This window comes from Manis pentadactyla, chromosome 4, assembly GCF_030020395.1.
Source record: "Manis pentadactyla isolate mManPen7 chromosome 4, mManPen7.hap1, whole genome shotgun sequence".
Lineage (NCBI taxonomy): Eukaryota > Metazoa > Chordata > Mammalia > Pholidota > Manidae > Manis > Manis pentadactyla.
This window is the reverse complement of record NC_080022.1, coordinates 33,990,423-34,567,138: the sequence shown is the minus strand read 5'-3', so window position 1 is coordinate 34,567,138 and position 576,716 is coordinate 33,990,423. Positions and strand designations below refer to the sequence as shown.

Here is a 576,716-nt window from a genome sequence, read left to right as displayed (position 1 = left end):
ATTGCTTTTTAATTTTGGGTCTTTTATTGTTTGATCTGACTGTCAGGATTATGTTTTCTATTTTTGTGAAAAATACCATTGAAATTTTGATCTCTAGGTCACTGGGTAGTGTGGATGGACATTATAATATTAATTCATTCAATCCAAGAACAAGGGATATCTTTCCATCTATTTTTGTCTTTAATTTCTTTCACCAATATCTTACAGTTTTCATTGTACAGGTCTTTCATCTCCTTGCTTAAATTTACTCCAAAGTGTTTTACTGTGTTTGATGCTGCTGTAACTGGGATCGTTTCCTTAATTTCTCTTCCAGATAGTTCATTGTTAGAAAAATACAACTAACTTTTGTATGTTGATTTCATATCCTGCAACTTTGCTGAGTTAATTTATTTCAAGAGTGTTTTTGTGGAATCTTTAGGGTTTTCTATACATAAGATCCTGCCATCTGCAAACAGAGACAATTTTACTTCATTTCTGATTTGGATGCTGCTTCTTTCTTTTTCTTGCCTATCTGCTCTGACTGACTTCTAGTACTATGTTGATATAAGTGGTGACAATGGTACTCTTGACTTGCTCTTGATGTGAGAGGGAAAGCTTTCAGTTTTCATCATTGAGTATGTTAGCTGTCAGTTATATATGGCCTTTATTATGTTGAGGTACATTCCTTCTACCCTTAATTTGTTGAGAGTTTTTATCATGAAAAGGTGTTGAATTTTGTCAAATGCTTTGCCTACAACTATTGAAATGGTCATGATTTTTATCCTTCATTTCTTGGTTAATTTGTCACATTTATTGATTTGTGTATGTTGAACCATCCCTTCAACTCAGGGATAAATTCCACTTGATGATATGTTCTTTCTAATGTGCTGTTTAGTTCAGTTTGCTTGTTTTTTGTTGAGGATTTTTACATCTATGCTATCATCAGGAATATTGGGCCTTAGCTTTCTTTTCTTAGTGTCCTTACATGGCTGTGTATATACGCCTGCTGTGTGGCTGTGACTGATACCTCCACTCCTCTTTGTTCCTAACCATCTCCAGATGTCTCAGCCAAAACTATATTCCAGTGATCCTTTGTGGGGTTATTCGCTGTTTTTTTTCCCCTCCATTGTGCTGCTGTAATTCTTAATTGTATCCTTGAGCCCTCCCCAGACTATTTTCATTTGTGGATTGCTATCTAATTGTTATATTGTGTGTGCAAAGGGATGAATGGTGTCTTTTATTCCACCATCTTGCTGACATAATTTCTGAAAATTCAGGACTAATTTAAGAGTTCCTAAAGCCAGAAGGGATCGATCTCTTTTCTCAAGAACCTATGTGTTAGGGCCTGGATGCAGATTAAAGCTGCAGGAGTAGTAAGCAAAGTCCTTCACTGGGTTCCTGTTTTCTGAGGTCCTCCTAGCAGGATCTGTCAAACCTGCACAGGATGAAATAGAGTTCTCTGGACTTGAGGACCTTCTAGTCCAGTGGCCAGGGGAGCAGAGTAGATAGGAATTAAACTATTACAAGGGTGGGAAAGGAAATACAAGAGCAAGATGTTATGAGAGGCTGACATTTAATGAGGCCATCATCTCAGAGAATCCCTAGGTTTTGATGGCTCCTCTCAATAGTGTCTCCACAGTGGCACTGGCCTCATGGAGGTGCCTTGAGCCCATACCTTGAAGTGACAGTGGCCCCTGCTTACACAGTGGCTTTGAAAATTCCATTTATTTTTGCAGGAGTCCAGCTCCTGCAGTGGGGAGGGTGTTGCCGGAAAGGATGAGACGGAGTCAGTGCATGGAAAGACAGGACGCAGAGTCAGTTGAAGGAGGTCTCTCGACAAAGTGCCGATGACATCTTTATTTATACCATTTTGCACAAGGATATGATTATTTTTTATTTGTTCTTTTGATTAACAAGCATAGGCAAGCTTTTTTCTTTCTGTTTCCTTCTAATCTATACGTGGTTAGCCAACTGTCAGACAGGTGACCTTTTTCTGTTCCTTGACTGAAACTTTTCCTAGCAACATGTACCTGATTGTGTCTCTCATTTCTATGCAATGCAGTTTCTAAATAAGGCATGTGACTGCAGAAGCATGCAGCATGAAGCAGTGACTATGGAGTCTATCAGCTCAGGGTGAAATACAGGTCACTCACTGCTACAGTTAGCTAGGCAGGTATCATCATCTATATTTCTAATGCAATGGGTACATTTGAATTAGATATATGTGCCCTCATAGGACACAGTAGGCAGCAAAATAAATTTCCCTACCTTATCCATATTTCTCTTTCTTCTGGGCGGATACCAAAATTTCCCTGATGTCTACTATGCAGGTCCCCATGGCCTCATCACTGTAGGGACTAAACAATCTCTTACGTGGTGAATAATGCAGGGGCACTCATATCACAAAAACTATTTCTATTTTACTCATGTATTAGGAACTATAAACAATCAAGTCAGATATGATTATTCATTTGATTTCTCTACTTTATATGTGAATCCTACATAGAGATAGATGCAAGATAAAGACGGAAAGCATGATTTAGTGCTGTAAGAAAGCAAGTGTAGATGATCAGGTCTGTGCCTATAGACTAGGTATTAATCCAAGTTAGACAAGGGCAACGAAATGTCCACGGGTGTAGCAGATTTCTCTCAAAACTGGGGGGGTGAGGTTCTAAGCCTCACCTCTGTTGGCCCCCATTTTCTCACCTGATGGCCCCCCTGCGACTGTGCCTGTCTTAGGTTGTTCCTCCCTTGAGGAATCTTACCCGTCTCTGGCTAACCAGCCATCTTCCGGGGCCATACAGGGAGCTGTAAAGCTGGTGAGAGAGAAGCCATATTCTTTGAAAAGGTTAGCTTTTCACTTTGCAGATTTATGCTCCGTGACTTCTATGCCCAGCACTTGTCTTGAGGTATCTTTACCACTTGGAATAATTATGGTACTTGGTAATTTCATGTATGAGGCACGAATTCTAGTAAAGGGCTGTAATTAGGAAGGAAGAAGAAAGCTATAGAAGTAGCAGATGGAAGAAAACATGAGAAGATTGATTAAGTGTCAGACAGGGTTATTCTATTCAGTAATCTCTCTTAACTCTATTTCCTTAATTTTCCTTTAGAACTCTTCATCACTAATCTCACTAGCATTGCAAACAAGGGGGGCATTCCCACTCAGGTGGAGATGGGGTAGTCAATGTTTGACTAGCTACCTGCAGGTTTTGGTATTCTATGCCAGGATCGCCATCTGGCCTCTGCATGTTCTATTCTTCAGGAGCACTGTCCTGAAAAGCTTCTGGGAAGTTTATGTTCTCCTTTCCATGCTGCTTATCAAAGGTTGGCTTAGTCTTTGGCAAAAATGCAAGCAAAAGCAAAGCCAACAGTATAATGGAGAATAACAAAGTCAAGGTGGGTAATAGGGGGAGCCAGCTGCAAAAGCCCTTGCTTTGCGGGGGTCTTCCTCCAGCCTGAGCTTTGCTACACAGCTTGAGTAGCATGGCTCCTGCCTTATTTTCAAGCAGTTATATGTACATCAATTAAATATAAAGCCATCTGTCACTTCTATGGATTTGGTGTAGGAGAGTACTTCAGAGTGCTCTCAGTTCACCACATGCAATGGCAGTCCAGTCATACACTTTGAATACTGCCTGGGGGAATTAATGTGGCTGGCTCTCTGCTCTGAGAGTCAAGATTTGATACCAGATGTATAGGAAACCTGGAAGTATATGGATGGCCACTTTGAACAGAAGTATAAACCTTGGTCATGTGCACATTAGGCCTCTGCCTCTAAAACTACTTCTTTGAATGGTTGCAGGAAACTGATGCTTTCCAGGATGGTTATCAGGAAGCTAGAAGCCCTGGGAGCACCCAGGAAAGTCTCTGGGAAAAATTTCCACAGTGGATACAGGTCTGTGACCACCCAGAGCCAGATGGGGTGCAATTCCAAGTTGGAAGACCTCTGTTTTCTTTTTTTAAAAATGGGATTAATAGTGGCTGCCATCTTCTGGGGTCATGGTGGGAAATGAGATAATATGTTTGAAATTTCATTTGTTTAACCAAATATCCAGTCAATGCCTGAGGAGGCAGGATATCTTTGAAAAAGTTTGAGGCAAGATCTCTGTAGATAATGGGGCATTCATAAATTCATCTAGATTTCCACCTCCACTGGTAGGTAGGAGTAGATAAGAACTGCATTTTTAAAATGTTACTCTGATTGTGTATTGGTGTGAGGGGCACTGGATGGAGCCAATTCCAGACCCTGGGGGGCCAATTAAGAGGCAATTGCATGAGATTTCAGGCAAGAGATGATGGTGGGCTAGACTAGGAGAGGGTCATCAGGGATGGAAAGGAAGGGTGTGTGGAATTGGGATTTGAGCTGAGTAGTTGAACTTCTTTTTTGTAGGATCCCACAACTGAAGATTTAATTCAGTTATCAGGCAACATAAAGACATTTAATTCTACATGGATTCTTTCCTTCAGACAGTAGAGGAAATTGAAGAGCTTCTTCAGGACCTCTCTGAGACATTTAAGACAAGAACCCCAGCTGTCCCAGAGCCACAGCTCTATATGCCTCTGACTGTCCATGATGAGGATGGACAACATGAGTCACCCCAGAACGAGGTGGTGACTCCCGAGGCCCACAGTGATGGCTTCAGCATGTCCTAGCATCCCTGAGACAGTCCTTGTCCAGAACCAAACAGTACCCTCTGTTAAAGCCTTGACATTCCCCCTGGACTCTTTAGATTTTTTTCTGTGGACCAAAAGATGACCTCCTTTGAACAGAGAAAATCAGCAGAAACATCCCTGATGACAGATGGCAATGACAACCCAAAGGCACTGTTCACTGATTGCCAAAAGATAACCACCACTGCAGACAAGATGACAATCCCCAATGAAAGCAGCCAGATGAAGACCCTCAGCGATGACCAGACCCTCTATGGAGGCCAGATAATAACTCTTAAAGGGGTCCACATGAAGACATTCAGTGGTGACCAGACCCTCACCAAGGGCCATACAGTGACTTTCAGTGGTAACCAAACCCTAGATGGGAGCCAGATGACAACCCCGTGTAAAGAGCAGTGGAGATCCTCAGTGATAACCAGACCCACAGTGGAGGTCAGATGACCTTCGGTGGGGACTAGACCCACTACTGGGGCTAGTGGAGGAAGGGATGCACGTGGAAACTCCCCGTTGAAGATCCTATGTGATGACAAGATCCTCTATGGAAGCCAGATGACCTTCAGTGGTGATCAGACTCTCTATGGGGGCCAGATGAAGGCCCCCAGTGCTAACCAGAATCCCCATGGAAGCCAGATGGTCTTCAGTGGGGACCAGACCCCCTACTGAGGCCAGATGAAGACTCCCAGTGATGACGAGAACCCCCATGGAGGCCAAATAACCTTCAGTGGGGGCCAGATGAAGACCCCTAATTATGACCAGGCCCTCTATGGAGGCCAGGTGAAGGCCTCCAGTGATGACCAGACCCTCTTTGGGGGCCAGGTGAGGGCCCCCAGTGATGATAAGACCCTTTATGGAGGCTGGATGGATCCCACCTGTGGTGACCAGATGTCCCATGGAGGCCAGATGACCTTCAGTGGGGACCAGACCCCCTACTGAGGCCAGATGAAGACTCCCAGTGATGACCAGAATCCCCATGGAGGCCAAATAACCTTCAGTGGGGGCCAGATGAAGACCCCTAATTATGACCAGGCCCTCTATGGAGGCCAGGTGAAGGCCTCCAGTATGACCAGACCATCTTTGGGGGCCAGGTGAGGGCCCCCAGTGATGGTAAGACCCTTTATAGAGGCTGGATGGAGCCCACCTGTGGTGACCAGATGTCCCATGGAGGCCAGATGACCTTCAGTGGGGACCAGACCCTCTGTGGGGGTCAGATGACCTTTAAGGGGGATTGTATGATGACCTTCTCTGATGGCCACACTCTCTATGGAGGCCATATATTGCCAGATCAATCACCATTGTTGCCGTGCTCAGGAGTCCCGTACTTTCCAAGTTGCCCTTTGATCCAATGGCAATCCATGGAAAAGCAGAAGAGTGATCTCAAAACCCAGAGATGTCAGTTCCAAAAGAAACCTGGCACTTCGAAGGCCTACACTTGTGCATACCAGGACTGTGGGAAATCATATGCAAAGCCTTCCCAACTCCGAATCCACGAACGCAGACACACTGGTGAGTGAGGGCAGAGGGATAGAGATGACAGGCAAGTGACTAAAGATCTGTGCCTTTACAAACCTTTAGGGTCATATGAGATTGTTGACACCTCCAAGCCTGGAACCCCAAAAGACCCCAGAAAAGTGGCCAATTTGAAAGGGGGGGATACAACAGTCCTAGGGACAGACAGACCCCAGTTCAGAGACAGAACCAACCCAGCTGCAGTGTTGACTGTGCTGGAATGGTGGGATTAAGTGGGCTTTTTTTTTTTTTACCTCTTAGGAATGGTCTTGACTTGGTCCAAGACTGCCCCTCTCTCAACCTCCTATTCCCCCACTGACTTTCCTGCTGACCCCTGCATCTCCTGTTTTCTCCTTTTTCTTTCCCTCCTTCATAGTTTTCCTCTCATCCTTCCAGCTCATGCTGCCCTCGTTGTCTTCCTCATTTACTCACTTCCTCCAGTCCCCTTTTTCTTGCTCTCCTGCAGTACCAACATGCCCCAAACCTTTTTCTTCTCCATTCACTTTCAACTTCCGTGTCCCCTGCTACCTTGAAGCATGACAAGTCTCTTTCTCCCTCTGGTCTAGGGGAGAAGCCCTACGAATGCAATGTGAAGGGATGCACGTGGAAACTCCCCCGTTCAGATGAGCTCGGCAGACACAGGAGAAAGCAGAGTAGAGAGCGACCCTACCTGTGTACTAAATGCAACCGGAATTTTGCACAATCTGATCACTTAAAGCAGCACCAAAGAATCCACAAATAATTTTAGTCCATGACTACAAACCCATCAGCCTATGAAGAAATGAGTACAGCTGAAGGATTTTCCCTGCTAAGCCTTTGTTTGCCCAGCCCCTAGCACTGTGCTGGCATATAGTAGGTGCTTAATATTATTCATAAACAGTTAAGATTTTCATTTATTTTTCCTAAGACATACAAGGAATACATGTGTGCATGTCAATAGAATTAAAAGCACTCTTCATTCACTGCCCTCTCCAGGGGCTGCTGCTTCTGTCGTGTGCTATAATCTTTCTAGATCTTGCTCTGTACATTCACCTCTGTGTGTACATGTAAAAATGTATATATGTCAACAATTGACATATATACATAGTTCAGATATGTAAAGAATGTAGCATTCTATATCTGAGCTCACGTCTCTTTGGAGCTCCATTTTTATGGGGTTGAGGAGAGGAATACTTGACCACTTCTAGTGTAAAATGGTCTCGGATTAAATAAAACTCACTTGGATGAGTACTTAATCTGTTCAAAAGTTGAACCTGCTGTCATGGCCGTTTCTTTCCTCAGACAAAGTGTCTCTGTCCCCTCTGCCTTCTCACTATGCTGTCAAGGACATAGTGGGTGATGGCACTGGCACAGAGGTGGTCACATGCTGGCTGCCAGGGTAAGGATCATTTGCCCTTCTATTGATCACTTATGCTGACAGATCTGCAGGTGCAGTGGCCTGTGATCTGTTTTTCTTTTCATTGGCATGGCTTCATAACTGTTCCCGAGGAGCAGAGGTCTTTCCCTCCTGACTAGCTCCTTCGCCCAGCTCCTGCAGGCCCTGCCCGCAAGCCTGGGTTTGATTCCCCTCCAACACCCAGCTTGTGAAACATCCCGCTGGCAAAAAGGTTTGGGTAAAGACACAGATGTGATTTATCCCACTCCTCCTTTCCAAGGGGAGCACCTTGAAAAGCCCTTTCTACCCAAAGCCCTAAAAGGGAAGCAGACCACAAATCCCCAGGGCTTCAGTGGGCCCAGCAGCATTTGAGGTTCTTCTTGACCCACCCACTCTCACCTCACAGAGGGCCCAGAAGTTAGATCCCCTGAGTCTTTGAGGGACTCGGACAGCATTTTGAAAATTATACCTTAATGTTATATTTGATACTATATGAAATAATATATATAAGTTGTAAGTATAAAAAAAGGGAACATCTGTGAGAGTCCATCACGCAATGCCATCAGGTGTCAAGACATTTGATTAGAGTAATGAGCCAAACTGAGAGTAACTCTAGTAATCTAGCTTTTATTTCCTTACTGCTGGGGAGTAAGCAACAGGCAAAAAGAAGAGGCACCCACCTGCCTGTGTCCCATCATTCCCCTGGAGGATGAGATTGGCCAGACAAGCATTAAGTGGCATGCTGTGCAGATGGGGGGAATCCTCTCACTGCCCCAAACTAAAGACTCCTACTTTTTATGGCTGGGGAATAGAGGGAGGGAGAGGGGAAAGGGCTAGGAGCAGAAAAGTACCGAGTCAGATGGGGAAAATGTGCCTTGGCCAGGGCTTCCAATAAGGAGGCCTTTGCAAGGGGGCACCCAAGCTAGGAACGCAGGTATGAGTATGAGCGTGGCCAGCCCGTGTGGTGAGCCTTGGACAGCAACTCCCTTCAGAAAATTGCCATACACCTGTGCAACAAGTCTGGTGTGGAGAGGGCAGCTTCCCCCCATGAGGACTCACAGGCAAAGTCTTATAATGACCTATGGTTGGAACTGAAGATGACAAATAAGATTTTTTGACCTGGAACTGGACTTCTCAACTCCAGGGCCTGAGCGAGAAGCATAGGCTACCCCATCCTGGACTCAAATGAGCCAGACATTGAGATGTCGGGACCATGCTGGTGAATCATTGTGAGGGCCACGATCAAAGTCACTCCCAGTAGGATAATCAGGCTTGCCTGGAGAAGTGAAGATAGATATGGGCCCCATGGGCTAAAAAGCTGGAAAAAGATGTCCATAGCGCCTTAGGATCTACTCTAGAGAGCCAGAGGCCTTCTGTCTAAGCCTCTTAATAGACCGTTCTCTTTTGCCAAGTTCATTCCTCCAGGTTTTGGCAAATTCACAGACCTCCATCCTTGGCTGGCCAGCTGGGAGCCAGGACTATGCAGTAGGCCAACATTATGCAAGCCAAGTTGTTGGAGCTGGTGTTCCTTGACTCCAAGGCTGACACAGTATCATTAATAACCTCAGTGAGGGTTAAGGACAACCTTTTCTAATTGGATGACCCCAACAGTAGGAGCGAGTGTAGGTAAACAAGAAGGCCACTGCCAGGACAGCCAAAATGGCTCTGATGGCAGATCCTGCACCCCTCTTCCAGATGTTGTGGTGTCCTCCAGAAATAGGACTGTTAACATTTAGGGAAGTGTTTTGCCCCTGCAGAATACAGTTGTGGCAGTGTATCATGTCCACATTAATAAGTTGGTGCATTTCAGTCACCAGAAAGCCCCTAATAGGCCAGTAATTGCTTCTCAAAAAGTGTGTACCTTTCAGCCAATTCCAGGAGTTTATGGATCAAAAAGCCAAACAGGGCCACTGGCCCATGGCACTGTTCTTCTGCCATAGGCTCCAGTAGGCAAATTGAGAAGCTGCTGAGTCCTCTTAACCCAGAGGCAAATGTGGATTCATGGGGCCAAGGAAGGGTGGCTGGGGTGGCCCATTGGAGGGCCTCCACTCTAAGGTAGCAGCCTTTCTCGTAACCCAGTAGACAAATGCCATTAAGATCCCAACATGGATTATGTGAGAACACCAGTAGCCAAAGAGACCCACCAAAACCACCTCCTTTATGTTCGTCATTGGCATGAGAGGTCATGCTCCTTCCCAGATAATACCCAGGACTTTCACTGGATACTATGTCCTTGTGCCTTACCTGTGTTAATGGTACAGCTGTATTGTTACCTGTGGGTCGGTAGGCTGTTCAGTCCTGGTTGGGCAGTGCCCTTGTCTGGGCCCACCAGGAGGATGCCATCAGTATGACAAATGCTGGTGCTCCCTCCAGGTGCAGGATTTTTTCCAGGCCGTGTTGATGGTGGAGCCAGAGAATCTAGGTTGCCTTGTAGTAGGACATTAAAGGTGAATCACAGCATATTGCACATAAAGGCAAAGTGATCTTAATCATCTGAGTAGAGAGGACCTGCTAAAAAAGGCATTTTCAATATCAACTGGTGCATACTGAGTTTCCTCACCTTGGGCAATAGCCTCTGTCAGTCATGAGATCAGGTACCATCAGGGCTGTGGCACCGAGCCTCCTGTAATCAATGGTGAGTCTCCAGATATCCTAGGCCTTGAGCACAAGCCAAACAGGTCTATTGAATGGAGGAATCGTCTCATGGAGAACTTCAGCTGCCTTGACTGGCAAAGTGGATGGTTATTTCTTTTTTTGTCTCCAAGCAGCCAATACCTTTTAGGTGCTGGTAGGTAACTGAGTAGGTTCACAGATCATCCACACGCCCCACTGAAATGCAGCGATTCTTGGCAGGAATTTGGGGCAAAGGCAGTAGGAATACAAATAGACAATACATCTGTACCTCCAGTACATTCACTAGTGGGAGCCATAGCAAAGGGTGTCTGGAGGGACCCAAAAGGACCCACTCATAGCTGGGCTTGGGCAAGGGTCCCAGTGGTGATCTCAAACCCAGAAAGAGAGAGCTTTATCTGTTTGTCCCTCACCCAGAAGCCAGGGTTTCAGGGATCAGTTGCCTGGGCACAAGCAGCCAAAGGCGCAAGAAATGCAATTCTTTCCCTCATCCCCACTGAAACTTGACCTTGGCAAATAGTCTCCAGTCTCTTATGGGGACAGAGGGACTTTGGCCTGCCCCCCAGTTTTGTTCATTTTCGAATGCCAAGAGGTCCAGGTAAGATTGGCGGTGCTCACTTCACCTCTAGGCTCACCTGGGAGTCGCTGCTCATCAGGTGCCCCACAGTTGGTACTTTGTCCTGAGTTCCTCTGGCCCATCAATCTCCTTTGAGACTGTCATGAGTAACCACCTTTTGGGGAAGGCCTTTACCCAGGGTGCCCAGGAGAGGGCGCCAGATTGTTACTCTTACGCCCCTCTTTCCCCTGATCAATCTGTTTTCTTGCCAGTGGCCACTTTTTCCATGTCCAGGAATTTGTCAGTCAAGACTTGGACTGTGTAATGGAGCGAATGACCAGACCTCATGAGGAAGTTTAACTGGGTCTGGTGACCAGTGTGGACAAGGCTGGAAATTTGAGCCTGGCTAGCAGTCTTACCTCCTCCTGTTCTCAATCCCTCACTGGAAAACCAAGAAATCATGAAGACAGATTGCAGGGGTGCTACAGCCTCTGCAAACGTGGTCCAAACAAGGACCTTGTCGGGGCCAAACATCTCAGAGCCAAATACTTCCCACTGAGGAAGGTGTTAGATGCTGCTGCTCTTCCTCCCTTCCTTCCTCCTTAGGCAAGAGTAGCTGTGGTCAGGACACTTCAAAAGAGGTGGTCTGTGGCAATGCACCCCACCAGGCACCCCTATTCCTCACTACGTTTAGGAAGATAATCTTTTTCACTGTGGAAGCAAACTATCCAAGTCTCTAGAGTTCTTTGGACCACTGGACAAAGCAATCCCTAAGGACTCGACACTCATTCACTTAAAGGCATGAGTCTCAGTAACACATGGCATCCCAGGATGTCCACTGGAATCAGGGGCCTGCTTAAAGCCAATAGTTATGGAATGCACTTAGCAGGGTCTCTGACAGTTTTTGGTTCCAACTTCCCCTGCAGTCTTAAAGTTCCTTTTGTTGGATTTCCAATTTGACCCCCTGGGTGAGCCCAGACAGAGAGTTGAGAGGGAAAGACAACCAATGGTTCCCCTTAGAACTGATCCGTTCCTGTAAACGACCCCTAGCACCACCCAAGACCCATTGGCACAGCAGTGGAAGTGCCCCATGGGACCCTGAGGTTTTTTTATTCCCTTCCGAACAGCTTTGTGTTCAATAAGCCACCCTGCTCGCTCCATCAGTTTGTTGAGTTGCCAGGTTCCAAAATGGTTAATTAAGACGAGACAAACTGAAGGTAAAAATCAAGCCTTTCTTCACCTACTGTGACAGTGCAAGCAAAGGGTGAGGAGGAGAGCGGCTGGCTCCACCGCTCCACTTCTCCCCATGGAGCAGTGTGGGACCAGGGGCAGGTGAATGAAGGCAGCAAGGATGTCACCCTGCCAACATGCCCCGCAGGAAAAGCTCCTGCCTTTTTATAGACCTGGGTTATCTGAGGAAGGAAGGGGAGGAAGGACCAGCAGTGGAAAAGAACTGATTAAGAGTGAAGGGCCTCACTAAGGTCCCCAGTAAGGCAGCCTCTGAAGGAGGCAACTGGGCGGGAAAAGCAAATATGCACCTGAGCATATGTGACTCCTTGCAACTCTTTTCAGAAAACATCAGTGCCCTGGCTACACGTCTACAATAATCAAGTCCCGTGTTGGGAAAGCAGCTTCCCCATGAGGATGGCCAGGCAACTCATGGTCAGTCTGCTGATTTGTGGTCACTGGGGAAGCAGAGCTGGTCCACAGTCACTGAACAGGCAGGAGGCAACCCCCCAGGGTGCAGGTGGCTGCAGACCGTCCAGGTGCATAGGAAGGAATAGAGGTGCTGGTGGGCAGTGTGTCCATGATGGGCTGAGTGCAGGGGTTGGGGGGGCGGTCAGGGAACAACCTGGGGAGTTCACAGAGGGCCTGAGGGCACTGGTGGGTGGCAGGCCTGGTACGTGGAGAGTCAGCATCGAGCAGGCTGCAGGAAGGTGATCACCAAACTGGGCTGGGGATGCAAGGTCAGTGAACAATGTGGAACTTGTGAGTGCACAAATAGACCAGAGGAATAAACCAGAAAGTCCATAAATGCACACAAGTACACATGGAAAATAAGAATATGATAAAAGTGACAAATCACTGGAGCAAAGATGAACTTTAAGAAACTGTGTGGGAACAACTGCTGAACCTACTAGCAAAAGCTAAAATTAGATCTCTATCTCAGTCCATACATAAGGATAAACTCCTAATGGATCAGGTATCTAAAAGTAAAATATGAAACCCTACAACAACTAAAAAAAAACTGGTGAATTCCCCTATAAACAAATTTAGAGAAAGGATTCTGACTCAAATTCAGATGCAATAAAAGAAGAGGGTTGGTAAAATTGACTGCATGAAAATAAAAATCTCTCACATGGTTAAAAACATAGAGACAGGTAAAATCAAAAGATTAACTAGCAAACTCTCAAAAATTGGTAAAATACACCAAAACCCAGAGGGAAAATGGACAGAATTGTGAACAATTCAAAAAGAAAAAAGCCCATACATACACGAAAAGAAATCTAATTATCATTCATACTTTGGAAGTGCAATTAAAACAATGAAAGAGTAAAGTCAGTGAAAATGGTGGAGGAAGGACCTCCAAAACTTCTCTCTTCCAGAAAAGCCGGAACACTGGCAAACATCATTAGAATCAACACTGCCAGCACGCAGGAAATTAATCAAAGGCCTACAGCAATCTGGGGAGCATGTATTGAAGAAAAATGGTTGCATATCGGTAAGAACAGTGAGCTTTGTGGCATTCCAGTTTGTCCTCTTCTCATCCACCCTAGCACCATGATAACCTGGAACGCCAGCAGCCTGCAGTCAGGGTGAAAACTAGCAGCCCAACAGCACTGCAGAGAAAAGGACAGGGTTGGAGTTCCTTTAAAGCACCATTTCCAGGGAACTGTCATTATTTGACCTGATTCCCTGCAGGACCCCAGCTTGCAAGGCTGTCTATATTTGACCTGACTCAGAGCTTGCAGGGTGCAAACAGCCTTTCCTCTGGGGGCATTTACTGAAAATGATCACAGTCGACTGTTGACCATCACACCTGCCTGAGGCAGTGGGCAATAATTGGGAGCAAACAAATAGGCTAACTGAAAAGATGAAAAGTTGAAGAGGGGTAATAAGACGTCCATAGGAGACTTTGTAAAACTCCCACATATTCCTGGGAATCTGGAAGCTCCCCTCCACACACAGGGCTGTGCTCATGCCCAGGGCTCTGCATGTGCTTGGGAAAGACGTGAGAAGGCCCTCAGCTCTCACCTCTGGTTGACCTTGAGGCTTTGCGCAAGCAGGAGTGAAGGCTAGGATGGTGTCATCAATTGCCATCTTATTGGATGTTGAAGATGTGCTACCATGATATGCACAGGGAACCAACTGACAGCTGTGAGACTCACTGTTCCCAGGCATCTAAGGAATCTCTGTCCAATCATTAGCTGACCACACAGGGACAGAGCAGACGTCAGTGGTCAGTCGCACATGAAAAGGAATACAGCCTTTGTAGAATTAGTTCAGAAAAGTTGCTAAGCAGATACAATAATAAATAACCACCACCAACCCTGGGGAAGGGCAGAATCACATTTCTAGAGTTGCTACATTATGTTATATAAGAATGTCCAGTTTTCAACAACAGTAAAAATTATGAGACATGCAAAGGAACAAAAAGGTATGGCCCACACACAGGGAAAAAAGTATTCAATAAAAAATGTCCCGGAGGAAGCCCACACATTGTACTGACGAAACAGAATTTAAATTGGCTATTTTAAATATTTCCCAATAACTAAAGAAAAGTATGAAAATGATGTCTTACCAAATAGAGAATATCAGTAGAGAAACAGGGACAGCTAGATATCTACATGCAAAAGAATGAAGTCACAGCACACACAAAAATAACTCAAAATCATCAAAAACCTAAAAAATATGAGCTAAAACTAGAAAACTCTTAGAAGAAAGCATAGGGGTAAATCTTTATGATCTTGAATTAGGTAATGATTTCTTAGATATGACACCAAAAGCACAACCAACCAAATAAAAAATAGATAAACTGAACGTCAGCAAAATATAAAACTTGAGTCTTCAGAGGACCCCATCAAGAATATGAAAATACCACCCACAGAATGGGAGAAAGTACTCACAAATCATATTCCCGATAAGGGTTGAGTATCCAGAATACATAAAAACCCTTACAACCCACTAATAAAAACACAACTCACCCAATTTTTAAAATGAGCAAGGGATCTGAATAGCCATTTCTGCAAAGAAAGAACACAAGTGGGCAATAAGCACATGAAAACATGCTCAGTTTGCTCAGATAGCATTAGTCATTAGGGAAATGCAGATCAAAACCACAGTGAAATGCCCCTTACACTCACCAGGGTGTCTATAATCAGAAAGATGGACAATAACAAGTATTAGTGAAATGGAGGAATTGGAACTCACACTTAGCTAGTGGGAATGTAAAATGGAGTCATCACTTTAGAGACAGTTCGGCACCTCTTCAGAATGTTAAGCAGAATTACCATATGACTCAGCAATTCCATACCAAAGAGGATTGGAAACAGGTCCACACAAAAACCTGCACATGTGTGTTCACTGTAGCACTACTCACAATAACCAAAAAGTAAAAATAAGTCAGGGGTTCAGCAACTGATGAATGGATAGTGTGGTATATCCATACAATAAAATATTCTTCAGTCATAAAAAGTAACAAAGTCCGAATTCATGCTACAACATAGGCAAATCTTGGAAACGTTATGCTAAATGGAAAAAGCCAGTCACAAAAGGCAATGTACAGTATAATTTCATTAATAGGAAACGCCCGAACAGGCAAGGCAGCGGAGACAAAAGTAGGTCAGTGGTTTACGAAGGGCTCGAGAAAGGCGGGGAAACGTGAAGACTACTAAGAGGTATAGGGTTACTTTTCCAGGTAATGAAAATGTCTTGGAATTAAATAGTAATGATTGTACAACTTCATGAATATACTAAAAAATGCTTAATGTACACTTTAAAAGGATGAATTTTATGCTATGTGAATTAAATTATTTGGATATAAATAATTAAAGGAATAAATAGGGAACAGAAAAATCTCCCATGCAAAAGAATTCTAAATAATTTATGTAGATACTCTGCCTTCAGAGAAGTAGAATGTAACCCCTTACTCCTTAACTGTGGGCTGCATATGTGACTTCCTCCCAGAGCCCCCAAAAAGGGAAGAGGGAAGCAACGTAACAGTAGAAAAACTTACCACTCACTCAGAAAGGTGATCAAGGTGAACATCAATAGTGATAAGCCACGTAAATAGTAAATAGTATGTACCCATGAATTTGCTGAAAATGGCATTTTACCTCTTTGCTCTTGCTCTGAAAACACGTAACTTCCAGCCAAATCATGCAAAAAACCCAGACAAATACCAACTGAGGGACATTTTACAAACTCTGACCACTGCTTCTCAAAACTGTCAAGGTCATCAACAACAAGGCAAGTTTGAGAAACTGTCACAGCAGAGAGGAACCTGACATGACTACTAAATATAATGCGGTACCCTAGACAGAATCCTGGAACAGAAAAAGGGCATTAGATAAAAACTAAGGAAATCTAAAGTGTGGATTTTAGTTAGTAGAAATGTATCAATTTTGGTTTATTAATTGTAACAAATATAGCATACTAATGTAATAAGTCAGTAATAGGGGAAACTGGGTATGAGGTATACAAGAACTCTATGTACTATCATCCTAATTTTTCTAAAACTGCTCTAAAATAATTTAACTGCCTTCCAAAAGGCAAAATAAATCAGCAAGACTAAATTTAATCGCAATGGAAATAAATTTCATCTACTGAAAGAAAACCAGTTTTATATGGATTATAGCATTATTTCATAGCAAGTGGACAGAACGTCCTTCAATAGAAGACTGGTGAAATAAATGTTACATCCATAACAATGGAATTATACACTTCAATTTGAAGATTCCAGTAGTTCTGCATTTGCTTACACAAAACAGTATCCAAGATGTACTGATAAGTGAAAGCACCAAAAGACCCAGTGGTATGAATAATATGCTATTTATGTATGGGTCTGGAAAACAGTGTATGTAACAAGAGGTAGGTAAAGAAGGGGAGGATTAAAGATGGCGGCGTGAGAGACAGAGGCTTCCTCCTAAAACCGTATACAATTAGAAAATATAGTTGGTGCAACTAATCCTGAAAGAGCAAGAGGCAAGAGAATGGCGCCAGACTGCACACGGCTGGAGAAAAGACGAGACCTCACGGAACAGGGTAATGTACCAGTGCCGTGGCCGGGTGGAACCCAAGCCCTTCCCCCACCCCAGCTCACCCGCGGGAGGAAGAGAAACGGAGCAGGGAGGGAGTGGAAGGCTTGGGACTGCTGAATACCTAGCTCCAGAGCTGCGCTGGGAGCACAAACTTACATTTCATGGTACTTTCATCACACTCTCGTGATTACGGGGTCGGAAAGCTGGGACAGGCAGAGTTCCTGGGGAGACTGGAATTCCGGCCGCTTGTGGAAAGAAGGGATCCACATCCGGCTGCTCTGGGATAAAGCTTATATCTGTGTGCTCCGCCCACTGGCTCCAGCAGTGGAGTCCGGCACATCAGCCCGGAAGCAGGAAACAGCTCTTTCCTCCCCCCAGGCACCAACCAATACCGCTCCCCTGCAACTCCCGACATTGCTTCAGGGGCAGAGCAGCTCCAGAGTAGAGCTTCTGGACACTAGAGGGCGCCATATACAAATATGAAACGCCAAAGGAACCTGGTCCAGAGTAAAATATAACTCTGGAGAAAGAATTAAATGCAATGGACCTTACGACTCTTCCTGAAAGGGAGTTCAAAATAAAAATCATCAACATGCTAATGGAGGTACAGAAAGACATCCAAGAACTCAGGAATGAATTCAGGTCGGAGATACAATCGCTGAAGAGCACTATGGAGGGTATTAAAAGCAGGTTGGATACAGTGGAGGAGACGATAAATGAAATAGAAACTAGAGAAGAGGAATACAAAGAAGCTGAGGCACAGAGAGAAAAAAGGATCTCTAAGAATTAAAGAATATTGAGAGAACTGTGTGACCAATCCAAACAGAACAATAATTGCATTATAGGGATACCAGAAGAAGAGAGAAAGGGATAGAAAGTGTCTTTGAGAAGGTAATTGCTAAAAACATCCCCAGTCTGGGGAAGGAGATAGTTGCTCAGGCCATGGAGATCCACAGATCTCCCAACACAAGGGACCCAAGGAAGACAATACCAAGACATATAGTAATAAAATTGGCAAAGATCAAGGATAAGGACAGACTATTAAAAGCAGCCAGAGAAAGAAATAAGATCGCATACAAAGGAAAACCCATCAGGCTAACATCAGACTTCTCAGCAGAAACCTTAGAGGCCAGAAGGGAGTGGCATGATGTACTAAATGCAATGAAGCAGAAGGGCCTGGAACCAAGATTACTTTATCCGGCAAGATTATCATTTAAATTTGAAGGAGGGATTAAACAATTTCCAGATAAGTAAAAGCTGAGAGAATTTACCTCCCACAAACCATCTCTACAGTCTATTTTGGAGGGACTGCTATAGATGGAAGTGTTCCTAAGGTTTAATAGCTGTCACCAGAGGAACTAAAACCACAGTAAAGAAAGTAGAACAGCTAATTACTAAGCAAATGCAAAATTAAATTAACTATTCCCAAAGTCAATCAAGGGATAGACAAAGAATACAGAATATGATACCTAATAATATATAAAGAATGGAGGAGGAAGAAAAAGGAGGAGAAAAAGAAAAGAACCTTTAGATTGTGTTTGTAACAGCATATTAAGTGAGTTAAGTTAGTCTCTCAGATAGTAAGGAAATTAACCTTAACCTTTGGTAACCACGAATCTAAAGCCTGCAATGGCAATAAGTACATACCTGTCGATAATCACCCTAAATGTAAATGGACTGAATGCACCAATCAAAAGACATAGAGTCACTGAATGGATAAAAAAGCAAGACCCATCTATATGCTGTCTACAAGAGACTCATTTTAAACCCAAAGACATACACAGACTAAAAGTCATGGGATGTAAAAAGATATTTCATGCAACTAACAGAGAAAAAAGCAGGAGTTGCAATACTTGTATCAGACAAAATAGACTTCAAAACACAGAAAGTAACAAGAGACAAAGAAGGACATTACATAATGGTAAAGGAGTCAATCCAGCAAGAAGATATAACCATTATAAATACCTATGCTCCCAACACAGGAGCACCCACATACGTGAAACAAGTACTAACAGAATTAAAAGGGGAAATAGAATGCAATGCATTCATTCTAGGAGACTTCAACACTCCACTCACTCTGAAGGACATATCAACCAGACAGAAGATAAGTAAGGACACAGAAATATGAGTACATGTAGTAACCACATTGTTTTTTCATGTGAAACCTTCATAAGAGTGTATGTCAATCATGCCTTCAAAAAAAGAGGTAGGTAGCATCACTTACAAGGGGAGAGGGTCAGGAGTGGCAGGAGGACTTTTCACTGAATAATATGCTCTACTTTTGAATTTTGTACTATATGTATATATTACCCATTTTAAATGCTTAAATGCTTTTTTTAATGAAGCAGGCAAAGGAAATGGAAGAAAACTGAAAGTTAAAGGCTTATCTTTTATCTCAGCACTTAGCACTAGTGAAAGTATATGATTCATAGCCTGAGGTGTGAATCACCAAGTGAGAACTGAGTGAATGAATGAACTCCTGAAAGCGGAGAGACAGACTTACTGAAAGGGGACATTATGTTCTTGTTATAGTAAATGAAGGAGTGGAATAGATGTGCCAGTGTTTTTTCTAAAAGCCTTTTCACATACTATCCTTCCTATCCCACTCTCCACACAATTTCTGCACCCATTCATGGCTTCATTCAAAAGGTGGTTTCCATCCCCAGGACCTAGGATTCTTTTAAGAACTGTCTCCAGTCTGTGGAGGGTGGCTGAATTCTATGCTGGCTCAGACAGAGGAGGGGGTGTTCTCCTCTGGACCCACGCCAAGCCCAAGGAACTTGACTCTGGAGGGCATTAGGTGTAGCCCCAGGCAGCCTCCATCTTTGACAGTCATCACCCTATGTACCCAGCGCAGGAGTTGCCAGCACAGCCGGCCACCAGGGACAGTGCCTGGGGTGTGTAAGGGACCTATACAATGAAGTCAGATTCTTTTCTGCTTAAATACCTCACCCCAAACACCACTCCTCAATCTGCTGATTTTGCAGACCACCATCTTGCCTCCTTCCCCATATGCAGTTGCCCACTCTTTGGCCCAGAAGCCTCCATCCATGAGGTACCCACAATGGGCTTGCCAAATACAATTGGGATTACACTCCTGGGTTATTCTTCCCTGCACTTAGCTCAGAGCTCCAGGAGGTAAGACCCAGTTGACCACTTGGCCACTGTATCCCCAACGCTGAGAGCTCCTGAGCATTGAGCAAACGCTCAGTAAGATTTTGAATGAATGAATGATAATGAGATCCGACAGCTGTGCAAGGTTGGTGTCCCAAAGACCTGGGAACCTTCCCTTCTCACATTCGTATTTCCCATCCTTTCCCTGAACTCTCTCCCCAACTACCCCACTATACCCTCTGAATTCCTTCCCTACCATCTGGGAGCTCCCTTATGAGAACTTAGCACCTGCTTCATAGACTCTAACGACATCTAAATGAAACAGAGAAAGACCAGACTGAGACTCCCTGGCCTCTGTCCTGCTGTGGCACTCACCTGGCAAAGACCGAGCCCCTGCAGACTCTAAACAACTATACAAGCAGCCGATGCCACAGGAGGAAGTTCCGCAACAGGACAGATGGCTACATCCATAAATTAATTGTCACCAAGCTCAGCCAGGCTCTCCACTTTGCCTGGCAAGCCTATGACCCTAGTCAGCTCACAACCCACTGAGTCAGCAACCACCCTTAGGAAAACGCCTCAAAGAGAAACAGCACAAGTGTTAGGTTGAGGAAGGAATATTCAGAGCAGTATGGTTCTTAATAAGAATTTTAAAAAAAAAGAAACAGTGGAAAAGCATAAGGACATTAAAACAGCTCTTTAAACTATGCTTCATATGTTCAAGAAGGTAGAGGAAAACATTAAGCATAAGAAGAGAAACAGAAAATGTAAAAAAAACATCCAGCTGGAATTTCTAGAGACAAAAAATACAGCACCTAAAAACCACACAGGTTGGAACTGACAGGTTAGACTCTGCAGAACAGACCAGTTAGCTTGAAGACATTTAAAATCAGAGAAAGACTGAAAAAAGTCTACACAGCATCAGTGACCTGCTACCAAGTGGTCTATTCCAGGGGCAGACAGTGAGCGTGCCAGAGGGAGAATGGCGGGGGTGGGAGACAAAAAATTGACAAAAGAGTGGCCAAAATTTTTCCATATTTTATTAAGACCATAAACCTTTGGATTGAAGAAGCTCAGTGAACCCCAAACAGAAAAAACCAAGTTCAGACCACATAAAACCAATCATATTGTTTAAGAAGATACATATATGGTAAAAACAACAAAGAAAAGCGAAAGGCAAGATGAATCAAAATTCAGGACAGCTGTTACCTTGGCAGAAGACAGGGGGTGTGATTTGGAGGGCAAGGGGAACTCAAGGGCTTCAGATGTCTTGTCCTTTCCCTCAAGTGGCATAAAGGACAAATGTTTGTTTTTATTATTCTTTAAATTGCATATATACAAGATGTTTTTTGCACATACAAGTGTAGCATGATAAAAAAGTATAAAAATAAATTAATAAACTTCAATTTTCCTTCTGAGTTACAACACAAGCTCTGAACCTGGGAGTAGTTCTGGACCACTCCCTTACCAACCAAATCCAACTATCACCAGTTAATTTTCTCTCCCTCCTCTTTCTGCTACTCCCTACCTCCACCAGCCCACCCTGGTCCAAGCCCCCTTTCACTCATCTGGAGTGCTCAAGCCCCTCCCTTTCCCTTAGGCCAGTCAAGAACCTTTTTTTTTTAATTTATTTTTTTTATTAAGCTATTATTGATATACACTCTTATGAAGTCTTCACATGAAAAACAATGTGTTTACTACATTCACCCATATTATCAAGTCCCCCCCATACCCCATTGCAGTCACTGTCCATCAGTGCAATAAGATGCCAGTCACTACTTGTCTCCTCTGTGCTGCACTGTCTTCCCCGTGACCCCACCACCACCGTCAAAACCATGTGTACGAATCACAATACCCCTCAATCCCCTTCTTCCCTCTCCACCCGCCCTCCCCCACCCCTCCCCTTTGGTAACCACTAGTCCCTTCTTGGAGTTCAAGAACCATTTTTAAGTGCATTTAATTTTCTCTTCACTTGACTTTTATCAGTTTTCTCCACTGCCATCTGAAGCAGAGAGCGGAGTACACTGCCCGGGACCACACAGCCAGGAAGTGGCAGAGGCAGGATTCAAAATCTACTGGTCACACAAATGTCTTACCCACCCCCTATCCTGGCCTGTGCTGAACTAGGCGATACTGGGAAAGGCTTAGCGAAGGCCCGCCTCAGGGCAATCACCGGGTAAAGGACGGACTGGTTTCTTCCAATCACCAGCTCACCTCCTTTATCTGCCTAACTCCTAGTTAGTCCTTACCTGAGCTCAAACCACACTTCCCAAGAAAGGCCTTCCTAGCCCCCTTGGACCACTTCACCAAATCTCTGATATTCATCCTTAGAGCACATTTATCTCATCCCTCCTCCACTAGACTGTGACCTACCCAAGGGCAAGAGCCTGTTTTACCCACTGAAGTATACACAGTGCAACCCTGCCCACTGAATCCTCCCCTCCAGTTCCTCAGAGACAGTGATGGGTCACCAACAGACTGTTCTCTTGCCTCCCAGAAAGGAACCTTGCCCACTAACCCTGCTGGCAGGGCTGCCTGTGAGCCAGTGGGAGTTGGGGACAGAGCGCCCTGGGCCACTGAGTCTGACATGTCCTGCCCCTCATGTCCTGCCCCACAGAAGGACCTAGAGCCCAGGTGGGAATGAAAGAGACTTCAAGTACTTGAGTCCTCAGTCCCTGGGGCCAGTAACTGGGTTGAAAATGAGCGCCCCCTGCCCTTATTTTTATCACACCCACTCCCTTCCCAGAGTCTGGGCACCCAGATGCCCAGAAGTCTACCTGGAAGGCACGAGGGGAAGAGACGCAGGTGGCCACGCTGCACAGGGCTGAAGCACAGCCAAGCCCCCAAGCTAAACTTGCCCAGACACCCAGCACGAGCTTGGGCCTCCTCGGCAGCATGGAATGTTTCCTCAAGTTTCACTTGTGATCTTTCTGCTCCACAGCAAGCAAGGAGCCCTCATGCTCTGAGTCCTCAGTGTCCAGCACAAGGCGTGACAAAGTGTAGATGTCCAGCGAATGGGAGCTCCAGCTAATGCCCAGGAACCCTTCAGGGCTCACTTAGGCACCTCCTGGAGAAGTCTTCTTCCCTGACACAGCCCTCCGTTGTCTCTGTGCCCCCCAACAGGGGGCCCTCACAGCCACAGTGCTCTCTGCATTGTGGGCTCAAAGAACATTCGTTGCATGAATAGAGGCTTGCAGGCTGACTCTCCTCTGAGCAGATGCCGAGGCCAGTGCTCTCTCTCTCTGCCTGAAATTCTCTTTCCTCTTCATTCACCTGCTCAGTTTATTTCAACATTTGAGGGACTACTAGGTAACACATACATCTGCTAACTGGGCTCAAGGGTCACCTCCCCCAAATTCTTTCTAACCTTCCTGTTTAGGTACACCTTCTCCCATGGCCACTGCACCTAGGTGGGCCTGTCAGCCACTAGACTAAGATGGTCCCTTGACCACGGGAACTGGGCCTGATTCTTGCCTCATACTGTGTGTGGCACTGTAGATAGCATCATCTTTGGAGGAGACAGATCATGGCTGGGATCTCAGCTCTGGCAACTGAGCGCTTGGGCAAGTTCCATTCTATGAGTTTGCTGGTCAGTATAAGGGTTAAAATCCAGAAGTGAGGTGCTGAACTACCTGGCTGGGTTGCCAGGATATAATCATTACGCCCTCAACCCTAGGGAAGGAGCAGGGCAGGACAGGCCCTTTAATACCTAGTATTTGGTAGTCCAGGTACCCGCCCTCAGTGTTATAGTGAGGTTCATCCTTCTCTGCCCCAGTCTAATGTCCTCTACCCCCAAGACACCTAGAGAACAGAACCTAAAACAAGAACTAAATACTGATGTTTGATTTGGGAGGTACAAACCTAGGGCACTGAGCCTGGGAAAAGGGAAGTAGGGAAGAACTGGGCATCATGCCACGTGGGAGCAGTCTGGGTCCTGCTTGCTGACCAGCCCCGAGCAGCCTGGCAGGAGTGGCTGCCAGCTCCATAGGAGGCCTCCTCACCAGCTCTGCTGTCTGGAGAAGAGCCTTGTAGCACTTCAGGGAAGGGAAACAAGAAGGAATTTTTCTGCCTGGCTCTCTCCCATCTACCATTAATCAAATGTCATCCCAAGAGCATTACCTCCCCCCAACTTCTGGGCTGCCAGTGGCTACTCAAATGCCAGATCCCATGGTTGTGGTGGGACATTCCCCCCAAGTCTGGAAGTGGTGCGAGGAGACGTGGCTGGTGAGTACCAGAGAGAACCAGACTGGGTATGTAAGATGTGTCCCAGACAGTCCAATACTTTTTTTCTCATTTACCAGAAGAGGAAATATGGCATAGAGATCAAAAACCTTCCCCAAGGTCTCGGCTAATAAGTGGTCAATTCAGGATTTAAACATTGTCTGGCTCTGGAAACTGTGAGAGACCAAAATGAGGAACTTGGATATTATGTAGCAGGCAAAGGAGTCACTGAAGGGCTTCAAGCTGGGGAGTGACCTAAGATAAAGAGCTTTTTAATAAAGCTTCCAATCTGTACTTTGCTCCATCTTCCCACGTGGCTAAACTCTGCAGAAGTAAGTGGCCCCAGAGAGGTGAGAGGGCGTCCAAGACAGCTTTTGAGGATTCCCTGACTGTGTCCGGAGCTCATGTAGGCCTCAACACTGCCTCATGATCTTTCTGTCTTCACCTAAGCCTATATCTGCCAGAGACTAGCTGCTCAGAGGTAGGCAGGATCTGGGTGGAGAAGCCACATTCAGGGAAGAGGAGATTGACCTACAGACCAGCAACAGGAGGACCAGCCATCTGTCCATCATTGGCTGGTCGGTGTGGAGATCCTGGCACCCGCAGATGAGTCCTTTGATGCTGCCTGCGATGGTCAGATCTCATGAACTCTCGGCCACACTGATCACATCTATATGGTCGATACCTGGTGTGGATACGCATATGTCGTCCAAGCTCATCTGAGCGGAAGAAAGACCACGTACAGCCTTCCCACATGCATTTGTAGGGTCTCTCGCCTGCAGAGTTGGGTGACAAGAGAGAATTAAGTAGAGGCACAGGTCAGCATGTGGAAAGGAACGGGTCTGACTCTACGAGGCAGAGCAATCAAGGTTAAGGAATCAAAAGGAAAAATAGGAAAGCGGTGAGGAGGCAACACAATCAGCAATCCCAGTCACCTTGGCACAAACTGGCCTGTGTTAAGGCAAGCTGGGGGCCCGCACAACTCAATCTCAAGGTTGAAAGGTGACGGGCTAATCCAAGAGCATTACGAAGCAGTGGCCCAACACAAATCTGAAGACCAGAGACGGCTCCACCCCTGTCCCACCCCACCCAACTGATACCTCATTCACCTGTGTGTTTGCGTTCATGACTCACGAGGTGGGAGCGTTTAGTATAAGCTTTTCCACAGCTCTCATGCTGGCAGCGGTAAGGCCTTGAGATCGGGGATCTCCTCCTGGGAGCCCTTTCCTGGGCCATGGAGTTCTGCTCTGCTTTACGTGGAACAGGTATAGGCTGCTCAGGTAGGAAGGGGTCTTCCTGGGAAGCTGGCTGGCTCACAGAGTCCTGGGATTCTAAAGCCAGCAGCGATGGGGAACCAGTTGGCGGCATCCCAAAGTCGTGGGGATTTGTAGAGGGTAACATATGAGTCACAGGAGGGAGCACTGCCTGGGCCTCAGCAGAAGGCACGGTTGGGCCCAATAACATTTCAGGTGTTAAAGAGTCTCTGTTAGAAGGTCCTGCTTGGGGGCCAGAATAAGGCATTGTTAGCACCTTGATGTGAGACATCATTGGGATGCCACTGGGAGCTGAGACTGGCAACCCGCTGGGGGCCACCCTTAAACTCTCACTGAAGGTCATGGCCATCCCTGGAATACTGGGGTCTCCTGAAGGCATTGTCTGGGGCCCCTTGAAAATCATCATTTCTGGCTGGGAGGAAGATATTCCCTGAGAGTAAATGATCGGAGAAGCAGTAATAGTCACTTGAGGGCAGTAGTTCAGACCAAGCTCAGGCAGCAACATGCTGAACCGTGGCCCCATTTCACTTGCATTCTGCCTGGGTGTCTCTGCAGAGACCACGGGGACCCTCTCCAGCTGTGTGCGCCGAGGAAAGTGAATGGATGGGCCATGGTTCCAGGAGGTGTGCACTCCACTGCCTCCAGGAGATGGAAACATGTCCAAGGACACTGACTTCTCGGTATCCTTGGAGAGAGAGGAGAGAAAGTGAAATTCACCCTAGCTCAAATTCTTGTTTCCTAAGTCCCTCCTCCTTTATTTCCACACCTCACCCTAGGCCTCCATCACCTCTTGACTGAATTATCCTGCCTCCAGGTCATTGTCCAGGTTGGGCTTTCTAAGAGGCAGGGCTGACTGACAGGAGCATGGGGGAAGGCTAGATGTGACTCATACTATTTTTCCTCCTTGGCAGTTTTTTGTTTTTATTTCATAAAATGCTATAAAGAGAACAAATAATATATTCCACAACCCACAGACCTTTAATAAAATTCTAAGAAAACCCTCACACTCCAGATTATATTAAGTGTGAAGGTGAAGGAACACCACAAACCAGCAGAATGGGTGCAGAAAGCCACAAAGGTAGAAGAATGGACGCTTCAGATGGGTTCTGGCTTTAGCAAAACTGAGAAACTCTCTGAAAACATCTACCTATTGAAGAAGGTCTCAACCTAAGTGGAAAATGCTGTGGACAGGTCTGAGATCAAACCGGAAGAGATAAGGAAAAGACGCAGACTTTTAAAAAGTGGTTGGGGGGGGCGCATTGTCTTAGAAGTCAGGGGCAGTACCTTTGATGGGTCACTGCTGTGAAGGGAAGAAAAGAAGAAATCGGTAGTAGAATCTCTTGAAACAGGATAGGATCCAAGAATCGTATATTTTAAAGCTGTCCATTCCTGTAGTAGTAGAGAATGACCTCTTGAGCTGAGAAACTGGGAAAGCTATCCCACCCACTCCTGTGCTGGGAAGGTCCAGAAAAGACAAATCCATTCCAATAGGAAAACATAAGTAGTATGTATCCATAAAAGATACAAAAACATAAAAATAGAAATTGAAGATTATGTCTACTCCACCCCAGCTTTCCTGTTCCCTCCTCCACATCCTCTTTTTCCCATCCGATAGCTCAGACGCAGAGTCCCAAGAACCAGCCAATCAACTGATCCTCTAGACCTAGTGTCACTTCACTGCAAGTCCTCTGTGATCAAAATGCCAGAAAAGATTTAAAGATATTACCAGCTTTTCCAATCAAAACTCTTCAGGAGCATCCATCCCTTGCTTACTATGATGACAGAGTAATTGAAGATTATTTGAATATCAAAGATCTGGCTTGGACCCAAACTGTGGTTCACTATATGAAAATGGTAGAAGCTCTACTGACTTATGATGTCCGTTATTATGCAGTAAAGGATCAACAAGGACTTCCTCGGGGGCTTGGAATCAGCTATAAAGGAATCAGCCAGTATGATTTCCAAGATAAAGTAGCTGTGAATCATTTCAGACACTTCCAAGAACCCTGAGCAGTTGTGAAGCTAGCAATATAACTTTAAAGGACTGAATAGTCTTAGGCAAGGAACTTTGGTTAGTGAAGCCATAGGTTTGGAGAAGACTGAAGTGTAAACTACTTTTTATAACTCATTTATGTACCATTTATACAGCAATTCCACATCTAATCATTTATACTAAGGAAATAAAGTTATGCACAAAGAAAGAAAAAAGAAATTGAAGATTGTAATTTCTCAAGAGAAAAAGCAAATTCACCAGAAAAATGCTGCCACAGATCAAGGAAAAACTAACATTTCAAACACAAACTTAAGAAAAAGGAAGAAAGCAGAACTTAAGAAAGCAACTGCAACCTTTATTCCAATTACCGGAATATCACAGAACAAAAATAGAGGAATCCAAAAAGTTATGTCCAGACAATAGGCTACAAGTTGTATTGGAGGAGGGGGATGGGGGGGTGGGCAGGGGGGGTCACGTGATAAGGGGAACTACTGTGGTGGTGGCAATGTTTCACAAAGTCTTTACTTTGTAATAATTCATCAAGCTATGCATTTATATTCACTTTTTCTGAGTACTATTTTTCACAGTAAAATGGTTTTAAAATAATGTGAGAAACTGGGATTTCCAGCATAAGTGAACATTCTCTTTTTGGAAGAATTTACTTCAGAGAAGTAAAAACACCAAAATTTAAATACAAAATATTCTATGCAAACTCACAGTATCTTCATGCTCAGATTTTGGTCTCCAATTCCATTTCTCACTAAAAGGAAGAGAATTTCCTGACTACAAGTCTGTAACAAGGTGGCAATAAATGAGCCTGGTACATCTTGCCAGAAAATAATGGAACTTTCAAAGGTGATTAGGATTGTGTCTAAAGGACACAAGAAGTGAGGAGGGAAGATGGCAGAGTAGGAAGCATCAGAAATCTGTCCTACCAAGATAACAATTACACCTTCAGAATTTGTCTGATGTAAAATGGAGTCTCTTTAAGGTTGGCAATTTCCAGGAAATTAAATTGGAAGATAAACTATGGTTAATTTTGATTTCAGCTCTTAGGTAGGTAGAGGCTACCCTAAAACACCCCTGGTCCCATAGCAGGCAGCCTTACACACATTCATGGGGCAGCTTACATTGAGTTTGTAGAAGCCAGAGTGGGCAATAAAAATCCTGTGCTCCAAATTCTGGGAATCTGTGTTCTGATCTCCAGTTGCTGTCTCTGATCATGAGGTGAAGACACAGAGGTGGGAAGCCACTGTTGAAAGGCCCACTGCCATTGTTACAAATCCTTCTTCCTCCAACTAACCAGATTTCCAGGGTATTTAAAGGGCTGGTGCCAATTTCTTTCCCCCTCTGTCTTTGACTTTTTTCTCTTTTGGGAAGCAGACATTTAAGGACTGAAATATTCAGAAGCAACCACATATACCAGAAGAAAAGATGCAGGTTCAGAAAAATATCTGAGGAAACTTACATTTACACCTCAGGATGATCTTGGCACAGAGATAAACCACATATAACAATCAAAAAGAAAAACCATATAGTGACTGCAATGCAATGGGGTATGGGGGGGAACTCAGTAATATGAGTGAATGTAGTAACCACATTGTTTTTTCATGTGCAACCTTCATCAGTGTATATCAATAATACCTTACAAAAAAAAGAAAAACCATATAAACAAACAAACAGACAAACAACAAACCCTAAGGAAGAGGGAGAATCTGACTTTCAGATTTCTACATTGTAAGATTCAAATCTCCACTTTAAAAACAACCTCCAAAAACAGAAAATGTCCCTGAGAAAGACCAGATGGTGTACTTATTACACACACAAAAATTTAAATAACTGCCTTAAAGACACTCAAACAGCTCAAACAGATATTCAAAAAAAAAGAATGTGGACAAAGTCATGAAAATGATGCATGAAAAAAATGGAAACAGAGAGATACGGAAACAAAAAGAAACAGAAAAGAAATTCTGGACCTGAAAAGTATAACTAAAATGAAAACTGACTAGAGGAACTTAAAAGCAGATTTGAGTAAGCAGAACAATCAGCTAATTTGAGTGTAGGACAAGTGAAATGACCAATTTAAGGAACAGAAAGAAAAAGATTGAAGAAAATTGAACAGAGCCTAAAGGAACTGTGGGACATTTAGCAGACCAACATATACATTGTGAGAGTCCTAGAAGACAGAAAGCAATGGGCAGAGATATTTCTTGAAGACATAATGGCTGAAAACTTCCCAAATTTGATAAAAGAAAGACATGAATATAGGCCAAGAAGCATAATGAACATCAACTAGGATAAATGCAAAAAAAAATCCACACTGACACATCATAATCAAGCTGTCCAAAGACAAAGAGAACCTTGAAAACAAGAAGCAACTCATCACTTATTTCCAAATAAGATTTCCAGCAGATTTCTCATCAGAAGCCTTGGAAGCCAAAAGGCAGTAGGTTGATATATTCAAAGTGATGAGAGAAAAAACTGTCAACCAAGAGTCTTATATCTGTCAAAACTATCCTTCAAAAATGAAGGAGAAATCAAGCCATTCCCAAATAAACAAAATTTAAGGGTGTTCATTACCACTGGACTTGCCCTGCAAGAAATGCTGATGGGGTCCAGCAAGTTGAAATAAAAGGACACTAAACAGTAACTCAAAGCTGTATGAAGAAATAAAGATTCCTGGTAAAAGTAAATAACATGGACAATTATAAAAGCTAATCTTAATGTAATTTGATTTCTAACGCCACTTTTTGTTTTCTACATGATTTAACAGACTAATTGTAAAATAGTAAGAAATCTATATATTGATCTTTGCCCCTGGTTCCTGATAGGAGCATCTTTTGTTCTAATGAGGTGACTCCCAGAGGGGGTTGGGAAGCAAATCCCAGAAAAACCAAGCCATTATTAGAAGCTTGGAAATTCTGACCACCCTTCATTCTGCAGAAAAAGGAAAGGAGCTAGAAAATGAATTAACAATTGATCATGCTTATATGACAAAGCCTCCATAAAAATACCTAAAATATGGAGTTCAGAGAGTTTCTGGATTGTTTAACACACGAAGGTGCAGGGAGGGTGTTGTGCCTGGAGAAAGTTCCGGACCCCTTCCCCACACCTCCTGTTTTCCTATACCTCACCCCCACATGTATCTCTTTATCTAGCAGTTCACCTGTAGCCTTTAAAATACACTTTGTAATAAATAAGCAATAGTATGTACACTGCTTTCCTGGGTTCTGTAGGCTACCCTATTAAATTATCAAACCTGAGGAGGGGGTCATGGGAATCCCAATTTATGGTCTGTCGTTCAGAAGCCCAGGTGACAACCTAGACCTGCAATTGGTGTCTGAAGCAGGGGATGGGGAGCAGTCTTATGGAAGGAAGCCCTTAATCTGTGGGTTTGAGTGCTAACTCCAGGCATAGTGTCAGAGTTGCTTAGAAAAGTGTTGTAAATTTGAGAGTAAAGGAAAACAGTTTTTTTTCCCCGCAGGCACTAAAGCATACAAAAACTATTTTTAGTCTATATTTTGAGATATACAATGCATGAAGATGTAATCTTGTGACATCATTAGCAGGGATAGAACTTGATGAGGCAGTTTTTTGTGCTACTGAAGTTAAGCTGGTATAAATTCAAATTCAGAGTATTATAACCTTTGGATGGTTAGATGTTCCCCATAGTAAACAGGAAGGAAAAAGCTATAGAATATACATAAAAGGAAATGAGAAGGGAATTAAAGTTTCATTACAAAAAAAATCGGCTAAACACAAAAGACATAATACAGTAAAAGAGGGACCACAAAAGCTAAAAGGCATATAGAAAACAAATAGCAAAATGACAAAATTCCCTCTTTATCAGTGATTATTCTAAATGTAAATGGCTTAAACTCTCCAATAAAAGAGATTAGAAGAATGGATTAAAAGAAACATGATGCAACTAGATGGCGTCTACAGGAGACTCACTTTAGATCCAAAGAAACAAATGGGTAGAAAGTGAAACAATGAGAAAAGATATTCCGTGGAAATAGTAAACAAAAGAGTAGGAATGGCTATACTAATATCAGACACAATAGACCTTAAGTCATAAAAGGTTACAAGAGACAAAGGACATTATCTATTAATAAAAGGTCCAACCAATATAGCAAGAAGACAAAACAATGATAAAAATTTACACACCTAATAACAGACCATCCAAATATATGAAGCAAATCCCAACCAAATTGAAAGAAGAAATAAACAGTTCTAAAACAATAGTGGGAAACATCAATACCCCATTCAGAATAATGGATAGAACAAGGAGAGGATAAGGAGATAAGGACCTTGAACAACACAATAAACCAAGTAGATGTAATAAACATAAAGAACATCTACCTAATGCATTCTTCTCAAGTGCACATGGTACATTCTCCAAGATAGATCATATGTTAGATTACAAACTAAGTCTCAATCGGTTAAGAGAGAAATCAGTAATGGCAGCAACACTATAAAATCCCCAAGTTTGTGGAATTAAACAACATACTCTTCAGCAACTAATAGGTCAAAAAAGAAATCACAAGGAAATCAGGAAATTCTTAGGATACAAATGAAAATGAAAATACATTAAAAAAAGAGTGGGGTACAACCAAGCAGTGCTAAGACATAATTTATAACTGTAAATCCTCACAGTTAAACAAAGACCTCATGTGCTCTACAATAAAAACCAAATCTATTAGATTTGGGCAGGAAGAGAAGATCTCAAATATCAATCTGGCTTTATACCTTAAGACACTAGAGAAAGAACAAACTAACCCCGAAGCCAGCAGAAAGAAGGAAGTATTAAAGCAGTACCAATGAAACCAAAAGTTGGTTATTTGGAAAATTAATAGGATTGCAAAACATTTAGCTCGACCAACCAAAAAAAGAGAGAAAATTCAAATTACTATTACCAGAAATGAAAGTGAGGACATTACTACTGATTCTACAGATATAAAAAGGACTATAAGATAGTACTATGAACAACTGCATGCCAACCAATTTGATAGCCTAAAAGAAATCGATAAATTCATAGAAAGACAAACCTACCAACACTGAATCATAAAGAAATGGAAATCTAAGTAGACCCATAACTAGTAAGGAAACTGAATCAGCAATCAAGAGCCCCAGGGCAAAGCAAGTTTCTGAACTTGATAGCTTCACTGTAAATTCTACTAAACATTTAAGAACACCAGTGTTTCTTGAATTCTTTAAAATTCTTTAAAAATTTAAGAGGGAGGAATACTTCCCAACTCATTCTGTGAGCCTAGCATTACCCTGATATCAAAAACAGACAAGACATCATCACAAGAAAACTAGAGACCAACTTTTTTTTACTAATATAGATGCAAAAATCCTCAACAAAAAACTAACAAATCAAATCCACCCACAGATTAAGCAGATTATACAGGATCAAGTGGGATTTATCCCTGGAATGCAAAGCTGATTAAATATACAAAAATCAATCAATGTAAATATATTAAATAAGGGAAAACACAAACCTATCAACTGATGCAGAAAAAGCATTTTTGAAACATCCAACATCCTTTCAGGATTAAAAAAAAAAAAAGCACTAAAAAACTAGAACACTTCCAATATGATAAAGGGTATTTATGAAAAAGCCACTTCTGACATCATCATCAATGGTGAAAGACTTTTCCTCTAAGATCAGGAACAAGACAAGGATGCCTGATTTTACCACTTTTATTCAATATCATATTGACTCTAGCCAGTCCAATTAGGCAAGAAAAAGAAATAAAAAGCACCCAAATTAAAAAAGCATTAAAAGTAACTCTGTTCCCAGATGATGCAATCTTAAACGTAGAGCTTTCCAAAAACCGACAAGATGGCAGAAGTGGACATTCTGCAAGTTCACCTACCATGGCACTGACCCAGACCAGATGCTGGACATACTACCTGATTCAAAATTTACTACAAAGCCACAGTAATTGAAACAGTGTTGTGCTGGCATTAAGGATAGACCTGTTTACAACATAAAGGAATAGAGCCCCCAAATAAATCCCCATATATATGCTTTTCAACAAAGGTTCCAAGACCATCCACTGGGGATAAAACAGTCTTTTCAATAAAAAGTGCTAGTATAACTAGATATCCACTTGCAAGAGAATGACATTGGACCCTCAAAACCACATACAAAAATTAACTCAAAATGGATCAAAAAACCTAAACATAAAAGCTAAAATCATAAAAAGCTTAGGAAAAAATCTAAGGGGAAGCTTCATGCCATTGGATTTGGACAATTATTTCTTGGACATGACACCAAAGGCATAGGCAGGAGAAGAAAAAATTGACAAAATTGGACTTAATCAAAATTTAAAACTTTTGTGCATCCAAAGACACTACCAACAGAGTATTAAAGGCAACCGATGGAATGGGAGAAAACATCTGCAAATTCTGACATATCTGACAAGGGACTAATATCCAGAATCCACAGAGAACATAAAAACTAGATTCAAAAATGGGCAGAAGATTTGAAATAGACTTTTCTCCAAAGAAATACAAGTGGCCAAGAAGTACATGAAGAGATGCTCAACATCTCTAAGTATTAGGGAAATGGAAATCAAAACCACAATGAGATGCCAGTTTGTACCCATTACAATAACTGCTACCCAAAAAACCCCCAAAAGTGTTGGCAAGATGTAGAGAAACTGGAATCCTTGTGCAACCGCTGGTGGGAATGTAAAATGGTGCAGCCACTATGGAAAGCAGTATGGCAGTTCTTCAACAAATTAAAAATAGAATTACCATATGTTCCAGAAATTCCATGACTGGTTATACACCTATTAAAAATTGAAAGCAGGGACTGGAATAGGTATTTGTTCACCCACATTCAAAGCAGCATTACTCACAGTAGCCAAAATGTGGAAGCAACCCAAGGGTCCATCAACAGGTGAATGGATAAACAAAATGTGATATACATACAATGGAATATTATTCAGCCCTAAAATGGAAGGAGATTCAGACAAATTCTTCAACATGAGTTCAACATGAGGAAGACATTAAGCCAGTAACAACAGGATAAATGTGTGATTCCATTTACATGAGGTTCTTAAGAGAAGTCAAATCTGAAGAGACACAAAGTAGAATGGTGGTTGCCAGGGACTGGGTAGGAGGAATGGAAAAGTTACTTTTAAAAGGTTAAGGAGTTTCAGTTTTAGATGATGAAAAAGCTCTGTAGATGGATGGTGGTGATGGACGCACAATAATGTGAATATGCTTACTATACACTTAAACATGGTTATAATGATGTTTTTATGTTATGCATATCTTACCACAAATTGTTTAAATATTTTTTAAAAGACACAGAAGGGGTTCCCAGTGGCCAAATTCGTGACGATTTTGAGAATCAAAAAGAATAATTGATTTTAATAGATTGAATCTATGAAAATTCATGAGCCAAAGTAACAAGGGTCAGCTATTATCCCACCTTTAAACATTGTGAACTGAAGTGACAGAATGAAGCACTTATTCTTTCTGGTAGGAAACTATTTCACAATGACTAAATAATTCCAGTTGTTTAAGAAAACTCCTACTTTACGGAAGAACACAAACTAATAAATGTAGAAGGAATGATGAAAGTCGAAAATCATTATTTTACAACCGCCTAATTAAACTTTTAAGGAAAAATTAATATTTGGCTGAAACCAGGAAGTGAATGGTGGGGAACGGGGCATTTGGATACATGCAAGGTAACATTACACAGATCTACACAGATCACTTTCTGATGGCAAGGTTAAAAGATAAATCTGCATAGGAGATCAAACAGGCTTTTCCATACCTTAATTCAAGGGCCAAGCCTAGTGTAACTAAACGCAGGGAACCAGATATGTCTCCTGGTATCATGCGGATGAAGCCCGTCAGGACCCATGAGTCACTCTTACCAAAAATCACAAATCCAATTAAGCTTTAAGATCTAACTCCAAGTTAGAGGTAATATTAGAGATAAGGAGATCAAGCCAAATCGTACCATGAGAAATCAATCTGATCCAGAAGAAGGAATATTCTACAAGACAAAAATTAGGATCATGAAAAACAGTCAGTCAGGAAAAAAGAAAATCATTCTAATTTCCAAGAGACTCAAGAAACATAAAAATCAGATGAAGCTTATTGTCTTAAATTGGGTAGTGGTTTGGACATGCCTGTTGTAAAGGACATAGTAAGGACAACTAGGGGAATTTGAGTAAGAATTATATATAAGATGATACTAAGAAATTATCATTTATTTTGATAGGTTTGATGATGTTTTGAGTAGGGAGGAAAACAATTTTTTTAGCCACAGAAGTGTTGAGGACAGCCTGTTTCATTCACCACTATATACTCAAGAAGCAGCATAAGTAGGACCGTAATAGGCCCCAGATAATTAGCTGTCTTTTGGAGGGGTGTTTCTGGAGCCCTCAGCCCCTTTTCCCTCCCTCTCAATAATACCCCTCTTTTATGTTCCTGATCCTTCACGGGCAAACTTTTCTGAACATGTCTAAACACTACCTCACCTTATTATTCCCCCAAATCCGATCTGGTCCACGTATCTCCACAGAAAGCTTTCATAAAGGTAACCCATGACCTCCACGCCACTAAGTCCGAACACTTGTCAGACTCGTCCTCGCGTGACCTCCCCGGGGCTTCTGAGACCACGGGCTGCTCTTCTTGAAAAGCTCCTTTCCCGTGCCTCGGGAACGCACTGTCACACTGGCCCGGTTTTCCTCCTTCCTTTTTCTAGCTCTCCTTTTCAGTCTTGCTTACAGGTTTTCCCTGCGCTCTCTGGGCAATCTTTCTCATGCTAATGAATCCACTTCTGTTTATACTCCAATTATTTTTAAATCAGTAGCTCCGGGGCAGATCTCTCCGGAACATTCCAGCTGCCTAAAGCTCCGTCCATGCAGATGGCTTCAAGGCACTTCAATGGACTAGTCAGAAACTCTCCAACATCCTGATCCACCCACCCACCTCCAAACCCGTCTCCAGGGGTTAAAAAAGCGTATTACTCCTGTCCTTTTCATTCTTGCTCTCTGAAAATGTAACCAGCATTTTCAAGCAACTGCGCAAGCCAGAAATCTGGTGGTGAACTGACCTGGGTGCCTGCTTCACCCCCTAGACCCAAGTAATAACCAATTCCTGCATCCACCTCTAAAACATCCCCAGGATCCATTCCATTTTCTCCATCTCCACCTCTCTCGTTCGGCCACCATTTTAATTCTCGCTTAGATTATCACAACAGCTTTCTAACTATTGCCTTGAATTCTGCCCAGGTCCAATAGAGCATGCTCTTAAAACAAAAACCTAATTATGAGTAATCATGATTAAACTCATCAATGGCTTCCTACTGCTCTTGGAATAACCACCTCAAGCCCTGCAGGCCCTCGATGGTGAAAGGGTCCCTGCCTCACCTGCCCTCGGCCCCCTCTCCCATCACGCTCTTGGCCTTGGTTTCACAGCCCGTCTCTCAGTTCAGCCAAGATGGGGGCGTACAGTCTCTGGCCTCGTACCCGGAAGCCCTTCCGCTAACCGGTACTGCAGTCCCAGACCAAATCCTCAGCTGTCTTCTCCACCTAAATCAGATCAAACACCTCCCATGGCCCCTGTACATCTCCTTCACGGTAATCTGTACATTTCTAATCTTTCAGGTATGCATTAATGAAATAATACCTTACGATAAACACGCAATTGTAATCCCAGAGTCTACCAAAGGCCTGCCATTTAGTAATTTTTTCCTCCTTGCCGGTACCCAGTTTACTCCCTAACTTTGTCTTCGTTCCTGGGCACTCAAGAGCCTCTAGACCGTCAGAGTTACCTGGAACCCTTTTCCCCCATGCCCAACCCAGAGGCTAATTGCTCTGTGCATATTAATTGAACAAACGACACTCCGATTTAGGTCCTCATCTCCCATCCCTCCCCTTCCCGCTCCTCCCCTGAGGCGTCCCTCAAACGGCTGATACCTCAGAGGATTTCAGCTTTCCTCCACTTCCCCAGCCCCAACGCCGGCACTGGGGCTGACGCCCGGACTCACCTCCACGAGCTGGTGCTGAGCCGCCTGCCACTGGCTCAGCCCATCGGCCTCCTGCTCCATCTCAGCCTGGGATCTGCTGCACAACCACGCTGTGCGCGGGACCAGGCCACCAGGCCCACGTCAGAATGCAGCTGAGACCCGCCGCCTGGGCGTCGCAGGTCGGCTGCCCAGCACCGCCACGCCACAATCACCTCGCTCAGCTTCTACTCCCCGCCCCCAAGGGGCGGAGCCAGAGCTGCACTCGTGCCCCACCCACCAGCGGGGCCCGGGCCCCGCCCCGCCCCGCCGTCGGGGGTCCCCTCTGCTGCCCCAACGCAGCAGGGTCACTAACATGGGCCACTTATGTCTACCATCGGGCCCACCCAGTCTGAGCTGTTTGGCCCAAGTGAGGGTGGGGACACCGAGGTTTCTGACTCCAGCCAGGCCTTGCGGACCTCCCAGTGAAGAAACCGCGGAGACTGGAGAGAGCGGTAGGCAGGTAGGGGTGTAGGGTCTCTGCCTACCCCAGAGCCTCTCCCACCACCCCGCTAGTCCGGGTCTGGCCAGAAGCTGCCGGAGGCCTCGGCCTTTTCTACTACAGGCCAAGTAGCTCTGTCCCTTGTGTATTCAAACTGAAAACTGAGAGCTCCGTGGCACAGTGCCTTTATTCGACAGAACTTAAATACTTAGTACCTAATGTGTGCCAGGCACTGTGCTTTGGACCTAGAGATGCAATGGCAAACAAGACAGGACAAAGCCCCTGCTCTCAAGGAATTTTCATCCTAAATGGGCAAATTAATATAATAAAGTCAGTAGTTATTATACTTTTAGATGCTGTTACATGCTATGGAGAAAACAAAAATAGGAAATGGTGAGCTGAGACCTAAGTACCTGAAGGGAACTAGCCACAGAAAGGTTGGAAGGATCTGAGGTAAGAAAGAACTTGGCGTGCTAGAGGAAAAATAGGGTGACCAGGGACCCTAGTGAAGTAAGCAGAGGAGAGTAGAATGACATGAGGACCGAGATGCACAGGGTCTTGGAGACCGTGGACAATAGTTTGGATTTTATTCTAAGTGTGATGGGTAGCCACTGAAATATTTTAAGCAGGAAATGGATAGGATCTAAGTTTTTTAAAACAATCATGGGCTCCATTGGGGCTTGTGGGTTACAGGGGACAAGAAGGAAGCAGGATCACCAGTTAGAAAGCTAAAGGAGCTCTCCAGGATGTTAGTGTTTGGTGGGGGTGGTGATGGTGATTAGAGAATACTTAGAATTAACATGGACAGGACCTAGTAATGGATTGGAATGATACAGGGCTGGGAGGATCAAAGATGAGCCCTGGAATACTGGCTTGAGCAACTGAGTGATGACTGCGCTGCATAGTAATACAGAAAGACGAAAAGAGGAGCAGACGTGGAGGCAGCTGAAACAAGAATTCCTTTTTAGGCTTGTTGATTTTGAGATGTCTATTAAATCTCAGTGAGAGGTCAGGGCTGTAAACAGAGATGGTGGAGACAAAGCCATTAGAGTGGATAATATTAAGCAGGAAGATAGAGAAAAGGACTGAGGACAAAACCTGAGTTACCTCTACATTTAAGGTCCAGCAGAACAGAGAGGTTATCCAAAGAGACTGAGAAGTAACAGCAGAAAAGTAGGGGGAAGGACAGGAGATGATATTTCAAGAAGGCAAGAGAAACATATGTTTAAAAGAGGGACTGTTGAGTTGCATCAAATGTTGCTGAAATAAGAACCAGGTAAGTGCCTATTAGATTTCACAAGATGGAGGTCACTGGTGACTTTGACAAAAGCAGTTACAGAGGAGCTAGAATCCTGATCAGAGTGGGTGAGAAGAGAATAGGACTTGAGGTGGAGACATTGAGACTGTCTGCGAACAACCCTTCCAAAGAGGTTTGCAGTGAATGGAGCAGAGAAATGAGGTACTAGTTGGGAAGAGGATTAAGGGAGGCTGATGGGGATCCATCAATAAAGAGAACCTGATGCTGAAGCAGAGAGAGGGAGAGAGGGCTTAATTAAAGGAGCAACATTGATAGGACAGGACCCAGAATACAAATAGACAAGTGGGGCTTTGGTGAGAGCAGGGACTTCTCTCTCTTAACAGGTTGGATAACGAGAGTCTTCAGTATCTTTGTGTCTCCAGCTCCCATGCTGACAACAGGCCTGGGAGAAACAGTGGCTGTGCTTCTATGACTAACACCTACTCAGATGTCTCCTCCTACCAGGGCCTCTCTGACTCCCACTGATGCCCTCTTCCAGTTACCGTACATCCAGTGTTCCTCCCAACATATCACCTAGAAAATATTTGTGGAATGAATCATATTTGACATTCAGAGCACATCATTTTTTCACACCTCACTCTTCTATAGGATAAAAATTACTTTCATAATACAAATACCATCTTTTCAAGTGAAATGAAATCAATAATAATAATAATGGCCAGAAATCAATAATAATAATAATAAAAAGAATATAGAAGTGAAGATTTTCTTTAATGTGTGTATATTCATGCTAGTAAAGTAAATACATACATACAATATTACTGTACAAAAAAATGAAAAAGTACAACTATTTTTTTTCAATCATTTTCACAGCTGTTTGAACTGTGATCCTTTCCTTATAGTCTAATATAGTACCTTTTATAAATGATCCCCAGATACCTAACAAGTGAACTTAAATAAAAACAAAATGCTAAGTTGTACAAATGATGTAATATTTCCTGATATATCGTTCATTTTAAAACAACAATTTTACAAAACTAAATTTCCATTTTAAAAGTATGATTCAAGTTCAGTGAAATATTTAATGTATGAACTAAAATTCACTTAGCCAAGCAAAAATATTTTGCCTCTCATTTTGCACTCTTTCACTGTTTTAAATTTTAACACAAAATTCCAACTGGTTCTATTGAATGGCAGAATTGAAGTAAATTGTTTCTTTGCCTTTATAATCAGTGACTATAAATCATGATTGTTTATATGAAGTTCCTGTGTAAAAGACAGGTGTATCTAAATATTGCAGGGTTGGAGACAACCAGTGCCTGAAAGTGAGCTCCAAACGTGTAGCTGAGTCAGTGTGTGTCTGGGTGACCGTAAAACTGAACATTCTCTGAATAACCTTCCACATAGAACACAATGTTTATTGAAGGATCTGTAATAAAATAGGCTAACAAAAGCTTACATAATTTCATATTTTATTTTTTTGAGATATAATTGCCATATAACAAAATAATCGTTTCAGATGTACAACATAATGATTCAATATTTGTATACATTTCAAAATGCTCACCACAAAAAGTCTGTTAACATTTATCACCACACAAGTTACAAATTTTTTCTTCCTTATAATAAGAGCTTTAAGGTCTACTCTCAACAACTTTCAAATATGAAATACAGTATTGTTAACTATAGTCACCATGCTGTGTATTACATCCCCAGGACTTATTTATCCCACAGTTGGAAGTTGTAGGATAAATAACTTCATCCATTTTGTTCATTCCCTATCCCCAGCCTCTGACAATCGCCAATCTGTACTATGAATCTGTGGGTTCAGTGTTTATTGTTTTGTTTAGATTCCACATATAAGGGAAATCATATGGTATTTGTCTTTCGCTGTCTGACTTATTTCACTTAGCATAATCACCTCAAGGTCCATTGTGTTGTCATAAAAGACAGGAATTCCTTCTTTTCATGGCTGAATAATATTCTATAATATATATTTTTTCTAAGCAATATATATTTATCATATATAAATACAAATTCTTATAGATAATATATAAATCATTTATGTAAAAAATATGAATTATTGTATATAAAATGATATATAAATTATTCTATGTAAATATAAATTATTACAAATATATAAAATATTCCATTATATATATGTGTGTGTATACAATTATATATATATATACACACCGCATTTTCTTTATCCACTCATCCATCAATGACACTTAGGTTGCCTCCACATCTTGAATAATGCTGCAGTGTACATGGAGGTAAGATATCTTTTTGAGTTAGTGTTGTCTTGTTCTCTTTTCCTTCAGATAAATACCCGTATGTGAAATTGCTGGATCACGTGGTAGCTCTTTTAATTTTTCGAGGAAACTCCACACTGTTTTCCATTAACATTAACATTTCCCACAAACAGAGCCCAGGAGTTCCCTTGTCTCCACATTTTCACCAGTTCTTGTGATCTCCTGCCTTCTTGTTAACAGACATTGTAATAGGTGTGAGGTGATATCTCATGTGGTTTTGATTTTCATTTCCCTGAATATTATTACCTTTTCATGTACCTGTTGGGCCATCTGTGTCTTCTTTGGAAAAACGCCTATTCAGCTCCTCTGCCCATTTTCTAATCAGATTGTTTTTTTGCTATTGAATTGCATGAGTTCATAAGAATTTTTTATAAGAATCCCTTATCAGATACATGATTTGCAAATATTTTTCTCCTGTTCGGGAGGTTGCCTTTTCATTTGGGGGATGGTTTCCTAAGTTTTGTGTATTAATAAAATTTTTAAAAACTCAATAATATCCACAGCAGTTGTTTAGATTTTACACCAACAAAATATTTTTTTACTGAAGAGCATTTTATCACAGACATTATTTTAAACTGATGGCCCAGTTTGCCAGATATGCACTCCTTATAGCCTGCACCTGGGGCTGACTGCTGCCACCCCCACCCCCCACCTTAGTATGGGGCTAGAGTGAATGAAGCTGCAAATGATCTGTAACTCTGCCCTTGACCTTTGCCCAAGTGACCCTGCATTATCTCTGCCTGGAGTGCTCTTCCCCTATTTCTCTATTTACTAGCTCCATTTTTTTAACTGACAATGGATGCCTACTATAGGTTACTCCCTCCTTACTCAGCTTGGAGTCACCTCCTCTAGGAAGCCTTTGCTGTCCCTGCACCACTTCCATGCCCTTCTCCCAGGAGGGATCCTTGAGCAAACTGCAGGGATCAGTTGAAATTCATCTCCACGTGACCACCATGTTCAGCAAACTTTTTTAAACGCAGCATCTCTTTAAGAGGTGAAGTCTGGAGTCAGGGCGTAGGTTTGAATCCCAGCACTGGCTATGGTTCTGAGATTTTGGAATCTGAGACTTAATCTTCCCGATTCTTGCTTTATTAACAATCAGCATTTGAGAGGATTAGCTTTGTGATTTGTCAATAATCCATTAACGTCTTAATTCCATCAACCCCACACCCTTCAGGGCAAGGCAGGACAGGACAGAGTCAGCCCCACCCTTTAGCTTTTTGATTTAGAGCTTTTTTTTTTTTTTTGGTGGACACCTGGAAGGCCAGGGGCTTATGGGAAGAGCTTACTCTGGGTCCTGCCACCTGTCCCAACTGAAAACGCCCCCTAGAGGTCTGACTGTCTCAGAGAAAAATGCCTAAGGCCTGGGAATAACTCAGAGGCTGGCATGTCCCTGTTTCCCCTATTGCCCCCCAGAACCTAGCTCATTCTGGATTCTGAGTTGATGAGCTGTCCCCCCACCCACTGCACCCCACCCTCTGAGGCAGCCCGATTCCTGTGAATATCCTTACACACAAAACAGCAATGGTACCAGGCACCAGGCACTGTTGTAGGCACTTGCGTGCCTTCTCTTCTTACATCATTCAAAGAAAAGATTATCAAACCAATTTTATACATGTGGAAACTGGTGCCAAGGCTCAGAGAAAAGCAGCCCGTCAAATCAGAGGTAAGGTAATTCTTTAAGCGATATACTACTTAATGCATCCAGAGCTGGTTTCTCTGTCACTACAGCTGCCCCAACCTGGCCAACTCCCACCTGTCATGCGCCTCCTATAAGGTAGCCTTCTCTAATATTTAGGCTGGGTTAGGTGTCTCCTCTGTGCTTCCACTGTCCTGGGTTACCCACATCTCAGACAGATAACTGATTGCTTTGTTGTTGATGATCTAGCTATTATTTATTTGCCTAAGCATCTTCCTTCCTGGCCCCCCACCTTCTACTGTGAGACCCACATACATATACACCCTGTTCTGTGTTTGCCTGTCACTCCTCTGTGCTACTCAAAGTGCGGTCCAGGGATGACACCAGTTTGCAAACTTAGCCAGTCTGCAATGAGATTGAGAAAAACATTTAGAAACCTTCATAGCAATTTGGCGGTAATTTTTGTTTATTTTTCTAATGGTGAAAAACCAGGGGTTGTATTTTGAATGTCCTTTCCTCATTTTATTTTTCTAACAACTGATTTTGGTTGTATTTTGCAAAATAATACATCCTTGATGGATTGGAAAAAGAAAAAAAGGTTCTTTACTGAGATAGTTTGAGAAGCATTGGTTTACTTTTATTTCCCCAGAACCCAGGACAAGTTCTGGCATAAAAAGGCATGAATGCATGCAAAAATGAGTAATAAATTAATGCAGCTAACAATTATATCTATCCTAAGATAACAGAATTTGGTGCTGCTTTGGATTGATGCTGGGAAAGAGAGGGGGTCAGGGAAACTCCCAGGTTTACTTTAAGTTCTGGAAGGTTGCTGATTCCATTCTCTAAGATATAAGTGATAGGGGAGGAGAGCAGATTCAGGGCGTGTTTACAGATGACTAATTAATTTTTAAACAGGTTGACTTTGAGGTAACCTATGAAATAGCCAAAAGGGGAAGTCCAGGAAGCAGTTAGGCATATGGTTTAGAAGTTCAGGAAGCAAAGTCTAGGCTGGAGGCATATATTTCAGAGTTGAAGCCATTGGAATGAGTGAGATCTCCCAGGATCTAGAATGGGAAGAAAAGTGGCTATGGGAAAACCTCTGGGAACTAGCAGTGTCCCTCAGATGGGAGACGAGTAGCGACTCTTTGTCCAGTGAAGAGGTAGATAGATATGAATCTATTTCATTCCAAGCTCAAGCTTTCCTTACTGTATTGTAAATTTTTTAAACTTCATGTTTTTCTGTTGCCTCAACAGCCCCACAAACAGGCCGTGAGCCCCCTGCCCAGGAGATGAGGCACATCCATGTGAAAAAGACTGGTCCCTGCGGTAGGCTCCCCTTCCTGACCAGCCTGGCCTGTGCTCTGTGACATTCAAGCACAGCAATGAGTTCCTCTCACACCTTTCATTTGTGTGCTCCGCCAAGACCCTCATATAAGCACTTGCCCACGGTCCTCACTCTCTCGGCTCCCCACCCGCTTGACTGAGTCTGCTCCCCCAGCGCTGCTCCCACAGGGTCCCCTGGTGGCATGCCTGCCTCGTTTTCAACAGCCTGTCTGATAAATCGCTTTCTCTTCCATACACCTCTCTGCTGTTCTCCAGGTCCACCCGGGTCATCAATAAGCCCATTTTAAGTATACAGTGATTCCTTGCAACATAGTTACTAACCCCACTCTGCACAGCAGTCTCACTGGAACTGGCAGTAGGGTGAGGAAGATGGGCAGAAAAGGAAAGTCTGGGAAACAGGAAAGCAGAATTAAAAAACACGGGAGAGCTGCCGAAATCAGTAGTGAACTTTGAGGGTTGACTGGGGTGATAAGGCTAGAAAAGGAGGAGCCAGATTTTGAAGGTATAGGCTGGACTTCATCCTAAATTATAGGTAGATGTGCTCTGTCTGTTTCCTGACAGTGTAAAGATAAGGACATAGGGACAAAGATCATCCCGTTTATAATAATAAAAGAAATTTTGAAGCAACCTGAATGTCTACCAGTAGTAGAATAAATATACAGTGCTATAGTCAAACAATGTGATTCTAACTTCAAGAATGGATGGACAAGAATGCCATACATCATCGTAAATCTAAAAAATGCAGTCTGCTAAATGTAATGTGATATCCTGGCTTGGATCCTAGAAAAGGAAAAAGACATTAGTGGAGAAACTGGTGAAATTTTAATGAGGTCTGTAGCTTAGTGGTATTGTACCAGTTGTTGATTCTTAGTTTTGACAAATGTGTCCCAGTTGTGTATGCATGATGTTAACATTACTGGACGCTGAGGAAAGGGTATATAGTAACTCTGTACTACCTTGGCAACTTCTGTGAATCTAAAATTATTCCTAAATAAAACAGTTTATTTATAAAAATGTAAACTTCAAGACAAAAGGGAACTCCTACAATATGATAACATTTATAAATAGTTTTAAAACATGCAAAATGATAGTATTGTTTATGGATAGATACATATGTGATAAAGACATAAAACATCCATGGGAGTGATAAATATCCGATTTAAGACAGTGGTTTCTAGCAGGAGGGAGGAGAGTAAGGAAGTAGACCCAAAAGAAGCAGTTAAAGAGTTTCAATAATATTTGTACTTTTTCTTTCCCTTTAAAGAATACTGGGGCAAATATTATAAATGTTAAGATCTGCCAAACCTTGGAGATATGAGTACATTGGTGTTCATTACTATGTTAGTCTTTATATATTTAAGTGGTATTTTTTTTGAGAAAGGAAGAATTGTAAGGGCTTGCTGAATTGTAACTATATTATAAAATATAGGGCACAGCTTAAATTCTCAGGAATGTCATCTCACTTCTCAACTCCAGACTCATGCTAATTCTGTCAAAGTAGATTCTTTTTTTTGTTAAGGTATCATTGATATACATACACTCTTATGAAGGTTTCACATGAAAAACAATGTGGTTACTACATTCACCCATATTATCGAGTCCTTCCCCATACCCCATTGCAGTCACTGTCCATCAGTATAGTAAGATGCCACAGAGTCACTACTTGTCTTCTCTATACTTCAAAGTAGATTTTTAAAAATTAACCTATTAATCAGAAAGTTGAGAAAACTGATTTAGAGAGTATTAAAGGAATAGAAATTTATGTAATTACATAGGAAGGGGGTGCTTAAGTAAGCTTGCTAAATTAGAGACTGTTATGGACTGAATGTTTGTGTCCCCCCACTACATGCCCCCAACATACTCAAAATTCGTATGTTGGAATGTGAAGGTATTAGGAAGTGGAGCCTTTGAGAGGTAGTTAGGTCTAAGGCTGGAGCCTTCATAAATGGGATTGGTGTCTTTATAAAAGACCCCAGAGAGCTCCCTGTCTTTCTGCCATGTAAGGATACAGGAAGTTGACAGTGTGCAACATAGAAGAGGACTCGCACCAGAACCCAGCTAATACTGGCACTCTGATCTTGGGCTTTTAGCCATAACATTGTGAGAAATGAATTTCTTGTGTTTATAAGCCACCCAGTCTATGATACTTTGTTATAGCAGCCTGAACTAGCTAAGACATATGAAAATAGTTAACGTACTCCCAGCATTAAAACTGTAAGCTTTTGGAGTTATCCTCTCTACTGGACAGAAGTCATTTACATCTGTACCAAGCAAAAATCTACAAGTCAACATATAGACCCTAACTAGTAATAACCACAAGTCAAACAAAGGTTTACCCCCCTAGAGAATTAAATAATAAAGCCTGTTGGACCATCTGCCACTGTAATATTAAAGGGAAATGTAGTCCAGAGAGTGATGTCATGGCAGAGTAAGAGCTTTCTACCATCTTTCCTCCAGGAAGCACCAATGTAGACAATTGGAGATTGAACAAATTAAAGAAGGGAAGTGGAACAGTTTCACTCTGTACCACCTCTCCCCCAAGGAGGCACAGCTCCATGCGAAGAAAGACCTTCTTGGCCCATGATTTCCCCCATAGGAAAAGCTAGTGTGTGAATGAGCACCAGCATCCCAAACTCATGGAGGCTACCACCAATGACGCCCACTTCTGTCTTGCCCCCTCCATAATACTGAGGTGTGCTGTATGACAGGAAGGTGGGGAGTGACTGAGAGGCTACACATAGAGCCCTCGGAGAGCATCAAAGGGATACAGATCCTACTAACTGCATCAGACTCTCAGGAAGCTTGCTTGTGAGCCACTGTTATTCATCCACGAAAAGAGGAAGTCCTGCCATTGTGACAATGTGGATGAACCGTGAGCAGATTATGCTAAGTGAAATAAGTCAGGCAGAAAAAGACAAATACTGTATGATCTCACTTCCATGTAGAGTCTAAAAAAGCTGAACTCAGGGATACAGAGTCAAATGATGGTTGCCAGGGGCTATGGGGTGTGGGGAAATGGGGAGAAGTCGGTCAGAGGGTACAAAGTTTCAGTCATAAGACGAATAAGTTCTGGGGATCTTATGTACAGCATGGTGACTATAGTTAACAATAATGTATTATATAATTGAAAGTTGCTCCATTTGCAGCAACATGGATGGAGCTAGAGAGTATTATGCTCAGTGAAAAAGCCAGGCAGAGAAAGACAAGTACCAAATGATTTCCCTCATTTGTGGAGTATAACAAAACAAAACTGAAATAACAAAACAGCAGCAGACTCACAGACTCCAAGAAGGGACTAGCGGTTATCAAAGGCAAGGCGGTGGGAAGGGTGGGCAGGGAGGGAGGGAGAAGGGGATTAAGGGGCATTATGACTAGCACACATAATGTAGGGGAGTCACAGGGAAGGCAGTATAGCACAGAGAAGACAAGTAGTGACTCTACTCCTCTACAACATCTTACTAAGCTGATGAACAGTGACTGCAGTGGGGTGGGTGGGGCCTTGATAATATGGGTGAATGTGGAAACTACAATGTTTCTCATGTGAAACCTTCAAAGGGTGTGTATCAATGGTACCTTAATTTAAAAAAAAAGTTGCTCAGAGAATACATCTTATTGTTTTCACTACAGACACACATACAGAGGTAATTATATAAGATAATGGAAGTATTACCTAACTTGTTGTGGTAGTCATTCTGTAACATGTGTGTCAAATCATCAGACTGTGCATCCTAAACTTACACAATGTCATATGTCAGTTATATCTCAATAAAGCTGGATAAAACAAAAAAGTAGAAGAAAGGAAATAATAATGATCTAGGCAGGAATAATGAAACAGAAAATAAGCATAAAAAAAAGAAAAGCAACAAATGGATGTTTTGAAATGATCAAATTGATAAAGCCTTAGAAAGAGCAATCAAGAAAAAGATAACTGGAAATGTTACTTTATTCATTTAGTTAAAACTTGAAGAAATGTAACAGAATTGTAAAAACCACCTTAACATGATTAATACAATTTTCTGGATTTATAAATAGAATAATAAGAAATACTAGAATCACATGTATTTATATGAAAATTTATATGTAATTATATGAATATAAAATAATAGAAATTATATTTTAACAAATAATATGATCAATATATAAAATAAAACCTTGAGGAAAAACTTTTTTTTTTGCCATTATAGCTTTAATGAATAAAATATTAACCTTGAAAACCTAAAAAAAGAAAGTACACGCTTACCTAAGATGTTAGCCTTGTGCGATGCTGGGTAACAGGTCTATGGAACACATTGTACTGTCATTGAAACTCTTCTGAAAATTGAAAATTATTTCAAAATAAGTTTTTTAAAAACTTCCTGAAATTCCTTTTGCCTTATTACTAGTTTCATAAAATTTTTCTTAATAAACATCCCATTATGATAATAAATATTCTCCAAAGATTACCCTTGACTATGATGATAATTGCGAGGAGTCTGCCCTCATCATATTTGGCCTGATTTGTTTACAACAAGCAGCAGAAAGTCTTGTAGTTGGGTCAACAGATCTAGAGCAAGGCAGTACTGAGGTACTGAGCAACTACAAGGCCGGAGAAGTAACATTTGTCCAGAGATTACCCAAGGAATCTAGGATTGGCCTTTTGCCATATAATGAGTTATAAGAAATACATATTTGGTCATTCATATGAGCAAATACATATTTCCCAGGTATATTTGGTCTTACCCACAGTTCCTGAAAACACTTTAGAGCCTTAAAGGTGAGGGTGTCTTGTCATGTTAATGAGACTTTTAGACTCAGAAGTTGGATCAACCAATGACCAATGATTTAGTCTATCATGACCATGCAATGAAGCCCCAACACAAACCCGGGAGATGAGCACGTCGCTCTCTTGCATCCTATTTCTCTGTTGGAGTTTGTGTGTTTGGGGAACCGGAACACATCCACATTCCACTGAGCCAGGTCCCAAGCTCCACAAGGATATAAGCCCCTTTTTTGGGGGCCTTGCTCTATGTATCTCTTCATCTGGCAGTTAACTTGTATCCTTCACAGTATCCTTTATTAAACTGGTAAACATAAGTGTTTTCCTGAGTTCTGTGAGCTGCTTCAGCAAATTAACCAAACCTAAGGGAGAGGTCAGTTGAATCTCCAATCTGTAGATGGTTGTTCAGAAGCACAGGTGACTGACTTGGGCTTGTGTCTGGCAAGTCGGGGGTAGAGGGCAATTGTAGGATTGAGCCCTTAACCTGGGCAATCTGGTACTCTCTCACGGCAGGCAGAGTCAGAATTGAGTTGACAGACACCCTGCTGGGGACACACACACACACACACACACACACACACACACACATTGGAATCGGGTCCAAGAACCGAAAGAAGTTATATTATTACTGCTGTGTAGGAAAAGAACTCCACACCTTTAAAGACTTTTATTATTTGCTTTTCAATCCCATGGCTAGGAAACTCAAAAAATTAATTTCTGCTATGTTTCACCTACAGTAGCTAAAATGTTGGGAATCCATTCTCCTCAAGGTTCCCCAAATGTTCTGAGTTTTGGCATGACAGGAAGTGATCTTCCTCACTACCTCAAAGTCTTCAATGCTATAAACCGTGGGATAGGCACGATGCCATGTCAGATTCCTGGGAGGGCTTTGTTGGATTTGATTCCACATAGGAAATGAAACCCTTGATCTTCAACTAGATTTGCCCAACAGAATGAGATTTATTCTCAAGTATGATACTCCAGGGATGGGCATGACTACACAGTAAATTTGTCCAATTATGTGCGGATAAAATGGTGGACAGGTACTTACTGAACCCATGCAAACATCACTTCCACATAATAATTAAAATTAAGTAAAATGGACTCAGACAGATACTTGTACACCAATGTTCACAGCAGTGTTATTTACAAAAGCCAAAACCCAAGTGTTCACCAACAGATGAATGGATAAACAATGTGACATGTCATACAATGGAAAATAATTCAGCCATAAAAAGGAATGAGGTTCTGACACATACTACAATACAAATGAACATTCAAAAAGTCAACCTAAAACTATCAGGGGGCAATATGTAATTAAGCAAAAGCATTTACTTGGGATCAAAGAATTGCAATTCAGGGTACACGGACCTGGAAAGCAACAAAAACGGTGTCCCACTAGGGAGCAAAGTCAGGGCTTTTCAAAGACAAATAGGGAATGCTTGTATATTGTGTTTACAAAGATTTTGGTTGGTGTCGGCAGCAGAAAATTAATCTTGACTAACCCTGTTTGGTTGCTAAGGCTGTCACTAAACAAAAGTCTGTTACCGTAGCAAGTTGCAGGTGTTCACTGTAGAGCCCTCAGAATATCTGTTGGTCTGACCCAGGCCAGAAGTACATGGTTCTCCCAGGTGTACGGCCCACCTCCTTAATGGCCTCGCAGCTCCATTTCAAAACCCCTCAGACATAAGTGACTCCATTTTATTTCATCTTTTACAAAAACATTATGATAAGTAAAAGAAACCAGGCACAAAAGGACAAATATTGTGATTCCACTTAGATAAAACATTTAGAATAGACAAATTCACATAGACACAAAGCAGACAAGAGGTTACCTGGGGGTGATGAAAGATTTCATAAATAGTGCTGATGATTGAACAACATTGTGAATGCAATTCATGCCACTGAATTGTGCCAATTTTTGTGTTACATATATTTTACCACAATTTTAAAAAAATTAGTAATATACCAAAATTCTTGAATCATATACCTTAAACCTTAAATGAGTGAGTTGTATGGTATCAATAAAGCTGTTTCAAAACAGGATTAGAGAAAAACATAAAACTATGTTCAACTAAATTGAAGTATATTCTGACAAACTTCTTAACATCAACAGTAGTTAGGTTCTTACAGACTATAAATATAGTTCCCAACATCTTTAGTTTACTTTAAAACCTAAGACAAATATTGAGTAATAATTTTTGGATATCTGGATAATTCCTAAAGATAGAATACTCAAACATTGGTCACCAAGTACAGTCTGTATTTAGCCTTGCTTCTTATTTTTATGTTACAGTTAGGCCTCCAGGTCATGTTAAATGCTGTTTTAAGAAGGTGTAAAAAGATGTGTATGGCACTGGGATTATCTCATGTGCTCCTGAAAACTGTTGGTTTGTGGGATACTGCAATTTATGATGAGAAATATGTATTTGGTCTTCCTCCAGCTCTGACAGAAATCTCCTAAAACCCTTGGAATTTCTTAAGGATGAGGGTGATAAAGGTGTCTTTTGTTATGTTAATAAGGTGGCTTTGGGGAAAGTCCCTAGATCACCTAAGAATGGGGTCTAGTCACCACATGATTAGAGGGTTGGAGCTTTCTGTCCCATCCCCCCAGACGCTGGAGAGGGCAGAGCCTGGAGGTGGGACCAATGCCTGTGGCCCACGATTTAATCATCACGCCTATGTAATGAAGCCTCCATAAAAACCCCAGAGGACAGGATTTGAAGAGCTTCTGGGTTGGTAAACACGTGGAGGTGCTGGGAGAGTGGTGCCTGGAGTGGGCATGAAGTCCTGCCCCTTCCTCATACCTTGCCCACCGCATTTCTTTCGTCTGGCTCTTCCTGAGTTTTATCCTTTTATAATAAAATGGTAATCTACTAAGTAAAATGTTTCTCTGAGTTCCAGTCTATAGCCAGTGGGTCAGAAGCTCAGGAAACAATCTGGACTTGTGGCCTAGTGTCAGGAGTCGGCGATGGGGGGGTGTCTTGTAGGACTGAGCCCTTAGCCTGTGGCATCTGATGCTGTCTACAGGCAGACAGTGTCAGAGTTGAGCTGAATTGAAGGACACCCTACCGGTGTCCGAGAGGTGCTTGGTGGTGTGGGGAAGCCCCCCAACTCCCACACACTTTGAAATTGGAACCAGAACCTAAAATACTTGGATACAGTGTTTATGCATGATAGACGGTTGTCAGTCCTCTATCCCTGTTCTCTCTCTGAGGCAGAACCTAGAAGCTTTGGTAAAAGTTATAATAAAGGTGACTAAGGCCATACCAGAAGCAACTGTGGCAGGTATATACTGTTTATTAGAATGTTCACGTCAACTATTAATGACAAAACAAGACAAATCTTAAAAATCAAATTAAAATATAAATTTGTATTATACTCAACGGTGGTAAAATCAGGGCAAAATTTTAAGGCAAAATTTCACATCAGTCTGATTTGTCCAAGGATTAAACCTTGCTTGATTACATGAACTGCTTGATTACATAAGCATGGGTTTTATATAAAATTGCTTCTGAGCTAACAGTTTCTATGAGAGAAAAGGTTTTGTTTTGTTTGACCATTTAAAGTATGAGAAGTTTGGCTTCCTTGTTTTCTGGGAGTTTAGGCAATATTGGATCTATATAAGCTCTTGTTAGTCTCTATAACCCAATCAATAAGTCTCTTTTAATTTGAGCATCTTTATAATCTAATGGGTTAATACCTTTAGGAGGTAGGAAAATATTTCACACTTGCACAATGAGATTGAAGGCTTTTCTTATTTATAGACCTACAGATGCCCAGAGTCTTAATTGGTCATACGGAGATACAGAACCACAAAAGTCAGCGGTCCCAAGGGCTCTTCTCCTTTCCCTTAGGCACAACATATTTAAGACACTTGATCTCACAATCAAACAAAAGAACTAACCAACCAGGTTCTCTGTCATCTCTCACCCAGCAGAGAGATTGCATCATCCCTGTGGCAGAATCATCCAAAGTCAAGCCATAAAACCAGATTCCTGACTATTGCTACTACCCATGGGGAAAACTCATCACCCCTGCACAAATCAGACTCTTGTGTACACAGACTGTCCCCCCAGCAGTGCAGTGCCGCCTGGCCGGTGGTCTGATACTGTCCAGTCATGGACCAGCTTTGGGAGGTGACAGCCCAAATGGCAAGTTAGACAAGTCACAGACAAGCCAACCTGGCCAATAACCAGAAACAAAACAGAAAAATAGGAGAAACAGAGTCAGCAAAAGTGAGGTTCCACTGCCTCTTGGCATTCATGCCTCCGGTAGAGAAAAGACATGGCTGGACTTAAATAACCCACGAGGTTCCACTGATAATTTTAACAGAAGGTAACTGGACACAGCTTCCACTGCTCAATTTCCAGCACTAGTATAAGGGAAGAAACCTTGCAGAATCTCTGAGCAAGGCTTTCCTTGTAGGGGTTTATCTGTCTGTTGAAACCTCCAACCTCACTAATGGGTAAGGTCAGGAGACTGCATAATGAGGTCTTGGGAAAAGGAGGAGGCTCTACAGAGCGGTTAATTAACTGGTTTGTTGAATGGTTTGGAACTCAGTTGGGGTACAAACAGGAAGCTTTGGTTATTCTCTAATCAGTGCTCTCAACTCAGCTTTGTCACATTTCCCTCTCCAGTTCCTGAGCAATATATCTTAGGCAGGCTCATTAGGCTTCCAATCATTGGGTATAATTTAAAACTTGAGGCTCATATTCATAAACCACCATCATCATTTCCATTCCCATCTCTATTCTCATTCCCATCCTACCTCCTCCTTGTTCCTCTGCATCCTAAAGAGTATCATCTCTGTGCAGCCAGGTTAATCAGATACCTGTACATTTCTAGCTCCTTTCTTCTGCTCCATTTGAATAAAAAAGCAATGATGAACAGATAGAGGATTGAATGAAAGGGCAAACCACACACCCTTTCCCCTTCTCTAAATTCCTTGTATCAAACCCTGACTGGTGGAGGAGAAGGGGTGGGATTGGGGAAGAGATTCGAATTAAACTGGACTTGAGGTCTGTTACTCCATACGTTTCTTCCTCTTTTGCCTCTTCTGATCTCTGCCTTCTTAGCTTCTCTCTTTGTGTCTTTGCCTTCATGTCTCCCAGGGCTGCCTTACTTCCCTTCTACTCCCTCCTACTCCCCATTCCAATCCATGCCTTCCCTTACATTCACCACAGTGAGGAAGTTCTGTCTGAAATCTGACTTGAATGACTTCTTTTAAAGTTTTTCTCTTGGAATCGGGGGAGGAAATTTAGTATGTAGGGACTGTCAACCTCGATAGTCCCCAGCATTCCCCCAAACTTTGAGACCTTTTGTGAAACTTTTTCAATTTTCGCCTTGGAGAAAGTGAGAATGGGAAGGAAAAGTACAAGAATAGGGGAGGGGTGCACAAGATAGAGCAAAGAGGACTGAGATTCACCAGGGGTGGGAATGGGAATGGGATGGGAGTGAACACTGGAAGAAGGAGCTGGTGGTAGAGATGGACGGGAATGGAGTTAGAAATGAAGAGGGGGGTGTGGATGGAACGGAGACCAGATGATGGGGATAAGGACGGGGATGGGGTAGAGTCTGAGGATAGAGGGATAGAGGAGGTAGATGGGAGTGGGAATGGAGATGGGAAGATGGATCTGTAGGGATAGGGGAATGGAGATGGGGCAGTATGGAGATGGGGATAGGAGTGCAGATAGAATGGGAGTGAAAAGGGGAGTAGGATCGAATCATGAACTGTGTGGCACCAGGTTGGAGATGATAATTCAGATGAAATCAGGATGGGAATAGTATGCTCCACAGCTCCCAGTTGATGGGATTTCTGCACCCAGCATTTTTGAGCATGAAACTAACTGGCAGGGTAGCTTAAACTCAGCTATCTTCCATGGTGGCCATTGGCCTACAGGTAACTGCAAATCACAAGAGTGCAGGCTGCTCCATGGTAACAGCCTCTTGCTATCTAGCATCTCTCTCCAATTTATTTTCCTCCTTCTCAACCAGACAGAAGGAGGAGCAAGTCCACTGCATGTCCAGCATGGGCATGAGGGCCAGTCTCCCTGCAATTACCTCCAATATCTCTACAGGTGATTCACTTGGACCACGCCCTCTCGGGGAGGGGTGTAAAATGTCTTCCTGCTCCCCTACATGGAAGGGAAAGAAAAGCCATAGCTCTTCTCCCTAGGCCAAACACTCACGTCTGTGATACTCCCCTTTCCCTCTCTCCTCTTGTTCTGCTTATATGGAGGGGGGTGGTTGGAGAGATGGTTATGGGTAGCAGAGCTAGCTGAGTTACCTTTCAGGTCCCCAGAGGGGTGGCTAGCCCATAATGGTTGGAACACATGATGCTGCTTTGTCTCCAGCTTTGGTTCCAATGATCTTCTGCAATAGCAGGAAAAGTTTTTCAATATCCTGTTATAACCATTATTACTGAAATGATTGTGCTTAGATGGTCATACCAGACTTAGCTGAGAAGTTGTTCTCTTCAGTGGGTTTAAACTGAGAATTAATCAGAACAAGGTATGCTCTCATGAGGTACAGTCATGGATGGTGGAGGATCTATTATTATTATTATTATTTTTGTATCATTAATATACAATCACATGAGCAATATTGTGGTTACTAGATTCCCCCCATTATCAAGTCACCATCACATACCCCATTACAGTCACTGTCCATCAGCACAGTAAGATGCTATAGAGTCACTACTTGTCTTCTCTGTGCTATACTGCCTTCCCCCTGCTCCCCTGCCCACATTATATGTGCTAATTGTAATGCCCCTTATTCCCCTTCTCCCTACCTTCCCACCCATCCTCCCCAGTCTCTAACTGTTAGTCTACTCTTCGGTTCTGTGATTCTGCTGCTGTTTTGTTCCTTCAGTTGCTTTGTTCTCATACTCCACAGATTAGTGAAACCATTTGGTACTTGTCTTTCTCCGCCTGGCTTATTTCACTGAGCATGATACCCTCTAGTTCAATCCATGTTGTTGCAAATTATAGGATTTGTTTTATTCTTACAGCTGAATAGTATTCCATTGTGTATATGTACCACATCTTCTTTATCCATTCATCTACTGATGAACACTTAGGTTGCTTCTATTTCTTGGCTATTGTAAATAGTGCTGTGATAAACATAGGGGTGCATAAGTCTTTTTGAACTGGGATCCTGCATTCTTAGTGTAAACTCCTAGGAGTGGAATTCCTGGGTCAAATTGTATTTCTATTTTTAGTTTTTTGAGGAACCTCCATACTGCTTTCCACAATAGCTGAACTAATTTACATTCCCACCAGTAGTGTAGGAGGGTTCCCCTTTCAGTGGAGGGTCTATTATGACTCAATTTGAGTGTGCTCCTTGAATAAATTGAGTTACAAAATCTCCTAGGAGAAAGACTCCAAATGTCTACAGGCTGAGGCAGTCTCCCAGCTCCCAGCTCTCACTAAGGGCACCTCATCCAGTCCTTGCTATATTTCTTGAAGAATCTGGCTCTAGTCTTTAGAGAATAACCCTAACAAGGAAGGTAGTGGTCTGTGTTAGGAGGTGCCCTGGGCTGTCCAGTCTTGGACAGTGGGTATGTACACGTGTCCTTTGTCCAAACTCATACTTTCCCATTGGCCAGTCCTGCACAAATACCACTCTGACTTAACTACAGTAGATTTGCAATAAATATTGCTCCCTAGTAGTGTAGGACCTACTGCCTTGTTTTCCTCAGGAGGTAACTGGTAATTCTTAGTTCTTTACAGTTCCACAAATATTTTATGATATTTTTGTCATGTTGGGATTTTCTTTGGGATTGCATTGAATCTATATATCCACTTGGAGAAACTTGATACATTAAAAATATCGACTCTTCCAATCCATACCAATCATTTAGATCTTCTACAATGTCTTTGACTGGCATTTTATAATTTTCCCTGAAGAGGCCTTATACATGTTTTTGTAGACTTATTCCTAGGACTTCATTTTTTTTTTAATGTTTTGTGAATTAAAAAAAAATTTAATTTGGTTTCTTACAAGAATGTAATTTTATGTTAAATTGTAATTATCTTTAGATTATTTAAAGTTTTCAAATATAATCATAGCATATGTGAACAATGCTGGTTTTGTTTCTTCCTTTCTAATCCTTTACCTTTTGTTTAATTTTTTCCTTTTTATACATTGCAGTCTATGACCTCAAGGACAGTGTTGAAGAGAAGTGATGATTTCAAGCATTCATGTCTTCTTTCAGTCTCAAAAGGAAAGCTTTGTTGCTTGCAACAGGGTTTTTGTAAATAGCTTTTATAAGATTAAGGAAATGTCATTCTATTCTTTGATTGCTTAGAGTTTTGATGAATAGGTATTAAGTTTTATCAAATGCTTTTTCTATGTCTATTGCTATAGCATACTAATGTTCTGTTTTATCTATGTTTTGAGTGAGATTGGCCTATTGTTTTCCTTCCTCAAAGTGTCCTTATCAGGTTTTGGAATCAAGGTTATACTGGCCTCATAACATGACGAGAAGAGCGTTCTCTCTCATTAGTTATCTGGAAACATTTGTATAAGATTAAAGTTGTGTCTTCCTTGGCTGCTGGTGGAATTCACTAGTGGCAGCCAGTCTGGCATCTTGCTTCTGTTCGGTAGGGTTAGCAGTTGTGCTGATCCAGGCTTCCTGTACAGTAGCTCCTTCCCATCCTGCGATGGTTTTCCTAAAAACAAACAATAACATTCTCTAACTCAGCGAATCAGATATGAAATATCACTTCTTCTTGTCATATAATCCTTAAAAATTGCCCTTATTAAATACAGCCTATTTTCAGTTCCAACAAAGAGAGGACCTCATGATAGCTCTGCAGCTATTACCAACCTAATAAGATGTTATGTTAACTCCTCCCTAAATACCAATCTTGACAGGTCAGTGAGATTATCAAGGGAAGTTCCACAAGAAAGTTCTCAAGGAAAGTTTTGGTTTCAGCAGTTGTAAAAAGGTTCCCTCTGACTTTCATGTACTGCACACAAGAGGTTGACTTGTTACCTTTGTTCCAGCATATTCCTTTGCTGCTCGTGAATACCTTATGATTTATAGTTATTTCTTACTGTACTTGAAGTCATGCATAATTATAGACTATTGTGGAAATATAGGAATTGTTCACCTCTGGAGGAGTAACAATCTAATGGTCTTTATACTCTGTTACATGCCTTACATTTTGCTACAACTGTCCAAAAAAAAAAAGTGTATCCGTTTTTTAAAATCTTACACTGACTTTCTATGTGGAAATGCTCTTGCTCTTTGCTACTTGAAGTATGACTCATGAACCAACAGCATAGGCAGTACCTGGGAGCTTAGTAGAAATGCAGAATCCCAGGTCCTTCTCGGGAACGGAATGTGCATTTTAGCAATATCCGCAGGGGATTTTGGGGCACATTAAAGTTTAAGAAGCACTGCTTAGCTAATGCCATGTAATTTTTCCCCAGGCAGCTCTATTTTTTTGTGCTCCACCATCAGTGAATTTCCTCTGGTGATGCTGTCTGCCAAATGTAGGAAAGGACACTAGAAGACTGATGTCATGAAAAACTGAGATTGTGCTTTCTGTTAAAAAAAAAAGCCCTTATAAGTACTATTTATTTTAAAACTCTTATAAAATAAACACACACATAAAAGTGCATAAAATATAAAGTACAATGGCTAATTCTAATGTGAATACCTACTTAACTACCATCTAGATCAAAAACTAGAACTTACCCAACACCCCAAAGGAGCCCCTTACCCCTACAATACTTCTTTTCAGATCACATGCCCATTTCTATCCCTCGAGGTAACTATGATTATGAATTTTATTTTAATTACTTGCTTATTTTTCTTTTTAGTTTTACCACATGCTATATGTCTCTAAACAATATAGTTTAGTTTGGCTTGTTTTTTTGAACTTTATATTGATGAAATCATTTGTATCTTGCTTCATGTACTCAATCTGTAAGATTCATTTGTGATATTGTATTTCATTCATTCCCATTGTTAAAAACTTCTCCATTTATGAATATGTTACAATATATTTATCTTTTCTGCTGTTGATGGACAGTAGCATTGTTGAGTTAATTGTCAAAAGGCTGCTATGATAGTTTTATACAAATATTCTGGTGAACATGTACACAGATCCTCTATGGAAGTAATCTCAAACGATTTTGTTCATTTACCTCTAAAAGACTTGGAAAAAATGTGTTCTCTCACACATTTTGTTTTACAAATTTAAGACTTTAAAAAAATTGTTTGAGATTTTATTTTAGGTTCATAGCAAAATTGAGCAAAAAGTACTGAGTTCCTGTATACTTTCTGCCCCCACACGTGTTCATCCTGACACATTCTCTGATCATTTATTTATTTAGCAAATGAAAATAGATTACATATATATAGTAGATTTACACAGGTACAGAGATAGAAATAGATTTAGATACAGTGGACTGTAGTAGATCTGTTCTTGCCTAAAATAGATCTAAATCATTCCTTGACAAGATTTATTCAAAAACTAATTCAAAATATTCTGAAAAATATGTTAACAAAGCTTCTAAACTTAGGCATTTCAATGAAAGGAAAACATATGAAAATATTAATTTTGCCTGTTTTTAAAAACACATATATGGAATAATTTAACATGGAAGTCTTACAAATATTTTCTTACTTTTAATCCTAAGTAATTAAAATTTTGGTGCTACACTAAATGGTCTGTTTTTAAAAAATTCATTTCCATATGTCCACTGATGGTACTAGAAATACAATGTGTTTTTGTATGTTGATTTTTAATGGTGATATTGCAAAATCCACTTGTTGATTCTAGTAATTTCTTTTATAAATTTGTCAAAATATTTTTAGTACACATTTTCTATGAAGGAATACACTTTTATTTTTTCCTTTCCAATTATTACATCTTGTAGTTACTTTTATTTTCTTATCCTACTTCCTGGGAAGTCAGTAAATTTGAAAAGAATGGTGAAAACAGAAATCCTTGCTTTCTCTAGATTCTAAAGAAAGGCATTCCAATTTTCATTACTGTGTATGATGTAGCTCGAGTTTTTTCATTGACACCCTTTATGAAATTGCAGAGATTTTTTTCTCTTCCCTTTTTTGAAGGTGGTATCATAATGCAATGTTGAATTTTGCCCAATGCCTTTTCTGTAACTATTGAGATGATTATGTCATTTTTTCCCAGTAATTTTATTAACAGGGTGCAATGTAATGTTGATTTTTTAAATTAAGGTATCATTGATACACGATCTTATGAAGGTTTCACATGAGCAACGTTGTACTTACTACATTCACCCATATTATCAAGTCCCTCCCCCACACCCCATTATAATCACTGTCCATCAGCGTAGTAAGATGCTATAGAGTCACTACTTGTCTTCTCTGTGCTATACTGCCTTCCCTGTGACTCCCCTACATTATGTGTGTTAATCATAACACCCCTTAATCCCCTTCTCCCTCTCTCCCTAGCCACCCTCCCCACCCCTTCCCTTTGGTAACTGCTAGTCCCTTCTTGGAGAGTCTGTGAGTCTGCTGCTGTTTTGTTCCTTCGGTTTTACTTTGTTGTTATACTCCACAAGTGAGTGAAATCATTTGATACTTGTCATTCTCCACCTGGCTTATTTCACTGAGCATAATGCCCTCCACCTCCATCCATGTTGCTGCAAATGGTAGGATTTGTTTTCTTCTTATGACTGAAAAATATTCCATTGTGTATATGTACCACATGTTCTTTATCCATTCATCTACTGATGGACACTTAGGTTGCTCTTATATCTTGGCTATTATAAATAATGCTGTGATAAACATAGGGGTGCATATATCTTTTTGAATCTGGGATCTTGGTTTCTTAGGGTAAATTTCTAGGAGTGGAATTCCTGGGTCAATGATATTTCTATTTTTAGTTTTTCGAGGAACCTCCATATTGCTTTCCAGGACAGTTGAACCAATTTACATTCCCACCAACAGTGTAGGAGGGTTCCCCTTTCTTCACATCCTCGCAAAATTCACACATTGTAAAGTTGACATCTAAGATTTTCATTTTAAGTTGAATAGTTAAAAAGGATGTAATTTATGGAATACTATAAATATTGACATTTTAAAATAAAAGTATTACAACACTCTCTTCTACTAACATTAAATGTCAGGAATCTAAATACCACTGCAATTTTTAAACTATTTTCAATAAATTCAGATTTACAGAGTAGCTAGAGTAGTATAAAGAATTACTATATTCTCTTCACTCAGATTCCTCAAATATTAACATTTTACCACATTTGCTTTATCTATCTATCCCTAAATACTTTGTGTATAATTCCTAAAACAAGGACATTCTCTTTTATAACCACAATATAAGTATCATCATGAAATTAATACTAATGTGACTCTAAATGGGCTGGTTCAAAATTTGCCAGTTGTCCAGGTAATATTCATTATAAGTATTGAAAATCTAGGAGCATGAATTACATTCATTTGTCATGTCTCTAGTCTTTATTCCAGAACAATTCCTTGTCCTTTATGGTCATGACATTTTTGAAAAGTACAATCAAGTTTCTTTGTGGAGTAACTTGTCCTTTAACTTGAGTTTGATGTTTCCTCATAATTAATCAAGGTTATGCATTTTTTGGCAGGAATACCCAGTAAATGATTTGTGTCCTTCTCTGTGTTTCATACCAGGAGACACATGATATCTATATGTCCTTTTACTGGTGCTGTTGACATTGACCACAAATTTATCCATTATAAAGATGAAAAATAAAAAAATAATTTTATTGATATACAAAATTTTTATTGATATGCTAAGAAAAGAGAAAGTTAAATCATATAAAATGCTTAATAAAACCACAAAGGGCAAAAAAAGAGTGGAAGATAAAAATAGGACCAAAGAGCAAGGGTGATGAATAGAACACAGTCACATAGTAGATGTTAATCCATATCAATAATCACTTTAAATGTGAATGGTTTAAATACACCAATTAAAAGACAGAGATCGTCCACAGACTCTAAGAAGGACCTAACAGTTACCAAAGGGAAGAGGTTGGGGAGGGTGGGTGGGGAGGGAGGGAAGGGGATTAAGGGGCATTATAATTAGCATTCACAATGTAGGTAGGCCACAGGAAAGGCAGTACAGCACGAGAAGACAAATAATGACTCTATAGCATCTTACTACACTGATGGACAGTGATTGCAGTGGGGTGGAGGGGGAACTTGATAATATGGGTGAATGTTGAAACTACAATGTTGCTCATGTGAAACCTTCATAAGATTGTATATCAATAATACCTTAATTAAAAAAAAAGAAACTAAAAAAAAAATTGTCAAAGGGATAAAAAAGAAAAAACAAGACCAGCTATATTTATCTTCAAGAGACCTACTTTATGTTTTCATAGTATATAATGCTTTCATTTTAGCAAGAGAGGACTATACAAATTTTCAAAGGAGATCAGAAGTTATGTTGCATACTCATGATTTGACCCAACTGGAGGAGATTGAGAAACCCACTTTAAGTACAAAGATACATAAAGATTAAAAGTAAGGGGATAGAGAAAGATATAACAAACTAGCACTAATCAAAAGAAAGCTGGAGTAGCTATATTGATTTCAAACATAGAAGACTTCAGAGTAAGGAAAATTATCAGGGATAATTTCTTTGTATTCCATTGTGGGTTCCCCCATTCTTGTTTATTTGTTTGGTTTTGGTTTTAGTATATAAAACATTAGCAGGATTCTAAAACTCAGAATTGTACAAAAAGGTCTACTCAGCAAATTCTCTGTACCTCACTTCCATCCCCAAATTCTTTCCATCCCATCCCACCCACAGATTGTGCATCACCAGTCTCATTTATTTCTGATCTCTCCATTCTGTGCTTCTTTTGCACAAATGAAGAAACATGCATAGCCTTTTTTTTTCTTACACAAAATATAGTATACTGTAGATACTGTTTTGCACTTTGCTTTTTTTCACTTAAGATATACTGGAAGTCATTTTGTATCTGTTCATATAGATTCTTTCTTACAGTTGCTTAGTAGTCTTTTGTGTGGATAGACCACCGTTTATTCAATCACTTTCCTACATATGGCATTTAGGTTGCTTCCAATATTGTGCAGTTACAAACAGTGATACAGTGAATAACCTTGTCCGAATGTATTTTTCTATTGTTTGGAGGCATATCTTCTAGAAGTATGATAGATGGATCAAGAGATAAGTGCATATGCAGTTTTGATAGATATTGCTAAATTCCCCTCCATGAGGGTTGTTCCAATTTGCACTCCCACCAGCCATACATAAGTGTTTCCCTAAGCCTCACCAACAGAATATGTCATGATTTTCAACTTTTACCAATCTGATGGGTGAGAAATAGCATATCAGAGTAGATTTACTTTGCATTTTCTCTTATCATGAGTGAGGTCAAACATCTTTTCATATGTTTAAAGCCATTTTTGTATCTGTTCAGTGAATTGCCTGTTTGTGTCTTTTGCTTGTGTTTCTAGCAAGTTTTGGTCTTACCCGTGGTTAGAGGATTAGAATTTTCAGTCCCACCCTGGTGATTTCTGGGGGCAGGAGAAGGGCTGGAGGTTAAATCAATGGCCAATGATCTAATCAATCATGCCTCTGTAATGAGGCCTCCATAAAAACCCAAAGGACAGGGTTCAGAGAGATCCCAGGTTGGTTAACATGTGGAGTTGCCAGGAGGGGGCATGGAAGATCTGCACTCCTTCTCCATACCTTGCCCTATGCATCTCTTCTATCCAGCTGTTCCTGAGTTACATCCTTTTACAGTAAAATGGTGACCTAGTAAGTAAAATGTTTCTTTGAGTTCTATGAGCTGCTCTAGCAAATTAATCAAACCCAAGGAAGGGGTCATAAAAACTCTGATTTATAGCCATTTGGTCAGAAGTACAGGTAACAACCTGGATTTTCAACAGGCATCTCAAGTCCAAGAAAGGTGTTGCAGGAACCTTCAATCTTATTAGCTTGAAGATGAATAGCCGATGGGTCAGGAGCACAGGTGATAATCTGGGTTTGCAATTGGCATCGTAAGTGAGGGGTTGGAGGACAGTCTTATAGGACTGAACCCTCAACCTGGGAGATCTGACACTGTCTCCAAATAAATAGTGTCAGAATTAAGTTAAACTGTAGGATTCCCAGCTGGTGTCTGGAGAATTGCTTGTTGAGGATTGAGGCAGAGGATGTGTGTGTGAGGGGGGATAGTTCCCTCCCCCTCATACTGTGGAACTGGGTCCAGAACTGTTATCAACTTAAGTCTCTTAAACATATGATCATCAAAAAACCATTTTGAAATGGCTGGAAAGGAGCGATCACCGACAAACTCAGTGCTGTGATAAAACAGCTTCAGAGAAAACTAGGATTAGTCATTCCTTCAAATAATAGCATATCCAATATATCTATTAGAGAGAGTGAAATGTTAAAAAAGAAAAAGAAAAAGAAAAAACTACACACATATACACACTCACCCCTGTACTAGCAATTTTCTATTCTTCATTTTAACTTCAAAAGAAAAGTTGAAGACTTAACCAATCCCCTTTGTCAATGTTTTCAAGAAACATTTTATTTAATCAATCCCCTTTGCCAAAGTCAATTCCCTTTGCCAATGTCAATTCCCTCTGCAAATTTCCCACCTTGCTAAGTTGTCCCAATATTGTATAAATGCCCTCTGCCAAGTCTGCTGTCAATCACCAGCAGGGTATTGACACCACTGTATAAGGCATTAGGATTTCCAGAACTTTGTCAAGGAATAATTCAAACAAGGTAAGACAAGTACTTGCACATGGCTACTAAGGCAACCCAATTTTGATAACAGTTTTGATTTTTCTTTTAAAAAACTTAATGCTTGACACATACAGGTTAAAACAGTGACTACCTCTTTCCGGTCATGGCTGAGCAAGTGGCACCATCATGAGAGTCAACACTGGCCTGGTGTGGAGAAGAAACACACACATTGGCATTGTTGGTGTGCAGAATGGCGCTTTTATTAATAGTTGTGCGTCAATAAGCCATGATGAGTTTGGTAGACATCCAGCTTCCATTTTTCATCCAGCACCATATGAAATGCATGTGTGGGAAACAAGTTCCTACTTTAACATATGATAAAATATGAAAGAGGAACACAGATGACTCATACTTTTTTCCTAATTCTTTTTTTTTTTTTTTTGGAGAGGGCATCTCTCATATTTATTGATCAAATGGTTGTTGATAACAATAAAATTCTGTATAGGGGAGTCAATGCACAATCATTAATCAATCCCAAGCCTAATTCTCAACAGTCTCCAATCTTCTGAGGCATAATGAACAAGTTCTTACATGGTGAACAAGTTCTTACATAGTGAATAAGTTCTTACATGGTGAACAGTGCAAGGGCAGTCATATCACAGAAACTTTTGGTTTTGATCACACATCATGAACTATAAACAATCAAGTCAGATATGATTATTCATTTGATTTTTATACTTGATTTATATGTGAATCCTACATTTCTCCCTTATTTATTTATTTATTTATTTAATGAAATGCTGAAGTGGTAGGTAGATGCAAGATAAAGATAGAAAACATAATTTAGTGCTGTAAGAGGGCAAATGTAGATGATCAGGTGTGTGCCTATAGACAAGTATTAATCCAAGCTAGACAAGGGCACAACAAAACATCCACGGATGCAGAAGATTTCTCTCAAAACAGGGGGTGTGAGGTTCTAAGCCTCACCTCTGTTGATCCCCAATTTCTCACTTGATGGCCCCCCTGAGACTGTGCCTGTCTTAGGTTGTTCCTCCCTTGAGGAATCCCCGTCTCTGGCTAACCAGCCGTGTTCCAGGGCCATACAGGGAAATGTAAAGTTGGTAAGTGAGAGAAAAGCAATATTCTTTGAAAAGGTTAGCTTTTTACTTCTTTGCAGATTTATGCCCTGTGGCTTCTATGCCCAGCATTTGTCTTGAGGTGTCTTTACCACTTGGAAGAATTATGATACTCGGTAATTTTCGATATGAGGCACAAATTCTACTAAAGGGCTGTAATTAGGAAGGAAGAAGAAAAGCTATAGAAGTAGCAGACAGAAGAAAACATGGGAACATTGATTATTTCTTTGACATAACTTCTTGTAGAGTAACTTCAGCATGTATAGGTTTTAACAAACTACTAATTAAATTGTGTACACACATTAACAGAATAGGAACACAGATACATAACAAAAGCAGACCTACAATTACCAGCCATATCCAGTGAAACCAAGAAAACCAGTTACATACCCTAGGCATTTGTGAAAACTCATCAATAATATGATGGATATTGTCTAACTGAATTTGAATAGTTTGAGAAAAATCAGACAAATTAAAACGACACTCCTAATTCTTTATAGTCATGTATATGTGCACATATATAAATGTACCCTCAATTTATCTTTCAGGGACAAAAATGCAGAATCCTTGATTAAACTAAGAACCCTTTGAAACAAGCACCTGCTGATGTTGATGTTCTCTCCTCTTGTCACCAGACACTTGGTTTAGCAGCCGACTTTGCTGTAGACTGTGTCCAGCATGACCTTAATTGCAAGCGGGACATTGGTTTCCCAATGAGTGGTGTTAGTGAGAGTCAGGAAATTAGAGGATAGTTTTACATTAAGTATGTTTGAGAAGTAGAAGTTGAACAGTCATGCCATAGTTCGTATAGGGAATAGTTACATGTTCTTGCTTGCTGGTTTTGTCATTTATTTTACGTTGCAAATCTATAAATATTTATATTATTGTTAGTAACTTATTTTTAAAATATTCCATAAATTCTTTCAACAGCAATGACTTTTTCTTATTAAGTATCATTAATATACAATCTTATGAAGGTTTCATGTAAATAACACAGTGGTTTCAACATTCACCCATGTCATCAAGTCCTCATCCCCTCCATTGGGGTCACTGTCTATCAATGTAGTAAGATGTTATATAGTCATTAATTGTTTTCTCCTTGCTGCACTGCCTTCCCTGTGACCTACCTATATTGTGATTGCTAATTATAGTGCCCCTTAATCCCCTTCTCCCTCCCCACCCATTCCCCCCAACCCCTCCCCTTCGGCAACCACTTGTCCCTTCTTAGTGTCTGTGAGTCTACTGCTATTTTGTTCCTTCTGTTTTGCTTTGTTTTTATATGCCACAAATGAGTGAAATCATTTGGTATTTGTCTTTCTCTGCCTGGCTTATTTCACTGAGCATAATACCCTCTAGCTCCATCCATGTTGTTACAAATGGGAGGATTTCTTTTCTTTTTATGGCTAAATAATATTCCATTGTGTATATGAACCAAATCTTCTTTATCCATTCATCTAGTGATGGACACTCAGGTTGCTTCCATATCTTGACTATTGTAAATAGTGCTGTGATAAACATAGGGGTGCATATTTCTTTTCAAATCTGGGATCTTGTTTTCTTTGGGTAGATTCCTAGGAGTGGAATTCCTGGGTCAAATGGCATTTCTATTTTGAGTTTTTTGAGGAACCTCCTTACTGCTTTCCAGAACAGTTGAACCAATTTACATTCCCACCAACAGTGTAGGAGGGTTCCCCTTTCTCCACATCCTTGCCAGCATTTGTCATTTCCTGTCTTTTGGATATTGGCCATCCTAACTTGTGTGAGGTTTTAATTTGCATTTTCCTGATAATTAGTGATGTGGAGCATCTTTTCATGTGCCTGTTGGCCATCTGAATTTCTTCTTTGGAGAACTGTCTGTTCATATCCTCCACCCATTTTTTAATCGGGTTATTTGCCTTTTGGGTGTTGAGATGTGTGAGTTCTTTATATAAAATATGAAAATTTTTTTCATGGATGTTAACCCCTTATCAGATAATTTGTTTACAAATATATTCTTCCATACTGTAGGATAGCAATGACTTAGGAATGCATATTTAATAAAAACATATGTACTGTATTTCATTTCTCAAAAAAGTTTATGTAAATGTGAAAACTGCACAGAATGTCTGCTGACATTTACAGTCATCCACCATGGAAGATGTAGTGAAACCACATCAGCAGCAATGTTGAAAAATGGTCAGATTTAATTTGTCTCACTGCCAAAGGTACATTTAGAAATCGTTCTGTTCAACATATAATTTGACTGAACAAAATTCAACCTTCTTTAAAGGAATATAACAAAATCCAGTTACTCAACAATGTAAATTCATACTAATCAAATTTAAACATATGAAGAAGCAGAAAAATGTGGCCCATAACCAGGAGAAAAACCAACTGATAGAAATAAATCTGGACATGGCAGAGATGATCTGATGGAATTAATAGGCAAAGACTTTATAAAGTGGTATTATAAAAATTATAAAGGTGCCCAGGGATTTAAAGGAAAATATGAACACAATGAGGAAGAAAATCTTTGCTTCATAATTTATTTCCTTGTGTTTAAAAACTCTGCTTTATTGTTGCCTTGTTTTGTATGTTGCTTTTGAGAAGTCTCATGCTAATTCTTTATCTGACTAAAGCAGAGCTTTGAAATAGAAAGCCCCCTTCCAAGCAGGTCTCTAGTCAGGGAGGCACTGAGCTTGCATATCAGGACATTTCTAAAAAAGTTGTGTAAACAAAGCTCATCAGAACCTTCTATCCTTCAAAGTTCTAACCGCCACCCCACACCCACATTAGCCTGGTATATAAACCTTTATCCCTAACTGGGCAGCAGCCTTGAGCCTCAGCAATCAGTCATTCTCACAATCACAAGGGTAAACAACCAATACACTTGCAAGCATTCTGTACCCATACAACTACTCTATTTTTGCACTTTCAATACAGTATTCAATAAAATTTTATGTGACATATTCAACACTTTATTATAAAATAGGTTTTGCTTTAATGATTTTGCCTAACTGTAGGCTAATATAAGTATTCAGAGCACGTTTAAGGCAGGCTAGGCTAAGCAATGATGTTCTGTTTGTTAGACATATTAAATGCATTTTTGACTTAAAATATTTTTAATTATGATAGGTTTATCAGGACTTAACCCCATTCTAAGTCAAGACTATTTTCATAATAATATTCAGAAAAATAATGTGTCCAGGGGAATAGATACATACATAAAAATACAGATTTTACAATACATACAAAAAAAATACTCAAGATGTTATTTGCCTTTTGCACTCTCAGTCTTTGACAAACATATGGAGTTTCTAGAGGCTGCATGATGATACTGCAACAAATTGAATGCAGATACACAGATATGAGAACCCAGAAGCCTTCTCTTAAGCCAAACATTTAAGAGATTTGCAAAAAATGTAAAATAATGCCACCCTTCTCATGAAATTTTTGTTTTGAAAAATACAGGGGTTTTTTTCATTAAAAAACTAGTTAGATGCAATAGCTTTATTATTGTTGCTTTTAATATTTATTTCCAAAATATTTTTAAAATTCTGTTTTAATATCAAATATAATAAATGTTGATACAAGTGACCCACAAATACAAAAACTCTTTTGGGTACTCAAATCTCTAAGAGTGTAACAAATCCCTGAGACCAGAATCTTTGAGAACTACTACCTTAACAGATGGTGGTGTGTGTGTGTGTGTGTGATGGCCGTTGTATATCCTGAAATTTTTTGTTCTGTTTTATGTTGTATGGCCCTAAGTTTTTCTTTTTTGATTATTTTCCTCTTCACCTTCTAATCTCCAAGGGATGCCTCTCCTTTCCTTTTTTGCATTCTATTCCCCTGGGCACATTTTTTTCTGACTTTGCCTCCCCAGCCCTTTTTATGTCCCTTCCCATGGTCAGTGCTCTGATCTACCAGAATTCTTTTTCAGTATTTTTTTCACTAGCAGGGATTTTAGATCAATCTTTGACCTAATGTTAGTTGCTCACTCTTCCAGTTTTTCCAGAGCTGTCCGTGCTTTCCATGTAGATTTGCGATAGGTTCATGAAATATCTCACTGGGATTTGGTGTTCATTTTTCTCTTTACAGGTAATTGAAGTTTGGGTATTCTCTGTTACCTAGCTGTGCTGAGGACAGACGAATTCTTTGTTTTGGTTCTGTTTTGTTTCTGTGGTCTGTAGCAGGACTCAGCCACCTTTTCTTAAAGGGCCCGATGGTAAATATGTTAGGCTTGCAAATCGTACTGTCTCTGTCACTGCTCTTCAACCCTGCCATTGTAGCATGAAAGCAGCCGTAAAGACAATGCTTACATGAATGAGTGTAGCTGTGTTCCAATAAGATCTTTATTTACAAAAACAGTTGCCTTGCCTCTAGGACTTAATTTGCTGACCCTTCTTCTATATTGTTATTTGGAATGCAAAGAGGTTCAGATTTAGGCAGCTACTATTATCCTCCGCAACCAGAAGGTCGTATTGATTTGTGGGGGTTCTTTATATATGCCAAAATAAAATACAAGTCTCTTTGTGGTAGACACAGAGGTACCACCCAGATGCCCCTTCAGGGAAAACTTGTTTTCCAGCTGCAGGCAGTGTGTTAGGCAGACAGCCTCCAGCTGTCAGCTGTTTCAGGATCTGCTACATCTGCAGAGAGCTGCTCTCCCAAGGTCATATATTTCCCAGCACAACCCATATCTGGAGACTGAGGGGGCCTGCGGGATCTAAAGGCCTGGCTATTTTGGCCTAACCTGCAACACTTTGATGTGCAATACTTGCTCCAGAGCAGCTGCTGTTGGTTGAGGCTTTGTAGGACCTGCATCATAGTTAAAGTTCCTCCTCTGCCAGTCTGCTTCCTCTGCCTTCCTTTCACAAGTATCAATCCCTAGTGAACTTCTTGCACCTCAGATTCTATCTCAATATCTGCTTCTGGAAAATGCATCCATGGTATGGATTGCAAGTATCTTCCTGTGACTTATAATTGGTTATGCTACAACTTTTTCCCAATATGGTCCTGCCTTATTTCCATCATCTATTTACCTTAGGTTATTCTCGCTCCTTCCTTGGAAGGTTTAACACCTGGAACATGTCACTCTCTGCCACACTACTCTCCTATAATCTCTGTCAATTTCAGTATGCACAGAGATGTTCCTTCTAATGCCTCGGCCTCTCAGCTACTTGGCATCCTCTCCTCCAGTGGTCTTTTCATCCATCCTGCCTCAGCCATTCATCCCCATGGTCATAACCTCGATTTTAGCCCTACAAATTATTGCTACCCCTCTGTAATCCCAATCCCATATACCTCTCTCTCCAATCATCTCCTGTATTTCTAGCTCACATATCCTAATACTCCAACTCCAGTGATCCTTCGGTCTTACCATTACCCACAATCCATTAGTCTTACCACCTTCTCACAGTCTCAGACACCCTCATGTACTTCCTTCCTGTTATTGACTAAATTGTGTCCCCCCGACCAATGTGACTACATTTGGAGATAGAGCCTTTAAAGCAATAATTAAGATTAAATGCACTCAAGAGTGTGGGGCCCTAATCTAATAGGACTAGTGTTCCTTGTATGAGGAAGACATACTAAGTGAAAGAAGTCAGACAGAGAAAGATAAATACTGTATGATCTCACTTATATGTGCCATCTCAAAAAAATCAAGCTCATAGATACAGAAAACAGATGGTGGTTGTCAGAGATGGGGGAGGGGGGCCACATGGTACAAACTTCCAGTTGTAATATAAATAAGTCATGGGGATATAATGTATAACATGGTGACTATAGCTAAAATACTGAGTTGCATATTTGAAAATTGCTGAGAGTAGATCTTAAAAGTTCTCATAAGAAAATTAATTCAATCAACCATTGCAAATGCCCTCAGCTCCCTTGGCCAGATCTCAATATGTATCACTTGCTTGGCAAAATCCAAACCTTGGTGAAATTCAGTTCTCTTAGCTACTCCAGGTCTGCATCGATGATACCAAACATGGCTGGACAAAAGCAACTATGTTGTCTGGACTACTTTAAATTCATGACCACTTACCTCTAGCAGGCAAACTTCCTAGCAATTATTCTACATTTTTCTAGTCCATTAACTCTCCTACTTAGTTAATTATTTTACATCTTTTCCTCCCTCTTCATACAAGTTCCATCCTAACCCCCTGCTGATGACTTTGCTTATTTCACTGACAGAGGCAGCGGGAAGGAGGATTTCCACAGCTCCTGCTATCAGATCCACCAGCCTACAGCACCTATCTGCAAACACTCTGCCTCTCTCCTCACTGCCCCTGCCTTCGCTTTCCCCTGCACTTTCCCTAATGCTCCTATCTCACTGACACTCATCATCCAGTGGGTAATTGCCACCAGCATGTCATTCAAAGATGCTGTGTTATCTACCAGCCGCAAAATAACGAAACCAAGAAGGTAAAACCTTCCTTTTACCCTTCTTCTCCTTCAGCCGTGTACTGTTTCCCTGCTATTCCTTTAAAGCACAATCCCTCAGAATAATGGTCTGTGCTCACCACCTCCACTTCCTCTCCATCTGCTCTTCCCTGAAGTCCCTTCAATCAGGTTTTCACCCCTGTTGCTCCTCCAGAGCTGGCCCACTCTCTGCCCTCATTTCACTCAACTAACAATCCTTACCCTAACAAAGGAAGCTGGGAGTGGGCCAGTCTGTGAGCAACATAAGAGGTTACAACTTTAACAAACCTCTCTTCTGTAAGGAAAAATAAAAATAAAAAATCAAGCAGATTAGCAATTTTTTTCACTGACTAAAAGAAAAGCCTTGCTCAATTCTTGACTGGAAAATTTAAGGACACGGTGAGTGTGCTGGTTCCCACCCCTCTGGCAAAGAGACCCAGATGAGGTAAGCTCCCCCGGGCAGTCACCAAAGCCGTGACCCCACTGTCCCTTCTGAATGCTCCATTTTGGCTTTTGGTCTTGCTTCTGAGGTACAGAAAACAGCCAGTCCAAAGTGAAAAGGATCTGCCATTCCAGAGGGAAAATGACCATCCGAAAAATTGGAAAAAAATTTCCAAAATCCTTGATAGGCTCTTGTCTGATAGCTGTATGGCTTTATACATCACAAATCCAGGAATAAAAATACAGCACTTCCCTTGAACTATTCCTTCTGTTCATAAAGAAACTTCTTATCTCCAAGAGTTGGGTTAGTTCTGATGGGACCCCCGTGATGCCAGAGTCCCTCCTCCGGGAAGACTTTTGAAGCCTGAGGATATAAAAAAATTTTGATTGCGCTGGGATAGGACCAATAAAACCCTCCAAATGTACCCTGTCCCCAGTGTAATTTCCAATACTTCCACACTCTTTCCACAAATAGCAATCACCATTAAAGAGTTTTAATGTTTCATTCAAAATGAATTAGTTCCATAGCCAAAGTAATTATAATGAATGTTGTATTAATCCTTATGATAGTTCCTGACTTCAGAACAGCACAGTATCTAATCTTCCTCTATTCAGTTGCTCAATCGCCCAATTAGACTGTTGGTGATCATTTATTAAGACTTATTTCATTTGTGGTACATGAGTTGACTTTTGGAGCCCAAGGAATTGGTCTGGCCTATGTGATTATGGGAATATTATCCTGGTTATGCACCACTTCTAGTCTCTCCTCCAAGCAAAATTATAGAAGTTCAGAGAAATAAGTGAAACGGAAAGGCTTTGGACATTAACTTTCCCAGTATATGGTATTGCCAGGTCTATCAAGATATTACAACAAAAAGACTTTTGCCACCAGCAGTATGTTTTACTAGAAAAAGACTTCCTGCTTAAAAGCATATTGATACTGGATAAATTTCAACAAATATATGTTCATTCGCTTTGCTGGGATCTCAAGACACTATGGAAAATCTCCAGAGGCCTAAAACATACAAATTGCGGGATTAGTGGTATACCAGCAAGGAAGCTAGCCTATCGTGGGAGAAATGCCAGTACCAGAAACCTAGAGCTTTGGGGGTAACTAGACATGGGGAATGGGAGGGAAGTCTTGGGCCAATATAAGGAAGGGCAATAACAAGAAAAACTTGTCTGTCTCTGTCATGATTTTGACTGGAAAAAAAAAGTCTCCCCAGAGAAGTTTTAGCCATAAACCTGCCATCTCATGAGTCTGGGGTTCAAATTTACATAATCTTAGTTTCATAGATTGTTTGGCCAAAAATGAGGAAACTTTAAAAAAGAAAATCTACCGAATGAGGAAATAAACCACCATGAGATAGAGTCATAACAAACAGCAACAAAGAAACAGATTCAGAGTTTAACATTTAAAAAGCCATCAGTATGATCCACCATACATCAAAGAGGAAACTATAAGATCATTTCATAAAAAGTAGAAAGAAAATATTTGAGAAAAGTGACACAGAATTTTGAAGAAAAATGAAAACTGGAAGGATACACTTCACTAGATACCAAAACTTATTATAAAATATGGTAAAGACATGAAAGCATTGGTGCAGACACACATAGAAAAATGGAATAAAATACACATTCTAAAACAGACTCAAGCACATACATACTGTTGGTATATGACAAAGCTCCCACTGAAAAGCAACAGGGGAAAGGAGGTCTTTTCACTAAATGGTGCCAAGACAATTGGCTATCTGTATGGAAAACATGAAGTCAGACTTCTGTTTCATACCATATACAGAATCATTTCCAGGTAGCTTAAATAATATGTTAATTGGGGCTCAGTCAGGCAAAAGAAATTTGAACTAGGGAAATGTAATATAAAGAATTACTAACTAGTTACAAGGGGACTAACTCCTTGGAGGAGTAGAGAACCACAAACAATACGGCAGGCAGGGATGCAGGGAGCAGCCACCGCGCTAGCTATGGCAGAGTGCCCAAGAAAGGAACAAAGTTCGAAGCAGGCTCTCCTCCCAAGGCTGAGATGCAGGCCTCTTTAGAGAGGGTGTAACTGTGTTCTCCTGGGTGGGAGAGAAGGTGCCACAGACCAGGCCTGGCAGGCAGGAAAGTGCCCATTGGAGTGCTGGTGAAACTTGCTTGGAAACCACCTGGTGGGTGCCAGCAAAACGCTCTGGAGGCCACTTCCTGGCAGCCACACCACTGGAACAAGGAAGAAAAGGATCAAAACCAAGAAAAGAACTCTGCTCTTGAAGTGTCCCTCTAGCACCCTGTTCTGGTAAGACCTAGAACTGTGTCAGTTGACAAGGGAAAACGGTTTATCAGGTCCTGCACCAGTATTCCAAAGCAGGACAAAGAAGGGTGGATTTGGAGCTGAGCAGTAGCAAATTGATAACTGCATAAATACATGAGTGTGAAAGGCAAAACCATGAAGCTTTTAGAAGATACTATAAAAGAATTAACTTTATGGCCCAGTATTCCAAAGACATGTTAGTTACCAACCATAAAAAAAACAAACTTCTATTCAGCAAAAGATACCACTGAGACAGTGAGAAATCCTCAAGGGGGCAGAAGATATCTGCAGCATACATAATTAATAAAGGACTAGTATCCAGGAAATATAAATGACTTCTGTATGTGGCAGATGTATTTTCCAAAGGTTACATCAATATTGCCCATCTCCTGCTCCTATACAATCTGACTTTGTACTCCTCCAATAGTAAAGTAGAACATCTTTCATATCAACAAGAAAGAAAACACAATCCAATAGTAAGATAAAAAATTTAAACAAGCACTTTACAGATGAGGAAACCCAATGGCTAATAAACATATGAAAAGTTAATCAACTTCATTAGTAGTCAGGAAAATGCAAATTAAAACCATATTGAGATACACCCAACAGAATAGTAAAATTTTTTAAGTTTGATGATCTCAAAACAAAGTTAAAAACAAAGAAGAGTAATGAGAATTTTCTTAGCCTGGACCCTCTAAAAAGCAGAGCCTGAGACAATGATTAAGATGTTAATGCTTTATTTGGGATGTGCCAGCTAAGGGCAGTAAAGTGAGAGAGAAGCAGAAGTGAAGCAAAGAAAGATAGAAAGCAATGTGATGCTTATTGAGTACCACAAGTAATGCTGCTATAAACATCTTTGTCCCTGTGATCTGGTTCACATGTGCACATATTTCCGGTTATTGCTTTGCAACAAGCTTCAAAGAGACACAGCTGGTTGTTTATTAAACATGGTTGTTCATGTGGGCAGAGTTGCAAGGAGGAATTACACTTCAGGAGAGAGAAAGGAGGATCCTGGCTTATTCTCTTTTCCTGTTTCTATCAGTCAAAGTTTACATGGAGCTACTCCGCTGCACTTCCAGATGGCTTCCTGTGGCCCTCTGGCAGATCTCTGGTGTGGATTTCATCCAAATCTGGATGTGGCCAGGTAACCTGGTGCAGTTTGGGTCTCTCAGAAAGAGAGAGTGGTCACTGGGGGTATCTGAAGGCATCTAAGGTTTGTGTCATAATAAAAGACCTTCACATACATTGCTGATGGAATACTGAATTGGTACAACTGCCTCAGGAGAACATTTGGCATTATCTGATAAAATTGAAGATGTATATATCCTACAACCTATCAGTTCTACTCCTAGGTTCATACCTTTTAGAAGTCTGTGCACATGTAAACCAGATCACAGGAACAAAAATGTTTATTGCAACATTATTTGTAGTAGTCAAAAGCTGCAAGTAACGCAAATGCCCACTGTCAGGAGAACAAACAGATTGTTATTTGTTCTTAGTGTCTTATACTATGCATGCTGAAAATGAGCAAACCACAATTACACATATCCATATGGATAAACTCAAGAACAAAATTGAAAAAAGCAGATTGAAAGTTAATTGAAAAAGCAAATCACTGAAGTATAAGATACATTATGGCATGCTTTATATAATATTCAAAGATGAGCAATACTTAATATATTTTTAAGGTCATGTACATGATCTCTATTAAAATGATAACTAAAAGCAAGGGGATTATGCCCACAAAATTTAGAAGAGTTATTATCCTTGCAGAGAATGTAGAGGAATGCAATTGGGAAGGATTTTCCAAAAGGCTTCAAAACTATTGAGACTCTGCTTCCCAAGGTGGATGATGGCTGCACTGGTGTTCATTGATGTTTTTATACATTATCATTCCTTAGAGTATTATTTGTTATATTACTCCTTGGGATGGAAAAAATAATTTGTTTCATAATTTATAAGAAAATAGGGATTCTACAACATTTTGCTATGCTGATGGACAGTGACTGTAAAGGGGTTTATAGGGGGGACCTGGTATAGGGGAGAGCCTAGTAAACATAATATTCGTCATGTAAGTGTAGATTAGTGATACCAAAAACAAAACAAAACAAAACAAAAAAAGGGCAGTTCCTGTGTGGTAACCTCCAATGAGTTCTACACAAGGGTATAAAGGGCATATAAAAGTGTAGGCAAAGGGTCTGTTTGTGTTTATACAGAGGATCAAAGCCTAATTGGGCTACCCCGAACATGAACTAAGATACGATATGAAAAAGAACTTCCAACATCAGCACTCTCTGGAAGACTCATGCCAGAAGATGATCATCAAAAAACCCCAACAAAGATCCACGCACTGCTACAGGTGTAGATGCACTCATCCCACCAGTTCCTGGACTTGTCATGGGAATGAGGAAGGAGATATCTAAGCTGGCCTGTGCATACAGTAAAACAACAAATTTGACTGGATCTATACTGTTGGAACTCAACCAAGAATTAGGAGATGTGCAAATTGTAGCACTCCAAAATCTTACAACTACAGACTATTTACTGTTAAAAGAACATAAGGGATGTGAACATTCCCCAGGAATGGGTTGTTTTAATTTGTCTGATTTCTCTCAGACTGTTCAAGTTCAGTTGGACAATATCCATCATATCATAGATAAGTTTTCACAAATGCCTAAGGTGCCTAACTGGTTTTCTTGGTTTCACTGGAGATGGCTGGTAATTACAGGTATGCTTTGGTTACGTAACTGTACTCCTATTATGTTAATGTGTGTGCGCAATTTAAGTAGTAGCTTAAAACCTATACATGCTGAAGTTACTCTACAAGAAGATATGTCAAAGAAATAATCAATCTTCCCATGTTTTCTTCCGCCTGCTACTTCTATAGCTTTTCTTCTTCCTTCCTAATTACAACCCTTAAATAGAATTCGTGCCTCATATCAAATTTACCGAGTATCATAATTCTTCCAAGTGGTAAAGATACCTCAAGACAAATGCTGGGCATAGAAGCTACAGGGCATAAACATGCAAAGAAATAAAAAGCTAACCATTTCAAACAATAAGGCTTCTCTCTCACTTACCAACTTTACATTTCCCTGTATGGCCCTGGAAGATGACTGGTTAGCCAGAGACGGGTAAGATTCCTCAAGGGAGGAACAACCTAAGACAGGCACAGTTGCAGGGGGGTCATCAGGTGAGAAATTGGGGATCAACAGAGGTGAGGCTTAGAACCTCACCCCCCCGTTCTGAGAGAAATCTTCTGCATACGTGGATGTTTTATTGCCCGTGTCTAGCTTGGATTAACACATAGTCTACAGGCACACACCTGATCATCTACATTTGCTCCCTTACAACACTAAACTATATTTTCTACCTTTATCTTGTATCTACCTACCACTTCAGCATTTTATTAAAAATAATAATAATAAAGAGAGAAATGTGGTATCCACATATAAATCAAGTATAAAAATCAAATGAGTATTCATATTTGAACTGACTGTTTATAGTTCATAATGCATGAGCAAAACCGAAAGTTTCTGTGATGACTGCCCTTGTACTGTTCACCATGTAACTTATTCACTATGTAAGAATTTGTTCTCCATGTAAGGACTTGTTTGTTATGCCTCAGAAGATTGGAGACTGACAAAAATTAGGCTTGGGGTGGATTAATGATTGTGCATTGAGCATTGACTCCCCTATACAGAATTTTAGTGTTGTTAACAACCATTTGATCAATGAATATGAGAGATGCCCTCACACACACACAAAAAAAGTACACACTTCCAATTGTAAAATAAATAAGTAACCGGGATGTAATGTATAGCATAAGGAATATAGTCAAAATATGGTAACAACTTGGTATGGTGATAGCTGGTACCTAGAATTATCATGTATATAAATGTTGAATCACTGTGTTGTACACCTGAAACTAATGTAATGTAATACTGTGTGTCAACTACCCTTCAATAAAAAATAATTATAAAAAAAAAAAAAAGAAAATAGGGAAAAAACATCAATCTAAAGGATCTTGGTTAATATGGACCTTGAATAAGATAGGTGTGTTTAGGTTTAGTAAATACTGTGAAAGTTTTCCAAAGTGGTTGTACCAGTTTACATTCTCACCAACAATATGAGATTGTCCTGGTTTTTCATCATCCTTGATATTAAGGTATATGACTTTTTTAAAGGACTGAAGAATAATGTCATCATTTTAAAATGTGAGGGGTGTCTGTGTATATAAAATAAGAGAGGTCTGACTGCTGTGTGTTTGATATTAATAAAATAAAAATAATTTCTCTAAAGTCTATCTTATATTAGAGTTAAAAGTACATTCTATTATAATTTCAATAAAAAATGTTTATTATTATTCCTTTCAGAGGGAAAAAAAGACTGACAATACCAAGTCTTGGAAAGCATGTGATGTTTCGTGACAATGACCACTGGTAGTGGTATGCAGGTAATTATTTTGACAACTGGCTCAGAAAGAAATCCTGACTTGTATAAGTTGCCAGGTTCTGTGTGGTGAATATTTTCATCATGGCTGAACTCTCTCCCACACATTGCTGGTGGGAGTGTAAATTGGTACAACTACCTACTAAAGTTTAGCAGATGCATGTGCTGGGAGACAGCAAATCCACTCCTAGGTGTGTGCACCAAAAGATTTATATTATTTATTATAGTCCCAAAATGGAAAACAAGAATGGCTAAATTGTTGTGTATTCATGCAATGAAGTGCTGTACAGCAACAGAAATGAACAAGCCACTACGATGTATAACAGGATGGATGAATCTCACAAATACAAAAGAGTGCATATTGTATAAAACTAACTACATAAAGTGCAAAAACAGGCGAAACTACCCGAGGAGGTTAGAAGTCAGGATGGTGGTAACCTTGGGAGGACAGAGAGAATAGTGATTGGGGGTCGTCTTTACTGGGTGGTTATTGTATAGACTGAATATTTGTGTCCCCCGAAGTTCATATGTCAAAGCCCTAAATCCCAATGTGTTGATATTAGGAGGTAGGGCCTTTGGAAGGCAATTCGTTTTACATGAGGTCATATGGGTAGGAACCCTGTAATGGAATTAGTGCCCTTACAAGAAGAAACTAGACAGCTTTCTCTCCTTCTCTCACCTCACGCCCTTTCTCTTCCTTTTTCTCTACTAGTCCCAAACTGGAAAACAAGAATGGCTAAATTGTACAGAGAGAAGGTCACCTTCTGCAAGCCAGGGAGAGGGTTGTCACCAAGAAATGAATCTGCTGGCTCCTTGATCTTGGGCTTTCCAGCCTCCAGAACTATGAGAAATAAACGTCTGAAGTTTGAGCCGCCCAGCCTATGGTATTTTGTTAGAGCAGTCTGAGCTGACTCAGTTACATTTACACAGACGTGTTCAATTTGTAATGATGTGTTAAGCTATGTATTTAGATTTATGAGCTTTTTATGAGTGATTTCAATTAAAAGTTTATTAAATTAATGTATCCATGTAGTATTTGCACACACAAAACCAAAAAAGTTAGCATCGCTATCAGAATAAATCAACATTTTAATGTGTCTAATTCATAGGTAAATCTTAGGGTGTTCATAAATTAAACAAATTACACCTTGGCCCGTCAAACACATACAGATAATTTCACCAAGAGAAATTTAGGCTCACAATAAAGCAGTTCATTTACATACTTAAGAGAAATTCTTCAAGCAAAGAAAAATGTTTTCTAAATTCCCAAATACTAATGTTTCACCCACTAGCTCTAAATCCCATCGTTCCAAATAAAGTTTCTGGTTTGAAACACAGAGTGAAGTACCTTCTCACATTTAAAGACAAAAACATTCACTATTAAGAAGAAACCCCTAAAAAAAAAAAAAAAGAAGAAGAAACCCCTAACTCATCTGTTCTTACTTGCCTTTCCCCCCAAACCCTCTACTTCTTCATTCTGACAAAAATGTCCTTTATTTTATGTGGCATCTCTTGGTCCTTCTGTTCCGGGTGAATCAAGGGAATGAGCAGGATCAGATTATATTCTCTCATCAGAATGAGCCCAGGAACGTGCCCAGTTCTGCTTGGAGAGTTAATTGCTGTGCCTTCATGTCTTACTTAGTCTGCTTCAAGAAAGGGGGGAAGTTCCTATCTCCACAGCCTTTGGTTTTCTCACATTTTTAAATAAAATATTTGGGCCACTGCCATCAGCTGCTCCCACATTTTGTCTCTTATAACTATTACCTGACTTCTGCGTGATGAAGCTAGGAAAAGCCCCACAGCTCCCAACACATGCAGACACACACACTGAGTTCTCTTTTGGTCTTCTTTCCAAACAATCTGGAGGCCAACCCCCTGGTAAGTAATCTTGCCTTTGCACGATTTAGCTTTACCTTAATCTACCACATCCAAATCTGATATTGTATAAATTCCTGAGATTTCCACTAGAGGGCACTGTAACCCCATCTCTGACACCAGTTTGCTGCAGAACGGGCTTCTGTGAGTTCCCAGGAGAAACTTTCTGACTAACCCACCCATGTTTCTATCTGATTATTCCTTCTACTAAGCACCTAGGAAGAAAAGAGGTGATGAATAAGGAAGGAGGTAGCACCTCTATTCCATCCCTCTATTCTCAAGCCCCTGGTGCCAGGACAGGATACTCTTAAAATCCAGGCATTCTTTTCTTCCAAGGTGTATGCGATTGGTGGCAGCTGTGTTATCAGTTGATTTGGCTGTGCTGATTCATCAAAGCTCCAGGAAAAGCCAAAGGGTTGAGCTGGGTCTTGGGTGATCATGCAAACCTAAAGCTCCACCTCATGACCGCGCTGGGTCCTGTCCAGGCCTCGTTCTCCTGAGCACCACCACCTCTTCCCTTCCTCCCTCCCACCCCCATCCTTCACTCCAGGACCGGCTGCTATCGTTTTCTCTCCCCACGGTGGCTCCGTCAAAAGTCTCATTAGCCCATTCAAACAAATGGGTGGCTTAGTGCTTTATCTTAGAAAAACAAAAATGAGCAAAGTTTTGTGATGAAAACATTTCTATAATTGAGACTTGCAAAGACAACATTACTTCTTATTGCACATTTTAAAAGAAAACCCAGTGTATCTAAACACACATGTATTCAAGGTGGTACATGTTTTCAAATCAGACTTCCTTGAATCAAATCCCGGTTTGCTATTGACTAGCCATGTGGACTCGGGCAAGTAACTTAACCTCTGTGCAGCAGTTTCCTTAGCTGTGAAAAGAGGGAAGTAAAGAGTACCTACTCCACGGGGTTGTTATGAAGAGCCAATATGCAGCTGACCCTTGAGCAACACTGGGGTTAGGGGCACCGGGCACCCCCACAGTACAAAAACCACATAACTTTTTGACTCCCCAAGAACTAAGAAGCCTCATTAATAATATAAACTGTCAATTGACACGTATTTTGTATGTTTTCTATAGTATATACTGTATCCTTCGATTATGTGAATTAGAGAAAATGGGTTTTTCAATTCATTGCAAATCAAAACATTTTCCAACATACTTATTGAAAATAATCCAAGTATTAAGTGGATCTGGGTAGTTCAAACCCATATTGTTCAAGGATTTATATGTATTTATATGGCAACCAGAAAACCATGAGTGCCCATATGACCCAAGCTAAGCCAATCAGAGCTGTTCTTTGGGATTTATAAATACTGAAGCAGGGAAAAGTTTCACTCTTTTCCTCTGATATCACTAAGCCAGCATGATGTAAGACTAGAACTGCTTTTGGCTTTGCAGTTTCCAGCAGTGGAAGAAGGCTGTCTGAGGCAGAAGCTGTAATGAGAAGGGGAGAGAATGTTTGAATCTAGGTCTCTATCTGTTCTCTCCAAGCATGAGCCAATAAACAGCTCTCACTCTGTGCCAGACACTATTCTAAACACATTACAAGAATATTGGCTCACTAATCCTAGCATACTGCTTGGGTGCTCCATGGTAAGTAGGGGAAAATTTGCCCCAGCCTTCACACAGTGCAAGAGCCGGGATTCCACCTGCAGTGGCTCCCCGGCTGGCGCTCCACATCTGGGCCCCCCAAGGCTTTGTTGTAGAGAGTGCCCTGTGCCTTGTGGGAAGTCGAGCAGCACCCCTGGCCTCCTCCCACTAGACACTAGCAGCACACCTTCTCCCCAGTTGTGACAACCAAAAATGTCGGGACATTGCCAAATGTCCCTGGGGCTAAGGAGCAAAATTACCCCTGGTTGGGAACAATGCTGCCTCTCTACTGCCTCCAAAATTCTTTTTTAATTGCTATCATTGAGTCACCCAGATCCTGTGTTAGCCACAATTCAGGGTCACCCAATCTGTGTGTCAAATACAACACACAAACTCTGAGTTACCCACAATGCATTGCCACCTAGACCCTGTGTTGTTAAAACCCCATGTTACCTTCCAGTCTGTGTCCCCAAGACTTCCTGCCACCCACAGTCCTATGTAGCCATTACCTAGTGGTGTCATGTCCTCTGTCACCAACTATAGTATCATGGAGTCAGGGCCACAGAGCTCTTCACAGAGACAAAACACAAAATACACATGGAGACAGAGAGACAGGAACACAGAAGCACAGCACAAGGCAGGGAGGGGCAGAGAGGCCCACAGACAGAGACAGAGGGTGGTCTCCCACAGGGCCACAGCTGGTCGTACTCAGTGGGTCACTGGGGACCCATCCAGCCCCCTCCCCCACCTTTGGATTAGACTAGGGGGGGAGGCTAGATTCTGAGGGTAAGGAGCTTAGACCCAGCGTGACAGCTAATCGCCAACACAAGGCCTCTGTCTAGGTCACCAAACCCTGAGCTGCCCCACCAGGTCCCTCCTCTATTCCTCCCATATACAAGATTGACAAGCTCTCTTCCCTAATATATCATAGCCCAGGGGACAGAGGCAAGAGGTCAGACCTGCCCAGCTCCCCTCTAGCTCAGCTATCAGATGCCAGGAGGAGATGAGAGATGCCCACCAGCACCTAGAGTATTAGTGGGGCTGCCGGGTCCCTGGTCAGAGAGCTTGAGCTTCCCACTAGACTGTCTCAGGGGGGCTCTGGCTGAGACCAACGAAACATCTTTCTGAGTTGAGAGGCATGGTGGGAAGCAGATGGTTCCTCTTCTCCTGGACTGCTCCGGTCTACAGGGGCCCCTGAGGATTACCAGGATGAGAGAATCAGGTCTATGTTTGGGGGCAATAAAGGACTTTAAAGAAGCCCCACCCCAGCCCCACACTGGCCTGGCCTGGTTGCCATGGCGATGCCCCATTTGCTCCAGAGGCGGCTGCTGGTCCTTGAAGTGGGAGCTGTGTACCCTTGGGCTGAGGCGGGTTGGGGTGAGAGGTCAGTGCTGTCTGGGAACATTTCTGACTGTGGCCCGGGGCTGAGAACCTGTGGTTCATCTCCACTCCTGCTTCTCAACCCACCCACGCCCCTCACCCTCCAGTTTACACTTCCTCTGCTGTGGCCTGAGAGGGGCTGTCTCAGAGTCTGAACCCATCTGCATTAGGGCTCAAGTGCAGGGTTCTGGTGTGGGGGCTGATCAGTGGGCTCAGGTGAGGAGCTCAAGCAAGTTGCCCCAGGTAAGGACTCCGGGAGGCTCCAGTGGGGAGGATGGGGTGTGAAGGTTCACCATGAAGGCTCAGGAAAAAATTGAGGCAAGACCTGTGGAAGGGTTCAGGTTTGGGACAGACTCACCCTAACTATGACATGGGGCTTCTGTGGGGGCTCAGAGGCAAGGACCCAAATGTGAGGACTCAGCTGGGGTTCAGGTGGCACTCACCTGTGCTGGTGCCTCCCTTTAGCACTAATTAGTACTCAAAACAATTGTTAAAGCACTAAACTTCAGACACATAACTTTATGAATGTACAAATTAAAAGGTATGTAAGGGCAGTTACATTCCTAGAGGTTTCTTCCTAACCTTTCTGAGGTTGAGTTTTCTTATCTATAAAACAGGAATAATCATATCTCACTTGTAGAGTCACTGTGAGGGTTAAATGAGAAAATGAATGTAAAGTTCTTAACACAGAACACAGTCAATAAATAATAGCTTTTTTTAAAAAAAGGTGTGTTTAGAAATGGAAGAGATGGAATGAAGCAAGGGAACGAGAGCCCAGAGCCCAGCCAGCAGCCCATGTTATCAGTCCTGGGGGCAGGAGCTGCTGACGGATCAATTTTTCTTCTCTTTAAGGAAGATTAGGTCGTATGAAGAGGTGACAACATCTTCCACAACGGGGAGAGAAGGCTGATAGCCTCTTTGGAAACATGCTGAAAATCTGTAGCTTATACACATTGCAATGTAAGCAGTAAAATAAGCTTATTCTCTAATAGTCATTAATAATAAAGGTCTAGGACAAAAAAATAAAGGTTTTTCATTGAGACATAACTGACAACATTGTGTAAGTTTAAGATGAACAACATACTAATTTGCTACACTTATATTGCAAGGTGACTGTTATCGTAGCATTATACTGCTTCCCATAATTATTTCTTCAGTGGTGGGAACAATTAAGATCTAATTACTTAGCAAGTTTAATATTTATAATACACTTCTGTTATCTTTCTTTTTTTAAAATGAAACTCACTAGTTCTTGAACTTTATCTCAGGACCCCTTGACACTTTTACAAATAATTGAGGACCCAGAGAGCTTCATTTAAGTGGGTTTTATCTATTGATATTCATTATATTTGAAGTTAAAACTGAGAGGAATTAAAAATATGTATCAATGTAAAATAACAATATCAACCTATCATATGTTAACAAAAAAATATGTCTGTGAAAAATAGCTATGTATTTACCAAAACGAAAACTTTAGTGAGGATTTTAGTGGCATTGTGCTACATTTTTGCAAATCTCTTTAATGTCTGGCTTCAGAGAAGACTTTTGGATTCTCATTATTGGTATATCTGCATTCAATCTGTTGCCATATGTGGTTTTAGTTGAAATATGTGAAGGAAACTCAGCCTTGCAATGTAAGTAGTTGGAAAAGGGAGAAGTATTTTAATATCCTCTTCAGTTTACTGTGGATATTCTTTGATACTACACCAAAACTTGGCAGGTATAGTTTCTTAAAGGCTATTGCAGTGTGTAATCTGAAACTCTATCAAGGAACTTTTCATATTCTGTTACATTAAAATCCATTGGTCTGTCATGCACTTTTTAAAATTACACGATACAAAAGACAAAACAAAGCAAAACACAGACACACACATTTATTAATGTCATTACTTGTCTCATCCTAATTGGGAAGCTTTCAAACTCGGGGTAGAAGTTTTCCACTTTCTAATTTTCACTTCAGAGCTCTAATTTTATCACTGGCAACAAAAATAATAACGGTCTTCCTTGAGGTGACAGGCTTCATTCACTTTCGAGAAATATATGCCAAAGACCCAAGTCTAAATCACTATTTTTTGTCATTTGTTCTTCTAAGTAAAACAAGAGTTCAGTGAGAAAAATGACTCTTGGCTTACAGCTCAATCCCGTTAAGTGCTTTTCCTTGGGAAAACGATCAAGCTTAGTATGCAGCAGCATGCTTTATATATACTTCCCATTTGTCAAACAAAATATTAAAAAGATGTACTCAAGGGTGGAAAGTTAACAAAGATTAATAATTTTATTGCTTCAGCAAGGATATTTTTAAGTGAAATTCGCCCCTACCCTGTTTTATTTTGTTTTTTTTACCATGTATGCATGGTGGCAGAGAAAAATACCAAGACTACTAGTACAGTTGAGCCACACCTTAATTCCCCCTTGGGTGCCAGCAGTTTTACCCACTACTGCGCTGCATCTCAAGTGCAAATAGCAGCCAAGTGAAAATGGCAAATAATTTGGTATTATTATGAACATTTTTTTGCCTTGTGGATTCCCTGTAAAGGTATTAGAGACCCCCAGGAATCTTTGAACAACACCTTGAGAATAGCTGAGAACTGATGCTTAAATTCAAATTAAAGAATTAGAATAGCCATATTAACTTTTCTTTTTAAATGTCCTTTTTTTTAAAATATCATTCAAGGTTTGTAAAATGCTCTCACAAATATCCCATGGAACAAAAGTAAAACCAACTCCATTTATGGCACTATCTGATTTACTTCCTCCAAAACAAGGGCGGGGGGAGGGGGGAGGCGGGTGCGGAGGGAGAAACACAAAGGGGGTGGGCCCATGGGAGTGTATCAGGCATGTGAAGTCATCCATCATGGTGTCATGACGAGCAGACACAGTCCTGGGACCACAGAGGCAAGTGGTGCTGGGAACTCAGGGCCCTTGTCACCTTCCCCCTGACAGTCTCACTAGCCACACAGCCCTCTCCACAGCACATGCACACACACACACACAGAGGCAGATGAGCCATGCACTTTGCCATGGCTAAGTTTATACAACATAAATGACAAGCCCAACCATAGTTATGTTCACACAATGTAATTATCCAGCCACACCAAAATTCCCAATAGTCAAACACCCAACCTTATTGCGCTCAAAACCAATTCACAATATTTTATATCTACAGTTGGAAAATTTCAGTGGCCATATCCCTAATCACAGTTATGTTCAAACTCTCGGTATGGCACATACAATGTGTATATATTGTTCACAAGGCAAGAGCACAAGTTTTGGAGACAGGCCAACCTGGGTTTGAGACAAGTTCAAGATCTAATACTTACTAGTTCTGTAACCTTGGGCCTGAGTCTTAGTCCTAGAAAATGGAGATAATCCCTACCTTGTAAACTTGAATGAGGATGATACAAAAAAATAGACACGAGACAGCACCTTGTCGGCCAGATGTGCCCTGGGGATCCAGCTGTAGCTGCCATGTATGGCTTTTGTCACCAGAGGGCACCAGGGCTCCAAGGTGTCCGTGGGGGTTGCTGGAAAAAACCATGCCAGAAAGTCCAGGCTTCTTGGGAAGGTTTCTTGAGGCCAGAGCTGACTGGTAAGGTGTGGGATTTGTATGAGGCTGCGCAGCCTCTGGGAAGCCCAGCTCAGGCCAGGAATGTGCTGCTGGGTAAGGTGGATACCTCCTGCAGGCTCCGGATCTCACCTGGGAAGAATGGGTGCTTACCACATCCCAGGCCCTCTTCTATGCCTACTTAACACACATTTAATCCTCACAACAGTACTATGATTGATAGACACCACTAATAGTATTCCTGGTGAGGAGTACTAAAGACACTGACGTCCCAGCTTACCCAGCTATGAAGACCCTGAGTACAAATGCAGGGAGCCTGGCTTCAGCACCTGTGTCCCTAACCACTGCCCTGCACTGCTTTCCCAGGGCTCCCTCCCCTCTCCCGTCCTGGAGCTTTTCCAGGACTCTCTGACCCCAGCTGTCTGCCCTGGAGCCAGAGCCAGCTGAACCTTTCCCCTCTTCCAGCCCGCTCCCTGCCTGTCCCTGGGCCAGCCTATGGTGAGAGGCTTATCAACCATGTGGGGGGGACAGATAAGGCAGGGCCCCCAGCTCGGCCTTATCCAGCCCTGCCATCCCAGCTGCTGAGAGCTGTGGGGGGCTGCCAGTAGATGGAGCCCCACCCACCCAGGCAGCTATATGCACTACCCATGCCCGGAGCCTATCACTCCCTGTGAGGTCATAGCTCCCTATGATGTCATCATTTGTAGTGACATCATTGCTCTACTCCTCTTTCTTGTCTGAAGGTGTTACTCAGATGAGAGTTGGGGTAGAGTGGAGTCAGGCAGGAGTCCTGTCCAGGTCAGCAGGCCGGGTTGGGCAGGACTGGAAAGGGGGTGGTTTCACAGGACCCTCCCCAGAGGGAATGGCTATTTTTGGTGTTGGCTGCTCCACTTATAGCTGCCCCTCTTCCTGTCTCTTCAACCCACAGAGGCTCTGGGTCCAGCAGGGGCAGGGAAGTGGGAGGAATCTAGGCCCACTCTAGACAGGGTGGCTCTGAGAGACAGCCTCTAGCTCTGAAGCAGCCCCCTGGTCCCCCAGGGAGGCCTGATCCTGGGGAAGTGGGCCCTTACATCCTGACTCTTGGAAAAGCAGTGAGGCAAGGAGGGATTATAAAGATGGCCAGACAGATGGACATAATCAGACCCACTCTGACAGTCACACACGTCAGCCTGCTGCAGTCTATGCTCATAGCCTCACACCAACACCACCACGTGCCATCAGCCATTCATTTTTCACAGCCATGCCCTCAGCCACACGTGGGCCATAGACTGTGACATCTGACCCACACTGACACACTGACACAACACATTGTCACATGTCCCATTTAGGAGAACAGGAACCCCCTTTCTCTCATGGCTGAATTCCTAGAGATTAGTACAATTCCCAGAATGTACCAGACGAACAGTTGTATGGTGGGTAAATGGGTGGTGTTGCAGCTGGAGGAAAAGCCTTATCTCCTGCAGCCCCTCTGGACCTCTCCAGACCCAAGACAGGAGCATCAAAGCACTTCTGCTGCTTCCTGCACCACCCCCAACCCCAAGTTTGGTGACGGCCCCTCCCCAGATAATACCAGTCACTAAAGGGACTTGGGTTGTGCAGGAGCACTGCTCCCTCCCCTCCAGGCCCTTCCCCGATGAACCTGGACATCGGCACTCCGAGAGTTGGATGTCAGGAACATTAAGTGGTCTAGATGTCGGGTTCCCTGGGCATTAGGCTCCCTGGGTGTTGGACACTGGGGGCTCTGGATACAGGGAACTTTGTGCTTGGGGTTCTCTATAGTGTTGGGGTTCTTGAATTCTGGACTCTGGGAGCACTAAAGTATTTAGGATTCTAGGTGTTGAATACTCTAGATATTGGGGCTGTCCCCCAGACAGGGCCAAAGTCAGTATTTCCAACCTGTATGCCTAATTTTACCTGAGGTCCAGCCTGGCACTGTGCTCTGAGCCCTGTGATTGGCTCATGCTCCCCCGATGGAAGGGGGCCAGAGAAACACAGCATGATGGCCTGAGGGACACGAGGAGCCCAAGACAGCTCTTGGATATGGAATCAATCTAACTTACTCCCTTGCATTGGGACAGGGCAGAGAAGGTGGCAGGTACTGATCACCAGGCTCTAAGTTCAAGGAAGGAAGAACCTGAGAGCAGAGCCCAAGTAGGCCACTCTCAGGCTCCTCCTGAGGCTGGGGCACCAAGGAGGTGGGGCCCAGGGGTCAGGCCAGGCTGCAGCCCAAAGCAGTAGCCACCTTCCCCCAGCTGCTCTGTAGGGCTCCTCAGCGCACCTCCGCCAATGTGCCCAACGTGGACACTTCCTATAGTGCCCTCCAGAAGTGGCCCAAGTCTGGCCTTAACCCTATTCCCACCAGACACACGCCTAAGCCGACTCTGTGCGTCCTAACAGAGGCCTGGATCCTACAAGCTGATGACGACAAATGAGGAAACCAGCCAGCACTGGGGCATCTGAGGCTGGGAGCAGCCTTCCCAGGAAATAGCATTGTAACTGGAGGCTCCCGAGACACACCTTAGCCCACAGTGGGTGGGGCCCAGCCTGCTGGCTGCCAGCGAGTGCTGCCCTGACCCGGGAAGAAGCAGGCCAGCAAGATGTCTGACCCCATCAGTCCTCTTGTCTGTCCTCAGCCTTATCCCCCTACTCTCCCCACAGTGGTCCAGGATGGCCACGCCCTTCCCATGCTGTGAACCAGCTGCCCAGGGCCAGGTGCTCACAGTCAGGGATGAAGACCAGCCCAGCTCTGACCTGGGCTTGGCCCAGACCTGCCTCCCTTGGGGCCTCTTTCTGGTTGGAAGAAAATCAACTGCTCTAGTCCCTGCCTTGTGGAGATGGCTTTTCAAACCAGAATCTTTCTCACAAGCTTTCCCTTGGAACTCAGCTCACTGGGAAGCCCTTTCTGGATCAAGGTGGGTAAAATACACACATCCATGAATGTCTCTGTAGGGATACAAATATACTTTGGATTATGTCATATTTGTCTAGCAAAATCCTCTTGGACAACACTTCCAACTTCCCCAAACACTCCAGGGAAAATCTTTCCCCCACTCCATGGCCTACAGTGCCAGTCTGCCCCCGGACTAGTCCCAAACTCTGTCTTCCTAATAAGGCCTCAGAGGGCGGACCCTGAGCATCTACCCCTACCCCCATCCCCACCCTAGGACCTGAGAGCTTCCTAGGGTCTGGCTCTGAGCATCCTGAACACGCTTCCCTTCCTGTGGACCCCTTAGGGTGAGGAGGGCCACGACAGTTCTCAAGACCTTCACTGACTCTCAATGCCCTCTTCTCAGGCCCCCACCCCACCAGCAGTCTGTCGGCCTAAGGGGGAAGGAAGCCATTGTCCCACCCTCCCACACCCTTCCTTGTCCCCACTCCACTACCTCTTCCAATAGCCTCCATCCTGCCTTCCCAGTGTGATGGCCCTTTTTGACAAGCCTCAGGAACTGGGAGGAAGGGTGGCACCAGAAACAAAATCTATGTCCTTGGAGGAGAGGCAAGGAGGGCTTGGACCAGATGTGCCCAGTCCCCAGAGTTGGGCACACACACCACTAAACAGTCTGTTGCAGTGCACACACAAACTGACTGTTCCACAAACACAGAGCCACCTACACAGATCCATGGGGTCAGGGCACAGACGCAAGAGACTATTCAGGTAGTGCGCGCGCGCGCACACACACACACACACACACACACACACACACACACACACCTGCAATTCATTCAGGAGAATATAAATCCCAAACATGCTATACCTGATAGATTTGGGGGTACAAAGTAAAAATGAAAATAATCTCACTGATGAGATAATGTATCTTCCCAGATCTGACCGAATCGCCAATGTTAATTGGTTATAAGTTCTGAGACATAGGGCCCTGGGGATGGTTCCTGGAATGGAGGGTGTGTGGCCAGAGAGCATTCCTGTTGGCAGAAGGTGTCTGTGCCTGATATCTGTTATCTTGTTCAGTGCCGCTGATTGTAAATAAAGTGGAATCGTGCAACTTTTGGCATATGTGCGTCTGCTTCTTGGAGGCTGATTGTCCCCAGTGAACAAATAAAACCAGTTTCCTGGGCAGACAACAGTGAGGAATGGACTCAGGGGGCACAGAGGATGCTGTCACTCCAGGCTGGGTCCCTTCTCCTGCAGATGTCCCACCCAGGCTGGGGCAACGCTGGTTCCTCTAACAGCCTATACTGACTGGCCCTTCCCCCTGAAAGCTGGTGGCTCTCACAAGGTGAGCAAATGTGGGATCATCTTTCTTCCAACAGCCAGCCGTTGAGGCCCAGAGGCAGCCTGGAGCAATGTGTTTCCGGGATATGCCTTTCCTTAGCTCATTCTCTCCATTTCACAGGGGAGGAAACTGAGGCTCAGCACAGCTTCTTTTGGCAGACTCCTTTAGCTACTATTGGAACTCAGGTTTGTCTTCCCAGGGAGGGAAGAGGGGGCCCAGGTTGGTGTCCGTGGTCCGGAAACACAGAGGTCAGAGTAGGGCTGACCAAGCCAGTGGTCCAGAGGAGGATCTTTGGAGAGAGGACTACTCCCAGGCCTCTAGTTCTAAGAAGTAGGACCCAGGCCTTACCCAGCTGTGCCCACAGTCCCCAGTGGCGCTGCTCCAAAGGGAATGGAATTTGCTCTGACTACTCTCTGGGGGGAACGCAGGCGCAGAATGCCGCGGGGGCCTGGCAGGCTAACTCCAGCCCCAGCCCCCCAAAGTGCCCCAGGCCTTCTGGCTTCATTCCAGCCTGGCCGAAGGGGACGACATCTGCTTCCTCCAAGGGCACCAGCTGGAGGACAGCGAGGCAGGGGCGGAGAAGGGGGCTTCTTTGTGGAACCCACTCCCCGGGGTTCGTGGGGATCAATCATCTGAGAGCCAGAACGACATGTAATTTTATTCACAGGGAGGAGGAGCCTGAGAAGTCGGGCAGCAGGGTGGGGATGAGACGGGGCGGGAGAGGAGGGTGAGCGCAGCCAGGGGAGCTGTTGTTCGGGGAGGGGAGGGACTTGGCTAGGTCTCCCAAGCCTTCTCCACTCTTCAAACTTTCACCAAACTCTTGGCCCCCGCCTCCCCGAAACCAAAACACAACAAGCCCTGAAGGAGCCGCGAGTGGAGCGGTGGGGCGGGCGGACTCGCGGAGGCGCTGAGGCTAGGGAGGCTGATGCAACTTTCCCTTTAAGAAAGCCACCTGGGCGCTCCGCGGTGCGGACCCAGCACGCCTGGGCCGGGGGGCTGCAGCATGGTAAGGGGCCGGGGAAAGGGGACGCTGCGGCCCGCGCCTCGGTCCATCCTACCGTCGGTCTGGATATTTGGTGGCTCCACTGGTCTGAGCCTCAGGACCAGCGTGCGTGCGTGTGTGTTTGAGATCGCGCATGCATGCGGGCATCTGTGGGTAATCTGTGAATGTGGGTGCACGCACGGGGATGTCTGTCTTGCCGCAAAGGTCGGGGGTAGGTGCGCGCGTCTGGTGTCACCGCTGTCACCAAGGAGCCGAAGCGGACGGGAACGGAGCAAGTGGGGGCGCTCCCGGAGGTGGCGGGGGGCGCTGCGTGCCGACGCCGGCTCGGGGGCGGAGGGCGCGGGGCTGTGCGGGTGGCGCCGGAGCCCAAGCCTGTCACTGTCCTTTTGGGGCGCCAGTGGGTCTGCGCCGGGGGGCCTGCGGGGCCGGAAACCGGAGCGCTATCCTCGCCCTGTGCGTGCGGGCTCCAGCTGCATCTCTTTTCCCCGCCGGCCGGCCTGGCTGCCTATCTGGCCCCTCCAGCCGGCCTGCCTCCCTATCTGCCCGCCCAGCCACTGGCCCGCGGCGTGTTCCCGCGCGCCCGCGTGTCCCGGAAAGCCGCACCTAGGGGTCCTGGTGCCCTCGTGCTCTCTTTGTCCGCAGCTCCCGGCCACAGCCTTGGGAAGGGACTACGGCCACGGATTTGGGAAGGGACTACGGCCGTGGAGTTCTCTGGGGGCTGCTACCCAGGGAAGGAGCCCCACCCCAACCTTCATTCCCGGTGCGCTTAGGGCGGGCCGGGGTGGCCGCAGGTGAGGGCAAGGGCCTAGCAGCCCGGGGCGCCCAGCCCCAGCCAGCGCCCCGCACCCCGCCACCACTGCGGGGCGGGAGAAGGCATTGGGACCGGGAGGAGACCGGAGGGGGGCTTGCCCGGAGGGCCGGGAGGGGCCGTAGCCGGCCGGGGGCGGGGCAAGGGGCGGGGACCTTGGCGGCCCGGTACTTTTCCACCGCAGGGGACGGGGGCGGGGCCGCCACCTCCCCACCAGCTGAGAGGCCCACACGTGGCGGCTGATGTAACGCCGGTCTCCCCACACCTCGCATCCCCATTAAAGCCGACGCGCCCACTTCGAGGAATCGGGGCGCTTCGGACGGCGCAGGAGCTCCGAAATCGACCCCGTCCCTGCCTGCCCGCCTCGGGGAGCCTTCGCGCTGTCGGCCAGCCGCCTCTTAAAGGAGTCGCGCCCCCTTTCGGGCCTGCTCCCCGCAGACCACGCCCCCTGGGGGGTGTCACTCTTAAAGGAGCCGCGTCCCCGGCTCTCTGACAACTCTTTCACAAAGCCTGGTCTATTTCTTTGCTGAAACAAGCTTAATGCAGCGGCCGCTAGAAAATAAAGCATGGGGATGGGGGGACCGAAGAGTGAAGGACAGAACGACCTGTGAGGTTAAATACCCCCAAAGAGAGGGAGCGTCAGAAGGTTGGAGAGTAGTGGGTGAGAGACTGGTTCTAGGAAGGGACTAATGGGCGGCACTGAGCATGCCCAAATGTTTCCAAGGACCTCAGAGAAAACGCCCCCTTACTCGGCCTACACTGCGCCTGCAGCGGTACCCGCTCAGTGCTCAGCCCTGGAGATACAGAAGAATCACGCCTCTGACCTGAAAGATCTCTCCAGCTGCTAGGGGAGCCAGATTTGGACACAAATAATCATGCCAAAATGCTACCTGTGCGCGTGATAATCAGACGTACACAGGTGCTTTGGGGAGGTACAGTGGGAAGGCTGACTGCAACTGGAAGGAGGAAGACTTCTTGAGGATAACAGTATTGGGACAGGTTTTGAAGATGGGTAGGATAGGGGGGAACTGCCAGAGCAAAGGCATGGAGGCAAGAGCCCTCTGGGAATGCCGAATAGCCCCACATGTCCACAAGTGGCTGCAGGTAGCCCACCTGGGCTCCAAGCAGAACTAAGGGCCCTCCCCTGCTCCCACAGCCTCTCCATTCTGTCACAGTGGAGATTAGACTACCTCCTTTCTCCTAAACTGTGAGTTCCTTGAAGACAGGGGAAGAGCCTGTCACCTTTCCATCCCTAGCAAGGACTCCAGGACTTGGCTCAGATGGACCCTTAAAATTGATTGACCTGACAGTCCTGTCTGAGGAAGAGGAAAGACTGAGCGGTGAGACTGTAAAGGTGAACCAGGTCCTGTGATTATTCCCTCACCATCTGCCCTCAGGTGGCTCACAGGCAACTCAAATCGAGCTCACCAACCCAGCTCATCCTCTCTCTGCTCCAAACCTGCAGCATCCCCAGCGTCCCTGTCTCTAGGACTGGCACTGGATTCTTCCTATGGCACCAGCAGAAGCCACAGACCCCTCATTTCCCTCACAGCTGACCCATGGCCAATTTATCACCAAGTCCTACCAATGTTACCTTCTGTATTTCTCAAATCTGTGCATCTCTGCCCACCTGACCCCACCCTCCTAATCCAAGCCTCATCTCTGGCCTGGCTATTCCTGAATGACTTCCCCACTCCCACTGTTCCTTCCCTTCAGTCCTTCCTCCACACCGTATCTAGGGTGGTATTTTCAAAATGCACACTCCACCATTCGCTCCTCCTCGCAGTTACAGATCTACTTTAAAGCCTTCAGTCGCTGCCATTGCCCTCCCGTAAAGACCAAAATCCAGACCCCAAAGGCCCTGACCCAGCTTATCTGTCCACTTGCATCTCCATCCACATTCATTACTTTCTCCCTGGCTGAGACCCCAGCCCCACAGTCTTTCATTTGCTTGAATCTCTCTTCCTCTTCCCTTCCTCATCATTGCCGGTTTTCCTAATTAAGTCCTTCTGACCCTTAAACATCACTTCCTCAGGGAAAGCCCTCTGTGACTCTCAAACAAGGCCAGCACCCCCTTTCTGCTGTAGGCTCTCATAAAAGGATTTTTCCCCCTCACACCCTTTATCTCAGTCTTTAATTATATACATTTGAGTCACCAGTTTCACTCGTTCCCCCTTGCCTGTAAGCTGTAGGAGGGCGCAGAGTTCTTGGTGCCTAGAACAGGTCTGGCACAAAGCAGGACTGAAATCAGTATTTGTGGAATAAATAATTAAATTGTGGCCAACCTGAAATGCTTGCTAAACAATCAAGGCCATATGCTGTTGGTTGTGAAGAACTGTTGGAGGGAATCAGAGCTTTTGGGCTTTGGGAAGATTAATGGATTGGAGGGGATGAAAATGCAGAGGACTTGTAGTAGAGTGAAAAATTAAGCAGAAACTTCAGAACTTACAAAAGAAGTGATATTAGCCCCATTCTCCAGACTGAGAAAACTGAGGCTCAGAGAGATGAAGTAACTTGCTGGAAGTCACATACCTAGTGAATGGCTAGGCCAGAATTCCAGCCCAGGCGTACCAGATTCAAGAACCCAAGCTCTTCACCCACTGCTTGTCAATGGTGGTCCATATATATAGGTTAGGGGCAGGTCTGCTGCCTGGGTAATGTGGATCCCTAACACCTAGAAGAGGGCCTGGCATCTCATGGGCATTCAACTGGTACTGTTAAATGGTTGAATGGGTACATTTAACAGAACCAGTAGAGGCAGGGGAAACAGCGAAGCTTTACACCCAACTCATTCTCCTGGAAGTAGCCGCTAAGCAGTTTTTTCTGCACTGATCTATAAACACCCTAAGTACAAGCACTGGATGTGCAGCCAGTGCTCAGGCATAATAGTGGGTGAGACTGGATTGTAGTGAAAACAATCTGTAGCCTAAGTTCCAGGGCCGAGTGTCCTCAGTTTACTCATCCAACCAGAGGGCATAATGATTGCTAACCCATGAGGTGGTTCTTAATAATGCCACCTGCTGTTATTACTATCATCATCATTATTATTCATTGCCTGAAGAGAAACAGCTTTGGGAGAGTCAAATCTAGGGTTTAGGGAGGGGTGTGGTGAGTGAGGAGGACAAGCGCATGATCTTTTAAGGGAGCACACCCCCTCTTCTCCTGACTGCCCCCAGAAGACCAAAGTCATGGTCAGGGACCTCTTTAGGAGGACACTCTGAGAGGCAGAGAGGCCAGCCTGTGTGCCTGACAAAAGGGAAATGGTTACAAGTCACAAGCCATATCCCTCCATGCCCTGGCCCTGAGGAGAACCCTGGGCAGGAGAGCTGGGGCCAGGGCAAAGGCCTGAGGAAGCCAAGCACTGATTTGCACAGGCTGAGAACTTTCCCCTCGTCTCTTCTAGGTATCCAGAGGAGGCTGAACGTCCTTGTCCCTCTGACCCAGGGTTTTCCACCCATAAGAGAATTCTCTGAGGCTCCCTGCGGGCTTGATTCCTCTGTAGCCTGTCAAAGACTGCGCTTCCGTGTGCATCTGACACTGAACCTTGTACACTGGCCTGGCATGTGGCCTATCCTTCCAATTGTTGGCTGCCCCTTTCAGCTCACCAGCCCCACACTGTCTTCTCAGGTGTATTCTACAAGGTCTTGGGCCGACCTGGACCCTCATTCCAGTACCTCACCCTCACCCATTTGCCTTCAATTCAGTTCTATCAACACTTCCTGCAAGCTGAGCACTGTGCTAGGTGCTGGGCTAAGAGCGTAAATGAAACACAGACTCAAAGCCCTCCAGGAAATCACCAAGTTGTGGTTGACAGACTTATAAGCAAATAAGTCTAATATGAGTTGATAAGGACTTAAGTTAAGAAGACTTAAGAAGTCTGCCCAGAAAAGAAAGGAGGAAGTAGTTTGTTCTTTCTGGTCGTGGTCAGGGAGAGCCCCAGGAAACGCTACAGAGAATAGGTGACATATTTAAGCATGGTCCTCAAGGGTTTGGAGAATTCCACCTGGACAAAGGAGGGAAGACATGGCAGGCAGGGGACAGCCTAAGCAAGGGCAGGGAGGCATGCCCACCCGTGGTGTGTCCGGTGTGCACTGAGCTTGTGGTCCAATCAGTGGCCTAACAACAAGGCCAGCTTCCCTGGAGCCAAACCTGAGTGGCACCAGGATGAGGAAAGAGCATCCTGGCCGCCTGGCTGCGGTGAATCCAAGCTGACTCCCCTTCAGGGGAAAGGTTGAAGCCATTCACACAGACGATGATGGAATTGGACCCTGTCCCAGTTCTGCATCATTTTTTATCTTTTATAGAACTGGGCATCTGGAGAGTCAAAAATAGACCTTTGCCCAGTGGGACAGGAAGCCTGGAGACCAAGGGATCTAGGGGAAGGGCTGGAAGGGCTAGCAAGGAGCTGCATGGAGGGTCATCCAGAGAGGAGCAAGATGGGAGATGGCTGGCGGAGGGCTGGGCCAGGGCAGGAGGGGAGCGAAGGGCTGCCGGGTGGTGGTCTGGGCCCCACACCAGCTGTTCTAGAGGGCCCCGAGGGCCACAGAAGGCCTGCCCCTGCCTTCCTGGCCAGTTCCTCACCCCACTCTCCTCTCTCTACAGCTCCTTAGGTCTGTGGTCTGAAAGGTGCTGGACAGAGAGCCTATAAGTTTGGTCCAGACTCCAGAGCCCCCAGCCTGCTGCCACCATGGTAGGAAAAGGTGCCAAAGGGATGCTGGTGAGTAAAAGAACCAGACTACAGGGAGGAAGGGGGACCTTTAACACTGTCCCTCTGGGGCCTTCCGCCAACTACTTGTCATGGCAGGAGGGCCTAGGAGGTGCCATGGGGTCACGATTCTGGTGTTGCTAGGGCTCCTGTTCCAGACCCTAGGCAGGCAGCCCCTTACCCAGCAGGTCAGGTGGTGCTACAGCTCCAAGCCTGCAGCAGGCCAGATTCTGCCACAGAACCTGCAAAGGTATGCCAGGAGGCAGGAGGCACACTCCCCATCCTCATCCCCATCCCCATCCCTGAGATGTTCTGGAGAGAAGGCTACAGCTGGTCCTGCGGGAGGACAGAAGGACACTTGGGGCTGTCCCATGGCTGGCACCTTGGCACTCTTCTGCCACCCCATGCTCTGCCTGCTCTGGGGAGTGTTCAGTATGTGCTCATCAAAGGGTCCTCAGACCCTGTCTAGTTTTCCTCTACTTCTCTGGTTCCTTCTTGCTCTGAAAAGTAACAACCTTTTGTTTTGAATCCTCTTCTGAGTTCTCTCAGAAAACCTCCCTTTTGCAAGCCATGGCCTTTCCTGTGCCCACTGCCTCAGAACTCAAGAGAGGAGGTGGTGAGGAGTTGAGAGAAACTGAGGCCAGGAGCCGGGCAGGGTGAGGGCTTGGAGGAGGAAGACTCGCTGACGGAAGGGGTGGGTTAGCACCAGAAGCAGGAAGCAGGAAAAGATGCCAGATCCTATCCCAAGGGCACTGGTTGTATTTGTCTCTCGGGATCTTGCCTCAGGGACAAGCTAGATTGGCAGCTGTCAGGGAGGAAGCCAGCCACCCAGCATGGCCCCTCGCTTGGTTCCCCCCTTCCCTACATCAGTTCTTTGTCGCTATTCTCATTCGGCTAAGGATTGATCGGCCTGGAGCCGACCCGAAGCAAGCCCTCTCACCCAAAGATTTCTGGGACTCAAAGAACCTGTTTTAAAGGAATGGTTTGGGGAATGGTGCTAGATGGTTCTGCTGCAGCGTCAGGAGCCCCACCCTGCCCGCTTCTGAACTTCAGCATCCAGTCCCTCAGGCCTAGTCCCACCTGACTTCTCCTGCTTGGAATAAGTCTGAATGAACTAAGCTCCTGAAAGTATTTCTGAGCCAACCTGATCTCTGGATGCTCAGCAATGAGCACAGAGGGAGGACTCTTGGCCTGAGCACTTGCGAAGGGTGGCTGCTGTGTGCTTTTGGGGAGCATACATAACCTCCCCTTTCCTGGAGAAGGTGTGGAATTGCCATGGGCCTGTCGTAGGGAGTTAGGGGTGGCTCTGCCCCTTCCTACATGAAGATTCTGAGTCCCACAAAACCCAAGAAACCCTCTGAGTGCTCCCTGGCTGCTCTTCTTTCTCTAGAGTGACCCTGAAAGGACTGTGCAGGCAGGCGAGCTGTGGGACCCCCGAAGGGAGCATGAATCACAGTGTCCCAGAATCCCTGACCGAGCTGAGCTTCCCAGACTCTGGGGGCGGCAGCATGGCCGGCAGTCTGTGGAAAGGAGTGCTGCCCTAGGACGCTGTTCCCAGCACCAGGATGTGCCTAAACATAGCTGGGGCTTGGTTTCCACCGTGCCCTCTGCCCTTTGGCTTCTGCCTGTCGCTGCATCTGAAGCCCACAGCGTCTGTCCCCTGGGCACTCCCTGTGGTTGCTGGAGATTCTATTCCTGCCATTTTTTCAGTCCCGCTGATGACCTTCTATTCTTGGGCCCCAGTTTGGATTTGAAGCCACCTCCTCTCAGTGCTGGTCTCGAGGACCAGCCTCTGAGGATTACCATCCAGGCCGGCTCCCCGGGCAGCCGAGCCAGCACTTGATTAGGTGCTTATGTCCCCTAAGGGCAAATGGCTAAGGATGCTCCTTGCAGAATGCCCCTCATCCAGATTCCCTGGGAGGGGCAGAAGTCAGGGTGTTGAGGGCCATGCATGTAAGCCACCTGGACAGTCCCAGGCCTGTGGCCTCTGTTGCCATTTACACCCTGGTTTGCGGGGAGTGGGCAGCTGGCCCCTGCCACGGGGTCCTCACCTGCATCCTCTTGCCCCAGGTTTGGGTGTGAGGACTTGGATCCCTCGTCCCTTCAGTGCCAGCAGGGTTGCCATCCTTGGAGCCTTTGCCTGGCTCCTCATGCGTCAGATGCCCTGTGGAGGAGCCAGCCACTTCCAGCACGTGCCCAGGCCCACATGCCTCCTTCCCGTGTCCCTCTCCCCCACTCCCAGCCCAGATGGTCTCTGCCAGGCTAGCTCAGCTGCCTCCCTCATGCCTGAGCAGCTCCTAGGACAGGGACATGTGAGAACCCAGCTGGCCAGGGTGCCTCCAAGCTTGGGAGCAGCTGGGATGCTTGGGGGAACAGGGGGTGGGCGGGGCGGGTGGTCCTTTCATGCATACCTAGCGCCTCTGTAAAAGTGTGGGGTGGGGCTGCCTAGGGCTCAGAGGACAGGGAGCTAGAAAAGGGGAGTCCAGGACAGGAGAGCCCCACTGGATCAACTTTACCCCAGGGACTCACACCAAGTTCACAAACTGGTCAACCCAGTCCCCTCCCCTGTGCCCACTCCCCACTTGCAGAGTCATGGGCCACAGAGGCCTTGATGAGCCTGCTTGGCCTCTCCCGTGTCTTTGAGCGCACTGACTGCTTCTGCCACTGGGAGGCCTTGTGATGAATAAAAGCAGAGTCACCTGGCCTAGGGCCCTGGGTGCCAGAAAATCTAAATCATCCCAGAAGGCTTTGCAAGCTGCACAGGCCACCTGGGGCTGCCCCACCCTGACAGGTTCTGTTATGCTTTGGCATGAGGGTTTGGGCACATCTTATCTGCGCTATCCATCACAAGTCCTGGCACACAGTGGGTGCTCACCCAGACCAGTCCTGGCATGTGGCAAGTACTCAACTAGTATAGGCTTGGCACATATTGGGAGCTCACCAAGCAGGGTCTGGCAAATGTTGGGCACTTCCTTGGTAGAGAGCCTGTCACCTCCTAGGCACTCACCTACTAGTGTGAGACCCCCAGCATGTGGCAAGTGCTCAACTAGTACAGACTTGGCACACAGTAGGCACTCCCTTAGTATAGAGCCTTTTGTGCAGTGGGTACTCAGCTATCACAGTGCCAGGCACACAGTGGGTGCTCATCCTGCTCAGGGCTGGGCATACAGTGGGTCTTCACAGGTCCTGGCCTGTGAGGTATACATGGGGCACTCCTCTAGTATAGGGCCTAGCACACCACAGGGGCTTGCTGGCATGGGGCTGGCACACAGTGGGTACTCTCTTAGCACAGACTTGACATGCTGTGTAGTCTTCTAGTGTTGGACTTGGTGTACAGTCAGCACTGCAAACATGGGTCCTGGCACACCGTGGGTGCTTTCCAAGCACAGGGCTCTACCCAGTAGGTATTATCCTAGCTTGGGGGCAGGCACACTGTGGGAACTCTTCTTGTATAAGGCCTAGCACACAGTGGGCGCTCTCCTCACCAGGACAGCCTCAGCAGTGACCTAGATGACCAGGTAGATGATTCTAGATATGCATTTACCCCTCCCCAGTGAAATGGACAGTATCAAGATCCAGAGGAAAAGGCTTGACCTTCCTCAGGCCTCCTCTCTGGACCTAGGACTCTGCCATCCCTCTCCCTTGGGCTTGTTTCCCTATGTACCTACATATAGCTGGGGCTTGGTTTCCGCTGTGCCCTCTACCCTTCAGCTTCTGCCCGTCGCTGCTGCATCTGACCCAGGGGCCGTGGAGCCCCCCTACTCAGTCCTGTGCCCTCCCCTCCCTTCACACAGCTTCCCTCCCTCTAACCCCAGTTCTAGCTCAGCAGGACCTTCCCCTGGAGTCATAGGGCTCAGCAAAGCAGCTAGACTCCTTGCCCCTCTGGAAGCAGGCCTACTCTTATTAAGAAAAGTCAGAGGCAGGGGTTGGGGGAGTCAGTCTCCCTAAGTGGGGCCGGAGCAGCTGGATCCCACTAATGAGGCCTCATTACAGCCAGGGCCCAGCTGGGCTGCTGCCGTCTCCTGTCCCCATGGCCAGAGCCAGTGAAAGCTGTCCAGCCAGGGCTGCCTGTTCTGGGCACCCTGCCCAGGCCAGGGCATCCAGAGCCCAGAGCCCACCCTGGGTGGAAGTGAGCATCGGGCACCACGGGTGACTGGGCCTTTCTGGAGCCAGGGGCCCAACCAGGGCCTTGGCCTCAGTCTGCGCCTACAGGAAGTCAGCGGAGCATATCTGGGGACCTGGCTGCATGGGGCTGGCCCAGTGAGTGGCTGAGTCAGGGGGTCTCAGGCCATTCCTAGGAGACCTGCTTGAGCCAGTGCTGGTCTCCATCTTCCCTCCCCAAAATGGGGATGATTATGTATCTACATCAAGGGATTACTGGCAAGGTTAAATGAGTTAATATATGTAAAGTGTTTAGGACAGTGTCTGGCTCATAGTAAGCACTTAATATGTATTATCTACTACTATTATTACTAAATGCTCACTAGGTTCAATGATGGATGGATATTACCCCCATTTTAAAGATGAAGAAACTGAGACCAGACATGTTAAGTAACTTCCCTAAGGTAGATATGATAAAAAACTGGCAGAGCTGGGGTTTGAACCCAGACCTATCTGACTCTAAAGCCTGTGCCCTTTTCTTTTTAATGCCATTCTGCCATGTTCCCTGTGGGGTCACCACACTTACCAAACTCCCAGAAAGCTATTCTTTACATCAGAATCCATGCATGCTTCCATTTGATGGATATTTACTAAGATCCAACCATGTATCAGGCCCTCTGCCCACGTGTTGATTTCCAAAGAGAGCTGTGCCTTCCCAGGACCAGAGTACTCATGTCCACCTTCCTGGCCACTGGTTGGTGTCTCAGCATCATCTGGAGACTGACCAGTGAGCGTGGCCTCAGAGAAGAGGAATAGGTTGGGTCTTGGTGACACCTGCTGGGCAGTGCCCAGCCCTTGCCACCTGCACTCCCAGAGCAACACTTTAGGCTCTGGGCAATGCTGCAGGACTCCCCAGGGGGCCTGTTCCTCGGCCCCACTTTGTCAGCACTTTGTGGTGACCACCCTCTTGGCCAATGCCATCTTTCTTTGGACAGGTAAGAGTGCAGTTCACTAGGTCAGAGCTTCCTTGCATAGTCAGTCACATGCTCCTACAGGGACACCCCATCATCTTGGCTACCTGGGGGACCCCCAACTCCGGGCAGACAGCCCGCAGCCCACACCACCCTAAGAAGACTGAGGTGCTTTGGTAGTGCCCTGTGGACTGTGCCCTCACTTCCTCCTACCTCTTCACCAGCACTAGTCCCCATGGCACTGAGCCACCCTAGCAGGACGCTTATGGGCTCAGAAGCATCTGGGTCCCGAGGCTGGCTCTGGGAGGAGAGGTTGCTGCTCTCTCACTCTCTCCTGCACTCACACTGCCTCACTCTGGTTGTGAGTGTGTGTGTGTGTGTTTTGTTCCAATAACTTGCTGGGAACAAGGGAAAAACACAACAAACCCCACGCCTCACTCTAGCTCTGGAGCACCCGCGCTGGGCTGCATGGGGACTGGCCGGAGGGGGAGGGCCAGGGGAGGGGTAGGCAGAGCTTCGGAAGGAGATGAGGTGAAAGTAATCGACGCTGCCCAGCAGCAGTGGGAGAGGCAGGGGATGCGGCAGTGTCGCTGGGAGCTGGCAGAGGTGTGAATGAGCTGCGGAGACTCACCAGAGCTCCGCTCTGGGCGCTCAGACTGGGATGGCCATGGCTCACGGACCTGTGGCCCCCTCCTCCCCAGAACAGGTCAGTCATCTTCCAGAAGGTCTAGCCCCCTCCCTGGCACCAGGCAGGCTGGGAGGCTGGGCTGGGGGTGGGGAGAGGGGCTGAGCGGTCTGTGCCAGGGAGGTACAGGCACAGCCAGCGAGGGAGATGGACACCAGCAAAAGTGACCCAGAAAGTTGCAGCTGTGCAAAGGAGTGTGGGAAGAGGTAGCGGGGTGGTGGGGGCCTCAGGGGGGCTAGTGGGGGTGTGAGGGCTCCCCCAGCCCAAGGACCTGCTGAGAATCTGCTCTGTGTATCAAAGCTGCATTGTCCTAGCTCCCGGGGAGACGGGCCGGAGGTGCCCAGGAATTGTACTAATCAATACAGCCACATTGTCTGTGCCACAGCAGTTACTCCTATGGGGAGAGTGAGGGGGCAGGGGCATGTGGTGCATGGACTCAGTGGTGAGGATGGGGGAGGGGATGGGTTGAGAGTGTCAGCTAGGAGGAGAGAGACCCCACGGAACATTCACCAGTGTCCAGGGCAGGTGCCTGGATGGGGTGGTAGCCTGTGTGCCCTCTTCCCTGGAAGCTGGGGCGAGGCGAATGTCAGGCACCATGGGGCTGATGGCAGCGAGGATGAGGGGACCAGGAGAACCACTTTCCTCCCCTGTAGGGCATCCTGACTTGAGCTGCAGAAGGCAAGAGAAGGAGTGTCTTCTGAGGAGACGTCATGGGTTGGGTTTGGGAGAAGCATTATGTAGGACTGCCCTCAAACCTCATGACTGCCAGGGCTAAAAACCAAAGCCATTTCCCCGAGTGCCAACCTGCTGCCAGCCAACTTGGGTAGAGGCTGCCTAGGGCTGCCACAGCAAGGGCAGGGCTGCTGGCCTTCTCCAGGGCAGAGGAAGGCCCACCCAGTGCTCCCCACCACTGCTCCCTAGGGCCTGGAATGGAGCCTGGCCTGCCTGGGGTACATCTTCTGTCCACTGGCTGTCCACAATATTGGCAGGTCTCTCTCTGCTAATCAGAGACAAAACTGCACAGAACATGTCCTACCCTCTCTCACCTGCTGTATGAAGGCCTGGACTCCTGACAGGTGCCCAGAGATTGCTCTGAGGTTTTCCTTCTGAGGTTTCCCCCTGTGTATACTGCTCAGGCCCGGGGTAGATTTTCCCGTGGTCCTGCTCCTCCAGCCCTGGCCCTGGACAGGATAAGCAGAGCCAGATGAAGGACACAAGGCCCTGTCATTGCAAGGCAGGTGCTCCCTAGGAGCCAGTCTGGACCCAGGACTGATGGGAGAGGACTTGGAGAAATAAGAATCTAGCAGTACAAGGAAATTGTAGGGTCTTCTGAGGCAGCCACAATTTACTGTAATGGCTGTTCCGCCTAAATTCCACTGGGGCTCAGACAAAGTTGCCAGTGATCTGGATTTGGCTCAAGGTCAGTTTGGACTGTGGGGTCTTGCCTGTTCTCCTCCATAAAGTTTGTCTTGGATGGGACTTCATCCCATGAGCAAACCCTGGGGCTGCAGAGTCCTGAACAAGAAGCCTGCTGGATCCTGAGAGAGGCCCGCCCAGCCAGGGCAGCTCCAGGATTCCTCAGTGTCCACTGAGAGCAGGAGGAGGGAGCTCATGATTCACAAAAATACCCAGTGGACACAGATCTAGGAGGGCGGGCATCAGGAGCCAGAGTGGAGTCACAACCCAGGGAAGAAATCTGGGCCCTCTCTGAGTCCCAGCACGAGAGGAGGGCTGAATCATGTGGCCGTGGGTGCCTCTGGGAGCGGGCTTTGTGGCTCTGTTTCCTCTTTACACCTTGCTGTACTTCCCAGTTCCTTTTTTCTGATAAGCTTATAATGCATTTATAATCAGAAAAAAAGCAATAACATTTTTTTAAGTCATTTAGAAAGCTAGTGGGAACTAAAGGACAATAAGGCAAGGTCAGAAATAGTAAAATTCTAGGCAAGGCAGAATTACAGAATATTAGTAGGTCGGTTCAGGTTGCCTAATCTACTCCCTGATTTCATAGACAAGGATACAGAGATGCTGAGAGTACAAATGACTTGCCCAGGGTCACAGGATCCTAGAACATTAGGGTTTAAACCCCAGCACAGGGTCCTGCCCCACCGAGCTCAGAGCGTAGTGGGAGATCTGGATTCTGCACTCAAAGCTGAGCATTCAGCCTTAATTCCAGAGGAGAGAATAAGCTAGGCAGAGGGCTATGTAAAAGACTTATGTAAGTGACCGCTCCGTGTGGCGCACTCAACGGGGCAGGGATAGGGGTGGGAGGTTGTTAGCCCAAGACAGTGCACAGGTCCTTGTGCAGAGCTAGGCACTGCTGCCTCTGAGGGGACCACTTCTGAGAGAAGGGACACCTGAGGGTCTCGTGTGTGTGTGTGTCTGTGTGTGTGCACGCACGTCTATGCACAGCGGGCATAATGGAGGACAATCAGCCAGCTCCCCCCACTCGGCCTTGGCAACAAAGCCCCAAAGCCTGCGCTCTGCCTACACTGGGGGAACTCAGACACAGGGCAAGTCGGCCCTGTCCTGAAGACCACTTACCTGGCCCATGGTCGGGGGTGGGAGGGGTGGGCAGAGGTGAGGATCGAGGCTATCGGGGAATCTGGGGAGGAGGTGCCAACCCAAAGGGGTACCATGTCACCACAGTTTAGTTCACCACTGAGGTGTGAGGGAGGGAGAGAGAGCAGCAAGAAGCAGACAGTGGGAAGTGGGTGACGGCGGGCAGCAGAAGCCTGGAGCCTGGCCAGATGGTGAGGCTGAGCTGGGCCAGGCAGACAGGCGGCTGGTCTAGGTCAAACCGTGACCACAAACGGGTCCTTTGGTGGGCACCTCGGTGCCTACGGCCCCTGCAGAGACGGTTAATATCAATGGGGCAGCCATCTACACAGCAGATCAAGAAAATGAAAGACTCAGAATAGGGAAGATTATGCAAGGAGAGAAAAAAACTATGCAGCATTGAAAAAGGCTTGCCCACTGTAGGCTTTGCTCACCTAAAAGGAAGCTAAGGGGTGTCCCCAGAGAAGGGCCAGGGAAGGAGGGAACTTGGGCCCCCAGAACCCCCGCAGAGCATTTTGGAGATCCTGTCCTCCCCTGTGCTTGGCAAAAGGTAGGCTTGCTCCCTCCTCTGAGAGCTGAGCACTTACCAGCCAAGCCGCGTCAACATAACTGGAATTGAAGCCTGAGGCCTCGCTGGGGGCGAGGCTCCCAGGGCAGTGCCCATCCACGGCTCCTGCAGTCGGGGCCCCACAGTGCTGACACTCAGGGACAGGGAGCAGCTGCTCCTGCTGGGCTCTTCCCACACTGCTTGCAGGGTGTTACTTCACTGACCTCCAGCTCCTTCCGCACAGCAGATCCCTAGTGTTGTCAGGGACTGCCCGCCAGAGCCCAGTCCCCACCTCCCGGTTCCAGGCCCCTGTCCCAGGGGCTCTGGCCAGCATAGCTGAACTGGTCAGCTCAAGGCTCAGCGGCGTGCTGCTCATTAACAGAGTAGCGGCTGGCTCTTGAGGGCTCAGTCAAGCGGCTGCCTATGGCACGTGGCTGGGGACATCACTGTCCTCCCTGTCCCCATCCACACCAGGGAAGGAGTAGATCTCAGAGATCCAAGTCCGGTCCTGCAGCTGGATTTGGTCAGAGGGCTGGGCCAGGACAGGGGCCTCAAACTTCAAGCCTAGGGGACACAGGTCTCTGCAAGGGGCTTTGCCCTTGTCCTGCCCTTGAGGCCAGTCATGGATCTTCAGTTGTCTCTTTTACCACTGTGACTGCCGCTTCCTGGCCCCACACACATACTCTGCAGCTGCCACAATACCCCATTGTGCCCCTAAGTAAACAAGTCTTGGACAGAATAAAACTGTTATTGTAGGATGAACATATAGGTGCCCTATTTGGCCAGGATTTATTTGGAAATGGATTAACTACCCCAAGAAGACATCACACCCTCCCAAAAAATGCCCTCCAACCCTGCTAGGCCTGCCCCAAAGAAGCCCCTGGGAAGTGGTGACAGTCTCAGGCCCCAGAGCCAAGAATCCTATCTGTAGGGGCCTGTCACATACAGCACCGCGGGCCATGAGCCACCCTTTCCCAGAATCACACTGGCCTTCAAGCCTTTTCGCTTAGGGAGGCCTTCCCTGACCTCACCCTGCCCCCACCCCACTCCTTGTCCTTCTTCCTTACTCTTGGGACTTGAGAAATTCCCTCTTGTGGTCACACTGAAGTTGCATGTAAAAGTTATGTATTTGTTTAGCTCATTAATGTCTTGTTCCCCAACCAGACTTCTAGCTCCGAATGAGTAGGGGAGTCTGTTTTGTTCACTGCTGAATTCCCAATGTCTAGTTCAGGACCTGACACACAGTAGGTGTTAGGAAATCTCTGTGGTTGCATGAATGAATGTACACAGCCTGCCAACTTGCTCTGGGTGTCCCTTGAAGGGGACCCCACAGTTCCTGGTGCTATGCCTCCAAACCTCCCAGGAAGTAAGGGGTCAGCGTCTCCTCTGGAGGTAATACTGGGTTGGGTGTGCAGGGTGGTCACTCCACAAAGGTGTCTCTGCTGTGGAGCCACAGTGTGCAAGCCCGAAGCGGCAAAGTGTGCGCACCATGGGAGCAAAGGGTGCGTGGCCGGGGCCTCCGTCAGGCGCTGGTGCCTCCTATGTCTGCATTCCAAACTGGGCCTTTCTGGAAGGTGCATAGGTCCCAGTGAGGCCATTCCTCCCTTCTCGTTTGTCGGTCAGGGTCAGGGTCTGACAGCATTTCAAAGCACCAAGCCTCTTTGTTTATTGGGCAGCATGATGTTCCTTGAATATGTCTCTTTCAAGCTGAGGATCGGCGTCGCTGCATCCTTAGGGGCTGTGCTCCTCTGTTTCTGATCCTGGGTCTCTTCCAGGGACTCCTGTCCATTTCTCTCAGGAGACTAGCCCATCTCTGGGAGGCTGCTCTGTCACTCAAGGACTCTGTGCTTCTCTATTGGGGGCTCTTGGGGTCCCTATGTCTCTTAGGCCCTCTGACTCCTTGGGCTCTGGCTCAGGGTGGCCTGACGTCCTGCTCACTAGGGGAGGGAGTGGAAGGGACATGGTACAGGGAGGGGGCACGTTCACACTTATAAAGGCCCTTACTGAGCCAGTTCCAGCTCTGGGTTTGGGATTCCAAAAGGGGCTGTCCTCAGAAGCCCCCCAGCCCAGCCCTGCTGTTCCCCAAGGTAGGCCCAGCATCCTTCCTTGGGGCAAATCCCCTCATCAGCCCCTCCTGCCCAGCTCTCTCCACTGCAGCCCACCCCATCTAAGCTCAGAGACCCTATTCCAGAGTCACTCCATCTGTCTCCCTTAGCAGAGTCTGTCCTCCAAGTCTGGTGTGGTGCCTACAACTCTGGTCTCCTCCCCCAACTCATGGCCAACACCACCTAGCCCAGGTCAGCTTCCCCAGGGCCCCCTCCCCAGCCAAGGGCACTAGCAATGGTTCCCCTGGGCCCTCCCACCCTGAGCCTGAGTATGCCCTCACTAGGTCTGACCCAGCTCACTGGCTGCCCTCATGTCCCTACCCCACAGCCGTGCCCACCCTGTGCCCTCAGGAAAATGCCTTCAGCTGGGGCAGGGGTCCAGCCTCCCCTCCCCCACAGCCGCCTGCCGCAGGGCAGCGTGCTCAGCCTGGCGATGTGGCGGCGGCGGGTGGGGGGGGCTGTCTGGACACAGGCCCCTTTGTGCCCAACCCGACTTGGCTGCTTGGTATGAGGCTCAGCTGCTCCCAGATGCTCACCCAGAGGGAGAGGGGAGAATTTGGAGGGGTGGGATCTGGGGCTCTCAACTGCAGTTCCCCCTCAGTGTCCCACCTCTCCGATATTGGCAGTAGCTCCTCAGGTGGGCTGGTGCCCCTGGCACGGGGTGCTGGGGGGCTGGTGAGGAAGGCCCTGCTTGGCACCCTCTGGCAGCTGCTCCTCCCTTCTCCCCTTTCTGCCAGGCCTGCTCTGCAGCTCCTGCCAGCAGAGGGGAAGCCCGAGGTGGGGGTGGGGCTTGGAGGGTCCCTGGTGTCCCCACTGGGGGCAGCCCTGAGGGTCAGGCATGGGAGCTCAAATGCCTTGCTGATAGTAGCTTCTCTCCTGTCCCTACAGAATGGTGCTGTGCCCAGCGAGGCCACCAAGAGGGACCAGAACCTCAAACGGGGCAACTGGGGCAACCAGATCGAGTTTGTACTGACGAGCGTGGGCTATGCCGTAGGCCTGGGCAATGTGTGGCGCTTCCCATACCTCTGCTATCGCAACGGGGGAGGTACCCAGTGGGCACAGGGCAGGGACCAACGCTTGGATAGAGCCTACCACGAGGGCCCAGGCCACCTCTCTGAGGCAGACCCATTTTGGACAGGAGGCAGACCCATTTTGGACAGGCTGGCCTCCGGCCCTGTTCTCCTTTGCCCCCATCCCCAGCTTAGGTACCCTTTACCTAAGGCACAGACCACCCCCTGATGCTGCCAGCCTGCTCCCTGGAGGTGAGGAAGGTGGAGAAAAGCTCCCCAGCCTGCCTCCACCCCTGTCTTACACCTGCCATGTTTCAATAGCCCTCCAAATGTTTCAGGGACATTTGAGGATCCCAGGGACTTACATCTGTGCAATTGCTTGATTAAGCCATCAAAGCCAAACATTGTGGCTCTGGGGTCTGAGTTCTGCTCAGAGCAGACTTTCCAGGGAGCCTCTGTCAAGTTGAGATATAGGCTGTGGGTAGTGGACCTCAGGCCCGGGCTCCTACTCAGTGCACGTCGCACCCTCCTTGGGTCCTAGCCAGTTGCAGAGGTTATGCTGTTGGGTTCTGAGCAGGAAGAGGGTGGGATCCCCCAAGCCTGCCCCTGAGCCAGCCCTCTCCCTGCCTGCCAGGCGCCTTCATGTTCCCTTACTTCATCATGCTGATATTCTGCGGGATCCCTCTCTTCTTCATGGAACTCTCTTTTGGCCAGTTTGCAAGTCAGGGCTGCCTAGGGGTCTGGAGGATCAGCCCCATGTTCAAAGGTGAGGCCTGGGTGGGGTACACACACACACACACACACACACACACACACAAACACACACACACACGCCTCTGCGGGCCATGCTGATTCTCCCATCTGTATAAACACACCAACCCCCGTGGAGCCCTGGTGCTGACCCCAAGCCTCACATCAATGGCCAAGGCTATGGACACATGCCAGGATCCCTGTTTACTTGGCCTCCACTCTCCCCTCCTTTCACGTGTACACACAAAACCCCTTTGGCCCCTGGTGTGCCCCTGCCCCTTGACCCATCCCTACTGCGGCCCTCCACGAAAGCCCACCCTTTGGGCCCTTCAAAATTAACCTTACCTCCTTCAACAAGATGTGTGGGGCTTCATTCCCGCGTCCTCCCCAGGTGTGGGCTACGGCATGATGGTGGTGTCTACGTACATCGGCATTTACTACAACGTGGTCATCTGCATCGCCTTCTACTACTTCTTCTCATCCATGACGCACGTGCTGCCCTGGGCCTACTGCAGTAACCCCTGGAACACGCCTGACTGTGCCGGCGTGCTGGACACCTCCAACCTCACCAACGGCTCCCAGCCTGCCACCCTGCCCGGCAACCTCTCCCACCTGCTCAACCACACCCTCCAAAGGACCAGCCCCAGTGAGGAGTACTGGAGGTGAGGCTCCTGATGGACCTGGGCTGGGGGACACCGGTGCCAGCCCTCAGCCCTCCCTCTCACCATCAGGTAACCCTCTGCAGACTAGGTAGGGTGCTGGGAAGGAGCAGGGTAGAGGTATGTGAAGAGGTTTTGGAATTCACAGAGTGATTCAGGAGAAAAGGCTGACTCGCCAGAGAACAACAGAAGATGGGTTGTTGAGTGGGGATGTCCTTACAAAGTAGCAGTGAGCAAGGGCTCCAGCAGTCAGGCAGTTCTGCAGAGGAGAGTCAGGGAATAGGGAGTGACTTCCTAATGGGAAGAACAGCATGGGCAAAGGCCCTGGGTCCCAGATGAGCAGAGGCTGAGTCAGCAGTCCTGAGACCGAGGAGAGCCTGTTCCAATGAGAGTAACAGGTGTGTGCGGAGCTCATGGGCCATGAAGCAGCCTAGGAGGGGGTACTGGACTTCTTGGAGAACTTAGAGGAATTAAGTTTAGACTTAAGGGGCATGGGAGTTTCCTGTGCCCAGGACTGTCGTCATCAAGCTGTTCTTAGGAAAGACAGCCTGACACCACTCTGTCCCTAGTGACAGAGATGGGTGTCTCAGGGCTGGCTGAAGAGAAGCTGCAACTGGAGGTGTTCTGGAACACCTTGCCACAGCTGGGTGGTATGAGGGCTCAGCAGAACATCCTAGAGGAAATTACCCATGTCCTGTTGAGGAACCCATGGGAAGAGGGCTTTAGGGACTGGTGGGTAGGCCTCTTCATTCATTCCATAAACATTTATGGTGTCTGCTCTGCCAGTCTCATGTGCCCACAGGGTAGGGATGGCCCAGAGCCCCTGGCCTAGAAGTTCACAGTCTAGTGGGCTAGCTAATCAGACAAAACAAAAAAATACAAGGAATCCAGATTGGTAAAGAAGAAGTTAAACTGTCACTATTTGCAGATGACATGATACTGTACATAAAAAGGTCAGGTGCCTCAGGGAAGGTATATGCAGAAGTGTGGTGGGGGCACAGAGGGGGTGGCGGTTATTTCTAAGGGGATGCAGGTAAGAGTAGGTGGTCAAGAAGGCTTCCCAGAGAGAGGGAAGTGCAGAACGGATTGGGAGAGACAAGGGCAGGTGAGCTGAGGCCAGGAAGTAGCAGACTGGAGCTGAAGTCAGGGACAGGTGAGCACTGAGTATTAACACAGAAGAGACCAGAGGCAGCCTAAAGCACAGGGCTCCCCATGCCAGGCTAAGGGCTTGAGGCTTTCTCCACTGTGTGGAAAAGAGCCATAGGTGAGATGGCCAAGCCCTAGTGATACTTGAAGCCCTAGCAGGTTGATATCCTCTAAGCCCAGCACCAGTTCTCAGACCCTACAGGGTCACGCTTCCCTGTGCCAGCCTCTGTGCTGGGCTGTAGGCATTCAAAAATGGCTGTGGTCGCCCCCCTCAGGAGCTCATGGTGTAGGCAGCAGAGCCACTGCCTGCGTGTGCGAGGCAACAAAACCCTCTGGGCAGACTCAGGTGCTCGGTCACCGGACAGATCTTTTCTTAAGCACCAAGGAGGTGCCAGGCACTGTACTCCAAGGGGAGACAGAGCTGGCACTGACACAGACCCTGCCCTCACAGAGCTCACATCTAATGGGAAAACTAAGCAAACAGCCGCCAATTTGAGGTGTGGTACGGACTGGACAACTCGGTCAGGACAGGGGATGAGCCTTCTTGGAAGCCCGCAGAAGCACCAAGCCCCATCCATACCCCCAGAGATGCTCCAGAAGCTCTCACCCCAGGGGCCATCTGCCTGGGATTCCTGGCCAGGTAGAGCCACCCAGGACAAAGCTCTGGATGGTTCACCTAGTGTGACCAGAGGGGAAGAGCCCTCAAAGGAAACTGGTTGTGGGTTGGGGGCTCATCGGGTGGCCAGTTGAACTCTACTCCGGCAGGGGCTGGAGCCGGGCTGCCTAACCAGCTGCAGTTCGAGGCAGGACTCCTGCCCTGCAGCATGGCTCCCTGCTGCCCCCTCCTGGGGAGCCTGGGAAATGACCCTTGAGAGGACGGCCCAGGCTGGCTTCAGCAAGGATGTGAGCAGAGCAAGCATCCCTATTCTTGGGCACTTCCTATGAGCCACGCATATTATCTCATATAGTATTATCCCTATTTTCAGATTCAGAGACTGACATTCAGAGGTTAAGGAACAAGGCAGCAATTCTGCATCAGGAAGTGTATTCTCCTCTGTGCCCAGTGCCTGGTGGGAATCAGGCAGCGTGAAGTAACTCTCTACAGGTGTTCTGGGTCCCCACTCTCCACAGCCCCTTGGAGAGCTGCATGATCTCATTTGAGCCCCACAGCAACCCCCTTAGGTAGATGGTTCAGGTGTTATAAAATATTCCCATTTTACCAATGAGGAAAGCAAGCCAAAGGAACGGTTAAGTGACTCCTCTAAAGCCAGGGAAGCTCAGAGGGCAGGTTTATGAGCCTCATGCTCACCCTTCTGACCCACAGTGCTCCCTCCCTCACAGCCCCTTCACAGTTATGTTTCATAGGCCTCTGGGTGCTGGTCTGACTCCTGCTATTAGACCCTAAGCGTATGACCACATCCTGCTTACCTCCAGCAGAGCACCTAATACCCAGGGGGACATGGAGCCCAGCAATTCCTCTCCCAGTGTCTACATGGCAGCTCTGAAGTCAGAGTCCTGCCTCTGTCACTTACCAGCTGTATGGCCTTGAGAGGTCACCAAATTTCTCTAAGTCTCAATTGTTCATCCATTAAATGGAGGTGGTTACCACACCTACCTTGTTTTAAAGATGAAATGAGATAACACAGCATAAATCACTACAGACGGTGACAGGTGCTCAGTTAAGCATGATGGCCACTGCTGGAGATGTAAAGAAATAGATTAGGGCATCCTGTTTTCAAGCCATTTACCATCTGGTTGGGAAAATTAAAAAATAATGCAGAATAATTCCAGAGATGTTATGCATCAAGAACCAATTTACAACTATGTCAGGTTCCAAAAATTCTTACATTAATTGTTTGATCTCAAAAGCACATGGTCCAAAAACAAAATAAAACAAAAAACTAAATTTGGTGCCATAAAAAGAAAGGTACAATTCATTATTTGGTTCCCAGGCTAGCCTTCTAAACTCTTTAATCTCTAATATGGTAATGCTATACTCTTGCAATAAAAAATATATGAAACACAATCTGTTTGACATACATAATTAGACTAAGTTTTCCTTTTGAACAAGAAATAGTTTATTTACTTTGAATGCTGGTAAAATAAAGTAACTCTGAGTAGTGGTAGGAGGAGGACCGTGTGGCTATTCTGGAGGGCAGAGCTTTCCAACACAGATGTGCCCTGAATGGGTGTGCCCACTGGGTGGGGCCTGGGCAGCCTGGAGCCCCCAGACCAGTTGCCTTCAACTTTGAGTGACTTTGTCTATTTACCCCAATGGACCCAAAATATATTTTTCTGTATGCCACAAAGGAAAAAAGATTGGAAAGCACTGCTGAAGACCAGGAGCCTCTCCTTGGTGGTCCCACAGCTCCTGAACTTCCTCCATGCCTTTGTTGTTGGTTCCATCCACTAAGAGCCTGGAGAGGGTCTAGCCCAGGGCCTGGCTCTGATGCTTATTGAATGAACCATCTCTGGGTGAGAGTTGGGCATGAGAGGGATGTGCTGGACAGCACTCCCTGCAGGACACTGTGTGAAAGGCGACCTAGGGGAAGATTAGAGGCAGAGAGGAGGCTGGCCGAGTGACTGGTCAAGCAAACACTAAATCCCAGGCCTGGCTACACTGTACCATGAGGGGTAACACCTCATCACAAGGTATTAAATGCCGCAAGATCTGAGAACTGATTTGGAAAAAAAAAGTGAATATAGCTAAAAGTGATAGAGGACAGCCTATAAGCTATGCTGAGTGGTCCTAACTGTAAGAAGGGAGCCTGTATTCACATATATTTATCTACAGGTTTTTCTAGGTTGGTGTTAGTATGCCTGTTTCACAGATGAGGAAACTGAGGCTCAAGTGCTTGTCTCTTGCTCATCACTTCTAGCTGGACAACTGCGACAACCTAACTGGTCTCCTTTCAAGCTCTCCCCTTTTTACCTCCCAGTCCATTTACTACAATATCCATTCAAAAAATATGTATCAAGCACTGTACTGTACCAGGCATCTTGGTAGGTACTGGGGATATAGCAGGGAACAAAACAGACAAAAGCCATTGCCTCCATAGAGAACAGATGACCCACAAAATAAATGGGTAAAATTTACAGTTCCAAAGAAGGAGACATGTGCTGTGGAGAACATAGCAAAGTGGGTCAGAAATGCTGGGCTGGGGCCAGGGCTGCAGTTTTAAGCAGGGTAGCCAGAGAAAGCCCCTTTGTGAAGAGGATCCCTGAGCAGAGCCCTGAAGGAAGTAGGGAGGGGGGCCATGTTGAGAAGCCCAGCTGTATAATTTGTGGGGCCCAAGGCAAAACAAAAGTATGCGGCCCCGTGTTCAAATGTATTAAGAATTTCAAGATGGTAATGGCAGAGCATTAAACCAAGCACAGGTCCTTTTAAGCACAGGGCCCTGTGTGACTGCTGAGGTCCCACGCCCATGTATAGGTATGGATATTTGGGAAAAAAGCACTCTAGACAGAGGGAATAGGACATGCAAAGGCCCTGAGGTTGGGGCATGTCTGTCATGTCCAGGGAACAATGAGAAGCCCAGTGCAGCTGGAGCAGTGAGCCAAGGGGAGAGTAGCACTGGCAGGTAGGAAGCACTGGATCACACAAGCCCGTGTAGCTACTTTAAGGACTTTGGCTTTTCCATGGCAAGAGATGGGAATTGCTGCACGGTTTTGAGCAAGGAGAGACCCCAAGAGTGCTCTTATAAAAAACCTTCAGAAGCTTCCCAGTGCCCTCAGAATATAATGCAAACTTCTCAGCTTTGACTTTGCAGTTTCTCATATCACTCATCCTCCTCTACTGCCTCCACCTTCTCTTCCAGCCTTCCTAACTCCTGACATGCCCAGGCTGGGTTGTACTGTTTCTTGACCCCATCCAGCTGCATACTGTTCCCTCAGCCTGGTACTCATGTTCACACCTTTTCACCCACCTCTTCCCCATTCCTCAAAACTTAGCTCAAGCCTCCCCTCTCCTGGGAAACCTTCCAGTGTACCTCTCCCCATGGGGCTGAGATGCCCCTCCAGTCAGTGTCCACGATGTCTGATCCATGTCTCTATGCCCAGCACCAAACATAGGGCCTGGCATGGCATAGGGTGCCAGATAGAGGCATGCACCCATAGGGGAGGAATTTATGTTCTAGCTTAGGCCTGTGAGCTCTAGAGCCTCGTGTCTTTATTCAGCACTCCACAGCCTCCCGTGGTTCATCAGAGATAGAGGAGGTTGGTTTGGATGGAGAGCTCACAGAAGACTTCCTGAAGGAGGTGATGTCTGATAGGATGTGTCTAGTCTGGAGGAGAGGGCATTCTTAAAGGGAGAAATGCACAAGCTAGGGCCTGGGGTGGGCCTGAGGGACAGGGAGACCTCCACGCCCCAGGGGCTGAGGAGGCTGGCCCAGGCCCAGGTGTGGCCTCCAGGTGCTCTTGAAGGTCCTGGGAGCTCCAGGCTTCAAGCAGTGAACTCCCTGAAATAGCAGGTGGAGGGGGCTGGGCCCACACTGTCTCCCTTATCATTCAAGCTGGCAGCTGGGACCTCAGGAGAAAGGACGGAGCTGACAGACGGGGCTCTGGGCCTTAGGTATTTGTTGCTGGATGGCAGGGGCCAACCCTGCATGACAGAGTATCCCCCTCCCCAGGCTCTATGTGCTGAAGCTGTCAGATGACATCGGGGACTTTGGAGAGGTGCGATTGCCCCTCCTTGGCTGCCTCGGTGTCTCCTGGGTGGTCGTCTTCCTCTGCCTTATCCGCGGGGTTAAGTCTTCAGGGAAAGTAAGTACCCCTCCCCAGCAGGGTCTGCACCCACCCAGAAAGATCCTGCCTTCCCACCTCCCTACCAGGGCTTTGTGGGGGGGGGGGGTGCTGAAGGATGGGGAGAGGGACCAGAGGGCCGGTGGTGGTTGGGGGCCAGGAGGTGGGCCCAGGGCAGGAAATGCCCAGAGAAGTCGAGCGGCCTGTCTTGCGCCCAGGTGGTGTACTTCACGGCCACATTTCCCTACGTGGTGCTGACCATCCTGTTCGTCCGCGGTGTGACCCTAGAGGGAGCCTTCACAGGCATCACGTACTACCTGACCCCACAGTGGGACAAGATCCTGGAGGCCAAGGTGGGATGTGGAGCGTGACCCGGAGGGACAGGGAGGCGCAGAGAGCACCTGCCTCTGACCACAGCACTTTGTCGGTCCTGCAGGTATGGGGTGATGCGGCCTCCCAGATCTTCTACTCGCTGGGCTGTGCGTGGGGAGGCCTCATCACCATGGCTTCTTACAACAAGTTCCACAACAACTGTTACCGGTGAGACCCTCCCTGCAGCCCCGGGGACGCCCCTTGTTGCCTGCACTCTGCGCATCCTGACCCCAGCGCCAGTGCAGCCCCCTGGCCCACCAGGGCCCTCCCTTCTGCTCAGGGCCTTGAGGCCCCAGAAACGCTGGGTGTGGATCCGGTCCCTGGAGAAGGAAGAGAGAAGAGGGGTAGAGAAAGCAGTGCCTCGGGGGTCTGACGCAAGAGCCTCAAACACTCTTAAAAAGGCCCAGAGCAGACCAGAAAACAGATCGGAGGCAACTTCGTTTCTAGAAATCTCCCTGTCTCCAAGTCTTCTCTTTGGCCCAAATCAGGCAGTGGGAAGCATGCTGCGAGTCCTGAACTCTACCTGTTCTCCTCCCTGCCAGGGACAGCATCATCATCAGCACCACTAACTGTGCCACCAGCGTCTACGCTGGCTTCGTCATCTTCTCCATCCTGGGCTTCATGGCTGGCCACCTGGGTGTGGATGTGTCCCGCGTGGCAGACCACGGCCCTGGCCTGGCCTTTGTGGCTTACCCTGAGGCCCTCACGCTGCTGCCCATCTCCCCACTCTGGTCCCTGCTCTTCTTCTTCATGCTTATCTTGCTGGGGCTGGGCACGCAGGTACGAGGCACGGGATGGGCCAGTGGTGTGGGGAGGGCGGAGGCAGGGGCAGAGGTCAGGCTTCTGCTCTGATGGTCGTATCCTGCAGTTCTGTCTCCTAGAGACGCTGGTCACGGCCATTGTGGATGAGGTGGGGAATGAGTGGATCTTGCAGAAAAAGACCTATGTGACTTTGGGTGTGGCTGTGGCTGGCTTCCTGCTGGGCATCCCGCTCACCAGCCAGGTAAGAGCTTAGAGAAAGGCTGGGCAGGAGTTGCCAGGGTATGGAGGGGGTGGATAATGGGTAGGGGAGCCTCGCCCCGGCATCCACGACTCAGCTGCCGCCTGGCCCATAGGCAGGCATCTACTGGTTGCTTCTGATGGACAACTATGCAGCCAGCTTCTCCTTGGTTGTCATCTCCTGCATCATGTGCATGTCCATCATGTACATCTATGGTAAGTGCCCAAGCTTCTGTGGCCTCCCGAGTCCCAGCCCCAGCCTGCCTGCGCTGTCCTGCCAGGCCCACCGACCCCGCTCTCTCCAGGGCACCGGAACTACTTCCAGGACATCCAGATGATGCTGGGCTTCCCACCACCCCTCTTCTTCCAGATCTGCTGGCGCTTTGTCTCTCCAGCTATCATCTTTGTAAGTTCCTCAGCTGGCCCCTCCCTCGCCTGCTGCCCCGTGGCAAGTGTTCTTGCTTTAAGAACCAGCAGAGGGAGAGCAGGAGCCCATCGATCTGGCCAGAGCTCCCTGGGGTCTCCACACCCACACCTCCAGCCCCCGGGAGTCTGAAGGAAGTTGCACAGTCTGACAAGTATGTGGGGCCTCAGAACCAGCCAGGCCCTGGCCTTGTTAGGGAGCCAAGAGCCCTGTGTTTGGCTGAAGACAGTACCCAGCCTCAGAAGGGGAAAGCAGGCTGGCAGCAGCTGAGAGTCAGCTCCCATCCCTGGTGTTCCTGCCTACAGTCCCCAGGGAGCTTCAGGAGCCATTACTGATACTGGTGTCAGCCTTGCTGAGCAATTGTCTCCAATCCCTCATAATAGAGGTGCTCAGGGTACATGGTGTGATTGTATGAATGTTCTAGAAGCAAGTTGTACATGTCAGATGTCAGCTCAGGATCAAGGGCAATTTCCTAAGCCTTCCAGGCATGGGAGTAGGCTGGCTTGGAAGGAAGAGTTCTTGGTTTCCACCAACATTCAACACCTGGGAAGCTTCCATCAGGGAGCTGAACTTCTTGAAGAGAACAGCATAGCCAGGAACTAGGCACTTTCTGCATGATGTTAATATGTTAACTCATGTGATACACTCTCCATCATTATCCCCACTTTACAGATCAGGAAACTGAGGCACAGAGATGTTAAGTAATTGACCCAAGTCTACACAGCTACTAAGAGGCAGGGCCACCATTCAAAGCAGGTAGTCCAGTCTGTGGAGCCTGTGTGGAGCCAGTGCTACGCTAGAAACACCCACAGAAAGGAAGAATGGTCCCTGGACTAAAAACCATCTGATTTTGCTCCTTTATGCTCAAGGTGGGAAAGGGGTGCACAAAACATTTGATAATGTAACGGTCACTCCACAGAGAAGAGACAGGGCCATCTCTGAGTGACAGAGGGGTCAGCCGGTGGCAAGGACAGGGTCCAGAACCATGCCCAGCTCCTCTGTGATACAGAGCTCAGCACCGGATTTCCACTTGGCTCATGTTTCTGAAAACAAAAAACAAAAAAAAAGGCCCCTGAAGGCTGAGGCCTCCACCACATGGGGTGTGAGATCTTCCCAAGCCTGGCACAGGCACCAGCTCTGGATACTGGCCCAGCTTTGCAAGAGGAGGAGCGGAAGTCTCCTGTAAGTGGTGGAGGCCAGGGATGGCAGGCAGTGCCAAGTGCTGTGCCCTCTGGGGGTTGTGGCTGAGGCCCAGACCCAGGGCCTGCCTGTGGGGAGCTTATCCCGCACAGCTCTGAGGTGGCTGCCCCCCGGGGGTCTGGGGCACCCGCCAAGAAAGGGCAGGAGACAGGAAAGAGACAGGTTCAAGCGGCCTCCCCAGGGGCAGCCTCGGCCTGAGTCCTGTCTCCGTGAGACTGAGGCAAGGTGGCCATGCCCTCTCTGTGCTCAAGAAGTCAGCCTGGAGTTGCCTTGAGGTGAGGACTCCAGGCTCTATGGACATGCGTGTCTGGGGCTGTCATGTTTTCTCGGGGGCTTTACTTCCTTATATTTTGTTTCTGACAAACTCCTTCCATCTGTCAGCTCAAATAAGGGATTTGCCCACACCTAGATCAGAATCTAGTTCCATTCAGGAAACTTATTATACGCTCCTACTCTGTGCAGTGTCCCAGGAGGGCCCCCCAGTGGATGTGAAGCTTGTCCTCCAGAATTCGGTCACTGGGAAGGCTGGGGGAGCCTGAAGCTCCAGGATGCAGCTGCGGGCTCAGGAGGCAGATGCTGAGCCCTGCTGGGGAGAGGCACACACACACCCGGGCCCTCTGCGTGGCCACCTGTCCATCTTTCTGCTCCCTTTCTTTTTGTGGTCCCTGTGACCCCAGTCTTGATTTACCATCTCACTCAGCTCTTTCCAAAGCAGCTCCTGGCTCCCAGCCTGACACCATTTCTAGCCTTTGGCACTTCCCCTGGCTGTCACAGTCTCCACAGACATTGACAGGCAGGGCTTTGCCCTCTCCTCCCCACCATCACTTCGGCCTCTCTGCACGTCAGTTCAAATCAGCAAATGAGATTGTGCCGGCACTATGCTGGGCCCTGGAGACCCAGAGCTCATGCAATCCCAGGATCTCCCAGATCTACGGACAACATTAAACAAGTGCTTAGCAGATGGGAAATGCCACTGAGAGCCCTTTCAGGGTGGGAAATCTGGAGAGCCTTCTTGAAGGAGGTGGCATTTGCATAGGGTTTGACAGCAGAAGATGCAGAAAAGGATTCTCTAGAATAAAGAGGGTGGAAAACGATGGCTGCAGCTGCAACATTGAGCAGAACTGACTGATTCCAAAGGCAGTTAATTGTTCCCCAGTTGGTTCAGGATTATGGCAAAGACAGACCTCTGCCCTTCCATGGTGCCTGCCTGACAACCGCACCTTGGCCCCCTGGTTCCATGTGCTCCCTCCACTACACCGCTACTTCCACGGTGACATTGCCCCTGCCCTCCCCAAATCCTCTTTCTAGCTGAGGAGCCTAGAGAGGAAGGGTAGGGGTAATGATAGGTGGCTTGAGGCCCGGGGGTGCCTCCCATCCACTCCCCTCCCTCCTTCGCAGTTCATTCTCATCTTCACGGTGATCCAGTACCGGCCAATCACCTACAACCACTACCAGTACCCAGGCTGGGCCGTGGCCGTCGGCTTCCTCATGGCTCTCTCCTCCGTCATCTGCATCCCTCTCTATGCCTTGTTCCAGCTCTGCCGCACAGATGGGGACACCCTCATCCAGGTGAGGGGTGGGGGCCGGGGGCAGCAGGTGAAACAGGAGGGGGTGGATGAATGGGGCTTAAGGCTCCCTTCTGACACGTCTTGCCCCTGACACCCACCCCTCCTGCAGCGTTTGAAAAATGCCACGAAGCCAAGCAGAGACTGGGGCCCTGCCCTCCTGGAGCACCGGATTGGGCGCTATGCCCCCACCATACCAGCCTCTCCTGAAGATGGGCTTGAGGTCCAGCCACTGCACCCTGACAAGGCCCAGATCCCAATGGTGGGCAGTAACGGCTCCAGCCGTCTGCAGGACTCCCGGATATAAGCACAGCTGCCGGGGGAGTGCCCCACTCCGGCCCCAGACTCCCACTACAGAGACTGGGGAGTCAGTGGACTGGTGTCACTGACTGCCCCTGCCACACCCTGACCAGGGCAGCTGCTGTCACCTTGGCCACCACTGCTAGTGTGGTCATTCATGCTTGTGTCCCCAGTGTTTACAGGTCCTTTGGATGCCAAGATGGCAGCTGGTGGGGGGCTATGGAAGGGTTGCCAGGGGGCCCAAAGCACTTTGGAGGGGTCTCAGGCCAGGTCCCCAGAGGCCTGCCAGGCTTCACGTGGTCTTTGATGCCCCCCCACTCTGCCCTGAGCTAAGGTTCTGGGTGGGCCCTCTACCAATCCCCCTCCTTAGGCCTCCAGCCTTCTGACCAGTGTTCCTGCCCTCCAGGCAGACCCTAGCCTCTGTCCAGGCAGATGTGCATCTTCCGACCTGGGGGCAGAGTGGGGGGCTGGGGGCTGTGCAGTGTTATTTGTCAGGCTGTGCCGCCCAGCCCTGTTTATCTGTGTAATTATTTTGTAACAATTGTGTTATCTGTGGTTGCACTCCTGTGCCCCTACCCTCGGGCCCAATCTGTCTTCCAGGCCTGCCTCACCTCACTAGGCTGCTCTGGGGTCTGTGTGACTCATTCCAGCCCTGGCTGTCAGGCCCAGCCAGCAGAGGCCAGGGACCCAGCAGCTTGCCCAAAGCACTAGTTCCTGAGGACAGGGGTGGAGTGCTGCTCAGCAGGAGGTTTGGGCCCAGAGCCCCAGGGAAGGGGCCCCTACACAACAGCCCCTTACCCTCCCTCCACCAGGCTAAAGGCCCAGTCCTCCCAAACTGGGCTGCCCTTGTTCATGTGCCAAATGGCCCCAGCTGTATGCCCCATCCCCTCTCTGAAACCAGAGCCCCTTCCCTCAAGTCCTGCAGTGTCTGTTTGTCTGTCCTCTGTGCCCCTCTGTGCAGTGACAGCCCCGGAAGAGCCACCTCTAATCCTCTGTAGCAATAACGGTGCGCTACCCGCGCCTGCCCATCCGTGCACCACTAGGATTTTAAAGTCCATAGATTTTAATGAAATTTCTATTCCTGTCTATTCTCTTTGTTAAATTTTTATTCCTGCTGTGCTTTGTCTGGGTCCCCCAGGGGAACAAGAGCCTGGCTGGGATGAGACCTCTGCCTGCCAGGCCTTTGTGAAGGCCTGGGAGGAGAAAGGCCAAAGCTGGGTTGGTTGGGACAAGATACCAGGGGCCTAGCAGCGGGTGGGGTGAAGGCCAGACAGATAGCCTTGCAGTCCTGGCGAGGGCCCATCCAAGACTAAGTCTGAAGCAGGCTGGGTCACAGTAGCAGCAGCAGACGGGGTGAATTCCAGCAGAAGCTGAAGACTACTTGGTGGCCAGCCCTTCAGATTCGGGCCTGGGATGCTTCACTGGACAGTGGAGTGGAAATTGGTCCTTTTCTGGGGCTGCACTGAAGCTTCCGTCCCCAGCGGCAGGTGGTGGCCAGGCCTCGAGGTCGGGGGCAGTGCTCCAGAGGAGGAGCAGGTAGGCAGCACTGGAGAGGCCCACCCCAAACTCCAGCAGCCCCACGGAGGCAAGGCAAGGGTCTAAGGCCCTGGATGGAGGCCCCTAAGGGCCTCTGCCTGAACAGGAAAGAGTAGCTGTGAGGGGTCTGTGGCCTGACCCTCAGCACCCTGTCCAGCTGTCCATCCGCTGTCCACAGGTTTACCTGGGGCTTGGGGAGACATAGAGAGGTTTCGGAGGGACTTGGAGCTCCTGTTGCATGGCTGCCTTCTGTTCCTTCAGCTCTGGAAGAGAGGTGTAGCTGAGGCACAGTGCCCGGCTCTTCGAGGGTGTGTACAGCGTTGGGCAGGGAGCAGGAGGAGACTGGCTAGGTGCCCTGGGGTCTACTCAGGGTCCTCACCTGCCAGGGTGGGCTCTAGGGTTGCCTCAGAGGGTGGAGGTGCCCGTGTGTACTCCTCTTCCAGGCAGCGCTGCAGGGAGAGCTGGCTCAGGGTCCTGGCATCAGCAAGGATGGGATGGGGCAGGGGTGCAGAGGCCAAGAGCCCCACAGCAGGACCCACAAATAAGCCCATGCAACCATCTCATTCTAACCACCTGGGAGCAGCGCCCATGGGGAATACCAGCCCCCTTGAAAAGCCAAGCTTGGGGAGGTGATCTTGGCTGGCCTGGGCCCAGATGTAGGGAAGGGAAGGAGGCAAAAGACAGGGACAAATCCAGCAGGTTAACCTAAAAGTGCTGACTTTGGACTTATGGGCTCAAGCAGAATTGTGTGCTTCTAAATTCACACACACGAGAAATGTGCACATGGGAGAAATGGGCACAGATTCACATAAGCTTTACACGCACATATGCACACACACAGGTACATGGGTCTCATATACCATGTGAGAGGCAGGACCACATATCTACACCCTCAGAGGGCTCTGGGCAGGGAGGCCTCACCTGCAGGATGGGAATCTCCCCCTCCAAGGTGCGACTCTCCTCTTCCAGGAGGCCCCTGTGACACGTGGGAGTGGGGCCACCAGAAGCAGTGCCACAAAACCCAGTCTCAGCTCAGTCCACCACACAGCCCCAGTCTGTAGTCTCCCAGGTGCCCCCCTCCAGGCCTTTCTCAGCCCGCCTTTCCCTCTGCTGCCCTGGCGCTGGTCCAGCACAGCCTTCCAGACCCTCTTCCTAGGCAGGATGTGTCTTCGGTTCTCCCCCCCACCCCTCACAGCACCCACCCCGGCAGGCACCACTCTCTCGGCACTACTGCACTGGGCTAGCGAATCCTCCTGCCTCCAGCCGCCCCTGCCTCACAGCCCTTCCTCTGCTTAAATCTCTTCTGTGGTTCCCCTACCTCAGGATAAAAGTCCTTGGGCCATGGCCCCTGGACGTATCCATACTTGGCTACTTCCTGGCAGCAACCAGCCCTTAACACCTCTCAGCCTTCTTCTCCTGGGTCTCCCCGGCTAGGGGTGTGCTGCCTCCTCCTTCCCCTCTTTACAGTCCAGTATAAGCCCCATCCCAGTCCTGTCCTCCCCGTCTCCACCCCCAATCACACCCTCAGGGGCCTCACCGCAGGTGTCTGGCCACCTGGTCGATGCTGAACACATTCAGCTGGTCCTTGATGACATGCAGGTCTCTGGGACTGCTGCTGGCAGGTGAAGTCAACGTCACTGTCCACATGGGGCCTACTCCAGGCCTTCAGGACACAAACACCACTTCCAGACAATTTTGTGTCTTCTCTCACAAAGGCAACATAATGTACTGCAAAGAGGAGTTCTGGCGCCTGGGGTTGCAGATGGGCTCTGACACCCGTCACTTGTGTGACCTTGGGCAGATTGATGATCCTGTCTGAGCTTTAGTTTCCTCATCTACAAAATGGGGGCAATCACCTGCCTCACAGGGTTGTGTGACAATTACAAGTTGCTGCCGTTCATTCTTATGAACACACTCCTACTCCTTTATCTCATTCAGTTGCCAGCAGCCCTTTCTAGTCCAGCCCTCACTCCTGTTCTCCAAACATGAAGAACAATTGACCACTGGCTCCTTTCTCTCAGCCATGTTTGCATAAAGCACTCCCTGTTTCTGCAAAGCTCTTCTCTCACTCATCTGCCTGGAAATCTCTTCCACATACTCCAAGACCCAGATCAAAACAGTCACTTTCTCCAGGAAGCCCTGCCTGCTCCCAGGCTTTGCCGGTGTCTCCTGGGCTTCTGCAGCCCTCATGTGCTGATCCCTACCACAAGTGGCTGTAGCTGTGTCCTGACCCAAGAGCTCCTCCACGGAGCAAGGCAGGACCCGGCCGTCAGCTGGGGCCCTCTGCCAGGCAGGTACAAGATCCCTTCTCTCCTACAACCACTTTACCTGAGCTCATCGGCTCTCATCTGGAATACCTCTTGTTCTGGCACATCACACCTGGGCTCCTCCAAGGCAAAGCGCAGGACCTTGGGGCTATACTGCACCCAAGCCTGGGTGTGGTCCCTGCAGAAGGTGCGCATGAAGAAAACTCAGGGGGGCTCCTTCCAGGGAACCATAGTTAAGACGATCCTGGCCCCTTATCATGTGCAGGGCTAGCTCATCTGATTTCTGGGGATGAGGCCTGCGCCGCAGGTCGGAGGCCCCCACCTGCCCTCGTAGATGGCCTTCTGACGGAGACTTTGGAGCAGCTGCCGCAGTTCCTGGCGCACGAGGTCTCTCAGGAGGGGCGATGGCGCCAGAAGGGAGGAGGGGTCAGAGGTGGGGCGGGAGTCCGGGGTTTGCGAGGATCTAGCCTCTCGGAGCAGTGACTGTAGCATCACCACCTACAAGGAGAGCTGGGACACCCTGAGACCGGGGAGGGAAGTGATAGGAGTGAGGAGGTCTCGGGGAGCAAGGGGCGGAGAGGAGTCAAACGGGAGAGGGCTAGGCGGACAGGGAGACCCCACCAGATTTCGAGTCACCGCGCAGGGCCAGGGGCCCGGAGGAGGCGGAGAAATCTCCCGAGTCCTGGGACGGGCCCGGGGTGTGGCCCACCTCCCCACTCCCCACCTCTGCCCTCAGCTCCCGGCTCAGGTCCACCGTCGTCTCCCCCAGAATCCTCTTCACTTCGGGCAGCTCCGGGAGCGGAACAAGTTCCTCCACCAGCTCCCACAGCGACGGGGAGTCCCGAGGCATGGCCTGCCCGGGCCGCCGCCCCCCGACGCGCCGCCCCGGCTGGGACCTGCGGGACAGCGGGTCAGGGCGCCGGACTTCAGGGAGCTCGCGGGTCCCCCAGAGCTGGGCCCCGCCCGCCCCTGCCCCGCCGCTCCCAGGCAGCTCGGGCCCCGCCTCCAGCCGGCCTCCCCCAAGCCCCACCCTTGTCCTGCCGCCAGTCCCCAAGAGAATTAATGCGCCCCGGAACCACCGGTCTCTGGCGCCGTCTCTTCTGCCCCGCTTCTGGCCGCCTGTCGGTGGCCGCGGCTCCTGGTCACTGCCCCCCGGGAGCCGGCCAGTGGGGACCCGGGCCCTAGCCCCGTCTCTTCCGCGCGGCTGTCACCCGGGAAACTGCGCCGCTACCCAGGCCCCGCCCCGCAGCGGCCCCGCCCCCGCCCGTTCCAGGTCTGGAGGGCGGCGCGGGCTCGAAGGGAGTGGGACACACAGCCGAGGTAGGTGGCTTTGGAGTCCGAAGCAGCCGGGGCCCTGACCCCAAGCACCTTGGACCCATTCCCGGGCACCTTTCGTCTTCGGGGCACGGAGAAAAACTGAAGAATCCAAGCCTACGGGGTTTATTACTTCGCTGCCTACACTGGCCACGAGGCAGTGGCCGGGTAGACCTTTCCCCTTAGGGCCTGCGGAAGTCTTAGCAGGCGGCTGCTCTTGAAGGGGTCTGGGGAATCAGGGCCTCCCGGGCCTGAATCCAGGCACCTTCCCACAACACACTCAGGGCCTGGGTTCAGAGTCCCAGATCCCCATCCCAAGCAGACAAAGGGGGCCTGCTCCATTCACGTTTTTTACTAAAGCACCCACACAAGTTTCTGTGCAATGTACAAACACAAGCCGGCCCTGGGGCTGCCTTCTCTCTGAGGCGGGGAGGCAGGAACCAGCTGACTGATCCAAGCCCCACCCACCCTCCATGCAAAGCCTAACCCCATGATTCTAGGCAGCGACACAGCACCCCCCTGGTCCCCTCCTGGAGCTGCTCCTCAGCAGGGGGCACACCAGAGTTTGCCCCTACAATGTTGAATGAAAAAGGTTTCCCCTCCCCTGGTAACATGGGGTATCCCCAGGTCTGAGAATTCCCCCTGGAAGCAACAGTGAATGCCCCCTAGTCATATCTCCCACTCTTTCAGGCCTTAGGGGACTCAAGGGGAGGAAACTGAGGCACACAGAGGTGGAGTGACCTAGCCCAGGCCACTCAGCGAGGCAGTGCAGGGGCTGGCCTGACCCTGACAGTGAGGGGGGCTGGGCTGGGGCAGGAGGGGCAGGAAGGAGGGCTGACTCCAGGGAGGGCCACACTTGAGGGGCCTGCCCAGCATGGAAGCTCCCCAAAGTAGGTTCTGAACCATCCAGGTGCATCTGGGAAGACCCTCCAAAAACAGAGCCCACAGTCTCAGTCCTGGGGATCCCCAAAAGAGCAGCCGCCAGCCAGGCTGTAGGTCAGTCCTCTGGCAGGCAATCCTTGGCACTGGGAGCCTTTGTCCATTAGTGTCAGCCCCGAGGGGGCCATGATGGGGGCCGCCCAATGTCCACTGTGATATTGGTGAAGAGTGGCTGCCGAGACACCTCTAAGACCTGGTATCGCACTGACCCAATGCCGTCCCGCTTCATTGTCAGCTTCGTGTTTTGAATCTTGGTAAACCTAGATAAGATGGAAGCGGGTCCAGATCAGGGCTAACCACCAAACCAATATGGTACCTCTGGGGCTAAGGCTCAAACCATCCTAGCTTCTTCCAGGGAGGACTCTGTTCTTCCTGCCACCCTCTATCCTCCACCTGCCTGAAGCCCTTTTGCTCTTGCATCTGCCCTCAAAACAGAGATCTCACCCCCTTGAGTTCAGAATTGTGACACCCTCACAAGTCTTCCTTATCTCATACCTTCCTTCTGAGACTCATACCCAGCAGGAGGCATCCCACAGGCACCCCGAATGCAATGCGTCCTGTGTATCAGATCATCTTTATTCCCCAGGCCCATCATCTCTGCCATCCTCTCTGTCACTCATGCTTTAGACACTCCACACTCTCTGTTTATTGAGCAGTCCCAGGCTCTGCTCTAAGCACCAGGGACACAGCCAGGCAGGACAGCAAGGTCCTTGCTCTCAAGGTAAGTCTACTCCACTAGGGGAGACAGGTAATAGACAGGAACCCATCAGACTGCTACGGGAAGGCAGGAGAGAGAGACCAAGATGACTGCCTTGGGAGGGGTGAGTATGCGACATGAAGCTAACAGCGGAGGAAGAGCATTCCAGGCAGAGGTAACAACAGCACATGCTGATCCTAAACGGGGAAGAATTTTCACAGGAAGTAGCTAGAGCCTAATGGGCCAAAGGAAAAAACAGTAAGATTAGTTTGAAGGCCAGAGCATGTATGGGCAGAGCTCTGTAAGTCAGAGGAAGCAGTTTTTTATTTCGTGAGTAAGAAGACACTGAGGGATATTTAACCCAGTTTGGGGGTGGGGGGAGGAAAGGGGACATGAGCTATACAGAAGGGAAAAGGGGAAGTGGGACCCCAGCGGGAGGCCACTGCAGTAGCCCAGACAAGATGACAGAGGCTGCCCTGGGCAGAGGTGGTAAAAGGAAAAGTTGTTGGGCTCAAGTATGTTTTGGGGGTGGCACTGACCTGACTTGCTGATGGTTTGGACACTTAAGGTGAAAGAAAAAGGAATCCGGGAGAACTAGATTTGAGGCAAAAGCAACTAAGTAGATGGAACTACCATCCAGAGTTCATTAAGCCAGAAATGTCTTGCCACCTTGCCACTTCCCCACCCAAGGCAGACATCACTAACTGATGGTGGCACCTAGACGCGCTATTCCTGAAACAGGACCAAGGGCTTGTGTGTGCTTCCGGGGCTTCACTCCCACCCCATCCCAGTGCTCTGATCCTCCTAGTCCTTCAGAGCTCAGCTCAGGTCCCCCTCCAGAGCCGTCCCAATACTGAGCACTCCCCCTCAGAGGGGCCTTGAAGCCCCTTCCTTCCCTGCTCACCATGGTTTTATCTGAACAGCTTTTTTGTCATCTCCCTGGATGCCAGATGCTTCATGCTTCTGCCAAACATCAACCCTACATCAGTGCTGCAACCTCCCTGACGCTTACACCCTGGGTGCAGACCAGAACCACCCTGTTCCAGCTGGGGGCACAGCAGCCTCACACCCAGTACATCCCCTGGGCCCCATCCATTCCTTCAGGCCTGGGTGGCCTCCCTGCTGCTCCACCAGCTCTGCCAGCCCTTCGCCTTCTTCAAACTCAGGGGGTGGTCTTTCTGAACCCAAATCTGATCCTGCCCTTTCCCTGCTTAAATCCCTTCCACGACTCCCTAGCAACCCTGGGACAAAAGTGAAAGTCCCACCCTGGGATTTGACAACCAGCACTGACCCACCACTACTGTTACTCTCAGCTTGCAGAGATTGTAACACCAAAGAGCTTCAGGCTCTCAGCAAATAACATGCATGTTCACACTCCAGACTCCCACAAATGCTATTCCTTTTATCCAAATTGGCCTCCTCCATTAGCCTGGTGAATATAGTACTGTGCCCAATGTAGGTATGTGACAAATATTTGTTGAATGAATAACTCTTTTCAAACTTTCATTTACCATCACCTCCTCCAGGAAGCCCCTACCATCATGTCCTCTTCTGCTAGGACAGTACCTTGCCCTGATCACCCTGTGCTGGAATTTCCCACCTCCCTCCCTAGAATCAACTTCATGTGGGATATCCATCAGGGATTGGGTAGACTGCTCTGGGCTCCCCCTCCCCACAAAGTTTGGCACCAGACAGTCCCAGAGCAGTGTCCCGAAGCCCTTAACTACCTTCCACGTGCCCTCAGCAGACACCAAGTGTTCCTACATCCTCAGAGATGGAGCTGCCTACTCTAGACTCAGAGGGGTCTGCTCTTTCTTCTCCCTGCCGCATGCTGCTCAGGCCTCCTTTGTTGGGTCCCCATGCCCAAGAGCTGTGCCCAGGGTCTCCTACCTCTTGTCCTATCTGCTCTGGTACAAGAGAGGTCTGCAAGGGCACTGATGGGAATGCAGTGTGATCAGGGATGACTGCAGCCCTGCCTTGGCCTTTCAGTCATCAGGAGTCAGGCCAGCCGGGCAGGTGTCTGGGGTGAGGCTGGGTGCGGGGAAGGGAACAGGGAGTCATCCGGTAGAGGTCAAGGGTCAGGGGCCTTGGGATTCCCTCTTGGGATCAGCAGCACTGTGGGATCACCTCCAGAGAGTAAAGGGTCAGGGGCACCTGCAGTCAGGGGTGCTGGGGATCACCTCTGCGGGTTCGGTTCGTTATGCTTGTCCCGATCGTGCTTGATCATGCGGTAGCGGCCTATGCGGATATCTGGGCGGGAGATCTTCATCCCAGTCAGGGAGATCCTGGGGATTGGGACAGACGGACTGGAGCAGACACCAGGCAGGGCAAGAAGCCCCATCCTGTCTGTACTGCTCCCTCCCTCACCCGGTCTACTCCCAGCCAGGCCCTGCTCACCGGTTGAATATGTCATCATCCTCACCGCCCCAGCCCCAGTACTCGTTGGGGAAGCCATTGATCCTCAGAAACTGGGCTTTACTCAGGCCTGACACGCCTCCAAAGTAGCCTGCGTAGGGCAACCTGTGGCATGGGAAGGCAGGGGCAGTGAGGGGCCTGGGGGGATTCCAGGTGGAGGACCCGAGATGGGATGTGGGGAGAGGGCTACAGCAGCCTGAGCAGGGGCACTGGAGCTGGGAGCGAGGGCTGGTGGGGAAGAGGAGGTGGGGCAGTCCGGGTGGGAGGTCTGCGTCCAGGGAGAAGGGAGCCCTCACCGGAAGCCGAACTTGTCCATGGCCACGGCGAAGTGGCGGGGCTGGTCGCCACAGCGGTACAGGTTGCGGTCATCCATGGGGACCAGGTCTACGTCACTGAAGATGAAGCAGTCATAGGTGGCGTCCTCCTTCAGTGCCTCTAGGAAGCCCACATTGAGCAGCTTGGCCCGGTTGAAGGTGTCCTCACCATGCTGGGGTTGGTGGAGGGCATGTATCAGCTCTGGGCCTGTGGTTGGAACCTGCCACTTTACCACTGTCCAGAGCAGTCACGATAGACCTTCCAACCCCTTCCTGAGGTGGCTCCCTGCAGAAACTCAGGATCAAGTCCAGCTCTTTATCCTGGACCTGGCCTTCCAAGGGCTTTTACGATTTGGCTCCAGTCTCCTCAGACCCCAAGACCCAGGTATGCTACCTTCTTCAGCAGTCCCAGAACATGCCAGATGTTTTGGCCTTGAGGCCTTGGTGTTAGCAGTTCCCCCTGCCTGGAATTCTTTCCCTCTCTGCTTCTCAAGTTCCTGTCTGGAAAGGCCTCCCTGCCCAAACCCTCCCACCCACTCCTTCCTATGTGCTTCATTTATGCCAGTGTCCATTTAAACTGTGACTTAGAGCTTTCATTTCACTCATTCTAACATGCCCTGTGGCCCTGCCCTTTGTGCCAGGCATCTTCTTTGGGCCAGTGGAGATCCTAGAGATGAGCAGCACCGAGTGTACAGTGTTCCTACTGAGCACACAGTCTCAAGTGAGATGAACAGTGAATGCCCCAAATGAACGGTGTCTAAGGTGCAGAAACCAGGAGGACTGAGCCACCAAGCTGCAGTCACCTGTCTGCTGGCTCATGTGGATCCACATCCAACTCTCTGGGCAGCCTCTGACACCAGGACAGGACTGGGCTGGATTCACTTGTCTTCCCACAAAATGACAAACATGGGTCTACAGGCAACCGTGGTCCAGTGATCTTGGGGTTCCCTGAGAAATGGGGCCACAGGGCCAGCTCTCCTTCAGGCTGGGATCCTAGTCATTCAGGCCCAAGTTCCAAATTCTGGTCAGAGCAAAGAGGTTCCGTGGCAGGAGCTGGTTCCCAAGTCCCCTGCTCCAAACCACAATCTCCAGGCTGGAGAGGCTCCTACAGAGGCATTTGCAAGTGAGTCCTTTTGGAAGGAGGGAAGGAACAGCAGTCCCTCCTCTCCACCAGGCAGCCTGGTTGGGTGGAGCTGCTCCCCTCAAATCCTGGACCACTCAGCCCCCCTTGCACTCTCCTCCCCGTGTACCTTCTCTCCCACCTGCCCCAGAGCAACTGTCTGCCTTCTCTGGGTTCAGTGGCACTTGTTTCTGATCTCTCTCACCAGCCAGGAACCCTAGGTTTCTCCCACATAGCTCATAAACATGTTCAGTTCTCCCCCACCTGAAAAATAAACCTCCCTCTAGCCACTGCCCCTACCTTTTGCCTTCCCTTCCTCCAGGGGTTTTTTAAAAAAAGAATTATCTCCAATTGGCTATTTCCATTTTGTCAAATCTGATTCCTTTTTCAACCCACTGCAATCTGCTTCCGCCCCCACCATGCCCCTGAAATGGCTCTCTCTGGGCCCACCTTGTTGCTAAATCCACTGGACGCCGCTTGCTCCACATCCTTCCTTACTCCCCCGGCAGTGCTAACACAGCTGCCATGCTTCCTTCTTGATACTTATTTCTGGGCTTCTGGGACACTACGATGTCCTGTCTTTCTGGCCAACCTTTGCAGCCTCTGTGTGGTCCCTCCTTCTCTACCTGTCCCTTATGTGCCCAGATCCCATGGTCCCTGGGCAGGCTGGGCACTGTTGGCTTTAGGGACCATCTATATAGTGATTGCTCCCAGATCCCTCTTTCTACTTCACACCTCACTCCTGGGTCAACTCACTTCTCCAACTGCCTGCTGAACATTCCTCTCATACTTTCCCCAGACACTCAAACTCATCACTGCAAAAAAGAATTCGGAGTCACATTCTCCTCCAGACCTGCCTGGTCCTGGGTTTCCCCTTTCGCTCCTGGCCGCAGCCATCCACACAGCAAACAGCTGAGACAGCAGCCCTCAAGGTATCCTGGTGTCTCCCTTCCCTTACTCTCCCCTATTTGTGTCACATCTCTCCCTTTCTCCCAACTACTGCCCAATAATGTGCATGTTCACCATCTCTTTCCTGAACATCTGGAGCCTCTTCCCAACTGGTCATCTGCCTCCAGTCTCCCCATTCTATCCTGTTCTCCACAAGCAATAAGAGAGAGCTTTCTAATAAGCAGACATACACATTACTCTCCCCTTAATGCCTTACAATATTGCCCCATCACCTTCAGGCTGGAATTTACCCACTTAGTATGCCTCCTAAGACCCTTCTGGATTTGTTCTCTGCCAGCTGCTCCAGCCTCATCTTTGCTACCCAACTACATGTTAGACCTCCCATCTCAGCCAACAGTTTCTGAACAAACAAGACCACGCAATTCTCTAGCTGGGGCCTAGGTCCTCCAGATCCCTGTGCCTAGAATGCCTGCCCCCTCCAGTCCCTCCACCTGCTAATGCCTGTTCATCCCTCAAGACCCATCCCAATCATCACTGCCCAACCCCAGGGCTGGACAAGCCCCTCTCGGCCCCCACGGACCCTGCTGCTACTCATCACACACCAGCATCCTGGAGTCTACAGGGACCCAAGTCCAAGTCTGGGCATTCTCTGTGGGGAGGAGACCCACATCAGACCCTCCCTGGGCCACAGTAACCAGCTCCAGCCCAGTCCATGGTAGGGCTCAGACACTGAGCTGAGCCTCTGGGCCTCAGCTGTGGCTGGCATTTGGCCCTAATGTAGACTGCATCCCTCTTTCAAGTCTCTCCTTGGGGCCCCTCAACATTTTCTCCTAGCCAGCATACCCTAAGCCTCCACAACCATGGGCTGGGGCCTACCAAGGGTAGACAACAGGGCTCACCACCACTGAGGCTACACACACATGGATCACACTACATTCACATATCCACGACAGACAAGGACCCATGCATGCCCCCACCCCCACATATGCACCCACGGGTGCCTGTGGGTTCTCTGGAGGCCAATGCCCGGCCTAGGGGCCACAGGCAGTGCACCTGGTTGATGACATAGATGCCATAGCGCAGCCGCTGTCGCCTCAGGATGGGGTGCAGGTAGTGGAGCCAGTAGTGTAGGTGGTGCTCCCGGTGTCGAAAGGGGATGATGACTGCCACTGTCTGGGCTGGAGTGCAGTCAGGTGGTGTGTAGCGGCCGCCCAGGAGCACCCCTGGGTTCTCCCTTTGCACACGTTCCAGCGGCATGGGTGAGGTGAACTCAATCAACAGTCGGCCCACTGTAGGCAGGGTGGTGGCAGGGTCAGGCCTTCATCAGAATCCAGAGACACCAGCCCTCCCTCTCAGCTTGAGGCTCCTGGAACAGTCCTCTTACAACAGCCCCAGACCCACGGGCCAAGGTCCACTCCCCCAGTCAACCAGGTCAGGTCCTCGGCCCACCCCTACAGGCAGGCCCCAACCCTGCACTCACCGAGACCAGGTGGCGAGTCAGGACAGGGCGGCAGGACAGGAGCCGTGGGGCCGGGCTGGGCACTTGGAGCCTCGGGGAGTCCTGAGCTGGGGGCAGTGGCGTTGGGTCGAGAGCAGTTAGTGCTGCTGCTGGCAGCTGGGTGGAGGGCACGGGCAGGGCCGCGGGCACTGAAGCGGCTGAAGAAGGCCAGGTGCTGGGCGTAGATGTCAAAGTAGAGGATGACAGCCACAAGAAAGTGCAGCAGGCAAAGAAGGAGCACAGCCTTGCAGACGCGCTCCAGCGTCCCCCCCAGCAGTCTGCTCATCCCGCAGGCGGCCGTCAGCCCGCCTAGTGGGCCCGGGCATCCGGCTGCCGGCCTGAGCAGGGGTAGGAGAGAAACAGACCCAGCAGGTCAGGGTGGGGCTGGCAAAGCTATCCACCCACCTCCTGCCTACTGTTCAACTCATGGACCCACATCCTCACACTTACCTGCTTACACCCTTTGACACTCATGGACTCACATTCTACCTGCAAATAGACACACAGACACAGTCCCTGGCAACTCACTTCTCACACACCTTTACACACCAGAGTACTAAGCCATATTGTTTACATTCCTCGTCCTTAATACCACACACACATGCACAACTGCACATGACCTCACACTCAGGTACATGCCCTTATTGCACTTTACACACACACACACATATGTATTCCCAGGAACATAGACACATGATCTATGACCACACTAAACATAGAAACATGTTTACCTAAAGACCCACATGTGTGTATCTGTGCCCCAGAGACAGACACCTGACAGGGCATCCTCAACACAGGACTCAAAGTCTGGGGGAAGGGAGACCATTTACTGAGTACCTCCCAGGAGCACTTTATATTCATGACTTTTAGTCCTCCCAGGAGCATGGTGGGTAGTGGTTTGGTCGGACAGGTCCCAGTGGCAAGCAGGCCAGGCCAGCTGGGACCAGGCTGGGAAGTGGTCCTCAGCATCCAGGTGGCCCAAATATGGATAAGATGTTTATGGGAGCAAGTGGTCAAAATACGGGGTGGGGCACAAAACACCCCTCCCTTAACACCTCAAGGGTTGGGATGAACTCTGGGACCTGCCCAGCCTTCTGGTTCTGATTCCCAGAAGAGGAACCCTTAGGCCCTGAAGACAGGGCACAGCACTCAGCACAGCAGGAAGGAGTCCTGCCTGAGCCCTGGCTCCAGCTGTGTTTCCAAAAGAGCAGCAACAATTCTGGGGCATGTCCAGCAGTGCTGCTGGGAGCACGGTGAGTCTCACAGATACAAAGTATCACACAACCACAGACACCCTGGGTCCCTGCTATATAGTTACTTGCACTCACGCACAGAGAACTACATACAGAGTCACAGACACACCCGGGTGACAGTAACTCACAGAGTCACACACTCACACACAAAGCCTCTGCTTCTGGACTTACACAGCCATACATACAGGCTCCCGGGCAGCTCACAACACCCGGCCCCAGGTGCAAACATGCCCACCCCTCCCTCCGGAGCAGGGGTTCTGGTTCAGGCTGACGGCTGAGAGGTGCGTTTGGGCGGGGCTGGCAGGCTGAGTGGCCTGAACACGTGGCACCCCCAACCGGGGGAGGCAGCAAAGACCCCGTGGGTGTGGAGCATGGGGGTTGAGGGGTGTGGACTGGGTCTGTGGATGTGGGGCTGGGGCCGAGGCAAAGGGGAAACGTTGAGTGGAGCGCCTCCCCGCACCACGAGGCCGGGGCGCGGGCGAGGACAATAAGGGAGGCTTCCTGGGGGCGCGCAGAGGGGCCCCGGGGGAACCGAAGGATGGGGGTGGGGTGCGGTAACGTCAGGCCAGGGTCTGGCCGCCTGCTCCTCTCACCGGTCCTGGGCGGGGATCTCGGGGCGTCCCTCGTGGGGCCAGGTCTGGAACCTCGGGGCCCTGGGCTGGGGCGGCGCGCGCCCCCCTCTCACCCGGCGCTCGGGGCTCAGCAGGGGGCGCCGCTCCGACTCGGGCTGGGTTCCCGGCTCCGGCGGCTGCGGACGGCTCTGTCCCCCATAGCCCGGCCCCGCCGCCTCCCGCCGCCCGGTCAGCGGCCCCTACGGCCCCCGCGCCGCCTCCCGCCGCCGCCACGGGCCATGGAGCCTAGCAGCCCCGGGGGGCAGGGCGGGGCCGGGCGGCCGGGCAGACCCACGGACCCGCGGACCGATGGACCACAGCGCCGCCGCCTCCCTCCCGCGCTACGGCGCCTCGGAGGGGCAGGCCCGGCTGGCGCGCCCGCGCGCGCGCACCCCGCCTCCAGCGCGCCCGCACCCGCCGCGCGCCCCCGACGCCCGCCCCTGCCGGCCCCCAAGCGCGGCGGAGCAAGGGGACAGAAGCGGCACAGGACCAGGGAGGGACGGAAGACATCGGTCGGGCTCTCCAAGGATGGTGTGAGTGTCAAATCCATTACGGAGAAGTGCTGGGTTGGAGCGCGAGCCCAGCCACAGAGGGGATTCTGGACATTAGGCCGACTGGGGCGGGCAGGTTAGGAATTTGTCAACTCATTGACAGCAGCATGATTACAGGTCCGCCTTCGGCCAGCGAAGGAGACTGAATTAAGTAGGGCCCTTAAAGGTGTGGACGAAACTATGTGTTAGGGGCCTGGAGGTGGGTGGGACTTCTAGGGTTACAGGAGTAAGAGATTGGCCAGGAGTGGGAGGAGCTGGACAGGGTCCTGGGAACAAGGGATCAAATTAGTTACGCGCAGGGGATGACGCTGGGATAGGCAGACTCAATGAATGGGCTCCAAGCCCCACAGGGTTAGCTGGTGATGGATGCCTGAGGGTAGAGCCAGGTAAGTAGATGTGGCCCGTTTGGGCTTAGCAGACACAGACCTGAGGAAGGGGACTAGGAGGACACGCCTCCCCCAACGCCTGGGCCCATATCCCCGTACTCATTGTTCCCTTCACTAAAGATGTTCAGGGTTACAGAGTCCTCAGTCCAGCGCAAAGCTGGCTTCTGTCCAGAGCATAGATAGTATATATGAATAAGAAAGGCAAGAGGCTGGTGAAGTTGAGGCCTATATGCCTGTTTAACCTTTGTGAAAGGTGGTGAAGAGCAAAGGAACAGAATCAGCACTGACCCAGACAAATACCATGTTTATTTCACAAACACTGGGGAGATGGGGGGGGAGATGGGACATGGGTGCACAGCTGTACACACAAGTCATCAGCAGCCCACTCCTCACACTGAGGATCCAGCCAGGCAGTGCCTCTAAGTCGACAGGCAGCGAGAAGTGAGTGCAGGGGGTGCCTGAACACCAAGCCCCCTGAAAGGCTAAGGGGCACAGCTCCAGCTGTCCCAGGAAAGCCACAAATAAATAAAAGTGGGGCACGGCCCCACTCACACAGATCATCTAGTCACCCATCTTCACTCTGGAGGTCTGCAAGAGAAGAATAGGAGAAGTCAGGAAGGGACAGGGGAATTGACAAGACACTGACAAAAGACAAGCCCTAGCACACCCATGGCAGGACTGACAGACCACAGCAGATGGAGGACTGGCCCAGGAGGGACATGCTGTGACACACACAGAGTTAGGTTTGGGACAGACTGAATGGAGAGAAGTGGCATTTGGACAGTACCAGTCACCAAAAGTCAACCCACTTAAGTACCCACAGTCACACTCAAGATCCTCAGGCTGATTCTTAGCCACACTCAAATGTCGTCACACAGATGAGATATATGTAATTCAGAACTGCTGTCCTACTGACAGCACAGATACATACAGGCTCTGAGAAACACAAACACACCAAGACAGATTGCTGCAGACACAGACAAGATCCCACTTGGTCTAGACTACAAATAAAGAGACAAAATAACAGTACAGAAAGAGAGAAACTAAATCAAAGATACATAGACACAAAGCAACAAAGAAAAAAACAGGAGAGTCATCAGTGATACCAGACTGGAGACAAGACTAAATTGAAATCTTCACATGGAGAAAACCAGAAGATGGGTAGGAGGTGCTGTTTAGGGGGTCTCTGGTTATAGGCAGAGAAGGGAGCACTGTGGCTCCTCCAGGAGGAGGGTAAGGCTGGGTTAGAGACAAGGACAGGGAGATGTAGCACCTGAAGGATGGCAACAATGACTCCGAAGAGGCCAATGGCACTACCAAAGATCTCCACGATGAGAATCTTCACAAAGAGGCTGGGGTTCTGCGCGTCGGCCAGAGCGGCTCCGCTGCCCACGATGCCCACGCAGACTCCACAGAAGAGGTTAGACAAGCCCACTGTGAGGCCAGCCCCAAACATGGAGTAGCCTGGGGGGCAGGGGGGAGGGAGAGAGCACTGAGGCCAAGCCAGGCACAAAGAGAGAGAAGGACAAGGGCTCAACATGTTCTAATTGGGCCAATCACCACCCCAAATCTGCAAATCAGGCCAAAGTCAGTGAGAAAATATCAAATGAGGAGTCCTAGCTGGGGCACGGGAAGCAGGTATGAAGCCCCGGTTTTTTACCTTCATATACCAACTTACCTGCATGGTAGTTTCGGTGGCCAATGGCCTGGGGATCAGTGGCACTAAAAGGCTGAAGAAGGCAAAGATATAACCAGAAACCATCCCCACACCACTCCTCCTCCCTCTTCCCTTGCTAAACAATGCCTAGAACACACTGAAATGGATGCCCACCCCACCCTGGTCCTCCTTACCTCAGCCATGTTGCTAATCACAATTGCCATGATGATACCATAGATGGCCACAGCCTCACAGAAGATGATGCTGGTAGTGGCATAAGGGGTGAAGAGGAGAAAGAGATGAGAAAGAAACCAACCTGCCTCCCCAGACAGTCCACAGCCACCTTTTTCCACCAGACATCCCATTAGCAGCACGTCAGGTCAAACACATAGGCAGCTCCCCATGTAGTTGGTTCTGACAACCTTCCAAGGGCCCCACACTTACCTGACCAGGTTCTTGGTCTTAATCCTAGGGGCCTTCACCCCTCCCCCAATGATGGAAGAACCAGTAATATAGATGCCCCTGGTGGAAGGGTAAGAAACCAATGAGCAGAGCTTCAGTTTGCCACTGTCCCCAGGATGACTAAGGACCCAGTGACACCACCTGCTATGACTCAGCCCCCCCATCCCACCACCCCAACACTCACCACGCTGCCCCAACCACAGACAGGGAGATAGCCAGGCCAATGCCCAGGTTCGACCACATGAAGGGGGAAGTCTCAGTCAGGAACCTGGTGTTAAGTCAGGGAGGAGAGCAATTCAATCCTGGAAGAATGGGCCCCAAATTCATCCCCCCAACTCCCTCCAACCCCACCAGTCTTGCGTGCTAAGACAAGACACCTCTTATTTCCCAAAGGTCTATAACCCAGGCAGCTGGGGGTGGGGTGGGATAGGGGTTCAGACCAAAGAAGGCAAGCAGGCTACAATTAGAAAGAACCCCTAGGGGAATCCTCTCCCAGCCATCCCTTACCATGCTACATCAAAGCGGAAGCCCAAGTCAAAAATGGTATAGCAGACTCCTGCAACAGTAAGAAAAAAGGTGTTAGGAGCTGCTCTCTAAAGTTCCCTAACCTGGACAAGAAATTGCTGCCCAGCTAATGGGCCACCTACTGATAGGTTTGCCTACCCCCAAATCAAGGGAGAGTCCTCAGGCTGGCCCCCACCTGACAGCACAGCTGTCCATACAGATGTCTCTGCTCAGACCTCCATTTTCCTGCCACTCCCTCAGTAATATCTCCCTCAGTGACACCATCTCACAGCCCAAGACTCTCCAAGGGTAGCCACCGACAGGCCTGAATACCCTGGAGGGAGAAGGGGAGCAAGAGCTTCGACCAGGCCCCACCAGATCCCGCCAGTCCAATCCGAGCCCTGTTTACTCAACAAGCTGTGGGGGGGGGGGGGGGGGGAGGACGGCAAAACGACCAGGAAAAGAGGAAGTGGACCAGCCGACTCGTGGTCCAAGCAGGCCAGTCAGGAGCAAGAGGGACCACAGCAGTGGGACGGGGGTGGGGTGGGGGGAGTGCCAGAAAGGGATCGGACTGCTCTCACAGCCCGCCAACTACCCCCCACCTGTACCCCTCCTCAAGCAGCTGGAGATTCGGGTCACCTCTGTCGATGTCAGAGGCCGCTCCGAAAGGAGTGAGGCAAGTCCCACAGCCCGGAGCACAGAGCCAGCACTGGGGCCCAGTATCTCCGGGCCCCACTTCCCCGCTGGGCTGCAGCCCTGCCAGCTCGGCGCGGATGCTGGCCCCGCCCGCCAGGGCCCGGCCTCACCTACGACGAGCATGCAGGCCCAAAAGGCCACGAAGACCCCGGAGTACAGCAGCGCTAGCCCCGTCATGGCGGCAGTGACGGCGGGGCTCGGGTCGGTCGGGCCAGAGCTAAAAGCACGTCCCTGCGTCCACCGTCCGCCCCGCAGCCTGTTCACACGCCCCGCAGCGTCACCTGACACACCCACGTGACACCCGGCACCACGTGACCCCACTCCCGGCTCTGCGCCGCGTCGCTGCGGATGCAGAATGTGACCATGGCCGAACTGCTGGCGCTGAGGGTGGTGGTGGTTGTAGTCTTACGCTTCGTTCCAGGCCCCGCGCCCTTCTTACTGTGTACCACGATCTCTGGCTGGTCCCTTTCGCGTATCTGCAAGCCCGCTCCTCCTCAGCCCGGATGCTTCTGCCTCACTTTGACCCACTTTACACCCGAGCCTGCTGTCAGACCTCCCTACCTTAGGCTCCAGGCCAGTGCTGATCCCACTGGCCTCCTCCCTTGCCGTCTGCAAGGGTGTCTGCTCTCTTCCTCACTTTGCTCATTCTGTTTCCGCTGCCTGGAGCACGCTTCTTCCTGCCCACCCCACTGTCCGACTAACACCAAGTAGTCCTCAGAAATCATTCTTCCAGGAAGCTTTCTGTAATCCAGAGGCAGGGTGGTGTGCTCTGTGGGCTCCCCTGCTGCCTTGATCCTTATCAACTTCAACAAGATGTTACTCTCCTGTTTAAAATGCCCTGGCGGCTCTCATTTCACTTGGAATTAAAGCCATAGTCTTGTTGTTCATGTGAAACCTGAGCAAAAGATTGTATATCAACGATACCTTAATAAAAATTTTAAAAAACCACGGTAGTGTTTATAATGGCCTACCAGGCCTCTACACGCCCTCAGTGCATGTGCTAACACGCCCCCATTTTCAGCTGGCTACAATGACCTTCCCTACTTCTTGAGCCATACCTGTACTGCAATGCCTTTGCACTTGCCCCCTCTGCTTCTAATACACTCCTTCCCAACTTTCTATTTCCCTATAGCACTTACTTACCACCACTCAGCATACTAAGTGCTTTGCTTGTCCCCCACCCCCACCCCATGAAAATGCAAGCACCACGAAAGATTTGTTGAGTTCACTGCTCTATTACCAGCACTTGGCACACAGTGGGTCCTAAATACAAATTTGTAAAATACATGACTGGTGCCCTCCTTGTCCTAGTACCATGGTCAGTTTACAGATCTGCTTCTGCCAGTAGACTAGGCACTCCCTGAGGGCAGGGACCACATACCTTATTCACCTGCTTTTTCAACACCCTGAACTCAGTATGTCAAGACCCTCAGCAAATGAGGGATGAAGAAATATCCCTGGCAGCTTCCTTCCTCACAAAGCATAGTTTCACTGAGTGGAAGTCGCTTATTTAATTGCCTCTCTTCCCAACTACACTGTTTGGAGACAGGAATACAGTCAAATACAATTCAGATATCCAACCACAAGATTTGAAGTGTTTGATGAATAACAAGAGAGAGAAAGAGAACAAGTATCTGGTTTATTCGAGTTTCTGTGATCTCCTTAAAAACAAATCGGAGTCATCATAGACCAGCACTGCCCAACAGAATTTTCTGCAATAATAGAAATTCCCATAGCCGTACTGTCCTCTCTTTTGACTATTTGAGCACTGAAATATTACTGGTATGACAGAAACTGAGTTTTTAATCTTAGTTTAAATAGCCCAAGAGTCTAGTGGCTACTATACTAGACAGCACAGATCTAGACTGGTAGTTCTCAACTCGGGGCAGTTTTGCCCCACTAGGTGACATTTATCAATCCGGAGACATTTTTGGTTATCACAGCTGGGGAAGAGTGTGCTACTAGCATCTAGTGGGCAGAAGCCAGAGATGATCCTAACTATCCCACAGTACACAGAACAGCTCCTCACAATGAAGGATTGTCTGGTCCAAATGTCAACAGTACCAAGGTTGAGAGACCCTGGTCTTAGAACCTGTGTTTGCCCTTGTGAGACTCTCACCTGCACACCAGGAACTGGGATTGTCAGAGGTTCTGGGCTGCTCCCAGGAGGCTTCAAAAGAGCCACAAATCAGTCCCCGTAAGTCAAACAACAGGCATTTACTAAACCAATATCTGCTCGGCCATGTGCCAGTGCCAGGACAGGACAGAGCTGGATGCTATCCTCAGCTACTTCAAGAATCCTGGCAGATGGGTGAGGTTGAGGCAGGGAGCACTAAAGCCCTCAGTAGTGATTCTTAAGTCCGTCTGTGTCTCTGGCCCCACATAGTATCAGCTGCTTCCTTCATCCTCATAGGCGATGGCAATCCCTCGTCTTCCACTCACAGCTCCTGTCACTGGTGTCTGACCAAGGTGGGGCTGCAGCCCCTGCCAGCTCCGGGAACTAAGAAATGAAGCTGCAGAGGGAAGAGACTGAGGCTGAGTAGCCTGGACCTGGGAGAAGAGTTCAGATGGGAGTAGAGACTTGGCACACTTACCTGCAGGGCTGCTCTCAGCCAGTTCCAGTCGGGGCCGAGGGGTCAGGGCTGAGCATCCAGGATCAATTGATGGCTTCCAAGCAGGTGGAGGTCGGAGCTCCCCAGTAATGAGTGAAATATCTGGGGTGTCCCACAGTTCTGAGTCAGGTGGTGGGAGGGGCACATGGAAAGGAGAGCCTGGGAGAGAGAAAGAGGATTCATACTGGCTCCCTGATTCCATACTGCAAGCGTTTCCAGCTCAGGCAGTGCCCCACCACTCACCAGGTAACAGATCCTCGTAATGTGTGAGGTGGGGAGCCAGGCCTGAAGGTGGCCACGCAGGGTTACAGGCAGCCTCCAGCTCACATGGTGCCAATACAGGCTGGAAGAAGGTACCAGAAAGCTGGGGAGCTAGGGTACCAAGAGGACAGGCCAACAAGACAAAGACATCCACCTCAGGGAAGTTGGCAAGCTTGGGAGGTGTGGGCCGCCCCAGGGCCAACACATAGCTACGCTTGCCGGCAGCCTGAGTCAGGTTCCGCAAGTGTGCCAGTGCCTCACGGTGTCGCGCGACACTCAATGTGCCTGCCAACAGCCCCACCACACGGGCATCTCTGGCCCTCTCTACCAGATAGCGTCTACGTGCCCTTAGCCGCCTAGCCTGGGCAACTTTGTCCTGAGTCCGCCCAGTGTCTGGGCAGCAGGAGGAGAAGGGCTGCCCTGGTGCCCAGCCCAAGAGCAGCCGGCTCAGATCAGGGTCGAGGTCAAGGTCAGGGCTAGTCTCAGAGCCCCCCACATAGAAGGCACCATACTCTTCCAGACACCTCCCTGGAGCCAGGGGGAAGTGGCGCCCAAAACGTTCCAGAGGTTCAGGCTCTGGATTGAGAGATCCCGTTAGCTGGGGAAGAGCTGGGCTGGAGACAAGCAGGTCCAGGTACCGCGGGCGCAGGAGAGTGGCCAAGGCCTCTGGAAGAAGGAGGTGGTGTCAGGTTTGGAGCCTGGCTAAGCAGAAGCCCCCTCATCCCCAGGAGACTGACTGTGACCCAAAAGCAAAGGCTGGGGTCAAGCCCATATCAAGAGTTCTATGGGAATGTACAGAAATGGGGAGATCAAGGCACAAAGTAGTTGGTCCACCCTTCCTGCATGCACAGGCAAAACCCCTTACCTAGGGCATGGGCACAGGCTGGCTCACTCAGTAGCACCACAGGCACTGTGGGGTCTGGGTTCTGGGCCTCAAAGGCCTTGGCACATAGCTCCAAAGACACAAAACGTTGACCAAAGACAAAGGCAACGGGCAGTGGGCAGGCTGGAGGGCTTAAGCAGGCAGGGCCAAAATGTACAAGGGCCTGAGCTCCAGCTTGCTGAGCACCCAGTACATCCACACAGCAGCTGCAGGGGAGATACCGTTAGTGAGAAGAGTTCTCATCAGGATGCAATGCTGTCATCAATGGGAAATGTGGTCAGTAAAGAAAATGTTACTAAAAGAAGACACTGTCGTTGAGGGGAGCTAGTATCAGGAGAGAGACTATCATCAAGAAGAAACATAGCCTGGAGGCAGATACTATCATAGAGGGGAAATACCATGAGCACTGGATCCCTAGACCCTCAGTCCTTAAGCTCAAGTTCACACCTGCCATATGCTGTGTCCCCCAGAATGAACATCTTCGACCCAGTGATCTCTTCCAGTCGTGCAGCCACGGCCCCCGCATCTCCCAGTAGCTGGTCAGGAAACTGTAAGGCCACCTGTAAGCATAAACCATTGAGCCTGAACAGCCTCTCCTCCACCGAGAGTCTCTTCAAGGAAGAACTTCTGGGAGTCCCTACCTAACCTTTAAAGCCCCTCCTCCCAGAGGAGCACCTCCCCACCCCGCCAAGCCCGGTCCTAACAAAATTACCCCAAGACCCCGCTCCTCTGGGCGACCCATTCCTGGAGAGGTGAGCCAACCCTCCCTAACCGCTCTCACCCGCAGGCACCCCAGGTCGCGGACAAACCCAGAGATTCGCTCCAGCTCATACACTTGGTCCAGGTCCGCAAGAGGAGTGCGTAGCCCCGGGGTGCCGGCCTCTCGCTGCAGGGCCGCCTCTGCGGGGCTGCTGAACGTGGACTCCATGAGGCACAGCTTGGGTGGAGGAAAGCAGCTGGTACTTCCTCGATCAGCTTCACGCCCAGTTCTCAAAAACAGCGTTCAATTGGTCAGAGCCGCTCGGCTGGGGTAGGAGCTGGGGAGTCAGCCACCCCGCAGACCTCGGGCGAGCCCTGCAATCTACCCAGACTCGCCTGTCTTCACTCCACCTGGGCCTACCCGGAGATTACTTCCGGGTTTGGGGCGGGGCCAGTAGTATCTTACCAATCTTAAATTAGCACGGGGCCCCGCCCCCTAACCTTCGCTAGACCCGCCCACAGAGAACCAAAGGTCTCAGCAGGGCCCGGACCAATCGGGAGTGCCTGAGAGGAAGGCGCGGAGCCTTGTGGGTGTTGAAGTTCCCCTGACCCTCCTCTCCAGCCAGTTTTCAGGCTCAGCCCGGCACCCGCCCTTAGAATTGAAATATATATTTTCAATTATATTGAAAATAATTGCTCCAGTTTGAGCAGCTCCAATCCGCGGTACACTTGTTAGGCGCTTCACATGTGCACTCTATAGTTTGGGAGGTAGAACTGCATAATTTAAAAATTCAGGTGCCAAACTGCCTGGGTTTGAATATTGTGCTCTGACACTACTTACTAAAAATCTTAGGAAAGTTACTCAGTGACTCTACAGTGGTTTCTTCATCTGCAGAAAGGGGGCTGTAGCCCTAGTACTCCTAATAGGAGTGTTAGGTCAAGTCAATTTGGATACAAAACTTCAGAAAGTAGTTCTTTGCATATCATGTCCTGAAAGCATTTGCTATATTACCCTCACCACAGTCTGTCAATCAGGCAAACATTGAGCACTTACTGTTCATAAGGCACTACAGTCTTAGAATTTAGTCTTTGAGTAAGAATTGTCCCATTTTTACAGATGAGGAAATTGAGGTTCAAAGCAAGTCAGTGGCACAATCATTATCAAACCCAGGTCTTATTTCAGAAGCTGGGCTTTAGACTCCTCATTCTCCTAGCTTATTTCTGCTACATTTGATCATGGGGGAAAGAAGGAGGGAGACACATGGATACCATGTAGCAGGAGAAAAGGACTAAAAGTAAGTGAAACATGTCCAAATTCCCCAGAAGTTAGAAATCAAGAGTAAGATGAAAATGGTACTGAAGAGGGGCAGGGGAAGGGGACAGAGTGGCCTTAGGGTGTTGCACATGAAAGGGGGACTGATGCTAGCTGGCATGAGAGACTGAAGGAGAGTGAAGAATGGAGGACAAAGAATTTGTGCAAAGGTTGGGAAAAGAACAGGGGCAGGAGTGAGACAAATGTGGGAGTAACCAGTTCTTATCACCTCCAAGGAGACTCAAGACTCAGGGATGGCAATGCGGAGAACCCAGTACTGATCTCCAGATCTTACTGAGAAGGTTGGGGTGTCTGAGAGGCAGCCTAGGTGTAACTAGGGTTGAGAGACAGAAAGGGAGGGAACCTTGATTAAGTGAGGAGAGCAACAGCAGGCCAGGAGCTGTCCCTGGTCCTGACCAAGCCCTGGGCATTGCGTGCCCTTCACCTACCATAGAGGTGGGAGCTGTGGGTACACAGACAACACTAGGTCCTTTCTTCCTTTTCTGGGGGATGCCATGCATCCTCGCACACAAGCTGAGCCCTACTTTCTGTACTTCTCCTCAGCCATATCTAAGTTTGGGTATCTTCCATAACTGCACATGAGAAACCCACCCTTGAACTCAAAGCCTCTATTTCTTCCCTCCCAACTGGACCAAGCCCCACCTCACTTTCAGCCCAAGGCCCCAAGTCCTCTACCTAGGAAACCTCCTATCCCCATCAGAAATGAAACTTCCTCCAGGCAGCTTTTCCTCACTGTTCCCATTCTGCCAGCTTAGCACTATGCCCATATGCCAGCTATGGACTAGATCAGCCTTTGTTTTAACAGAAAAAGGCAAGGCAGAACAAGGGACCTAGTTCTCAGCACTGCTCATTTAATAAATGTATGCACGCATGAACTGGGACTAATTTAATGAGGTGTAGGGGAGGCTGCTGATACTACTTCAGTCTCCACCTCACCCCAAGAGCAATGGCATTATTCTGAATGGCTCCAGTCTAGGTGGTGTGGCTACAGTAGTGCCCCTTTCACCCTAACAGAGGTTGGCCCCACCACTCCCTACCCGGGCCTGGGTCCAAGCATCCTCCCATCCTTCCCTCTGGCCTTCTGAGGTCATCTAGTTAGGTGGTGATAGCAGCAGAGAGGAAGCAAAGACAGCAGTGTGGTGAGGGTCCGAATTTACTCTTTGGGGATAGGGAGGGGTGAGGAGGAGGTGTGGTGGGACGAGGGTGTCCCTCAGTAGTCAGCTGTGTAATCTGTGCCATGTAGCCCCCGGCACAGCAGTGTGAACTCCTTCACCATCTCCTTCACCCGCCTCTTGTTCACTCGCTCACTGAAGAAGGGAAGAGAGAGCAGGTTAGAACCACACACCACCACCACCTCTTCCTCTCCACTCAAGCTCGGGTACCACTAGCTCTGCTCACCGAAGGATCTGCTGGCTGAAGGTATCCTTCTGTTCAGGGCTGAGGCGGGCAGAGGGAAAACCAGGTGGCTGCAGTGCCTCCTTGATCCACATGCTCAGGAGGCTGAAGCAGTGTTTGTTCAGAGCAAATAGGATGTCGGCAAAGCAGTCCATGAGGCTGCGGGAGGCCTGGCCCCCAATGGCCTGAGGGAGACGGGTTCTCAGAACACCAGGGCCTTGAGCCTTCTGCAGCCAAGGGTGCCTAGCCATGTCCCGCCCACTCTCAGACAGTTCCTCAGCCGAACTGCACATGACATAAATGAGTGCTGCCTTTGGGAGCCATCTGATTCCCACAGCAACCCTAACTTTCAGTCACTGAATTGATGAAGAAACAGAATCAGAAAGCTTAGAGAACAAAGGCACAAGGTTCCGAGGAGGGCAGCTGCCTCAGCAGTGAGGGTCAACCATCCCCATCCACCCCACTTGCTCCATCTCACCTCTAGCACTGCTATGAGCAGCACACGGCCGTCCTCCTGTACCACCTTTCCCACAGGTTCTACTTCCCCACATCGAGGCAGCAGCTCTGTCTACAGAGGATGGAGAGGCCCATCAGCCTCAGTGCTCTCCCTGCTCTCCGCGGAGACAAGACTTACACACCACACCCCTACCCCCTGGAGTCCTGGGCTGGGTGTAGGGTGGTGGGAAGTCAGGGATCAGCATGGGACTCACAAAGAAGCCACAGGAGGCCTTGACAGTAGGTGCCTCGGGGAACTTGAGGGCCAGCACAGCTGTGGGAGAGGCAGAGGCAGATCAGATGGGGCCTAAGGATCCTCCCAAGGGGGCCCCAGGCCCACATGGCCCCACTTACCACACTGGAACACAGCTTTGACATCCAATCGTTCACACAGGAACAAATCTGGCTTCCGCTTCAGAGCCTGCAGGAGGTGGAGCTGGTAAGTCCAGCCCCAGCTAGCTCCAAGGACCATCCCCCTACTTGCCTGCCACCCCAGGCCCCAACTTCACATTGCACAGGCAGAGATTGCCAATACCAGTCACCCAGACATCTCTGGGGGATCCAGACCACTCCAGAGTTCAATAAGTCAGGAGGGGAACAGTGAAGGGATGCTATGTGTACACGAATACACAGGTGTGTGTAACAGAGGTTGGGTGATCATAATGCAAAAAGCCTGGGTTCCAGTAACTCCCTGCATAACCACCTTCCCCTCTCTCCTTCATCAGGGCCAGACCTCCTGCAGGCTCCTGGTAGCCTGAAGTGACTTTGCTTTGATTCACAGAGGCAGTTGAGGCCCCCTGAATTTACTAACAGGGCAGCAGAAAGAAGAGATGGCAGCTGGACATGAAGCTCAGTCCAAAAGCCCCCCTCCCATGTCCCACTTGTACCCTCCGATACCCTCCAGCTCACAAAGAGGGCAAGTAGGGTAGAAGCCTTGGAGCCATGGCCCCATCTTTCACCCACGATACCCTGCATCCAAGCCCATCTCAGCCATACCCAGACCAGGAGCCAGCCTTAGCCAGTGCAGGGGAATAGATGGAGTGCAGGGGGCAGAGAGGCCACCCCAAGTGGTACCAGGACATGACTGGCACATCCTCAGGTCACAGGAGATGCTCTGCACAGCTCCAGCAGTCATCAAACACTACTGTTCCCCAGCAGCCCCCAATGCATACCACAGAGATCCCTGACCCTCCAGCCCTCACACACCTTCCACTTCCCATGTTCACTCATGTGCAAACATCCCACGTGCACCCTCACTTGAAACACCCTACTTACCCTCAAACGCACCCCATCACATCCCTTATACATATGCTCTCCCACATTTGCAACACTACGTATTCACATTCCCAAAACCCCACACACCCCCAAACCATGTTCACATGCCCACACCCTCAACCTACCCAGTTCTCCAGCCAATGTACTCTCCCAACCACCCATTCACAGATACGCACTCAAACGCCCTCACCCCAAAGATACACCCTCACAGAGAGTGACATGCATCTGTCCAAGCCCAGAACACACTCCTTTCCGATTCCCCACCCCTCCTGCACCCCTGACCATCACTAGACTCTAGTTCTAGGAGAGTAAGAACTGAGCCTGCTTTCCTCACCACTGTATCCTCAGCACCTAGCAGAGTGCCAAGCACGTATTACACACTTGATAAATATGCGGAATGATTAAGTAAAAAATCCATCATTTACCCCAACCCACAGGACCACCTAATATACAGAACCCCCACCACACTAATCCCACATTATCACAGCCCAACACATATATCTTCCCAAACATACACACCCTAGTACAGACATATGGCTACCACAACATACACTCCCTCTTCCATACTCCACACTCCCGCAGCTGTACACACATGTGCGCGCACGTGCGCACGCACACACACACACACACACACACACACACCTCCAGCATGTATCAACATTCAAAACTCCATCAACATATAATGGTCATCAATGAACATGCTCACGCTTCAACTACACATTTATCCAACACCCAACACAATACACGTGCTACACACAGCAGTTATTTCTGTTCCCTTCCCAAGCCAAACTCAAAACATACAAATTAGGTCTAACACAAACACACACCAAAGCAAACATCCTAACACGGTCTCACGGTGGGGTCAGCACCCCACCCGCAGCAGTAGCACGATCTGTCCAGCAGCCCAGCTCTGGGCCCCACAGCAGCACATTCACCTTCAGCCCATCCCTTTGGGGCTCCCCCCAGCCCCTTCTCAAGAGCAGGCAGGGGGCACTGAGGCAGGCAGTTCCCGGCAGGAGCACGGGGACAATGAACTCCAGGCCCTTCAACTCTGGTCCTACCCCTGAACTTCTTGGGCACCCCAGCCACACAGGAGCTGCTGGGCACAGTGACTCCCTCCCACCCCCCAGGCCAGCCCAGCTCCCTCCCTTCAGGATCAGCCTCTCCCTGGTCTTTGCGGAAGACTGAGCTAGTTGAGGCAAAGGGGCGCTAAAGGAGGATGTTGGGTTGTCAACTTCCACGAAACAGATGAAGAAACTCTATTCAACTGAACAGAAAAAAAAAATTTGTCAACAGAAAGCTAAAAATAGGCTTAAATTGAATTTCAACATAAGAGAAAGAGAAAGAGAGAGAACAGAACGTGAATGAATAAAACTAAAACACACCTGTGCCAGGAGTTGCATAAATGAATCAACAATATCAGGATGATCCCTGGGCCCTAAAATATAATAAAGATGGAACTTAAGAAAAAATTATACAAACAGCAACTCAACCTCATATAGTTATGTGGGACTGAGAGCCTGCAGGGAGACAGCGTGGGGGCACATGAGCAGCAGGAAGCAAGATATAAAGAAACAAAACATACAAAAACCATGAACTGGGAGAAGCCCAACAGAAAGAGACGGCAAAGTGAAGGACGGGCCTGCCCCAGCTCCCTCCCAAGGGGCCTTCCACCTACTCCCCAGTCCTCCTCTGGCCAGTACCCCCAAGTGATTATTTGGTGCTTGAGCAATGCTGGACTCCACATAGCTGAAGAAACAGCCCCCACACGCTTGCTGCAGCCTCCAGATGGCTGGGGTGACCCTATGCTGCTTCCTAGCATACACCTCCCCATCACCAGCCATCAAAGAGGAGGGCAGGGCCAGTGGGAAGTTGGTCCTTAGAACCTCCTTTGAAGGCCTGGCTGAAGGCCCTGGAAAGGCCATGATATCAGAGCCTGAGCAGCTGCCCCCTCACTTTGATGGCCTCAGAGCTCTTTGTCTGGCCAAGGAAAGGAATCTCTTGGATCCATTTAAATCACAGGACTCCTTAGGTAGGGCAGTGACCAAATTGCTGTAGGGATGGCTGGGCAAGCCACTGGCAGGGCCTATGGGAGGAAACTGTATCATAAGGCCAAAACTGACAGCCCCACCCAGCAAGACCCCTCCATATGGACATCAAATCAGCAGAGAGCCAGGCTCAGGGCTGAGAACCAGCTCCACCATCTGGACTCACAAAGAAAGCAGGAAACCAGTCAATATGTTACCCCATGTTGCAGTGGAAGGGCAGAGCCTGAGGAAGGGATGGCAAGACAGGGACAGCATAATATAAGGAGGTCATTCTGGCCTGCAAGACAACCAACAAGCCCAACAAATATGAGGCTGGACACTATTCTGCCTCCAGTTCTGATGACGCCTGTGGCAAGACAAGGCATGCACCTGGAGCTCCTGCCTGGGCTGCTCCGCTCAGCAGGAGGCACTGCAGGACCATCTGCCTGAGACACCACGAAGGAGCTGTGTGATCTTGCGCAAGCCACAACACTTAGTTTCCCCAACTGTAAAGTACATAATAATCTCCCTGCTTCCTTCTCCAGGCTATGAGGAGCCACTGATTAAAGCCTATCCCTTTCACATCTGAGCCCCGAGTCAGTCAAGTCCTGGAAAGTGAGGCCCAGTGTGCCCCATGCGTGGGTCCCCCTGCAGACAGCAGGCTTGACATTAAGCAGCTGCCCTGCTAGTGGTGGGCCAGACAGTGAGGAAGAATGTTTCCAAAGGCAAGGAGCCCTCCCCTTCCTTGTTCAACAACATCTGATGCCTGCAGTCATTTTGAGCACTGGTTATGTAGAGAGAAGAGACCTAACCCTGCCCTTAAGGGGTTTATTCTAGGTGAGAGACAGACATGAAACTATTGAGTGTGGTTGGTGCTCTATCAACAGTGTGTACATGATGCAGTTTCAGCACAAAGCTAGAAACACCCAGTGCTGCTGCAGAGAAGCTTCTGAGGACTGATGCCTGGGTAATGCATGGAGTGAGAGCTCACCTGGGGAAGGGCATAGGGCATGCCAGTCAGGGAAGCAAGGCACAGCAATCTTATAGTAAGGGAAAAGTCAATGTGGCTGGATAGCTGGAGTCACGGGGCGCTGGCAGGAGAGGACAGTGAAAGGTATTCAAGAGCTGTGTGATGTGGGTGGGAGTGGGGTGGTATCTTAGACAAGGGGCAGCAATAAAAGGGTTTAAGCCAGAGTGAAAAGGTTTTAAGCTCATATTTGTGTTCTGTAAAGAACATGACAGCTGTAGGGTGCCAAATGGATTGAAGAGAAGGGAGAATGTCATGGAAACCAGTTAAAAGATCGCTGAGGTGATCCAGATACCCACACTGAGGTGGTGGCCATGGAGGTGGAGAGAAATGGGCAGACTGTGGGATAATCGGGAACCAGGACCGCCAAGAATTTTCCCCTACTAGATACAAGGAGTGGGAGAGGTAGAACTGAGGATGCCCACACCTGGGTACCTCCCCACTTGGGGCCTACACAGGGCCCACGGGAGCAGGGGCCAGCATCATGGGACTAGACACTGAGAATGTAAGCAAAGTGCACTTGGCTCCAGCTTGATGCCCGGTGAGCATCAAGCCTGAAACCATAAATGAAGGCAAGACTCAAAAGGCTGGCAGAGCAGCACTGTTTCTTTTCCAAGTCAGAAGCCTGGGTTAGACAAGTCTGGAGCTCCGTGCTCCCAAATGTCTCAGGCAGAAGGCCATAGTGAATGGGGGACTGGGACCACAGCCAAAGGTTTTTGGTCTAGACAGGAATAAGCCTGCATGCAGGGAAAGGAACGAGCACTCACTGAGTACTTGATGTGCAAAATCTCCAAGCCAGGGGACTGAAGATGCTACTAATACCTATAACAATCCTACTGAGTATAAGAAATTTCCATTTCACAAATTCGGAAATGAAGGCTCTGCAAAAGTGACTTGCCCAAGGTCACACAACCCGTTGGTGGTGATGAGCTTAGACTCTAGGTCTGACTTCAAAAACCATGCCCTTTCCACTTTTCATTATAACCCAAAGAAAAGGAGCCAGCCTGGTGCCCCGAGTATCTCAGAGCTTCTGGCCCCACCTTCCCCCACATCCAGACTGGCCTTGAGCCCAGCAGGTCAGTAGAAGACATCATTCACTCTTATCCACTTCAACCTAAGGCATCAACTATTTGTAGGGTGACAGTTGTGCTGTGCTTGATCCCACAGTTTCCCACCAAGTCTCATGTGCAACTCAGGGGACAGAAGAAAACAGAGTGGGCAGCTTTGGCTCCCCAATCAGGGAAGCAGAGCAGTGGCGGCAGCACAGACCCCGGCCAGGACCTACCTTGGTGGAAGAGAGTGAGTGTGACAGATGTGACGAGCAGGAAGAGGGCCTCGATTGGGGGAAAGTGGGCGGGCTCATGAGCAAAGATGTGGACCAGCTACAACAAAGCAGGGAACACTGGTTAGCCAAGGCTCTGTGTTACCAGACAGACCAACATCCTTGGAATGCAGGTGAGGACCCCTACGCCAGGGTAGCCAACCACCAGACTCCACCCAGCCACCCCATCCCTCAGTCAGACCTTTGACTGTGATTAAATCTTCAACACTACTGCTCCAATCAAAGAGCCCACCTGTCGAGTGAGGTCAAGAGCAGAGGCCTGGGGGATAGTGCTGTACATTCGACCCAGCATCTCACACAGCTGTGGCACCATGGGAGCAAAGTCATCCAGTAGCGTCTTAACAGACTTCTCAAAGATAGCACACACCGCCTTGGGAAGAAAGCAAAGGGCCCACGAAATACGTAACAGTATTGTATTATAATCATCAAACTTGCCAAGAGACTAGATATTAATCATTCTGAACATTAAAAAGAGATAATTATGTGATGTGACAGGGGTGCCAATTCTTGCTACAGTGGCAATCAAAATACAATGTATAAATGTATCAGTTTAACATTTGTATACCTTAAGTTTAAACAATGTTATATGTCATGTAGATTTCAGTTAAAAAAAAAAAAGAAGAAGAAAGCAAGCAAGCAAAGGGGCCCTGGTCAGCAAGACACAACTGGCTGGAACAGAACTGAGGCCCTGCAGAGAGGAGGCCTACAAAGGGATCCTTACCTATAAGTCCTGCCTGGCCCTGTGAACAAAGGAAGGTAAAGGAGTCTGACAGTCTCCCTGAAAGGCAGGAGGCAAAAAGGCCTTTCTCAGAGGGACACAGGATGGAACTTTGTAACTTAACTCTTGCTACTTAAATCTCTACCATTTCCTCTCAGAGAGCAGTGATAGCAAGAAAATCCTGAACTGAAAAGGGACCAAAGGCAGGTAGTGAATCCTTGATGTCACCCCAACATCACAGTCCTTTGGTTGAGCACTTCTTGTGATACTGGGGGGTTCTAAATGTCTTCCTAAAAGATTCCTTATGTCTATGGGGTAGGATTTGCCTCCTTTATTTCCTCCAGACCATTGCAAGCTGAGATGGGGGAGCAGTACCTTCCTCCTGCTTCACCTCTGAGCAAAGAAACCAGCGGGGCAGAGAGCAAGGGTCAGGGCTCACCTCCACTACCTGGGCATCATTCAGCCATTTGCTCAGCACCTTCTGGATAAGCTGGAACACCTGCTGCAGCACCACGACCACCTGAAGACACAAGAAGAAATGAGGTGCCCCCACCACAACTCTCACCCACCCGAGAAGGACCTGGCAATAGAAAGCAGGCAGGAGGTCAAGCCTATTACCTCAAACTGCACATTAAGGACTCAGTGTATAGGAACCTGGGAAAAGGACTGATTTGTTGAAGTCGCCATGAATGAAAGAGGATGTCCTGAATTCTAGAGATTCTAGAGAAAGCCTCAAATGAAAAGCAGGTATATTATGAGTGCTTCAGAAGATCATTAAAACTTGTAACCTTCTGGAACAAATCATTCCCTATCCACTTGCTCAGTAAACACTTTTAGCACCAAAAGCCTATGGGCTAGCCCCTGAACAAGTGGGGAGGCTGTCTCAACCGGACTGGCTTCGGAAAGAGAGCCCAAGGGATGCATAGGTATGAGAAGCTGATGAAGAGGCAGGAGTAGACTGAGGTCCTGGGGGTTCAGGAGAGCAGGATGAGGACTACCACAAAAGGAGAAGGAGCTCTGTGGGATGCGAGTGGTCCAGGCTTGGTCTGGAGCCAAAAGGGTAACTGAAACTGGAGTAGGGAGTTGAGTAGAGGGGCCAGGATACTGTGGCTTTCTTTTCTCCAGGAGAACCTTGGGAATAATGACCAAGGCAGTCCCTCAAATTTGAACAGAATTTTACAATATGCAAAGTACTTCCACTCAAGACCACATCTGCTATGCAGCACAGTTCCATGAGATAAGCAAGCCAGATATTCTGATGTCCAAGGTTTTGAATAGGAAGCTGAGGTTTGCCCCAGATTAAACAGCTTGTAGGTGGCATAACAGCCCCACTTACCACAGTAGTTATCACGCTGCTTTGCAACATTCTGTTTACATGTATTTTCTCTAGACTGAGAGCAACTCAATGGCAAGAACTATTACATGTGGAGCATGAAAAGTATCCTCAGTGTCCACAGGAGAGAGTGAATGCTGAAGAGGAAGGCCCCACCGAGTTGGGGGTTACACAGGGGTCCATAATTACATCACTTGGAGTTGAATGATAATGTCAGTGTCCCCCATGGGGCAGGGAAACCACAATGATATCACCCCAGTTGAACTGGGAACAAAGACATCACCATAGGGTTTAGTGAAACAATGACATCATTCCCCGAAGAGGGGAGGCAGTGATAAGGTCATTCACAGGGTCGGAGGACCAAATCCATCATGCCCCATGGGGCCAGGGGGAAAATAACAATATTACCCATAGAGCTGGAGGTAACAATGACATTCACACTGTTGGGGGGGCGGGGGGGTAGAGGGGTCAATGGCAATGACAACATCACCCACAGGGTTGGGTCCCTGTGGCACTGGCAGCTTCCGGAGCTCAGGGCCTTCATGATCATCCTCATGATGACTGACGTCCAGCGTGGTGAAGAGGTTGGAGAGAAGCCCCAAGATGTGGACAATGGCCAGCTTGTTGGAGGGATTAGGCTATGGGGAGAATCAAACCAAGCTCTGGATCTCCTACCCAGCACGGCCCTGTGTCCCCAGCCCTGCTTCTAGCTCCAATCCACCCCTTAGCAGCCATAGCCCACACAAAGGGAAGCCCCCGAGTCCCACCCCTGCTCTCTGACCATATACACACACACCAGCTCACTCACTATCTCCTCTGCCAGCTTCTCCAGCTGCTGAATATAGGGTGAGATGAGTGAGTGCAGGTTCTTAAGAATCTCCTCGACTTGCAGAGCTGACAGCAGGAAGCCCAGTGCCTGCATCAGCCACATACACTGGCTTGTCTATGGGGCAGAACATGGAGGGTCAGTCCTGGACACATCTGGTTGTGGGTGGGAAGAATGAACCTCTTGGGGAACGTTCCATGAACAGAGAATAAGGGACAGGGGTCAGAAAAGGCAGAATATAGAATTTCCATAGATTCCCACAATACCCACCAAAGAGCCCCTAGAAACTTTTGAGCTCACCTTGTGGATCTGTTTCATCAGCACATCCTGAGGATAAAAAGAAGGAATTCGGTATCAGCACAGTACAGACTGTGCTCTCATACCCAGCCCCACCAGGGCCCCTGCATACCTGGGAGACAGCCACAATGTTGGCAGCATAGGGCGGCAGGTCATACTTGCATTCTCGGCAGATCTTCTTGAGGGTGGACACAGAAGAGACAGAGAGCTCGGGATTGCCTAGGGCATGCAGTACGAGGGGCAGAACGCTGTTGATCATGACGGGGTGGTCAGCCAGCCATTCAGACAGAGCCCCTGGGGGAAGAAGGCAGATGAGAGGATACTGGAAGAAGGCCAAGCTGGCTTTGTAGCATGTCCCTGCAAGGCTGGCAGAGCTCCTGGCAGGGTCGAATTGCAGGCCTGGTATAGAGCACTGCTCATCCAGGAGACTAATGGGAAAATATGCAGGCACATGCTCAAAAGCAAGCCTTACAGCTGAGAAGGAAGAACGAGCTACTCAGTAGAGGCCCAGCACTACTGTTGCACTGATAGTGAACTAGCCTCACTGAGTTGCAGCTCAGAACACTATAGGAAGGACTCCTAGACGTGCCAGAACAGTCAGTGGCTACAGTGCTGACTGTGTGTGTGAACATGTGTGTCTCTCCCATTTTGGATAGGACCTAGCAGGCTGCCTGTGGCTTGGGATGGGTGACTGTGGTTCTGGGAATGTGCTCATGGGTGTGTGCCAGATCTCACCAATGGTGAACATGACAGTATCCGCCAGCTGCACGTTGCTGATGCTGATCCGTGGGATAAGGCCAATGAGCCCGGGCACCACATCTGAATAGTTGACGTCAATGGTCTCTGCGATGGACTGGAAGCCATAGAGCAGGGCCTCTGTGTGCTGGGAAAAAAGGGTGCTACTGGTTTGGCTGAGGAGGAGGGTGTGACAGGTCTGGGAAGGCTGAGGGAGTCAGGCTTGGGAAGTACCTGCCAGGAGTAGGGCTCCTCTGAGCTGGTGAGCAAACGACCCAGCTTGTCATAGAGGTTGCTGAGCAGCTCAGCCCCCAGCATCTCATAGACATACATAAGCGTGTCTGAGATGTCCACCCTAAGAATAGATGAAGGCATTAGACACTGCTTGGATCCTGCCTCCAAGCCCAGGGGCCCACCCCCATACCCCCACAACCCTCAAGAAGTGCCTAGAGAATAGGGAAAGGAGCCCCCATGATTCAGGGGCCAGAAGCCTAGGCTTGGCCCCACGTTTTATTGCATCATTATGTCAGGACTCCATTTAGAGCTAGATCAGCCTGCTACCGTCACCTGTAAATTCGGAACTGCTCCTTCTCATCTGAGGACCAGAATCCATACTCCTCATCAGAAGGGAACTGGGCCTTGTGTAGAAGCACATCCACCAGCTGGAAGTAGACTGGCCGGTACACCTGCTGGTACACAGCCTGCTTCTCTGCTTCAAAGGACAGAATGTCATCCTGAGAGAGCCAGGGAAGAAAGTTAGCCACCTCACCAGCAGGCGCAGAAGCCGTGACCCACCTTCTGCCATCATGGCCCGGTCTTACAGGTCACGCAGACACACCTGCAGTGTGTACCAGAAGGTAAGGGTCAAGGAGCTGGTGGTCTCATTGACAGGATAGTGGCCAGGGATGCCCGTGCAGAACATGATCATGTTAACAAGGGCCAGGAAGCTCTGCCAGTGCTCCACTTGGTCCAGCAAGGCCCTGGGAAGGAGGAGATATGGTAAGGTCATTCCACTCCCCCAAGAGGGCCCCAAAACCCCACCTCTTAGGGGGCTCTGCTATCCCACCCCCAGGTGCCCTACTCCTCACCGGGAGTGGTTCTCTCCCAGGGCCACAGCAATGCGACAGATGCCATGGGAGGTCTCCATGTCCCCATTCTGCACTGCCTGCCGCAGTTGATCCTGCAATCCCAGCACCAGCGGGATGAGTTTCAGGAGTGTATTCACATACCTGGAGGCATGAGGTGAGGAGACCCATCAGAGCTGTCTGCCCATCTCATCCACAAGCTTTCAAAGAAAGGTGTATTATCCCTGACTTCCATCAAAGCCCCCCTCCCCACATCAGATCCAAAGCAAAAAAAGTCAGGGCTACATGGCAGCTTTGATACTACCCATATTGGGAAGAACCTTAGGTCAGAAACCTCCAAGAAAACTCTTGGAAGAAAGTATGAGAAGGTCAGTGTTAAGGGTTGAATGGTATTCTCCAACTGCACTCAGAGTTGATGCTGGAATGAGTTAAGGTTTTGGGGAGGTTGGGATGAGGGGATTGTATTTTGCACATGAAAAGGACATACATTTGGGGGAGCCAGAGAGCAGACTGTTTTGGGTTGAACTCTCTCCCTCTAAAAAAGGTATGTTGAAGTCCTAACCTCCAATACCTGAGAATGTGACCTTATTCAGAAATAGGGTTATTGCAGATGAGGTCACAGAGTGGGGGTGGGGAGTCCTAATACAATATAACTTGTGTCCTTATAAGAAGACATCCATGTGAAGGAGACCTACAGGGAGAATAACAAGTGATGACAAAGCAGGGACTGGGGTTCTGCAGCTGCAAGATATGTAGGTAGGACACCAAAGACTGACAACAGTTAGGAAAGAGGTGAGGAGGGACTCTCCTACTGGTTTCAGAAGGAGCCGACACCTTGATTTTGGACCTCAAGCCGCTACAATGAACTTCAGTTGTTTAAAGCTACCCAATGTGTGATACTTTCTTATATAAGCTCTAGAAAATTCATACAGACAGTGTTAGGGGAGACTGAACAAGGATGGGAGACTGAGGAGTCAAGAGGTTCCAGAGCTCTGTTAAAGACTTCAGGAGCCAGCAACAGCTCTTGCGAGCATCAGTCTCCACATTCTACTCCACCTGCTACCACCAAATACTAAGTCCTATGTACTCTGGTGGCAGTAGGAAGGAGAGAAGTAGATGATGAACTCAAAGGGCGCTAAAAGGCAAAATGGACAGGACTGGATACAAAAATAGAGAAGAGTCAAGGACAAGTCTCATGTTACTGGCTAAACTAAGGAGACAGTGGAGCTGTTTACTGAGACCTGGAGGCGTGGGTGGAGAGAGACAGTAACAAATTTAATAGGAGGCCAGAGGTGCTAAGTTCAGTGTTAGGCATATTGAATCAGAGCTACCTGGTGAGAGATATGTAGGTAGAAGTGTCCAGATAATTGGATATAAAAACCTGAAGCCTAATGGAGAGGTTAGAGCTAGAGACAGATTTTTGAGTCATCTGGAACAGTTGGTAATTGGTGCTATGGGAGTAGATAAGAACTGCCCAGGAAGAAAAGTGCTGAATGAGAGAAAAGAGGGTCAAGGTCAGAGTCCTGAAGCACAATGATCCCCAAAGGAGGAGAAGAGGAAGCACAGTATGCAAAGAAGACTGAGAGAAGGCTAGTTCTGATCCCCTAGGCCCCACCCCAGCAGCTGGCTCTGCGGAGATCAGACTAACCAGAGAAAGTGATATTCTCAGGTGGAACCAGATGTTTGGGACTCCTCTGCTGTCAATCATAGTGTTGCCATTGCAATCTATGGGGAAGGGGGTGGCTGATGTTCCAGAGGGGTTCTATCTGGACTCACCCCAAGCAGGGTGCTAGGCAGGCAATGTTACAACCATAAGGGAAGATGAGAAGGACCAGAGGCAACCAGCTCAGGATGCTGGCCTTCTTCACATCCTTAGTCTGGTGGGACAAGGTATCTATACCAGTATACCCCCAACCCAGAGACAGCCGTGGATGCTGCCTAGAGACAACTGGGATAGTTTCAGACTCATGACCCTGACACGGGCTGCACCACAAGACAATGGGCACCTTCAAGCCAGACTCTGGCACAAAGAGCAGAGGCAGGGCCAAGGCCATAGCCCACAAGCTTCCCAGCAGCTGATAGGGCAGGAAGTAGTGCCCATCCCCCCATCACATCCTCACTGTATTCCGAGTCTCCCTCACACCTGCCAAAGTTCATGCACACAGTAAGTATTCAATGAAAGTCCTTAATTCATCTTGTCTCAGTCTTATAATAGGATAAATCAAGGACAACACAGCTCAGAAAGGCTCAGAGTTATTACTCAAGGTCATACAGCAACTTAGAGACAGATTCCAGGCTGACAAGAGCCCCTTAAATTGCTTCAGGTCTGCTTCCCTTTTGGGCCCAACCTGAATTCCCTCAAAGGGTCTGTGCAGATCTCTGTCCATATCTCAAATTCTAACTGATGGGAACCCCCAAAAGCCTGTCTAATTCACCGTCTCTCCTTTCCCAGTCCCCAGTGAAAAGCTTTTTTTCAGAAAAAAAAACTTTCTGGAGGAGAGACAGCAAACAGCAACAGCTGTGGAGGAATGGATTAAGGGTGACTTGAGTACAACTTCAGTCAAGGGGAGAGCAGATGAAGAAAGCAGTAGCTGGACAACCCAGGAGTCAAAGCCACTGCAGGTCAATCTCCAAGCCAACGCTAGGCACCTAGACTATCACGAGCAAGGCCCAAACTCTGACTCTAGGCTGGGTGCAGCCCAGCCATAGGGGTCACTCTTGCATAGATTTCCTACCACCTGGGTGCCTGAGCCTGAGACCTGTGCATGAGTAGACAGAACAGGCCTGAGGCCTCCAGAGGTTTCTAGGTTTGGGGGAAGGAGATAGAGAGGATGTCTGTAGGACCATAGTTAAGATGGGCTCAAGAGGTTTGCTCCTGTTGGTCAGCTCAGCTGAGATGCTGGGGCAGGGCTGCTGAGACTCCTTGGCTGCCACTCACATTGAGCTCAGCCCAGACCTGCAATTAGAGCTCCCAGAGCAGAACTGAGAAAAATGGGAGAGTTGCTAAGCAACCAAGGGGGCTTCAGCCAATGGGCGCTCAGGAGGCTGTGGGTTCCCTCACTGGCTCCTTGCTTGCTCATTGGTTCAGAGGAAGAGGCATCAATTACCTGCCAAACCCTAGAGACTGGCTGGGTGGGTAAATCCGGGTGTATCCAAGGACACCCCACATAACCGAGGCACTGATGCTGGCCAATTCCCCTTAGCCACCGACTCTCTGAGCCCTGCGAGCACTTCAGGCTGCCAAGAAACGTTTTAACCTGGGACTTGGTATACCCATGTTAAGTTGGAAAACTAAGAAACTAGGGGAAAGAGATCATAAACTGCCAATGCAATAATGACACCAAATACCAGTGACTGCCCTTTATGGAGTTCACAGGAACCATGCTAAACTGTTCACAGACATTCTCTTGTTTAATCCTCATGCCAAAATATTTTTATAGAATGCCAGGGGTAGGCCCTGTGCACATTATCCTATTTAAACCTTTACAACTCTGTGATGTCAGTACATCACACCCACCATACTGATGAAGAAAGAGGCTTAAAAATGGCTTATCCAAATCTACTGAGTGGACCACCTGGGATTCAAACTCAGATGTGACTAATGCCAAAGCTGGAGCCATTAACCATTCCCCTGTGCCATCTCTTTCAGTGGTTTTTTTCCCTTCCAGTTCTGCCAAGGGTTCCCAAAGCCTCATCTCTGAAATGTTAGTGTCAAGTCTCCAGTCTTGCCCTGGCCAATCAATCCAGCTTACATTTTAAGTCTCATCATGCCATTTCCTTTCTTAAAATGCATTAATATCTTTATATCATCCTCTAGATGAAGAAGAAAATATTATGCCTGGCTGATAAGGTCCTACATGATCTGGGCCCCAATCTCCTACAACTGGTCCTTAAACCCTTCTGTCTAATCACACCGTTCCCTTGCTCAGGCTAGTTCATCTAGTAAGAAGGTCCTCCCCATATCCATAACCTCCAGCCAGCTAAATCTTACACAGCCTTCAAAGCACAGCTCAGTTGTCACCTCGTCTAGGAAGTCTTCCAGAACTCTCAGACTGGGTTGAATGTCTCCTCTGGGCTCTTACAGCTCTCGGCTTTCTCCGTTTTAGAGCATACATCACACTGATTGTACTTGCCTATTCATGTGTCTACTAGACTGTGAGCCCCTGATCAGTAGAAGTCAACCCTTTCATCTTTATGGCCCCAGGGCTCAGCACAGGGCCCAACACAGAAACAAGTGCTCAACATTTGCTGACCACCCACATCACTATACTCACACTCTTTTTGGTCCTTGAATGTACCATGGTGCTTCCCACCCAAGGTCTTTGCTCTTGCTTTAGTTCCTGAAGCCTAGAACACTCCCCACCTCCACCAACCTCTTATACCCCTACCCACCCCTCACCTCTCAGACAACTCCTACTTTTCATCCATTCAAAAAATATTGAATGCTACCAAGTGCCACCAAGCAAAATGTGACAATGTAAAAATGACAAAGTGCCTGTCCTCACAGAACAGAGACCAATAGGGAGACATACATTAATTTATAATGAAACCATGTTATGAGCTAAGAAAGGAAAACACTGGGAGTTCTGAAATAAAAAATAGAGACCAAATTTAGTCTTAGAAATCACTGAGGATTTCTCTAAGGAAGTTTAAGATGAGGCAGATGTGATATGCCAAGTATACGTGACGGTTCAGAGGTTGGAAGGAACACGGGACACTCAAGGAAGTGCAAAGATTGTGAAGAAAGCAAGGAGCATGGCATGAGGTGAGGCTGGAGATGCCATACTGTGCACCACCTCTGTGAGTCATATTAAGGATTCTGAACTTTATTCTAAGAGTAGTGAAAAGCCATTGAAGGGTTCTGAGCAGAAAAGAAAAATTAGATCTTCATTTTCAGATCACTCCAGCTGCAGGTACAAGACAACGAAGGGTACAAGAGTGACAACCAGGGGATTGGTGAGAAAGCTCTACAGTAATCTTGGGAGAGAGATGATGGTGACTAGCTTGGACTAGGGTGGTGGCAGTGGAAATGGAACAAAAAATAGATTTGCAATGTAGTCAGGAGCCAAACAGCCAGAACTTAGTGGCTGATTAGCTGAAGGAAAGAACAGAAAGAATCAAATATTTTAATTGAATAATTCATTAGATGGTTAGGTGTTTAATGTCTGTCTCCCTCTCTGAATGATAAGGACAGGGACCACGTCTTGTTTGATTCTTTGTATCTCCAGCATAGCACCAGGCACACAGTAGGCACTCAATTAGTGTTTATTGAACAGATGGATGGATGGATGTGTGGCTGGCCAAGCAGGCTCTCTCAGGGAAAATGGGTACCAGCTCACCTCTGGGCATCAGGCTGCGAGATGGCATTGACAATGGCCTCCACACTACTGTCAAAGAGCTCTGAGTCCTGCAGAGCAGTGAAGGCAGCCTGAATGAGCGCCTCGCAGTCCTGCAGTGGCACCTCCAGCTGCACCCAACTGGAAAAGCACTTGAGCACCTTCTGACGCACACAGCTGGGTGAACTGGGCTGCTGGAGAAGCTGCTCCAGCAACGGGAAGACAGCCCCACACTCCACCGCCAGGCTGGCCCGCACCAGGCCTTTGCGATATTGGGGCAGGCGGCTGGTCTGGAACTCCTCGGGCAACACTGTTAGCAGCTCTAGCAAGGCCAGGCAGCGGCCCTGGCCATCCACCGGTGAGTCCTCAGCCTGGAAGAGCCGTACCATATCTGCCACAGCACATGGCCAAGCATCAGGCATCATGCTGAGAGCCAGTGAGGCCAATGCCACACATAGCCGGGTCAGCACAATCTTGGAGCCACTGGCAAAGCGAGTGATCTGGGTGAAGAGCTGTGCCTTTAGACTTTCATACTGGTCAGAGGGGATGTCGCTCCAGTAGCGAGAGATCTTGATATGCAGGGCACTGGCCCCAAAGTACTGGATCTCAGGCACCTTGTCCGGCTGCAGTAGCTGCCAGCTGAAGTGCCAGGCCTGTGGGGAAACCTGGGCCTGCATCAGCCACTTCTGAGCCAGGTTCTTGTTCTCAATGTTGGGGTCATAGTAGAGCTGGTGCAGCGCCTGCAGGACAGCACAGGACTGAGCGGGTGCTGGCCATTCTGGATCCTGCCACAGCCCAGACAGAGGACATGACTGGGTCCTGTAAGACTGCAATCTCTTTCTGACCAGGGGATTTTGAGCAGGAAGGGATAGCTTAGGGCTCTGCAGTGTTTTCTAGGTCTGGGGTCCTGCTGATATCTTGAGAACCTGAACTTTGCCCACATTCTACCATATCCTCTTTTATAGCAAAACATTATGGGTTCAGAGAGTGAACCTCCAGAGGGAAAGCAGAAAAAGAGGAGGCTGAGATCCCCAAAGGTGAGGCACTTGAAGTAGGGAGCAAGGCCCAGGTGGAAGGAATGACTCTATAGGGATGAGGCTAAGCCTGAGAAGAGCATGGAACAGCCTAAAGGGCCCTGATCCTCCAGGCACAGCTGCTGCCATCAACCCAACGGCTCCATTCAGCAACCCCAGGATCACCCCTAGGTCACTCCAGATGCTGGCACCAAAGTCAGTGTGAAATCTGAGCAGGACTAAGACTTTGCCAGGCAGCCCGAGGACAGAGCCATACTGGAGGGAGGGTGAGAATACCTCTGAGAGAGCACATGTGAGAGTCCAAAAAGCTGGTCCAGAGAAGTCTTGGCCTGCAGCCTTGGCAAATGCCTAGCCTGGAGCTTTCAACTATCCAAATCCCCAGGGTCCCAATTCCACTGGGACCTCACAGTAGAAAACAGCAGTTTATCTCCCTGGAAGCACCAGGAACAGTGTGCCACCATGCCAACACTGCCCAGCCCCAAGGGATGGATGAAGGAGAACAGGACTCTGACCCCCAAAGCAGGCTCCATCCGAGTAGGCTTAGCTCTACCTGTACCCCTGACAACCAGTTATAGCCACTGTCCCTTGTTTGGCCCCTCAGGGAAGAGAAGCAAAAGGGATGCATCTTCACCATTGGGTATGACAAACAGGGCTCAAGAATAACAAATGAATATCTGCAACCGCAAGAAAGGGTGCCCCATTTCCCCACTCATCCCAGGTAGGGGTAATGTCTGTCTGCAGTCCAGGCCTCTGGGAAGAGAGCCCAGGAAAAAACCAGACACGCAGTTAAAAAAAGGCAGACCAGGCAATGGGGGGAGCCTGGGAGGGCCATGGCAGGAAGCTATGGGGCAGGTGAGTAGGGAAGGACCCTGAGGCTGCCAGCAGGACCAAACCCCTTGGATCCAGCACAGAACAAAAGGGGCCAGCCCTACTCCTGCCTGCCAGGAGTGGTCTGGCCTCCATCCAATAAAAGAAGGACTCCCATTCCAAGGAAGAGAGAAAATATAACCCAGATTGTTTTATTGCAATTTGTTCTCTGAGACTCTGGCTCAACAAAACAGGTCCAGGATGGTTCAGCATCACTATGGCTCCTGGGGACTGAGTAGGTCTCCTGGATTCCTGGTTTCTTACTGCGCTGCTCATGCAGTTCCCTTGGTGCTGGAGAATAGCCAGTCTGGCTGGAGGTCTAAGCCATCAGCACCCTGGAGGGGCCATCCCAAGACTTTTAGAGTATATACAGACGACCAAGGTCTAAGGAAGTCCAGAAATAGCCCATTAGGACAACCTTAACACTGCTGTTCTGCCTTCCCAGAGAGACAGCAAATGCCAGGTGCTCTGGGGGCACCATCCCAGCAGGCACCCAGCCCAGGCCTAGGCTCTGGCATGTGTCAGTTCCCAGAACTTCTGCTCTGTCACTGGAGTACCCACCCCAGGGCCCTCATACCTTCTCCACGTTCTCCACAGTGAAGTCCAAGGCTGGTGCTGCTCCAGCCCCTGCAGCCCCCGGCTGCTCCTCCCGCCGCTCCATCTTTGCTCCCTCCCCAGCAGGGAGGTGGACCCTGACCTGTCTCCTGCCCCAGCTCCTCCACTGCTGGCCCCCTGCTAGACCCCGGCTTGAGTGCCCAGGGAGTGGTGGGGTGACAGGGGGCCCTGGGCAGGCATGGCTGCCGACGCCTCCCCACCTCGGTTGGGGGGTGGGGGGGACTTGACAGAGACCAAAAGGTGTTCTCTTAGGAGACCCACTGAGGGGGACTCCGAGGAGGAAGTCGTCAGCGAGGAATTCGCAGGCCGGGGTCCTAGTGATAGGTCACGGCACAGTCCCCAGAATCAATGAGGGAGTCATAGGGGAGGGAGACTTGCGGGGAAAACCGAGCCCCAAGCCCTTGAGAGGTCACAGGGTCGATGGCCTGTACCCACAACACCCTTGTCTGAATGAGCTCTCGGGTCCTAAGAGGAGGTCACAGGGGTGGGGGAGTCACGGGGGCGAGAGCCCTTCGCGGTTACGGAGGTGTCCAACGAAGCGCGGGGGTGCAGCTTCACGAGTCTGGGGCGAGGAGTCCGTAGAGTTGAGGGGCTGTGGCAGGTCCCCTCCGCACGGCCTGGCCCGCGATCCTCTCACAGCCTAGCTCTGGCCCTGCTACCGCCGCTGCCTCCGCCCCAGTGACTGACAGGCGAACCGGCCCGGTCCCGACCGGGAGGGGACCTCAGCCAGTTGTGGGCTGCCCCGAGCGCCTGTCCCCGGCACCTCTAACTCCCGTCCCCCGCCCCCTGCCCTGGCCTGGTCCGGCACAGCCCGGCACTGCCCAGCGGAACTAAGCGGAAACTCATTCCGGGTCCCTGGCCCTTTCCTCGCGCCAGCCTGCGCGTCCCCGAGCAGGCAACGGAGCGGCGCGCCGCTCGAGGCCCCTGTCAAGCAAAGGCCCCGCCGCTATACACCCTGGGAAATGCAGTCCATATTGGGCCTAGCAGGAGGGCGGCGCCTTGCGGCGGAGTCTGGGAGCACGTGGGCTGGGGACCCGCGGAACCAGGCTAACTCCAGGCTTGCCGCTACCGTCGGGCATCCGGGTCAGACCGGCGGGAGGCGCTGCGGAGCACCTTCCTGGAAGAATGCTACTCAAGGGGCCGGTGGATGCAGCTGGGAACCCAAGCTGGAGGGTAAGGTGTGTGTTGAGGGGTAGGCGGGAAGAGACAGGTCACCCCGGTGCTCTGCTCGGGGAGCATCCTGGGGCCCAGGAAAGGGGTCGTCTAGGAAGGAGTTAGCATTACCCTGAGAAGAAAGGGGGCTTGGCGCCCCTCGGGAATAAAAAAGGACGGCTCTCGGGACCACCCAGTGAGCAACCAGGAAGCCACATACCATGGACAGTGCTCGGGGACTTTCCTAAGGTTTTTGGAAGCAACTCCTCTTTATGAGTGATTAGAACAAGAATAGCTCACGTTTAAGCGCTAGGAATAATACTTTGTATGCCTGAGGTCCAATTCTCTTAACGACTCTGAGGTATTTTTTCTTCAGATGGTCGTTTTGTCCCTGAACACACAGCTAGGGTAACACAGACCAGCCGCAGATCTGGTCGGCCACAAACCCCAGCAGTGCCTACCCATAACCTCTCATTTGTCTTGCCATCTATGCCAGAAGGGAAAGAAAAGAATCAAAAAGGAAAAGGACCTCTGTTTTTGTGTTCAGTGGAGAAAGCTGGCTCTGGCTTTCTCAAGCCACTGAGGCCTGAGAAGGGGGATGCAGGCTTCCGTGAGGAGGAGAAGCTTTATCTGAGCTTGAGGAATAGAGGCTGGAGAGGAGGGGGCTTGATTAGCTGTTAAGCTAATTCCATTGGGAATCTAGTCATCCAACAAATCTTTATCAGAAAGTGTTTCAAGTACGACTAGTAGTTTTTGTTCAGTTTAAGGGCATATATGTGGGGTGAGGAAGGGAGAGGGATGAGTAACGAAGATGAGGTTGGAAAGACAAGTGGGAGCAGTAGACTCTTGAAGGAGTTTAGACTTTATCCTAAGTGTAATGTGAAAACTTGTGGGGTTCCAAGTGGGCAATGAGAATTGGATTTGCATTTTAGAAAAATCCGTCAGTTGTGTAAATTGAAAGACGAAAGAGTAGAGGCAGGGGAGATTAAGAAGGAGGAAACAGGAGGCCCCAGATAAAGTACTGAGTCTAGATCTGTGCCTAGGGATGTGGAATGCCCTGGCTCCGATGCTGACTGGAGATTTCACCATGGAAGGTGGGGAATGTGGGGAGAGTTAAGAGCACAAATTCTGGACGTAGGCCTGTGTTCAAAATCTTTCTCTGCCTCTTTCTAGCCATAAGACCTTGACTTCTGAAACTCTCTTTTTAAAAAATTAGAACAGTAATTCCTCAAATGAAGGACATGCTGAGATGGTTTATGAATGGGGCTCAGCCCAGAGGTCATAACTTAATCAATGTGAATTTTCTTCTTGCTTCCAGTCCTGGGCTTCTTCTTGAGCCTGAGGTTTCCCTGCAAGGAAAGAAGCCAAATCTCAACAATAAGCTGCTGAACATGCTTCACAAACACTGCGAAGGATAGATGGATTGCCGTAGGCCCTGGGGAAAGTTGGGTGCCAAACCAAAGGGGACTTCCAGGAGAGGAGGATGGCAATCCAGGATAGCTTGAAGCCAAGTCAGGTATGAATCTTGCGGAAACTAGTCACAGACAGGTTCTTCTCTCCTCTGAGGGATGAGAGTAAGACATATTGGGGCCAGAACCTGTGACAACTCTAGGACTGGTCTCCAAATTCAGGAGAAAGTGTCACCTGGAACCACTAGCAATCCATGTCCATGACAAATTAACTTCTCAGTATGAAGTTCTCAGCCTTCCAAAATAGTGTGAGTTTGGTGTGCAAAAACAAAAGAAGGCCTGCTTACAGTTAAGAATTACCATGGGAGGTTTTCCCTTTCCATTTAGCACCAAGGTTAAATGCAGGCAATTATTTTTGTAATGCCCTGGTTTGAGGGAGAGGGGTTAGATAGCAGAGGAGCAGGTTTATTTCTAATTCTATGCCCTTAAGTGTGGGCATAGCCCTTTGGGGTCCTGGAGAAGTTTCCAAGTAGGCTTTCCACCATAAGCTTAGGGTGCCCTTACCACCCAGTGCCCCAGTTTGCCTGGTAAGGACAATGCCCTCAAAGTGAAAGCCAGTTACTGAGCTTTGCTTGCCTTGGGGTTTCCTGCTTTCACTTATTTTTTTGGCCTATTTTTTAATGTGTTTGTCAGCTCATGGATGCATTTAATTTTTTTAAATATCTGTTTGTCTAGTATTTTTAGTTGTTTTCACTAAGAACGTTAGCCTGAATCCCTAGGCCCCTGTGTTGCAAGAAAACCCAACAGTTTCAGTCCTCATGTGACTTGATTCTTCTGCTGTATTTGGCCCTGTTGACCGCTCCCTCCCCCTGTTCTGCTTTGTTTTTTTCTGCCACTCTGACCACTCCTGTTTGGTCTCCTCTCCCTATTCCTTAAATGTCCGTTTCTCCAGGCCTCAGCTTCTGCCTCTCCTCTTATTTCTTGATATCTCACCACTCCATTGGCTTTCAGATGTGATTCCCAGATCTCTCTGGCCCAGACTATTCTGAGTTCCAGACCCTCAGATCCAGTGGCCACTGGCCTCCTTGCCCTCTGAAGGTGTCGCAAGCGCCTCAAGTTGAACATGTACAAAACCAAACTCATGACCTCCCCCACACCTTATCCCAATCATGTGCTAAAAATACAACATCCCTTATGTTCCTACCAGTCACCCAAGCCAGACTTCTGGAAACTCCCTTTCACTAAGCCCTCATGACCCACTTATCACCAAGTCTTGTTTACTGTGCCTCACATCTCTGCTGTCCCTCCACACTGTTTCTTCCCTAGATCATGGTGCCAGCATTTGTGGCCTGAACATCTCTGACTATAGCAGCTCTAACTGGCACCCCCTGCCTTACCCCTTTCTGTCCATACTAGACACAGTGATCCATACTAGATAGCCAGCAATTCCACTGAAACATATCCTTAGCCAATCCTACTTAAAACTGTTCAGTGACTCCCCTCAAGACAATGTCTGAGTTTCTCAGTATAGTGTTCAAGGACCTTTATAATCTCTCTAGCCTTTTGTCTGGATAAGGGCCCTCTCCCAATTCTACGTGACATTGCTGCCTGTCCTGGGACACTCCCGGCTGTTCCAGGCTTCTGCCTTTGTTCATGCTGCTGCCACTGCTGAGAAGGCTCTGTGTCAGGCTGGGATGATCAAGAGAAACCTCACAGTAAGCACACAGGATCGGTTAATATAAGAATTCTGAACTGTAACAGGGGATCGAGGTAAGGAGGGATTGGCTAGTAAGAAGTGAAGAGAACTCTAAAGAATATAGGGGTAGCACAGTCCTAGGGCTGAGATAGTACAAGGAAGAGGCCCTCACCCCCAACCCCTGCCCAAGTATGAGACCCACACTCACCTTGTCCAGAAGGGTATGGTAGGTGAAAAGGATGAATTTAGAGCAGATAGGCAATAAAGACAATAAGGATAACCAGTACAAGCCCAGTGCCCTTTGTCCACCTTGTGCAAATACTTCATTTGTCAAGTCTCAGTTCAAGAGCCACCTCCTCCATGGAAACTGGCCTGGCTCCTCTTCCCCTTCCCTCCAGGTAAAATTGATTTCTCTCCCTTTGTGAGTGTAGATTCCTCCCCGACCCTGACATACCTAATTGTGCCCTAGTCTTACTTCTACTGGGGGACTTAACAATGGTTGATTGCATTTTTTGGTTTACTTTTTTACCCTCACCCAGGGTTGCTAGAAAAAATACAGGACAACCAGTTAAATTTGAATATCAGCTAAACAACAGTTATTTTTTGTATAAGTATAATAAGTCCCATTTATTGAGTGAGACATACTTACAAAAGAAAGTATTTATTGTTTATATGAAGTTCAAGTTTTATTGGATGTCCTTTATTTGCTAAACTTGGCAACCCTTCTCCCACCTGCAGCTCTAACTGTGGTCTGCTTGATGGTAGAACATGTTTCTAGCTGACCTCTGAATCCCTGTAACATGGCTATTAATGCTCAGTTAATGTTAAGAAAATAGTGATTTCTCTGGCTGCTTGGTTGAGAAGGACCAGAAGGAGGTGAAACTGGAAACAGAGACCAGTCACGATAAGCAATAAAACATCCCCCAAATTATGAAGACTTCAACAGAACAGAGAAAAGGGGACAGATTGGCCAGATCGAAGGATTTGAGGACCAATGGAGAAGGGAAGTGACAAAACTCAAGGAGTCCAGGATGTTGCCCAAGTTTCTGGTTTGTGTCACTGGTTGGAAGTTTACTCAGGTGCCATTTACTCAGGAGAGGACATGGGAGGAGGTCTGGAAGCTGGAGAGCAGAGAAGTTCATGATACAAGGCTCAGAGCAGATTAGAGAAGGATGGAGAATGGATCTGAAGAAACAATGAGAAGATATCCAGGGCAGATTTGTTAAGTATGAGGTTTCTGAAGATATGTAGATAGAAGTATTGGAAATATAGACTCGTAGCTCAGGAGAAAGGTCTAGGCTGGTGATGCAATGTGAGCTTCATCAGCATGGAGGTGGCACCTGAAACCTTGGGAATAGATAATGTTGCTCAGGGAGAGAGTCAAATGGGAAGAGGAGGCCTACAGCAGAGACCTGAGGAACACTTAAGAGGCAAAGAGAGGAAAAGGAGCCTAAAAATAGTCTGAGAATGAGCAGCTGAGGGGTGGGAGAAAATCCAGGAGAATGTGGGATCGAGAGAGTCAAGGGAAGACAGGTCTTCAAGGAGAGCTGATAAAGTCCAGCACTTCTGAGGGTTCAAAGGACTAAAGACTGAGGAGTGGCCTCTGGCCTTAGTAACAAGGCCTCCGGTGATCTCAGCAAGAGCTCTCTTGGTGGAGGAGGAAAGGTGGAAGCAGATAATATATATACATTTGCACTCAGTGTCAAGTTTGTTTATGCTGTGAAATATTTGAACAAGTTTAAATGCAGAGGGAAAAAAGATAATCTTCTTAGAATAGCAAAAGGTTGAAGAATGGGGAGGCTTGCAAATAACTGAGACAAAGAGCCCTGATATGGGGTCCTGAGTACAGACGAACGACTTAATCTAGCTACAGGAGGACATTTATAATAGTATCTAGAATGGGGCATGAAACCTCAAGGGCATGGACTCCTAAGGAATCTCTGAATGAGATTCAAGGTCTGTGTTTGTCAGATTTCTGTGCCAGAGGTTTTCTCTGCATTTGGTGTTGGTGGGTGGGTGGGAGACACCTTGGTTTTCACCTGGTCCCCTAAGGACTCTACAACCCCAAAACAGGTTAAGAACAACTTCTGTAAGAGAGGTGATCTCACAGGGCAGAGATTCTCCTAGATCTTTTCTTGGATTTCTTGGCCTTCTACCCAACCTCTCCTTTTCAAGGTGAGATCTCAGTTAGACAGCCAGTCCACTGCTTGATGTGGTGCCTCTCTAGCCAGGGGGCATATGAAAGCCCAGGACAAGAGAGGAGGAAAGCCACTGGCAAGGGCAGGGGAGCACGTGGAACCCCCAACCTTAATTCCTGGGTGAAACAAATCTAGAGGAAGCTTTGGGTGCTCCCTGAAGCTGGAAAAACTCATTTCAAAGGCTGTAGTTCTCTGTCTTGCAAGAGGTGGTAACTTGATACCCCTTTATAGGAGATCATACTTTAGTTCTGGGAAGACCACTCAAACGGACAATGAAGTTTTGCAAATATGAAAAAAAAAAAAAAAGAGGCTACAGTCAAAACTGGAGGTAACAGAGCCCCCTGTGGCCCACAGGAGTGAAAATGCCCTTCCTCGTGTGGTCATATGCCAGGTGACCAGGAGGCAGAGCAGTGCAGCTCTGCAGCTTGTTTCCTCTGGGGAACATAGCTTTTTTTTGTCTTCCTTCCTTCCTTCCTTTGTCCTTCCTTCCTCCCTTCCTCCCTTCCTTCCTTCCTTTCGAGGTATTTGGGTTGTTGTGAGCTGCAAATTTAGGCTAGTTCTTGTGGGAGTGCACTCCTCTTGGAGAAGCTGCCATTTCATCCAGGACTTGGTGAGACATTGGGCACAGCCCAGAATGCACCCTTGAGTTGGGGAAACCCTACTCCCTCAAAAACTGGCAGCTGGGGAGTGTTGCGAGCCAGCACCTTTGTCTCGGGTTCTGACCTGGCTCTGTCACTGCCAGCACTGTTGGAGATGGCTTCAATCTGTCTCCTTTAAGTCACTCTGAGAGCAGAGATGTCCACTGAGGGGCAGGGACTGGAGGGCTTGTGGACTAAGCCAGGCTTTCAAGTCTTTCCAGCAGGGCCTCCATGGCGCTGATGACCCTGTAATTGATCGAATGTCCCCCTTCATCCTCAACCAGGCCCAGGAACTGGGCCTTCATGACTGCAGTATCTGACACTGGCGCCATTTTATTTTTTGCTGGGAGGGTACTTGGAGGCTGAGGATCCTGAATTAGTTTGAAGGCAGAGAGAGGAGCCAAGGGGGTGTTTTAGGGCAGCACAAGAGCACCAAAGGTTTGGGAGCACCTAGAACTGGGGCAGGAACACAGAAGAGTGGTGGCACGGAATCATTTCTCCTTGACCCAGAATGCACACCGTCCTCAGAGAGCTCTGGCCAGCTCCTCCTTACTCAAGCCTGGCAAAAGGGGGCACCTGTGCTGAAGCGGGCAGGCACTTAGGCGGTCTGGTAGGATTTTGGTTAACAGTGCCAAATGCCTGAAGGATCCCACCCGTACCCCCTCCTCACCCTCATGGTGCTCTCAGCCACCCTGGTTGTGCTCAGAGCTGCCAGATCAGTCTCCAGCTCAGCCCTCTCTCTTCAGCTCTGGACCAGCAGATCATTCCTCCCAACGGCCCCTCTGGATGTCCCACAGTTCCTCAGACTCAACATCCTTTCCAGTACATGTCCCAATATTACTTCCAAAGAAGAAAATCCTATAGGTCAAATCCACGGGACCCAGGAAACAAGGTTCCACAGGACATGTAGAAAAGCTCAGAGGGATTGCATTGACTTTCTGGAGATGACTCAGGGACAATGTGGAATGCCAGCGTCAGCGCTAACCTGTTCTTCCTTCCAGATGTAGGTGTGTACCTCTTAGCTCCTTGTCCTTTTTCGTATTAGTTGCCAAATTGAATTTAAATAATTATTTCATTATTGTCTGTCTCTCTTGATTTAAGCTTAAAGTCAGGGGTCATGTCCCTTTCACTTCTGTATCCTAGTGTCCACCCAGTATCTAACATATTATAGACACTTAATATTTGTTGAATGAATAAATGAATATCCTTGTTCAACACCCAAGGTGCACATTCCTCTGGGGGTCCTCAGCCCTTTCCTGGCTTCTTATACCCTTGCTGCTCTGTGCTTTATTCCCCCAAGCCAGTATCCACTGCACTCTCTTCCCCACCTCAGATGCTCTCTTGCCCTAGGCTGCTTCTTGGAATGTGGGTAGTGAGCTCCCTATGCTGGACCATCTGCAAGCAGAAGCAGTGTACATACCTGTCAGGGTGCCCTGGAGGGTGGGACACTGATCAGTGTGGGATGGGACAGTGTGTAGGATAGGACAGTTTAATGGGATTGTCTGTGTCTTGACCCATTAAGCAAGGCCCCGAGGATGCCAGAGGTCACAAGGGTGGGGCTTTTTGACCCAGGTGCTGGGGACTGCACAGGGGGTTGTGAGCTGACCCACCGGCCTTGTGACTGCAACTTTGCCACCCACTCTGCCTGTGTCCCAAGCCCTTGGTGGGGACAAGCAGTTGGAGACCCAGGCCAGGTCTGTGAAGGCTGAGTCAGCCTGAAGTGAGTGGGATGGTCAGGGTATGATCTCCATCCAGCTGCTTCTACCCATCCAGCCCCTCTAGCCCAAGGAAAGGATCTGACAAACCACGGAAGTAAATAAATAACTTAGAAATAATAAATAGGCGTCCAGTTCCCATGAGTGAGCGCAAGGTCCACACTAGCACAGGCACTTCAACAGCGCAACTGCAGTATGCCTCCTCCATTCTGTCCTCCCAGGGCCTGGGCTGAGGCTGACACGTGGGACACTGCTGGGTCCTCCAGAGGAGGAGCCCTGGCTCTGTGGCCTGGTCAGTGCTGGAGGCAGTGAGAAAGTGGACTAAGGTCTCCATAGCCGAGGTGTCTGGTGTCTGTAGGACTGGGCGTCTCAGGGTGAGGAGGCTGGGGCCGCCAGACAGTCAGTCATTCCTCCAGAGTCGATGTCTGTCATTCCCTGCTGAGGCCTCCATCTCTGGCTCTCGGGACCCTGCGGGAGGGCCCCATTCGGGAAGATCCACCGGTAGGGGTGCAGCCTGCAAACCCTGGAGAGCACTTTCAGCCCAGGCAGCCGCAGGCAGTGGCTGAGAGGCGGTCCACGGTCCTCCAGGTGCTGTTGACGTCCATGAAGGAGACGGCCTCATAGCGCGTGGGGCGGCAGCAGGGCTGGCTGACCGGCCGGGAGCCGGGCGGCGGCCGCAGGGCCCCGGCACCCAGCAGGCTGGCCAGGCTGAGGTCGTGTGGGGAGCGCGCGCGGCGGCACGAGCCGCTGCAGAAGCGGAAACGCACCAGCTCGTCGGAGCTGTGGCCCAGGCCCAGCGCGCGCACCGGCACCAGCTGCGAGCGCAGGCGGCAGCCCCGCGCCCCCGCGGCCCGCGCGCGGCTTCCCCAGCTCGCACGGCCGCTCCAGCCCCCGGCACGCGCCGCGCGGCTCCCGCGGGAGGGCGAGGGCGGAGGGGGCGCGGGCCGGGGCGGCTGGGGCGGCGGTCGCCGGGCTCTTCCGCCGCACGAACGAGCCACACGGTCCCCTGGAAGGAGACGGAGTCAAGCCCGGTGTCAGCCCTGCCCTGCCCCGCCCCGTCGCCCTCTCACCTACCCGGCAGATGGCTGGCCGGGGGCGCGGGGGCCGGCGCGGGGCCTTCGCGGGTGGCAGGGCTGCGGGGCGCGGGGCCCACAGAGGCCTTGGCGACGCTGCTCAGCAGGGCCAGAGCAGCCAGCGTTGGCCACAGGACAGGCTGCACAGAGAGACGAGGTGGAGCCTCGGGGAGGAAGAGGGCACCACAGTGGGCTCAGGTGGAGGGAGCCCTGGGAGGCGTTGGGGCCACGGTGGTCAGGAGATCCGGGAGACGATGGTCTCCCAGTTGGCTGGGGGGAGCTCAGGCAGGGCTTAGGTTGTAGGATAATAGGTTGGAACCCAGGGGAGAAAGCACCGGAGGGCTTTGGCTTCCCTCCATATTCCTGGCCCCTTCTTGACCATTTCCTTTCCACTTCTGATGGCTACTCAGGTCAAGCCCTCCTCTCCCTCCCTAGTCAAGCCACCTTTCCTCAATACCAGGTGGGAGTTACTGAAAGAACCACTCACCTGCCACCCAGGCTGGGGCCAGTGGGGCAGCACAGAAGGGCCTCCATGTCCAGGCTCCATCTCTGTCAATACCAAGAGCTCCCATCAGCATAGCTGACCTGTTCCCCCACCCTCCTCTTGAGGCAGCTTGAAACACTGAGAGATGAGTTCTCCTTGGAACAGGTCATCCCCCACTTCCGTTTCTCCAGATGAGGAACAAGGGGCTTGTATAGCTGGAGTCAACCCAGGAGAAGTAGCTGCATTGGTACCTGAAATAGTGCTGGTGCTTTGCACCTGTTCCCTGCTTCCGTCCTCCCAACTCCATGAGGTAAATGGTAAATTCCCACTTTCTAGATGAGCAGACAAGGCTCAGAGAAGCTCGGAGATTGTCTAAGGTCACAAGGTTAGACCCACATAGCTGGGGACTGGGGAGGGGGAGTATCTTTCCCCAGGACCTTCCTGCTCTGGTGCTACAGGGCTAGAGCTACCAGGACTGGCCAGAGAAGGGAGTAGCTGGACACTCTTGGTCCCACAGAGAGCTTTCTCTTCATGCCACAAGGAGGACCCTGTGGCCTGGAGAATTAGGGTGCTTGCTGGTTGACCTGAGTTAATCAGATGTTAGTGAGGCCCAGGCCTCAGACGATGCTGCTATATCTCGCTTCTCTATGATGCCTGTTGGCACCCAGAGCCACTTGGGTTCTCTCTTCTGACCACAGCTGTCCCTGGAAAGCCAGCAGGTGGGAGGTGCTGAAGGGCCCTCCCTCTACAAGAGGGGCCCTGGCCATGGCTCCCTATAGCCACCAGGGGGCGGCATCTGCCAACTCTGCAGACTCAGAGAGAGGTGGGCTTTTCCCTGAAGATCTGCTAGACTAGGGCCTGAGCACTGAGCAATTCCTAGGACGGCTGGCCAGGCTTCCACACCACTTTGGTCTCTGAGTGCTGAGCTATCCTGAGAGCTGGTCCATCCCTGCCCCCCTTCCTGCTTCCTGGAGATGTGGCAGACTGGCTGTGCCCCTAGAAGTTTCCCCAATGAGCCATCCTTCCTAAGCCCAGCCAGTCTTTTTGAGCCCCACCAGCCTTTGAGAGCCCATGCTGGCTGACACTCCCAGACACCCCTCTGGAGCCCAGAGCTTTCATGAGCTTTCAGTGACTGGCCTGCTCTTGGGTTCCAGCTGTCACCTCCACCCCCACCCCTAACACACAGAATGTCTGCAAAGCTGTATCTACAGACTTCCCCAGGCCTCCCTGGTGTCCTCTGGAGTCAGGTGTGCTAGGCTAACCGAATCCCGGCCCTGAGGGGTAGGCAAGTGACTTCCCACTGATGGAGGGAAAACTGGGCCAGGCAGCCTAAAGGCCCTAGCGCTAGGGGGAGCCCAGGAGCAGGTCTCTCGACGGCGGCTCAGGCCCTTGTTCCACCCCCAAACCCCCTTCCTGGCAGTCTGGGGCTCCTTGGTCCTTCAGCCCTTGCCTCTCCATCCGCCAGTCCCATACTCACCACGGGGTCCTGCACAGTGTTCTTCTAGGCACCTTTCCCAGGACCAGTGCTGGGCTTTTCTCTGCAGCTCAAAAGGCTCATGCCCAGAGCTGTGCACCTGGTAGCGCCTCTTTGAGCCAAAAGCTTGGTCTTGGCAGCCAGTTTGCGTCCTGTAGCGGCAGCGGGAGCCTCACATTACAGCTGGCCAGCAGGGCTAGCACAGTTCCACAAGCGACAAGAGGGCCTGAGGGGGCTGGGAGGGGCGGAGAGCTGCGCAGAGGGCCCAGGAGAGGGAGGATGTGAGAAAGGAGTGGAGAAAGCCTATCCTGCCCACTCCCCCTAGCACCAGGACTGGGACGAGGGGTGCGCAGACAGGTCGTCCTACCGCGAGTGCAGGGCTCTGGGTCCGGGACTCGGTGAGCGCTGGGGCCCGAGGGACCTGCCGCTGGCGGAGCCCGTGGGCTGTGTCTGGGGGCCGGGCCCAACTCCATCCCTCAGCAGCCTCAAGCCCGCCGCCGTCCGGTGTCAAATTCCAGCCCCGGCGTCACCGGATCCTGGGGTGGGGCCCGGAGCGCCCCCGCCCCGCCCTACCTTGCAGGGCTCACCTGGCTGCTCCACCCGCCGGGATCCGGTCCCCTCCACCCCCACCCCCCACCCCGGCTCCGCTAGGTTCCCGAGGTGGGGGTGGGGAGACGCTGGGAAGGGCCCCCGGGATGCGGAGGGGAGAACCGTGCAGTCGAGAGCGAGGCGCAGAGACTGGGCGTTCAGAGTTTGTAGACACAAGAAGTAGGGAATTGGGAGGCCGGGCGGAGGGCGGGAGACGGAGAGCAAGGGCGGGGAGGGAGGGGACCGGCCGGTCCTGGAGTGGGCCGCTGGCCCTCCGGTTTGCGCCGTCTCCGGGGTCCCGGTCGGCCGCCCTACCGTGACTGTTCCCTGGCGCACCACTAGTTTCTTTCCTCAACAGACCCATGGAACTTCTTGGGTCGGCTAGACACTGAGCTGGGGATGTGGAGGTCGGACCCGGCTTAGGGCCTCACCACTCCCCTCCAGCGCGGCCTGGGGCTTGGAGTAGAGACACACCTGCAAACACAGCAGCTCGCTGGCACCTGGAGGGCAGTGCTAGCAGGAGTGGGTGCCCAGGGCTGAAGAATGGGAGGGTCACGGAGGAGGAACATTTGCGCTGAGGCTTGAGGTAGGAGCTCGAGGGTAGTATTTCAGATGCCTAATTATGGCATTTCTATGGGGTGGAGGCTGGGTGAGTAACATGTATAGAGGTAAGGAAAGGGCAGCTCCTGTGTGTCATAGTAGGAGTCTGGATGGACTTTATCCCAGTGACACTGGGGACCACTGAAGGGTTTCCAGCAGAGGAATGGTGTGATAAGACATGTGTTTCAGTGATTGGCTGCAGTAGGGAAGGTGGTCTGGAGATGAAAGGTGTTTACTGTAAGGAGGCTGCTGGGGGACACTGAAGTCTGCAGCAAACTCGTGGGAGAGCAAAGGGCTGCAAAGGCTCTTTCGGGACCACATCTTTTGGAAAACTCAGCTGGTGCCTGATTGGATGGGGTGAAGAGGTAGGGCAGACACAGGGCTGCTTTTGGCCTGGGTGATCAGGTGGTGGGGATACATTCTGGCAGTGGGGAACTCCCTGGAAGGGGGGCAGGTTGGTGGCTGGAGCTCAGGAGTTCAGTGTTGGACACGTCCAGTTGGAAGGATCTTTGGATTATCCTAGTGGAAATGTTTAGGAAGCAGCTGAGTTGTAGCCTGGAGTGAAGTGGAGAGAGCTGGGCTGGGGATGGCAGTTTGGGAATTGTTGACCAACTGACAGTTGGAAGCCGTGGGTGGGGATGAAAGTGCTCAGGGAACGTGCATGGACCAGCTATACCCTGGCTATGCATCTGTAGACCTTTTAAAATACTACCCACATCCGGGCCCCACCCTAGACCTGAATCAGAACCTTGGGGTGGGCCTGTGCACAGGTGGATCTGGTGTTCGGCCAGGGCTGAGAACCACAGCTTTTGTGAGAGCAGTCTATGCAGTGATGAGGTCTAGAAGCCAGACCGCTGAGAACTGCTGGGGTGGGGGGTCTGTCTGGAGGCTTGATGGGACCCTGTGGGACAGCAGGTTACGTGGTGAGCCTGTGAGCAGCTCTGCTCTCTGCTGCCTGCTGCTTTGGGTTGCCAAGCTGGCGGGGCTTCCCTGGGGCTTTGTCAGCTATGGCTGCTGCTTGGAAGCATGCATCCTATGCCCTGTACAACTCCAGGGGGTGCCATTCACATAGGATATGATGTGTACTGGAGATGTGCATCACAGTGGCTCTGTTTCCAGCAGAATTCAGAGGGAGTCTCTGGGTTTGCCTGTCCCTCCGTCAGGGCCTTGCTTTGCCCTCAGCTGAGAAGATTCTGCCTGAGGACAAACTGCAGCAGTGAAGGGGGCATGTGGGAAGTCAGTGGTCCTGGGGCAGCCAGGACTCAGATTGAGATGGCAGGAGAGAGAAGGCCACCCCCACTTAGTGCTACAGTGAGGGCTCTGACAGGAAGCTCACTCCATCGCCTCAGGCACAGGCAGTTTGCCCTGTTCTCAGGCCTGCTTGGGGTTGCTGGGGAGGGAGAAATCAGATTCTAGGGGCTCTAAGGGGGTGAGGCACGAGGTAGGGGGTGTAGGGGTGGTGATGGGGTGGCAGGAGGATGTCCTTTCTGATTCTCCAGAGGGTACCTACAGCTGGGCTGCCTTCCTGTTCTGGGGGGAAGAGGACTCAGGGGAGAGGGTGGGCTTTTGTGCTAAGGGTGGGGGTGGATCATGTCCTTCCCAGAGCTCAGCCAGTGGTGCCAAGAGTCGGGAAGGTCTGTGGGCCAGTCTTTGCTGTGGGCTCAGCATTGTATCTTTCCTGTGTTTGCAGGAATCTGTCCCTGCAGAGCTGGGGCTGTGGTTACCCAGAGTCATCATCCTAAGGCTGTGGGTGTCAATCTCCTGCCCTCTGGCTCTTTTAGGAGGCACCAAAGTAGACTCTCAGGCATGCCCTAAAACCCCTGGTCTGCCTCTCTTAAGGCAAAGAGGGTGCAGGATAGTGTGGGATGGGAAATACTTCAGAGGCCCCTAGGTAGATACCCAAGTCCTGCAGTTGACATGAGATGTGAGGGGGTTCTGTGGGCTGGAGAGATAGTCCTTGGGTTTAACATGGTTGCTGAGGCCCCAGTTACTGTTTCTTCCAGAAAAATCAGAGAAAGCAAGAGGCCAGGTTCAGGGAAGAGCTTTATTGCTTGCTTCCATGATGGCTGCCCAGGTGGCTGCCACAGCCACTTCTCTCTGCTCCAGGCTAAAGGCAGCACCCAAGGACCTGGCAGTCTCATTTCTAAAACCCAGAACAGCTGCCAAGTCAGTCCAGGCCTGGGGCACTGTCCTGTGGATCAACTACAGCTGGGGAGGGGGCCATTACCTTCAGGCTGGGCCGGGCCTCACCTCCCGAGCTCTGAAGTTCTCTCTGCTCCAGCCCAGGGTCTGTCTTGTTGGCTTAAATAATGGCTCCAGGGTTTCCCTGTGGGACAGTTAGGGGCTAGTGAGTGGGAATATCCCATCTTCTCCCCAAGAAAGGCCAAATAGTGTCATGAGCTGGGTGGGGCTGGCATGCGATCCTGCCCACCTCCCTGCAGTCCTGAGCAGGGTACAGGTTTGTCATGGCACTCCCTACTCTACGGGGAGCCCACTGCTTCCACTGCCTGATGGGCCCCTAGTGACCACTTTTCTGCACGGCAAGTGGACCAAACTCTAACCTTATTTAAAAATAAATTATCCCTTCCCTCCCCCCACCCAAATTCACAAAATGATAATACACCCAACACTGACTGGAGACATGATTCCATCAGCAGCCTTGTGGCCTAGTGCCCACCGCCTGCATGCTGGGCCTGCTGGGCACCGCCAGTGGCCTCCCAGCCCTCTGGCTTCAAGGATGCAGGCTGAGAGGGAGGCTGAGTGCTGGTCTCTTGGGCTGGCCTCTGAGCAGACACAGCTCTGGCTGCCTGGCCAAGGCCTTGCCACTGCTGGGGCCACTTGGCACTGTCCTTCTCTGGGTCTGAAGACTCCTGTGCCTCTCAGGCAGAGTCAGACCGAGGCCAGTGAGGTGGACAGGTGGCGGTGGCTGCTGCTTGCTTTTGGTGGTGCCAGGACCTCTGCTGCCTTGTGCTGGGCCCACCTCAGATGCCACTGGTTAGGTCAGTGATGACACGCGCTTTCACCAGCTTCTGCAGAAACTCTTTCTCTCGCTGAATATTGTGTGTCCAAGACTGGAGGAAAAGAGATGGAGAAGTGTGAGCTGAGCAGGTAGCCACCGGGACACTGCCAGCTGGAGTACAATTCCCAGGGCTTGGTGCCATCTTCTGACTACCATGCCCCAATCCTCTGTGACTCTGCAAAATCTGCTCTAGAGGTGCCACAGCTCATCCACCTCCCTTCCCAGGACTTGGAGAAAAAAACTTTCTAACCCCTTTGCTCATCCCAGGAGAGTTAGGCCTCTTATCTTCCAAGTCTTAGGAGATATAAGCTTTCCAACCTTGGACTTCCACACCTCCTTGACCACTAGCACCCTGAGGTTCTGGGCACCCTGAGGACAGGCAATGTGAGTCACTTAGGTCTGGCCCAGGCCTAGGGGTGGGCCCTGCTGGAAGGAGAACCGCGTGGGGTGCCTTAGTCATTTTCTGGCCTGATGCAATCCACTCTCCAGGCCTGAGGGCAACTGATGAAATCCTACCTCTCAGATCAGTGAAGCTAGGGGGCCTGAGGATAATAGGCTCATCTTACTGTAAATGTGGAAATTATAGGGAAGATGCTGCCTTCCAGGGTTTTCCTAGGGGAAAACTGTACCCAGGCTCAGGTTCTTTCCTATCCCTGTACTCACCAGGAAGCTTTGATGACTAAGGCTCTCAAAGAATGAAGAAGGACTAAATGATGAATGAATGAATGAATGAAAGCCAATAACCTTATCATAGTACAATTTGTACCCAACTAACCACCCTGTTGCCCTGTTGGGTCTGTCAGCACTGAGCCTCAGTAATATTATTTGTCAGCACTGAGCCTCAGGCATAATTTGGTGCTAAGAGCCTGCAGCTCTGTCCCATCCTTATTCTGATCCTGTCAACTCTCTCCAACCTTCCAAATCTTTTCAATCTGAAACTCAGGCAAAATTCCTTCTATTCCTCTTCTCTGAACTTGTGCTAGCCATAAATGCAGCTGCCCCTAAGGCTAGTGTCCCCCAGACACTCTAAAGTGGTGACTCTTTTTTCCCACAGCTCCACACTCCACAGTGCCTGAAGGTGGGCAAGGTCCTCCTCACTCTTTCTAGCTGCTTCTGCAGAGCTGCCCCACCATACTCCCTACAAGCTCCGGCTCCTTTGAGGCTTCTGTCATCATACTTTGCCTCCTTGTTGGTTTGCCGTCATTCTTTGAACATTTGAGTGTCTGGCTCTCTGTCTGGCTTTGAAGGCAGGGATTGTTTGGTACAGAGTAGGTGCTCAATAAGTAAGTGCTGAATGAATTAGCTCTTAAAGGTAAGAAAACAGAGGCTTGGAGGAATGGCAGGGCCAGGATCTAAACAAGGGTAGAAATTCATACATTTGCTTACCTGTCCTTTGCTCACCCTACCCCTTCCTCACTCCCCAGGAGAGGTCACCAATCTAATGGGTCAGTGTCAGAACAGCCCCTGAGAGCCACTGAGGGTTGAAAGGTCAGCAGAAGACTGGATATTTGATGATATTGAGGAATTATTATGGTGAGTTTTTTGGTGTGATAATAGTATTGTGATAATAAAAAATAGTCCTTATCTTTTAGAACCACTTACTGAAGTATTTATGGCTGGAATGATACAATATCTGATGCTTGTTCCAAATAATCAGTGGGTAGGGGAAGCATGAGAGGCAGAACAGACGAAAGCACACTGTGTGGATCATTGAGGGAGGGGATAGGTACATGGGAGTCCATTATATTATTCTCTATATTTATGAATGTTTGACAATGTTCACAATTAAAGAGTAACAAAGGAGTCTACCTTCCCTGGGGCGTAGCTCTCCTGGACCAGACAATGATACCTCTCTGGGGCTGTTTTCCTAACTCCTCACAGCATAGGCGCTTACTGGAGCTCTGCAGGACACTGGTTATCGACATTGTCTGTGGGCTGGGACAGGTTCTGGCAGTCCTGAGTCTACAGCTGCTCCAGGATGTTTGACTCTGGATGCAGATGTCCATCCCACTCTGTCCACACTCACAGAACAGCTTTCCTTCTTGTGGCTCTTTTAGTGTCCTTACCTCTGCTTCTCTTACCTCACCCAGTCATTAAGCATTGCCCTGATTGGATTGTCTGCTTAGGAAATCTCATCCATGCCTTCCCTGTATTTGAACAAGAACTGAGTTCATAACTCACAAATCTTACTTTTGCAGCCCGGATTTCTCAGCTGGGTAGCAGACTCTGGTATGAAGCCACTTCAGCCTCTAGGTACTGCTCAGTCCCCCTCCTCTCTGCTTCTCATGCAAGCCTCCAAAAGAGCACTTACTCTGCACCACTCTTGTGCTCTCAGGACCACCTTTACTCACTGTTCAGCCACTGCAGTCTACCTCTTTCACCACCACTCCTTTTAAACCACTCTCACCACAGACAGAGGACCTCCTAACTGGTGCAGCCAATGGCCATTGCTCATGTCATCTCACTGGACTTCTCCGCTGCACCTGACACTGTGATTCTCCTTGAAACACTGCGCCTTTGGTCTCTACTGCATCTTCCTACCTCTTCTCACTTTCTCTTTGTCTCCTTGAGGAATTTCGTTGACATCCCTTACATATCCTTCAGCATTTACCCTTGCACCACTTGTCTTCGCATCCCACATGCTGCCGCTGGGCTGATCGGGCAAGTGGAGGTGAAGCAGTGGTGAAGTCAGCATGCTGAATGGTTCACTTGCCTATAGGAGACACTCAAGGTGACAGCAGGGATCCTAAATCCAGGCAGCAGCATTTCTAAGTGAATCCTCACCCAGGAGGCTGGGAGGTAACAGTGGTAAGTAGGGGTAAAAACATTAATATTAATAATAATGGCAAGTTGTTATGAGTGCTTACTATGTGCCAGGCCTTTTTAACACATCATTGCATCTAATGTTTCCCAAACCTTGGAGGCAGGTGCTATTGTTGCCCCTTTTGCTGGTGAGGAAAGAAGGTCTAGAGCCAGGCTCTAAACCTGGGCCATCTGATTTCACAGCCGGCACTCTTCAGCACTGGTGCAGGTGGTTCTGCAGGATAAGGAGCGGGGCAGTGGCCTGAAAACGGATACAGCACATGGAAGAAAGGGAACAGTCCCCACCAGAGGGCTTCAGGGAAAGTGGTGGCTTTCTACCTCATTCCTGTGCTGAGGCATCCCCAGTACACCACAGTCGTGGTTCAGGGGTCCCCATCACTTGCCTAGACTGCTGACAGCCTCCCAACTAGTTTCTATTCCTGCCTTGTGCCCTCTATTTCATGCTGCAGCCACTGTGACCCTAACCTGCTCAACTACAGCCAAAAACTCTTCTGTGCCTACCTTGTGCCTTCAGAATAAAGTTCAGACTCCTTACCGTGGCAGAGAAAGCCCTTCATGATTTGGCCACTGCCTCTCACCTGCTGCCTAAAATTTTACTTAAAGTTTACATAAAAGGAATATGTAAGAGACCAAAGACATATAAGGAAAGAGAACCCAGGAGACAGGTATAGTCTGTGGGAGCAGTTTGGAGTGGGTGCTGGCAGGGGCTAAGAAGCAAGAAGACACATGACCAGAGACAGAGATGGGAAGACCAACAGGGCCATGGTGATGAGGCGGGGCTGGGGCCACTGCTGAGGGGATGCGGCGGCTCTGGGGCTGTCCTGCGCCCAGGATGAGCTTCCTCCTCCTGACCCCATCCCAGCTCTCAGGCGCTTTCTGGTTTCCCAAGTCTCTTATATCACTGAAATAACTTCTGCTTTAGGAGGCCTGAATGAACCAAAAAAGCCTAAAACAACATAGATGGGAACTGAAACCATGAAGATAGAAATCTGGAGAACATGTAGAAGAGAAGACGTCCAGGGTGGAGCCCTACCTACTGCTAATTCTGAAGGGGTAGATTGAAAGGACACTGGGAAGCGGAATGAGAGAGACTGGCAAGTGAAATAAGGGCTCGCTGGAGAGTGACTGGCTCTAGAGTCCAAGCAAGTGGAAAGAGTGGTCAACATAAAAAGTGTGTCTCAGGGGTCAGGAAAGGTGAGACTTAGTGTGTCCACTGGGTTCGGCAGCCTGGAGGTGAGTCACTGGTGACTTGGTGGGAGTCGTGTCAGGAGAAGGGGGAAGCCAGGATGCAAGGGCGAAGGGCAAGTGGGAGGGAGGGGCGCCCGGAGGGTCCCCACCGCAGCTTCAGTGTCTTCACTGGAGGAGGGAGGGGAGGCAGGAGCTGTCAGGGAGTGGAAGGCTCTGGAACAGTGCAGTGGGGATTGGAGAAGGGCATGTAAAAAGACTGGTGAGCAGGAATGAGGACTACCTGAGATTAGAACCCCCAAATACACAGAACTATGAATCTCCACAGACAGAGGAGTTCCTTCCTCCAATACCCCCACCACCCAGGTGTAGGAGGGGAGAAGCTGCTCAAAGCATCAGCCTCGGATGTCCAGGTTCCAGGCCGGGTCAGTGGCAGGTTAGTGGTAAAAGCAGAGGGAGTTGTAAGAGGGTTCAAAGTTTCCACCCAGGCTCTTGCTGTGAAGGGAGAGATGCCAGGACCGGCTGACTAGCAGGCTGGGAGAATTGCAGGGCTTTGTGAACCTGAGGGTGCCTGAACACACGCATCAGCTGGGGAGAATGCAGGTGAACAAGAACTTCAGTGCCTGGCCAAGGCGAAGGGTGGAGGCGACACAGGGGGCCATCCTGGGACTGACAGGCAATGTCTGTGGGCTGTCGGAGGGACGAGGATGTCCATGGGGGAGGACAGGACATGTGGTGGAGAGGACAGCTCCAAGCTGGTGCCCAGACAAGTGAGCATATGCGGCTGGGGAATAGCAGGAAGAGGCTGGGGGAAGCTCAGGGAGAAGTCTAGGGAAGGGGCCACTGGGTTCTGGGGTAGGAGGCTGGGGAGAGGGGCAGAGAGGACAGTTGGTATCCGAGGCCTGCAGGCAGGGATAGATCTCTGGTGACCCAGCTTAGCTGAGGGTAGAGCAGGGCCTGTTCTGGGAGCTCTGGGCAGCCACACCAGCCACTGGCTCATCCCTTTACCATTCACATTTGTGCCCATGCAGTTGGATATCCTTTGTGCCGGCCGCGCCCCCTCCCTGCACTCTGCCCACCCCCCACCGCCCAGCCCCACACCTCTTTGATGGCTGCCATGCGCACGGTCTCATAGTAGTGCAGGGGCGCATCGGGTGTGCTCATGTCGTAGCCAAAGCCTGCAACTGCCACCTCATCACAGCCGTGGAGTGCCATGGTCACTGCCACACTGCCAAGGGTCGGGATGTTCTGGAGGAGGAGGAGGAGGTGCAGCGTTCAGCTGGAGGGTTGTGTGAAGCTGAGCCGTCCGGCTAAGCTCCCCAGAACTGAGCTCTGTTCTCAAGGAATGAGCCCTCTGCCCCTCACCCTGCTGCTCACTGTTCCTTCCCATGTTCCCTCTGACCCACGTCCCCTCCTCCCTCTCCAGGGGCCCAGCTATCTCACCCCTCGGCCCATGAGGCCGTTGTTGAAGGGCAGTCCAATGAGGGTGAAGGCGGCCTCCTGGATGAAATATGGGTTGAGGATGCGAATCTCAGCAGGCTCCTTGGGCACTCGAGTGGCCACAGATTTCCAGAAGCCATCGGAGGCGCTCTGTAGACACAGCACAGTGGGCATGAGCTGGCCCATAGCTTGTGATGGGGCTGTGTGAGTAGCAGGAACCCCAAGTGTGGACAGGCCAATGAGAACAGGGGAGGCTGGGGAGTGTGGAATAAATACAGCTGACAGAGGGAGGACGTGTGTGTACACTGCGGACGCAGGATGTGTGACAGAGACAGAAGTATGTAGGGAACAGTGAGCATAAGGAGGGCACAGGGTGTGGCCCATGGGTGTGTTGCTCTGGCCTGAGGGGTTCCTGTATGACAGGAAGACCCGGCCCCTTTGCAGCTATGGGGGAATGTGCGGGAGGTGCCTGCCCTTCTCTCCTATCTGCCCGGCTGCGCTCGCCTCCTTTCCCTTCTGCTGTCTCTCCTCGCTCTCAGTCAACTGTTCTAAAGTGAACCTGAAAAACAAGGACAGAATGTGAGCTGGTACGGCACAGCAGAGCTCTCAGACCCCAGTTCTGCCACGATTAGAGGTGGGTGACTTTGGGCAAGTGACAAGCTCTCTGAGCTTTAGTTTCTTTAATGCAAAATGGGATCATTCTTCCTCAGAGATCTCAGACCCTCCTGGTAGGACATCAGCTCTGAAGCCTAGCATTGCAGTGTCCATTCCAGGGCCACAGCTCCCTCTCCTAACCCTCTCCCTTCCTCCAGTTCCCAGTCCTCCCTCTCTGTTCAGGGCACTGGTCCTTCCTGCTCTAGTTTCTGAAGGACAGCACTTCAGCTACTCTGATGAACTGCCTCAACTCCCTGCCCCTGCCTTTCTATTGTCCTAGCCTAGGGAAGCCCTGAACTTGGGGTCAACCCATACATCCACCTTTCTATTCTCACAAGCGGGCTCCTGAGTACTGCTGGAGAAAGTCACAAACCAACCTTGCAGACTAGAGGAGCTGCCAGGCCATGGACTCCAGCCTGCTATTTTTTGTTTGTTGCCTAGAAAACTAAAAGAATCAATGAAACTTAGAATGGATAAAATAATTTGGTAATAGGATCTGCACTCTGATAGGAAACAGTCAGAATACAAAAGATCCCATTTGCAGTCCTAACGAAAAAGATATAATACTGTGCAATAAACTTAAATATATGGGATCTACAATAAAAAAAAATACAATCCTAGGAATTTACCCTAAGAATACAGTAGCCCAGTTAGAAAAAGACATATGCACCCCTATGTTTATTGCAGCACTATTTACAATAGCCAAGAAATGGAAGCAACCTAAGTGTCCATCAGTAGATGAATGGATAAAGAAGATGTGGTACATATTCACAATGGAATACTATTCAGCCATGAGAAAGAAACAAATCCTACCCTTTGCAACAACATGGATGGAGCTAGAGGGTATTATCTCAGTGAAATAAGCCAGGCAGAGAAAGACAAGTACCAAATGATTTCACTCATATGTGGAGTATAAGAACAAAGAAAAAACTGAAGGAACAAAACAGCAGCAGAATCACAGAACCCAAGAATGGACTAACAGTTACCAAAGGGAAAGGGACTGGGAAGGATGGGTGGGAAGGGAGGGATAAGGGGGGGAAAAGAGGGGGACATTATGGTTAGCATGTATAATGTGTGGGGGGCACTGGGAGGGCTGTGCAACACAGAGAAGACAAATAGTGATTCTACAGCATCTTACTACGCTGATGGACAGTGACTGAAATGGGGGTTGTGGGGGGGACTCGGTGAAGGGGGGTACCTAGTAAACATAATGTTCCTCATGTAATTGTAGATTAATGATACCAAAAGAAAAAAAAAAGAAAAAAAACTACAATCCTTTATGAAAGATATAAAAAGATGACTTGAAAAAATTGGGAGACCAATTATATTCTTGGATGGGAAAACTGAGTATTAGCACAACACCAATTCCTTCCAAATTAATGTAGGCTTAACTTAATTCTGAGAAAAATCCCAGTAGAGTCTTTGAAACTTACCAAAGGATTCTAAAAACACATCCAAAAGATTTACCAGGTAAAAATAGTGCCCCCAAATTTAAAACTAAGATACTAGAGTATATTATGAATTTGCAACTATTAAAATGTTGACAGATGTATAAGAATCAACACAAAGATCAATGAAGCAAGACAACCCAGAAGCAGACACCCCCTCACTAATCACACACACGCACACACACATGTATGTTTACATAAATATACATAACACCTTAGGTTATGATGAAGTTTTCCTGTCAGTGGGAACAAGATGATTTTCTCAGTAAGTGACTTGAAAACTTGCTGTTTAGAAAAAAGATCCATTTACTTCCTCTCCTTATACTATACACAAAGTAACTAAATGCTAAAAAAGTAAAAATAAAATTTAGATGTTTATTTTATCTTTGAACCTCCTAAATGTTAATGCACTGTTAGAAACAAAGAAAAAGATAAACAGATTTTGACTTTGAAAACATTTTTAAGTGCTTTGGTATATCAAAAACATAATAAACAAAATTAAGAGGGAAGCAAAGTGGGAAAATTTTTGTCATGAATAGTCAGAAATACATATTTTAGAAGTTCATGAAAAATCAATGAGACCTCATAAAAATAGGGCAAGAACATAAAATAAGGTTAATAAGCATGAAAATAGTGACAAAGAAATGCAAATTAAAATAACAAGATATTTTTGTTTTAATCCTCTAAAATATGTATGTGTGTGTATGTGTATCTATGTATACATTTTTAGTGCTTGTGGTGTCTGAGGGAGAATTCTCCTACACCACTCTATGAGTCAAATATGGTGCTGCCTTTCTAAAAAGCAGCCTGACAATATGTATCAAAGCCTCAAGACTGTTTATACCTGATGACTGCAACATTTCTCTTCTAAAAGTAATGAAAATGGTGAAGACCTTGTGAAAGTAAAAAACCGGAAAAAATCCAAAGTTTACGATACAGGTTTGGTTAAATGATACCTATCACTGAATGTTACTGACATCACAATTTCATTTTCTAAGAATTTTGTCACAGAGATGAGCCAGAATTTATTTAACCAATCCTCTGTTGTTGGACATCTAAGTTGTTTCCAGTTCCCTGAGATCTGGTACTCCTCCTGTGCTCCCTAATCTATGCTGTCCATTATCCCATCTTCTAAACCAGAAACCTGGGAATCGACTTTAGGTTCATCTCTCCAGCGCTCTCTAACCTACCAGTTATCTAGCTCTTATGATTCAATCTCCTTAGAATCCCACGGATCTATCCCTTCCTCCCAAACCCACTGCTGCCACCTTCAGTCCTGGTCTCATCATCTTTCAGCTGAACCATCCTAATGACCAGCCATTGACAGCATCTGTCTTGAGTGCTCAGCACCCCAGAGTTCAGGAGAGCGACTGGAACAGAAATGGGACATGGTAATTGTAGGATTCCAGTCACTTACTCAACAAAGATGTAATGAGTGCCTAGAATGGGCCACTTCTGTTCCTAAACCACTTTCCACTCTCTGCCAGAGTGCTCTTTCTCTATACAGACCAGATCACATTACCATGGTCCACAGATCTCAGCTTTCTGGCCCGTAACCTGGTCTACCTCTCCAGGCCCCACTTCAGCCCACCTCAAGTCCATGCTTGCTAATTGTGCCTCCATGCTTGTGCTGACGGTGCTCCTTCTGTCTCAAACGGCTTTCCCACCTCTAGCCACCTGATCTGTCCTATGCATTTGTTATGACTCAACATCTCCTCCTTCCTCACGTGTTTCATCCCGGGGTAGAAGGGACCCCTTTCATCCCAAGGTAGAAATGACCTCTAACCTTTGGAAGGTGATGAAATACAGAGTTAAGATCTGCTACGGTTTGAATGTGTTTCCTTTTCCCCAGTTCACATGTTGAACACCTAATGCTCAAGGTGATGGCCTTGGGAGGTGGGGCTCTCATGAGTGGGATTAATGCCCTTATAAAAGAGACCCCAGAGACATCCAGCACATCGTCAGCTGCTCAGCTGTTACCACGAGCATCAGTGGTGTGTTGCAACCCTCCACTCTGCAGGGCAGGGCTCCCATCGGACTCAATCCTTAGCCTAGCACTGCACCTGACAGCGGATGTTACAGGCGGCACAAAATCCACCCAAGGCTCCTCCACTGCCCTCAGCAGCAGCACAGAGCTCCCCACTGCTCAGCACCCCTTCAGGCTCACCTTCCACTGCCTCCGATGGACTCTCTCTGCTCCAGTCACACCTCCTGTGTCTCCCCACCTTTGTAGCAACATCTCTTTCTCTGGAAATTATATCTGTCCTCCAAGGCCCAGCTCAAAGGATAGGCAGGCCCTTGGGGCAATCTCCAGTGAGACTGAGAACGGACCCTAGACTGTCTTCCTCCTGCATCTCCCTGTGTACAGGGTGTGTGTGTGTGTGTGTGTGTGTGTGCGCGCGTGCGCACGCGCGCGTGTGTGTGTGTGTGTGTGGAACAGGTAGCCGAGATCTTACAGAGAACTGGGAGAAGTCCCTCCCGGGGGCCCCGAGCAGAGAGGAACGGCGAGAGCCGGCCTGTGCCAGAAGCATAGCCCCTGTCCCTCCTCTACAGTCTCGCGGGCCTCAACAGTTCCACCCCCCACCCCCATGCCTGCCCCACACACCTAAGAGGAGAAAGAGTAGGGGCTTCAGGGAGGGCTAGGGAGAGGCAGGAATAGGAACTGGGGGCGTGCGGGGCTCCAGGCCAGCTCTCGTACACATCACTATTTACATCTCAACTTTCACCGGCTTCCCAGGTCTGGCCCCAAGATGAAGCAACATGCTCAAGGTCATACTAGTGGCTGTGCCAAGGTACAGACCTGGGTGTTATGACTCCAAGAGGGGTGTTCTTTCTGTCACAGCATTTATTACCATCACAGCTATTCCCACCTCAGGAATTCTGGGGGCCTGGGCTCGAGGATGAATGAGACCTCCCCTCTGCCTTCCAGGAGCTCTAAGGTGAGGTAAAGTTACATCTACCCTGGCTGGCATCCCGTTTCACCAAGGGGACTGAGGCTCAGAGGTGCGGGGACTTGCCCAAGATACAGACACAGCTGGGGGGAATCTGAGCCAGTTCCAGCCTCAGAACCTGGTTCTTCCCATGACATGATGCCTTCTCTGAACCAATGTCTCTGGGCTTTTCCTGGGTGTGTGGTCGCTTAGGTGGCCACTCTGTAACACTGTAGGAGATTAGGTTATTATCTCAAACCCTCTGAGGATCTGACAGAGCTTCAGTGAGCAGCAGAAAGCTTCCGCCTCTTCCTCCCACCTCTCCTCTTTCCTGGAGGAGAGATGACTGACCTGACCTCTTAGACTTGAGGTTACTGAGAGTGTCATGTTTACTGCTGTGAGCTGGAGTCACCCCCCCCCCCACACACAGCCCTTTTTAACTCCCAGCCCCTATGCAGTAGTGCCCTACTGCAGCCTGGCCCTGCCTCTGCAGCCCATGTGTCAAGCTCTGAGGTTGTTACTGTCGTGAAGTTGGCAGCCAGCAATGGTAGGGTCCTGAGGGAAGCTGTCCTGCACCTGGGCCTCAGGTCCCAGACAGCCCTGCAGTAGAGCACTGGAACCAGCACAATGAACAGTTCGGGGCTTCTCTTTTATTTTGTTTCAGTTGGTCATTGTCCTGATGCGGAGCCTCCTGAAGAATTTCAGGGAAAGGAGGAAGGATAAGACAAAGATATGATTTGGGCCCTTGTGTGTTTCCTCACCCATAAAAATATCAAGTACTAGTAAAACCTCAACCTGTCCCCTAAAATAAAAGCTGTGGTCTCTTTTTTCAGGACAACACACACACACAAGCACATACACATCACATTTTGCATATCATTGCAGAAGGTCGCAGAATCCCTAGAAACCAGGGGCTTTTCTGACTTCAGATTAAGAAGCTGGTATCGGATGAGGTGAGAACCTGAACAGAATCCTGTGAACACCATCAGTGAAGCGGCAGGTGAGGAGAGCGGAGCCCGTGGGGGAGACTGGGAAGGAGCGGTCACACAGAGGGGAAGGGCAAGGGGAGCGGGAGCTGCGGAAGATACCGGCCTTGGACTCTGGAGAACCTCGATGTGTATCCTGATCCCACATCTGTGTGACCTGGGGCACATCATGTAATCTCTGTAAACCTCAAGTTCCTCATGCCTAACAGGGATGACAAGACCCACTTCCCAATCTTCAGGATTATATGAGATGCTGTGCGTTTTACAGCATCTGGCACCAGGTTTGGCACATAGCAAGAGCTCAGTAAATCTTATCTATTATGAGTGAGTGTCACAGAAGCCAAGAGAGTGAAGCCAAAGGTGTGGTCGGCCTTGCTGGATGCTACAGGGAGGCCAGGACACAGACATACACACATTCAAATGCAGGAGCCAGCTTTTCCCTATGGTTCCCAGCAGGAGGGCAGTGGGCGCGACTCCTTGCCCCTGGATGACACTGCCAAGTCTGCCAACAGAGCACAGCCCTGTCCCAGAAGGCCTATGCAAATCTGGCTTAGGGGCGTCTCACATCTCATTTCCCTAACCCACAGTAGCCATGCCAGCTACTGACGCTGGCCCTGGAATGGTCAGCCTCTCCCCACGGCCAGCTGTGGGCCGCATTCTTTGTTGAATCCCTCCCCCTCCAGGAATGTCCCTGCCTCAGTCAAGCCTGGACCCAGCTCATCAGTGTGGAGCCACCAGTCTCCTGCCGGTCACAGCAGCCAGGAGCCAGGGGGAAAGCATCTGGAAGAAAGCATCTCCCCGCCTGGCTCCCGCGTTGTGCCCCTGAGCCCTTGCAGGGTGCTTTCGCAGCCGCTTCCTCCCTCTCTGCTAGGAGAGAAGCGGTCTGTGCGCCAGGATGAGAGGTCTGGGAGGAGAGAGGCTGCCCGTGGGCTGGCTTCCTGCAGCCAAGAGTAGGGCAGATGTGTTCGCTCCTTCTGCTTCCTTGTCAGTACTGCCTTGGGACAGGCCGCCAGCCCTCACGGGAGTCATGCTAACAGCCACCAGGTCTCCCTGCCTTCATCTTGCCTTCCTTCAGTTCCCTCGCTTGCCTGTACAGATCTGATCTTGACACTCTCAGGGCTAAAATCTTCAGTGGTTCTCCACCGCCCACTGACATAGCTTGCCAGGATAATTAAGAGTGTAGGTCTGGCTTTTGTTTTTGTTTTCCTTACCCAAAAGGAGTTTAACCCAGTGGAAAAGACAATGGTGTATACAAATATCTCAGTACGTGGTATAATTATTATGATGTGAGAACAAGCAAAAAAAAAAAATTTGAAGTATCTGTTACACTTATTTACACTATATACACAGAAGACATATCCCAAAGATGTTCACATGCATAGTGTGAACTAAGTGGGAAGAGAGCAAGGTGACATTCTAAGAGAACTATGAGCAAAATGAAGGCAAGCTTGACAAGAAGGCTATTTACAGATGTAAATGCTTCAGAGCTAATGAGTAACCTGGATCAATCAATCAACAAATATATGAAGATCTGTTACATAGAAGCCATTTCACTTTTTGTACAAATATGTTCAATAGTATTTCAGATGACCAACAATTTCCAAAACAAGGATTTTCATCGTACAAAAAGAGACCTTTCAGAGTGTCTGGTCCAGTCCCCTCATAACAAGGCCCAAGAGGTTTGTTTTCTTATCTACTCTCTTTCTCCTGAGGGACCCAGCCACCACCATTCTTCCCCAACAACTCAAACTTGAATCCTCAGTCTCCCCTGACCTTTCCCTTTCACACGTCCCCGAGAACCACGCAACTACCAAATCTGCGGCGTCTGCCCAGATCCATCCCACAGGTATATCCATCCCACAGGTGTATCCTCCCCACCTTCCTGCTCTTTGTCAGCCCACCCCTGCTTGCGGATTGGGCTGCCCAATGATTCTGTAGGTCTGTTTTTGAACCCTGACACCCTAACTACAAACTCTGTCCCTGGGAAAGTTCTTTACCCTTTCTATGTCTCTTTATCCTCACCCGTAAAATAAAGGAAACAAGACTAGTTCCTATGTCTTGGTGCTATGACAATTAAAAGTCACACACATAATATGTTTAACACAAAGTCAGCTCATTAGTTTCTGCCATTATTGGTCCACAGGATAAAGTCCAAGCTCCTTGATGTGACTTTGGCTTACAAGACCCTTCACCTCTGTCCCTTCCTCACCCAGCCTCATCTCCGGCCATTGCCACCACATCCATGCAGGCTTCTCTCTAACATTTATGGGGCCAGGGACAAAATTATAAATGGGTGTCTGTGTACCACATGTCTAAATTTTAGATTATAAGTAACTGAAAGTTATAAATCAAAGTATCAAGCTGTTAAATAAAATATATTCTATACTCCCTTCAAAAATGGCATGGAAAGCCAGGCTTGAATTCTGACTCCTGGCAATCTGTGCTGAAGCATGGTAGTGTGGGGAGAGCTAGCCCACCCTGCCTCCCTTCCCTTCCCAGTCCTGGTCCCATTGCGCATTCTGAGAAGTATTGTGTATACACGTGTGGATTACCCATTCCCCAGCCCGCACATCTAAGTTCTGCTCATGGCCTCTGCAAAGAGTACTCCTTGGGCTTAGGGGTCTGCACAGGGAGGTATATTCTACTCTCAGGAGGATGGAAATGGACTTGGCACTGCTAGGGCAAGAAATTCTGAGGTCTCTAGTACCTGGTCACAGTCCAGCAAGGGAGGATGGTCCTGGTGTGGGCATTTCCCTCTTGACCCTGCATATTCTTCACTCCGTGGCAAAGGGTTTGGCTGGAGGAGAGCCAGGTGCCCCTCCCTACAGGCAGTACTGTACCCATGCCACACATTGCTTACATTAAATTATTTTTAATTCACCAAAAATACCATGCTCGTTGCCAGTGCTATTCTCCATGAAATTTCATCTCCATCTTGCCAGCCTCTACAATAGGCTGGGGCAAGCAGCTCAGTTTGGGTCCAGGGCTTATATAAGTGATCTGGAGGTCAAGAAAAGGGGCGGCTAGACCCTCTTGACTAGGGTGCCATCTGTTGCCCTGTGCCCAGGCCCTTTGCTCTCCCAAACACATTGATTCCTGGGCCCTTTGGCCGGGCCCTCTGCCCAGCAGGCAGGCAGTGCTTGTCTTGCTGAATCCCACTTCTCAGGTGAGCAGCATCTGCAGACGAGCACTGTGGCAAGTGCTGCCATGTGCGTTCTCACTCACTCCTCATAGCAGTCTAACAGGAGCCTCGCAGAGATGTGTTTACTGTCCTCATCGTACAAAAGAGGAAAATGAAACTCAGAGATGTGGGCTGAAGCAGAGGAAGGGACTGGTTTCCATTCCCAGTACCGAATCCAGTGCTGTCCCACCGACCTTCCTGCATGAAGGAGGCAAGGGTGAGGGCACCTCTGCGGCTGCTGACTGCTTTATAATCCCTCAAGTAGCCCAACCATAATTTACATAATAAACCCCGTAGGTTATATTTGGGTTTGGTCATTATAAATAACACCATAATAAAACCTTTCTGTGCAGGCTTTTCCTTCCTCTGGTTGATGGCTCTTGGTGCCCAAGTGTCATTTCCTTTCCAAATGCTTGTTCCCATGTACGCCCTGACTAGTAGCCTTTGAGAGCACCTGTCACTGAACTCTTGCCAGAATCATGCATTATAATTTAAACACACTCTTTAAAGATGTGGTAGGTGAAAAGGGCATCTTGTTGCCTTCATATGATTTCCTCCGTCTGCTGAGAAGGTTAAGCGTGTTTCTGCTGTTCACTAGCTGTGCTTCCTTCGGTGTGGTTTGTTCAGTCTCGTGCCCATTGTCTGCTGAGGTCCTAATGGTCTGCTTGTCAACTTGTGATAATAACAATTTGTCACATTTCCTAAATATACTTTCAAAGCTTTGTGTATCCAGTCTTTTGTGTTGTTGTTGTTAATTTAAATTTTCATATATGATCAAATCTGAGTTCTCCAAGCACTTCTGTCCTTTCAAAGTTCTTTTCCTTCCAGGGATTTGATTTCTGTTCTATTTTCTTCAAAATTTCCTTTAGTTGTATTTTTTTCATTTTACTTTTTAGTTCATTTGGAATTTATTTTGATATATGCTATGAAGAGAGGGTCAGAAAACCTCTTTGAAAGCTATATTTGGACAAAGCAATGAACAAAAATAGGAGTCGGCTTGGGGCCGACTTTGTGATGCTGACTGACAGCTGAAAGAGGCCAAGCGCCAGGGACTGTTTACTTTCATTTCTTTATCAAGGAGAATGATCTTGGAACAGGAGAAAGAAGATCAAACACAGCTAAGAGAAAAGAGATGCCCAGGAGAGGCAAAAGGAAAGTGAAAGGGCACAGGGTCTGAATCTGAAAGAATGATCCCCCGGGGCAGGGAGAGGGAGGCAGCCTAGCTAAGAGGAAAGAGCCCTGGCTGAGCAGGCAAGGTCCTGACCCGGCCAGAAGTTATTGCCTTTCTCTGGGCCTTAGTTTGCACATTCATTTACTCATTTATGTATGCCCACTGTTTCAAACACTGCTGGAGGTGATGGACTTACAGATAACAGGACGTTCCTGCCCTCCAGGGGCTTCTAAGAGTTGATGGGTAAGTAAACCCTCACGTGTAATAAGTGATGAGCATTAATGGACAAGACTCAGGAGAAGAGTGGCTCCTACAGCCTTGGGAAGGGGGGCAGGCGAGGCATGGAAGTGTGAAGTAGGACATCTATTTCGGTATAGTCAGAGTGGACAGTACACACTGGCTTCAAGAAGGAGAGGCAAAGGCAAGGAAGGGCTCGGAATGGCCACAGCATGGGTGCTCTGCTACGGGGTTTGGATTTTATCCTGCAGGTCAGTGGTTCTCACAACTGAGCCTGTATCAAAAATCACCTGGACAGCTCATTAAGACAGACCTCTGGGCCCACCCTCTGAGTTTCTCCTTCAGAGGGTCTAAGATAAGGCCCTAAAATGCATTTCTGACAAGTTTCCAGGCTATATGGATGCTACTGGTACGAGAAGACACTTTGAGAATGACGCATGTAGGCAATGTAAGCAGGTGAATGAACCAACCAGACGGACACTTTCAGACAGCTGATGGCTTCCAGCACAGATGGGGAGACTGGATTGAAGGGAGACCTGACTGGAGGTGGGGAGAGAGGAAGCTGCTGAAATAATCCAAGTGAGACATTTTTAAAAAGGACAGTCACAGATTTGGGGACTAAATGAATGCAGAAGGTAAAGGAGATAGAGGCACACCAAGCATGCTTCCCAGGATTTGGCCATGAGCTTGTAAGAATCAGGGCTATCCCTAGAGCTTAGTGCTGTGCCCAGGACACAGTAAATGCCCACTGGAGGTCTGCTGACAAGCTGTTCCTTTAAAGGGAGGCAGAGGTTGAATCTGTGGGATTTAGATTCAGGTCACCACTGGTAGAGGTTTGGAAGCTAGTCTGCAGAGAGTTGAGAAACAAAGGACAACATGAAGATGCATCAAGGACAGGTGATGAATCTGTCTAGAATCTTGAAAAAGAAGGGAAGGAGACAAGGCCTTTATTTTTAAGGTGAGAGAGACCTGGACAAATTTATAGATGTGAGAGGAGGATCCAGTAAAGAGAGGAGAAAAGAGAAACATGAAGGAAGACAGCTCCTGAGGGGGTGGGACGAGCTGGTGTCCAAAGCCTAGGAGAAAACTGACCAGCAGGAGCACAGAATGGATGGTGGAGGGAAACTAGGGTTGGGGCTGCAGGTTAAGTTCACAGGCTGGAGGCTGGGAAGCTGAGAGTCCTCGACTGTTGACGACCTTCATTTTCCCTGCAGAGCTGGCTCTAAGGTTTCTGCTTAGGATAGGGATGGAGGTACAGCAGAACTGAAGATGATGGTGGGGGTAGGTTCTAAGAGGAATTACGACCAGGGACAGGACACAGGAGGGGCAAACAGCATCGAGATGCTGGTAGGGCAACACCACAGATGTTACTATTTCAGCTGTAGCTTCTCTCTCCGTGGGTGACTGCCTGGTACTGGACTGGCTGGATGTAGAGAAAGCCGGGGGAGAGAGAGTTGTCAAGTTAGAGAGGCAGTATTTGAAGCATAGAACTCCATGTGACTTGGGTGGTTGATTTGGATTTGCTGAATAGATGAATCAGTGAATAAATGAGAGGCAATACAATGCGATGGTTAAAATGAGACCCACTTGGTCCAAAATGTGACTCTACCTCCTCTTAGTCCTCATAGCATCAGCCTTATGGGGTTGTTGAGGTGGCTAAGATAGCGCATGTCAATGATAAGGACAGGTGGAAGAGCCCTTACCATTTTTATAGACCATGGAGGTAGGAACTAATGGATGGAGGATTCTAAGCAGAAAGGTGATGTGGTCAGATTTATTTTGTAGGAAGATCCCTGAGACAGAGTCTGAATTCAGCTCTACCACTTAACTAGCTGTGTGATCATAAGCAAGTAACTCATCCTCTCTGTGCCTCAGCTTCCTAATCCCCAAATGGGGATAATAACAATACCTATCTAATATGGTCACCACAAGAATTGAATGAAGGAACTAAGAAAACTAGTAAACAAAGAGCTTAACAAGTGACAGCTATAATGATAATGGAAGGAGGGAGAAGAGGAGGAGAAGGACAAGCAGGAGGATGAAGAAGAAGAGGGGGTAAGAGGAGATGACAATGATAATAATGATTAAGAGGCACAGTCACCAGGAGGTCACAGATGACAGTGATGCAGAGGAGCAGAGGGTGGTGCCAATCCCCAATCCCTGAGCATTTTCTATGTGAGGGAGGAGAGGTGATGTTAGGATGCAGCTGCGGGGAATGAGCACGGCTCCCTCCCGGCCTTCTCGGGATGAGAGGCACGCGTGAAGGAGCCGTGTCCACTGGAGACATCGGCCAAGGAAATGGTACCCCGGACACCTTGTCTCAGAGGTTGGGAAAGGAGACTGTGGGGCGGGGACCAGAGATGCTGGCTCAGCAGAAGCCTCGTCAAGTAGAGGGAGGCCACGGTGTGTGCCAGCCTCACTGCCCTTTTCAGGGGCCCTGCACTGAGTCTTCCCTGCAGTGAGGTGGTGTCTATACTGAGCTCCTTCTGGGCAGAGCCCATGCTAAGGCTTTGTATCTGTCTCAGGCCTGGAACAGATTATAGGTTAGGTGCAGATGGACTGTCAATCCCCATCTTGGGCTGGTCCAATAAGGCCTCTGCGATATAATGAGTCATAAGAAACGTATTTAGTCATTCATATGACCAAATATGTATTTCCCAGGTACATATGGTCTTCATCCACAGTTCCTGAAAACACTGCAGAATCTTAAAGGTGAAATGGGTGTTTTGTCATGTTAATGAGAGACTTTTGGACCCCCGACCCAAGGGCGAGGGCTGGAGGTGAATCAGCCAGTGGCCAACAATTCAATCTTGACTATGCAATGTAGCCCTACAAAAACCCCTGAAAAGAACTTATTGCTGCCTCTTCTCTGCTCATGTGGATCTTGCTTCTTGGTTGGGAAGAATTTCTATGCTTGGGAAACCAGAACACCTCCACGTGCCATTGAGCCAGGCCCCAACTCCACGAGGACAGAAGCTCCTTTATTGGGGACCTTGCCCCATGTCTCTCCTCATCTGGCTGTTAACTTATATCCTTTACGGTACCCTTTATTAAACTGGTAAAAGTGTTTCCCTGAGTTCTGTGAGCCACTCTAGCAAATTAATCGAACCTAGGGGGGAGGTCGTGGGAAACTCCAATCTGTAGCCGGTAGGTCAGAAGCACAGGGAACTTGCCTGGGGCTTGAGCTTAGCGTGGGAAGTTGGGGGTGGAGGGCAGTCTTACAGGACGGAGCCCTTAACTTGGGAATCTGGTGCCACCTCCGGGCAGATAGCATCGGAACTGAGTTGAGTTCTTGGACACCCTGCTGGTGTTCGAGAATTGCTTGGTGTCATGTGCAGGAAGACCCTTTCCCACATACTTACACACATTGGAATTGGGTCCAGGAACCCGAATGGAGTTAATTACTGCTGTGTATAATATTGTTACTGTTATATATATATATGTAGAAAAAGAATACACAAAATCATTTGGTGTCAGAGGAATGGGATTAACAGCCTCATATGTGGAGACCTGGGAGCCCTGTTTGCCCGTAGATCTCCCAGAGTTGGCCTGCCCCAGCTGCCTTTCCCAGGAAGCCCCCCTGGGTGTCCATCTCTCTTCTGGGCCTCACTTCTGACCCCTGCTTTTAGGTCAAGTCCTAGCTCAGACCCTACAGCCTAGACAGACAAGCACCTTACTCTCGTGCATTTGGGCTTTTCTAACAGCAACAACACCAGTAACAATAATAATAAAATAATAAATAGCATTAATAATTGCCACACAAAGCCCTTTTTAAGTGCTAAGCACTATACCAGGTGCTTCTGTGTTTGGTCTGGTTTAATTTTTAAAACAATCCTGAAAGATGGGTAGTACTACTACTATTTTATAGATGAGACTAAATCTAAGGAGTTTAGGTAATTTGCCTAAAGTAATCCAGTTAGTAAGTGAGAGTCTAAATTTAAACCCAAGTCTTTATGACTCCACTCTGCTTTATCCTCTTAAACCATGTTGTCTCTCTAAAATTCCAGGGCACAATTCTCTGAGCACAGATGTGGGGCCCGGGCCAGTCATTCCCCACAGAGTCTACATCTGGAACGACAGGCCTGTGTTGAGGTTGTGCAGGGGCCAACCCTGCCCTTCTCCTCTCCCCTCCCCTTGCTGGGCTGGAGCCACACTCATACCGACCCAGCCCTGGCCTCAGGGCCTTGCTGAATGACAAGTCTGAGGCTGCTCACAGTGAGGCCAGCTTCCCAGAGCATGAGGAATGTTCACTTTCCAGGAGTGAGGATGGGGGGCAGAAGGAGGAGGCAGCCAAGGGGATTGGGCAGGTCCCCAGGGTTCCTGGGGCCCTGGGTTACCAGGTGTCCTGGGGCATGGTGGGGAGGCTGGCGGAGGCCGGAGGAATGGGGCCTGAGTGAGTGCGTGTGGAGCTCTGCCTCTCCCATGTCCTGCCCTCTGCAGGCCCCAGGGCTCCTCCCTCAGGACAGAGGATGGGCGCCTGCGGCCTTCATCGCACACCAGGGAGAATGCTCAGGCCAGAGCACCTACCATACGGCTTCACACCCTGGTTTTGGACTGTCTCTCCCACAAGAGCGTGAGACTCTGGGTCAGGAGCCATGTTTACTCCATCTGCAGTCCCAGGGAGGAGGGCCGTGCCGGCACAGAGAACAGGGCCAAATAGTGAGGACGCGCAGGCATGGAGGCAGACAGGCCTCTGAGAAGGACTTCACAAGAGCTGGAGGCCACCCCTTCCCACCATGGACTTACATACACCTCCATTTGCCTCCCAACCTCCGCCTGCCCATTCGGTAGTCCACTGGCGCTCTTCTGAGCTGCTCCAAGCACACATGGCCTGCTGGGAACAACTCCACCTAGCTTCTGGCTTGCCGAGGGCCCCTGGGGCCTGGGAGATAAAGGGCCTTTTGGTAACTTGTTTGGAGTTATCTGTGCTGCTGTCCAGTGAATCAGGGAACCAAATGGCCATAAATGGTGACAAGGAGAGCTCCCCTATGGATGAAGAAAAAGTACAGCCAGCCCTAGCATAGGCTGTCTGGTAGTGTTCAGTCTTCCTTTCATCCATCTTTCCCCATTCTATCCCATCAGTGTTCTAGGTACCAGGAAGTTACTTGCAATGAGCAACTGCTCATATACTATGTGGCAGACAGCAGCCATGGCTGAGGCCTAATACCTGTTCCAGCCCTGCCCAGCCAGGCCTTGGCTCCGGAACACAGAGCTGACTCCTGCCAGAATTCCACAGGTGAGCCTCCAGACAGGTGCAGAGAGCTCTCCAGCAGCCCAGAGGCCACATGGTTAGAAACATCACTGCAAGATCAGGACAAGCCTGTGAATGAGCACCAGGGAGGAGGAGGGTTGGAGAAGCAGCCTCTCCCACATTTACCTGGGTCTCAGTGCTAGATATTCCCTTTGGGGAGCCGAAGTAAAGCATAGAGTAGGTGCTGCAAAGGCATTAGCCCTAGGCAGGGGCTGGAACCAGTACTAAAGAGGCTCCTTGGGTAGCCAAAAGGGCCTGGGCAGGCGCACTCTGGGTGCTGGGGTTGGTGAGGCCATGGGCATCATGGTCCCTCCTCTGGCAGCTTACTCTCAATGTCCAAATTATCTTTGCGTTTGGAGCCAGGGAAGGCTCATCAACTCCTCCCCATCTCTCTTCCCTTCCCACTCACCCCCACCAACACTGGAAAGGAGTTCTTATCAATACATGGCTGGTCCTAAGTCCCTGGGCATGGCCAGGCCAGACATCAGCGTGTGTGACCATGTGCCTGGGCACAGCCTACACGTCCTCATCCCAACCACTCTCGTTACCTTCGATTAGCCAGCAGCCAAGGCCAGGCCAGGCGGCGAGCTCCTCAGTCTTCTGGGAAAAGTGAGGCCCTGCTGCCTGCTTCCTAAGTGGCCCAAGTGCAGTGAGTCTTCTGACTCTAGTCCTTCCTAGACTAGGGAAGGGCTTCCTTCCTTTTCTTCTTTCTTTCCTTATTCCCTTGGATAAATTGTAAGAGCCTTGAATTAACTGACCTTGGTATTCTTGGAAGAAACAGGTGATAACGCTCACCTGGCCAGCCCTGGCCCACTTTGGCCTGGCTGCCTGATTTGGGCTGCCTGTGCTATCCCAGTCTGCCAGACAGGAAGCAGGACCTGCTGTTTGAGCCAATCCAGATCATTTACGATGACTGGGCATTGAGGGGTGGAAACAGCAAATGGGATCAGGGCTCTGCCCTCTGGAAGCCCCTTTGACAGGTGTCCAAGAACAGAGGCAAGGATGTGCCGGAAGGGGGTGGGCAGGTGGGCCAGTGTGAGAAAGCAGCCCCAGGCTCCCTGGGATTTACCAAGGCAGACTCCATTTCCTCCCACTCTCCCTTAAAAGTGCCTACCTGTGATCCCAATTCTTTTGCCTTCAAAGCAGAGGGAAGGACTATGAGGACACCAGGGTCTAAAAACTGGGGTATGCTCTCTCAGCCCCCATTCCACCTGGTTTGTGTGGGCAGTGGGCCTTCTTGCAGCTGGGGCTGGCTGAGACCCAGCCCGTTCCTCTCCCTTGGGGAGCTGGGCCAGACCCAGTGGCACCTGGCTGCCTCATTCCTCTTTGCTCAGAGGTGGGCTCCCCTTCCCACTGTCCCACCTACCTGAATTTCTGGGCCTGACTTCTGTCTTCTCTCTTGCTTGCTACCTACTTGACACTGCCTGCACTTGGCCTTGCTTGGGAAAGGGCTGTGGAGTTAAACCAGACTGCACTGAGACCTCCATAGGCAGGTTAAGCTGTTCCCACCCCACCCTCTCCCCCAACTTTCCTGTAAACCTCCACAAAGAACAACTAGCTTTTCACTGGAGGCGGAGGCTGTCTGTTATCATCCTCCTCTGGTCAGAGGCCTGGGTATGGGATGATGAATGGTCTGAATTCTGCAGTGCTCTTCCCCTGGGGTGGCCAGTGAAAGCTGGTTGGGGAAGAGAGGGAATGGGTCTGGACAAGTTGACAGGTGTCCCTGTAGGCCTAGAGCTGAGACACAGAGGACTCAGGAGGGGGGTCAGTGGGTGGTCCACTAAGGAACAATCTGACCCTATTTGGCACCATAAGCTCCCTAAAGAAATGGGCCCAGACCCTGTCTGCCTAGAACAACGAGTACAGAATCTGATCATTCCCAGAGTGGAAGCAGACTCAGTGGCAGGTTGGAGACCCAACTGCAGGCCAGCGGTAAAAGTACAAAGTGGAGAGAGGGCAGGATTTATGAATTTGGGACTGGCCCCCTCAAACTCACTGAGAGGTCTGCTGTCCTTGCAGAGTGGCCTAGGGTCCAAACAAAGCCTTCCTCCCCTGAGGACAGGGCTGGATCCTCATGACCACAGTCAGAGAGACTTTACACAGGTCAAGGGGGGCTTGGGGGGGCAACTGCAAAGTTAGAGCAGGAGGGCAGGAAGATCAGGAGCAACACTGGGGCTACAGCCAGACAACAGCTTTCCTTACAGGGGGTTCTAAGTTGGGAAGGGCCTTGGGGTCTGGCTGCAGAAGGCTGAGAAAAACCAGCAGCCTGGGCATCTGGAGGTGGGCAGCAAATACCAGGCATATCAGCTGCAGGGGTCTGGGCCAGTGACCCTTGGCATCTCCTGATCTTGTGACCCTTGGTTGCATCTGGGAGTCTTTCAGCTTTGGGTTGGTAATGCTCCTTTTGAAAGGTTCTTACTTATCTTTGCTGGGTTCAGGGAAGGGCCTGACTTGGAAGCTGGGCAAGGCCAGGGCAGGAGGGGAAGGAGCTGGCGCACAGGGAGCTCACCACTCTCTCCTTGTGGACGATGTACTTCAACCACTTGAAGTCCTGCCACTTGAAGCCAGCGAGAACAAACAGAGAATCACGCTCGTATTGCTCAGGCCGCTGCATGGCGCCCTCAGGGTAGGTGATGCGCAGCGTGGTCTTGCTGCCCACGTCCTTCTCAAAGCCTTTCACTGGTGCTGAGTTCAGTCTATGAAGAGCGGGCCCGGTCAGAGCCTGCCTTGGTCTCATCATGAGTGGTCTGTGGGCCTGTTTGAAGGCACCGTGACCCCAGAACACCCAAGGTGCCGATAATGGGGAGCCCAGGTCACCTGGTGCCACCTAGCTTTCTGTTCCAGAGCCCTCTAACCCAGGGTTCTTCTTGAGGCTTCTGCTGACCTCCAGCCCAACTGACCAGATGGACAGACAGTTCTCACTGGGCTCAGGGACCAGGATTTGGGCCAGGACACACAGGTGCCCAAGCACTGCTTTGGGGAGCTCACCTGACCACAATGTCATAGTCATCAATTCTTGGCCCCAGAGACTTGTTGGCGAGGACACCTCCATTGCCCATGATGATGCAGCGGCGGCAGCTGAGGCTGAGGGGAGAGAGGCACGGTCGTCTGGGGGGCTGTCCACCGGGTCTCCTTCTCCCCCGCCCCTTCAGCCCTTGACCCCATGCTCTTGGCCGGGCACAGGCTGGGACAGGAAGAAGACCAATGGGCTTCTGGCAGCATTTCTGAGAAGAGGCCAGAACCATACTGCAGGGAGCTGGCCACTTGGGGGTCTCAGACACCCCGAGACATTGACACTTCTCTAGGACAATGTGGGTATGGAGAGGGCTCTGGGGCGGTGAGGAAGGAGGCTCTGGTAAGATGGCATTCTGCATTAAAGATTCCCCAAGCTTTAGTAGGGTTTGGGCAGGAGAGAGGAAAAAGTGAGCTGAGCTTGAGGGCTATACCAGAAAAGCCGTAAGTGAGGAATGGGTTGGGAGGTTCCAGCACTTAAGGCTGGGTCCCCATGCTTCCAGGAGCCATCAGGATCCCCACTTATTTTGCTTCTCCTCCCTCTGACCCTGGGGCTTCCCTGCTCAAGGGCCTAGTGGCTACAGAGCTGTCACTGCCTTGTGGACTTAAGCGCTGGCCCCTTCCACTGCCCCACCCTGCAGCCCCTCAGTCTCAGCGTCTTCAGTTCTCACCCTCAGACCTGGTGTCTGAGGACCGAGATGTCTTGCCAGGGCTTAGAGCCCCCGGGATGTAAGCCCAGCTGGATGGCTCTGTTTATCTGCTCACCCACCCCAGTGCGTGTACTGTGTGTGCAGATGTGGATATGCTGGGGCATCTGCTCATGTCCAGGCCAGGCCAGCTAGGCCTCAACACCTCATACATGCTGGGACCATGGGGAGCCGAGGGGCAGGAGGCCAGGCAATGAATGGCTCACCTGTCCAAGGCAGGGGTCAGGCGGTACTCTTTGGTGACTGACAAGATGGCTTTGATCAGATTGTCTGTGGAAAGAGGAGGGAGGTTACCGTTAGAGGGTCAACTGAGTTCCCATGGAATGTTTGTCCATGAGCTGATTTGAAGGTACATGTGAGCTGGGGCTGAGGTGGACATAGGTCAGCTGGGCCACTAGCCTCACTTCCTCCCTGAGAAAGGAGATGTTGGTAGGAGATCAGGTAGGCACTCAGCTCTGCCTGGGCCAGTCCCCAGCGCTGGCATGCAGCTGCTCCCCAAGGGCTTCCCTGCCCTTCCTTGGGAGTCTCATCTGGCTTTCAGAGGCTCTGCAATCATGCCCCAGGACATGCATCCCCAGGTCAGGATTTGCCCAGAATGGGAGTAACTGCTCAGAGACAGAGACCCCACTGTGTTTACCTCCTGGCCCAACAGAGCAGACATTAGAGAACAAATGATGAGACGACCAGTGGTGAAGAGCTAGAGTGGTCCCAGCCAGATCCCCACTCAGACCACTCTGCTTTACTTTCTGATTCCATCTTCCCCTGGCTTCCTCCTCCTAACACTGCCAGTCTCTAATCCTGTTCTTGCCAGGCTGTCTCTACCTCCTACTTCTTTGACTCCTGTGGGCTGACACCTGCCCACCTGTACTCCACTCAGGCTGCCCTCAGCAAGGGCCCCATGACCTCTTAGATCCTGTGACCACTGTTCAGATCTCATTCTTCCTGGCCTCTCTCTGACTTTGGCAATGATGATTTCCCTACTTTCAAACTCTGGTATAATGAGAACATTATAACATAATGTATAATGATGGTATTGGCATTGGAGTCAAATCCTGGCTCTGTTACTTAAGAGTTCTGTGACCTTAGATAAGTCACTTACTTTCTTTGTGCCTTGTTTCCTCATCTTTCAAATGAAGATTGTAATTCCTACTCTGCAGAGTTGTCAGGGAGATAAAAAAAGATAATACATGTAAAGATCTAAAGATTAAGTAAATTGGTACAGCCACAATGGAAGCATCTTAATAATATCAAGTAAAGATGTAGATGTGCATAGACTAAGACCTTACAACTCTACTCCTAGGTGTACAGCATCCAAACACTCACATGTGTTTAAGGGGACTTGGATAAGAATGTTCATTGCAGAACTGTTTTGAATAGCAAAACATTGGAGGCAACTTAAATGTCCACCAAGGGAAAATAGATTAAATGTGAACATGGAATACTACACAGCAGTAAAAAAAGAAAAAAAATCAATGATCTAGAGCTATCTGTGTACCAATACATATAAATCTAAAAAGCATAAGCAAGAAAATCAATTTGAAAACTACACACACACACACACACATGCGATACCATTTGTAAAGTTTAAAAACATGCAAAAACAATGCTGTATTTTCAGGGGCTATATAAGTATGTCATAGAAATATATAAATAGGCATTGGGATAATAATACCAAAACTAGAATGGTCTCCTGAGGAGGAAGGGGAATGGAGTGAGAAGGCCCACATAGGGCTTTAATTTAATCTTGTGTTTTCCTTCTTAAGCTGAGTAGAAAGTGCATGGGTGCTCATTATATTAGTTTTTTTTTTTTTATGCCTGAAATATCTCATGTAAAGAAAGGATACCTCCAAACTTCAAAGTAACATAATTTTTTTTAAAATGGGGTGGACAACACTGTCAGATGCAGCCAAGAGGTCAAGGTAAGGGCTGAGAAGTATCCTCTGGATTTCATGAGGGCACTGAGTGGTTTCACTGGTATGGTGGAGGGAGATGTTCTCAAGAGTAAATGGTGAGAAAGAGACCACAGGCATAGCTACTCTTTGTACAAGTTAAATGAGAATGGGGTAAGGAAACAAGCCTTTAAAGAATGTTCTATACTAAATGTCCTGAGATATACCTTATAGTGGGCTTCAGAGAAGGCCACCTTTTCTCACCTCTGATTTTACCTCTGTGGAAAAACATATTGCTACCAATTGGCCAAGGTCAAGGATATGGGTTTGGCATTTTTTTTATAGAAGGGAAACCTTAGCTAAAAGGACATAAACTAGGGGCTGCTCTGTTCTTGCTGGCCAATGGGCTGTGTATCAGCCTTTCCCAGCCTTTGTGGCTTAGTAGGATCTGAGTCTTGAGAAGATTTAGGAGAAAAAAATAGACTGCTTGGCTATGTGCACCCAGGAAAGAAAGAGTTGTTCATACACTTCGGTTCAACTCATTAGATTTGTCTGTGGAGGTCGGTCAGAGCCCCAGCTCAGGAGTGCCCTTTTACTGGCCACTGTCTTCTTTTCAGGAAGGGCGGGCTGGCTGAGTAGAGGGTTCAGGTATTCTTGAGTTCCCCAGCCAAATGACATCACCCCTTTCCAGGTATCCTATTTAATTCTGACTACGACCTAATATTGGTATTATTCTATCCATTTAACTGATAAAGAAACTAAAGCACAGACAGGTTAAGTAACTTGTCAAGGTCACAGCTAGTAAGGAGATCTGACTGTTCAGTGGCTGAACCTAAAGCCCAAACTCTACCATACCACAAAATAGTGCAAGACGTTGACAAGGAAGCAGAACTATTTAACTATCAAGGGTGGGAAAGTCTTAAGTTAGGAGGGACCTTCAAGGCTGAGCAGTGGCAGGGATAGTTTTGAGGGTATAGGGTGAAAAGGTTAGCCTCAGACAGGATTAAAAAAGGACTGGAGGGGAGACTTAGTTAAGGTACAACACAGCAGGAGGGGATAAGAGAGGAGCCCAGGGCATCCATGCAGGGTGCCTCTTCTAAGGGATCCCCATGCCTAGTCCTATAGCAGCTGGCTCTGGAACCCTCTTCTGCGACCCCACAGCACTGTGCTCTTCCCTCACCAGTGCCTTACTGTCCTGTGTGCTGAGTGTCTGGCTCCAAGAGCAGAGCTTTTGGAGGAGAGGGACCACATGTGTCCACCCCATTCTTGTACACCCAACTCTGGCAAAGTGGTGGTATCCAAGTAAATATTCAATGGTAGAAGTAAGACAAAGGAAGGGAAAGACAGAGAGAAGGCAGGGCATTGTTAAGAGTGGGGAAAAGTGGGTGGAGGCCTAGCATAGGGGCTTCAGAGTGTACAGTCCCGTCCTGAAGTGTAGGAAGGCTGGGGGATGAAATGTTAATGTAGAGTGGGTCAGGGTTCCCAGCGTACCTTGACCTTTGATCCCAAAAGGCGGCACAAATTCCCGGATCCTGGCCCACTTGCGGAAGGAGTCATCCAGGAACATGGGTGCTGGCTTGGAGAACCTGGAATACAACAGGGATGTTGAGGATCCTAAAATGCAACTGGCTGAAATACCGGCTGGCTCTTCCATACATCTGTCTTGGCTATGGATCTGCTGGAAGCCATCCTCCACATTCCAGCACACCCTCCCTACCCCAGCCTGCTCATTGGGTAGCTGCTGTGTGAGGTCAGATCTTGTTCAGTGGAGCCTGAGTTTGAAGGAGCAGGCCTGGCCAATCCTTATGTGGCCAGCTGGAGGAGTAGAGAGACAAGATCCACTCAGCAGGGATCAGTATTTCAGAGCTGGAGGCTCTCTGGCAAGTTATCCAGGCATGCATCCATCAAATAGTCACTGCTGCCTACACTGTTCTGCAGTCTGGGAACATGGAGATGAGCCACTGTCTAGCTGAGCAGAAAAATACCCCAAAGTGCAGCTAGGACAGGGAGACCGAATTCCAGAGGGAAATCTGGGGGGTGGACCCCAGGGCAAGGAGGAAGGAGAACCCAGGATGGGAGGGCAAAGCAGGTGAATAGTCACGGGAGACAAAGGTTTGGCAAAGAAGGGAAATCGTAGAATCCTGTGGCTGGGAGGTGGGGCTGACGGGAGGCGAGCAGAAGCCTGAGCACATCTTCTGGCAGAGAGGAGGACAGAGGGAACCTTCACTCCTCAGGGTCATCTGGGCCTTAAGGAAAGGTGGGAGGGAAAGACGGCAAGAAGGAAGGATGAGGTGATGCTGAGTTGAGAAGGGATGAGACCAGTTTCCCTTTTCTGGGGAAAGCCGAGGAGTGTGCAGGACAGGGTGCGGGCTTGGGCAGAGGGGCGCAGAAGGGAGTGAGCACAGGAGGAACCACGGTCTTCAAAGATGGTTGGACAACAGGACTTCACTGGAACTCTGGTTTTGAGACCTTTTTCAGGGCACCTGGCAGCCCAAAGATGGCCAGCACCTGGTTACCTGTTGTGTGCTGTCTTGCTGTAGTGCCTGCTTAGGGACTTCCTGGCCAAGAATGAATGTGCGGGTGCCTAGGCCTTGGCAGCTCTCTTTACTTCTAACTCTACCTGAATCAGCCACTGAAAAAACTGAAGACTGGAGGAGAGGCCCTCCAACCCCAGGAGCTAGAATTCAACCCCTCCTAATGGACTCTAACTCAAGCATACCTTTCTAATTCCTGTCATCACTAACACCACTATAATGACTATACCCAGGAGGAAAAACATCAGTAATCACTTTGAGGTCTAATATTATTAGAGATGTTGAAGTGAACTTGAAAGAGGTGGAAAGCTTTCAATCTTGTTCCCTCCCCCATTACTTTCTGCTGGAAGAAGCTGTCAACACTGGAGAGCATGGAAGGCTGCGCTTCTATAGCAGCTTTCCATTGGACTTCTCGTTAGCACACTTCCCTCTGTGTACAAGGGTCATGCGTGTTTCTCATGCCTGCTATGTAAAATCTAGGTGAATTAATATATTTGATGGTTCACTGGAGGCACTGAGAATCCTGGCCATAGTCTGTGTGTAACAGCAAAGGAAACAAAAATCCTGGATAAGCCTGCAGCAAGAACCTCTCCTTCTGTGTCAGAACCGCGCTTATAAAATTTTTGCAGTTTCTCAGTCAGGCTCAGACAGGATTTTATCTGCTTCCCAATATGAACTGCATGTCATATGGTAATAAAAAATCTCCTAAGATCTAGCCAAACAGTCTCAACAGTCTTTCCTTTTCTTCTCCCTTCCTCTCTTTTTTCAGATGATTATAAAGTTCATTATGTTAATTTTTACTTCTTGAAAAAAAAAGCAAACATATTTTTGGTGTTGCTTGTAATATGTATTAGTTTTGGAAAAAACAGAGATAGGTGCACACACACATACACACACACACACACATAAATAGAAGATACCCATAATCCTACAATGTAGAGACAACTGTCCTTTTGGTACATATTAATACTGATTTTCCTTTTCCCATACTATGTTTTAGACTGCTCTGTAGACTATTTTTTTACTTTATAATATTATGAAAACGTTGCTATGCAAATGGATGCAATTTTCTCCCATGACACAGAGAATGGGTCAAACAACAAAAACTATAAGCTGCTGGTACCCTGACACAAGTCGACCCCCAAAAAATCAAATGTATGAGCAAAATATACAAATGAAAATATGACCTAAAAAGTAGGAGTTGCAGCATCAGTGTTTTGGACTGAATGTTTGTAACCCCTCCTATTTGTATGTTGAAATTTAATCCCCAATGTGATGGTATCTGGAGGTGGGCCTTCCCATGGGAGGTGATTAGGTCAGAAGTGGGATTAGTGCCCTTGTAAGAAGAGGCTAGAGAGCTAACTAGCTCTCTTCCTGCCATATGAGGATACAAGGAGAAGTTGGCCATCTGCAAGACAGAAGACCATCCTGGCACCATGACCTGAATTCCAGCTTGCAGAACAGTGAGAAATACATTTCAGTTGTTGGTTAGCCACCTAATTTATGGTATTTTGTTAGAGCAGCCAGAGCTAAGACAATAATTAATAGCCAAAAATAATTCATGGAAGAGGTCATGGCAGAAACCCTTAAATGGGCCTGATAAGGATTTCTTAAAAACATAGTGTTAACTGTAGTGTATAACCTATTTCTTGTTTTTATTTTCTGTTTTTAAACATTTTTCCATTTCACCTCATTCTCCTAATGGGTCTTCATGTTTTAGATGCTTATTTTGTAGACCCTCTATACTCCCTGAAAAGACTGTGCCAGCCCTCTTCTAACATTTCTTTCTGTAAAATGGGTGCACCTTGGTGCAAAGGGTACCTTTTTTTCTCCTGTGTATATATATATTTTTTTATTTTTTAAGGGCAAAGCATGAACGCAGTCCCCCACCACCAGAAATGATGCAGTCGAGTTTCCCACATTTGGGGAAATCATAGGGGTCAGCACATCTGGAGTGCAATGGATAAGCCTCGCCCTGGGAAAACCACCTTCGTGATCATGGTATTTCCCCTGCCAGGTAAGTATCTGTGTATATATTTTTAAAGCTTTTTAATAGGGAAAATTTCAAACATGTACCAAAATTGGAAACAAATAGTACAGTGAACACCCCATGGACCCCATTTCTCAGATTCAGCAATTCTCAATCATGGTCAATTTTGTTTCTTTTATACCCTGTCCATTTTCTTTCTGTATTATTTTTTGAAAATCCCAGAAGTGGCCATTTCATCCATAAAACACTTAAAAATTAATTTCTACAAGATAAGGGAATCTTAAAAAACATAATCACACCTGAACAACTCCTCTTAAAGCCAATACCACACCTAAAGAGCTGACTCTAATTTCTTAGTAGCAGTAAAATATCCAGTCAGTTTTCAGATTTCTCCTGCTTGTTAATGTCTGTTGCTGTTGTTTAATAGTTGGCTTGTTTATATCAAAATAAAAACAAGAATTGGCATATTTCTATGTCTCCCTTAATCTATAGGTTTCCTCCTCTCTTATTTCCACTTTGGCCTTTTCATCTTGGCCCCTGGATCCTTTTGACACTCCCCAGGGATCATAGATAATGTCCTTGCTTTCTGGTACGTGAAGATGTTCCAGGCTTGTCTTGTGCATTTCTTGCCTCCGCCTGGAATCAGTCATTTTCCCAGGGAATGCTGGTTCCTCTCCACTGGAAATGGTATCTAGAGACCACCATCTGAGGGCTGGGGGTGCTCATGCCACAATGCGCTAGTCACCGTTTCCAGGCCTTTTCACAGACACAAAGCTAGAAAGTAGGTTTTGCATTTACATTCCCAATTCAAATTCAGGATTGCAAGATTTGCATTTACCTTCTTTTTCTTTCTTCAATAGTTTTATTGAGATATCATCCACAAACCATAAAAGTCATTATTTACTTAAGTTCCTTGATTTTATATTTGAATCTCTTTTCTCTTAAGCAGACATCCTTGTTTATGGTGGTATTAACACAAGTACTTATTTGCTTTCTCTTTATAGATATACAAAATACATATAATAGTTTCACAATAGCATTACTGACGCTATCATTACTAAGAACTTGTTAGTCTCTTTACAGTTCTTTCTGCCTCAGGTTCAGGGTACACCCCACTAGAGAAGTGCAGACAAATCACTCTGCTTTTGCCGCCTGGAATAATAGTGCTGTGCTGGAATTCAATGATACACAGTCAGGTTCACTTGCTTCATTTGCTTTTGCTTTTCAGGACCTTCTTATCCTTCATTTAATTTAACTTTGTTTCTTGATATAAAACTTCATGTAGTTCCAAAATTAAATTCACAAAACAACATATATTCAGAGGAATCTTTCATCTCTGTTTGACTCCTGTTACTTCTGTTCTAATTAAATGGTATTCATTATTAGTAGTTTTTGTTTTATCCTTCATTTGTTTTGATGTAAGCAAATGTATGATACATATGTGTGCATGTGTGTGTATATTCCTATTCCCTTTTTTACTCAATAAAAAAGTAACATACTAAATATGCTGTTTTGCCTACTGATTTTTTTCACTCTACAGTGTGAAATCACTACATAGAATATAGAATTATGTACTTAAATATTCCTTTATGGTTATGTACCATGTATTAGTCAATCAGTCTCCTGGGTTGTTTCCAGTCTTTTATAAAGTTGTAAAGGTTCCACTTAATGGTGGTTACAGTGAATAACCTCATGCATACATCTTTTCTATTTGCATATGTATCTTTGGAATAGGTTCCTGTAAGTGGATTTGTTAGGTCAAAGGGAAAACACATATGTAATTTTCTCCACATTGCCCAATTCCCCTCCATAGGGATTGTACCATTTTGCAAAACCCACCAGAAACATTTGAAAATGCCATTTCCCCCACAGCCTCAGAGAATACAGTCAAACATTGTAATTTTGCCAGTCTGATAGGAGAGAAATAGTGTCTCAGTGTTGTCTTAATTTCCATTTGTTTCATTGTAAGTGGACTTGAATGTTGTTTTATACATGGAAGGGCCATTTGCAGTTATTTTTCTGTGAACTTTGTTTATATCTCTTGCCCATTTTCTACAGAGTTATTGGTCCTTTTCTTCTCTTTCTCTTTTGGAGATACAGTTGACATATAACATCATATAAGTTTAAGGTGTACGATGTATTGATTTGATACCTTTGTGTACTGCAATATGATTATGAGCACAGTGTTAGCTAGTAGTTTTCTCTCTTTTTTTTTCTGAAGCTCTTTATATATTAAATATATAAACCCACTAAGACAGAATTACAAAAATTTCTCCCAATTTATTTATTTATTTACTTGGCTTATGGTATTTTCTTTCTTTCTTCCCCTTTTTGCAATAGATTTTTTAAAAATGTAGTCAGATTTATCAGTCTTTCCCTTTATGACTTATGGATTTTGAGCCTTAGAAAAGTTTTCCTCTTTCCCAGGTTATACCTCTTTCCAGGTTAAAATCCCATCCATTTCTTCAATCTCTCTCTTGTCAGGATGCTGCACCTCCTACCCCCTTGTTCCATTGTCTTTCTGTCACATCCGTTAGGCAAAACCCAATCAGAAATTAATTTAATCCTACTACACTCTTGAACTTCTCTACTTAAAGTGCTGCTAGAACACACAAACACACACACACACAAATATGCGTGCACTTACATGAACTGATGCCACTACAAATTCAATGGGCTTGAACCTTAGTAAGACCTGCACCTTAGCTCAGTAGCTATTCCAAACCTCTTCCACTCTCCAAAAACTCTCTATCCTTCCCAACTTTCTCTAAGCAGCTATCTCTTCTCTCATTTTACAAAAACACCCAAGATGACCAGATAGGAGCTCCTTCAACTTCTTGCTTCTTTACCCAACCCCTACACCTACCAAAGCTCATCTCCCATCATGCTATGGATCCCATTCCTGTTCGTTTCCCCTGAGCATTCAGTCAAGTTCAGGTCTCTCTTACATGAAAACACACACGTTGAACAAACTTTCCACACCGCATACCCCCTTTAGCTCCCAACCTCTCTCTCTGTTCCTTCATGGTAGAAGTTCTAGAAAGAGCAGCAGACCTCCCCATCTCCTACTCACTCCTCAGTCTGACACAATCTGGATTTACTCCTGTGAGACTACTGTTATGTCTTACCGACCATGCACTGATAGTAGCTTCCTGAACATGCTGGTCTTCATAAATTTACACATTCAGTCTCTCTGTCTGAGATGTACTCCCCACTACCCCCACTTTATCCCCCAACTTTCTTTCCCCTCTCTGTGTCTGGAAAACCCCTTCTTATTCTTGAAGCTCAAATGATACTTCCTCTGGACAGCCTTCCCTGGCTCCCCCAGGTAGACCTGCACTCTTCCTCGAGTGCTCCCGCTGCACTTTGTTCAGCCCCCAGGAGATGGCTCAGTGCCTGCAGAGGCCTTGGAAGCTGAACCAGGGGCCATAAACAATAGGAAATGGGGTGGGGTGATGGTAGAGGGTGTGTGTGTATATTTGTGTTGATTCTGCAGGTGGCCTGGACAGAGCCTCATGCTACACCTGGAAGAGAATCCAGGGCTTCTGCCTGGAGACAGTGTGCCAGTTTGGGGACCTAGCCAGGGTGGAGGTAGCCCTCGAGGTGCAGAATGACTGGTCAGACTAGTGAAGGTGTGGGATGCCTGCCTGACCTGCTTGCCCTGGCCTATGGGGTAGCAGGGCAGGGTGGGGCAGGCTCCAGAAGACAGGCCCCAGCCCGCCAGCCCTGCCAAGAGTCCCAGCATGCGAGGCAGCCTCAGGATCGGGTTTCAGGAGGGTGTGTGTGAGTGCGTGAGAAGGAACAGGGGGAGGAGGAGACGGAAGTGCACTAGGACCTGCCCATCTTTCTCAGTTCCTAGAATGTAGTCATTTGGGGACTTGCGGCCCTAGGAGGGTGGATCTGACCCCTGTGCCTCCCGCAGTGATGCTGGGGCCTCAGGACCACAAGGCTGCCCTGCCCACAGACCTATAGGCTCTGACCAGCCAGAAAGGGTAACCCAGGACCTTCCAAAGGGATCCTCCAGCTCACTGACTGTCCAGTGGTCTGGCTGGGGTGCAGTGTCCAAGGTGAACGAATGTACCCAACTCAGGCTCACTGACCTAAACCATTCCTAAGGCCTAGAACATCGGCCTGTGCCCTGCAACCAGCAGGATAGCTGACTGGATCTTAATAGGGGGTGGGTAGCTGCTGGTGTGGGCAGCTACCCACCCAGCTTTATAACCATTTTTCCCAAAATGTGTGAGCGGCCGAAGTGTCCCAGGAGACAAAGGGAAGGCAGAGTCCAGTAGTGGGTCCTGAGTGCAGGTAGCACAGCACACCAGCCTGTTAGAGTCAGTCATAGGCCCTGGCCCAAAATAAGTGAGACTGCCATCGAATGGCTGAAAATCAAACCCCACAGATCCACCTTCCTAGAACCTTTTCTGGGAAGTGGTGGGGTGGACAAAGCAGAGGGACACAGGTTTTCTGGAATCCACTTGGCCTCACTTGTGACCTTACTGTGGCAGCCCCACTGTAAGTGGCCGGGCACAGTAAGACGAGTACTTCCTAATGCCTGGTCAAGTTTACGTCTGACTGCTATTGCCCTTGCTGAGTGCCTGAGTAGCTCCTGCGGGAAAGCAGGAGAGCAGGGGAGAGGGTGAGAAATGTGTAGGGTGGGTGGGAGCAGAAGGGAGAAGTAGCCCAGAGGCAGAGAAGACAAAGAGCAGGTACTAACCAACAAATGCTGTTTCAGGTGTGAGCATGGAGCTCCTGCCTCCACAGCCCCTGTGGGACTAGATGGGGCTGCAAAGGCAGCCCCACCCGGTAACTACTTGCCTACCCAGTGCCAGGTCCTGTGCTGAGTGACAGCTGGGGACCTAAAGGTAAATTAGCCCTGGTCCTTCCCTCAAGCAGACACAGGTAAACAAATGGTCCCAAGGAAACACATCTGTACACCTGTGTTTGGGAATAGGCAGGGGTACAAAGGTCTTAGGCCAACTTAGGGGTATAAGAAATTCTTCTTAAGGGAGATGACGACAAAACTGAGCTAAGCCTTGAAAGGCAAGTAAATGTGAGCCTGGTGGAGACTGTTGGGATGGGGATTCGAGGACAAGGGTAGTGTAGGCAAAGGCACAGAAGAGAACACCTTCCCTTCAAGACAAGAAGAGGGTGCTGAGGCTGGGCAGAGGGCAGCCTGGTACCCGGTCCCAGTGAACCTGCCTTCCAGTCCCACCTGGGCAGGGGGAGCAAAGTGCAAGGAAGGGAGGAGTGGGCAAGTGCGTTCTGACTAGGTGCAAATAAAGCAGCTGAGGTGCAGTCTCCATGCAGAGGGAAAAGGCCAGGGATGGGCATGCATTAGTGCTGCCAGGGCTGGCCTGGTGCCCTGAGGCTGTGTCAGGACCAATTTCAAGCTGGACCATCACTGGTAAATTCAGGCACCCAGTTCATGCTCTTTCTTGTTGGCATCTTGCCGCGGATATCTGCATTCCTTCCCCTTTCTTCTGTCGGCACATCCCGCTTCTCACTTCATGTGGTCCTAGTGGCGCTGAACCCACCACTGCTACAGGGACAGGCACTGGGCCTAGGCTGGCCAATCAAGATGCTTCACTCTTTGGAACCACAGTAACTGGCTCAACAACAGGTCCCTGACCTGAGCAAGATGAACCAAATTCTCCTCTGAGAGTTAATATTTGGACACTGGGGGATGTGAGAGTCTCTCTTTTCCTCTGAGATAGTGAGCTGTAATGATCACATAAGCCTACAACAGGACTTGTGCAAACTAAGGCCCATAGGCCAGCCGCCTGTTTCTATAAAGTTTTATCAAAACACTGCCATGCTCATTCATTCACCTCAAGTCTATAGCTGCTTTCATGCTGTAACAGCAGAGCTGAGTAGTTATGACAGTAGTTGGTGGCCTGCAGAGCCAAAAATATCTACTATCTGGACATTTAAGAGAAAACTGTGTGACCCTGCTGAAGCTGCTGTCTGTGGCCACACAGGGAAAACTGTCTACAGAACAATCAACCCAGACAAAGGCAGAGCCAAGTGACACTGTTTGAGGCCTGCAGTCAGGTGGGCCTGAAGACACTTCCCTCCTGACCTTACAGCCACGTCAACGGGTACATTCCATTTTGCCTGAACTAGTCTGATACGGGCTTCTCCCGAGTACAACTGCCACCTGGAGGATAAAGTTGAAGCTCTTTAGTCCAGTCAACAAAGGCCTGTGATCTGGCTCCTGGCTACCTCTCCTGCCTCAGATACACAGTCTTTTCTCTCTCGGTTCCCCAAGCTCTAGCCATACTCAACTACTTCCAGCGTCTGGAACCTGCCAGGCTCTTTAATGCTTCCATGCCACTACACTTGCTGTTTCCTTTGCCTGGAATTCTCTCCCCATTCTCATTCATGTGCTGAATTTCTGCTCACTCTCCAACTGGACTCCAGGTCCCTACCTCCCTAAAGGTAGGAGTCTTTCCTGAGCCACCCAGCGCTGACCCAGCCCTCCTCCGGGTCTCCACCGCTCTTCCTGCACTCTGTCCTTGTGGCGCTCGCCGCACACCAACATGACCGTCCGTTTCCCCACTGGACTCGGTGGCACCCCTAGCGCATAGCCAAGCACACAGCAGGTGCTCAGCAGATGCTCCTAGGCTGGAAGAGGGAGGAGCGGCTTGGGGTCACAGGCTACACAGTGTGGACCTTCCTGGGATAACCCAGGCCAAATTTATGCTCACCTGTGGAGGTTTGGGGGGTGCCTTTGTGAGGCTCCTCATGTACACTTGATCTCCCTGCTCCAAAGGGCCAGGCTTCCAGCGGTGTCTCCACTGTTTCACACCAAACCCCTCCCGGGTGTGAAATACTGCCAGCTGTGGCCACATCTGTGGCCAGACAGGCTGGAGCCACATGCATGACATGTATGACAGGCAGGGAGCCCTACACTGAAGCAGAGGGAAAGCTGAGCCAGAGGCCCTCAAGGAGGCAGTGGCTGGCTCCTGCTGACGGGGCTCCCACTGACTGCTGACAGCCTCTGCCTAGTATGGGGGAGGGAGGGAGCGAGGGAGGGAGGGGGCCTGGACTTCCAATAGGGGGGGAGCTTGGGGAGGTGGAGGAGAGAACTGTGAGCTGAAAAGCTGCTGCGAGAGGCATGCACCCTTCTCCCAGTGACAGCATGGATGATGGCTGGACTGTCAACAGAGGCCACCTAACCCAGAGCCCAAGGGCACAGTCCTGTCTGTGCTCAGTGCCTCTGAGTGTTCCATCTCTCCAACATATGCCAAGCCCAGCTCATCCCAGGCATGGCAGTAGTCACTGGGAATATGCCAATACATAGCTCAGAATCCCTGCCTTCATGGATAATGCAGGAGGCAACCAAGTACAGAAAGAGGCAATTGTGGAATAGCTGATAAATGCCATGATTACAATCACAGTAATAATAGTGACTTACAGTTATTGAGCCCTTACTCTGTTCTAAGTGCTCTGTGCACATTACCTTATTTCATCCTCACAAAAAGCTCATGGATCGGCGCTACTTATATCCTGTTTTTATTTATTGCACTGCCTTTGGGACTAGATGAAAGCCACCAGCCCCTTTGGGAAGTATACTATCCGGGGTGGAGGGAGGACAGAACCAGACTGCAGGAAGTCAAGGAGTGAGAGAAGTGAGAAGGCGTTCAAGAGAGCTCAGGCAATTTCTAAGAAACTCGGTAGAGAAGAAGAGGACAGAAAGGGAATGGTAGCTGGACGGTGAAGCTGGTGGTGGTGGTCTGAGCCTGTTTGCATTTGGGCAGGAGGGAGACAAGCAGAGAAGAGGGAAGGGGTGTAAGAGACAGGGTGGAGAGTGAGTGAGGCCCACGGAAGGGAAGAGGACGGGATCCAGAGTAGGATGGAGGGACACGGAAGGCAGGCTACCTCTTCCCCAGATGAAGGGGTGAGGATGTGAATGAAAACAGCTACTCCAATAGGTGCATTTACAGGTAGGGGAACCTGAGTGAATGCTCAGCAGATAGGTACTCTTGTCTCTGGGAAATCTCTGGGGTCGGGGATTGTGGGTATGGAGGGGTGGACTGTAGTAACTTATGAATGGCAAAGGTTTGGAATAGTCACCAAGTTGAGTCAACCAGGGACAAGGATTGCTGAGCAGTGCTGAGCACACAGCAGAGGCTGGAGACTGTGAAGCAACAGTGGGGCCAATGCATGTGTCTGTGTTTCCCATCAACTGTTCAGCAGCCCAGAAGCAAAAGCAAAGGCAGAAAAGGTGGCTGGGTATACTCAGCCAAGTTTGGGCATTAGCAGGTTAGCTGGCAGCACAGGAACGTGATGGGACTCAGAGAAAAGGCGAGAATAGCGGTGATGCACCGCTCCATGGTGTGGGGGTGGGATGGTGAGGCAGGTGAGGCTAGGCAAACCTACAAGTCATTCTTTTGTCTTTTTCAGCCCCCTTTGCCCAGGGTCATCACATTCAACAGAGAGGAATACCTATTTTACGAACAAACCTCTATCTTGCCAACCGGATGGTATCCCTCAGAGTCATTCTTGACTCACCTTTTTTTTCTTGGCTGCCTCTCATTCAGTGTATCAGCAAATCCTGTTAATCTCTAAACATGTTTAAATGCATCCACTCCTCTCTGTCTCCACAGCTACCACCCAGGTTCAAAGCATCACCTCTTGACTAATACAATGTTCAGTGACCAGCTTCCTTTCAGTCTTGTCTTTTAATCCATTCTCCAGAAAGGCCAGACTGACACTCCTAAATCATCAACCATCCCATGCCATCCTCTGCCTAGGACCTTCCCACTGCCCTCCGAATAAAACCAAACCACAGGTGACCAGGCCTAATCCTCACCCACCTGTCGCCTCACTTCAGACCCTCTTTCTCACTCATCTCCTGCAGTGTATAGGCTTTCTGTCCAGTCCTTGAACACAACAAACTTTTTTCTGTAAGTGGACCTTTCCAGAATACCACCGGATCTTCCCAAGGCTGGCTCTCCGTTTTCACTCAGATCTCCGTTGGTATGTCACCTCCCCGGAAAGGTCTTCTCGGACTCCTGACTGAAGTGGGTTTCCTCCCCCATCCCTATTACTCATTCTGCTTTACTTTCCTCATAGACAGTTGGCATTATTTAAAATTACTTTGTTCATTTGCTTATTCTCTCTCATTTGTACTTATTCATTATAATATGGAGAATGTAAGCTCTGTGTAAATGCGGATCTGCCTATTTTGTTCCCTGCCATATCCCCCAGCACCTAGAAATGTGCCTGCCATAGTAGGTGCTGAATTAAGTATTTGCTAGGTGAGATCAGAGATCTGCCTCCTACCAAATCTACAAAACCACCTGCATTCTGCTCTATTCATCCTCCTTCCCTCTGGATAAAACTGAGGATGTGTCCATTCTCACATCAAAAATCAATCTCTCCATGTGCGATGTCTTCCTATCTCAAACAGAGTAAAGGGTGAAGTCCCCACAATGGCCTACAAGGCCACCCACGAGCCCTGACAGCTCTCCTCATTCATCTCGACTTCATCTCCTACTACTCTCCCTGCTCACTTTACTGCAGCCATGCTCCTGGATGCATGAGGGCTGTTACTTTAGCACTTCCCTCTGCCTAGAATGTTCTTCCTCCAGATACTCACCTGGTGTACTCCCTCATCTCCTTCAGGTCTTTGTTCAAATTCCACCTTTCCCATGAGATGAACTCAGGTCATCCTACTGAACACTGCAACCTCCTCCTACCACCCTGTCATACTCTTTCTTTTTCTCCCCACAGAATGTATCTTGTTCTAATTTACTAAATCATTTACTTATCAGTGTTTCTTGTCTGTGTTTCCCTGCTTGAAAAAAAGCTTTACAATGGGAAGATGCTGAGATGAGGAGATGATTCTGGTTTATCCAGGTGGGCTCCAGTGCATTCATACATGTCCTCAGGAGAGGCAGAGGGAGATTTACCATATACAGAAGAGAAAGCATGTGACCACAGAGACAGGGACTGAAGTGATGTGGCCACAAGCCAAGGAGTGCCCGCAGCCACCAGAAGCTGAAAGAGGCAAAAAATGGGTGAGCTCCCAGAGCATCAGAATGAGTGTGGCCCTGCTGACACTTTGATTTTGGCCAGGGATGCTGATTTTAGACTTCTGGCCTCCAGAGCTATGAGGGGATAATTTGTTACAGCAACTACAGGAAAGGAATACAGGTACATTATTTTCCGAGCCTCACAGATAAACAGAATCTCCAGAAGAAGGGTTCAGCCATTTTTTCCCTCTGCTCAGGAATGAGACATGACAGTGAATGGGCAGAACCTGTCCTGCCAGATGAGACCCCCTGCCTTCAGAGGAGGAGGCCGAGGAAGGCAGCGCAGGGGAGGGCACAAGAGCAGTCGTCACTAACCCCCGTCTACTCTGCATCCCCCTACTGCTCACAGCCCAGGAAGGACTGGAAAGGAAGGCTGGAGAAGGAGTGATGACTGACTGCTTCAGGAGGTTTCAAGTTCTAAACATCTAGACACCCGTGCCTAAATGGTGGCTGCTAAATCTCCATCTCAGATTTAGACCTATGTCCTGAAATCAAGACTTACGAACTATCTTGTCCCAAATATCCCACAGGAACCTAGGTTCAGCATATCGTTTTAAAAGGAGCCTATTAGCCGATTCTACAACACCTTACTACACTGATGGACAGTGACTGCAATGGGGTGTGGGCGGGGGGGGACTTGATAATATGGGTGAATGTTGAAACCACAATGTTGCTCACATGAAACCTTCGTAAGATTGTGTATCAATGATACCTTAATTTAAAAAAAAAGGAGCCCATTATCTCCTCCTAACCTATTCCTTCTCTTTTTTTTTCCTAGTGAAGACCCCCTAAGTCCCAGACTAAAGGGCAACCTTATCTGGCTGCTGGCTACCTCTGACGCCTGTGTGTGGCCCAGCTGCTTCTCTCTGCAGGGCCAACTGTGCTGGCCAGGGAAGCCTAGAGCCCCTGAACCCCTGTAGCTGGACTACATCACATGCCTCTTCAAAGCCACAGGGCGGACAACGCAGTAATGCAGGCTGCTCTTGGAATTTCCTATGCACGTCCCTCTTGGCCTGGCTGGCAGTCCCTTTAGGGAAGTACTCTGACTGCCTGATTTAGGCCAAGTACACTGACTTGGGAGACCTTGGGTGAGGCTGTGGGGGGAGTATATTCTCTCTCCCCAAATACCAGATCAATTGCCAACTGGAATGGATGAAGTCTGGTGATAGATGGGAACCCCACCTGTCACAGCCCTATTGTGGAGATGCCCAGGGAGAACTGGCCTACAGTAAGAATTCCAGCTCCCATACAAACACCAATGCTGCTACTCCCACTACTGCCATTTTTCACCTCCACACAGATGTCCTGGCTCCTGCAAATCCAAAAAGTCTGACATCTGAACTCACAACAAGCTGAGAGGTGCTCTGAGAAACAGACTGTCTTATCACTATGTCTTATCTTTACCACACATTCCTAATACTTAGAGCAACACATAGCATGTCGCAGGTAGTCAATTAAAAAAAAAATGAATGAATCAGGTGTGTACCATTTGTACTGAGAACACCACAATGAATTATCCAAAGTCCATTGATTTTAATATGTGTTTTGGTTTATAAACAAATTATAGTAATTTCTTGTACATTTTTGGAAATTATATAAGAATTTATGTATCTGCTTCTAGATACAGTGTGTAAATAAAAATTTCATTCACAAAAAAAAAAATGAATGAACAACCTCAACAATGGACTCTGCACATGGGCAGGGATCTGCCACAACCATAAACCACAGAGCTGCAGCATTCAGTTTCCTCTTTCACACCCATGCATCCTGATTCCCCGACTCCCTGCTGCACTCAGCCCTCCACACCCATGCATCCTGATTCCCCGACTCCCTGCTGCACTCAGCACTCCACACCCATCCATCCTGATTCCCCGACTCCCTGCTGCACTCAGCACTCCACACCCATCCATCCTGATTCCCTGACTCCCTGCTGCACACAGCCCTTCACAGCCATCCAGCTAACCACAAGGAAGCAGGACCACAGACTTACTGTAAGTGATTCTAGGCACCTTCCCAAGACATGGCGTTGCCTATGTCTGGTAGAGTAGAGGGTCCTGGAGACAAGCAAGCCCCAACCCATCTTGTTTCTTCCTCGGAAGATCTACAGAAGCATATTATTGTTATCACTGATGAAGTTGCAAATCCTTAAAGCTCTGAGAGCAGTACCTGACACTTAGCAGGCACTCAATAAATATTTGTTGAATGCATGAATGTAAAATGGGGCTAATAATACCTCTGCCTCATGGATTATTGTGAAGATGAAAGGAGATAAGGCATGCAAAGTTCGTGGCACATCATGTTGCTCAATACCGTCAGTTTCCTCCACCTCCCTCCCTCCCCTCCCAGTTTTGGTATCAGCCATGCCCTCCTCCCTCAGGGAGTGCCAGGTCAGAAGTAGGGCTGATGGCAGTAGCTGCCTCACCAATAGCCTCTAAGCCCCATCAGGACTCCTTCAGTACTGGGCCAGGCTTGGCCCTGCTCCCAGACATCAGTTTCTCCAGGTAGATGTTGGCGCAGCTCAGGAAGCCGAAGGCTCCCACATGCCTGAGTGAGGCTTTCCGAAGTCCTGTCCTCACACCTGATCTTCATAGCAAGGGCCTGGGGACTGTTGTGCCCCACACCCCTGCCTCTTGCTCACACCTACCAACACAGCTCCCACAGCCCCACCGATGGGCCAATGTCTTTGCCTCACAGGTTTACGCAGCAACACTGCCTTACTGTCTCCCCGGCCCCCCTGTCCAGAGTTATCTGCCAGGATTCTTCTGGGCCCCTTCACAATATACTGTGCAACCTGCCCAGGTGTTCGGCCACCTCACTCCAGGGAGGCAAGAGTGCCCTATATACCAGACACTACCGTTTTCCTGCACACAGGGAGTGGCTTGGGAACTAACCATCCCTGGCCAGCTGTCTGCCTGGCGCAATCCACAGTGGCCGTGGCTGCTCCCTCTGGAGTCCCTGCCCCAACTTCCAGTACCTTTCTCCTCACTTTAGGAACAAAGGCTGTTCCCTGCAGGTGGACCCCTAGGAAGCCAGTCAATCGGGGCCAAGATTTCTGGTCTAGGGTACTTCTTTTAGAATCCCTGTCCCTATACTCGGGCAACCAAGCCTGCTGGAGGAACTCACACAAGCACACAAACTGTGGCCACTGCAGACTCGCGGTGTCCCACTTGGCCTGCTCCACTGCTTGACCACCTTGGGGTTATCCCAGTAAGCAGTCTCCTCCAGTCTCCACGGTGGCCTTACAAATGCTCTCACTCTCCTTAAACTTCTGTCCTAACACCCTGCCTTTCATGTTCAGCACATAGTCCCACCTCCTGCTTCCTAGAGAAAACAGGAGCCACCAGCAGGGACCCCTTTCACCTGTGTACTGCATCTACAAGCCCATCTCCACTTCCACCACCCTTCCCAGCTGCAGAATGGAAAAAGCCCTCTCTTGAGACCAAGGGCCAATCCCTCCCCTCATTGGACCTCGTTGTGTCGCTTACGGCATCATTCTTCTCTGCATGTCCACCGTCCCTCACTGTGTGCAGGATCCTCCAAGGTGTCTTCTCCACCCTCATGGCCATGCCCTCCCCACAGCTTCAAGAGCCTTTCTCTTCCCTTCACAGGCCTGCTTTCCCAGGGGCAGTCCACATGCACTGACCACAGGTCCTTGCCTCACGATTCAGCTTGATGTCATCTGGCTTCCAGTCCCACCACTCCAGGGACACAGCTCTCACCAAGGACCTCCTCATCTCCAGTTCCAACCTCTGAGGTCCCATTCCTGCCTTGCTTCCCACAGGTTCCAAGCCTCTCATTCTCAACATGCGTGTTCTGACACCAGAACAGATTAGCAAAAGCTGACTATTCTTGGCCTGATCTCAGATCTTCCTGAGAAGCCCTTCTCTGCCTTGCCCCAAGTCCCCGAGTGCTGACTTCCCGACCCCAGGTTCTGGCTCCTTGCTCCCAGCATGGCCGGTGGTTGTTATGGGCTGGTGGCAAATCCAAACCTCTTGCTGGGGCAAAACTCAACAGGACTCATGTGATTCCTGTTTGTATCACTCATAGTGCTTACATACTGCTAGGTTTTCAAGAAATGTTTATGAAATAATTATCATCACCTAAATCTTACCTACTGTTTTTCCTTTCATCCTCACAAAAGTCACTTGAAGTAAGCAGAGTGGGCATTTCTTCTAATATACAGATGAAGAAACTGAGGTTCTGAGAGTTTATGTGATTTGTCCATGGTGAGAAGGTGCTCGGCCAGATCTAAAACCTGGATTTCTGATCTCAAAGTTAGTGGCCCTTCTAGGACTCTCAGTGCTCATGTAAAGGATGAGCCCTATGCATGGAGCCCTCAGGTACCACATGTGGACTGTGACAGGTACACATGGCAAATGTTCCCTCAGGTGGATTTAGCAAGGCATGAAAGATAGACAGCAATGTGGACTGGACGGCAGGGTGGTTCCTGAGTCTGGTAGCTGGTGAACAGTTATGCTCACACCTACCATGTCAATGACAAGATTCTGTTTTAGGCTTACCTTGGTCACTGTTTTTATGTATACTGTTTGGACAAGGATAGAATGACTTAATCATCAAGTCTATGGAAGACAAAGAGAAAAGAAAGAAAGAGTTTATGTTGGAGGCCCAAGGAGGATCCCAAAACCTCCAGAGAGGCAGCTATATGGCCAGGCCTGGTTTGGGCACAGAAATTCCCTCATCATGCTGAGTAGGAAGGGGATGGGACTTGGCAGCATCATGTCAAGAACAGGCTATGGTCCGTGTGACATGACTACTAGTGTCTCTTGGGTGTCAGTCACTACAAAGCGCATCAGACATGGGAGATGCTTATCCTGCTATCCTTTCTGCCTGTCAGGCCACCTCTGAGCAAGCCCGAACTCCACTGTGGGTAACTAAGTGGAGGTGACCCAGGGAAGAGAACCACCATGACAGCGAGGGGCCTTATAACACCTCATGAGGGCAGAGATGTCTGGCCAGAGAAGACTTAGGGGCACATGATTACCAACGTCAGACCTCTGGACCTCTGGCAGAGAACAGGCTCAGCCTTGTCTGTGCGTCTTTGGCAGGCAGAGCTAGGCCCACCAGTGGAAGTTACAGGAAGGCAGATTTTGGCTTTTCTTAGTTAAAACTCTAGTTCCTGAATATCTTGAAATGGATGGTAAGCTTCTGGAGGTTAAGAGCCTCTGGCTCTGGGAATGGGGGTTGGACTAGGTGAGCTCTGTAATTCTGAGACACAGGGGATGCAGACCCCCTGAGCCTGGGAAAATGGAAGGAACCATCCCTACCTGGGCCCCCCTGGGCTGAAGTTAGGCCCAAAGTGGTGGCAGGTCCAGCCTCTAGCCCAAGCTCTGTGGCCAAGGCTGTAAGTCCAGTCACTCAGTGCTAGTGTCTAGGGACTTTCTTGGTAGGGCTGACTACAGTTTGGATAACTTACTTTCTCTCTTTAAAAGGAAAAACTTTAGAAAAGGGGTAGACTATTTCCATCTCAGTGTCTATTCCGAAGCTCTGGTGTTTTGCCAGGATTTAAGCATGGTATACACAACACTGTTAAAAATAACCCCTTGATTGAACAGAAGGCGTGGGAGAGGGGATAGCCAGGCAATTTTGCTAGAGGGTAGGGTGGTGGGTAAGCAGAGAAACTTGTGCCTGGAGACCCTGGGAAGGATTTTATTACAGAAGAGTCATGTAGACCCAAAGGGACTAAGGACCAGGGAAGTACTGTTCCTAAGTGCTTCTTTCCAGAGACCTGCCCAGTAAGTGCCCTGCTTTGGGTGTGCCTAGGATATAAACAAGCTGCCAGTTTGGAAGGGCTCTCCCAGGATGGAGTCTGCCATTTTTCAGTCCCGAATGCCAGCCTGTGGGACAAAGGTCAGGGAATGACGACGAGGAACACAAGCCAAGAAAGGTTAACGATGTCAAAAGCCACAGAGGCCAGAGAAAGGTCTACTAGATTTAGCTCTTAGGAGGTTCTGGTGATTTGCGTGTGAAGGCTTCCAGTCTTTTCCTTCTGTAACTAGACATTTAACATAAATGGAATTGTCTTACATGTACTGTTCTATAACTTGTTAAAAAATTTAACAATAAATTGCGGGGTCATGTCAGTAAATAGTCTGACATCATCATTTTTATGACTACATATTATTTCATCATACAGACATGCTATATTGATTTAATCATTCTCAACTACAAGACATTTATGTTATTTCCAATTTTTTGCTATTACAAACAGGTTGCAACAAGCACCATATTACAATAACTTGCGTGCATAGATATCATTATTTCCTTATGTTAAATATTTAGAAGTGGAAATGTTGGACCAAATAGAATCCACATTTCAAACTTTATTACACATTGCCTATAACTGCCTCCCATAATTTTGGAGAGAACAAAATGCTGTTCTCATGACTTTCTCCAATCTCTCTGGCCATTCTTTCCCATTCTCCTTCATGATCCTTCCTCATATTCATCCCTTATGTGTTGGCATTCCCTAGAGTTATGTCCTTCTGTTTTCTTCTTCTTCCTTCAAAAATTATGAACTCAAATGCCTACAAAAGCCAAGAAGGTACTGTAGATATAGGAATTGGCCAGATGTACGACACCGAGAAGTGGCAGGATTTTATCAAGCTAGAGTGTACATATTGTCTAAAAACGTCTGTGGTATTTGAGAACACGGAGCCAGCCACATGAAGCATGTCTGCAGGTGGATTTAGCATGTAAGCTGCCGGTTTGGGACCTAGTCTGCACACTCACCCACTGCCCAAACTTCATCTATATGCTGACAGCTGCCACTGCATCTTCTCTGGCCCTGACCTCTCCTCCTGGACTCCAGACCCACATGTGCAGATGACTAACTTATATCTCCCAAGTGTTCCAGAGGTATGTCAAACTCATGATGTCAACAACCAAATTCATGATCTCTGCTCCTTCCTCTCCTCCTGATGAAAGTCAGAATTCTAGAACCAGAAACAACTGTCCTTCTTCTTAGGTTCTGTACCTCAGTGCATGGCACCCTGATTTTTCCTATCTTTAAAACCAGACACTTGGGAGTCATTCCAGATTCTTCCCTCTCTATAGCCTTCCATACTCAGTTAATTAAGTCAATTCAGTAGGTATAACATGTATGTACTGAGAACCTACTTAGTGCCAGGTACTGTTAGGAGTGAGGGCTGGCCATGAAGAAGAATGGTATATGTATCCTGGAGGGGAGCGCAGATAACAATGTCGTGACTATATGTGATGGTGGTGATGTCAGGACAAATGCCACACAGGGCGTCCTTGGAGGAGAGGAGGGACCCTTTTTGATTCTATTTCCTAAGTGCCCCTCAGATAGTCTCTATTCTCATTCATATGGGGTTGCCTTTAGCAGTTACTGCAACAGTCTCCTAACTGATCTCCATATTTCCAAGATCCCCTCTCCAATTCGTCTTCCATGTTGGGTTAGAGCAATCTTTCTAAATAGCACATCTGATGATGTCATTCTTTGTCTCTTGTCTAAAACATGTCAGTGTTCCCTATGTCCTTGATGATAGAATCAAAACCCTTTTAGAATGATTTGTAAGGTCTCCCAGGACCTGGCCCTGGATGACCTCTCCAGCCCTGTCCACCTAGAATGTCCACCATTCTAGGACATAACACTGTCTCCAACATGCCAAACCATCCACAATTATCTAAACACCTTTGTACATTGTATGCTTCTAGTTTATGCACTCCCTCTGTCTAGAACACCTGCCCTATCATTTTTCAGCTGGCTAATTCCTATGCAATCTTTAAGACTTGGATAAAATATCACTTCCTCCAAACTCCTTCTCTGATCATTGCACCCAAAAAAGATGGCTTCTCCGGGTGTTCTCCATTACACACCCTCCCCATGCTGCAGGCTTGCAGCGGGGGAAGGAAAGGAACTTCCAAGTTCTGCCCAGATTGCTGAAGGGGGCCGTGCCATGTCCTTACTTGGATGACTTTTTGAGAACAGATAGTGTTGAGAAGGTACAGGGTATGGGGCAGATAGCAAGAAATTCCAGAGGAGGTCAGCAGACCAGGAAAAGGCATGGCTCTTTGGCCCTGGTTGGTGTGGCCCTAAGGGGCTCAGGAACACTTCAGGTCCACAGACCACACATTCTGAGGAGATTTGACATGATTTTTTCCTACCCACTAACATCTGCAGCACCTAGTCCTGCCAAACACACACACAAAAAAAACAAAAACAAAAAATAAAAGAAAGTTTTCATCTGAATGAAGGTGAGACACCACTCACCAGTGAACCAATGAGAGGATCATCTCTGGCTTTTAAATACCAGAAGCAAATTAGAATGAAGGTCTAGAGTTACCACAAATAATAATGACAGGAGTAAGCCCAGTGTGGATAAAGTGAAGGTTCCTGTGGTCAGGATTCTCAGCCTGCCCTGGTTGGCTAGCTCACAACACATGTGTGGGCAATACGTTGCTATCGACTCTACATAAAGAGCTCTTTCCAGTGCTCTGGGCAATACAGTGGCACAGCCGCAAGGCTGCTGCACAGGGCTACAAGGCTGCAGGAGAGCAGAGACTGGAGTGGTGGCAGCGCCAAGGACAGAGACTGAGACGGCTGTAGGGGGCAGCGGGTCCCAGAGGCAGAGGCCGGCTTGCTGCATGCAGACTGGCTCTGACTGGACGGGATTCTAGCGATTGACCTGCCACCACAGGAATAAAGTTGGGTATAAACCCTTTCACCCCAAGAACATTCCATTGTCATTTTTTGGTCTCACTGAATCCATAGTGAACTTGCCTGAGGCTGAAACCCATTGGCAAGACACCTAGAAATCCAGTTTATGGAAAAACAAGCCTCCTCTGACCCCTTCAACTTAATTAGGTGTCTCTTTTCCATGTATTCATGGCCTCCTCTACTTTCATCTGCCATGGAGTCAACGCTCTAAATTATAATTCTGTTTTCACATCTGACTCTCTCTCTGGAGTGAAGTTCTAGGGTATGTATTACTCTGTATCCTTAGAGCCCAGGAAGGTGCCCAGTTTACGGGAATGCTTACAAGATAAAAAATGGGGGAAGGAAGTTTAAGCAGTCAGATTTCAAGTTGAGAAGTCCAGTAATAAGAAGGGATAGATAGCCTAAAGCAATCTACAGATTCAAGGCAATCCCTTCAAAATACCAACAGCATTCTTCAATTAACTAGAACAAATAGTTCTAAAATTCATATGGAACCACAAAAGACCCCAAAGAGCCAAAGCAATACTGAGAAGGAAGAATAAAGTAGGGGAGATCTCGCTTCCCAAGTTCAAGCTCTGCTACAAAGCCACAGTAATCAAGACAATTTGGTACTGTCACAAGAACAGACCCACAGACCAGTGGAACAGAATAGAGAGTCCAGATATTAACCCAAACATATATGGTCAATTAACATATGATAAAGGAGCCATGGATATACAATGGGGAAAAGACAGCCTCTTCAACAGCTGGTGTTGGCAAAACTGGACAGCTACATGTAAGAGAATGAAACTGGAACATTGTCTAACCCCATACACAAAAGTAAACTCGAAATGGATCAAAGACCTGAATGTAAGTCATGAAACCATAAAACTCTTAGAAAAAAACATAGGAAAAATCTCGTGGACATAAACATGAGCGACTTCTTCATGAACGTATCTCCCTGGGCAAGGGAAACTAAAGCAAAAATGAACAAGTGGGACTATATCAAGCTGAAAACCTTCTGTACAGCAAAGGACACCATCAATAGAACAAAAAGGCATCCTACAGTATGGGAGAATATATTCATAAATGACAGATCTGATAAAGGGTTGACATCCAAATTATATAAAGGGCTCATGCACCTCAACAACAAAAAGCAAATAAGTCAATTAAAAAATGGACAGAGGAGCTGAACAGACACTTCTCCAAAGAAGAAATTCAGATGGCCAATAGGCAGATGAAAAGATGCTCCACACTGCTAATCATCAGAGAAATGCAAATTAAAACCACAATGAGATATCACCTCACACTAGTTAGGATGGCCACCATCCAAAAGACAAACAACAACAAATGTTGGTGAGGATGCGGAGAAAGAGGAACCCTCCTACACTGCTGGTGGGAATGTAAATTAGTTAAACCATTGTGGAAAGCAGCATGGAGGTTCCTCAAAAAACTCAAAATACAAATACCATTTGACCCAGGAATTCCACTTCTAGGAATTTACCCTAAGAATGCAGCAGCCCAGTTTGAAAAACACATATGCACACCTATGTTTATTGCAGCACTACTTACAATAGCCAAGAAATGGAAGCAGCGTAAGTGTCCATCAGTGGATGAATGGATAAAGAAGATGTGGTACATATACACAATGGAATATTATTCAGCCATAAGAAGAAAACAAATCCTACCATTTGCAACAACATGGATGGACCTAGAGGGTATTATGCTCAGTGAAATAAGCCAGGTGAAGAAAGACAAGTATCAAATGATTTCACTCATATGTGGAGTAAAAGAACAAAGTAAAAACTGAGGAACAAAACAGCAGCAGACTCACAGAACCCAAGAATGGACTAACAGTTACCAAAGGGAAAGGGACTGGGGAGGATGGGTGGGAAGGGAGGGATAAGAGGGAAAATGGGGCATTACGATTAGCACACATAATGTAGTCGGGGGGGACATGGGAAAGGCAATATACACAGAGAAGACAAGTAATGATTCTGTAGCATCTTGCTATGCTGATGGACAGTGACTGTAATGGGGTATGTGGTGGGGACTTGATAATAGGGGGAGTCTAGTAACCATAATGTTGTTCAAGTAATTGTACATTAACGATATCAAAATTAAAATAAATAAATAAATAAAAACTATTGGAGGAAAAAAATAAATATATATATATATTCATTGTAGAAAACACCTTGTAGAAAAAAATCAATAACCATGTGTGTTCGCACATCACCTTTTTATATGTATATTTTGAATTCTTTTTATAAACATGAAGTCATAGTTCATGTGGACTTGTAAAAGAATTTCCAATTAAGATTTAATTGCAAAGCCTTCTTGAAGCACAATAAAATTCATGTATGTTTTTACTGTAACAATATTTACAAAACATAAAAATGTCTATTTTAACCATGTTTATGTGTATAATTCTGGCATTCAGTAAATTTTCATTGTTGTACAAACATCAAAAAAAAAAATGGGCAGAGGATCTGAACAGATACTTCTCCAAAGAAGAAATTCAGATGCTCCACATCGCTAATCATCAGAGAAATGCAAATTAAAACCACAATGAGATATCACCTCACACCAGTTAGGATGGTAACCATCCAAAAGACAAACAACAGTAAATGTTGGCGAAGATGTGGAGAAAGGGGAACCCTCCTACACTGCTGGTGGGAATGTAAGTTAGTTCAACCATTGTGGAAAGCAGTATGGAGGTTCCTCAAAAAACTAGAAGTAGAAATGCCATTTGACCCAGGAATTCCACTCCCAGGAATTTACCCTAAGGATGCAGCAGCCCAGTTTGAAAAAGACACATGCTCCCCTATGTTTATCACAGCACTATTTACAATAGCCAAGAAATGGAAGTAACCTAAGTGTCCTTCAGTAGATGAATGGATAAAGAAGATGTGGTACCTATACACAATGGAATATTATTCAGCCATAAGGAGAAAACAAATCCTATCATTTGCAACAACATAGATGGAGCTAGAGGGTATTATGCTCAGTGAAATATGCCAGGTGGAAAAAGACAAATATCAAATGATTTCACTCATATGTGGAGTATAACAACAAAGAAAAAATTGAAGGATAAAAATAGCAGCAGACTCACAGATCCCAAGAATGGACTAACAGTTACCAAAGGGAAAGGGACTGGGGAGGGTGGGTGAGGAGGGAGGGATGAGGGGGGAAAAGGGGCATTATGATTAGCAGACGGGGGGGCACGGGGAGGGCTGTACAACACAGGGAAGACAAGTAGTGATTCTACAGCCTCTTACTATGCTGATGGACAGTGACTATAATGGGGTATGTGGTGGGGACTTGGTGATGGGGGGAGTCTAGTAACCATCATGTTGCTCATGTAATTGTAGATTAATGATACCAAAATAAGATAAAAATGGGATAGATACCACAAAGTGCAATACCAAGAAAAATGTTTTCTATGTCAAAGACATGAGGAAATCATCAAAGAACAATAAGCCTAAGGAATATTCTTATAAGAATATTGTTCATAGCAATGTTGTTTATAATGGAAAGAAATTGGAAAAAAAAGAAGACCTAAAAGGATGTTGGTATGATGTATCTTCACGACATACTCCACAGGAACTTCAAGGTCAGCATTTCCACAAACGAACTCAATAGCTGCCCCCAAACCTGCCCTTCTCCCTGTGCTCTCAAGATCAGGGAGTGGCTGCCTGAAGTAGAACCCGGGGCTCTGTTGTTACTCCTCGCTCACCCCTACACCAGCAACCCAATGTTTTTTCTCCTCCCCTAACACCTCACCAATCTGTCCTTGTCCTACCATTGCCTCCTGTGGTCTCTCTCCCTCCTCAGTTCCCCCCCATTTCAGGTAATGACCTTTCTAAGGCACAGTGTGATGCTGTCCCTCCCTCCTTGCCTCAGAACCATCTCTGACCTCAAAATAAAGTGCAAACTCCTCAGCATGGCATTCAAGGCCTCCTCCCCTCCAGGGCCTGTACTTGACAGCCCAAATTACTTGCCAGTGAGTCTCCTGCCCTCAAGGTGACTGCTTTCCTAGATTCTTTGCCTGGCCAGTTTCTAGCTGGCCTTCCAGTCAGCACAGGTGCACCCCCTCTAGGAAGCCTTTCCTGTCCCCCCACCCCCACCCAGTATAGCCAGGTGCCCCTAATCTGGGCATGCCCAGCTGCTTGGCCTGCTCTGTCTGGAAGTCACTGCCCTGTTGTTTGTCTCTCCCACCTGTGCACTGTAAACTTCAGGGAGGCAGCAACTACCTCCTACTTACCACTGGCCCCCAAAGCGCTACACAAGGCTTGGCAGAGGGGGTTCTTAGGCGCCAGGGCAGGGGCAGATTCTACCTTAGGTCCCTGGGGGTTAGGGGTGGGGCAAGCAGTCACCACAGGCAGGGTCCAGAAGGGGATCTCTGAGGCCTGGATCTGGCCCCCACAGAGGTGGGTGATGTGGGAGACTATCTCTCATTCCCCAGGGCACTGTCTGCCACACCGGAGCCTCTGCAGGGGGCTCCGGGGATTAAGGCCACATGGTGTGCAGACATGCCCAATTCTAGGGGCTGAGCTGACTTAATGATGGAGCCAAGCTTCTCCCCAAGCCATTCTTCATTCTTTATGGTCTGTCAATGGCAAAAACAGAAACTGCTCACTCCCAGTCTGAAGCTTTTCGTGACTTGTGCAGAAGAAATGTCATCAAACAGCCTTTTGTTTAGGCTTCACTTGGGGGCACACGCCAAGAATACTCGCTCAGAAGAGTCTTTTCAGATGTCATTTCTGTCTCTCCATAACCCTGCTCCATGAAAGCCATTCACAAGCAGGTTTTTCTGTGTCTCTAAAGGTAGCATCCTCCCGGCTCTGCCACGGCCCACAAAGCTGCCGCGTGACACCAGCAAGGGCATGTGCTGCAGGGATGATGGGGCTTCCGGCACTTGTCAGATGCACTTGTCACCCTGGCTGAATGTCACCAGTACCCTGAGGTGCAACTTCAACTTAGGTGCCCCAGATGGTGATCTGGCACCAGGCCAGCCTTTTTCAAAACTATTTTCCCAATGTCCAACATGGGCACTCAATAAAAATGCATTCAATGAATAAACAAATAGACATGCTATTCCCAATTACTTGAGCTAATTGAGGGAGACCATCAAACTCAATGTTGTGAAAAAAGAATTATCTAGAACTTAATATATTCTTAGACTCATCTTAGACTCTTCCCACTGTTGATTCTGGTGTGTGGCTGTTGGGAAGGAGGCCCAGGGGCCGGGTCCTGTGGCACAGTGGGCCTGGATGTAGCACAGAGGGCCAGCAGGATACCCACCTTCATTTCCTTCTCCAAGCCAAAGCTAGCTGTTAATTGTGCTGACAGGACAATAATGGCAAGGGAAAGGGGAGGTGTTCCCAGTTCATTCTCAGTAAATGGTGACACAGGGTAAGTGAAAGGTGAAAGTCAGACGAGGATTAGTGGAGGACCTACAACCCAATGTGTGAAGCATTACACAGATACACGGAGAGCTGGGGGCCCAGGGAAAAGCTTCACAGAAGAGTTCACATCTGAGCTGGGGTTTGAAAGGTGAAAAACACTCCAGACAACAGCTGCATGTGGCTAGCCACCCAGCTGAGCGCACACCTCGCCCAGGCCCCTTCCACTCTTTGGGCAAACATTAACGCACCTCGGGCTGGGTGACACCAAGCTGCCTGTTGAAGTAGAAGTAGTGGGTCTGAAGGCAGAGAATTTGGGGAACAGCATTCTAGCTTGGGCAGACAGCATGCGCATGGCACAAAGGTGTAAAAAATTACTGTTGAGTAGGGCCAGGCCACCCAGGGGTTAGGCACCAGGAGGCATCAGTTCCCTGGTGTTCTGACAGATCTGTCAGGAGGTCAGAGGCCTTCTTATTAAATTAAAAGTTATTAGTTGCACCCTGTGGGACTGGAGTTGCCAAAAGCCACACTTCCCGATATGTGGAGGCATTCCTATATCAACAAATGCCAATCATCTGGGTATGTATAAACATCTATACAAGTCCTGGCAGCTCCCAGCCGGGACACATTACCGGAAGGTCTCGATGAAAGCTGGGGCGGTCAGGGTGTGAGGACAGAAGAGCAACAGTCACCACCACTGACCGGGCCCTCACTGCAGGCTGGCCCCTCATGGATGGTGGCCCACAGAGTCCTCCTGACTGCCCATGAGGTAGGACTGTTATTCCCACTTAGCAATGAGGACGCAGAAGCTGGGCTTGACCAAGGAGCTGCTCAGGGTCACAGAGCTGGCTAAGTGGGACCAAACCCACAAACACCTGACTCTAAAACCCAAGCTCTGTTCACTTGCCCAGGCTGAGGAGGAGAGCCTCGGCCCCGTCAGTCTTTGCTAAGATAGCATGAGCGAGATACTGTGAGCCCGGCATGGGCATCAGCAAGGCCCCAGCCTCAAAGGGCCACTGACCCGACCAGGGGGACAATAAGCCTCCTCCTCGCATCCTCTGATTAACTTCACCTCAGCAGCAAGCAATGATAGTGTGGTTAGCCCACTTCTGCCACAGACACAAAGCTCCCTACTTCCAGAAATCCAGGCTACCCCTCAGAAAAACATAGACAGTAATTAGGCCCAATCCCAGCCTAGGAAAAAAATGAGCCACCTCCACCTTGCAGGAACATGTGGCTGCAGCCACGATGTAGCCTACGTCCTTGCCCACCCTGCCCACATGAAGCTCCTGAGCCATGCTGGAAAGGGGCTCATGGCTGGACAAGGACTATACCTGCTGCTCACAGAGGTTGGCCCCAGGGACCCAGATGCAGGGCAGAGAATGCTCGGCCTTCCTTTCTTCCTTTAGCAAATCCTCCACTGTGGCGTCTGAGTGACACCAGAACAGAGGGGAATGGAGCCACGCTCACTCCTGAACCTGTACCCCACACGCAACTATGCTTATGTTGACAGCTCTCCTTGTTTAGACTGCAGCCCCCAAACTCTTTGTTTCCTCCTAAAAATCTGAGTGGCAGCAAAGGAACGCATCTCCATGTGCCTCTGCTGGAGCCCCCAGGGCCAGTGCTGGGCCAGGGTGCAAGGCTCCCAGATGAGCCGTCTTCCCAGCCCGAGCCGCGGGCCTGGCTCGCTGGGCTCTGTTCTGCTGCCTGCAGCACTGGTCTTCATCCTTCCTCAAGAAGACCAGCTACCAACAGAACTGGCTACACCCAAAGAAGCTGCCGACCATATTAAAAAAGGCTATTGCTTCTGAGGAAGGAAGGATTCTTTCCCTTAGGGAACCCCACGAGTTCATGGGACCCAATCAAACCAGTGGCCATTCTCACTGTGCCCTCCCTCAGGGGTAGGGGAGGAGTGGAGACAAGCCTGTTGGGGGAAAGGGCCCTAGATATCTGCACACCTGTGCATGCAACAGCCTCTGAGCAGGAAGAGGAAGGCACAGGTGTATGGGCAGCAGCTTAGAGTGGGTACAAAAGGTCCTAAGGGCAAACACACAGCTGAGCAACATCCTGCCCTTAATCCCTCTTGCTGGTCCTGGGGGTGTGCAGGAGGTGAATGGGGGTGATAGCAAATGAAGTGGAGACAGCCCTTTACCTGGTCAGAATCTTGCTGATCACAGCCACCCTTGGACACATGGAAGCAAGGCCACTGGGGACATGGAGCTACCACTAATCAGGCCCCACAGAGCAAGGTCCTAAGCACAGCCAACATACCCATGCCTAGCTCCATTTGAGGGTCTTGCCCATTTGGGGGTGTGTTTCTTGGGGCAAGCTCTGCAGTTAGCCTCTGGCCCAGACGTCCTTGAGGGGCTGAGCAATAGGGCAGGGGGTCCTGTTGTTTTGTCCAACTGTTTTTCAAACTGTGTGCTCTCAAGTTGTCCTGCTGCTAGAAACTTCCCCAAACTAAGCTTTTGGAACACAGAGAGAGAGAATGGGTCTGTCCCAACACAAGGGACAGAGACGTCACAGGGCCAGCTGGCAACAGGCCTGCCTTTGTGGAGCTGTCAGCGTTCAGGCTGTTCCCCCCTCAGGCTCTCCCTAGAGCAGAGACTATGTTGCCCAATACTCTCATCCCCCTGGACAACCTCACCCACTCTCTGAAGTTTGTGTATGGATCACCTGCAAATCCACCCCCATCCCACCTGTCCAGACCTCTCTCCTGAGAGAGTCACTGAACTCCGGCTCCTGGCTGAGGCTTCCCTCTGGCTACTTCATTTGCCTTGGCCTGGGCTCCATGCATGGCGTAGGGACAGAGCAGAATGCTCTCATGAGAAAAGGTGGGCAGGGACTGGTGACCTGCCTCCACCTGGAAGAGGTGAGACTTCAGCCCTGCTTCTGCTCTCTATCCCTGGCTATTTATCTGGGGAGGCCAGTCACCTGGTGACCACCCCACCCAGCTGGGGTGTAGACAGAGTAGGGAGAGCAGGAGTGAGTCCTGGAAACGCCAGCACGCTCTTCTGCGGAGCTTCTGCCCGACGCTGAGATATGTGTGGGTGGAGCTCAGACTTGGGCCCTGACTCTCACTGAGGAGCCCGTGCAGGGCTGTTCCCAGCCTGGAGCCTCTCACAGCCTGGGAGAAGGGCCAGGATCATGTTCCGTGCTTTCACCAGCTCTTGCTCCTCACAAGCAGCAGAGCTCCCCACGTGGGGATCTTGTACCTGAACCAAGAAAAGCAAAGTTGCTAATCTGACAAGATCAATCCTCAGTCCCACAGGAATGCAGCCTGCCTGCCTGCTCTCACCAGGGACTGTGCTTCTAAGTACCTCCAGGGTTCCTGCTCCCGGGTAGAGCCTGCCGCTGGGCCTGCCAGGGAAAAAGCTGCACCAAGCCAGTGTGTCTGACCTTGCTACTGAAGCCCCATCCTTTCAGGCATAGCTCAGGCACCACCTGCCCCAGGAATTCCCCCCAGTCAATCTCTCATCACCCTTCCTGCCAAAAAGCTTCCTCTGTGCCTTCACAACCCTCTGTCCTCACCTTTCAGAGGACATATTTCGGATATGTGTCTGGTCCATGCGCTGCCCCTTAACCCTGAGGTTTGTGGTACAGATGAGGAAAGGGAGGTTCAGAGAGGTCAAGCCACCCAGCCCTGCTCACTTCCAAAGCCTGTGCTCTTATCACTACCATCCAACGCTTCTCAAACCATCTGTGAGAAGGACCAGTTTGTTTTGCTTTTTAAATTTCAAGTCTGTTGCAGTGATACTTTTATAAAATATAATGAAAATAAAACCACTAGAAAAATTCAAACACACATATAAAATATAAGCTCCATTTTTTAATTATTAGATTCAACTGACATAAACTTACTCTAACTGCTATAGACATTTCTGTAGCTTCATTTTCAATTTCTCAAAACCTTGTTGCAGACCAGCTCACATCACTGTTGATTCCATAGCACACGACAGGCTTCCAACTAATTGGTGCCCTGCAGGGCCCTTTACTAAGGCTTCCACCTGGCAATCATATTCAGGAGAAGTTGGAGAGAGAATAAGATATAACTCCTCAGGTCCTGAACTGGGGCAGAGAAAAGACACACTCTGATATCATCTGGGGCAGTTAGAAGACTAAGGCCTCGCACTTTACCTGCAGCAGATGAATTCATAACCAGAGCAAACTCTACAGGTGTTTCTGCAACTCACCTACACAAAGAAGGGTGGATCCTTAGTCATCTAGGGAAGGAGACTTTTCCAAAGAAAACACCACTTCTGGCCATCTACTGCAGACTCACCTATGAGGGCTGGAACACAGAGCACAGAGGTGGGAGATGGGGTATAAGCTATAGGGTACTGGAGGGCTGACTTCCTGAAGGATGGGATAGGTAGAAGGGGTAGGCTGAGACAAGAAGTGAAGTTAATTTAAAAGCAGATCACGGATAGGTATCCAGAGGAGGTCAGAACAACTGGGAGGAAAACATGAAAAAAGAAAAAAAAAGAAACCAAGAGTACACAGATGGCAGTTCCCCCAGTTTCAGGCCGGACTCCAGGTCGAGGACAGGCATTTAATCTGCCCAGCCCATGCAGTGCTGTCTACCCTTGGGTACTCTGCAGAGAGGCTTTAATTATTGAGCATTCTGTTCTTCCTGGAAAGGCCCAGCACCCAAGGATTTCATGGCCAGGGTACCTACTTAGAATATTTAAAACATTCTCAACCAAAGGTATTTGCATTCCCCTGCAGGCTCATGGCTTGGAGCCAAGACTCAGAATGTAAGGTGGGGTTGGTGGGTTTAAATCCTGGTTCTCTGCTTCTGTGACCTGGGGCAAGTTATAGTTTTTCATCTACAAAGTGGGTATAACACCACTTATAGCACAGAGTCATTGTAAAGACCAAATGAAGTAATGAATATACAGTGTTCAGCACTGTGGCTGGCACACAGAAAGTGCTCTATAAAACTGTGACATTTTATACACACAGGCTGTCTATGTCTGCCAATGGAGGACAAATTCTTTGAGGGAAGAGATTTTATGTATCTTATATAATGAAATTCTAGCTCCTAGAAAAGTGTCTGGCACATAGTAGTTGCTCAATAAAGATTTGTAAAATGAATGAAATGGTAGCTATTTTCATTAGGTTTACAGGATAGTGCAGTCAATGTGACAACTTTTTATGGGATGGCAGAGACCTGAGTATGATTAGTGATATGAAGGAGTCAGTAAAGGAATCTGGATCTTCAGGTCCAATATCGGGAGAGGCTGGGGAATCAGAGCACAGGGGAAGAGACTGGCCCCAGAGAAGAGATAAAAATGGCAGAAGTGTCAAGATTCAGTGACTAACTGATTGCAAGAGGAAGGAGAAAGTAACTTTCAGATTGCTGGCTCAGGTGGCCGAGTAGATAGTGGTGTCATTCACTGAAATAAGCACTGTAGACTGATTAGGTTTATTATAAACTCAGCGAGTTGGACACATCGAGTTTGAGATGCTCTGGAGTCATCCAAGTGGAGCTGTCCAGCAGGAAGCTGAGTATTTCGGTCTAGAGATCAGGAGAGATTTGAGCTACATCAGATTTGAGAGTCATCAGCACATATGTGTTAGCTGAAGCAGTGGAGTAAGAAGAGAGAGGGCCGTAATTGAACCCTGACAAACATCAATATTTAAGGGTGGGCACAGGAAAAGTAGATTGCTTGCAGAAGAGACTGAGAAGGGACAATCAGAGAAGCAGGAGAACTGGAAGGGAGTTTGAACAAAGAATTAATGAGAAGAGAGAGTTTCAACATGAGATATCAATACTACCAAATGTTTCAGAGAGGTCAAAAAAAGAGGTCTACCCACTAGATTTGTTAGTTACTCTTTTGAGTGGTCTGGACAAGAGCACTTCAGGGAGGGAAGCAGTGGGAGCAGAAGCTAGACTACAGAGATGAAGAGAGCTATAGGGACGTGAGGACGTGAAGAACACAATTGGAACCAGTCTCCTGCGCATTCCTGACTGGGGTGGGGGCACTCAACTTGCTCCCATTCTGTAGAGGTGAATGGTGCTCTAGTCTCTGTAATTTATGTTATGGGACAAAGCATAACAAGGATGCCTCTCAATCTTATCACCCTTCCCTGGTGTAGGTAATAAAAGTCCCAGGATCTTTATCTGGAAGAGCAGAGTGGGAGGGGCTTTGGAATGTGGGGATACCAAATACCCAACTATTCTGGCCAGGAGCCCACAAGCTTTCAAAATCCCCAGGGTAGTGCAATAGGCCTCTTGCACCTTCTCATGCAAGGGTCCCAAAATAGACAGCTGGGACTCTGTCAATACTCCAGATGTCCTGCCTCAGAGAGCTCAGCAAGGTTTCAAAGGCCATCCTTGCCCTCTCAGGAACTCAGCCAGCTTCGACCATGGCAATGATTCCTTAATGGTATGAGAATCACAGACACACACGGTCACAGTTATTGCACCATGCACCCTAGCCTTCTGAAGCAAAGTACTAAGAGCAGTGAGGTTTTCCTCTGCAGAGCTGGGCAAAAGGACAATTTCTATACCACTGCTTCATTAGCCACCACCAGATATATGGTAGACCTTGTATGACAGCCACTAGCCAGCCTGTCCAGATAGCAGCTGTGAGAGGAGGTAGAATGCAGTAGTTAGCAAGTGGGCCGTGTGTTCCAAGGACTTAGGTTTAATGACATCCTATCTGTGTGACCTCAGGCAAATTGATTGACTTCGTTATGCCTCCATCTCTTCATATTTAAAATTGGATTAACAACAATACCTATCTCATAAGATTGTTGGAAGGATTAAAACAGAACAAACAGGAAAGGTCTTAGCACAGGACCTGATTGATACATTGATACTGATACATCAGTAGGTATTGGCTATCATTGTTGTGCTATTATTATTGCTCAGCAGCACGGCCATGGCCTGGATTTGGATTCAGCATACAGCTGAAACTGTTTACCATAGGCTTAACCTGTGGGTGCCATGCTTGCTCCCAAAGCTGAGTGGCTCCACTGGCCACCATCTAAAGGACATGATACTTAATCCTTCATTGTAGCACAAAAAAACACTCAAATGCATGTAGCAAAGAATTTCCAGAAAATGAGATAGGTCAATCAAGGTTTCACAAATGAGTTACATTTTTCTTTAATCCTGCATTTTAAATGTTTACCATGACCTATTCTGGAATCTTTATTTCTTCCTGAAAAAACTTAATCTGATCATAATGAAAGTCATTGAGAAAACAATATTTACTTACTAAGTGTCTAACATTAAAGTTTTCTGGAATGATCTAACATTTATAGCCCCAAAATACATCATCTTGTTTCATTCTCTTGACTAATGAGTTAGGTAATGCTCAGACTTTTCTAAGATGATACAATCTGTTAAGCGAGAAAGCTGTGAGAACTTCCTGTCTCCAAGAGAGATGTCTTCTCATCTCTTTCCAATCTATCATGTATTAGTGTATGTCAAGATTATTATTTTTCTTCAGCAAAGTAATTGTTTTTCTTCACTCTCTCCAATGAAAGAGTTATCAACATTCCTTACACTGTCAGATTCCTAATCTCCTGAGGGAAGAAATTAATATTCACTTATAAAACAAATATTAAGCATCTACTAACTGCTAAAGTCTCTTCTACACGTGGCAGTCATGAGCAAGACAGCTAAGAAGCTCGGAGCCTGCTACGGTAGAAGAAATATCAATACAAATTTTAAATATAATAACAGAGTTACATGTGTGGCACTGTGGTGGTCCAGGGTGGGGAAAGAGTAACTGGGTCTGCGCAAAGGGGTGGAAGTCAGGGATAGCTTTCTGTTCCATGAGACTAACAGATAAAAGGCCCTAATCAATGTTTAGAGCAGAGCAGGTGCTCAATAAATTTGAGTTCCTTTGGGCCTTATGCCCCCTGTTTCCATCTCTTTCATTAGAGGAAGATGTGTCCAGGCAGGTGGCAAGTCTCGAGGAAGAAAAGGAGGACTTCCCAGCAAACAGCACAAAGGTGTAAGAGGGAACAGGCTGGCTTCTCAGAGAAGCAGGGCTCTGCCAGCAGGCTGACATATCAGCATCCCTTCCATTGCCACTGCGTGCAACCCTCTCTGTGCCCAGGTGTGGGACCCAGTGACTGGCAGGTTCAAGGAATGAGGCTTAGCAACAGAGTGAGAAAGTATGCTTTACAAAGCACTTGGTAATAGAAAAAAAGATAAAGATGTAAGGTTTTATGCTCATTAAACTGTCTCAAAACTAACACATCAAAAGAACTGCATGAAGAACTTTTGTGTCAAAATATTGATGCTATAAAAATAAAAATCCTGAATTTACATAGTAGATGTAGGCAAAATATCAAGAAACACTATCTACCTACAAGGAAAAAAGTAAACAAAACCAGCACCAGGAATCACTCCTAACACCAAAAACAAAACAAAAAAACAAACAATAAAACCTGAAATAGATTACTAATTCAAATACAAATAAAGCTATAAAAGCAGTAGAAGAAAACAGAGGAAGACACCTTCATAAACTACTGTGTGTATATAAATTAAAAAACTGCTACAGAGGGAATTTGTCAATAACTTAAAATTACAAATGCCTATAACTTATGATCCATAAATATCACTTTATTCTAGATAATTTCACATGTGTAGGAAATGATGTACAGAAAAGATTATTCACTGATGTGATATCTGTAATACTAAAGATTGGAAATTGCCTAAATGTCCATCAATAGGAAATTGATTAACTATAGTACATCTTTATAATGGAATGCTATGTAAAGAAGAATATGGGACTTCTGCTTCCAGTCATGATGGAGTAACAGAGATAGGGTTTACTCTCCTCCTGTAAATGACAAGAAAACTAGTCAAAATACATAAAGCAACAGTTTTCACACCAGTTCAGGATGGGGAACCCAAATAGAGCCCACTGGTCTTTCTGAGTTGAGAAAAGAGATACTTCAGGGAGGCCAAGGAAGCTAGAATTTGTGGAGAGACTACTATGCACAAAGCTCCAGAGACCTGCAAATGGGCCCCTCAGACCTCTGGCTAAGTACTGATCTGCGTATACCTGAGAGGAAACTCTGAGGCAAAGGAAAGACCACCAGGAAGCAGTAGACCAAATAACTCTGTGTCTAAACAGGGCTGGGGATTCTTTGTAGTTACACAAACCAGAGTGGAAATAAATCAGCCAGAGTGGAAATACCTCAGGTATTGGTTCAAGTTCTCATAAGGGTACTGCATTACTAATGGGGGTAAATTAGCCCTAGACAAAAGGCTGCCCAAGACTTGCAATAACAATGTTAAAAGCAAGCCTCAAAGGGATATAGCTGATTCTCAATAATTTAACATCATGCCCAAGCAAAATCCAACACTATTTAAAGGAATACAACAAAATCTAGCAGAGAAAACTGTAAAATTTTATTTTCTGGAATCTAATATGAAAATTCCAGGCAACTGTCTGGAATTTAATAAAAAATTACTGGGCAGGGATACAAAGAGTCAAAAATATAGGCCATAGCCAGGAGAAAATCATTCAATAGAAGCCATCTCAGAAATGACAGAGATGATGGAATTAGCAGACAGGATGTTAAAACAGCTATAATTCCATATATTTAAGGAGGTAGAATATATGAGCATAATAAGGAATGAATTAGAAGATATAAAAAGACTTAATGGAACTAGAGATTAAAAACACAATATATCTGAAATGAAAATATACCAAATGGGATAAACAACTGATTAGATACTACACAAATCAGTGGCTGTGAAAAACATAGGAATATCAACTATCATAAAAGAAGCACAGAGAAATAAGATCAAAAAACAAAACAAAACAAAAGCTTCAGTAACTTGTGGGACAAATGGTATAATACATATGTAATTGGAATCCTGGAAAGGGAGGTGGGACAGAAAAATTATTTGAAAAAATAAGTACAAAAGAATTCCAAACTTGATTTAAGAAACAAAACTCTGCCCCCGTCGATATAAGCAGATAAAAAGAAAAACCACAACAAGGCATATCATAATCAAATTGCTGAAAACCAGTGATAAAAAGAAAATCTCAAAAAGCAGTAAGAGGAAAATAGGAAGATTACATCCAAGGTAAAAAAGAGAAGAATGACAGAGACTTTCATTAGAAACTATGTAAACTGAAAGAAAATTAAGTTATCTCTTTAAAGTATTCTGTGTGTATGTAGATAAAACTGTCAACCTAGAATTGTATATTCAGTTTAAAAAAAATTTTTTTAAGACTTAAGATAAAATACTTTATCAGACGAACCAAAGCTGAAAGATTCACTGCCATCAGACCTGCCTCATAAAAAAAAAAACTTCAGGCAGAAGGAAAAAGATATTATAAAGAAATATGTACCTATGCAAAGGAAGAAAGACCAACAGTAAAAATAAGTTTGTGGGTAACAATAAAAGGCTTTCCCCTCATTAAAAATATTTTTAATTTAAATTGTGGTAAGATACATATAACATAAAATTAACTATCTTAAACATTTTAAAGTGTACAATTCAATAGTGTTAAGTACATTCACATTATTTTGCATATATTGCAACCAGTCTCCAGAACTCTTTTCATCTTGCAAAAATAAACTCTATATCCATTAAATAGCAATTTCCATTTCCCCTTCCCCCTATCCCTGGAAACTCCCTTTCTTTTTTCTATGAATTTGACTACTCTAGGTACTTCAGATAGGTGGAATCAGTATTTGTCTTTCTATGACTGGCTTATGTCACTTAGCATAATGTCCTCAAGATTTATCTGTTGTAGCATGTCAGAATTCCTTCCTTTTTAAGGCTGAATAATATACCATTATACGGATATACCATTTTTATTTATCCTCTCTTCCATTGATGGACACTTGGGTTGCTTTGTCTATTGTGAATAATGCTGCTATGAGAACACAGGTGTATCAATATCAGTTTGAGATCCTGCTTTCATTTTCTGGGGGTATATACTCATAAATGGAACTGTGGATTATATGGTAATTTTATTTTCAATTTTTTGAGGAATTGCCATATTGTTCCCATAGTGGCTATACCATTTTACATTCCCACCAACAGTACACAAGGGTTCCAATTTCTCCACATCTTCAGCAACACATTTTCTTTTCTTTTTTTGATAGCAGCCATCCTAATGGGTGTGAGGTGACATCTCATTGAGGCTTTGATTTGTATTTCCTTAATGACTAGTGATGTTGAGCAGTTTTTCATGGGTTTCTTGGAATTTGTATATTTTCTTTGGAGAAATGTCTATTCAAGTCCTTTGCCTGTTTTTAAATCAGTTGTTTTAAATCAGTTGCTTACTGTAGGAGTTCTTTATATATTCTGAATATTAACCCCACATCAGATACATGATTTTCAAGTATCTTCTCCCACTCCACAAGTTGCCTTTTCCTGCTCACTTTGAAACTGCTTCAAATGAGTGTTTAATACTAAAAATAAGAGCAATGCTGTGTACATTTATAATATATAGAGATATAAAATGTATGACAAGAACAGCACAAAGGACAGGAGGGGGAATGGAAGTACACTCTTGCAAAGTTTTTTAACTCTAAGGGAAGATATAATATGACTTGAAAATAGATTACAAATTAAAGATATATATTATAAAATTTGGAAAAACAAAGCAGTACAGCTATTAAGCCAATAATGGAAGTAAAATGAAGCCATGAAAAATACTCAAACTCCAAAAGGAGGCAGGAGAAGAAAGGAAAAAAAAGATGTTAGATTTAAACCAAGCCAAATGACTACATTAAATGTAAATGGTATAAGCACTCAATAAGAAGAAGACACTGTCAGATTTGATTTAAAAAAGCAAGACCTGAAAACCTGAAAACAACCTGGAGACTGAAGAACAGACTACCTACACCTGGGGAAGAAGAAAATCCCTCACAAAAAAGGGTAAAGTGGCAAAGCCAGATCTAGCAGGACCCAAGCCCTCAGGCAGGAGAGGGAGGAATGGAGCGGGGAGGGGGTAGGAGCCCACGATTGCTGAGTACCTAGCCCTGGAGATCTGCTCTGGGAGCACGAGCCCACATTACATGGTGTTCTGGTGATCAGCGAGGCTGGACACCAAGGACAGGTGGAACACTCAGGGAGCCTGAGATCCCAGCCACTTGTGGAGAACAGGCATGCTCCACTGGTCCCCCTGAGACAAAAGCAAAGTGGGCAGTTTGAAAAACTTCCCAGCAGTGGGAGGGGTGCCAGAGGGGTGAGTGTTGGAGGGAGCTCTCTTCTCAGGAGAAAGGGCAGATGGACAATACCTACCCAGCCTGCCCTATTATAGAAACAGAACAATATTTGTATAATGGGGGTACCAGAAGGAGAAGAGAGAGACAAAGGGATAGAAAGTCTCTTTGAGGAAATAATTGTTTTAAACTTACCCAATCTGGAGAAGGAAACAGACACTCAGGTCATGGAAGCACAGAAAGCCCCTAACAAAAGGAATCCCATGAAGACAACTCCAAGACATATAATAATTAAAATGTCAAAGATCAAGGAAAAGGAGAGAGTGTTGAAAGCAGCCAGAGAGAGAAAAAGACTGCTTATAAAGGAAATCCCATCAGGCTATTAGCAGACTTCTCAGTAGAAAATTTACAGGCCAGAAGAGAGTGGCATGATATATCTAATGTAATAAAAAAGGACGTCCAACCAAGAATCCTCTACCCAGCAAGATTATCATTGAAATTTGAAGCAGGGATTAAACAATTTTCAGATAAGCAAAAGTTGAAGGAATTCACTAGCACTAATCCAGCCCTACGGGTTATGTTAAAGGGACTGGACTGCTATAGATGTAAAGGTTCCAAAAGCTAAATAGCTCTCACCAATGAAAATAAATCCACAGTAAAGGTAGTAGACCAATTAATTACCAAGCAAGTATGAAATTAAAACAAAAGAAGCAAAATCAACTACTCACAAAATTAGAAAAAGGATACACAAAAAGTGAAGATTATGACATCTAATCCATAAAGTTTGGAGGAGGAAGAAGAATAAGAAAGAAAAAGTACCTTTAGATTGTGTTCGAAGTAGAGTAATCAGCAATTTAAAATACTGTTATATAGTAAGGAAGCTATCCTTCAACCTTTGGTAACCACAAAATTAAAGTTAACAAAAGATCTAAAAAAAGAAAGAAAGAAAAATTCAATCACAACACTGAAGAAATTCATTAAATAACAAGAATATAAGAGAAGAAAAAAGGAACACAGAGGAGCTATAAAAACAACCAGAAAACAATTAATAAAATGAGAATAAGTACATATCTATGAATAATCACCTTAAGTGTAAATGGACTGAATGCAACAATCGAAAGACACAGAATGGCAGAATGGATAAAAAAACAAGACCCATATATATGCTGCCTACAGGAGACATTTCAGACCCAAAGACATACAGACTAAAAGTGAAGGTATGGAAAAAGACATTTCATGCAAATAATAGGGAGAAAAAAGCAGGAATAAAGTACATTTATCAGACAAAATAGATTTCAAAACAAAGAACAACAAGAGACAAAGAAGAACTCAACCAAGAATTAGGAGAAGTGCAAATTGTAGCACTCCAAAATCTTACAACTACAGACTATTTACTGTTAAAAGAACATATGGGATGTGAACAGTCCCCAGGAATGGGTTGTTTTAATTTATCTGAATTCTCTCAGACTGTTCAAGTTCAGTTGGACATTATCCACCATATCATAGATGTTTTCACAAATGCCTAAGGTGCCTAACTGGTTTTCTTGGTTTCACTGGAGATGGCTGGTAATTACAGGTATGCTTTGGTTATGTAACTGTACTCCTATTATGTTAATGTGTGTGCACAATTTACTTAGTAGTTTAAAACCTATACATGCTGAAGTTACTCTACAAGAAGATATGTCAAAGAAATAATCAATCTCCCCAGGTTTTCTTCTGCCTGCTACTTCTATAGCTTTTCTTCTTCCTTCCTAATTACAACCCTTAAATAGAATTCGTGCCATATATCGAATTTACCGAGTATCATAATTCTTCCAAGGGGTAAAGACACCTCAAGACAAATACTGGGCATAGAATCCACAGGGCATAAATATGCAAAGAAGTAAAAAGCTAACCTTTTCAAACAATAAGGCTTCTCTCTCACTGATCAACTTTACATTTCCCTGTATGGCCCTGGAAGATGACTGGTTAGCCAAAGACGGGTAAGATTCCTCAAGGGAGGAACAACCTAAGACAGGCACAGTCGCAGGGGGGCCATCAGGTGAGAAAATGGGGATCAACAGAGGTGAGGCTTAGAACCTCCCCCACCGTTCTGAGAGAAATCTTCTGCATACGTGGATGTTTTATTGCCCTTGTCTAGCTTGGATTAACACATAGTCTACAGGCACACACCTGATCATCTACATTTGCTCTCTTACAACACTAAACTATGTTTTCTACCTTTATCTTGTATCTACCTACCACTTCAGCATTTTATTAAAAATAATAATAATAAGAGAGAAATGTGGTATCCACATATGAATCAAGTATAAAAACCAAATGAGTATTCATATTTGAACTGACTGTTTATAGTTCATAATGCATGAGCAAAACCAAAAGCTTCTGTGATGACTGCCCCTGTAATGTTCGCCATGTAACTTATTCACTATGTAAGAATTTGTACTCTATGTAAGAACTTGTTCATTAAGCTTCAAAAGATTGGAGACTGACGAAAATTAGGCTTGGGGTGGATTAATGATTGTGTATTGAGCATTGACCCCCCCTATAGAGAATTTTATTGTTGTCAACAACAATTTGATCAATAAATATGAGAGATGCCCTCACACACAAAAAAAAAATATATATATATATATATATATTTATATACATGTACTTCCAATTGCAAAATAAATAAGTAACCGGGATGTAATGTATAGCATAAGGAATATAGTTAAAATATTGTAACAACTTGGTATGGTGATAGCTGGTACCTAGAATTATCATGTATATAAATGTTGAATCACTGTGTTGTACACCTGAAACTAATGTAATACTGTGTGTCAACTACCCTTCAATAAAAAAAAAAAGAGACAAAGAAGGACATTACATAATGATAAAGGGGTCAGTCAAACAAGAAGATATAACCATTATAAATATCTATGCACCCAACATAGGAGCACCTAAATATGTAAAACAAATACTAACAGAATTAAAGGGAGAAATAGACTACAACATATTCATTTTAGATTTTATCACACCACTCACATCAGTAGACAGATCAACAAGGCAGAAAATAAGTAAGGAAACAGAGGCACTGAACAATACATGAGATCAGATGAACTTACCAGATATCTACAGAACATTCCACCCAAAAACAGCAGGATACACATTCTTCTCAAGTGTACATGGAATATTTTCCAGAATAGATCACTTACTAGGCCACAAAGAGAGCTTCAATAAATTCAAAAACATTGAAATCATATCAAGCAGCTTCTCACACAATAGTATGAAACTAGAAATAAATCACACGAAGAAAGCAAAAAAGCCTACAAATACATGGAGGCTAAACAACACGCTAAATAATCAGTGAATCAAGGATCAAATTAAAACAGAATTAAAGCAATACATGGACACAAATGAAAACAATAACACAACAGCCCAAAACCGGTGGGATGCAGTGAAGGCAGTTCTAAGAGAAAAGTAAACAGTGTATTGCTTACCTCAAAAAACAAGAACAATCCCAAATGGTATAAACTCACAATTAAAGAAACTAAAAAAGAACAAGTGAAGCCCAAAGTTAACAGAAGGAGGGACATACTAAAGAGCAGAGCAGAAATGAATAAAATTGAGAAAAAAAAAACCAAGATTCAACTATGTGCTATCTACAAGAAACCCACATTAATTATAAAGACACAGATAGGTTACATATAAAAAAGATAGAGTGCTGCTTACCAGCTCTGATATCCAACTTCTCTGAGGCTCAAGGGTAAACACAAATATACTCTTCCCAACAACATCAAAAAATGTAAGAGGATGGAAAAACGTAAACCATGATGGAGCTAATTTTAAAAAGGCTGGAGAGGTTACATTAATATCAAACAAGGAAGATTTCAGAACAAGGTTTATTACCAGGGAAAAGGGGATATTTTTAAATAATGAAGAAATCTATTTCATAGGAGGGTTTAATAAACCTATTTAGTAAAATCTATTTAGGAAGAGATAATCCTAAATGCATATGCACTAAATGGCTTTAAAATACATGAAGCAAAAACTATTAAATGGAGACTTCAACAACCCTCTGTCAGTAATGACAGAGTATCAGTGAGGACAAAGAAGACTTGTCGAACACTATGAACCAACTTAATCTAATTGCCATTTACAGAATGCCCAATAACAGCAGAAATATTTTCTTTTCAAGTGCACACAGAATATTCACCAAGATAGACAATATTTTATCTCATAACTTGGGTCTCAATCATCTTAAAAGTATTAAAATCATACAAAGTATATTCTCTAGTTACAACAAAAACAAGCCAGATATATATAATGCAAAAATAGCTAGAACATCCTCAAATATTTGGAAATTAAGCAAACACTACAAAAGAACCCATGGGTCAAAGCAGAAATCACAAGTGAAGTTAGAAAATACTTTTAACTCTATGAAAACAAAAATACAACATCAAAATCTGTGGGATGTAGATGATAAAGTTTATAGAGGGGAATTTATAGCATTAAATGTTTATATTAGAAAGGAATCGAATCAATGGTCTAATTTTCTATCTCAAGAAACAAATAAACAAAAAAGAATGAATTAAACCCCAAATAAGTGGAAGGTAGGAAATGATAATGAGCAGAAAACAATGATAGAGTGAAAAAAATACCAAGAGACAAAAATCACTGAACCACAAAGCTAGTTCTCTGAGAAAATCAGAAAAATGATAAACATCTAACCAGAGAGATTAGAAAAAAAAAGAGAAAAATACAAATTACTAATGTCAGGCATGATATAAAGCACCTCTCTAGAGATCCTCGACATTAAAAGAACAAAAAGAGAGTACTATACATAATTTTATGCCAACAACTTTAATAACTTAGATGAAATGCACAAATTCCTTGAAAGACCAAAGAAGGAACAAGAAAACCTGAATGGAAATTGGAAAACCCTAGATCTATTAAAGAAATTTAATTATTTATTTTTTATATTTTATTTTGATATCATTAATGTACAATAACTTGAACAACATTATGGTTACTAGACTCCCCCTTTATCAAGTCCCCACCACATACCCCATTACAGTCACTGTCCATCAGCATAGTAAGATGCTATAGAATCATTATTGTCTTCTCTGTGTATTCTGCCTTTCCTGTGTCCCCCCCGCCCACCTCCACTACATTATGTGTGCTAATCATAATGCCCCATTTTCCCCCTTATCCCTCCTTTCCCACCCACCTTCCCCAGTCCCTTTCTCTTTGGTAACTGTTAGTCCATTCTTGGGTTCTATGAGTCTGCTGCTGTTTTGTTCCTTCAGTTTTTTCTTTGTTCTTATACTCCACAGATGAGTGAAACCATTTGGTACTTGTCTTTCTCTGCCTGGCTTATTTCACTGAGCATAATACCCTCTAGCTCCATCCATGTTGTTGCAAATGGGTGGATTTGTTTCCTTCTTATGGCTGAATAATATTGCGTTGTGTATATGTACCACATCTTCTTTATCCATTCATCTACCAATGGACACGTAGGTGCTTTCATTTCTTGACTATTGTAAATAGTGCTGCGATAAACATAGGGGTGCATCTGTCTTGATCAAACTGGGCTGCTGCATTCTTAGGGTAAATTCCTAGAAGTGGAATTCCTGGGTCAAATGGCATTTCTACTTTTAGTTTTTTGAGGAACCTCCATACTGCTTTCCACAATGGTTGAACTAGCTTACATTCCCACAAGCAGTGTAGGAGGGTTCCCCTTTCTCCACAACCTCGCCAGCGTTTGTTGTTGTTTGTCTTTTGGATGTTGGCCATCCTAACTGGTGTGAGGTGATATCTCATTGTGGTTTTAATTTGCATTTCTCTGATGATTAGCGATGTGGAGCATCTTTTCATGTGCCTGTTGGCCATCTGAATTTCTCCTTTGGAGAAGTGTCTGTTCAGCACCTCTGCCCATCTTCTAATTGGCTTATTAGCTTTTTGTTTGTTGAAGTGCACGAGCTCTTTATATAGTTAGGATGTCAAGCCCTTATCATATATGTCATTTATGAATATATTCTCCCATACTGTAGGATGTCTTTTTTTCCTACTGATGGTGTCTTTTGCTGTACAGAAGCTTTTTAGTTTGATATAGTTCCACTTGTTCATTTTTGCTTTTGTTTCCCTTGCCTGGGGAGATATGTTCATGAAGAAGATGCTCATGTTTATGTCCAGGAGATTTTTGCCTATATTTTTTTCTAAGAGTTTTATGGTTTCATGATTTACATTCAGGTCTTTGATCCATTTGAGTTTACTTTTGTGTTGGGGTTAGACAATAATCCAGTTTCATTCTCTTACATGTAGCTGTCCAGTTTTACCAATACCAGCTGTTGAAGAGGCTGTCATTTCCCCATTGTATATCCATGGCTCCTTTATCGTATATTAATTGACCATATATGCTTGGGTTTATACCTGGACTCTCTATTCTGTACCACTGGTCTGTGGGTCCGTTCTTGTGCTAGTACCAAATTGCCTTGATTACTGTGGCTTTGTAGTAGAGCTTGAAGTCAGGGAACATAATTCCACCTGCTTTATTCTTCCTTCTCAGGATTGCTTTGGCTATTTGGGGTCTTCTGTGGTTCCATATGAATTTTAGAACTATTTGCTCTAGTTCATTGAAGAATGCTGTTTGTAGTTTCATAGGGATTGCATTGAATCTGTAGATTGCTTTAGGCAGGATGGCCATTTTGACAATATTGATTCTTCCTAGCCAAGAGAATGAGATGAATTTCCATTTATTAGTGTCCTCTTTAATTTCTATTAAGAGTGTACCATAGTTTCCAGTGCATAGGTCTCTCACTTCCTTGGTTAAGTTTATTCCTAGGTATTTTATTCTTTTTCATGCAATTGTGAAAGGAATTGTTTTCCTGATTTCTCTTTCAGCTAGTTCATCATTAGTGTATAGGGATGCAACAGATTTCTGTGTATTAATTTTGTATCCTGCAACTTTGCTGAGTTCAGATATTAGATCTAGTAGTTTTGGAGTGGATTCTTCGGGGTTATTTTGTGTACACTATCATGTCATCTGCAAACAGGGACAGTTTGACTTCTTCCTTGCCAATCTGGATGCCTTTTATTTCTTTGTGTTGTCTGATTCCATGGTTAAGACCTCCAGAACTATGTTGAATAAAAGTGGGGAGAATGGACATCCTTGTCTTGTTCCCAATCTTAACAGAATAGCTTTCAGCTTCTTGCTGTTAAGTATAATGTTGGCTGTGAGTTTGTCACATATGGCCTTTATTATGTTGAGGTACTTGCCCTCTATACCCATTTTGTTGAGAGTTTTTATCATGAATGGATGTTGAATTTTGTCAAATGCTTTTTCAGCATCTATGGAGATGATCATGTGGTTTTTGTCCTTCTTTTTGTTGACGTAGTGGATGATGTTAATGGATTTTCAAATGTTGCACCATCCTTGCATCCCTGGGATGAATCCCACTTGATCATGATGGATGATCTTTTTGATGTATTTTTGAATTCGGTTTGCTAATATTTTGTTGAGTATTTTTGTGTCTATGTTCATCAGGGATATTGGTCTGCAATTTCCTTTTTTTGTGGTGTCTTTGCCTGGTTTTGGTATTAGAGTGATGTTGGCCTTGTAGAATGAGTTTGGGAGTATTCCCTCCTCTTCTACTTTTTGGAAAACTTTAAGGAGAATGGGTATTAGGTCTTCACTAAATGTTTGATAAAATTCAGCAGTGAAACAATCTGGTCCAGGAGTTTTGATCTTAGGTCTTTTTTGATTACCAATTCAATTTCTTTGCTGGTAATTGGTCTATTCAGATTTTCTGTTTCTTCCTGGGTCAGCCTTGGAAGGTTGTATTTTTCTAGAAAGTTGTCCATTTCTTCTAGGTTATCTAGTTTGTTACCATATAATTTTTCATAGTACTCTCTCATAATTCTTTGCATTTCTGTGGTGTCCATAGTGATTTTTCTATTCTCATTTCTGATTCTTTTTATGTGTGTACACTCTCTTTTTTCTTGATAAGTCTGGCTAGGGGGTTAACTATTTTGTTTATTTTCTCAAAGAACCAGCTCCTGCTTTCATTGATTCTTTCTACTGTTTTATTCTTCTCAATTTTATTTATTTCTGCTTTAATCTTTATTATGTCCCTCCTTCTACTGACTTTAGGCCTCATTTGTTCTTCCTTTTCTAGTTTCATTAATTGTGAGTTTAGACTGCTTATATGGGATTGTTCTTCTTTCCTGAGGTATGCCTGTATTGCAATATATTTCCCTCTTAGCACAGCCTCTGCTGCGTCCCATAGATTTTGTGTTGTTGAATTATTGTTGTCATTTGTCTCCATATATTGCTTGATCTGTGTTTTTATTTGGTCATTGATCCATTAATTATTTAGGAGCATGTTATTAAGCCTCCATGTGTTTGTGGGCTTTTTCATTTTCTTTGTGTAATTTATTTTTAGTTTCATACCTTTGTGATCTGAGAAGCTGGTTGGTACAATTTCAATCTTTTTGAATTTACTGAGGTTCTTTTTGTGGCCTAGTATATGATCTATTCTTGAAAATGTTCCATGTGCACTGGAGAAGAATGTGTATCCTGTTGATTTTGGATGAAGTGTTCTGTAGATGCCCATTAGGTCCGTCTGTTCTAATAAGTTGTTCAGTGCCTCTGTCTCTTTACTTATTTTCTATTTGGTTGATTTGTCCTTTGGAGTGAGTGGTGTGTTGAAGTCTCCTAAAATGAATGCATTGCATTCTATTTCCCCCTTTAATTCTGTTAGTATTTGTTTCACATATGTAGGTGATCCTGTGTTGGGTGCATAGATATTTATAATAGTTATATCCTCTTGTTGGACTGACCCCTTTATCATTATGTAATGTCCTTCTTTGTCTCTTGTTACTTTCTTTGCTTTGAAGTCTATTTTATCTGATACAAGTACTGCAACTCCTGCTTTTTTCTCCCTGTTAGTTGCATGAAGAAATTTAATTCTTAATTTTTAAAAAAACTCACAAAGAAAACAACAGGCTTAGATGTCTTTGCTGGTAAATTCTAAAAAAAACATTTAAGGAAAAATGCACATAAAACTTTCAGGAAACTACAGATGAAAGGACAGTCTCCCACTAATTCTATGATGTCAGCATTACCCTGATACCAAAACTAAAGATATTAGAAGAAAACCAATCTCTCTCATGAACAAAAACTCTTAACAAAACCTTTGCAAACTGAACCCGTCAATTTATAGAAAAAGAACAATATATTAGAACCAAATGAAGTTTACCCTAGAAATGAAGGTTGGTTTAACATTCAAAAATTAATCAATGAAAAAAATAATGTAACTCACCATATTAATAGACTAAAAAAGAAAAGCCCTGTAGAAAAAGAATTTGACAAAATTTAACATTATTCATTATAAAATTTTTCAACAAACTAGAAACAAAGAGAACTCCCTCTCTCTGAAAAAGGGTATCTATGAAAAACCTAGAGCTAACACCATAATGGTGAACCTTAAATGCTTTCCTCCTAAGATTGGAAACAAGACAAGTATATTCACTCTCACCTCATCTATTCAACATGGTAGTAAAGAGTCTAGCCAGTGCAATGAGGAAGAAAAAGGAATAAAAGGGATCCAAATTGGAAAGAGAGAAATAAAACTATCTTTATTAACAGAAGAAATGATTGTCCATGTATGTGTGATATTGCTCTGATGACAGACATAAAGATCAATAGAACAGAATAGGGAACCCGGAAACAGATCTACATGTATATGTTTAACTGATTTTCAACAAATGTGTCAAAGTAATTCAATGGACAAAGAATGTCTTCAACAAGTGGTCTGGGAATAACTGAACACACATATACAAAAAAATGAATCTCAACCATTAGCTTTCACTATATAGAAAAATCAACTTGAAATGGATCATAGACCTAAGTGTAAGAGCTAAACCTATTAAAAATTCTAGAAGAAAACATAGGAAAAACCTTTTGAGCTTGGATTAGGGAAAGATTTCTTAGATAAAACACAAAGAGCAAAATCCATAAAAGAAAAAAATTGGTAAACTGGACTTCATCAAGATTAAAAACTTCTACTCTGTGAAAGGCATTGTTAAGAGTGAAAAGACAAACTACCAATTGGAAGAAAGTATCGCAAATCATCTATCTGACAAAGGGTTTCTATTCAGAATTTGTAAAATCATCTTATAATTCAATAAGAAGAATCAATTTTAAAATAGCAACAGATTTGGACAGTTCCTCAAATATAAAAGAATGCCAAATAAGCACATGAAAATGATACTCAACATCGTAAGCCCTTGGTAAAATGCAAAAATCCCACAATGAGTTATCACTGTAAATCTACTGGAATAGCTAATATTAAAAGGACTGATGGCAGGATGTACAGCAATTGGAACTCTTATACACTGCTGGCAAGAAAGCAAAACAGTACAATTTGGAAAACTGGCAACTTCTTATAAAGTTAAATATAAATCCTGCACATAAATGTTTATAGTGGCTTTATTTGTAATCCCCCAAAACTGTAATTAACACAAACATCTTTCAACTATTGAGTAAACTGTGATATCCGTACAATAGAATACTATTCAGCAATAAAAGGAACTAACAACTGATACACACAACACATGTATGAATCGCAAATGTATTACACTAAATGGAAGAGGCAGACTCAAAAGGCTATATAACAGTATGATTCCATTTATATGGCCTTCTGGAAATACTGTAGGGATGGAAAACTGATCAAGGATTGACAGGGGCTGGGGTCAGGAGAGGTGTTAACTGCTGAGGAGCACAAGGGAACTTTTGGGGGGTGATAATGGAAATGGCCTATTGATTGTTGTGGTGGTTACTCAAAGGCATACATTTATCAAAACTCATACAACTATACTTAATGTAATTTTTGCTGTATGTAAATTAAACTTCGATAAACCTTACCTGTAATACAATTATAATATATCCATACAATTGTATATTATGCAATCATTCAATGAATAAGATTACCATATATGTTGGTAATAAGAAAATGTCTACCATATATTATTAGTAGTAAAAAGCAAGATACAGAACATTAAATACAGTATGTTCCCATCTATAGTAACACTGGCTGTTTCTGGGGAAAGGGTCTGGATTGGGAATATATACCCTTTGGTGCTGTTTGAGTTATTATTTCTTTTTAACTGCATGCTTGTATTACTTTCAGAAGAAACCTATATGCAGGTCAAGGAAAACTCATAGGTGTCTGGCCCAGGGACTGAATTATGTAGGTCTGAGAAAACAAATGTAAGAATGGGGATCATAGTGCCAGATACTTAAGAGACACTCAATAAACAGATAAGGGGAACAAAATATTTGGAATCAGTTCAGAAGGCAGACCCTGGACAAAGAGATGGCTATCTGAACACCGTATATTCAGCCAGCAGATCTCCTGTTTTACCATGGAGCTAAGCTCGGATTGCTTATATTAGAAAAAGAAAAGGAGCATAAAAGCCGAGTATCCTGTATTTACTTTTGGGCAAGCTATTTCCCAGCATTCCTTTGCAAGCACACTGTGTGCCCTAACCTCAGCCTTCTAAGGGATGGGATGCAAGCCCTTCCCCCAGTGAACAAAGCCCACCACAAGAGGCAACCCATGGGGCTCCTCTGGTGGTCCAACTGCTGTATCCTGACTCTCAGAGGGTCCTGAGCAGTCTTTCCTCCAGCCTCTCCAAGTCAGACGCTCCTATAACTTTCTGAAGGAATAAAATGACCTGGACATCAGCCTCACTACACTCCACGCTGCAGACAAGACAATCTCAGCCCATGAGACCCCTCTTCCCTAAGGTTTCAGGAGACCTGAAAGGAAAAAGCAGGTAAGCAAGCAAGGCTCCTTAGTAGCATTTGGTAAAAGGAACCCCTGGGGTTTGGCACAGCTTCTTTCAGCAAGCCTCATATCAAGGAAATCAGGAATTCCAGAATGCAAAATGGACAGCGAGGTAAGGTGCCAAAACAGCCAGCCTCAGAAACACTCTGTTCCTTGCTTTATTTGGATGTGTCTCCCTGAAGCCAGGTAGTTGGTCCGAGCTTCTGACAAAGTCTAACCCCTGGTACGCGACAGAGAGCTTCTGCACTGGGTGGCCTTGTCTGACTGCTGAGGGGCAGCCGTGTAGGTCCTACCTCCTCTCTCTGCTCTGCAGAAACCAGTTGTGCTGGCAGAGGTGCCATCTCCAGGAGGACAGCAGGGAGTAAAGGGAAGCATGGCATAGAGTGTGGTTGTGGTAGGGGCTAACTAAAAGCAAAGTCCTTCCCAGGCACCCCAGCTCGAGGGTGCAGGAAGTTAAGACAGAATCTCCTTTTCTCAGGAGTACATCGTGTGCCACAAGGGTAGCATTTCTGACTCCTGGGCCATGGACCAGGTTGTCTAGGCAGTGGGAAGAAACCGGAGCACTTACCGGGGAAAGATGGCGGTCATCAAAGCTGAAGCATAGCCAGGCTTGCAAGTTCCCTCTGAAAAGTTGGCGTACTTGGTGGCTAACTCAGCAGGCCTACGGGAAGAGAAGGAAAGTCACAGCTTGCCAGGCACTGAACAGTCAGTGGACTATTAGTGCATGAAGAGCTCTATGTGCTTTAATCTCAAATAAAGTTTCACTCCCTATAATCAGCCCCTCAGCCCCTTTTCCACACCAAGGCTTCAGGGGAAAAAATCTCCAAACCATAAATCCCTAAAAGAACAGGCAGATAAATAAGCAAGGTCCCTCAATGCAATATGGTAAAAGGAACTCAGAAGGTTTCAAATATTCTTTGCAGTAAGCCTGATACCAAAGAAATGAGGAACTCCATCCTGGCTCCCAGTCAGGACAGTGGAGCCTAGAGACTTAAGGAGACAGCAGCTCAGACGTTGATAAAGTCAAAAGCACTGCCCTTTCAACCTTTTTTGTATGTTCTTATATGTCCAGCATCATCTTCTCTATTCTCTCCACACATACTATGATCCAGCCAGTGGGAGCCACTCACAGTGCTCCGAATACAGATCAGGTGTGTGTGGGGCTATTTCTGTAACCACCAGACCTTTAAAAGATGATGCTCTCCTGGCTCACCTGTTCTCTCTGGAGTGTTCCTCCTTGTCCTTGTCCACCTGGCTGTGCCTACTGATCCTTTGCAACTAAGCTCAGATGTCAACTTCCCTGGGAGTAATACCGACCCCCAGATTGGGCTCTGTACCCTCATGGTTGGACCCCTTGCCACATTTATGCTCACCTCCATCAGCACTTGCCATTTGGTTCTGCAGTTGTTACATTATGTCTCCCTCATTATAATGTAAATTCCCCAAATCAGGGTCGGATTTAACCCTGCATCCCCAGTCCCCTGCATAGGGATGGGCACACTGAAGACCCTTATAATTTTCTGAAGGAACAAAATGACCTTCACAGTCTCAGTGCAGTTAGACTAGAAATGAAGATCTCAAGAATCTGCACGTCAGAGACCACTGAACATTTTTCAGAAGACTTGTGCTCTAGCCTTGGCTTTGTGGCTCTGTGGCTGTGGCCAAGTCACCTTACATCTTTGAGCTTCAAGGTCCTTCTGTGTTCAGTGAGGGGCTGGAGTCGTGGCCATGCCACCAAAAACTCTGCCCCGTGCAACTTAGAGAAAACCACAGTGGAAGAACAGGACACATCAGTGACTGCCAGGGCTGGAGGCCCTGAGAGCTGGGGCACCTGAGGGAGCCCTGGCTGGCTGCCAGCTCTGGTCCCAACCTCCCCCGCCTCCACCCTTGGGCCTGCTGCCAACATTCCGATGCCCAGCTGCTCTACTGTGCTGGGGACCAGTGGCAATTCTGCCCTCGGGGCTGCCTTCTGCAGGAACTGGGTGGAGTGGGTATGGGAGGAGGGCAGTGGCGCCTGACACTGGATAGCCAGAAAGGATGATGCCCCTGCCTCTCATGTGTCATATGTGATTCATTCATGTGCCCCTGCTGGCCTGGCCCAGGGCCCCACACAGAGTAACTGCTCATTAAATATAGACAAACTCATCTGTTATCCTTGTGCAATTTCTTCCAGAAATCTACATTTTTAAGTCTTCCTACCAATGAAATTTAAAACCGGAAATGCAAATGCAAATGCTGAGTGACAAGTGTAGTGGAGACTTTATTTGGTAGGCAAAAGAAAGTCAAAGGTTTAACAAGAGAATTTACATAACAATATTTTCTTATGTAAACAACTGTATTTCAAAAACGAAATATAAACTTCAGTGCAATTACTGAACTTACTAGAAGCTTTTCAATGAGGTGCAAAGATTAAAACATTATAGATTATTTCAATTACTTCTTTCAATAGCCATGATTTGAACAGGTGCTATTAATTACAATTCACACATGAGCTCAGAAAGATGAAGAGACTTATTCAAGATCATATGGCTAGTAAATGGTAAATACTGGATTAGAACACCTATGTTTCTAACACCTGTGCAGAAGCCCTTACCATGGCACCACCACCAGTGTGGATCATAGCAAGTGACATCACAGAGGGAAGTACAGAGTCCAAGCAGCACACAAGGGGTCACTGCAGTAGGAGATGTGGTAGAGAAGAGGGTCAAAAAGGCCTCTCACGGCCCTTTGAAAGCATGTGTACAAGCAGTGAGGCATTTTGAGTGCATGATATCCTTGTCTCCCAATCACCATCTGCTTGCCGCCTTGTATTGTGGGTTCCTGTGGTCTTTCTGAGTTCTAGAAAGTTCCACAAAGAGAAGAGATGGATGATGGATGGCAATTGCCTCTGTAATGCAGTGCCCTGTAGAGACACATGCACAACAGGTGGCCACATCTTTCCTCTCTAGTTTACACCATCAACCTCTGGCAGGGTGCTTCAGGGATAAGGGTTATGAGACAGACCAGGATCCATGGGCTCAGGTAATCTATAGTGGAGGAGAGGGAGCACTGGCAAGCTGGAGCACAAGGAAGCCAGCACCCAGTAGGGAAGGCCCTTCCCACGGAGGTGCAAGGTAGTCAGATACCAAGGATGAGCAGCTCTAAACCAACCCTGCATTTAGAAAGCAATGTAACTTCTGAAATACACAGGGCGGGTACAGTGGGCCATGTCAAGTTACTACCTAATTAAAATGCCTAAGGAATGGCCTCCTGACTGTCCCAGTGAGAGAAGAATAGGGAGAGTGTTGGGGATTCTGAGTCATACAGCAGGCTGGGACCTCTGGGGCAGTTAGCGGTCAAAACCACCAAGATTAACAGTCGCCAACTCCCTCAGGCCAGAATGGTTAGTTTCTCTAAGGCACTCAAACTCCAAATGCCAGGAGGCCCCCACATATGTCTGATCAAATCATTCAGCCCTTGTTCTTCTCATACTCTCCAGCTGGCCTTTCATTTTGGGAGATTTAGCATTTCAACCAGTAAGAGCACCCATTGTCCTGCAAACGTGACCACCAAGCCCCTGGGGTGAAGAGTGTGAACCACTGCACTCCCCAAGGAAATCTAGATGGCAGAATGGACCCCAGAGAAGGAACCAGATTTCCACCCCACTCCTTCACTCAGAAGCACCTAGTTTAAGGAATCAGGCCAAGCAATGGGTTGTAAATGGGAAGAGCCCAGGATCTGTAATCAGAAATTTTCACAGAGGACATTAGGAAGCTGTTTGACCTTGGGCAAGTGATGGAAAATCTGATTCTCAGCTTCCTCATCTGCACAGAGAACCACTTGATTCCCAGGGATCTTGGGAAGATGTGGTGAGAAAGCACATGTGGAGGGGCCAGCTGTCCTCTCGAGCACCACATGAATGTAAAAGATGAGATGGCAGAGGTAGGCAGCCAGATAGTGGAGGCTTTGAACACTTGGCTCAAGTTTGGACTCTGCCACAAGGGAGTCACCGAATGGCTTCCAGTGGAGAGTGCCCTGATCACGGCACTTTAAGGTGTGTGTTCTAAGGATTGGCATTTGTGAGGTGAGGGGTAGCACTCCAAGAGGCTGAAAGGAGCAGTCCATGAGACAGAAAAATAATCAGAGAGGGTGATGTCTCAGTTGCCAGAGAAAGAAGCATCTCAAGAAGGAGGTGAGAACTGTGTTAAACACTGAGGTAGGCCTGGTAAGGTGTGGCTGTAGGACTGACATCTGGATTAGGCAATATAAATTACTCCTGACCTAGACAAGAGCTGTTTCACTGGAACTTGGGAATGAAATATTGATTTCATGATGTTAAGAGAAAACAGAAGAACTGGAGTTACGGAATACAGACTGTTTTTAGGAGTTTTACTAAAAAGTGAGACAGATAAATGGGCAATAGCTTGAAGGAAGAAGCAGGGAAAGATGTTTTTTGAGGCTAGGAAATATTTTAGCATGTTTACAAGCTGGTTAGAGTAACAGGAAAATTCATGGAACAGTTGTAGAAGAAATATCTTTGAGTAGGTGACAGGGGAAGGGATCTCATACAAAAGTAGAAGGGTTGCTATAGCTGTGTGTGCACTGCCCTGCCGGGCCAGTGACGATCTGGTCATCAAGCTGCATTCAGCTTAAGCACCACTTCCTCTATGAAGCTGTTCACATTTGCTTCCCCTCCTTGCCAGCAGAACCATCCTATTCTGCCTATGGGCCCCACTGCACTTAGAGCCGACTTTGACTGTAGCTGCTCACTTGCTGTCACACTCCCTTTCTCACCCATCTCCTTCCCTTCCTTCCTCTCACTCATTCACTCACTCAACATTTAAAGGTAATGGAGCCACTCTTCCTGGATTTGTTTCCCTTACTAGTTGTGTAACTTTGGGCTTTTAATGGTGCTGTACCTCAATTCCACATCTTTAAAACTGGGTTTATACTAGTGATTACTTCACAAAATTGTTGTATTATGTTGAGAATCAAGTGCTTAGTACAATGTGTGGCACATAGTTCTCTCTCAGTATATGCTCACTGTAACAGTTTTGATGTTACGTGCCAGACACTGGCCTGGGATCAAAGAAATATGATGACTAGATAGGGCCTTGCACTTGTTACACTGAAAAGTAACTGTCCATTCAAATACCCTTTCTCTCCAAGACCATGACAACTGAGCATAGGGCATAACACAGAGTCCCATGATGGCAGAGTACAGAAGTACCCAACAAAATGAACTCAACTGGTTACCTGGACTTGGAAGGTTAACTGATAGGAAATGCTGGGGAGATGTGGTGATGGCTGCAGAGAATGGAGAAGGCACTTGAGGGTTATTCTGAGACTCTACAGTATAGATCATCTTGTAACCATGTACAATGGCATCTTGTAACCAATGGTCTAATTTCTAGAACCTCTCAAAGAGGAATGAACTCAGATCAGTCCCCTGCTTTGTCCCCTCCCTCATTCCATGTACTAGTTTACTGATGTAGAGTTAAGAAACTGGTTGTGAGAATGAAATGAGTTTCCAAGATGGAAACTTTTCTCCTTAAGGACAATTTCTATGGAAAACAGTGTGCAGGTTCATCAAAAAACTAAAAGTAGAAATACCATATGACCCAGCAATTCCACTTCTGGGAATTTACCTGAAGAAAACAAAATCACCAATTTGAAAAGATATATGCACACCTATGTTCACTGCAGCATTATTTACAATAGCAAAGACATGGAAGCAACCCATGCCCATTGATAGATGAATGAATAAAGATGTGGTATAGATATACAATGGAATATTACTCAGCCATAAAAAAGAAGGAAATCTTGTCATTTGTGACAACACGGATAGATATAGAGGGTATCATGCTAAGTAAAATAAGCCAAGCAGAAAAAGACAAATACCATATGATTTCACTTATAGGTAGAATCTAAAATATATAACAAACAAACAAAAAAGAAGTAGACCCATAAATATTGACAATAGACTGTTGATTTCCATAGGGAGAGGGGTGGGAGGCTGAGTGAAATAGGTGGAGGGGATAAAGAAGAAGAAACTCAAATTATAAAATAAATTAGTCATAGGAATGGAAGTACAACATAGAGAATATAACCAATAATATTGTAACATCTTGGTAAGGTAATGGGGGTAACTACACTTACTGTGTCAAGCACCTAATAGTGTATATAATTACTGAGTCACTATGTTGTACATCTGAAACCAATAAAACATTGTATATAAACTTTATTCCAATAAAAAAGGGACAATTTCTATCTCCTCTGACTGCCTCTCCCCTCCCACCCCATCACTGTATGTCTGCTGGGTCTTGCATTATCATCAGTCCCTTCACTCACCCACATCTGGGATATTGCCAGCCCACCCTGTTCTAGATTGCTGACCCTTTGCTCTTTGGAACTCCAATACAGACACAGACTTCTATAGTGGTCAAATAAACTAGACAGCATTGTTTCACAACCACTCCATCATTTTAAGAGAAGAGGGACTGCTTGATCTGAGTCATCTGGAATTTGTGGTATTTCTCAGCTTTGAGGGAAATACCTCATCTTTCAGCTATCTTTCGGCTATCGCTACTGGGTATTGCAATACCTTTCAACAAACCAGGCTACTCTGCTGTTTAATCAGTAAGTCTGGATCTGGCATTACTCCTATTTATCTTTTCTCCAGGGTCTTATAATTTACTTCACTTTGGCTGGGAGCTTGCTCTCCAGAAAGTTCTTGCAATGCTTTAGCCTGAGCTGTATAGGCAATTCCCACAGAGACGTCCACCTGGGCTCTGTTGTGACTACTCCAATTCAATTTTTTTTGGCATTTCACTTCTTTAAAAAAAAAAAAAATACATCCTTTTTGAGTGGTAGTAAAGAGAAGAAGAACTAACATTTAATGAGCATAAACCACGTGCCAGACAATTGACCTAATTATCTAATTTAGCTTTACAATAATCCTCCAAGGCAGTACAGTCCTTAGACCCAGGCATGTGAGTTAAAAGAGTCCAAGAGAAAATATGGTTGGAAGATGTACTGTTTTGTATTTACATTATAAAATTTCCAGTGATAAATTTTGATAGGAACTGCACTGAATCTGTAGATTGCTTTGGGTAGTATGGAAATTTAAACACATTAATTCTTCCAATCCATAAGCATGGAACATCTTTCCATTTATTTGTGACCTCTTCCATTTCTTTCGTCAGTGTCTCACAGTTTCCAGTGTACAGGTCTTTTATCTCCTTGGTTAAATTTATACCTAGCGCCAGGCGGAGAAAGACAAATACCATATGATTTCACTTATTTGTGGAATATAAAAACAAGGCAAATAGAAGGAACAAAACAGCATTAGACTCAGTCACTGAGAAGGGACTAGTGGTTACCAAGAGGGATGGGAATGAGTGGGGGCAGAGGGGAAGGGGAAGGGGGAGTGTTGAATCACTGTGATGTACATTTGATAAAATAAATAAACTTAAAAAAAATTTATACCTAGGTATTTTATTCATTTTGAAGCAACTGTAAATGAGATTAATCTCTGACAGTTCATTATTAGTATATAGAAATGTAACTGATTTTTGTATACTGATGTATCCTGCAACTTTTCTGAATTTGTTTGATAGTTCTAACAGTGTTTGGAGGTCTTTAGGAGGACTGAAAATACAGTTTTACTTCTCCCTTTCTTATCTAGATGGCTTTTTTTTTCTTTTTCTTGCCTAACTGCTTTTGCTAGACTTCCAGTACTGTGATGAATAAATTTCCGAAGCTAGGCATCCTTGTCTTCTTGATCTCAGAGGAAAAACTTTCAGCTTTTCACTACTGAGTATGGTATTAGCTGTGGGCTTGTCTTATGTAGCCTTTATTATGTTGAGATATGCTCCCTGTATACCCACTTTGTTGAGAATTTTTATTATGAGTAGATGTTGAATTTTGTTAAATGTTTTTTATGCATCTTTTTATGCAGAAATCAAAGGATTATTATCCTTTATTTTGTTAATGAGGTATATCACAGTCATTGATTGGCAGAAGTCGAACCATCCTTGCATCCAAGACTAAATCCCACTTGATCATGGCATATGACCCTTTTAATGTATTGTTGAATTTGATTTGCTAAAAATTTTTTAAGGATTTTTGTATCTAAGTTCATCTGGGGTATTGGCCTGTAATTTTCTTTTCTGTAGTTTTCTTGTCTGGTTTTGTTATCAGGGCAATGCTGGCTTTGTAAAATGAGTTTGGTAGTTCTCTACTCTTCTGTTGTTTGGAAAACTTTGAGAAGGATTGGCATTCTTTAAATGTTTGGTAGAATTCACCAGTAAAGCCATCTGGTTCTGGAGTTTTGTTTGTTGGGAGGTTTTTGACTCGTGTTTCAATCTCCTTACTGGTAATTGGTCTGTTCAGATTTTTTATATCTTCATGATTCAGTCTTAGTAGGTTCAAATGGTAAATTTAACATGATCAGAAAATTAATTACAATTCACAATTTCTCTGCATCTCTAGATAAGACCTGCATTAGTGATCATCATCAACAAAGTGCAGTCACAACCTTTGAGAGTCACTGGAAGCCAGTATTCATAGGCAGCCTGAAGGATAAAGATAATGAATAATGATGTGACCAGCATGAAATAAATGGTACAGGAGAACTGAAGAGACAGGAAGATTTATATTGTTTCTACAAAACAGGTAACAGAGAGCCATGGCACTGTGAGTTAATAACAGTATTGCTATCTTTTTCTTGTTGTGAGAAATGTGAAATTAGCTAGGAATGATGCACTTAACAATAAAAAACATGAAGAGATGGTTCCTGAACTTGTGATAGTCTGGATACTATGAAGACCTTATATGCACTGACTGGATAATAAACACATAAATCTCTCTTCTTTTACCATTATTCTCAATCCTCACCAATAAATCATCATCTCTTACATGGACCCATTAGCTTGTTTATACAGTGGAGGCCTTAAAAAACTTATTCAGCCAGGGCTCTGCACACCAAGGTATTATTCTCATTTTGACAAGAGAAACTGACTCTAAAACCCATCCTCTGTTGCATTCAAAGTCCTTACCTTCTTTGGTAGAAAGCTGCTGTGCCATTTATTTATTTAGAACTTTTATGATACTGGTTCACACTTTTTTTTTTTGGTATCAGTAATGGACAATTACTTGAACAACATTATGGTTACTAGACTCCCCCTATTATCAAGTCCCCCCCCACAAAGCCCATTACAGTCACTGTCCATCAGCATAGTAAGATGCTATAGAATCATTACTTGTCTTCTCTGCGTATACTGCCTTTCCTGTATCCCCACCCCCCCACCGCTACATTATGTGTGCTAATTGTAATGCCCCTTTTCCCCTTTATCACTCCCTTCCTACCCATCCTCCCCAGCCCCTTTCCCTTTGGTAACTGTTAGTCCATTTGTGGGTTCTATGAGTGTGCTGCTGTTTTGCTCCTTCAGTTTTTGCTTTGTTCTTATACTCCAGATGAGTGAAACCATTTGGTACTTGTCTTTCTCTGCCTGGCTTATTTCACTGAGCATAATACCCTCTAGCTCCATCCATGTTGTTGCAAATGGTAGGATCTGTTTTCTTCTTATGGCTGAATAATATTCCATGGTGTATATGTACCACATCTTCTTTATCCATTCATCTACCGATGGACACTTAGGTTGTTTCCATTTCTTGGCTACTGTAAATATGCTGCGATAAACATAGGGGTGTATCTGTCTTTTTCAAACTGGGCTGCTGCATTCTGAGGGTAAATTCCTAGAAGTGGAATTCCTGGGTCAAATGGTATTTCTATTTTGAGTTTTTTGAGGAACCTCCATACTGCTTTCCACAATGGTTGAACTAGCTTACATTCCCACCAGAAGTGTAGGAGGGTTCCCCTTTCTTCACATCCTCGCCAACATTTGTTGTTGTCTGTCTTTTGGATGATGGCCATCCTAACTGGTGTGAGGTGATAACTCATTGTGGTTTTAATTTGCATTTCTCTGATGATTAGTGATGTGGAGCATCTTTTCATGTGTCTGTTGGCCATCTGAATTTCTTCTTTGGAGAAGTGTCTGTTCAGCTCCTCTGTCCACTTTTTAATTGGCTTATTTGCTTTTTTGGTTTGTTGAGGTGCATGAGCTCTTTATGTTTGGATGTCAACCCCTTATTGGATATGTCATTTACGAATATATTCTCCCATACTGTAGGATGTCTTTTTGTTCTACTGAAGGTGTCCTTTGCTGTACAGAAGCTTTTTAGTTTGATATAGTTCCATTCGTTCATTTTTGCTTTTGTTTCCCTTGCCCAGGGAGATATGTTCATGAAGAAGATGCTCATGTTTATGTCCAGGATATTTTTGCCTATAATTTTTTCTAAGAGTTTTATGGTTTCATGACTTACATTCAGGTCTTTGATCCATTTGAGTTTACTTTTGTGTATGGGGATAGATAGTAATCCAGTTTCATTCTCTTACATGTAGTTGTCCAGTTTTGCCAACACCAGCTGTTGAAGAGGCTGTCATTTCCCCATTGTATATCCATGGCTCCTTTATCATATATTAATTGACCATATATGCTTGAGTTTATATCTGGGCTCTCTTTTCTGTTCCACTGGTCTATGGGTCTGTTCTTGTGCAGTACCAAATTATCTTGATTACTGTGGCTTTGTAGTAGAGCTTGAAGTCAGGGAGCGTAATTCCACCTGCTTTATTCTTCTTTCTCAGGATTGCTTTGGCTATTTGGGGTCTTTTGTCATTCCATATGAATTTTAGAACTATTTGCTCTAGTTCATTGAAGAATGCTGTTTGTATTTTGATAGGGATTGCATTGAATCTGTAGATTGCTTTAGGCAGGATGGCTATTTTGACAATATTAATTCTTCCTAACCAACAGCATAGGATGAATTTCCATTTATTAGTGTCCTCTTTAATTTCTCTTAAGAGTGTCTTGTAGTTTTCAGGGTATAGGTCTTTCACTTCCTTGGTTAGGTTTATTCCTAGGTATTTTATTCTTTTTCATGCAATTGTGAATGGAATTGTTTTCCTGATTTCTCTTTCTGCTAGTTAATCGTTAGTGTATAGGAATTGTGCCATTTATTTTTAAGGTAAAAAGACTGGAGTTTAAGTAACTAGCTCTTCCACATACTAGTTGTGTAATCTTAGGTAAGAAATAATCAGTTTATTTCTCTGTTGTCATCTTTTTAATCTCTAATGAAATATTTTTACCTTTGCTTAGAGGAACCAAGAGAAAAGTTTTCTTGTTTTTTTTTTTTTTTCCCCCTCTCTCTCACATTAAAGAGAATCTGTGCTGTCTGAAGTCAACAGTCAATGTGCCACTGGTAGCAGTTCTTGAAGTGAGAGATACTGCATTTCCCATTCCCCTCAAATCTTCTAATACTGATATATAGGGGATTTGGGTTTTCTTATTAAATGTGGCACTGTTCTTTCTTATGCCCTTTTCCTCTGCCCTTAATTGCTTTAACAAATGTTTATTAAATATTTACTATGCACAGCAAACACTATACTGGGCACTGGGAATACATCAGTGAGCCAAACATACATGGTTACTGCCTTTACAAAGCTTAAAATATAGCTGTTGAAATTTAGGATAAAACTGACAATGTAGATTTAGAAGAATAGAAATCTATGTTGAATAGCAGGATGAGTGGAAAGTTTGGAGCCAGGCAGGAAAGGTTTGCATGAATGCTGGCTTGATCACATAGAGTTCTGTGAACACAGATAAATCACTTCTACAGTTACTTTCTCATTTGTTGAAATCCATTTAAATACTACTTCCCTGAGTACTCCACCAATTCATTCATTCATTCAACAAATATTTATTGAGCAATCACTAAGTGCTAGGCACTGTTTTAGAGCTAGGAAGTAGTATCAAAACAAAACAGACAACTCTCCTGTCCTCTCTCTCTAGTGGGAGAAGACAGATAATCAACAAGTAAGTAAAACAGGGGATTACAGTAGTGATAAACACCCTAGAGAAAAATGACACAACAAGGCAAACAGGGAATATCGATGGAGGATGAGGATAGAATGCTGTAGGGAAAAATGAAAGTTCCTTTGGCCAGGATCCTTACCTGACCCTAAACTATGTGATGATGTTATTGGCCTATTGCTAGGCTCTTACACACCTGTTAGCAAGGAGCCATTATTTTCAGTGTTACTATATAAAGAGCTCTGCCCAGTGCTCTCTCCAGAGGTAGAGATGGAGAAGGATTGCAAACACCCCAGAGGCAGATGTGATTCCAGTGATTCTCACCTGCTACCATGAGAATAAAGTTTGGTATAAACCCTTTTACTCCTAACATTCTGTTGTTATTCAGTCTCACCAAATCCTGAGTAAACTTGCCTGGGGGCAGTCCCCCTCAGGTGAGACAGATGCATAGGGAAGACTTAACTAAGAAGGGGTCATTTGAACTAAGACCTGAAAAGGTGAGGGATGAGCAATCTCTGCAGGTATCTCGGGAAGAGTATCCCAAACAAAGCAATGAGCAAATGCCAAGAGCTTGAAGTAGGAATGGGCCTGGACTATCTGAGGCACAGCATGGAGCCCAGTATGGAATAATAAACAAGGAGACTAGTAAGAAAACAGGGGTCTAGACCTTGGAGGGTCTTGGCTGAACATGGTTAAAAACTCTGGCACTTACTCTAAAAGAAATGGGGAGCTACTGGAGAGTTCTGATCACACAAGTAACCAGATCTGTCTTGCATTCACAGGATCACTTTGGCTTCAGTGTGGAAGTAGACTAAGTGTGAAACAGGGAGAGCAATTGAGTGCAATAATGAGGCAGGAGACGAATGTCTGGCCAGTGATAGCAGTGGAGGTAGCAAGTATGGTTGGATCTCAAGATATTTAAGATAAAGCCAACAGGGTTTGCTGGTGATTAGTTTCAAAAATATGATGCTAAGGTTTCTGACCTGAGCAACTGGAAAGATAAAGTTGCCATTTACTGGGGTAGGGGAGATTCGGGGGGGGCAAGGGGTATGAACCAGGAGTTTGGTTCTGGACATGTTAAGGGTGAGGTGCCAAATCCAAGTAAAGGAGGCAACTCTGGAGTGTGGGGAAAGAAGACTGGGCTTGAACTATAAATCTGGGGTCATCAGCATACAGGGGATACTTGAAGCCATGAGACTGATGAGATCATCTAAGTTGTTGTTGTGAGAATAGGTAACACAGAAAGTACCTAGTTTGGCACTGGGTGTACAGTAGGTGCTCAATAAACACTTTCCCCTTGCAGCCATAGGAAACTTGGTAGGCTATTCTGGAAAGACTAAACTATGCCTCAGGGTATATTTTAATCTGACCCATGTTTACAGGCCTTTCACAATTGGCTTGGTTTTCACAAGCCTTTGGGGGTTAAAAGTTGTTGGTGTTGGTTATCATATCTTTGTCTTCACATGGAATTCCTTATGAAATTAGGGTGAGCATTGAAGTACCCATGCTCTTGCCCACGTGGCAACTATAAAACACCACATTGTGGCAGCAGACAGGAGCTTTCCCAGAGCTCAGAGCACCTACCCAAGCCCAGAAGAAACAGATGAAACCTCCATTAATTAAATCAGCTCAGGAAACCCACCTGGACACCAGGGTCTGGCTCCTTCAAGGCTCCAGACAGTGCTTCACTCTGCTGGACTAATGACACATTCCTGACTCCTGGTGTCATGTTCCTCATAACTGGGACTGAACTTTCCTTAGAGTTCTGTCCAGAATACTCTGCTTCCAGATGCTGGCAGGACTAACCCCCCCTCTTCCTTTGAGTCTTAATGTCACCTTTCAGTGAGTTCTACCCTGACTATACGATTTAAATTTAAATTTCTTCTCCAGCTCTGTTTTCTTCTGTGCACTTATCAACTACCAAGATACTGAAAGCTTTACTTACTTATTACTTTTTGTTTATTGACCATCTCTTTTACTGGGTATCTTCAGAGCACAGAACACTGTCTAACACATAGTTGCTCAAGACATTTGTTGAATGAATCAGGAAGTGCTTAATTATCTTGACGTTGGGGCAGCAGCTGATACCCTGAGCCTTTCCCTAGGTCCCTCAACTTTGAACGGCAGACTCCTTTCAGAGAGCCCAAAACCTCCCCAGAGACCAGACTTGAACCCGCTGGAGGTATAATCCAGTAAGGCTGTAACTGAGTGCACCCAGCAGTCAGAGTGCCCGTCCCCAGGGGGGCTGCAAGATTAATTCTGAGGCAACCCTGAGGCCAGAAAAACCCTACCACCAGCTTCACATCCTGGTTACCCTTGCTCTCTCCTTCAGTTACATACTTGTCACTTCACATCCTGGCTATTCTTGTTCTCTCCTTCAGCTGCATCCTCTTCAGTTTTCTCATGCTCAAGTCACTGCTCTGTTTCTTCGTGGCCCAGTCTCCCACTTCTCTTCCCCTGTACCATACTCTAACTTTCCACTGTGTGCTATGAAGCCCTGTTTCTTTACATCCTCAGCTTCTGTGGTGAATGTTCCTCTGTCTTCTGCTTTTAGAAACCCACGTCTCCCCTGAAAACATCATTTCCTTTACAGCCCTGGGTGATGGAGGCTGCTCTTTCTTGTATACCCCCTTTATCCGAGGATCCCTCATCTCCTCTTGGTATTTCATTTATCCTTCCAAGCCACCAGTATGTCTTCCTTATTAAAAAACAAAACAAAACCTATTCATTGCTCATGCTATCCAGAAATACTACTTCCTACACTCCCTTGCTGTTCTCATTTACTCCCTTCTCATTCACTAAGACTTTAGCTCACAAGACATCTTTTCAATTAAGCTTGTAAGCCTGTTCATATGGCTTAGAATTTTCGGTTTTATCCCAATTACAAGGCACACAGTTGGTACTCAAGAAATATTTGCTAAGTGAATGAGTGAAGAATAAAATCTGAGGCATTGAGCAGGAGGCAAGTTGAGGCTCAAGACTCATTTTGGGGCTATATCCTTCCCAGTTTACCAGACACTGACAAGGGTCCAGGACAGGTTAAACCTCATCCTTGGCCAATTACTATTATCCCCACTTCATAGAGGAAACTGAAGCTTAGCAGTTAGGTAACCCATGCAAGATTAAAGCTAGTAAGGCATGGAACTGGGCCTTAAAAATATGACTCCACAGCCCATGTTTTTAACCTCCACAGCTGCTTTCCTGAACAACAAAGCTTACAGTTAAAAGACAAGGTTTTGCATAGCTCTGCAAAAAAATATTCTGAATAATTTTCATAGTGTTGACAAGAGATTTGCCATATAGATACAAGCATTAGGGAATTCTCAAAGGCAATAGAAAACAATTCTGCAAAGAGAATTTAAAGAATATAGTCAAGACAAAAAAAATCCAAAACATCTATTTCCACATTTGGGGGGTATCATTGGATACAGAGATATTTTAAGAGTATTTCTATATGACAGGATTTTATGACTAGGAAGCACCTAAGGTGGGAGATAATTCTCATGCAGATATATCTGTGCTGCATTCTCAATTAAGGGTCAGCCAACTATGATTTGTGAGCCATATCCAACCCACTTTCTGTTTTTTGTATGGCCTATGAGTTAAGAATGTCTTGTACATTTTTAAAGGTTAGGAAAAAAATCCTAAGAATAATATTTCATGACACATAAAAATCATCTGAACATCTCGGTATCCATAAATAAAGTTTCACTGGAATACTGTCACACTCCTTTGTCTACATGCTGTCTAGAGCCGCCTTCACAGTATAGCAGCAGAGTTGGGTAGTTTTATAACAGAGACAATAAGGCCCCCCAAATCCTAAAATATTGACTACCTGCCCTTTACAGAAAAAGTTGGCCAACCCCTATTACAGAGTTTCAGAAAAGGAGTAGAGAGAGGCAGAGGCAATAATTTAAAGAGATAATGGCTGAAAATTTTCCAGAATATATGAATTCTTAATATTTAAGAAGCTAAATGAATCCAGTCAATATAAATAAAAAGAAATTCTTGCATTTGTATATTTATTCATACTTTGTAGCACTCTTTCTTTTACTCTTCATAAGAACCTCAGAAGTAGGTATTATCATCTACATTTTTCATAAGGGAGAATTGGGATTCTGAGAGCTAAAATGAATTATCTGAGATCATGTGATTCTAAGGAGCAGGGGCAGAATTCAAATCCAGTACTCATCCAAGTTCAGGTCCTTTCCTATACATCAGAAATAAAACAAACACAGCAGAGAAAGACTTCTGAATGGGAGAGTGGAACATTGCTAAGGAATTACCTCTAAAATCCTGAATTCTTAAGTTGGAAACTCCTCCCTGGAAGGGGGTAAAAACCTTTCCCACATATCTGTGCTTTCATCATTGGATTGGAAAAGCCTTTGCAGTAAGAGACAGGAAAGTTCTGTTTGTAACCTTAAACTGTGAGTTAAACTAATGAGGCCAAGCAAATTCCCTGGGCTAAAAAACAAAATGACTCAAATGGTCATGGAACCAGTCTGATACACAACTGAAAGCTACATCACAGCCTACTTTGTACCACCCAACTGTCAGGACAGCAGGGCAGGAGTGTTCTCCTAATTCCCCTCCCCACACTGCTAGAGACAGTTTAAATACTATAGTTAACATGTCCTAGATAACATGCCTTTTGTTCATCAATGCGATTCAACTTGGTAAATTACTACATCTCTTCTATGCTGGTGGCATTTCACTTACTTATAGCTTATACTTGACTTGCTTTTTGCTCAGAGCACTAAATTAAGAATTTTCTGAAAGTGAAGCCTGTGGCTTTCTAGCATAATCAAGCCTCATTCTCCAGATGTTAACATGTGGCTGATATCTCTCTACTAGCTTGGCATAAAGAACACACTATTCTTCAATTGCGGCTGCATTCATGCTGTGTAAAAACTAGGAGAATTACAACGCCTGAACTCATAGTATGATGAAGCACCAGAGCCAGGAAGCCAGATGTCAGGAAGAGGGACTAGATGCCAGACAATTCAGTGGGAAAACCAAATGGCCCAGATCTGATATCTTGTATGTAGTGCAGCCATTATGATTAGAAGCAGCTGTGGTCAAGGCTTTACAAAAGAGAGGGAAGAAAGGAGACACAATTCTGATCTTTTACATCTGTCTGATACAGAACAAGGACTTAAGTGTAAAAAAATGACAAATAAGAATGGAGCCACAGGTTTGGAGCCATTTATTGCATTTCAGCCATGTGAGAGGTCCTATGCAAGGCATGAACAGAGTGGGTATATCACCATCTCAAGACATCCCAGACTAATGGGGGAAGTGCCCAGTCACCCAGCCATCATCTGTGCAGCCATGTGTTCTGTATTTACTGAGCACCTAACAAACATATACCGCACAGTTTAGGTGCTAGAAGGCCAGCAAGGCCAGAACCAGGAAGGCTTCTGAAAGCTTTAGATACCCTGTGCTTGAAAGCCCCTATGAATTAATCTTTCAATTAAATCTTTATGACAGCCCTATGAGGTAGGTATATTGTACTCATCTTACAGATAAAAAGGAGGCTCAGAGTGGTTAGGTAGCTTGCCCCAAATCACAAAAAAGAGGAACCGGCAATCTACGATTTGAACCAAGCTTGGCCTGGCTCTGAGCCTGTGCTCTTAATAAATTAACAATTATTACACAGTTAATTATAGTACAATGAGATAATTGATGACAGAAAATTCACAGTAAGTATAGAGAAAGAATAATTCATTTGTGTAGGGAGGAGGTGGTCTTTGAGTTTTCCTACAGGACAAACAGGAAAGGGAATTTCAGGTGCAGACAACAGGTACACGCAAAGGCAGAGGGAAATGGAGGGTCACTTGGGAGGCAGTTACAGGAGCTAAAGTGGGGCAGGAAGCGTGATGAGGGTGGACTCTGTGTATCAGGCTGCAGAGCGGCTCTGAGGCCCCTGCCTCCTTCTGTGACTCCACCATCCTCCACTCTGTCCCTCAGACTCCTGGCAGTGGCTCCTTCTGTAATAAACAGCCTGGGCCAGCCAGTCTAAGTCCTTATATTTGCACCCACAATCCCATCCTCTCCAGGCCCCTGCAGGCTGTAATGTGCTCCAAGATTCTTGCTGACAGAGAACAGGAGCCCCCGGGAATCCCCAACAGCCACAGCAATGATCAGAGCAGACCCTTCAAAGTTGGACCCCAGGTCTCACAGGCCCATCTACCCCGGAGTCAAGGCACTTCCTCAATCTACTCACAGTTTAGAGTCCAGCTTCAGGAGGAAGCCCAACCGATCATACTCTGAAAAAGAAAAGAAAAGCAGAGAATGTCACTTGAAGTCAAATCACTGCTGGCAGTGGCAGATTGCAGTCCCCAGATCTTGACTGGGAGGACAGACAACTGCTTTAAAGAACAGATCCAAATATATAAGCCACAACAAACTTAAGACACAAAAATCTTGCTGAATGCCTTTTTTGTGAATGACCAGGTCCGAGACAGGTATTGCCCAGGCCTCCTAGGCCAGCCAACCAGCCCTATGCTGGTATATAATTACCTTCCTGTTAAAATGTGGTCCTTGAAAACGAAACTTAGTAAACCACAAAACTGGACCTCTGGAGAAGTAAGAGGGTCAAAAGCAAACTCTTCTTCCTCTAAGCTCTAATTTCCTCTATTTTTGCTGAATCAGCCATGTTAATTATGGGGTAAAGAGGCAGCAGCTAAGGTGTCCTCAAATTCATAGCAAAGATCCTCTTTGTGACAATCAGACAATAAGTCTAATTACATGAAGAATAGGAAATTTAAAATGAAATCCAAGAACAAATTGGTAAGACTGCAATAAATGATAAATCATTGTTTAAATTCTTTATATCTTGCCTCATTCTAAAATGAAATTGGAGCAGTTTTACAAAATTGCATGAAGTGCAAGATTTTAAAAAAGAAGAAATCTGGGGCCAAAAGGGAAATAAACATAGGAAAAATAATAACATGTAGCCAGGATAAGAATACCAAAAGTGGGTGTCCCAAGGTCCTGTGTGCTTGCTTGAGAGGGATTAAAGATCTCTTCCCAAGATTTCTCATAGCAAAAACTAAATGCAAAGCACTGATAGATATAATGATTTACAGTGTCCGTAAAATAAACCAGAAGAGTCACAGCTATTTGTGATACTAAGACTTGAGGGAAGTTTCTTCTGTGTTCTCAAGAATATTTATATAAGGAAAATGACAGAACGTATCATAAGATTGTTTCCTATCTCTTTGTTCAGTGATTGCTGTGTGTGTGTGTGTGTGTGTGTGTGTGTGTGTGTGTGTGTGTGCGTGTAGTGGCTACATCAGAATAAGGTGGCCTGTGAATGTGCAACGCTCAGTTGACCTGGCTTAACATGAGGATAAAACAGAACATGAAGACCAGACAGCCAGTTGACACATCGTGGAGCAAGGCTTTCGAGGAACTCGGTCTTTAATTAGCAGCAAATGGCCAAGAGAGGAAAGTTACACACTGACAAGTACCTCGCAGGAGCCGTTCTGCAAGGCCGGGTAAGGCCAGACTTGTGAGTTTTCATAAGCAGCTGAGCTGCAGTGAGAGAATAATTCCTCTACTTAATATTGAAAACACCAACTAGGACACACAACTCAGCAGGCAGCTTACCTCCCAAGAGAGTACACTTGGGCAAGTGAAAGCCTCTCCTCAAAATAATTCTGATTTTGCTCTAACTCAGACAAATCAATGAGAGACTTTGCTGAGTATCAGGAACTTATAAATCAATAAGGTTTCAACTTAAAAAATATACTGAAAACACAATTTGCAAAGAGAGTTAGTTTCAAAGTTTAATACTCTTTCAACGATCCTGTTTTATCATTCCATGAGAAAGAAAATGGCATTAACTTGCCAATACCTGTCACTTTCCCCAACGTGGTCTTAACCTTTGGGCAACTATCCTGCTACTGCTCCTCAGAGCTGAGCTAAAACTCTGGGCGTACAATGAATCCACACTGTAGCTGAGAATGTAGCTGAGCCAGAGAATGTTTTCCTCTTGTTGCAAACTCAAAGGTCAGGGGCCATGCAAGAATACAACAGAAATGAGGGAAATGGAAGAACACAACACCCTCCCTTACAGCTTATTTTAATTGCCTGAAAACAAATCCTGCTGGAATGTCTTTTTTTCACCACATATTTTTGTATTGCAACCCTAACTACATCTATGAGTTACTTTCCAATGGCTTATCAACTCTTGTTTTACACAAACACACTCTAAATGCATATTAAACATGTAAGAACACTTGGCATTTCTAAAGAAATTACGTCCTGTGAAGATAAAACAAAACCAAGTGAGTTCCACCTCCCCCCAAAATCCAGCTATGCCAGAAAACAAGATGGATTCTGTCAGGTTGAGCCCAAAACAAAATGGAGGCAGATGGCCACGTACTGACAGGAGGCCACACACACACATACTCTGTGTCCTCAGAAGAAGCACAAACTGACATCTGCTCCCTGAAGCAGAACTAGTCTCAACAGACAACAGCTGGAAAGTCAACCAATCAGCTGCAACCTGCATCAACCAATCAGGACTCAACAAGCTTGCATCCCTCATTTGCATAAGCAGACCTGAATGGGAATCTGTGTGGAAACTTTGCATAAAAAACCCGTTTTCTCAGCATATTCTTGGTTCACAGACAGAGGCTACACCTCCGCAGTTTGCAAACTGTTTTAGTTTTTTTTTTTTAGCAGTAAAATTCTCATTGATTAAATTAGCTGTTTCACACAGTCATTTGTTACCTGTCCCTTCCATGGCTCTCTTACACTATTTGTTGTTTTCTCTGTTTTGTTAAGAAAAATGAATACCAGAAACATTTCACTTAATTCTTTAAGAAAAGGTAACTGTATGAGCCCAATGAAGATAAATGGCAAATTGATACTGGCTTCAAGGCACAGAGCCAAGAGGGCCTGGAGTCCATGTGGAGACCCCATGCCGTCTGAAGGAGTAGCCCTGTACCAGCTCTAGCTAGCTGTGCCAGGCGACAATGCAGGACCAGCATGGCTACATCTTCTGATTTGTTTAAAGCCAAGAATCTGGATTGATTATGAGGATCAACCATAACTGTAGCTCTTGTTCTAGCCTGGAAGCTCAAGAGGGCTGGAAGCATTTCTCTTTGTGGCTACACAGAGTAGATGCTGAAGAAATATTTGTTGACTGCTATTATCAGGATTACTTGGTCACAATGGTCATAAATCCAAATCAAATTAGTCTAACAGGGTGCTAAAAATGTTTCAGCCAAGCCTCTAGGCTGATAACTTTCAAACACTAAAGTGAGGTTCTACACTAAGATGCAAATATTTAAAGGAAATTTCTGAAAACTTGTCACATAATTCTATAGGCCCTCCCCACATCAAATATAAAAGTAACTGCTTGTGAGAGATGCCCAGAGAGAGAATTTGAAGAGTATCTTTGCGGAGAGTAGTGTTATGAACTCAATCTCCCATAATGGGTGGAATGGGTTTTGCTTGTCTCTCTCAAGCCTGGCGAGGGAAACTTAACATCTGACCCTAAAAGATTAGGGAACACAGTGGACTGCGAGGTGCCTGACTTCCGCGTGACAAATGTAAAGGACACAAGATGGGCTGCCTGTGGAGAGAACTACAGTGGAACTGGCCTGCACCTCCAGAACTTGCAGAAAAGGATGCCTAAATGTGGGGTTATTCTAGGTCCTTTCCTAAAGATCTGCCCAGCAGAGTGACAGGGCCTCAGTGGACAGAAGTGGGGTCAGATGTTGGGAGTCCCAGGAGCAGCAGAAGGAGTGACAAGGCTTTCGTGAGCACATCGCCCCCCTCAGAGGAACTGCAGAGGAGAGGCCCCAGTTGAAGGGGGTCTCCAAAATAGTACAAGAGCACCTGACGAGTTGGCTTTTCATACTTGGAGTTCAGAGAGTGCCAACACTATTTTATGTCTCTTCTGCTCTTTCTCTCCCCTTCCCCTCCAATTCCAGAGAGATTGGAAACAGCAGCCAGCAGCTTGGGGGAGGTGGGATGAGAAAGACAAGCGGCACAGCCCCACCCTTGGGCCAGGCACCTGCTGGTACTAAGCCCTAATTCAGGGTGGGGAAGTCACCATAGCTTTGAATGAATTGAAAGCTATGACTATTACATAAGGCTGGATGCTCTAACTTTGGAATCGAATGACTCAGTGCGACTGTGGGATTTTTATTACCTCAGAGGTATCAAAAACGTCTCTGGACCTCCCACACTGAAAACATTTTAAGGGCACAGAGGGGAACAAAATGAAGGTGGCTGTGGTTACTCGCCCCCCACCCCCGATGTCTCCTGCATGTTCAATACACTGGTTGCAGTAACTTAGGCAAACAGGGTAATTAATGGTTCACACAACCAAAGTGTGGGGAAGGCCAGGGTGCAGAGGGCTTCAGGATGATGGAAAGTGACTGGAATGCCACCAGGCCTCCCTGAGTTAGCTTTCCTCACCCCTATCGAGTGTTCCTCCTAGTTAGGGAACAAGGCCACCAGCAATGCTCAGGCACACATCCTCAGCTCTGCCCTGAAAATGGAATGAGACTCAGGTTTCTCTGCTCCTAATGGCAAAACTCCCAGGGAAGGGCTAGGAGTGGTCTAGCATGATCCTCTCCTCACACCTGTCCTAGACACAATGATTGCAAAGGGGTTTGTAAAAGCTTATTACTCCCACATGCCACACATGGTTAGGAGAAGCTTTTACCAGAAGAAGGAATGTGTTGTCCTGAATAAATAAAGGCCACTTGGGAACAATAGGAAGTCTTTGACAAACGCAGGCTAGCTAAGTCTCCCAGGTGTAATAGGTACAGCCACTGTTAAAATGGGCCAAGGGCTTTACTCTCATTCCCCTGTGGGATTTTTCTTCCCTGACAAATCTCTTCTTAAATCTTTCTCATAATGCTCTCTGGACGCCCTATTTCAACCACCTGTTTACGGTCCTCTACCTCCCCGCAGAAGCCTGGCTTGCTTTCCCATGGCTCCCCAGGGGAGACTGCCTTTCCTCTTGTCTCGCCTGAGAGGGACTGCCTCAGAGCAAGTTCACTACAGATTTGGTAAGACTGAATAAAAACAAAGCCTTAGGAGTAAAAGGGTTTATACCAAGTTTTATTCTCACAGCAGGTCAAATGCTGGAATCACATCTGCCTCTGTGGCGTTTGCCATCTGTCTCCATCTCTGCCTTGGTGAGAGCACTTGGTGGAGTTCTCTATATAGTAACACCAACAATAATGGCTCATTGCCAACAGGTGTGTAAGCACTGGCCTAGCAGTAGGCCAATTACATCATCAAGTAGTTCAGGGTCAGGTTGAGGACCGTGGTCATAGGAGCTTCCATTTTTCCCACACTCCACTCCTCCAGGAGTCTCACCTCACAATCTACAAGTTCGCAATCTTCCGTGATGGTCCCTGTGTGAGGAAGCTGGAGCACTATAACCAGATTCCACAACAGTAACAGAGGATAACAACATACAGACAACAATGAAAATTATGATAATCCTCAAGCCTGAGGAGATGGATTGCCAGGAAGTGGTCATTCCAGCTGTATTCAAACCAGTTCTACTCAGATGAGTTCCTGACTCACACTTCCCACAGGAAAATTATAATAATAATAGTTGTCCTCAAGCCTAAAGAGATCAGTTGCCACCAAGTGGTCATTCCAGCTGTATTCAAACTGGTCCCAGTTCACAATTTGCACTTTCCATGGGAAGCCAATAGCAGTACTGATAAGGAGCTCCATGCATGCCCAGCAAGTAGCAGTTCTTGCTAGGGTGTGTACCCAATCCACAAAGACTTTAGAGATTAACCTTAAGGGTATTAAGACACATGTTTTAATGACAGTAAAATAGGCAAATCTTGTCTATCAAGTAGGATGCATGCAAGAGAGTGGCCCTGTGAGAGGACCATGGCAGGAAAGGGGTCCCGTCTGGGTCTAGTATACCAAACCTTTACCCCTCTCCCCATCGGGATTCCTGAGGGGTCTATATATAGTGCTACTGGAGGTGCATGCACTGGCCATAAAAAAAAAAAAAAAACTCCCTGGTAGGATGCTCTTACCTTCTGCCCATTTAGGATAAATTACTATGATCTTTGGGGGCCACTCTGCCGTTACTCCAGGAATACATAGGAGGCCAGCCTCCAGGCCTTGTGCCCAAGGCCTTGTGTCAGGAGGGCCAGCCATTGCTGATCCATGTGTCAAAATGACCAAGACCACATCCACTGAACAGAGTCTCTGGGGTTTACTGCAGTCAGTGCTGGTAGCAAAATATTATTCTGGTGACTAAACTCCAGCTTCAAAGATTCCTCCTTGGTTTGTACTTGCAGTTGTATAGGTGTCTTGCCAATGGGTTTCAGTCCCAGGCAAGTTCACTATGGATTCAATATGACCAAAGAAAATGATAGTAGAACATTCTTGGGGTGAAAGGTTTACACTCAACTTTATTTTCATGGTGGCAGGTCAATCACTAAAATCCCATCCACTCAGAGCGAGTCTGCATACAACAAGCCAATCTCTGCCTCTGGGCCTCTCTGCCTGCACAGCCATCCTCTGGGCCTCTCTGCCTGCACAACCATCCTGCACAGCCATCATCTGGGCCTCTGTCTTCAGTGCTGCCACCACTCCAGCCTCTGCTCTGTTCTCCTGCAGCCTTGCAGCCATGCCACCATGTCACCCAGACCACTGGGCAGAGTTCTTTATATAGAGTCAATAGCAATGTATTGCCCACACGTGTGTAGTGAGCTAGCCAAACAGGGCCAGATGAGAATCCTTGCCACAGGAACTTTCATTTTATCCACAATAGGGAAGGCAGCAGTGTATGTTAGCATGTGTATGGGGCTCAATGCCCCTTTCTGGGGCTTCTAATTCAAATGCCATAGCACTATCCATAAGCAGACTGACCAGCCCTATAGACTACTGGTGTCTGACTTCAGACCAGATTTTAACCTCTCTATCATGCCTGCCCTGGTAGGATTTTATGGTACATGAAACTTCTACTTTATCCCTAATTGTTGCACCCATTCTTGTAGTGCATGTCCAGTAAAGTGGGTGCCTTGATCACTCTCAATTACCTGCAGTCAGCCACAGTCTGAAAAGATGTTCTAGGCCTCTTTTGGTCATTTGCTAGTCTGCACAATGCACAGGAAAAGCAACCAGAAGTCCAGTAGCTGTGTTCACACAAGCCATGACATACTGATACTCCTCTGACACAGGCAGAGGCCCCATATAGTCTATCTGCCACCTGACAAGGGATATCAGCCCCTTAGCTATCCTCCCAGGTTGCTGCGGGACTCGATGTAAGTCCCTTTTAAAGCACACAGTGTACTCTGCTGACTTCTTCAAAGGTCAAAAGCAGGCCCCACTGGCGGGCTACAGCTCACATTGACCTCTGCCCCACATGCCACAAACACTGATGCAACCATTGGGTCACATCAGAGGCAGGCTTTCCTTCTAGCCAACATACCTGGGCCAATTCATCTGCTTGACTGTTTCCTGGGGATGCCAGTGGCAAATGGCTTGTCACATGATATAGTCACTGTTTTAGTCTGACCACAGGCCCAAAAGTCTTGCCATAACTCTTGCCTCTAAGGGCGTCATTGACCAACAATCCAGTTGGCATGGTACTGTATTGGTAGCCACAGTCAAGCCTCAATAGATGGTCCAGCTATCAGGTCACACAACTATTGGGAAGGGCTCCTGGATGATCACAAGCCACACTGCCCGTTACTCTGCCCACTGACTGCTCTTCCATCCATATTGTTTCATTCTTAGTATGGAAAGCTACAGCCCTCCATTGTGGGAGCTACCTATGGCTGAAGCCATCTGTGTACCATGCAACTCCAGGTGTAGAAGCTCTTCCCTCCTGATAAGGGCTCTGCTACTAATGGCTCTAAAGCAAATTCTTCCTGCCTTTCACTGGTATATGTCACTGGCCCCAATAAGTGTTGGAGGTCTTCATTCAAGGGGCTAGTAGAGAGGGCACTACACTGCTGTAGGTATGTGCCCCACTTGGCCAGTGTAGGTGTCTACGCCACACCACTCTGTGGTGTTTGGACCCAGTCTCATACCCACCCTGCGATGGGATAGGTGGTTATCACCATATCAGGACCTTTCTGATGATGGGCTCTGTAGCCAACAAGGCATGGTACATGGCAGCCAATTGTTTCTCTAAGTGTAGTGTACCTCTGCTCCTTTCCTGAGTTGAGACCAGAACCCAATAGGTTAGCAAGTTCATTCAACCACTGCCAGAGACCCCAGCCATAAGTGTGTTCAGTCACATGAACATCCAGCTCACAGGGCCTTGATGGTTCTATCACAGTCAAGGCCTGCACAGCTTGACTGCCCATTTTGCAGCAGTAAAAGCAGACACACATGTCTCATCCCAGTCCCACCTGAGAACCTTTCATACCAAATGGTATAAGGGCCTCAGAATTTGTGCCAAGTGCAGGATAAACACTCTCCAGTAGCCTAAAAGATCCAAAATCTCTTGATATAATGTTACAGTTGTCTGTAAGAGAATTAGTAGTAAGCATAACATCATACACAGTATTAGACACCCTATTCCCAATGGGATTTGGGCTTATTTCACTCTGATAGCCTTACCCCTGTATCCATCTATAACAGTGGGGGTCCCAGAAAACCACTCAGGGTTGCCATAAATCTGTAAGCATTCAGCTCCAGTGTCCACCAGAGCCAGGACACATTGTACTTTCACTGGAGACCAATGCATTGACATTTCAATTCTGAGGTCCCCATCCAGTCCCCAGTCCCCCAAGTCGGGCGCCCTGACCCACCCCTCAGTCAAACTGTATTGCCCAATATTTTCCCTGTGCAAGTTCAGGCAGTCAGCTCACCTTCCCACAGGAAGTCTTGCAGACACACAGGCTAGGCTTGTAGCTCTATCTCCAGCCTCTGCTTCTTGGTCCTCAGTGGCTGAAACCACCACTCCAGCTTCAATTGTTGCTAGTAAGATTCTTTTTAATTCCCATCCAATTTCTGTCTGCTCCTGCCCCTATTAAATTAACCTATATCTGGGTGCTCGTGACCTTCACAGGGCCCTTTAGACCCACCCTTCTTCTCAATAGTAGCCTGCACTCCCTTCCATGTCCGCATTGCTTCAGCCTCCCCCAAATCTGCCACAGTATGAGTAACCAAATTTATAGGCTGCCCTAAGTGAGGGGCAAGAATGGCCACAAAGGGCCCAAAGAGAGATGAGGAAACCGTTTGCAGCACTGCATCCCTCATCCCTGCCATAAACAGCTCTGCATCTGGGCCATAATTTACTGGGTTATAAATGGCATTTTACATACCCAACTCCCAGAACACCTGTTGGAGCTCAGTATACATCTGCCACCTAGTAGGGGAGGATGGTAAGTCATCCCATCCCTGATTAGGCCATACAGTGGTAAGTGCAGCCATTACCCACTCGAGAAGTGAATGATTCCCTGGGGTCTGATATGCATTCTGCAGTTGCTGCCACAGGCCAGGTTGAGTTGTCAGGGAGGCCAAATTTCCCATCTCTGATCCAAACAGAATAACCCCATCCACTCCTATATCCCAAAGGCACAGAAGCCAGGCTGGTATGGGCTCTGATGGTTTCTGCTGAAACCAGGAGCCCAAATCTACCAGCTTCGCCTGTGTATGGGATGAAGCATAGAGTCCTCCGTGACCTGGGGAGGGAGCTGCACCTCTCCCAAAGGATCCTGAGGTTGCTGCATCTTTATTTTCTTGACTACAATCAGGCTGAGGAGATTTCAATAGAGGAGGGGTTGGTGCCTCCAGCACCGCCTCTACCTCCTTGTTCTCCCCTGGCTCCTCCACCATTTCTGAGGCTGATGGCTACTTTCTTGTTTCCCAGAATGCCTCCTCTGCAACATCCTTTACCTTTGCTACAGTGCCTCACAGCAATGCTATATCAGTATTCAACAGCTCTATTACCTTCGCCTCAATACCTAACAGCTGGCATTCTCATGCTGCCTCTTCTTGTGCTTCTCACAGAAATACATCCTTCTCCTTCATTGCTTTTGCTTCTTCCACAGTGCCTTGCAGCACCAGTCTTATTATGCAAAGAGTGTTTTACCACCTCCACAGTACCTTGCTGCTTGCATTCTTGTACCGCTTCTTCTTGTGCTTCTTAGAGGTATGTCCTTCTCCTTCATGGCCTTTACTTTTTCCACAGTACCTCACAGTGACACCATCTCTTTCTTCAACACATCTTTTCTTCCTCCACAGCACCTCACAGCTTGCGTTCTTGTGCTGTCTCTTCTTGTGCTACCATTACATCCTTTACCATCTCCATAGCAACTTGCAGTGATGCCATCTCAGTCATCAACAAATCTTTTACCTCCTCCAATGCACCTCACAGCCTGCATTCTTGTGTTGCCTCTTCTCATGTTTCTCACAGGAGTTCATTCTTCTCCTTTATGGCCCTTCTTAACACTGTGAGGAATAGCCATCCTACAGTGTTCCAGTTGCCTCATGGGCACTCTGTTTCTTTAAGGAATTCCCTATTTTGCAGAGGGCCTACTCTACTGCCTCAGGAGTCACCTCCACCTCCCTTGTCCTGGGAAGTGGCCCAATCCTCTAGAAGGCAAACCACATCAGACCACATGCTCACTGCAGGATACCCAAGTGTCTTCCCATCCATAGGGACAGCCCACTGAAGTACCCTTCTGATGAAGGCAGCTTATCCCACTTTTTTCGGTCTGCAGGGAATCCTGCCAACTCTGTCAATTGTCTCACCTGAGAGGGATTGCCCCCAGGCAAGTTCACTCTGGGTCTGGTGAGACTGAATAACAACAGTATGTTAGGGGTAAAAGGGCTTATACCAAGCTTTATTCTCATGGTGGGAGGTCAAGTGTTGGAATCACGTCTGCCTCTGGCACAGTCTGCATGCAGCAAGCCCGTCGCCATCTCTGCCTCAGGTGAGAGCACTGGATGGAGCTCTTTATATAGCAACACCAACAATAATGGCTCATTGCCAACAGGTGTGTAAGTATTAGCCTAGTAGTAAGCAAATTACATACAATTAAGGTCCAGTGAGGATCCTGGCCATAGGAACCTCCATTTTCCCTACACTCTCAAATGCCAAGGACCTGTGTGTACTGAGGAGGGAGTGCTTATCATGTGCTGTCATGTAGTTTCCACCATCTTTCTTGTGTTGGGTTCATTGAGTTTCTTGGATCTGTGGGTTTATAGTTTTAATCAAATTCAATAAATTTTTGGCCATTATTGCTTTGAAAATTTTTCTCCCTTCCCCTCTTTGGGGGGCTTTGATTACACATATATCAGGTGGCCTGAAGTCTCATCACTCACAGATTCTCTGCTCATTTTTTTTCCAATAGTTTTTCACTCTGTATTTCTTTTTGAATAGTTTCTATTAATGTTCTTCTAATTCACTACTCTTTTCTTCTGCAGTGTTTAAGTTGCTATTTATCTATCTAGTATAGTTTTCATCTCAAACACTAATTTTCCATCCCTAGGATTCTTTTTTTTACATTTTACATTTCTTTCCTTAATATTTTCATGATTTTGTCCACCTTGAAGATATGAAATATGTTTAGTGTCTTTGCCACTAATTCTGTAATTGGTGTTATCTCTAGGCCTATTTCTATTGATTGTTTTTTCTCCTTATTATGGATTGTATTTTTGAATTATCTGATCATTCTTGATTGGACAGGGGCCATATGAAGTTTACCTAATTGGGTACAGGATATTCGTGCATTCTTTAAATATTTTTGAGGTAGAGTTTAGTTACTTGGAAATAGTTTGATTATTTCAAGGCCTGATTTTAAACTTTGTAGGGCTAGGGTTTGAGGAAAAACAGACTTCAGTGCTAATTTTGCCTCACTACTAAGCAATAGTCTTCTGAATACATTATGCCATGCTCCATGTATTATGATGGTTTTCCACTATTTCCAGCCATGTATGAGCTACAGGGATTATTCTTTCTGCTCCTTTCCAGTGGTCCTTTCCCTGGTTTCCAGTACTTTCTTTACACACATACACTGATAAGTGAGGATTTAAAGGGGACCCTACAGGTCTCCAGAGCTCCCTATATGCAGCTCTCCCTTCTCTGGTCTTCTGCTTATGAATTCTGGCTGTCTTGGCCTCCTCAAATTCTCAGTTCTGTTTCCTTTTAGGAAGACTCTTGGATTCTGTTTGGGTTCTCCTTCTCTGCACTATGGTCTAGAAAGTTGTCCAGGCTGTTACCTTGGGCAATTATAGAGCTAACCTCATCTGTTTGCCTTCTTTCAGAAATCAGTGTTCTGTGCTATCTATTGTTCAATGCCTGAAAAAACTTGTTTTATATGTCTTGTCTGTTTTTCAGTGGTTTCCCCTTCTTCAATTTTTCCTTGTCTAGTCTTCACCATGCACAACTATTCAGTTTAACCTGTTCAACAGCCTTTCCATTGCACCCAAACCAAATTTTTCATTCCCACCTAACCCTCTCTCCTGAGCTCCAGATGGTATATCCAGCTGTCTCCTGGACATTTCCACCTCCTACAAACACCTAAAACTCAGGCTGTCCCCTCAGAGTTCATTTCCACCACTCTCACACAAGCAGAACCTGGATCTCCTCCTGTATTCCCTACCTTAATAATTGGTACCAGTATTGACTCAGCTACCCAAACCTGAAACTTGAGAGAATTCCTTGATTCCTGCTTCTCTTTTATTTGTTCCCATGTTCTTTTCATTTCATCTTCTAAATGAATCTCAAATCCACTTACTTTCCTCAATTTCTACTCTCCTTGACTAAGAAGCCAGCTTCACCTCTCACCTGAATAACTGTAACAGTCTCCTACCAGGTTTCCCTGCCTCCTGTTTTATCCCTCTAATACATTATCCAATGATGTAACCAGAGCTATTCTTCTATAGGACAAATATGATCATGTCATAACTCAGCTTACAACCTGTGAATAGCCTCTATTGTTCTCAGAATGGATCCCAGTCTCTTGGTTTACAAGATACTTCTTGGTCTGACCTATAGCAATGATTCCAACTTTACTTCTTGAGTCCCTACATAACCCCCAACTGCTCCTACCATCTTCTGTGCTCCAGCCATACTGAACTATTTTGTTTTCCTCCAAAGGATCTTTACTATCTCCATGCCTTAGTACATACTTTTCTCTTCTCCTAAAACATTATTCGGAACTCCTTTTCATATTGGTTATTTCTGACACATTGCTCCTAAATGACCCAGTTACCTCAAACTCAAAATGCTGTAAGTCAGACTTATCTTCACCTTGTCCCCGAGCCCTGTTTTGATTTTTTGCCTTGTTTGTTTGGTAATGGCGTTATTCAATCAGAAATTTTTGGTGTGCCCTCCCTCTCATTTTTAAATGCAGATTCTCCTCTATACCATAGTCACTGCTATCACTCTAGTCTTCACCGTTGTTCAGACCATGCAACCTCTTAGTATGTCTCTGTCCTCCCAGCCTCACCTTTTGCCACTCCTCTCTAAGCAGCCTTCACATCTGAGAGATATTGCAGACCATGTTTCCAATATCTAAATGCCCCCAGTCACCTTACTGACTTGGTGAACACCCACTCATACTTCAAAACACACATGTCACTAAAGCTAAATCGAATATATATTTTTGCAGTGTCAGAAGGACCTTCATGATTTGGGCTTTACAAACTTTTCCATCTCTGTTTTGCACTATCGCCTTCTCTCCTGTGCCCACTGCTCAGGCCATTCTGGCCTTCTTTCAGTTCCTTGAAGAAGCCATGAACTTTGTCAATACAGGACTTTTCCTGAAATTTTTCTGCCTGAAATTTGTCCTCACCTCTTTATTTGGTTAATTCCTGCTTATCCTTTAGACCTTAGCTCAAATGTACTCTTTTAAAGAAGCATTCCTTTGCCCTCCTGCCTAGAATGTGCCCCCTCTCACATATTCCTTTAACACAGTGTACTTAATTGTCCTCACAGCATTTATTCCAATTTGTAAATATGTATTTATCAGACTATTTGACTGATGTCTCTCCTCAGCAAGATGAGCAGTTCTATGTAGGCTCTGTCCCCTAGAGCTGTGCTTGACATCCTTAAGGAATGATGAATGAACGCCGTCTATGATCTAAACTGTTTGCCTACATGCTCCCTTATCTGTGCTCTCCACCAAACTCGTAGAACTTAATAAATTTCTGCCAACTGGCTCATGCATCTACAGTGCACATCCATTGTTTCTGTCCTCATTTAGAGATAAGCCCCCTGAATTTCTTTCAGGGAACTACCCTTTACCCATTGTGGGCAACAAGTGAGACTGTCAATGGAATTCACCTGCCCAAATTGTAGGTACTTGACAAAAGCTGGGTTGGGTGGACTCTCTCTCTCAAGCTGAGTGACACCAGAGAGAAAAACAGTGTGCTAAAGTGATGACCATTTGTTGCCATCTAGATTCCTGGCACTACCCTTCAGGTCCTTTCTGAGGGCTGGCTGTTTGGCTTAATTTGATTCTATGCACACCCATGTCCTTCCAATAAATACTTTTTAAGTTAGCCAAGGTCAGCTTCTGTTGCTTACAATTAAACAATCCTAACTTTATGTGTTTGTACTTCTAGCACCTGATATAGGCTCCAGCCCAAAGTCAGTGCTCCATTAGTGTACTGAATAAGTGAAAGAATGAACAGATGGCCAAGGGCGCCTAATGAGTGGCCCCAAGACCTGATTCTTCTGCCTGCACCCCCTGCTGCCAGGGGGCAATGCTAACGGTGCAGCCATGGTGGTGGCAGAGGCAGCAGTGGCTGCCTCTCCCAGTTGCTAACCACCTTGTACACTGGGGCATCCCTTGCTCCGGCTGTTCCTGGCTCTCGGCACATGCAGCTCATGATGTCACAGCTGCAGTGGGGGGCCTCCCCTGGCTCTTCTGCAGCACTTTTCCCTCATTTCAGTTTCTGTCTTACTTTGGGGTTCCCTTTTGATGACTCTAAATTTGCCAAGGTAATTCCCTCCGGTCACTAATAAAAGCCTAAAATGTAACCTTCTCCACAAAGACTTCCTGGGGCTCCTGAGTAACAGCGATTGCCCCATCTCCAGCGCAGCCAGGGATCTTACCTGACAAGTGCTCTACTTGCATATTCCTAGACTGTTACTGAATATGCCACAGATTCTTAAGCTGTCCCTGATGGTGTCATCAGGGACACTGATGAAGTTCCTCACTGAGTACCTGAATAGCAGGAAAGGTTAAGTATGATATTTAAGGAAATGTAAACTAGAATAGAAAATGATCAGGACGGCATAGGCCTAATTCTCTGGGAATACAGGAGCAGAGCTTTCTACTGTTGGGTTTGAGCAAGGCTGCAGGTCCCAGAGCATCTCACTCTATACAAATGTATTCTTGAAGTTGCATGTGAATTCACCTTATACTGAATGGAAATTCTTTATTGAATGTACCAACTTTTCAGGGAAATTCAGCTCTCTGAAGGTGGCAGTTGAGATCGGGTCTCACCAGCAGCCCACTGATCCCAAATCTGTAATAAGAACAGAAGACTCTGGGACTCCAGTCAGCCAGGCACAGTGCACTGACATGCATGCACAGCTTTCCCATCACCTGAGTGTACTCTCTTCCCAGGTGTCAAAGCAACAAGCCTGCAGCTGCACAGTGATGGGGAGATGTTTAGTCTGGTAGTTTAGCCTTCCTGCCTCAGCAGCTGGAAATCCAGGCATTATAAAAACCCTTGAATGAGGAGCACATGTGTGTCCTCTGCCCACTTCCAGGTGGGAAGTTGCGTGGATGATGCAAATCTGCCCATCTCCTACACCCGTACCAAGTTGGACCTGTGAATGCATACAGTGCTTTTACAGATGCCTAGTCTTTGAAATTAACCATTTACTCTTCCATTGCCATTTCAATGGGACAAATTGGTGTTCTGAATTCATATAACCTCCTAGAAGGTTCAGAAGTGACATAAACAGAAAGAGCGTGTATGCACCTAATAATAAAACGTTTTTCTACACAGACATAACTTGGAGATAGTGTGGATTCGGTTCCACATCATTGCAAAACACGAGTGTCCTAATAAAGAGAGTCAAATGAATTTTTTGGTTTTACAATGCATATAAAAGTTATGTTTACACTATACTGTAATCTATTAAGTGTACGATAGCATCATGTCTAGAAAAATGTACATAGCTTAATTAAAAAACACTTTATTGCTTAAAAAATGCTAACCACTATCTGAGCTTTCAGTGAGTTGCAACCTTGATGGAAGGTCCTGCCTCGATGTTGGTGGCTGCTGACTAGTCAGGGGGGGTGGTTGAAGGCTGGAGTGGCTACAGTAATTTCTTAAAATAAAACAACAAAGCTTGCCATATCAATTGACTCTTCCTTTCACTGACGATTTCTCTGTAGCATGCAATGCTGTTTGATGGCATTTTACCCATGGTAGACTGTCTTTCAAAATTGGAGTCAGTCCTCTCAAACTCTGCCACTGCTTTATGAACTAAGCTTAAGTAATATTTTAAACCTTGTTGTCATTTCCACAGTCTTCACAGCATCTTCACCAGGAGTAGATTCCATGTCAAAGAACCACTCTCTTGCTCATCCATAAGAAGCAACTCCTTATCCATTCAAGTTTTATCATGAAGTTGCAGCAACTCAGTCACATCTTCAGGCTCCAATTCTAATTCTAGTTCTTTTGCTATTTCCACCACTTCCTCCACTGAATTCTTGAACCTTCAATTTGTAAAAAATGCAGTATCTGCAAAGTGCAATAAAGCAAAGCACAATAAAACAAGGTATGCCTCTATAAGGTGAGATTAACATAATTACAAGGACAAATATACAACAGGTCTCCTGTTATCATAATGGAAACACATCACCACTGAAAAACCAGGCTCACAAAATCAGTGAGAATTCAGAAGATTTGAAGGGAATGGTTAATAAATTTGAACAGATATACAGAGTACCTTATATCCAATGAGTGGAGAATGCACAATCTTTTCAAGCATATATGGAACATTTATGAAAACTGACCACCCCTGAAGCATAAAGCCTGATATAAAAGTTTATGAACATCAAAACAAGCTCAAGTTTATAACTTAAAACTGAAAATACTTTTTTGTGTTTTATAACAGTTCAATCCTTAATATATTCCATATTGCTTTGTATTTCATTTTGCTCATCATAATTCTGTAATGTAAAGAAAATTATAAATGGTCTCACAATGCCCTATTTAGGTAACCTTTAGCCCCCTCGTGTTTATCTTGGCCTGGTACACAAATGTCACCACTTTCTACCTATGCCCTCATGTGTGCGCAGCCAGGAGACTGCACTACACAGTGAGACCCTATTCTAGGACAAAAGGAGACCTCTGTGAAAGTTCCCGAAGGCAAGTGTCCTACTCTAGCTTCATTTTTAGGCCACTGAGCCCCAAAAATGGAATTTGAGGGAATGTTGGTGCACAGTATGCACCAGTTGTGCTGCTGGCATTTTTGGTTTCCAGTGATCCACTTACTTTTTTCAGTCTAAGGAACCACCACAAATTTCCATCAGCAATCACTGTGCTTTGTACAAAGCAGGTGCTTACGAAGTGACTGCTGCTATGACAGGACTGAATGTTTCCCATGAAGACCAATTTGAGGAATATTATTGAGGTATATTAAGTTTAATTTATGGTATATAAATACGGACTTCACTGTATCAGAAAATTGCCATGCTTCATATTACAATGCACAAAAGTCAGAGAGCCAGGATGGGCCATTAGGCAAGAAAACTCCAACCACATAAAAGAAGAAACTGGGCGGCCAGATCTTCTCTAAAGGGGTCTTTGGCTCCAATCTCTGAGCTATGATGAATTGTGAAATGCAAAGATCACTGGGGTAAATGGAATAAGGATCTATACTGACTAAAACAGGTCCCTCGTTTCTGAAAAAAATGGCAATGCACAATGTCCAATAAAAGTCATGGGCTATAGGAAACTTAAGTACCATACATCACGGCTTGGATGGAGGAGGAAGTTGGCAAGAGTTCCAAATGGACTGTTAGACATGCCCATCAAGAGAAAAAGAGAGGGGAACTACTACTTACTGAGCATCTACTGTGCATTCATGCTGCTCCTAGTCCTTCCACCTACACTCTCAATTTAATCCTCACAACCCTGCAAGGTAGGTGTTTTCTCCATTTTATAGATGAGAAAACAGAGGCCTAGAGAGGGGAAGGAACAGGTCCAAGGTTCCCAGCTGGCAATAGGTGGGCTAGCTGGGATGTTGCTGAACCAACACAGTTGACTGAAGCTTCTTTTCTTTACATCATGCCACACTGACTCTCAGAGGAAACAAGAAAAGCAGACCCTCACATTAGGAGAACAGCTACCATCTGAGCAATTACATACTATCACTTCCCACCCCATATCAGGGTGATGTCAGAAGGTCCCAGCCATGCCCACACATGAATCATAGGAGTCAGCAGGGGGCTGAGAGGGGCTGGTCAAAGTGCAAACAGCTCCCTCATCATCTCAAGTCAGGGAAATATATCATAACATAGAATCAATTAACCAAAGACAAACTAAAATAGGAAAAGCAGCTTTATAAAATAAACACAGAAAAATTCACTGACCTACACTAAATTAACTGACCCAGTAAAATAACTTAAAAGTTCACAAACTGAGCTCCAATCTCAAATGGGTGTATGTTGGTGTTGGGGAGGAGAGAAGCCTAGCAAGAAGCTCCTGATAAGGAGTCCCTGTGACTATGACCCCTCCATCCAAGCACAGCCCAGTGCTTCTCCAGATTGAGACTACTGAAGGCCAATGGAGAGTGAACCCTACACTGGTAGGTAGAAGCCCTATCCCAGTGCAGACAAAGAGGTCGTGTACCTATTTCCCCTCTGTCCTGGGAAAACAGCATATGTCTAGCATGGGGTATGCAGTGAATGCAATTCTAGTCATGATATCAAGTTAAGTCCAGACCATGTTAGGGCATCCTGTGCTAAGCTGCAGGAGGATTATGAGGGACAGCAGACCAAAAGAGCAGCAGAGACAGGAAATAGGAAAAATGGCTTATACTGCAGTTTGTACCTTAAACTTTATGGAGCTTACCACCAAGTAGGGTAGATAAGTACAAATAATCTCCAAGCAATTATTACATAAAATAAGACAGAGTCCCTCTCTCCAAACAAAAGTAAATTTTTTTTTTCCAGTTGTAGGAATAACACATGCTTACTGTAAAAATCCAAATGTAAACAATTTATAAAGAATGAAGGAAGAACCATTTGAAACTCCCATGATCTAAAGTTAATTGCTGCAGACATTTTAGTGAATATCTTCACAGAAAGTTCTTTCCATAAATGTGTGAATGTACAAATGTAATTTTACTTACATTTCAGTGTACATGCTGTTTGTTTTGTTCACTCAAAAATATCCTTGATATCTTCTGTGTCAATAAAAATAAAATTGCATCATCATTTTTAATGGCTGCACTGTATTCCATTATATGGCTGTGCTATTATTTATGTAATATTTAAGTATCCACTAAGAGATGGACATTGTTGTTTCTATTTTTCTACTCTTTATTCAACAAATATTTACTGAGAAACTTTTATATGTCAGGTACTATTCTAAGTACCAGGGACACAGTGATGAATAAGATAGGCAAGATCCTTGGCCAAATGACACTTACATTCTAGTGGGGGAGACTGACAGTATGCAAGCTATAAGCAGATAGTTTGAGGAAGGGCAAGTGCTAAGAAGGAATAAAGACATATCTTCTTATAGATAACCACCAGGTATCAAGAGAAAAGACTACTTCAGATAAAATGGTCTGGAAAGGACTTCCTGCAGAGGTGACATCTGAACATAGATCTGAGACAGTCATGCAGCACAGGAGGTAAAAGCATTCTAGACAGAGGAAACAGTGAGTACAAAGGCCCTGAGACAGGAAGGGGCCCAGCATATTCATGGAATAGCAGGACCGCCAATGTGGCTTGAGGGCAATGAGGGACAAATGTACCGAAGTGAAAGGGTTGAGACAATTAGAGAGAAATTGGAGTAGGAGCCAGCAAGTAGGGCCCTGTAGGTCACAGAATTTGAATTTTAAGTGTAACATGAAGTCACTCAAGAAATTTTAGTGGGAATAGGATATGATCTGATTTATAGTTTTAAAAGATCACTCTGGATACAATGTAGAGAATGGGTTGCTCAACAAATGAGCACAAAGAGACCAGTTAGGAGATGTTTACTTGTCTAGGGGAGAGAAGATAGAACCTTGGACAATGGTGCTAGAAAGAAGTGGCTGGACAAGGACACACTGAAGGCAGGAAAAGAGGGAAGGGGTAACTGCTAAGGTTTGTGGCTTCAATAGCTGGGTAAGTGGAGAAGAAAAAATGGGAGAGGAATGGGTTTCAACACACAAATCCTATATATATACACATATATAATATACATTATATTATATATGTGTATATATATTTCATTAGATTTGTATATAAGTATTTTGGTTTGGGGGATTATTGTCAGGTTTTTTTTAATTTTTGATTTTTAATTTGTTCATTGCTAGTATATGTGTTTTGATCTTGCATCCATCCTGTCATTTTGTGAAACTCATTTATTAGTTATTAGGAGTTTTTTTTTAACAGATGCCCTGGGTTATCTATGTAGGCAATCATATCATCCACGAGGAGGGTTAGTTTTATCTCTTCCTTTCCAATCTGTATGTTTTTTATTTTTTTCTTGCCTTACTGCATTGGCGAGGATTTTCAGGGTTGGTGCCTGATCTTTTAGCATTAACTATGATGTTTGCTGTAGGTTCTTTGTAGATGCCCCATATCAGGTTGAAGAAGTTCCCTTCTACATTTGCTGATAAGTTTTATAAAGAGTATAGGTTGAATTTTGTCAGATGTTCTTCTCCATCAATTGACATAACCAGCAAATTTTCTTCTTTCAACAGTTAATCTGGTGGAATACATTGATTGATTTTTGAATGTTGAACTGGCCTTCCATTCCCAAGATAACCCCTTTAGGCCCCAAATTTGGGAAGTTTTAGCTAGTATTTCTTTGAATATGTCTTCCGTACTGTACTCTTTCTCTTCTTCTGGGACTCCAGGGACACAGATAACAAACCTGGTATTATCCCATGAGTTACTAAGGCTCTGTCCAACTTCTTAAATCTTTTTCTTCATTGTTGAGACTGGATCATTCCTACTGCTTTATTTTCAAGGTCACTGATTCTTTCCTTTGTCATCTCTATTTTGCTATTGAGCCCATTCAGTTGAGTTTTTAAAATGTGTTTAAAAACTTTTTCAGTTATATTGTATTTTTTCTTATATTTCCATTTGGTTCTTCTTTACATCTTTGGTTTTTACTGTTGTTGCATTGTTTGGCTAACACTTTTTAATCTTCCCATTCATTCCAACAGTGTTTGCTCTTCCTATTGGGAACATTTTTATAACAGCTACTTTAAAGTCTTTGTCAGATTATTCCAACATGTATTGATTGGATTTGGCATTTATTGATTAACTTTCCCATGCATGTTGAGATATTCCTGGTTCTTCATATGATTAATTAGAATTTTATGGATATTTTGAATATGGAACTTTAGGTGTTTTTTAAATCTAGTGGAGAATGTTGACATTTTTGTTTACCAGATAATCAACTAGGTTGGATTTAGATGGCAAGTTCTGACCAGCCTTCTGTGGGTTGTAGTTTCAATGTCAGTTCCATTTTCAAAGCCTATTCAGGTATGTCCTCTGTGTGTACCACCCAGTGTCCAGTCTAGGACTCAGGTGATGATCTATACCTTACTTCTGTTCTCAAAGTCTTTGATACATTTGTTAGAATCAGGTGCATGTATGTACAGCTCAGGGGTTAGCCCAGAAGTTCATAAACAATTTTATAGAGCTACTTTCCTGAGCTTCTCCCTCTCTGTTTTCTCCCACTGTTTTCCAGTTCATTGGGCCTCCTCTTCTTGGTTTTTTGGCAGAAAGTGGGGTTTCAGTTAACCACATTCTGTCATGCATTTCCTGAATTGTACCCAAATCTAAGCCAAGAAGCAGGAAGAAAGAGAGAGAAAAAACAACTAAATTTCACCCCACCCTCTTGGGATTATACTCCTCTAATCAGAGAGGAAGGTTTTCCTTCCTCAGTTTTAGGTGCTTGAAGGCCCCACTGCTACCACCGGCACTACAACCACCAATGCCATGGGACATTTGGGGACTAGGGCATGAGAGAACACAAAAAACAACCCTTGGGATTTCCTCCTCTGCCTGATCCTTAGAGACCCTTTTCTACTCCAGAGACATAACTAGAGGTCTTCTGGAATTCTGTCTATTTGTGCCCTTGTGTCCACTGCCAGGTTTTGGGCTGCCTTAAGTCCAGGACATGGGATACCAGATGAAAAATGAGAAATTCACTGCCCGTGTGGTAGCACTTTTAATTCTAGTCTTTCCCCAAAATCTGTCTGCCACTATTTATATTTCAGAGTCCCCAAATAGCTAAAAAATGCATTCTGTCAAGGCCTTTAGCTGCATTCTGTGACAGAGATTCTCATACATGTCTCTGTACATGTATCCTGGTATATAGATAAGCATCCATTTATGTGAGAATATGTCTAGGGGAGGAAATGACAGATCATGGGGTATTTGTTTATTAAAATTTAACTAGACACTACCATAGTCTTTTCCAAAGTGGTTGTAACCAACTTACTCATTGACCAAAAGAGACTCAGAGTTTCCAATGTACTACATCCTTACGAACCCTGGAATATTGAGCTTTTCAAGTTTTTCTATTTTAGTAAATGTATAGTAGTATCTCAATGTAATTCTAATTTGCATTCCCCTAGATACTACTATAATTGAACACCTCTTTATAGGTTTATTACACGTTTGGATTTCCTCTTTCATGAAGTGACCAGTCAAGAGTTTTTTGCTTGAATCTATACTGGATTATTTATTCCTATTGATTTTTGCAGTTCTTTATTGTGGAAACAAGCCCTTCGTTGATTGTGTTATAAATATTTTTTTCACTCTGGATTGCCTTTTCACTCTCTTAAATGGTTTCTTTTGATTACAGAAGTTCTTAACTTCAATGTAATAAAATTGATCAATCTTTTCCTATATGAATAGATACCACTTTTGTGCCCATTTACAAACTCTGTCTACTCTATCTTAAAGCAACTTCTACTGCCTCAGCATTTTGGTGGAGGACACCTCAAGCACAGAAGGTATGAGACAGCAAGATGGCAAGGGAGAGAGTATGGGCTCTAGAGTTGGACAGATATGAGTGGACCTGGACAGGTTATTTACCTCTTTGAGCATTAGTTTATTTATAACTAAAGATATACTATCAAAAAAAACCAAAACAAAAATATACTATCTACCTTGCAAGATGTGTGTAAAGCACTTAGCATAGTATTAGCACATAGTAGGCCCTCAGTAAACAGTGATAGCTGTGATCATATTCTCTGAGCATCTTTCCCCTTATCCACAATGCCACAATTGCCTGGCTGCTTTGTCAAGCATCAGTCTATTACATTCAAGGACAGCAAAATGGATTGACTGCCCTCAACAGGCCAGCAAAGTCTCTGTTATTCAAAGTCAGCAACTACAGGACAAGGACCACCATCTTCCACCGAAAATGAAGGCTTGATACAGAGATGCTCTTCTCATAAAGTCAAGTCATCCCAGGGCTCCCAGAGGGATGCAATGGCAGCAAGTTGATTAATCAGAGTAATCTCTCTTTCTGTTCACTGCCAACAGCACAATGGTGTGGAACAGGTACTGCTTCAAACATGGGTGAGCCAGCTCCACTGAGCCTGGGCAATGTTGTGTCAAAGGAGTGGATATGCCAACCTGTGGGTCCTGCACTGTAGATGCAGGCAAGAGTGGGAGGATGTTGGCCTGCATGTATTTTGGCATGAGTGCTCCGTAAAGTATATAGTGCACCTCCTAGAGGAAGTGTGTATTGAGTGCATGGGGCATATATGTAAACATGGAATTGGATTACTCTAATACTCTCACCAGTCTAACATTCTGCTGGAAAGCCCTGACGGTTTCCTGCTCCAGTGTACCCAGAGCCTGGGATCTCTCAATGCCCTCTGCCCCACTCTTTGAGACAGGATACAAACACAAAAAAGAGAAAAACCTTTTCTTTGAACCTGGACCACACTGAACAAGGAAGGAGCCTCCACTGTAAACTCCTCAGTGCACATGTATAACAACTGGCAAAGTCTTCTGGATGTTGCATCCCACTGCTGCTTCCTAGACCAGGAGTCCCTAAAAAGTCTTCCTAAGACTGTCCCACAATTCTGAGATACTCCATTGCCCTCCCCAGATACCCCCTACCTCCTTAGGCTCCACTTCACATGTGGCCAGTGCTGAGGGCTGAAAGGATGAGAGAGGGGGAGGGATTGGTACCTGAGCCTAGTGTTTGTCCAGCGGAGTCAAAGGAAAGAACCACTGAATCTGCAACACAAGAGGACAAGTTCATTTCTTTCTCCTTACAGTCAAAAAAACAAGCTCCCACTAACTCCGCCCAAACCCTCCCTCTTGGACAAGTCGACTGGAAGGGAACTCAGCTGCAGAGACAGCCTCCACAGGCCCACGCCCACCCATCCACTGGGCCAGGAGGCCCAGCCCCTCCTCTCCTGCCTCTGGGAGGAACCTCTCAGGGCAAAGACACGCCCCAAATTCTTCAGAGGCATGAACTGCCAAATTAGGGGACAAACTTACTTCTTTTTCCTTCTCATAGTGAAAATAAAATTAAAACAAAGCAAAAGAAAAATTCCCTCCTGCATCTCATTAAAGGCACTAACACTTCCCTTTGACTTCACCCTTTCTTTTCCTACTCATATACTCAATTGTTTATTATTTCTTCCCCCAAAAGGCTTAAAGTGGCCTATAGGAATTTATAGTACACACTGGAATTTTTTAAATGGTGAAGTCAAAGAAAGGAAAAATGTTATATAGTCAGGGGAATGTTAGTGCACAAAATGCATGCCATGAGGACCTATACAAACACTACAGTGACAAAGGAGGCCTGGGCTCCCAAACAGTCAAAGAAAAGGAAAAAAATGAATAGTTACAAGATTTAGTGCCCACAGTGCATTCATTCATTTACTCATTTATTCAGTCATTTAGTAAATACTTATTGGGCATCTATCATGTAAAAGATACTATACTGTGAGATACAGCAGCAGACAAAAAAAGGATGCTCTCTACCCTCTTGATCTCCCTGCCAATCAGTCTGAGAGATTAAAGGAAGTTACTCAACAATAAATTTTCCAACTAAAAACAGATAAGATAAAAAAAGAAAAGAGTGCTGTGAAAGTGCCCATTAGGAACTAGACCTAGTTTGGAAAGGGAGCGAATGTTGGTTTAGGGAAGGCTTCCCTAAAAAAGTGGCACTTGAACTAACAGCTGAAGGATACATAAGGGATACTTAGCCAGAATGGACTGGGGCATTTCAGGCAGACAGAGTACTATGTGTGGGGGCCTGAAGCAAGATGGAACAGGGTGTTTCAGAACAGCCAGAAGACCAAAATATAAAAGTAAATACTATACAGTGATCAGAAAGGAATTCCTCTTGTGAGTCTTAATAAAGGGATGCTGTATCTTCTACTATTTTTAATAGTAAGTAGTTATGACTCTTGTATGGCCGTTTCTTACATGTGCCAGTACAAAATGCTGGCATAAAACCAATGTACAGTTCAATAAAGACAATTATAAGGGATAGCAGAATAAATTAAAGCCCAGAATAACCTCAGAGACCCCAGATGCAAAAGGAATCATATCCAAAAGGCTCACACGCTACAAAGAAATGCCAGCTAGATGCATGCGGGACCCATGTCAACAGCCATGCCACCACCCTAGCACTACCCTTCAGATCTCAATTTGTATGCCATTTGCTCTTATTGCACATGGAAATCCAACACAGTAGTTATCCTAACTGTAGGTAACATCTGTCCCCACTGTTATACTGCAAGCTCCATAAAGGCAAATACTGTATCTGCTTTATTTACTGTTATGTTACCAACATAACACCCGGCATTCAATAACTGTTTGCTAAGTAACAGTGCCGAGAGAAATGAAGAGTCCTCAAATCCTTCATGAATATTTTTTTCTCACAACTATGTATCAAGAGCTGAGTGGCAGAGAGCTGGAGGATATGGTTTTTGGTAAGGATCCAAAGGCAGATATTCTGTCCTGCCAGTGAAGGGCAGATCTGTATGCTTTGAAACCTACCAAGCAAAAGGTAGGATTGACATCTTTTTACAAAAATGTAGAGAAGCACAATTAGGACACTTGGCTAATGAGACAGGTAACCAACCATCCTATCTCGTATAAGATACAATCAATGTCTAACTCTTACAAATACTTCTTTATCAACGTTTCTCACATCCTTCTCCTCTCAATGCTACTGCCCTTTCAGAATGGAAACCCCTATTTCTGACTCTCTTTTTAAAAGAACTTTATTGAAGTATACTTGCATTCTATAAAGTTTACTCATTTTAAGTGAAAAACAATAATTTTTAGAAAATTTACAGAGCTGTGCAAGCAGCACCACATACAATTTTATAACATTCCCATCACCCCAAAAAGACCCCTCATACCCATTTATAGTCATGCCCTGTTCCCACCCCCAGCCACAGGCAACCACTAATTTATCTACTTTCAGTCTTTACAGACTCACCTTGCAGGACATCTGCCCATCCTCTTGCTGGGACTGTTCTGATAGCCCCATAATCACATCCTGCGGCCAACTTAGCCCACTTCCATTATCCTTGATGCTGCTGCATGATTTGTCTAAAAAACATTCCTGATTGTGTCTTTGCTCTCTGATTTGATTAAAATCCTTCAGTGGCCTCCCATAGCCTGTAAGATAAAGTCCAAGCTCTGACATTCGAGGTCTTCACCATTTTGCCGCACTTGCCTACTATACCTCATACTCCAGATATGCCAAACTACTTTTATTTCCCCAAAGAGATATGTGCCTTCACATCTTCAGACATCAGACCTACTGTTTTCTCTGCCTGTTTGCATACATAAAAACTCCCACTTTTCCATTAAGACCCAACTCAACCAGCCCTGCTTCCTGAAGCCTTTTCTAATCAATTTTGCTCACTCTTTTTTAGGCCATCACTGCACTGCTATTTTGGCATTTATTATAATAGTTGCTTTTTTTTTTTCCTCTATTAAACTGCAAGTTCCCTGAGGACAAGGAATATCTACTCATTCTGAGGCTATGATGCCCAGCTCAGAGAGTGACACACAGAAAGTGGTCATTATGCTTATTAAACAAAGGAATCAACTAGTAAATGTCCTTGCTTTCTTTCAAAGGTTAAATCAGTGATAAGTCATAAGTTGGGGGAAAAACCCATTCTGCATATAAATTCTCATTCAATTCAACTCAACTTAACTGTCCTACTCTGAAGCTTCAGAGGCTGGAACCTGGCCTCATCCCAGGAAGATAAAAGTATTTACATATATCAGCTAAGGGGGAATAAGGTAAGTGCCCCAGGAGCTTTCTTGGTTAGACGCTCACCTGGAGAAGATGAGAGCTTTTGGAGGGGACTGCCCAGATGAACAATAAAAACAGCATCTCAAATTTTTATTGCAGTTGACAAGTACTTTTCCTATTGCAATTTACCTTTTTTGTGCTCACAAGCAGCCCTGAAATAATCTCTTTTAATAAACTCTTCAATCTAAACATAAAGAAAAAAGGCTAAAAGTTAAATAAAAGACTAAAACTTAACTAAGCACTAAAAGACAAAACACTAAATGTTCATAGTGGTTGTCTCTGGGTAAAAGAAATTGTACATGATGCTTATTCTCCATGTTTTTGCAAAATTTCTTCAAGTGAACATGTATTACTTGTATCATCATGGGAAAAAAAAAGTAAAGAAAAAGAGCTCTCTAATCCAGCTCTAGGATTTTAACCTCTAACTCACTGGTACCAATGCAAAAGGATGGAAGGCTCTTGATTGCCTTTATTATTCACTGTATGTGCTGAAAAGCTACCCAGCTTTTCTCCTTAGTTACTGAGGTCATCCTTTTGTTCCATTTAAATATATATTAGCTACATCAATTCCTAAATAAACTGGGCTTTTTTTTTCTTCTTCCCTCCCTCCCACAAATATTATCAAGTACCTAATTATGTGCCAGGCCCTGAGGCGGAATCTAGAGATACCAATAAAAGGTAGTCATTGCCTTCTAGCCAAGGAAGATTGACAAGTTAAAAGGCAGCTAAAAATCAAGTATGATAAGGGTATGCAAGGGATAAGCAGCTAACAGATGAGAGGCTTACAGAGCCTCTGCAAATATATTTCCTGTGGTAGTGGAGTGCTCCAAAGAACATGTGTCCTTAGCAGGAGATACAGTGAGAGGGTAGCTACTGCACGAGGAAGTTAGGGACATATTTATGTTTTCTGTAAGTTTTGATGGATTTTACTTTGAGCATTAAAGGCATAGACTGGAGATTCGACCATTCATCATTTGTGTTTATTCTAAAGGATGTAAGGTCATTTTAGTTGTAAACCACTACAGCTAAAGGGAAAACTCAGTATTCAACAAATCGAAAAATTTGTTTTGCAAGAAACAGAGCAAGAATATCCAGACTTCTCTCTCTCTCAGGCTAACAAATATGACATTTTTACTTCAAGCAGCCCAAGTTCCAGCTGTTCCTGGCTTCCAGGCCAGAAGCAGCCATGTGGTGTGCTATATAAGTGACCAAACAGAATTCCAGACCAAAGCACAGTAGAGCACTGTTGCATACAACTTTGTTCAAGGAAGAAACATAGAATTTACTAGAAATCTTTTATTATGGTCAGATGTTTCCTGTGTCTGGTTTCTGAATCAGGGAAAAGGAATATAAAAAGAGTAGGAAGACGAAAGTGTTCGGTCTTTTCCAGTTACTAAAGAGGCTTCCAAAGCTCAGATCATTGTGAACAAGTACATTCAATGCAGCCTCTTCTGCCAGCCGATGTGGGTAAGCCCTAGAGATGTAAGAATGAATAAAAAAAAGAAATTCTTCTCTTAAGTAGCTTGTGACCACATAAGATAAAAACACACATAAAGCTAAGCACTGCACAGTTAAGAACACTGTATTGTACACTTGATATTTGCAAAGACAGTTCCCACCACACACACATGCACATGCACACACACCACAAAACTGTGTGGTGATCGATGCGCTCACGAGCCTTATTGTGATCATTTCACAATATACTTGCATATTAAACCATCATGCTATACACCTTAGACTTATACAATGTTATCTGTCAACTGTATCTTAACAAAGCTGGAGGAAAAAAGCCAAGCATAACACGCAGGGATAGAAATAAGAGTGACAAAGGAGATATTTTATTGCTTATTAACTTAACAGATATTTATTAAGTAACTACCACATACCAGACTTAGGGATACAATGGCAAGAACAAGAATGTTTCTATTCTCAAGGAATTTATATTTTAGTCAGGGAGACTGGAAAAAACAAGTAAACAAATAAATGGAGAAAATAATTTCTGACAGTGATAAGTGGTATAAAGAACATCCAACGATGTAATAGTGCCTAAGGGTGGAAGTACAGGCCATACTAGATGGGATAGGGTGTTTTGAGAAGGCTTCTTTGAGGTGACATATGAGCTGAGACCTGAAAACAGGAGGCAGCTAAAAAAAAATCGATGGAAAAAAGAGTTTCAGGCAGAAGGAAAAGCAAGCACAGCAATCTTAGTACATTTGTGGAACAGAGAGAGGGCCAGTGTTGCTGGAAAACACACAGAAGGTGGGAAATGAGGTCACAGAAGACAGGAACCAGATCTGTAGGCCTTAGGTAGGAGGCCATGTCAAGACCCCTGCATTGTTTTTTAACAGCAGTGAGAAGCCCCTGCTTAAAACCAAGGAGTAACATGACCTGATTTATATTTCTAAATATAAACTTTGACTGCTATGTGGGAATTAAATGGACTATTCTGGCAATAGAGTAAAAGGTAGATTAGGGAGAAAGACTGAAGGCCAGGATATGGATAAGGAGGAGAATGCAACATTCTAGATGAGAAGTAATGGCAGCCGAACCAAGGCAGTGCAATAGGAATAGAGAAAAAAGGATGCATGCTAAAAATGTTTAAAAGGGAAAATTTACAGGACTAGTGACAAGTGCGACATGAGTGAGAGAGAAGGAAGGAGGAGGATTATACCTACATTTTGGGCTTGGGCAAACAGATGCTGACTGTTGCTTGACTGGGAATAACCTTCATCTAAACTTCTCCTCCGGCCTCTGATGACTGGACCACAGGTGGGAACCTGACCCAAGGGAAAGCACTGTAGACTGAGCATCCACCTATGAGGCAGAGAGGTTCTACCGTCTGGAGACCTGAGTTGGGAAGCACTGAGTGTTGTGACTGTTGGTAAGAGACACAAGCAGACAAGGAAGAGCAGAGACTGGGAGGCTATGGGCCAGACTTGATGCTGGGCCCAAGTTAGCAACTGAGTGTTACTATGAGGAGACAAAATCCTGGGGCAAAATACCTCTAAAACTGAAATCAGTCCAAGGGAGAAATAAAGTTTAAAACCCATTTATTGCTTACAAACTGCAGTCTGGGCCATTTCTCTCTCCTGCTCCAGCAGAAGCCAACCAGCCCTCCCCTTAACCTCTCAGGTCCAGATAAACAGTAGGTTGCCCAGGTAATTACCCACTGATATGGAGATGAACTTCTCTCCACCCCTGAGGAATGCCTATTGATATGCAGTTGCACTAAAGCCATACTTCTCTCCATCCCTGAGGATGCACTAAAGCCAGGCAAGATATTCTGGAAATATACAATTTTACCCACACCAAGTATCAAAGTGAAGAGCCACACCCTGCTGCTGAGGGCAACAAAATACCTTAAAGAGCTGCTTTACATCCAGAATAGCAGCAAGCTATAACACAGGTAGCCTGTTCCTTAGTTCCTTAGTTCCTCTAAGGTTTGCCCTATAATTGAGATTCTCCTTTTCATGTTTCTTGCTATCTTGGAGCTGTCTTAGTCTGAGTGGGCCCACCTCCTCTACCTTCCAGTCCTCACACTTTAATACCCTGGAGCACTCTGCTTTCATGATGGCTGGGTTTAAGAGGTGGAACTGACACCAGGCTGGACCTGCACCAAGCACAACTTACCCAACAGGGTCGGAATCTCAGGAGAAATGAAGCACCTGGACCTTAGGTCTGAACTGTATTCTCCAATCTGCCTTCTCTGAAAGAGTCCATAACTTCGGGGGCTTACTGGCCCACTAGCAGAACTGATACTTTAATTGTCACATGGCTACCTGTTTCTTGTTCTAGTTTCTCCAATGCTTAGATCCCAGGGGATCTGACCTTAATCTTGGCCCCTAAATTTCTTCTCCCTAGTCCCAGACCCAAACAAAAAACCTGAATAAATGAAATGCCTAAAGATACATAGAGAAAAAAAGTTTGAGGACAGAAATTGAAACCCAATCATTAATTTAGGGGAATGTATATGGAAGAGAATCACTTAAATAATCAAAGAGATGAGAGTAGCAGGACAGAGGAAGCCAGAGGAGGTAAGAACTGGTTACAAGAAGGAATATCCAAGCATAGCAAAGGGGTGGAAGTAGCTGAGGGATAAAAAGATACTGCAGAATGACTCACTGGGAGGGCATTTGGGACTTTTGTGGGAACAGTTTCTGTACTATCAGATTGCAAAGACTCAGCTGTGAATAAGTAAGTGGAGGCTATCGAAATAGTAGTCTTAGTTCAAGAAGTTTCCCCGTACACTTATTTCATTAACTTACCAAACATATACAGAACTCTTATTAAACTCAAGGCTGTTGGCATGTCTCTGACATGAAAGAGTTTATAAACTATCAGAAAGATAGTACAGAGATCAAATCATTATATTAAAAGCCTCTACGGAAACTGCTACAGGAGTTCAGATACATGAAGGAAAATTTTTTGCTGGGAAGATATGGAAGAGATAGTATTTGAGTTGGTATGAGATGACCTTACAGGACAGGCCAAGCTGATAGGTTGAGAACAGTGAAGGAGAGGTACTGAGGCAAAGAAAGTGAGGGGTGTATGGTTTCAGGAAGTTGAAATCATACCTAATTAATATATTAGAGTTTCTTTCAGGAGGCAAAAATGCATGTGACTAAAAGGGAACTAGTCAATACAATCCATTTAGACATTCAAAAAAGACTATCAAAGACTACTTTTGAAAAGTGAGTCACTAGGAAATTGAGGAAGAAACTGCTATATCACTCAGGAGACAAAAGGTACTTGGCTGAGGATCAGGTGCAGGACACCCCCTGGGGCATCAGCACCCTCAGGGAGACCAGGGAATCTGGGAGTAGCTGGAATTCTACCACACATGCCCTCAAGAGGGTGGGGCAAGGGAAGATGGGTGGTACTGCTTATAAACACCCGTGTGTGCAACCAAAGCAGCTGGAATGAACGTGGAGCTAGGCAAGTGGGGAAACTGAGTGAGATGGTAGGATGAGGTCTGAGGGGCATGGGAAACATATACAGAACATATTCAGAAAAATTAGTCCTGGTGCCTTAGAAATAGGAAAGGGCTGAACTTAGTACAGGAACTGTAGTTTTCTGAGCCCTGATTAAGATTACACACAACTCCACTCCCTTCCAATCTTCTCAAAATGACAGAAAAGATTGTCAGTTGTAAAGTGGAAGTACACAAGAGAAAAGAAAACAGGAAAGGAGAGACCAGCAAAAAAAGTTTTGAAGTTTAAAATCAGATAAACAAGTGGAACTGACTCAGCAAACCCAAGAACGCTGAATCCTATACTAGTAGTGAGGAAAGCTGACACATAACCTAAAATATACCAGAACTTCCCAAAGGCTCAACTGCTGGCAACAGCAGGTACCACTGAAAGTGGGAGAGAAGATAGTACTAGAAATGAGATACCACACTCTTAAATATGGGTTAACAGCAGATCACAAGGTATTAAAGTATCTAATATAAAGACAGAGACCAAAACAAATGAAAAATAAACACAATGTGGAAAAACAGAAAATACATAGAGGTGAGAACTTAGGAAAAAAATTAAAATTCTCAGAGCAAAGATATTTTATTTGTGAAACAAGGATAAGATGTCATTTTTTAAAGGTATAATTAGTGAACAACACAAATATAATTCTTGTAAGTTAAAAATATGATAACAGAAATAAAAAGATTGGAAAGTAACTTGAGGGAATCTCTTAGAATGTAGAGCAGAAGATAGAGATGAAAAACAGGAGTGAAAAGATTTTTTTAAAAGAGGACCATATGGGCATTCTAGGAAGAGCAAATAAGAAAAGAAAAAAAAAAACAGAAACAAAACAATATTCAAAGAAATAACTCAATAAAATTTCCCCATAACTAACAGACTTGAGTTTTTAAGCTTAAAAGGGCCCTCTGAATACACAGCACAATATGAAAATAGCTCTCCACCAAGGTACATCATTGCAAAATTTCACAACACTCAAATTACCAGAGAACAACAGGTTTTATGCAAATAATAAAAGATCAGAATAGCTTAAGACCCCTCAATGGGAACACTGAAAGCCTAAAATGCAGTGGAGCAATACCTTCAAAATACTGAAGGAAAATAATTTCCAATCAAGAATTCTATACCCAGAAAGACTATTAATTAAGTATGAGATTTTCATACAGGCAAGGTCTCAAAAGTCTACCTTTCATGCATCCTTTTTTGTGAAATTATTAGAGGACATGTTTCATTGAAAGAAGAAGAAAATAAAAAATCCAAGGGATCCAGGAGATGAGATTATCAATAGGATGATGGTGAAGGGAGACCATAGCTAGAGAGCAGGGATAGAGAGCAAACAGTCCAGAGCAGGGCATGTCAGAAGGCTCCTAGAGAGATTTATTTAAGAAAATGAAACTGATAGACTACCTAATATGTTTGAACATATGGAGAACAGATTTCCAACTGGAAACAGTTTAGGATATAATTAGTGATAAATATATAGAAAACTAAGCAAAACAAAAGGTAAGACTATCATTGACTTCAGGAAGTATTAAATATGCAGTGAAAATCAAGAATCATGGTATCTGTGAATGGCATTTTCATGGTCATAATATATAGACTAAATGTTCTAATTATGTAGGAGGATAGGAGACTGGACTTCATATCTGTGACAAGAATACTAAATCTTCATCTTGCATTGTAGAAAGTGGAGAGAAAATACTCAAAATAGAAATTACAAGAACTGGCAAATAACTATGTTATTTAGAGAATAGGAGTCAAATACCAAACAAATAAGTTAAGAATTGAAAAAGATTGCCCTTTTTTTTTCTGTTCATTTTGGTTGGTAACAAGCCTTATAGAACTATTTTTTTTAATTACAAAAATGCATAACTTTAGTAAGAATAAACACTAACTTGCACAAGATTCTACACCCTACAGTGATAGCACTGGGGCTTCAAATCTAGTCAATCTGGTTCTCTAACTTATATACCATATATCTACCAATAAGACCAATACAGAGTCCATTAGAAACCCACATGCTTCAACTTTGATCATAGCCTACTTAATGCCTTACTAAATACTGCCTTATATTATTCTGCAATTGTTTTATCAAAATAAGATCTATCAAAAATAGTCTAGAAGGTGGGATGAGATGGTGGCATAGAAAGAGCCTAAACCCACCTCCATCAACATACACATTTACACCTCCAGACAGAGAAATTCATCCTGAGGAAGAACTGAGGCCTGAGTGAACATGTTCTGCACAATGAGGGATAAAATAACCACATAAAAATGGCAGGAGAAATGGAGACACAGTAAAAGGGGGAGCCCCACCCCTACCACAGCCCTGCAGTAGGGAGGGACATCACTGAGGGACCTGGGCACAGATTCACATGTTCTGGGACACAGAAAAAAAGCTGTGGTTTAAAGAGCAATTACATTGCAAATGAAAGAAATCAATTTTCAGAATTAAAGCTCCCACCAAACGGTGGGGGAACTGCTTGAACTCTCTCTAGGACAAGAGGTGCTGGTGAGCACCATTGTTTACATCCCTCCACACACTGATAGTTGAACAGGAGCAGAGTCAGGGTGCAAACACCAGCTCCAGACATAAGTGAGGCAGCCTCCCAGCCCCATTCATGGCCCCATTTGACAAGAGATCCAGCAGTCCCACCAAGGCAACACTAGCACAGCATTCACATAGCTTTACCCTGCTCACACCCCTCTGTCCCCAGGAGCCCCATTAGCATGGCTCTGATGGTGACCACCCAGGATCCCTCGAACTGCACCCCTCTGCTCCCAGCTGCCCTGCCAGCACAGCCTTAGCCTGATGCCTATTCGGGAGCCCCAGACTATGTCTGTCTGACATGGCCACTCTGCCAGTATGGCCCTGGCTTGTGCCCAACCAAAAGAACCCTAGAACATGCTCTGCCACCCCCAGCCAGTCCACTAGCATGGCTCCAGCAGGCACCCACCCAGGAGACCCCCAGACCAAGCCCTGGAGCACTGGCACTGGGACACCTAAGACCTTTCCCACCCAGACTCCAGCCAACCAGCCAGAACTGCCAGGCTACCCAGAGGATGTTCCTACACATGGCCAAGCCTTCATGACTGGGAGAGGTAGCCCTTTTGCGTAATCCATAGAAACAAACATACAAAGTCAAACAAAATGAGGAGACAGAGGCATATGCTTGAAACAAAAGAACAAGACAAATCTTCAGAGAAAGAACTAAATGAAACAGAGTTAAGCAATCTACCTGATAAATAGCTCAAAGTAAAAATTACAGAAATGGTCACTGGACTTGGGAGAAGAATGGATGAACTCAGGGAGGACTTCATAAGGAAATAGAAAGTATAAAAAAGAACCAATCAAGATGAAAAATACAATAAATGAAATGAAAAATACACAAGAGGGAATCAACATCAAATTAGAGGATGCAGAACAGATCAGCAATCTGGAGGACAGATCAATGGAAAGCATTCAAGCTGAACAACAGGAAGAAAGAAGAATAAAAAGAAATGAGGATAGGCTAAGGGCACTTCTGGAACATTATCAAATGTTCTAACATTTGCATTGTAGGAGTCCAAGAAAAAGAAGAGAGAAAGGTGGAAAACTTATCTGAAGAAATAATAGCTAAAAACTTCCCTAACCTGAGGAAGGAAACAGACATCCATATCCAGGAATCACAGAGCCCCAAAAAGATAAACCCTAGGAGGTCCACACCAAGACATGTAGTAATTAGAATGCCAAAGATCAGAGACAAAGTGAGAATTTTAAAACCAGTGAGAGTAAAGCACCAAGTTACCTACAAGGGAAACCCCATAAGGCTATCAGATGATTTTTCAACAGAAAGTCAATAGGCCAGGGGGGAATGGCATGGTACCCAAAGTGCTGAAAGAGAAAAACCTGCAACTAAGAATACCCTACCCAGCAAGGTTATCATTCAGAATTGAGAGATAGAGTGTTTCATAAACAGGTTAAAGAAATTCACGACCACTAAACCAGCCTTACAAGAAATGTTAAAGGGATTTCTTTAAAAGGAAAAGACAAGACCATAATGAGAAGCAAGAAAAATATGAAAAGAAAAAATTTCACTGGTGAAAGCAAACACTAGCAATGGTAGTAGATCACTTAAAAGCTAATATGAGGACTAAAAGACAAAAGTAGTAAAATCAACTACTTCTAAGAATTAGTTAAGAGAATCACTAGATGAAAGGTGTTAAATAAGGTATTATATACACAAAATGTGGAGGAGTTAAAAATGTAGTTGTGTCAGAATGTGTTCGATCTTAAGCAACCATCAGCTTAACATAGACTGCCATATATGTAAGATGCCATATATAAACCACATCATAACCACAAACCAAAAGCCTATAAAAGATATACAAAAAATAAAGAGAAAGGAACTCAAATCATAACACTAAAGAAAGTCATCATGCACGGGAGAGGAGAGCAAGAGAAGATGAAAGAAACAGAGAAGAATGACAAAAACAAGCAGAATACACATTGAACAAAATGGCAATAAAAAGCAAGACCCACCTATATGTTGCCTACTAGAGACACACTTTAGACCTAAAGACACACACAGACTGAAACTGAAGGGATGGAAAGAGATATTCCATGCAAACAAATGAAAAAAAAAAAGCTGGAGTAGCAGTACTTAATCAGATAAAATGGACTTTAAAACAAAGACTATAACAAGACACAAGAACATTATACAATGATTAAGGGCACAATCCAACAAGAAGATATAACAATTGTAAATAACTACACACCCAAAAGAGGAGCACCTGGGTACATAGAGCAAACATTAATGGACATGAAGGGAGAAATTCACAATAATACAATAATAGTAGGGGACTTTAATACCCCAAAGCATCAATGGATAGATCATCCATACAGAAAGTCAATACAGAAACAGTGGCTTTGAAAGACACATTACACTAAATGGGCCTAGTAGATATATATAGAAAATTAAATCCAAAAATTGCAGAATACTCATTCTTTTCAAGAGCGCATAGAACATTCTCAAGGATAGATCACATGTTAGGCCACAAAACAAGTCTTAATAAATTTAAGATTGAAATCATACCAAGCATCTTTTCCAACCACAACAGTATAAAAGTGGAAATCAATTACAAGAAAACAGCTGAAAAAACACAAATACGTGGAAGCATGCTACTAAACAGCAATGAGAAATTAAAGAGGAAATAAAAAATACTTGGAGAATAATGAAAATAGAAACAAAAATTCAAAATCTTTGGGATAGATAAAAAGCAGTTCTAAGAGGGAATTTTACAACATTACAGGCCTGCTTCAAGATATAAGAAAATTTTCAAATAAACAATCTAACCCTACACTTAATGGAACTAGAAAAAGAACAAAGCACAAAAGAGTAGACAGATGGAAATAATAAAGATCAGGGCAGAAATAAATGAAGTAGAGATGACAAAAACAATACAAAAGATGAAAGAAACTAAAAGCTGGTTCTTTGAAAAGGTAAACAAAATTGATATACCTTTAGCTAGACTCATCAAGAAAAAAGAGAGAAGAATCAAATAAATAAAATCAGAGATGAAAGTGAAGTTACAACCAATACTACAGAAATACAAACAATTACAAGAGATTATTATGAAAAATTATATGGCAACAAATTGGACAACCTAAAAGAAATGAATAAATTACTAGAAACATACAATCTCCCAAAACTGAACCAGGCAGAAACAGGAAATCTGAACAGATTACTAGTCATGAAATTGAAGTAATAATAAAAAAACTCCCAATAAACAAATTCCAAAACCAAACCGCTTCACAGAATTCTACCACACATTTAAAGAAGAGTTAATACCTATCCTTCTCAAACTATTCCTAAAAACTGAAGAGGAAGGAAAGCTTCCAAATTCATTCTATGAGGCCAGCATAACGTTGATATCAAAACCAGAGAAAGATACTACAAAGAAAGAAAATTATAGACCAATATCCCAAATAGACATAGATGCAAAAATCCTCAACAAAATATTACCAAACCAAATTCAAAAATATATTTATTAAAGGATCATTCACCACAACAAACTGGGATTTACACCAGGGATGCAAGGATGGTTCAATATCCATAATTCAATTAATGTGATACAACACATTAACAAAAGGAAGGATAAAAACCATATGATCATCTCGATAAGTGCTGAAAAAGCATTTGACAAAATCAGCAGCCATTCATGATAAAAACTCTCAACAAAGTAGATACAAGGGGCCCATACCTCAATATAATAAAGGCCATATATGATGAACCTACAGTAACATATTCAATGACAAAAATCTAAAAGCTTTTCCTCTAAGATCAGGAAGAAGGCAAGGATTTCCACTCTCAACCACTTTCATTCAACACAGTCTTATAAGTTCTAATCACAGCAATAAGACAAAAAAAGATAGAAAAGGCATCCAAATTGGTAAGGAAGAAGTAAAATTATCACTATTTGCAAATGACATGATACTATAAAGAAAACCCTAAAGACCCCAATAAAAACCTATAATAATTAATGAATTAATTCAGTAACATTGCAGGATACAAAATCAATATAAAGAAATTTATTGCATTCTATACACAAATTATGAACAGAAAGAAAAATTAAAAATCAATCCCATTTACAAATGCATCAAAAAAGAATAAAACACCTAGGCATAAATTTAACCAAGGAAGTAAAAGACCTGTATTCTAAAAACTGTAAGATGTTGATGAAGAAATTGAAGAACACATAAATAAATGGAAAGCATGTGGTACATAAATACAATGGAATATTATTCAGTCATAAGAAGAAAACAAATCCTACCATTTGCAACACATGGATGGAGAGAAGCTAGAGGGTATTATGCTCAGTGAAATAAGCCAGGTGGAAAAAGAAAAGTATCAAATAATTTCACTCATCTGTGGAGTATAAGAATAAAGAAAAAAACTGAAGGAACCTAACAGCAGCAGACTCACAGAACCCAAGAATGGACTAACAGTTACCAAAGGAATAGGGACTGGGGAGGATGGGTGGGAAGGGAGGGATAAGGGAGGAAAAAAGGGCATTACAATTAGCACACATAATTTAGGCGGGGGGTACGGGGAGGGCTGTACAACACAGAGAAGACAAGCAGTGATTCTATAGCATCTTACTACACTGATGGATAGTGACTGTAATGGGGTATGTGGGGGGGACTTGATGATGGGAGGAGTCTAGTAAACATAATGCTGCTCATGTAATTGTAGATGAATGATACCAAAATTAAAAATTAAAATTAAAAAGTAAATAAATAAATGGAAAGCTATCCATGCTCATGGATAGGAGGAATGGATATAGTTGAAATGGCTATGCTGCCCAAAGCAATCTGCAGATTAAATACGAATGGCATTTTTCATAGAACTAGAGCAAATAATCCTAAAATTTGTATGGAACCACAAAAAGCCCTGAATAGCCAAAGCAATCTTGAGAAAAAACTAAGCAGGAGGTGGCACACAAACACTGATTTCAAAATATACTATAAAAGTACAGTAATCAAAACAGTATGATATCTGGCAAAGAACAGATATATAGACCAATGAAACAGAATAGAGAGCCCAGAAGTAAATTCACACCTATTTGGTCAATTTATATATGACAAAAGAGGAAAGAATATAACACAACGGGAGAAAGACAGTTTCTTCAATAAGTGGTGTTCAAAAGACTAGACAGCCACATAAAAATGAATGAAACTGGATCACTGTCTTATACCACACAGAAATATAAACTCAAAATGGATTAAAGACCTAAATATAAGGCCTGAAACCATAAAACTAAAAGAAAACATGGGCAGTAAAACCTTGAACATCAGCATTAGTAATTTTTTTCTGGATTTATTTCTCCAGGCAAGTGACACAAAAGCAAAAATAAACAAGGACTACATCAAACTGAAAGGCTTCTGCACAGCAGAGGAAACAATCAACAAAATGAAAAGCAACCTACTGTACTGAAGAATATATCTGCAGATATCTGATAAGGAGCTAAAATCTAAAATATATAAAGAACTCACACAACTCAACACCAAAAAAAAAAGAAAAAAAAATCTGATTAAAAAAATGGGCAGAAGACCTAAATAGAAATTTTTCCAAAGAAGACATACAGATGGCCAACAGACACATGAAAAGATGCTCAATATGACCAATCATCAGGGAAACTTAAATTAGAATTACCATGAGATACCACCTCACAACAGTCTGAATGGCTAGTATCAAAAAAACAAGAAATAACAAGTGTTGGTGAGGATGTGTAGAGAAAGGAACTCTTGTACATTGTTGGTGTGAATGTAAATTGGTGCAGCCCCTATGGAAAGCTGTGTGGGATTGCTCGAAAAATTAAAAATAGAAATACCATATGACCTGACAATTTCACTTCCAGGAATTTTACTTAAAGAAAGCAAAATCACCAATCCAAAAATACGTATGTACTCCTGTATTAATCGTAGCATTATTTACAACAGACAAGGTATGGAAGCAACCTAACTGTCCATCAATAGACGAATGGATAAATTAGATCTGGTCTATATACACAATGGATTACTCAGCCATAAAAAAGAATGAAATCTTGCCATTTGTGAAAAAATGGATGGACCTAGAAAATATTATGCCAAGTAAATAAGTCAGAGGAAGACAAATACTGTATGATTTCACTTATATGTGGAATCTAAAAAAAATGAACAAACAAAACTCATAGTCATAGAGAACAGACAGGTGGTTGCCACAGGAGCAGGAGCTGAGGGATAGGTAAAATAGGTGAAGGGGAAAAAATTAGTGAGAATATTTGATATCTTGATCTGGGTGATGGTTATGAGTCTATACACGTCAAAATTCATAGAGCTGTGCACTCAGATTTGTGCATTTTATTGCATGGACCTCAAAAAAAGAAGGAATAAGTTAATAATTATAATATACTCCTGCAATGGAATACTCAGTATCAATCAGAATATGATTGATATTCATATTCTGCTTCACAGAAATATGATTTTCAAAACACATGTGCAGTGAAAGAATAAAAGTATCATTCCATGTATGAGAAGTTCGAGGAAAAGCAAAACTAAGTAATACATTGTCCAGATGTAAATAGATAGGTGGTATGTATAAATAATACAGGGAATGGGAAAAAATTATTCTCAAATAAAAGATAATTAAAAGACAAAACAACCAAATGTGTGGACTTTGTTTGGACCCAGATTAAAAAATAACCAACTGTGAAAGGCATATTTAAGATAATTAGTGACATTTCAATATGGCTTGGGTATTAGAAGATATCAGGAATTAAAGTTAACATGAGACAACAATATGATGGCTATATTCAAAGAAGTTATTTTCTGTTAGAGATGCATACTGAAGTATTTATGGGTAGAATGACATGATGTCTGGGATTTGCTTTAAAATCCAATATAACTTTAAAAATTCTAATAATAACAAAAGATAAGAATCTCCATGAAAGCAGGGTCTGTATTATTCACATGTGTCAGAGGCCCTTAGACAAAATGAGACTCTTAAGTCATTTGCCATATGACAGTCTTTCCTTTATCTGGAAAAAAAGATGTACTTGATCAGCTGTCATTAAAAGAGCATGGAACCATTCCATTCTCAAGAGAGAACTTAATTAAGACAAGGGAGGGAATAAAATGAAAGGTTGCTTAATGAAGTTTTCGTATTTTGTCATGGGAAATTTTGTATACCTATTACTTTATAATACTCCTATTTTAAAAAGAGAGCACATGCACCCTTCAGTATGCCAACTGAGAAATAAAAAGGTGTAATTGGTTGGCATCACTGTCATTCATCTTAATTATTAAAAGTGGAAGGTATGGGGAGAAATGGACTACATCACTAATGGAAATGTAAAAAGGTGAAGCAATTTTGGAAAAGCTCCTCAATAGCTTAGATACAGAGGATACAGTTACCAAATGACTCAGCAATTCTACTGTTAGGTGTGTGTGTATATATATATATATATATATATATATATATATATATATATATATATATATATCAAAGAGAAATGAAAATTTTATGTCCACACAAAAACTTGAACAGCACTATAATTCAAAACAGCCAAAAAGTGGGAGCAACCTAAATATCTACCAACTGATGAATGGATAAATAAAATGTGGTATACCCATACAATGGAATATGATTTCACCATAAAAAGGAATGAAGTACTGACACATGCTTCAACATGGATGAATCTCGAAACATCATGTGAAGTGAAAGAAGCCAGTCATGGGAAGACCATATATTTTATGTCATTTATATGAATCGTCCAAAAGAGGCAAACCTACAGTGATAGATAGCAGATCAGCAGGTGCCTAGAGCTTGGGGTGGTCGAGGGAAAACGGAAAGTGACTGCAAATTGGCACAGGTTTTCTTCCTGGGGTAATGAAAATGTTCTAAAATGAATTGTGGTGATAGTCACTTTGTACATATCATCAAACAGATTATATATACTGTGTGAATATACTAAAAACCACTGAGTCACATACTTCTAGTGGGTGAATTATATGGTATGAAAAGTGTATTTCAAGAAAGCTATTGTCTTAAGAAAAAGAGTGCAAGGCAGGTCACCTCACCTCTAGGAAAACATGGACCCTGGTCCCTGGTTGGTGGTCATGGAGGCTGATCATGGATAAATCTCCTTTGCCCTTCATAAAGCAGAGTGAACTTCACTATGCAGACTTTTTAAAAATAAAGAAAGAAACCTCTCCAGCAGAGGGCTAAGAAATCAGTGAAAATAATATTTATTACTTAATATTATATTGAGGAATCCTATGAAAAGGATTTGGTTTTTAAAAACCTCTTTTGGTTTCTGTCCTTAGTATTCTGAATCTTTTTTTCAATAACTTTTCTTTAAAAATTTTTATATTTAGGGCTGGACAAAACAAAGGGAGGTTTGCCTAATCTTTGACTTAGAATTATCCTACACCTATACCTCCGTGTCCCCTCAAACAAATGCTGCAAACTAGCTGCTCACAGGTGTGTTATGTTTAGCCCACAAAGTTTATTAAAAATTCTGAGTTTGTTAACATTATAAATCAGGAGATTTCACATAAAAATTTAGCTTCTCTTGAAAAATAGGTAGATTCTGGCAATAGAGAAGAGTGTTTCTTTTAGTCAGGAAAGGTAACAAATTATCATTGTAAACTGAAACCTGAAGTACTCAAGGAATAAGTGAGCCAGTTCTCATTCTGGAACTAGGGAAGAGAATGTAAAGGAATCAAGCAGACAGGGACTGGGTATGATCAGAGGCAGAGGATACAGATGTAAGGTAAAAATATCTTTAGAGCTATACTTGGAGGTAACATCTCAGAGTTGGACAATCTATTATTTCCTGTCATGGCACCTCTATTTTTTTCTTTGGACCACTTACCACAGATTAATTGAATATTTACTTGTGTTTAACATTGGTTTTCCCAGCTAGATTGAAAACTCCAGGTGATACATATTGTTGTTTTCACAATACTCTTCTTTAACACAGTACCTGACATACAGCAGACCCTCAATATTTATTAAATGATAAATGAATAAACAGATGAACAAATGATGTGGATAGGGATCTGGAAACAGGTAATCTTTAGGAAACAAAAATTCTAACATACTCTTTTTCACTGTAAAGAAAGACTAAATTCTGTACAGAGTTACTACAGATTTTTAGAAGTCAGTATTTTAGAATATCCACAGGATGCTTGGTTCTACCTCCCTCAAACAGATGAATAATATATTCCTTCATACAGGACTTTCTCATAGCTAGCCTTTACTACTCTACTCCTTTCTCTGGCCCTTAAAAACTCAGTTCATGATTAGCAATGGGAAAGTCAGGGATCTGCCAAGAGAGAGACTCACTCAGTGGCCCACACACCTGTGCATAAAGCAAGGTGCAGCCTTCTGGAAACATTCACTGCAAAATTTTTCACAAGAGGATGGGAAACAAAACAGCTTTGATTTTTATTAAAACTATATTATAAGATATATGGTCCCATATTCTCAGTGAAACAAGAATAAAAATATCAAAAGAAAAAAGCAAGTTAGAACTGGAATCATCACAACTACTGACATGGTTTTATGTAAGAATAAGGATTCAATATCATCATATACAGTACATATTAAAATTTACCCAATTGCTCCCCAAGTATCTTTTATGGGTTTTTTTCCCCTCACACCTGGGTTCAAATCAAAGTTCATCCATTGCATTTGGCTGTTCTGTCTCTTTAGCCTCCTTCAGTTAGGAACAGCCCACCTCCTCCATTTTTGTTTACTCATGTCACTGTTGGTTTTTTTTTTGAAGAGTCCAGGTCAGCTAGTGTCTTGCCAATGGGTTTCAGCCCCGGACAAGTTCACTATGGATTCAATGAGACCAAAGAAATGAAAGTAGAACGTTCTTTGGGTGAAAGTGTTATACCCAACTTTATTCCCACAGTGGCAGGTCAATCACTAGAATCCCGTCCAGTCAGAGCAAGTCTGCATGCAGCAAGCTGCTCTCTGCCTCTGGGCCTCTCTGCCCTCACAGCCATCCCAGTCTCTGTCCTCAGTGCTGCCACCACTCCAGCCTCTGCTCTGCTCTCCAGCAGCCTTGCAGCAGAGTGGCCATGCTACCATGTCATCCAGAGCACAAGGCGAAGCTATTTAAAATGAGTCAATAACAACATTTTGCCCACATGTGTATAGTGAGACAGCCAACCAGGGCCAGGTGAGAATCTTGACCACAGGAACCTTCACTTTATCCACACTCCACCCCCTCCAGTATTCTTGCCTCTCAGTTCTATGTGCCCTCAATCCTCTGCAATGGTCCCTGGGCAAGGCAGCTGGAAAACTGTAAAAGAACCATGGGTGGGCCTTACAGTATCCGCCTTCTCCAGCTTCTCCAGCAGAAAGTCTTGCAGACACACAGGCCAATCTTTTTTAATTTTTTATAAGGTATCACTGATATACAATCTTATGAAGGTTTCACAAGGAAAACAATGTGGTTACTACATTCACCCTTACTATCGAGTCCCCCTCAATACCTCATTGAAGTCATTGTCCATCAGTGTAGTAAGATGCCACAGAGTCCCTACTTGTCTTCTCTGTGCTACACAGTCTTCTCCGTGATCCCCCCACATACCATTTGCACTAATCATGATACCTCTCAATCCCCTTCTCCCTCTCCCCACCCACCCTCCCACACCCCTTCCCTTTGGTAACTGCAAGTCCCTTCTTAGAGTCTGTGAGTCTGCTGCAATTTTGTTCCTTCAGTTTTGCTTCGTTGTTATACTCCACAAATGAGGGAAATCATTTGGTATTTGTCTTTCTCTGCCTGGCTTATTTCACTGAGCATAATACCCTCTAGCTCCATCCATGTTGTTGCAAATGGTAGGATTTGTTTCCTTCTTATGGCTGAATAGTATTCCATTGCATATATGTACCACATCTTCTTTATCCATTCATCTACTGATGGACACTTAGGATGCTTCCATATCTTGGCTATTGTAAATAGTGCTGCAATAAACATAGGGGTGCATATGTCCTTCTGAATCTGAGAACTTATTTTCTTTGGGTAAATTCCTAGGACTGGAATTCCTGGGTCAAATGGTATTTCTATTTTTAGTTTTTTGAAGAACCTCCATATTGCTTTCCACAGTAGTTGAACTAGTTTACATTCCCACCAACAGTGTAGGAGGGTTCCCCTTTCTCCACATCTTCGCCAGCATTTGTTGTTCCTAGTTTTTTTGAGGTTGGCCATCCTAACTGGTGTGAGGTGATATCTCATTGTGGTTTTGATTTGCATTTCCCTGATAATGAGCGATGTTGAACATCTTTTCATGTGCCTGTTGGCCATCTGGATTTCTTCTTTGGAGAATTGTCTGTTCATATCCTCCACCCATTTTTTAATAGCGTTATTTGCCTTTTGGGTGTTGAGACATGTGAGTTCTTCATACATTTTGGATGTTAACCCCTTGTTGGATATGTCATTTACAAATATATTCTCCCATATGGGAGGATGTCTTTTTGTTCTACTGATGGTGTCCTTTGCTGTACAGAAGTTTTTTAGCTTGATGTAGTCCCATTTGTTCATTTTTGTTTTTGTTTCCCTTGCCTGAGGAGATGCATTCAGGAAAAAGTTGCTCATGTTTATATTCAAGAGAATTTTGCCTATGTTTTCTTCTAAGAGTTTTATGGTTTCATGACTTACATTCAGGTCTTTGACCCATTTTGAGTTTACTTTTGTGTATGGAGTTAGACAATAATCCAGGTTCACTCTCTTGCATATAGCTGTCCAGTTTTGCCAACACCAGCTGTTGAAGAGGCTGTCATTTCCCCATTGTATGTCCATGGCTCCTTTATCGTATATTAATTGACCATATATGCTTGGGTTTATATCTGGACTCTCCAGTCTGTTCCATTGGTCTATGGCTCTGTTCTTGCGCCAGTACCAAATTGTCTTGATTAGTGTGGCTTTGTAGTAGAGCTTGAAGTTGGGGAGCATAATCCCCCAGTTTTATTCTTCCTTCTCAGGATTGCTTTGGCTGTTCAGGATCTTTTGTGGTTCCATATGAATTTTACAACTATTTGCACTAGTTCATTGAAGAATGCTGTTCGTATTTTGACAGGGATTGCACTGAATCTGTAGATTGCTTTAGGCAGGATGGCCATTTTGACAATATTAATTTTTCCTATCCATGAGCATGGGATGAGTTTCCATTTGTTAGTGTCCTCTTTAATTTCTCTTAAGAATGTCTTGTAGTTTTCAGGGTATAGGTCTTTCACTGCCTTCATTAGGTTTATTCCTAGGTATTTTATTCTTTTTGATGTAACTATGAATGGGATTGTTTTCCTGATTTCTCCTTCTGCTAGTTCATCATTAGTGTATAGGAATGCAACAGATTTCTGTGTATTACTTTTGTATCCTACAACTTTGCTGAATCCAGATATTAGATCTAGTAGTTTTGGAGTGGATTCTTGAGAGCTTTTTATGTACAATATCATGTCATCTGCAAACAGTGACAGTTTAACTTCTTCTTTACCAATCTGGATGCCTTTTATTTCTCTTTGTTGTCTGATTGCCATGGCTAGGACCTCCAGAATTATGTTGAATAAAAGCGGGGAGAGTGGGCATCCTTGTCTTGTTCCTCATCTTAAAGGCAAAGCTTTCAGCTTCTCACTGTTAAGTATAATGTTGGCTGTGGGTTTGTCATGTATGGCCTTTATGATGTGGAGGTACTTGCCCTCTATACCCATTCTGTTGAGAGTTTTTATCACACACAGGCCAATCTTGTTGCTTTATCTCTGCCTTCTGCTTCATCCTCAGTAGCCAGAACCGCTGCTCTGGTCTCAGTTGTTGCCAAGGCTCCAGTCATCCAATTTCTTTCTGTCTGCTGCTGCCTTTTCAAACCACCCCATATCTGGGTCCTCATGACCTTCATGGGGCCCTTCAAATACTTCCTTGGAGAAGCAGACCAGACCGTATTTCCTTTTGTACTTGAGCCTGAGGATAGAAGCAGAGCATGGAGTGCTCCACAACCTGAAGAGGGGGCTGCACCTTTCCTGGAAGAACCCATGGTTGCCGAGTCCTTCGGGCTTTCCATCAGCTTTCAACCAGGAGGGGTTTCAACCAAGGAGGGGCTGATGCTTCCAGCACCAGCAGGGCCTCCACCCTGACCTGTTTGTCAAACCTCTGCTCCTCCATTTCTGGGGCTGATGGCTCTACTACATCCTTCACCTGCCCCACAGCACCTGGCAACCTGCACTCTCGTGCTGCTTCTTCCTGTGCCACTCCTTCTCAGGCCACTGCTCTTTCTCATGCTGCTTCCTCTTGGGCTACCATGACATCTTTTACTTTTTACACACCACTTTGTAGTGAAGCCATTTCAGTCAGCAACAAATTTTCTTTCTTTTGGGGTAGATCCCAGTCCTTCATCCCTTCCCAGTACCACATGTCCACAGGGGGACACTCGAATGTCTCCCCGTCCACAGGTGCAGCCTGCTGAAACACTCCTTCCGTGAGGGCAGTCTTTTCTTTTCCTTGGTCAACAATGAATTCTGATGACTACCACCAATTGTCTTGCCAATAGGTTTCAGCCCAGATAAGTTCACTATGGATTCAGTGAGACTGAGCAATGACAATGGAATGTTCTTGGAGTGAAAGGGTTTATTACCTGGCTTGTTTTCCAGGCAATAGGTTGAGCACTAGAATTACAACTGCATCCAATAGTCTGCAGGTCTGTAATCCCCCTTCATCTCTGCCTCCGAACCTTTCTACCCCTGCAGCTGTCTCAGTCTGTGTCATCGGCACTGCCACCACTCCAGTCTCGTCTCTGCTCTCCTGCAGCCTTGCAGCCATGCCACCATGTTGCCCAGAGCACTGGGCAGGGATCTCTATCTAGTCAATAACAACGTAGTGCCCACATGTGTGTAGTGAGGTAGCCAACCAGGGCCAGGTGACAATCCTGGCCACAGGAACCTCACTTTATCTACAGTGAGCTTGTAGCATGTCCTACATGTTGGATTTGTCTGATTATTTCCTCGTGATTAGATTCAGGTTAGACATTTTGACACAAACCCTCTGTAGGTGATGTGTGTTTCTTATTGCACCACATCAGAAAGCATATAATGAAGACTATATGGATGATGTTAAACCTGAACATTTGGTTAAGGTGTTGACCCTAAGAACACTTTTCCCTTGTTATTACTAAGTTAATTATTAAGTAATAATAATTACTCTCATACTCTGATTATGAGAATTAATGTCAATTTTCTTAGTGTGATAATGGTACTGTGGCTATGTAGGAAAATATCCTTGCTTTTAGGAGATGCAAGATATTTAAGTTTCAGAAAACTCTGCAACTTACTTTCAAAAAGAGGAGTACTATTAAAAACTCTATGCCCCACCAATTTGATAACCTAGATGAGATGGATCAATTCCTTGAAGATACAATATGCCAAAACTCACACAAGAAATCAATAATCTGAATAGTACTATATCTATTTTTTAAATTGAATCAATAATTAATAACCTTCCAAAACAGAGAGCACCAGGCTCAGATGGTGAATTCTACCAACCATTTAAGTAAGAAATTAGGCCAATTCTCTATCATATCTTTCAGAGCACAGAAGCAGAGGGAATACTTCTTAACTCAATCCAAGAGCCAGCATTACCCTAAAGCAAATAGACAAAGACATAAGATAGAAAACTATAGACCAATATCTCTAATGAACATAAACACAAAAATCCTCAAAAAATTATTAGCAAATTGAATCCAGCAATGTGATAAAAGAATTATAGAGCACAACCAAGTGGGAATTATCCCAGGTATGGAAGGCTGGTTCAACATTTGAAAACCAATCAATACACCACATCAAAAGGCTGGAGAAGATCACATAATCATATCAGTAGATGCAGAAAAAGCATTTGACACAATCCAACACCCAATCATGATAAAACTCTCAGTAAACTAAGAAAAAAGAACAATGTGCTTAACTTGATAAAGCCTATCTACAAAAATCCTACAGTTAACATCATGGTTAGGGTGAGAAACTAGAAGCTTTCCCACTAAGATCTTTCAAGGAACAAGGCAAGGATGTCCCCCTACACCATTCCTTTTCTTTTTTTGTGTGTGTGAGATATCTGCTTTGTTTTTTAATTATTCTTTTTTTTTGGTATCACTAATATACAATTACATGAAGGACATCATGTTTACTAGGCTCCCCCCTTCACCAAGTCCCCCCCATATACCCCTTCACAGTCACTGTCCGTCAGCGTAGTAAGATGCTATAGAATCACTACTTGTCTTCTCTGTGTTGCACAGCCCTCCCCGTGCCCCCCCACACTATACATGCTAATTGTAATGCCCCCTTTCTTTTTCCCCGCCCTTATCCCTCCCTTCCCACCCATCCTCCCCAGTCCCTTTGCCTTTGGTAACTATTAGTCCATTCTTGGGTTCTGTGATTCTGCTGCTGTTTTGTTCCTTCAGTTTTCCTTTGTTCTTATACTCCACATATGAGTGAAATCATTTGGTACTTGTCTTTCTCTGCCTGGCTTATTTCACTGAGCATAATACCCTCTAGCTCCATCCATGTTGTTGCAAATGGTAGGATCTGTTTTTTCTTATGGCTGAGTAATATTCCAATGTGTATATGTACCACCTCTTCTTTATCCATTCATCTACTGATGGACATTTAGGTTGCTTCCATATCTTGGCTATTGTAAATAGTGCTGTGATAAACACCATTCCTTTTCAACATTGTACTGGAAGTCCTAGCTAGTGCAATAGGAAAAGAAAAGGCAATCAGGCATACTGAAAAGGAAGGAAGAAATAAAACTATTTGTTTGCAGATGACATGGTCCATGTAGGAAATCCAAAAGAATTGACAAAAAACTCCTAGAACAAATAAGAGATTATAGCAAGGTTGCAGGATACAAGGTTATTATATAAAAAGCCAACCACTTTCCCTTAAATCAGCATTGAACAAGTGGAATTTGAAAGTTAAAATATAATAACATTTACATTAGTACCACAAAAAATGAAATACTTATTTAAATCTAACAAAATCTGTACAAGATCAATACTAGGAAAATTATAAAACTCTGATGAACAAAATCAGAGGAGGACTAAATAAATGGAGAGTTATTCCATGCTCCATAGGAAGACTTAATGCTGTCAAAAAGTTAGTTCTTCCCAACTTGATACATAGGTTCGAGGGAATCCCAATTAAAATCCTGGCAAAATATTTTGTGGGTATTGACAAACTGATTCTAAAGTTTACATGAAGACAAAAGACCTGAAGTAAGCAAAACAATACTGCAGAAGAACAAAGTTGGAAGACTGGTGTTGCCTGACTTTAAGACTAACTCTAAAGCTACAGTAGGCACAACAGGGTGATATCGGCCAAAAAAAAAAAAGATCAGTGGAACAGAATAGAGAGCCCAGAAATAGAACTACATGAAATCTGTATCTATCTGTTGAGAGAGAACAAATGTGACAAAATATTAAAATGTTAATGGGGAATCTAGTTGAATCCTGATGTTCACTGTACTGTTTGTTCAACTTTTCCATTGTTTTTTTATCTTTCCCAAGCAAGAAGTTGAGGTGAAATAGTAAATAAAAAGGATTAACAGTGGGTCAGAACTGAAGCCCTGAGAGGAGAGCTTGTGTAACCTCTGTAGGACAACCCTGAGATGCCAAAGGTTGGAACCAGAATCTCCCTGATCCTTGAGAAAAAGAAAAAAGAAAAAAAACCATAGATTGGATGTGAACCAGGAGCCAAAAATACAGCCATAAGAGTTAGACTGGATGTCAGTCTACAGACTGAGGTAACTGAGATGGCAGAAACCGAGAGTTAGAAAACACTCAAAACCCTCCTCACCTTCTTCCTTTCTCGCTTCCATTTTCCTACTTACAAGAGAATTCAGAACCTAAGAAACTCATTAATAAAGCTGAATTTTCCAAAAAATGTTTTGAAAACAAAGGCGGCATTAACCAAAAGAGAAAAAGTATCTCCCCATTTTATTCAATTTATTGAACAACAATACTAGGAAAATAAAAATCTTTCTTTAAAAAAACCATATGGGATAGGAAAGGGCACTGAGAATGTGGAAGAAAAGAGCAAGATTTAACAATGAGTTCAAAAAAGAAGGTCAGTTCTATCACAAGAGTTCTAGAGTTCAGGAAATCTGTACATCATTAGAAAGGCACATAGATATACAGAATAAAAAAAACTGGATCATGTCTACTCGATATGTTGACTTTTAAGTCAGCAGACTTCTAATTTTCCCCCTTTTCTTGTTTCTTCTTTTAACTTCCATGGTCCTAGAAGAAAAAAATGAGGTCCCAAATCCAGAAGCACACACCTTTGAAATACACAATCTTTAGTAAAACAAGGGCAGTGTCCATTTGTCCAAGAAACATTTTCCTAAAATTAAGAATATAATTGGGGGATTGGAGCCAAGATGGCGGTGTGAGTAGAGCAGCGGAAATCTCCTCCCAAAACCACATATATCTATGAAGATATAACAAAGACAACTCTTCCTAGAATAAAGACCAGAAGACACAGGACACCATCCAGACCACATCCACACCTGCGAGAACCCAGCGCCTCTTAAAGGGGGTAAGATACAAGCCCCGGCCCCGCGGGAGCCGAGCGCCCCTCCCCCCAGCTCCCAGCAGGTGAAGAATAGGCAGAGCCGGAGGGAGACGGAGCCCAGGACTGCCGAGCACCCAGCCCCAGCCATCCGGGCCAGAGTGCAGACACAGTGCGTGCACGGGGCCCTGGATACTAGGGAAACAGGGCAGCAAGAACAGTGAGAGAGTACCGGAGGCCTGGCGCCAGAGGACATAAGAAAAACAAGCAGCCATTTTTTTTTTTTTTTTTTTGCTGTTTTGTTTTGGCAAGCGCTTTTTGGAAGTCTTAGAGGGACAGGGACCCCAATACTAGGGAAACAGGGCAGCAAGACCGGTGAGCAGATGCCTGAGGCTGGCACCGGAGAATAAAGAAAAACGAGTGGCCATTTTTTATTTTTTATTTTTATTTTTTGAATTTTACAAATTTTTTTTTTGTGTGTGTGGTCGTTTTGTTTTGGCGGGTGCTTCTTGGAAGTCTTAAAGGGGCAGGGCGGGACACTTAATCCAGAGGTAGAGAATCCGGGGATCTCTGGGCACCCTAAATCCCCTGGGCTGCAGGGAGCTCGGAGGCCCCTTACGGAGATAAATAGCCTCCAGGCCGCTCCCCCTCCAACGGGAATCCACCATTTTGGAGCAGAAGCCCGAGTCAGGCCACGCCCACAGCAACAGCGGAGATAAACTCCATAGCAGCTGGGCAGGAAGCAGAAGCTCTGTCTGCGAGCAGCTACCCAGCACAAGCCACTAGAGGTCGCTGTTCTCCCAGGAGAGGAGGGCCACAAACCAACGAGAAGGGAAGTTCTTCCAGCCGTCACTCGTCCCAGCTCTGCAAACTATTCCTATCACCATGAAAAGGCAAAACTACAGGCAGACGAAGACGACAGAGACAACACCAGAGAAGGAGACAGACCTTACCAGTCTTCCTGACAAAGAATTCAAAATAAGAATCATAAACATGCTGACAGAGATGCACAGAAATACACAAGAGATATGGGATGAAGTCCGGAGGGAGAACACCGATGCCAGAAAGGAGATTACAGAAATGAAACAAACTCTGGAAGGGTTTATAAGCAGAATGGATAGGATGCAAGAGGCCATTGATGGAATTGAAACCAGAGAACAGGAACGCATAGAAGCTGACAGAGAGAGAGATAAAAGGATCTACAGGAATGAAACAATGTTAAGAGAACTGTGTGACCAATCCAAAAGGAACAATATCCATATTATAGGGGTACCAGAAGAAGAAGAGAGAGGAAAAGGGATGGAAAGTATCTTGGAAGAAATAATAATTGCTGAAAACGTCCCCAAACTGGGGGAGGAAATAATCGAACAGACCACGGAAATACACAGAACCCCCAACAGAAAGGATCCAAGGAGGACAACACCAAGACACATAATAATTAAAATCCAAAGATCAAGGACAAGGAAAGAGTTTTAAAGGCAGCTAGAGAGAAAAAGGTCACCTATAAAGGAAAATCCATCAGGCTAACATCAGACTTCTCGACAGAAACCTTACAGGCCAGAAGAGAATGGCATGATATATTAAATGCAATGAAACAGAAGGGCCTTGAACCAAGGATACTGTATCCAGCATGACTATCATTGAAATATGACGGTGGGATTAAATAATTCCCAGACAAAAAAGCTGAGGGAATTTGCTTCCCACAAACCACCTCTACAGGACATCTTACAGGGACTGCTCTAGATGGGGAGCACTCCTAGAAAGAGCACAGAACAAACACCCAACATATGAAGAATCAAGGAGGAGGAATAAGAAGGGAGAGAAGAAAAGAATCTCCAGACAGTGTATATAACAGCTCAATAAGCGAGCTAAGTTAGGCAGTAAGATACTAAAGAGGCTAACCTTGAACCTTTGGTAACCACGAATTTAAAGCCTGCAATGGCAATAAGTACATATCTTTCAATAGTCACCCTAAATGTTAATGGACTGAATGCACCAATCAAAAGACACAGAGTAATAGAATGGATAAAAAAGCAAGACCCATCTACATGCTGTTTACAAGAAACTCACCTCAAACCCAAAGACATGTACAGACTACAAGTCAAGGGATGGAAAACCATATTTCAAGCAAACAACAGCGAGAAGAAAGCAGGGGTTGCAGTACTAATATCAGACAAAATAGACTTCAAAACAAAGAAAGTAACAAGAGATAAAGAAGGACACTACATAATGATAAAGGGCTCAGTCCAACAAGAGGATATAACCATTCTAAACATATATGCACACAACACAGGGGCACCAGCATATGTGAAACAAATACTAACAGAACTAAAGGGGGATATAGACTGCAATGCATTCATTCTAGGAGACTTCAACACACTACTCACCCCAAAGGATAGATCCACTGGGGAGAAAATAAGTAAGGACACAGAAGCACTGAACAACACAGTAGAGCAGATGGACCTAATAGACATCTACAGAACTCTACATCCAAAAGCAACAGAATATACATTCTTCTCAAGTGCACATGGAACATTCTCCAGAATAGACCACATACTAGGCCACAAAAAGAGCCTCAGTAAATTCCAAAAGATTGAAATCCTACCAACCAACTTTTCAGACCACAAAGGCATAACACTAGAAAAACACTGTACAAAGAAAGCAAAAATGCTCACAAACACATGGAGGCTTAACAACACGCTCCTAAATAATCAATGGATCAATGACCAAATCAAAATGGAGATCCAGCAATATATGGAAACAAACGACAACAACAACACTAAGCCCCAACTTCTGTGGGACACAGCAAAAGCAGTCTTAAGAGGAAAGTATATAGCAATCTAAGCATATTTAAAAAAGGAAGAACAATCCCAAATGAATGGTCTAATGTCACAATTATCGAAATTGGAAAAAGAAGAACAGATGAGGCCTAAGGTCAGCAGAAGGAGGGACATAATAAAGATCAGAGAAGAAATAAATAAAATTGAGAAGAATAAAACAATAGCAAAAATCAATGAAACCAAGAGCTGGTTCTTCGAGAAAATAAACAAAATAGATAAGCCTCTAGCCAGACTTATTAAGAGGAAAAGAGAGTCAACATAAATCAACAGTATCAGAAACGAGAACGGAAAAATCACGACGGACCCCACAGAAATACAAAGAATTATTAGAGAATACTATGAAAACCTATATGCTAACAAGCTGGGAAACCTAGGAGAAATGGACAACTTCCTAGAAAAATACTACCTTCCAAGAATGACCCAGAAAGAAACAGAAAATCTAAACAGACCAATTACCAGCAACGAAATTGAAGCGGTAATCAAAAAACTACCAAAGAACAAAACCCCCGGGCCAGATGGATTTACCTCGGAATTTTATCAGACGTACAGGGAAGACATAATACCCATTCTCCTTAAAGTTTTCCAAAAAATAGAGGAGGAGGGGATACTCCCAAACTCATTCTATGAAGCTAACAACACCCTAATACCAAAACCAGGCAAAGACCCCACCAAAAAAGAAAACTACAGACCAATATCCCTGATGAACGTAGATGCAAAAATACTCAACAAAATATTAGGAAACCGAATTCAAAAATACATCGAAAGGATCATACACCATGACCAAGTGGGATTCATCCCAGGGATGCAAGGATGGTACAACATTCGAAAGTCCATCAACATCATCCACCACATCAACAAAAAGAAAGACAAAAACCACATGATCATCTCCATAGATGCTGAAAAAGCATTTGACAAAGTTCAACAACCATTCATGATAAAAACTCTCAGCAAAATGGGAATAGAGGGCAAGTACCTCAACATAATAAAGGCCATCTAAGATAAACCCACAGACAACATTATATTGAACAGCGAGAAGCTGAAAGCATTTCCTCTGAGATCGGGAACTAGACAGGGATGCCCACTCTCTCCACTGTTATTTAACATAGTACTGGAGGTCCTAGCCATGGCAATCAGACAAAACAAAAAAATACAAGGAATCCAGATTGGTAAAGAAGAAGTTAAACTGTCACTATTCACAGATGACATGATACTGTACATAAAAAACCCTAAAGACTCCACCCCAAAACTACTAGAACTGATATTGGAATACAGCAAAGTTGCAGGATACAAAATCAACACACACAAATCTGTGACTTTCCTATACACTAGCAATGAACCAACAGAAAGAGAAATCAGGAAAACAACTCCATTCACAATTGCATCAAAAAAAATAAAATACCTAGGAATAAACCTAACCAAAGAAGTGAAAGACTTATACTCTGAAAACTACAAGTCACTCTTAAGAGAAATTAAAGGGGACACTAACAGATGGAAACTCATCCCATGCTCATGGCTAGGAAGAATTAATATCGTCAAAATGGCCATTCTGCCCAAAGCAATATACAGATTTGATGCAATCCCTATGAAACTACCAGCAACATTCTTCAATGAACTAGAACAAATAATTCAAAAATTCATATGGAAACACCAAAAACTCCAAATAGCCAAAGCAATCCTGAGAAAGAAGAATAAAGTAGGGGGGATCTCACTCCCCAACTTCAAGCTCTACTATAAAGCCATAGTAATCAAGACAATTTGGTACTGGCACAAGAACAGAGCCACAGACCAATGGTACAGACTAGAGAATCCAGACATTAACCCAGACATATATGGTCAATTAATATTTGATAAAGGAGCCATGGACATACAATGGCGAAATGACAGTCTCTTCAACAGATGGTGCTGGCAAAACTGGACAGCTACATGTAGGAGAATGAAACTGGACCATTGTCTAACCCCATATACAAAAGTAAACTCAAAATGGATCAAAGACCTGAATGTAAGTCATGAAACCATTAAACTCTTGGAAGAAAACATAGGCAAAAACCTCTTAGACATAAACATGAGTGACCTCTTCTTGAACATATCTCCCGGGCAAGGAAAACAACAGCAAAAATGAACAAGTGGGACTATATTAAGCTGAAAAGCTTCTGTACAGCAAAAGACACCATCAATAGAACAAAAAGGAACCCTACAGTATGGGAGAATATATTTGAAAATGACACATCCGATAAAGGCTTGACGTCCAGAATATATAAAGAGCTCACACGCCTCAACAAACAAAAAACAAATAACCCAATTAAAAAATGGGCAGAGGAACTGAACAGACAGTTCTCCAAAACAGAAATACAGATGGCCAACAGACACATGAAAAGATGTTCCACATCGCTAATTATCAGAGAAATGCAAATTAAAACTACAATGAGGTATCACCTCACACCAGTAAGGATGGCTGCCATCCAAAAGACAAACAACAACAAATGTTGGCGAGGCTGTGGAGAAAGGGGAACCCTCCTACACTGCTGGTGGGAATGTAAATTAGTTCAACCATTGTGGAAAGCAGTATGGAGGTACATCAAAATGCTCAAAACAGACTTACCATTTGACCCAGGAATTGCACTCCTAGGAATTTACCCTAAGAATGCAGCAATCAAGTATGAGAAAGACCAATGCACCCCTAAGTTTATTGCAGCACTATTTACAATAGCCAAGAATTGGAAGCAACCTAAATGTCCATCGATAGATGAATGGATAAAGAAGATGTGGTACATATACACAATGGAATACTACTCAGCCATAAGAAAAGGGCAAATCCAACCATTTGCAGCAACATGGATGGAGCTGGAGGGTATTATGCTCAGCGAAACAAGCCAAGCAGAGAAAGAGAAATACCAAATGATTTCACTCATCTGTGGAATATAAGAACAAAGGAAAAACTGAAGGAACAAAACAGCAGCAGAATCACAGAACTCAAGAATGGACTAACAGGTACCAAAGGGAAAGGGACTGGGGAGGATGGGTGGGTAGGGAGGGATAAGCGGGGGGGAAGAAGGGGGGTATTAAGATTAGCATGCATGGGGGGGTGGGAGAAAGGGGAAGGCTGTACAACACAGAGAAGGCAAGTAGTGATTCTACAACATTTGCTATGCTGATGGACAGTGACTGTAAAGGGGTTTATAGGGGGGACCTGGTATAGGGGAGAGCCTAGTAAACATAATATTCGTCATGTAAGTGTAGATTAGTGATACCAAAAAAAAAAAAAAAAGGCAGTTCCTGGTGGTAACCTCCAATGAGTTCTACACAAGAGTATAAAGGGCATATAAAAGTGTAGGCAAAGGGTCTGTTTGTGTTTATACAGAGGATCAAAGCCTAATTGGGCTACCCCAAAAATGAACTAAGATACGATATGAAAAAGAACTTCCAACATCAGCACTTTTTGGAAGACTCATGCCAGAAGATGATCATCAAAAAACCCCAACAAAGATCCACGCACTGCTACAGCTGTAGATGCACTCATCCCACCAGTTCCTGGACTTGCCATGGGAATGAGGAAGGAGATATCTAAACTGGCCTGTGCATACAGTAAAACAACAAATTTGACTGGATCTATACTGTTGGAACTCAATCAAGAATTAGGAGAAGTGCAAATTGTAGCACTCCAAAATCTTACAACTACAGACTATTTACTGTTAAAAGAACATAAGGGATGTGAACATTCCCCAGAAATGGGTTGTTTTAATTTGTCTGATTTCTCTCAGACTGTTCAAGTTCAGTTGGACAATATCCACCATATCATAGATAAGTTTTCACAAATGCCTAAGGTGCCTAACTGGTTTTCTTGGTTTCACTGGAGATGGCTGGTAATTACAGGTATGCTTTGGTTATGTAACTATACTCCTATTATGTTAATGTGTGTGCGCAATTTAATTAGTAGTTTAAAACCTATACATGCTGAAGTTACTCTACAAGAATCAATCTTCCCATGTTTTCTTCTGCCTGTTATTTCTATAGCTTTTCTTCTTCCTTCCTAATTACAACCCTTAAATAGAATTCATGCCTCATATCAAATTTACTGAGTATCATAATTCTTCCAAGTGGTAAAGATACCTCAAGAGAAATGCTGGGCATAAAAGCCACAGGGCATAAATATGCAAAGAAGTAAAAAGCTAACCTTTTCAAACAATAAGGCTTCTCTCTCACTTACCAACTTTACATTTCCCTGTATGGCCCCGGAAGATGACTGGTTAGCCAGAGACGGGCAAGATTCCTCAAGGGAGGAACAACCTAAGACAGGCACAGTCGCAGGGGGGCCATCAGGTGAGAAATTGGGGATCAACAGAGGTGAGGCTTAGATCCTCACCCCCCCTGTTCTGAGAGAAATCTTCTGCATACGTGGATGTTTTGTTGCCCTTGTCTAGCTTGGATTAACACATAGTCTACAGGCACACACCTGATCATCTACATTTGCTCTCTTACAACACTAAACTATGTTTTCTACCTTTATCCTGTATCTACCTACCACTTCAGCATTTTATTAAAAATAATAATAATAAAGAGAGAAATGTGGTATCCACATATAAATCAAGTATAAAAATCAAATGAGTATTCATATTTGAACTGACTGTTTATAGTTCATAATGCATGAGCAAAACCCAAAGTTTCTGTGATGACTGCCCTTGTACTGCTCACCATGTAACTTAATCAATATGTAAAAATTTGTTCTCCATGTAAGAACTTGTTCGCTATGCTTCAGAAGATTGGACACTGACGAAATTAGGCTTGGGGTGGATTAATGATTGTGCATTGAGCATTGACTCCCCTATACAGAATTTTATTGTTGTTAACCATTTGATCAATAAATATGAGAGATGCCCTCACAACAACAACAACAAAAAGTACACACTTCCAATTGTAAAATAAATATGTAACCGGGATGTAATGTATAGCATAAGGAATATAGTCAAAATATGGTAACAACTTGGTATGGTGATAGCTGGTACCTAGAATTATCATGTATATAAATGTTGAATCACTGTGTTGTACACCTGAAACTAATGTAATGTAATACTGTGTGTCAGCTACCCTTCAATAAAAAATAATTATCTATAAGAAAAAAAAAAAAAGAATATAATCATCACAACTGTGACTGCCATAGCCTGGATTGTACACAAAGTGCCCACATACACACACATATCCATGAAAAATGGCCTAGAAATACACACCAAATGAGATATCACCTCACAACAGTAAGGATCTCCACCATCCAAAAGATAGACAACAACAAATGTTGGCGAGGTTGCGGAGAAAGGGGAACCCTCCTACACTGCTGGTGGGAATATAAATTCGTTCAACCATTGTGGAAAGCAGTATGGAGGTTCCTCAAAAAGCTCAAAATAGAAATACCATTTGACCCAGGAATTCTACTTCTAGGAATTTACCCTAAGAATGCAGGAGCCCAGTCTCAAAAAGACATATGCACCCCTATGTTTATTGCTGCACTATTTACAATAGCCAAGATATGGAAGCAACCTAAGTGTCCATCAGTAGATGAATGGATAAAGAATATGTGGTACATATACACAATGGAATATTATTCAGCCATAAGAAGAAAACAAATCCTATCAATTGCAACAACATGGATGGAGCTAGAGGGTTATTATGCTCAGTGAAGTAAGTCAGGCGGAGAAAGATAAGTACCAAATGATTTCACTCATATGTGGAGTATAAGAACAAAGGAAAACTGAAGGAACAAAACAGCAGCAGAATCACAGAACCCAAGAATGGACTAACAGTTACCAAAGGGAAAGGGACTAGGGAGGATGGGTGGGAAGGGAGGGATAAGGGCAGGGAAAAAGAAAGGGGGCATTACAATTAGCATGTATAATGTAGGGGGGGGCATGGGGAGGGCTGTGCAACACAGTGAAGACAAGTAGTGATTCTACAGCATCTTACTACGCTGATGGACAGTGACTGTAACGGGGTGTGGGGGGGGGACTTGGTGAAGGGGGAAGCCTAATAAACATAATGTTCTTCATGTAATTGTAGATTAATGATAACAAATGAAAAAAAGAGAGAAATACACACCAAACCTTTAAGAATGGAATTACGTGATTGATAGCTTTTATTTGTTAACTCTGTATACGTGTTTATTGAAGTTATTTAAATGAGCATGTACTCATGTTTAACATGTATGACTAAACTACATAAGGCCCTCTGATCTTACCATTTTAGACTATTAATGTTGTAACACATAAGCTGCACAACTAAAAACTTAAAATATATATGATATTTCTATACCAATTTCTTGTAATTATATATTACAAGAGAAAAAGTTTGGGACATAGAAAATGATGAGGCTGCACCTCCCTTCTGTGTCAATAGTTGTAAAATCTGCTATTTGTCTTAGTTAATCTATGCACACACCTGAGGACTAGCGGCCTGTCCCTGGGGCAGAGATTTTCTCTCTCTCTCTCAAAACTTTTAGCATAAAACTGCTCATAATATTCTCTTTTTATCTTTTCAGTATCTGTAGCTCCTCTAGTGTTGCTCTTTATTCCTGGTGTTATTCACAGGGCACTAGTGCCCCTACCCACTCTCTCCCCTGACTCCTCCATGATCAATTTTGCCAGAGGTTTGTCGATTTTATTAGTCTTTTGAAAGAACAAATTTTTGATTTTGTTAATCACTATATCGTGAGTCTGGGTTTTTTTCCTCACCAAACTCTACTCTCTATTATCTTGTTTTCCTTCTTTGGGTTTCATTTGCTGGGCATTTTCTAACTTCTTGAAATAAATGTTTAGATTTTATAAATCAATTATAAATAAATGATTTTCAGCCTTTGTTTATTTGTTCTTTTTCTAATACAGTTGACCCTTGAACAACGTGGGAATCAGAGGCACATACCCTCTGTGCAATAAAAAATCTGGTATAACTTTTGACTCCCCAAAAACTGAACTACTAATAGCCTACTGTTGATCAGAAGCCTTACCAATAACATAGTAAATCAGCACATATTTTGTATATTATATACTGTGTTCTTATAATAAAGTAAGCTAGACAAAAGAAAATGTTTTTTCAAATTGTCACAGATCTCCAAAAAATTTTCCAATGTCGAAAAAAATCCATGTGTAAGTGGGCAGGTACAGTTGAAACCCATGTTGTTCAATATGCAACTGTATATGCATTTAGGTCTATACATTTCTGTCTAAGCTTGGTTTTAGTATCATTACACAAGTTTTGACATGTACTATTTTAAATATCATTCAGTTCAAAATATTTTCCAATTTGCATTATGATTTATTCTCTCAATGATTATTTACAAGTTTATTTCTCAATTTCTAAACATAAAAGGACTTTCTAGTTATCCTTCTGTCATTGATTTCTTGTTTAATTCCACTATTGTCAGAGAATTTATTCTGTATGCTTTCTATCCTTAGAAACTTGTTGAGATGTGCTTCATGTACTGCCTGTGGTGGCTTCTTCATTTACCTGTAAAAATCTAAACTCTTTCATGTGACCTGAATCACTCACTACCTACCCATCCAGTGAGTACCATTCCCCATGAATAACCTATATTAAAGCCACGTGGGACTTCCCATAGTTTTCTAAACACGCCATGATCTTTCACACTTTGTACCTTTGTCCATAATCTCCCCTTTGCCAGAAATACCTCTCCTGCTATTCTCTATTATCCTTATCTTATGCTCCTCCTTATCCTGCTTTATTCAGCTTAGACATTCCCTCGCCCATGCAGCCTTTCCAGGCATTCTCCCCATCCCTGAACTTACCTGCTGGCGTGCTATGGCAGTTGGTATGCCTACCTGCCTTTCTTTCTCCATCTCTCCTCCACACTGCTGCCAGAGTTATCTTCCTAAAATGCTAATCCAATCCCTTTTCTCTGTTGCTTACAATTCTTTCATCAGTGACTTCCCTCTAAGAGTCCAAATTCAGATTCCATACAAGACTCTCTCCCAGCCCTTTTCCAGGTCCCTGCAGCTTTATTCCTGTTCTTCTCTCTGACTAAAATGCACTTCCCACCTTATTCATTCATATTTCAAGCCCAGGCTTGAGAGTCACTTCCTCTGTGAAGCCTTTCCTCCACCCACCCCCTAACACTGCACTTCCAGGTCACAACAGCCACACCGTGTATAACGGTAAAAATCAAGGGAGCGCTGGGGCTGGAATTATTCCCTGTAATTATTTTTTAATGATGGTATTCACTTTGTTTTTAAATATCAATTAAGGGAAACTATGAGAGTTCAGTGTTTTCACAGGAGCATGTGGGCTTTCTAAAAGGTTGGCAAGCTCTGTAAGCACACTGTCTCTCCCTTTATGCTGGCATATGTACCACCTAGTACAGTTGTTGTTTAAAAGTATATCTTACCTACAAGTAGGAACCCAACCAAGCTTATCTAGTTTTGATCTTCACAGACTAGCACAGTAACTAGTTTAATAAGGATACTTAAATGGCTATAGAATGAACTTTGCTGAAGGAATAAAGACAGACAAATTTAAATTCTAAGTATGCAAACAGAAATTACAGAAGAAAGCTGTGGTCTTTAATTCTCCCTCACACAGAAGTCCAGAATACCACGTTCCCACCAGCTATTTCCATTACAGGTAAGAACTTTTAGTGGCCCTGCTCCACCAAATCAACACTTGAGTGTCTGGCGTAAGGGCCTCTATAATTTGACTCTGCCCTCCCTCCCCTCTCACTACTCCTCCCCATCCCCACCATTCTTCACAGGTCACTCTCAGCAATCACTGTTGCTTCAGAAATACTGCTACCATTCTACTTACCTGGACCACTTTCTCCAAGTCCCCAGATGTCCTACCCCACCCGTCAGGGTCCCTGCTTCAGGGCCCACCTCTTTCTCAAAGCCTTCCTCAATTTCATTTCATCCTGCTCATCTCTCAAACATTCATCTGGCCCTGTCTCACCCTCAGTTCCTTCCTGTGACCTCACCTTTCAGTCTGCAGAGTCCTCAGTCTCTCCCTGTGTGCCCCACACTGCCTAGAACAAAGCCAGACACACAGCCAAAGCCATTCAGGAGTTAATTCATGTTGACTGACGAAGCCACTGGTATCTCCACCTTAGCTTCTCTCCCACCCCCTCAGGGCTGCCTGGATGCATGTGCTTGAATCCCCGAAGGAGTGATAAGTGCCATCTGGGTGACTGCTTCCGGGAAGTCACCTCCTGCTACCCACGGGGTCCCATGCGGGAGACATTCCTGCTGTGGCTGAGGGAGAAGGAAGAGTTTGTTTTCATAGCTACTTGACAGGATCAGGGGCTTTTCAATTTTCTCCGGTAGCACTAAAAATACACCCCCACACACCCCTGAAGTTATTTTGCATCTTTCTGCCTTTCCAGAACAAGGAATCTTTAAATTCTCAGCTCTGTATTATTACTCTGCTCTATACCTTCTCTCTGATAAAATTTTGCTTTTCTAAACCTTCTAAATACCCCCAAGATAAAAATAAGACCATGATATTATGATAACAGAAGTTTAAATATGTAACCCTGGGAAATTAAAAACAGAGTTTAGAAGTGTCCTTGATTCACCAACAGTGATGAAATCCAGTCACCACAAGGGTATGAGTAATGTAACACTGTAGCCATGAGATTCTCCGTGTTTTTCCTTCTGGGCTCACAACTATTCTAGGTTCCAGCACCTCACAGCAGGTAGGACTATGTGACTGGGGTTCAGTCAATGGAATGTGGGTTGCAGATGCACATCACCTCCAGTCCCGACCTATGGAGACCTTCTGTATATTCTCCATGTTCGCACCCGGTGTCTCCTCTGTGAGCAGGATCAGAGAATGCAGTGAGGGACTGCAGGGTCCTAGAGGCTAGTGGGATCAATGGATGGAAGGAATCTTGAATAATCTGTATCCCTGAATAAGGTAGAATACAACTTCTCCCCTCAACCCCACAGTCCTGCACTAGATTGTGACAGGAGAGAGATAAACCTTCACTGTGCTAAGCCACTAAAATTTTGGGGTACTTTGTAATGATACAGTCTACTCTGACTAAAATGATACTATGCTGAATTCTTAGAGTCAAACATAACAATTAATTCTAAGTTATTTACGAGCAACTCTGAATCTATCTTTTGCTACACTGCACTAGACATATTACTATTTTCCCTTTCAGCTAACAGGCACTGGTGGAAGCTGCAGTGTGCCCCTTAGGTCCCTGCTCAAGAAATCAAGGACTGGTCTCCATGTGCTGGGGTCACAGTGGGCAGAAAGCCCCCAGCTGTCAGGCCTCTTCAGGCAATGCCTTGGCTGGAGAGAGCTGCCCTGCCCAGGGTCATGACTTTCATGGGGTGGCCTCATCCAGTGCCTAGAGGCAGCCCGTGACTAGTCAAGGAGAAACTATAAAGGCACAGCCCCCTCCCTGAAACTCAGAAGGGCCAGTCCCCATGGGGTCAGCTGAGGCCCTTCTTGGAACTGCATCCCAGCCCAGCTTCTTCCTCTGTACAATCTTGCTTCCTTCTCCTCCCTTTCTTTTCCTTCCAGGGGTGTCGATCCCAGAACTACTCCCTAGTAAGCTTCTCACACCCTAATCTGTCTCAGACTCATTTCCTCATGACCCCAACCTGAGACAGGCACTGTATCCTTGATGCAACATCTCCCACTCTGCCTCAATTATGGCACAAATACATATTTTCCAATCAAAATGAAAATATACAAAATCATAGTGGGATAAAAGTTTCAAAATTGTGATTCTCCACAACTCAGAATGTATTATACTATTAAATGATGAAAATAAGTAAAGAGACCATAAACATTCTGAGAGCCCCTCTGAGAAAAGGAGCTTTGAAAGTGTCCCAAAGAATGTATTACTACCTAGCTTGCAATCAAATAAAGAAATTATTAAATACATAACAAAGACCACATTACAAAAATGAGTGAGGATCTATTATCAATCTATGCAGGTATCTGTTATTATTATAACTGTAGCAGTTATGTCTTTTGAGTACTAACCACAACACAATGCTAAGAGCTTCACATGTACTATCTCCTTGAACACTTAACTCATCCTGCAGGTGATAAAACTCAGGTTCAAGGAGAGTAAATTACCAAAGTCTCAGTGTTAGGAATCAAAGTCAGGTTAGGCTTACTCCAAAGCCTCAACTCTCAAGTATGTCTTGTATATTCTTGCCTGCTGCACATATTGCATATCCAAGCTCTAATGTAAGTAGTTCACAAAATTATTTGTATGGGGAGAGGACAGCAAAAGGCGGGTATATGTAATCCCCAAATCTGTGCTCTCTTTTCTCACCCCTCTATTGACAGACACAGGCCCTGCCTTCTAGGTGCACACAGACTAGTGAATGAGTTAGGGAAAGAACTGTTCTATGTGCGACTTTGCCAAAAGAAGATCACTAGCACAAGTCCACCCTGTGACACTCAAAAGGTTCTTCTGCCCTCTTGTGGCCCAAGGAGACTGCTACATATCAAAGCTCCATTAAAAAGCTAAAATACCATATAAAGGCACTTGGCAGTCAAACACAAAATAACAGGAGGCAACTGTGATTGGTTCAAAATGGAGCAGATTTAAGAACTCAAAAATTTGATTTTGCCACTCTTCCATGCCAACTATTGCTTGTAATAATAAAGACCATAATACAAATATCAATACTAGCGATCAGAGAACAAAAACTTAATCAGTATTTTCCCATTTCATCATCACATTTTTTTAGTAAAATGATATATACTCAAAAGTCAGGATTTAATCAAGTTAATTAAGTAATTAATTTAATGGAATTAAACGTTTCACCAAAAACATTCTTAAGTAAAACTTGACTTTTTCTTTTTACTTTTTAGTATGGATGGCAGTGAGAAAATACAATGCCCGCTAGCTGTTTGGCGCCACTGCTCCAATCCATGCTGACGTGTGAGTAGTTTTACGCAACATCACTTTGCAGCATCAATGCACATGTTAACACAATGCAACAAGCAATCGATATCTTATTATTATGAAAATAATCTTGACCAAACTCTGAAAACCACTGCCACAAAAGACAGCTCTCCTTGCTTAAACTACGAATACATTCAACTTCTTGTTTCAGATATAAAGTGTTGACCTCTACTTTCAAAATTACTTTGTTTGACTTTCCTGCCTTCTTTTTTTCATTAAATTTTCCTTCTGTTAGTTTTTAAGTTATGCACTATATGCACACCTTCTATTTGTGTAGTGGTTAACCTAGAAACCTTACCTGCACATTTAGCTTAAAGCCTAAATTTATCAATATATTTAACCCCCCACTAAACAATACAAGAAAAATATCTGAACTCTTAACAGCTCTCAATTTATATGCTCTTACTAAAAAGAAGTGTAGTTCCAAACCTTGGTTTTTATGAGGCCAAATGTAGGACAATACTGTCTTTTTTTTTTTTTTAGTATATAGCCAATGATTGCTAAGATTTACCCACATGTTTACCATTCTCTTTGTTCACCATTTCTTCCTGCCTCTTCCTTCTGGAATCATTTTCCTTTTTTTGAAGTTTATAATTTGTCAGTGTCTTTACTAAGTATCAATTGGCAGTGAATTTTCTTCAGTGTTTGTCTCATTCTTGAAAGATAGCTTCACTGCATACACAGGGTCTAGGTTGAAAGTTTTCTTTAAACACAATAAAATAGTCCACTGTCTTTTGCCTTTTATTGCTACTCTTGAGAAGTCAACTATCAGCCTAACCATTGTTCTTTTGAAGGTAATCAATCTTTCTTTTTTGGCTATTTTTTTTAAGTGTTACTGAGGTATAATTAATACACAATAAACTGTTCATATATAAAGTGTGCAACTTAGTAAACTTTGACATATATCTGTAAAACCATCATCACAATGAAGGAACATATCTATCAACCTCAGAAGTTTCCCTATGCCCCTTTAAATCCACCCCTTACCCTACTCCATTCCCATGCTAACTGTGATCTGCTTTTGTCATTATAAATAAGTGTGCCTTTTATAAATGGCATTATCTCTATGCACTCATTTATGTTTGGATTATTTCACTCAGCATAATTATTTGAGATTCATCCGTGTTATTTGTGTATCAACAGTTCACTCCTTTCTTGTAACTATGTGAGGTAACAGATGTTAACTAAACTTGTCCTGGTAATCATTTCACAATATATGCATTTATCAAATCATCATGCATACACCTAAGACAAATACAATATTATATGTCAATAATATCTCATAAAACCAGAAAAAAAATAGCTCATTCCTTTTTAATACTGAGTAGCATTCCACTGTACAGATACACTACAATTTGTTTGTCCATTTACCTGTTGGTGGATCCTTGAGAGTTCCTTCTAGTTTTTGGCTATTACAAATAAAGTTGCAATGGATGTTCATGTAAAAATAGTTGTATGGACACACTCTTGAACTTTTAGGGTGGAATGGCTAGAGATACGTTAGGTGAATGTTTAATTTTTTTCGAAACTACCGAACTGTTTTTCAAAGTGGTCGTGCTATTTTACATTCCCACCAGCAGTGTATGTTAGAATTGTTCCACATGCTAGACACCTGATATAGTATAGTCCATCTTTTTAATTTTAGCCATTCTAAGGAGTTTAGAGTATTATTTTACTGCGGTTTTAATTTCCATTTGCTCCTAATGACTATATTGAGTATTTTTTCATGTGCTTACTTGACATCTGCCTGTCTACTTGGGTAAAGTATCTATTCATATCTCTGCCTACTTTTAACTGGCTTTTCATCTTCTTATGACTAAGTTGTAAAGGTTCTTCATGTATTCAGAACACAAGTTGTCTATACTTTGCAAAATTTTCTCCCAGTCTGTGGATTGCCTTTAAATTTTTGTGAGAATGTATTTGGAGAACAAAATGTTTAACCTTTGATGAAGTCCAATTATTAATTTTTTCATGCTCTTTTTGCCCTACTTAAGAAGTCTTTACCAAACTCAAGCTCACTAAGATTCTATCCTATATTTAGTTCTATGAGTTTTTTAGTTTTTGCAATTCCATTTAGGTGTGTGACATACATTTCAAGTTACTTTTTCATATGGTGAGAGGTAAGAGTCAAGATTTTGTTTGCTGCCACTTATTGAGAAGATTATACTTTTTCCATTGAATTCCCTTGGCACCTTTATAAAATATCAATTGGCCATATATATGTGGGTCTGTTTCTGAACTGTTTTCTGTTTCATTGATCTGTATATCCATCTTAATACCAGTACCACTCTATCCTGATTATTATAGCTTTGTAATAAGTTTGGAAAGCAGGTAATACAAATCCTCCAACTTTGCTAATTTTTAAATTGTTTTAACTATTCTGAATTCTTTGTATTTCCATGTAAATTTTAGAATCAATTGTCAATTCCTACACACACACAAAAAAAAAACCATGAGCCTTCTGGGAAGGTTCAATATCTTAATATCATGTCTTCTGATTCATGAACATAGTGCATTTCTATTTCAATATTCTTTCATTTCTCATAGCAGTGTTTTGTGGTTTTCAGTGTACATATTGGCCATTCTGCTCCCTGGAGGGTCTTCCTTGTGCTCAAACAGACCATCATCCTAACTATCAGAGAATGTACAATACAAGCATACAGAGACAACTGTTCAACCATATCAAATGAATTGCAAGGAATCCTATGGAAAATAATATCATAATAAAAATCAAATCATAAATTTTATACCCCTTTTATTTACCACTTCTTTCTTCTTATGAAGGCAACCATTCTACTGTGTTCTTTTTATATATATATTTATGTTCTTTGAATATATGTGTTTTATATGCACTTTTTCTTAACAACTTTATCCAGGAATAATTTAGATATAATGAATTTCCTCAATTTGAAGTATACGATTTGAAGAGTTTTGATAGTTGTATACCTTCATGAAACCATCACCATGTACAGAACATTTCTATCAATCTCAAAAAATTCCTTGTGTCCTTTTGCAATCTATCTCCCCCTTCACTTTTCACTCCAGGCAGCTACTGATCTGCTTTTAGTTACTAATGCTTAGTTTGCATTTTATATAAATGGAGTTAGAACAATGTGTACTCTATTGTGACTGGTTTCTTTTGCTCAGAGTAATGAGTTTGACATTCATCCATGATGTTGTGTGTATCAAGTTTGTTCCTTCTCCTTGATGAACAGTATTTCATTGTGTGGATATACTACCTTTTGCTTATCCATTCGAGATATTTGGGTTGTTTCAACTTTGGGGACCATGAGAATAAAGCTGCTTTGAGCATTCACATACAGGTCTTTATGTGGTCACTTTTATTTTTATCGCATAAATATTTAAGAGTAGGATGACCGTCACTTGGCAGGCATATGTATAACTTTTTAGGAGACTTCCAAACTGGTTTCCAAAGGGATTCTACCATTTTACATTCACAACAGCAACATTTGAGAGTTCCATTTGCTTCATAGTCTTGCCAACACTTAAAACTTGAGTCATTCTAATCAGTATGTAGTGTTATCACATTGTGGTTTTACTTTGTATTTCCATGATGAATAACAATGTGAGAATCATTTGATATATCTTTTTATGTAAAGTATATCTTCAAACCTTTTGCCCATTTTTTAATAAGCTGTTTACTTTATTATTAACTTAAACAAATTGTGTACATATTTTAGATATAAATATACACAAGTGTTGAATATTTTATAATTGAATGTTGCATATACAAGTATTGAATATTCTTTCCCATTTTGTGGCTTGCCTTCTTATTTTAATAGTGTTTTTAAGAGCAACTTTTAAAATTTTGGTAAAGTTTAAATATATCAATTTTTAATGTTATGGCTCATGCCTCTTGTAGCCTAAAAAATCTTTGTACAACTTTTTAAATTTATATAAATGGCATTGTATATTCCATTTTATTTTTTATTCAAATTACACTTTTTAAGTTCTATCTATGTTGTTTTGTGTACATATGATCTGTTACTTCTAACAGCTGAGTATTACTTCATGATATAAATACCCTATCTTTTGCCCCACTCCTCAGATGGAAACAAATTCATCTTCCAACTCCCTGGGCACAAATAATGCACGTCTCTGTAAGTTCCATGGAATGTATATAAAGAAGCAGATCTGCTGAACTAAGGTCTACTTTCCCACCAGCAAAGGAGGCTGGTTACTATATTCTCACATTCCTGCCAACACTTGATATTACTCAGCTTCCTAAATTTTTTTTCAGTCTAAGATGTATGAAGTGATAGCTTGTTTTAATTTTAATATTTCTCATAGTCTATGAGTTTTCATATCTAATCATATGCTTAGCTTATGAGTTTCTTACTCTGCAAAATCCTTTTTCCAATTCTTTGTCCATCTTCTACTGGGACTGTTGCCTTCTTCTTGATTTGCAGGACTTCCTTGTATTCTAGATATCAACCCCTGAAAATTTTAAATACTGAAATTTTGTTCTCCCAGTATGTTATTTGTATATTAACTTTGTCTATAGAAGTCAAAAAAGTTTGTGAGGGAACAACTGAGGAAGAAGATCATCACAAAAAAACACTTATATCAAGCAGGTGGGAGATCAAAGACTTCAGACGGAAAATAGGAAAACTTAGTTTCATCCCTGTCTCCTCTAGTGGCCAACTCCCTTAAACCTTTGTTTTCCCATTTGTAAAATTGGGAAATAATAGTCCAGACTTTCCCCTTCCATCTGTGTGATCTCAAGCAAAGCATTAATTTGCTGAGCCTTAATAGTCTTCCTATAAAATGTGGGAAAACTGTTGATACATATCTCATGGTGGATTAAATAAAATGCTGCATGCAAAGCACTTTAGAACAGTGGGAGCTCCAAGCACATATGTAAGTGTTCAAAACTTACCTATTATAATCTCACAGGGTTGTTAGATTATAAACATCACAAGAGGACAGCACTATATTAATCTTTCTATCCCAAAAGACTGATACAATGCCAGGCATATTCTAACTGCTTGTAAATATTTTATTGCTGATGATTTTGAACTTCCTGCAAATGAAGGCTGAGACAGACCTGCATGTAAGTAGGTATGTCTTTCAGTGTCTCTGCGTATGTATGTATGTGAAAAAGATCATTATTACATACTTTCTATGTCAGGATATAAATATCTATCATAGCCATTTCAATGGCTGTACAGTATTCATTGAATGCACGCACCACAATTTATTAAGTCCATCTTCATTAGCTTTTTGAGATTGTTTCCATTTTCTCTAATAAACAATGCTGCAGTGTTAAGCATAAGATACATATATCTTTGCATGCTTGTTCTGTATTATTTAGGAAGTAAAAACTGGTAGACTTAAAGGTATACATATTTAAACTTTTGAATACATATTATTATGTTGTTTTCCAGGAACCCACTTAACCGTATAAAAATAACTGCTTACTCACACCTATGTAGGGCAATCTCTCCCAATATGGAAGGTAAAAATAATATAATTGTCATTTTACATTTTACATTTATTTAAAAATTAGAATATTTTAAAACGTGATCACTAGTGATTGATAATTTTCCTCAGTGAAATTGTCTATTTATGCATTTTGTCAATTTTTCTACTGAAGTGTTCATTTTTTTCAAGCTTATATGAGCTCTTTATTATATATTAAAAATACAACTCTTTACCTACCATATATACGGGAAGTATTTTTCCTGTTTTTAATTTTGCTCAATATTTCTTTCTTTATACTAAAGTTTTATGTAAAAGATAATAAAAATCTTTTATATTTTACTGTGTGTTTCTGACCTTGGTGTCAGGCTAACAAAATCTTTCCCAAACTGTATTTGATATTCCATATTTTCTTCTCGTATTTTAGTTTTTTGTAATTAAATCTTTAATCTATCTGATATTTATTTTTGTGTAAGGTGTAAAGGGTACCTAACTTAAATTTTTCTGAATAAAATAGGTTAACAATCTCAAAACCAAATAAAACACTCTATGCTTTTTCCCCTTGGATGTGAAAGATCACATTTATCAATATTAAATATATATACATACATATATATATATATATATATATATATATATACATGTTTTTTGCACTTCAGATAACAGATCTATCGATTTTTTCCTATGTTAGTATGAAAACTTTAATTACTTACAGCTTTATAATACATTTTGATATCTGGTCAAATGTTTTTTTCTGCAATGATTAAGATATGGTTTTCCTATGAGCCAACCTTGAAGTGCTTAGTCATGTTGTTATCCTCATTATATACTGCCAGATTTAATTTGCTAACATTTTGTTGAGATTTTTGCATATATGTTCATGAGGGATACTGATTTGTAATCTTGTAATTTGTAACATATTTGTCATACTTTGGTCAAGATTATGAGGGTCCCTCATGTCTTATAATACTTTTTATGTTGGAGACATGACTTGCCAAAATTAATACAGCTATGCCAAATTTCTTCTATGTCTATTTTTTACATAAGATATATTTTCCATCCTTTTACTTTAAACCTACCTGTCTTTAAGTCTAAAATATGTCTCTTACATCAGGACATAGTTAGATCATGCTTTGTTAACCATTCTTACAGTTGCAACCTTTAACTTGAGTTTTAATCCATTCATATTTAAATGTAATTATTATCCTGCCCAAAGGAATTTACAGATTCAATGCAATTCCTATCAGAACACCAAAGGCATTTTTCAATGAACTAGAGCAAATAATCCTAAAATTTATATAGAACCACAAAAGACCTCGAATAGCCAAAGCAATCTTGAGGAAGAACAAAGCTGGGGGTATTACATTCCCTCACTTCAAGTTATACTACAAAGTTACAATAATCAAAACTGTATGGTACTGGCACAAGAACACACTCATAAATCAGTGGAACAGAATAGAGCCCAGATATAAACCCCTGCATATATGATCAATTAATATATGATAAAGGAGCCATGAATATACAATGGGGAAAAGATAGTCTCTTCAATAAATGGTGTTGGGAAAACTGGACAGCTATATGCAAAAGAATGGAACTGGGTTACTGTCTAACTCCATACATAAAAATAAACTCAAAATGGATTAAAGACCTAAATGTAAGACATGAAACCATAAAACTCTTAGAAGGAAACATACGCAAAAATCTCTTGAACATAAGAATGAACAATTTTTTTCTGGACACATCTCCCCAGGCAAGGGAAACAAAATAAAAAATGAACAAGTGGGACTACACCAAACTAAAAAGCTTCTGTACAGCAAAGGACACCATCAGCAGAAAAGGCAACCTACAGTATGACAGAACATATTCATAAACAGTTTATTCAATAAGGGGTTAACATCCAAGATAAATAAAGAACTCATATGCCTCAACACCAAAAAAAAACAAATAACCCGATTAAAAACTGTGAAAAGGACCTGAATAGACATTTTTCCAAAGAAGAAATACAGATGGCCAACAGGCACATGAAAAGATGCTCCACATCACTAATCATCATGGAAATGCAAATTAAAACCACAATGAGATATCACCTCCCACCAGTTAGAATGGCCACTATCCTAAAGACAAGCAACAACAAATCTTGGTGAGAATGTGGAGAAAGGAGAACCCTCCTACACTGCCGGTGGGATTGTAAATTGGTGTAGCCACTGTGGAAAGAAGTATGGAGGGTCCTCAAAAAACTAAAAAAGAAATACCATTTGACCCAGTAATTCCACTTTTAGGAATTTACCCAAAGAAAGTAAAATCTCTGATTCGAAAAGATGTATGCACCCCTATGTTTATTGCCACATTATTTATCATAGCCAAGATAATGGAAGCAACCAATGTGTCCATCAGTAGATGAATGGATAAAGAAGAGGTGGTACATATACACAGTGGAATATTTTTAAGCCATAAAAAGGAAAGAAATCTTGCCATTTGCACCAACATGGATGGACCCTAGAGGGTGTTAGGCTAAGTGAAATAAGCCAGGTGGAGAAAGACAAATACCATATGATTTTACTTACTAGTGGAATCTGAAAACAAAACAAAATGAACAACACAGCAGTGGACTCAAACACACAGAGAAGTGACTGGTGGTTACCATGGAGAGGGGTTGGGGTGGGTTGGTGGAGAGGGTGAGGGGGATAAAAGGGCACAAAAATCTTAATCATAATGTAAGTTGGTCATGAGAATAGAAAGGCAGCATGGAGAATATGGCCAATGATTCTGTAGCATCTTTCTATGTTGACAGACAGTAACCACACGAGTTGATGTGAGGATTTAATAATGTGCTTAACTGTTGAACCCATTAACTGTTGTATACTTGAAACCAATATAATATTATGTATCAACTATACTTCAATTTAAAATATATACTTAAAAAATAAATAAATGTAATTATTGATATAGTCAGGATGAAGATAACTGTCTGACCATTTGTTTTCCATTTCTTCCTTATGTTTTTTGTTCTTATTTTGCTGTTTTCCTGCTTTCTTTGGAGTTAACTAATTTTTTTTTAGTGCTCCATTTTATTTCTTCTATTGGCTTCTTAGGTACATACCTCTTTTTGTTACTTCTTTTTTTGTAGTTGTTCTACTAAGGAATATACATCCTTATCAGAGTCTATTTAGAGTCAATATATCTCTTCACATCTGACATTTCATACTTATTATTTTTGCCCTTTCCTTAGTTTATATACAGCATTCCTGCCTGCCTCCCACTTCCTATTTCCTTTGAACAAATGTAATAATCTTACAATAGTAAAATTCCATTTACCCGCCTCCCATTCTTTGTGCAAGTGTTGCTATATCTTTTACTTCTACATTTGCTCTAAACCTGACATTACAGGGTTATTATTTTTGTTTAAGCAATTAATTGTCTTTTAAGCAAGTTATAAGAAATGAAAAAGAGTCTTTTATATCTGTCAGTTATTTATCATTTCCCGTGATCTTCATTTTTTCCTATAGATGTAAGTTTCCATCTAGTACTACTTCCCATTGGCCTGAGGGATATCCTTTAACACTTCTTGGAATGCAGTTCTCCTAGCAACAAATTCTCTTCTAACTTTTATTGAAAAGATAATTTCATCCTCATTTTGGAAGGATACCTTCATGAATTCTAGAATTCTGGGATGACAAGTTTTTAGTATTTTTTCTTTCAACAGTTTAAAAATCTTTCATTATGTTCTGACCTCTATTGTTTATGGTGAAAGGTCAGTGGTATTCCCCACCCCTGTATATAATGTTTACTTTTCTTTGTCTGTTTTCAAGATTTTCACTATATTTTTAGATTTCAGAAATTTGACTATGATGTAATTAGATTCTCCCTACAATATTTATCCTTCTTAGAGTTTGCTGAGCTTTCTTAGATCAGTAAGTCAGTGTTTTTCATGAAATTTAGTAAGCTTTCAACCATTTTCTTCAATTTGTTTTCTGCCCAATTCTCATGTGTAGTAGACAATTTTATACTGTCCCCACAGGTTCCTGAGGCTCTGTTTACTTTTCTCCAATATTTTTTCTTTCTATGGCTCAGTCTGGATAATTTCTATTGTACTCTCTTTAAGTTCACTGACTTCTGAAAAACCCAACCAATGTTAACAAAAATCTTCATTTCTGTTCCTATATTTTACAGTTGTAGAATTTGCTTTGGTTCTTTTTTATAGTTTTGATTTCTCTGCTGAGACTACTTATTGTTCACTGTATTTTCCTTTAATTCTTAAATTATTCATAATATCTACTTTACTAAGTCCAATATCTGGGCCATCTCATCTACAGAATTGTTTTTGTTTCTTGAATATGGATCACATTTTTCCTGTTTGTTTATGTCTAGTAACTTTTTATTGAACACTGGACATTACGGGTATTACATGTAGAAACTATAAATACTGTTGTCATCCTCAAAGACTGTTTTTATTTTAACAGGCACACCAATTATTGATTGACAACCCAGAACTTGTGTAGATGATTTTATGCTATGTTTAGTGTAGAGCTGAGGAAAGTCTATGGTATTTTTTACTTCTCTAACTTGACAGGATCCAACTTTAAAATCTTCCTTGCTGGGGCACAGTTTCAGGCCTTGTTAGGGTGAGTCTTCAGTAGATCTTACTCTACAGTGAGATCTTTATTCCTAAAGCATGGCCTTTCTGGTATCTCAGCTGGATGCCAGGGTGTTAAAGTACTAGTGAGATTTCTCCATTCTGGCAGGGCTATAATTTCAAAGTCCCTGGTACTTCCTTATCCCCAACACTGCTTGAGCCCTACTCTCACCCTGTAGCAATCGCCATCTATAAGGTTAAGCCTCAGGTACTTTTGCCTTATGCACATATAGCCCAGGCCTCAGCTACAGACTCACAAGAATTCCCCTCACAGACATCTGAGCCCCCTTCTCTGAACACTTGCCTACTCACAGTGACACCCCATCCCACAGATTCCAACGGTTTCATCTGCCCTAAACTCTGATCTTTGTCTCCTCAGCCTAGTGGAACCCCCACAGTCTGTTTAGATTCCAGCTCTCTGAACAGGGTTGGGACACTGTCCCCCAGGACAGAGCTGGGAAATGACAGAGATTACTTCATGAGTTTACCTTCTTTTAGGGGTTGAAATTTTACACTGCATATTGGCCACTGCTTGACAGGAGTTTGCTTCATTTATTTCATCCAGTTTTTCAGCGGTTAATAAAGGGAAGACTAACCTCTTGTCAGTTGTCAGTTACACCATTATCATTAGAAGCAGAGTGCCACCCTAAGCCACAGGCCAGCCTCTATTTCATTTTTAAGATGAAAAACTAAGAGTTGATATAATTTCCTATGTCTCTTTGTGCCCATTTCAACCATTTGCTGAAAAGACTGTCTTGCTCCACTGTATTGCCTTTGCTCCTCTGTCAAAATCAGCTGACTACATTTGCATTTCTGAGCTCTCCTCTGCTCCATTGATCTGTCTCTTCTTTCGCCAGTAGCACCCTGCCTTGACTACTCCAGCTTTATGGAAAGTCTTGAAGTCAGGCAATGCTAGTCTACCAACTGTGTTCTTCTTCTCCAATATTATGTCTATTAAGCTAAGTTCGATCGATCCTCCCCCAATATCAGATCCAAACTCCAATTTACTTGCCAGATGGTATTCTCTATAGCATTCAGGTCAATAATCAGATTTATAATCTCTCCAATTACGAACTTTGGTAAATACATGCAAGAACATAGAAGGAGTTGTCATATATTGATATATGTGGTAGTCTGAATTTTTACATGTACCATAACATAGAAAATTAATCCTAATCCTATTAAGTATTCATTTCAATGTATTCAATAAAATAAATATTAAAATAATAAAATATGTAAAACTTCCATGAAATGGGCCATAGGAATCAGATCTATTGATACAAGACAATTACCCAACTCTTATACAAGGCACTGACTTGAAAAAAGTATCAAAGCCAAAAGAAATAGTACTTTATCTCCATTTTGGAGATGAAGACACTGAAACACATCTAGCCTTTTAAAGAGGTTGATAACTAGACCAATCTCATACTTAAAGCCTTTCAGGTAAAGCATTTGACTCAAGTCCGGCAAGCCACATTTACTCTAAGCAGTGCAAAACAAAGCAGTTTGCATTCTTCTATGATATGCCCTGGGATTAATGAAATCATAAAATTTTCTATCTGGTAGGTATTCCATGTACCAATATGGTATTTCACACAGACCTCTCTTTTAGAACATAACACATTAAAATAGTTGTTTTATTTCTTTCTCACATTATAGGTTGACAGCATAAAGGTCTATGGTTAGCATATATCCAGTTTACACAGAACAGTACATAGACCATAATAGGAATGTACTGCTTATTGAATGAATAATAGTTTAATAATAAAAACTCAACCCCTCTCCTCCCACCATGAAGGAATTCCAATAGGTAATCTTGGTAAGTCATAAAAATATAAAAATTGTATACTTGGTAAGTATACAAAAAATAGTATACTTGGTATAAAAAATTAAGGAAAAATAATGTTAAAGACATTTATTTTTCAAACTTGGAAATGCCCTCTAATCTCCTCAGATGAAAAGTTCCTACTTCCAATACAGACATATACAGACACTCAATAAATTATTATTTTAATTTCATTATTATCACCATCACCATCAGTATTACTAAACCATAGCCTAAATTGTAATACTAGCAGTCATCTGGTTTGGGAAGCTCCTTCACCTTGACTTTGTTTACTGGGTAAAGGACCCATTTTTGACTTGGTAGGCCACTAGTGTTGGTCACATTATTCCACTCTCTGCTATTAACAGCACAGAAGATAATGTGCTATAGTAAGAAGGTCTAAACAACCTATTCAAAGCTAAATATCTACAAGGCTTGAGTCAGAAGAAAAATATATAGATAGTGGTTAGTCAGCTAACAACACAAGGGACAACAGATAACTATTAATAAACTACTGAAGCCCACAGCACCAGCAAACAGCACCATGTTACCTCCAACCTAAAAACCCCTTCATCATCTGGAGGACTTTCTCTCTTTGCCTTTCCTCATTTTCCTTCCCTATTCTTTCTCACCTCCCTTCTGATGCTCTTTACTATTTCTTCTGTGAGTCCCTCTCCTCTTTTTACCAATTAAAATACAGAATTAAATCCTATCCTTAGTATTTATTAGACTTTTCAAACTAATGGACAGAGGTTTTAAAGACAGAAAATCAAGATTCAATTCTAGTTCTCATGATTAGCTGTGTAACTTAGGTATATTAATTAAACTAAATACTTCAGTTTGCTCAACTGGAAAATAGGGATAATAACTGTATCTCCACATGGTTACAATAAGAAGTAAATTAAATTTATAAATTGTATAGCCTAAAATTGGACACATAAAAGGTCTTCCATAAAGTTAATGTCCTTCTCAACTTCTCTAGGAAAATATTATTTAATCCTTAGTTATGTTTTCTACAGGTCAGTAGCTCTTAACAGAAAAGAAGATCCCTATTTCTTACATATATTTCTGTTTTATGGCTATAGATGAATCCATCCATTATGGATACAGATCATGCCTCTACTACTTATTTTGCACTGCACTGACAGAAACACTCCTTATTCTGAGTAGTCTTAATTTAAAAAGTAAGTTGAAACTGAAAAATTTAAATAAACTCTGGAAACACAAAGTAGTGATAATTATAAGCCAAGCGTTTAAGAGGCACTTAAACATTCTATATAAAATAATAAAGGTATAACACTACATTTTAAAAATTGGCTTGAAACTGTTTCAGTAGTTCAGGCCATGTGAGAAATAAATGAGCCACTTCATAGACAGAGTTCCCATGTTAAGGTCTCAATACAAACACTAAGTCAATTGCCAATTGCCGCTTCCAACACATTTTAACCTCATATCTACAGACTGAGTCTACTCTCAAGTGAATTCTACATTCGTACCCAGTAGATGTTTATCAAAATAAAACTACTTCAGAGAAGAAACACTCTCTGGGAATCAGAACAGAATACCCAGTATTTCCTCCATGAAGCTCAGACAGCCATCAGGCAAAAGAACCAAAAAGAAAACTACTTATGTCACTGTGGAATACTTCAAGCTATAGCCAAGAAGAGAATGCCCGGTGCTGCTCAACACAAGCCTTTCAACTGTAAGCCTAAAACCACAACACAGTCAACACTGGGTGAATGAATCAAAACCACATCAGAGGGGTACGTGCAGTGATGAAAGCACTGCATAATACATGAGACCAAAGGTACAAATACAAGAAGTGGATTAGGAGTTACTGGTCAGGGAAAAAAAGCTAACCATTATTCTACTCAGGTACTAGTTCAGTACAGCAAAGCCTAAAATGATCAAGTAGACAAAACTTCTTTAGGGAAAATAAAACAACAGCAATATTAAATTGAAAACTGAAAATTCAAAGAAAAGATACAGAGAAATGCTTTAAGGGCAGAAGAAAACCAACTTCAATACCAAGCCATCAGGCAATAAATGGCAAATGGGAGCGGCAATATACTATAGTAGTTAAAAAGAACAACATTCAAGAACTAAAGGTACTGGTAGAGTTGGGGATTTTATTGAAGAACAGCACATTTGCATCGGGTTCATAAAAGGATCTGCCATGGCATGCAGTTTTTGAAAACATCAAAGCTCTCAACCTACAGCAACAAAAGTGGTAAGCAATTTCTAAACCTAAATCCTGAAATGTTGTCTTTACTCTCACTGCCCATCTTTGAAGAATATGAGAGCACTGCAGTCCCATGAAAACCCAGTAACTGATCTGCAACAGGCTTTCCTAGGGGTGGGCCAGTGGGACCATACTTACTGGAGTCCTCCCACTGGAGAAAATGTAGCTTCCATGCAGAATAATACAAAAATCCCAATACCAGAAAAAGGCAGAGGGCTAGCAGCAGATTGCGCACAAATACCAAGAGTCCCATCTTCACATGATTTACGATTTCCTACATGACCTAAAAAATAAAACAAAACAAAAAATTTATCTTAAAAGATAAAGCACACATTCACATACTCTACCTTAAAATAAGTATTTATAGGAGAATTTCCTAACAAAGAACAACCTAGAATCATAACATGGCATCCTCTAAACTGCACATCCCTGTCTCAAGGAACAGCTTCACCAGTCACTCTGGATCCAAGCCAGAAATCAGCAGTTTCCCTGAATCCCTTCTCTCCCTCATTTCCAACATTTTAATCTGTGTCCAAATTTTGGCAATAAAAATCGCCAAATAAATCTCAGATCATATCCTCTTCCACTGTATTCCCACAAAAAATCTCCTTGCCTCCAAATTTGCACTCTCACAAACCCATTTTCTGGACAGCAACAAGGAGTAGTCTGACATTACTTCCCTGCTTAAACCCCCTGCATCAGTATTATACTGCTGCTATAGCAAAGAACCACACGTTTTGCAGCTTAACACAACATGAATTTATTATCTCACAGTTCTATAAACCAAAAGTCTGGGTACAGTGTGGCTAACCAGGGTCCTCTGCATAGTCTCAAAACGCCAAAGCCAAAGGATCAGCAGGGCTATATTTCCTTCTGGAGGCTGCAAAGATGAACTCCCTGCCCAGCTCACTCAGGTTGTTGGCCACATTCAGTCCTTAGAGCTGTCAGGCAGTCCCGTGTTTCCTTGCTGGTTGTCAGACAGTCTTTGCTCCTACATTCCTTCTCATATTTTCCACATGGTCTCCCTTCAGCCAAGATAGGTTAAGTCCTTCTCACTCTGAATCTTGCCACTTTCCCCTTGTACCACATTTGCTTCCCCTTTCAGCCAAACTTCCTTGCTTTTGGGCTCATGTAATTATATTGGGCCCACCTGAATAATCCAGGATAATCTCCCCCATTTTAAGATCCATAGCCTTAATTTCATCTGCAAAGTCCCTTTTGCTATATAGGGTAACGTATTTACAGATGCCAGGGATCAGCTGTGTGGACACTTGGGGGCCATTCGGCTTTACACACCTTCTGTTAAATTCTCAATTCCTTTAGAATTAATTGCTCCTTGGAGTCCAGTAGCTTCTGTTGCACCCCTATTACTCTCCCCCAGCCTCTTTTGTGTCCTATGCTCGAGCCATTCTTCTATTCACTGAACATTGTCTTGTTGTTTCTCTCCTCAAGGCCTGTCTGGAACACATTCTCTGCCACCCAGTTATTTCACCAGCTGCACATTCTTTGATACTTGCTTAAATTAATATCAGCCAACAGGACTTCCCAGAATCACCCTTCTCACCCCAACTCAGATATCTTAGCCAGGAAGTAATATACAAGAAAGAAATTATGCATAAATATTACAAATGAAGTGATAAAAAGTTATAACTTGCATATTATATAAGGCCCAGAGAATCAACTGAAACATCATTAGAATAGGAAGTTCAATAAAATAGGTGATTATAAGACAAATTTTACAAAAATCACCAGCTTCTTAAAAACTATACCAGCAATAACCAGTTAGAAAATGTAAAGGGGAAAAATTACATTCATGATGGCAACAAAATCGATGAAATACCTAAAAATAAACTCAGGAGGAAATAGGTGAGATTTTTCCCAAAGGACATAAAAGATCTGAATAAAGTGACATAACAGGTTCCTAAGTGACAAGATTCAATATTGGAAATATGTCAGTTATCCTGAAACATCAGTTCTCTATAAATCAGTTCAACTCAAGGAAAGACCCATGATTTTTTTAACTTAAATCTAAAGTTAATCTGAAAATTTCATGCCCAAAAAGAGCCAGGCAATTTCTTTAAATGAAAAATAATGAGATGAAGATTTGCCTTATCAGATATCAAAACAAACTGAAAGCTATAATTATTAAGATAGATGGGTACTGGCAAAGGAGAAGGCAAATAGATCAATGGAACAGAACAGAGTCTAGCAATGAGCTCTCTTAATAGAGATAGATTAGATAAATACAGATATACATGTACACACACATACATGAATGAATTGACTTAATCTGTCTATATATACAAATTTACCCTACGATAAGCATAAATTTAAAAAAAAAGCATGACATGATACATAGCTGACTGTTGAAATGATTATCTGTAGAAATAGGATGGGATGATGGGAAGTCCTTTTCCCTTTATTTACTTTTGAATTAAATAAATTTGTTATAAGTCATAAGTATTGCCTCAAAGATTTTTTAATATTAAAAAAAACAAACAACACGAGGGTATTATGCTCAGTGAAATAAGCCAGGCAGAAAAAGACAAATATCAAATGATTTCACTCATCTGTGGAGTATAAGAACAAAGAAAAAACTGAAGGAACAAAACAGCAGCAGAATCACAGAACCCAAGAATAGACTAACAGCTACCAAAGGGAAAGGAACTGGGGAGGATGGGTGGGAAGGAAGGGGCAAAAAAAGGGGGGGGCACTACTATTAGCAAACATAATGTAGCGGTGGGGGGCACTGGGAGAGCTGTACAACACAGAGAAGACAAGTAGTGACTCTATAGCATCTTACTACGCTGATGGACAGTGACTGTAATGGGGTATGTGGGGGAGACTTGGTGATGGGGGGAGTCAAGTAAACATAATGTTCCTCATGTAATTGTAGATTAATGATACCAAAAAATAAAAATAAAAACCTCCAAAATAAATAAATAAAATAATAAAATAATAAAAAATAAAAAACAAACAACACATTGTAGAACTGTAAACTGGTAGACTTAGGAACAAATCGGAAGTATCTATTGAAATTTGCAACATTCATACATCTTGACCCAGCATTTCTATTTCTATGACTTTTTCCTAATGCAACATGACAACAAATATTTTAAAAGATATGTACATGAATGTTCATTAGTAACACTGATTAGAAGAGCAAAATACAAAAATTCAAATGGGGAACCAGATGGATAAATTATGGTATGTCTACACAGTGCTATCATTGAGGTTTGGGCAGGAAACAGCACACACAATGGAATTAACCAAAGGAAGTTAATAACAGGATTTTTTTGCAGCTGTGTGAGTAGGGTTAAAGGGACCCACTAGAGGTGGTAAAGTAATTAGGGACTATTAACAGCAGGAAGCCATTCCCACCTTTGAGGTGAAAGGGCAAGGAGACTGAAGCGTGGTCCTTGGACCCAACAAGAGCTGTCTGAGATGAGAGGACAGCCAGCAGGGAGTGGCCACAGGAAAGCACAGCAGCTACTAGAGCCACAGCAAAGAACAGAGGGGTGATAATAAACACTCTGCCTTTTCTCCCCATTTGCCCTCCGCTCTTTGTGGGTGCCTTTTACCAGCTGATCCCAACTGAAAGCCAGAGGGCAAGGAAGCCCAGTTGACGCAGTTCTTAGAGGTCAGCCACCAGCACAGAGAAAAGAAGGTGGATAGTGGATCGATGAGGGCAGAATAACAAGTGTAGGCTGTGACGCACAGTTAGAAAGAATGAGGCACACCTGTATGTCCTGACATGGAAAAATGTCTAGACCACACTGCCAAGTGAAAAAAATATCCAATTGTAGAAGAGTAATGTGTGTGTATGTATGTATAGCCACAGATTGGTGGTAGCAAATAAGGACAACAGTCACATTTAAAATTAAGGTTAAGTATTAAATACATACTTAAAAGAATATGCACCAAACTCTTGACAATAATTATCTCTAAAGAGAGAGTTTGAAGAGGGTGTTTTTCAAAATCTATTTATTTGCATGTTTACTTTTACTTTTAATTTTTATATTTATGTAAGTAACAAACGCACAGTTTCCAAAGTGAAATAGAAACTGAAGACTTGCATTTTCAGCAACACAAAGGACTATGTATCCTGCCCAATGCTCCCATTGAAAAAACAAAAAAGGTATTGAGGATAAGGCAGGGATACGCAGCCTGCCTACAAAAGGCAGGTGGTTCTTCAAAAGCCTTTTCTTTCCTCTTCAAAAGGGACTAAAGCAGCTGGTACCAGCCCCCTGCCCTTCTTTCTGTCCTGAATACAGCCATGATGTCTGAACTGGCACAGGGACTGAGACCTAGGGCTTTGGCAAACACACAACCGCCAGTCAGACAACAGATTTTTCCCATTCATTCAAAAAATATGACAGTGAGAAAAGGAAAAGGATCTTCAAGAGAAGAGGTAAAACAAACATCCCAAAGAGGAAACTAATTTCCAAAAGCAGATGACATAAAAAAGCAGCAAGTAAGAGCTAAAAATTAGCCCAAACCTCCAAGACAAAGAGGAGGAAAACACCTCAAGATTCTGAAAGACATGAAATTCCAAACTCACTGCTAGGACAGAGGCTTGACAATACACACTAGTGATGACACCACAGGGGAAAAACAGACACTCTCATACATTGCTGTGGTGGCAGGGATTTGGCAAAGTATAATAAAATGACACATGCTTTTACCCTTTAGCCCCATAACCTCACTTCTAAGAAACTATTCCAAAGATACACTGACAAAAATATGAAAAGACTTATGCATCTGGCTATTTACTACCACACTATTTGTAATACAAGAAAGTGAGTTCTCCAGCAGGGGATGAATAAACTAATCCTCCACAAAATGAAGGATTATGCAGCCATAAAAATGAACTCTCTCCATCTTTCTCTCTGAATAATTTAATCTGAAAGCCATTAGACTTCAGGGGCCAAGCAAAGTAGACACATAAACCTGGAATGAGGGGAGGGGGATGGGCATTGGGCCATTGTGAGGGGCCAGGGGGTATGGCAACAGCTGATACGGGGATTGACCAAATAAATAAATACATTGAGTCTAACAAGAGCCAGATTTCTCCGTGATGGAGAAGGGAATTTCAAGTACAGAGAGGGAAATACTAGAACAAATCCTCAGGGCTGTACTGGAATTGAAGTCATCAGTGTGAACTGATGGTTTTCAATAAACAAAGATATAAAAATAAATATAGATGTGGACAGTGTGTATGTCTTCATGTGTATACACACACATGTTCCTGGACTCTGTTCACTGCAAAGGGCCTGGCAGCAGTCATATCCCATTAGCAATGAGCACATCTGGTGCCTAGATCTTGATTTTAAAACATCATTCTCCACCAACAGGGAGCAGAAACGCTTGAAAGAATGACTGATTTCAGGGCTGAAGTAGAGAAAGTACACAATAAGCCTGGATCATTTATTAGCCTGAGAGAAGGAAAATGTTCTGAGTGAGAACATGTCAAAAAGGAAAAAAGCAGCAGCTTTCTCACAGGGCTCCTAATGGCCAGATCTGGAGTGATTTGGATGGATAATTACAGATTATAACCCATTAAAGTAAGAATCTAATAAATGAGAGGAGAAAGCTCCTCCTTAGAATGGAATGACAATAGATACAGAAGGAATAATGTAACTAGAAAATCACCATTTAGTAGCCATTTTAGTAATAAGTCAGCTAAGAAACATCAAGGGATGTTAAAATTAGTGGATAAAATTTTGAAATGGACAGAGAGGGACAGAGGAGTTTTACAGTGGAGAAATCTGATACAACCATAAGCTGAAGGATATATGGGAGTCCTTTGTAATATTTTTGCAACTTTTTTGTAAGCCTCAAGTTATTTCAAAATTAAAAGTTTAAAAACAAAGTTTTAAACTAAATGCTCAAACAAATGTTCAAAAAACATCCAAAAAAAAAAAACATCCAAGTGATAATAGGGGGAGTCTAGTAGCCATAATGTTGTTCAAGTAATTGTACATTAACAATACCAAAATAAATAAATAAATAAATAAAAACATCCAAGTGAGAAATTATGCAGCCACTTGAGATGTTGTTTATGAAAAAATTTTAATGAGTTGGGGAAATGCTTATGATATAGTATTGAATGAAAAAAGATACAAGTAGTGTACAGTCAACCAAAAACAGATAAAGACTAGAATAAAACATTAAAACACTAACAGTAGATTTATGCTGAGAATTTTTCTGTCTGTGGGAGCACATTTGGCCTCCCCATACAGCCATAAAAAAGCAGGCAGGAAAAGAGCTGCAGATGCCCTCACAATAAGCTCTTTTCAGCACATAGAGGGAATGCAGCAATCTGGACTTATCCCCTCCTCCTATATTCATTTTATCTCAGAGAAGGAGATTATCTCTCTTCTGTCCAGAGCTAACACAACAAACACTAAGTGCCAGGGATTATGCAAAGCAAGAGAGGACACTAAGACAATCAAACTCAGACCCTGCCCTAGAGGAGTCTGTCTGACTTCCTACTTCCATCCATTCTTCAGCCCATAATGATCTGATCTGGCTTCCAAACCTGTCACTCAGTAAATTTACCACTAACGTCTTAACTGCCAAATCCACTGGACACTAACTACAGTCCTCCCATGACTGGACCTTTCTACAGCATCTGAAACAGAGGCAGTACAACATGGTGATGAGCCCTTTCTCTGCCTTTTTTGCCTAGCACAGTTAACCCATCTTTTAGGACTCTGTTCAAGTCTTACCTCCTTCAGGGAGCTTTCCTTAATCATAGCCCCACACTACAGCTGCCTGTGCTCCCCCAAGTCCCATGCTTACCTCTATCATACCCTTATAAAACATCCTATTTAGTCTCTGCAAAGACTTAACATATAATTTGACAGCAGAATCTATAACATATCTGTGAAGCATCTGCATTTAACAGCATAGCACCTACTACATAGTAACACTTAAGAAGTGTTTAAAAATTAAGTAAATTGATGTTTCTAATTATATGCCAATTCTAGACATAACTTGTACACATCCCAAAAAGTAATTTACACTGAAGTGTGTGTATGTGTATGTGTATATGTATATGTGTGTATATATATATATATATATATATATATATATATATGTATTCTAAATGCAGAAAGAAGCTTGGGGCACTGAGATTTTCTTAATTTTTCACTCTGCAGACATCCCAAGGCAATCTCATTCCACTTCTGAGATTTCACCTACCACCATTATGTTGATTATCTCAAACTTTATGTATTCTTTCTAGATAACTCTTCTTTGTTCCATGTCCACTTGTCTAAGTTCCTACTCTGTATCATCATCTAGATGTTTCACAGATGTCTCAGACTTCCCCTATAAACCTCCTCTTTACCCACTGTTCTTTAGCTCCATAAAAGGCAACACCTTCATGGATCCTTCTATTGGAAAACTGGAAATTATCCTCAGCACAACCCTCCTTCTCACTTTCACCCTCCACAAAGAATCAGCCACTAAGTCCTATGAATTCTACCTCTTTACATACTTGTTGAATCTATCCATCCCTCCATCTTTACTGCCATCATCCTATCTCAAGTCACTGTAATCTTCCACTTGACTACTATTAGCCTCTAATAAGCCTCCCATATCTAATCTTGATCTTTTCCAGTTCATTCTTCAACTAGCAGCCAATGTGGCTTTATTTCACTCCCATACTTAAACTTTGTAAAGTTCCCATGATCTTTAGTGTAAAGTCAGAACCCCCTTAGCAAGGCTTGTAAGACTGCATGACCTGGCCCCTGCGCACCTCTCCTTACCTCTTGCCATCTCTTACGTCCTCACCTTTGAGTCTACGGCACTGAACATCTTTCAATGTTTTGAACTCACCATGCTCTCTCCTAGCGCCAGACTAAAACCTTCTTGATCCTACCACTTCATCTAGTCACTTCCACTCGGCCTTTAAGTCTCAGCTTCAAGGTTAATTATGCAGAGAAGCCTTACCTGTCTCCACACTTCAGGTTAGGTCTCCCTATTATAAATTCCCACAGCATTTGTATCTCCCCATCCTGTTATGTAGTGCACTTATAATCTCATAAGTATTTACAGTAATTTGTTTAACATATATATTTTGGCTAATGCAGGCAGGAAACATGTCTAATTTGTTCACCATTGTATCACCAGTACTCAAAATCTACCTGCTTAGTGACTGAATATTCAGTCAAGTATAGTATACTCAAAAAAAAAAACATACAAAAGGTACGGAAAGCTAGGTTATTTTATTAGGCATAAAAAGAAAATTATATAAAAATTTGAACTTGCTGAGACAAACTGCACCAAACTACTGTCATTCATAAAACACTCTATAATATGGTTATTTTCTGAACTGTACCTGGCAACAATTTTTAGTCTGAAATGTCAGAGTTTCGCTGACCTTCAAATATCAACCATAATGGATATGAACTCAAGCGTGATGAAATTACACAGAGCAAAAGACACAAAGTATTTCCTGAGCATGTCTCCTGTGACTATTTTTGAGGCAAGCTAATTAGAAGTCAGTAGGTACTATTATTATTGAGCTTCCCAAACAAGTTACTGAAGAGCCCATCAATTTTTTAAACGTTTTTGCTGAATGCACACCTCCTATTCAGACCTTATGCATGACTAAGTAGATTTAACTAGTTAATATGCAATATATTCAGTTATTCTATGCAGAATTGTGCATTTTCTAACTGCAGGTCAATGTGAGGGATAAGATAATTAATATTGCCAATATTCATATAGCAGTTACTAAGGACCAACCACAGTTCTAAGAGTTTGGTATGATTTAACTCACTGAATCTTCTCAACAATCCTATCATCCCATTACATAGAGAAGAAACTGAGGCACAAAGAAGTTAAATTATCTTGTCTAAGATCATAGAAACAGTAAGTGGCAGAACCAGGATTCAAATCCAATGATCTGGCCTCACTCATATAACTTTTTCAGTTTAAGAGGCCATACAGTGTATCAGAACAATAAAAAGGAATCTGTACAGTATCTAAAAAAAAAAAATACTGCAACAAAAGTGAAAGAAGAGAATAGGGAGGGTCTGGTGGGAGTATGGTAGATGAAGACAACACAACAGGAAAAAATTTTGTCAGAGAACACATAAAGATTGTTAACAAAGGTTCTTCCAGCCCCACCCATTTGCAAATAGCTCTAGAAAACAAGAGCTAACTAAGAGCAGAGATTAAAGTGGGCACTCAGAGAAGAAATAGTAAAACAACATTTTTAAATAAAATAAAATGAGCAATCAGGAAAAGTGAACAAAGAAAAATAACACCATTACAAAAACAAAAGCCTCAATAGACAAGAACAAAGTGGACATTGCTTAAAATACAGTAAGAGTCGCTTAGGCCATGTAGCACTTCATGGGCAAGGTAAAATAAAAAAGAATAAAAAACTTAAAGGGATTACTAAAACAGACAAAAACAAAACAAACATCAAAACAAAAACATGCAGCAATAGTAGCCTTAGGTCCAGCATAAGAATAATTGGTATCTGAAAAAGAGAACCAAGCAAATGCAGCCAAAAAAAGATTTGTAAAAATGGATAATTAGAGAGAGCTGGGCAGAGGGCAAATTAGCTCAAAGATAGTGTCATGGTTCTCCAACCCAAAATAGCCAAGGTGGCAAGGATAACCTGAGAATCTCCAAAGGGGATTAAAAAGCTCAGGTATGCTGAGTTCCCAATTACCCATTGTGTGGGTTCAGATCTACTGCCTCTTAGCTCCAAATTGATCACTTTTTGCTTGCTCTGTAAAAATGGATCTGAGCCCTTTAAGAATTTTCCTTTGTTAAAGGAAATGGTGAAGGAAATGCCAGGTGGCATGATGTATGTCACGCTTTGTCAGCAGAGGATGCTAGGGAGCCACTGCAGAAGGAAAAGGGTTTTGCTTCTGGGATCCAGCGTGTTCCTCTTTGTCAGCTCCTGTAGACCACACATGGCTTTTCCAGTGCCCAGCAGTCAGCAATAAGCAGCAGCTGACAGCTTCCCTCAGCAACTCTCCTGGGCAGTTTTGTAGCAGAGGGCCTCTAGTTCTTTCCCCAGAACCCAAGATGGCATACTGACACATACTTATGACAAGTTCCAGAGAGCAGATTTCCAGCAAATTCCAACATGCAGCATCACAACAACTCATCTGCTATTTATTGAGCAATGGTCATAGGCACACCACCAAAGTCTGGATCACAGCCTGTGGTGGGTGTGGAGTGGGGTAAGAGCTCTTCATTGAGCACTCTATCTTAGCCCTAGGGCAGTGGCTGTTCCTTATATCTGTTACTTCTGTATTCTTTAGAGTTCTGTTTACCTCTTTTTAACAGCTTTATTAAGATGTCACATAACATACAATTCACCCATTCAAAGTATACATTTTAATGGTTTTTAGTATTTCGACAGTTATATACAAGCATCACCACAATTTCAGAACATTTCCATCACCTCCAAAAATGATACCCAGCACCTCTTAGCTGTCACCCACCCCCAAACCCTCCCATTCTCCCAGTCCTAAGCAACCACTAATCTACTTTTATCTGTAGAATAAGCAAATGCATACAGACATTTTATATAAATGGAGTCATACAATAATGTGGTCCTCTGTCACAGGCTTCTTTCACTTTGCATAATGTTTTTAAGGTTCATGCATGTTGTAGCATGTATTGATATTTCATTTCTTTTTATTCCCAAATAACATTCCATCATATGGACATACATATTTTATTTATCCACTTGTCAGCTGATGGACGTTTGGACTGTTTCCACTTCTTGGATGAATAATGCTGATATGAACATTCATGTACAAGTTTTTGTATGGACATAAGTTTTAATTTCCCTTGGGTATACATCTAGGAATGGACTTGGGTACATACCTAGGACTGAAATATACCTATGTCATGTGGTAACCCTACGTTTACCCGTTTTAGGAAATGCCAGACTGTTTTCCAAAGTAGGTGTAGATTTACGTTCCCACCAGTAATACATGAGAATTCTAAATTTCCCACACCTGTGTCAACACTTGTTATTATCTGTTGTTACTTTTTTATTATGGCCATCCTACTAGGAGTGAACAAAGCAAAAGGAAAAAAAGATATGCAAAAATAGATAATTAGAGAGAGCTAGGCTGACAGCAAGTATGTCAGTGTGGTTTTGCTTTGCATTCTCCTAAGGGCTAATGATGCCGAGCATCTTTCCATGCACTTATTGCATTAGTTCTTACTAATTTCATGTTAATCCAATTCCCTGTTATAGTTAATGATTCTTACATTAAGCTTTCCCTGCTCAAAGCACCATGTGATTTCTCTCTCCTAATTGGACCAGACTCCTCTAAATGGGCAGTCAGTGACTTTTTAAGTAGAAATTAGGTATCTATGAAGGTTTTAAAACTAGAAGACATAAGAGGAAAGCTGAAAGATACTTTGTCTGTGGTCAGATGCTCCCTTCAGAAGTAGATGAGAAAAAGCCTAGAGGAGGGTGGTAAAAATCCAAGGGAACAAAACTTACAGTTTCACATGTTTTAGTTTTCATTTTTACCAAGAGAAAAAAAAAACCTTTTTTAATAGAAGCTGTTAAGGTTTGGTTTTATTGGGGTTTTGCTTGTTTGTTTTAGTAGTGTTCAGAGGACAAGGTTCTAGACATAATTCTTTTATTTGGAAAAGGTGATTTTGATGTAGAAGATTTAAAATGCTGAATGCAGTCAGTTTTGAAGAAATTCAACTGGAATGTTTGAAAAGATGACCTTCATTTGCCTGGGCCAACTGAGATAAAAGGGTGGGCACTGGTGTTGAAGGTGGTTGGCGATAAATATATCCAGAAAACTGGAAACAGAAAATTATAGCACAAAAGCAGTCAGAAATAATACATAAATGTATGGGCAGGGCTGTGTTCCAAGAAAAAACCTGCAGGCCTGTTTGCTATATGTTGTGTATGGACACATAATGTAGAAAAAGCATAAAAACATGTAAGGGAATTTTAAAACTTTTAAATTCAAGATAGTGTTTTGTCTGGTGAAAGAGTAAGGAGCCTAGGAAGAAGTACACAGGAAATGGAATGTTCTGTTTCTTAAAAAAAAAAAAAAGAAACTGAAGCAATATGGCATATTAAGATTTAGTGGTAGGTATCATTATATTGTTTTGTTCTTGTATATGTAAAATATATCATTAGAAAATACTAGGTAAATACTCCCTTTCATTGCTATCATTTCTCTGAGACTTCAGATGTCTCAGGCCTATGTAGTAGTTCCATATTGTTGATCTGCCATATCTTAAAAAAACAATGCAAGGAAAGAAATGTAATATTGCAGAATAACTATGCTGGAACTATGCCATCTTATCAGTCCAGGCAGAAGCCATTATTAGGCAACTGAGTACAACACTAGGAATACGCAGTGTGGTACCTGCCCTCCAGAGCAGTGTCCTGCATGCAGTTAAAGTATAAACAAAGTACAGGCATTATGAGATGATGGCAAGAATAACTGTCTGTAAGGCTTAGGAAAAGCTTCCGTGAAGGAGTTGAAATTAAAAGTGCAGGAGGGGTTTTAGATGCCATTCTAAGGAGTCTGAAATTCACCCCATTGGCAATGGAGAGCCACTTCAGGGATTAGGTAGAGAAATGACAGATTCACATTTGAGAAAGATCACTTGAGCAGCAATATGAAGGTTAGCCTGGAGAAGGCAGGGCCAAGAGCAAGAGGAGGCTGTTCTAATAGCCTAGGCCATTTCCCTTCAGCGAGTACATATGTGTCAAAGGGTACTCAGAATGATTCACCGAGGCAGCAGAATAAAACACCAGACCCCCTATTTATAAACTTTTCACATATTTAATTTTGATTGATGCTAGTGTCCTCACACAATCCCTGTTGTCAGCCATCTTACAGCACAGAAGGTTCAGGAGGAATCTTCAAGGAGTGTGGAAGCTCCACAGCATGGGGGTAGTGATACCATCATATACTCACTTGCTTCATGATGCAGTGCTGTTTATGCATTACAAAGTGACATCAATGTGGTTAATTTAATAAAAGCTTGATCTTTTAAGTAGTATTATAACTAAACTTAACAATGAGATGGTAATCATAAAACTCTTGTAACTCAAGAAGTTCTGTGTTATCATCTGGGCAAATACACATAAGATTTCTGGAACATAAGGGGCAGTTGTATTTTTTTCTGGTGTTCCAAGTTTGCTGACTTTTTCTGGAATGGCAAATGTCTGTTTGCAGCATGGTACCTAGCAGGTTTTACAAAGTAGATGTCTGTCCTTTAAAGGTAAAGGACATGTCTTAACAAAAGCTAGAACTGGTTATTTTTTAAAAGAAACTATGTTGAGTGCATTTTGAAAACAGGTTTGGCAGTGTTGCCATCCTTATGTTATTTCATTGCCAAAAAGATATAAAAGTGTCACTTATAAAAACTCACATATCTATGTGCCAGCAGTTCTCGAACTGTGGCCCAAGGACCCTTGAGGGTCCCCAAGACCTTTCAGTGTATCCATGAATTTAAAACCATGTATTTTCTGTATTCACCCATTCTTACAAGGGTCCGGCAGAGCTCCCCAGCAGCTATATAAACAAAGATGCCATGTGATGGCATCACTGTCCTCGTGGCTAGTGGAATGTCTGCTTGTAAATTCTTGCGGTTTAGATTTTACTCAGTTATTTTTTAATACATTAAATACCAATAGGCAAACCCACAAAAATAAAAGTTCTTTGGAGTTTCAGTAATCTTTAAACTTTTTTAAAAAAGGGTCCTGAGAACCAAAAGTCTGAGAATCATGGCTATATACTTAAAAACTTAGTAAGATAATTTTATGTACTGTTCAATATATTTCAAACAAAAGGTTTAAGTGGGTTTTGAAGACATGTTAAAAATACATATAAACATGCCATCTTTCCATTATTTTGTAAGAAAACTGACATCAAGGAAAAGGGAAACTTAAGGACATACAGATGAATAATGTTAAGATAAGGCAGTAGACAACATTTATTCAAAATAACATAAAGTTGTAAGGAGCTGAGAGGAAGGAACTCCTGTCAGCTAAGATGGCCAGGGAGGAAACTAATGGGGAACGAATCTGAATTAAACCCCCATTATCATCTTTTAAAATATGTTCAGGAGACTGAGAAGCAAAATTTCAGAGGCAAGCAGTCAACAGCAGCTCATGCAGGAAACCCATTAAAATAACACCAGCAGTGAACAGAATAGAGAGTCCAGATATTAACCCAAACATATATGGTCAATTAATATATGATAAAGGAGCCATGGGCATACAATGGGGAAATGACAGCCTCTTCAACAGCTGGTGTTGGCAAAACTGGACAGCTACATGTAAGATAATGAAACTGGATTGTCTAACCCCATACACAAAAGTAAACTCAAAATGGATCAAAGACCTGAATGTAAGTTATGAAACCATAAAACTCTTATAAAAAAACATAGGCAAAAATCTCTTGGACATAAACATGAGCAACTTCTTCATGAACATAAGGGAAGGGAAACAAAAACAAAAATGAACAAGTGGGACTATATCAAGCTGAAAAGCTTCTGTACAGCAAAGGACAACACCAATAGAACAGAAAGGTATCCTACAGTATGGGAGAATATATTTATAAATGACAGATCCGATAAAGGGTTGACATCCAAAATATATAAAGAGCTCACGCACCTCAACAAACAAAAAGCAAATAATCCAATTAAAAAATGGGCAAAGGAGCTGAACAGACAGTTCTCCAAAGAAGAAATTCAGATGGCCAACAGACACATGAAAAGATGCTCCACATCGCTAATCATCAGAGAAATGCAAATTAAAACCACAATGAGATATCACCTCACACCAGTAAGGATGGCCACCATCCAAAAGACAAACAACAACAAGTGTTGGCGAGGTTGTGGAGAAAGGGGAACCCTCCTACACTGCTGGTGGGAATGTAAATTCGTTCAACCACTATGGAAAGCAGTATGGAGGTTCCTCAAAAAGCTCAAAACAGAAATACCATTTGACCCAGGAATTCCACTTCTAGGAATTTACCCTAAGAATGCAGCAGCCCAGTTTGAAAAAGACAGATGCACCCCTATGTTAATCACAGCACTATTTACAATAGCCAAAAAATGGAAGCAACCTAAATGTCCATCAGTAAATGAATGGATAAAGAAGATGTGGTACATATACACAATGGAATATTATTCAGCCATAAGAAGAAAACAAATCCTACCATTTGCAACAACATGGATGGACCTAGAGGGTATTATGCTCAGTGAAATAAGCCAGGTGGAGAGAGACAAGTACCAAATGATTTCAAACATATGTGGAGTATAAGAACAAAGAAAAAACTGAAGGAACAAAACAGCAGCAGAATCACAGAACCTAAGAATGGACTAACAGTTACCAAAGGAAAAGGGACTAGGGACAGTGGGTGGGAAGGGAGGGATAAGGGGAGGGGGTAGAAAGGGGCCATTAAGATTAGCATGTATAATGTTGGGGGAGGCACGGGGAGGGCTGTGCAACACAGAGAAGACAAGTAGTGATTCTAAAGCATTGTACTATGCTGATGGACAGTGACTGTAATGGGGTTTGTGGGGGGGTACTTGGTGAAGGGGGGAGTCTAGTAAACATAATGTTCCTCATGTAATTGTACATTAATGATACCAAAAAAAAAAAAAAGACCAAACAACATATGATTTAAAAAAAAAACACTGAAGGAACAAAACAGCAGCAGACTCACAGAACCCAAGAATGGACTAACAGTTACCAAAGGGAATGGGACTGGGGAGGAGGGGTGGGAAGGGAGGGATAAGGGGGGTGGAAAAAGAAAGGGGGCATTAAGATTAGCATGTATAATGTGCAGGGGGGGCACAGGGAGGGCTGTACAACACAGAGAAGACAAGTAGTGACTCTATAGCATCTTATTACACTGATGGACAGTGACTGCAATGGGGTATGTGGGGGGAACTTGGTGATGGGGGGAGTCTAGTAAACATAATGTTCCTCTTGTAATTGTACATTAATGATACCTTAATAAAAAATAAAAAAATAACACCAGCAGCAGGAGTGTGTGCACACATGCACGTGTTACTCCTGAGAGATGGTTCAGAACAGCTGACAACCATATATAATTTGTTGGCATTTAAAGAATGTTCAAGTTAGTCTGACATTTGTATTGACTCTTTCCTTACTGATCTCAGAATAATTTCTTCATGCCTAACATTCCCAGACCAGCTTCATTAATCACTGAAGATGTGTAAGTAAAACCATGCTAGCAATGGTTATCTGTAGGTGGTACTATTAAACGCTAATGATCACCTACCATGAACCAAATAATGTACTAAACATTAGGAATCTTAAAACTATCATTTTTATTATAAAAAGTCCCTTAAGTATCTAGTAGCCCAGCACCACGCTTTTTACACCTATATGCTCAAATCCTTAGAGCATCCTACCTTGTAAGGTAGGAATTTTTATCCCCATTCTACAAATTTGAAAACCAAGAAGACACAAGAGGTCCTGAAGCCTGTCCCAGGTCATACTGTAGAAACTGGTGAAGCCATGATAGAAATCCTGGTCTGTGGACTCCTGAATCTGGTACTCCTCTGCCCCAAGGAAGGACATGGACACACCCCTCAAAATCACTGCAGTAGTTGAACAGGTGTCCTTCCCTCCAGTCTCACCTCATTCACATCTCTCCTCTTACATAAGATTTTATGACTCTTGTGAAGCAGGAACCGTACTACAGTTGCAAACCTCAGAACTTCCCATGTCAAGGAAATAGGATATTCACTCCACTATGTTCTTCCTAAAAGGCAAGGCTGTTAAAGTCATTTCCTAACTTGGTATCCTTCAATGACTCCTAATCATCTGCTGGATAAAGCTCTAACTTCTGAATGCACAAAGCCTTCACAATCTGACTTCTGCAGCCTCTACACACTCCCCAAACATACCCAGTTGTCCTGCCATTCAAGCGTCTTCAGGATGTAGCCACAATCTCTTGTGCTTCTCGGACATCACAAATATTGTTTACTGTCTGAAAAGCCTTTTAAACCCACATCCACCCAGCTGTTAACTAGTGATTCTATAAGACCTAGGGTAGGTAAGAAGTTCTCTGCACTATTATCTATATTTCCAGTGTGACATCAGGTCTCCTTTTAGATTCCACAGGGTTTGAACCCAGCCCTTGTTAGAATGTATTCTAACCACTGGTTGACTGGCCTCTGGTCCTATCAGATTATACACTCTTTGAGGCCAGAGACATACCTTTCATATTTATAAGGCCATGACCTAGAACAGAGCTCATGTTCAATAAATATTTATGGGATGTCTACAGCACCTGATAGATACAGTGAGAGACACAGACATGAACACAATGGAGTAAAATAAAATATGATAAACGTGAAAATAAGAAAGGTGTGGCTGGAATGCTATTCAATGAAGGGAAAAAAGGTAGAAAAATCTGGGGGAACCCTTCTGTTTACATCCCTGGGGTTTCCTTACCTAATTTCTGTTTCTTTAAATCCTGGAGCTGCTGCTTATCATGAGTGCTTACTCTGAACCAGGTACTGTGCAAAGCTCTTTATATACATAAATTCATTTAATCCTTGTAACTGCCTTGCATTTCATTGATGAGTAAACTTGGGCTCAAGAGTAAGACACTTGCTCAATGTCAGACAATTAGTGGCAGAGACAAGATTTCAACCCAGATCTTATCTCCTGCACCAGGGCTCCACCCAGCAGTTGATGCTCCTATTCTTTGTTGAAAGTGACATCTCCCCAAATACTAAAGTTTGATAACCTCAAATAAACCCAATTAAACCAATAATGTTACACTAAGAATCCTTTTTATTTAAACCAGTCAAGTGAAAATGTAGCTCAAGTTATTACATACTTCCTGGCTTCTTAGACTGAGCATCTTGAATGTAATTTAGCTTCTTTTGGATGCTTCAGGACCATTACTGTGTCCATCATTGAGGGTGCTGTAAAATAGTGATTCCCTTAGGAATGACTGCCCTTGTATCAACAGCCCCGGCCTGTGAGCATTGAGAGTGCTTGTGATGGAGTGCTGATCCCAATCTACCCTATCCACCCTATCCCATGCCTAGTTAGAGCTATTACTTTTTGTGCTGTCAACATGCTTGTCTCTAGTAGCTCACCTGATTTTCTGATCTAATCTTCTATGGCCCATGATACTCATGAGTATTGTCCACCAATTATTTCTGGCTCTTTGCTTTCCAGGTACATATTAAGACTGCAATTCTCAGCCCTTCTTTAAAGTTAAGCATAGCCATGTGACGTGCTTTAACCAGTGAACTGTGAATGCAAATGACATGTACACTTTGGGACAGAAACTTCAAAAGCCAATGTCCCCTGCCGACCATCTTTTACTTGATCAAAATGAACACGGAAACACCGTGTTCATGTTTCCATGAGCTTGGGTCCCTGAGCGACTTTAAGGAGCAGGGTTCCCTGTGCACGTAGGCTGGATATGTAGCATGAATGAAATGTCAACTTTTGTTCTGTTAGTCCACTTCCATCTGAAGAGGTTTTGTTAATGCAGGCTATCCATACCAACATACCAGATCTCTCACCAAGGAATTCTCTCACACAAATAACTTTATTTTCTGATTTTATGATAAACATTTTGTTTGCAGAAACAATTATCTTTGCATCCATCCCAGTTCAAAGCCATGTACAACGTTAGATATATTTGCTGAGTACCTATTATGTACAAAACACTGTCAGATAAAGAAGATAGTTCGTATCTTGAGTTTCATTCTTATGTTGGCAATTGTGGCAAAAAGGCAGACTCTAGATTTATTATGTTTAAAGGAGAGAAAAGTCCCACTAAACGGGGAGAAAAGTACAGAAAAGTTTCATCAAAGAAGTTCCATATCAAATGGCCCTGAAACACGGGTAAGAACCAACACGTACAGATTCAATGGGATAATTTAAGATTAAAAAAAGCAACATGAACAAAGATATGGAGCACCAACAGCAAAGCATGAAGAGTAAATAGTTCCACTGACCTGGAAATTATAATACAGTCTAAGGGAATGGCAAGAAATAAGTATACCCATCCTGCCATGCCAGGCTAGTCTGAGCTTAATTCAACAGGTAGTGGGGAGCCATTAAAAGTGTTGGCTGGAAAGTGAGATGTCTGGAAGTGATGGTTGTACACAGAACATATGAGAGGAAAGAAAAAAAAAATAGGGGTTTTTTGCAGTAATTCCAGGAAATGATCAATGGCCCAAATCAGTGTGATGATAGTAGGCACAGAAAGAAGCAGATGCCAGAAATAGTGTGGAGGTAGTATAAAGACCTGGCAACTGACTGAACACAAGGGAAGAAAAGAAGAAATTCAAGAATGAATCTTGAGGCACAGATCCTGGGTAGCTTAAAGGATTGTTATTCCAAACAGCTGAGGTTAATCACAAAAGTGACAAGAGCAAATAAAGTGTTGCTATTTATTTTTCTAATGGCTAGGTCCAGCTTCATCTGAAGTAAATAATACTATTTTTTATCCTTTGCCCCACCTGGGACAAAGTTATTTCTTGATTTAATGCTATCGAACCTATCTTTTTTGCACAACCTTATCTCCCATTTTTTCCAGTAAGAACCCCCTGGAACCACCTATGAGCATTTTGGGTTCTCACCTGCCACCTTTACCACCTTACTTTCTCCTTTCCTAACTTCTCCTTCCTTTTCATCCACCCAGGCTTACCCATTCATGGCTCAACTCAAGCCTAGCTCCCCTGTGATTTTCCTCAAATCACATTCCTCAAACACATGGATTTCTCCTTTTCCTGAATTTCCAGGGTAATTACTGTCTGGGAATTCTAGAGACCATGTCATTAGTTATCGTTTTCCTGTGTGTCCTTTATTCCCACAACTATCTCATAGGCCCATTAGAATGAGTCATACATTACAGGTCCTGAGTTCCCCACAGTCCTATTGCTTTGCACATAACATGTACTCAATAGACATGTTCCAATGATCCGAAGTCAGACTCTAGGAATATGCACCTCATTTCCTCATTAATAATTTACTTTTATTAAACCATGGCTAGACATTTAAACATGTGAAATAGGGAGATTCACCACTTAATACTTCAAATTATCCTTGAGTTAAGTGTCTTTAATCTTAGGAGCTGCTATTACATTAAGAGATTATTTGAAAATACCATTTGGTCTTTTTTTTTTTTTTGGTGCCAGCTTCCTTTTAATCTTTTTTACTTGAATACCAAACAGTTCAATGATCATCACTCCAAGATGATTATGACTTAGAAATAACCCAAATTTCCATAAAACCTATTTCACTTTCAGGAATCTAGTAAGCTTTTTTCTACCTTTATGTTCAGCTAGCTATGGTATAGATAGTTAAAAGTATATCCACAGAAAAGTTCACATTTTTTACAAACTAACAGCTGCCTTCATTGGTTTCTCTCTCAATTAATTACAATGGTTCAGTGCACACGTTTCACTCCCTCTGCATATTTAAGGGTAACACAAACAGAAGGTAGGTTTACTGAGAAATAATAAAAAATGGGCATTGTAAAAAGGAATCCAAAATATTCGTGGGACACTATCCTAACCAAACCTCTCATCACTGAGATATTTCCCCTTGCAAGCAAAATCACCGAGTAAACAATGGGGAGAAGTGTCGGAGGAAAGGAAGCAAGAGAAGCATACTCTGCCAGTCAAACTGACCGTGGTCCCATGAACATCTGGCTGCCTGCCTATAGAGCAGAAGGCAATGACAACCGCTACTCGAACACTGCTGATTCCCACTCAGGCTTTCCCTGGACTTTTCCTTCCGCTTTCCACAGCGAAGGCCCGCCTGACCATGTCCTTCCTCTGCGCCAAGGTGCGCAGCGCTGCGGGGTCTCGCTCCCAGGTGACCTCAGACCACTCGGCCCGGGTCCAGCCGTCCTCTCCCCCAGGCCTGGAAGCCCCTACCCCGGCGAGGTCATCCAGGGGCCGGACTGCCCGCCCGAGCCCGCAGTCTGAGCCGTACGTACTTCACTATTCGGAGACGGCTAGGCCGTGCCTTGACCCTACCCTCCGCAGCACGAGCGCGAGGACCCGGGGGCCGCGGGCGGCGGGGAGGGTTGGGGCGGCGCGGCGACCGTTAGCCGCGGTGACTGCCGTGCCCCGACGCGCACAGGACTGGCCCTTACCGCAGCGGAGAGGGATGCCGGGGGGAGGCGGCGCCCGGCCTGACGCGGGCGGGAAGGTGGAGGCGGAGGCGCAGGCGGCGGCGGCAGCCGCGGGAGACCCCAGCGGGCGCCCGCAACGCGGTGGGCTGCATGGGCGCCGCCATAGTGGGGACGCAGCGGCGGGCGGAGCGCACGGCCCCGACCGGGGATGGCGGGACCACCAATCCCGCTCTCCGCCTCGGAGCCCTCGCCGGGGGTCGGGCGTTCGCGACCAATCGGCGCGCGAGAGTCGGGCGGGGCGCCGAGTTGGCCAATGCAGAGCTGCTCTCTAGGCGGTGGGCGGGCACAAGCCCAGCGCGGCCCAACAGGCACAGGCACCGAGTTTCCCCGGCGGCCCACGGGGGCCCGGCCGCCGGCAGGGCAGGGCTGCGGGTAGATGGAGGGGTCCCGGCCTGCCGAGTCCGGCTTGCAGGGTCAACGCGGACGCTCGCGCCTCGGACCCCCGGAGCATGTCCGCCGCCTAGAGGAATCCTCCTCAGGCTTCACGCCCGAACGGGTTTGCGTTCGGGATGCCGACATTTGAAGCCTGCAGGGCTTGTGGTCACTCGAGCCAGCCACTCGAGAGCCTGTTTCCTAGCCCGTGCGTAGGGCGGGGGACTTGCCGGGGGCAAAATGCAGGGTGGTCACTGTCACTGCACTCCGGGGACGCAGACTTTCGCTCGGAGACAGGCTGAGCGCCGCCAGTCCTCTCTCCGAGTGGCGACCCTGCCCAATCCTGTGGGGTAAGAGGAAACCGGGGCCCCTGGCTGCCTTTTTTCACGAACTTCAGAGGCTCGCAGTAAACTTTGAGTCTGGCACAGGACCACTCCGTCTCTTCTTCCCTTCGCAGCTCCGGAGTTCTAGCTGCTCCCCCACCCTACCCATTAACCGCAGCTAAACCCCAACATTCGCCTAGGGCACAACTTAAAACGTAATCCCTCCTATGGGATTAACCGAAGGGAGGAAGTACATTGTCAGGCTGCAAGCCTTGGTTGCCAACCCAAACCCCTAACTAACTTTATAGACGACATCTTGCAGGGACAAAAAGCCTTCTAGAAAGGAGCCTAACAGGCTAGAAACCTTCCCTGGAGTCAGTGCTTTTGAGGGCTAAGTTTGTCTTCACCGACATGCAGTAGAGAGACAACGGCCTGTTATATGGGACTTGAGTCTCATCAACTCAACTTCGTTTTCCTCACGGTTACTTCACTGACCAAAAGATGTGGCTTCTAGAGAATTAGTAACTGTTGTGTTGTACCAGCACCCCAGCCCTTCAAGTCGTTCAGCAAAGCTGTCCGTGGCAGGTGGGGAATGACTTAAGAGGTAGGGAAGGTCTGGGACCCTGCCAAGTCTAGGGAAGTGTTCCTTCCATCCAAAGATATGTGCTCCCAGGGCTCACCAATCCATTAACACCTGGCTCCACCTAGTCACCCCTGAGAATCCTTTGGTGCAGGACAAAAAGGTCAACCTTCCTTTTTTGGTCCCAGGAGGGAGCTGGCAGAGGAGTATCTTTGAAATCTGCTGCTCCTCCCTCCCCTGCCTCCCAAGAAAACAAGACACCAGGTAGCAGCCACCTCCCAAGCCCCAGGTCACAAAAGCAGCGTTTGAGTTGCAGAGCTGACCAAGCCTCTGCAGCATCTGGACAGGGCCACAAAACAGGGTGCCTAGCCATCCAAGGACTGGCTGGAGCAGTTCTGCTGTGCCCAAGGCCTGTACCTATTCACTAGCCCCTCCCTGACCTGCTGCTGGCTGCTCTATCCTTAGCCACCTGCATGTCAGGAACCCACCAGGCAAAGCGCTGGGGCTTCCCCCTGGGAGGCTTCTCACCAACCATAGGCAGCCCACAGCAGCTTCAAAACTCTCCTGGATCTCGCTGAGGATCCAGCCCCTTGCTTTTCAAACACCTAAAATGTACTCCCTCAAGCTGGTTCCACAATTTGTATGGAATATAGACGCTGGCATGAATTAAAACCAACTCAGTGAAGGTAATTAAGTGTGGCACAACTGAGAGATCGACCCAGTTCTGTGGGCCCTGCAAGTGATCTGGTCCTCTATTACCCTCTCCTCCCCATCACTAAGACAAGAGAAACAAAAAGAGGTGCATAGAGACAGATACCTCTGCTCCCCGTGTCCCACCATGCTTGGCCTAACACAGAGCCACAGGGCCAAAACCTAAAAAGGAGCCCATCTCTTTAGGGCAGCTTCCTAGATCCTGCCTTTCTGACTTCTTAAAATACATGGCCCTGCTCCAGAGCCTGTGACTCTAGATACACCACCTCTGGCCTGACCCTGGGCCACTCAGGCTCCTTAGGGCAGACACAGGCAATCCTCTGCTCAACACATTTTATTGCTAAGGACAAGGTAATGCACCGGTTTTCAAAATAATTTGGTTTATAGCGTTCATACGTAACAAAAAAAAAAGGGAAGTATTATAAATCTGATTCTTGTATACACAGGGTATAGGTGTGAAGCCCTCCAATCCTGGGCCCAGGCAAATTCATGAGGAGCAAAAACCTGCTAACCCCTTCAGTGTTGCCCTCCATTCCCACCCCCTCCCAAATCAGCACCCTCCCACCCTCAGACCAGGGCACATCTAAACCTGCCCCTGGTCTCCAGTGGCCCCAATTCATCTTAACCCACCCAGCCCCTGCATGATTGCAATTTTCTGTTGACAGAATCACCTACCAGGCTCTGCCTGCTTCCATCATTAAAGTCGCTCTTCAGGGTATTCCCTCACCCACACCCTCTAATACTGTGCCACAAGGGGCTCTGTGCCTAGAGTGATGTGAGCACACACCCACGGTACCCCTATCTTCTTCAAGAGAGATGAAGAGGTGGCATTAACTCCTCGGCATCTCAACACTGCAACTTTGTCAGCACTCCCTTGAGGCAGTTTCAGGGACAGACATGTCACATCCATTTCCAGCCATCCCTTAGGGGCCCTTATTCAGCTCAGCTGAGGGCAGAATTTCACATTTTGTTTGCCCTGGATAGGCAAAGAAAGAAGTAAAGGCCTGGGGCTGGCAGAAGCTGGTCCGTGTACACACACACACACCACACACATACACACACACACACACACACACACATAAATACAAAAGGTGGGTGGGGGTAAGCACCAGCACCTCTGCCTAGTTGGTGCAGGTGATCATTAGGAAGCTAAGTCCTAGGCGAGGAACAGGGCAACCAACCCAGCCAGCACAGCTGATCCCATTACAGACTGGGGCCAATGCAGCCACAGCATTCCAGTGCTCAGCCCCTCAGCTGTGAGATCAGCAGCTGCTGCCACGTGTCCAAGAACAGTTGTCCATTCACTACAGCGACCTGATGAGGGTGGGGTAAGATGATGACGGGGCTGGTTATTTCACTCCTTTCATTTTACAACTTCACTTTTAGAGACTTCAGAGTTCCAAGTGTCTGCTGTGCTGTGGAACCCCAGGATGCTCTCGCCTTGATGGCTGGAAATCTCTTGGCCCCTGGAAGCACCTATTCCATGATGGCCCGGTATAATGCAGGCTCAATGTAATCTTCCCGGTATCTTGAGTTGATGACTCGTTGCCGTTTCTTTTCCTGTTTAACCTCTTTCTCCGTAAAAATCTCGTTGAAGCGCATGTCTGAGGCTACTGACTACAGAAGAATAAGCAAGCCAAGTGAGCTCTTTGTGTGCCAACCACCCCAGGAGAAACACCAAGGGACACAAGCCTTGCCTTATTCCCTCCCTCCCTCCCAGACAGGAACCAAGGGCACACAGACAACACTCACCAGTCTAGACTTGACTCTCTTGGGAAGCTCTTCATCCAGCGTGTACACATCGTCTCTCTTAACCACAAGCTGTGAGCCATCCTCAAACTCCACCTACCAAGGAAGCAAAGCCCTTTGGCTAAGATTGCCCTGATTCTCCCTGGTCCACTATGCACAGTGGCCAACTTCCTACAGTACAGGAAGCACTGGGAATACTGAAATAATGACTCTCACGTTTGAAGCCAAACCCGGTAGGCTGGATGGACACAGGGCAGTCCCCAGCTCTGAAAAGGTCATTCTGAATCTCTCCCAAAAGCAAGACTTGCCTCTGGCCCAAGAAAAAACACTGAATTAATCAAGTACCCCCAAATCCCCAGCAAATATCTTTGGCTACCTGGTACATCTGGATGGGGTGGGAAGCCACAAACTTGGCTCCATAGACTTGGCCATCTGTCCATCTCACTTGGACCACTTCCCCTTCAGCAGGAGGACCCAACTGGAGACAGTCCTGACTCTGAGGGAACATAAGGCAAAAGAGTGAAAGGAAGGTCCCCCTGAGCAAAGTGAAAAGCACCATCTACCTCAGGGAAGAATGAACCAGGACAAATTCCTGCTCAGACATCCAAGCAAGGCAGGCTTTCTCTGGGCTGAAAGATACAATGGTTAAAGACCTGCCTGCTAAGTCAAAGTCAGCCCCATCTCTCTGTCCCCTGCTGCTTCTAGGTGACAGAAAAGAGCAGCTATAATAAGTTTAGTAAACTTGATAATGTAAATGCCAGAATCAAGAGTCCCTCTCAACTGTCTCTCTAAGGGAAAGGAGACAGGGCTCTACCATGAAGAAATACCAAAACAGGACTCAACTATTTTAAGAAATGTATTCTTAACAGGAAAGAAAAGATCACCTACCATGGGACTTGGCAGAAACTTTAGAACTTTTATTCCCTCCAGGAGGGTGTACCCTAAGGGTGGGTGGGTCCTCACTGCATTTCCGGCAGAGGGCGTGGTACAGTGGGAGGCCAGTGTATGGGCACACTGGTTGAATGAAAGGTCTGATGGGTAGGCCTAGGAAAAGGTCCTTGGGAGCATGGACGAAAGTTCACATCAGATAGGGGTAGGGGCAGTGAGTCTTAAAGAATATGGATGTTCAAAACTGCTCTTAACAATCATACTACATGACAAGAATTAGAAAGGCTATACTGCCAATTCATTTATTAAGTAGAAATGGTCCTAACACTGTATTGCCAGTTCATTATTGAGTAAGCACTCAATAACTACAGTGTGCATGAATTCAACAGCTAAAGTACAGCCAAAAAAAAAAAATGTGAGGTGGAAGTTTTAATTAGCCAAATATATGGAATTCAGTATGTTACTTGAGTTCTTTGAGATTCAGTTTCAACTCATATAATAGCAGTTCTCAAACTGTGGCCCCAAAATTTCAGGAGGATTCCAGAGACACTTACAGGAAGCCTGTGAACCCATGGCCATTTTCATGATTTTAAAATATTAGCCTCTTCCATTGTGCTGACATTTGCATTGATGGTGTAAAAATCTATAATGAGTAAAATTGCTGGCACAAATTAGCACAAATCAAGGCAATGGCCCTAAGCTCTACTAGTTGTTACTGCATCCTTTACTACTGTGCACTCAAAATTTAGGAAGAAAAAAGAAAAAAACCTTGTTTTATTATGCCTCCTGATGAAACAGAAAAAAATTTTAACTTGGTTAAACCTTAATCCTTGCGTACACGTGTGAATACTCAAAAGACACTTTTGCTGCATGCTGAAGGGTAATGACTGTCTAGAGCAAAGCACCACGTAACTGAGCTGTGAGCTACACTAGCTGCCTTTTTCATGGAACACAAGCTTTTTTTGAAAGAATGACTGACAAACTATGTTTGGGTACTGGCAAACATCTTGAAAAATGAGTGAAGTGAGCTTGTCACTTCAAGGAAAACAAGTGATAGTACTGTCAATAATAAAACATAAGCTTTCAGGCAAAAATTAGAATTTCAGCAGTTATATCACCACTAAAAAGCATCCCAAAATTTTAAGTATCTCTCTGAAATTAGTGAAACTAATGAATGTGATTTCTCTGATACTGTATAACATTTAACAACATTTGGAAGATCTGCATAGCCCAATACACCAATATTTTCTAAATGACCAACATATGATATAAAATGCCTAAGAGCCATTATCAGTGCAAGATAGACCAAAATGAGTTTTAATTGTGCAGAGTACGCAAAGTTAATTGACCTGTTTCAGAGTCTATACTGCAACTAACTTTTAAGAAACTACCACTTGCTGAGTTTTGATATCAAGTATCAAAGAACACCCACAAATAACCTAAATGAGGAGTAAAAGGCTCCTCCCCTTTCTAATTATGTAACTGTGAGGCTGAATTTTCATTACATACTTTAGCCAAAACAACAAACTAACAGACTAAATGAAGAAGTGACATTAAAAGACATTTGCAAAATTAAAAGGTATTCTTTTTTTGTTGATATTTTTTGTTTTAAAATGAAGTTATTTTTCATTTTTAAAAATGGATTGTCTTAAACCAATCTCCATTTTAATTTCTAATAGAGTAAATACTGATAGACCTGACCCACAAAAACAAAAGGTCTTTGAAGTCCTCAGAACTTACAGAAGAGGGAGTCCTGAGATCACCTTCTCTAAGTTAGAGAAAACACCCCCTACTTCTCAGAGTTGGTATGAGAAGTAACAGATACCTGATGTTAAGCACTTAGCATAGTGTCCCGCACAGCAGAAAACTTAGTAAATCATAGCTGTTCTACTGCTGTGACTACCACCACCTTTACTACAAAGTAACCTACCTTTTAACTAATGAATGTGCTTTTAAAAACTAAGTCGTTAATGTAGTATAAAAAGGAGGAATACCTGATGTTAAGAAAGCAGTGGCTTCATCCCACTACCTTGGTGCTTAGTCTAACATGTGAAAAGGCAGGGTGGCGGGCAGGGGAAACCTGAACTAAGTCCTGAATACTGAGTCAGGAACCCTAGGATTGGGTCCAGGCATGGCCTTACATCTTGGGTGTCATTAACATAAGCAGGGCAGAGGCATCTCTAACCTCCATCCAGTTTCTACTCCCCTAAGGCCTTTGACTATGAAGAACCAAAAGCAAATTCCTAACATCTACTAAGAAGGCAGGTAGAAAAGAGAACTGGGTATTTCCCCAAATCACACAGCTACTAAACAATGGAGCTGGTAGTGGCTTCTACTGCACTATAGCACCTTCGAGGGTGTTTAGACCAAAATACAAGCATGTTTCAAACAACTGCAGAAAACAACAATTTCTATCAGCTCCTAGAGGAATCAGGGTACCAAGCAGCACACAAGTTTCTTTGCATGAAAAGACCAGTACAAAATGCTTCTTGTGTGCAGGGACCAGGTGATGGGACTGTGGACCTGGCTAGAAAAGGCAAGCAGGCAGGCCCACAACCAGTTTGCCAGCCAGACCCAGAAACACCCCCACTCCAATCTTCCCAGGAAGCCCCCCACAGACATTACCACTATGTCTTCAGGGTAGAGATTGTCACTGAAGGAGCCATCATCAAAGTTGACTTCATAGAAGGTCTCAGTGGTGAGCCTGACCACCTCACACTGATAAAAGCGCCCATTCTTGTGCTTGCTGATGACCTTCTGCCCTGCAGTGATGCTCTGCAAGGCGCCCTTGGCACGCTGCAAAAACAGAGGCTTGGGTTACTCCCACCCTGAGTTGCCAGGCCTGGCAAATGCAGACGAAGATCAATGCAGGGAAGATAAGCACAGGAGTAGGAAAGTAGAGAGGAATAAGAAACAGGAGCTGAAACAGGTCTTTCCAGATATCCACACCCCAGCCAGAACCTTGGAAGAAACTAGCATCATGTTTTCCTCCACAAATGCAGCTCCTTCCCAGTCCCGGTCCACAATGGGCCCATATACCATACTTCCTCACACCCTGAACTCCCACAACACTCTTCTGACTTCCCTTGTTGTTGTCAGAACTGAAGCCAAATAGTACCTACTCATGCACACAGCTCAGACACACATCAAAGTAGACACTTCACAGGTGACCTGAGGCCCAGTGCCCCCAGACAGTGCTGCATACAGATCTCAGCACTAGCCTACCTCAGGACTATGGCACAAAGACAGGTGTGTGCCCAGCTGCATATGACAAACAGCTCCCCATAACAAGGACCCTGCCATCTCTGAGCCTTACATCACCTGTCTCATTCTGAACTTGCCCTTGAAGCAAATGGGACAGCAGAGTATCCGGTGGCCTCATGTCCAGCCATTCCTTACCAAGATGCCTAGGCCCTGGGTGCAAACCACGCTGGCCTCCCTGCTGTTCTCTGAGCTCCCGTTCCCACCTCAGGGTCTTTGAACTGCTGTCCTCTCTCCCTGAAATGCCATCCCCACAGTTATCTGCATGTTGGCTCCTTTACATCCAAATGTCAACTTCTTGACGCCTCTTCTTCCTGCTCTATCTCATCCTCAGCACTTCTCCCATCTGATATACTGTGTATTTATAAGTTTCTATGTATCTTTCAACTATATGCAACAAGAGGGCACGCACTATTTTGTTTTGTTCACTGGTATATTCCCAGCACCTAAAACTCTGCCTATAGTAGATGCTCAATAAATTTTTGAAGACTGAATTAATGAAAGAAATAGTGAACAGTACCTTCTATATGCTCACAGCTCCCAGTCTACAGCCACCAATTTAAGGGTGTAATCACGGTCACCAAGTCACTCTCAGGTTCCACACATATACTCCCATTTCCCTCCCAGAGACAGGACCCAGGCTGTCCCAAGATTTTCACGCCTCCAGAGTCTCATTTTCACAGTGACTGTTTTCCTTCTTCCTAAGCTCTAACCTGCCCAACCACCTCTCATGCTCAGTAAGACATCTTTATGGAAAAGGGAGAATCTGGTCAGCCATCAAGGCCTTCCATGATTCCAAATGTTCCAAGTGATAGCAAAAATTTTGCTCCTCTGGACCCATGCTCTACTGGGTCCTTTCTTTTATCACTGTATTTACAGCACTGTTGACATGTTTATTGTCACTGTCTCTTCTGTAGGCTCTACTCTGCTAGACAAACTTCTAGTTACTTCTAGTAACTCACTGACGGCAATCTGCCCCAACTACAGTCTAGTTTCTGGCCTCACTACCTCACTGAAACTCTGCACTTTCGCGTCCCCACTGAGCATTATACCAGGCCTGCCTGCCTGCCTTACAGCATGGGGCCCTCCTGATCCCCATGCTGGCTTGCTAGACTGTGATATTCTACTTCTCTCTCCACGTTTTCAGCTACTTTCACCAGCTCATGCTCTGCCATCTGCTCCTTACGTTAGGAATCTCCAGAATCCGGTTCCTAATGGGAACTGGATTCAACTACCCTGATAAATACTGACAATACCTAAATCTTTACTTTCTTAGTTAAACCAGCTACCCATTGGCAGCTCCATCAGAATGCTCCAGCAGCCTCAAATTCTACATGTCCTTTCCTCTTTTTCATTCTTCCCTGCCACATAGCCCTGCTCCTTCTCAGTTCCTGATCACAGTTAATAACATCCTCCTATTAGCATCCTTTCCATCTTTCAAGGGAGTAACCTGAGCCACCATAAATTCAAACTCCCTCATGCCATCCTCCTCCTCCTCTCAGTCTCTCCATGGCGGTCAACAAACCGTGTCAGTTACACCCACTGTAGGACCCCAGAGTTGGACGTAACCCCAAAGCTCTGCCTAGGCATTCCCATTTCATACCTCATTTCTCTCCTAGGTTAATTGATTTCTGCCTCAAATTCTTATTCCTTGAATCCTTGAATACACCACCAAAATGATTATTTTTAAAATATAGCTAAAAATCATAATATTTGAAAAGCCCTTCTCATCTAATAGAGGCAAGGTCAAACTCCTAAGTGTGGCTGGCAGTCCAGGGCCCTCTCCTCTGGTGCTGCCTGCCTGTCTCCCACCATGTTCCCAGAACCAGCTCTGCATGTTCATTCTTCTGAGATGTGTTCATTCTGTGTCTAAGGCCTTGAATGCCCTCCTGCTCACAATTCCTACTCATTGTTTAAAACTCACTTCAAATGCCACCTTCTACCCAAACCCTTTCATAACTCCTCTAACTAAAATTACATGTACCTTTCTCTGAGTTTCACTGTTTGGCAAAGTGCAAAAATCTCTACTGCATGGCAGCTAATGGTTAACTGTTGGGAGCTCTTCCCTTCAGTTCACAGCCTTTACAGAGCTTCTGCTATGTCCCTGACACTGACTTAATAGGGGCACTTAACTTAATAAAACATGGACTCCCAACGGAGTTTATCCCAGAATAGTAGTAAACAAGTAAACAGATTATCAAGGAATCAACCACAAGTTGCTTGGTGCCACTGGATTAGGAAGCACAAGGCAGGGAGGAGAGATGGACAGGGTCCTTCCTGTAAGCCTTACTCATTAGCACTCTGCTAAAGCATAATGCTCGAGGAAATACTTGCTGACACAATAAATGGACAGCCTGCAAAGAAAATGATCCTGGCAACTGTCAAGAGGATTCTACAAGGGCACCCTCCCTCACCTCCAAGTTGGGAATCTTGTGCCTGAAGCAGGTGATGAAGACGACGAAGGGCCAGTCGTCTGGCTGCATCATCACGCCAGCAGCCTGGGCACAGCTCACATGGAAGGCAGTTGGGCAACGGCCATGGGAACACTGCACACAGCAGCCAGCATTTCTTTTCCTCCGCTTCTTGCAGAAAACACATTTCTACAACACAGGGGAAGCAAGCCAATGATTCCAGGAACTAATAGTACAGGCTCCTCCGTTGCTTCCCCAACAAAAATACACAGAGCCAAACGAGCAAGAGCCTAGCTCCTTCCCAGAATGCAAGGGTTCACACACCCTCTTTTAATCCCACGCCTAATTGTAGGTGTGTCCCCTCATTAAGTAGTTTTAACCACAGGGTGACAATCATAAACCTTGGCCAAAACCAAGAGGGAAAGGATGATGATCACTGGGCCAAGCAAAGGATACCCTCACAGCGCTGTTCACTACCCAGAGACTTATAAACAGGACAATGAGGTAGAGCCTACAAACCCATCTCTTCTTCCTTACCAGTTTGAAGCGGGGCAGGGGGATTTTGCTCACATCCACTGGACTTCTTTCTGCAATGTTGACAAACCTTGCTTCCAGAATTGCCACAGCACATGAGACGTGGACCCACCTGCCAAAAGGCAAAGGCTGCTTCAATCCTCTCTGGTCCCAGGGCCCTGCAGCCTTCTCATGTAATGAGGGCCTGCAGATAGTGCTTCCCCCTTAACCAACATGACCGCTGACTTCCAGCAAGTTCCTGGGATCCAGTGAGGCAAGAACCATAGTGTCTCCACACTGAGCATGTGGAGATTGGTCCCTACACCACCGACCTACACAGGGTTGTACTTCTTGCCACACTCACTCACACATAGCCTGCTGCAAAATGAGCACAGCCACAGTTAATTAAGTGTGGCAAGTTTCAGGGAGTGAGAATAAATTAGAGAGCATCCTAAGGCCGCTTTTACCATAGGACCTGGGTGCTGTGTCCTCATCTGCCAGTAATCACAGCTCTCCCTCTTGGCCTCTGCCCAAACCTTTCCCCTGGGCTGAAAGGACCTCTCTTCTGATCCTTTCATCCATAGTACACTCACTCTTTAACATCCGGCCCATGCCCCACTTACTCTGAAAGACCTGTTCAACGGACATCCTTAGACAATTATGTAAGTTCTAGGCATCTTGGGAAATTGACATGCACCAAGATGAGAACAACAAAGATGGTGAAGTCTCTTAAAATCAGGCCAGGCAGAAACCTACCATAAACAGTGCTGGGACTACATGGAAGCTAGCTGCGGGATCATTAGGGATACTATGTGAGAGGGGAACAGGTCTGCTCTGGGTGACAGTGTAAAGATTCTAAGGTAAAGGTGGGAGGCTCAAGCAGAGCCAGCTCCACCCAAACAAAGAACAGCAGTATCTTGCAATTGTGAGGAACACGATGAGCTCAAGTAATGGCAAGTGCCTTCAAAGGAGTGGAAGCAGCAAGTGGGACAGCCATTTATCTTGAACAGCATGAAGGAGATTCCTGTGAGGCAGGATGCTGGACAGTATGCATGCTCCAAGTTCCCTAAAACAGGATTTTAGCTGGAAGCAGGATATTCACCACTGACTGCCATCTGGCCTGTGTGCACTATTCCCTGGACAGCCAGCTTTTCCAGGGTAAAACCTCATTCACCTTACATTTCTACCTCAGAACAAGTAAGCCAACACCAAGCACAAAGATTCAGCTCACTGAAAATGAACTGCCCAACAGCTGAGAAGCCCACTCTGGCTAAGATGCCCAGACCTTCTGTAGATTTGATTCAACAGTGGGTAGGTCTGGCTGTGCTCCCTTAAACGTCCCCCTCTCCTCACAGACACTCACTCCCTCTCATTCGGAACAGCAGGTCTGAACCAGGGAGAGCTCATCTCCCCAGCCCGTGGCCACCTCAGCACCAACCCCAGCTGTAACAAGGTAACTGTCCTCACCTCCAGCCCACAAAGCCCCTGCATCATGGACATAAGGTCCTCACACCTCCCAAGTCCCTCTTGAGTCAGTCTGAGCTCCTCCAAATGCTGGATGTTACTTACATCTGTGCCTCAGAGGGGAAGCTGTAGCTGGGAAGGTCTGGGACTGCCTGACTTCCGTTGGCATCCCATTTTTAAACTTAGTCTTGGAAACACTATTCCAGTTCCAATGTGTTTCCCAGTCCTCATCAGTCAGTTTGATGAACAACCACTGCCCTCTCAGTACCTCTGCACACTGCTTCAGAACTGAGCATTCAGAGCTACTGCTCAGAAAACTCACCTGTCGTCATTTGCTCTCTGTAGGGCTCCTCCTCGTAATGAGCATAAACAGCAGTCCTGCCAAGAAGGCGGGTGGAGGAAAAGCAGTTACCAAGTCATTAATACCCAATCTGCTCTCCCCTTGACTACCTTTGGCCAACTGCAGCCTCCACAAAAAAAGTGGCCTAAAGGTATGTGGGGCTTCACCTACACAGCCAGTGTAGTCAAGACTCCCCTGCAAGAAGATGGGGTGGGAGGACCCTGGGGCTAAAACGCACGCAGTATTCGCCTGACTTAGCATAAATCTCTTCGCTGTTACTGCTAATAACAACAACTGTCAAGCAGTCACAAATGACACTCTGCTCAAACTGGCAGCACTACTGAAGACAGGGCTCTGCCTGCCTCCTGTGTGGGGTACTGCCAGGTTCCAGCGCAGGGGTGATGATGAGAAAGCTATGAAATGAACCGTCCAATCCCCATTCTGATACTCCAACCCAAAGGCTACCTTCTTTAAAAGGGGTGGTTTGCCCACAGGCCCTCTACCTTGGTCCTCATACAAAAGAGCAAACACAGCCTCCAGACTCCATTTATACCCTGCCACAGGAGGCAGCAACCACTCCGTCAATAGGGATTTATGCTGATAATACTCACTTTCTGACATCAGTGTGTACCTGGCCCTATGCAGATGACTGGGGATATAAAGTCCATGTGAAACTGTCTGGCCCTGAGAGAACTCCAAGTCTCACAGGGAAGACAGAAACAGTGTGGACACACTCACCTCCTCCAGGGCATTGGCCAAACACCTAGAACACATCCAGTCTTCAGAAGCCTTTGCAGGGGGGACCCCATAGCAACCTAACAGGAGCACACACACACATGAGCAAATTAGACCCAGAGGCCAGAGTCGGAATGTAGACTTGTAACCCTTTTCCAGACTACGTCCCAAGGCTACAAATCTTACAGAATTCTAAAGTCAGGGCTCCCATGGTTCATGGCCCAAAGTCTGAAAAAGTCAGAAACCGTTGATTCACTGGTACAAACACCTTGTGTGTAGGGGGACTAATCCCCTCCTGGTATTTGCAACCAAGAGGACAGCACAGAGCTGAGCATGCAAGCATGCACCCTGGGGTCCCATAAAACTCAGACTCAACCCCGAGAACACATAAGCAGTGTCTGCAGTGGAGGACTAGGGAGGCCACTAGAGGCTGGGGAGAGGCCAATAGGAGCAAGGACTTGCTGGGACAAGCCCCACAGCCCCTGGGACAAGACTCAGAGAAAAGGTGAAGGGTACTCACTGGCGTGGACCCGAACACTGCACTTTTTGCAGGAAACCAGAATGCTGGTGCCATCCTCCTCAAGGTAAGGGGTAGAAAGGTTGATGTCCGTACTGCAGCCAGTTGAGGTAAAGCACATTTCTGGAATCAGTGGCTTGGTCCTCTGCTTCTGGGGGGCTAAATCTGCAGCATTTCCACAGCTCTGACTAAGGCCTCCAAACTCAACCTAAGGACAGAGAGCAAGTGCACACCTCAGTGAACATGAGCCCATGTTCTCTGCTTTCCACCTGCTCCATCAGCAGAAAGCTGGCTCTTACGGATATGACTATGGCTACCGCTCCCGGGTGCATAGCCATTATCCCAGAGCTGCTAATTGAAGTTACCTCTAATGACTCAAATTCAATTTCTCACGGCAGCATCAAACAAAGGCCTCTAGGGACAACTGAGAAAGGGGAGCGAAGTAAGAGGCAACTGGGATTTCAATCTCTCCAAACCAAGTGGTAATAAAATGCAGAGATGTTAGCAAGGCTGCTATCATGGGCTCCCCTACGGGCTGCATGTGGTGGCCTCTGCCCAGGGAGAGCACCCAGAGCAGGTGTTCCTAATGGGCCAGCACTGATTTCCTCTTGTGGTCTGTGTCAGCAAGTCACCCAAGCTGCAACACTGTCACATGGCTGGAGCCCCACCTGTGACTCCTGGCTCGGGGCCCCTTCAGGAAGAACATTAGATCCGTGTGTGTACTTCCACTGGCAAACATCCTGACAGCAAATACCTGCTGGCTCTGCCACCAGATGACACTATCACCCCCCTGCCAAAGAGACGGCCCAGAAACATATAAACTCCAAGCCTATGCCACTCATGAAACTCTGAGCCCCACTCAGTAGATCTGCTGACAGTACGGCGAGGCCATTTACTTCCTTCACAGGTAAGGGTACAAAGAATGCTTCAGTTTTGCTTTTTGTCAACAGAAAAAAATAGTGATTTACTAATCCAAAATGTGTTGGTCTGAGGTTCCACTCAGACAAGCAAGAACCTGGGGCTCTGCCAGGCTCAGTGGCAGCCATGGTACTTTAACCACCATCAGGGGACTGGTTATTTCCATGCACCCTTCCCCTGGTGAGGGCCAAGGGGAGCAGATAATCCCCCAGAGCCAGCCCCAGCTCTTCTCCAAAGTGTTCTCAAGTGACAACCCACACTGCTGAGTCGTCTGCCTGGAGAGGCCTGACCAGTATGTGGACGGAGCAGAGACCACCAGAAAAACATGCCTTTCCCAAAACAACTGGTGACAAGCTATGTACCCTCAGTGAAACCTGGCTTCCCTCTGACTGCTGGCCCTGGGTGAGTGGACAGCGGACTTACCTGATGATAAGTCTGAAAGATCATACAGACGGCACAGTGAGGGGCCTGCTGGGCCATGGTCTCATTGAATTCCTTCTCGGCCTCAAAGTTCGGGGGTCGGTTCTGCCACAGCTGGCTCAGGGGCTTGGCCCAGGCCTCTGTCTCCTCAGCCTCCTCCTCAGGAGTCGGCTGCTCAGATGTCTCTGGAGGAAGAAGTAGAGCATGAGTCAGCACCAGCCCTGCACATCAATGGCTCTGTCTGAAGAGCAAATGAGCTCAGCCAGGACTCGACTGAACTCAAGATCCTAAGGGGGATAAAGACAAAGGGCAGAAGGGATTTTCAACAGACTCCTTTAATACTCAGATGATGCTGCGGGGAGTCCTGCCTGTAGCCCTTTCTGTGGCCCAACTGACTCTTGGTCTCTACTCTTCCTTCTTGCCCCAAGAGATCATCTTACTCTGCTCTTCTCTCCTCTAACAGCTGTCAACATTCAGCCCCTCTGCCCAAGGGCCACAGTGTTTAACGCCATCTTGCCAGAAACTGTTATTTGCTATCATCTCCCATACATCAGCATGTTGAGTCCTAACCTCTTAAGAATTTTCTCTTAAGCTGCACTGAAGGGAAACAAGGAAAAAAATCACAGGCAAATGGCAAGGCTCAGTCATTTTTATATCATGGTCCTTCGTCAGAACTTCCTAGCTCCCTCTGGGAAGGTCAGTGGGTACCTTCCTTTTCTGGACAGGGCTTACCCACTGCCTGGCTCTGCCTCAGAGGAAGGCACAGTGTGTCCAAGATGAACCCTCTTCCCAGCCACAGGATGTAACCCCTTGAGTCTAGACTAGGGTCTGGCACACAACAGCCCAAAGGCCAAACCCAGTCCACTCAGGGAGCTTAGAACTGTTTTTACATTTTTAAAGCATTCGGAGAAAAAAAGGAGCATATGTGACAGACACAAGGTCTATAGAGCCTGAAATATGTACAATCTGGCCCTTCACTGACCCCTGGTCTAGAAGACACATTTGTATCTCTTCATTACTCTAGACAGCAGAGCCTATCACTACTCAGGCCTCAGTACTGCCTGAGGAAGGAAAATCCCCTCTGGGTGCATCTTCCCAAGAGAAAGGGGCATACTGCTGGATGGAAAATAAAAAACTATTTATAAACCATGATGGAAATAGTAGATGCACATTTTCCATTTCTCCACAACTCAGTGAGAGAATGGCATGGCCTACACCTCCTCATAGAAACAGGGTCAAGGAGGTAAGGAAAATCCCGTAACTCTAAGGTTACAGGTGAAGAAAAGCAATCTTTGGTAAAAGTAGCAGCAAATACCAAAATCAACTGATGTCTGCCAGGTGCTCCCCAAGTGAGGGAAGTATGAGAAGTTTTAATTGGCAAGTCTTCTTTAGTAAGTGTGTCCAAAGAAAGGCCCAGGTGCAGAGCACATGACAGTATCCTAGCTCTGTGCCGCCCCACCGTGCAGCATGTCATGGGATCACCATCCAGCCATGTGTGACCACCGGTAATCCCCAGCTCCAGCACGTCCAATGATCCCACTTTTTCCCAGACAGAAGTGCTTTTCAAGAGGCCCTGGAGACCTACACAGAGCAGCCCAAGGAACGCTCCGACATATACTTGCATGAGGTGCCCACTTATTTGTTCATTTCTGGAACTCCAGCTCCGTGCTCAGTGAAGATAAAGAGCTATCCGTTCAGCCTTTACAGTCATGTTTAATCTAAAGGATCTGGCAGCTGCCATGTGTGTGACCTCAGCGAAGAATACTGTAGTTTAGTGAGGCCCTGCAGACAATTAAAATTAACCCCTACAAGCTCCATCAATCAGGCCCAGACAGGAACCATGGTAGCAAAATTGAAACAGCTGTTTTCTGTACCCTGGCCAAAGTAAGAGTAAGATAAACGGAAGGAACAGAAACAGCCTCACAATGACAGCAGGAGAACTAACACACTGACATCTGCTCCTTTTACAAAGTCCTAAGTGGTCAAAAGTCATTCCACTTAGGAATACTGAATGATGAGGGGAAATTCCAACAATCAAATTTTAGTTTACCTATCTAAAACTTTATTGAGCTGTACAGTTAGAACATGTGCATTTCACTGGATACGTTACACCTCAACTGAAGAAAAGTTGAGGTGGAGGGACATGTTGGACTAAAGGAGATCAAAGAAAACTTCCACATATCTGACCTTAGTTTGGTTTATACTGGCTTAAAAGGAAAAAAGCAATAAAGCTTATTTTTGGGACAAGCACAGAAAAATGAACACGGACTGAAGATTAAAGAATATTAAGGAATTATTGCTTATTTTCCTAGGTGTGGCAACAATAGTGTTTATATAGGAGATAAGCCTTAGAAGAAGCCTTTCAGTATCCCTGAAGTGACTTGATGACTCCAACTTACTTTCAAACAACAGACTCAATGTGCATGTAGCACATATGTAAGCAGTGCCCGTGGAGGGACGGTCAGCAACTATGGGGACACAGTAAACACCTGCTGAACAGACAGGCAAGGAGCATGCAGCTGTTCTTACTCTTTCAAATTTTTCACATTTGCAATTTATCATAAAAAGTTGGGGACTGAATATTATGATCTGGAATACATTAAAAAGACAAACATGGACAAATTTAATTTGTGACTGGAAAAGTCAGGAAGGTTACATTAAAATGTTCAATGGTCTCCTTTACAGGGTAATTGTTTCCTTTTTAACTTTCCCAATTTTCTACCCCCTCTACTGCTTTAGAGCACTGGAGGAGAAAAGAATCATGAAGCTAGGCTGTTACTATCCAGGAGCCTGAACCCCACCTGGGCTGGGCTGGGCTGGAGGACTTCCCAAGACTCTGCCTCAAGGTCTGACCTACCGCTGACTGTAAGATCTCAAGAGACTCTCCCCTACGTAGCTTCTCACAATTCTACCAAGGGAAAGAGTGGAAATAGGCATTGATAGATTAGAAAGGATTAGACAGATTAGAAAGGAAATGTGGGGCCTGTAGGGCAGAAGAAAGGCTGCTGAGACTCTGGACTTTCCCACCCAGCCACTGGCACCAGGAAGGGCAGGACAGGGTAGGAAAGAACATCAGTCAAGAGCAGCAAGGGACCCAGGCACTGACAGAGGCTCACTGGCACTCATCCTATCGGATCTCTGGGCTCTAGACAGCACAGGAGGACCACGCTGCACTGATGGCAAGAGTCCTTGAGCTCCAGCCACACACTTCCAATTCTGCTCCACATCCTGCCTACTCCCCTTCTGTCTCCCTCATGGGACTCTCTTCTTCCTCTGGTGTCCTAACAGCCCTGCGCCACCCACCAAATGCCCTCATCTACACTAACAAAGGTACCCAGTACCACCTCTGCACAGCCCCAAGTCTATACCTTTCAGACCCTGGATGCAGGTTTCCAAAACCCAGCCAAAGCTACAAGCCAGGGAAGCACTCAACTCATGATTCTTCCTTCTCTGCCACCCTCACGGCGCCACATCCAATCACCGAGTCCAGCTGGTGATCTCCTCCCAGCATCTTCACTAGATGCCCTCCCCCATCCATACCACCATGACTCTGGTTCAGAGCCTCACATCTCACAGAACCCATGACAAAATGCCATCTGCTCCTCTCAAGCCATTCTCAAGATGCAGTCCCTAGGAGCAATCTTCCAATGTAAACCTGACCGTGTCACTCCTCTGCCTCAAACACCTCAAAGGCCCCTCCACACCTGGTGTGGGGGGAGAGAGGGCTCACAACCTAGGAACTCCTCCAGTGCACCCACTACTCCCTGTCCTGGTCCTTTAGCTTCAGCCACCCTGACTACTTCCTCTAATCTAACTTCCTGTTTCTCTTCTCTGTGGTTACTCAGACTGGCCCCTCTGCCTGGATTAGGGTCTCCTCTCCTTACATGTGTCTACCTGTCAGTCTGCCTGACCACCGTGAGAGCTTCTTGAGGGCACAGATGTATCCAAATGAAATCCTGCCCTCCTTATGGAGTACCCAGGGGAGAGCTGGGCCACAGGCTCACCCCCTGGCCCTCAGCGTGGCTTCCAGATGTCCTATCAGAGCAAGTCCTAAGCAATGAGTTGCATTCCTCCTGGTGGAGAGAGAAAACCACACTTACCATCGTCACTGACACAGTCCTGCAGCACAAGTGGGTGATGGCGGGGGAGCTTGCTTAAGGGCTGACGACGGCCCTTAGACTTCTTATTCTCCTCCAGGGAAAACATGTACTCATCTGCAATCTGGGCAAACCATAAGGAGAAATCAAATTCGCCTTGCCTCCACTTAGGGACACAGCAGAAGTTAGTCTTACAGTGAAAACCAAGGAAAAGGGTGAGCACAGAGAGGCACGAAGAAAAACAAAACAAAACACCGAAAACAACTGTCTTAAAAAAAGCCACAATGGCAATGCATGCAAACTAGTCTGGTAAGTGTGGGTCCTGATCTCAGCAGCAATCTGAAACAAACATACCCAAAAACAAACCTACCCCAGCTCTAAAGGAGAGCCATGCTCCCTTCTTTGAGCTCAGTCATGAGACTGCATCTGACAGCCACAGAGAAGCCCAGGTGACCCCTTCCTTGGGCCAGAAGGCCAGCAGCACCTATTACAAAGTACCAAGCAGCTGGGCCATCCAGGTTTGAAAGGCTAGATGACAGCCAACCGAGTGAGGAGCAGCTGACCCACTAATAGAAATAGGCCAACTTCTCCTTGTGCACTGGCAAGACCTCAGCTCTAGCTATTGGTGTTCACTCCTCAGTTAGTTTCCTCTCTGCCAGGTGAGAACATCGGCCAGGACAGAGAGCACATCTCCAACTCTGGCCCAGCTACAAAAGGAAAAGTTGATGTAACATAGCTCTTATGTAATGTCAGAGCAAATGCAATTAGGTTTAAGTTGTACAGGACTGAGTTCGTAATACCCACATAAGAGTTTCTTTCTAATCAATGTATTTAAAATTTGGTTACACTGACATTAGGAAAACCTATTAAGTGAGAAAATGAGGCCTGCAAGACAGTCACTTTGCAGCTGTGACAGAAACCAGTGCCTTGGAGTGCTACAGAGAAGTGGCCCTACGGCAATGCCAGCCCAGAGAAGGAATGCCAAGCCTATGGACTCCACGTGCCGCCACACAGAAACCCAGACCTTAAGGCCCACACTCAAAATGTCAAGAAAAAAAATCTGAGCAGGCCACATCCAGGCAGAAAAGAGCCTGCTCTTCCAAACATAAATTTAACCACAAGTTCCAGTGTCCATTTGCCCATTCATTCAACAAATATTTACCGGACTCTACTGCCCAGGGAAGGAAGAAGGTGTGCAGAACTGGACTAAGGATGTGGTCCCTGCTTACACAAGACATGCGGACAGCAGTGTGCTGGAATATGGCAAGGAGGGGACTAGGGACCTTTTCTTCCTGATGTCCACAAAGACTTAGATGATCACAGACTTCTAATCAGATCTGAATTACAGTGACAGTCCAAACCAACCATTTCCAAAATGTACATCAAGAAGGCCCCTCAAGAGCCTCCATTCCAAGTGAACAAGCTGGCTCTAGGCCCCACCTCCGTTACAACCAGGAGAGTCCTGCTTTTGATTTACATTTTCTAACTGAGTCAGATTTCACTTAAAGAAAGGGTTCTTTGGCTGAAACAAACTGGAAAACCCATGCTCAACAAATCTACTTGATACTGTTGCCATGGAAGTATAAACTTCAGGTAAATGCACCCCCACGTATGTATACTACAAACTATATATTCTGGTGCACATTTTAAAACAAAAATAGCCTGCAGAAGGATTAAGATAAAAACAAAGTTCCATTACTTTATTCCTGCACCCCCCAATAATCTTGCATTCCCCGACTTTGAAGACCTAAACCTGGGAGAGGACAGATATTAGGAAGCAGAAGCTGAATAAAGGAACCAAACGTGATAGGGATTTCTACCCTGGATCACCAAGGAGAGGTTTAAGGGGACCCAACAGATGAATGGGGACGAGTAATAAGCCAGTTAAACATGCTGTCCATGACATACAATCCACATCTGGAGGGCCTTCATTCGGAAATACCCAGAGAGCCGAGAAGAAATTCAGCCTCAGGGTTCAGAAAGGAGGTCAGAGCAAGAGCTGTTCATCTGGGGCCCATCAGCATCAGGTTCAGAATTAGAATTGTGGGAGTCAATGAGATTACTGGTGGAAGATAAACTGAACACCGAGCCTTCCAGGACAGGAGGAAGAGAAGAAAGAAAAGGTCAAGACCAAGGACACACAGAAGCAGAGGAGTGCAGAAAGCAAGGAGGGGAGGGCCTTGAGGAGGGGAAAGCCACAGGCCGAAGAACACACAGAGGAGCTGAGCAGGAAGAGGCCCTTGGGCTCAGCACTGGAAGGCGCAGGGCTGTTTTATAAAGCTAAGTTCCAGTACATAGACAGTAAGGAGCCAGGGAGGGAATGTATCACAGAGACTATTTTTAGGATCAAGAGAAGGAACAAGATCGAAGCTTGAGAAGGAAGTTTCCTCCAACTGTATTTTAGAATAGAGGCTACCCAAGTATGATTCTATAGGCAGAGAGGGTAGAAGTTTTTGACAGACATTAGGATATCTGGAGAGTATAATGGTCCCCCCAAAATGGTCACTCCTAATCCCTGTGAATATGCTATGTTAACATGACAAAGGATCATTAAGGTTGCTAATCAGCTGACCTTAAAATAGATAATCCTGGAGCATCCAGGTGGGCCCAATGTAATTAAACAGTGCCGAATAATGAAGAGACAGAAGAACTGGTGTCAAAGCAATGAAGTTGGATGGAGAAAGACTTGGCCAGATGTTGCTGCCTTTGAAGATGGAAGGAAAGGGCCATGAGCAAGGAATGTGGGAAGCCTGTAAAAGCTGGAAAAGGCTCTCCCCCCAGAGCCTTCACAAAGGTACACAGCCCTGCTGACACCCTGACTTAGCAGAGGGAAGCCCATCTTAGAGAGTTTTCAATAGAAGAACTAGAAGCTAATAAATGTGTGGTTTTAAGACTAAGTTAGTGCTAACCTGTTTAAAGCAACAATAGACAATGAGTATTTGTAGGGGTAGGAGGTGGGAACAATTCATTTCAAAGGTCTAAGCACTAAAGAAGTACAGAGGTCAGGACCAAGGACGCCAGAATACAGGCCTGGGAGAAAAGGCTACCTTCACGCCCACCCGTTTCTTCAGAGTGACTCCTCTCCAGCCAGCACATGTACCACAGCTGCAGGCCGCAACAACAGGCACGACATCGCACCTCCAGGAGCTTATGACCCACCCAGAGGGAAACTTGGTGACTTTTCCAAGACTTTCCAGAGACTTGGAAAGTCCCTGCCCTTTCCACTACCATGGTGCAGCCTCTGACCAAAGGACAGGTCTATTCGGGCATCTGAGTATCTGCCCACATTTTCTTGTCTTCTGGCTCAACCCTCCCCCTGCTCCATGGCATCCAAGTCCTTCCTCACAGTGCTCCTTCCCCCGCAATGTGCTCCCACTTCTAAGTTTCCTCAGTATGTAACAGGAAGGGCGGACTGCAAGCCCAGGTCAACCAACCAGCTGTGCGAGCCCAGGCAAGCAGCAAGCCACTGCTTTATGGGAGTAGCAAACGCTGCCCCACTGGACTTTCTGTGAGGATGGGGTGAGAGAGCATGGAGGGTCTCCAGGCTTCTGCCTTTGAAACGGCTGGAGCTCAAAGGCTCCCACATTCTCTGTTCCCCCTTTTAACATCAAGCATCCAGGTCAAAGTCAATGTTCCAAAGGGGATTGTTCTGTACAGAGTTCTCACTCCTTGTTTTGAGAACTTTTTCCAAGCAGCTTAAACTAACAAAAACTTTTGTGGCAGACACACTGCTGTGGCTCAGTTGGCAGCTGATGGAAATTCTGGGGCTTTGCTACCTCAGCAGTCAACCAGGGTGCTTTACCAAGGCCCTTGACACGGTGGCACATAAACTGAACAGCAAGAAGTCCGAATTGTACTTCAGGGGGTGCTTGAAGTGGGGGCAGGTGGGGACTAGGTGCTCTTCAAACCCAGCTGTTTCCAAATATAGATACAATGCAATTAGACCTCTCAAAGGATGCCTAAGTGGTTCAGCTTCTGCCCCTTGCCTTGGCTGCCAGTCCCCCATTCCACCCAACCAGATAATCTGTTGTCAGATTCTTACTCAAACTAAACTTCCATCCTTTCCTTCGGCATTTATAGAATGCTCATGAGCCAAGCCCTGGGGACCATGTGGTCCCTCAAAAAGGAAGGCTGAATGTGCACAGGGCCTGGCTTCTAGAAGTGTATCTCCACCAACCTAGATGACCACACTGAGGCCAAGACAACATCAGACAAGAAGCCGAGTACTGCAGGGTTCCAAAGGGAAATGGAAGTAGAGGGAAATGACGAAAGGTTTCTGGTAGTGGCTTTTGGAAAAGGCTGGGCTCCAATAAGCAGAGGACTGTTCCAGGAAACCTGGGGAGACAACTCCTTGTCTCCTCCCACCTCAAAGCCTCAGCAGCCTGGCAGCAATGGGAATGTGCACTGAAGGCCACCAAACTGCACGCTGAAAGATGGCTAAAGGGATAGACTTTGTCATGCATGTTTCGCCAAAATTAAAAGTGAAGAAACTCATCTGCAGCCATTCCCCCCGTCTCCAGCTCTGCTGGAGACCCCACTCCCTCCTTCCTGCTCAGACCTCCAGGACCCCTCCTCTCTGCCCACCTCATCTCTACCCAGTCACATTCCCCAGACCTCCCTCCTTGCCTTCAATCCTGCTTCTGCCTGGCTCTGGACACACCACCCTCTCCTAGTTCCCCCAAACCTTTGGCTGCTCTTATCTTCTCTGTACTGGGCCCTCCACCTTCACCCACACTGTGAAACTGTCTTCACACTTCACAGGTGAATTCTTCCATGCCCACAGACACCCTCCTCTGACTCCCAAACCTACAGACCCCTCCTGGGCTTCAGGTATGTGTGTATACATCTCCATAGCCTACCTCACAGGTAGGTCACACTCAGCATGCCCCAAAGAGCTCCCCTCCTAAGCCACACTCAAAAGAGGTTACTTTTCTTGTAACCTCCATCCTCCACTGATGCACCACTATCCAGCCGGAATCCCAAGTCAACCCCCACACTGCCCCTCATTCACACCCTGGCCAGCCCCAGCCCTGTGCTCCTGCCTTCTACATAGGTCTCAACTCTACCTCCTGCACCCCATCACCTGTCCCCATCACCACCACACAGCCCAGGTCCTCACTACCTCTCTTTCAGGCTAAAGAGACAAGTTCCAAACTGATCTCCCTATTGTAAATATTTTTTCCTTCCTTTCCTTAAGTAGAAGCATTTAATTATAAAAATGTGTTAATCATAAAAAATATTCTAACAGTTTATAAATGTAGGAAGTGAAAATCATCCATAATTCCATGTTCAAGAGAATCTCTTCTGCTTCTAATTTTGTCTCCTTCCCCGCAAAATACCTTTATACTGCTTCCAAAAATGTTCTTCCAAAACATCAGTGCAAAACTTAACCCCTTCATTGGACTATCTAAAGAAAAGCTGACACAGTACCTTGAGGAAGTCAATGGGGGATGTAGGGAGAGCACCACCCTAGATTAAAGTAGACTTAAGAGACATAATAAACAAAACTGTGAGACCAGAATAAATCCTGACTCAAAGAAACCTACTGCAAAATACAATTTTTTTAGACAACTGGGGAAATTTGATTATGGACTAGGTATCAGATGACGCTTAGAAACTCTTATGATTTTGTTAGGCATAAGAATAATGGCAATATGATTAAGAAAATACCCATGTTTTTAGAGATATGCACTGAAGTAGAGGAGAATGACTCGACATCTGTTATTTACTTTAAAAAAAAACTTGAAACACAAAAGAAAGGATAGATGAAGCAAATGTGGCAAAATGCTGACAAATGCTAGGTCTACGTGATGAGTTTTTGTGGGTTCATTGTTATTATTCCATATGTATCTTTATGCATTTCGAAATGTATTATGGAAATCTCCAATCTCCCAAAATACATAGCGGGAACCTTCCACAGTTCCCCACACCACAAGTCTGAAGTCAAACTGCTTCACAGCCAGCCCTCCTGATCTGGCTCCTAACACCCTGCACCAACACCTCCCAAGGCCTCCATTCCCATATGCCCAAGACAGACAAAACCACCACAGACCCCCATATGCTCTGACCTTGGCATGAGCCACCATGACCATCTGGAATACTTTCTCCTCTCCCAGATTCCCTCTCCACTTTCATTCTCGCCACCTGACATACTCCTGGCTAACCTCCGACCTAGTTAAAATGCCTCCTCTCTGCAGTCTCCCTCAACTCCTCACCTCAACCCCAGGATAAGTTGCTAACTCTTCCACTTGTGCTACAATACTTAACCACAAAGTGCTAGTATTATTTGCTCACATCTGTCTACTTATCCAGACCACGAGCTCCCTGAAGGCACAGTGCTAGCATGAAGTAGGCATGCCACCAACGATTACAGAGCAAAGTAAAGAGGCCAAGGAGGCAAAATATTTTGAGAGACTGTGAAGTAGTTCAAAGATGCATGCCAGAACATCAAGGGCTGAGGGGAGAAGACGGTTGGTGATTCTAGAGTGGAGTAGGGCGTTATTCCCATCACGGTACAGCTGAGAAGTCCATGCGGAATTTAAAAGGAGCCAGGAAGGCACTCAACAGTTTGAGCAGGGGAATCAACAAGAGACACATGTTAGAGAGAACCCTCCTTCTCCCAGAGTATTTCCACATAGAGGGATTCCTGGCTTTTCTCCCCACTCTTTGGATGTTGGTGAGCTTTGCTTAGCTGGGATCTGACTTTTGCAGGAGTGTACTCTGGTCTGTCTCCTTGACTTGCGGAAGGTGAGTGGGAAACTGCCACCAGAGAGAGGCCTGTGTCATCCGGGATTGCCTGAGACTATATAGGTAACCTGTCCAGTTGAGGGTAAATAAGCAGCAGGGCCATTTGGCCACAGGTTAAAAGCCACTCTCTTCAATCATTTTAACAAGTAACAAAGAGACATTCTGATTTCCCTATGCCTGTCTACTGTATTCATTATTTAACTGGTTCCTAGTTTGGAAGGAAAAAAGATGGCTGTTATTTATTGGCTCCTCCCAGCAAAAAAAAAAAAAAACCCACAAAAAACTTGACTCTGTAGTAACATTAATTTAGCAGTAATATATGGTCTGCACAATGCATATTAAGTGTTTAGTATATGGTAAGTCCTTGCTATTGTTTGCTACTTTTATGGTTGTGATTTCAATTGGAGGCAAGATAGTCAAGACAGTGCAAAAGGAGGACGGAGTGGCCTGTAGTGTGCAGCGTGAACAAGAGGGCACAAGAGCTTTGTGAAAGAATGGGCCAAATGTGCTGAAGGTAATATAAGGGATCCTGGTTTCCAAGCTGAAAAGCTTTCTCTTGTGGAAGCCGCCATAGGACAGCAAAGAGAGCAGCCATCAGAAGCAATGAGAAGGGACACAGTCGCACCCACCGTGAGATGGAAGGAGGGACATTCACATGGAAAAAGTCTACAGAAACTGAGCCCTGAGACTCTGAGAAGACAGAAAGCTATATGGGTATTAAAGACAAAGGTACAAACCAACCACAAAAAGACACTCCTAGAAAACTGGAGGGATTTTAATAGAGACTAAGTGTCAGCACTTTCAGCCAAAGAAAGATAAAGCCAACATGACAAACAGTGGCTTTTGGAAAGGGCTGGGCTCCAATAAGCAGAGGACTATATTGATGAGTATTCATCATCAAAAGTTAAAGAAAATGTATTTTTCCAAAGTAAGGGAATGGGGAATAAAGACCTTCAGCACTGTCTTCTACTAGCCGCCAGAGACCCCACCCCATCCCGGGCTGCAACTTGACCCACATAAGCTATGAGGCTAGGGAGTAAGAGCAGGTCATCTGGCTAAGCCTGGGTCTGGCTGATCTAACCCAGCTCTGGGATATGCCACTCAGACCCATCAAGGGACTTTTTACACAAAAGGAAGAAAACAGCTTTTGATGATAGCATGTTTCAGGAGGAAGCCTAAACACCTTCACATTTACAGCTTTAGGAATTCATCCTGGTCCCCAATTCCAACAACAATGTTACACTGGGAGATGAAGATTATATAGGGAAGAATGGTGGGAGAATTCCCACTGGAGTCTACAGGGCAGTCAACATTTCTAAGGCAAAAACCTTTGAATTTTAGGGTAAGAAATGCCATCTTATTCTCGGCCTTTAAACACCTGGGCTGCATTCCACTGCCACTCTAAACCCAAGGGCCTCTAAAGGCAAGGAGTGTTGGAGGAAGCATCCAACTCGGCGCTAAGGGTTGCTGCCTTCACTGAGGACGCTGTGCAGTTCTTTGTAACAACACTCACACAGAGAAAAGAAAAAAGGAACTCCCAGCAAAAAATAAGCTGGAAGGCAGCCAATGCCATCTGGCTTTCTGCTTGACACAAGCACAGGACGGAGGCCCATTCCGAGGGGTCTCCTGCCAACCTGGACACCTGCAGTGCCCACGCCCAGCACCCCAGGACCCCTTCCAGGGTAGCACCTACCCGCCCACTGCCCCGAGCTCATACCTCGGCCAGCTCCCGCTCGCTGACACTTCCGGTGGCGCCCCCTTTCTTCCTCAGGCATGGCTCTCCCATGGCGACCCTGTTGTCCCCTTTGGCATAGCTGTGCACAGTGAGAACTCCCATTTGCCCTTGGGCTCGGCAGGATAGAGGCTCACTAGTTTCTGAATCAGAAGAAACAGAATCCTGTGAAGAACTGGAGCCCAGGCTACATGACGACTTCTTTTTGGAACCCGAGAAGACAAGGCGTTCCCCTAAAGAAGCAGGATTCACAGAAAGATCCAAGGCAGCCACTTCTTGTTCCTCCTCCTCCTCCTCCTCCTCCTCCTCTTCTAGTTTGACGTTTTTAAGCTCTTCAAATTTGACTTCAGTAGAGTCAGAATAATCTGAAACACATACACATTGGACAGAGCCAACTTCTTCCTGCACTTCTGAACTTGACGTAAAGCAGAGAGAGGCACAAAGAACACGGACAGCGTGTGAGGCCTGGCTGTGGCACGTGACAGGCCCTATGTGACCTGGGGCTAACTGCTTAGCCTCTCTGGGTGTCCAGTTTCCTCCTCTGTTGTGTGAAGATACTACCACCTATCTCCAGGGTTCTTAAAGAAGAATGCTGTCTACACTGCAATGGGAGCATAGCCTGGCACACAGCAGACACCCAGGAAGTGGCAGCTCCCATTTCCTCAGAATTCTCCCACAGGAAATAAAGGCACCCCAGCTAGAACATCTGAAGAGAAGGCAGTCTGGCCCCTGGGCGTGAGTTCGTAGTGTCATCAGGCTGTCAGCAGATATACAAAGGTATCGTCTGCTTCGAGATTCTACAAGACTGACCTGAGACTGACACAAGCCCCTCCCTAGTAAATCTACCCTCAACAACCATTGGGGTGACTTACTCTCATACTCTATTTGGCCATACCATTCCCTTCCAAAACTGTAAGTGGCTCCTCAAGTCTCCAAGTGAGCAAACTCTGAAGATGGCAGGCGGTCCCTACCTGCTCTTACTGCTCTTACTCTAACCCTATCTCCTGGTAACTCAGCTGTCTTTCATCTACCTCTATATTCAAATGACAGAAAACCACTACCAGTCCCCTGAGTCTGTGTCATTCACATCCCTGTGCCTTTGCCCCTGCTATTCCTCTCCGGGTTCCCTGTATCCACCATTCTCTGTCTGCCTGGAAAATTCCTACTTATCTTGTAAAAGCTGGCTTATTGTCACTTCGGTGTTCTCCTGACCCCTCATAGGCAGAGGGAGGGGGCTTTCCTCTAATTCCCTAGTCCACCCTGGGTCCCCATCCAAAGCCCTCCTCACACCGATTCAAACTTCAATTATACTACCTGCTCACAGACGGGTCTCTCCCATTTCCTACCTGTGCCCCTACCCTCAACATGGCATCTAACATAGAAGAGAACACATTTAGGTGTAGGAAAATACACCATAACCAACTAACCTGGGAAGGTAAGACCGTCCTCGACTTGCCGCACAGAGCTATGGGTGGGCCTCACAGGAGCAAGGGCAGCCTGGCACTCCGTCATATCATACTGTCCGGGACTCAGCTCCTCCTTGGGGAAGAGCTCACTCTGACTCACCTCCTGCGGTATTTCAAGACAAACTCGGTGCCTCTTTGTCCCTATGCGGTGCTTGGCTAGACTGCAAGGAAAAGGGCAAACTTTGAAGAGCCCATGTATGCATCCACTTACACACACACAAACACATCCACACACAACTTAAAAAGAATGCCCCCCCAGCCTGTCAGGCCTGCTTTACGCTTCAGTGCCAGCTCTTGTCTGTGGGACCTGAGACAAAGGACTTCACACTCTGAACCTGTCACATCAATGGAAAACTAGGATTTCACCACCCCTCACAGATTTGATGAGACTTAAAGTATACAGAACACCTGGCATGGAGTAGGTCCCCCATAAGTGCCTCCTTTCTGCCACACATGGCCCTGGATAATCCCTCCCCAGGACAGACGCTCTGGCTCTGGCTCAGACAACGCTGTATGACTTTCACCACACCAACTCCCTGCCCTTATGAGTCTCTTTCCCATCACCACACTCTTTTTAAAAAGCTCTCATTGAGGACAAGAAATGTGACTTTTTCCGGTGGAAAGGGAGCCAGGCCCATGCACGATTATGACCCTCCAGCAGACTACAGTCCCACATATAGCTGCTAGCATTCCTGAGTATCAGTCAAAAGGGCTTCAACACACTCACTCAGAGGAAAATTCACTCAGCTGTACATCAAACGCCCCACTTAGGAATGGGAGCTGCCCAGACAGCTCTCCCTCACACAGCCTGGCCCAGAGGGCTGCTGGGTTACCTTCTCCTCAGGTCGCCCTCCTCTCCGTCCTCAGCCCCTTCCATGTCACCCTCCTCTGGGCATGCCTCCTCACTCTTGGCTCTTGGGAGCAGTTCGCTCTCCTTCAGAAACTCAGCAGCTTCCGGCGTGGGCAGAGTATGGTCAATAACTGTGCTGTCCTTTCCAGCTTTCCAAAGTTTGTACCTTTCTGGCTGGAACTTCCTCACAAACACATCCATGGAGATCTTCACCATGTCCTTTCTACAGGAGCACTGCCACAAGCAAACGGTATGGCTCCCAGTGAGCACACCTCAGCTGCTCCCACCAGACCCCAGGCCCCACCTCCTCCAAGTGGAAAAAGACACAAGACAGTTTAAAGCCAAACTGTTTGGGTTCACCAGCTGAGGCATATTGTCCTTGCAGAGCCTTCAAACACGGAGGGAAGCAGGGAAACAAGGGCAGAAAACGCATGGCACTGGGCTGAGTCCACCTGGGCTCTAACCAGGGTGCATGGAGAATCATCGGGGATGAAGCTCTGCACTTGGTCCCCCTTCCCTTTGTTATCTATCCAAGCCAGGAACACATCTGTGAGGCTACTCCTGGTCAAATGTTCAGCCCCACTGGTTCCCTAAAGCAAGTAAACCCCAAAGAATTTCTCAATAGAGAAATCCCTGAGGAGCTAAAGCAAGAAATACCAATGTGTGTTGGTGGGGTTTTAATCTTAATGGACTTATGCATGGAAACCTCACTTTGTATGTCCCAAATCTGAACAGACCTATAAAAATGCTTTACTAACACAAGACGCTGGTGCTTTTGCACCTTCTCTGCCCCTTTGTTTCTGGATTCTAGCAGTTCAAAGCAATGTTATCATTAACTAGTGTATCTAACAAGAATTTGCTCAAACAGGCATTAGTAGTCATGGCGTTACAGGAAGAAATCAGGCAGACTTACCAGCACAGCTTGTTTGCCATACTCAATCCATCGCCGGGTGGCAAAATTGGTAGACTCCGCACAATTGAAGCCATGGTTAAAGCCGGCATGGTAACCATAAGGGAAAGTGATCATAAACTCTCCCGCTTCTTGAGTCACCTGAACAAGAGCAGACTTGAAGCAGCTGCATCACATGGCAGGAGCCCACAGAACTGGAACTCTGAGCTCCAGCTCTGCCACAACTTAGCTGAGCAGCCAAGCTAAGTCGTAGACCCAGAGGTCTTAGTGTCTTCTGTAAAATGCAAAGCCCTAACTTACTGACCCTATAATTAATCAGCCATTCCTTCGGATTAACACTGTTCAAGGGGTTTGAATCTCCTTGGCACAGAGAAGATACAGCAGCCCCAGCTTTAAAGCCTTTAGATCAAAGTGTTGCTGCTAGGTCAGCTTTGGCCCATACCTGGTAGACAGATTAACTAGAATAAAGCTCCTCTGTAAAACAAACCACTGGGTGGTTCCTACGTAAATCTAAAGACTTCAATTTGTAAAATCAGCTCACCTTGTCAAAGGGAATTCCGTATTTCTTCAACATTAAAGGGGAAATCAGGGTCATCTTATGGCGGAGAAAAGCCTCGCAGCTTTGAGCACTTCCTGGAAAAAAGCCTGTGTAATTGAAAATGTGCTCAGGTTAATACACAGCTCCATAACCCTGGAGCTACCTCACACCCGTGGCATCTCATCTGAACGACAAGGATGACAAATCACAATGTGATCTCCATAGAGTCTTCTGATTTCAGGCTAAGATCCTACATGAGCTTCTGGGCTCTCCCGTGTAGGCTGTTCCGTGGTTCACAAATTCAGTTTGGAGGACTGAGATCACCCAAGCTGCCTCTGTTCTAATGAACAGTTTTAAAACCATTTAGGACCTTTCTCCATTCACCTGTATCCTCAATCTTTTGCTAGTAATACACTTACAGTGCAGACTACCCAAGCTCTCTTGAAATAGGCTCTCTAAAGATAGTCTAGTAAAGTCCAATTAAAAGAAAAAGAAAACATAAATAATTTAATTTTGACTTAAACATTTAGGTTTTTGGCTGAGAACCAGACCTAGCATGACTGGTACATTATTCCTAGTCAAATAAACCCATACTTGATAAAACTGAGTCATGAAGTCCCTTCCAAGGATTAAGTGGGGAAGGGCTCTGATTTTAGTCACTCTGCTAGGGTAACAAATCTGGCAGTCCAGCTCACCCGCCACCTGCAGGCCTGAGAAAGAACACTTAAAAATCTGCACATTTATAGCACTCAGCATGGCTGTCACACTAGGGTCTGACCCAGAACAGGAAGGAGACACACAGTACCTTTGGCAAGGCGCTCCAACCGCTTTCCATGCTCAGGGGGAACGGAGTACCTGCAATCACATGGAAGCATCGGACGCTGAGCAGGAGACAGAATAGGAGCTAGGGGTTCATGCCCACTCTTAAAACAGCACAAAATCTCAGATTTAAACTAGAATCTGGAGAAAGGAATATTAGACTCTTTGGGCAGAGAAGTGGGGAGCTTGCAGGGAAGTGTGAGTTTACCTCTTTCAAATTAACTCACATAACAAGACATTTACTGAGTATTTACCAGGAGTTTGGGCTTATGGTATGCACTCAATGTTGTTTTCCTTTATAACGATGTTCATGCAACACAATTTTTTAAAAAAGAAAGTCAGCATTAAAGTGTTCCTGGCAGAGCCTGAAAGCCCTAACTGGGACAGGAGAGAGGAAGACTGGAAAATAAGGTGAGGTGGATTAGATAACAGAGACCTGGCCCCACATCCACTGATGAACCCACCTTCCCTTCATTTCCATAGCTATGCTTGTTACCCAATAATTACTCCTCCACCCCAAAGGGTGTCTAGACACCACAGAAACTGCTTTCATAAGAAACAGAAGAGAAACATGTTATACTATTTAAAACTTATACAAAACTGTTAAACATTATATTCTGAAATTCACAGTAAGTCTATTTTAACCTTTATAAATCTATTCTAAAGATTATTCCACAAAAACAAAAACTTCTCACCCCAAATAGCTTCAGTATGAAACAAAACAGAAGAGGCATTGGGGAAAATGTTTGTCACCTAAAGGACTTTGGGATCCATCAGGCAACCGAGCACAGAAGTTTCTGGAGGTCCTACTTCAGATGACCTAAAGAGTGTATGTAACTAGAAAACCACTTGACACAGAATAGAAGTCCAACTTCAGGGAACTTTGGAGTGAATATGCTGAAGACACAAAATCTACATGTGGAGATGCTAGAGGTCTAGTCATCTAAGATAGGACAGGGGATGGTGGTCAGGGGCAATCACAGGTTTAGAAGGTTCCCCACCACCACCCAAGATTACAAATGGGAAACCCATGGGAAAGGATGTGGCTGGTGATGCTAGAAAAGGAAATGAAGATGGATATGGTTTCCCCAACTCCCCAGGACTCAGCCCATGGCACCCCCTCCAGCTTCTTCACTCTTACATCCTTATTATACACAGCGCCCAAAACACAAGGGACTCCTCTAGAGACATCGATCGTGCCCTCTCTCAGCTTAGGATCTCTGCATGTGTTGCTCCAACCAGCTGGACATACTTCCCTCAGTACCGCCCCCTCCTAAACCCACCACCATCCCACCCAGCTGCATCTTCCCCGTTTGTTTGGTCTCACTTAGTTGTCACCTCTTCTAATCCCCTCCCACCCCACCCCACCCCACCCTCACATACCCTTCCTAAGGGAACCTACAGCACCCACTATTCCCCATCAGAGCTTTTCTCACACTGAATCCCTTTCTCACTTTCTATCTCCTGACCAGTCTCCCATCCGTGAGAGGACAGGTGTCTCATCGGTCCTGTCCACTGCTGTTGAATGCATTACCTTCACTAAAATGCAGAGACAGGGGTGGATCAGTGCAGGGAGAGGAGACACACAACAAATCTTTGTCTCCCAACTAGACTGAGAACATCCTGGAGAGCAAGAAGCTGATGCTGAGCAGCCTTGCCTCTCCTCTTGGGTTAAGCACACATTGCTGCTCACCAAGTATTTTTTCCATGAGGAAAAGAAAGCTTTCTATCATCTGAAGGAGTGACTCCAGTCTTGGAAGTCTGCCTCTAAGAAATGCCTCAGGCCTGTTCAGAAAAAGAAATTAGAAAGCAATGGGATAGCCTAGGATAGCCTCTGTGGTTCTCAGTAATTCAGCCAACTTAGTTTTCATACAATAGTATTAAGTACCCTGCCCTCTAAAGCCTTGTTATTCGAAGAGTGGCCTGAGTTCTACCACTTGAAAGTCTGTTTAAGATGTGAAATGCCAGTCCCCACCCCAAGCCTAGTGGACAAATCTCCATTTTAAGCAGATCCCCAGGCGATTCCTATGCACATTAAGGCTGGGAAGCCCCACTCTAGCCCTCAGAAGCCCCAGTGCCAACTGTGGGCTGACTTTACCAGGACTTTGGTTCTCCAAAGTGCAGGTAATTAATGCTGTACAGGTCCATGTCCTCAGTATGCCAAGCAAAGGATGTCTTCCACATGCCGAAGTACAGGTATGGGGTGTTCACACCCTCAATGGTGATCCCACTCTCCTTTTCCACCAAATCCAGGATTGTTTTCAGCCGGCCAATATTCCACTCATCAACATGCTGCAGAGGAAATGACAGCCCAGGGAAATTAAACTGAATATAAACTGACACAATGAACCTAAGACTCATGGAGGCTTCAGAGGTGAACTATCACCTCTAACAAAGCTGTGGAATAATGTCAAAACAGCATGGGCATGAGGCCCACAACAACCATGGAACTGATGCCATTTTACCTCCAAAGGGCAACTACCACTTGGCGAAGAACACTAGTACATGAAAGATGAGTAAGGAGGTGATGGCCACCTGTTCCATACCCAAGGAAGAAGAGTCTGAACTGAAGCTAAAGAAACTTAGGTTAAAATTGGAAAGAACCCATAAACCATAAAAAAACACAAAACACGGGAATTAATTATACTAATTTGTGACTTTTCTAATCCCCATTTCCACTGGATAGCATATTGGTAAAAAGTCATGTCACCCAAAACTTTTTCCTGACTTGTAAGGGTCAACTAGGAGCCTACTTGCTGAACTATGTTCTGGATTACTGGGCCCTGCCTTTGCAACACCCTCATCCTAGATCCTGACAGCATCTTCCTGCTGTTTACGGCTATAAGCTTCACTTCAGACACCCAAAAAATAGTTATCAACAAGCCTGTAATCCACTTTTTAAACTCTTCTTCCAATAATTCACAGAAACATTCAGATTAATCTGAGTGATAATCCCTGAAACATCCTATAGATTTTTTTAATCATCCCAACAGTCCCAAATGTTCCTTCCTTGTAGCTAAGGCTATCTTTCAAGCCAAAAAGCACTATATCCCCAGGCTGATGCAATTTGTTAAAGCAGCTTTTGCTACAGGATCTTGTTTTGAGGGTTCTGAAAATCTAAATTAAATACATACCCCTTTCATCAGCTTAGTCAGTGATCTTTTTTCTTCAGAAACCACACATCCTCTCCCCCAACATTTCATTCACTGTGATCCCACTCTTTCAAGAACTCATCAGCTACCACCCACAGACTATTCTAACAGCCCTTGCAAAGAACATCACATCACCCAATTCACATGTAGAGTGGGAGAAATAAAGTTCAGTCACATGCAAAACTACCCACAATTCAGTGAGCTCAGCACATCAGCTGGTGGTGGATTATTCCTTTGTTCAACCACCCATTCAGCAAACAGCTCTTAGATGCCTACTATGTGCTGGGCAGATAAAAATGGTATTAAATTACAAAATGACAGAAATGCAGCACAGAGTTTCCAGCGAGTCTCACCTTTTCATAGAGGGTGCCATTCACATCAGCACCATAGATTGGCGGATTGAATGTGAGGTTTTTCCAGTATTTCCGTTCAAGTTCTTCAAACTCATTATAGCGTGGGGTACAGTACCTTTCAAAAGTAAAGAAAGTTAAGCACTTACATGGGACTAAATTCATCAGACATTATGAATAGCATAAGACATGATCCCTTGTTCCAGGGACAAGACATTTCAAATGAACAAGATGTAATCTTGGCCTTCAAGGTTTTGGAACAGTTACTCCCTCACTATCCCTTCCAGGAGTGCTGGGCCAGAGGAAGGTAATAAATATGAAGAAGCCCACCTCCCTTAATAATCATGACATCCTCACCTCTTTCAAGACTCTACTAAAACTACACCCTGCTAGAGTCAGGAGTGGCCTGGCCACCCAGGGAGAAAACAGGTTTACAAATTCCTGAGAACCAGGAACTGCAAATTCCTATATATCCATAAACAACCAAAACCCACCACCATGTTAAGAGCTGAGGCCCTGGAAGAGCAGTCACTTCCCTGCATTTACCTAGAGGAAGGGGCCCCAAAGGGGCCTATTTACACTGTCACTGCTACATTTCAACACCCCATGCAATAGCTAACATTTAACAAATCATCATGCTTAAAAACAAGTATCTAATAAAAAACATAAAATATTCCTAAAAATGTAAAAATATATTTTTGCATGTCAAATGTTCCATTGAGAAAAAATATATTAATATAGGCACACACTCACATACATATACACACGTGTATATAAAGCCATTAAAAGTATTTATGCTCCAGTTCAGTAACCACATACTGAGACTTTACTCCTCAAAAACAACTTTTAAAGAATTTAAACCAGTTAAAAATTATTTAAAGCAATTTAAAAAGAGTAATGTGTAAACCTAACAGGTATTTGAAAATGCACACTGTACCTCAAATGGCAAAAAATATTATAAGTGGATAAAGAGAGGAAATGAAGACTGAAATGAAATGGTGTAGAGATAATGGGATGAATGAGAAAAAAATCTTAAATACTGCCTTACATTTTAATGTCAGCCTCATCAATAATAAAGCTTAGAACTCTAACGTTCCCTTTCAAATATAAGTAACTTCTACTTCGAACTGATCTGCTTTATAAATTTAGGTTTTCACCTACTGGGTTTTCTTTCAGCTGGCTTACCATGCAGATAGAAGTCAAGGGGCAAGAATTTACTGCACTTTGGATGAAGGGAAAAGACATGGGACTGGCTGATTTAAAAAGCAAACAGGTATTCCAAAAGAAGAAAAGGCTGACCATATGTTGATAAGAAAAGCAGACAGACACGGGGGAGGCTGAGGACCCTGGTGGAGCCCCATGTGAAACAGGAGGTGTGTCTGGCCCCAGTGCATAGTGAGACATCAGACATCAAGGATGACACAATCTTTCATCTACAGAGTGTCACACTTTCTCAAAAATGCTTTTACATAAATTCTCTCTCCTCAGACAGCAGGATGGCCAGCACTACAAATGTTTTAAGAGTTAAGTTGCCAATAAAACTGAAAGATCACACTTAGAATTATGATAAGTCAAAGAAAAAGCAGGCAAAATGCAGAAACAGAATGTGCAAGATCGGATCTGAGAGAGAGATGATAAAGCACACGAGGTGACGCCCCAAAGTGTGGAGACTGGCAAACTAAAGGTCTACTCTGGGCTTGCTCACAGTGAAGGCACACTATGTCTGAATGGCTGAAATCAAAACATGCATAGATCAAAACGGCTCAGGAAAAAAAAGCAAGAGGAGTCCCTTGTGGAAACTCAAAATTGAGGAGTAACATGGAAGGGAGAAGATCCAAGAGGATTAAGAAGGAGCAGTCAGAGCTGAAGAAGGGAAACAATTCATTCTCTGCAAATCTGAGGTCAAATGAGAGCTAAATATTAAAAACAGCAGAGAAAAACAACTGAATAGCATTAAGCCTAAACAAAGAAAGATGTCTCTAACAAAGACAAGAATACGCAGATGATGAAAAACAGAGTGATAAAAAACAGTAACCAGCCTGATAGTTTATTCACATTTTGTCAATGTCAAAATGGAAAGGAGATAGTGACTTGATAGGTAGTGAGGAGATTGAGCACAATTACAGACAGAAGGACCCAGAAGGAAAAGACTAATTTAAACTACTAAATCCACTTTGTGATAAGCAGGTATCAATACACACGGCAAAAGCTCCTTTTGAACCAACTCCAACTTCCTCCTTTAAAACTTTGCAACTTACCAGTGTCAGGAAATGATTCTACTTTTGATGGGAGAACAATGTGATTACTTTATGTAAGAATATAAACAAGTGTAGATTGTGACACAGAGTGGAGAGACATGCTTTCATTAAAAAAAGTGCAGAAAAGGAGACAGAAGCTAGAGATGATGCGCTGTTTCTTCAATAGGATAGCAGTCCTGGAGATAGCTATGAGAATGAGCTGTTAGGCCCCAGATGCTATGACAGGCGGGAAGGAACTTGTTTTCACTCACTTATCACTGTTGGCTATTTTGCGGAACTCTCGAACAGTCATGGCTTTCTTTTGTATGTTGTATTGAGTAAAGAGGCCAGACTGCCCAGTCACCAGCTGTTGGATGGGAGCAGGAATGACCAGATCATCAATGTCATCATAGGATACTCGTGGCTTCCACTCTTTTGGGGGAACAACCTGTAGGGGACACAAGCAGCAGAGAGATCAGAAATCTGGCAAGCTGGTTAGAGTCCAGGAAGTGTGTAGAATGCTATCAACCTCACAGTCAACTTGACTAGAAAGTTAATTTAACCAGGCTCACCTCAACACAGCAGCTAGCCTTGATCCAGGCCTGCCACCAACTAGCTGCCTAGGTGCACTGACCTAAGGTAAGGAATACTCAATTCTCAGACTCAATATCTCATCTGCACACCGAGAGAGGACGCTGAAGAACTGATTCTCTCTCAATCAACAAAAAGCCCACTTGGGAAGCCTAATTACTATAAGAATGCTGGATGAGACTGCAGAGAACAAGGGCAGTTGGATAGCACAGCACTCCATAACACTTACAGACATTAAGGCACCCATCTCCACCCTGAGCAAGGAAGCTCTCCAGCAGCAGGCCTGGGGACACTGGCTCTTTACCTCCCTATTAAAGACTCCAAGCAGCTCCCTTCTGATATAAAAGAGAGATGCTTCAGATGTTAATGAGAAAGGAATTAACTTGCAAATAGCATACACTCATCACCTTCCCGACTTTCAGTAAAACTCAAGTTTTCAGCCTTCATTTAGTAAAATAGTACTACTGCCCTCTGTCCTGAAGGCCACGTTGACAATCCCATTCATTCCTCACCTTGGCCAGCCCAGCCCGATGAGCTCCCTGGGATTCAATGTAGGCAATATATCGACTGAAGTTCCGGAACTCCTCCATGGTGGGATAAAAGGTCATTATCCGAGCACTGGGATTCAGGGTTTCAGATTCAGAAGCCATTTTCCCTCCTTTTTGAGGTCACTTTGGTCAGCCAGGAATCTGAGGAAATAATTTAAAGCATTAAATTAGATAAAATTAAATTAAAATTAAATGCTGGGATGTCAGTGTTTAAATATTTAAAAATGTAGAAATTCTGAAGCATTAAAACCTCACACCGGGAATCTGCCTCTAGGCAGGTTAGATGAACAACAAATAACAGATAGAAAAGGTTCTGCTGAAAAGAATCTGATGTGTCAAAACTAAATGTATTCAAATCTCATTTAAATGGAGACATTGTTTCATCTAAAAAAGGAAAACTATTGGTGAAGGGGGGAGCCTAGTAAACATAATGTTCTGCATGTAATTGTAGATTAATGATAACAAAAAATAAAATAAAATAAAATAAAACAACAAAAAAAAATGTATATACTGAAAAAAAAAGGAAAACTAATTATTTGGTTGTTGGCCCTAACAATACAGCTGCCCCACCCATATTTAACCCTTGTCTTTTCAAGGTGTTCCTTTATTTCATACCTTGATAACTGCTTTTTGGACTACCACACATATTACAACCAGGTATAAAAAACAACCTATGGGCTCCCTTCCAGGGCAGAGTCGTAAAACAGAATTACAGATTCCTAAGAAAAGTTACTTACTTGGCTACAAGATTACAAAATATAAGAGCTACAAAAGTACTCTGATATTAGTAGCAAGAGCTAGGATTTTTAAAACCCTAAAGTGCAACTGTTCTCTTATCTCAACCAAACCACAGTTTCAAACCAGAAACTAGCTCAATTGCATTGTACCCAGAACTCAAAGGACAAAATTTAAACAGGCAACAACTGTCAATATGGGGCAAATATCTAAACTTACTGGAAAAGGTGAAATAAATACTTTGTTTCTAGATGAGGCCTTCAGCTAAGTGGATGCATCCCCATCGCCTGGTGACACAAGAGACAACTTCGACTTAATAAGAACCAAGCATACCAGCTAAAAGACTCCAGCTTAGAAGCAAAAGCATTCTGTCCTTTCCTCTACTGAGCTCCCCCAGTCTGGGCCCCAAAGCCATGGCAGTTCAGTTCCAAGAGTCCTCCCTGAGAGCATGAACACTCAGAAGGAAAGAAACTGCCTCCAAGCTTCCAGCAATCTAGTTACACAGTGCAAAGTCAGCATGGAGCAGAACTGTCGAAGGTAGGAAAAAAGACAAGCCCCGATATCCACATCTCCAAGACTTTCATTTCACCAAAAACAAAGCATGTTCCCGGCCAGTCACTTTTCATGCACCTTGCCAAAACTTTGCCTGGCAGGTATACTGTTATCCATTTTACATACCAGGAAATTTGCTCACAGTACTATCATCCACTCCTAGTGTTCCCTCCATTACTGTACGCTGTCTACATCATCTCCACCTAGACTAAACCGTTTGCAAGGACAGATCCACGTGTAAACAATGTGAAGTGTACCAGAAGACCCTCTTTTCAAAAAATAATACAAAATATCTTACTTTCAGGCAAATTTTACAAAAATATACAATCATGTAAACACATGTTAGGGCCAATACCCAGGCCTTATAAGTCCCTAATGGGGCTTCATCTGCTTCTGGCCTTACTCATTTTTGTGTGCCTGCAACCTAGAACAATGCACAGCACAGAGCAGGCACTCAGTAACTGTCGAGTAACTGATTTCCCTCACCCTACCTCAGTTGCTCATTCCCTTTCTTCAATGCTAGGATTCCCTTCCCCCAATCTATTCCTTAGGGAGAGCTCCTGTTCCCTGGCACCTTCCTTCCCCTATTCTTCCCCATCCAGCAACAAAGCCTAGTGATTTAAGAGCATCGGCACCGAGTCCAGACAACTCTGAATACATTATCCGGTCTTAGCCATTTATTAGCGGTGTGACCTTAGCCGTGTGAGCAGCCGGAGTCTCAGTTTCTCCAACTGTAAAATGGGGGATCCCAACCTCCTTACCCTGCATGATTGCTGTGATTAACTCAAGATGATGCAAGCGAAACGCTAAGCACTAGGCCCGGTACTTAACTACTCAATAAAGGTAGCAGTTGCCCACAAGCACCTCTCACTTCCGCCCCCTCCCCTTGCAGCCGCTCACGCGGGTGTCGATCCCAGAGCAGCCCCCCGCTCCCAAGTCCCCGAACCTCACCGCGAACAGGCAAGGCCACTCCGGGCCCCGCCGCCTAGGCGAGTGAGGTCGGACCGCAGGAAGGAGAAAATAAGGCCAGTAGACCCGCCCCCCTTCCCGACACCTATTGGCCGTAAGAGATTGGAAAAGACCAATCTCAGGACTTATTTTAGAAGCTCCTGCTCCCATTGGCAGAGAAACATGCTTATCACTCACACTGAATGCAGCCCCCGCCCCTCCCCCACTGGGGCTGGCGGCTACGGCTACAAGGAGCAGCAGACCCGAAGGACCCCAAACCTGTGGCTCTTACGTAAAGCCCGCGCCCAAGGCAGGGCTGCGCCTGGCGGCTGCTGTCGCCACCAAACGTCCCACTGCTCTCCTGCCGGTGAAGGACAGAACTCCGCCTCCTCAAAAGTCAGCCTCTGCACAGCCGCAAAGCGCCTCCCAGAGCCAACCAATCCGAGGACTCTGTGCAACCGCAAAGAGCCAATGAGCACACAGGACACTGGCTCCGAAGCCCACCTCTACCCGCTCAACCTATGAGCGCGGGCTCCGGCTGTTGCCAGGAGGAAACGCTGTACCACTCGGGGCCGTGGCCACTGAATATCTCGGCTGAGTCGCAGAGTCGGCCAATCCTCGGCGGACTTCTGGCCGCCCGCAGTTAATTAGGCTTGAAAGAGGCGAGTGCCTAGAAATGGGATGGCCGGCGAGAGTAAGGGCGATGCAGTTTTAGTGGGATGTCTCTGATGAAAGGGTGGGGCAGTCTTTTGTGGGAGGGTAAACGCTTGCCTAAGGTAGAAGTGTGCCGGGGGCCCTAAGGGGCCCCTCCCGAGTCAAAAGGTTCCTGATAAGGTGACCAGCTTGTCTTGGTTTGCCCGGGACTGTCTCGGTTTTTGAAACCGAAAGTCCTGGGTCCTGGGAAGCGCCGAACTCGCTGGCAAACCGGGACATTTCATGAAGGGAACAGTTTCTGAAGGGGAAGGAGCTCTGAGAGCCATTAGGACAGGTCCTGAGGGGGGAATGTCCCCAGGGTCATTAAAAAGCAGTTTCTCGGTGAGTGGGGATTTGGGGGTCATTAGAAGCGGCTCCAGTGACGAGGGGAGATGATCCTGGGAGTCATTAGACGCTCGTCTGGAGGGTGAGGGGGTTCCTAAAACCCATTAGAAGCTATTCCTGAGAGGTAGTGCGTCGTCCTAAGGAGCAACCAGATTGTCAAGGGTGATGGAGAAAGAGGCGTACAGAACACAGATAGGTCAAATAGGAAAGTAAAATACCCACAACCAGAGTCTTAAAAAATGTACAGATTTACCCATAGATGAATAGTGGTGTAATGCATTGTAAAGAACTAGGGAGTCAGATCTGTGTTCCAAAGCAGTCGCTCCTCTGAGCCTGAGTTTTCCCATCAGTAACATGGAAAAGACAATACCTTCTTAGCTGGATTGTTGTGAAGATGAGTTAACATATGTCAGCCAAAAGAATGATATTATATAGAATATCATAGATGTAGACCAATCGTGATTTATCTCCTGGGATGGGCAGAGGCTTCCTTAAAAAAAAGAAAAAGTTCTTTAAAAAAAAACAAGGGCTAGGGAATTTATATTTTGGGGAAGGTAGTTGTATTATGATTATCATATTAAACATATAAGGGAACCATTGACAAAATAGAAATTGAATATATTAAACTTCTGGACTTGTAGAGAAAAGAAAGAAAAGTTGATCGATTGAGGACAGTGCAGGAAGAGGAAAAAAGTATGGCACTAGTGTATGGCACCAAATAGTCAATGCTCACAATAAAAATAAAAAGATTTAATTCACTTATGTAATTAACATCTGCATGGTGATTAGGTAGCAGTGAAGAGGTTTGAGCTGGGTCTGCATGTACCAAATTGGGGGTGATAGGTGGAGCTGATGAAACTTATGTAACTTTGAAAAGCCCACAAAGAAGTATTTGTAGTAAAAATATGAAAAGTATGCTAGAAATATAGATGCAAATTCATCATGGTGATTACCTCTGGGGAAGGAGGCAATAACAGGATGAGGGAGGTGGAAAAGATAATTTAAAATTTACATGGTTGTTCTTTTTTTTATACAAAATATTATTATGCAAAGATGAAAACGTTAAAAAAAACAACAAAAAAAGGGAATGACTGTTGAGTAGGCAACCAATAATCTTTCACAACGATCATAAGGTTTTTCTCTCTGAACTAGTAAGATAATGTATTAGATAATAGATTATATTGGGTAGAAATTGCTAGGAGTCCAAAGACTCCAACTTGGAGGATACATTTGAGGAAAATGACTGCAAACTGCCACAGAATTCATCCACCACTCTCCTCACTGTTGGCCACCAAATACAAAGTATGCCCCTTACCTCACCTACTTTGTTGTGCTGGGCGTGGATACAGTTGCCAGCACTGCTGTCATTACCAGCTCTACAGTGAATTTGTTCTTGCTACATTGTCTATCCACTGTTGCTAAAGAGGGTTTTTCCAAGATCACTGCTACTTTGTATCACTAGCTTTCAGTTGGTGTGTCTGCAATTGGAGCCCAGATCAAATCAACTTCTCTTGACATCTTCCCACTTCTCTGAACAGTATATCAGTCACCTTTTTAAACTCACCTTTCCTTTCCCACCCCTTAAATGTTTATATTCAAAGTAAAATTAATCTATGGTAAAAGAAGTCAAAGTCAGGGTCACCTTTGGGTGAAGGACAGGGAATGATGGGGGATGACATAAGGAATGCTTCTGGGTGTTAGTATTCTATTTCTTGATCTGGACAGTGGTTACTACACTGGTGTATTCACATAAACTTCATTGAGCTGTACACTTATATATTGTCCATAAAGTAGTTGTACATGTTACCTTAATTGTTAAAATTAAATTTCATTTAAAAACTAATTTAAAATTTAAATTTTTTTACAAGAAGGAAAAACATGTTGATGTTCCCATGCCTGTCTTTTGCCATCTTCTCTCATTCTACAAATTCTTCTTAGGTGTTTCTGGTTTCACAACTCCCCGAGCAATATGACCTAAGGCAAGTTACTTAATTTCTCTAATCCTCAATTGTAACTAACATTGGAATAGTACTTCCCCTTTTTGGTTGTGAGAATGGAATGAGATAATGCAAGTAAAGCACTTAGAAGTCACATTTGCATGTAAATAAGTGCTCAATAAATGTTAACGGCAAGGAGGGATGATTATGATGTGACGATGATGAAGATGATGAGAGTAATGATACAAAACCCTTAGCTAAAGCCTGAAGCCAGAGTTTGATACACTTTCCCCCTTTGGCTTCACTCATATGTGCACATTGATGACACCCGAGCTATACTCAAGCACAATCATCCCCCCTAACTTCAGAGCCATACAGCCTCTTATCTCTGCATCCCTCTCCCTACAAGTCCTACATGTACCAAAAACCCACATGCCCAATAAAGAACTAATCAATTTGCCCCACAAATGGGCTCCACCTCCTAGGTTTCCTATCTCAGTGGGGCAGCCATCCACCCAATCGCCTCAGCCAAAAACCAGTACACAAGTAGGGGCTCCGTAATGCAATCCATGACCTCACCCCAAATGGAGTTCCACAAAGCAAGTGTTTTACAAGTATCTGGATTTGTTTCCAGCCCATATATCTCCACCAGACAAAAATCTCTCAAGAGTATTACCTTCAGTATTATTGGTAGTATAATTTAAGAATGTGTTCCATTGCCTGAAAAGGAAAACTCCAGCCATAGTGGCTTAAAACAAATACAAGGTTATTTTTCCCAAATGTAGTAAGTCTGAAGGGGGGTATTTATTGGCATTGGCTCAATGCTCAACAATGTCAATGAAGATACAGGCTCCTTCCACCTTTCTCAGTCATACTTCACAACCTGGCTTTAAGGTTACAACTCTTCCTGGTTGTAAGGTGATTGCTGAAGAACCAGACATCCCATCCATATCCATGAGGATAAGGAGGAAAAGGACAGTATCATCAGCAGCTGTTCCTTCTTCCAGACCCAGCAAATAGTCTCCCAGAATCTGTCCACCTGCCAGGAATGCGTGGAACAGAACTTCCCCTGCCCTCACATTGTTCATAATCTAGTGAGGGATACAGACATGAAACAAATGTTCACACACAAAAAAATAAAATCACAAAAGGTGTTTACATACCATAAAATCTGCCCATTTTAAGGGTATAATTTAATGATTTTTAATAAATTTACCAAGCTGCACAACCACCACTAAATCCAGTTTTAGAACATTTCCATCATCTCGGTATAATCTACCACCTCAGTAAGATCCCTCATGCCCAGTTATAATTACTGTCCCCACTCCCAGTCCCAGGCAACCATACATCTACTTTCTGTCCTTACAGATCTGCCTTTTGCTAGACATTCCCTATAAATAGAACCATATAAATATGTGGTCCTTTGTGTCTGTTCCTTTTCACATAGCATAATATTTTTGAGACTCCTCCATGTTGTAGCACCAGTATTTTGTTCTTTTTAATGTTGAATAGTATCCCATTGTAGTATTGATTGACGTTTGGGTTGTTTCCACCTTTTGGCTATTATGAATAGGGCTTCTATTAACATTTATGTGCAAGTCTTTGTGTGATCATATGTTTTCATTACTGTTGGGTAGGTAATTAATTAGGAATGGAAGTTGTATAGTAAATTTATGGTTTATCTTTTTAAGAAATTGCCAAACTGTTTTCCAAAGTGGCTGTGCTGTTTTACATTGTTATCAACAATATATGAGGATTATCCACATCGTTGTCAGCATTTGTTATTGCCTATCTTTCCAACTGTAACCATTCTAGTGGGTGTGAAGAAGCACCTCACTGAGTTTTTTTATCTCTTTCCCTAATGACAATGATGTTGAACATCTTTTTATATGCTTATTAGCCATTCATATATCTTCTTTGATGAAATGTCTATTCAAATCTTTTATCTATTTTTAAATTGGGTTGTTTGTCTTAACATTGAGATGTAAGAGTTCTTTATATATTTTGGATACAAGTCCTTTATCAGATACAGGCTTTGTAAATATTTTCTCTCACTCTGTGGCTTGTCTTTTCATTTTAATAGTGCCTTTTGAAGTGCAGTTTTTCATTTTGATGAAGTTTAGCTTATCAATTTTTTCTTTTATGAATTGTGCTTTTGGTGCATTGACATTAATATTTATGCCTCCAAAATATATCCAGAATCCAGCACTTCCCTCCACCTCCACAGCCACCACCCTGATCCACGCCACCTTCATCTGTAGCCTGATCAGGATAATTCTCTCTGCTTCTGTCCTTGTCCTCTGCAGTCTCCTCAAACACAGCAGGCGGAGTGATTCTTTAATACCAGAAGCCAGATCATGTTACTACTCTTAAAAACATCAAACGACTTCTGGTCTAATTCTGGACAGAAGCCAAGTCCTCATAGTAGCCTACAGTCTTCCCCTATCCCCAGCTTCTCTGTTACTCCTCCCGTAGCTCACTCCTCATGTTCCCTATACCCCCAGGTCTGAATATCTTGTTACTTCACCTCCATGAGGGCTTCCCTGACTACCATTTATATGCTCTGTTTATTTTGCTATGAACTCTCCCCATTAGAACCCACTCCATGAGGGGCAGGGGTCTGTGTATTCACCACTATCTTCAACACTTAGGACAGACTTGACTTTTCATGTGTGTTCACTAAATATTTTTTGATTGAATAAATGATATTTCTTAATTTCATCTTCACAATGAATGTTTGAAATTTTATAGCTGAGGAAACTGGGATGCAGGAGGTTAAGTAACTTGAACGCTAGACCAAAGGATATTTGTTGAATAAATGAACAAACGAAGAATTGAATGAGTAAAGGAATAGGGACTGTGTTTATATGCTAATAATGCCTTTGGTCTTCACCTCTGGGTCAGTCACATTCCAACCCCTGCCTATGGGCACTAGCTATTGAACATAAACATTTTTCTCTGGAGTTTTGGGAGGCTCTGCCAAAAGGGCCTGACACTAGCTGCCCAGAAAAGAAGCCATGATCTGTAAGCATAAGAACACACTGAGACAGTCTGGCCTGCCTCAGCCTGGTTCACTGAGAGGCACTTCTGCAGCCAGATCAGTCCATGTAGAGACATTAGCCTTCCTTTAGCCTTGCAGACAAGGTCAGTTGGAAAAATTGACCTTTCATTGGCCTTCTAGCCAATGAAATATAAAAATAAAATACAAGAATGCATAGAGGCAGACACTCACATATCCACAAATACACCCTGGATTCCTCCATTTAACTAAAACATACTTTTTCTTTCTGGCTCTGGTTTACTCTCCCGCTCAGTGTTCCAGGCAAAGGCACAGAAGGCCTCAGTGAGCAGTGACAGCAGGTGCCCCACGGCTGTGGCTACAGGGTTCCGTCCTTTGTCCTTTGCTTCTATCAACTGCTCCATTTGTTTTTTGTTGTTTTGTTTTGCTCTCAGGCACCAAAATATCTTCATCTCAAGGCCAAATCCCATCCATTCTTCAAGACTTGATTCAAATTCTGCCTATTTGTGCATTCTTTTACTTAAAGATTTTTTTAAATAAGCCCCTCTTTTGTACCCTCTCTGAGAACACAAGGATGAGGACAAGTCTATCTCCACTGGACAATTACAGGCACTTGAAACTCAACAAAAGCAAACTCCAGGTTCTTCCCTAAACCTGCTTCTCCGTATTCTCCAACTTAGTAAAGGCCGCAGTTCCTGGATATTACTTGTGGGAAGAATGGATAATGAAGCCACATGAATTGCATTTTGCATACTAGTTAAGCATTCAGCCTCTGGAATCACACAGATCCAGGTTCAAATCTAGGTTCTGTTCTCCTAGCTGTGTGACAAGGGCACATTGCTTGACCTCTCTGAATCTTAGTCATCAGCTGCAAAAGGAGATACCGATATGGAGCTACTATACAGGAATGTTGGACATTAAATTTAACAATGCAGGCAGAGTCCTTGTCACGTGTAAGTGGCTAGGAACACCAGAGCTTATTATTATAGTACATAATAGAGATACATCATGTATTTGTTGGATTTAAATCTTTAGGTCCACATAGGGGCTCAGATGGGAGTAACTGTGGAGGCTGCCCTGAAAATGTGCCTGAGAGGAGGCTGGGAAAGGCCATCCTTGCAAAGGGATCTGGGACACAAGGTCTTCTGCGGGGGGATTGGGAAGAGCTCCAGTTCTGGAGCCAAAAACCACCCCACAGGTCAAAGCCCAGTCCAGGTTTTGAATGACCCTTATTTATTAAAAAAATACTGTTGCTTGGTAAATCTCTATTTGAGCCATTCCTACCATGGGGATGGGGGATGGGGGAAAGCAGCTGCTCAGAGACAGGGTGGAGTTCAATGTGTGGATGTGGGGCTCTTCTAAGTTGAAGTGGTTGGGGAATGGAAGCTCTTCTTATTTGAGGTGGTTAGGAACTAACTAGGGTGTGTGCTCAGGGTGGGAACAGAAGGAAGGGCCTCAGATGATCAGGGAGAGGAGATTCGGAGGACAGAGTGTGCCAGCAGCCCCAGCAGTAACTCCTCCTGACACTCAGATTTACTTCCTGCCTCATGGTTAGGTCAAACACCTCCCCTTTTATCCAGTCAGCAAATATTTATTGAATCCCTACTTTGGAACAGACTAGGCTGGTAGGTAAGAGACATGATCCTTGCTTCAAGAAGTTCACAATTTCATGGAAAAGACAGATGAATCAAACCATAATTATAATATCAATTTGCATTTCATTTCTACACTGCAGCCTGTTTAATTTTTCTTTCCTATTTTAGTTTGTGAACAGCTGAAGCAGCAAGAATAAGAACTATAGCATAGTGTCAAGGCTACTGGACCAACAGCCCAGCTAGACATGAAGCTGTCTGGTGGAATGTTGGGGAGGAAGAGGCCAAGGGGGAATTCCAAGATGACTTGGTCTTGGATGAGGTGTGCCAGGAAGGGCATCCAGGCACGTGCCACCACAGCGGGGTGTGTTTCTACCACTGACACATTCTTGTGAAAACAAGTGCATGTCAGAGGTAGAAAAATCAGAAAATGCATTTAAAACATGGATCATCATTTCCCAGAAAATCACTAACATTTTGGTGTATATCCCTGCCAGGGCTTCTGGCAAAGACCCTTAAGGGACTGTCAAAACACAGAATCTGATTCGGTAGATCTGGGGTGGGCCTGAGATTTAGTTTCTAAAATGCTCCCAGGTGATACAGATACTGATGATCTCCAACTTCATTTGAGCAAGGTTGTAAACTCTAGGTGTGTGTGTATTTGGGTTGTTTCCAACTTCTTGGTATTATAAATGATGGTGCTGCAGTGTACTTTGCCGATAATTTTAAAAATATTTGTCCAATTCCTTACCTTATAGGAATTACTTCTTTTATATAAATTCCTAAATGTGAATCACTGGGTCAAAAGTAAAGCATATTCTAAGGCTTTTCATAGAGATTGCAAATATTCCTCCAAAAAGGTAAAATCAGCTTATATCCCCACTAGCAATATGTGTCCAATTCCCTACACATACTATCAGGTAACTTTTGTCAAACAATCATACCTCACTGTTGTTTCAGTTTACATTTATTTGATTAATAATAGGCAGACTGTCTTCCATCTTTTTAATGGAATTTGTGTATCTCCTTTTGTAAATTGCCTATTTGTGTCCATACCCACTTTCCCATTAGGGTGTTCTTTGTTCTTACTGACTTGAAAGAAGCTTTGGCTTGAACCCTTTGATTGTTACAAATGTTTAATATGCTATGCTTAAGAAACCACAAGTATTTAGGTAAATCTGGGGTAAAGGGATTAAGGTGAGATGAGCCAAGTGTCAAGAAGTGCCAGCTTAACACTGGGGATGCTCGAGAGGCTGCAGGCAGCATCCTCGAGTCACATTAGTCCTCTGGCTCTAGAACCTGCGATGGCTGTACATGTGAGACGGCACTGCCTCCCTTTCAGCAGGCCCAGATGAACACAGTTTACTTTTGATTCCACATTTCAGGCTTCATTTAGACTCCACCTTTCCTTCCTTTTATGTTACATGTTTTTCAGAGACATTGTTGTCAATTTTATTGAGGTACAATAAAACCTACAACCAAAATTGAAGGAGGGGAATCTTCCAAAAATAATCTAATGTCTAACTGGAAGAAAAACAGGTGAAAAGCACTCATTAATTTTGAAAAAAGAAAAAATGATAATGATGTGAATCTAGCTGTGTCAGGTAATAAAACAAAGCCACAAAAGTTCAATGAGTAGTTCTGGTTTAGACTAGACAGATGAATGAAACAGATTTGGGGCCCAGAAGTAGACTTTGTACTCATAATAACTTCAAATGTAATTAAGAAGGAGGCATTACAAATCAGTGCAGGGAGAAAGATGATCTCACAAAAAATTATTTTGGGGAAAAAAGCAACTTGGAAACTCACATTAACTGTATACTAAAGTATTTTTAAAAATAAGAATTCCAAAAGATAGTAAGCAAATGGAATCAGACTAATGGAGAAATCAGAGCTGAGAAAAAACACAGCCCAAGATACTGAGTTAAGGCCATTCTTCCCAAGAGAGGCACAGCCAGGTTTTAAGTTCAGAATCCAGAAATAAAAAGCACAGTGGGCAACTGGACAAACATAAAGAAACGCATTAACAAAACCTCAGTAGTTGCTCTATACCTCTCCTCCTTCAATGACCAGTTAATACAGAACTAGAAACATCTTTAAAAGTTTCTGGGGAAATTTTTTTTTTTAGAAAGTAGCCTATACCAAGCAAAATTAAAACTAAGAGTGTAAAAATATTTTCAGACACACAAGAATCAGAGACTTAGTAATCCTGTGTTAGAAAATGTCGTGAGGGAGTATGCCACCGAAGTAAAAAGACTAACCTGGTGTATCAGAAACAATGGCAGTTCAGTGTGCTCCAGAATTGAAGGAAATAAAAAAAAAAATTAGAGACTTATTTGAAATTGATTCTTGAAAGGTTGCTCATAAACAGACAATTAAAACTGTTAACTGATTTTCAATTTTTAGAATGAAAGGCTTATTTAGAACAGAAAAATAATATAAACCTTGATAATGTGAAATAACAAAAAACGCTAGTTGGAGGAATCAAGGAAAGTTAGCTACTTTCCTTATTCTTCATAGAGGGTAATCAATAAATACGGCCTAACGTGCTAAATCGAGAAATAGATGTTTAAATATATTGTTTAAAGTCATGAGGGAGCTCCAGAAGAATTAGAAGTAATAACATATCTAACAAAATCAGGAGATACAGGTGGCAGGTCCCATAAATTGACTGAATCCCACACATATCCCCAGGAACTGTCTGCTAAGTGGGACGTCATGTTGTTTGAAGATGGAATGCCCCACACCCTGATGAACAAACTAAAATCAGAAGCTCTAGGGAATGAAACTGGAGTTGGGGAGAGGAGGGAGGAAAGCTTATCTTTTGTTTTGTATCCTTCAAGACTGAATTATTTTTACCTATTTTATCATCCATTTTTTTAAATTAAAAAAGCTAATTGATAATCATCTAAAAAATCATGTTACATCTTTAGCAGAAGAGTATGTAGCAGTTTAAAAAAATGAGGTACCGACATGGAAAGAAGTCCACAATATACTTAAATAAAAAAGGGTAACTCGCAGAAAGATATAAATAACGACTCTAGATGTATAAAGAAAGTAAGCTTATATACATGTTTGCATAGTCACAGAAAATACCGAGAAGGATATCGGCTAAATTGTTGTGACTCCTTCCAGGGAGTTGGCAGGCAGGGAGAATGAATGGGGACTTGAACATTTACACTTCTATCCTACTTGTTCTTAAGAACAAATATTTACTGCACAATTTTAAAAGTTTGTTTTTAAAATTTAATTTTTACAGAAGATTTGGAAAATTGCAAAGAAATCACTCAATCTCACAACCCTTGATTTCCTTCCAAATTTTTTTTTTCTCAATGCATCTCTTTCTGGCTAGAGGCAGGTAGCAGTGTGGAAAGAGTCCTGGACTCAGGCAGACCTGGGAGTGATATCACCTCCACCAAATTCCACTTGGGAGCCTTGGGTAGGTCACTCAACCCTCAGGTACAGCCTTCCTCATCTCAATAAATGGCAACTTCATCCTTCCAGTTGTTCACGCCAGAACTGTGGGGTCAGCCTTGACTCTTCTCTCATCCAGTCCCTAAGCAAACCTTCATAGTTCTGCCTCCAAGATATAACCAGTATTTGGCCACTTCTAACCACACCTGGATTTCTGCTGAAGTCCTCCCAATGGCCAAGGAGCTGGACCCCACTTTGTCCGACCTCATCCCCCACTACTCGCTCAGCCCTTGCTCTAGAGTCATGACCACACCAGTCTCAACATGAGGCACAATACCTCCCGGGGCTTTTGTTCCAGTTGCTCCCACCTGGATGGTCATGCTCTATTTAACCATGCTTTAAGTCTTTCCTCAGGTCCCAGGGCTTCTTCTGACCACCCTAATTAATAAACCTTAGCCATGGGCCTGATCCCTTCTATTCTAATCCTCCCCCTCTTTGTGGCACTTGGCACTTTCTAACAGACTATATATATTTACTTATTTTTCATATGCATCATGTTTCCTAATAGTGTGTAAATATCACAAGGGCAGAAGTCTTCATTCAGTTCAGAACTTCATTCTATTCAGAACAAATAGACATGGCACATAGCAAAAGCTCAGTATGTGTTGAGTGGATGAGACACAATTTCTCATCTGCAACATGGGCATAATAGGACCCACCCCATCCATTGTTGTGAGGATTACTTGGAAAACAAAATTCAAATTACTGGCACAACAGGGTCACCTTACCTCATCTAGGATGGTTAAGGATGCTTCTTAAGGAAATATTTCAGCAGAGATCTAAAAAGCAGGGACTTAGCCAGCTAGAGGGGTGGGGAAGAATGTTCCAGAATAGCTTGTGGGATGGTATGGAACTGAGAGAATGGTGAGGCAGGCACAAAACTTATAGACTGAATCATGGCTGGGGGCAGGGGGTAAGGGGTGATGCTGGGTCCTGCAACCTTGGAAACCCTTTGGATTTGGGTGACTGTGAGGGCTTGGCAGGGTCTCGTCAGATAGTGACACGGTCAACTATCAGTGACAGTGCCAACAGGAAGAATCACTCTGGCTGCTGTGCTGAGAACGGGTTGGCCAGGGTGGTGCTGAGGGTCAGGCAGACTGGGTAGAAGGCATAGCATTGGTCCATAGAAGGCAAGAGTGGGTGGCCTGGACAGAAGCAGTGGAAACGCAGAGAATCAAACAGGTGCAAGAGAGGCAGCCAAATGGGTGGGGTTTGGTGATTAGCTTAATGTGGGGTGATGGAGATGCCTGATTGGGAAAGGGGGCAGGTGGGGTGCCACACATTGTGATGGGGGCCCTGGAGAGGAGAGGGCAGACATAACTTGAGTGTGAGTCCCAGCTCCAGTGCTTACTTGCTCTCTGGTTTTTGACAAGTTAATTCCCATAAGCCTCAGTCTGCTTATCTGTGGGAAAAAGGGTCTGCTCTGCTGCACTGAGTGATTATGGCCATAAAACTCTTTATGCAGAGCCTGCCTGGCACAGTTCTGCTCTTGTTCAGGTGGCAGTCTGATATTTACCCCTCACTTGAAAATGTTTAATGTCTCATCCTTTTATTTAGCAATTACTCAAATTTAACACCATCAAGAATTATGCAACGATGGTGTCATTTGTGAACAGACATGTGCCAGTTGTGAATCAGGTGCTGGGGAACCAAGAAGGGTCTCACTCCACGGTTTGGTCATTCTCAGCCCTCGACAGTGGGGTGTGGTGAGGCCTGAGATGGAGGTGGCAAAGCATGATACAGAGGCACTTTACCTGCCGGGGACACTGGCATCCCTTTCATGATCAACTCAAATGCTTTAGCTGCATCATCTGGCTGCTTCCAGCCTACCTTCTCACCCGTGATTTGCTACCTGTCACGCTGTGCTCTTACAGCTTCTCTTATTTGTTGGTCTGTTTCATACTTCCAAGCCTTTGTACAAGTTGCTCTCTGGGTAAGATGTTTTTATCCCTATCTTTTTTAAGGAAACACTTCTCACACTACGAAATACTCAGAATCCAACTTCCGTCACCTCCTCCGGGAAGCTTTCCCTGCTCCCATAGCACAGACCCATGGAGTCGTGTGCTGCCTCAGGGCATCCACAGTACTTCTGTGTTGGGCTTGCCATGACTCTACAGTCTGGTCATTGCTGACTTTCTGTTCCTCTTCCCCACTTGTTCTGGGTCTTGTCTCTGTGCCTCCATGAGTTCATGGGTTGACAACCTGGTAGGACTTTTGTCTGATCACCAGTGGAGAGGCCAAGGGTTCAACAAGTGGGTGCTGCTGTGTCCCGGGGCCAGATGGCCATACTGTGTCCAGTATCCACACTGAGAGAATTACTAGAGTCCCCCTAACCAATTTCTGTACTGTTAGACCCTTCATAGCTACAGTGCCGTCCCTCTCCTTATGGCAGGAGAGGGAGGAAAGGTGATGGGAGAGGAGGAAGGCGACCCAGAACACCCCAAAGGGGAGGGGAGGCAGAGGGTGTGCTCCCAGCCTGGGGAGCTGGGACCCATGCGGGACGCTCTTCACACTCTGGGAGCTCAGGCCTGGCCCCTGGTGGCTCAGTTTTTGGGGTTTATAACACTCCTGAGAGCAGGCAGCTATGCTGGGAGTTGCCTGTCACAAATACTCAGGACAGCCTCGCTGTCTCCTTAGGAGGAGGAAATCTCCAGAACCTACCCCTAGGTACCGATTTACAGAGCCCAGACTCTTTGGTTCCAGAAAGAGCTGAGACAGAGGCCCGGTTTGTAAGAAATCTGATTATTCAAATTTATTACCATCAAGAATTATGCAATGATGCTGTAGTTTTCTTAACAAATAGAAAACAGACTGTGTACAACAGTGAACTCTACAGCACTAGCATCCACAAGGTAAAAATGAATGTTTCATCCAACATTACCAACCCTGGATTGTTGATCTTGACTGAGCCTAGCTAGATCTGGGGACATCTGCTTCACGTCCCTTGGCTACAACAGCTATGCACCCTTCCCCGCCCGCAGTTACCTACCTAGACAGTGCTGCCCAGAGGAAGAGGCCCTCTCCCTGCCCCTCAGCAAGCTGAGATAATAAGGATTGATTATAGTACCATTGAGAAAAGTCCAGTAGTCTTGCCACATTGGTTTATGAGGGCATCTTGAAGGAGTGGAAAAGAACAGTTCTCAGGGGCTTTGAAAACAGCTACAAACCAGGGAGGGAATCATCTGGCCCCTGCTCTGAGGCCAGACATGTGCTACCAGGACCACTGGCCTGGACCTGAAGGGCCAGCATGCCCCTGCTTGGCCCTGAGGTGTGCGGGGCGTGGCACACACCCTGACCTGTGTCAATCGCCTTGGCCACTTGGCCAGACCCACAGCCTACCAACACCACGCCACACCGCAATGCTGGGGGCAAGAGCAAGGCTCTGAGGGCCCAGAGGTCAGCCCGGCAGCTCCCCTGGAGCCCCAGGCACATAGAGCCACCTCCCCTCTTGGAGGTTTGAAGCAGAGGCCAGGGGGATGACTCTTTTTCTTGATTTTTTTTTTGAAATTATTTTGTTTTTTGTCATTGCTTTTTTTAACCTTTGCAAACACGATGGTGATGAGGAATGCCTTGCCAGGCTCCCTCAGACACGTCTGTGGTTCTGGGCTGTGAATGTTAAACACACACTGGAATAGACAACTGGGGATGAGTGTTTCCTATCTCTTCCCCACCCACCACTGTCTGTGGGGCCTAAAATAAGGCTCTTAAGGGAAAACAAACAAAACTTGAAAAAAAAAAGTGTGTTTCCCTGCATTTGGCTGAAACAGGATCTTGTCTGAAGGGCTGGAAGAACAGCCGGATCAGGGATGCCTCCCAGGCCCACGTCTGGGCCTCTGCTCAGGCTGGTGTCCCCAGCTCCACACATGAGGAGGGGATGTTCTGTCCTTCCACAGTAAAAGTCACACAAAAGAAGGATCCAAAGTGAACTCAAGGAAGAAAATGGAGTAAACCCCATCCCCCACAGCGGCCCATTCTGCAGTTAAGGATTTGCAAAAGGAAAATTCAAAGGGAAGAGGCTAGAATCCCTCAGTTTACCCCCACTTAATGTATAAAAAAAGGAGATTTTGCCCCCATCCCCACCCCATGAGAAGAAGCATGAGAAACGCAGCAGCAGGGCAGAGAGCTCGAAGCGGGCTCTGTGAATAGAGATGGGCCACAGTGCCTGTTTGCCGGCCCACCCACTCGCCCTGGGCTCTCTGTCTGGTGTGGTGATGTTCCTGAAACACTGTAATCCTGGTGAGCTGTGCTCTGCCAGCAACAGCATCTGTGCAGGAGGGCTGGACGATGGTCGGTATGGCTCAGAGGAGCTGGGTCCCCTCCGGAGCCCCCAGATGGGGGCAGTGGAGGAGAGGGGAGCAGTGGTTACGTTGCATAGTGGTCAAAGCTGCCAAGGTACTCCAGGGCTGCACGGTAGCACAGCTGGTACTGGTCCTGCCAGAACAGGGGGATGGTCAGAGTGGGCAGTGCCAACTCCCCTGACACACTGCCAAGGGCACTCACACTGCAGCTGGTACTGGAACCAGATTATCTGCCCCAGGCAGTATCCAGAGCCTGAAAGAGCCTCTGAAGGCTCCTCTCTCCCTCTGCCCACCGCCCACATCTGCCTACTCTCCCCCTGCTCCTAGACCGTGCACTCATAAGGACTGCTCTGTCCAACCCTTGCTGGGAGCCGGGCACAGCACTGGTGCTCAGAGAAAGCTGCTGAGTGAGGAGCCCATCCAGCTCATCCTATCCCAGTGTGTCAGGCAGAGCAGGCAACGGTAAATGTTGGTGGCATGAGCCTGTGAGGAGCTCTGCATACCTCCGTCTGCACCATGGCCGGGCGCTGTGTGCGCAGAGTCTTCACGGTCTGGAACATGTCGACCACGCCCTCATAGCGCATGCGCTCCAGGACAATGCTCAGAGTGATGAACACACCGGTGCGGCCCACACCAGCACTGCTCAGGGACAGTCCTGGGTTAGGGGTCCTGCCCGCCTGGCCCACAAACCACACTTCCCAGCCCTCCACAGGGCCGGCCCCACCTGCAGTGCACGGTGATGGGGCCATCCTGCCCAAACTGCTCCTTTGTCTTGTGCACCTGCCCGATGAAGTCGATGAAGCCCTCACCCGTCTTGGGCACACCCTGCTCTGGCCAGTCTGTGAACTGGAACTGTCGTATTGTCCTTGACTGCCCATCCTAGGGAAGGCAGGTAGGGGATGCGGTTGGCACTTATGCCATAGGCTGCAGCCCCCCCAGGCCAGGTGGGGTAGTACAATGGCACAGGTAAGCACCCGTGAGACATTATACCCAAAGCCACCCTGGAGATGCACTCACACCCCCACATGTGCATTCCCCTCAGATGGCTGCAACTTGAGCAAGGGTACCATGCAGGCAGCCCCCACCCCACATATGCTCAGGCAGTGTTACAGAGAGGCTTTCATGCACATATACTCACCCGGGCATCAGTGACCTTGAACTCACGCAGGATATACTGGGGCATGTTGTACTCAGCCATTGGGTCAACAACAAAGTACTGGTAGCGAGCAGAGCGCTCTGCTGGCCAGTACTGGTGGCATTTCTCCTGTGGACAAAGGGCCCGGCCCCCTTGATCAGGTGGAGGAGCGGGGGAGGGGAGACAGGGTTCCAGAGGATTCTAGGGCTGGGCACCGTGGGTGGCGAGTAGGGGTCTGAGGCTATGCTGATGGGAGGCTGGCTGTGAACAGACAGAGTGAAGGGGAGGCTGGTGTGCTCCCAAGGCATGAGAAGGGCTCTGGGGGTGGGCTCACCCTGCCCATCTCCCGAAGCCTGGTCAGCATGACGATGATGGTGGAGTTGTGCTCCCATAGCATGCGCCAGAAGTCCTCGGTGCTCTCTGCCAGAGGCCCCTGTGTGGCTATGTAGGCCTTCTGCTGTCTGGGGTGGACATAAGACTGGACATGCTGGAGGTGCTGCTGCCCCAGTCTCCCCAAGACCACCTAGTCCCTTGGGGTCCCATCAGATCACCCCTTCTCCAGGAAGCCCACTTTGGTCTTCTGGACTGGCCCTACTCTGTTGTGCCCCTGGTCAGCCAGAAGCAGGCCTAGGTACCCATAGGGTGTGGTGGGTAGTCACAAGCGTGCTGACCTATAGCCATCCAGGAAGCTGGCATTGATGTAGTCGGAGCCCTCTACCCCACGGATGGGCTGCAGACACACACGGGTCAATTCATAGGGCATGATGTTCACCAGGCGGTTTTTGAACTTGTTGCAGGGCAGGTTGGCGCTGATGAAGCGGGATGTGTGAGCCTTGGAGCTGGCCAGCAACTAGTGAGAGGGAGAGGCTGGTCAGGCCTGGCTTCCCGGGAGATAGATCATCCCCATGACCCTGTCAGGGTCCTTGGAGCCACCCCTGAACCCACCTTGAACTCAAGCTCCATGGCAGTCACACTTTCCCCAGGAGGCACTTGGCCTAGCTTCTGGATGTGGGCATAGAGGTTGCGGGCAGGCACCTCTGTGTGTCCACATGTGGCGGCTTCCAGCAGCGCCTCATGTATGAACACGTACTGGTCCTCCGTCTGCACCATGTAGTTCCGCTGAGATCTCATGCACGTGACATGGCCATAAATGTCGACTGTCTTCTCGTGCTTCATCCGCTCCAGCATGGCATCAATAACGATGAAGCAGCCTGTGCGGCCCACGCCCGCACTGCAGGACAGGGGCTCAGCTTGGGGCAGAGGTCACCCTAGCTCCCACCCACCCTTTGGTGGCACTGCTCCCTCTCACCCCTCACCTGCAGTGCACAACCATGGGCCCTGCGTCTAGTGGGTTGCAGGCCTTGACCCGCCGCAGGAAGGCCAGGATTGGAGTTGGGTACTCAGGAACTCCATGGTCTGGCCAGGCCATGAACTGGAACTGACGCAGTTCTCGCTTCTCACTGGAGCCACTCTGGGGAGAAGAGTGGGGAAAGACGGTGTGACTAGGAGAGTCTGACTGCTATGGACTCAGGGCAGGATGATGATGCTGAGGCCAGACCCACTGCTCTTTCAAGGGACTCAGAAGCCACATGCAGCAGCCTGGGGCAGCCTTCAGGAATTCCCAGTAGTTTCCATTCATTCCACTCCCTGCACTGGCCATCACAGCTCTCACACACCTCTGAGCCCCTGATATCTGACACTGAGTTCCCACTTGACCACCCCCAGCACACCATGCTCAGACCACTGTCCTTATAGGGCCTGGGTGGGCGACAAGCAAGGGGCAGGGCCATACCTTGTGGAGTGCAAAGGTGCGCACAGTGTATGTGGCTAGCTCCACTGTGTCTAGAAGGGTCACCTGAATGAGGCCATAGGTTTCAGTGCCACGGGCTGGCCAGTACTGATCACACTTCACCTGCAGAGGGACAAGTAGGGCAGGAAGCAAGGGTGTTTGGAGGTGCCCAAAGGCTCAGGTAGGCAGGGGCCCCAGGGCAGAAGCAGGGCAGAAGATCCAACCTACCTGGCTGCAAGGCCCCCAGCCCCACCTCTCAGATCCACTGTGCCACACCCTTACCAAACCCTATCAGGTCATCATGCTACATGGCCATCCCCGCCCTAGCTGGGCAAAGGAGGGTCATAATTGAAAATTATTTATTCATGACCAGATAACACCAGGCACATTTTCTGCCAAATTTACCCATAATGTTTATGCACCATTTTCAAGCTCTGTTAATTTTATGTTCCAGTTGATGCTTTCAAGTGCAAAAGCAGACAACAGCAGTTCTTTCTACTAATTAACTTAGGAGATGTGTTAATGCCCCAGGAATACTCCAGCATCTGGGGAACATGTGAACATCTCGGGAACATGCCAGTAACTAGGGAACATATTAACATCCCCAGAAAATGACAGCATCTGGTGCAACATATTAACATCCTAGGAACCCATTATCGTCTGGGGAACATGCCTCATTCCAGGAATACCCAGCAGCTGGGGAACATAATACCCCAGGAAAACAATAAAGCTTGGGGAGTCCCTGGAGGAACTTCTTCCCATAGGAACAGAAAAAGTGCTGGAAGTCATCTGGTGGCTGAGTATTTCCCACCCCATTTCCTGAAAGGACCCTGCACAGCCCTACCCGGGACTTCTCCTCCAGCCGTGTCATCATGACCACAGTGGCTGTGCGCTGTTCCCACACCATCCGCCAAAAATCGCCCATGGTCTCAGGCAGTGGGCCCTGCGTGGCGATGTAGGCATTCTGCTTGCGGTAGCCATCGATGTAGTTGGCATTGATGTAGTCACTCCCTGGGACACCTATGGACAGGAAGGAGCCATGGGAGAGCATTATCCCAGGGCCCCCAGCCCAGCCCACCATACCTCAGAGTATCATGGGGATTTACGGGCCTCTTCTATAGGATGAAATGTCGCCCCAGTCAACAAGGAGGAGAGAACAAGGAGATGGGAAGGGGCCCTGCCCTTGGCTCACCATCGATGGAGGTAAGGATGACTCGAGAGTGGTCGTAGGCAATGACATTTGCATAGCGGTTCTTGGGCTTATTCACCTCCAGGTTTGAATTCTCCCACGTGAACTGCTGTCCAGGGTCAATGGACTGTAGGGAATGGAGGAGGCAGGTGATTGGGATAAGAGTTGAGGTCCACGTACTGCCCCCAAGGGCAACCCAGCCTTCCAGGTGATGCCCTCATCCTGCCTTGGTTCCTAGGCCACAGCCAGCCCCTCCTTCCCATGATGCCAGTGAAGGATGGGCAGCAGCTCCCCCAGCTGCGGAGCTCAGAGGCTGCCATGTTACCTGTCAAGAAGGCAATGGACCAAAGACTCCTCTGACCTTGGTACTAAATCCCCTTGCCCAACAGAGCAGGTGACTGGGGAGTGTCCCTCAAGCCTTGCACCCAGCTAATGAAATGAGTGCGGAGCAAGATGAAGCCGTGGCACCAGCTGTGCGGTGTCTGACATGCCGAGGGCTCAGCTCCTGCTGCCCTGCCTTGCCCAGCTCTCCTCCTACCTCTCTGGCTACTCCTCCATCTCCTCTCCTCTTCTGCCCACCTTTCTGTAGGCAGGACACAGCGCCTCCCAGGTTCATCCCCAGGCTCACGGCACTCTGCAGCCTTTGCTCTGACCTCATCTACTTGCAGGGTCTCACACCCATGTGCAGAGGCTGGCCCTAACCCCATCTGCAGCCCAGTCTCCCATGAGCAGCTGATCTGAACAGCCAGCAGCCTCCTGGACAGCCCCACCTGGAGGTCCCACAGTCCTGTCATTTCAAGCTGAGTTCATCAACTTCCTCTCCAAATCCAGATCTGCTGCTGGGACTCCCATCTCAGCGAAAGGCACCACTCTCCATTTACCCCCAAACCCTGGCCAGAACCCGCCAGTCATCCTCACAACCCCTCCATGCCCATCCTGGGGCTCCCCCTTCCCCTTGGCTCTCTCTGATCTGCTGCCACGGGCCTTGACCAGGCCACCCCAGCTTAGACTTGAGCAGCTCCCTGCCTCCTTACTTTGGCCCCACTCTGTCCTACCGCCAGAACAGTCCTTACAAAATGCAGATCTGATTATCAGTTTCCTATTTCAGTGCCTTCCACGGTTCCTCACAGCCTCAGATGGCAGTAACAACACTGAGTCTCAGTGAGAAATTATGGGTGCTTAGCACTGTTCTAAGCACCTGCATGTACTCCCTCCTCAAATCCTCCTATGAACAGGGTCTATTATCATCCTCCTTTTACGAATGGATGCAATCCAAAGTTCTCAGCCTAGCACATGATGCCCTCGTCCCCGTTTTGGCACCAGCCTACTACTCTCCACAGGACAGCATGCACTCTTTCATGAGACACCCCAGCACACCCCACCCTTCAGCTTATTTTGGTGCTGTCAGCCTGCCACATGCATCTGTTGTACTTAACACTGGGGCATATGGTCATATTCGGTGTTCATTACCCATCTGCACTGTGCCCCCACTGACTGAGCTCCTTGAGGGCATTTGTCCCCACATCTCCAGCACCCAGCACAGGATTGGCACACAGTAAGTGTCTGACAATGTGTGATGACTGACTGACTGACTATTAAAGGTTAACAGAGCTATGAGATTAGCTGAGGGAAAGCCCCTGGCAGGCTGTGGTGGCCAGAGAAGCCTTCCTGGAGGAGGAGGGTCTTGCAAGGAAAGCTCAAAATGGAGGAGAGAAGCGGGCAGAAGGTGGGAAGGGGGAACACAGTGAGCCTAGACAGTGAAGCAGAGAGCCTCATCAAAGGAAGGGGAGGCATGGGACGTGGGACTGGGTGAGTGTGGACAGAAGACTGCAGGAGACCTTTCCTCCATGAGAAAGCACTCAAAGCAGGGAGCCCAACTTGCCAGCTTTGTTACCCCTGCAGCAAAGCAGGGCCCCAGTGGTGCTCCAGAGGTAGAGGCAGCATGCTTTCCTTGCAGCAGATGCGTTCATCAATTTGCCTGCCAAGCTCAATTCCCTCTGTGGAAACCTAGCCCACAGTTCTTGCAAGGGGAATCTTGGTACCAAGGGTGCCACACACAGCTGAGGGTGGGTATCTGACTACAGGGAAGCAAACTCACAGGCTGGGCTGAGCCAGCCCATTATTTACCTATCCATCCATCATTGATGGAGGGTTGATCCCGGGCCAGGCCTGTGCCGGGAGTAGGCCCAACAGTGGGGACGGTGGCCGGATACCTTCATGTGTGATCCTCTATCACCTCCTTCTCTAGCAAAGCCTTCCCCAGCTAGGGGGTCTAGAAGTCCTCAGACTCCAGGCTGAGGGAGCTGTGTTCTGAAGTCTGAGGCCCCAGCAGGCAGAAGTCCGGGCCAGGGAAAAGCGAGCATGTGAAGGGCCCTGAGCAGCACCAAAGTAAGCTGAGCACCTCAAACACCACACCAGGGGTTCCCGAAATCCCCATCTCTGTGATCTGTGCCACTCTGAGAACACATGTGAGCACACACATGTGCAGGGCAGGCCTGGGTTTGAATCCTGGCTCTACTGGTCATTAGCTGTTTGACCTTGGGCAAGTCACTTCCCCTCTCTGAGACTCAGCTTCCTCATTTGTAAGATGGAACAATAGCAGTACCATTTCATGGGTTGTGGGGAGGACTGAATGGGAGGATGCATGCAAAGTGCCTAGCTTGATGCTGGCCTACAGCAAGCTATTGTTATTCAATGTGTGTGTGTGACCTTCAGCCAGCCTCTGTTAGCATCAGGGCATGAATCTGAGGGCCAGATCTGGGAGGCTTGGAAGGGCTTTGGCTGAGCCCAGCCTGTGAGGAGCCAAGTTCCCCACTTGGCACTGCTTACCTCTCCAATCTGTGCTCTGGGAAAACCTGGAGCCCTCTACCCACAGCTGGGACCTGAGGCAGGACAGGAGCTAGCATGGGGCTAGGCCTGGGCCAAGCATGTGGTGGGTAGGGGGGACATCTCACCTCATACTCCTGGGAGAACTTGAGGCCGTCATTGGCTTTGAGGCGCTCGATGTTGTCTGCCAGGTCAGTGATGGGGATGGGTGGGTGGTCTCGCATACCTGGGAGGGAGGAGGCACACGCAGGTGGGGTGAGCATGAGGCCTGAGCTGGGCGGCGGACCAGCCCTGATGCATGTATATGCACGTGACACGTGTGACCATGGAGCACTGGGTGCTGGTGGCATGAAGACAGCGGCACATGCGGTGGCAGGGATGGTGGAGCACACAGCGGCTGGAGGGAGGAAAATGTGTGTGCTGTGAGCACATGTGAGCACGTGTGTGACACGGCACTGAGTGGGGGTACGGGGCCCTGCCTGGCGGGTTCTTGAGAGGGATGAAAGGCTTCCTCCCTCCCGGGCCAGGGCTGGGAGCCCAGCTCACAGACAGTCCCCCTGCCCCTCAGTGGCGCCAGTCACCGTGGGAGACTTGGTGACATCGTCCCCACACGAGTATGTGGTTGGAGTGGTCACGAAATATGGAGACATGGCGGAGTGACACGGAAGAACATGAAGAAAGAAGCGGAAATGAGGAAAGCGGTGTGAAACGGGGAGAAGGGCGACAGGAGAGGGCCCCGGAAAAAAGCCAACTGGGGCAGGACAAGCTAGGACGGACTGGTGAGAGGGAAGGACAGGAGGGTGAGGCAAGATGAGGAGACAGCAAGAAAGGGGGAGAAAAGAGAGGAAAGGGGACAGAGGACCCAAGGAAGGAGGACAGCGATGGGGTGAGAAAAAGTGGAGTTAACAGACAGAGAAGCCAGAGTAGCCCCCAAACATGGGAACCTGGAAAACTAACTTGAGATATTCGGGCAACTGGGGACACTGGAACCTGCAGAGAAAACAAAACAAAACAGTGGGGCGAGAGAAGAAAGGCCATTAACCTCTGTGGTCACACTGCTTTCAGGAAAGGCGGAGGGCTGTGAGGGGGGCGCACTGCAGGGCAAAGGGGAGGGGCCTGGGGCTGCCGGGCAGGTGCACCCACAGGTCCTTCTGCCCCCATGAATACAGCCAAATTGCCCACCCAGAGCTGCAGCGTCTTGGGGGCCTCTTTTAATGAGTAAATTCTTCCAAACCAACCCTCCACCTCTCTGGTATCAAAATTTGACCTTGGCTATATTCAGATGATTTGGCAAAAGGGAAGTAAGTGTGCTTTTATGTTAGAGAGATGAGGCATGTGTGGCAAGACAAGGGAGGGTAGGTCTATGCAAGGACATGCAGAGGACAACTGTATTCTTTTAGTTTTTCTGTGGGTTTGAAAAATTTTCAGAATAAAAATTAAACTATAAGGAAGAAAAAAGTTCAGAAAATTAAAAAAATGTGAGGGAAACCCTCAGTTGTGAAGAGTGTGGCCATCCCTGTGCCCGTCTGTTGTCCCTTATGGTCCCTGGTTCACCCAATACTCTGAGGGCTGCCTTCATGCTGGGGACCGCCGTGTCCACAGGGATGCCTCTCCCTGCCACTAGCCTTAGGTCCCTGGTCTCTGCACCTCTGGCGGCCCTCACTGTGCCCCTTCCCATGCCTGCCCCCACGGCCTCCTGCACCTCCGGACCCCTGCTTCCGTCCCTCTGCACTTACCTTTGCCACCACTGCAAACCTCCAATTCTTCACCCCCCTTTTCCTTTCAGATCCCTGCAATTTCCCTCTGGCCCCTGCAGCCACAGGGATTCCAGGTCCGTCTTCTGGGCCCTCACACTGCTCGGCACCCACAGCCAGGACCCGACTTCTCTCACAGCCTTGCTCTGGCCACTTTCCCCGAATCTCGGAGAACACGGAGGGCATCAGCTGAGAACTCCGGCAGCCTGGCCCTTACATGGACTCCACCTGCCTCCTGCCCGGGCCTAGAGCTCAGGGGCTCCCTGCCTCCCTTCGCCAGGCCACCCCCCCAACCACCCGAGCTCTGGGCATGGCCGTCCTGGGCTCCTGTGCCATCAACGGGCACGCCCACCCTGCATCTCAAATGCTCACTCCAATGACCACTGTCCAAGAATCATGTCCATACTGGAAAAAAGAAAAATCTTTTTTGATTCCACATGCCTCTCTCCTCTCTTGCCCTCCTATCTTGCATACCCTGGCCTCTGAAAGGGTTTCTCTGCCTACTCATTCCCTACTCTACTCAAGCCACCAACTGCTTGTGCCCCCAAGACTTGGTCCCCACCCTGTGTCCCAGCTCCCAACTGCCTAAGTCAGCGTTCCTCCCGGGGGGTCTGCTGCTACTCTAAGTCACCAAATCCCCCTCGTGCACAGCCCTGCCGTGGATTCTGGTTACACGCTTGTTCTTCCTCACTCTCTGGCCACTCCTTCTTAATCTCCCTGGCATTCTTCCTGACCTCTCTTTTCCTGCTCCCCCTTCTCCTGGGAAAGCCCTTCTGTTTTTGGGCTTTGACCACCACACACTCCTCAGCACCTGCCGTGCCCGCAGTTTCAGCCCGTTGTCAGTGCCGAGGTCCAGACCCACAGGCCTGGTTACGGCCTGGAGCCCCTACTTCATGGCTCACCCAGCAACCATGGAGCCACCATTCTTGCAGACCCTGCACCACACGGAATCAAGCCCAAGCCCTGTGGCCTATGCCCTCCTCCCCTACCACTCTGCTCCACACCCAGGTCCTCAGCGCTTTTCGCATGTGTAGGTTCCCTCTAGTGTCCCTCCTCCATTTCCCCCCTCCAGTCTGTCTTCCACACAGCACCCAGAGTGGTATTTCTCAAGCATAGTTCTGGCCCGTTCTCTCCCTGCTAAAAACCTGTAACGCCTCCCTGTCCACACTCCTCATCCAGCGCTCAGATTCCTCTGTGACTGTACCTCCACCTTACCCTCCAGTCCTGTTTCTGGGCTCAACATCCCAGCGCCAGAGCTTTTGAACGCTCAGTGCCTCTGAGCTGTTTCTGTACGTGCTATTCCCACTAGAAGGGGGATTAGCACTCTTTGCTCAACTAATGCCCACATGGTTTGGCATCCCCTATTTGAGGAGGCTTCTCTGTCTTCTAGGCCCCTAACATCCTGGCACTTTGATTCCTCACAGATACGATCATGCCAGGTTGTAACAGTCTGCTGGGTCTGCCTGGCTTTCTCTCTCTCTCAGGGCATGTGCCCTGGGAACTCAGCAACCATGTTGTGAGAGAGCCTAGGCCACATGAAGAGGCCTTGTATGACTGTCACAGCTGACAACTCCAGGTGGGCTCACAGCTGACAATAGCATCAATGCCAGACATGTGACGAGTGAGTTATCAGAATTCAGGGCTTGGCAAACTTTTTACAGAAGGCCAGATAGCAAGTATTTTTGGCTTTGTGGATATAACTGTATCTATAACATCTACTTAGTTCTGACTTTATAGTGTAAAAATAGCCAGAGACAATATGTAAATGAACTGGCATGGCTGCGTGCCAGTAATACTTTATCTGCAAAGACAGGTAGTGGGCTGTATTTGGCCACAGGTCACACTGTGCTGACCTGTTGCAATGATTCTAGCTCCCAGCCTTCAAGTCCTCCAGCTGAGGGTCCAGACATTCTGGAATAGAGACAAGCTGTTCCTGCTATGCTCCTGTCTGAAGTTCTGACTCACAAAAATGGAGATAATATGTAATTATTATTGTTTTAAGCCATTAAGTTCTGGGGGAATTGAATATGCAGTAGTAACTGGCTCATGTATACACAAGTCTGTGGGTGTGTGAGTTCACTCACTCAGCCGTCTGTGTGCTTGCTTTGCAGGCATTTCAGCAAGAGCCTCTGTGCCCAGTACAAGGGATGGTGAGTGAATAAGACACAGTTCCTGGTTCTGCAGAGCTCAGACTGTCATTGAGGCAATTCTAGCCAGTGGTGAGAGGTGTCACGACAGAAGAAGCAGAGAGGTTCTGGGAGCCAAGGAGAGAGCACCCAGGCCTCTGCTGGGGTTAGGGTGGTCTGGGAAACTTTACCCAGAGGATGTGCCTGAGCTGTGTCTGCTGGGGAGTGGGGAGGGAGTGACAGTTTAGGTAGAAGGAACAGCCAGAGAGCCAAGTGAGAGTGGCTGGGAAGGGAAGGGCAGGCACCAAGCCCATGTCGGGGTTTCTTTGGTTATATAGTACATCTGGGCCAGCCTCCAGGAAGGGTCAGATGTGGGCACCCCATCTCAGCACGAGTGTTTGATGGGGCATTTCTCACCAACACACCCTCTTTAGCGTGGAGGGACCAGAGCGCAGGCCCAGGTGCTGGCTACCCTGTGGTTGGGATATGGATTCTAGCCTGTGTTTAGAGACCGTGATCAAAGATGAGGCAGGGCCTAAGCAGCTGGGCTTCCCCTGAGAGGCTCCCAGGCCCTGGGGCACCTGTCCAGCTATTGCTATAGAGGCTCCTCAGTCACATCAACAAAATGGATGGGTACAGGGAGAAGGGCCAAAAGAAGGAACAGGAACAGGAAATGGGGGCACGAGGTCAGGTCCCTTGGTGGAGACCCAGGGACCTGCAGGCTTGGGCTGAGGGCAGGCAGGCTTGGGAGCTGCCCTACCTGGGGTCTGGTAGTTAAGCCTCCGCATTTCCACAGGGTCAGAGGAGTGGGCCAGCAATGAGTCCTTCAGGCCAACTGACTGCTCGTCCTTGGATGATGGGGAGTGGGTCCTTTTCCTGAAGAGGCAGAGGGCAGTTGATGAGAACCTGAGGTCCAGGTGGAAAACAGAGATATATGGCATGGCTGGCTGTCACAGAACCCAGTGTCCACAGCTCTGTCACCCCCCATCCTCCCCAACCCATCCTGGGATCTCTGAGCATGGGAGAACCAGGGACAGAGCAGCTTCACCATGAAGAAAACAGGGTGGGATGGGTGGGGAGACAGCAGGAGTGGGGTGGGGAGTGGACAGAGGGCCAGCACAGTGAGGGAGGAAGAGGTGGTGGAGGCAGGTGGCTCCTTCCAACAAAGAGCAGGTCACTGCTGGGCAGTGGCTGCTGTCCCCAAGGCTGCTGTAGCTGAGGCAGCAGGAGCCACCAGGAATAACATGCACAGGGACACATAAAGTATACACACATCACAGAAAGCTGAGCCCCAGCAGTCTGGCTCTCAGTATCAGGATAAATGCCCAGAGCAGCAAGGGAGGGATGGAGAAGGTGGCACCCAAGCTGTGCAGAGTCCTCCCTCGCTGGCCTCAGCTTCCTTGTCTACAAGGACAGGGTCAGAGACGGACGACAGGGTCCAGCTGTTGGCAAGGATGCAGGGGCTGCTTCTACTCATTGGACACGTGTTTGGGGAGGAAGGACTTGTGTGAGTGTGTATGAGAGTGTAGCAGCACACACTTGCCCCTGCTCTGCAGCCAGTTCTCTTTGCACATACACAAGACTGTCTCTTTTAGTACTTAGGTCTCGGGGAACAGGGAGCACAGTGGAAGACTCTGGTGAGCTCAGTCAGTCTATGGACTGACTACATGGAGGGCACTGGAAGTCTGTGCTATGCCTACCCCTGGAGAAGGGGCATCCTCTGTGCAGGGTACAACTGAGAGAGGGACAGCTGCCCAGAGCCTGCTGAGCTGGCAGAAGCCACAGGCCAGGAGGCTTCTGGCAAAAGCACCGCCCCTCCCTGCCAGGCCCGAAATGTGTGCAGGGATAAGAAGTGAAGGGGGAGGCGTGTGAAGGGAGAAGGAATGACTCCTACCTTTCTTGTTTACTAGGTCCCGAAAGAGGCAAGGACAGAAGAAAGGAATGGTCATTGTTTCCACCAAGCACTCAGGCCCTCTTTCGTGACATGGGGGACACTGCAGGATCTAGCTATGGCACCCACATGGCATTCACGGGGAGGGAGTTGCCTCTCCTGACACATACCAGGACCCAGGCAGGAGTGGGAAGAAAGGAGAGCAAGTATGTGGAACACTCCTTGGGTTCCCCACCCACAGTCTCCATGCCCTGGACCAGGAGAGCCTGGCCCTCTTCTGCCTGGAAGGAGCTAACTCTTCAGGAAGGAGGCGCTGGGTCCAGCTCAGGAGTCAGGGGAAAGATGGGGTACAGAGCAGAGGAACTCATATGCAAAGACGTGTTAAGATATACAGACCGACACGTGTTCACTGACAGGTGTTCAATGACATGCCTTGTGGGCTCAGCCTTGTGCTGGGTGCTGGAAATGTAGGCCCAGCGATGTGCCCAATGAAGCATCACTGGGCAGATGGGGTACAGTATGGGAAGAGGTGGGGCCCTGGAGAACCTCTTAGGCGCCAGAGCCTGGAGGGAGTCTTGAAGGATGAGAAGGCAGCTGCCAGGGGGGGCAGAGGCAAAAGGCTGCAGAGTGGAGGGCACACTGCCTGAGCCAGCTGGGGAACTGTCAGTTCAACGTGATGATTTTGCAAATGGTGGCAGGGACCAGACTAGTCAGGCATTTGACTGTCAGGTTACAGAAGTTCAGGTTTTACTTTGGGAGCCACTAAGGAGGTTTTAAACTGAAGGTGACAAAGTTAAATCTTTGGAAATACCTTTCAGGATGGGAGGAGGATGAACAGGAAGGGGAGACTCCACAAGCAGGCGGCTACAACTATCATCATAGTGGAAGGAGTGCTGTGTGCCAATCCCCGGCTGTGCCTGCATGTGCATTAGCCCAGGGAGGGAGGAGTAGATCCCTCCTATTTAGAAGAGGACTTCCAGGAGACTCGGGGAGTGAGAAAGGAGGGCTGAGGGTGACGCCCAGGTGTCTGGTTGGTAACCGGGTAGATGGGCCCGTCCCTTGTGATAAAGACTGCAGGGGAGCAGCATTGCTGGGAAGGTTCAAAACACACTCAGGCTGGGACAGCTGTGGATGTTGGGGTCCCAGCCGGCACTCGTGAATGCCTGCCAGGCGGACTGCCTTGCACATGTGGAGCACCCTGGCCCGGTAGCTAGGTCTGGACCTCTCTAGGCCTAAGCAGGAAAGCCAGGCTGGGGGTCATCTGGGAATGGTGGCAGAGGGAATACTGAAGGTAGGAGACCAGGAGAGGGCAGTAACTTGAAGCTGAGAGACAGACAGACACACTCGTACCTACTGAAACACAGAGATACATGGATGGACGCCCTGAGGATACACGTGACCCAGCCTTCGGTGAAGCTGCAGCTCTTCCTCTCACCTAGGCTAACACACCCTGCCTCTGCTCTTCCTGGCTTCCCACCGAGCCCAGGGGCTGGGGTGTCGGCAGGTGTGGCTCCCCTGTGCCCACATGCACCATGCCTGGGAGGACCCGAGAGCCAAGGACAGCTAGCTGTCCCTTGGAGCTCTGAGCACAGCACTTACCTCTTAAACAGGAGGATGGCGATGACAATGAGGATGATGAGGATGACGGCCAGGACGGGGCCTGTCACCCAGAGCATCTCGGGCTCCTCCTGCTGCTGGGCTGGTGTCACCTGAACCACGATCTCATCGGAGTAGGGGCTGGAGGCATAGCGCTTCTGTGCGCAGTGGAGGAAGAGCATGGCAGTGAACTCAGTATGAGATCCCCCACCCTCTGCCCACCAAACCTGAAGAAAGGGCTCTGCGTCTGGGTTATGCTGGGCGGGCTGGGCCTGGTCTCTCACATCCTAAGCCTGCTCAGCTAAGTTCCTAGGGTTAGCTTAGGTCTGGCCTCCTGCATCCTAGGGTCTGGTGTCTTGAGATCCCCAGTGCAGGTCTGGGGTCTCTGGGGCTGCCCCAGGCCTGAGATCTCACAGTGTTTGTTTGAGACTGGCCTAGTCTCAGAGCAGGCCTGGGGCACATTAAGTATACACATATCACAGTGAGTGCTGCGAGCCCAGGCAGCTCAGGCAGACCTGGTCCATGGGCTCCTTGAGGGAGGCGAGCACAAAGCACTGGTAGCTGAGGTCCGGAGACAGGGGCCGGTTGTAGAAGCCCCGGTAGCTCTTCTTGTCTCCCAGCGTGAAGGTTTCGGGGAGCACATCCACCTGAGCAGCCACATATGGCTTCAGCCGCTCTGTCTGTCGCCGCCGCCGCCGCCTCTGCTCCCCATCGCCCTGCTCGATGGCCTCCAGAAGCTGACAGAGCAGAGCACAAGCATCATGCCGGGCCTTAGAGCATGTGCCCCTGGGCCTGTGGCCTGGGACGTTAGCTCCTTGGGCAGAGACTGAGGCTCACCTTCTGAGCCTGGCTCGGCCCTGTGTCCTTGCAGAATAATGCTGGACACCAATGCCACGGCTCCCCACCAACACAGTGAGAGGAGGCCCTCTAGGTACCCTGCCCCTTGCCCTAACCAGAGAAGGCTGGGTCCACACCACTGTGAGAAGAGTATGGTGATTTCAAACGATTCTCTGCTTCTTCCCACCCCAGGGGATCCTCAGCAAACCCCTCCAAGATTTCTCTGAAAGCCTTCCAGGAGTTTTGTGAAAACTCCTAGGGGGCCACCTCCGAGTCTCTCTCTTCCCAGAGACGGGGCAGCCAACCAGGGTAGCCAGAGGTTGATACTCCTTTTTGGAGGAGTCATTGGGACCACAGCCAGCAGTGCAGTGGGGCCGTCAGCAGTGCCACCCTGCCCGTCCCCTGGCACCTCGTCCAGCTCCAGTTCCTCAGGTGTGCTCCATCGTGGGGCCAGCATGCTCCCGCCCACACGGTCAATGGGCACCACCATGATGTAGAACCACCTGGACGGGCAGGGAAGGAGTCAGGACCGTCCTTACTCACGTCACCAGCCATGCCCTTCCTCCCCAAGGCCTCGTCTGCACACCTGATGAGCAAGGGGTCCTGCACATGGGGCATGGAGAGGGTGAAACGGCCATCCTCTATGTAGGCAGAGGCAGGCAGAGGCTTGTGTGGCAGGAGGTCAGGGGCCGTGCGGATAGACACGAGGTGCTGTAAGCCCCCTGCACTGCTGCCACGGTTCATCAGCACAAACGAGTACTCTGTGTTGGGCTGCAGGTCTGCGATCAGCTTCCGCATCGAGTGCCCGTCCACCTCCACGCTCTGCCCATTGTATAGAATCTGTGGAGGAGGGGGTAGGCAGTGCACTTGTGTGAGGCTCCCCATCATAGGACTGTAGGGCAGAGCATGTGTGTGCACCTAACCGGATCCTGTTATCACAAGCCGCACAAATGTCCTCAAACGGGACAGAAATGACACAGGCCTGCGTGTGTGCTGGGCTCTACCGGTCGTGGCCCCACCCACCTTGAAGGGTACAGCTGACTTATAGGAGTCAGGGACCTCCCAGCTGAGCAGCACAGATGTCTTCATGGCGGCTGCCACACGGAAGTTCTTGGCGAACACTGTGGAACATAAGGAGGGAGTCAGAGCTGGCTGGGGAACAGGGGTGGGTGTTGGGCCTGGAAAATTCCCTGCCACAGAGACAGTGATTGGGACTCAAGGGTTAGGAACAGCTGTGAGGACTGGGTACCCTATTCCCAGCCAGCTTCAAGTCACATGGCTTGGCTCCCAGCCCAAGCTCTTCCTCACAGTGAGCACCGAGCCAGGGTCAGGATCTCTGAAGTGCTTGGGTAAAAGCTGGAGCTCACAAAATACCAGGTCAGAGTGACCAGAGTCAGGGGGATTTGGTCATGAGAAGCATGTGGCCTCACACCGCAGCATGGTAGAGCATGTTCACTAGTCAGTGGTTGTGGCCCCAAGAGATTAGTGTTGCACACCCAAGAATGGTGATGCAGTCAAAAGAGATCAGTGGGTCAAAGTCACGAGAGATTGGAGAGTCACACAGCAGAGGTCAGTAGGTCAAGGAGAGCAGAGGTCTGGGGTCACACACCAAGAATGTGGCACCCATTTGCTAGAGGTTAGTGGTCACGGTCATGAGAGGTTGGAGGGTCACACAGAAGAGGCTGGTGGATCACAGTCGCCAGAGATCAGTGGGTCAAGGAGAGCAGAGTCCAGGGGCACAGCCCCACGCCCGCAGCACACACCTTGCTCCACAGGCATGGTCCGGGACTGGATGCTCGGGCTGAGCGGGCCGGCGCCTTTGCTGGTACGTGCGCGGACCTTGATGTCGTAAGTGGTGTCCGGCTTGAGGCCCGAGAGCGCAAGGTGGGTGTCAGCAGTGATGTTCTGCAGCTCCTGCTGGCTGTTGATGTCACGGTACACCACAGTGTAGTTGGTGATATGCCCGTTCCTCTCCGCCAGCACCGGGGGCTCCCAGGTCAGATCCGTGGTAGAAGTGGTCAGCCCTGTCACACGCAGGTTTTGGGGGAAGCCGCTGGGCACATCCTCAGGTGTTGTGATCTCTTTCTCAAACTCCTCACCTGGGCCAGCTCGGTTCTTGGCAGCAAGTCGGAAGATATAGGTGGCCCCCTTGTGCAGGCCAGTGACTGTAAAGTGCTGGTCGTCCTTGCCAAAATCCATGGTGTTGGGCCTTGCTTCATCGGCCCGGCGGTACTGCAGCCGATAGCCCAGCAGCTCGCCAGGCAGCTCCTTGGGTGGATGCCACTGGAGCAGGGCGGTGTTCATGGCTGTGGTGCTGACCATCATGGTGGGCCGGCCTGGGACTGAACAACGGCGCACTGGGCTCTGACGCTGCCCTCCTTGCTGTCCCACCCTCTGCTCTGGCCCTGACCCTTCACTCACCTGCCCCAGTTGTCGTGACAATTTTGGGTTTGCTGCGGGCACCATCCCCCTTTGTGGTATAGGCGGCAACAGTAATGGAGTAGGTTGTCTCTGGGGTTAGGCCACTGATGGTGGTTTCCTAAGGGAGGAAGGACCCATTCCCATCACCAGAGAGCAAGAAGCCAGACCATGCCAGCCACCTCAGGACCTTAGCCAGTAACAAGTCCCCAGGGCCCACTGGTCCTGGGAGTGGGCCCTGTGCAATGCTGGACCCTGCTGGAGGCAGGGCAAACAGGTGGGATGTGTGCCCAGGAGGACCCCGCCCATCCTATCCCAGGAGCCGAGAGACTGGGGCAGACAGCTTGTTCTTCCTTTCAGACAAGAACAAAGGGCCATACCATGCAACCACTCCATTGTATTGTGAATGACACCTCATGAGGTCTGTGCACACAAGACACACAGGGCAGAGCCTTGCACGCACATAGCACATTGTATGGCTCTTGGCACACACATGCATGCAGCCTATAGCTCCTCCTGCACAAGAAAGTGGAGGACCACCTGAAGATATGGATGCACGCACGCACACACCCACAGAGCAAGGTAGAAGGGTGGGGCAATGTGCCACTCTGCAGGGCCAGGTCAAGACCCCATCTGACCCCCAACTAGGCTCTGTGAACACCTTACTGCCCTGCAATACCTCCTGAGACAGGGAGAACAGACAACAAGGAGAGGGAACCTCCACCCTGAGAAATGCGTTTCCTTATTTTCCCGAATGATTCCTCAGAAGTCAGCCAGGCCAGTTAACCCACCTTGGCAGGCCCTGCCCCTATGCCCATCTCTAGCCAAGGCCTCATTTCCAGACATGCAGAGAAATACCACAGGAGGCCAAGCCACGCCACACAGAAGGGACAGTAGGAAGAAGGGAGGGGACCACCGTGCAGTGGGAACAGAGCTGTCACCACCAACCCTGGTGTCCCTCCAGCTCTGAGGCTCAGGTGGGGACCACTGCAGCTGCCACCAACCCCTCAGAGGACCCCCTCCTACCCCAGCTGGAGGGTTGCCCAGGGCTGGGGCCCCACTACGCACCAATGCTGGAACCTAGCTCCCCAGACTTCCCTCCTAGCCTGGGCCCAGAAGCAGGTTATTTTTCACTCTAGGGATCAATAAGGCCTAATAATCAGGACAGAATTTAATTCCATCCATATCTGGCCAGTACAGGGGCCAGGCCCTGGTCGATCACGAACACTGGCCTGAAATTGTGGTTCAAACAGGTGAGAAGTAAGGATTAGAGGAAATGCCAATCGCTGTCCATCTCTGGGCCTGCGTCTAAATGCCAATTTTCTCTGGATGTGGCTGGCGCCCTGTGGATCTTGGCGGCTCAGGCTGGGAGGAGAGGCGGGGGAGGGGGAGTGTCCCATGAGCCCCATCTGACCCATGTCTTGCCCACACTCGCACACCTGCTACTTACATAGTCCTCGGACTCCTCTGGCCGCCACTGACCGCGGGAGAGGGAGAGAAAGGGAGATAGGATGTGAAGGACTCTGGCCCAGAGGGGGCCTGGCCCAGCAGGGCAGATGGGGGGTACTGGGCTTCTGAAATGCCCATGGAGGTAGCTCAGGGGACAGCTGGGCCCTGTGGCCAGGCTGGGGACCAGGCCCCACCTGCTCCCCTACTGGCTTGGAGCAGAATGACTCAGTCCCAAGGGGTTCCTAAGACCAGGACCTCCATCTTCCGCTGCTTTCCTGGAGCCCGGGCTCTTGTTTACCCCCAGTCACAGGGTGAGGCCACGAGGGTGATGTCCGCTCCTGAGGCCCAGCTCTCTCCAAACTATGTGGGACCAGAAGGGGACACCTGAGGCAGCCTCTCAGGAACCCCCCTGGCTGTGGCTATGCTGCTGGCCTCTGGGACGGGAGGGGCTGCAGGGAGCCCATTCCCGGGATGTTTCTGGATGGGTGTGTTGGGGAGGCTCCAGGAGGTGCCCTCAACATGCCGCAGGAATGCATGTGGGCATACATGCCTGCCTCCTCCACCCCCATTCTCTCAGCACTGGGGAGGCTGAGAGGGGGAAGGGGGCACCCCCTGGGTGAAAGGAATTTTGCTTTAGAGACCTGAGCCCAGCCAGGGGCATGAAGGGGTGTCTGTGCAGGTGAGTCCACCCCTAAGCACAGCGTGCAGATCATGGGGTATGTGATCCCAGACCAGGTAGGGGTGAAAAGCTGGATGGGGAGGCCATGTGAGTTCTGGAGGGAATATGGGCCCCTTCCCCCAGGGCTGGCTTAGTGTTGCCCCTGTGGATCTCCTCAAGGCTGATTCTGGATGGGGAGACCCTGAGAGCAGACCACACCAGGTGTTAGGAAGCGTGAGCAGAGTATTTTCGTAGGGAACTCACCACAGCCAGTTACAGCCCTTTTCCAGGAGCCCAGAGACCTGGCTTCTTATCCAAGCTTAGCCACCCACTTACTGGGAAATTCTGGACCACTCACACAACCTCCCAGTACCCTAGGTTCGTCATCTGAAGAGCAAACCAGTGTTCAGAATAACACAGAGACCTCAGGCCACACTCACGGGCAGAACCATCTTCCTCTGGGGAACAGACTTGCACAGAGAGAGATGTGGGGCTGGTTGGCAGGCTCAGACCTTGAGAGTAAATATCAGGGGCTGAGCCATTCTCCTGGGGGCCAGGCACAGAGCAACATTCCAGCTTGGCCATCCTCAGAAGGGCCAAGTTGGGGGAATGACAGGCCAGGAGTGCTCTCCCTGCCCCTGGCTGTGGGAGGAGTGGCTGCCCAGCCCAGTGCTGTCAAGGAAGAAGGCACATCTTGAAAGCCCGGCCTAACTTTTGGTGAACATGCTTCCTGCAAACCACCAAGGAGGGGCTAGGGAGGGGCTACAGCCTGGGCAGGGGTGACAATGGAGGCTTTGGTCTGCATGGACAGCCCCTCACTGCTGGTGCTGGCGGCTGAGCCACAGAGGCTGACTGCCAGGCTGGGACTGTCACCAGGGCAGACGTGCTGGCAGGGCCTGGGTTGGCACAGCTCAGGCAGACCCAAGACAGGGGAGGTGTTCCTGGAACCTGGCCCTAATCTTCTGGTCTCAGTGCCTCCTAAGCTTGATGCAACAGGCCATCTCAGTGTCACAGCCCCTCGGAAGACAGGCAGGGGAGGGGAGCAAACATGGGTTCCAAACAGGAGGTGGTGCTCGTCTGCCCACCCTTCCACCCTATCGTGTCCCTATGGCGCACCTGGGCCTCTGCCAGCATGACGTCCTGGATGATGGGTGGGCCACGAGGCTCACCATTCTCTAGACGCACATAGGTGACCTGGTACCCACGGATCTGGCCATGCTGCTTGCTGGGGACGGGCAGCTTCCAGGAGACATGCACGGCAGTGGAGTTCAGTGGCTCTACTTCCACTTTCCGTGGTGGTCCGCTTGGCACTGGGGACCAGAGAGAGAAGGAAGTCAGGCCTGGTGGCACGGACCCTGGCTCAGGTGGGCCCAGCACACTCCAGGGCCTGGCCTTTGCATCCAACTGCCCCAGGAAAGGCCAGATGGGATTTCCTTAAGATTGTCCCTGGAAAGAATAAGGAGGGTTCTTCTGCCTGGCACAAGGAAGAACCCAGCACCCTGCCTGTTGACCCCTCTGGCCCAGAGCTCTCTCACTTGGTGGGGTGGGGCAGAGATGAGGCACCAGTTCTTTGACCACCTCAAAGTCAACACAACCCATACTATCTCCTCCTGGGTCCTCACTTCACTGCAATAGCCAAGATGAATTGTAACTGATTCTAGTTTGACTGTCCCTTGCCCCAGTCTTCCCAGGCTCAACCTCCCAAATCTTAGGTGGGGCTGCTTTCTGTGCTTTAGCCTTGTACCGCTCCAGCTGACTTGGAGAGCCCCAAAGGCTGGGATTTGGGCATGGGCTAACCCATCAGCTACATATCCCCACTGTGGGCCATTAAGCTGCACCAGGAAGATGAGTCCTTCCAGGCCAGCAGGAGGCAAAGGCTTTGGGGTGCAAGGTGTCTGGAGGGGTGCCTCTAGTCCCCGATCCTCCCCTTGGTGCTGCCACCTACCATCTTCATCCGTGCGCACCAGCACTGGGCTGCTCTCCGGGCCGGGGCCCACGTCCGTGTGCGCCCGCACCCACACCCGGTACTCCGTCCACTTCTCCAGGCCCACCAGGTCCCAGCTGGAGTGCTCGCGGCTGATGCTGTCCACCACGTGCCGCCCTCGGTCCTCGCCGTCCACCGCCTCGTAGGCCACTGAGTACTGGGTGATAATGCCGTTGCGCCTGTCGGCCGGCGGTGGAACCCAACTTACCCGGACCGTGGTGGAACCCGCACTCACACACGTCACCTTCTGGGGAGGGGCAGAGGGGGCTGGGGAAGACAAATGAGGGGAAGCAGGCAGATGGAGGGTGGGGGTCACAGGCACAGCGCCTAGTCACAGAGGATGGGAAACTCACCCAGGCAGGCTATTCCCTGAGTGTAGGATGGCTTTCCCAAGGCCCCGCCTGGCAGGCTGCCATCTGCCTCCACATAGCCTGCTCCCTCATGACCCTTCATACACAGACACACACACGGCGTCTCCCACATCCAGCGCTCCAGCAGTGCTTCACACACACAAGGTCTCTCCCCCCCACACGCTGCCTCACACATCACACACAGCATCAGATACACACAGGCACAGGCCACACACGGAGAAGCTCTCCAGCTGCTGTGCCTGTAGCTAGCCCCATCTCGGGACAAGTGGCCCCAGTGGCTCTTTTGGTGCGAGGTTGCCCGTGTCTGTCTGGACAGGATCTCTGTGCCTGAGCTGCAGGTAACCAGAGACTAGAGAAAACCAAGGGCACCTGGAGAAAAAGTACTGACAGCAGCGCTCTCACTCAGCAGGTTCCTTGGGGTCAGGAGGCAGGTCTGTGCCCCTCCCCCGCCTTGTTCACAGTGACGTTTCCAGACCTTATTCCCACTGAGGACTCTGCTGCAACTGCATCGGCTTCCTTGCCATCTAAGTTCTGCCACCACCCCGTGCCCAGGTGACTCCACAAGCCCCCAGCCCCTCATCTCCAAGGCTCTCCCCCTCCCCCTGCATTGCTGTGGCCATGCCCTGGCTAATGTCACTGGGAATGGTGCTACCTCCCAAACTGTGGCCTCCAACATCACCTTGCAGACCCTCACCCCTTGTCCCAGCACAGCTGCTCAAGGTCCCCAGCCCTGTGCCTGCTCTTCACTCCTTGGGGACCTCCATCCATCGACTTACCATCCTTATCACCCTCAATACCTAGCTTAGACACTGAGGTTCACTCTTACCAGCATCCCAAAGTCCCTGGCCTCCTCCTCTTTCCCTGCTTCTTCCCAGCCCACTCCAAGCTCTGAATGGATCCAACTCCTCACCTTCCCCAGGGACGCACTGGGGCGGGCAGAGGAGAGCCACTTGTGGGCAGGCTGGCATCCTATGCACACACTCTGGGGACCTGGCCTGGGCCCTCCATGCTGCCTGCTGGTCCTGGCTCCCTGCCCAGCTCACTCTGCCACTTCACACAGAATGCTTCCACCTCCTCCACGCTCCCCAAACCCCCAGCTCCAGGCATCTGCTGCCTCTCAGCTCAAGACTGTCTTCTACTTTGCCGAGAAATCTGAAGCTGCCTAACCCATCACCTACTGCTCCCAAACCCACCAAACGACCTGCAGTTGCACCAACTCTCTCCTTTCTTCCCATGAGAAGGCAAGGGTGCCCTCCTGCCCACGGCCAATCTCTCCCATCACCTGTGCTCTTCCTCCCCACCCCCACCTCCTGAGCCTCCAATATCCTCTTGCCCGTATTTACTACTTCCACCTATTGACTAATTCCCAATGGCATTTAAATATGCTCAAGATTTTCCCATCCTAAAAGATCTCATCCTCAGCCTCACAGCGCCCTCCCAGTGGTCCCCTCCCTCCCATTCAACTTCTGACATGGGAGCTCTTGGTCCCTACTTCCTTGCCTCCCATGAATGCCTGGAGGAACTCCAATTGGCTTCAGTCCCTCATGCCACCAAAAGTTGCCCAGGCCGAGCCCACCAGGTTACAAGGCCCAGTGGTCACTTCATACTCCTCTGGCCCTGGCCACTCAGCAGCAGCATCTAGTCCACTTCTTGAAACTTTCTTCTTCCGACCTCCAAGACATTGCCCTCCCCTGGATTTCCTCCCAGCTCTGGTCCTCTTTCCTAGGGTCCTCCACCCCCCAGCTCAGGCCCTGGGTTCCAGCAGCCTGCTAAGCATCCATTTGGACAGCACACGGCATCTGGAGCTTAGGTGCCTGCTTCTGTACCATTTCCCATCCAGGGAGAGGCACCACTTCCTTCCCAGGTCCACACACCAGAAACACAGGATGCATGCACCCAACCCTTCCCTCTCCCTCAGCCTGCCTCCCTGCCATAACCCCAGTCCTGGCCAGTCACCATCACATCCACCACCACCTCATCTGAGCTGCCATCTTCTGCCTAGACTGCTACACAGCCTCCCACCTGGTCTCTGGCAGACCGTCCCATGCCTTCTCACACAGCAGCCAGTCATCCTGCCCATCTGCCCTGTCCCTGAGGGCTGGTGGCTGTTCCAGCCACACTGACCTGCTGCTCATCCAAGCTGCTGCTTGCTGTCTGGCTGCACGACCAAGCACTGTCCTGCTACAGGGCCTTTGCACTTGCTGAGCCACTGCCTCAGGCCTCTGTGTTCCCCAAGGAAGCCCTCCTTGACCACTCAGGTCAGATGAGGTTCCCGTGCCATCATCTCTGCACCGTCTGTCTCCTCCACAGCACCTTGCCCACATGTAATTAAATGTTTATTTGGGTAACTGCCGGTTTAACATTTGTGTGTTCCACTAGACTAGGATCCCCACAGGGCATGTCACGGTCATGCTGCCAGCCCTACACCATGCATGTGCCGCCAGCAGGAGCACAGCAGATGCCTGTAGAATATCAGGCCTCGTGTGGCCTCCTGAAGTCACTGGTACATTTGCACAGTCCCATGTTGCACAAACACTGTGTTTAAGGTCATCACATACACTATATGTCAGGGTCACAGTCCCATCCAGCCACATATCCACAGCCCCATTATCACACAGAGCCTCATGGACAGAGGCCCACTACGGCTGCATGGCCAGATAGCCCATGGTCTCAGGGTCTATCATCAGGAGAGCTGCAGACCATAGACTGGGTCATAGGTCAGCCACCCAGAGACACACTCACTGGGTCCCAATCCTAAGAGCAGCCCTACAGACTCAGTCCTAGGGCTATATCAGCGACTCACTGACACACACACACAGGTGCTTCCTGGCTAGGTAGTCACACATGGTCACACACACATTCATAGCAGCAGTCTCACACATGCAGCAGAACAGCAAGATATTATGCCATGAAGTTGTCATATAAACGGCCTTGCAGATGGTCTCACACACAAGGTGGGCCTGTGGATATACTTGGTCACATTCTCACAGAGGTGTCCCCGTGTGCAGTTGCTCAGCGTGATTACACAGCTCACAGGATCTTCTCATGGTGGGGGACATGAGGCAGGGAATACGGTGACGGGGAAGATGAAATGTGGGATGCAGGGAGGGAGGATGCCTGCCAAAGCAGGTCTGGACATGGCCAGTGTGGCGATCCTGCCTCTGAGGAGGCCCAATCAGCTATGCGACCAGTGCAGAGGGGAGTGGAGGAAGAAGATGAGTCACAGACACAGAACTTACCTGGGTGGGGTGGGGGGGATGGGGGACGGAGGGGCAAGAGTCAGGCAGGGAGCAGTGAGGGCAACAGCCGCCTGGACACAGACTATTGGGCACTTACCTGTCCCTCTCTCGAGGTCCAGACCCAGAGCCCAGACCAGAGTCCAGCCTGGTCAAAGGGGAAGTGTGTGTGTGCATGTGTGTGTGCGCGTGAGAGCGCATGTGTGTCCCAGCCCAACTGAGGTAGGAAGTAGCCTCAAAGACACTTACTGGACTGCGCTGTGCGGGCCTCAATGGTGGGGGTGAAGACACCCACCCCCATCTCGGAGCGGGCGGCCAGCTGGAAGCGGTACAGTGTGTCGGGCTTCAGGTCCTCTAGGGTGTAGGAGGAGGTGGGGTCGAAGGTCGCCTTGTGCTGGAAGAGCAGGAAGCACTCACTGACTGCGCTGACCTCAAAGATCACTGAGAGGCTGTCCCCTAACACAGGCTGTGGCTGAGCCCGCTGGCCCCATGGTAGCTCCAAGGCTGGCTCCAGGCTGCATGGCCACCTGGACGACACAAGGGACTCAAGTCCCAGTGCACACGACAGGCGCCTCACAGACCAAACTGCCATGGGACACCTGGGCCCTAGGCCCCAGGGCGAGCCACAGAGCCTAGAAGACCCAAGGACAAACCTTGGGACTTTGCCCCCAGCAAAGGGGTGAAAAGGTCTACAGACCACAGAGGCCACATGAGCCACAGAGCTCCAAGAAGGAACCCAGGGACTGTGCCCAAATGACCACAAATCAAGAAAGCCTGCCTGGGTGAGCCCACCAGAGACCCTCCCCCCTTCTTCTGTCCCTGCCAGGCACTCACTTGCTGGCCGTCATCCTCTGCTGCCCAGTACACCAGCTCATACTTGATAATCCGCTCCTGCGGGGGCAGCAGCCATGAGAGCTGGATCCTGGTGTCTGACTCAGCCTCGGCCTGGAAATCTGCTGGCTGGGCAGGCACTGCAACACCCCACATCAGGCGCCATCAGCCTCACCAATTCCCCTTTGGGACAGGGACACCCAGGGAAGGAAGCAGGAGAGACACCCCACACTCCTGTCCTGCATCCCAAGTGACCACATGTGTCAGAATACATCCTCCCAGAGCCCCCAGCTTCCAGGGTCTGCCACACCCTTGCCCACGCTTCCTGCCCTCTGCCCCCCACCAGCTGTGCCATGGCTGACCAGCCAGCACACTGCCTATACCTACCTCCCTGCTGTGTCTTGACCTGGATGGTGGGGCTGGGTGGGCCGTCACCCACGGCAGTGAAGGCCAATACACGCAGGCTGTAGGTGATGCCAGGTAGCAGGCTGCCCACGGTGGTGAGGAGCCCCGCGTCTGTGTTGTGCTTGTGCCAAGAGCTCAGGGGGCGGCGTGAGTCAGGAGTATAGTAGACACGGTAGCCACGCACCAGGCCGTTGGGTTCCTCAGGAGGCTCCCACTGCACCAGCATGGTGCTGGCACTCAGCATGCGTGCTTGCACCCGGCGTGGCGGACTAGAGGGCGCCTGCTCCCCTGTGCGCGCCCGCACTGCCTCACTAGGCGGCCCCCGCCCAATGCTGTTTACTGCCAGCACACGGAAAGCATACTCTGAGAAAGGGCTAAGGCCGCCAATGCTGTAGCGGGTGGTGGCCACGCCATCCACCTCCTGGAACGCGCCCTCTGTGCCTGCCGCATGGTACTGGATGCCATAGTAGGACACAGGCTCTGAGTTCCCAGAGTCCCAGGTCAGGGTGACACTAGTGGCAGTAGTCTCTGTCACAACAAGGTCAATTGGAGGCTTCGGCAGAGCTGGGGACAAAATGGAAGGCTCATGACCCCAGGAGCCAACACTGCCCTTGTGGTCATCCGTCCGGAGTGTGGCCAACCCTACAGCTCACCTTGAAGAATGGCCTGGAAGGCTCACGGTGGCCTCTGAGGGTACCTAGTGGGGGATGGTGACCAGGCCTATCAGTTCCCCGTGGGGCTCTGGGTCATCTAGTGTCCATTCACGACCTTTGTAGAACTTACTGGAGCCTCACCTAACAGACCCAGAGCTGAAATGGCCTGCCCAGGTCCCATGCAGATAGAAAGCCCACAGGCTGGGTGGTGGAGATCTGCCTCTGCGGCTCACCTGCCTACACTCACCTGTTGGCGAGTATGTGGAACAGGCTGGAGAGAGGGAGGCTAATTCGTAGGGGAAGGGCCCTGGGTTTTAGAAAAAGTAATGGAGCCAACAGCCCCACAGACCCTGTGGCTTGGCTCAACCTGAAGGTGAAGCCCCAGGTCCACAGCCACTCATTCAACAAATAATTATCAAGTGCAAGTGTGCTGAGATGCAGAAAAATCCAGGGAATCTCCTCAGAAGGGGTGATAGGGGAAAAGCCTCCCAGACCTTAGACCTGGCGCATGAGATGGCACTCGTGATGGCAAGGGCTGGGCAAGGGACACAGCCAAACAGAAATGTCAGTATGGCCAGTATATAGTGGGCAAGGGAGGCTGCAGGGCAGACCCTCGTCTTTATCCTGGAAGCAACGGGAAGCCACCAGAAAGTGTTTCTCCTTTTCTTAAGAGAGGACTTTGACCTGACTTTCCATTTTAAAAAGGTCCCTCCCGAGCTGCAGAATGGAGGATGGGTCAGAGGGAGGTGAGAGTGGACGTAGGAGGCCTGGGGGCATCTATATATGTGTGCCAGTCTCAGGGCTCCAGCAGGGGCCAGTCTCCTTTGCTACTATTTCACCACATCCTTCTTGCTGGGAGGCTGTTAAACCCCAGGGTCTGGTGCTAAGTAGTGGCTAGGGGGGTGCACTGTGCAATCAGATGGCCCAGGGCTCAGTCCCCTCACCTATAAAATAGCAATAATGAGCATATTTACCCAGGGCAACACTGAAACTGAACAGTGTTTGACCCCCAGGAACACAGTACCAGTTAGCCATTATTAAGATTATTAACGACAGAAACCCCTCCCTTCACTACTGAGGGCTAGGAGGACCCCAGAGCCTGGGCACCCAGGAGAGAACTACCACCCATCTGGTCACCCTCTGAGACAGGGCAGGGCTCAGTCAGAGGGAGGCATGCCTACGGCACTCACCTTTCACTGTGACCTGGGCCATGGCCTCAATCATGCCTAGTGAGGAGATGGCCACACAGGTGTAGTTGGCGGAGCGCACAACATTGCTGAGCTCCAGCACGTTGCGGCCGACTGGCATTTCATCCTCCTTGGTAAGCTCCTCAGCCCCCATCATCCATTTCACATAGGGCATGGGTGCACCCACAGCGACGCAAGTCAGGTTCACACTGCCGCCTGGCATCACCTCCTGGCTGCTGGGAGGGATGGAGAAACGAGGAGCCACGCGGCGCACTGTGGGAGGAGGGAGAGAGGCACTCACAGGCCGGGCAGGATGTGCGGGAGGATGGAAGGGCAGGGGCCCCTCATCCAGGAAGCCCCTTCTGACAGAGCCAAACCCACCTCGAGACAGGAGGGGTGGGGTTCCTGGGCCCCAGCTTATCACCTCCCGACCCACTGGTGGGCTCTAAGAGTAGCCCCCACACGCAGGGACTGTCTGGAACATAAGAGATTCTGCAACCAAGCTCCCATTTTACAGCCTAGGAAACTGAGGCCCCGAAAAGTCCTCTCTGCCTTAGGTCCCAGGGACTTGGTGCAAGATCCAGGACTTATTGTCTATACTCCAGGCCTAGTCAGGCCACATCCGAGGTCATCTTACAGTGCCTGCCCTTCCCTGCTCCTGACCCCTCTCTACAGGTCTCCAGAGGGGCTAGCTGGGGCACCAGTGAGTGAAGTCCAACACCCCAGGGTGAAAGGTCCCCAGAGCATGGCTGGGCAGGGCAGAGGGTTGGTCTAGGAGTGACACGGCCACCATCTTGGGAGTTACTGCCTCCACCTTCAGGCCTATGACCCAAAGGGAAGAAATGAGGACACTGGTATGACCACCTGCTGGGCCCTTAGCCATGCTCAAGGCACAGTCTGGGAACCCAAGAGGAGGGGCTGCCCCTCAGGAGGAGCTGGGTACGGGCAAGGGTTGGGGCGGGCCAGGGATGCGGTCCGCGGGCAGGATGGGCATGACAATGGCAGTAACATGATGAGGGCGCCGAACAGATGGCTTTGCGCGCCAATGAACTAGGGTCTCAAGGGAAAAGGTCGCTGTATCTGCTACAGCCTCTGGCCTTGGGCTCCCCAGGTCAGAAGGTGTTCTGAACTTCTCAGTCCAAGGTGCAGCCTGGAAGTCCCCACTCCACAAAGTTGCAAGCTTGGCATGGACTTTGGGAACATGCAGAGGAAGGGAAATCAGGCAGACCTAGCCATGGGCAGGCATGCTAGGCATGCAGATGGGTCATGCAGAAGGAGGGCAGGGGCTGGGGTGTGTCCTTTGGGGACACCCCTACAGATAGGGCAGGAGAAGGCAGGGGGCAAGGCAGGCCAGAGGGCTCCATTGAGAGGGTGGGGTTCCAAGGACCCTTGCTGGGGAGCCTGGACATGCCAAAGTCCGATGACGTCACATCAGGAGCAGTTTCACTAGTTTCCAGACTGCTTCTTGCACAGCCCCACACCACAGAATGAGAGCTGGAAGCAACTGCAGACCACCTGGTCCAACCTCTGAGCTCAGTGCACACCTGTCAAGCTGAGGCCCAGACGCTGGACATCTGGCAAATCACCAAGTCTTGCTAATGCACTGCCTAAAACACCTTCCAAACTCACTAATTTCTCTCCAGATCCAGTGCCAACAGCCACCACCAAAGTTGAAGCCACCAGCATCCTTCCCCAGATCACTACATGAGGCTCTTCATTGTTCCTCCTGCCTTGTCGACCTCTAGCCCTCACTCCCGTAACTAACCCTCCTCAAACAGCTAGAGCAAATCTGCTCACATCACTTCCCTATAGAGACTCCTGCATGGTTCTCCAACCACTTCTCTGCCCCATCTTCCTCGGCCCCTGCCTCAACCCTGTCCACACCACCTCCAGACAGAAACAAAAATTGGCATATCTCAGGCAAGCTGGGCATGGCTGGCATCATGGACTGGGCCTATCTCCCTGTTTCAGGCTCACTAGGGATCTCAGCGTGTCTTGTGGGCATCTAGCTAGTATTCTGCCTTCTACAATTGGCACCTGCATTTTCTTTAGGGAACCACTTCTTCCCCCATTACTACATTGGGCATGTGATCTTGTATAACAAGGTACAGCCTTTGGACTTCTGGTAAAAACTACTAGAAGAGTGATACTCCGCTACTGAAATGGCTAACTTTAGAGGGCCCAGGGACCACCGTTCAAACATATGAGAGAAGCTGCTTAAGAAGAAGTCACCTGAGGAGAGCAAAGCTGAGAGACAAAGACAAATGCCTGATGCAAACTACTGAAATGCCCTGCCCAATGCCAATCTACTTCCACATTTTTTTAGTTTGCTAAGACAAGAGTTTCCTTGTTTTCTTAGGCTGATCCAAGTGCGCTTCTGTCACTTGTCCTAAAGGTGGGAGTCCACACTGGATGGTGACAGCACATCATAGGTAACGAGCAGGTCTGTGTGGATGAGAACAGGTCGATCCTGGAGCACGGCTGCCAAGAGGAAGCTATGGCAAAGAGCCTCCTCTGGGTTCTCCCCACAAACAGCACAGGGGTGAGACCAGGGGCATGGGCAGAAGCACTGCCCAGCTGGTGGTGCAGGCATTCCTGGGGCTCTGGAGCAGGGCCTTGGAGGCAGGCCATGGGAGGAGAGGCACAGGCAGGCAGGTCTGTATGCACACCAGGCCCAGGCCTGCCGGTGAAGGGAGGGGTCAGCACAGCCCCAGCTGGAACAGAAAGGCCCAGGGGGGCAGCCTTAACTGACCAAGTCTCTCCTCCCCTCTCAAGCCAGTGGCTGCCCCATCTCTTCCTCATTCACGGGAATGGGTTTGGGGAAGGGAAACCACTCTTGAGCACCTACTATGTGCTGGAGGTTTCCATGCTGTAGATGCCATCACCTCCTAATTACAAAGAAGGGACCTGACAACTGACACTTTGAGTGATGCCTGTGTTTACATATGTACCAGGAGTAGGCCTGTTCGATGGAAAGCCCATGCCTTCTTGAAAAGGACATCTGGAAGGCTCCAGAGGAAAGCTTCTGGAGCTTCTCGGCTTCTGGGTTAGCCAAGGCTGCGAGAAGATACTCTCCAGTTGGCATGAGGATGGGACTTGGAGAGTCTGTACAGAAAGCTGACTGGTCTTTAACCCAAATAGTCTCTGGAGGACAAGATCCTCTATTCCACTGTCAGGAAATGCAGGCTCTTCAGGAACTAATATTGAAAATAGTTTTGTTTTTTTAATTTTTTATTTCTCCCCTTCTGTAAGTTCTATGGGAGAACTCCAGCGGCCAAGGATGAGTTTGAGAGGGCAGACGTGACACTTAGGATCACCCCCAGCACCAGGCAAGGGCCTCAAGCCCAGACTGTGGGGTGCGCTGCCCGTGGCACTTCCACAAACCCCAGGTTTCAGCCACAGACACGGAGTTCTGCAGTGAGGTTTCTTGCAGCTCACTCATCTTCCCCACAGTGCAAGGGAGGTTGGGGCACGCCTATGGGGGGCAGGTGGGGCAAGGGAGCTGAGGCAATCTCGGGTATCCCGGGTGCCAGCAGGGCTACATCCTGGGCCTGCCTGGACAGCCACCCCCTTTCCAACACCAGGGGTGGCTGGTACCTCCCTGTGGCAGCACCTCCGTCCCCATTCCTCCTGCGGTCACAGACACAAGGCCTTCAAAAAGGGCAGAGCTCGCCCTGGACTCAGTCTACTGACAGAGCAACAGCAGGCCAGGTTAAAGCCAGAGCCAGAAAAAATGCACTTAGGGTCTAATCTTGTGCTCCAACAATGCCTCTCTATTACCGTTGCCTGTGCATCCTTGCTGCTGACATTTTATAGACAATTTTCAAAACAGGGCTCTGCCATTTCTGGATTATATGTCGGCTGTAACTTTTAAGTCTAATTATTTGCACTGACAACCCCCTATAATAGGGCAGTGTGGCGCCCGAAGGCATCAGCATTCAGTGGAGTGACGGCCTAATCGCAGGGGAGGCAGCCCTGCAATCTGCATTCACTCTCGGAAATTCTCTGATGAAAATAACACAACATTAAGGAGGGGTTAGGGGCAGGATCCACTGTATCAAGATAAAATAACTCTTTAATAAATAACCTTGTGGCTGCCGCAGAGCAGTAATTAAATGCCAGCGCACTAGCACAGTTTTAAGTAAAGCTGGAAAAACGTAAGATGTAATTATCAGCGCCAAACAAATTACCAGCCCGGCAAATCCCCCTGGAATATTTAGAAACTCATTTCTGCCTTCCCGTTAAATATTTGTGTACGTGCTTATTTTTGGTGGGACCATGGATGAATAAGAGGAGAAGGGACAAGGGACCAGGAGGGTGGGGGAAGGGGCGTCGTGGGAGGTGGCTGCAGGCTCGGCTGTCTCTGCTGAGGACTGTTTTCTGAATGCGCCCTAGATCTGCCCCGTCAGCAAAACAGTGTAACCAAAATGCCCCAGCGCTCAGGAGTGTATCTGGAGGGATGCTGTGGGCTACTATGTGAGCCGAGGCTGCAGCCCTCCCCTCGACTGGCTCAACTCTCCCTCATGGAGGAAACTCAAGCCAAGGAGATGATGCAGGGGGGACTGGGTGGCCTGGGTCTGCTTCCTGGCATCTGGTCCAAAGCCCAGAGAACAGGTGAGCCTCCTCTGGGCCACTCAGACCATGTGACACAAGAAAGACTGCTAGCCCCTGCTGTGGCTTCAGGATTGGGGGTAGGGGTCTGGCCCTTTGTGGGGCTGAGAGGAGCTCCATGTGAAAATACTCCGGATATGCTGGAGCGGAGTGTTCAGGAGGTCCTTCCCAACCTGTGGTTGGGCCGGGCTCTTCTGGGCTCCCACGTGTGGCTCACTCATTGCAACTGACCATTCAGTCCGATGTGAGCTGGGTCTGAATGCCCAGCATCCAGCACAGGGCTGAGGAAATGTGAGCTGGCTGGGGTGCTTAGGCAGAGAGGCCTGGGGCAGGTGTGAAGATCTTTATTTGGATCTGGTGGGAGAGGGAAAAGACAAGAGCATAGGAGACTTCCTCAGTAAGCTAAGATGATGCCACCTGCCCTGTGTCAGACACCACGAGGCAGACTGGGGCTGGCTGCCCCATTAAGCCTTAGTGGGGAGCTCAAGGTCAGGGCAGACCCTGCAGGTCTTTCGTCCTGTGTTGCAGGACCATGAGGGGTAAGCTCATTCTAGATTAGCTTTTTCCCTCCACCTTCCCAGTGGTTTCTTCAGCTGAGCTTGGGCAAACATGGAGTTTAGGTGAGTGGGGGTTTGTAGAAGGCCCCACAGGTACACACAAAGCACTAGAGGTCTTAAGAGCTCCCTGCAACCACCCGAGTGCCACCTAGAACAGAGAGCTGGCCTGGCCCGGGCACATAGGTAGGGTGCAGTTGTGTGCCATGCACCATGCATGCCCAACCACCCCAAAAGGGCAGCCCAGCTAAAGGGACATGCAGGCACAAGATGCATCGGTGATCCAAGCCACAGAAACATGCATGGCAGTGGGCCCTGCCCACCCACCCCTGGTCCTGCCCGCCTGCTGGCCCAAACAACACAGGGCAGAGCCCAACTGGTGGGCAGGTATGGCTGGAGCGAGCCCAAGGGACCTGACCGAGCCCGCTGGTCCCTACTGACAGGAGCATCCCATCGATTGGTGAACTGTAGATGGATAAGAAGTGAAAAGGACCAACCTTCTCGCTGATCTGAGAGATGAGAGTTTGGGTTGATGGCAGAGTGCGATGAGGATGAGGAGGGAATAAAAAAAAAGACAAGGAGAAACACAGAGAGAGTAAAAACAGGCCAACCTTCATCTGCCCACACAGCACAGAAACGAGACAAGACTCTGTGTCCTGCGCACACGCACGTGCACACACAGGTGCACGTGGACCACGCCGCTCACAAAAGACTCAGGACTCATGGACGACATGGTGGACAGAGCTGGGTCCTGCTGGCAGGTGCCAGGATGCCAAGGACGGGACAGGGAAGGGGAGAAGCGGGGCACAGGCAGGTCCCCATGCCTCATACACACCCCATGGCTCGGACGGACCCAGTGAGCTAGGCTCTGGGGTCGGGGCCCACCCAGCCCACAAACCCACCAAGGCACATGGGCTGCTGGGATCCCACCACCTGGAGGAGGCCCCACACTGACAGCATTACAGCGTGAGGAGCAGGTCTGCGCGCCTGTGGGGAGAAAGGCCATGGAGACATTGCCCATTCAGGGACAGCTGTGGCCCAGAGGTCAGCTCCCTGCAGAGAAGGGAAGGCTGGGGACAGGGAGGCCAGGCTCTGTGGAGGGTGGGGCCCCACCCTGGCGGCTGTGTGTCCTGAGAGTAGGAGAGAGACGCTGTGGATGGAAGGAGAGAGTGAGTCACTCAGGGAGGGAGTCAGATGATGACGACGAGAGGCTGGTCCACCCAGCACGCCCAGGCCTGCTAGACTGTGGGTGGATCTGCAGACAGCTGTGAGCAAAGTCAGAAGTGACTACACGACGTGCCTCCGACAGCACTGTCCTGACAGGTGGCAGTGACAGCAGCTACTGACTGCCAAGCACTGGTGTGCGTGGCACCACACTGGGAGCTTTACATGCACTGTCCCACTAAACGCAGCAATTACAGGGTCTCAGAGAAATAGTGGGAGCCTGAGATTCTGGGGGACAGAGGAGGGATGTGAGGTAGACACTGAAGCCATATCTGAGGAGGACTTGGGCCCAGGGGACATGGCGGGAGTGGAGAGTCAGAGACGGATGGAGGTGTATGCCAGTAGCCCACCCACCCAGAGTAGTTCTCAAGTGGGGGGATTCTCCCAGGTAACACTGGGCAAGGTGTGGAGATATTCTGGGCTGTCATGATGGGGGGGTGCTTCTGGCATCCAGTGGGCCAGGAGTGCTGCTAAATATCCTACAGCCAGATAGCACAGGACAGCCCTCCACAACTAAGAATGATCTGGCCCCAAATATCAACGGTGCTCAGGTTGAGAAACTGGGCTTACAGTCTACACCGACCCGGATGCTGAGGCTTCTGGCTGTTGGAGCCCAAGGGCCTCGAGGGTAACAGGTGCCTGCTTTGGAAGAAAGCCTCGCAGCCACTCTGCTAGGAGGCAGGCAGGCACAGGGCAGCAGGCAGGCAGGCTTTGGGGGTTTTCCCTGTGGGAGGCCCACCCAGAAGCAGGGTTCAGGATACAGAGCTGGTGGCCAGCACAGCTGAGGCTCTCCCAGAGGAGCTGGGGATGGCGAGCACTCAGCGGGGTGCGGACCCAGGGGTAAGGGTCCCGGGAACAGGGCTTTCCGGGTACCTTCAAGCCCAGTCAGTAAGGCTAGCTGTGAGCCTGTAGAGCAAGCTGCTCTTGGCCAAGCAGGGCAGGTGCAGGTCCAGGTTCAGGTGGGGCCTGGGTGTGATACAAGTCCTAGGGACAGAGACTTAGGAACGGCCCAGACATCAGGGCCCCAGAACACATGTGTGTGACAGTGAGAGACAAGTGAAGCCAGGTCAGGACAGTCTGTCTTAGGGTCCCTGGCCTGTGGGGCTAGAATTAAAGGAACCCCCACATTCCCTGCCCAAAAGGCCTGGCCATGAGCCGGGAAAGTGATTCAGGAAGATCTGGTGGGGGTGGGGGATAGGCCATGGCAGGAGAAGTCAGGGTTCTTTCTGGCCCACCCTGGGTGGACATGGGGGACTCATGGGGCTGCAGGTGAGAGCTCTCTGGTCAGTGCCTAAGCAGCCAGCTCTAGCAGCTGAGCTCAGCTCATCTCCAGAGACCCACTGCCCCGCCTTGGGGACAGGGCCAGAGTGATGTGGTGACTTTGGGGAATGTCGCCCAGTCAAGATGACGATGCAGGTCCATACACCTTGGGTCTGGGCCTTCTTCCACTCGGTACAGACACTTGTAGCTGTGCCCCAGGAAGTGTGTCCACATGACCGCACGCATAAAGCTTGCGTGGGATGCATGGTGGCTCTGCCGGGCCTCTTCTCTCCCTACTGCAGCCACATGCAGCAAAAGGCCTTCCTGTGGAGGCCCAGGACCTCCTCTCTCTTGACCCTGTGATCTTTTGGAAGAACTGCTCTGTCAGGACCACACAGTATTTAAGATGGTCCAATTGGGAGGAGGCAGGTCTTTGAGAAGGGTCATTCCAGTTGATCCTCTAGAAGAGGGGACTCATCAGGACCCCTGTGTGCCCATCTGCAGCTCTGGAGCAGTGTCAGCGGAAGGCTGTGTTGTTTACAGTTCCACGCATCCTGGCTGTCTGGGTGGCTGCTGGGCTCCTGGCCTCCCTACCCTGATGTACCTACCCACTGAGGTGAGCATGGACAAGCAGGACACCTGACGAGGGGTCCCCCAAGGACCTCCCATTCCATACTGCCTGACTCTTAAGGAAGCATTGCCTGTTGTCTCAGAAGCACAATTTACCTATCACCAAGTGGGGTGGCAGCCTGTGGCCTGTTGGAAACCTGTGCCCTGACACAGAGCAGCCCCTCAAGAGGTAGATGGTTGACAACCTAATTCTCTGTGCCCTTTCTGACCATGTGGCCACAAAGAGTGGGACAGGCCACTGCCATCGCCCTGCCCATGCTTGACCCCTTAAGAAGCTACGCTAAGCAGTGACTGTGATGAATTCACTGCAAGGAAGCTGCATGCATTTGCCTTTACAAACCCCCTGCGTGGAGACAGTTTCACTTTTAATGATGCCCATCTGTGTAAGAGGGCTAAGTGAGGGGATGCGGGGGTAGGTTGGCTCCCAGGCCCCTCCTGGGCACTGCACACCAGACCCAGTGTGTTCTCAAGAGAGGGCAGGGGGCCAGCTTTTGCTGCCCTTGGACTATAAGCATAGCAGAGACTGGACACTCCAAACAGTCCCAAGGCCCTCTCGGCTGAGTGCCTGGACCTGGGAAAATGTGCGATCCATAGTCCCAGCAAGGAGAACCTAGAATATAGTAAGTGCTCACTGGTAGGGGCTCACAGCCTTCTCAGCCTGACCCTCTCTCTATACAAGAGTCCTGGCTCGGAACAGAGCACAGGTGGCTCCTCCTCCAGGAAGGCCCTGGGCAGACCTGGCCAGAGGGCAGACTCACCTGGCCTGGAGCCCACACTGCTGGGGAGGGCAGGACAGGTGTATACATGTTTACACGCAAACACATGCCTACTCGTGGACACACATGCGTGCACGCACAACGAGAATTCTGCTTACAAGGCTCTAGACTCCCGTGGGACTCTGGGCCCATGTGGCAGAACCTATACAAAATATAAATGCTCCCAAGTGTGGCTGCCTCCCAAAAGGCCTGCAGGGAAGGAAGACAAAGTAACGGCGGACATTAGGAGCCTGCCCGGTGGGAGCTGTTGCCGCGGCGATGGCTGCTGCAGAAAGAGGTGGGAAGGAGAGACTGGGCCATGACAGCCCCCAAGTGTCCACACCAAGGACTCCAGGCGCTATGTCTAGCAGGGCAGTTCAGCTCCATGGAGACAGGGCTGGGCACTGCCTGAGTCCTTACCTCGCACATACAGGTTGGCAGGGGCTGAGTAGCGTGTGCCCGCGGAGTTGGTCGCCACACACTCGTACTTGCCTTGGTCCGACTCCTCACTGCTCTCAATCTGCAAGGCACCTGCGGGAACACAAAGACAGAGGTCACGGGGAGGGGTCTCAACAGCATTTGTGGCTCGTGTCGGCCAGATGTAGTGGACATCAGGGTCATACCCCGGCACAGAGATGCTTCCAAGCAGCTGTCCCTCACAAACCCAGTGGCCTCCTGGCTGGAACCAAGGGTCACACTCTGGAGCACAATCCCACTCTGCCCTACAGTCCTGTCGGGACTACTGGCTGGGCCAGGGGCACTACTACCACTGACTCCACTAAGTGTCCACCAGGCTCTGGCCAATACTAGAGCCTATTTGCCAACAAGCATCTCCGTTAGTGCTCCCAGCCCTACCAGCTCTGCTGGGCAATGAGGAGCCAGGCGTGGGTGGGAGCACCCTGTTTACCTGCTGGCCCGGGATTGCCAAGCACACAATGTCCTCACTGGGCAAGAGCCTGAGAATGTGTTGCTCACCAGAACCCCACAGGAAGAAAGGGGCTTGCCCTTGGGGCCTGGTGCCCAGCAGCCACAGCTTACAGCACCCATCCTCCCCGCCCACCCCACCCCCTCTCACCCCGCCAGCCCCACCCATTCCGGCTCCTCTCTTCAGCCTGGGCCCGCTAAAGTGCTTCGACCCACCATGGCTCTTGCATAATTCAGGAGGCTAATGGAGGCTGTAGCTCCCACGTGGGCCAGCGCCCTGAAGGGCTGCTCTGGCCGCAGACGGACAGACAGGAGCCAGGATTGCAGGGCAGCTGAAAAGGACCCTCAAAGAGGTGGAGGAAACGTGGGCTTGGGGCCAGTGCTGGCAGGTCTGGGTCGGGGAGCCTAAGGCGGGGGTGGGGTGAAACCACTCGACTTGGCCACCCGCTAGCCCTGGCAATAAAAATGTGAAAACACTGCTTGAGAGAGCACGCTGGGCAAGCTGTCTGGGACAGCAACACCCAGAGGCAAGGCAGCCCCCTCTTCCTGGAACAAGCTGACAGACAATCACACCCACACCGGACGGGCCAAAGGACAGTTAATAACCCCACGGGACACAGCCTGACAGAAAACCATCTCCTGCAGAAATAGCCAGGGGACCCCAACAGCCCCACCCCTCCCAGGACCCGGGCTAGCTGATGGTCACACCCGTACAGAACCTGCCAGACCCCCGACTGGACTGGACAGGGGCCACAGGAAGAATTCCAAGCCATTCTCTCACAGCCCAGGCCCTGGGGTGTACCGCTACGGGTCTGAGCTGTAGCCCCTCACTGTGGGACATCCCTCTTCCACAAGCCCCAGGGTAGCAGGAGAGGCCATGGTCACCCAGTGGCCTGGGAGCTGAGCTGGGGGAAAGGCTTCTTGGGCTCGGTCCTGATGCAGAATGACAAGGGGCTCGCCTGCTCTGTGGTCCTGGCCTCAGCCCTCCCCATGGGCATCAGGGAGCATGAGGGCCCAGGACAGATGCCAAATACCCAACTTCCGTGTGAACAGCCCTGATGTGCCCCCAACAGGTCATGTTTATGGGATGGATGGACGTTGTTACAGAAAATGTTGATTCAAGCAGGTGGGGGTAGGCCCCTGGCTGGGGGGTGGGGTGCTGCACTGAGGTAAGCTCACTTTGCGGTGGGGGAAGACCTGGAGGCTGGTGTCACAGGTGGTGACAGGAAGTGGTACCTGGGTGAGGAGGCTCCCCAGCACCAAGAGCCAGGACTAGTCGGGGGACAACACAGACCTTGAACCTATGTGTATACTGAAAGCCCCAAATCCATAACCAATACCAAGACCCAGCAGAGGAGCATGAAGAGTCAGTGTAGGCTGAGAGGACAGGTCGGGGATTTGGAGGGCGAGCCCTGCCCTCAGGGGTAACGGACAAGATGCTGCACAGGGAGGCAGCTGCTCTTCGCAGCCCCGACTTCTGTCCTGAGAATATCCTGGCCCTCTGAGGGTCTAAATGTCGCCAAGGACACTGAGAGAGGTGCGGAAAAATGAGGTGAATAAAAACAGTACCAAAGCAAGAATTTTACAGGGGGTCTGCTCTGTGTCAGACACCGCCTAAATCCTCATCCTCTCCTGCCCCCATGAGGTGTGGCCCTGGCCCCAATTTAAAGCACAGGAAATGGCCTTATGAGAGATGTTACCGATTTTCTGAAGGTCATGCAGGTGGTAAGTCACACTTGAACATGGATCTTTGAGTCCAGAGTCGGGGCTTTGAAACCGGACTGCAGGCCCAGCTGCATAAAAGCAGCTGGGTGCTAATAGGTCACATGACCTAGTTACGCAGGACCCTGTTTATTTCTCTGTTGTCATCTCATCATCTACACTAAAGTCTTAACTGACTGTTAAGTGTTTGCTGGGCCGAAGAGATTTACAGGGTGGTCCTCATTCTTCTATTGGGTCGGGATGTTAAAGGGAAGTCAGGTAATAATTGAGGGCCCCAAGACAAGAGAGGTTTTTGAGAGGAGGCTTGGTCACGTTCCCCCACCTCACAGGAGGACTCTCCTCTGTGCCCAGGCTTGGGCACTGGGGCTTGGCTTCACTGTGGGAGCCGACAGAGTCCCTCCTGTGGGGCTGGCCTAGAAGGCCCGGGAAGTAGGCAGGGCTCAGCTGAGAATCCCCACAATCCAGACTTGTAATGGATGAGTCCACAGGAGGTAATGACCAAGAGTGGATGTGTGTGGTGGCCAGCAGTATCGAGGGGGCTGGAGCTGGAGATGAGGACGCTGGAGAGGTCAGAATGGGGATGGGGGAGGTGAAGGACTGGACGGGATGGAGTGGTGGTGACAGCAGTGGCGTGGCGAGATGCACGGACAGCATTCTTACCTCTGATTGGTGAACCACCTGGCGAGGTAATTTGAATGCAAATAAGATCAGAGAGAAGCATTAGTACAAAAGGAAGGAAAGCCACAAAAAGCCAAATCAGATAAAATAAAACATGAGAAAGGGCCTTAAATACACGGAGAAATCCAGGCCTGAGTTAGGCCGGCCGGCAGGTGATGTGTGCACAAGCCCAGACTGAGGGAAGGTGAAGATTTGCCCCCCAGGTCACTGGCACTGCTCTGAGGAGAGCTGGATGGGGGTCAGCAGGGCTGGAGGTGATAGGAGTCAGGGAGGTGGATTCCTCAGGGTTCCTGCAGACCTAGCTGGCTGAAGCCAATGGAGGAGAAGGTGAATAAAAGTAGCAAACCCACCCCACGGGGCCACCCAAATTCCAGAGATGGATAGGATTTTAAAACAAAGCACTTACCAAAACAAACCAGGGCATTAATCAGACAGAAGAAAGGGCTAAAGGGAGGGCTTGCCATAGGTTACCACGAGACCAGGTCTTCCTGGAACAAACACAGCAGCCCAGCCCTGCTGTGGGAACCGGGGCGAACTGACAAACAGCGGCAGCCTCTCTGTAAAGCCCACTCAGCCCTGCTGAAAACTGAGTGACTACTGAGCTCCCCACAAACCCGACTGGTGAGAACCCAAGGGCAGGGCTCAGCCCTTGCCTGTTCAGTGCTTCATGGCCAGGGATCAGCAGCTGGGAGGACTGACCACTCACCCTCCAAACACCTAGTGCAGGGCTATTATGAGGTCTGCATGGGCTCCCTTCCCAACAGGTGCCCCCACTGACGCTGTGCTCAGCCTGTCTCCTACCACTGCCTTATCCAGAGGAGTGAGGAACCTGTGGGCAGGCCCAGACCAGACCCGCACTGTCTACCCTGACCCTCTCTGACCCTCTGCCCACTTCCAGGGGAGGGAAGGGTGACAGGGGACACACACTGATCACTATCTCATTGAACTTTATGACACCCTTGTTGGAATTATTCGTCTCCGCTGAGAATGACGGAACAGAGGCTGAGGAACACTGACTTGCCCAAAGCCCAAGGTCACAGAGCTTATAAGTGAGGTGGCAGAACTGACCAGCCCTGGCCCACAGCCCTCCCACTGCCCTAGGCTGCCTCCTGCAGACACAGAGCTGGAGGGAAGACAAAGGAGGTGATGGGGGTGGGGGAGCTGCAGAAAAACTGGGGAGAACCGTCATCACAGCGGCCCTCCATGGTCGCCCTGGGGATTTCTAGTGCCCCTGAAACCCTTTCAGGGGGCCCACAAGGTCAAAACTCTTTTCAATACTAAGAATTTGTCCTTTTCCTGCCTGTTCTCTCGTGAACATAAAGTAGGGCTTTCCAGAGGCTCCATTATTGTGATATTACGATAGTCCAATACAGAAGTATGAGAATCCACCTGCTCTTCTGTTAAACCCCAAATCAAAGAGATTTGTAAAAGTACAGAACAATGCCACTCTTCTCACTAAATGTTTTTGTTCTGGAAAATAACATTTTTCATTTAAAAATGTTATTTGTGCTAACACTCAAGGGTTTTTAATCATAAAGTGGATTAATAAATATTAAAAATCTTCTGAGTCTTACATCCAATATAGTAATTATTGATAGATAAAACCCACACAAAGAAAAGCTCCTCTGATATTTATAATCAGGGGTTCTGAGACCAAAAAGCTGACGACTGCTGACCTGCAGTCCAGGCCTGACCCAGAAAGGGGTGACAGCCTGAGAGGTCTGAGACCACGACCTGGCTTCCAGCTTTAGCTCTTCCAAAACCTGACCTTCTGTGGGAGATGACTCATGGGCCTCTCCGAGTAGTCGTTTCCCCCAAGCTGAAAGAAGAACTGCCTTTCCTTTTCCACATCACAGGGTGTGGGTGGGGGACAGGCAGGGACTCAGGACTCAGCACTGCCTGAGAGGAGCCAGTAAGCTCAGGCCAGAGATGGGCCATGACGATGCACTGACAACAATGCCCTCCTGGCTGACCGGGCTGATGGTGGGGTGGAGTCAGGGGCCCACGTTGGAGACTGCTCTGCATCTTGCTCCGTGGCCCCTCCACTAGAGCCAGTGGGCGTCCTCCCACAGCCAGATGCTGGCCTTTCTGCTCGAGGTGCCAGTCTTGGCTCGGTTGTCATGGGGTGGCAGGAGACTGTGCCCTGGGTGCACACCGACAGGCCACTGGGATGAACGGAGCACAGGAGATCTCCTCAGAGCTCTGCCCAGGCTTGGCCAACAGTTCTTCTCAGGAGTCAGCATTGGCTCTGAGCCCCACCTGGAAGTCAGCACCTGTTTGCTGTTCCAGTGATGCTACCTGTTCTGGCCTCAATTTACCCTCTCCCTGAGCATGCTGCACCCAACCTGGGTCTCAAGCTCAAATTCCCGAAGGGGCCCCTGTGGCCGCACCTTATGTCACCTCACTGAGGAAGGTGCCTGGGAAGCAAAGCTCATGACCCAGCTGCACTTGCCCCAGCTGCCTTCTATCCTGCTCCAGCTCGGAGGCTTGTCATGGGGACATGTGCTGTGGTTTGCCCTGGGGACACGAGCTGGGGCTTGGTCGCAGGTTCCTGAGGAGTTCTGGGTACTGGTCAGCAAGGGGCTGAGCTCCAGGAAGGACAGGTCTGTGCAGCTCTGGAATATTTGCCGGGTCCAGGCATTCCCCAGGCCCCAGGTTCGGTATATATGATACCAGCAGGCCCCTGGGTGACTTCACAGGTGAGCTCCCTGGCCCTGGATCTCCACGCGCGACCCCAGGTGGCTCCCTTAACTCAGCCGTAAAGGCATGTTAAAGGGCATGATAACCACAGCCTGTCCTGCTTCTCAGCGCTGCAGGAGAATCAAGTTCAACAAAAAGCAGGAGAGCACTTTGTGAGCTGTCAGTGGTGCGTAAACCGTGACGGTTGCTGTAAACAGTTGAGTGTTTGGGGGCCTGACTCCACTCTATAAAGGGATGTCCCTGTCAGATGGGCATGGAGCAGCCCTGCACCCTTCTAAGAGGATGGGGCAGCAGCCATTGAGGCTGGGAGTCAGGCAGTGGTAGGGAAGAGAGTCCTGTCTGTTATTATGAGGCCCTTCAGGGGTCACCCTCAGCAGCTGGACCCTGGCAGGTCACAGCTTCCAGGAGGAAGGAAAGGTCAAATAAGGTCTTCTTGGACCAGGGCAGTGGGACGAGTGGACATGAGTCTGTAGGGACAGGGCCCAAAGGTCATGTTCATGAAATCATTCATCAACAAGAGCTCAGAGATACCTTTCCCATGCTGGGCACTGGGGGACCTCACAGAGGGGAGCCAGACCCAGGCCATTTCTACAAGAAGTGCCCGGTCTGAGTGAGCAGAGCTGGAGTCAGACAGTGACGACATAAAACAGAATAAGTCCTGAAGGAGTAGGCCTTCCTGAGGCAGAGGAGGGGGAGGCTGCCCGTTCTGGTGAATGTGAGCAAAGGACAAGCATGGTCAGGGTGGCTCAGGGCAAGTGGGAAGTGGCCAGAGGTAAGAGCCCATTCAGGGAGCCCTCACCAGACGCCGGCGGTAAATGAGCGCCTTAACGCCATCAACTCACTTCATCCTTACTTTAACTGCTTCCTGATGATGCTGAGGAAACTGAAGCTCAAACAGGTCAAATAACTTAGCCAGGCCTACAGAGCTAATAAACGGTGCAATGGGGGCCTAATGAGATAAAGCTGGAGATGCATGCTGGGAAGGTGGAGAAGGGTTCTGTGTGCCTTGCCCAGGAGTGTGCTCCTGACACACAGGCAGTGATGTACCACTGGGTTTGTCAGAGCAGAGGGACATGAGCAGCAAACTCTGCTGCAGCAGGGACAGAGGGGAGAGCCTGGAGGCAGGGACAGCAGTGTTTAGTGACTGACTGGGGTACAGCTGAGGTAGCCAAGGAGAAAAGGGTCCAACTTGAGAGGTCTGTGGGTGACAACGAGGACTTACTGGGGTAGGAGTAGAGCTATGTCCCAGGTTTCAGGCTGTGGGGCTGCCACTCACAGAGAAGTCAGTCAGAGAAGGGCATGGATGTCTGGGAAGGAGGTCACCACTCATACAGTAAAGGTGACACCCAGGAGACAGACAGATTTTTCAGTCTAGAGCCCACGCAAGATGTTTGGTTTGGAGAGACGGAACTCAGAGATGCAGGAGTGGAGGAGGGCCCTGAAGCCATGGGGGTGGGTGAGCTGGCCTGGGGGAGGTTCTGGCCCTGGGGCAAAGGCAGGGAGCAAGGGTTCCCTGGCTGGAGGAATAAGCAGAAGACAACAGAGAAGTAAGAGGGAAGCCAGCGAGAAGTGGGAAGGAGTGACTGAGGGGGAGGAAAGGGTATCCATTGCTGGGAGAGGGCGCGGACACCTAGGCCTCAGCAGCAGTCAGTGGAGTAGTGGGCGGGAGCTGACTCACAGGGCAATGAATGGGTGGCACAGGGCCCGGCATACAGCAAGCACTACATAAATACTTGATGCACGACGCGCGAGAAGGCATGCCTTCCCAGAACTGCTGTCATGGACAGTCAATGCCTTTCTGGGGTGGAGGCCAGGCCTGCGGGAGGACCATCTGGCTGCTTGGGGAGCCAGCCTGGGGGACTGTGGGAAATACGGAGAAGCTGAACCGTGCCGGCCGCTGGGCAGCAGCCGCAAACGCTGCCGGACCATTTCCTGCCTTGATTATGGCTGTTTTAATTAACTGTGCTACAGCTGCCTCCATCTTGTTGAGTTTTAATTAAATTAAATGAGCTAACACTTCGTAGGCTGTCTCTGGCGACCATGGCCGAGGCCAGAATCCTGCCGCTGCTGGGTGGTTCATCTCTCCCGCCTCCCCTGGGCACCACTGGAGCATTCACCTGGTGGGAGTTGGTGGGGAGGGGCAGGAGCACCTCTGAGGCCTACAGGACCCTGAAAGAGGCAGGGTCACGTCCTTCTTTGTGGTGTTGACATCATAGTTGATGGGCAGCAGGGGCTCTGGCTGGTGCCAGTCATCCCACCCAAGCCCACCTTCCCAGAGCTAGCCCGGGGGAGCTTCTGGCCCAAGATCTATTGGTCCAACCCGGTTGGTGGCAGATGCAGAATACAGCTAAGCTGATTCTGAGCCTCCTTTCCCGCCTGCTCTGTTCCCACAAAAACTGAATCAATGATGCTGGCGGGAGCCTCACAGGAGCGATCAACAGGGGCGACACCTCCCACGAGGTCTTGAAGGCATCCTTACTCCCAGGGCTCCAGGCTGGCTCAACTAAGACAGCAGAGGCATCTTTGGCCTCTTTTCCTGGCTAATCCCTGCTGTCTAGAGAAGCAAAGAGAAGAAACATCCAGGCCGCCTCCCAGGCCAGGCAACAGGGAGAATGGAGGATGAATACCCACAGAGCCCCTTCACAGAGCCCAACATCACCCTGGGCACGTTACTTGTGCTGCAAGGAACAGGTCTCTCCAGAAGTCTAGACTCTGAGGATCCCAAGAAGGTAGAAGAATCTCCCATGACAGCCCTTGCTGCCAAGCTCCCTTCCCTAGGCCGGGCAGACCTGTAGGAGGGTCCAGGCTGAGGTCTCCTGGGGCTCCCAGGCACCCAGGCCCAAGAGGGGAGCTTGTGCCGGGTTCTGGTCAGACACCTTTCCTGAGTCTGAGCAGCCCCTTGATCCTCGCTCTCTGCTTACCTGAACGCAGCTGTTTGATGCGGCCATTGCTTGTGGCAGGGTCCACAGGGAGGAAGTCTTTGAACCAAGAGATCTCAGGGTCTGGATTTCCGCCTGCTGCACACAACATGGTGGCGGTGCGTGCCTTCTCCACCACCTTCAGCTGGGGCCCCATATCGATGGAGGGGAACCCAGAGGGCAGATGTTCCTCTGCAGACAAAGAGCAGATGTGTGCATTAGGGCTGGCACTGCCTGCACGCTAGGACCCCACTCTGTGGGCAGCTTGTCCTGACTCCCTCCAGACTCCTCTCCCTAATCCCTGACTTCTAAGCATGAAGCCGGCCCCAACATGGGAGAACCAGAGTCCTGTGTCCCACTGCCCAGGCCAGTCCTTTGCAGGGCAGGGGGCTGCAGTGGAGCCCACCCTGCCCTGTTAAGAGTTTCTGGATCTGAAAACAATGCCTCACACTAAAGATGTCAGCATTCCTGAGCCCTGGGAAAAATAAGGACTGATGCTCTGCTGGCCACAGCAGAAAGTGCTATATGGACACTGTGCTGTAGGGGCTCCTGTGCTGTCCAGTCCCCCATTCCCTTATCTGCACATGCATTATCCCCTCCACCGTCTGCATCTAACCCTCAGCTCCACTGCACGGCAGAGCCCCACATCACATCCTGGGTTCTCCTGACTCTGGGCTACCCTGTCCTGTAAATGACCCACTCTAGACCCTGGTGCTAACTCTGGCCTATTCTCTAGTGCAGGCTTGATCTGGACCCCTCTCCCTCCCTCAGTCCTGACCCTGGAGACTGCAGTTAGGCCTCCGGACCACGACCAAGCATGTGGAGGCTGAAGAGATTTAAAAAAGCTCTATGAGGACACCAGAAGTTGATAAGGGAAGGCAAAACTCCCTGGCTACCTTTTCCCAGCTTGCTAGGGGCTGGTGGTTCATGGAGGAGTCCCTTCCATCGGAGCAATAAAAGAGACATCAGCAGCACATCCCCACTACTGCTGCACATGGACTCCTGCACAGCTCTGAGGGATTGGGGGATGGGGCTAGGCTGCCCAGTCCCCACCCCAGGAAGCACAAGGGGCTAGGAGCACAGGTTCTGGATGACTACAGGCCAAGTGGGGGTCCCACCTCCACCACTAACTAGCTCTGTGACCTAGGCCCACTACTAATCCTCTCTGTGCCTCCATTTTTACCTGTAAACAGGTGTAAATGCCCACCTCTTAAAGCCATCATGAGGACTATATCCAATAGCGCATAAGGTGCTGGACAGTGTCAGCATCTTATAAAGAATCTGCACCCAATGAGTATGAGCTGACGTTATTACTATAACTAGCAAGGCTTGAGCCACAAGGTTAGACAGCTACCAAGGCTAGGGCCTGGGCCCCCCTTTCCCATTCTGGGCTAGTGAGAGGCCCTCCTTACCGGGAGCAAACCACAGACTGTATGTATGAGAACTCAGTAGAGCCTCTCCACCAGTATGGATGCCTGCAATGTCAGTGGGGGAAGGGGAACTCTGTCCTTTGTCAGCCTTCTGGCAGGGCAGCTGGTCTCCACAGACCAGGAGACTAGGCCTCTGACCTCCCTCCCACAGACCCAGCACTCGGTGGGCATGTGGGGACATTTGCTGAGGTCAGGGTCCTGTGCCAGGGAAAAGGCACAGAGCATCTTCAGTAGGGAAGAACATAAAGACTGGCAGGGTTAGTCTCCCTTGGAGGCTCTAAGAAACCCAGGGGGACTGACTAGGGGGTGCAAGAAGAAGAGAAAGCTAGAGGAACCCCAACAAGCAGGGGTAAGACATCCCTCTATCTGCTGCCAGATTGGGGGAGGGCTGGGGGGAGGGGTGCCCACTAAGGTGCAAGCTGCCAGGGGTATCTCCAAGAGGCCATGGCCCCAACAGGAGAAGGGGGTCTCAGACTGGGAAGCAGTAAGACTCCCAGCATGGCCTTGCCTCCCTAGCATCTCTTGGTAGCTAGCAGTATGCATCCCTACCTGCAGCCCTATAAATTCCAGACGTGAACCCAGTGTCTCTTTGGCTGTAAATATGATTCCACAGCATCCTGACTTTCAGCTCTGATTTTTTTCAAAGGAAAATGTTAAACGGTGACAAGAAAAGAGGATGGAAAAGAAGCAAGACTTGGGATGCACCAAGCAGGGGACTGCCTTCCTTTGGCCTTGCTGCTACCTGCTTTCTTTCACATGAAGGCTCAGGCACAGTCTGAGGCACAGGGCTCCCCTCCTCCCTCCTTGTCCTCCCCAGCAGCTAGGGCACACTCAAGACTTCTAGAACCATCCTAGCCCACCAGGGTGCCAGTCTAGTTCTTCCCAGACCTCAATCCTACCTGCTCAGCCCTCCTGAGCAAAGGGGGAGGGGTAGCAGGGCCTGCTAGAGAGAGGGCCCAGGAGTCAGCTGGCCTCCAGCTCTACCCGCAAGGTACTGATCAAGGAGAAGGGAAAAAGTACAAACTTCTACAGCCTTGTGTCCCGGGAATCTACTTTGAATTCCTAACACGGGGAAGGTCTTTGGGATTTACGCCAAATTAAGGACAATTAATTTTCCTCCCTCAATTATTGCGCCCTTAGTGGCTTCGTCCTTGGCTCAGATCATCCCTCAGGCACTACAGCCAGAGCCTAAAACCGGCATGTGTGAAGAGCTGTCCATAAAACAGCAGGACTCAAAAGCCAGTCCCTTGTGCCAGCAAGGCTTCTAGGCAGAACTAGAAAGCTGCAGCATGGCACCTCAGGGAGGAGAAGTGTGTCTCACAGGAGGAATCCAGCCCCTCAGGAGTGACCCGCTGCAGCTTCTTCCTCCTATGCTCACCCGGGGGGCCCACAGCACATTCAAAAGTAGCCAAGGACAGCAGCCGGTTAGGAATGCCTGCTGTGCACATGTCTGGCCAAGCTGGGCACTGCACTGGGCATGGTATAAACTGACTAATCCACCAGACTGGTACATTTATCCCCTTCGCACCCCACGTGCCCACAGGAGCTGGGTCCACTATAGCCTGAACCACTCTGGCTAAGGCCCAGGGCAAATTCTTCCTCAGGCTGAAGTCACAGGCTCACTCCAAACCTATCAACAATCAGTAAAACTGAGGCCCAGATATGAGGGATAAAAAAGGTTATGTGAATGGAGCGTTTACTACATTGCAGATGCTGAGTTAAAATGCTTTACAAAATCATTTAATCCTTACCAAAACCTACGAAGTAAATGAACACATTGAGCTTGGAGAAATCTAGAAACCTGCCCAAGGTCACACAGTCCCATCAGAGGTGGGGAGGGGATGGGATCAGGTGGAGGGGCCCTGTGCCTGTAGGACTGGGGCTCTGGGAGTGTGCTGGGAGGGAATGGCAGAGGCGACGGGCGGCCCTGGGGGAGCCACGCCACCATCTAACCTCCCTCCCCCGCAAATCTGTGCTACGCCCTCCACGGGTTTCCGGGGTTCGGCCACTCCACCGCAGACCCCTGCACACAAGCAGCGGCGTTTTTTACTGCAAGATGAACCCAACTGCCCCCTACACGTGGCCACCCGTGGGTGCGCACTCAAAATTCCAACACCCCGTCAGTCCCCTCAAAACCTGTGCTGCAAGTGGAGGGGCTGTGGAGCAGACGGAAAGGGCCCCTCCCACTCCAGGCCTCCCGGTAACCGTGGCAACGGCGGAGAGGCGGGCACCACTGCACCGCAACGGAAGGGCTGCGCGTGCCCGTGTCCGTGCTGGCGCGCACCCGCGGTCCAGCTGCTGCCGCCCCTTCCGCCCCTGCTGGGTGGAGCCGCCATGCCCCACGCCAGCTTCCCAACTCCAGGGAACCTTCCCCTGGGACTTCCTTCCCACTCCACCCACGCAGAAATAGATGGGGGGTCCCGGGGGTGCCCAGCACAGTGCAGGGAGGTCACCACAACTGCCTTGCGGCTTCAGCCCCTGCATGGGGTATCTGCACCATGTGTGCACGCGGGGCTGAGGCCTCTCTATCCTCTTGACAAGAGGGTTCTGGGTCAGGAAGAAAAGCCCACGGGAACTTGAGGGGACGCCAGAGGTACCAGGAGCCCAAGTCTCTACAGCTGTTTGTGGATTCCGCCTGCATGCACAACTAGGGTGCACACATTCCCAAAGGTCTGTCACACAGGTCTCTGGGTACTCGTGGTGGGTGTACATGAATGGCTCCTGCATGGAACCATGCTGGTCTTCAGATAACTGCAGTAGGAGACCTGACTCCTTCTGCTGTCCCCACTGGGCAGAAGATCATGGCATGTATGGGGACGGGGATTGGGTTGGGGGTTTTAGGCTCAGAGAGGGGCAGGAGCTTGACTGAGATCCCACAGCAGCAGTGAGGCTGGACTAGTTCCACTCCACAGCTCACTTGCTATCTTGGTGGCTTCCTGGAGTAGGAGATGCAACAAGGAGAAACACTTCAGCATGGCAGGCAGAGAGAGCTTTCTGGGGGAGGCAGGGACTGCCTGAATAAAGGCTGTGGGAGGGTGGGGTGACAGGAGGCAGGTGAATCTGGTTGGAGGTAAGACAAACACCTGGGTTGAAAGATGAGGTGAGGGTAGGGGATCTGCTTAGGCTGGCTGCCAGGGAGGGAGGCTGCTGAAGCCCCCTACAAAGCACACACAGGTCTCTTTGTCCAGCTCAGGCTGGGATGCCTGAGGCGGGAGTCTGGGCCTGAGGGAGGGGCTGCATCAGGGAAGCCGACAGATGGAGACGCCTTGTAGGCTCCCAGGGCGGGCAGTGCTGGCTGTCCACACGACCTTCTCACCCAGGTTCACCTAGCTCCACAGCGCCTCTGTGCACATGCAGGCACAGACACACACAGGCTCCCTGGGATGGAGCCGTCTCTAAGCCTGACTTCTTCCCTTGTTTGTGAATGTTAGGCCTGGCCTCCCTCTGTCCCTAACACACAGACACCTAGAAACGTTCACAGCCAGGGACCTATAGAGATATACGTGGAGAAAGAGACAGGTGCAAAAATAGAAACCTGTGTGTGTGGAGGGGCACCTGCAGTGACAAGCACCTGTGGAAACAGACTCATGCGAGCAGAGCCAGAGGCAGTGCATGCAGACATGGAAACACATGTGCAGACATGCAGTCAGAGACCCAAGTATCCCGAGACACACGCACCTGGAGACACAGGAAGGGACAGAGACACGGGGAGTGCAAAGACACGTAAGTAGCCTTGTGGGCAGTGGGCTCCCACCCTCCTGCACTCTAAGGAAACCAAGGCCACCTCAGACCCTGTTCCTGAGGTTGCTCCATCCTCAGCAGGGTGAGGGCCAAGATACCCCCTAGCAAGCTGGAAGGCCAACCCAGACCCACAGGCTCCCACTCTCTCCCAGTAAGCCCCACTCCACCCAACCCCCACGCAGTAAGGAGAGGCCTGGGGGGCCTTGGGAGCCTTGGGCCCATCTTCCTTCGCAGTTTTTAGTCTAGATTTTCAGCTTTTTCTAAGAGAAAACTCCCACCTCTTCCAGCACTCAGATTTCATCAAACTTGGCATCTTAAAAGCCTGTTTTGTTTTTGAATCTGAGCTGTTTGGGGCCTGTAGACAGAGCCGAGAGCAACGGTGGCCTCCCCACCCCAGATCCTGGTGAACCTGGGGGCTCCCTGGATACACACCCTACCCACGCTCTGGCTTGTGGGCCCTGCCCACAGTGGACTCTTCTGGGGTTCCCCACCTTAGTTCTACTCCAGAAAGACTCTTTTGATCCACTTATCCTCCTAGGTTCAGGCCCAGTCACTCTGACCACTGACAGCCTCCCACTCACCCTTCAGGCCCCTTGCAGCCCAGTGCTCACCAAGGTCAAGTGTGAGTCCACTGAGGTAAATCCAAAGGACACTCCTCAGTGCTCATCCTGCCTGACCTGTGGACAGCACCCCACCCTGCTGACCCCCCCCCCGCCTCCAAGACTCTTTTCTCTTGACTTCCATGCCTCACTGAGTTTTCCTCCTACCTCTCAGGTACCTCCTCACCAGATTCCTATGCAAAGCCCCCTTCTAACATGAAGAGTTGACATCTGGGGCTCCAACCAGGTCCTCTTCCACCCCTCTTGGCTCTGGCTTCCTGAGACTTGCCATTGCTCAGCCTTCAAGACTCCAACTCCAGTGACCCTTGGAGTGCCAGGCACGTCTGAGCAAGGCCCCCTTGATACTTCCCCTGGATGCCTGCACACATCCGACACAATAGGCTTCTAACTGGACTCACCATCAACTTGCCCCTTCAAACCCGGTCTTCCTCCCATACCTGAATCTTAGAAAACAGCACCACCACTTACCTGGTCCCACAGCCAGCAATCCAGAGTCTCTCACCTCCTCAATCCCAAAGATAACCAGGAAGGCCACTGCTCTTTCTAAACTGTTTGTAGCCCAGTCTCCCCACTGCCTCGGTTTGGGCCACTGCCACCTCTTGCCTGGGTTACAAGACTGTCCCAACTTCTCACTCATCTCCCTCTACCCAACTCTGCACCCCCAGGGACCTTTTTGAATCATGTATTTGATCATGTCACTCCCTGATTAAAATCCTCTCTCCCCTAGCACCCAGATGGAGAGGGCACCTTACCAAGGATAAGCATGTATACACGCAGGGGCATTTAAAGCCTCCAACTTGGCTAGCTGTTCCCATAGCTGCCCACTCCACTGTGGTCATGAGGCTGGGAGTAAGTGAGGGAGCCCCGTACACAGCAGGGCCTTGTAAGTACTTGTGACTACAGGGCTAGGGGCTAGGCTGGGCACAGTGGAGATGCCAGTGTCTGTGGCTAACAGAAGAAGCAGGCATATGTCTACACCACAGGAGGATTTATTCAGAAGGGAGTACACTTGGAGGCAGAGCAAAACTAGAAAAAATGGGGGATTCTAGGTACTAAGAAGCCCAGATTCTGACCTTCAAGATCCTCCTGGCAGTGCCCACCTAACAGACACCTCTCCAACCCCTGTGCTTGGACCAGAACTCGCCAGGAAATGGTTGCAGTGCCTCAGATCAGCATGGTCCCAAATGCTCCTACGGCCGTGGTGGGGGTGGAGGTGGAAGCACAGGTCACAGAGCCTGGTCACTGGACCAGAAGCATGCAGGCCACGCCTTCGCTGTAGGGGGGCGCAGAACTGGCCTGGGTTCTATGCTTTCTGTGGCTACAAATCAGGGAGGTGACAGGCCCAGCTTCTGTAAGACCAGCCTGCTACCTAGAATCATATGCAGGCAAGAGGAAGGGAGCACAGCCTACGACTTGGGAAGTCACCTCTGCCTTGTGGTAGCCCTTATCCAAACCCCCCAACCCCAAAATCAGGCCTGGGCCAGGGAGGAACATGGAGCAGGGAGAGCTGATTCTCTGGGAAAACACCCACTCACCATGAAAACAAGCTCCCTTCGACTATGGTCCAGGTCTGGCCCAGCCCAAGATACCTCAGGACAGGGTCATATGTTGCTCATCAGTTCACCTGTCTCCAGGAATCCAGGAATATTTCCAAAGGGACTGCATAGGGATGGAGGGAGGCATGTAGGGGTGGTCCTTCATCACCCACAGGTCCCAGAGACAGCCAGGATCACAGTCACTGCAGAACCCAGGAGTCCAACCCCAGCACTGACTGCCCCCTACCCCAGTCACTACACCACATGCCCGACAGTTGGTCCCCCCTCAAGAACCTGACACCAGGTAGGCGAGACCAAACACTGGGCAGGATCCTGTCTGGTGCATCCTCCCTGCTGGTCTGGCTGCACTGAAGTGCTGAGGTGCCTTTGCAGCCTTGAGAACAGCTCAGCCCCAACCACTCTGTCCCACATTCACCTCTGCCAGCTGTCCCACTGATGAAACACTCTGAGCAGGGATCCTGTGAGGTCCCAGAGACAAGGAGCCCAGACACAGCCATCTCTGACCTCCCACAGTGCAAGGCTGCCTCCTCACATGCTGCTCAGGCTGCTTACCACACCCGCCTTGCTGTACACACAGCCCCTAAAGCACACACCTTTGCTGCACACACTGCGCCCCCCATATACATGCTGATACATACACACACTGCATGAGGTATACCATGGGCTGTATAAACCACACCCCCTCATGCACTGCCTGATGTGCACACACACACACAGTCTGCTGCACACTCCCTGTATATACAGCCTGTAAGGCACACACCTACTGTACACACCACACCAAACATCTTACATACACACAGTCTTACACACCCCACACAGGATGCATGTTATCTGTATCCATGACCACAAGGCAAAGGCTGCCACCTGCATTTGGAGTTCTCAGAGCCAGGCCTCCAGGACAGTCAGAAACAGCTCATTCCTGCTCCCCGACTTACTCCCTGTTCCCCTCCCTGAGTCAGGTTGGGGGGTGGGGGCTTCTAAAACCTACCCAAGTCGCCAGGGTCCTGCCCACACCTCTGTGGTCTGGCCTCCTCTGGGGTTTTTCTGACCACTGTCTGGCATGGCCTGGATCTCACTGGCTCAGGTGAATCAGTGCCCTCCAGACTGAGCTCCAAGACCCTCACTGCCCTCCGTCTGGAGGGAAAGGCCAAGAAGCAAGGCCTGCCTCCCCTCCCCCTCTGCTCCTCCTCCCTGGAGAGGGAAAATGTCAGATTCTCTGTCTCAGTGGCAGCAGCGGTGGTTGGAGGGGGAGGGATTCAGCCGCCGACTCAAGAGTGCCGAGTGAGAAGAGCTTTTCCTGCCATTACCCGGCGGCGGCGAGGGAGAGGCTGGCGCGCTAATGGCTTCAATTACCACTCAGACTGGAGCGCTGGGTTGCGGGGCCCTGAGCTTGCCACTGCCTGGGACAGGCTCACCCCCAGCCAGCTAGGGCTGGGCACCCTAACCCTGTATGCAGCCCTGGGCAGGAGCAGTGAGGCAGACGGCTGGGCATCACAAGACAGCAGGGGCTCCCAGGGTGTGGGTGTGGCAGTCCTGTCCAGGGAAGCTGGGAGCAAAGGCCACAGGGAGGAGCAGCGCGGGGTGCTCCCAGAGGCTGCATCAGAGCTAAGTGTGAGGAAGGCTGGGCCTCGCACGCAACAAGGCGGGGCAGGGGCCATGGACTGGACTTGAAGGCTTGGGGTCCCTTTTGGGGGTGCACCAACCCCCCTGCCTGTGCCAAGTCACCCCAGACAGCCCTAAGCTATGCCCCTGAGGAGCCCAGCGTGTGGTGGGCATGTGCACACACCGGTGCTTTGGGCTTACATGCAGTGTGTGGTGCAGGGAAGGGGCTCAACTCTCCTTCCTGGCCCCCAGACCAGCTTCATCTGCTCTCAGCCTGCCGCAGAACTGGAGGTGGCCTCCCAGGAATGGCCCTGCTGTCCTCTGGCCCCAGCTCTTGACACCACCCCATCACCCTTGCCTGAACACACCCCAGCAGTCTGGCCTCGATGGGGTGGGGCAGGAGGGGGCGGGACATCAGTCTGGGCTGCTCTGGCCCCGCCCCTGGACACCTCTGAGGCCTCCCACTCTACTCCTTTCTTTCTGCCAGGCCCGAGAGCCAGTCCAGGTTAGGCAGACCAGCAGGTAAGTCAGCATTTCACCTTCTGAGTGCTGTGTTTTTGGAGGAGGAGGGGCTCACTGAGGCTCACAGCCCCACCTACATCCAGGCAGGGAGCATGGGTAGGGCAGGCACCTGCCCATACCCAAGCAGCACAGACATACCCCAGAGCCCTGTTAGAAAACCTCATGCAGGAAGGCCGCTCAGGATGGAGAGACCCCCTCCACGCCTGGGTCCCCCTCACCTCAGGCCCTGAAAGACCATTCCTCAACCTCCTCAATCCTTTAAAAGTTAAAGCTGCCCAGGGCAGTGGTGGAGGTAGGAGGGGACCCGTGAGGACCTGGGGGGAGATCCAGGGCCAGAGCTGGGGCACTGGAGCTCTGGGGGTACTTCTCGTTCAACACTAATAGAAGAGCCTCAGAAGATGCCCTCTGAGGCAGAAGCCATGGTTCTGGCCCGGCAGCTACCTCCTGAATAGCAGGGTAGGGCAAATGGCTCCCTGTCAGGGCAGATGCCAACAGGGGGGAGGGCAGTGTTGAAATACCTGTCCTCAGGTCATCAGTGGGGAAACTGAGGTCAGAGGTGGCAGGGTAAGATCACTCAGTAATCAGTGATCCTGGTCCCGGCCTGCCCTCTGAGCTCCTGCACCACAGCTAAGTCCCTGTCCATGGGAGTGGCCAGCAGGGGCTACCTGGAAGATGCCAGGCAACATGGAGGCCTTGTACTGCCAGCTCACATGCCTGGGCCTCAGGCTGTGCAGCTTCCAGCCCAACAGCAGCTATCATTCATGCCGGCATCTCACAGAGTCATCGTATTAATCCTTTAAACCAGTGTGGGCAGCAAGTAATACATCCCTATTTACAGATGGAGTAAATGAGGCTCAGAGGCATAGTTACTTGTCACAAGGTAAGACAGTAAGTGGCCTTGTTCTTAACCACTGTCCTCGATTGCCCCTCTTAGCTGGAGCCCCCCCACCACACAGACACAAAGGAGTTCTCTGTGGATGTGTGTGTGAACATATAAAGCCATAGCACAAAAAATGGCCAATGTGAAAAGATGTTCAAGTGCTCTTGTAATCAAAGAAATGCAAATTAAATTGAGATGCCATTTTTTGCCTATTAACTTGGCAAAGATCTTTTTTTAATGGTAATTCCCACTGCTGGTGAGGATATGCAGAAAAGAGGCCCTCTTATGCCCTGCTTGGCAGGAGTATAAACTCACACAATCTCCTAGAAATATTGAAAGGCTTAAAAATGCATGTGCTCTTTGATCCAGCAATTCCACTTCCACAAATCTAGAATCAGGAAGGTGGACTCATTTGCAAGGACATGTATAGCACCCTATTTATAAAAGCAAAAAAATATTGGGAACAACATATGTATCCAACAATAAGGGAAAGGCTAAATAAATTAGGGTCTTTCCATGTCATGCTTATGTACAGCCATTAAAATTAATGATACAGAAGAATATTTAATGGCAGGGAAGATGTTCATGATATGTTTTTTCAAAAAACAGTTTACAAATCATTGGGCAGAACGTTATAGCATTTTCGTTAATAATGTATGCACAGAAAATAGACTATAAGGAAATATCCAGATATTAATAGTAGAGGTAAGATGACAGGTGATTTAAATTTTTTCCTATGTGTTATTTTATACTTACCAAATTTTCAACAGTGAAAAGGTGCTGTTACCTCAATTAAAAAAAAGTAAAAGATGAAGGCTGTATTTTGAAAATACAGGCAGACATTCAGACTGATGAATTTAGGGGCTAATTCATATCACTTCCCTTCCCCACCCTGCTCATAGCCTCCTATGTCTCCAGGAAAGTGTTCATTTTTCAACCTGGTCCTGTGTGATCTGCCCTGAAACCTCTCCAGGCTCATGTTGAGTTGCTCTTCCTCACTTCTCTCTGTGCCTTCCAGCTCCACCCACCCTCCAAAACCAGACTGAACCACTCAGAGTTCCCTGAAAGCTTCCAGCTCTCCTGCCTCTGGGCCTCAGCACATGCTGATGCTACTCCTGCTTAGGCCCCCTCCCAAACTCCTCCTCACCCTCAGGACACAGCTTAGACAACAGCTCCTTTCTCCTCTGCCTCTAAGCCCCGAGCTGTCCCCTCAAGACTTACAGGAGACTGGAGTCTCAAGGGCAGGGCCCAGGTCAGATGAGCCACTGGATATCGAGGCAGCATTGGGGAGTATTTGTGAAACGGATGGAGGAGCCATCGAGTGAGAAGACTCTGAGATCCACATCCAGAGCTCCAGCCCCTAGCTGGCACCCTAGCTCACAGGGGCGAGAGAGCATACAACTCTCCGAAACCTACTGCCAGCTTCCACATGAAAATCAGATCCGCTGCCACAAGCCATGCACCCCAAATGACACACAGCTGCCACCCCATACAAGAAGTCAGGCCCCAGACTCTACCCCAGTGCCCTGTTTTAGTGGGAGAATACAAAGAAACCAGGCCCACGGCTGCCCTCACCACTGGCCAAACAACCCAGGCCAGATCCATGATCACTATCCGCTGCTGACCTCTGCCGACCCCAGGACGGCCAAACACATACCAGCCTAAGGCAAGGACAGGGCTGGCTGGCTGGCTCTTCTCACACAGCAGTCTACCCACCCACCATGCCACGTCCCTCCTCAGCATGTACCTTCGAGCACAGAGAGCTTGGCACTAGTGTTGATCTCCCCCAGACTGTTGGTGGCTGTGCACTCGTAGATGGCTTCATCTCTCTGCACACGCAGTGGCTGGATCCGCAGCACAGACCCTGCCCCATCATCAAACTCAATTACCTGCCAGAGGACAGACATGTGTCATGGCCTGTGTGTGGTCAGCCTTCCTCCTGCTTCCAAAGGCCCCCGAAGAGGAAGAACAGTGGGGGGGATATAGGACCAGGTCCCAGAGGAGGCAGCCCCTGAGCCCTGTCCGGCCCCTCCCAACCAAGGACATACCTCGAAGCGCTGGGAGCTGACTTTCTTCCCCTTTTTCATCCACGTGATGCGTGGCTTGGGCTCCCCTGTGGCTTGGCACACGAAGGAGGCCACCCCTCCTGATAGCCCAGTCTGGTCCTCAGGGACCTTAATGAAGACAGGTTTGCCTGGAGAGATGGAGACACCAAATCAGCACAGTACATTCACTGTAGTCATGGCCAACACTATAGGTGCCAGCCATTGGATGGGAGGCTAGAAATATCTACAGGTAATAGTAAGAGCGACACCTAAGTCTTATATAGGGCTTACTATATATGCCAGGCACTATTCAAAGGGCTCTAAACCTATGAGGCGGCTACTCTGATTACCTCTGCTTACGGAGAAGAAAAGCAAGGCACAGAGAGGTTAAGGGGTTTGTCCAATACAACACAGCTGGTTAGTGGCAGAGATGAGATTTAGACCCAGGTATTTTGAGTCTGCAGTTCTTACTTAAACCACTAGTCTTCTGTCTCCCATTCCCCTATCAATTCCAAGCTCTAGGACAAAGGCATCCTGAGAGCGGCAGGGAGCAGCCCAGCACCTCCCCCAGACTTGTCCCCTACTGCTCTCCACCTCAGTGATGGCACCTCCATCTACCCCAAGGCTCCAGCCACAATCCACTGACTCCCCCTCTGCCCCAGTATACAAGCAGTCCCAAAGGCCTAGAGATTCCATGTCTTGAGTATCACTGGACTCCTTCCCAGGCGAATGATTTCCTGGAGATCTGCCCTTTACCTACTCCCACTGATTTGGCTACTGCTTTCTGACAACCTGGATGTCTCCCCAAGGTTCACAGGGAAGCAAGGGGGGTGGTGCTCAGATACTCTACCGCCATGCCACACCGCCCTGACACACACACCAGGGCCAACCTGCAGCACCTACACTACGAATCCCACCACCCAGGGTCACAAGACCAGAGAAACTGCTTTTATTAAAATGTAGCAACACCTTGTGAGTTCTGACAGCAGATCCATTTCCTATTAATCAGGCCAATGAACGGTTCCAAGAAGGCTAATAGCGTGACAAGTGACCTTTCAGACCACCTGCTTGGCACCGAGGAGCCCAGGCCCTACCCGGTCCCTGGTACAGAAACGTGTGCAGTGACGACAATCCTCTCCTAAGCAGCCACTCTGCATCAGGTGCTTTATCTCAGTTAGTCCTTCACTGCTACTGTCCCCAGCTTACAGTCTCAGAGAGGTTGAGTCACTTGCCCAAGGTCACAGAGCCAATGAGTGGCACATGTGAGACCTGAATTCAAGCCTGTTTGACTTCAAAAAGATTCACATGGTATTGATGTGGGCCTCATCAAGAGCAAGGTCAGTGTGTGGTAGGGGGCCCAAGCCAGACCACAGGACGAGGAGGAGTGAGTGGGCAGTGGAGTGGGGAGGAGCACTGTGACTACTGAGAGGGGGTGGGCTGTGCCGGGAAAGAGAAAGGAAAGATACCACCTAGGGAGGAAGGGGGTGGAAGGATGTTTTTACATCTTAGTTTCTTTTTCCCAAGACGTGAAAGACAATGTTTAAATGCTGATGGGAAGGAGCCTGAGCCTGCAGAGAGGGAGAGGTGCTGATCCAGGATCCAGTGGAAAGAGGAGGGACAGCAGAGGGGTAGAGTCCCTGATGGAGGGAGGGTCCAGGCGACCACCAGGGTTGGGGTGACAGCTGCAGGTAGAGCGTGGGAGGGCTTAGCCTTGCAGGGAGGAAACCATCTTACTCATCACCCCAGGGCCTAGTGGGCTCTGGAAGTTTTATGTAATTATAGAGCAAGTCACTCACCATCTCTGAGCCTTCATTTTCTCATCTGGAAAATGGTGCTAGTGACACAGGGGTCTGTGCAGACAAAATGTGATGATGTCCATAAACTGCGTGCACAGTCTTGACACACAGTGGCTCTTGCATGAGGGCAGCTATTACTCTCATTCAATTACTAGTTTTAAAACAATCCCATGAAGTAGACAGTATTACCAACCCCATTTCAGAGATGAGGAACTGGAAATTCAGAAGGTTAAGTAATGGATAAATCATAGAATGCCTTGGGGTTGGAACCAGGGTTTGCTCCAAATCCTAAGTTCACCCTGTAGCACTTAGGGCCTCCCTGGAGAAGGGAAATCCAGGACCCACCCAGCTGCTCTTGGGAGGTAGAGTACCTAGTGGGGAAAGGGCAGCCAGCTCAGAACCAGGGACAGCCTTAGTGGGGCAACACAAACCTGCAAGGGCCAGAGTGGCATGGGGACAACATGAGTCCTGGAAGCCTCAGTGCGCCTTACCCTTCCTCCAACTGCCCTCTAAAAGAGGCTCTGGACTCTCCCAGCACGCCCTTGTCTGCACAGCCTGTCCCTCTTTGCTAGTCCTTTTGAACAGGTCCTCCTCGATAGGGCTCTGCCCACTCAGGCTCCATTGGGGGTGTCTCCCGCTCATCCCCACGCACATTGTGCACCCCTCTCCCAGACCTGAGGACCTCCGAACAGCAGCTCTGGTGCTCCTGCACTGCTACTACCTTCCCCTGACTGGACTCTCTAACAACCTAACAAGCTGTCCCTGCCTCCAGCATTGCCCCTCTAGTCTATTTTCCACTCAGCAGCCACATGAACTGATAGTCTCTCTCCCATGATCGAAACCCTCCAAAGGTCTCTCCTCTGCTCCCAAAACAAGATTTAAACTTCTATTATAGTGGACAGAGCCCTGCCAGGTCTAACCCCAGACCCTCCCCCTAGATAAAGCAATGCCCTCAGCAGCCTCAGGGCCTTTGCATAAAGGCCCTGTTCCTTCTGCCAGGAACCTCTTGGATGACTTCTTTACCTATTCATAACCCTATGTACTTTTCTGATCTCAATTTAAACATGATTTCCTTAGAAAACCTTCCTTGGTCCCCCGTCCTTGTCTGCAACTATATTAGCTCAGTTTCCGGCTCTAAGCTCTCTGCAACTCCTTCTGCCTCTCCCGCAGCACTGCTATGGTTCCTTATGTAGCTGTGTGATGTCACTACCTTTACCACATTTTGGGGGAGTATTTGGTTCATAGCTGCTTGCGCCTCTAAAACTATAACCCTGGGCAGGCAGACACCAGGCCTGCCTTGCTCCTGCATGTCCCAGCGCCCAATCCAGTTCCTGGCACACAGGGGTGCAAACAAAGGGAGGTGTGACCTGACAAGGGCAGGCCCAGGAGGATGGAGACTGCAGCCCCGCACACCAGGGGGAAGCCCCCTCTGCCACGGAGCGGGGCACCCGGTGGAAACCCTCCTCTGGCTCCTGCCTCAACGTGTCTGCTGCAGACCAGAGGCTGGAACCTGCTGAACCGGAATGGCTGGGTGAGTGTGCCTGGGGGTGGAGCCTTGGTGCCAAACAAAGAACCAGAAGCTGGGGAGGAGAGCCAGGTCAGCGCGGGAGCCTGAGCAAGCAGGGGAAAGGCCTGAGTACAGTGTGGAGGCTGGACTGTGCCCAAGGCCTGGGGCAACTGAGGAGGCAGAACCCCCTTGAAGTCTGGAGAGGGGCCAGTGCCCAGCCCACCCACCCGCCAGACTCCCGCAGGCCCCTCCTCTTTCCTGAATCCCACCCCACCTCAGGGCCCCACACCCAGCAAGGCGCCAAACCCCAGCTCATCACCTCCCAGAGCCCTGCTGAGTCCCCTCCCCTTCTGTGCCCCAGGCAGACTACTGGGGAACATGACTCTGACCACGTCTCTCCCCACCTACGAAAGCTGGGCTGGCATTTGTCTCCCGGCTCTCCTCCCCACACTCGTTTCTGCTAACCTCTCCAGACTCGGCTTTCTTGACTCTTTCAAAAAAGGTCACCTACCACGGGCCACGTACTGTGCTGGAACACAGCTCCGGTCCCAGACACCTGGACCCTGGTGGACTAGCCACCTCTGACCCAGGCTTCCTGACAGGCCAGGCCCGTGGGCACCTGCTTGCCTTCGTGTATGCCCTGCCCCTCTTACGCACCCTACCCAGGAGGCCTGTGGGAGCCTGCTCTGCGTCCCATACTGGAGCTCTTGGATTTCTCATCCCAGCACTGATCATAGGCCGCACTGACTGGTCAGGTCCCCAGGCACATGGGCAAAACCGGGGACTTCGCCACTCTGCTGGGTGTTGACCCACAGCTGGAGTTCAGCGAGGGTCTAAACAGAACTTCTGAGATCATGTGTCAGGAGGGGCTTTCTGTCCCACCAGGATGGGGCTCCACCTCCCCTCCTTACTTGCCTCCTCCCCTACCACAGGGAGGTTAGGGTGCCAAAGCCCTTTGGGCAGTACCTCCTGGGGGCACGCCCTGGGACACTGAGCCCATGCAAAGTGGGAGGCCGCAGCCTGAGAAAGGAAATAAGCAGGGGAGGCACACCTGCCAGGGTCCAGCCAAGGGACAGCCAAACTGGGCCACCTCCGAGGCTCCTCCGCTGGGAGACCGACTGCTATTCTGCGCCCTCCCCACAGAGTACACACACGTGAATACAAACAGTGCAGAGGCAGCGAGCAGACGGGCAGCGGTGAGGTACTGCAAGCGGGGAGGGAGCTCCCAGAGAGGCGGATTTCCCAGGCCCTGAACCACCTAATGAGCTGGGGATTCATTAACCTTGGCTCCTGTGACTGCTGCCGGTGCCCCCACCAGAGGGGAGCCCACTCAGAGACAATCTTGGGCTCCTGGGGGATACACAGGGAGCCCCAGGTCATGGCCTCAGATCCAGGGAGCACATACTAGGTGCCAGGTGCCTTGAATATGTGGTCTCAGTTAACCTTTCCGAGCAGGAGTGACTACCCTCATTGTGCAATAGGAAAACAGGCCCAAGAGAGAAAGCAACCTGCTGTTAGTTCCATAGAGGGCAGAGTCTAGACAGGCCACGAGGTCCTGCCTACCCATAAGGCTGGGGGGTAGGAGGGGAAGGGGAGGAATGATAGACCCATCCTCAGCTACTCAGGCACCCCTCCCCACCACCCCATAACTGCAGCCACCAGCTACCCCTCTAGCCACCAGGCAACCTGCTCTAGAGGGCCTCCTATGATTCCAAGTAACTGGGCCATAACCAGGGCCCCACTAACACCTCAAACATCCCTGCTTTGATCCCATGCTGTCTGGGGCAAAAGGGTACAGTTTACTGTGACTCTCTCAAGAGCTCCATAGACAATCCCAGGATCATTCCTGCTTCTTCCCCACAATCTCACCTCATTATGCAACACCCCCCATTAGCAAATGCCCAGGGCTCCACTCTTCCAGGAAGCCTCCCAGTCCCTTGCACGGTACTTAAGTCACTTCAGTGCCTGTGCTGCCAACATAGCGCATACTGTAAGTAGCCCATCCTGCAGCTCCCCAAGGCAGGTCCATGTGGACTCTTCCCAGCTAGCACCTGACACATGCTACATTAGCAGGATCCTCTTCCTGCTCAGGACCACCTCTGGCCCCACAAACCTCCCCGTTGAGAAGCCACAAAGCCCCAGGCTGTGGAAGCTGCCCAAGCCCTGTGTGCCCAGGTCTCCACTGGAGCTGACTTGGCATTGACGCTGGGGCCTCTGGGCTAACTCTTGGCAGCTGTTTCTCCACCCTGCTTCCCTCCACTCCCTTCAGAGGCCAGGGCCCCCATTCATTTGTCTCGTTAAGAGGCCTATAGAAACACATTTTTCCACTCTGCACTTCACTGCTCCGGCCGTCAATTCTCTGGGCACCTGCCCTACCTTTTGCAGCAGCTCTGTCCAAGTTTGCCTGCTTGCCCCTGGCTAGAAGTCTCCCAAGCCCAGCCCAAGACTGGCCGTGCCTCGAGGGACAGATCCAAAAGCCAGTGCAGTGTAAGGCAGGCCTATTAACAGACCGTGCCTCCCAGGGCCAGGTCACCACGGCCCCCAGCCCAGGCCCCTCCCCCATGGCTCTCTGACTGGTTCCTCCTTTTAAGACCCTGGTGCTTGGGCTCTGGTCCTTAAGGGACCACCATGGAGGTTCTCAGATTCTGCTCTAAAAAAACTGTTCTGCCCTGGCCCCCAAGTTTTACTGGGGTCCAGGCCTGACTCCATCCCTTTACTCACTCATCTACCACACTCCAGGCCTGAACAATGGTCTGACCCATCGTAGTCTGACAGATGGGACAGACACACCTGAGGCAGATGGTTACAATCATGCAATACGAATGCAGCACAGAGGAGTAGCATATGACCTGCGCTCTCGGAAGAAGTGATGGCTCCAGGTGCACAGTAACTGGTCAGGGCAATGAGTTGGGGAAGAGTGTTCCAAGCAGAGGAAACAGAAGGAACAGAGGCCTGGGGAGCATATGGGCAACAGAGAGAAGTCAGCATGGTGGGGGTATGGGGTGGTGTGCAGAGTGAAGGATGAGGTTGGCAGACTTTGGATAAGCAGGGCCTGGAGAATGCTGGAGACCCCCGGGCTTGGTCCTGAAGGGAATGGTGGAGGGGAATGAGGGGCCTTAAACTGAGGGGTGAAGTGATCAGGCTTTCACTCTGCAACATGATTCTTCTTTGGAATAGAGAATGGATTATGAGGGGAGAAACTGGAGACAGGGAAGCCATCACAAGGCTGTTGTGGGCAAAAGCCCAACAAGAGAGAAAGGTGGCTTGGGTGAAGGCAGTGGAGAGAGAAGGGGATGCATTCCAAAAATATTTAGAAGGTAGAAACAACAGAGCCTAGCAGATTAGATGAGGGGGATGAGAGGGAGGAGGCCCAGGTTTCTGACCTGGGTGGCTGGGTGGGTGGGTGGTAATGCTCCTCCCCAGGGGCAAGCACACAGGCAGATGAGCGGGTCTAGGGGGACGAGGGTGAGGGGACAAGTCAGGGCATACTGGCTCTGAGCGGGAGGGGAAGGCAGTTATTCTCCCAGGACGGGGGGGGGGGGGGGGTGTTTCTCCAAGTCCAACCGGAAGGCCCTCCCTCTGCCCTCAAGCTCTGTCTGAAGGCCCCGAGGGTGGCCAGGGTGCGGGCGGAGGGCAAGGGCAGTACTTCAGTGTCCAAAGGCTACTGACCACACCTGCCTCACAAGCCTCTGCCTCCCTGCCAACGTAGGAGTCACACTCAGTGTCTCCTACCCGATGTGCCCCTGTGGGCTCGAGTGCTCCCCGGGCAGACCTGACCAGACGTGGGATCACTTGGCACCCCTACCCCCACCCCGCCCTTGCCTGCCCTCCCCTTCCCCTTCCGGAGGAGACCTACCACGGCCTGCGCCAAAGCACAAAGGGCGAGCCCCTCCTCCAGAATCTGGTCCTGAATAATTAACGACCCATTAGGAGAAAGGGCCTGGGTGGGGCAAGGAAAGAGATCTGCACCCAGACCCTTGGAGAGGGGAGCTGGGAAAGCCCTATGGCTTGCTGTGCCCCAGGCTGACCCCTGGTTTGGCCCTTGGCCACCTCAGGGCTCCGGACAGGCTGGGAACGGCCCCTTCCCCTGGGACCTAAGCTCCGACCTCGCCCCTCCCTCTCAATGTGCAGATTGGCTAAATCTGCCCTGTGCTCCGCCTCCCACCAGTAACCAAGCAGTGGTAACCATGGCGACAGGGCGGGCTGCGGCCAGTCTTGTATTGCCAGACAGGGGGAAGGGCAGCAGGAAAGGGACTAAAGTTCGGAGTTGGAGCTGGACAGGGGACAATCCCACTTCCCCCAACACATACACACAGGGGCTCTGGAGCCCAGCTTCCTGAGGGGCTGGAGGAGAGGGATGCCCCCTTGCCTTGAAATTCCCTGGGGGAGTGGGGTGGGCTCAGGGTCTCCATGCACCAGATACTGAGGGTCTAGCCCAGGGGAATGGCTATGTGGCTCTGGCTTCTGATCCTTCCCTGGATCAGTGGACATATCTGGCATCCCAAACATCCATACACATTCCTTGTGTCCTGTTCCCACGCCAATCCCTGACATGGTTCACACTGTGCTTTCTGCACTGATATGTGGTGGCAGACACCATATATGCCTGAGCACGTTACCCACTGACCACATGAATCCGGGACATGTCTCATCGCTACCCCATAAAAGAGTCACGCTTAGATGCGCCCCACCCTGCAGTGCCTTAAGGGACATGCAGGATGTCCTAGAAAGCATGGGGCTGGGGTACTCCTTGGAGGGAGGCTCTCCCAGCTGGCGAAGGGGAGAGGGGTGTCTTTCAAGGACAAAAGAAAGTCTGGAGGAGTATCTAGCCATCCTGCCTCTCCTAGTAGCTGGTCCTGTCCCCCATCCTGGAGTCCAGCTAGGAGGAACGCCACCTTTCAACCTGGGAGATCCCCAACCTTGAGGGATCAGACTTACTGTCGCCATGGGCACCTGCCACCAAACCAAGCATCACGAGTGCAGGCACAAGGGGCACCATTGTCCTCACTGGGGCTGGCTTGGGGGCCATCCAGGGCACCAGCACTATGGCCAGCCACACCCCAGGACACCCGACCTGTGATGGAGAGAAGGGCAGAGTCAGTTAGCTGTGTTCACCAATATCCCCACTGCCACCTATGCCATCACATGGCCCCCACTCACCACAGACCCCCCAGTTTATCCTCACTACCTATCCAGAGTGTAGTTCAATAGACCATCCCCCACCTGGACTGTGCAATGACCACTCAGACCTTCCAAACCCTGTGACCACCCAGGCTCCTCATTGATCCCCCAGTGGCCCCAAGCATAACCCAACAGTCACACTGTAGGGACAGAGTACAAGAGGCCTTCAGAGGGACAGGTAGGGGACAGTACAGGGTCAGGGGCTACTGAGATTAAAGGATGTACAGAAATGTTCCATCCCAGACCTTGAGTTTCCAACTCACCTCCATAGGGGACTGGAACAGGGACACGGGGGTCAAACAGACATGGAGACATGCAGGTGCAGACAGAGATACCAGACCAAACCAATGGGGAACAGTGAGAAGTCAGCAGGCCCACAAAGACCTGGGGCATCCTGCTGCCCCCCTCTTCCATCAGGGAGGGAGGAGGCAGGGGGCTAGACCCTGCACGCTGAGCACAGGCCCCAAAGCACAGACTTGTTAGCAGACAGGATCCAGGTATCAGAGGCTTGAAGCCAAAGCCACACCCCATCTGGGCTCGCCAGAACTCGCTCTCAGCAAGCTGCAGCTGCCCCACCTGGCTGCCCGTGTCCTACCCAATTCCCATGGCACTTACCCACTCTAAAGGGAAACCACAGAAGGCCCTAGTGGCTAGGAATGGAGGTGCTGGACCCTAAGTAAGATTCAACCCCACACCTTCTCTGTCTTTGCCCCAGCGCCCTGAGCACATCACAGACGGGGGGAGGGATGCAAACTTCAGGGAGCCACTTGCACAAAAGTGCCACCTGGGCTGAGACAGGAACAGTACCTGGGGAAGAGGGTGTTTGGGACTGGCCAAATGCCTCCAGGCCTTTCCTCACAGGGTTCCTCATCCAGGCGCACCTTCCCCACTCTGTCAGGCACCTGTGTGAAGCCTTCAGTGTGGCTACGCCGAACAGTACCGATATACTGTATCACTTCTTAGCCCCTGTGGTGAGCAACCTAGGGTCTCTCTCCCATGCCCCCTCACCCAAGGGGCTTCAGGGGATCCACACCAGTGCCCACCAGCTCTGCTCACACCTTGCTCTGGGGAGGAGGCTAGCACATGATAAGTCCCTCATTAATGCTCTGAAAACACAAAAGGGCTTAGAAGGGGAATGAGTGACAGTGAACACACCTTGGGGCCCTGCAGTGGTACCCACAGACTCTGGTAGGAGATTCATAATCAGACCCAGGAGCCAGCTGACCCACAATTTTAAGAGAATTTGCAAGGAGGTGATGAGGCTGGTGAACACGAAGGATCAGGACTCAAAGATGGCTCTGTTCCCTCCTGGAACTTAAACTCTAGTCTCAACTGGGACAGTCAAAGGTGAAAAGATTAGAGGGCAGTAAATGAGCAAAAGTGCTGGGACAAAGCAGGCAGGACTGTCAGGTGGGGTAGAGGCTGAACACAAAGGGACAGGGTGGGAGATCTGGCCAGATGTCTGAGATGGGAGCTGAGCAGCAAAAGCAAGAAAGCTGAAGGTGCATGGTGGGCATCCAGCCCCATTTAGACCATGCCTGAGGTTGTGCTCAATGAGCACAGAGCTCAGGAGGCTGAGACCAGGAGAAAGGGCGTTTCCACAGCCGATTGGGGATGGAGCCCATGTATCACTAAAGCCCTGTCTGGGCTTTGTCATCATAGCACTGCGGTGCAGCTGTGCAACCAACAGATTACAATTTCCCAGCAGACAGCAGGTGGTGAACTGCCTGGCCAGGCTGTCATGGGGGTATGGTCCCCTAACACAACCATACTGTAGCCCCTTGTACACATAACATGGGTTTATAGCTCAGGGGTCTGTTGGACCAAACGACGGGGCAGAGGGGCCTAGTATAGGGTCATGGTGTGCAACCATACAACATCCACAGAGGTTTCACTCCCAGGTTTGACAAGCATTCCGGGTGTGAGCCCCTCAGTAGAGACATGATAGGGACATGACCCTCAGGAACACACATTATGGGGGGCATGGCTCCCTGGTATGGACATAAGGAGGATGAAGCTACAAAGAGGAGACATCACAGATGTTCAACAGCACAACAGTCACAGGGTGCCATTCCCCAGTACAGTATAGTTGTCACGACACTTAAATCCCGTAGAGTTGCCCTGGTTCAGTAATCATGGCAGTATAACTCCCAGGTGGAGACATCATGGAGGTGTAGCTGCCTGGTTGAGACGTGGTGTGAGTGTAGACAGAGGGTACAGACATCATGGGTTGCCACTGCCTGATGGACATGGTAGGGCTGTAACTCTCCAGTACATCACAGAGGTGTAACACCCCATTATTGTGGGGTGTCAGTCCCTGGTACTGATATTAAAGGGGTGTGAGCCACCTGTACAGCCATCATGGGGGCATAACTCTCCAGAATGGACATTAGGTGGTACGGTCTCGAGATTCTGGCCGTGGGTGTCAGAGAACCTGGGCCTCCAGCAACTCCACCCCCAAAGGGACAAAGACAAGTGGCCCTTACTTGGGGACTCAGTGTAGACCTTGGCCCTACCCCCCACCCCAGAATGCTCAGGGTCCCCTGCGGAGAGAAGCTGGGAGAGGAGCAGCTACTTGGGACCACTGTGAGACTTGCTGGGGTTGCTGAGAACCTTCTGAATCCAGCTCAGTGGTGTGAAGAGGAAAGTGCCCACTTCCACCAGCCTGGCTGCATGAGCCCTGGGCTTCCAACAACCAGGAGGAAACCAAGGCCAGAACCCTTGCACACACAGGCTCATCTCTGAACTGCAGTGGGGACCATTGGTTCTACCAAACTGACATACTTGGGCAGAAAACAATTCCATACTGTACATTGTAGAATATAATCGGATGCGATTTTTCTACATTCAGAATGGTTTTAATGCATCCTTTTTCTCTGCTACATCAGTGTAAAGCTGCCAACTGCCCTTTCTTGGGAAGAACCGTCCTTTATTCTCAAATTTTGTTGTGGTGTTAAAATGTCCTTTCTTGTATGAAATGATGGTCATAGCAGATAGCAGTTATTTTTTATAATGTCCTTACTTGGCAAAAATAAAAAATTGCCAGGCCCATGCCTGGTCTCCAAGTACTTTTGGAAACTGTACTGGTTTGTGAAATTGAAGAGCCTGGGAACTAAAGAGCTTTGAGGGAAAAGCAGGAGCAGGCACCACACCGAGCCACAGGATTCGAATCCAAATGCCACGGAAATGCACATTACAGAGAGACCATATCCACTCCCTGCAGCCCAGCCTGACCACCCCTGCCAGCCTTGGCCCCCTGCTCACCCTTGCCGCCAACTAGAGACTGTGTGACACCAGCGATGGGGGGGTTCCCTGGCTGGAGAACAGCTGGGATCATTCTGAGTCCTCTTCATGAATATGCAAACACAGACTGATTTGTTTCCCTTGGGCACGTGTTTTTATTCACAAATATTAATTAGTCTCCAAATGCCACCTGTTCCCGCAGCCTCCTCCTCCCATCCAGGCCAGGCCTCTGGCCCCTAGGAGGCTGGGGCCCCAAAACAGACATAGCAGGAGGGGTGTCCAGGGCCCTAGGAGCAGCCAGGGCATGGGCAAGTGGAGCCTGAGGGCAGAGAGAGAGTGGGAGCCGCTCATCTTCTCACCCGCAGCACCTCACCAAACCCTTCTGTCACGTCCTGGACAGTTCACCGCGTGGCACTGCAGCAGTGGCCGCGGAGGCGGAAACAGGCCTTGTTACACTCAGGAAGTGGAAAACCAACACATTTACAACTCTCACCAAATCAACCGCCAGATTATGACGGGAATAAATCACAGCCCCAGCCTCGACCCCAGCCCCAGGGAAGGAGGTGGCCAGCAGCAGCCTAGCCTGCCTTCCCCCTTAGCCGGTTGGACAGTGTCTGTGAGCGCAGCCGGCAGCAGCCTGCCTGTCCTGTTGCAGCTGGTCCCTACCCTCTGGAAGCCCTTAGCTTCCTGTGCTCCCCTGGGAGCAGATGGGACATTAGGAAGAGCATCCCAGTGTCTCTGGGGGTGGCACAAGGTCCAGCAGAGGCTTAGCTTCAGGGCAGAAGCCCAAATGGACCAGCAGAGGCACCTTCCTACAGCTACAGCTTTAACCCCTGAACCACCAACCCTCCAGGGAGGGTGCCTCCCGTGGTTACAGCTCACAGGCGTGGCTGCCTCCAGGCCTCTGCATTAGCTCTTCTCTCCATGGCAGGAATGCCCTTCTCCTGCCTCCAACCACCTACCACCCTTCAGAACTCAGCTCAAATGTCCCATCACTGTAAATCTTCCCTGAGGGACCTTCCCCAGTTTTCCAGATTTGTACAGCATATAAAGGCAGCAAGAGGTGGTGCACACCAGTGGTTCTCAGTCCAGGGTGATTTTGTCCCCTGTGGGATATTAGGCAGTATCTGGAGACATTTCTGATTGTCAGGGGGAAGGGGGCAGGTGCTACTGGTATCTAGTGGGAAGAAACAAAGGATACTACCAGATACCCTTCAATATCAAGCTGGTCCCTGACGACAAATGATCATCTGGTCTAAAATGTCAGTAGTACTGAGGCTGAGAAACTCTAAAGGTAGAAAGCAAGATCCTTTGCCTATGTAGCCTAGGACCTGCCCTGGCCCCTGCCTCAGAAGCCGGTCCCTTATGAGCACCCTGGGCCCCACACCCCAGAAGGTCCCAGCAGGGCCTTGTACCAGCTGTACCTGGGCCACAGGGTCCCAGAGCATTTTCCCTTCCCCCTCAAAGACCGCCTTGCCTCCACAAGCTGGGCCTTACACCCACCTTTACCCCTTCACAAACGCCATCAGCAAGTGGCCTCCCTAGAGGACAGAGGGCTCCACTTTCAGGCATCTTTTCCAGTGAGACTGGGCTCCCAGACAGGTCAGACATATCATCTGAGGACGGACAGGTGAAGGAACACATGGTATCCACCTCCCAAGCTGTGACGAGGCCCTCCTGCTGCTCCCCTACATGATTCTAATCCCCTTCTCACTGTGCAGAGGCCTGGCCCCCAGCAGAGACCCAGTGGACAGACCATCTCTTCCACCAACAGCCCTCTCTACCAGCCATCCACACGTAATTGTTCAGGGGCCCTGCCAGCCTGACCAGGAGGCAGGGTGATGAACAAGACAGTCATGGGTTTGGCCTTCAAGGAGCTTACTGAGGATGGTCTGGCCAGAACTCATCTTCCAATCCCACTCCTCCTCCGGGGCCTCAATTCAGTGGCAAGGGCCATGACTGACCTTGTCACCAAGCCAGCTAGTCCTCAGTCTCCCTCTTCCACATCCCACATGCCCAACTGATCAAAGTTTGAAGCTGCCTTGCTGTAACCCCTGCCTCCATCGTATCAGTGAGACCTCATGAGTGTCCACCTCTTCCATGGTCTTTCTGCCTCCGGTCACTCCCTTCTGATAAGCCCTGCACCAAACCAATGTTCCTGTTTAGCTTACAGAAGTGCAAATGGTCCTCAAGCATGCAGGTCATGTTTCATGAATGAATGGAACGGCAAATGGATAGATGAATGCACAGATGTTGCTTCTCTGCTTAAGAACCTCCAGTGCTTCATATCACCCTCAGGAAAAAGTCTAGTCTTTAGCTTGAGATCTGAGGCCCAGAAAGATGGGAGGCAAAGTGGACCTCAAAGTGAGAAAGAAGGATTTGTCCCAGATCTTGTGAGGACCCTATTCTTTCTAACACAACCTAGTCTTTGCTACACAAACGTGGTAAATGGAAACGCTGACAGATCCTGGTTTAAGTCCCAGAATGTCACCCGGAAGCCTACTTCACACCTACAGCAGCTGATGAGCTGTGTATCATTCCCCACCCACCTCCACCATCCATTCTGGCCATGAACCCAGGCACCATCCTGGACACCTCTCCTCCCTCATGCCCCATATTCAATCCTTCACCATGTCCTGTCTACTCCACCTCCCTAACTAGCGCTCAGATCCCTTCTCTCCACCTCCATCTCCACCCTCCTGGTCCAGGCCTCCATCATCTCTCAGCCACATGCACAGTGGCCAGCATTCATGTCCCTAGTGACAATCCCCTCCGTGGCTCTCCAAGGCTTGTGTCAAAATCCAAGCTGCACAACCTGGCTCCTAGTACCCCTCTGCATCCCTATCCCTGGTCACAGCTTGGGGCACACTCACCAGGTCTCTGCTTGCTCACACCAGTCACTCTTGGACACCCAGCACTGAAGCCAGGGCACAGGGGCCTCCACTCCTTCCTGGAGAGAAAGAAAAGGGTGAGAAAGCATCCAAAATTCCATCGCAGCAGAGTATGTATTGACACAGAAAGACACTCAAAACTTCTTCATGCAGGAAAGAAAAGCAGGTTATGCAACTGTTTGTGCAAGATGATCCCCGTTAGTAAAAACGCCCATCTCTTTATTCACTCACTCTCTTGATACGCCTGAGCACCTACTATGTGCTTGGCTTTCTTCCAGGTACCCAACAGGAAGCTGTGAACAACACAGATGAGCCCCTGACCTCAGCAGTAAGACTTGTGTCTGCACTGCTCAGCACAGCCACACCTGTCCATGCTCCCTCCCGCCATCCAGCCACAAGAATTTCCTCTTGTGATCCTCCCATGTGCCACAGTTCTTCCGGTCTCCAGCCGGCCCCTGCTGAATGCCACTGCCTGAGCAGCACTACCCTCGTTCTTCTGGGCAATTACCTTGCAGATCTCAGAGCCAATGGCACTTTCTCAGGGAGGCCTTCCATGATGTCCCAGACTACATGCCTGGACCTTGCCTTAGAGCAATAACCGCAAGTGTGATGATTAATTTATTTATACAATTGCTGAGTGGTCACTGAGTCACAACCATAAGCTCAGTGTGTGCCTGGCTGAGCTCCATCCCCAGCACCTAACAGAAAGCCAGCACACAGTAGGTGCTCCATCAAGATATGCTGAATGAGTGGATGAACACATGAATGAGTTCAGAGAAAACAACCCAGCCTGGAAGAACTACACCAGCACACATGCAGCCTTCACAGAAGCTTCAGAAGCAATATTTATTTTTGACTTTCTCCTTCTCTATAATTTAAAAAATGAAGGTGTGCCCCTGGATGCCTCCTCTGCTGGCACACACACTGTGACAGAGCCCAGCCCCTTCCTTCTAGAATCATTACTGAGTCCCCACCAGTGTGGGCACTGTCCTGGATGGTGGTAGGGGCCAGCCATGCCCATATTATCTCGTCACTACCTCACCACAGCTCAGCTCCTTGGCACCGCCGGGGCCCACTCCACGCAGGCTGCACCTTCCCCACCACGTGCACACCGAACCCTGACCTGCAGAGCAATTCCACTGCGGCTCCTCCCAAAATGGACACACAGGAACAGGGGTCAGGGAGCGTGCTGTCCTGACCAACCTGAGGCTAGCCTCCCATACCTGGGAATCACCCCCCACTCAAGACTGACCACCTCTGCCAACATGGGGGATGTCTTCACTGACTGATGGCCCATCCTGACACCAACACAGGCCTCTCCAACCCAGTGCCATTCATATGACCCTGCAGCCCATCCCTCTCCCCCCTGCATCACTGCCCCCTGCCCCTGCCGGAACCATCAGCCCTGAGCCTCAGGATGGCCACACACTTCCCTTCCCCAGCCCACTGAGTTTCTTCACAAAGTTCCCGGTGGCTGCTGCTCCCATAACACAGGCTGCTGAGCGGGTCTGGCCAGACAAACCAGCTCCCGTGTCCTAACAAACTCAAAGGCTGGTTTGTCTGGGGATGCCTGCTGGGCCCTCACGGTGCCAGACATGAGGCTGTTGATTCCACCGTTGCTCAGAGACCCTGGGGCGGAAGGACAGAGTCCAAGATGGACAACAGGAGGGGTTCTGAGCCAGCCAGGACGAGTGCCACACCCAAGACCACACCAGGAGTCTGGTGGTACATGGACACTGGACCTAACCTGGGCAGGAACACCACCTGCAAAGAAGTGGGTGCCACAAATGGCCTGGAGGTGGTTCAGAGAATAGACAAGACAGGAACAGACACAACCTTGCACTTGGAAAGACCCTCAAGTACACAGAACAGCACGAGGGCAGGATTCTAGAGGAGACAGAACAGCACCTTGTAGGTACCACAGCAGTCCAGGATCAAACTGGCCCCCAAACATCCTAGACAGGCAATCAGGATCACCCCTCAGATTCACCAGTAGCAGCTCCCAGAACCATTCCAGACACCCTGGGACAAGTCCAGAACAATCAGGGCTGTGGATATACCCAGAAGGCCAACTAGAAAGCTACGCAGAAAGAGACTCAGAAAGAGCCTGATGAGACTGGCGCAGGCCCTGTGTTAGGAATCACTGGTTGGCATCCAGAAAGGCCTCAGAAAGGGTGGAACAGGCAGTTATGACTAAGATCAGGTAAGAAGGCCATGGCACCAACCCAGGGCTGGCCCCCAGTAGGACTCTCCATCGTCTGCAATGCCTGGGACCTAGCCTGGCAGTAGGACCAGGAGCCAGTGGAAATCCAGAGGCGCACAGACCTCATGGCCCCAACAGGGCAGCCCACACACAGCCCCCATGGTTGCATGAGAACACTCTCCAGAAGTAGCAGCTAAAACACTACTGAGGGGGAAAAACCACTGTTCTCAGATCTGGAGGTTGTGGACACACAGACTGGGTGCATCTGGACCTCAGAGGCAGAACCTCATTAGATTCTCAGGGCCCAGGTGGGGCGGGGGCAACAGGCAACTGACCATGTGGAGGCTGCCCCTTCTCAGAACCCCTTTACATGCAACCCAATGTGGGGTCTCTTCCCCAGGGCTTCATCCTCTAGCCTTTTCACACCAGCCCACCTGAAGATCAGATACACCTGGGTAGCACATACTATCCTCGACGATGATGCTGAGGGCTGGGCGCTCCCTTTGTTAAGCTCCCCCACCTGCTAACCTCAGCTTAAATCTGCAGCTACTTGTGGTGGGCAGCTGCCCTAACCTTAACAATATATAGTTTTTAAAGGTGCCTCCACTAACTCGGGTGGGGGTAGACCGGCACTAGTCTCCTTGATGACAATTACAGTAACACCTGTTGACACTGAGCCGACAGTGCTTACTAGACACCAGGCCCTGTTCTAAGAACTTTCTGCACATTAATTTTAATCCTCATAACAACGCTATGAGGCAGGGAATTTTATTAAGGCCATATGACAAATGAGAAAACTGATTCAGAGATGTCAGGCAACTTGCTCAAGGTCACACCGCTATTCAGTAGAGTCGGACCCCAGACGTTTGGAACCAGAGTGCGCTCTGAACCACCGAGCCTGTCTTCTCCCGATGAGCACAGCTCTTCACTCTCTCCTGTAACCTTCTCTCCTTTCTCTGGCTCAGACTTTTCTCTCAAACTCCAGACCCTCACACCCAACCCCGTCCTGGATGTCTCCCCTGTCCCCACTGAACCTCAGATGCCCAAACATCCAAAGACATGTCCAACCATGAGCTCAGTATCTGACCCCACATCTACCTCTCCTTCCCAAGTCTCTAGCTCAGTGAAGCTGCAGAGCTTTTGGCGAATGTTCCCCCCAGGCACTCCCAGGAACCTGGACCCCTTCCTCTTCCTCACCCCACATCCAATAAATCATCTTGTCCTTATAAATGTGTCTTCTAAATGGCTCCATGCTACAGCTCTATCCAAGCCACTATCATCTCTCACCTGACTGACCTGTACTCTCCTACTCACTGGGCATCCTGTCTCTATCTACATCCCACAGCCACAGAATCCTCTTCCAGAAACATAAATCTGATCATAGCACACTCCACACCTCCCACCCAAGTTTTAAACCTTTGGTGTCTCCTTTGGTGTTCTCAGAGTAAAAGTCCTGGCTACTTAAAAGGTCATTCAAAACCCTCTGTGACCTGCTATACCTCCAAACACAAGACCTCTTGAGTCTTTACTCATATTGTTTACTTTTTTTTCTCCCCTGCCTGGAGAGCTTTCATCAACTGGGAAACTCCTATTTGTTCCTCAAAACCCAATTCAGACAGCCTCTTCTCAGTCTCCTCTGGGACTCATCTCACCTTGGCCTCTGAACTCTCCCATCTCATACTGAATTTCCCCAACATTCTAACCTCAGCTTAGAATTGCAGCTGCTTTAGGTGAGCTCAACCTCAGCAGTTCCTAAGTGATGCACTGTCTCTCCTACACTGCTGTTAGTCCCACAGGAAGCAAGGCAGTCTGGCTGAAAGTGCCTAGCCCAGTGTCTGGCACACAGTCAGAAATCAATAAGAAGTTACTGAATTGTAATTCATTCCCATGATGCAGTCTGTTCCCCAAGAGACCACGAGCTTCTCAAGGGCAGGGCTCTGGCTGCAAGCTTGGCCCAAGCACACACGAGATGTTAACTGCCACTGCTGGTTATGCATTGCTGAACAGTTCCCTTTGGTTCTCACAGCAGCCCTGGGACCTGGCCAGGGTTGGATTAGCTGCCCCATTTTACAGGAGGAGAAACTGAGACTCAGGGGGGAAAGATCTCCACAAGGTCTCAAGCTGGAAAGTGGAGGAGCTATAGTGTGTGTTAGCCTCTATTGAGGAAGCCTGCGTCCCACCTCCCCCTCAACACTCACCTCCCACGGTTAGGACTGATAGGAGAAAGAGCAGAGAGAATGCCGGAGAGAATGCCGACTGACTCTGCTGGGGGCCAGCATTTCACTGCATATCAACACAGTGCCGGAGAAAAGCTTTTCAGCCAGCATACTCTTACTGCAGCACCCTGCAACTGCTTCACCAGCCCCCCAACTGAAGCCCCAGACACCATCCCCACCCTCACAGTATGCACAAGGCTGAATGGGGGGAGAGTCAGGACCTGTAGGGCTAAGGAAGACAGGGAAGGAGGAATTAAGACAATTTCTGTGTTAAAGGAAAGAACGAGAGAAGAGGCAGAGCAAGTGGAAAAGAAAACAAAACTACAGACACATTTCAAATGAAAAGGGGGAAACTTGAGCAAACAAAAACATGCAAGGAAGTGTCTCTAAGAATGCACCAGGAAGTGAGTGTGCACACATGCCTCCCCGGGATGTGCACAGGAGTGTTGTGAGAGCACAAGCAAGCACACAGAGTGGTGCATGGGCATGCGAGCGCAGATTTCCGAGCTCTGGCTGCCATGCAGGCCCAAGTGTGCAAGTGCCAAGGCAGGAAGGTAAGTGGATGTGCAGTGTGCGGGAGGTGGGTGGGCTGAGTGCAGAAATGGGGTGTGCGTGTGTGTATATCCCATGACGGGGGCTGCAGATGTAGGGGGCTGTACTTAGGGATTTACACCTGCTCCTTCTTGAAGCCCTGGCTCTCTCATAATCAGTGAAAAACAGGGATTTTCTTACTCCCTGAAGCAAGAGTCAGGGGCCAAGTATAGAATTTCCAGTCAAAACCCTCCTCTGGATCCCATCAGATCCCTAGTGCCTCCCAAAGGATCCCTCACCATTGAGGATCCCCCTGGAAGCACCACCCCTGGATCCTTTTCCAGGTCTCCCACCCTAATGCACTTTCCTGGATTCACTGGTCAGATCCCTCACCAGGTCACACTGGATCCCTGCCCTTGTCTGTTCAGGAGCCAAAGTGGAGCCTTCATGGCCAACACTCAGCAGTCCAGTCCAGTCCAGTCCAGTTCAGTCCAGTCCAGCCTCCCAGGCTCTGCCTTGCTACCCACAGAGGAATCCAGAGTCCCCTCATGCTGGCAGCCTCCCAGCCATTTCACAGCTCAGGCAGGTACAGGGGCCCCAGCCCCCCAACCTGCTCCTACTTGGGGTGGGGGCTGCACTGGGGGGATGTTGAAATGGGGAAAAAGACTTGTCCCTCCCCCACCCTGAGGTGGAAGAACCAGAGAGGCAGCATTCCACAGAAATGGGGAGGGGGCCTAGCAGAGGTGGGGAGAGGGCCTAGCAGAGGTGGGGAGACAGACCCACCAAGAAACCGGGAGAGACAGAACAGAGAGACTCCAAGAGGGCGACTCAGAGATGGGGGAGGGCGCACAGAGTCCTGGGAGGGAGAGCAGAGAGGCCCAGGGAGGGAGGACACAGAGACCCGGGGAGAGAGGCACAGCTGGAGAGACCCTGGGACTGCGGGGGGAGGGGGGTGAGACTGGGAGACAGTGGCACAGGGACAGAGATGCAGAGACACCGAAGGGCATAGAGAACGGGCCGCAGAGGGGGACAGAAAGAAGCCGCGACAGAAACGTGGGCAAAGCGATGAGGACCGGGACACACCGCGACGGGACGGGACGCGGGGCGGCGACTGAGTGAACTTTCCGGAGCGGGTCTGAGTGGCCACGTCCTCACGGGACAGGTCGCTCCAGGGCCTTCAGGTCGTTGCACCCGCGTGGGGGCGGGCACAGCCCCCCCCGGCCCCTCCCCAGCCCGTGCTGGCCACTGAGGAGGGTGGGGGCTCCAAACTAGCGCCCGGCGCTCCCCGGGACCGCACGTGCGCCGGGGCCGCGAGCAGGACGGGGGCGCGGCGGCTGCGGATCCCCTGCCGGCTGGGAGGGGGCGCCTGTGCGGCAGGGGCGGGGGCGCGGCCTGGACCCGCCCGGGGCTGGGGTGGTGGTGGGAGGTTGAGGCCGCCCCCGGAGCGCGTCCGCGCAGGTAGGGAGGGGCATGGGGACTGGGAGCGCACGTGCAAAGGGGCAACTTTGCACTGGGGGGGCGGAGGCTGCGGCTCAGGTGCGGCGGAGGAGGGGGGCGGCGGAGGAGCGGGGCGGCGAGGGGCGAGCCAGCCGGCGGTGGGGGTGGGGGGCGCGTCTGCCGCGGGGCGAGCGCGGGGAGGAGCCGCCTGGCTCCAGGGGTGGGGGGCTCAGCCGTGGCTGCGGGCGCGGCAGGTGGGGGCGCGGCCCGGCCTAAGCGGCGCCTCCAGCCCCGCTCAGTGGACGCGGGGAGAGGGCGGGGGGGGTGGGGGAAGGAAGGGACGCGGAGCGGGCTGGGGGAGCCCGGGGATCACTCACCGCTCATCCAGGGGCCGTCGGTCCGCATTTCCCCCCCGGGCCGCTGGGGCCACTGCTCCCGCTCCTCTTCTGCCGCCGCCGCCGCCGCTACCGTGTCCCAGTCCCGCCACCGCCACCCGAGCTGAAGCTGGAGCCCGGGCCGGAGCCGCCGCCTCTGCTTCTGCCTCCGCCGCCGCCGCCGCCGCCGCCACCGCTCCCGTCGCTCCCGCGCCAGCTCCAGCCGCGCGCTCGCGCCCCTGCCCCTGCCGTGCGCGTCCCCGGCGCCGCCCCTCCCCTCGTGCACTCTCGCTTGTAAAGCTGCGGAGCCTGTGCAGGCCCAGCAAGGCCACAATCCAACCACGAGTCCAAGCCGGCTGGAACTCTGAACCAGAACCTCAGTAATGATCAGGGACAGAGCCAGACTCCTATAGGAAGTCTTTTCCTGTTAGTGGCTCCCAGCCTTGATATGAACCTGATACTACTCTGGGACCCCGTTTCCTCCCCTACAAACCTGGACCTGATAATTGAGCTCAGGCCCACCCTCAAACTCAACATTGAGTCCAGACCCCTACATCTGCCAAGAAATTGGCACAAATAGTCATTTTAATCTGAACCCTATATTGACCCCCAAATACCAATTCTGACTTAAGCCCCTTTATAATCTTGTGATAGTAGCACGACTACCACCAACCCTGGTCCTTAAATGGACCCTAGTACCAATGCTGAGCTCTAGATCCCAGGTGAACCTTAAAGTCCAATAGCTACCTTGCTATGGACCCAGTAGTCCCTCTTCTGAATCCCAAACCTTAAATAAAATTCCCAGATCAGGACCAACACTTGCTGAATTAGGAACCTCAATTCCAGAATTGGGACTGGGTCACCAGAAAAGGAGCCTAACACAGATATTCAAACCCCACCTATGGGGCCATTAGGACCTCCAACTCCAATCATATAAATCTTAGAACCCAAGATTAATGACCCTGGCTTTGCAGAAACTCCATACAAATCCCTTTGATCCCCACACTTAACCTCTACTTCTCTGACCTGCTGTCCATCCCAAGCAGAGGCTGACCAACACCACCAATATTTATATTAATTTCAACTGTGAGCCTGAATCAAGTCTTGAATTGGCCCCTGAGTTCAAGACTTTATAATGTCCCCCAAACCTAGTATGAAACTGCTCTTGAGTTTCTGACTCCTCATACCCAACTCCAATACTGACCTTTTAAACTTCTGGGCTAAACCAGTAATTCACCTGAAGATTTATTCCAACTCCCGGCTGAGGGAAGTGGTCAGTTCCAAACCCAGAACTACACCTTAGCACCAAAGCCCAGACCCACCCTCCCAGTCCATGCCAGGATCACTTAAGAGTCAGCCACACCAACTATCTCATTTTGGGAAGGATGGGAACCTCCCCCTACTGCTTGAGGCCAGTTGAGGACCCCTGTGGGGTCTCTGATCTCTTGAGTCTCTCTGATACCTCTGTTGAGTTTGGGGGTCAGGTGAGAAATAAACTTTGGGGATTGTTGAGACACTGGATTCAGGGAGCATCATGGTAATGTTCAGGAGGTGGGATCTAGGGATCTAGGCTGAGGGGTTAAGTTCCAGGTATCACCTAATTCACTGCCTGCTTTTGCCTTGGACTTGGATTCAGAAACAATGCACGTGCGCCCCCTGGTGTGTAAGAAGGGGATGGGACTGGCTCCAGTGATTCTGGCCAAACAATTAGATTTAGATGACAAATGGATCAAAAATTATTATTCCCAGTCAGTGGTTTTTTTTTTTTTAATCACTGGCAATTTTGGTGTACTGTGGGGGAAGGTTGCAAATTTTATGTATCTTTAGACATTTTTGCCTGTTTTTCAGAATTTTGGGTAGGTTTAGATTTTTTCCCCCAAATTTAAAAAAGTATACTTTACAGCCAATTATGCCTGCTCATTGCTGACTTGTGAACAGTTCTGACCCTTGGTTTCTATGGCCCACACTCTCCTCACTGGCTACCCTTTCCCAGTCTCCTTTACCATCTCCTGCTCCTCCCCAGAGTCTATCATAGGCTGCTCCTTTTCCCCTCTTCCCTCCTCCCTGGACCATCTCAACCACTACCAACCACATGCTGATGACTCCCAAATCTCTATCTCCAGTCTAGGCCTCTCTTCTGAGCTCAGGACCCAGATAACCAAGAAGTTTCTCCATATCACTTCTTGGGTGTTCCTCAGGGGCACTGAATTCTCTCTCTCCTTCCCACCTCAGATCTGCTGGCCCTCAGTAGCCACCACCTCAGGCAGTGGCATCCTCGTTCACTTGGTCACTGGGCCAGAAACATGGACACCTTGTGTCCTGCACCCCTATCCAATCCTGCAAGCCTTGAAAAATAGAAAGCTCCTGGAGACCATGTGGCACCCTGAAGGACACACCTACGGAGGGCAGGAGGAGCGGGGAGGGAGAGAGAGAGGAGGGGAAAGGAGTGGAGCCAGGAAGAGAGTGTCTGTCCCCGACCCCACAGACTGGCCTCCCTGAGAGCAGGAGGGCCGAGCCTGACTTGGACACTGCTATATCCCAGTGGCCACCACTGGGGCCTGACACACAATAGGCAAAATGCTCCATACATACTTGTTAACGGGATGAAAAGATAGATTTTCCCCCTTTTGTGATCAGGGATCCATCAGGTGTAAGTGACCAGGTGGGAGAAAGTCCCCTGGCCAAACCTCAGCGCTCATCCACACCTAGGGCTTCTGAGGGCCTCGTGTGCCCTGATGAGGGCTTTGGGCTCTGACTGACCTGTGTGCCTGCGTCTCAGCAGGTCTGCCGCTTGAGCAGCCCAGCTCCCTCTGCCCAGCACTGCTTGGTCTGTGGACACAATACCTGGCAGTTTGGAGGGCCAGGACCCTTACATTTTTGTGGTTGAAGTCAGCAGACCCACTCACTGCTGTGCTAACCAGGTTCTTGCTTCAACCCCCCAGGAGGACAAAAGGGTCTTGGAGCCTCACCTGCTCATCTGCAGCCCCCTGCTCACCCACCTTTTGGTAGCACATGTAGTCAAGTGTTTGCAGAGCTGGGGTAAAGAAACCAGAGACCCAGAGTCCACTTAGACAAGACTATCAGGTGTCCAGCCTATGAGTTGCATGCTAGCCCTGGAAGGAGAGGAGCCAGCACTCTGTCCAGACTGCCAGACTCTGAGCACCAGGTCCATGTGGGACTGACCTGCTGCCCTGCTCCTGGACCTGGCGGGAAGGGATGTCCTTGTGCTCATCTGTGAAGGCCGATTGGTACCACGTGGTAGTTCTGTGTCTGCTGTATTTCAGCCCCAGGGTGCAGGGTGAGGGAAGAGCCAGATGTCAGTTCCCACTCACTGTTCACCCTTTGCCCAGGTCCTGGGCCCACTGGACACTCTTCTCAAACCCATGACGCAGATGCATCACTTAGTTGGTCTAAATCAAATTAAAGTCAGCTTGGTCCCTAAGCACCAAATAAGCAAGAAATCCATATCACTCATAACCTTCCTTCACCTCCCTCCACTTGTCCAAGAACTCCAGGGGCTTGCACAGGCCCAAAACGGTCAGTCTTTGCCCCGCAGCTTTGTAGGGAAAGGCTGAGATTTTTTTCAGGCCATCGCTCCTGCTGCAGACATCAGCTGTCACTGCTGTGGGACTCCCACTATGTGTTCCCCCATCTGCAGGGCCTCAATTGCCCAGCCTGGGCCTTGGGAAGGAGACCTCTCCACCCCAGCTCCTGGCATCCAGGGTCTCCTATAGATCTGAAAAATTGCAGCCCCTAGTCCTTGGTGTTTTCAGTGATAGCGCCTTTCCTGGGGGGCTTGTCGGGGCGGGTAGAGGTATGCCTGTTACTCCGGCCGGTCTCCTTCATGTTACAGAATCCGCTCTCACGTAGCCCAGCAGAAAGAGCTCAGCCCCCAGACCTGCAGAACAGTCTGTTTACCTTCTCAGGTGTGGGGTGGGAGAAAAAAGTCCTCAGCCTCACAATGCAAAAGCCTGCCTAACGCCTTTCATTCCGTCCTGATGAGTCACTCTCAGGGGAAAATGAGATACGAGCTGATTTCTCAGTGGAACTCTGCTCATAACTTCACCTCAAGCTTCTCTGAGAATACAGAAGCCATCGAAGGAGGACTCAGTTATCCCCCCACGACCAGACTCACAGCTCACCCGCGTCTCCTCCTCCTTCTCTGTCTCCTTCCTGGTTCCCCCAGAACAGGGACTGAGCTCCACCTGGGGTCAGGAGGCTTTGGCTCCTCCAGTGCTTTGCTCTCTCCCCATGTGTCCATCTTACTGTGGCATTCCCATCTGCTTGCAGTCATACTTTTCTCCTCTCCTAAAAAATTCCTTCCCTTGACCCCAACAGCTCCCTCTGCAGTGGGAGAGACTGACATTTCTCTGTTCTCCTTCAGAGCACCCCTAAGAGCTGCTTATACATGAAGCCTCCACTCTACCTCATGCTCACACTCAGCCCACTGCAACCCAGCCTTCGGGACCAACACTCCACTGAACTAGCTCTTGACATAATGATTATTCACCCCGTTTTGCCAAAGCCAATGACTGTGCCCCCCTTTTCAGCCTAGTGGGCTTCTCAGTGGCCTTTGCTACTTCCTGCCATCCCCCTGGGTTGCTCCAGTACCACTGCCCCAGAGCATCTGCTTGACCTCATCACACAGGCCATCTCCTACTGGCCAGCCTCCCTGTCATACTCTGGGCCTTGTTCCTGTCCCTAACTGCTCCCACCTTGCTCATGTGACCTTGAGATATCTGCTCGGTCTCATCAGACTTCTCCATTGTTGAACTGTTTGAATTCTGTTTTCCTAATGTATCAGCTCTCTCCTTCCTTCACTTTTATTCTTGTCTAACTTAGATGCCAATGCCCAACATTTTAATAATACTCTTGTCAATACCCCAAGCCCCTTTGCCTCTCTGCCTTTGGATCATATTTGCCTGGCAAACCCCCAGCTCCGGATGAGCCTCCTGTCTGCCCTCTTGTGCCATGCTCAAGCAGCCAAGTGACTCCACAAAGCAGATCGATGTTCCCATAAATCATAGCCACGGACTGCATATGGGCCCTCTCCGCGTTTCTCCAGTCTGCTTGGAACTCCACCCTCTGCAAAGGCTATTTCCAACTGCCCCCTTTCTCTTTAAGCCTTAACCAGCCTATCTCCTCATAGCTTCTTGGATTCTCTTGACACCATCCTCTCCGGGTTCCCTCTTACCCCGTTGGTCTCCCTCTCCGTTCCCTTTGCAGGGCCACCCTCCTCTGCTACATGCTCACCTCCTCAGGGCCTTTTCCCTTCCCACTGTGCACTCTCCCTGCTGATCTCGCCTAGCCTAACCGCTCTGAGCTCTGATTACCGTCCATCTGAGGATGATTCACACCTGTATGTCTCCAGCCTAGGGAACCTCCTGTCTAAGCTCCTGCCTGGTTATCATCTCCACCTTGACATCTCAGAGGCACCTCAACCCTAGTGTGTCCAAACCTAACTTACGATCCTTGCTCTCTCACTTTTCCAGTGTTCTCTGTCTCTATGACTGTCCATTTAATAGGCAAGCCAGAATCTTAGGAACCATCACCAAATCCTATTAATTTTACCTCCAAAGCGTCTCTTTAATCTCCCCCTTCTCTTCACAGATGCCTCACTGTCCAAACTACCATTACTTCTTATCTGGCCTCCTACAGTGTCTCCTAATTGCTTTCACTGTCTGTCCCACCCTTCTCTAGTCTTATCATGTCACTCCCCTTTGAAAACCTCCTAACAACTTCCCATTGCTCCTGGGATAAAGAGTCAACTCCTTAACACATACTAAATGCTCTTCTCTGTTGCCTACCTCCCAGTGTCATCCAGCAACATGTTCCCTTGCTCAGTTCTATCCAACTCTGCTGACTTCCTTTCAGTTGCTTTCAGTTTCCAATTCCCAACACACGTATTCCCCTGTCAACCTCCAGGTCTTTGCACATTCTTTCTAGAAGACTTTCCCACTCCAACCACTTCATGTTTTAGCTCATTCTCCACTTTAGGCTCAAGCATCACTTGTATCATTCACAATACTATAACATCACTATATATTATTATATATAATATGATATATTATAATATTTTTCTGGAACCCCATCCCTGTGTAGGAGGTGGGTTCCAGGCAATGTGGGCAATGGGATTCAGAAGTGAGGTGGGAGCTTCTGGCCAGAGGCTTGGAGCTGCCGAGGTATAGGCTATGGACACCTCCAGTTTCCAAAGACTCCCCACATACCGCCAATACCCCTGACATCACAGGCTGATGGCCCACTCAGGACAGACCAACTGCTGGGGCACCCTGGCCTTTGGTGACATACAGACCTGGTCTGAATTATACCTGTGGCACTGATGAGCTTTCCGATCTTGAACAAATTACTTCTGTAAGCCTCAGTTTCCTCTTCTGTAAAAAGGGGATACTACCTACTTTGCAGAATCATAAGAATGATGTGAAATCGTGTTTGTAAAGAGCTTCACCAGAGCTTCACATATTCCTGAAAATAGAAGCTATTTGGTAATTATTAGAAGTAGCATAGTCAAGCCTCTAACAGCACTGGTTTGGAGGACCATTTAAAAATCTAGCCCCCCTGGGCCCCATAGCCTGGTAATCCTCAGCTCCTGTCTGAATGAGAGCCTGCTCCATCAGGCGTCAGCTTTCTTCTGCACCAACCTCTCACTGCTCCCTCCCCAACCTTCTCCTAGAGCCCAGCCTCCAGAAGCCCTCAGCCCCCTCCAGGTCCTTCCTCCAACCCCTGCCTGGCTGAGGACCCAGAAACTGCCCGCAGGAGAGCTGCCATTCCCCACAGCCACAGTCGGGACACAGGAGCAGAGCCTTCCGTGCTCTCAGAAGCCTCTCCCAGATCATGCCTCCTTCAGCCTCCTGTAAAACTCCCTGCTCATCTAAGGCTCATGCCGTCTGACTCCTGCAATTCATTCAGTCAACCAAGATTTACTGAGTGCCCTGTCCTCTTTCTCTACCTTACCTTCTTGTAGAAAGGGTTTGGGTGACTTATAAAAAACAAGTAATATAAGATGCCTGGTACATAGTGGGACTCCATTTGTGAATAAATGAATACATTTAAAAATATTACATAGATGTTTCCCTCTCTCCAATCCCTCTTCAGAGGTGGGCTTCATCTAACATAAACAGAGAAGTAGAGGGTTCTGTCTTTCACCTACTTTGAGCTGTTTAATGGGGAGCTGGTCCGCTATTTTAAAAGTTCTTCTAAGTTCTGCAGGGGATCACAGCTCATAATGCTGGTCATTACCTGGAGCTTGGGCTGTAGATGCCTCAAGAAAATATTGCTCTCTCCCCATGAACCCCAGCAGAGAGGTGGTGGTGGGGGATAGAACAGGCCACCTGCCCCTTCACCTAGGCATCTTTTTATTCTCCCCAGGACCAATCATATGAGGCTGGGTTGCCATATGTGACTTGTCTTAATGAAGGGCAGGGTGGCTTAAAAGAGGAATTACAATGCAGAAAGAGAAAATTACAGCTGTGATATACCTAGAACTTTCCCAGAGACCAAAAAGAAAAGTATTCCACTCTCCTGCCTCCATTACACAGCTTCAGTCTGGGTGTATCCTTCATTCACTCCCCCTCGAAAACCACTTTCAGAAAATCCCTTCCTTCCCCACCAGGATGGGGTTCTATCTCCCTGGATCCCTTCCCTTCCCCCATTCAGTTCCCTAAGTCAAGATAACTCATAAGTCATGTCTGAGGACTTCATCAAGTTGATCAATAATGTTTGAACTAGTATCTTCTTCAAAGAACAGTGTCATGGGGAAGGGCATGGGCATTCTACATCCCATCTTTCAAGGTGGGTTTTGTTTCTTCAAGGGCTTTCTTTTCGATATTCAGTGGATATTGATTACCCTAAATATTGAGCTTCCTAAACAACCACATTCACACCCACAGCTCAAACACAGACATTACTTCTTAGGTCTAGTATATTCTTTGTTTTTTGGGGGGGATCTAGTATATTCTAAAGTCATATAAAGAAAGGAAGTAATTCCTTAACTGTCTCATAATTAGCAGTGTGTCTTCCCTTTTCCCTGGGAATCAGTAAATCCGATTATTGTGGCAAGGATGTAATGTTCCTTTCTTGATCCCCTTTGGGATTTGTTTGAATAAGAATGTGGTCATAGTCCTTTTAATGACTTCTCAATGATTTTTCACTAGAGAGGTTTTGATGGCTTGATTTTAGGAAGTCTCAATTACATTCTTGCCAAGAGCTAACATCAATTTGGGAAAAGAGAAAGGGGATGACCTATTCTCCCACTTAAATAAAAGTAAAGACAGTTTATGAAGAAACTGAGAAAAAAACAAAAACAAGAACAGTAATCAAGACAGTGTGGTATGGCATAAGGATAGAAATACAAATCCATGTAGAGGATGGAACAAAACCCAAAGTCCAGAAATAAATGCTTATATTTATGGCCAATTATTTTTGACAATGGTGCCAAGGCAATTTAAGGAGAAAAGTCTTTTTAACAAATGGTTCTAAAACAATTGGATATCCATATCCAAAAATATTAATTTAGACTCTTATCTTATGCCATACTCAAAGTTGAACTCAAAATGGATCATAGACCTAAATGCAAGAGCTAAAACTGTAAAACTCTTAGAAGAAAACATAGAGTAAATCTTCATAACCTTGGGTTAGGAAGTGTTCTTAGATATGATACCAAAAGCACAAGTAATATAGGAAAAGATGATAAATTGGACTTCATGAAAATTAAAAACTTGTCAATTCAAAAAATACCATTAAGAAAATGAAAATAGTCACAGATGAGAAAATATTTGTAAATTTTATGTTTGATAAAAGGATTTGTATTCAGAATATATGAAGAACTCTTACAACTCCATAAGAAGACAAATAACTAAGTTAAAAAATAGGCAAAAGAATTGAATAACCATTTCACCAAAGAAGATATAGGAATGGCCAATAAGTACATGAAAAGATGCTCATCATTCATTATTAGGGAAATGCAAATTAAAACAACAATGTGGTACCCATTAGAATAGCTATAATAAAAAAGACAGACAGTAACGGGTGTTGATGAGGATGTGGAGAAACTGAAGCCTTCATACATTGTTTATGGGAATGTGAAATGGTGCAGCACTTGGGAAAACAGTTTGGCATATTCTTAACATAAATTTACCATGTGACCCAGCAATTTCACTTCCAGGTATCTGCCCAAGAGAAATGAAACAGAAGGACTTATATGTGAAAGTTCATAGCAGCAGTATTCATAGTAGCCAAAAAGTAGAAAAAACTCAAATGTTTATCAAAGGGTGAATGGATTAACAAAATGTAGTATATCCATATTGTAGAATACTCTTTGGCAATAAAAATAGAGTGAAGTACTGATAAAGTCTACAGATGAACTTCAAAAACATGCTCAGTGAAAGTAGTCAAACACAAAAAATCACATATTGTATGATTCTATTTATATAAAATGTCCAGGAAAAGCACACAAAAAAGAAAGTAGTATTTGCCTGTGGGAATGTGGAATGACTAGAAATGAGCCCAAGGATTCTTTCTGGAGTGATGGAAATGTTTTGTAGTGACGGTTGTACAGCTCTGTAAATTTACTAAAAATCATTGAACAATACACTTAAAAAAAAAGACAACAGGGTAGGAAAGAGATAAATGGAACTGAGGATGATGCTATTATCCAAGGGTGCACACAGTAGAGATGGGCTGTAAATTTGGCTGAGCTTCCTGACAGCCAGAGGAAAAACAGAAACATGATCGAGTGTGCAATTCATAGTGTCTTTAATTTTTTTTAAAAAAGTATCATTCAGTATTCAAGATGGCAGTGTGAGAGAGTATATATCAATGATACCTTAATAAAAAAAGTATCATTGATATGCAATCTTATATTGGTTTCAAATATACAACACAGTGGTTCAACAGTTACCCATATTATTAAATCCTTACCCCTACTAGTGTGGTTACTACCTATCAATATAGAAAGATGTTACAGAATCATTGACTATATTCTCCATGCTGTATTACCATCCCCATGACCAACTATATTATGATTGGGAATTTTTGTGCCCCCTTTAACCCCCTCACACTCCCCATCCACCTACTTCAACCCCTCCCCCATGGCAACCACCAGTCACTTCTTAGTGTCTATGAGTCTACTACTGTTTTGCATAGTGTCTTTAAGATTAAAAACAAAGCTAATTAGTTATTTAAGAGAAGCTTGCTTTTTTACATGATTAGAACTGAGAGAAATTTTTCCTAGCAAGAGGACAATATATGAACTATCAACATCCTGAGCACTATCTTATAGTTTATTTCATGTCAAGTTTTCTTTGATAGTTTCATATAATGTCCCTCATTGTCATTAGTGGAATTAGGCTAGAGTTGTGCTGCCCAATATTGTAGCCACTAGTTGCATGTGACTATTTAATTTACGTTCATTAAAATTAAATACAATCGGAAATTTAATTCCTTAGCCACATTGCAGGTGTTCAACGGCCACATGGGCTTGCAGTTATTAGACAGAACATCTATAGAATATTTCCATCACTGCAGAAAATTCTATTGGGTAGTACTAGGCTAGAGGGTAGTTTAGGAAAAACAAATCATAGTTCGGCATTTGGAATGTTGGAGAAAAAGTGATTCTGCCTCAACCTTGGCAGGGACAGAACTTTTCCATCTACTTTTATAACTTCACACACTGAGAAGAGGGGCAGAAAGATGGGTTGGGGATAGGAGTGTAAATTTTATTTTTTAAAAATAGGATAAGGTTTAACATAGCTACGTTTCAGTTTTTTCTAACTTTGGAACATGGAATGGTGGGATAAACAGGCCCACCCGGGGCACCCTTGAGGCCAACATTCAGTTAGTTAGCTGCTTAGCTAATGACTGGGTTTTTGTTTAAAACCACCCTTTGGCTGGCTTCTCTTTTGCTGAGCGGTGTATTCAGGCTGGCAGGACTTTGATACACAAAGCAGAGGAAGGCCAGAGTCAGCCTGTGTGGGAGGCGTGGGCGGGGAAGGCAGGCGAGGGCTCCGCCTTGGGGAAAGGTCCTGAGGGAGCACGGACCTGAGGGGATTCTGCTGTGCCCAGGGTCATACTGCCTTCCCTTCCAGTTCTCCGAGGAGCTTTTGGTCACATGGGAATTGGGTTTGTATTTGGGGAGATTTCAGGGTATGTAGAGACTGACTTGTCTGGCAGAGGGTGGCTGAAGCAGTGACCCATGGAGATCCCATCATGTGGGGGTGAAAGGCTGGGTTTTGTCTGGATTTCTTTTACCTACTGGGCTGTATTTTGGATTAAATCATTCTTCTCAAACTTCAGAGTACAATCTCACTATGACTGCCAAGCTTGCAGATCTATGACACAAAGAAATGAAGATTCATCAGGTCCAAGCTGTCATGAAATTTAGAATCCCATCTCAGGGTCAGGTGGAAATTGTGGAAACCATTCTGAGATTGAAATAACAAGTGTCGCGGTTCAAGATGCCCTCTGGGCCTGGATCTGTGTTCCTGAAGCAAGAGACTTACTAGGGTGCGAGACAAAAGGGGCGGATGTGACTCCTGACTGAAAAGAAAACAGCTCTTTCTGCATAATACACACAGACCCCATGCCAAGAGATTGATACTGGAGATATGAAAAGTGTGTCTGTCTTGAAGATATTCTACCAACCAATGGCCCCCATTCCCACCCCTCCCCGCCTGTTCCAGAGGGAAACTGGATGGACCTGGTTGTACCAAAGCCCAGAGAGGCAGGCCACCACAGGAGGGAGGGAAGGGGTTATAGGGCATGGACAGGCGGAGCCAAGGAGGAGAGAAAGAGGGTTTGAGAGTGGGGTTTTCCCCCCAGCGTGGAAAGGACAGCCATTTGGGGTGTAGCTAGAGCCCACACAGAAAGCCCCTTGCTTACACTGGCGTTGTTGGGGTTCAGCCATTCCTGGAAATGGCTCTCTGGATACTCTTGGATCAGGTTGGAAGAAAAACGCAAGTCAGAAGTAGACAATGAATTTGCACATTTTTCTATGCTTTTCTTGTGTGTTTTTCTGGCCCAAATGGTTACTTATTGTAAACTGTGCTTCTTCCTCGCTTCCATGTTTAGAGGGTAGCACTGGAGTGAAAACCACCCAGAAGTGCTGACCAAGGCCTGTGCCAGGAGGAACCAGCCGCCACCATTGCACTGAACTGAGCCCATGTGCTCCGTGTGGTATCCAAGGAGTGGTGGGATGCACTGAGGAGCAAAGGGCAGCCAGCATGAGAAGGAGCGAGGAAAGAGACAAGGTGGAGACCATAGCCATGCCTGGCTCTGGAGCTGCTGAGAAGAGATGGTTCAACCAGACAGCCAGATGACCCCAAAGGGGGGCAGCCCATGCAGGGAGCTGTGCAGACATGTATGACCAGACCAAATCTGGAGCAACAGCTGCCAACAGTCATATGATGACTCACAGCCATTGTCCAAGGCCCATCCTTCTTTGGCTATGGCTACAAAAACTAGAGAATTAGTTGGTATGTGATGGGAATAATTAACTCTACATTTCAAGTTGTTAGTGGTTTCATTAACATGCATAATTGTCCCAAGGATGTAGTATACCTTTTAGTTTGTTTAGATAGGGAGGAAGAATCCCAGAGCTCACACTATGTCCTTCCTATGACACAAGCTCTTTATCGATACAGGTCAGGGTTCTGGGTGGGCTCAGAAGCTGCTGGTGCTGTAGAGCCCAGCGACGCAGCCAGAAAATTAAGAGGGTGGCTGCAGAATGGGGCTGGGGCCTCACTGGGCCTTCTGTGAGGTGGACTCAGTTTGAGATCTCCATTTTCCCCCAGCCCCATATGCATCCACTCTAACCCACAGACCCTAGTGGCATCTTGAAGCTCTAGAAATCAATGTGATGTCAGTGCTGCTGCCTAAGGATCTCTAAAATGTCTGGAGTAGCCACAGGCCCTGAAAGGACGTACGGTGTTCAGAAGCCTAGAGATCAGCTAGTCGGTCCTGACTCTGCCAACCTGTCTTTCTTTTAGGATTCTTTCCATTGCACGTGGAAGAGAAAGCACAACGTGTTGGCTTACATAAGTGAAAAATCCAGGGTCTAGAAGAAAAAGTTTAAATTCTGCATTGTGTTTTTTTCCAGTTTTATTGAGAAATAACTGACATGCATCGCTGGATAAGTTTAAGGTATATAGCACGATGGTCTGATTTACACGTATTGTGAAATGATTACAACAACAGCTTCAGCTAACATCTACCTTCTCGTATAGATACAGTAAAAAGGAAAGAAAGAAAAAAAGGGAGATTTCTCCTAGTGATAAGAACTCACAGGATTTAGTCTCTGAATAACTTTCCTAAATGCCGTACAGCAGTGTGAGCCTTAGTCATCATCCACATTGTGCTTCTGATGAGTCTGCCCTAATCAGTATTTTTGTTGCATTAGTTCTGCAAGAGGGAAAGAACTTACACTTTTCCCAAATGCCAGGAAACTCTACCACTCATATGCTGCTGGCTGGTTTAAATAAAACAAGAGCACTGAAATCATACTCAGCAGGTTAAATATTACAAGGTTGATGGAAAGTTCAATTTCCTGTAACAAACTTACAGTGAGTAAATACAATTTTCCACAATGAACAAGCATCATCGCCTCAAGGTTAAGGGTTATAAAACAATAAACCATTGTAGTTAGAGTAGAATATTATAGGGCAGCTTCTTGCATGCAAACTACTCAATATCATCATGACAAGATACAAAAGAAGAAAAAATGTCATTTGAAATAAGATCTTAACTCTGTGTGGTTAACAGCCTCCCTCTCTCTCTCTGGTCTGTGTACCTTTCAACTAACTCTTAATCTTTGCCACACACAGAGTTCTATCCAGCCCAATGCTTTGCATTCTCAAAAACCCTCATGCCAATAGCTTTTCATTCTTTCAAATTACCTTATTTATTGTTATTGAAACCTCTGGTTTCCACTACAATTTTAAACAAAGCTCAAATAAAAGATTGGGGTCTATGTATTTTATTTCCTCAAGGGGTAGATACTCAGAGATGGCCAGGTCCAGGGGCTCAGATAATGGTCATCAAAGTTACCTCTCTCTGACTCTCCATCTCTCATCTCTACTTAATGTCTGGTTCCATTGGCTGTGGGCCTCCTTCTTTCCTACTGCAGAATTTTTCCGCCATGGGGACAGTGCAATGGCCACAGGCAGCTCCAGCTTTTCCTCACAGAGAATGAGAGGGGATTTTCTTGATGGGCTGATGGAAAACTCCGAGGGGAGAGTCAGGTTGGCGCAGCTGGGTTGTGTGCCCATCCCTGAAATAATCACGATGGTCACAGCAGTGGAATGGAATGATCTGCAGACCTGTGTCACATACCCACCTTTGGGCCCTGGGGTGAGGACTGAGTGGGGTTCATTGCTCCCAAACCACATGGAATGAGGCAGGAATGACTCTCTAAAGGAAAGGTTGTCAGGCAAGCATCCTTGGTCTAGGACAAAAGGAGGGAAGGTGGTGTTATATAAGGTCAATGGAGATAGTAAAGCTGTGACATTGCTCATCAAAGCCTCTCTGGCATGAGGCCCAATACCCCCCAACAGATAAATGATCAAGTTATTCATGCTGAGGTGGACTACCGAGAATGCATTTAAGAAAGATGAATGGGGAGCACCCTTCCAGGTCTGAGCTGCTACGCGCCCCACATACCAGTGTTGAACTGGATATTAGGAGGCACGCTGCGTGGATGCTGCTGTGACTGTAATGCCTGTATCGTTATCACCTGCTCTGAAGGTACAGACACTGCGTCACAAAGGTCACGTCCTCAGGTTGCCTGAGACTGTCTCTAATGAAGGAGCCTACACCTTTGGGATGGCAAAGGGGCCTGGAAAAGAGGCTTGCCTGACAGCCCGGGGCAACCCTCAGAAGCTGAACTTGCAACCCTGAATTACATAACCCAAATCTACCTCCCGGCCCCAGATGGAGGTGGGGAATCAGCAAAAGAAGCTTTACTAGGAAGCAGGCAGTGGTTGACAGTGAATAGGAACGAGTGGGTCCTTTTTGCTGGGGGAGAGCAAAGCTCCACTTATGGCCTGAACGTCCTACTCTAGGAATAACAGCGATTGCCCTGATTATTGGGTATGGTGCAGGGGTCTGTGTGCCTCAGAAATGAACTATGGAGGCAGTCGGCACTGTTTCAAAAAGGCTGACCCATAGCACTGAGGTCCGTGCATGATGATTTCAGGCCTTGGGGAGGGAACAGATGCTGGGGCTAATTAGGGCATAGTTGCTCAGCCCAGGATGACAGACAATGTCCAAAGAAAGCGGGACACCTGCGCCCAGTGCATTACGTGAACAGCTTTGCTCACCAACCAGCCAACTGCAGCTGGCAGAGAGTACACACTTAGAAACAGTGTGCCTGGACTGCTGTTTCCTAAAACTGACCAACTGGGGCTGGCATGGGTCTCGCCTGGGTAACCCACCGGGGATTAAGAAGCATCCTCTGCAGCAGGGGTGTGGGGGGAGAGGTTCTCAATTCAAGGGCTTCCTGTTTTTATACCTCCTCACCGAGAGATTGTAAGATTTTGAGAATCGTTTTACCAGCAGAATTGTAATTGGCAAGGCTAGGTCTGCCCTCTCAAAGGGACTCCCAGCCCAAGGAATGCCACAGAACTTTATTAAACGTACATGGAATGCACTACGTGGACCAAAAGTGGCCATGGTGCTGGTGTGTGGCTGTTCCAGTCCCTACAACACCCTGGCAGTGGCTGCCCTCTGTCAGGATAGTTGCACCGGAACCATGGCTGCTATTGATCTTATTTTGGGCTTGACAACAAGGGGACATGCTAGGACGGTCTCACTCAAGATGCCACCAAACTGAAGGATGAACTCCAGGGGCCTGGCGGTTCGTCCCTGCAGTGGCTTGGTGGGACACTGCACAGGAAACAAGAGCAGAGCCTGGAGAGCAGACATCTGCTGTTCTGGCTCAGAAATCATTTATCCTCCCCCGGTGACCTCAGACAATTTTCAGTTGGGGAGCCGCACCTCAGCCACTCTTAGTGTACATAGTGTAGGGGCCCGGCGGAGAGGGGAGGTGACAACTACCTTCACCCAAGAGATAAAGGTAGATTCCTGATGATATTGTTTAAGCCAGGGGTTGGCAAAGTTTTCTATAAAGGGTCAGTAGTAAATATGTTCAGCTTTGTGGGCCACACAGTCTCTGTTGCAACTGCTCAGCCCTGCAGCTATAGCGTGAAGGCAGCTGCAGACCGTATGTAAACAAATAAGTTTACATATTTGTTAGAAGTTGTTTATAAAACAGGTGACAGGCTAGACATTGCTTACTGGCTGTAGACTACCAACCTTTTGTTTAAGCACCTGGATTCAGCTGAGCCTGAAACTCACTGCCTTTGTGCCTTTTAAATTAATGAACCAGCACATTTCTCAGTTATTTAAAGCTCTTTGAGAGCTGGTGTTCTTGTGAACATAATGAAGTTTCTTACTAATTCACCGGGGACAGAGCCAAGGCTGCAACTGGAGGTTGGGTTTCACAGTGGATTTGGTGGCCTTGGGTAGACAAGAGACAGCTTAGCACTAAAGGAAACCCCATGCCTGATAGGGACTGGCTAGGATCCCTCACAGTTTATCACACACAGCCTGAGGCCTGGGCTCTTAAGATCACAGATCCACCCAACCTTCCATGCAGGAGAGACCTGGAGGGGTGGGAGAGCAGCTGTTTGAGGACCATGACCCCCTAGTCCCCTGACCCCAGGAGAAAATGCCCCAGTGAGGCCAAGGAGAAGCCAGCCCTCTCTCAGTGAAGAGTGGGTGGGAGATGTACTGTGAGGATGGCAGTGGGGGTGCCTGGTGACCCTGTGGAATGGGAGCCCAGGGGTGCCTTGATCCCAGGCCAGGCGAGACACCCACACCTCTCCATGGGGATGGGGCAAGCCCACTCCACAACACCAAATCTGGAGACAGTAGAGGATAAGGAAGGAGAAAAGAGCATCCTCAAAGGAGAGCTGGGGGGCTGGAGCAGAGGGGAAAAGTTTTAGCTCCCATGGGCACAGGGAGATCCACTAGTCACTCAGTTGGCAGGTAGAGGGTGGTTTTTCCCAATGGACCCTACCTGTCTAGAAGCTACCTGCTCTGTAGGGCATAAGGTATGCCCCAAGCTACCCTTGCTGCCCTTCATGTGGAAGGGATTTGTATCCCCCTTTGTGAAGAAATAGGTAACTCCAGCCTCAACAGACTTACAGTTTCTTAAAGGGTTGAATCTGTTCCTGGAGGGAGGGGAGCTGGGAGCAGATGTATCTGGCCTAGTCTGGGGTCCAGTCCTGCTTCACCTGCTGGCTGAGCAGATGCCAGGGGACAGGTTACAGAGGAACAAGGCTCTCTGCTCCCAGCATGGGAGATGACTTAGAGTGGTGGCTAGAACATGCCAGGGAAGTGGGACATAATGCAGATCTCAGATATTAAGAGTTTGCTTTAAGAAGTAATTAGAGGGAGACTGGCTGACACTGTCAGTGCTCTGCCCAGATTCCCCCGGATGGTGTTTGCACACCAGCTCCCAGGGCTTTCACGCCCAGAAGCCTATACTCCATTGTAGCCAGAGACTGGGCTCAGGCAAGGGCCTGGGAATTGACACGGGGCAAGAGTAGCTTTTGCCCGTGACTGAAGGTCCACTCTGCTCCCTGCCCAGGACAGTGCTGCGGGGTGGCCCACAACACTCTCCAAGCCCCCTTTGGGATCAAGCCAAAGTTACCCTCCTTGGAACTGTGCTCTGCATTCCACCTCACCTGACCCACTCCCATCCTGCCCCCACCACGACGGCTCCCCCACTGGTTTTTCCTGGGAACTCAAATAACCTGCACTCAAATCCTCCTATCAGGGTTGCTTCTGAGAAGCCAACCCAGGCCTCTCCAGTCCTGGTGGCTGACAGCAAGGAGGCGAGGGGTCAGGTTGCTGAGGTGCTGTCAGTGAGCCAGATCACCGGAGTGGGAAAGCGCTCCACGTGTGTAAACAGGTTCCAGAAGCATCTGGTGCGCTGTTGTCAAGTTGCACAAGCACAGCTTTGAGAATCTGGAATGGCTGAAGCCAGTCAGTGTGGGAACACTTCAACCAGGTTTTCCTGAACAATCTTAGACCTTCCAGAATCTGGAGGGGCCACCTGCACTCTAGTTCTTAGTGAGGCTGGGATTAGGGTTGGAATCAGAGGGGCACAGACATGAGGAGCCTGAGGTGATGTAGGTCAGATTCTCCATAGATGAGGCCTGGGAAGGGAGGCGATAAGCCCCTCATCTGAGGGTACCTCAGGCCCTGGACCTGGCCAGATACTTCCTACTTTGCCTTTGGGATGGTCTATTTGGATTCTGGGGTCTCTTGGAGCCCCATAGGCCTCAGCAAAGATCAGACAGGCTGAAGGACAATTCAGAGCAGCCCAGGGCATTGTGACATGAAACCTTCTACCCTCTCCTGCCCTGAAGATGTATATGGATTGTGGCAGTGAAGGGCATCTTGTAGCAACCTGTGCCCCTGAGAAGAAAGCCTGGCAAATACTAGTTTCCTCTTGGGCAGTGGGGACTGTAGTGGGCACAGCAGCTCCCCAGATGGCTCGTCCTGGAGAAGCCTGGCAGAAGCTTCAGCCTGCTGCCTCAGTCCCTGGTGAGTCCCAGGACATGTGGGTTTGCCTCCACAGCAGTCACACGTTCCTTAGCTTCAAGTCATCAGCGAGGCCTTGGTGACCACCGAGGGTCCCCTACGGGCTGGCTGGGGTCTGAGGAGAGGCTCTGGAGCAGAAGCAGCTGAAGAGCCAGGCTGGGGTTGGTAAGCACATCCCCAAGTGAAGCTTCAGGGATGAAGGCCAGGATGGGGTACAAAGGGAGGAGGGGGCAGGAGGCTGAGCTTGAGCCAGAAGAGACTCCAGGACACAAGCAAAGCGCACACCCACTCCTCTTTGCTAAAGACCAGAAACGTCTCCCAGGCAGGAGGGTGTGGGGAGATGAAGCAAGGCCTCCTGGGGGATGCTGGGTGAATGGCTGGGGGCCTCTGTCTGACACCAGGGGTTCACAGGCTGATTCTGAGGGAGGGTGGGGGAGGAGGCTGGAGCCACCAGGGAGGGAGGGAGAGAGCAGGGAGAAGGGTGGGCGAGAGGGGAGGGACATGCTGCCGCCGGGCAGGAGAACCTGGGGCAAGGAGCTTAGGGAGAGCATTACAAATCCCCTGTCATCTCTCAGACCCTCAGGAAAACCCACATTATCCACCGCTGCCTCTGGAATTAGAATTCTGTTTATCTGGGATGCAGTGACATGCAGGGTCTGGCCTCAAGGCTGTCAGAGGCCCCTGTGTGGCCCACTCACACACAGACGACATGATAAGTCAGTGAAATCCAGAGAAGGTTCAAGTGGGGGCGTGACAGAGGCCCTGTGCTCCGATTTCAAGTGAAGACTTCCTATTTCTGCTCCTCTGTTTTCCAGGACTCCATGCAGCCTGGGAGAGAGTGTTCAGTATAGAAGAATAGCGTTGGTACTCAGGAAAGTCTCCCAGCTCTCAACCAGCATGATGCAAAGGGGGGCTGTGCGGCTTTGGAGACCAGCTCCAGCCAGTGACATCCTGGAATCAGACCTGCCCTGGCCAGGGAATATTTCAGGGGACACATGCCTGAGAAGCCCACAGTACATGCCTTGAATTTGGTCTTAGGCACATTATGTGTGAGTCCTTGAGAGCTTAGGGGCTTCAGGAAAATAATGAGGGGCTTGGTGAGCCCCCAAGAAAAGCACTGTTCTTGAGCAAGTGATACCGGCCATTGCTGAGAGGAGGGGCCCTCTGCACAAGCCGGGAGTCTGTCCCTGCCAGGCCTCTCACCTCCAGGACTGGCCACTTGGGGAGCAGAGAGGCCTGTAAGGGGCATAGATAGAGAAATCTGAATTATAGCTGCTATGGGTCCTCAGTGTATCAAAGATTTATAAGTCTGGCCAAAGGCAGATTATGTCTTTACTATGGACCTGTTATTAAGGAAATTAAGATAGCTCTGGAGAAAAATATTCCTTCTGGTTGCTGATATCTGCCAAACTTCTAGACCTGTTATTTTCAACTTGAACACACAACACATATTTATCACAAATGTTTCATAACATCCCCTTTGCTGTCCTGAAATAAATGCATAGGTAATGTTATCTATTACATTACAGTTTCAGATATATAGTCCAAACTGTTCAAATGTCAAAAATATCCAAGTAAGGCCCCAACAGTAATAGAGAAATACAGGGAGAAGGATAACGATGACATGTCTGTGTATCAGTATTTAAATGCTCAGGCACGAATAACCAAGAGGTCAGATGCTTGTGTGAGAATCTGGAGTTGCTGTGCACACCATGGCTACCAATGTAGTGTTCGGCATGAAAATGCCTTCAGGGACTTTGCTCTCAGTGGTTTTCCAAAATGGTGAGCAGTTACTGGAAAAGTTCTAAACGAAACAAAGGCGAGCCTTCCCTTTGTCTACACTGTCATTGCTGTGTCCCTGCAGGTCCAGATCACAGCGGTGCAAAATGATTTGACTGAGTCTGTGTCACGCTTCTCCGGTGGAGCATCACCGTGGGACGGAGCTCCACCAAGTATGAAAGAGCCATCTGAAGCCACTGTCATCAAAAGGCGGCTTTGGGTATGGTGGATACGGGGTTCTGGACTCCTCCATCGCCACCCTCAGCAGGAGGACAGTGCCTCCAGGAAACAGCTCCTAAGGAAAAGACAGAAGGAGCAGGCAGACAGGGAGGAGGCATGCAAAAGCACTGGCTGCGGAAAGTAAAGAAGGCAAGGAAACCCATCCTTGATGACGGGACAGTGACTCAGTTTGTCCTGGTAGCACATTTCTTTCTCCTTGTTAGTGACACCTGTTATTCCTTTGGGTAATACCTCCTGAACTCTGAGACATCTGGGTGTGAAAGACACGGTGTCCTGCTCTCCCGACCACCCCCGCCCCTCAGGGAGAAGTGTGCCCGAGGCCTGGCCAATCAGAATGCCCCATTCTCTTTGATACAGTGATTGGGCCAGGGGAGGCGTGTGGTCTAAGCTGGACCAATCACCAGTTGTCGGGACCCTGAAAACATACAGATGTGGGAGAAACAAATGCTTTTCCCCCAGGCGTGGCTAAGCAGAGAACACGTGAATTAGGAACTGTCAGCACTCATCTCCTCATGGAGGAAATCCATCTAGAGCTGGAGCGGATAACAGCAACACAGAGAGAAGAGGAGGGGGCCTGTTGGCACTGAGCAAAGCCCTGGATCCAGCTGCGCAGGATGCTAGAGATGCCCACGACCCTCCTGCTGGAGGGGGCTGATGAACCCACACCCTCTCCCTTCTTTTTTTTAAGTAGTTAGTTTGAGATGGATTGTAGCAGAGTCCCAACCTCTGCAAATAGCATTTATTCATTCATCAAACATTAGGTGTCTGTCATACACCAGACATTGTTTCATAGCCTAGAGCTACGAAAGTAAACAAGTAGATTTGGTCCCTGCCCTCAGAGAGCTTACCATTCTATGGGGGTGTCAGAAGAAAAACAATTCCACAATAAATTATTTTATATAATACTCTAAGAAGCACTATAAAAATACCTGTAGCAATGAAGCTCTACTAAGTCAGAGACCTTTGTCTCTTCTGTTTGTTGACATATCCCCAGGGTGTAAAACAATGCCTGGCACATAGTGGACACTCAGTAAATACTTACTGAAAAAAATGAACACAAGCCAATTTCCAGACACAACAGAGTGGAGGGGTGAGCGTCAGGAAAGTTTCCCCAGGAAGCTACACTTAAGTGGAGACCTGGAGGATACAGAGGAGTCAGGCCATTAAAAAAAGAGTAGTTTGGGGTCCCTAGTCTCAAGGGTCATAAGTGGAAGTAGAGAATGAAGAAGGAAGAGGAGGCCAAGTGAAAGCAGAGAGACTAGTTTGAAGATTGTTGCATTCACCCTTGTAAGAGATGATGCAGAGGAGGGAACAGCCAAGAGATACTTATAATCATTAAATTAAATGAATGGAAGGAATATTCACATGATCAATAGAAAATGACTTCCTGAGCTGGAAAATAATTCGGTAAATAAATCAATTAATAAAGTATTATATACCAGGACATATACTGGCAATGAAAATTTCTTTTTTCTAAGATGACAAAAAAGTATTACATGGATCCATACATAAACCAGGTTACAAAGGAGAAAATTTAGGTTGGCCTTAGGCTTTGTCTCAGCATTTCTAAATGCTAGAAGATAAGGAGCGATGGTCATAGTTTTCAGTGAAAAAGATTGTGACACAAGAATTCTGTATCCAATGAGTCGTCATTCATGTATAAAAACTCCAAAACATATTTCAGATTCACAGAGAAGGATGCAGAAAATGTACTAGTCATGTGTTCTTTCTAAGTAAACAACTTGAAGACATACTTCAACAGCTCAAGAGATGAATTAAAATTAAGAACTTGAAAACGGGAACATTATAATATAAAAGATTTGGTCATAGCATTAAAACCAACTAAATATATCATAAGAATTGAACAATGACAAAAAAAATATATGTGGTTGAAATGCAAGTTGGATTTATAAACCCACAGAGCATTTTAAAAGATTGGGAAACGAGTGGGGAGGGGGTAAGTCAGGAAAAGGCATACTAAAATCTTCATTTGACATAAAATAAGGGAATTAGGAGATATTGATTGTTCTTAACTTTCCTAACCAGAGAAATAGAAGTTTAAGAATATATTTGGTAATATACAAGTCGATCACTAGTAAAATTAAAAACAGGATTACTACCTTTTAAATTGTGGTAGATGACAAAAGGAAACAAAACATTCTATATAGCAAAAAGCAGAAAGTAAAGGATGCCTCCTAAGTAATGGAGATGAAATGTGAAAAAAGATTTCAAAAAATAGTCTGGCGCTCAGATTTCAAATGACTTCAATACAACAGGGGACATAAAAGGTGAGGGGTGGAGTTCACATGTTATTAGTGATCTGGCCTTGTTTGGGGGAAAGTTATTGATTGACTTGATTCTTGGCATTAATAGAAAAATCTGTTTCAATATTTAACAAAATACGTAAAGACAACCACTAGAAGAGTAGAAACAAGATACAGAACTTCCAAGCCACGAAAGGATCAAAGATATGCTACCAAGCCTCAAAAGGCAGGAAGAGAAAAAGGAAATCAGAAAGCACGATCGATAGAAAATACAGCATAAAAGAGTAGGCATAAGTCCGAATACATCAACAATCATAGTAAACCCCTATCTGCAAATGATATGATGGTCTCTCTAGGAAAGAAATGATAATCAACTATAAAACTATTAAAATCAAGAAAAATGTTCAGGAACGATGCCAGAAATGAGACCAACATACCAAAATCAATAGCTTTTCTATTTGTAGTAATCAATTAACAACAACTTTAAAACAATGTGTGCAAGATAAGCAAATGATAACCTATCCAACAGCAAAATAAATGAAGTTTATGAATAGTTCACAGAAATATTAAAATGGTCAGTAAACGTAAAATAATGTTCACCATCACTGGTAATCAGAGATATGGAAATTGAAACAATATTAATATCAAAAGTGAAAAATGATTCTTAATATTTAGTGATGGTGATGGAGTGGGGAAACAGACATTCTCATAAGAATAAAAACCAGTGAAGCATTTTTGTACGGCAATTTGGGAATGTTTTAAATTTAAATGCATGTGTCGTTTGACCGAGCAATTCTGCTTTCAAGAATCTATTTTACAGAAATATCTGCACTCATGCCAAGATACTCATTGCAGAATTATTTATAATAATAAAAAAGGAAAGAAACAAACACCCCAAACTAAAGGAACAATCAATTAAATTATAATATATCCATATGTAAGAGTGCCAAGCAGCGGCCCCTCTTCTCTGCTTAGGTAGATTAATATTTCACCTCGAAACAAACCTTCTCCATTCAGGAAAGAACAGTCTTAGTGGTATCCATTATTTATGGCACTGTACATTAGATAGGCACCCCTTGCCCTGAGAGAATGGTGAAATGAACCCTTGTGCAGCTTCATAAAAGCAGGATTCTTACATATGCCCTTGGTATGGAGGCTTGGTCTTTGAGGAGAAGGTAAACTGATGTGCACCAGAAGCCCAAGTCATCTAAGAGACAAGGGATGGTGATCATAGCCCCTCTTCTGTGATAGTTGATGTTAGAGAGACCTGATCAGGTGGAGCACTAAGTCTTGATGTAGATCTGTTGGTAGGAAGAACACCAGGGTTTCCAATGGAGAAAACACCAGGAAGAAAGGTGGAATCTGGGTTCAAAACAGGTATCTAAAAGATCATAGGGAAAGCTGCGCCTTTAGGCCAGAGTACCTTGGCATGGTATTGTTTTGGGGAAACTACAGCAAGAGTTGAAGCTCTACTAAGAAAGACCCAGGCCAACAGGTCTATCAACAGAGTAGAATAGCATTCATTGGGTTGTGGGAACCAGGTCCAATAGGAACACCATGAGGTATCAACTGAAGAAAAATGCTGATCCCCTTCCATGGAATGTCACATAGGGACAGATAGCACTGGCCTACAAGGCTTGCTGATACCTGACCTTCCATAGCAATCTGACTTCCTATCCTATTGCTGCCCCCTTACTCACTCTGCTTCAGATACATCAGCCTCTTTTTTCTTCCTCACACATGCTAGCATGTTCCTGCCAAGTCTTTGCTCTTGCTCTGCCTCTAAAGTTCTCCTCTCATCGCTTCACTTCTCGCAAGTCTGCTCAAATGTCACCTTTTGCATGAGGCCCTCCTAATTCACTCTTTGAAAAATTGCAAAACCTTTCCCCTTCCACATGGCTGGCACTCCCCATGCCTTTCTCACTTCATTTTTCTCCACCACACTTAACACCTTACTTATCTATTTTGTTTATTGTTTATTTTCAATCCATGTCCTCCCACCCCCACTAGACTGTAAACTTCATGAAGGCAAGATGTTTTGTATGTTTAGTTCACTGATTTATCCCCAGGACCTAGAATAGTGCTTGACACAGAGTGAGTACGCTGTGAATATTTGATGAAACAATAAATATGTACTTGTAGAAAACTCTAAAACACATATTAAGTGAAAAAAAAGCAAATTGCCAAATAATAGGTACAGAATCACACCATTCATGTAAAAATAATATGTGTGTGTTTGTGTGTGTATGTGAAGGAAAAATATCAAACTGTTATTGGAGAGAGGAGTGGGATGGGGTAATGAAAGTGATTCATTTTTACATTACTTAAATGTTAATTTTTCCTTTGAATACTTCTGTGTCATTTGGCAATTTTTTATATGAGTATGTATTGGTTGTATAATAAAACAGATAATAAACAAATACTTTTTATAACTAATATTATAAGGGTAACAGTTCAGGAGCAAGGTCCTGATTTTGGGTTTTGCCAGTGTAGTTCATATCAGATTAGTCTTCTTGCAGATAAAAACTATAACCTCTGGCCAAATAATTTTTAAATGACTTGAGCTATGGAGAGTGACAAAAAGCAGCAGAAACTTAAAGAGATTCAATTCTTGAAATAAGGGTACCATACTGGATGAGATCCACATTTATATGTTTCCCCTTGGAGAGCAATTTCCAGTTCTTGAAAAGCATGGTGATAGTGAACAAACAGCAAGCTGCAGACTGAGGAGTCAGAGGACAGAGTTTGGGGCTGTCAGAGTGCAGGCAATGAGGAATAAAATCCTGAAAGGAGGGAGCTACAGAAGGGGAAACGGCAAATCTATATATAAACTTTCCTCAAATCCTTGGCTGATCCCTGAACTGTATGAGTGGAGAGACTCCAAAGATATTAAGGGAAAATAACAGCTGGAAGCCTGAAAGAGCTGAGCAGAGACTTCAGTAGCTGCCCACTTCAGGGGAAGCAGTTGTTAAAAACAAGACAACAGGCTCAAAATGGAGTCACTTAGGCAAAGCCCCACGTTACCAAACTGAGACTTAATTATGGCTTCAGCCTCTCCCAGAAATGGAATCTTAAACCTGCCAATCAGGATCACCTGGTCAGTACTAGTAAGGTAATCTGTCTGATAGCCCCCTGATATCCCCTAAAAGAAAGTGATCTTGCCACAGCCTATCCAGTTTTTGCTAGTATAACTTCCTTGTCCTGTATCCTTCTGCCCATAATAGTTTTCTACTTCGTACAGCTCCTTAAAGTGCCCTTCTGTCTGCTAGGTGGGATATTGATCAATTCATGAATCATGGAGTAAAGCCAATAAAATTATGATATTTTACTTAGTTGAATTATTTTTAAAACAGTGTTTGGGGTTTGAATGTCATCATGTTAGGGAAGTTTGGTAAAGACCTCAGGATTTCCATGAAAATTCCAGAAGTACTATGTTTAGGACCAAGGAATTCTCCTTAAGAATAAGGACAAAATTAAAATAAATAAATACTAATAAAGCATAAAACCAAACTTCCACAAGCTCAAGATGATCTACCAGTAATTTAACTGCCCACTAGAACAAAATTCAATCCTCTTCAGAAGAACATAACAAAATCCAGAATTTCCACATCTAGCATACAAAAAAAAATTATTGTTAGAAGAAACAGAAATATATGAGGAAACAGAAAAATGTGACTTTTAAGGAAAAAAACCATTATAACAGAAATAAGCCCTCATATAACCCAATGTTGAAATTAATAGAAAGATAATTAATAAATATGATTTTAAAAACCCACAGGAAGGATAAAAGTAATGTATTAAGAGTTGGATAATTTCAATAAAGATACAAAAACTAAAAAAAAGAACCACAGCTCTGTGATTATACCACAACTCTGAATGTGAGTTTACTTTAGTTGAGGGAATTGTATGTTATAAAAATTATATCTTAATAAAACTATTATATATATTTAGAGAGATCAGTGGAAATTCTTGAACTGAAAAATATTCCAATTGAAATAAAAACTCATTGAATAGTATTAAAAGCAGATTGGAAAAATGGCAAAGTAATCCTCCAACAATTAACTTCATAAAAGCAACAAAGAAAATGACAAAAAAGGGACAGAGTTAACTTTTTCAGAATTCTGAAGTTAGTCAAAGGCTTTTAGCAACCTGGGGAGTATATATATTCAAGAAAAATATCTGAATCTCAGTAAGACAGTAAATTTTGTGGCAAGTTTTAACTTACTCTAGTCTCATTCCCCACTCTATCTAGTTCATCAGTAGCCTTAACAAATAATAGCCCACATTCCCTCTTGGCAACCCCTCTTTGCAGCCCTGGAGGGAGCAAAATGGAGCTGGAAATCTTCCAAAGACTTGTTTCCAAAGAAGTATCAATATTTAGCTTGTCATATGGTTCTTTGGAGGTCCCCAATTACAAGACTGGTTTAAAGCACTCCACTATGAACAACCTCCTACTCTGAGGAGGGAAGGGTGTTTGCTGAAAACAGTTATAGGCAATTGTTTTAACTTCACAACTGCGTAATGCAATGGATAACAGTTCATGCAAAAAAACTGAAAAATAGGCTAATCAAAAAACTTAAAAGGAAAATCTAGGGAATTAGATGCTTTGAAAAGTTTTTCATGTTCCTGGTAATCTACAAGTCATACTCATGTGCAGGACTGTGCACATGCTTAGGAAAGATGAGAAAGCCCTAAGCCCTCACCCGTGTCTGACCTTGAGGCTCTTTGAAAATAGGAAGTAAAGGCTAAGGTGGAATTGAAAACTGCCTGGCTGAGTGCTGAATGTGTATCTCAACACACACAAAAATCCTCAGCAAAGACTGGGATCACTTATTGTTTAGGATGACTAAATTGTTTAAGGAATTTCTGTCCATTCATTAGCTGACCACTAAACTAATTGACTAGAAACTTCATTGGCCACATGACAAAGAATACAAACTTTAAAGAATTAGTTCAGAGAAGTCACTAAATAAATAACAACAACTATGACAAGTGACAATAACAAAAAACACTGGAAGGGGGAAAATTTGATTTCCAGATTACCACATTATAGTATTTAAAATGTCCAGTTTCAACTAAAAATTATAAGATATACAAAGAAATAAAAAAGTATTCACAGGAAAAATGGAATTGATAAAAACTGTCCCTGAAGAAGCCAAGACATTGAATCTATGAGATCAAGACTTAAAATTGAGTATTTCAAGTATACAAATCACTGAAGAAAACTATGTTTAAAGAACAAAAGGAAAGTATGAGAATGAAGAACTATCATACAGAGAACATCAACAAGGAGGTAGAAATAAAAAAAATCAAGTAGAAATCTGGAATTGAAAAACACTGTAATTAGAATGAGAGGTTCACAACAGGAAATTTGAGTTGGCAGAAGAATAATCAATTTACATGAATATAACTTGAAATTAAAAAAGCAAAAACTGACAGAAGACCAGCAAAGAAATAAAAGAACTAAACAACACTGTAAACCAACTTTGCCTAATAGAAATCTATAGAATATTCTGCTCAAGAACAACAGAACGCACATCCTTCTCAAGGATTGTTGTTCTATGATAGACCATATGATAGGCAATAAAACAAGTCTTAATAAATTTAAAAAGAATACATACAATATGTATTCTCCAGCTGCAATGGAATAACATTAGACATCAATAACAGAAAGAAATGTGGGAATTCACAAGTATGTGGAAATTAAACAACACACTCTCAAATATCCAATGGGTCAAAGAAGAAATCACAAGGGAAATTAGAATTACTCTGAGAGGAATGAAAACCAAACACAACATATCAAAACTTAAGGGATGCAGGGAAAACAGTGCTTAGAGGGAAATTTATGGTTGTAAGATGCACATTAAAAAAGAGGACAGATTGCAAATCAATAAGTTAAACTCCCACCTTAAAAAAGTAGGAAAAGGGAGGAGATTCTCAAGATAGCAGCATGAGTAGGGTGGTGGAAATCTCCTCCCAAAGCCATATATATTTTGAAAATACAGCAAATACAACTATTCCTAAAAGAGTGACCAGAAGATAAAGTACACCAGCCAGGCTACATCTACATCTGCGAGAACTCAACACTCATGAAAAGGGTAAGATACAAAGCTGTGACCCAGTGGGACCCGAGCACTCCCCCAACCCCAGCTCACTGGCAGGAGGAAAAGATAAGAGTGGGAGGGAGTGGAAGCACAGGACTGCTAAATAACCAGCCCTAGTAATCTGCACTGGGAGCACAGACACACATTGCATGGTGTACTGGATATGAGAGGAACCGAAAAGCAAAATCCGAGCCTAAGACTGTGAACAGGTACCCACAGCCGGCTTCCCTGGAAGAAAAGAAAAGTGGGTGCTTTAAAAGTGTTAAAAGGACAAGGGTTTAACAGGTGGACAAAATCATCCTGGCACACTCAGCCCAGCAGGCTGGGAACTTTAAGGAACTTCAGGCACCCTAACCCCCTGAGTGGCAACACAGTTCCGAAGCCCCTCATGGCGATAAGCAGCCTGCCGTTCATTCCCCCCTGCCAGCACTGCAAGCAAACCGGCTGACCCGCCATTCTTGTGGAGCAGCTGGGGAGTAGCCCCACCCACAACAACCACCCAGAGGCTTCTTCCAGCATGCAGCTAACTGAGTCAGACCCAGAGGCTTCCCCCTGCCCACAGTTACTGGCACAGGCAGAGGAAACTGGTATGGAGTCAGGGAAGCATGTAGGAGCTATGTTCTCATGGCAAACATGCACTGCTCACCTGCAACCACCACTGGTGCCCTAGGCCATCCCAAGGGCTGCCCTGCCCATGACAGCTCAGGGGATCAACCCAGAGGCTGCTCCCTGTGTGCAGCTGACCTACACAGGCAGTGGAGATGGGCAAGGGGACCAGCAAGCAGAAAGGGACTTTGTTCTTCCAGCTCACACACATGCCACTCACTGGCGATCACTTCCATTGCCATGAAAAGGCAGAAGAACCTTCTTCAGTCCAAAATCCCTCAAACACCAGAGAGAGGGCCTGGTGAGACTGAAATTACCAATCTTCCTGAAAAGGAATGCAAAATAAAAGTCATAAGCATGCTGATGGAGCTACAGAGAAACATGCAAGAGCTAAGGGATGAATTCTGGAGGAAGATAACAGAAATGAAACAAACAATGGAAGGATTTAAGAGCAGAAGACTGGATGAGGTGCAAGAGACTGTTAATGGAAAAGAAATCAGAGAAGAGGAATACAGAGAAGCTGAGGCAGAGAGAGATAAAAGGATCTATAGGAATGAAAGAATATTAAGAGAACTGTGTGAACAATCCAAATGGAAAAATAATCGCATTATAGGGGTATCAGAAGAAGAAGAGAGAAAAAGGAATAGAAAGTGTCTTTGAAGAAATAATTGCTGAAAACTTCCCCAAACTGGGGGAGGAAATAGTCTCTTAGACCATGGAAGTCCACAGATCTCCCAACAGAAGGCACCCAAGGAGGACAACACCAAGACATATAATAATTAAAATGGCAAAGATAAAAGACAAGGACAGAGAATTAAAAGCAGCCAGAGAGAGAAAAAGATCACCTACAAAGGAAAACTGATCAGGCTATCATCAGACTTCTCAGCAGAAACCTTACAGGACAGAAGAGAATGGCATGATATATTCAATGCAATAAAACAGAAGGGCATCGAACCAAGAATAGTGTATCCAGCAAGATTATCATTTAAATTTGAAGGAGGGATTAAACAATTCCCAGATAGCAAAAGTTGAGGGAATTTACCTCCCACAAACCATCTCTACAGTGTATTTTAAAGGGACTGCTATAGAAGGAGGTGCTCCTAAGGCTAAATAGATGTTACCAGATAAAATAAAAACACAGCAAAGAAAGCAGACAAACCAAATACTAACTAAATGCAAAATAAAATCAGCTATCCACAAAATCAGTCAAGGGAAACACAAAAGAGCACAGAATAAAACACCTAACAAACATATAAAGAGTGGAGGAGGAAGAAAAAGAAAGGAGACAAAGAATCATCAGACTGTGTTTATAATAGCATAATAAGTGAGTTAAGATAAATGGTTAGATAGTAAAGAAGCTACGCTTGAACCTTTGGTAACCATGAATCCAAAGCCTGCAATGGTGGTAAGTACATATCTATTGATAATCACCCTAAATGTAAATGGACTGAATGCACCAATCAAAAGACACAGAGTAACAGAATGGAGAAAAAAAGCAAGACCCATCTATAGGTTGCCTACAAGAGACTCACCTCAAACACATACACAGACTAAAAGTGAAGGGATGGAAAAAGATATTTCATGCAAACAATAGGGAGAATAAAGCAGGTGTTGCAGTACTTATATCAGACAAAATAGACTTCAAAACAAAGAAAGTAACAAGAAACAAAGAAGGACATTACGTAATAATAAAAGGGTCAGTCCAACAAGAGGATATAACTACTATAAATATCTATGCACACAACACAGGAGCACTGACATATGTGAAACAAATACTAACAGAATTAAAGGAGGAAATAGAATGCAATGCATTCATTTTAGGAGACTTCAAGACACCACTCACTCCAAAGGACAGATCAACCAGACAGATAATAAGTAAGGACACAGAGGCACTGAACAACACACTATAACAAATGGACCTAACAGACATCTATAGAACATTCCATCCAAAAGCAGCAGGGTACACATTCTTTTTAAGTGCACATGAAACATTTTCCAGAATAGACCACATACTAGGCCACAAAAAGAGTCTCAGTAAATGAAAAAAGATTAAAAATCTACCAGCCAACTTCTCAGACCACAAAGGTATAAAGCTAGAAATAAATTGTACAAGGAAAACAAAAAGGCTCACAAACACACAGAGGCTTAACAACACGCTCCTAAATAATCAATGGATCAATGACCAAATTAAAACAGAGATCAAGCAATATATGGAGACAAATGACAACAACAGCACAATGCCCTAACTTCTGTGGGACACAGTGAAGGCAGTTCTAAGAGGAAAGTGTATAGCAATCCAGGCCTATTTAAAGAAGGAAGAACAATCCCAAATGAATAGTCTAAAGTCACAATTATTGATGCTGGAAAAAGAAGAACAAATGAGGCCCAAAGTCAGCAGAAGGAGGGACATAATAAAGATCAGAGAAGAAATAAATAAAATTGAGAAGAATAAAATGATAGAAAAAAATCAATGAAACAAAGACCTGGTTCTTTGAGAAAATAAACAAAATACATAAGCCCCTAGCCAGACTTATTAAGAGAAAAAGAGAATCTACACACATAAATAGAATCAGAAATGAGAAAGGAAAAATAACAATGGACACCACAGAAATACAAAGAATTATTAGAGAATACTATGAAAACCTATATGCTAACAAACTGGATAACCTAGAAGATATGGACAACTTTCTAGAAAAGTACAACTTCCAAGACTGAGCAAGGAAGAAACAGAAAATCTAAACAGACCAATTACCAGCAACAAAATTGAATCAGTAATCAAAAAACTATCCAAGAAGGAAACCTCTGGACCAGGTGGATTCACCACTTAATTTTATCAAACATTTAGAGAAGACATAATACCCATTCTCCTTAAAGTTTTCCAAAAAATAAAAGAGGAAGAAATACTTCCAAACTCATTCTATGAAGCCAGCATCACTCTAATACCAAAACCAGGCAAAGACCCCACCAAAAAAGAAAACTACAGACCAATATCCCTGATAAATATAGATGCAAAAATACTCAACAAAATATTAGCAAACCAAATTCAAAAATACATCAAGAGGATCATACACCATGATCAACTGGGATTCATCTCAGGGATGCAAGGATGGTACAACATTCGAAAATCCATCAGCATCATCCACCACATCAACAAAAAGAAGGGCAAAAACCACATGATCATCTCCATAGATGCTGAAAAAGCATTTGACTATATTTAACATTCATTCATGATAAAAACTCTCAACAAAATGGGTATAGAGGGCAAGTACCTCAACATAATAAAGGCGATATATGACAAACCCACAGCCAGTATCATACTAAACAGCAAGAAGCTGGAAGCTTTTCCCCTAAGATCGGGAACAAGACAAGGATGCCCACTCTCCCGCTTTTATTTGACATAGTTCTGGAGGTCCTCTCCATGGCAATCAGACAACACAAAGAAATAAAAGGCATCCAGAGAGGCAAGGAAGAAGCCAAACTGTCCCTTTTTGCAGATGACATGACATTTTACATAAAAAGCCCTAAAGAATCCACTCCAAAACTACTAGGTTTAATATCTGAATTCAGCAAAGTTGCGGGATACAAAATTAATACACAGAAACCTGCTGCGTTCCTATATACTAATGATGAACTAGTAGAAAGAGAAATCAGGAAAACAATTCCATTCACAATTGCATCAAAAATAATAAAATACCTAAGAATAAACCTACCAAGGAAGTGAAAGACCTATACCCTGAAAACTACAAAACACTCATGAGAGAAACTAAAGAAGATACCAATAAATGGAAACACATCCCATGCTCATGGATAGGAAGAATTAATATTGTCAAAATGGCCATCCTGCCTAAAACAATCTACACATTCAGTGCAATCCCTATTGAAATACCGACAGCATTCTTCAATGAACTGAAACAAATAGTTCTAAAATTCATGGAATGATAAAAGACCCCGAATAGCCAAAGCAATCCTGAGAAGGAAGAATAAAGCAGGGGGATCTCACTACTCAACTTCAAGCTCTACTACAAAGCCACAGTAATCAAGACAATTTGGTACTGGCACAAGAACAGACCCACAGACCAATGGAACAGAATAGAGTCTAGATATTAACCCAAACATATATGGTTAATTAATATACGATAAAGGAGCATGGATATACAATGGGGAGATGATAGCCTCTTCAACAGCTGGTGTTGGCAAAACTGGACAGCTGTATGTAAGAGAATGAAACTGGATTATTGTCTATCCCCATACACAAAAGTAAACTCAAAATGGATCAAAGACCTGAATGTAAGTCATGAAAGCATAAAACTCTTAGAAGAAAATATAGGCAAAAGTCTCTCAGACATAAACATGAGCAACTTCTTCATGAACATATCTCCCTGGGCAAGGGAAACAAAAGCAAAAATGAACAAGTGGGACTATATCAAACTAAAAAGCTTCTGTACAGCAAAGGACACCATCAGTAGAACAAAAAGATATCCTACAGTGTGGGAGAATATATTCACAAATGACATATCCGATAAGGGGTTGACATCCAAAATATACAAAGAGCTCACACACCTCAACAAACAAAAAGCAAATAATCCAATTAAAAAATGGACATGGATCTGAACAGACACTTCTCCAAAGAAGAAATTTAGATGGACAACAGGCACATAAAAAGATGCTCCATATCGCTAATCATCAGCGAAATGCAAATTAAAACCACAATGAGATATCACCTCACACCAGTAAGGATGGCCACCATCCAAAAGACAAACAACAACAAATGTTGGCAAGGATGTGGAGAAAGGGGAACCCTCCTACACTGCTGGTGGGAATGTAAATTAGTTCAGCCATTGTGGAAAGCAGTATGGAGTTTCCTCAAAAAATTCAAAATAGAAATACCATTTGACCCAGGAATTCTACTCCTAGGAATTTACCCTCAGAATGCAGGAGCCCAGTTTGAAAAAGAAATATGCACCCCTATGTTTATTGCAGCACTATTTACAATAGCCAAGAAATGGAAGCAATCTAAGTGTCATCAGTAGATGAATGGATAAAGAAGATGTGGTACATATACACAATGGAATATTATTCAGCCAAAAGAAAACAGATCCTACCATTTGCAACAACATGGATGGAGCTAGAGGGTATTATGCTCAGTGAAATAAGCCAGGTGGAGAAAGACAAGTATCAAATGATTTCACTCATCTGTGGAGTATAAGAACAAAGAAAAAACTGAAGGAGCAAAACAGCAGCAGACTCATAGAACCCAAGAATGGACTAACAGTTACCAAAGGTTAAGGGACTGGGGAGGATAGGTAGGAAGGGAGGGATAAGGGGGAAAAGGGGGAAGTACGATTAGCACTCATAATGCACGGAGTGGGGGCCACGGGAAGGCAGTATAACACAGAGAGGACACGTAGTGATTCTATAGCATCTTACTATGCTGATGGACAGTGACTGTAATGGGGTATGTGGGGGGGACTTGATAATGGGGGGAGTCTAGTAACCATAATGTTGCTCATGTAATTGTACATTAATGATACCAAAAAAAAAAAGTAGGAAAAGAAGAGAAAATCCCAAAGAAGATGGAATAAAGGAAATAATAAGGATTAGTGCAGAAATAAAGGGAATACAGGATAGAAAACAATAGAAAAAAATCAACAAAACCAAAAGTTGGTTCTTCAAAAATATCAACAAAATTTACAAATCTTTAGCTAGACAGACCAAGAAAAAGAGAAAGAAGACTCAAATTTAATGAAAGTGTGTATATTACTAGTGATATATAAATAAAAAGGATAACAAGGGAATTCTATGAATAATTTTTATGTCAACAATTAGATAACTTAGATAAAATATACATATTCATAGACATAAACTACTAAAACTGACTGAAGTAGAAATAGATTATCTTAATAGACAGTAAAGAGACTGAATTAGTAATAATAATAAACCTACCCACAAAGAAAAACTCAGGCCCAGAAGGCTTCACTGATGAATTCTAGTCACATTGTCTGTCCTATTCCTGGGAATCTACATTGAAAAAATTAATACCAAATTTTCACAAACTGTTCCAAAAAATGAAAGGGAACAATTCATTCTATGAGGCTGGTGCTACCCTAACACAAAAACCAGACAAAAACATCACACAAGAAAAAATCACAAAAAAGAAAAGAAAAGAAAAGAAACCCACAGAATAGTATCTCTTATGAATATGGATGCAAGAATCCACAACAAAATACTAACAATCTGAATCAAGCAACATATAAAAATAATTATATAATTTGACCAAGTAGGAATTTATCCCAGGAATGCAGTTAATTTAACACCCCCAAATCAACTAAGGTATTTAGAATAAAAAACCCAAAACAAAATGATCATCTCAATAGGCACAAAAGAAGCATTTGATAAAATCCAACCCCTTTGCATGATAAAACACTCAACAACTTAGGAACAGAGATGCCCTCAAGCTTATATACACAGGGCATCTACAAAAAATGCACAGCTAACATAGTACTTAATGATGAAAGACTGGATGTTTTCCTCTAAAATCAGAAAAAAGACAAGGATGTCTACTCTTGTCACTTTGATTCAACATTGTACTAGAGGTTCTAGCCCATAGTATTGGGCAAGAAGAAAAGATAAAAGACATCAAGGTTGTTAAGGAAGAATTAAAACTATTTCTATTGGTAGATGGCATAATGTATACAGAAAAACTGTTAGAATAAATTGTAAAGAAAAAGTACAGATCCAAGGTCATATACAAAACTCAATTGTATTTCTATGGAACAGTGATGAACTTGAGAAAACTATTGTATTTACAATAGCATAAAAATGAATACAAGACTTAGGTATAAATTTAATAAAAGATGTGTAAGGCTTCTACACTGAAGACTACAAAATGTTGAAAGAAATAAAAGGAGATCTAAATAAATAGAAAAAGATCCCATTTTCATGGTTTGGAAATCTTAATACTGTTAGTTGGCAATGCTTTCCAAATTGATCTAGAGATTCAATGCAATCGGTATCAAAAGTTCAACTACTTCTTTTGTAGAAATTGATAAAATGATCCTAAAATCCATACTGAAAAATGGTAGGGGCCAAACAATCCTGAGAAGGAAGAACAAAGATAGAGAACAGATAATTCCTGATTTCAATACTTGGCACAAAGCTAGTGTAATCAAGACAGTGTGGTACTGGCATAAGGATCGCCAATTAGAGCAATGGAATATAAGTGATAGTCAATGGTCCATTGATTTTCAACAAGGTTCAAAGACCATGCAGTGAGGAAGAGAACCATCTTTTCAACAAATTGTTTGGCAACTGATTATCCACAGGCAAAAGAATGATTTTGGATTCTTATCTCACATTATATTAAAAAATTAACTCAAAGTGGATTTAAGATCTTAATATAAGAGCTAAAACTATAAAACTCTCGAAAGATAATATACGGGTAGATCTTCAGGACCCTGGTTTTTCAGTATGACACCTAAAACACAAGCAACCAAAGAAAAGATAGATAAATATGTCTTAATTGAAATTAAAAACTTTTGCACATCAAAGAACATTATCAAGACGGTGAAAAGACAACCTACAGAATAGAAAATATTTATAAATCATGTTTCTTGGACTTGTATCTAGACTATACAAAGAACTCTTACCAATTCAGTAATAAAAAAGACAAGTAATTCCATTTAAGAAGTGGGCTATTTTTAACCCAAAATAACCTAAAGGACCTGAGTAGATATTTCACTAATGAAGAGTGACACATGGCCAATAATCACATGAAAAGATGCTTGACATCACTAGTCATCAGGCAAATGCAAATTAAGGCCACAATGAGATATCATTTTATACCCACTAGGATGGCTATAACAATAATTTTAAAAGGAAAATGTTAGCACAGCTGTGGAGAAGTTGGAACTTTCATACAATGTTGAAAGAAAATTTGAACAATGTTATCTACCAAGTTGACTTAATATATAGGACACTGATTCATAAACTTCAGAATGCACTTTCTTCACAAGCACACAAGGAATATTTACCAAGGTAGACAATACACTAGGCAATAAGACAGGTCTCAATAAATTTCAAAGGACTGAAACCATACAGAATATGTTCTCTATCATCATGGAATTAAATTAGAAACAAAACAAAGATAAATTTAAAAACAAGAAAATGCCCAAACATTTGGATATTAAAGAACACACTTTAACCTGTAGGTCAATAGAAATTACAAGGGATATATAAAAATTTTGAACTAAATGATAATACAACATATCAAAATTTGGAGGTTGTAGCTGAAGCAGCACTTAGAAGGGAATTTATAGCCTTAAATGTTTAATATTAGAAAAGGAGAAAATTTTAAATCGATTATGTAAGCTTCCACCTTAAAGTGCTAGAAAAAGGGGAAATAATAAGGATTAAGGATTTTGTTAATAATAATTAAGGATTTTGTTGATTTTTTCTATTGTTTTCTATTCTGTATTCCCTTTATTTCTGCACTAACCCTTATTATTTCCTTTGAAATCAACTCAAAGTAAAGAGGGTAAAGGAAATAATAATAAAGATGAGTAGAACAAATGAAAAAGAAATAGACAATACATTAAAAAATCAACAAATCCAAAATCAATTAAAAGAACAAATTTTCAATATATGCAATGACAGATTGGATCTTAAAAGCATGTTCAGTGAAAAAAGCCAGAGTAAAAGAGTGCATAGTGTATGATTCCATTTCTATGGGAGTCTAGATCATGGACCATTGGTCAAACCTGGCCCAGTGCCTATTTTTGTATGACCTTGAGTTAAGAGTGGCTTTTGCATTTTTAAAGGATTGTAAAGGAGGAGGAGGAGAAGTAGAGAAGTAGTAGTGACTGAAATCACACATGGCCTGTAGAACCTAAAATGTTTACTAGTTGTCCCTTTACAGAAAAGTTTTCCAATGTATGATCTAGACAAACTAAGCTATGGCAATAGATATGAGAATAGTGGTTATCTCTGCACGTGAGGGTGGGGGTGGCTGGAACGGTATGAGGGAGCCTTCTTGTGTAGTGGAAGTGTTTAAAATTTTGGTTGTAATGATTGCTTGGGTTTGTATTTTGTCAAAATTCATCAAAATCTGAGCATATTTTTGCACATAAATCTTACCTTAATAGAAGAAACAGAATGTCATTTCCCTCCATGAATTGCACTCATTGATTAAACTTTTAAAAGTATCTTTAAAAATATGGTTAACTTTCCCCCTCATAGCTTTCTAAGTAGAATTGATATTTTGAATAAAGAGCTTTGTTCTAGAGGCTTTTCAAAAAATATTTTTAGCTTGACTAAGAGCTAATCAAATAAATAACAGTAACAGTGTTTACAAAGCTTCAGAAATGATCATTTCCTTTGGATTGTGCTTTCCAAGTAACAATTTAACATGATTGAAAACAGAAATTTATGTTGTGAAAACCACAACAAATGACCTCTTTCCAGTGTCTGTCTGTCTGTCTGTAAATGGGGCTGAGCACAGCATTCTCTCCACTTACGTTAAAGTTTATGAAAAACACATGGTGAACTATTTTGCACCAGGTTCTCCATTCATTGGCATGAATTTGGCTGGTAGAAAGTTGAGTTTGTCTTTAAACTGATATTAAACTCTGTTCCAGTGTGCTTTTCAGTTTTGAGAATTCAGTTACTAATTCTTCCTTCTTTCAAATCAATTATTTTTTAAATGCAGAATGCTGTTGGCCCGTGTTTGCATCATCTGTATGGCAGAAGACCTAGCTCCCTTTCCCATCTGATCAAATGATAAAATTAAATTGTTAGGAAAAAATTTTGTTGTACATATATTGATAGATTTATGATTTATTCATAAAGCAATGTACAGGAGCAAAAAAACCCAGAGCCGCTAAAAGAACCAATGGTAATATAGTTTTTATTTTAGGGATGTTTCACTTGAAAGTAGGTTTCTCTAACTCTTTTAGATACCTAGCTAGCAATGAGCAGCAAAAAATAAGGAGGACATGTTTTAAAAGTTGATGTAAAGATAGCACTTCTGAGGACAAAGGAGGAATGGTGGGCAGACTTCTTAGGCCTCTGCCTCACACCACATATAAAAATAAATTCCAGTTGGGTAAAAAATACAAATAGTCTATTTTCAGCAATAGCTGTCTGGAGACTCTCTTAGCATAGAACACTTAAAATGTTGGATGAAATACAAGAAGCGTCTTTCTTTTTAAAGGCATGGCAATGTTGTCAGAAAAGGAAGGGAAATTATCAGAAACAAGAAGAAAGCTCCACTCCAGGAAAATTCCAACTGCAGCTGGTGTTTGCCTGGGGACATCTGCCAATCCCTGGTGGCCTAGCAAAGTATAGAGGACAGGAACTGAAGCTTGCAGCCTAAGGGAACAGGGAGGCTGGATTGGAAACCTCCACATAAAGCTGGGGTTTCCTGTGGTGAATTAGAAAAGGGATTGAACTGGAAAAATGCCATCAACAGAAAAAGACAGTGATGACATCTGTCTCCAAACCTGGGGCTGCACTCACCTGGAAGTGGTGCCTCATAACTGTGCATCAGAAAAAATCTCAGGCCTAAAACTGAAAGTGATTCTGGGTTTGTAGTGCCCCCAACTACCTGACAGAAGCAACCATGGAAGACTTTCCTATGGAGGAACATATTTTCATGCAGGCCAAAATTCTCACAGATAAATTTCCAAAGAATGAGTTCACACACATATAAAAAAGAATCTTCAAGTGTGGGAGGTAATTGGACACTACATATGTCAGTCAGCAGAAACAATACACAGCAGAATCAGATCCATACCTGTAGCTACTAAATCAGGGTATAAAATATGTATTTAATATGTCTAAAAAAGTACAAAAGACATAAAATGTTTAACAGAGGAGCAACAGACCATCAGCAGGAACTAGGCAGAGTTGAAAGGGAAGAAAATAGAACTCCTGGAAATTAAGAATAATGCAGGAAAAAATAGAAGGCTTAAAGGATAGATTATATACAGGTGGAAAGAGAAGATAAAGCTGGGAAATTACCCAGAATGCATTAAGAAAAGATATGAAAAAGTGGAAGGTTAAGAGCTATGGAGAAGTGTATGAGAAAATCTAAATTAACCTAAAAGGAGTTCTAGAAACAGGAGCTGCAATAGTCAGAGATTGTGCCTGAGAATTTTCAAAACAGATAAGAGATACTAATTAACAGCATAAGATTCAGAAAGACAAACAATTCCCAAATAGGATAAAGAGAAATAAAGAGAAATATACAACTGTACAAGATGAAGAAAGAGAAAAAAAAAAGACATCATTACAAGGAGACAAGAATTAGACTGTCTTTTCAACAGCCACAGAGGAACTCAAAAGTTGGGAGAATATTATCTGCAAAGTGCTGGGAGAAAGTAATTGTTGTTTATTTACATACTCAGCAAAATTTTCTTTCTTTTTCAAAAAATTTTTTATTAAGGTATTATTGATAAACACTCTTGTGAATGTTTCACATGAAAAAACAATGTGGTTACCACATTTACCCATATTATCAAGTCCCCACCCATGCCCCGATGCAGGCACTGTCCATCAGTGTAGCAAGATGCCACAGAGCAAAATATTCTTTCAAAAGTGAGGGCGAAATAAAGGCATTTCTGAACAATAACAACAACAAAACAGTATTTTATCTTCAACTAACTAAAGAAACTGCTAAAGATTACGCACATGGGATAGTCATCTTCAGTAGTCATTAGGAAAATGAAAATGAAAATAAAAGCCACAGCGATACTACCACATACCCATTGGAAGGGCTGAAATGTAAGAAGACTGACCACATCAAATGTAGGTGAAAAAATGGAGCAACTGAAACTCACACACTGCTGATGGAAAATGCAAAGTGGTGCAACCACCTTGGAGAAGTTTGCAGTTTCTTAAAATGTTAAGCACATACGAACCATATAATCCAGCACTCCACTCCTTGTTATTCACATAAGAGAAGAGGAAATAGATGTCCACATAAAGAATTGTCCTAGTGTTTATACTAGCTTTGTTTGCAAGAGGGAAAAAACAGGGAACAACCCAAAGTCACGAACAGGTGAATGGATAAATAAATGTTGGCTGCCCCTATGATGGAATACTACCTACCATGAAAGAGAATGAGCTGCTGTTGTGCATAGAAGGGGTGCACACCAAATGACTGCGGAAAGGAGCCAGACCAAAAAGAGTCTGCATATGACACATCCTCCATCATCCCATTTACAGAAAACTCTAGAATATCAAACTATCTTTAGTGACAGGAAAACAGGTCAGCAGTTGTCCAGAGATGGAGTGGGTACAGGGAGGGGCAGCAGGGAGTGATCACCAAGGGCACAGGAAACTCTTGTGGTGACACATCTGCTCATTGTCTTGGCTGTGGTGATGGTGATGTCAGAGCTTATCAAATTGTACACTCTAAATATATACAGTTAATTGAATGTTAATTATACCTCAATAAAGCTGTTTTAAAAAAAACAAGAAAGGAAGGAGGGAAGAAAGGAAAGCAAAGGAAAGGAAAGAAGAGAAGAAAAAAGAAAAGAAAACCTGAATTCAGTGGTGTCCTGGAGACTGCAAACTTAGACCATCTCTTCCCACATCCAATTCAGTGATGTTACACTGATGGCACAGGAGTATACTTATACCATAGAAAGTGGCTACAAATCAGGGCTCCCCTACCCCTGACAGTATCCTGCTTACCACTTAGATATATCTCAGGCAAAAGGAAACTGATCCCAGATGGAGTGCCTTAAAGGAAAAAAAATTATGAACAAAGAACATGAAAAACATGAATAATTAAAAAATAAGACTTGGTGAAAAATATTGAAGGAATATTCTTCCAGCATTTGAAACTACTATCTTTATAGTTCAGCAAAAAAGGTGTTTTCATTCATGTAAATGCAAATATTAACCAACATTCATGGCAGAACTGCACTTGGAAAGCTGGTGGTTAAATTTTCACAAGCTCACTGCTGGAAGAGGGGTGTGTGTGTGTGTGTGTGTGTGGCAGGAAAAAGTGAAATCACAAGATAAGAGTAGAAATTATTTCAAATATTTATATAATCACAATAAAAGTAAGTGATTAGTCAGCCTATATTAACAAACAAAACCCAACAAAATCCAGCTATACACCATTCACAAGAGACACACACTAAACATAAGGACAAAGAAAGGTTGGAAGAAGATGGAAAAAACATGTAAAAAAAAGACTAAACAGAAGAGGGCTGGCATAGCTAGATTAAGGCTAAACACAGCAGACCTTAAGGCAAAAAAAGTGCTAAGAATAAAAAAGAATTTTAAAAAAAAGATCAGATAAGGATGATAAGATGTTAAACTCACTAGCAAGATAACATTTCTAAACACATATGCATGTAATAATGTAACTTCACGTTATATTCAGCAAAAATTGACAATACTACAAGGAAGAACTGATAAATCCATGATCATCATGGAAATTTTTTTTCCTCAAAATGCAATAATCCCCCCCTTATCCATGGGAGATACACTCCAAGACCTCCAGTGGCTGCGGTAAATTGTGTATATACTATGTTGTTTCCTATATGTACATACTTATGATAAAACTTAATTCATAAACTAAGCACAGTAAGACACTAACAATAAGAGCTAATAACAAAAAAGAACAATTATAACAATATACTACAATAAAAGTTATTACGTTAAAAAAATGTGGTCTCTCTCTCAAATTATCTTATTGTGCTGTACTCACCCTTTTTGTGATGATGTGAAATGATAACATGCTTACATGATGAGATGAAGTGAGGTGAACGATGTAGCCTTGTGATGGAGTGTTGGGCTACTGTTGACCTTCTGGCCATACATCAGGAGGATCATCTGCTTCGGGACCGTGGTTGACTGCAGACAGCTGAAACCACAGGCAGCAAAACCATGGAAAGGGGAAACTACTGTAGACTCTACTTACTAGAACAGTTTCAGAGTCACTGGAAACTTGAGAAGATGGTATAGAGATTTCCTATATACCCCCCTCATCCTGTTTCACTTACTAGTATCTTATATTAGTATGATACATTTATTATAATTAATGAACCAGTATTGACACATTGTTCTTATGAAGTAAAATCCATACCTTATTCAGATTCCCTCAGTTTTCTCCTAGTGTTCCTCTTCTGTCCCAGGCTACTGTTTGGGAGAGCACGTTACACTTAGCAGTTATGCCCTCTTAGGCTCCCCTCGGCTGTGACAGGTTCTTAGACTTCCCCTGTTTTGGAGGCCCTTGGTGATGTTGAGGAGTACTAGTTGAACATTTTGCAGGATGCTTCTCTATTGGAATTTGTCTGATACTTTTCTCATTAGTAGACATAATATGTTTTTGGGAGGAAGACCATAGAGGTAAAGTGCATTTCTTGTGAAACAATATCAAGGGTATATCTTATCAACATGACTTATTGCTGTTGATGTTGACCTTGATTACCTGGCTGAGGTAGTGTTTATCAGGTTTCTCCTATAAAGTTACTTCTTTTCCCTCCTTTCTATACTGTAGTCTTTGGAAGGAGAGCACTACTTGCATCCCAAGCTTAAGGAGTAGGGAACCATGTCCCCTTTCTTGAGGGCAGAGTATCTACATAAATTATTTAGAATTGTGCAAGGGAGATTTCTCTCTTTTCCCCCATTTATTTATTTGTTCAATCATTTATTTATATCAGCAAGAACTCGTGGTTATTTATTTTATGCTTTGGGCTAAAATGTAATACTTCTTAATTTTGTTGCTCATGTAAAGATTTTAACACAATCTTATTAAAATTTTAAGATCAAGCAGTCAGAAAATCAGTAAGGATATAAAAGACTTAAATAAAACAACTAATAGTTGTCTAATGGACACAATCAGAACATTGCATCCAACAATTGAAGGACAAAAATATATAAATTATTTTGAAACACACACGGGACATTTATAAAAGTGATCATGTGCTAAATCATAAATTAAATTTTCAGTGAACTTTGGAGAATTAGTACTGTTCTAACCATATTTTTTTTAACTGTGGAGAAAGTGAAGGTTCCTATGACCAGGATTCTCACCTGGTCCTGGTCAGCTTGCTGTGTGGGAACTACGCTGTTTTTGACTTTATATAAAGAGCTCCGCCCAGTGCTCTGGGCTTCATGCTGCAGGAGAGCAGAGGCTGGACTGGTGGCAGTGCTGAGGACAGAGACTGCGATGGCTGTGGGCAGAGAGGCCCAGAGGCAGAGAACAGCTTGCTGCATGCAGACTTGCTCTGAGTAGACAGGATTCTAGTGATTGCCCTGCCACCATGGGAATAAAGTTGGGTATAAACCCTTTCACCCCAAGAACGTTTCATTGTCATTTTTTTTTTGTCTCATTGAATCCATAGTGAACTTGTCCAGAGCTGAAACCCACTGGCAAGACAACCACAACACAACTATACAAAATACTTTAAAATACCATATATTTGAAAATTTAAATGCATACTCCTAAATAATTATTGGGCCAAAGAAGAAATGAAAATGTAAATAAGGAGATACTTAGATTAAAATATAAAAGGAATATAGTTTATCAAAATTTGTGGGATGCTTCTATGTTTATCTCAGCACTATCTACAATATCCAAGATATGGAAGCACCCTAAGTGTCCATCAGTAGATGAATGAATAAAGAAGAGGTGGTACATACACACAATGGAATCTTTTTCAGCCATAAGAGGAAAACAAATCCTACCATTTGCAACAACATGGATGGAGCTAGAGGGTATTATGCTCAGTGAAATAAGCCAGGTGGAGAAAGACAAGTACCAAATGATTTCACTCATTTGTGGAGTATCAAAACAAAGCAAAACTGAAGGAACTAAACAGCAACAGACTCACAGACTCCAAGGGACTAGTGGTTACCCAAGGGGAGGGGTGGAGGAGGGTGGGCTGGGAGGGAGGGAGAAGGGGATTGAGGGGCATTATGATTGGCACACATGGTGTGTGTGGGGTCACGGGGAAGGCAGTATAGCACAGAGAAGACAAGTAGGAACTCTACTGTATCTTACTACACTGATGGACAGTGACTGCAATGGGTTGGTGGGGGCAACTTGATAATACGGATGAATGTTATAACCACAATGTTGCTCATGTGAAGCCTTCATAAGATTGTATATTAATGATACCTTTAAAAAATTGTGGGATGCTGCTAAAGAGAAATTTGGAAGGATATTGTTGCTTTTATTTAGAAACTTGTACAAGAAAAGAAGGAAAACTAAAAATAAATGAGCTAACCATCTACTTAGAAATTAGAAAAAGAACAGACTAACCTCAGTGAGAAAAGGGAAGTAATAATAAGGAAAAAAGCCAAAATTACTGAAGTAGAAAACAATGATACAATTGAGAAAATCAAGGTGGCCAACATATTGCTCTTTAAAAAAAAAAGAAAAGCAAGTCAGAGGACTCTACTACCTCATTTTCAAGACATGCTGCAAAGCTACTGTAATCAAGGTGTGGTAATGGCAAAAGAACAGGCATATAGATTAGTGGAACAGAATAGAGTCCAGAAAATCCACACATATGTGGTCAGTTTATTTTTTACAAAATGCAAATGCAAACTTAGAGAAAGGATAATATTTTCAATAAGTAGTACTGGAACTATTGAACATTGAACTGTTTTAACTTTCTGAATTACTGAACTTTGACTCATACCTTACACTTACACAAAAATTAACTGAAAATGGTTCGTAGACCTACATGTAAAATCCAAAGCTAAAAAAATTCAGAAGAAAACATAAAAGAAAATCACTGTGTCCTTGGAGTAGGCAAAGTTTTTTTCATATGATGTCAAAAGCATGATTCATTTAAAAAAAAAAGATAAATTAGACTTCATCAGAATTAAAATCTGCTCTGTGAAAGACTGTTGAATAATGAAAAGACAAATAATAGACTCAGAGAAAATATTTGCAAAACACATGTCTGACAAAACAAAGTGCATGTATCCAGAACAAATGTTTTAAAATAGCTCAAACCCAGTAATAAGAAAGCAACCCAATTTAAAAATAGGCAAATAATTTTTAAAGCCATTTCAGCCAAAAAGATATTTGGATAGGAAATAAGCAAATGGAAAGATGCTCATCATCATTAGGAATTGGGGAACTGCAAACTAAAATTACAACATGACACCACTACACATCTGTTACAATGGCTAAGCTTACAAAGAAGTAAACAAAAACCAACAATACCAAGTGCTGATGAGGATATGGAACAACTGGAGCTCTTATACATTGCTAGTGGGAAGGCAAAAAATGGTACAGCCACTTTGGGAAACAGTTTGGCAGTTTTTATAAAGTAAGACATACCTTTAACATGTGATCCAGCAAAAAATCCCACTCCTAGGTTTTTATCAAAGAGAAATGAAAATTTATGTTTGCACTAAAATCTGTACACAAATGTTTATAGCAGCTTTACTCATAATTGGGTAAACCTAGAAACCCAAATATCCATCAACAGGTAAATAGACAAACTACAATATATCCATACAATGTAACACTACTTAACACAATATAATACAGCAGTCAAAATGAACTAACAACACACATTAGCAGGAATGAATCTTGGACATTAATGTTGGTGATAGAAAGCAAATCACAGAAGAAAACATACAATATAATTTCACTTATATTAGGGTAACAACACAGGCTAAACTAAATAAACAATATATAGTATTATATGTATGTATGTATGAGTATAATAAATATAAAATAAAACTATATAAAATAAAAAATATATAATAAAACTATGAAGAAAAGCAATGAAATAATAAGCACCAGTTTGGGATAATGTTTATCTCTAGGCTCAGGAAGGAGAACACATTTGCCTCTGAAGATGGGCACATAAAAACCCTCAAAGGTTCTACTATTATTCTTTTTCCTACCCTCACCATTATATTTTATTATTTGTTATATTGTTAAAGTGTTTATTATATTTTATTATTCTTTAAAATGTACATATGTTATACATATCCTTTTGAATGTATTCTGTATTTCATAATTTAACAAAGAAAAACCTGAATGTAACAAAAGACAATTAAGAGTAACTTTTGTTGGATGATCTTGCTCACTGAGAACAACTATAAAATCTGGACAAAATATATAAAACAGCTGTTTGATAGCAATGGAGAACAACCAACACAGGCCAAACTACATCCTTGAGGCAAGGGAAGCATGTGAAGTGATATCCCATTCACCATGGGATTTTTCCCCCCCCTGAGGACATGGCACAAAGAAATAGTGAGGCCACCCAGGAGAAAGTGGCCATCTTACTGCACTAAGGAGACAGAAGTTGGAATTTATGGACACCAAAGCAGTTGATACAAATGGGACAATGTATCAGAGAAGGGAATCTCTGAGAAGTAATTCCAAAAATCTGCATCCAATACTTCTTTTGATCTTGGCCAGCTCCTAAGATGCACATGCACACAGTGAGAATCCAAGAAACTTAGCAGAAAAGATTAGCTAATAGAGTTAAAATCTGAGCAGAGATTTTAGCAATTGAATGATGTTGGGAAGACAGCAGTTGCCATTCAATTCCTCTCAGGGTGAAAAGACCCCAGTAAAAACCTTAGGCTTTTAGTTGAGACCCCAGAAAAATTAGTTGAGACCCACACATTATGAGTAAGTTCTATGACCTAGAAATAAGGACTGTGTTCCAGGGTAACTCCAACCGAGGAGAGGATCAAGGTATTTGGACAATACTCTACCTTCCAGAAAAAAAATGTAATCCTTTTTGTAGGAAGACTACATCATGTGAAGCTTCAACAAGTTTTCATACACAATGATAGGCATTCAATAAAAATTACAAAGAATGCTTGAGACAGGACCAGATACTTAAAAATCAAGAGAAAAATAGACCCATACACAATTCAGATATTGGAGTTACCAGATAGGGACTTGAAAAAACTATGATTGATATATTCAAGAAAACACATAGTGTATTTCACCAGAAACCTGGACATCTATAAGAAACAGTTAAATAAAATACTAAAAACTCAATAGATGGATTTAATAGCTGATCAAACAAAACAGAATATTTATGAACTAGAGTACAGGCTACAAGACAATATATAAATTGAAACACTGCAAGATTTTAGAAAAGTATTTAGAAAGAGAAGAAATGGATCTTTAAAAACTCATAAGAGACATGTAACACTGTGAAGAAGTCTAACACACATATATAGTAAGGTTCCCAGAAGAAAAGAGAATGAGACAGAAGCAAATGGGGCAGGCATAAAACCAAATTAAAGAAGCTCTATGAGTCCCAAAAAGATAAATACACACAAAGCCACACTTAAGCACATCAGAGACAAAATGATAAGAACCAAAGAGAGAAAATATCTCTAAAATGGCTAGAGAGGGGAAAACTAATTATTTTCATAGGAGCAACATTAAGGCCTACAGCTGACTTGTCAACAGAAACAGTGGATGCCAGAAGATAATGGAACACCTGCCAACCTAGAATCTATGCTCTGTAAATATCCTTCAAAAATTAAAATGAAATAAGGGTGTTTTCCAACAAAAATAAATAAATAGATATTTATTTTATAGTTTGCATTATAATCTAGTACTATTTTATTTATTATTATTATTTTTTTGCTCAAATTGTTCCAACTTTGGCCACTGGGAGCTCTTCATTTGACTCCTGTCTTTTGACATGATCTCATCTTTTTTTTTTTTTAGTACTTCTTTACTTTACTCACCACAAGATGATTCAGCCTCGTCTTGTATATTTTCTGTCCCAGTTTTAGTCAGCCGTTTCTCCAAGGAGCCCTGGTTTCTTTGAGAATAATATTAGAAACAAAGGTCTGGATGCTAGGAGTACTTGCTGTTAATTAGGTGTCTTCCTAGGCCTTCTCAGCTGACACAGCAAGGAAATATAATGTGTGTATACTAACCTGTGTGTGTGTATACACACACATTTATTTATAAATATTTATAAATATATAATTCTATATGTAACCATCTGTATCTATATTAAGTTAAACATGAGTTCAGACTGATGTAAGGAGACATACTCAATTTTTATGGTAACCATTAAAAGAATAAGAATGCAAACCTAGCAAGGTAATGGAAGGAAAATGGAATAATAAAAAATAATTAGTCCCAAAGAAGGCAACAAAGGAGGAATAAAGGAACAAAAGCTAGATGAGACAAATAGAAAACAAAGGGCTAGATGGTAAATTTAAACATAAAGAACAATAAACAGTGAGTGCCAGAAAAAAAATTAATGGGACATTCACCTCTCCAGATGCACTCTTTACCCTTCTTCACCCTGTTCTTTGCTTGGGGTTGACTTGCACAGGCTGTGACAGTGTATGCCTCACCTTCTAGCATCTTGTTGGGTTTGGCCAATGCAGATCCAGAGCAAGACACCTCCCTCAGAGGTCCAGTTGGGCTGGCTATGTCCTCTGATGAGTCATTGCTTTTCTCCAACTGGCCTCCTCTCCAGGAATTTACTCCTGGAGTCTAGAAACCACTTCTTCTACCCATCTTTTCAGGCTTCTGGGTGTTAATACTTTTTTTAGTTTATTTTTTATTTTTATATTTATTTTGGTATCATTAATCTGCAATTACATGAGCAACATTATGTATGGTTACTAGACTCCCCCCATTATCAAGTCCCCACCACTACCCCATTACAGTCACTGTCCATCAGGGTAGTAAGATGCTGTAGAATCACTACTTGTCTTCTCTGTGCTATACTGCCTTCCCCATGTCCCCACCCCCCTACATTATGTCTGCTAATCGTAATGCCTCATTTTCCCCCTTATCCCTCCCTTCCCATCCATCCTTCCCAGTCCCTTTCCCTTTGGTAACATCATCTGACGTTCTGGGGCTAAGAGTTGAAGAGTTACAAAAACTTGCCAAGGGGTAAAATCAACATCATTATGATGGGCTAAGAATTCTGAACCTCCATACTCTTCCAAACATTTTGGGTTCTGTGAGTCTGCTGCTGTTTTGTTCCTTCAGTTTTTTTCTTTGTTGTTATACTCCACATATGAGTGAAATCATTTGATTCTTGTCTTTTTCTGCCTGGTTTATTTCACTGAGCATAATACCCTCTAGCTCCATCCATGTTGTTGCAAATGGCAGGATTTGTTTTCTTCTTTTTTTTTTTTTAATTTTTTTAAAAAATTTTATTTTGGTATCATTAATCTACAATTACATGAAGGACATTATGTTTACTAGGCTCCCCCCTTCACCAAGTCCCCCCCACATCCCCATTCACAGTCACTGTCCATCAACATAGTAAGATGCTGTAAAATCACTACTTGTCTTCTCTGTGTTGCACAGCCCTCCCTGTACTCCCCCCACTGTACATGCTAATCGTAATGCCCCCTTTCTTTTTTTCCTGCCCTTATCCCTCCCTTCCCACCCGTCCTCCCCAGTCCCTTTCCCTTTGGTAACTATTAGTCCATTCTTGGGTTCTGTGCTTCTGCTGCTGTTTTGTTCCTTCAGTTTTCTTTTGTTCTTATACTCCACATATGAGTGAAATCATTTGGTACTTGTCTTTCTCCACCTGGCTTATTTCACTGAGCATAATACCCTCTAGCTCCATCCATGTTGTTGCAAATGGTAGGATTTGTTTTCTTCTTATGGCTGAATAATATTCCATTGTGTATATGTACCACATCTTCTTTATCCATTCATCTACTGATAGACAATTAAGTTGCTTCCATTTCTTGGCTATTGTGAATAGTGCTGTGATAAACATAGGGCTGCATATGTCTTTTTCAAACTGGGCTGCTGCATTTGTAGGGTAAATTCCTAGAAGTGGAATTCCTGGGTCAAATGGTATTTCCATTTTGAATTTTTTGAGGAACCTCCATATTGCTTTCCACATGGTTGAACTAATTTACATTCCCACCAGCAGTGTAGGAGGGTTCCCCTTGGGTGTTAATAGTTTTGGTTTTATTTGTATCACATTATCCCTTGGTGGTCCCCTATACACTGCCCAAACCTTAATAAATAGTCCCTTCAGAAAACCCTTCTTGAATTATACTAATTTCAGTGTGCCATCTGTTTCCAATTTGGACTTGGACTGTCACAATAATTGTACAACCAGAAAATAGTCCCTCAAAATGGGATTCTGGAATCTGGTTGCTCACATTTTGAGGAACACAGTGATAGCCTTGCTGGGAAGAATTAGGAAATGGGTAATCTGTGGCATGTGGTGGCATCATCATTAGTCAGATTATCAATGGTGGCAGCATGTGAGGAAATGCAGGCGGAGGACAAGGCATTAAGAAACCAGGTGACTTAATTGCTATGGCAACAATAGAGATTATAAAATAGTGGGACCAACTGGATTCTTTTTACCATCCTAAAAAGTATACATAGGGAAAAGGAGAAAATAAAAATTATGACAATACAGTTAAAAAGACACATGGAAAACCAGAATGCCTTCACAGTGGCATTGAAGGGGTCCCTTGTTTCCAGTAATTGCAGAGCAAATATGGCTATGAACCAAGCCTAGGATCTGATTATAAGGGTTGTAGATTTGCAGCACCATTTAAATGGTTAGCTCTGTCAAGTCTCTTACACCCAGGCATGGTTAATAGGTGAGAGGAGTGGAGCTCTGAGACATGGGAAGGGGATGCATGATACCCAAGGGCAGACATGATGGGGCTAAGAATTCTGAACCTCCGTACTCCTCCAAACTTCTTCTGTTGGCCGAAGGAACTAGCTCTCCTCTGTATAAAAGCCTTCAATGATTGCCACCAGGGCAGTTGCCCCATAAGCTGAGGTCAATTCTCCTTATGTTCCATCTCCTTACCTTTCATAAGTGTCAAGCTCATAACAAGGGCAAGATGGTATGTATAAGATGGTTTGCTCCAGGAGAAGATGGTGCAGGCAGTTGAAGAGTCACAAAAACTTGCCAAGGGGTAAAATCAAGAATATAGGGAAAATATGTGGGAGTGGATTATAAAGATGTTAGGAAAGTGATTCTCAAAGTGTGGCCCCTGGGTCAATAGTGTCAGCATAACTTGTGAATGTGTTAAAATGCAAATTCTTGGGCCTCACCTCAGATCTATAGAATCATAAACTCTGGGAGGTAGCCCAGAAATCTGTTTTAACAAGGTTTCCAGGTGATTCTGTCTCACCCTAAAGTTTGAGAACCATGGATATAATAGATTCATTATATTCCCATTTCCTGAGTCTTAGACCCCTGTCTATAGCATTACTTCTCAAAGCTGTGAGAACTCAAATCAGAAGCTCTGGCATTATTTATGAGCTTGTTAGACAATGCAGAGTCTTGGGCCCCACCCCAGATTTAAAGAATCAGATTCTGTATTTAAAAAGATCCCAGGTGCTTTGCATTAAAATTTGAGAAGTCCTGTTCTGCAGCAGTGCTCCCCAAACTTTAGTAGGTATCAGAGTCACCGCATTTTGAGAACTACTGTGCTGTGTAAGCCTGCTCACCTTTTCCTAACCGTAGCCCTCAGGAAGACCTGGAGGACACTCCCCTCACTGAGGCATTAAGAAGTTTTTGAAGAGCTCCGTGGTGACTGTCATCTATACTCTGAAGAGATAGATATAGCAACCCTCTGGTGTGGTTACTGCCTGTCAATGCAGAAAGATGTTACAGAATCATCGACTATATTCTCCATGCTGTACTACCATCCCTGTGACCAACTTACATTGTGGTTGTGAATTATTGAGGGTGCATATCACCAAGAATGAAGTAGCTTGAGAGAAAGGTGGATTGGATTACTGAAGGCTCAGTTCCAGTGCCAACAGGAAGAAAACACCTTCCAAACAGTACATCCTTTAAGTCCAATGTCACTATATGGTACTATCTCCCCCACGGCCAAGATGCATGGGTCTGAGAACAAAGGGCCAGCAGTGGAAGTGGTCCCTCTCACTATTGCACCTAATCATTCACTAGACGACTTTTTTGCTTTCCTCCTTTGCAACTGTAGCCTCAGTGGATCTTAAGGGGCTGGTGTCCAAGTAGTAATTCTTCCACCAGGAAGCGTGGTCATGGTTGCAGTGAACTCGAAGCTGAGATTTACCCTGGTCACGTCAGCCTCCTCGTGCCACCAAACAGACAAAGAGGTTCTGCAGCACGGCGGCGGTAACTGGGCCTGAGGGCCAGGGGAAACACTGTCTGCTACACGAGGAGGCTGGGGAGGACTTTGTTTAGGGCACCTCTTCTTTCTCTCTAGCTCTGAAATTCTAGTCTGTGGAAATTTGACAGCCCAGTACTGGCAAGAGCACCAAAAAATCAGATCCTACAGGAATGAAGGTATGAAGTCATTCTGCCAGGTGAACTGAGGTGCTCTTTGTTGGGGGAGCTGTGGGACAAAGGGAAATTGGATTGAGTGATGGAGGAAGCTAGCCATGATGACTGGCTTAGGCCCCATTACCAGCTATAAAAATGGGAGCATAACAGCTGTGCTTAGGGTGCTTTACCGTTTGTCCCCCTGTATTGGTTTCAGTTGCTCATTAACAGATTATCACAAATTTAGCAGCTTAAAACAACAGCCATTTCTGAGCTCACATTTCTTTAGGTCAGAAGTCCAGGCATGGCATACACAGCTGGGTTCTCTGCTTAAAGTCTCAAATGGCTAAAACCAAGGTGCTTGGCTGCATTCTCATCTGGAGCTCAGGGTGCTCTTTCAGCTCACAGGGTTGTGGCAGAATTCAGTCCCCTGTGCCCATAGGATTTGGCTCCCTTCACCAAGAAGAGGCCTGGCCCTGATTAGGTCAGGCTCACCCAGGATAATCTCCCTTTCACACCTGATTTGAGGCCCTAAGTAGCTTTGCAAAATCCCTTCATAGCAGTACCTAGATTAGTGTTTGAATAACTGAGAGAAGGTGTGTGGACACCAGGGAGCAGGAATTTCAAAAGGCTGCGTCCAAATTCTGCCTGTCACACTTCTCCTCACTTTCACCCGAATCCTTATCTGAAGAACAGCAGTGGTAGTAATGTCCTAGGTTTCAGGAGGGATTATGTGGATTGAGATTGCCTTGTGATAAAATGGTAGCCAATGGGATTTTGTGCATCCTGTCAAAGGGGGCAGGAATTTTTCACCCAGGTGAAGGATAAGAGCATGTACTGAGGGAGGAAAGAGGTGAACAGTGCCAGATAGATGGTTTGTCCCTCCAGATCTCCTTTCCTCCTTTCCTACGGCTCTCTGTCCCAGTAGATGGATCTCTGTTGATTACATGGATGGGTTCCCTCTGCCCTCTGGCTGTTTGGTTTATCTAGTGCAGAACAGGAGATGAGAGGCGGTAGGGAGACTAAGGTCAGGTTATTTATTTTCCAGGCTTCCTCCCTGCATGCTGCCTGAAGCCATCCGTGTCCTTCAACTGAGGGTTTCTGCTCCTCATAGGGCAGCTATCTCACCTGGCCCCCTCTTCTTGGATTTTGGTAACCACGCCCCATCACCTTCATCCTTTTAGGCCTAGGCTTGGTAACAGATGTGCTGTTACTAACCCTAGGTTGCTGCACTATCTCTGTACACCCTGTATTTCTCCTACAGCCTGCCCACACCCTTTATTAAATCTCCTGAATTATCCCAATTTGAATGTGCCATCTGTTTTCTGTTTGGACTCTGACTGATATAAGAACCTATCAAGATATAGACACAGAAGCTTGGCAGATGGAGA

General features: G+C 46.2%; 12 protein-coding genes and 1 non-coding gene across 47 annotated transcripts; 2 read left to right on the top strand and 11 right to left on the bottom strand.

Moving 5' to 3' along the window:
* The first annotated feature begins 1,783 nt into the window (after window positions 1-1,783).
* KLF18 (KLF transcription factor 18) lies at window positions 1,784-7,411 on the top strand. Its single transcript, XM_057499449.1, is given in 6 exon segments — window positions 1,784-4,601; window positions 4,603-4,696; window positions 4,699-5,085; window positions 5,119-5,581; window positions 5,698-6,156; window positions 6,726-7,411. Coding segments are annotated over 6 exon segments (1,749 nt in total). The 5' UTR covers window positions 1,784-4,431; the 3' UTR covers window positions 6,902-7,411.
* Window positions 7,412-24,847: 17,436 nt separating this feature from the next.
* On the bottom strand, window positions 24,848-37,670 carry KLF17 (KLF transcription factor 17). Its single transcript, XM_036893326.2, has 3 exons — window positions 37,611-37,670; window positions 25,426-26,275; window positions 24,848-25,092 (listed from the first exon to the last, which is right to left on the bottom strand). Exons 1-3 carry the CDS (start codon window positions 37,668-37,670, stop codon window positions 24,848-24,850), a joined length of 1,155 nt encoding a protein of 384 aa, XP_036749221.2.
* Window positions 37,671-93,247: 55,577 nt separating this feature from the next.
* SLC6A9 (solute carrier family 6 member 9) lies at window positions 93,248-124,191 on the top strand. 8 transcript variants are annotated; one of them, XM_036893037.2, is made up of 15 exons: window positions 93,249-93,500; window positions 94,140-94,288; window positions 98,908-99,022; window positions 110,864-111,020; window positions 111,620-111,751; window positions 112,127-112,397; window positions 118,169-118,301; window positions 118,499-118,633; window positions 118,717-118,820; window positions 119,195-119,432; window positions 119,521-119,655; window positions 119,768-119,867; window positions 119,957-120,057; window positions 122,674-122,844; window positions 122,953-124,191. In XM_036893037.2, the coding sequence occupies exons 3-15, from the start codon at window positions 98,993-98,995 to the stop codon at window positions 123,145-123,147; spliced, it is 1,902 nt and encodes a 633-aa protein (XP_036748932.2). In that variant the 5' UTR covers window positions 93,249-93,500; window positions 94,140-94,288; window positions 98,908-98,992; the 3' UTR covers window positions 123,148-124,191. The 8 variants fall into 8 exon arrangements, with proteins under 8 accessions (XP_036748937.2, XP_036748932.2, XP_036748934.2 ...); XM_036893039.2 differs by lacking the exon at window positions 94,140-94,288 and having other exon boundaries at window positions 110,864-110,937; XM_036893036.2 differs by lacking the exon at window positions 94,140-94,288.
* A 41-nt stretch (window positions 124,192-124,232) lies between these two features.
* CCDC24 (coiled-coil domain containing 24) lies at window positions 124,233-128,148 on the bottom strand. 3 transcript variants are annotated; one of them, XM_057500130.1, is made up of 9 exons: window positions 127,974-128,148; window positions 127,668-127,839; window positions 127,266-127,441; window positions 127,005-127,121; window positions 126,214-126,288; window positions 125,598-125,652; window positions 125,056-125,125; window positions 124,861-124,939; window positions 124,233-124,774 (listed from the first exon to the last, which is right to left on the bottom strand). In XM_057500130.1, the coding sequence occupies exons 2-9, from the start codon at window positions 127,791-127,793 to the stop codon at window positions 124,537-124,539; spliced, it is 936 nt and encodes a 311-aa protein (XP_057356113.1). In that variant the 5' UTR covers window positions 127,794-127,839; window positions 127,974-128,148; the 3' UTR covers window positions 124,233-124,536. The 3 variants fall into 3 exon arrangements, with proteins under 3 accessions (XP_057356113.1, XP_036748939.1, XP_057356114.1); XM_036893044.2 differs by having other exon boundaries at window positions 124,234-124,774; window positions 126,214-126,339; XM_057500131.1 differs by having other exon boundaries at window positions 124,629-124,770; window positions 126,214-126,339.
* A 446-nt stretch (window positions 128,149-128,594) lies between these two features.
* Window positions 128,595-138,382, bottom strand: B4GALT2 (beta-1,4-galactosyltransferase 2). 2 transcript variants are annotated; one of them, XM_036892998.2, is made up of 7 exons: window positions 137,996-138,382; window positions 136,132-136,487; window positions 135,705-135,940; window positions 132,605-132,795; window positions 132,291-132,413; window positions 132,074-132,178; window positions 128,595-129,456 (listed from the first exon to the last, which is right to left on the bottom strand). In XM_036892998.2, the coding sequence occupies exons 2-7, from the start codon at window positions 136,433-136,435 to the stop codon at window positions 129,306-129,308; spliced, it is 1,110 nt and encodes a 369-aa protein (XP_036748893.1). In that variant the 5' UTR covers window positions 136,436-136,487; window positions 137,996-138,382; the 3' UTR covers window positions 128,595-129,305. The 2 variants fall into 2 exon arrangements, with proteins under 2 accessions (XP_036748893.1, XP_036748894.1); XM_036892999.2 differs by having other exon boundaries at window positions 138,088-138,382.
* An 852-nt stretch (window positions 138,383-139,234) lies between these two features.
* ATP6V0B (ATPase H+ transporting V0 subunit b) lies at window positions 139,235-142,558 on the bottom strand. Of its 2 annotated transcripts, none has more exons than XM_036893158.2 (8): window positions 142,380-142,558; window positions 141,577-141,625; window positions 141,254-141,337; window positions 141,052-141,129; window positions 140,802-140,871; window positions 140,629-140,680; window positions 140,224-140,414; window positions 139,235-139,538 (listed from the first exon to the last, which is right to left on the bottom strand). In XM_036893158.2, the coding sequence occupies exons 1-8, from the start codon at window positions 142,444-142,446 to the stop codon at window positions 139,512-139,514; spliced, it is 618 nt and encodes a 205-aa protein (XP_036749053.1). In that variant the 5' UTR covers window positions 142,447-142,558; the 3' UTR covers window positions 139,235-139,511. The 2 variants fall into 2 exon arrangements, with proteins under 2 accessions (XP_036749053.1, XP_036749054.1); XM_036893159.2 differs by lacking the exon at window positions 142,380-142,558 and adding an exon at window positions 141,770-141,858.
* Window positions 142,559-143,891: 1,333 nt separating this feature from the next.
* Window positions 143,892-147,258, bottom strand: DPH2 (diphthamide biosynthesis 2). 4 transcript variants are annotated; one of them, XM_036892843.2, is made up of 6 exons: window positions 146,807-147,258; window positions 146,473-146,585; window positions 146,008-146,231; window positions 145,125-145,808; window positions 144,864-145,040; window positions 143,892-144,782 (listed from the first exon to the last, which is right to left on the bottom strand). In XM_036892843.2, the coding sequence occupies exons 1-6, from the start codon at window positions 146,951-146,953 to the stop codon at window positions 144,658-144,660; spliced, it is 1,470 nt and encodes a 489-aa protein (XP_036748738.2). In that variant the 5' UTR covers window positions 146,954-147,258; the 3' UTR covers window positions 143,892-144,657. The 4 variants fall into 4 exon arrangements, with proteins under 4 accessions (XP_036748738.2, XP_036748740.2, XP_036748739.2 ...); XM_036892845.2 differs by having other exon boundaries at window positions 146,859-147,247; XM_036892844.2 differs by having other exon boundaries at window positions 146,835-146,968.
* A 1,934-nt stretch (window positions 147,259-149,192) lies between these two features.
* IPO13 (importin 13) lies at window positions 149,193-169,200 on the bottom strand. 5 transcript variants are annotated; one of them, XM_036892842.2, is made up of 20 exons: window positions 168,427-169,196; window positions 165,952-166,688; window positions 160,616-160,756; window positions 160,366-160,507; window positions 160,095-160,261; window positions 159,762-159,882; window positions 159,528-159,675; window positions 158,905-159,086; window positions 158,796-158,822; window positions 158,466-158,612; window positions 158,164-158,307; window positions 156,776-156,856; window positions 155,851-155,988; window positions 155,562-155,658; window positions 152,608-152,660; window positions 150,302-150,368; window positions 150,163-150,221; window positions 149,931-150,020; window positions 149,456-149,557; window positions 149,193-149,364 (listed from the first exon to the last, which is right to left on the bottom strand). In XM_036892842.2, exons 1-19 carry the CDS (start codon window positions 168,508-168,510, stop codon window positions 149,489-149,491), a joined length of 2,694 nt encoding a protein of 897 aa, XP_036748737.1. In that variant the 5' UTR covers window positions 168,511-169,196; the 3' UTR covers window positions 149,193-149,364; window positions 149,456-149,488. The 5 variants fall into 5 exon arrangements, 4 of the variants coding, with proteins under 4 accessions (XP_036748737.1, XP_057356112.1, XP_036748735.1 ...); XM_057500129.1 differs by having other exon boundaries at window positions 158,478-158,612; window positions 168,427-169,193; XM_036892840.2 differs by having other exon boundaries at window positions 149,456-149,637; window positions 168,427-169,188.
* A 7,106-nt stretch (window positions 169,201-176,306) lies between these two features.
* Window positions 176,307-180,468, bottom strand: ARTN (artemin). The gene is made up of 4 exons (XM_036892934.2): window positions 180,307-180,468; window positions 178,833-178,894; window positions 178,347-178,485; window positions 176,307-178,278 (listed from the first exon to the last, which is right to left on the bottom strand). Exons 2-4 carry the CDS (start codon window positions 178,890-178,892, stop codon window positions 177,809-177,811), a joined length of 669 nt encoding a protein of 222 aa, XP_036748829.1. The 5' UTR covers window positions 178,893-178,894; window positions 180,307-180,468; the 3' UTR covers window positions 176,307-177,808.
* Window positions 180,469-183,517: 3,049 nt separating this feature from the next.
* ST3GAL3 (ST3 beta-galactoside alpha-2,3-sialyltransferase 3) lies at window positions 183,518-384,661 on the bottom strand. 5 transcript variants are annotated; one of them, XM_036892928.2, is made up of 12 exons: window positions 384,522-384,661; window positions 363,511-363,655; window positions 306,302-306,349; window positions 282,205-282,247; window positions 264,635-264,727; window positions 212,916-213,010; window positions 209,742-209,805; window positions 208,805-208,900; window positions 208,326-208,512; window positions 189,962-190,108; window positions 189,620-189,766; window positions 183,518-184,562 (listed from the first exon to the last, which is right to left on the bottom strand). In XM_036892928.2, exons 2-12 carry the CDS (start codon window positions 363,623-363,625, stop codon window positions 184,473-184,475), a joined length of 1,125 nt encoding a protein of 374 aa, XP_036748823.1. In that variant the 5' UTR covers window positions 363,626-363,655; window positions 384,522-384,661; the 3' UTR covers window positions 183,518-184,472. The 5 variants fall into 5 exon arrangements, with proteins under 5 accessions (XP_036748823.1, XP_036748825.1, XP_036748827.1 ...); XM_036892930.2 differs by lacking the exon at window positions 306,302-306,349; XM_036892932.2 differs by lacking the exons at window positions 189,620-189,766; window positions 189,962-190,108.
* On the bottom strand, window positions 215,820-215,983 carry LOC118916367 (U1 spliceosomal RNA). The gene has a single exon (XR_005026349.2). It is a non-coding gene; the product is annotated as a U1 spliceosomal RNA (small nuclear RNA).
* Window positions 384,662-386,909: 2,248 nt separating the features above from the next.
* On the bottom strand, window positions 386,910-426,430 carry KDM4A (lysine demethylase 4A). Of its 7 annotated transcripts, none has more exons than XM_036892806.2 (22): window positions 426,327-426,430; window positions 423,764-423,940; window positions 422,933-423,108; window positions 420,427-420,541; window positions 419,020-419,213; window positions 416,908-416,957; window positions 416,106-416,209; window positions 415,568-415,705; window positions 414,638-414,888; window positions 413,766-413,965; window positions 412,324-412,748; window positions 403,863-403,983; window positions 399,766-399,947; window positions 398,428-398,632; window positions 397,911-397,987; window positions 397,155-397,210; window positions 395,393-395,501; window positions 394,859-395,044; window positions 391,809-391,979; window positions 388,672-388,791; window positions 388,299-388,391; window positions 386,910-388,163 (listed from the first exon to the last, which is right to left on the bottom strand). In XM_036892806.2, the coding sequence occupies exons 2-22, from the start codon at window positions 423,899-423,901 to the stop codon at window positions 388,023-388,025; spliced, it is 3,252 nt and encodes a 1,083-aa protein (XP_036748701.2). In that variant the 5' UTR covers window positions 423,902-423,940; window positions 426,327-426,430; the 3' UTR covers window positions 386,910-388,022. The 7 variants fall into 7 exon arrangements, 4 of the variants coding, with proteins under 4 accessions (XP_036748701.2, XP_036748702.2, XP_057356110.1 ...); XM_036892807.2 differs by lacking the exon at window positions 426,327-426,430 and adding an exon at window positions 426,038-426,125; XM_057500127.1 differs by lacking the exon at window positions 426,327-426,430 and adding an exon at window positions 426,038-426,125 and having other exon boundaries at window positions 412,324-412,703.
* A 13,390-nt stretch (window positions 426,431-439,820) lies between these two features.
* Window positions 439,821-521,680, bottom strand: PTPRF (protein tyrosine phosphatase receptor type F). 7 transcript variants are annotated; one of them, XM_036893202.2, is made up of 35 exons: window positions 521,482-521,680; window positions 514,700-514,776; window positions 508,341-508,476; window positions 500,103-500,248; window positions 499,802-499,943; window positions 487,707-487,895; window positions 479,182-479,292; window positions 469,731-470,000; window positions 467,870-468,451; window positions 467,486-467,622; window positions 466,901-467,045; window positions 463,006-463,311; window positions 462,177-462,370; window positions 460,404-460,430; window positions 458,957-459,074; window positions 458,299-458,877; window positions 457,559-457,656; window positions 457,122-457,375; window positions 456,945-457,038; window positions 456,214-456,435; window positions 455,702-455,856; window positions 452,972-453,087; window positions 449,289-449,321; window positions 448,460-448,557; window positions 445,509-445,632; window positions 445,161-445,336; window positions 444,320-444,439; window positions 443,844-443,998; window positions 443,473-443,758; window positions 443,199-443,377; window positions 442,862-442,988; window positions 442,531-442,656; window positions 442,117-442,271; window positions 441,896-442,031; window positions 439,821-441,525 (listed from the first exon to the last, which is right to left on the bottom strand). In XM_036893202.2, exons 3-35 carry the CDS (start codon window positions 508,429-508,431, stop codon window positions 441,457-441,459), a joined length of 5,760 nt encoding a protein of 1,919 aa, XP_036749097.2. In that variant the 5' UTR covers window positions 508,432-508,476; window positions 514,700-514,776; window positions 521,482-521,680; the 3' UTR covers window positions 439,821-441,456. The 7 variants fall into 7 exon arrangements, with proteins under 7 accessions (XP_036749097.2, XP_036749100.2, XP_036749105.2 ...); XM_036893205.2 differs by lacking the exon at window positions 449,289-449,321; XM_036893210.2 differs by lacking the exon at window positions 458,299-458,877.
* Between the last annotated feature and the right edge of the window lie 55,036 nt (window positions 521,681-576,716).

Excerpts from the sequence above, each read along its gene's own strand:
- KLF17 (XM_036893326.2), bottom strand. The coding sequence starts at position 37,670 with ATGGAGCAGGAGGCCGATGGGCTGAGCCAGTGGCAGGCGGCTCAGCAC. Across the intron at positions 26,276-37,610 it reads CTCAGCACCAGCTCGTGGAG|GATACCGAGAAGTCAGTGTC; the intron begins GTGAGTCCGGGC and ends TCTCTCTCCAAG. Across the intron at positions 25,093-25,425 it reads TCATGAACGCAAACACACAG|GCGAGAGACCCTACAAATGC; the intron begins GTGAATGAGGTA and ends CCAACTCTGCAG.
- SLC6A9 (XM_036893036.2), top strand. The coding sequence starts at position 98,993 with ATGGTAGGAAAAGGTGCCAAAGGGATGCTG. Across the intron at positions 111,021-111,619 it reads CTGCTATCGCAACGGGGGAG|GCGCCTTCATGTTCCCTTAC; the intron begins GTACCCAGTGGG and ends CCTGCCTGCCAG. Across the intron at positions 119,656-119,767 it reads GCATCCCGCTCACCAGCCAG|GCAGGCATCTACTGGTTGCT; the intron begins GTAAGAGCTTAG and ends CCTGGCCCATAG.
- CCDC24 (XM_036893044.2), bottom strand. The coding sequence starts at position 127,793 with ATGCCTCGGGACTCCCCGTCGCTGTGGGAGCTGGTGGAGGAACTTGTT. Across the intron at positions 125,653-126,213 it reads CAGGTGGCCAGACACCTGCG|GGGCCTCCTGGAAGAGGAGA; the intron begins GTGAGGCCCCTG and ends CACGTGTCACAG. Across the intron at positions 124,775-124,860 it reads TATGTCTCCCCAAGCCCCAG|GCAGAGGCCCTTAGGGGCCT; the intron begins GTAAACCTGTGG and ends TTTCCTGTTCAG.
- B4GALT2 (XM_036892998.2), bottom strand. The coding sequence starts at position 136,435 with ATGAGCAGACTGCTGGGGGGGACGCTGGAGCGCGTCTGCAAGGCTGTG. Across the intron at positions 132,414-132,604 it reads ATGGACAAGTTCGGCTTCCG|GTTGCCCTACGCAGGCTACT; the intron begins GTGAGGGCTCCC and ends CCCATGCCACAG. Across the intron at positions 132,179-132,290 it reads GATGATGACATATTCAACCG|GATCTCCCTGACTGGGATGA; the intron begins GTGAGCAGGGCC and ends CCCAATCCCCAG.
- ATP6V0B (XM_036893158.2), bottom strand. The coding sequence starts at position 142,446 with ATGACGGGGCTAGCGCTGCTGTACTCCGGGGTCTTCGTGGCCTTTTGG. Across the intron at positions 141,338-141,576 it reads TTCCGCTTTGATGTAGCATG|GTTCCTGACTGAGACTTCCC; the intron begins GTAAGGGATGGC and ends ACTTAACACCAG. Across the intron at positions 141,130-141,253 it reads TCTGTGGTTGGGGCAGCGTG|GGGCATCTATATTACTGGTT; the intron begins GTGAGTGTTGGG and ends CCCTTCCACCAG.
- DPH2 (XM_036892843.2), bottom strand. The coding sequence starts at position 146,953 with ATGGAGTCCACGTTCAGCAGCCCCGCAGAGGCGGCCCTGCAGCGAGAG. Across the intron at positions 146,586-146,806 it reads GCGACCTGGGGTGCCTGCGG|GTGGCCTTACAGTTTCCTGA; the intron begins GTGAGAGCGGTT and ends TTATGCTTACAG. Across the intron at positions 145,809-146,007 it reads AGCCTGTGCCCATGCCCTAG|AGGCCTTGGCCACTCTCCTG; the intron begins GTAAGGGGTTTT and ends TCCTTCTTCCAG.
- IPO13 (XM_036892840.2), bottom strand. The coding sequence starts at position 168,510 with ATGGAGCGGCGGGAGGAGCAGCCGGGGGCTGCAGGGGCTGGAGCAGCA. Across the intron at positions 160,757-165,951 it reads TCGCAGCCTGATGCCCAGAG|GTATGTGAATACACTCCTGA; the intron begins GTGAGCTGGTAC and ends TCATGCCTCCAG. Across the intron at positions 150,021-150,162 it reads AGGCCTCCTGTGGCTTCTTT|ACAGAGCTGCTGCCTCGATG; the intron begins GTGAGTCCCATG and ends CATCCTCTGTAG.
- ARTN (XM_036892934.2), bottom strand. The coding sequence starts at position 178,892 with ATGGAGCCTGGACATGGAGGCCCTTCTGTGCTGCCCCACTGGCCCCAG. Across the intron at positions 178,486-178,832 it reads GGCCCCAGCCTGGGTGGCAG|CCTGTCCTGTGGCCAACGCT; the intron begins GTGAGTGGTTCT and ends CTCTCTGTGCAG. Across the intron at positions 178,279-178,346 it reads CCCGGCCAGCCATCTGCCGG|GGGACCGTGTGGCTCGTTCG; the intron begins GTAGGTGAGAGG and ends GTCTCCTTCCAG.
- ST3GAL3 (XM_036892928.2), bottom strand. The coding sequence starts at position 363,625 with ATGGGACTCTTGGTATTTGTGCGCAATCTGCTGCTAGCCCTCTGCCTT. Across the intron at positions 209,806-212,915 it reads TTTTGGGATCAAAGGTCAAG|ACAATCTGATCAAAGCCATC; the intron begins GTACGCTGGGAA and ends CTCTTTCCACAG. Across the intron at positions 190,109-208,325 it reads TCGTCCACAAGGAGAGAGTG|AGCGCCTCCGATGGCTTCTG; the intron begins GTGAGCTCCCTG and ends CTGTGTCTACAG.
- KDM4A (XM_036892806.2), bottom strand. The coding sequence starts at position 423,901 with ATGGCTTCTGAATCTGAAACCCTGAATCCCAGTGCTCGGATAATGACC. Across the intron at positions 391,980-394,858 it reads ACAAGATTCCCAACTTGGAG|CGTGCCAAGGGCGCCTTGCA; the intron begins GTGAGGGAGGGT and ends CTGTTTTTGCAG. Across the intron at positions 388,392-388,671 it reads ACCCCATCCAGATGTACCAG|GTGGAGTTTGAGGATGGCTC; the intron begins GTAGCCAAAGAT and ends CTTCCTTGGTAG.
- PTPRF (XM_036893202.2), bottom strand. The coding sequence starts at position 508,431 with ATGGCCCCCAAGCCAGCCCCAGTGAGGACAATGGTGCCCCTTGTGCCT. Across the intron at positions 467,046-467,485 it reads CAGAGGATGACGGCCAGCAA|CACAAGGCGACCTTCGACCC; the intron begins GTGAGTGCCTGG and ends CTGCTCTTCCAG. Across the intron at positions 444,440-445,160 it reads GGCTGGAGGAGAAGTCCCGG|GTGAAGTGTGATCAGTACTG; the intron begins GTAGGGCTGTGC and ends GTCCCTCTGCAG.